This window comes from Homo sapiens, chromosome 6, assembly GCF_000001405.40.
Source record: "Homo sapiens chromosome 6, GRCh38.p14 Primary Assembly".
In the NCBI taxonomy this organism is placed as follows: Eukaryota; Metazoa; Chordata; class Mammalia; order Primates; family Hominidae; genus Homo; species Homo sapiens.
Window position 1 is genome coordinate 53,925,035 of NC_000006.12, and position 576,716 is coordinate 54,501,750.

General features: G+C 36.4%; 2 protein-coding genes, 7 long non-coding RNA genes and 2 pseudogenes across 34 annotated transcripts, besides 8 other annotated features; 4 read left to right on the forward strand and 7 right to left on the reverse strand.

Moving 5' to 3' along the window:
* Positions 4,057 to 4,351: a silencer, noted in NCBI's record as "tiled region #6720; HepG2 Repressive non-DNase unmatched - State 7:EnhWF". NCBI's record gives its function as "represses a minimal TATA promoter and a strong SV40 promoter by Sharpr-MPRA in HepG2 cells {active_cell/tissue: HepG2}" and the evidence as "EXISTENCE:reporter gene assay evidence [ECO:0000049][PMID:27701403]".
* On the forward strand, positions 4,948 to 72,633 carry LOC101927189 (uncharacterized). The gene is made up of 4 exons (NR_125842.1): positions 4,948 to 5,243; positions 57,724 to 57,816; positions 69,756 to 69,830; positions 69,930 to 72,633. It is a non-coding gene; the product is annotated as an uncharacterized LOC101927189 (long non-coding RNA).
* Positions 20,537 to 21,156: an enhancer, noted in NCBI's record as "H3K27ac-H3K4me1 hESC enhancer chr6:53810369-53810988 (GRCh37/hg19 assembly coordinates)". NCBI's record gives its function as "activates a minimal SCP1, AML or CMV promoter by ChIP-STARR-seq in naive and primed H9 embryonic stem cells {active_cell/tissue: H9 hESC(naive and primed)}" and the evidence as "EXISTENCE:reporter gene assay evidence [ECO:0000049][PMID:30033119]".
* Positions 21,157 to 21,775: an enhancer, noted in NCBI's record as "H3K27ac-H3K4me1 hESC enhancer chr6:53810989-53811607 (GRCh37/hg19 assembly coordinates)". NCBI's record gives its function as "activates a minimal SCP1, AML or CMV promoter by ChIP-STARR-seq in primed H9 embryonic stem cells {active_cell/tissue: H9 hESC(primed)}" and the evidence as "EXISTENCE:reporter gene assay evidence [ECO:0000049][PMID:30033119]".
* Positions 36,824 to 37,324: an enhancer, noted in NCBI's record as "OCT4-NANOG-H3K27ac hESC enhancer chr6:53826656-53827156 (GRCh37/hg19 assembly coordinates)". NCBI's record gives its function as "activates a minimal SCP1, AML or CMV promoter by ChIP-STARR-seq in naive H9 embryonic stem cells {active_cell/tissue: H9 hESC(naive)}" and the evidence as "EXISTENCE:reporter gene assay evidence [ECO:0000049][PMID:30033119]".
* Positions 52,166 to 52,370: a silencer, noted in NCBI's record as "fragment chr6:53841998-53842202 (GRCh37/hg19 assembly coordinates)". NCBI's record gives its function as "represses an EF-1alpha promoter that drives an FKBP-Casp9 reporter gene in an ReSE screen in HepG2 liver carcinoma cells {active_cell/tissue: HepG2}" and the evidence as "EXISTENCE:reporter gene assay evidence [ECO:0000049][PMID:32094911]".
* Positions 58,593 to 59,792: an enhancer, noted in NCBI's record as "P300/CBP strongly-dependent group 1 enhancer chr6:53848425-53849624 (GRCh37/hg19 assembly coordinates)". NCBI's record gives its function as "activates an origin of replication core promoter dependent on BRD2, BRD4, P300/CBP, MED14 and CDK7 cofactors, with strong dependence on P300/CBP, by STARR-seq in HCT116 cells {active_cell/tissue: HCT116}" and the evidence as "EXISTENCE:reporter gene assay evidence [ECO:0000049][PMID:35650434]".
* A 1,222-nt stretch (positions 72,634 to 73,855) lies between the features above and the next one.
* On the forward strand, positions 73,856 to 82,118 carry MLIP-IT1 (MLIP intronic transcript 1). Its single transcript, NR_046832.1, has 4 exons — positions 73,856 to 74,025; positions 75,876 to 76,060; positions 77,580 to 77,685; positions 81,937 to 82,118. It is a non-coding gene; the product is annotated as an MLIP intronic transcript 1 (long non-coding RNA).
* On the reverse strand, positions 91,254 to 91,789 carry ERHP2 (ERH pseudogene 2; annotated as a pseudogene).
* MLIP (muscular LMNA interacting protein) lies at positions 93,936 to 341,246 on the forward strand. 18 transcript variants are annotated; one of them, XM_047419509.1, is made up of 14 exons: positions 93,936 to 94,057; positions 196,413 to 196,568; positions 199,439 to 199,831; positions 211,681 to 213,252; positions 224,022 to 224,093; positions 235,333 to 235,398; positions 235,482 to 235,565; positions 235,706 to 235,765; positions 244,494 to 244,538; positions 264,836 to 264,880; positions 277,071 to 277,199; positions 305,680 to 305,883; positions 332,274 to 332,327; positions 340,916 to 341,246. In XM_047419509.1, the coding sequence occupies exons 1-14, from the start codon at positions 93,995 to 93,997 to the stop codon at positions 340,919 to 340,921; spliced, it is 2,949 nt and encodes a 982-aa protein (XP_047275465.1). In that variant the 5' UTR covers positions 93,936 to 93,994; the 3' UTR covers positions 340,922 to 341,246. The 18 variants fall into 18 exon arrangements, with proteins under 18 accessions (XP_047275465.1, XP_005249533.1, NP_612636.2 ...); XM_005249476.6 differs by lacking the exon at positions 340,916 to 341,246 and adding an exon at positions 336,601 to 336,770; NM_001281747.2 differs by lacking the exon at positions 93,936 to 94,057 and adding an exon at positions 186,409 to 186,541.
* Positions 121,785 to 122,560, reverse strand: MLIP-AS1 (MLIP antisense RNA 1). Its single transcript, NR_046710.1, has 2 exons — positions 122,258 to 122,560; positions 121,785 to 122,125 (listed from the first exon to the last, which is right to left on the reverse strand). It is a non-coding gene; the product is annotated as an MLIP antisense RNA 1 (long non-coding RNA).
* Positions 199,352 to 200,551: an enhancer, noted in NCBI's record as "CDK7 strongly-dependent group 2 enhancer chr6:53989184-53990383 (GRCh37/hg19 assembly coordinates)". NCBI's record gives its function as "activates an origin of replication core promoter dependent on BRD2, BRD4, P300/CBP, MED14 and CDK7 cofactors, with strong dependence on CDK7, by STARR-seq in HCT116 cells {active_cell/tissue: HCT116}" and the evidence as "EXISTENCE:reporter gene assay evidence [ECO:0000049][PMID:35650434]".
* On the reverse strand, positions 222,472 to 245,695 carry LOC105375097 (uncharacterized). Its single transcript, XR_001744172.2, has 3 exons — positions 245,611 to 245,695; positions 245,121 to 245,175; positions 222,472 to 222,549 (listed from the first exon to the last, which is right to left on the reverse strand). It is a non-coding gene; the product is annotated as an uncharacterized LOC105375097 (long non-coding RNA).
* LOC124901335 (uncharacterized) lies at positions 264,767 to 266,578 on the reverse strand. Its single transcript, XR_007059622.1, has 2 exons — positions 266,495 to 266,578; positions 264,767 to 264,939 (listed from the first exon to the last, which is right to left on the reverse strand). It is a non-coding gene; the product is annotated as an uncharacterized LOC124901335 (long non-coding RNA).
* Positions 337,377 to 338,133: an enhancer, noted in NCBI's record as "OCT4-NANOG hESC enhancer chr6:54127209-54127965 (GRCh37/hg19 assembly coordinates)". NCBI's record gives its function as "activates a minimal SCP1, AML or CMV promoter by ChIP-STARR-seq in naive and primed H9 embryonic stem cells {active_cell/tissue: H9 hESC(naive and primed)}" and the evidence as "EXISTENCE:reporter gene assay evidence [ECO:0000049][PMID:30033119]".
* A 34,981-nt stretch (positions 341,247 to 376,227) lies between the features above and the next one.
* Positions 376,228 to 377,674, reverse strand: LOC105375098 (uncharacterized). The gene is made up of 3 exons (XR_926892.2): positions 377,608 to 377,674; positions 376,878 to 376,955; positions 376,228 to 376,328 (listed from the first exon to the last, which is right to left on the reverse strand). It is a non-coding gene; the product is annotated as an uncharacterized LOC105375098 (long non-coding RNA).
* Positions 377,675 to 382,827: 5,153 nt separating this feature from the next.
* Positions 382,828 to 465,108, forward strand: TINAG (tubulointerstitial nephritis antigen). 9 transcript variants are annotated; one of them, XM_006715062.3, is made up of 12 exons: positions 382,828 to 382,932; positions 383,563 to 383,871; positions 395,545 to 395,608; positions 396,263 to 396,352; positions 401,768 to 401,882; positions 418,192 to 418,315; positions 422,333 to 422,483; positions 424,682 to 424,862; positions 426,318 to 426,363; positions 429,479 to 429,602; positions 455,492 to 455,537; positions 464,757 to 465,108. In XM_006715062.3, exons 2-12 carry the CDS (start codon positions 383,571 to 383,573, stop codon positions 464,889 to 464,891), a joined length of 1,377 nt encoding a protein of 458 aa, XP_006715125.1. In that variant the 5' UTR covers positions 382,828 to 382,932; positions 383,563 to 383,570; the 3' UTR covers positions 464,892 to 465,108. The 9 variants fall into 9 exon arrangements, 8 of the variants coding, with proteins under 8 accessions (XP_006715125.1, NP_055279.3, XP_016866235.1 ...); NM_014464.4 differs by lacking the exon at positions 382,828 to 382,932 and having other exon boundaries at positions 383,407 to 383,871; XM_017010746.2 differs by lacking the exon at positions 382,828 to 382,932 and having other exon boundaries at positions 383,407 to 383,646.
* Positions 440,406 to 442,592, reverse strand: TINAG-AS1 (TINAG antisense RNA 1). The gene is made up of 3 exons (XR_001744174.2): positions 442,508 to 442,592; positions 441,971 to 442,144; positions 440,406 to 440,485 (listed from the first exon to the last, which is right to left on the reverse strand). It is a non-coding gene; the product is annotated as a TINAG antisense RNA 1 (long non-coding RNA).
* CLNS1AP1 (chloride nucleotide-sensitive channel 1A pseudogene 1) lies at positions 560,108 to 560,819 on the reverse strand (annotated as a pseudogene).

The window sequence follows — 576,716 nt, forward strand, 5'->3', positions numbered from 1 at the left end:
AGTTCTGCCTTGAGAACATGCCAAGCCGTTTCTAGGAAGGCCCCTCTCATAGTTATAAGAAAAACTTGATTATGTGAAACGATACCTTTCTCTGTCAGTGCCCCCCCCCCCCCCACCACGACCCCCGTCCCCATCCAGCCCTTCCTTTAGGAAAGGGAGGAGTACAGTATATGGCTGGCTGTTTGTCTTGTGGGAGTGACAGGTGAAAGCAGGAAAGGAGGTTAGTATGACCTGTTCACCCACTTTTTTTTTTCCCATAGCCAGTTATTTCTTCTTTTTAGCAAGAAAATAATGTCTCAGTGGGTAAAATAGCCAGAGAAAAAATGAGAGGAAGTGAAATAATCAAAGTCATTGATAATGAATAGAGGGATTGGTAAGAAATCATAAAATGTCTGCCTAGATATTGTTTTTTTTCTGGAAAGTTTGGAGGAATTGTCCTGACTGACCCAATCTTTCTGTCTAAAAACATACTAGCTGGCTGTCAATGAGGTGAGCAGGCAAGGTGGGATCACTCGCACCAGCCTCTCATAGCAGCACTTCTGCCATCTCCTGTGAAATCTACCACACCCAACAAGACATGCTTAGTGAATGGGGTGGAGGCTGGGAAAATTCTGTGTCTGAGAGTTACTCTGAACAGCCAGTCCTTCCCTGGTAAAATGACTGACGCTTGGTCGGCCACAGTGGCTCATAGCTGTAATGCCAGCACTTTGGGAGGCTGAGGTGGGAGATCACAAGGTCAGGAGTTCGAGACCAACCTGGCCAACATGGTGGAAACCTGTTTCTATTAAAAATACATAAAATTAGCCAGGTGTGGTGGCGGGCACCTGTAATCCCAGCTACGCAGGAGGCTGAGGCAGGAGAATTGCTTGAACCTGGGAGGCGGAAGTTGCCGTGAGCCGAGATCGTGCCACTGCACTCCGGCCTGGGCGACAGAGCAAGACTGTCTTAGAGAAAAAAAGAAAGAAAATGAGTGATGCTCTGCCCTGGGCATGCTGCTGGTGTGTGGCAAGGCTGCAGCAGCACTCTCAAACAAGGGACTGCATTGCAGCTGCTTATTAATAGAAGGCAATTAGGGACATTGCCACTCAGTGACATCCATGGAGAGTTGCAATCTCACTTCACCATTGTTGTTGTCTTACCTCATCCAATTTTCCAAAGAGCCAATTAAAAAAAAAAAAGAGATAACTTTATTATGGAAAATTCAAAACATACAAAAGTAGAATCATCATTGACCCTCCTATAGCTATCACTCACCTTCAATAATTAGCAACACAAGACTAAGGCATTTAAAAATGCATGTTTTTAAAACATGTATTATGTTTTAAAATATGTCTATAAGAAAGTGCACAATGAAGCATTTTTTTTTAAAGCTCTGGAAAAGCAAGCAAATGTGCTTTTTAAAACTGCTTTGGAGTTACAATTTTTGAGTCAATATGCCAGTGGAATCATGCATATGGATATAGGTCTGAATCCCAGCCTGCCACGTAGGTATGGACAAACTAACCTCTCTGGGCCTCAGGTCCTTCATCTTTAAAATGGGGCAGTAATAGTCCTTTCAGGCTTAGAGTGAGGATTAAGTGGGATACATAAAACACGCTCTCAGGAAGTGGGTGGCTGCTATTATTACAGGTCTTGCTGTTTTTGTTGTTATAGTAGTGTTATTAGCACCCCTGCAATTCCTGCCACCAAGCCAACAGTGTGTCATCAGATGGGTATGTTCTCAGGAATGAGGACACACACTAGTTCTGATGGAGAAAACTTTATTTGAAAACTGTTTCACCTGTGGTTTTATATATAGACTCCTGCATTATGTAATGGGTGGTGATTTTAATTTGTCCTGTGTGCTTACTTAATGGTAGGTCTAGCAATGGTCTCATGGTAACCACCTCATTTTAACCAGACTTACTAACTAGCCATCCTTAAGGTAAAACTAGATCCTACCAAGAAACCATGAGACAGCTAGTTGAGAAAAGGGTCTCCTTTTCCAGAAAATGTCCCCCTCTTTGTCATATTCTTGGTTTTCTAGGTTCAGGTCTCTGGTGCTCATTTTGCCTTGTCTCTATTTCACCCTGGATTTTCATAACATCTCCTTTTTTACCTCTTGCTTTGTTCTGTCTCCTTTCTCTCAAAGGAGGCTTTCATGTATCAGAAGGAACGAGTCAATTTAAGACATGGATCATCCAGGGAGAAAAACCTGCTGGAACAAATAAATTAGTGCAGCCTGACGTGGGGCATGTAGAGAACACTCCCATCTTGTTGGAGTGGTTTCTTTTTTAAAAAGCAGACAGCTGGCGGGAAAGGGAAACCAGAAAAACCTGATCTGTTCCTTGTGTTCAGTGGGCTGTGTGGAAGATTGGAGATGAGGTTTTGTGTCTGGCAGTAGGCCAGAAGGATAGTGTAACTTTAGACTCTGAGAGTGGGCAATCATTGTGACAAGCATGGATTTTAGCCAAGGGCTCTTGAGTTCTGACTGGACAAGAACCTGACTGGGTCAATCCTCCAAGTTTCTTTTTTTTTTTTTTTTCTTTTGAGACAGAGTCTTGCTCTGTCGCCCAGGCTGGAGTGCAGTGGTGCAATCTCAGCTCACTGCAACCTCCCCCTCCCAGGTTCAAACGATTCTCCTACCTCAGCCTCCCAAGTAGCTGGAATTACAGTTGCATGCCACCATGCCTGGCTATTTTTTGTATTTTTAGTAGAGACAGGGTTTCACCATGTTGCCCAGGCTGGTCTTGAACCCCTGGTCTCAAGTGATCAACCTGCCTCAGCCTCCTAAAGTGCTGGGATTACAGGTGTGAGCCACTGTGCCTGGCCCCAAGTTTCTTTTGCAGCATCAACATTTAACTTCTAAACAAAAAACGAGCTGCCCTTTTTTACAGTAAGATAGTACTATGAACTACAGCAGCCATTCACTGAGTACTTACTATGCGCCCTACACTGACCTAGCTGAACACAGCCTCAGCTTTCCAGAACACCACCATGAGGTAGGTGACGCGATTTCCTTTGTGCAAAGCAGATAATTAAGACTCAAATAGTTTTAGGAATGTGCCCACGATCAAACAGTAAGGGACAAAGTCAGAATTCAAATTCACATCTCCGTTGACATTTCAATCACCCCTTTATTTTACTTTGCTCCCCTTCCCCAGCCAAAGCACTGTAACCTGTAATTACATTTAGAGTTGTATTTGTCATAATGGTGATGGTTCTGTTTTTGTCAAAATTACATAGGCTATAAGTTATAGACTAAGACTGGCATGGAACTGAGTGAAATTTAATGAAATTGATGCAGAATTGGGCCTTCATTTAAGCCTAGTGATTGCAAACACTGTGATTCTGCATTCTCTAACCCAGGGGTCCCCAACCTGTACCCCAGGGCCAGGTACCAGTTCTTGGCCTGTTCGGAAATGGGCCACACAGCAGGAGGTGAGCAGTGGGCAAGCAAGCATTACCGCCTGAGCTCCTCCTCCTGGCAGATCAGCGGCAGCATTAGATTTTCATAGGAGTGCAAACCCTATTGTGAACTGCACATGCGAGGGATCTAGGTTGCACGCTTATTATGAGAATCTAATGCCTGATGATCTGTCACTGTCTCCCATCACCCCCAGATGAGGCCATCAAGTTGCAGGAAAACAAGCTCAGGGTTCCCACTGATTCTACATTATGATGACTTGTATAATTGTTTTATTACATATTATAATGTAATAACAATAGAAATAAAGTGCATGATAAGTGTAATGCACTTAAATCATCCTGAAGCCACCCTCCCTCACTGGTCCATGGAAAAATCATTTTCCATGAAACTGGTCCCTGGTGCCAAAAAGATTTGGAACAGCTGCTCTAACCCTCCCACCACCTTCACTCACTTCTTGTATGTTGTCCTGGGCTAAGGGCTGTGGAAATGTTCATGGGGTCTTTGTTCTACCATCTCAAACTATGTGCAAATCCTAAGAAACTTGTGAGATAAAGTATTTGGCTAGTGGGAAAAAAAAAATTGATAACGTTTTTAACATTAACTGGAGTGACAGTTTGGTAATTGGCTCTCTGAGAAAGCTTCAGCATATTCTGAAAATTGGCAGGTAGCTCCAGAGTGAGCTAATTAGTTAGGAATGACTTTTAATACTCACTACCTTTAATAGCCTACCCTTGGAGAAAAGACAGATAATGAACACTGGGAAATCTATGGTGCTGCAACTTGACCTTTGTGCCATTTGGGGGAAATGAGGAAGATGAGTCATAATTTATTATTTAAAGTCCTCCTTTTATAATGTGTTGTTGTGAAAGATTTGACAAATAATGATTGCTCCTTTAGGGACTAATTTAATCAAAGAAGCAGAAAACAGGAAGAATAGAAAACTTGTGTGACTAAGCAATGTTTAATTTTATTTGAAACTGGCTCCACCACCCTGGTGATAGGAACAGAAGGTCCTATGGAGTCTTCCCATAGCAAGAAACCAGGCTTGTAACAGGGTGTAATAGAGTGACACCCCACACCTGATGCCCTGTAAATGCAGAGTCTGCAAATGCCTCTCTTTTGATGCTTTCTCAAGGTAAGTCATAAATGAAGTCTTACTGCTTTAAAAAAGTAGCTTGCCAACAGTTGCCCAGGCTCCCCATGGGACTGCGCTTCACTGAGCACCTGAAGAAAGTATTCACTGGAAATGGGCTCTCCTGGGAGACTGTCTGGATCCCGAGTGTCTGGCGTTCATGTTCCCACACCTGGCTGCTGCTTCTTGCCCTTCCTTGGCTGCAGGTGTGAGTGCTTGTTTGTTTAAACCTCGCTCAGCACTGCTTGGAAAAACAAAACAACATGGTTACTTGTCTGGGCATTGAATGTTCTTCCTGAATTTTGGTCCTGCCCATTGGCCCAGAGGCGGAATGGGTGGGGCAAGTTTCGGTGTGAGTTTGGGAAGTTTCGAGAAGACGCTATGGGCTGGGTCTGTTAGGTTGGGGTTGCTCTTGGTTTTAATCCTTTTGGAATGTCTTGAGGGTCAGGAGCGTTGCCATTGATGGCTATGGGAGTTGTCAGGCTGTGGCTCTCTTTCTCACAGAGAATGCCAGAGGCACTCGGGAAGGCATTTGCCAGGGCTCTGACAGATGTAAAGTAAGCCTTATCCATGTTGTGTTCTCACCTGGACACCTGGAAGGTGCTCAGTATAGAAAAGTCACGAGCTAGATGAGATACCAGCTTGATGTCGACTCCCTCCCCAACAATGGCTGCCTGTCTTCGTCTTGATGCCTGCCAGCAGGTAAAGGGGGTGTGCCCCTGGGACCTGGGTAGCAGCAGTCCTTGGGAAACCCAGGGTTTGTCACCTGTGGTCACTTGACCCTTGGTAAATTACCTAACCTTTTCATTCCACATCTCAAGGACAGCAAATCCATGTAGCAGTTAGGTTGTTAGAAGAAATGATGTTGACAACCAAATGTGAAGCTCTGATATGGTTCTTTTCCGGTATCATAGCTACTTGCTCTTTAAAGAACTGGTACAATGTTGGGGGCAGAAAAACCACATCATGCAGTGATGTTGCTCAGTCAGGCATACAGGTAGAGAAGAGCTGTCTCTATCCTTAGCTCCTTAGGTTTGTCCAGGGCTGCTCAGTGTGGCTGACCCTGTCTTGCTCACTGTCATGTAACCTGGAACCTACAACATCACTGCATGATGTGTAGACCTGGAACCTACTGTAGTATCTTTTTCTTGAAGGCTGTATTGTGCAGTAGTTTCCAAACTTGAGCATGCATCAGAACCCCCTGGTGGCAGTGTTAAAGCAGATTGCTGGACCCCACTCTCAGAGTCTGATTCCATAGGTCTGGGGTGGGGCCTAAGAATTTGCACCTCTAACATGTTCTGAGGTGCTGCTGCTGCTACTGGTTCAGGGAACATACTTAGAGAACCACTGCTCTAGTGTGCTGGAAGGAGCAGGAGCTTTGGAGTTAAGCAGATTTAAATCCAGCTATGGCACTTACTTAATGTTGTGACCTTGAGAGGTTTTTCTTAATTTCCCCAAGTCTTAGTGAACTCGTCTGTAAAATGGGAATAATACTTACTTCAAGACTTTCTAGAGAATTAGATGACAGAGCACATAGAAGGTTTTCAGCAATTACCACTCTTTTTGCTATCCTGAAACGCATCATATTTGCTCCATATGGGGAGGCATAAGAGCATCTGGTCTTAGCCATGTGTTGACCTTTAGGCTCTTCTTGCCAATCTATACAAGCTAATAGGAGTAGAGGAAGTGCTAACGGAAGTAGAAAGCATGTTTGCCTCTGGGTGAGTGCCTAAGGGGAAGACTGAAAATGTGGATGGCCAGATGTGGCTAGAATATATTAACACTTCCTGACTTGCCTGGTGGCGTATCAGCCCACACACCATGGACTCTCAGTGAGCAGGAACCAGATCTGTGCCTGACATTCAGGTCACAAATCTTCCAACCCACAATCTGTCCTTATACCTGGGCTTTTGGAAGAAATCTTCCAATCTTGGTATTTCAGATTGGGAAACACCGAAGCTCAGGATCTCCAACCTCATCTGTATTCTTCATGTAGCATCACAATCATTTTAGTGTCCTTAGGAAACAAGTTGCCTTATTCAACTGTTCCAAGGTTTAATGACTCTCTCCAAATGCATTATCCCGTTGTCATACTAAGGATGATCCTGAAAATAGGTAACTGGTATGGAAATATATGGTAATATGTAGACCAATACACACATTTTAGAAACTGTCCCTTTTTTGTCATATAAAGCAATATTATGTGTATCATAAAACTACTTCTCTAGAGATCTGAGTAGTAGTTCTAATCATTTATCATATTGCATAATTATGCATATCATATATGCAAAATTTTTGCATCTTTAGGGCTTATTTAATGTAGGTGGCTGCTATCTAAATGATGCCCTTCCCTGGGCCACCATTTGCTTTGGGAACATCAGACTTTTTTGATAGCATTCCTATTAAAATACTCAAGTCCAGGGGCTCTTAAACTATAACCCATTGCCTGTTTTTATAAATAAAGTTTTCTTGGAACATGACTATGTCCCTTTTTAAATGTGCAGAGACCAAATGGCACTCAAAGCCAAAAATATTGATTATTTGACCCTTTATAGACAGTTTGCAGGGGTTTCTGCCTCTAGTCAATAGGTGCAACCTGCTATCTTTTGCCACCAGACGGCGTTGGATGTGTCGCCTGGTTATCACAGCCAGACACCAGTCTGGACACCCTGGCTTTCCAAATGGGCAGAACTCAGAGAGCCTGTTCCTTGTTCCCTACCAACAGCATGACCTGCCCTGCCACTTGCTCTGCCAACTCTGGGATGCTTTGCAACAAATGCCTGGGGTCACCCCCTTCTCAGGCTGCTCAGGAGCTATAGCACACCCTCAACACTCTCTTGAGTCCCAATGCTATTATGTTTGGGGACCCTACTGTTATCTTACATTTCTATTCAATTTTCTTGAAGGATGGGCTGTATGCCTGGCTAAGCAACATCACTGCATGATGTGTAGACTCCATGACTGAAACCAGCATCCTATAGGAAGAGATGCAATATTTTAAAAATGGCCAAGGCAGCACATTTAGATACTGAATGTCAGCCTTATTTTATGGAGGAAATAAAGGCTTTCAGGAGCGAATTGCCAGTTTTTATTCCCTGCTACCCTCACCCACAGAATGCCTTTGCTGGACTCTGTCCTCTCCCAGACCTCACTTCCTCATCACAGCTAGCTCTTCCAGCCACTCTCCGATCCTTTTTCTCTTAGAGTTTGCTCCATTGATGATCCATTTTATCCCATATCTCAGCAGCTTCTATAAACATGTTTAGATACCACTCTAAATGAGCAAAAAACCTTGATCACCTAGGTCAAAAACCTAGAGCCACTGCACCCAGCCCTGATAGGCATTGTTTCTAAATCCTTGTGGCTACTTTTACTCAACTTTAATTGTCTCAAGTGTTTTCATTACAATTTTTGAATTAGGAATAGAAAATTGAATTGGCAAATAGGAAAATTGTTTTTTGATTACTACGTGAAGACTTACTCTAAAGACCAATTTACTTTTTGCTTTACTTTTAACTTTTGAGTCCCTGAGAAATAGACTCTTAAGTCCCCTCCATCATAGTCTTCCTTACTCTTCTCTGCCAAGGTTCTTAAAACAGGTCTATTCTTGTTCTCCCTGCTTCTAAGTTTCCATGCACTACCGTGAGAAGTCTGGCTCCCATACACAGCATGGTGGAACTGCTCTAGCCAGGTCAGCAGACCTCTGTGGGGCCACATCTGATGGACACTGATTCACCTCTTACCTTTCTAGACCTGTCTGCTGCATTTGACTCTGTGGAATGCTCCCTCTTTCTAGAAATTTCTACCTCAGTGCTTTTCTAACTTTTCTGACTGCAACTCAACTTTCTTGAAGGAACCTGTCACGTAGTAACCCAGTAAACACATACATGTACATAGCTGAAACTAAAGTTTCCCAACATAGTGCTTTTTCCTTAACTGTATATAAGGAACTCTGATATTTCCAATTTCATTATTTTTAGTGCTAATCAAAACCAAATAAATTAATTTCACAACTCATTAACAGGTCATGTCTTGCAGCTTGAACCCTTATGCTTTTGACACACCTTCCTCTGTAATGAGTAAGGAAGTTTCTAGGAAGTTTCTTACCAGTTGATTAGCATCAAATTTATAGTTTAACCTGTAAGAAGCTGTGTTGGAGGAAACCCATTAGCTTGGATGAGAGTGGGAGGAAGGTAAAGAAAAATTAGATGTAATAGGTGTTTGTGGTTGTTGATGGGGTGAAAAAGGGCAATGACAAGAGGAAGACTGGGTTTGTAAATAGGACATGTAGGGAGGTAAAGAGGATGATTACAAAAGCAGGGGAAAGAAATTTGCCTATTTGACAGGCCTATTGTGAAAATTAACTTTCAAAGTGGAAATATTATTTGGTAGTGTCTATTGTACTTTTGGAAGAAAGATTATATTATTATGAAATAAGAATCACATATGCTTTTTCTCTGCCCAATTAAAGATTGATGGAAAAACTTCACCCAAACTGGAGCATTTTCAGTAGAGATCTCCATTTTCTTTGCCACTTGACAATGTATTCAGACTAGATTTCTCCACTGCACTTATGCATCACATCTAGTTAATCACTGGAGACCTCTGCGTGCTTCTTAGGCTGACAGAATTTCAAGCAGAACAGAATCAACCTAAGAAACTGGATTTTCCAGTACTACGGCTGAGATAAACTTGCCTGTTAACTTCTTAGACTCGGCACAGATCCGTCTTCTGAGGATTGAACACATGTAAGGCATTGTTTCCTCTTTTTTTTTTTTTTTTTTGAGACGGGGTCTCTGTCACCCAGATTGTAGTGCAATGCTGCGATCATAGTTCACTGCAGTGAACTTGCCCAGCTAATTAAAAAAAAAAAAAATTAGAGATGGAGTCTTACTATGTTGCCCAGTCTGGTCTTGAACTCCAGGCCTGAAGTGATCCTTCTGTTTCAGTCTCCTGAGTTGCTGGAGTTGTAGGCTAGAGCCACTGCATCTGGCCCTGATAGGCATTGTTTCTGAATCCTTGCGGCTACTTATTACCTGACTTTAATTGTCTCAGGTATTTTCTTTATAATCTTCGAATGAAAAACGGAAATTGTTTTTTGATCACTACCTGAAGACTTATTCTAAAAACCAATTTACTTTTTGCTTTACTGTTTTTGTAACTTGAGTCCCTGGGAAATAGACTCTGAGATGCCCATTTGGATGCAGGAGGTTTACTGAGGACTGCACTCGACAACACTGGTAAGGAGTGAGGAAAGCAAAACTGGGCAGTGGGAAAAGTGGAACTGCAATGCAATTTCAACTGAGGCTTTGAATGGTCAATAGGAGCTGGGGATCCCGGCTGAGGCAAGAAAGCAGGCCTTTGTACCCCACAACCAGTAATTAGATGTAGGCCGCCACTGGAAAGGAGGTGCAAACTTGGGCAAGGCAGTTTCCTTTGGTAGAGGGCAGTTCCTGTGGAGGGATTCATGGGTGAGCAATGAGCAGCCAACTCACTCAACAGCTGGGGCAATGAGCACCTTAGTTCTGAAAGGGGGATCTCAGCTGCACACTACAATGTGCACTACAGATGTGTTAGTCACTCCAGTCATCTTCAATCTGGTTATTTCCTGAGCATGTATTACATTTCAAATAATTTTTCTTCTAAGACTTGGTTTTTTAAAAAAACTCACTTTTTGGGCCTGGCGCAGTGGCTCAGGCCTGTAATCCCAGCACTTTGGGAGGCCGAGGCGGGCAGATCACGAGGTCAAGAGATCCAGACCATCCTGGCCAACGTGGTGAAACCCCGTCTCTACTAAAAGTACAAAAATTAGCTGGGCGTGGTGGCGGGCACCTGTAATCCCAGCTACTCGGGAGGCTGAGGCAGGAGAATCACCTGAACCCGGGGGGTGGAGGTTGCGGTGAGCCAAGATCATACCACTGCACTTTAGCATGGCCATAGAGCAAGACTCCGTCTCAAAAAAAAAAAAACAAAAAAACAAAAAAAACTCACTTTTTAAACTTTTAAGTCCAAGTTGTGCAGGTACATGTGCAGGTTTGTGAATAGATTAACTTGCGTCAAAGGATTTTGTTAAGATTTTATGATGAAGACACCAAAAACCATTCAAACAAAAGCAAAAATTGACAAAGGGGATCTACTTAAACTAAAGAGCTTCTGCACAACAAAGAAACTATCAGAGTAAACAGACAACCTAGAGAATGGGAGAAAATTTTTGCCAGTATGCATCTGACAAAGGTCTAATATCCAGCATCTGTAAGAAACTTAAACACATTTATAAGATAAAAACAAACAACCCCATTAAATAGTGGGCAAAGGACATGAACAAGACACTACTTAAAAGAAGACATATATACAGCCAACAAGCATATGGAAAAAAAGCTCAACATCACTAATCATTAGAAATATGCAAATAAAAACCACAGTGGGATAGCATTTCACACCAGTCAGAATGGCTATTATTAAAAAGTCAAAAAGTAATTGGTGCTGGTGAGGTTGCAGAGAAAAGGAAAGACATGCTGTTGGTGGGAGTGTAAATTAGTTCAACAATTGTAAAAACCTCACTTTCTATTAGTATGTATTGTTCATGACAAGAGATTAGAAATCATTAATTTATGAAACTAAACCGTCTCCAGATGCCCTGAATTATCCTGTGTGCGGAAGTACATAGTTTATATTTTCCCCATTTTTCTTGTTACATTGTTTCATTTCTAATCCAGTGAAGGCCTTTGCCTTTGCAGGACCAAACCCTTGATGATACATTTTGTTATTAATAGCGTTAAAATCACAGGGCTGGAAAAGTAGGATTATTTTACTTTTTTCAGAGAATATTTTTAGAAATTAATCTTACAAGATGGCATACAGTTGACTGACCCCATATTTCCTTAATTTCCTACATTCTCTGCTTTCCCATCATCATTGAATTAAAAAATATATAGTGTGTGCATTCAACATTTTGCTTGAGATATGCCAGGAGAATGGAGAAATAATCCTTTTCATCCTGCTGAAAAGTCCTGAAATCAAGACCTCCTTGATTTTTATCAAATATATGTAGTTACAGTGTATGTCAAATAATGTCATATGAAATTAAGTTTTGCTTTATGTACTAAAAAGGAAATAATTCTAATCACCCCTTTGCTTTCTCCCCATCAAAAAAGCTAGCTAGTTGATTGAATACATTCATGCTATTTTCATTTCATGGTGAAAGTTATCTTGTAAACAGAAATAGCTGCTCTCCTAAGCACGATCATGTGAACCACAGTGTTGGTCACAAGCATCAGTTCTTCTGCAGGGAATTCTGCTGACCACTGTCCCTATTAACCAGATTAAAATCTTTTTTATATCCTATAACAATACATTATACAAACAGTGACTGCATTTTGGTGCTTATGCTAGAAAACGTTTCCTCAAATCAAAATTTGAAGTGAAAGCTGAGATAAGATGTTGTGAAGAAGGCTATTAGTGACCATTATAATCGAAGAGAAAATTCTCTGCAAAATATTAGAGCTAATACTTAGAAAATAAAAGGCAGCAATAAAACAGGGACACTCTAAATTAACGAAAAATTTATATAGCCAGAGAAGATTGTAACCACATTGTGATATCAACCCCATCCTAATGATGCTCCAAGTTCACAATGTTTATATATTGTGCTCTGGGAAAGCATTTCCCCGAATTTAAATTTGTTTCTATTTGAAAAATTAAACTTGTCTTATATGAGCTTTGAAGCATATGAATTTTTATTTTAAGATCTCACTTTTTTGTTTTGATGCTTTAAGTTTTTGTTGTTTTGTTTTTAATGTTTTACTGTGTTAATTCCATGATGTATGAATCATTTTAGGTCATTTCTAAGAGAAGAAGCATTAGTAGATCAAGAAAGGGCTATAGAACCAAGGAAGAAGGATGGGGAGAACAGGAGGAGAAGTGAAGGAAAGGACAGAGAAACTTGGAGAATAATAAAGAGCAGAAGACATCCTGGAGACCAAGACGATAAATGGTGTTAAAAAAAGAGAAACTGTCTACCAGATGAGGCAGTCTGGCTGGTGGAAAGAGTTCTGACCTCAGTTCAAATTGGGGCTTAGTTTCTCATTATGCAGCAGACGTTTGTCAGCTAACTGATATTTACAGAGTTCCTGTTATGTGCTGGCATTGTGGTGATAATGGTGAGACCTCGAGTGTCCTTGACAAGTTACTTGAAAGCTTGGAACTTCTTTTCCACCATGGATATGATAGGTTCTTAGAAGAGTAGGAATGACAAACGTATGTTATATAACACACTTAATTATTAATGGCATTTCTAATTTTATTAAGGTTTTCAGTTGACTAACTTTGGCATGCTATTTGTATCTTAAGTTCAGGGATCTCACCTTTCCTCTATCCATTCCCAATTGATTATCGAATGGTCTTTAACATGTAAAGAAAAACTGTTTTTTTTTTCTTCCAGTGTGTTTAGGGTGTGCATTTCCTGGCCCTACTGCTTCCTTTTCCTGTTGAATGAACAGATACCTCAAATATAATCTGCCCCCTAAAAGTCAAATTTTCTCTACATCCCATGTCCCAAATCTACTACTTCTTTTTTCTGAGTGTGTTTTCTGTGCAGTTAATAGCACTGCCATACACAGAGTTACCCCAGCCTGAAACCAGGGTCACCACCATCCCTGCCTATCCATCCTACTACCTTTACCTCCTCCACTCTCATCCCTGCCTCTACATCTCCATGACCACATCTTGGTTCCTGCCCTCATCACCTCTCAGTCAAGACCATACTCAGATATGTGGCCACCACAGGCAGATGAGATGTTTGGGGACCCTACTAACTGTTATTTTACATTTATTTTCACTTGTTTTAGATGATGGGGTTGTGTGGGAGAGGAGTGGGGAAGAAGAGCTGTTGACATGCATCGTTTCTGTAAGATCTGGAGCCATTGCATGCTGCTTCACCTTTCCATACCCCACTTAGCACAACAAAATCCAGCAAAATCCAAAAACTCAGACCACCCCCATACATACCTAAGAAGGCAGTTCATGGTTCAAGCATGGCCTTCAGGGATCTCACTACACAGCCGCTCTCGAAATGCTTCTTCCAACTTCACTTAATTCTTTCATTGGGAAGAGCTTAAGTAAATATTTTGTTTTTTCCATCTTATAAAACTTCTAGTGGATGTGTTAACACCTGGAGCAAACTACTAACCTGCCCACTAGTATACATTCTCCTTTTTTATTCTTCTGCCGTGTTTTTAAAAATCAGAGACACCATTACTGTGAGATGCACCATGTTTTATTTTACCAGTAAGAAAGAAAACAAAAAACCCAAACAAAGGTGGTACATCAAAGGCTGCACCTCATTGAAGGGGAAACAAGAAGTATGCCTGCCATCCACCAAAAGAAAAAAAAAGGCAAGAAAATAACATGTCTTACACGGGTGGAGATAGGAAAAAGGAAAATTTCCCTTGAGAACTTAAACCAAGAGCTGTTAGTCATTTAGATTTGTGGTCTGAATTCATACTAACTGTGGTTTTAAAAAAACCCCAGAGAATTTTTTTGCTAATTTATTTGAGTACTTTTATTATTTACCAATGAATTCACTTACCTATCCACAAAGATATTCATTTTAAAATCACCATCAAGAACAAGGTATCTTGAGTTACTATATCGATTTCAATATGCAGGACACTTTTATACATCATTCATGGTTGATTGTAAGAAAAAGTACTGGTTAAAAAAATGAGGGTAATTATTTCCATTTCTTAGAGATGTTGAAAGATAAAATTTATACCATTTGATTCAGTCTTGATTTTAAGACTGAATTTTAAGACTTGATTTATACCATTTGATTTTAAGTCTTGATTATGAATGCATAGGCCATATAAATAAATTCTCTTGGCAATTTCACCCCTGTTTTCCAAATCATCATATACAGATAACACAAAACAGAATGTACTACCAAGAACCCTGATCCAATTCTTCTTTCTTTTAACTTTTGAAAATATTTTAGTTTACTTTCATTTGTTAAAAGTATTTTAGCTAAATATCTAATTCTAGATTTAACACCATGCTCCCTCAATAGAACTTTTTTGACTAACAATTATGTCAATTTAGATTTACATTTAATCTACAAGTTATTTTAAATGGTTTCAAATAAAATGTACACACAGATATTAGTTTGGTTACACTTAATCTTTACCACCTTTATTGAGGTATGATTGACAAAAATTATTTATATTTAAGGTACATAACCTTACTTATATGTTTTGATGTATTTATACACTGTGAAATTATTACCACAATGAAGCTAATTAAACTGTTGCCCAAACCACCTGCTGCTCATCAATTACCTCACTGAGTTACTCTTTTTCTTTTGGTGTGGTGGTGACATGATGTGGCTGTGTCCCCACCCAAATCCCATCTTGAATTGTAACTCCTACAATTCCCACATGTCATGGGAGGAACCCGGTGGTTGGGGGTTGAATTACAGGGGCAGGTCTTTCCTGGGCTATTCTCATGATAGTGAATGAATCTCACGAGTGAATGGTTTTGAAAATGGGAGTTTCTCTGCACAAGCTCTCTCTTTGTCTGCTGATGTGACTTGCTCCTCCTTGCCTTCCGCCATGATTGTGAGGTTTTCCTAGCCAGGTGGAACTGTGAGTTCTCAATTAAACCTCTTTCCTTTGTAAATTGCCCAGTCTCAGGTATGTCTTTATTAGCAGTGTGAAAATGGACAGGTGGGTTTATTTGAGATCTATTTTATTAACAAAGTGTAAGTATACATGACATAATTCACTAGAGTCATTATGCTATACATTGAGCCTCCAGTTCTTACATATCTTTTAACAACAGGTTTGTATCATTTGATTAGTAATCCCAATTTCCCCAGCCCATGGGGGTGTCACCATTCTACTTTCTGTAACTATGAGTTCTATCTACTCTTTTGCAGATTCCACATAAAAGTGAGTTCATGCAATTTTGTATTTCTATGACTACCTTATTTTACTTAGTGTAATTTCCTCAAGATTTATCCATGTTTGCAAATGGCAGATTTTTTCTTTTTTAAGGCTGAGTAATATTTCATTAGCTAGAGAGATAGGTAGATAGATATAGATATACACACCTCACTTTTTAAATTCATTCATCTCTTAATTGACAGCTAGGTTGTTTTCATATCTTGTCTATTGTGAATAATGCTGTGATGAACATGGGAGTGCAGACATCTCCTCAAGATAGTAATTCTATGTCCTTTAGGTATTGCTATGATTTGAATGTTTGTCCCCTTCAAAACTCAGCTGAAATTTATTTGGTTGCTCTTGTGGCAATGTTAGGAGGGGAGAGCTTTGGGAAGTGACAGGACCGTGAGAGCTCTGTCCTCATGGGCGGGTTGAATGCCATTATAAAAGGGCTAGTTTTTCCCCTGTTCCTTTAGTTTTTTTGTCAGGCAGAGAATTTAATTTAAAGTAGTCTCATGTTGGGAATGTGCCTAGATTACTGGAAGAAACAGATGCAAATCAACTCTGGAAAAACACAACTTCAGTCCGAGCTGAGAGTGATTGCAAAATGAATGCTGGTTTCAGAGATGTCAAAATGTGAGTATGTATGTCTTAGAGTAGATAGCGGCGGTGACGTTTCAGCTGGACCTATGGCCAAGTCACTAGAGTCTGCATTTCCCAGTCTTCTCTGCAGCTGCCTAGGGCTGGGTGACTTACTAGGCTGAGAGCAACCTGGGGTTCCCTGGCTGGGAATGGTGACCATTGTGGTAACCTCCCTGGACCCAGGGTGGAAGGTCCGGGTTGGAGATAATTGAGCTCACCACCCCAGCCTGGATTCCTGGATGATGTGAAACTCAGAGACAACTATTTGTCCCAGACCAGGGGTTTACTGGAGAGCTGAGGGTCAGACAGCAAATATTTTAGGCCTTTTTCACCATAAGGTCACGGTCGTACTACTCAAGTATCTATGTAGAAGGAAAGCAGGTATAGCCAACAGGGAAATGAGTGGGCATGGTTGGGTTTCTATGAAACTTTATTTGTAAAACAGGCAGCAGTTTTGATTTGGCCCCCAGGCTGTCATTGGTGTCCCCTGCCCTAGCCCACCCACACATGTTTGGAGTACTATGAGACATTTAAGCTACTATATTTTGGGTTTCCTTGTTATAGCATCTTAGCCTACATCCTAATTAATGCAGCCTTCATTATGGATTAATTCCCCGAGAAATTTTTTAACTGGCCCAACTTTTCATCTGCTTCTACTCTCACCTGAGCTAGCAGTGGTCTTCACTTGTTGTCCCTGCTTCTGGTCTCGAAATCCTGTGTGTCACTCTTCAACCTGCAACCAAGATGGGTCTTTCAAGAAATATTCTCATTTTCTCCTCCTTAAAATGCTCTGAATTTACTCATTGCAAAGAGTAAAATATAATCTCCTAGAGAAGCAGAAGAGACCTTGATCCAACTACCGCCTGCCTATCTTTTCAGTTTATGCTACAGGCAACGTTAATCTTCAGAAAGATTTTTGCTTGTGTCACCCCTTCTTGCTGGAATGGTCTTCCCAACAAGAGCCTTTCATTGCACTTCAATTACCTATCACAACTCACTTCCAGGGTTTCCTTTTCTAACAGGCCCTTCTAGATTCCCCCCTGCTAAGAAATGAACTACCTGCAAGTAGAGGCTGTATCTTATTGGTTTTTATTCCTCTAGGATCTGTCACAGAACAACCTCTGTTCATGCCTAAATGAGTGAGCACCTCTTTCCTCTTCTGTCACTACTAGTAATTAAAATGATCTCTTTACTTAGGAAATATATAATATTTATAAAATCAGCAGAATAGGCCATTCTATTTGGAAAGGATAAAAGGAGGCCCACAGACTAAGTATACTGCACAAAGTTTATTTATCTAAGATTTGTTCATTTTCATATTTCACTTGTGAAAGGCTACCCTCCTCCTTTCAAGCATCTGTTCCTTCTCCCATCTGTACAATAAAAATCCTCTCCTATGTATTTACTCACTTTTGCCTTCATGTCTGCAATGCTCTTCTTTGAAACACTGTTGCCCAAACCACCTCCTGCTTAGAGGAAATCTCACTCTGTCATTTCTTTTCTTAAATTGTATGTCCAGTTGCTCTGCACAAAGATGCAGTCACCTTGCTCTTTACTGGGTGGAATAGGATGTTAAATGAAATGTTTGTATGAGATCCTTTTTGAAGTTAGTTGTGTGAGAGACCATCCCCTTTTGTAAGATTTGTCAAAAGTGAGTGGGTCAGAGCTGGACTGATAACTTCTAAACCTTGTTCATACACCAAAGGTGTGAGATATTGGGTGATAAGAGAGTTGGGGAGGCTGTGTACAAAGAGCTGCAAGTGTGCTGTGAGTCAGCCCTTGCCTCAGCAACCCCCACCAGGGAGGAGGAGTGAGGGGTGCCTGTCCCATCTTCAAGCCCTGCAGAAGCTTCAACAGACCACCCCCAGAGAGCTAGATATGTGCCTCTTCGAGTTATAGGGTCAGCATGGCCTGAAGACTGATGCTGTCCTGAGTGAAGGTCCAGATAGTGGCTGGGCAGAGCTGTGAAGCAGAGCGGCTTCAGGGTTGGGATGGACCAGACCTTCCAGAGGTTGTCAGGAGTTTTCCCCTGGATGACATCCAGGTGCAAATGAAAGATGCAGCATGGGGTCACTTCAAGTCCTAAGGGGGCTACTTGGAGAGGCTAATACAGCTCAGCAGAGAGAAGCCGAAGATGGAACTGGATATCTAAGAACCTCAAACAACCAGCTGGGATAGAGATGCACAAGCCTGGGTCAAGAGAACTGCAGGGAAAGATCCACATTGATGCCAAAAACTTCCACAAAAGCTCCAGCAAGAGAAACAGCTCTACTTCACTGCCAGGCTCAGAATGCATGAAGCCAGCTTACAATAGTGCCAATTGGGAGAACTTTCCTTCCCCCCTTGTCTCCCCTCCCTCTCTCTTCAACAACAGAGGGGCAGTCCAACACCAGGCAAGAAATCTGGCAGAAGCAGAGGAGAAATGCTGGCTGGTGAAAGGGGAGAGATGCTGACACTGCCCTTTCTGCAGGACTGGAGTCCTGCCCAGGGCCAGGCCTCACTGGAGGAAGGGGAGAAGGCACAATTGTACATCCTGTGCCTGCTTGGATTCCGATAAAGTCCCGTAGTTTCAGATTTCTGCATTGAGGATGTTTGCATTAGCTATGAGTGACCAGAAAAATCATAAGAACAGCCTGCATTCTCACCAAGGGCCTGGGGGAAGCACAGAACATAAACATAAAACTGTTTTATGATTACATTTCCCCACATCAGGCTTGTTCAATAAGTCAATTAAATTTTTTCACTTATATTTTTAACTTGTGAAGACAGTGGCATGTTTATTATTCCCAGTAATTTTTGCCAAAATTAAAGGAAAGAAAATTGGAAGGCAAAATGACGTGCTTTTGGAACTGAGGTTGTGCTGGGAACAAAGGCATTATTTGCTAAGAGTAAAAAAATACGACGCAAGGAAATTAAGAACTGAGCCTATTTTCTTGTTAGCTACTTTCTCATGCACTTTAATAGTATTTCATAAAAGTATCTTTCATGCTTCAGACATCTCAAGATTAGGAATATGTGTTATTTTTCGCTCCTTCTCTGCAGCTTTTTGGAGAGGAAAGCAAACAGAATCACGGGGAATCTATTCAGGTAGTGAGAATCTCATGAAGTACAGAAGACACTCTGATTAAGACCAAAACCTCCTGAGGAGTTTGGCTTTAAACCCCATGTTCTCCCTGGCAAAGTGTCTTGATCTGAAATCCATGTTAAGCTAAAATGCCAAGAGGATAAAATATCTTCAGACGTAGCTTTAGCTGGGCTGCTAAAAGGAGCCAAGTGGAAGAAAACTGGCAACCTGGAATATTACAGCCGAGGTTTGCTAGTGGCTGCACAGGTATGGGAGTGATAGTGATGTCAGCGGCTAGAACATCGCCTTCATTTTCCTACAAATCAATTGCAAAATGGCTTCCTTTCACCACAAGGTATATGTGGAATAAATACTCCTGTTGCTATGAAATTAAATATGGGCAAGCTTGGCTTCAGGGACTGAGGTCTTGATTTTAGAGGGCAGGCTCAGTGGGAGTGAGTCAGAAAGAAACAGCTTTGTGAAAGGGCTACTTATTTGAACTGGGAGTGGGGCCACAACCCCCACCATCCTCTGGGAATGCGATAGGAGGCCTCTGCTCTCTCTAGCATGTTGCTTCTGGAGCCTGCCAACAACGAACCTTTCTAAGGCATATGCCTTACCTCTAAACTTATGTTTATATCAAGAAATATGTGAGGGTGGCTGGGCACGGTGGCTCACGCCTGTAATCCCAACAATTTGGGAGGTGGAGGCGGGTGGATTGCCTGAGGTCAGGAGTTCGAGACCAGTCTGGCCAATATGGTGAAACCCTGCCTCTACTAAAAATACAAAAAATTAGCCAGGCATGGTGGTGTGTACCTGTAATCCCAGCTACTCCAGAGGCTGAGGCAGGGGAATTGCTTGAACCTGGGAGACGGAGGTTGCAGTGAGCCGAGATCGTGCCACTGCACTCCAGCCTGGGTGACAGAGCAAGACTCCATCTCAAAAAAGAAAAAAAAAAAAAAAGAAATACGTGAGGGTACTGGGCAAGATGGCTGACTATGCAGACAGGTGGAACAGCTGCCACTGAGGGACCCAGATGACTGGCACACTCCTAACAGATCTTCAGAGGGATGGCACTGAGAGTTAACAGAGGGAAGACTCAGAAGCTGGGCTGAAAGTGGAGGAAGCTGGGAACCCTGCATGGGGTTACCATGTACCAGGACTCATTCCTGGCCTGCAATGACTCCACGGGAGTGACTGAATTGAACTGGTAAGGAGCAACCCACTCTCGCCATAGGCCTCTGGAATCCTGGCAGGAGGAATCCCCTTGACCACTACAGACACTTGCCACACAGAGTTGGCAAACAGACTGCTTAGAGAAGTGGTAGGGGCGGCACACCAGCTGATGTGGAGCCCAAAGGTTTAGTGCAGCAGCGTCTGTAGCAGAGCACGGCCAGTGACACTCATCCCCCTAGACTTGACTTGCTCCCAGAAGAGACTCTGGCCCTAGAGGAACTGTCAAACCTGAACTCTGCAGGGCAGTCTTGCCCATCAGATGGAGCCAGTCCAACCTGAGCACCCGTGGTCTGTTGGCCTCTCCCTGGGCCCCAGGTTGGCCATGCCTGCTTGCCAGGCAGCTTCAGGTGCCCTGGGGGCCTATATCCTAACTCCTGTGCTGGCAGACAGTGCCTGAGAAGCAGAGAGCTCCAGCAGGGTGGCCCCCATGGCCATGCACCAGCCCGCCCACTCCCTCCCTCCACTGCAGCTTCCCCCAGGCCCATGGACAACCCCCAACATTGCTTTGCTGGGGTGTGTATGCAGTGGGGTGAGGGGGTCGCCTTTCCTGCCCTGCCAGTGTGTATGTGTGCATGTACCCTGTCCTGCCACTGTTGTGGTGGGAGTGCACTCCGCACCACCACCCCCACAGAGGAACTGCCATTGCAGTTGGAGACTGGGTGGGCACACAGCTAGCCAGCCCCACCCCCACCAGCAGTCTACTGCCTCAGGCAGCACCAATACTGCCTCAGGAGTGAAACTAGGAACAGAGAACAGCAGATTCTTTCACCTCTGAGTGACCACCCCTGAATGTGGTTCACAGAGAGTGCACACATACCTGTGCCCACCAGTGCCCTGACCCCATGCCATCACTCCCAGTGCATCTGTGGGCAGCCACCAACAGGGGCCCCCTGCCCCCTGAGCCATGCTGCCTCCACCACCGTTGTGAGTGCCCACATGGAGGCAGGCACCCTGGGACCCACTAGTACCCTGCTGCAGACAGCGAGTGTGTACCCTGCTGTGTTGTCACTCCCACTGCTGCTGGCACATGGAAACGAGGATGGATCTCACTGCCACCACACTACAAAACCCTTTAGCTGACACCACACATCAAGGTGTAGTGACCAGTGGTCTAGGAGCACCTTGGCTTCCATAGTGCAGATAATTCCTAACCTTAAGGAGTCAGAGAACAAAGTCAGGCTTGATACAAGTCCCCCAGAGTTAGAACACACAGTCCAGGAGTTTGGAAGTGAGTGTTGGCACCCTAAAATCTTCCAGAAATGAAGCCAGTTGACTGACTAACTTATGGCACAATCAAACCCACAAGGTCATCAAATAAAGATAAAAGAAAAAAAAAACATCTAAAGGTCACCAACTGCAAAGATTGAAGGAACTTCAGCCCACAAAGATGAGAAAGAACCAGCACAAGAATTCTAACAACTCAAAAAGCCAGAGTGCCTTCTTTCCTCCAAACAACCACGTTATCTCAAGGATAGTAAGGATTCTGAACAAGGCTGAGATGGCTGAAATGACAGAAATATAATTCAGAATATGGACAGAAACAACGATCATTGTTTTTAGAAATACATTGAAAACCAGTCCAAGGAAGTTAAGAATCACAATAAAAAAATACAGGAGCTGACAAACAAAAGAGCTACTATAGAAAATAATGTAACTGACCTGATAGAGTTGAAAAACACATTACAAGAACTTCATAATGCAATCACAATTATTAATAGCAGAATAGACCAAGCTGAGGAAAGAATCTCAAACTTGAAGACTGGTTTTCTGAAATAAGAAAGTCAGACAAGCATAGGGAAAAAAGAATAAAAAGGAACAAACAAAACCTCTGAGAAAATACAGGATTATGTAAAGAGATCAAATCTATGACTAATTGGTGTCCCTGAAAGAGATGGGGAGAATATAAGTAACTTGGAAAACATATTTCAGGATATCATATATGAGAACTTCCCCAACCTAGCTAGAGAGGCCAATATTCAAATTCAGGAAATGCCAAGAACCCGAGTAAGATACTTCACAAGAAGATTATCCCCAAGATATGTAATCATCAGATTCTCCAAGGTTAAAATAAAATTAAAAATGTTAAAGGTGGCTGGAGAGAAAGGTCAGATCACCTAGAAAGGGAAGCCCATCAGACTAACAGCAGACTTCGCAGCAGAAACCCTACAAGCCAGAAGAGATTGGAGGCCAATATTCAACATTCTTAAAGAAAAGAATTTCCAACCCAGAATTTCATATCCAGCCCAACTAAGCTTCATAGGCAAAGGAGAAATAAGATCCTTTTAGACAAGCAAATACTGAGAGAATTTGTCAACTCCAGGCCTGCCTTGCAAGAGCTCCTGAAGGAAGCCCTATATGGAAAGAAAAAACCATTACCAGCCACTACAAAAACACATTTAAATACATAGACCAGTGACTCTCTAGAGCAACCACAGAAACAAGGCTGCACAATAAGCAGCTAATATCATGATGATAGGCTCAAATCCACACATATAAATACTAATCTTGAATGTAAATGGGCTAAATGCCCCAATTGAAAGGCACAGAGTGGCGAGCTAGATAAAGAACCAAGACCAATTGGTATGCTGCCTTCAACAGACCCATCTCACATGCAATGACATATATAGGCTCAAAATAAAGGAATGGAGAAAAATCTACCAAACAAATGGAAAATAGAAAAAAGCAGGGGTTGCAACCCTAATTTCAGACAAAACAGACTTTAAATCAACAAAGTTTAGAAAGGGCAAAGAAAGGCATTACATAATGTTAAAGGCTCCATTCAGCAAGAAGAGCTAACTATCCTTAATATGTACACACCTAACACAGGAGCACCCAGATTCATAAAGCAAGTTCTTAGAGACCTTCAAAGAGACAGACTCCCATAAAATAATAGTGGGAGACTTCAACACCCCACTGACAGTATTAGACAGATCATCAAGGCAGAAAATTGACAAAGATATTCAGGACCTGAATTCAGCCCTGGATCAAATGGACCTGATAGACATCTACTCTCCATCCGAAAACAACAGAATATACATTCTCATCTGTACATGGCACATATTCTAAAATTGACCACATAATTGGACACAAAACAATCCTCAGCAAATGCAAAAGAACTGAAATTATAACAAATCACTGTCTCGGACCACAGCAGAATAAAATTTGAGATTAAAACAAAGAAAATAGCTCAAAACCATACAATTACATGAAAATCAAATAATCTACTCCTGAATGACTTTTGGGTAAATAATGAAATTAAGATAGAAATCAAGAAGTTTTTTGAAACTAATGAGAATAAAGATACAACATACCAGAATGTTGGGACATGGCTAAGGCAGTGCTAAGAGGGAAATTTATGGTGCTAAATGCCCATATCAAACAGAAAAATCCCAATTTAACAAACTAACATCAAAACTAAAACAGCTAGGAAACCAAGAGCCAACCAACCCCAAAGCTAGCAGAAGACAAGAAATAACCAAAATCAGAGCTGAACATAAGGAGATTGAGACAAGAAAAACTATTCAAAAGTCCGCAAATCCAATAGTTGCTTTTTTAAAAAAAATTAATAAAATAGATCACTAGCTAGACTAATAAGAAAAAAGAGAGGATCCAAATAAACACAATTAGAAATGACTAAGGGGATATTACCACTGACTCCACAGAAATACAAATAACCATCAGAGAATATTATGAACACCTCTATTCACACAAATTAGAAAAATCTAGAAGAAATGGATAAATTTCTAGACACATACACCCTCCCAAAACTGTACCAGGAAAAAATTGAATCTCTGAACAGACCAATAACGAGCTCTGAAATTGAATCACTAATAAATAGCCTACCAACCAAATAAAAGCTCAGGACCAGATGGATTCACAGCCAAATCTTACCAGATGTACAAATAAGAGCTGGTACTATTCCTATTGAAACTATTACAAAAAATTGAGGAGAAGAGACTCCTCCCTAACTCATTCTATGAGGCCAGCATCATTCTGATACCAAAACCTGGCAGAGACACAACAAAAAAAGGAAACTTTGGCCAATATCCATGATGAACATTGATGCAAAAATCCTCAACAAAATACTAGCAAATGAATCCAGCAGCACATCAAAAAGCTTATCCACCACCATCAAGTAGGTTTTATCCCTGGGATGCAAGGTTGGTTCAACACACGTAAATCAATAAATGTGATTCATCACATGGACAGAACTAAGGACAAAAACCACATGTTAATAGATACAGTAAAGGCTTTTGATAAAATTCAGCACGCCTTCATGTTAAAAACTCTGAACAAACTAGGCATTGAAGGAACATACTTCAAAATAATAGGAGCCACCTATGGAAAAACCCACAGCCAAAATCACACTGAATGGGAAAAAGCTAGACAGAAAATCAGAAATAGACAGAGATTCCCTCTCTCACCACTCATATTCAACATAGTACTGGAAATCTTAGCCTGAGCAATCAGACAAGAGAAAGAAAGAAAACACATCCAAATAGAAAAAAAAGAAGTCAAACTATCTCTGTTTGCAGACAATATGATTCTACACCTAGAAAACCCCATAGTCTGTGCACCAAAGCTCCTTGATCTGACCAACAACTTCAGCAAAATCTCAAGATACCAAATCAGGTACAAAAATTAGCATTCCTATACACCAACAACCATCAAGTCAAGAGCCAAATCAGGAATGCAATTCCATTTACAATTACCACAAAAAGAATAAAATACCTAGGAAAACAGCTAATAGGGAGATGACAGATCTGTATAAGAACCATAAAACACTGCTGAAAGAAATCAGAGATGACACAAAGAAATGGAAAAACATTCCATGCTTATGGATGAAAAGAATCAATATCATTAAAATGGCCATATTGCCAAAAGCAATTTATGGATTCAAAGTATTCAAAGCTATATCCGTATAAAACTACAAATGACATTCTTCGCAGAATTATAAAAAATAATTTTAAAATTTATATGAAATCAAAAGAGAGCCCAAATAGCCAAGGCAATCCTAAACAAAAAGAACAAAGCTGGAGGCATCATGCTACGCAACTTCAAACTATACTACGGAGCTACAGTAACCAAAACAGCGTGATGCTGGTACAAAAACAGACACATAAATCAGTGGAACAGAATAGAAAACCCAAAAAATAATGCCTCACACATAAAACTATCTGATCTTTGACAAACCTGAAAAAAACGAGCAATGGACAAAGGACTCTCTATTCAATAAGAGGTGCTGGGATAACTGGCTAGCCATATGAAGAAGATTAAAACTGGACCCCCTTCCTTACACCATATGCGAAAATCAACTCAAGATGGATTAAAGATTTAAATGTAAAACCCAAAACTATAAAAACCCTGGACGACAACCCAGGCGATACCATTCTGGACATAGGAGCAGGCAAAAATTTCATAACGAAGATGCCAAAAGCAACTGAAACAAAGGCAAAAATTAACAAATAGGATCTAATTAAACAAAAAAGCTTCTACACAGCAAAAGAAACTATCAATAGAGTGAATAGACAACCTACAGAATGGGAGAAAATTTTTGCAAATATGCATCTGACAAAGGCCTAATATCCAGCATCTATAAGGAACTTGAACAAATTTGCAAGAAAAAAACAAATAACCTCATTAAAACTGGGCAAAGGACATGAACAGACAGTTTGCCAAAGTAGACACACATGCAGCCAACAAGCATATGAAAAAAAGCTCAACATGACTGATCATTAGAAAAATGCAAATCAAAACCACAATGAGATACCATCTCACACCAGTCAGAAAGGCTATTATTAAAAAGTGAAAAAAAATAGATGCTGGTGAGGTTGCAAAGAAAAGGAGACACTATACATTGTTGGTGGGAGTGTAAATTAGTTCAACCATCATGGGAAGTGGTGTGGTAATTCCTCAAAGACTTATAAACAGAACTACCACTCCACCCAGCCATCCCAATACTGGATATATAAGCAAAGGAATACACATTGTTTAATCATAAAGACAAGTGCATGCGTGTGTTCTTGCAACACTATTCACGATAGCAAAGACATAGAATCAACCTAAATGCCCTTCAATGGTAGACTGGATAAAGAGAATGTGGTACATACACACCATGGAATACTATGCAGCCATAAAAAAGAACGAGATTATGTCCTTTGCAGGGACATGGCTGGAACTGGAGGCCATTATCCTTAGCAAACTAATATAAGAACAGAAATCCAAATATCACATATTCTCACTTATAAGGGGGAGATAAATGATGAGAACAGATGGACACATAGAGGGCAACAACAGACATTGGGACCTATTGGAGGGTGGAGGGTTTGAGGAAGAAGAGGATCAGGAAAAACAACTAATGGGTACTAGGCTTAATACCTCGGTGATGAAATAATCTGTACAACAAACCCCCATGACACAAGTTTACCTATATAACAATCCTGCACATGTAGTCCTGAACTTAAAAGTTATTAAAAAATGTAATGCACACATAGCTAATTTTTATTTAAAAGAATAATAATAGAAATCTAATAAGCACCCACATACATCCCATCCATCTCAAGAAACAGAACATTGTCAATGTTTCCGAATTCCTCTGTCTGCCTTAACTGATCATGTACCCTTCTCTGCCCACACTCCAGACAGGGCAAGTCTCCAGAATTTTTATCCGTCTCTTGCTTCTCTTTTTAGTTTTAACTCACATACATATTCCACTAATTGACACATTAGTTCTGCCTGTTTTTGATGTTTATATAATGTATAGTCTGTGCTCTTTTGTATCTTGTGCTTACACATATATTTTTGAGATTCATCATGTTAATATTGGTAGTTGGCCTTTTGTTCACCACTGTATAATGTTCTGTAGCATGAATGTATCAAAACTAATATATTAGTTCTACTCATGATTGACATCAAGATATTTTTTCTATTATGAATGCTGCTTCTATGATTATTCTTTTTCTTATTTTTTATTTTTTTGTAGAGATGGGAGTCTCACTTTGTTGCTCAAGCTAGTTTCAAACTCCTGGCTTCAAGCAATCCTCCCACCTCAGCCTCTCAAAGTGCTGGGATTACAGTTGTGAACCACCACAGACAGCCTATGATCATTATTCTTTTTTTTTTTTTTTTTGAGATGGAGTCTCACTCCGTTGCCCAGGCTGGAGTGCAGTGGTGTGTGATCCCGGCTCACCTCAACTTCCGCCTCCTGGGTTCAAGCGATTCTTCTGCCTCAGCCTACCGAGTAGCTGGGAATACAGGCATGTGCCACCATGCCCAGCTAATTTTGTATATTTAGTAGAGACGGGGTTTCACCATGTTAGCCAGGCTGACCTCAAACTCCCGACCTCAGGTGATCCGCCCACGTCGGTCTCCCAGACTGCTGGGATTACAGGCGTGAGCCACCGCGCCCGGCCATGATCATTCTTAAACACGGCTTCTGAAGTGCTTCTGCAAGAGTTTCTCTTTGGTTACAATCCTTGAAATAGGAATACTGAGTGGAAGAATAAATGCATGCCCAATTTACTAAGGGACACCAAAATATTTTTCAATGTATTTTCCTATTAATAATCACTTCAGCAGTGTTTAAGAATTCCTATCGCTACATATCCTTTCTTACTGTCAGTACTATCTTTTATCTTTTTTTCAATCTGGTGGTCATGCATATATGCATATTTCACAATATATTTGTGAAATGATGTCTGATCTCTCACAATAAATATATGAAATTATACCTGATATTTAATTTGCATTTCCTGACTAATCCAATTCCTGACTTCATAAGGTTGAGTCTCTTTTTAGGAATTATAGGTACTCTTCTCCTCTTTTGTGAAATTCCTATTCCTGTCTTGCCTGCTTTTATGGAGTTTATTGTTCTCATTATGTAATAGGCATTTCTTATTTGAAGTACTTTGTCAAGTGTATTGCAAATGTTGTCTCCTGGTTTGTGGCCTGTCTTTTAACTTGGTGACGTCTTTGATGAGTAGGATATACAGAAGTTGTTAAAAATTTAATGTAGTCAAATATACCAATGCTTTCCTTTATGGTTTGCATTAAGAAATCCTTCCCTTCTCTGAAGTCATAAATCCATTCTCCTAGATGCTCTACTAAATATTTAAAAAATTACATTTAACATTTTAATTTCTTAATCCATGTGGAATGTCTGTGTGTGCATGTTTGTGTGTATAATACCCAAAATGCTTGATCAGGTAAGCATTTCATATCTGAAGAGGCTGTCCTGGCACCAGGATTCGGGACAGGAAGCATGGCATGCCAGAAGAGTACATCTCTGTATCTCTTTAGTTGGAGTCCACCCAGGATTCTATGGTCCTAATTAATATAGTGTTATAAGCCTGGATACCTGGGGAGTCAAGTCTACCTATTTTGGTAGATAGGCCTTGTCTGTTTGTGATGGCGCTTTTGATCTGTCAACCTGGTCAGGCTACAGGCCAGTTATACAAACATAATCCAGGTACTGCTGTGAAAGAATTCGGCCTATGGAATTACAGCTCTTAAGTCAGTTGACTTCAAGTAAGGAAGATTATTCTGGATTATCTGGGTAGGCCTGATTGAATTGTTAGAAGGCCTTAAATGCAGGACTGAGGTTTCCCCAGGAGAGAGAAGAAATTCCACCTGTGGATGAGAGCTGTGGCTTGTTCCTGTGAAGTCTCATTGTGCTCATGACGACTTTCTGCATGCATTTGGGACTTGTTTAACCAGCCCCTGCAATCATGTATGCCAATTCCTTGCAATAAATTTCTGTGTCTCTCGCTGTTTCTCTTTGTCCCTGTCTGCCTCTCTGTTTCTGTATTTCTCTCTGTATGTATGTGTGTATACATACACACACACATATATATTCATATATATATATATATATTTCTTCCTCTGCTTCTCTGTTTGAACCTTGACTTAAGCATTCTTCTCTCTTTCATATATATTACAAAATCAACTTGTCAGGTTGATTTTGTAATTTATACATGTTTGGGTTTCAATGTATATTACATTAAATCTATATGATAATTTGGATGGAATTGATATCTTCACAGAATTGAATCTTTCTATCCATGTTTTTCCACTTAGGTCTTTTTAATACCTTTCCATAGAGTTATAATTTTCTGCAAAAGCTTTATTTTTGTAGCTGTTACAAGTGTCAATTTCTAAACCTTGTTCTTATAAAAGACATACATAAAAATTGCATGGCTTAATGAATTATTATAAACACGCATATAATCACTGCTCAGGTTAAGAAACAGAACATTGCCTGAAGCTTGCTGAGTGCCTCTGCCTGTTCACAACCCACTTCCTCTACCTGAAACACAATCATTATTCGGACCTTAGAAAACTGCCTCACTTCCTTTTCTCCCTCTTGTCCTTCCACAATTTTGTCACTTCTGTAAGAATTTCTAAATAATATGATTTAGCACTTTATAGAAATGGAATCAGGCAGCAGTGTGAGTCCATATTATTATTTAAACTTTACTCTTTCTCATTAAATACGTGTTTATCATTATGAAATGACCCTCATTGCCTCTTAAAGTCTTTTTTTTACTTTAATGTCTACTTTGTGTGATATTAATAGAGCACACTAAGATTTTCCCCATCCTTTTATGTTTTGCCTTTCTGAATCCCTATTCCTGGTGACCACTGTGGTTTGCCACATCTTAAAAATATTTTTGCAGAGAACCCTTTACTATGTTATTGCCCTCTGAGCTACAAGACATTATATATTTGGTACAGATTTTCTAGTTTTTTTAAGAGGATGGCGAGTGCAAATTAAATTCATCTGATTTGCTTTTATTAGAAGCAGAGTCCCCAGTTGTATCTTCTTTTAAATTGCTTTTTATTTGTGGATGGCTTTATAAAATAAGTTTTTGTGCATTGATCCTACACCCTGCAGACTTGCTAAACTCGTTAATTTTTAGCTTTTTATATATAAATTCTTTCAAATTTCCATGTAGATAATCATATTATTAGCAAATGATGAGAGATTTCATTCTTTTTGATCCTTACACCTTATATTTCTTTTCCTTGTCTTGCACTGGCAAGTATCTCCAATACAATAAATATAAAATAGCAATTAGGCTTTGGTTTCTGATTTTAAAGGGAATCCATTTAATGTTTTGCACTAAGCAAAATATTTGCATGTTTTTTAAAATTGGTATGCTTTATCAGATCAAGCAAATTCCTTTTTATTCCTAGTTTGCTAAGAGATTTTTTAAAAACATCATAAAGTGTTATTGAGTTTTATTAGAGCTTATTCTGAATCTATTAAGATGATCATACGGTTTCTCTGAATCTGTTATTGTGGTGAGTTACATTCTTAGGTTTTTCTAATGTTGAACCAATTTTGCACCTTGAATAAATTCTACCTGATTATGTGCATTATCACTTTTATACATTTATTGATTTGGTTTATTTAGAGCTTTTGCATCTACGTTCTTAAATGGCCTGGAATTTAACTTTTGTATAATGTCCATGTCTGATTTGACAGCATGTTTACACAAACCTCATTAAATGAGTTGGGGAGTGTCTCCTGTTGTTCTTTCTTTGAAAGAACTAGTATAAGCTTGGAATTATGTGTTCCTTGAATACTCAGGAGAGCTCACTTGTAAGCCCTCTGGGTTCTGTGTTCTCTGTGGGAAGACTGTAACTACTGATTTAATTTATAGGCTGGATCTACCATCATTAAAGATTCTCACCATGGGAATGCCTGCTGTACCAGCAGAGCCCAGGCTGTGTGACAGCTGGGAAGTCCCTATTACCTTGCTGTCCTCCTGTCCCTTTCCAACTTTCCTGGAGGCAAAATCCACAGGGGCTGCAGCTCCCCCCAGTGGCTACAGAAGAGCAGCTCTGAAGGAGAGCTTGTTAGCGGTGGGCAGCTGCAGCCTGGGGAACCACATAGGCTCTGGGCACTTGCCTGCACCGTCCAAAGGCTGCCATCTTCTCCATCTTTGAGTAGGCTTGCTCGAGTCAGGAGGAAATAAGGACCGAGAGGGACAAGTGAGAACCAAGAAAGGAGGGCTAGTGAGAGTGTAATGGTTCTGTAGGCTCCCCATTGTACGGCTCACTGACATTTAGTTGCTAGATAGGGGATAGCCCAGGGAGGGGGCAGTGGTGGCAGCCATGTGGTGGGTGCCTGGTCAGAGGGCGGGCTCAGTTTGGCAGCTCTTTACCAGCCAGTAAGGACAGAGATCTCAACATTTTAATGTCTGTTGTAGCTGTTCTACTGTGCACCAGCTCTGAACACTGGATTTAGATTTCTGGATTGACATTATTTTCTTTCAGCTCTTTGAAGATATTATATCACAGGCATCTGGCTTCATTATTCTGTGAGAATTTAGCTATTAATCAAACTGTAAATTCTTTGTAGATAATTTATCTTTTCTCTCCAACAGCTTTTGGTGTCTTTTTCCTCTTCTAGTGTCTTACAGTTTCATGATAACATATCTAAGTGTCATTTCTCTGTATTCAGCCTGCTTGGCTTCCTGATGGGAGGACTGGACTCTTGCATCAGTATTAGGAAGTTGTCAGGTGCTGTCTTTTGATTGTTGCCCTCCTCATTCTCTCAATTACCTCCTTCTGAATTGCCTATTGTGCCTTCTCACTTTTTCCTCATATCTTTCCATCACTTCATTTCTCTCTGATGACTTCTAGATAAATTCTTCAGATCTAACTCTCACTTTTTTGATTTTCTATGATAATTCCAGCATTTGAAGTGTTTGTGAGTCTACTCTTGGGATATATCACTTTGCTGATTCTCACTCAAGTGACTTGTTTCCTTTGTGTTTTCTGGTTTTTAATTGTAAGGTCTGAATTTTTTTTTCTTTAAACCTTTATCTGTGAGAGATATTTGAGGTTCTGAATTTGAAGTACTTGGGTCAGGGATCTCTTTAAGCTAAATTTTCATATTGGGGGTTTGCAGTAACCATGAAAGTAGTGTGAATTCCAGACCCAAACCCAGTTTGTTATGATATTGTAGTTACTAATTTTGCAGAAAAGATAGCCCCACTCCTGCCAGTTTACCAGAGACAAGGCAAAAATAACCAAGTGAATATTACTACTTGCTTTCTCTATGAGGGATGGAGGTTAGAGAGGCTCTATTTTACTCACTGTAGATGTCAGCCTTGAGAATCTCAGCGTTGAAAGTCATGGTTCTCTTACCCAGTCTCCTATGTGTCCTTCTTGACTTGGGCCCAGACATTCTCCAGGCTCTGGTGCTTGGCCAATTAATTTTCTCCAGGTTTTTCTGTAAGCTCTGTAAGGTAAGGTTTCACTTCATGTCTAGCAGTCATATTGCCGGGAGTGAGTGTACACTGTACTTGAAAAGAAACCCATTTTACAATTAGGAAACTGAGGCACAGAGAGATTAAGTAACTTGCCCAGGATCATAGAACTAGTAAGTGGTCAAGTTGGGACTGAGATCTAGGCAGCTGACTCTGCTGACCAAGTACTTAAACCAAACACAGGCTGCCCTATGGTAATTCTTCATTCTTCTTAATCTACCTCCACAAATGTTCTGTTGGGCTTTTTTTTTTTTTGATGAAGTCTCGCCCTGTCACCAGGCTGGAGTGCGGTGGCACGATCTCAGCTCACTGCAATCTCTGCCTCCCAGGTTCAAGCAATTCCCCTGCCTCAGCCTCCTGAGTAGCTGGGACTACAGTCACGCACCACCATGCCTGGTTAATTTTTTGTATTTTAGTAGAGACAGAGTTTCACCATGTTTGCCAGGATGGTCTTGATCTCCTGACCTCATGATCCTCCCGCCTTGGCCTCCCAAAGTGCTTGTTCTGTTGGGCTTTCTAAACATTTTTTTCCTAGGCATTACATTTTTTTTTGGAAGTAACTCCAGGAAGCTCACTATTTTGCAAACACTCTGGATGTATTACCCTGGTTTAAGGTACCTCATAAGAAACGGGAAAGGAGTAAAGCTGGGAAGGTGGGAAATGGAGTTCTGTTGATTCATTTGAAAAGGCATTAATACTGTGAGAAGGTGACCAGGAAACAGCCTCTCCAAGCACCTTGAGAAGTTTTCTGAATGAATGTAGATAGCTAATGGGAATCTCAATGGAAACAGAGGGACAGTCCCTGATGCTTTATACAGGTCACCTCTCTCTCTAACAACTCTTGGGGCTTCAATGCTCGCTCCTGGTGAACAACTCTTGGGGCTAGATGCTCATAGTTCTGTAGGGTGGGAAGTCCAAGATCAAGGCATGAGATCAAGATCAGACTAAAAAACAAGAGAGCTCTCTGAGGCCTATTTTTTAAAGGCAATGGTTCCATTCATGAAGGCCCCACTTTCATGACCTAATCAGCAACCCAAAATCCTACCTCCTAATACCATCACGTTAGTGACTCAGATTTCAACATAGGAATTTCGGAGGGCACATTTGGTCTGTAGCATGAGTATATGGTGTCTATTGTATACGTCTTTCAACATTTTAATATGTTTGAACATTTTCACAATTAAATATAGACGAGAAGGGGAAAAAAGTAGCCTGGGGTCGATCCCTACCTCATTGCAGGTTCCTTTCAAGTGACTTCTCACTTTTGTCAGCAAATATACTTAATATAGTACTCTGTACACACAGCTGCTCATGAAACAGAAAACTAACATCTAAATTATCATCTAAAAGTATATGGTGCTCCCCATCCCCATCTGCCACATATGATTCAAAATAAAATAATACAAACCTGAAAAAATATGCATGAAAAAGTCTATCCAAGTTTAGACTTTTCCCATTTTAGAAACGTGATAACATTTCTAAATATTTTCTATATGTGTTCTTGCTTTGCTGGTTCTCTAAGCATGGACTTACTATGCAACTTGGGCAGTCTAGCACTGGTAGGCTCTTGCATTTGTTAATTACGGAAAAAGTAGCTTTTTTTAAAAAAAAATATTTATTTATTTATTTATTTATTTATTTATTTATTTATTTTTGAGATGGCGTCTTGCTCTGTCGCCCAGGCTGGAGTGCAGCGGCACAATTTTGGCTCACTGCAAGCTCCACCTGCCAAGTTCATGCCATTCTCCTGCCTCAGCCTCCCGAGTAGCTGGGACTACAGGTGCCGGCCACCACACCCAGCTAATTTTTTTCATATTTTAAGTAGGGACGGGGTTTCACCGTGTTAGCCAGGATGGTCTCGATCTCCTGACCTCATGATCCGCCCACCTCGGCCTCCCAAAGTGCTAGGATTACAGGTGTGAGCCACTGCACCCGGCCGGAAAAAGTAGCTTTATAAGGGACTGAAGCTTGTCCATGCCTGCAGGTAATATCCACCTAATTTCATGGCAAGCTAAACTCTCTTTTATCACTATCTAGATAAATTCGGCATTATATTCTCATTAAAACCCATCTTTGCTTAAAATACTGGCTACCTTGTGTGTGTTCAATTCTTTTAGTAACTGGTACTTTTATTGCCTTGTCATGTTTACCTTAGTCACTTACTAAAATTCCTTTTGCAAAACCTCAACTGTCTGGTTACTTTCCAGGATAAGAAGATTTGCTTTAGAGAGAGAAGATTTGCTTCAGAGACAGATTTGCTTCAGAGAGAGAAGGTCCTCTCTAATTTCTTTCTCTGCCTTATATCTGGTTTTGCTGCTGCGTCAAGCTGTTAGCCATATTCTTAAAAACATTTACTTTGGGCATTTTACTTTTCTTATTAATTTTTAGTATTTCTATTTTATCAGCATGTTGTTACAATATTGATTAATATTGCTTACTAAATGTGATTTTGGGATATATGGGGTCCAGTGTAAGGGGTCTGCCTTCTCCTCATCCCTCTCCTTTCCTTGGAACTGCCTCCCACCTCTTAATCCAGCAGAGGAGTCACATTCCTACATAGTTCCAGGCTTCTAGTTGAAACTAAGCTAGGCCAGTCGAAGATGGAACCAAAAGACGCAGGGATCAGTTGACCTGTTTTTTCAAATGACCAAGACATCAATTCAGGGTGTTGGTCATAGCTGCTTTCCTCCCAGATGGCTGGGATGGAGTTTCCATTTTCACTAAAAACTTTTCTGTTAGAAGCTTATGTGGATCCCTTCAGTGACTCATATTTCAAAACCACAGTAGGATGATAGGTTGCCCATAATTGGTTTAATTTGGGAGGTATCCGCGGGAATGCAGCTGCATGAGGAATCCCTGGTTATCATCTATCAAGGTTGCCTTTGATAGGAAAATCACACTTCCCCCAGAAACTAGAATATACTATCCTCATTATGCAACATGTGAGGCTTCTGGGCTAAGCAATAGCTAGGAAAAGATTTTTTTAAACTTGACTAGAGTATGCAATTATTTAAAACAATTCTTGGCCGGGCGCGGTGGCTCAAGCCTGTAATCCCAGCATTTTGGGAGGCAGAGGTGGGCGGATCACGAGATCAGGAGATCGAGACCATCCTGGCTAACACGGTGAAACCCCGTCTCTAATAAAAAATACAAAAAATTAGCTGGGCGTGGTGGCTGGCGCCTGCAGTCCCAGCTACTCAGGAGGCTGAGGCAGGGGAATGGCGTGAACCAGGAGGTGGAGCTTGCAGTGAGCCGAGATCACGCCACTGCACTCCAGCCTGGGCAACAGAGCAAGACAAACAATTCTTATTCACCTATGTTGACTACACAGTATTTTGATTTAAATATAATTAATATATACAAACATAAAAAACTCATTATATACTCCTTGTATGAGTTATATACTCACAAGTGTTATATGACTATAAAACTAAACCGAATGTACAAATAAGACAGACAATACTGTGTGAAATGGATAATAGTCACATTTGTAAAGTTTTTCCTGTGTTCACAGTATAGTCTAAGTGCTTTACATTTTGCTAATTTAATTATCACAGAGGCAGGTCATCTGATTTACAGTTGAGAAACTGAGGCATACAGTCCACACAACTGTTAAGTATTAGAGCTTTGCTTTGAACCCAGGAAATCTGGCTTCAGAAAGTGTGCACTTAATAATTATGTTAAGCTGCCTTTCTAAAAGCTAGTGAATTGCATTAAAGTGACAGATAGTGTGACTCAGTTAACACTTATTTGCAGGTAGCTCGTTTAACTGGGTTGAAATATATTTGTGTATCAACCTGAATCTTTTGATTTAGAAAATGATGGCCCATCATCTGAGTCATTACTATGACTCCTGTCATTATTTTCTCTTTTTCACAATGAATGTTTTAATCACACATCTGTTATTTGAATGAGCCAATTTAGCAGTGCACTACAAAACACATTTTTATTCTGTAAAATAAAACAAAATAAATTGGCATGAAAAAGATGTGATTAGAGGAATACATTTATACATTGTAGGCCAAATGCTGTGGGTTCTTTTGATGAGGCTTAAAAGAACTTGTTGCTCAATTTTCTTATCATTTTTTCCCCTCATTTAACTGGAAGGAAAACCTCCATTTATGGTGGTGTTTGCCTTCCCTGGGCTTCAACGTGATCATAAACATAAGAGCAAAGGGGGGACAGCCTGGGACATTTTGCGAGGAGATTGTTATGCAGATTCTTTGGAATTTAAGCAAATTTAAGCAATTTCAGCATGGCAATCTTTGAGATGAAAGCACAACCTTAAAATTTTTTAAAAGTTATGTTTTCTCAAAAATATCTTCATAGGCGTCTATGGTCTTCAGCTGAAAAACCACTGGGCTGGAGGAATGTCTTAGAGATTGGAATTTAATCTGATGCTGAAAGGAATGTGGATGAGCAGAGCAGGCGCCACTGTAGGGCTTGGCTGTGGAATTCTCAAGCGTGAACGACTCAGTGCTTTGAGTGCCATCCACAATCTGTTGCAGTAATTATGACCTTGGCTCTGTTTATTTGGGATTGTGCTTGTTGTGTTGTCACAGATCTCCGGTGTTGTTGCTGAAGCCCAGGCTTAATTTGTATTACTTTAATAAATCTGTAGGTGGGACTCAGCCTGAACTTTTACTATTTGAGCCCCAACTTACATGTTCCACATAAAAAGAAGAGTATCTACTGATAAGAGTGCCCCGATGTGGGATTGTTGGAAGATACTGGCCCATACAAATTTCCTGGCTTCCTTGCCACTGCTGGGTCACCAATACCTGGTGGGGATCTGCACGCAGTTAGTGTTCAAGGAGTCCATGTTGAGTGAAGAAATGCCATTCACTCTTCTAAGGTCCAGAGAGATGTTTTCAGTGCCTCTGAGGCACAATATAGTTTCAGGTATTTTATAAATATGATCCAATGATTTAATGGCATTGAAGAAAAAATGACAAGATGAACTTTTTTAAAATCAATGAATTCTTTTCTTTTTTTCCCCTTCTCTGAGTAAGGGCACTGAACATCTGCACTTCTATTTTAATAGGCACTTCTCCGTAAGTGTTCTAAACTCTGCTCAGCCTCACCCTCAGCTGGATCTGGTGTCAGTAGCACTCCATGTAGGATGATATTAGTGAGGAGGCCAATCACCTGGTCGTGTCTGTCCTCTCAGGACATGCCTAAGAGGCTTCTGAAATCTCCTTAGAGCTAACTTGCAAGGTTCCTGCTGGAACTCATTACAGGGAAAGAAAAATTTTCATGATGCTTTTTTTGGACAAACTCAGATCAGCTAATGAAAAATGAAAGAGTCAGTCAAGAGGAAGTAGCTGAGGAGAGAGAGCACCCACGTGAGAACAGGAGAGAATATTTCCTTTAACATAGAACACACTAGGTTTAAAAAAATAGTTCTAGACCTTTCTCTTTGCAGCTATACAATTAAATAATAATGAAAGAAATGTATGTTCCAAAAAAGTATGGTGTGGAGATGGTAGTATTGCCTAGCTAGCATTTTGAGTATTTTTCCTCTAGTTAGTGGTGGGTTGCATTGATTCTCTCCATTCTCTCAGGACTGGTCTCCTTTGGGTTTGACAGCATGTTGCCATGGTATCATCAAGATCTGCTTTCCTGCAGATGGACCTGTAAATAGGCTCAGTATCAGCAAGGGAGTGGAGAGGGGGAAGAATATAATTTAACTACTCTAATTCATGTAATGAGACTCATGAATGTTAGTGAAGTAATGGTGAAAATATTGGCTAGTTGTATGCAGAGGAATTAAAAATAATCCCCTGATCAAACACTATTCATGCACACTGTACTCACTGTTGTGCTTCTGAAATATTTTAAATTTATATTTTAAGTGTGGTTTGAACTTTCCAACACCTGATCTAATACTGAAGTTTATCTTAGAGGACTTAGACATTTATCTTCTTCTTAGATTGCATGTAGTCAGTTGGTGTAGTATTGTTTTTTACAGGACCTCACTTTTAAGATGAAGCAAGCCCTTTTGGAAAGAAAGGTGCTTTCTTTATAGTGGTTTTCTATGTATCCCAAAGAAGTTTATTGTTATCATTATTCATTATTCTCAGCATTACCTAGCTTTTAAAACTGTTTATTGATTATTGTAATAGATTGCATGCCATTTTGGTAACTCTAGGTTTAAAAATTCTACAGATAAAGGCAGCAAAATTCCCCCAAATAATTACCTCTTTAAATAGTTTAATGGAATAATTAAATCTAATTCTAAGCAGTACTCTTCTTTTTGGGACCCTGTATTCTAAATTTTTAAAGTACTCAGTACAAACTTTAAACTTGAATGTATCAAAAAAAAAAAATAGCTGCACCTAAGCATCTCTCTTCCAGACAGGATGAAGCTGTGGAAAGAAGGACCCTTCATGAGGGGCAGAGTGCTGGCAACTTCAGAATGCTTGAAGGGGAGGAATGAAATATGGCAGAGAGTGAAAATATCAGATTAAAGATACTCTCTATGCCTTAGAATAGTGTTTACCAATATGGTCGGCAAATATGGTTCAATGAATGTCATCACTCTGCATAGGTTCAGAAGTGGTATGTCACTTACCTTTCCTTTTAAAATCCAAAGCAGGAGCCAGTACCTGGCAGCTGGAATCAACACCAGAGACCAAACAAATCTCTGGAAAGTTTTTCATGGGAAATCCAAGAAGCTACATCTGAAGAAAATACTTTGTCTGTGACCAACAAGAGAAGGACAGTTTCTCTGGTTTCTATTTCTACCAACATTCCATTAGGGTCTAGCGACATCTCTGGAGAAACTTAAGGTTACTTGGATCCCACAAGTGACAGAACAAATGTAGCCATCCTTAAAGGTAAAGCAATTCACTCAGAAATATGTGGCCATCTTGTCACTGAGAAGCATCCATGTAGATGGCAAGTGGCCTCACTGGTGTATGTATATGGGTATTAAGTATGTGTGCATGTATGCACACATGTGTGCTATGGTGTGTGTGTGTATGCACACATACATGCACATATACTTACTATCCATAAGCATTAGGGTACTTATGGGTATTAAGTATTAATTGTGTGTTTAAACTCAGAATTTAAACACACAATTTGGCCAGGTGCGATGGCTCACACCTATAATCCCAGCACATTGGGAGGCTAAGGAGGGCGGATCACGAGGTCAGGACTTTGAGATCAGCCTGACCAACATGGTGAAACCCCACCTCTACTAAAAATGCAAAAATTAGCCAGGCATGGTGGCACACGCCTGTAATCCCAGCTACTCAGGAGGCTGAGGCAGGAGAATCACTTGAACTGGGGAGGCAGAGGTTGCAATGAGCCGAGATTGCACCACTGCACTCCAGCGTGGGTGACAGAGCCAGACTCCTTCTCAAAAACAAACAAAAATACAATTTAACTAATATTACTGTTGTTTTCTCTGGAACCACATACTTAGAAACTACTAGTGATATGGTTTGGTTGTGTCCTCTGGAACCACATACTTAGAAACTACTAGTGATATGGTTTGGTTGTGTCCTCACCCAGATCTCACCTTGAATTGTAAAAATACCCATGTGTCAAGAACAGCGCCAGGCAGAGGTAATTGAATCACGTGGGTGTTTCCCCCAATACTGTCCTTGTGGTAGTGAATAAGTCTCATGAGATCTGACAATTTTATAAGTGGGAGTTTCCCTGCACAAGCTCTCTTGCCTGCCACCATGTAAGACGTGACTTTGCTCTTTGGTCACGTTCTGCCATGATTGTTAGGCCCTCCCAGCCATGTGGAACTGTGAGTCAATTAAACCTCTTTCTTTTATAAACTACCCAGTCTCAAGTATGTCTTTATTAGCAACATGAGAACAGACTAATACAACTAGTTATTTTCAGTGTTCAAAAATGAAATTTTCTTAGTATGATAGTATGATATAGAAAATTTATCTTGTATTGTAACATCTGATGTGAGGTTATTGATGTTTTCACCACTTATACCCAGAAACATCTTCATTGTCTACCAATTTGCATACATCTGCCTATCATGAGGACGACAAGAGCAGAACTGGCTCAGGAGACAGTGACTCAGTCTTTGTCTGAAATTAGTTACTGATTGGCTGTGTTTCCTGAACCAGGTACTTAACTGCTCTGGATTTTAGTTTCTAATTCTTTAAGAGATTTAGAGGCTGGGCGCGGTGGCTCACGCCTGTAATCCCAGCACTTTGGGAGGCCGAGGCAGGCAGATTACCTGAGGTCAGGAGTTCAAGACCAGCCTGGCCAACATGGTGAAACCTTGTCTCTACTAAAAATACAAAAAATAAGCCGGGTGCAGTGGCGCGCGCCTGTAATCCCAGCTACTTGGGAGGCTGAGGCAGGAGAATTGCTTGAACATGAGAGGCAGAGGTTCGCGGTGAGCCAAGATCACACCACAGAACTACAGCCTGGGTAACAGAGTGAGACTTTGTCCCCCTCACCACACAAAAAAAGAAATTTAGAGCCATATGATATCTTATTCCTCTTATCATCCTTAGGTTCCATAGGTCATGATAGAATCTCCAGGGAATAACGGTCTTTCTCTTAAGTTATGCAAAGCCCTAGAAATGGTAATCATTTATTGGAAAAACATATGAATATAGAAGATATCATCGTACCGAGTTTTATAAAAACTCTTTAGCAATCTATGCATGGGCTGACTGACATGTTTGCCTTGCCACTATCCTGGTTGTTTTCTCCTTTCACTTAGGAATAAGCTCTGAACATAAGGATCTATGTAAAAGCTTTTAGGTCTGTTAGGAAAATGCTGACTCAAATTAGCTACAAGGGAGAGAAGAGTGAGAGTCACTTGTAGTTGTTTCTTTCTTAAATTCTTAGTGACCAAAAATATGAGAGAGATGGGGAGGTGAGAGAGAGAGAGAGGGAGAAAGAGGCAGAAAGAGAGAAGGGAGCGTGGGAGAAGAGGGAGAATATTTGCTGCTGCAATAAAACCAGTTTTTTTGTTCATATAATAATTTTTAAAAACTTTTTGCTCAACTTTTCCTTGAATAAAGTACCTACAGCTACTTTAAGGATTTTGAGTTGAAGCAGAATTACTCAATGTGGAAAGGGTTATTTTATAACGGAAACTGAAAAAGATCAAGAAAGAGGGATGCATGGGTAGGAGGAGAGTAAAGGAAACGTAGGAGCTAATTTACTTGGTTTCAGAGATGATAAAATTTTAATGTCAATCAAACCTTGTATATTATTCTTCTTATATTATGTATATTTAGCTTTCTTGAAGTTGACTAGTTTGGAGACAGGCAATGTTATGCTTTGTTGACCAGTTTAAGATGCCGTGAACTTTTTTGAAAGCAATTTGGCAGCATGTATCAATAATTTAAAAAAAATTATACCATTTGATCTAATGATTCTACTTTTAGAAATCTATCCTAAGGGAAAAAACATAAAAAATGAAGAAAAAATAATAAACAAAAGATGGTTCTTGCTAGGCTATTTTTAATATCAATCTGTCCAAAGTAAAAATATGTTTTTACTTTGTTCCTTTCCAGGCCAGATTCCATAATCTATTATTATAATTACTCTCTTGTAAATACTTTCATTCCTCTGTCTACCTTTCTTTTGTGTCTCTCGCCTGGCTAACCCTAACACTGAATAAGCCCAACTCTTTACTCTCTGTCAATTCCTAATCTTGGCAGAGAGAACCACAATCCAGTGGAATAATAGCACTATCAATTCATGATTATCAACCTCAACCACTATTTATGTGCTTGATATATATGCCAAATTCAGTGACAACTTCTACTCCTTCTCTTAGTGAATCTAAGCACCAACACTCCCTTTTTCATGAAACACCCTGAGGACATTCCTTTGGCTTCTGTAGCATCATGGTTTCCTTGTTTCCTTCCTGCATTTCTGGAGTCTCCCTTATCTTTTACCTGTCCTTTAAGTTTTGCATTTCTTTAGACCTCAGTCTTTGAGCTTTTCTTTCTTCACTGTGTTCTCTTGCTTTCAGTGACCGTAGGAATCCCCTTGGCTTTAAATGCAACTTCTATAACACAGATGTCCCAAATGTATCTCTTCAGCCCAGCCCTTTCTCCACGTCTCAGACTCCAACATCCAAATACCTGTTTGTCAGAGCCACTTGGACCTCCACTGTCATCGCCGGCTCTTGCTATTCCCTCCAGGTCTGCTCTTCTTTTAGAAAATGCAGATTCCACATAAAGAAATTAACAATGTCCCCTAATATTTTGGTGAATTTCCTATTAGGTAAATCATAGCTATTTGTGAAGAGAAATACAAATATTAGAAAATAAAATGAACCAACTTAGAATCAAAATCTTCAGAACTTTCTTATCCAAATTCATGACTTGGGTGTTTGCAGTTTAAGCTTCTGGCTTAATAAATGCAAATGTTAGAAAATACAAAACATGGAATACTATTAGGAGCTCATAGTGTACCTAATGTAATTTGAATATTATTTTTTAAAAAACCACAACACAAATCCTTGCCGGTTTCCTAGGCTTTTACATCTATAATTTAGACAAACAGAACACACAGCAGATATAAAAATGCTTATTTCTCAGAGGAATGGATTCACAGAAATCCCCATTTGCAGAAATGCACCTGGGATTAGTAGCATTAGTGCAGATATTCCACTTATGTATATATACTTTAAAAACATCCTGAGGCCTACAGGAAAAATAACTGCCTCTATTTCATGTGGTTGTCCTTTGGGAGAAGCAGAGTTGATATGTGAACATTAACAAGATGCATTCACTTTTGAAAACTAGATCAGCTCAAAATTGTGAGTCATAAACAATTTTCTAGCTCAGTGGTTCTCAGCTTTTGGAAATATGAGAACAACTTTTTAACATTAAAAAAATTATAGAGATCTCCTTCTCATAAAAACAAAGCAACGCTAAACAAACACCTCACACAAAATCACAGTAGCTTTTATGTGTTCACTTCTTTCAGTTGAGGAGAGAGACAAAAGTGTTACTATTAATTTGGAATTCTTTAAGAAACTTGTATTCTTTCTCCTTTCTCTTGATTTCCTTCTATATTTGTGCTTACTTTTTTGTTTATGAACTATATTTTTGATATTAACTTTAAATTATTTGTGGTAAGAGTAAGAAGAAAATTAATTCAGTAATTTTTTTATTGGATAAATTATTTTTAAAAAGAATAAGTACTTTATATTTAAACTATTTAAAACTACATATGCACATAGGTTAAGAAATGAGAAATCCCTCTACAGGGATTTTAACAAAAAACAGCAACTCACTGGTATCCCTAACCATTCTCCCAAATTTCTACTCCTCTGCAGCATTTTCAACTAATAGAGCTATTCTTAAAAATACATTTTCTCCATATCTCTATATAGCAGATTTATATTGTTACTTCTTTTGCTACAACTTTATTGTTACTACACTTTTGTAGTTTTAGTCGTAATGTATTGCTTGATATCCTTTGCTTCATAGCTTCTCTTTTGACCTATCATACATGTTTACTTCTATTCCTCTCCTGCTCTCCTAGTGAAGCGGAGCACAATTTTGGTTAGATCAATATTCAATGTTATTTTGACTATAAAAATGCTATTTACAGATAAGCCAACTGGTATACTATGATTACTCTTTCTTGTAAAATACTTTATTTTCCTTGGAGTTAATACTCATTATTTACTTAGTTGTTTTCTATGTTTATTCCTAATTCAATCCTAAATTCTGTCAGTTGTCCAAATTTAATCAGCCACATTAAATTTTGTCTAGTCATCTTCTTGAAAAAATTCCTGTTGGGGCCTTCCAACTTGTCCTAAACTCTCCTAGTTACTCTCAAGACTTGGTCCAGAGTTATGTTCTTGGGAATTCCCCCCATCTCCCTACAGATTTTTTAAACTTCTCTATTATGTTGGATTGCCTGTTTTTGGTTCCCTTGTTTTCCTGTTTCTTAGTTTACTCCTTTGTTTTGGTTGAACATGTTCTTTGGTAGTTTTCTGAGAAAGATGTATTCAAAAAAAGATTTTTTTCAGATCTTACATTATCAGAAAATATTTTTGGCCAGGCACGGTGGCTCACGCCTGTAATCCCAGCACTTTGGGAGGCTGAGGTGGGCAGATCATAAAGTCAGGAGATCGAGACCATCCTGGCTAACACGGTGAAACCCCGTCTCTACTAAATATACAAAAAATTAGCTGGGCGTGGTGGTGGGCACCTGTAGTCCCAGCTATTTGGGAGGCTGAGGCAGGAGAATGGCGTGAACTGGGGAGATGGAGCTTGCAGTGAGCCAAGATTGCACCACTGCACTCCAGCCTGGGTGCCAGAGTGAGACTCTGTCTCAAAAAAAAAAAAAAAAAAGAAAAATATATATTTATTTTATTTGGATATTTTTTCAATAGTTTAGATACAGAATTCTAGGTTGAAAATCTTTTCCCCTTATAATTTTGGGTTCTAGCTTCTAGTGTTGTTGAATGATGCAATACTGTTCTGACTCTTAATCAAAAAGAACAAAACATTGGTGTTTTTAGGCTCTTCTCTGCTTTACTCTTGTTCTGAAATTTCACAATGACATGCCTTCATTGAGGTCTATATTCGTTCATTATATTAGAACTTTGTATCCCTTTCAATGTGAAAACTAATTTCCTTCAATTACGGGAAAATTATTTTGTATTACTTTCTTAACTATTTACTCTCTTTTTTTCTCTGTGCTCTGTTTCTGGATTTTCTGTTATTTGGATCTTTGACCTACTGGACTTTCCTAATTTTCTATTTTTTATTAAATAAATTTCCATTTTCTATCCTTTTGTCTTTTACTTTCTGGAATATATTACTTTCTGGAATATTTCTTCTTCCTTCTACTGAGTTTTACATTTATGCTATCATATTTTTGATTTCTCAGAACTCTTTTTTAGCCTCTGCATATATTTTTGTGTCTTATTCTTACTTCATGGATGTAATACATTCTCTTATTTCTTTCAGAATATTAGGGATATTTTTTGAAGACTTTTTTTCTTTCTGTATTGCATCTATCTCCTGTAAGTTGCTTTTTTTTTTTTTTCTGTTAGTTGCTTTGATTTCTGTATTTCATATGAGGTGCTTTCCTTACACGCCTGGTGATCATCACCTGTCTAGTCATTTTTAAATGGGACATTAAAAAGCTGATTGGGGAAGGTTCATGCCTGTGAATGGGACTGGCTGTCATGGCCATCTTTTTATATCAGTATAAGGCCATCTTTTTATATCAGTATCCTTAGGACTTTCCTGGTATGTTTGTACTCAATTTTCAGTAATGGGGAGGGGAAGTGTCCTCAAATTTGATATGTAAACTTTTACTTAATTCTACCCATGTAATTGCATAGGATGAGTTTTCTTAGGTTCTTTCAATGTAAAGAGAAGGGAGGGGGGACCTCTGAGCTCTGGGAGAATTGTTATGATCACCCTGTAAAAGAAGGAGGGATTCCAATCTAAAGTTTGGTTCAGATGTTGAGACTGATGATGCCACACACGCAAGAAAAAGCTATGGAAAGGTTTATTACTTACAGAATTGAGGTCTCTAGGAAGAGTAGGGCAGACCTCTCAAGCAGATCCTAAATGGCTTGAAAGAGCTAGGAAAGGAGACTGAAATGGGTGTTTATTGCTGTTAGGGGATGATAGCCCAGGTGAAGGTTCACTTGCAAAGAGGATTGCATGGTTTGAATCTCCCACCAATGCCAAAGCAGGGAGCCCCCGAGCTTATCAGCTTGTGTAGATGTGGGACACAAGAGGAAGAAGGAAGGTGAAGGTTAATGAAATTAATCCTCATTACAGGAATGCTCTGGACAGAGGGCAGAACATTTAAGAACAGTTTCCACTTTCAGAAAATGTTACAAGGGGGGATTGTCTTACCCAGGTCTGAGATAGAGAAAGACTTTCATTTGAAAGCTCCAATTTTCCTTTTGTATGGCTAATGATGAGGCCAGGAGTATGTAGGTGATTCTACTGCTAGGACAACTTGTTAAATGACCTTTCATATGCAGTGGCTCTCAGAGTGTGAGAGATCACCAGCAGCATCAGCAGCTCCAGAGAATTCATTACAAATGCAAATTCTCTGGGGATGAGGCCTTACAATATTGGTTTTAACAACCCTTCCCGTGATGCTAATACTGTGCTCAAATGTGAGGACTTTAGATGTAGAGTATGCAAGTTAATCCGAGTCTGGGAAGGAGCTGGAGAACTAAATGGCACAGTATCATGGGCATAATGAAAGAAAAGGACTTTTGAATTTTTTTATTGGCAGGTAGAAGAGACAGAAAGACAGGTCATGTCCCTGGGAAGAGCAGGTACAGGGGAAGATTCCTGGAGAGAGGAGAGGAGCCCCGCAACATAGCAGGAGGCTAGGGTCTGAGGAGGAAGAGAGCTGGTGAGAATTTCCAAGAGGTAGGGATGGTTAAAGAGGTCTTAAGATGGTGATGTGTGACACTCTGCTTTATGCTTTCTATGTTGTAATATTCCTCCCTCAGTCATGAGTGGTCAGTGGAAGTCAATTATACTGGCCAGGCGTGGTGGCTTACGCCTATAATCTCAGCACTTTGGGAGGCTGAGGTGGGCAGGTCACTTGAGGCCAAGAGTTCAAGACCAGCTTGGCCAACATGGCAAAACCCCATCTCTACTAAAAATACAAAATTATCCAGGCATGGTGGCACATGTCTGTAGTCCCAGCTACTTGGGAGGCTGAGGCATGAGAATTGCTTGAACCCAGGAGGTGGGGGTTGCAGAGAGCTGAGATCGTGCCACTGCACTCCAGCCTAGGCAACAGAGTGAGACTCTTTCAAAAAAAAAAAAAAAGAAGAAGTCAATTATACACAACTAAGCTGTATGTATTAGACAGGGAGGAATGAAGGAGAAGAGGTCAAGAAGGAAAAAAAATTACCATTACTCTGTGCAGAGAGAGGATGTCTTTTTAATTTTTTCTTATCAATGCATTCAGTATTCACTGACTGACTGACTAAATAAATGAAATGTCTGAGTACTTTTAGATTTATGGAAAGGACTTAGGCCTTTTCCAAAAAAAAAAAAGAAGTAATTTGTTGCCTTAAGCATATCATGTATTAAAAATAGAAATAAATAATGATTATTATGTATTTTATTTTTTAAAATGCAGATAGCAAAATATGTGAATCCCTTTATATAGACTAGCTGTATAAATTATGTATGTAAATTCCTTATAGAGTGTACCTATTTCTATAAATGTTTATATAAACTATAGTGTCTACATTTTCTTTGAAAGTTGTTAAACTCTTATTCCTATAAACAGATGTCTTATAAGCTTTTAGAATACTTTTTCTCATTATTTTAAAAAGTTAAACATTCTTATTAGGGATTATTGGAAAAGAAAAATAATCCAAATGGAATAATTAAAGTTATTCATAACAATACACCTAGAAATGACAGGAATCATGTAGAGTTGTATAGTTGGAAGGGCCCCTCTGTGTTAATTACATACCTGTTATTTTACAGAACTCCTTGCCATCCTAACTTCCAGTTCAGGGTCTTTCCTTCCACACATTTGTTTATTGATTTAGACCAAAACATCAGCATTAATTGTTATCCCTCATCACTGTATTAGTCTATTCTCACATTGCTATAAGGAAATACTCGAGACTGGGTAATTAATAAAGGAAAAAGGTTTAATTGACTCACAGTTCTGCACGGCTGGGAAGGCCTCAGGAAACTTACAATCATGGCGGACGGGGAAGAGGCACGTCTTACATGATGACTGGTGAGAGAGAATGCACATGTAGGAGAAACTGTGAAACACTTATAAAACCATCAGATCTTGTGAGAGCTCACTATCACAAGAACAGTATGGGGGAAACTGCCCCCATGATCCCAGGTCCTGCCCTCGACACGTGGGAATTATGGGGATTACAGTTCAAGATGAGATTTGGGTGGGGAGACAGAACCTAACCATATCGATCACTTTGCATAGTTCTCCATCATTACCATTGTGGTAGGAAAAAAGGCCCAAACCCCTTCATTGAGGAAGTGATGCTCTTGCACGTGTGACTTTTTTTTTTTTTTTTTACTATGTCTTTCTTGGTACAGATGGCCCCCAACATTTGGTGGTTTGACTCATGATTTTTCAACTTCATGATGGTGTGAAAGTGATATACATTCAATAGAAATGACACTTAAAATTTTGAATTTTGATTTTTTTCCTGGGCTTGTGATAGGCGGAAGGATACTTTTACACAATGCTGGGCAGCAGAAGGGAGCTACCATTCCCAGTCAACCAGCTGATGATGAGGGTAAACAGTAATTCCATCTTTCACTTTCAGTAAAGTATTCAAAAAATTACATGAGATATTCACACTTTAGTATAAAATAGGCTTTGTGTTAGATGATTTTGCCCAACTGTAGGCCAATGTAAGTGCTCTGAGCATGTTTAAGGTAGGTCAGGCTAAGCTATGATGTTAGATAGGTTAGGTGCATTCAATGCATTTTTGACTTACGATATTTTCCACTTAGGATAGACTTATCAGGACATAACCGCACTGTAAGTTGAGGAGCATCTGTATCTGTGGATCTCACTCTGTGAATTCATCCACTCTTCTGGCTTCCATGAGCTGAGGATCCTCAACCTATTTTTGAAGCCCAAATTTCTCTTCTGCAATAATTTATTTCCATCTGTCCTTTTGAGATTTCTTTTTGGATGTTTTTCTGTTTCCCCATAGTCTTTATTTCAAGAATGGAATTCTGGTTTCCTCCAGCATGCTCCAAAAGAGTTCAGGTCTCCTGACTTAACTATTTGTGTTTGTGTCACTGCCATTGTGGTAGGAAAAGAGACCAAAATCTCTGATGAGATTTATTCTCATCACTCATGTGGTCTTCCAACTATGTCTCTCATCTCTGATCTGATCTACTGAGGCCCCTTGATTGTTCTTTCATACTAGCATCTGTGCTGATTCTTTTCTGTTTTTTATTGATCCCCTCACACCTGGATCATTGTGATTGTCTCATGAATGGCCTCCCTACCTTGAGTCTCTCTTCCCCTCCACACTGCACTTCCAAGTGCTGCGGAATTAACCTTGTAAAAATATTACTCTTACTCTGTAATTAACCTGTCCAGGAACCCCTGGGGGCTTCCTATTGCCCAAAGGGTAAAATCCACAGTCTTTGTCCCGGTGACCAGCTCTTCTGCAATGGACTGGCCATCCATCCTTCAACCTCATCTTCTTCTATTTTTCAATGAAAAAAATCTCTGTAACTAGGATGGCCTGCTTCTGGTTTTTGAATTCTCCTGGCTTATTCTCTCCTTCATGGGAGATTATATTGAATAAGGCTCTCTTCTTCAATTCCTATTCTAGATGCTAACATTGTATTTCTTCTGAATAACCTTTTCTGATCAACTAACCCACAGATATTTGTTTCTCATTTGAGCTTATAAAGCACTTGTTGTTCCATGAATTGGCTCTTAATCATAGAATAATAACACTATTCTCTGAGTAACTACTATGTGCCAGGCATTGTTCTAAGTCTCTCTTAGTTCATTTAATCTCAGTCAATCAGATGAAGTAAGTATAATTATTATATCCATTTTGCAGTTGAGAACAGAGGTACAGACAGGTTAAGTAACTGACTCAAGGTCATAGGATGGTAGAACTAGGATTTGAATCAAAACAATCTGGTTCAGAATCTGCCCTCTTTTCCACCCATACTGCCTCTCAGTCTACACTGCCTTCGATTGTTATTTCACTCTCTGTTTGTGCGTGCCCATTTTTATGTGTGTTGCCTTCCTAAAGAAAATGAATGCCCCTTGAAGGCAGGAACTATATCTTATATGCATTCTCTAAAAGGCTAAGCAAAGAGCTATGTGCTTAAATAAGCACTGAATGTGTGTTTGATTTGAATGGATTATGGAACCTTTTTTTTTCTTTCCTGAGATGATATAGCTAACTTTTTTTTTTTTTTTGAGATGGAGTCTCACTTTGCCACCCAGGCTGGAGTGCAGTGGCACGATCTCAGCTCACTGCAAGCTCCACCTCCCAGGTTCACACCCTTCTCCTGCCTCAGCCTCCTCAGTAGCTGGGACTACAGGTGCCCGCCACCAAGCCTGGCTATTTTTTTGTATTTTTAGTAGAGACGGGGTTTCACTGAGTTAACCAGCATGGGCTTGATCTCCTGACCTTGTGATCTGCCCGCCTTGGCCTCCCAAAGTTCTGGGATTACAGGCATGAGCCACCGCGCCTGGCCAATATAGCTAATTTTTATGATTTGAAAAGATAGTCTCAGAATCAGATTTGACTAAGTCATGATGAAGAGAAAGGTAAAAATCAAGTGGTGAGCCAATGTCCTGGCCTCACCTCTTGGGTTCAGTGAAGTTAGATCATTTCACAAATTACACTGTGTCATGTCTGAAAAGTAATGAGGGCTTAATGAGCCCACACAGTTCTTGCCTTTTTTTTTTTTTTTTTGTAGTGGGTGAAATGTGAACTTGGTTAAGACCTGTATGTCGGCAAATAAGAATTAACTAGCCTTGACTCTAGAAGTTGCAGCTGAATAACCATGATTGAAAATGCAATTACTCTTTCCCCCTGTGTTTTTTTTTTTTTGTTGTGTTTTTTTTTCTTTCCTTCTGAAGCCAAGTATGAGTTGGAGGAAATGTTTGATAAAATTTTCCTGTATTCTCAGTGGGTTCTCACTGACAGGCTGTTCAAGGAAAATTCAACAAAAATGCCTGCCATACCACGAAGAGGCAAACAGCCAGAGGTATGGTGGACAAGATATGTCTTTTAACACTCTGAATTGTATGTATTACATGGTTACTTAAAGCTGTGTCATAACTTGTAACTTTTGTTTTTTTTCTCTCTTTAGAAGGAACTTTCCTCAGAAGCGTTTCAGATTACTTTAAATTACTTATCAGACCATGCATACTGGGTAAAACTGTCTTTCTTAAGAGCCATTCACGTTTAAAATGTGGACATGGAGCTCCAACCCCATGCCAGCTGGGTGTTTTAATAGCAGTTTTCTGGTATTTTTCTAGTACTTTATAAGTGAAAGGGGATTCTTGTATTTATTTTGTGATTATTATTAGCCCAAATAAAATTTGCCTCTTGCAAAGCACCAGTAGAGAAAATAAATCATTGAACATTGATTGCAGGTCATGAACTGCAGAGCCTATTGGGCAAAATATAGGGGATCAAAAGAATGTGAGCCTGGTCTTGCTTGGTAAAAAAGGCATTTACCTTCTAGTCATGAAGGCAGGATTGGAGCTGAGGCCCATCTCCTTCAGCCACACATTCTTCTTTCAGACATCTCAGCACTCTTGATAATATTCAGCCTTTGTTTATACTCGGTAGAGCCTAGATTTGATTTCCAGGGTTTGTCTTCCTTCCCTGACCTGAGAGAAAATCACTCCCAAGGCTGCCAGTTGTGGTCTGTAGGTTGTGCACCTGACTGGGACTGTGTAAGGTTGCCCAGTGCCCAGCCTGCACATCGACACATGTGGGCCCTGACCATTGTGTCCAGATGATTTCTGCCAATCACCAATCTTACTTATTCTGTGTTGATGTCATAGATTTAATACTCAGAGTTCTAAAGGAGGATGGCCTTACTTTTAACCCCATGTACTAACCATAAAAGATACAAAGTAAACGCCAGGCACGGTGGCTCACACCTGTAATCCCAGCACTTTGGGAGGCCGAGGCGGGCGGATCACGAGGTCAGGTCACCAGCCTGGCAACATGGCGAAACCCTGTCTTTACTAAAAATACAAAAATTAGCTGGGCATGGTGGCGCGTGCCTGTAATCCCAGCTAGTAGCGGGGCTGAGGCAGGAGGATCACTTGAACCTGGGAGGTGGAGGTTGCACTGAGCTGAGATTGTGCCATTACACTCCAGCCTGGGCAACAGGGTGACTCCGTCTCAATTAAAAAAAAAAAAAAAAAGATACAAAGTAAAAAAAAAAAGCAGAAGTTAATTATAAATAGACAATAATATACTAAAGATTAACTGACCTGGAAAATGTATCCTCAAACTTTGGGCATAAAACCACAATAGTGAAAATATGCTCTAAGAATCAGAAGTTTTTTCTTCTCTTACTGGTTTAGTTATTTATTAAGATGCTGACCCTGAGTTATTTAACCTGTTGAAGTCTATAAGAAGGGGAAAAACACCTGGCCTACCTGCTTCCCTGGGTGTGGTAGACAGAAATGCTGGCAGCATATGTAAGGCCCAGTTTTCTTCATGGACACAGGATGTAGGGGTGGTCTGGGAAGAGCTTCTCGGCGAAGGAGAGTCTTGAGCTAGTATTAAACTTTGAATCTTGTGTATTAGACTGGGGCTGTTGGAACCCAGGAGCCACATTTCATAACCCTCTCTGCCTCAAATACTCAGCATGTAGTTCTGAACTCCATGTTTTTGGAATGAGTGGAAAAAATACATAAAATTGAGCATATATTGATCTGAGCCCTCAAATTGTTCAAATGAACAAATATATTCTTAGAATCCTTACTATGCATTACTTACTAAATGCCAGCCATGGAGATAGGCGCAAAATGTGAACAATGAGCAAAACAGAATAGTCTTTGCTCACTGTGCTGGTAGGGCAGGATGTTTAAAAAGTGATTCAAAAGGTGTCAAGTATTACAAGGAGATGTCCAGTTGCATAATTAAGAGTCTGACAATTGCTGATTTTAAGACTATTATTTAAATACATTGAAATACATGAGCATAAAACTTACCTCTAAAAGGAATTGTTGAAACAAAACTAGGTAATTTATATGATTTACCATAGATTCTTATTTTCCTCTTAAGGAGAGACTTGACTTGATTGTAGATTCTTCTTCTTTTCTTTTATTTTTTTTTGATACAGAGTCTTGCTCTGTCACCCAGGCTGGAGAGCAGTGGGGCCATCTTGGTTCACTGCAACCTCTGCCTCCAGGTTCAAACGATTCTCATGCCTCAGCCTCCTGAGTATCTGGGATTACAGGTGTGAGCCACCATGCCTGGCTGCTTGTAGCTTCTTTATGGTATTTATTTGTAGAGACCTAATGCATGATAGAGAGAGGATAGATTTTCCCAGGAACAACTAGTGGAATTGTGAACTTAAAGTTATTTTTTAAGCATTTATTGAACATTCACTAAGTGCAAGAAGATACTAGCCTTGCCTTTAGAACTGCACTGTCCAATTCAGCGACCACTAGACACACATAGCCATTGTGCACTGGAAATACGGCAAGTCCCAGTTAAGATGTGCTATAGATATAGAACCCACTTTGAATTGTGAAGTCCTCATACAAAAAAGTAAACTATTTCATTATTAATGTTTTATACATTATATATTAAAATGATGTTTTAGATATATTAGATTATATACAATATATTAAGATAAGTCTTACATATGTATGTATGTATACTATATACAATATATTAAGATAATATACAATATAAAATTAAGATTATATACAATATATTAAGATAAATCTTATCTGTTTCTTTAAGTGTGGCTACTAGAAAATTGAAAGTTATGTGTGTGACTTGCATTTGTGGGTCAATTATCTTCTTACTAGACAGTGCTTCTTTAGAATTTAATAGAAAGAATGACATGTCACATCATTGTAAGTCAATGGGACAAGTGGTTTAAGGGGGGTACCTATGAAGTATGGAGAAGGGTGCAGCTAATGAGCTGGTGTGCTCAGGAAAGGAGGCAAAGAGGTGGACTATGAGATAAGTTTTAAAGGCAGAATAAGATTTTCCTAGATAAATTGTATAGGAAGGCAAGTCAGGAGGAGAGAGAAGTTGGCCTAAGAACCTAGAAGCAGTAGTAGGAAACAATAGAAATACTATTTTCACAGTTGCCCATGATTTAGTTAAAATGGTGTATTACTAATTTAGAATGGTTATTATTGATTTGTCTTGTTATCTGAATGACAACAATATTTTTCTTATAAAAACTACTCAAATATCATGCATGCATTATCTCAGGATACCACCAGATGGTGCTGTGTTCTAGGATTGAAAAAGGCTGGCAAGAAAAAGTGGCTCTCTGTCTTGACTATCAGTGGTTCCTAAACTTTTCAAAAGGGCACTGTGATCATTTTTAGGCTTGCAAACCCAATATGTATATGTCCAATTAAAAATAAATTATATACCTAATATTGCACTAATATATTGTGGCAATTATAAGACACACCTATAGAAAAATTGAAATATAAAAGGCTATGATAGACTGAAGTTTTAATATTTCTTTCCTGCACTACAGTGAATCTTTTTTGGGGGTTGCATATCCCTGAGGTGTGTGCATCTGCCCTTTGAGAACACTGGTTTATTTTACAATTGTTATATAATTTAATTTTTTTTCATCTTTATAAAGATAAAGGTAACAACAAAAAATATAAAACAAAACTTTTTTTACTACATGTACGTATTCAAATATGGATCACAGTTACATATCAAACCATTTAAAGCACTGAAACTAGAAAAAGTTAAGACTTTTTTTGCTTGGGGATATTTATATTTTTCAGTTTTAAACCAGATTTGGTGTAATATATCAGAATCATAAATGGAATAAAATAGCAGACCAAGTCTAAATTTTTTTCTGTTATATATTTTTTTGTTTAAAAATCAAAAATGTTAACTTTAAAAAGCATTAACAACCAAGGCAAACAAACAAAAGAATGGGTATGAATGCCAATGGTGCCCATATCAAATAAATATGTAGAATTGAATTTTTCTTTGACTGCTAATTTTCCTTTTGTTTTATTAATTTATTTATGTATTTATTTGGAATTGAATTTTTTAAAACCATAAAAATCTCCAAACAAAGAGGAAAACGTTCTGACTTTATCAGAGGAATACAATTGCAGTTTTCCCTGATTTTACAGAACTATCTCTGTATAAAGTTTTTTTCTTGATTTATTTTTTTTGGTTTTTTATTTGCATACATTTTAAGAAGTACAAATGCAGTTTTATTACATGGATGTATTGCATAGTGGTGAAGTTTGGGCTTTTAGTATAAATATCACCTGAATAACATGCATTATATCCACTAAGTAATTTCTCATTCCTTACCCCCTCCCACCAACCCACCCTTTTGAGTCTTTAACGTCTATTACTCCACACTCTATGTTCCTGTGTACACATTATTTAGCTTCCACTTATAAGTGAGAACACGCTGTATTTGACTTTCTGTTTCTGAGTTGTTTTACTTAAGATAATAGCCTCCAGTTTCTCCATGTTTTTGCAAAAGACATGATTTCATTCTTTTTTATGGCTGCCTAGTATTCCATGCTGTATATATACCATGTTTTCTTTATCCATTCATCCATTGATGGATACTTAGGTTGATTCCATAACTTTGCTATTGTGAATAGTGCTGTGATTAAACTATGAGTGCAGGTGTCTTTTTTATATGATTTCTTTATTTTGGGTAGATATCAGTAAATCCCAGTAGTGGGATTGCTGGGTTGAATGGTAGTTCTATTTTTAGCGCTTTGAGAAAGCTCCATACTGTTTTCCATAGAGGTTGTACTAATTTACATTCCTGCCAACAGTGTATAAACATTCTTTTTTATCCCTATCCTCATCAACATCCATTTACTTTTTAGTACTGGCTATTCTGACTGGTGTAAGGTAATATGTCATTGTGGTTTTAATTTGCATTTATCTGATGATTAGGGTTGTTAGGCATTTTTTCATATGCTTGTAACTTTTGGATTTCAGAGAACAGGTGATCCTTGTTAGTTAGGTGATCTTCACTGGCCAGATGATTCCCCCGGGTCAGGCCATCCCCTGGTCAGGTGATCCCTGCTTGTCCAGTCAGCTGTGGTGGAGGCAGAGTCTGGATGACAAGAGTATAAACATGAAACCCAGATTTCAGGGAATAAGGATTATGGGATAGGTAGAGACTCCAGCAGGCATCATCTAGAGCAGGGGTCCCCAGCCCCTGGGCCTTGGACTGGTACTGGTCTGTGGCCTATTAGGAACCAGGCTGCACAGCAGGAGGTGAGCGGCAGGTGAGCAAGCGTTACCACCTGAGCTCCGCCTTCTGTCAAATCAGCTGTGGCATTAGACTCTCACAGAAGCCCAAACCCTATTGTGAAATGCGCATGCGAGGGATCTAGTTTGCATGGTCCTTATGAGAATCTAATGTCCTAATGCCTGATGGTCTGAGGTGGAAGTTTATTCCTGAAACCAACTCCCAACCGCCACCCCTGGTCAATGGAAAAATGGTCTTCCATGAAACTGGTTCCTGGTGGCAAAAAGGTTGGGGACCACTGATCTATAGTAACTCCTGGTAATTACATCTGTATGATATTTTAAATCCGTTTTGTAAGACATGTACAGTGTGGTATCGATAAGGATGCTGGATTGCAAGCTATTGACCTTGGTAATCATTATGATACTCATGTGACCACCTTACTCATTAGTCTGAATTCATCTAGATACAAGCATAACACTAAGTCTCCCCATTAAAATCAACAAATCAATCAATTCATCCATAAAAAAAAGAACATTAAGGAAAGCCAGATAAACAAAAACTGGTTACATGAGTATCATAATGATTACCAAAGCAATGAGTAGACATGGTTTATCAAAGTGAGGGGCAGAATGTAGGGAAGAAAGCAAGCTGAGGACTCACTGAGGCCAATAAAGGATCTACTTTTCTGCCAACCACAAACCAGGGTAAGTAAGAGTGTTAGGCCATTAGGTTGATAAGTAGCAATAACTTATTGTCCATGTCCTTGATCAATCAGTTGTGTATTAATAAAGGAACAATTTTGAAAACCTCTTGCAATTGACCTCTGGAGTGCATTTGCTGTTTGCTTTGGTCCTTGGCAGTAGCTGAGGAGTGGAATTTACCGCCCTCTTTAGCAGCACTTACAGAGAAAGTCATGCCCAAGGGATTCTGTCATCCCAATTTTATTCATTGAATCAGGAGGAAGTCAACATCTCCATAGCTTTGGGGGTTGGATTCTGTCAGAATGAGGTGAATGGAAGACCATGTAGATCATTTCTATTTATTTAAAATTCAAGGCCAGACATAATAAAATAAGAGGAGCTTGATAAATTAATTTTTGCTTCCTAGGAAAGCACTGTCTTAGAACCTGGCTCACCTGATTTTGCCGATGAGTCAACTTTGAAGTGTGCCTCATTCTGGAAAGTGAATCACGTAATCACAGTAAGTTACACATATACAGGCATAGATGGCTCCTTGATGCTATATTTAAGCCAGTGTTGTACCATCTTTTCTGTCTGCAATTCCTGACATTTGTCAGATGAGGTCAATATAAAGGTATGCACTTTTTGACAAGGACGTGGTTGTCATGTTAGCTTCTTATGCCCTTAACTGCCATTTTGAAGATCAAGTTTAATTTCCCAGTCTTTGGATTGAAGAAAAGCTCAATTCCCAGTTAGCTTTACATGGCTACAATGTTATGACACACTTCTATTGAGAAATATAAAGATAATACCTATGATTGACATTAGTACTTTCATGGCTTTGTGTGTAGGTTACATGGGTGTTATACAATGATATCTGTAATGCCACTAGACCAGTCTCCGTTACTTCTGCTTTAGTTGTTTTATTAGTCTGTTTTGCCTTGCTATACAGAAATACCTGAGGCTGGGTAATTTAAAAAGAAAAGAGGCTTGTTTGGCTCACAGTTCTGCAGGCTGTATAAGCATGGCACCAGCAACTGCTTGGCTTCTGTGGAGGCCCCTGGAAGCTTCCAGTCATGGTGGAAGGTGAAGGGAAGGCAGGTATGTCACATGTTGAAAAAGGAAGCAAGAGAGAGGGGAGGGAGGCACCAGACTCTTTAAACAACCAGCTCTCACATGAACTAATAGATCAAGAACTCAGTTTCACAGGGAATTCCTGAGGGCTCCACCCTCGTGACCCAAACACTTCCCACCAGGCCCACCCTCCAACACTGGGGGTCACATTTCAATGAAATTTGGAGGGACTAACATCCAAACTATATCAGTTGTAATTGATTACATTAATGGATTTTCACTATTTTACTGGTTGCACTTAGGATAAAAGTTAAAGGATTTTAATATTAGCCTATGACACATGTTAGCTTGGGACAGAACCGAGCCTTTAGTATCAACCAAACTACCAGGCAACATGTGACTTTTTTTTACATGGCAGAATATACTTCATTGTATTTCCACGTTCTGCAAAGTTTTTTGGGGATAGGGCACTGATATTAATGAAAATTTTTATTTATGTATCATGTAAATATTTAAATTGTTTAAGTGCATTTTGGCATTATGCACTTCATAAATATACACAATGTTATAATTGTTAAAAATATTAGGTAAAAAATAAATATAAATTGTAGTTATGATCATTTCTTTTTGCCTACTCTGGGGGTATGTGCGCTCTATTTGGACTTCTCTATCAAGGTCACAAAATCATGATTAGATCCACCTTTCATATAACTAGGGAAATAAAAACAAACCAATATTACCATTCTGGAAGGAACTTTTCTGAGTCTTTTTGTCCAACTACTTGCTTTTTAGGCACAATTAGGAGGTTGTTTCTAGATAACATTAATAATTGATTCTATGTGGTTTTCAAAGTTCTAAATTTTAAAGAACTCACTCAATCATGCGTCAGAGTATAATTATCCCAAATAACTGGAAAAGCATATAAGTGATGACATGACTGTGATTCATTTCCTCTGTGTGGTCATTGTCTGACTCTGTGGAATCAAATGTTCATTTGAGAGCCAGGGGTGCCTGGGACCTGGGAAAAATGCACCCCTGCCCAGGATCCTCATTCTGTGAGTCACACACACAAAACCAAGGGTTGGTGAGTGACAGCTAAGACCAAGGTTGGAACCTACTCATAGGAGAAGCTTCATTTTGTTCTTCTCCAGCAGCGCCTATATAGCCACTTCTAATCTGCAATTCGAGGGATGGAAGGGTGTATTCAGTTTTTCTTCCCTAGTAATTTGAAACCAACTTGATAACAGCTTGTTCAAATGAAGAATGGATAGAACATCTGTTTAAATCAACTCTGAGAGGCAGAAACGGAACTTTTGTGTGCCTAATATTCCCATTGGCTAACCCTGTCCCTAAGCCTCCGTACCATGGCTTCTGAGAGTTTTTGGCCAAATGCCTAGTGGGAGGGCATGGTCCTGTTGGGAATGGTTTTTCTGCTTGGAGATGGCTTTGGCTTAGCATCTTTCTGTTCTCCAAGGCTGTTTACTCTGCCACCTATCCAGAAAGAATTTTTTTTTATGAGTCCACAATTTTTCAGTCCTGGAAAATTTTACAGTGTTTTCACAGACATTATTTCATTTGATGTTCATAATCCTTCAGGGTAAATAGGGTAGGTTGCTGGTGTCCGCGCATTATGGATAATGAATCAGAGATTCAGAGAGGATAAATCTGACTTCTACTCCAAACAAAAAGCAGAAAAATTATAGCAGAAGAAGCATATATCATTCTAGTTTTCAGCATATCTAGATTAATTCTGATTCATTTTTAATTTCAGCTGAATATGTTGTGCTTTCTCTATTGCTATCCTGGGGTTCATTTAGGGTGGAGCCACCTAGACATCATATACATGCCTTGGCTGCATTTACATCTCACCCCTCCTGCTTCCCCAAGTATAATCACCCCAGTGCTATGAAACCGATTAGAAGAAAATGAAGTGTTCAGTGCTAACTCCAAAATTCCAGGTGCTATGATACTGCTGCATACATCCAAAGGGACTTCTTACTTTAAGAAGCCCCCTTTTAAATGAAACTCTTGACTTCTTAGTGTTGCCTCAGAAATGTGCTCTTCATTGCAGAGAATATTACAGAGAATGTTCTGCTGCTTTGTGGAGGAACCATAGGAACTGTGCACGATCTTTCTTACCACAGAGTCACAAGGAGAAAATTGGCAGCTTAGGAGACCAGCCAGCTAAATGAAATGTCAGCCAACAAACAACTTAAATGCTCTTGGATCATTTTTCCTCTACTTTATCAAGTAGTTTTAGTTTGGGGGAAGTCAACAATCTTCTATGTTGCTTCCTTACTCAAGATTTCTCTGTCTCTGTCTTCTGAGGCATTTGTTTCTTTATGCCTGGATCTGCCACTTCACGTTTTGCCTCTTTTTCCATATCTACCTCTGACTCTATCTTCATCTTTTTCTCTCTCCCTTTATTTTCTTTATTTTTGGTTTCTCTCTTTCATTTTCTCTTATATTGTCTGTCACCTTGATTTCTATAAACACGTAATTATCACTAACAGATTAAAGAGCTTTATAAATGATGGTGAAAATTTGAAACAAATTTCTTAAAGAATCTTTGAATCATTGTGTGTGTGTGTGTGTGTGTGAGAGAGAGAGAGAGAGAGAGAGAGATTTAAGAGAGAGAGAGAAAGAGAAAGGTATTTATTGTTGACCTGTGATTTTCTCAATCCTAATCCTCAAATGAGAGTTGTAGAACTGGGATTGGAACCTGCAGCCAGCTAGGGACCACATCACACTGCCTTCCTCCTAGTCTCCAAACATATAACTGAAATATTATTGTATCTTGCTCTTAGTACCTCTCCTGTATAAATGCGCTCATGCATTTCTTTTCAAATAACTGTAATTCTAGATACATTTGCATAAATAGGATTAGAATCTTGCAAAAGTGTATTCTATCCAAAGGGTGTCTGCACAGGAGAAGGAGGCCAGCAGGTGTCAGTCTCACCTCAGAAGAAGAGCTGAGAATAGTTTCATTGTGGTTTTTCTTCATCGGAGTTTGCTTTTTTGAATGAACTTTCAAATAACCTAAGTTAAGTTCTTGTTTGTTTTAAGCAAACTCTGGGTTGATTTAAAAAGAAAGTAGGCTATCTCAACCTCATACCACCCCACAACCTGAGTTGTATACGGATTATTCTCTTGTTAAAAACCCAGCTATTGGATTGGGATATAATTTTATTATTGCTGGGCATCTGGGCATCATTTAATAGGTACTTTGAAATTTTTTTAATTGCATGGTAATTGAGTCATGATAGAGAAGTGTCCCTTTGGATGAGTGCAGCAGTATCATAGCACCTGGAATTAATTTTGGAGTTAGTCATCATCTGTACCAACCACACATTCTCCCACCCCATTTTCAGCTGAGGAAACAGGTTCAGAAAAGATTTGTTCAAAGACTCATGGCTGTGAGGAAGAGGGTCAGCATTAGGACTAAAATCAAGAGCCAAGTGGCTGAGTCTTTAATGAGCATATTCAGATTGACGGGGCAAAGCAACATCAGGCCCTAGTGGGCTGTCTGGATCTGCAAATGTTCACAAGTGATTATCTTCAGTGTAATCCCCATGGCAACATAGCAAAGTGCCTGCCGTAGCTGGATGAGAACTATGATTATGCTAGAGAAAGAAAGAAACTCCTAGGGACAGCTTGATTGAGGAGGGGTTGTTATGCATGTCGCCTCGCAGTGTTGTTTCTCCTTAGGCAGCAGTGGCAGCGATGTTTGAGAGGGGCCTATGGAGCTTGTTTACATAATCAACCGGAAAGCACTTGTCCATGTTGGTCTGTGCCCAGGGGCTGACAAGCAAGCCAGAAATCACTCTGGTTTGTGTTTCTGTAGTTCTTGAAGATGTTTAAAGATGGTCACTCCTCCAGATGATTTCTGCCATTTGCTATGGGGATCACCACACCCGAGCAAGCTGCAGAGCTTTAGGGTAAGGAACAGATGTGATGGTAGTTTTTCCAGAGTAAATGCTTGCCAACCTTGGCTGACGAAACTAGGCTTAACAAACATGCGGACAAGCTCAAGGCAGGCCTCCCCACGAATTACTTTCCCTGGGTTTTAAAAATTGGTTTACAAATGTTAAATGTTTTTTGTTAAAAGACATGTCTCTATAAATCAGAGCCTGCAAGTGCCTTTAAGAGAGGCAACTAAGTAGCACCCTAGTCTAGTCGGTTAATACCACTGCTGTAGACAAGAAGGTGTGTTGCTGGATTCTGCTTCAAGGATGGGCTTGCTGGCCAGCTGTGGGGGGTGCAGGCATCAGGCAACCCATAGTCTTCATAGCCTTCTGTGTCTGCCTCAGCTGCAGAGAGACGCCTGTCCTTTCGCCCTCAGCCTGAGCAGCCCACCTCCATTAACTGAGATGGAGAGAGGGATAGCGGCCCAGCCACTTCTGCCTAAAGGGGCCATCTCTGTTGGATCCTACACTTCTGAGCTCCCAGTTGGGTTGGTTCAGGCTTGTTGGGCCTGCATGGCAATCCTTCTTTTTCCTTTGCCAAATCCATCTTTGTTTGCTGCCATTCACAGGTGTTGATCCAAAATCTATCTTAGTATCTGCTTTTAGGAAACTCTGCAACAATCAATCTATCTTTTCTGCTTGGAAAAGAGTAGAAAAAAAGAAATAATTGGACCCTTAAAGTAAATGCCTAAAAGCCTTTTCAGATAACTTACCTTTTCAATAATTTTTATATAAGAGAGGAAAAGATTACAAGTTTTTTAGTCTCAGGAAAGAAAAATTATCTAGTATTAATACTATAAAAGTAGTTAGTTATGTAGTAAGTTGACTCTTAACATAGCCCACTTAACCACTTTTTACAATGGGAAGAAAAGTTTCCTGATTTCTTGATTTATGAGGCTCCAAAAACTCTTGTTTTGAAGGTTTTCACACTCAGTTCCTGTTTAATTAATAATTGCCCTGAATGTTTTCCCATGTATCTAATTATGTTTTGCAGTTCCATCAACCTTCCTAGCTAGTCTCAAAATACCAAAACGTTGCCTTGCCCTTGTTGTGGGTGTGGTCAAGGTTTCCTCTCTTGGGATTTCTTGCATGGGGTATGAGGGGTGGTGTTGTGGGGGAGAAGGAGAGGGATGCATAGAGTGGAGAAGAGAGTGTAGGGCGCTCATCCCTAGGGCACCAGCCTCTACTCTGTTGCCCCAGAAATGTTTCCAGACGTGTATCTGGACTTCACCCTTTAATTACCTAATTGGGTAGGTTGTAGGTAGTATGGAATCTAATGAACTGGATCAGGGAAAAAAAAATCTGAAGGAATAAGTGATCTCTCCTTGAAGGTGCTGCAGAGGTAATGAGCAGAGTTAATGAGTGACTGATCCATGGTGGTGGTCAATTTAATTTGAGTACTGAGGTTGAACACATGCTAGATGTAATAGAAAGCAATATTCATATGCAACACGTTGGGTTACATAAAATCTGGAAAGCTTATAATTTAAAAGATACAGACACACAAAGCAACGATTCAGGCCAAGCCAGATTTAGAACTGTTTTTTAATATGAGACTGAGGGATGATATCCTGGATCTCACAGGGGCTGGATTTTGCCTGAGTGTTAGAGCTAAGATAACATCTTATTCTTGTCTATATTTCAAGAAGCATTCTTATTAGGACCATCTTCTAGAAGAAAGAAAGTTACATTTAAGAAGATTGAAACGTGAGTCAGTTTTCCGTATTGGAGAACGATGAAAAACCAAATATATGAATTCTGAAAATTTTGTGAAAGTAGACACCTTAAAAAAATAAGAAAACATTATGAAACAGAGTTGGTCTTCATTTTTAGGTTTAACCAATCCTATTAATAATATATAGATATACTTTTGTCATAAAAATATTGTTTAGGTTTTACTCAGTAAGTTGTGAAAGCTATTTTGCTTGCTTCTAATATAGTTCTTAGATTTCATCTCATAGTAAAAAAAATTACAAACTTCTTACAAAATGAAAATATCCTTTCCCTCGGTGATGATTCAAAACAGTCAATAATATTTTCTCACAATGCTACTGATGGGGTATTCTCAGAACTCTCCATTTTTAATTCAGATACATTTCTAGTCAATTTCTTTAACCTCACAGTGGGAGGTTTAAACTAAGTGATGTCACTTTAGGTATACTCAAATTGGCAATGCAAATATTTCCTTTGTTGGACATTGGGTTCTCACAGCATCTCCTAAACAAAATACATTTGCTTTAAAATTAGTGGCTTCCATCATGCATTGGCTGGACTGTTTTGTAAGTCTGTAGTATAAAAATCCAAAAACATTTGCTTCCAGCTGGCCTGTCTTGAACTAACACTGTTTTTTTTTCCTTTTCTCACTTCACTCTCTGACCTTTTAGAGGGTTTTCTTTTTTATGCTGCTGTTAGCTTTCATCTCTGCTGGTCATTCTTTCATCCTGTTTCTTCTGGGTTTCATTAACCTGTTTGTGTGAATGTTCCTTTTTTTTGTTTGTTTTTGTTTTTTAATATGTACCAGAAAAAGAAAGACTTCTTATAGTCGTGGTCACTCAAAAGTGTTGGTGGTTTTTTAAGAGGTCTTAATTGGACTTAATCCATATTTAACTCCCAGCATTTTATATAAGATACATCTTATTGTTCAGACTCATCTTTTCTAAAAGATAGTAGGGTAGGGAGAAAAAGGATACAATTTTTGAGCAATTACCAAATCTCAGAAAAAAATGTTCTTACCAGGTCACCTGGGGATAACGAAGGCAGTTTGGAGATTTTCTTCTGATTGTTTTTCGTTTATTTATGCTTTGAGTATCAGTGTTCAGTTTTAAATTCCCACTGAGAATGTTCTCATTTTGTCATTAAACTTGAATTTAGTCTCTGAATTTTTCTCTTGATGTATCACACTAATGTCCAGAAGAGTCATTAAGAAATTGTAAAGAGACCCCAGTGCTATCTATATTTATGGTCTTCTTTAGAATGTGTTTATCAGATATTTGTGACTCTCTTCATAGAAGTAAAATACTAACATTAAAAAAGAGATTACCCGAGGGCTCAAAGGTGCAACATTATCTTGGGTTTTATTTGTCAACAATTTGAAATGTAAGAAAAAAACTGAATGTATGAATGTAATCCTTTGAAAAGGTGACTCTTACTGGTGGACTTGGTCCTCTGGAGTTGAATGAATGCTTCTGAGACATAAGTACTTTTTCTTTTCCTCCCTACAGGTTGGTAGGACAACGCTTTCCATTAACTTTGATTTTACTACTCCTGATAGTCTGACCTTTATCTTCTAATCCAATTACATATTCAAATTTCTTCCTTCTGTTTATTCTATCTACCTTTAGATGAGCCAACTGAGAGATGAACATTTAAAATGCATAAATACGTATTTTGCCATACACTGTTTTTTTTTACTTTATGCTTTATACATCATGAAATTTACTGGTAAGACATCAAACACTTATTGAAGGCTGATATGGTCTGGCTCTGTGTCCTCACCCCAAATCTCATCTCGAATTGTAATCCCCATGTGTCAAGGGAGGGACCAGGTTGGGGGGTGATTGGATCGTGGGGGCAGTTTCCCCTATGCTGTTCTCATGATAGTGAGTGAGTTCTCATGAGATCTGATGGTTTTGTAAGTGGTGGTTTCCCCTGCTCTTTTCTCTCTCCTGTCACCTTGTGAAGAAGTTGCTTGCTTCCCCTTTGCCTTCTGCCATGACTGTAAGTTTCCTGAGGCCTCCTCAGCCATGCGGAACTGTGAGTCAGTTTATAAATTACACAGTCTCAGGTATTCTTTATAGCAGTGTGAAAACGGACTAATACAAAGGCCTGTGTATATTTTTGACTTTTTATTTGGAAATAATTGCAAACGTATAGAAGTTACTTGAATAGGAATAGTAGAAAGAACATCAGTTAACCCTTTACCCAGCTTCTATTGTCAACATTGTAGTCAATTTGCCTAATCATTTGTGCACTCTCTGTTCTGTTTCTTTCTCTCTCCACATAGCATATATATGTGCATAATGTATATCTGCACACAGATATATAAATACATGTATAATAATGTGTATATCCCATAAAATATTTTGTTTTTACTAAAGAATTTGAGAACAAGTTTTACATAGCATGGTCTTTTATGCCTAAATAGTTTAGTATTTTTTATATATAGTTATATTCTCATAAATAACCACAGAGAAGCCCTCAATATCAGTAAATATGACATTAATACTTTAATTTGTATTTCAATTATCTCATTGGCCCAATGTTTGTTATAGCTTCTTTTTCCACCAGTACTGGATCCAGTTTAGGGACAGATACTGCACTTAGTTGTCATGTTTCTTTAATCTCTAAAACATTGCCATAGCCTTTAAAAAATTTTTTTTTTTTGCCCTTTGTGACAGTGACAGATTTGAAGACAGAGTCCCCATACTTTTTATAAACAGGAGTCTTTGTATTTTGAATTTGTCTGATGTTTCCTCATGATTAGATTTAAGTTCTGCATTCCTGGCCAGGATATTGCATATGTGATATTGTGTGCTTCTCAGACAGCCACATCTGGAGGCACACGATGTCTATCTGCCCCTCCCTGGTGACACCAGTTTTCCTCACACAGTAGGAGTGTTGTCCTATTTCTCCAACTGTAAATAGTTACTATTTTCTCCTTTGCAAAATAATGAGTTTGAAGAGAGACACTTTAAGACCACCCAAATATCCTGCTCCTCATTACAATTTCCCCTCAGATTTAGCATCTATTGGGATTCTTACCTGAACCAATCTTTGCTGTGATGGCAACAAAATGACAAGGATCACTTCAGCACTCCCTCCATGTTTACCAGTCAGCATGTGACCTTCTACTTTAACCAAGGACCCTGCCTTTTCCTCGTGTATGGATGAATGTGTCTTAGTCTGTCTATAACAAAATACCTTATAACAAAATACCTTACACTGGGTAGTCTATATATAGTAGAAATTTATTACTCACAGTTCTGGAGACTGGGAAGTTCAAGTTCAAGGCACCAGCATATTTGGTGTCTTGTAAGGGCCCTTTCCTTATACATGGTGCTTTCTCTCTGTCCTCACGTGGTGGAAAGAGTGAACAAACTCCCTCAGGCCCCTTTTATAAGAACATTAATTCCTAATCACCTCCCAAAGATCCCACCTCTTAATACCATTACTCTAGAGGTTAAGTTTCAACACATGCATTTTGGGGGGATACATATATTCACACCATAGCAGTGTGTATTATCTGTATGAACCCACGGATTTCTGTTTCCCCACCCCACCTTCCCCCAAGTGGTATATAATTATTATCCTTATTTAGCTTGGTGCTTGGATTATCCCAAATTTGGCCAGTTGGGGTCCTTTCGAGCTGGCTAGGTATGCCTGTGCCATATGTCCATTAATCTTTGGAGCACATCCTTACCTCTGATATAACAAAATGTTCCAGGCTCATCACACTTCCCCAGCCCTGCTTTCAGCGACTTCTCTAAGAACCACTTCTCTAAAAGCCCCTTTTGGTGGGGAATGGTGTTAGAGATAAAAATCCATGCACTAGCTGTGCTGTTTGCTCCTGGAATATCTCTGCTTCTACACCTTTTTAAGTGAACAGAGCTAGGAGATATATGCATGCATATACACACTCTTACATACATACATATAAATGCACATACATACACATTATATGCACACATACATGTTTATACACATACATGTGCATATTTTAGGTATCATAAGTGTACACCAATACCTCCATTTTCAATTCATCTTTTTTGCCTTCCTCCATTCCATATTTGCATGTACCTTCTTTCACAGTGAGAGTCTTGGCTTCTAAAATCGATAGATTTACACATTTGCTCAATCTCATAATACACCTAAAGTAGTTTCAGAATGACTTCACCCATGTCTACAAAAATGCAAAGCTACTCAAAAGAGTTCAGGATCTCTAGTTTCCAGTTTTTCCATCTCCCTACCCTGCCCAAGGCTGAGGGCTGTAGGATGTGCAGTCAAAACTGTTGTAAGTTATGAAAATTAGTTATTTTTTGCCCTGCATTGTAATTATAGTATTCATTTGAAATACAATTGGGTTCATTGTTTCAGTTTCTCCCTTTCCTATCCTTGTTGATTTAATTGTTTTGGATATGTCAAGCATTAACATGCTTTCAAAAGTCAAAACTTACAGAAAGATATACTCAGAAAAGTGTTCCTCCTTTTTACAGCCCTGGCACTCTCATCACCTTCACCCTTTGTGGGTAACCAACATATTAATAATTGTTTCTGGCTTTTCATTCTGGTGAATTTTTGGTAAATATAAGATATATGTATGTTTTCTTATTTTTCCATCTTTCCTAAACAAAGATAGTGGTATTACATACAGTCTCTGGTGCTTTGATTTTTCACTTTACAAGATCTTTTGACCATCATTCCATATCAGTCCATAGAGAGCTTTCTCATTCTTGTTTACCATGACAGAGTATCCATTGTGTGTTTGTACTAGAGTTTATTCAACAGTGTCCTATGATTAGACATATAGGCAGTTTCTAATATTTGCAATTACAAACACTGCCACAATGAATAAACTTCTGGATATGTATTTTTGCAGTTGTAAGACTATCTTTAGAATAAATTCCTAGAAGTGAGATTGTTGGGTTTATGGACAAATGCATATGTAATTTTGGTTGCTATTGTCCAATCCTCTTCTGTGGAGTTTGTATCATTTTGGATCCTCAACAGCAACGTATGAAAGTGCCTGTTTCCTCACAGCCCCAGCAATGAACTGTATTGTGACACTTTTGAATTTTTCCCAATGGGATGGGTGAGAAGTTGTATCTCATTGTAGTTTAATTTGTGTCTACTATTATCAGTGAAGTTGAACATCTTTTCAAATGCTTAAGGACCATTTAAAATATCTTTCTGTGAGTTGTCTACTTATATTTTTTGCCCATATGTCTATAGGATGTTTTTCTCCTTTAATTTGTAAAAGTTTGTTTTTATATTAAGAATATCCATCCGTTATCTATGAGATATTCAATATTGCTTATATTGCAAATATTTTATCCTGGCTTGTACTTTGTTATTTGACTTTGCTTGTATTTTTTCTTTGTAAAATTTTAATTTTCATTTAGTTAAGTTTATCACTCATTTCTTCAATTACATCTGAATTTTTAGTCACAGTTAGAAAGGCTTTTCTTATAGAGGAATTCACACATCTTTTTCCCCTAGTACTTGCATAGTTTTATTTTTTACACTTTGATTCATTTTGAATTTATTTTTGTGTATGGTGTGAAGAATTGATCTAATTTTATCTTTTTCCAAATGGCTAATCAGTTGTCCAGCATGACTTATAAAAAGCCAATCTTTGCTTTAATGATTTGCAATACCAACTTTATCATATACTGAATTTTTTTTTTTTTTTTTTTTTTTTTAGATGGAGTCTCCCTCTTGTTGCCCAGGCTGGAGTGCAATGGTGTGATCTTGGCTCACTGCAACCTCCACCTCCCAGGTTCAAGCAGTTCTCATGCCTCACCCTCCCAAGTAGCTGGGATTACAGGTGCCCACCACCATGCCTGGCTAATTTTGTTTTTTTTTTTTGTATTTTTAGTAGATACGGGGTTTCATCATGTTGGCCAGGCTGATTTCGAACTCCTGACCTCAAGAGAGCTGCCCGCCTCGACTTCCCAAAGTGCTAGGATTACAGGCATGAGCCATCACACCCAGCCTCATATATTGTATTCTGTATATAATTAAGACCTTTCCTTTTCAAGGCAATATATATAACAATAAAAAGATGAATTAAGTAAGCCCTCTGAATTAATATATTAAGTGGTCCCTCAGAAGGGAGAAATTTTGAAATTAAATATTATCTAAAGATTTTGATATTCACTTAATGGGAGTATCTGAATTAAGTGTCACAACTAAAATAGTAGAGTGGTCACATTCCCTAGCACCAGTTCTCAAACTTTGTTAAAAATGCAGATTCCTGAGCTCTATCATTAAACATTTTTATTTAGAAGTGGGGAGTGTGGCCTTCGTATTTCAGCTGCTTAACTAGTAGCACAGCGAAGACGGTATAAGGGTCTTTGGATCACTTTTTGAAAAGCATGGTCTTAGAGAGAAGGAACAGCCCACACTCGTTCACAGTGTAGCAACACGCGGGAAAGAGAACAGTCAAATTGTTTTGATGATGACGAAAGGAAATGCAGGCTTTCTAGTATATACAAAACATATTCAAAAATCTAGAAGTTTATCACTAAGGTTTTTGGAAGTAAATCTACATTTAGCAACTCAATTTTTTAGATTTTATTCTCAATTATCTGGACATGAGATTTAGGTCTGTGATTCTCAGGTCTTCTTAGTTATACATATCACTCAAGGAGCTATGGACTCCAAATGACTTATGTTTGTGATAAAGCCTCATTTACCCCACAATAATAGGAAAGCTGCTCTGATTTTCTGAAGTTAGAAATGAAAGATTAAGTAAGTACATTTGTTATAGTTTAATATTACACATTGTATGATGAAAACATTGTCTCCTACACTGCCTCCTATTATCTGGAAAATTAGTAATACTAAAGTGTTCTTTCAAAACCAGAGACCTAAATGGCTGGAAGCAATAATTGCTAGAGCTCTCCACCAAGCTTTGACTATAAATATTTGGCCATATTGTGTGTTAGAAAATATAAGACACACTTGCTTTCATTTTCTGAGCCTGACTCACTGAATTTTCTTGTCCAGATTGGTTTTCATCTGTTTATTCCTTTAGAGCATAGATTAGAGTCCATTGTGGTTCTCATCTCTGTTATGCATGTTTTTTTATGAATAAAATGCCAGGCACACAGAGCATACATATGCACATTTTACTACGAGATAGTAAAAGCTCAATGTGCTGGGACTGCATTCCCAATGTGACCTTATTTTCCCACTCTTTGCAGTTTTAAAATGTTACGTTAATCTGGCGTTCTGGACGGGGATTTTCTCTTCTTTACAGTGAGTCCCAGCAGTATATAGCGGCCATAGAATAGCTAAACTTGAAGAGGCTTTTTGGCAAAGATTTGAATATATGTCCTTTGGCCTTTTCTGGTTCTTGTCTGTATTTCATAATACAAAACTAATGAGGATTTCACTTTGGTGAAATCTGCCTTACTAAATGATGCTTGCAAATAACACATTCATTTGTTAGCATTTGGGATTCTGATTAAATCATTTTGCTTTAGTAGCTGTTAAAGATTATAGTTTGAAAGAAAAAAGTGTTTTGGCATTGAGTACTTTGAGACCCCTGTACAGTGTACCAAAATCTATGCAAATTGTTACGAGGCCTTTTAATTACAGGTGAACCCCAGCACTTATTATCATCTGATGCACAGATTATGCACATGTCATATATTGGTAATAAAATATCAAAGTTAGACTGACACTCTTAAAGTGCTTAACACTGTTTTATTGGCTTACTAGCCCTAACTGGATTCATTGCATCCATTTTTTTCATTCTGCCACTTAAAACATTTGCCACGTTGTTTTATTCATGCTTTTATCACAGCTTTGTCTGTAACTACATTGACTTGATTACTCATATTCTATGGCAATTCCTGACATTTGGCTTATTTTTCCACTAGCCTCCTTACTTTTAAAAACCACTCCATCTCATTTTTCAACAACCTCTGATTATCTCAAAGTTACCTCGGATTATCCTGACACGTCCTTCGGCTTCTGAGGATATTGACTCAGTATTTCAAGACTGAGGTGACTCTGAGACAGAAGACGGAGCCAGTGGTGATGTGCTCCCTTATTCAGACTCTTTGAATAATGCTTTTTACTCAGCTATGGACTCTGCTAGAAAGACACTTTAATATTTTTGCCATTTATATTTTTCTGTTGTTGAAAAATAATAGAAACCAGTGCCTTAGTTGGTTTAACAATTCAACAAAGTTGTTTTCAAAAGAAGAAAGAAAATGTAACTCCATTTAGGTTGTCTTTCATTTGCAAACACTAACTGAAACTTGAGTTAGGGATTGTATAACTTGGAAACAGTATTAATAAAATGAAGTCATTGTCATATTAAAAATGTCCTAATGTTCACTTTAAGTGTATTTTTAAAAACCTCACAGGCAATGGTGTGAAAGAAACCAAGGAGATGTTTACATTCATTAGTTCCACTGGAAAAAACTGGTTAATGTAATTGTATAGATTTTTCCCTTCTTGTTTTGTGTGCTGTATAACCCAGTCTTTGCTTTATGTACAAATACCCTGGTTTCTAAATGCTACTTATTTTCTTCAGAAATAAAGTATGCTTTCAATTTAGTGAGTAACTTTATATGTATGTGCATTTGTTTGGAAGAGATAGTAAGTAATAATAATTTAATTCATGTAGGGCAGCCTTTTCTTCTAAGAAGCTTCATTAATTCACATATGGTATAATTATTTTTTATTTCCCTTTACCAGAATAAATCTTTCCTTCTAGAATGATGCTTTTTCCTTGAGTGGATACTGCCTCTCTTTAAAGTATCTTAGCTTAGAATTAAAAAAAAAAAAGTTAATTTTTCTTGAAAACGAATCCCAGACATTATTGGATGGTGGAGTTGGCTCAATGACTTAACTATGTCAGGTCTGACATCTCTGTTAATTCTTTAAGCCTTTTCCTTGTGATTAGAACATGGCTGTCATCAATCCAGCCATCATATCTACTTTTAAGTCAGGAAGAAATGGAAAGGACCTGCCTTTTGCTTATAATTTTAAATATAAAGGATTCTCAGGAAGTTCTGTAAACTGAAAATAGAAATGCTGCTCATTTTCTACTTGAAATAATATTTTTACCTTTCAAATTGATTATCTGAAAGGTTATAAAAATATATCTTTATTACATTATTTCACATATATTCATTTAAGAAATATTTTTCACTAACTATGTTCCATACAATGTTTTAGAAGTTGAGACTACAAATGCTAATAAAACAGGGATTTTGCCTTTAAGTCGCTTCTGGATTCATCAGGAAGAAATACAAGAAAACAGACAAGAATAGTACTGTGTGAATCACAAAGCATAGAGCTTAGCACTACAGAAGCATCAGATAGGGTGTGGAGCTGCTCTCTATTAGCTGGAACAGATGAGACTTGACCTGTGATCTGGAGCATGAAGATAAGGTGATTGATAAAAGCAAGAGGAAGCTATGGAAGTTATCTAGACACGAGGACCTGCATGTGCAAAGGCCTGGAAGTGACAGAGTGTATGGTTTACTCAAGAACAAGTGATTGCATATGGCTGGATCATAGGCACAAAGGGTGGAAATTTAGGCAAATACTTTACTCAGGACTTTGGTCTTCATCCTATCCATGATAATTGTGCTATAGCCTTCTACTTTTACCTGATGCTAATTCCTTAGAACTTAGTTTTGGTTTCACTTTTCTGCAACTTGTAAACCAATAAGTCAAATATTTTTCTTGTATTAACACTAGTATTTAGTAGGAACTGTATATTGGTGATCTGCTGGCCTACTCTGACCTACGGGCATGGATAGTGGGATATTTTTGTTTTGTTTTTTTTCTTTTTTTAACCTGTACAGAATAAAAAATTGAATTAGTTTCCAACATTTCACAATCAAGAGATTTCACAGATGAAACTAGTTTTTCTGGAAAAATGAGAAGATCTGGAAATCCTGGGCCTGCATTCCCATATGGCAACAGTAAGCTGGAGCTGAGTAAGGGTAGGTAGTATCTGGTTCACTACAGTCTTCATTTTCTGTTGTTTTACAACATACTCACCTAACTAATTAAAAGTGCTTGGTTGGCTGATGAAGACGCTTATATTTGCTATCTCTAGTGCTGATAGAGACAGGAGGCAGCCAAATGCCTAGGCAGATAGGAGCGGGTACACAGTGAAACCCCACCTTCAAGTGGAAGGTTTAAAGCCTGCGACCCAGCCACATGGGGGACTTTCCTGCCTTTGGATTAGGTAATCACCCACTGCTTCACCATTCCACTGAGAGCTGTTCCATTGCTCAATAAAAATATTCTCTGCCCTCCTCACCCTTCAATGTCCAGTGTATCCTCATCCTTCTTGGGTGCAGTAGAAGAGCTCAGGAATCACCAAACAGGGGTACAAGCTATGACACAGGCAAGCTGGGGCATGCCAGTGTGGCAGAGCGAGGCCTGGAAAGGAGTTGCCAGCTGGGGGCCCCCGGCTTGCAAAGTGACCTAGAAGAAAAGTCCCGCATCTGTGCAGGACATAGAACTACATAAATTTAGTTAACTTGCACAATAACAGTTCTGGACAAGGTGCAGTGACATAATTCTGTTTTCGTTTATGCAAGCTGACCCTGTGGTCAGTGGGTTCACAATGGCCAATAGCTTGCTTCAGCGAACAGAAATGAAACACCTCTGTGTTATGAATCTTGTTTCTAATTATCTTATACAATGTTTGTAACTCTCAAAATGGTTGCTCCCGATAGACATTATAATCTAAAAATCCCTTCAGCAAATTATAAGAAAAGGAACATAAGATTATGAGTCTGGAGGCATGATGACTTCACAGTAACAAACATCCCAAATGGCATTGGTTGACCATTTAATTTCCTTGGCCCTCAGAAACTTCCATTAGAAAATGTCTGTAATGTCACCCCCAATATCTATCTGAGAGGTTATTACTGGCATTCAAGTGAAACAGGGTGTGTTTCAGAAAGAAAAGCAGGTAACTACTGAGGACCCACAGATGAAAGGAAATGTTGCTCATGGTTAGGGGTCTTGGGATCTTGATAAAATGTCTGACCAGAAAGTACTATTGGCTAAAGGAAACTGTCCAACTTTAAACCAAAATATGATTCCATATGGAGACTTTAAGGGATGTGGCTGGTAGACAGACTAGCAGTAGACAAAGATTTCAAGAACTTTCTGCATTATGTTTTGCTCAGAGAGTGGATGGAATTTATTGAGCCTATTACTGTATGGTCACTATTAGATTTAGTGGCAAAACCCCGTCTTTACTAAAAATACAAAAATAATTAGCTGGGTGTGGTAGTGGGTGCCTGTAATCCCAGCTACTAGGGAGGTTGAGGTAGGAGAATTGCTTGAACCCGGGAGGCGGAGGTTGCAGTGAGCTGAGAGTACGCCACTGCACTCCAGCCTGGGTGACAAAGTGAGACTCTGTCTCAAAAAAAAAAAAAAAAAAAAAAAAAGATTTACATAACAAAAAAAAAAAAGACAAAGATTATATGGCCTAGTTCACTCATTTTAATGACAAAAAGTAGATTCTCAGTGAGACAAAGTAACTAATTAGTATCAGAGACAAAACAAGAAACATTGGATATCTAAACTCTCAATCCAATGATCCTTACATTATGCCTGTGGTGTCACTTAGAAGAGAGAGATTTTGATGCTCACACGGGGTTTACCTGAAAAGCTGTTGGTTTTTCTGTTTCCTAAGAAAGCTAGAGAAGACCCTTTTCTTTTGTATCCTTTAAGGCTTATTTACTTTGTGGGTCAGTTAGGGGAGCCTCAATATGTTGTGATGGATGGATTTGGGGGTCAACAGGGATTCTTACGATATTTGATTTTTCAGTAGTTAGAGGAAATAAGAGCAAATTGCTTAATTGCTTCAAATATTCTGGAAGGCAAGCATTCCAAGCACATCTTACTCTTTTGGCTGTTGGAGTCATAGGTCTTCAATCCTCCTAACACAGGAAGAATCTTCACCGCTAAAAATCTGGCATAATTTTTTTACACTCACAAGAAAACCTGTCGTAGGTGAGTAAAATCATGTATCACCTCTAATAAATTTTATTTTTATAAAGTTTTGATAGCATTTCGTATGAAAAATATTTTCATACATGAAATTTTAAAATAGTTTATTGATGGCTTTTTCTGCTCAATGTGCTGCAAGAGGCAAAAGTTTCCCAATGTAGGTTTAAAATCCTTTGATAATGCTAGAATTGGACTATTAGTGTGCTTGTGTAAATCATTGTTGCCAATTACAATTTATCTATCAATTGTGATAGTTCTAATTTTAGCTAGTGTTAACCTTAAAAATAAATTCTTTATATTTGTTTAGTGCATTGCCAAGTCCACTTGCATTTTTTTCCTGTTTCTTAAATCATTTTTTTTCTCTCTACTGGTCACATCGTGCATGGACTTCTATAACATAGCTTCCTAACTGATTTTCCTGCATCACTCTTTGTCTTAAATTGTGCCTATTGACAGCTTGATTAAGCTTGGAAGTACATTAGGAGAATCCCCTTCCTGTGGAGTTTCCTGTAGCATTAGTCAGGAGAGGAACTTTAGTGGAAATACACTATTGGAAGCACACCAGATACAAAGATGAATAGATGCAGAGGTACCTGGTGGGTCCCAGTTTATCCTCACTGTCCTCCACATGGTGGTCCTCTCATCATCCAGAGTACAGGACCTGCTGACCACTGTGGCCCCAGGCCCACCACCAGATGCTTGATTCCAGACCCACAGAGGCAGTAGCTGCCAAAGGCAAAAGCTCTCCTGAGGTCTCCCTGAGCGCCTGCTCACAGCCCTGCTTCATAGATTGGCTGTGCTTGGCTTCTCAAGTCTCTCTGAAAGCATTGTCTTGCCAACCTGAGTCAGTGCTTCCTGACTTTTCCATCCTCCAACTCCCTCTCCCAGAACTTTCCTTTCCTTGCTCTTCCCACAATTCTGTAAACTCTAATTCCTATGGTAAATGCTTTATGGATTTACCATAATGCTCATAGTGACTCTGCTTCCACTACCAAAGCCCAGCTGATACACCCTTGAACTCATCCATTGCCTTTCCCAGAGCAAAACTTTTACAGTGAAAGTGATCATGAACTGACTTAATTCCCCTCTCCCCTTTCCTTGATCAATCCTTGATCCTCTTCATCTCTTTCAAAACTCTCACTTCCTAGGTTTCAGAGCTCCGTCTCCCTGGATTCTGCCCTCCTGGGCCACACACCCACATACTTTTGAGTTCAGGGCTTTTGCTCTGACTCACTTGCTAATATAGCAGGCTAGGATTTTATGTGGAGCAGATCTCAGTTCAAACTCTTGTGCTGCCCTTTCTAGCTGGGGACTTAGATAAGTTATTTGACATTTGTTAGGTATAACTTACTCACATGTAAGAGGGGGATAATGTCATAGTTATCTTATGAGGGTGGTAGGAGATGTAGATACAAAATTGAAAAGCATCTAGCAGTGCCAAATACCTGTGAGTGCCTCCACAGATGTTGACTTGCTTCCTCTTTTTCTTTATGCTGTGAACAATCCTCCATTGCCTTCCAAGGAGAAGAAGTGACCTCATGGTCCAGATGTTTTACTGCCTCTAGTATTGCAAATCCCAGTGGAGAAGGTTCCTGGTTGAACCATGAATTGAAACACCTAGCATTGAAGTAAGAACATCTTGGTTCAAGGGCAAGGGGCTTTATCTTTTAATGTGGGTGATTGTTCCTGTGAGTGATTATAGTGAAGCTGTACTTTGAAAAATTGCTGATGTTGATGCTGATTACAGATATGGAGAATGGACAAAATGAGAAAAGAAAAATGAAAAATTGAACTTTCCTGTAAAAGCAACACTAATTATAGACATTTATATCTATGGCTTATTATTTATAACTAATTAGTATGCAGCACAATGGCAGTGATGCAAGTCATTACATATATCACACCACCAACTTGTTTCACTCAATTGCAACAATAATTTCTCTCCATGGACACTTGACTATTGGTTTGTTGTTCAGGTTTGTTCATCTACTGATAACATAGAGTAATTAGAGGAATAGCAGTTTCCACAAAGAGAATACTGATGTATAGTGATAATTTTTTGCACTTCATCCCTTAAACAGTACTGTGGCAAAGTTGCTATTCTTATCTGCATTTTTCTGATAGGAAACTGAGGCCCAAAGAATGTAAGTAAATGCCAAAAGCCTTAAATATAGACGTTGGACTCAAACACTTTTCTCTTCCAAGCTCTTACTTGGACCTATGCGGCAAAGCTGATCTGTTGAAAGACGTTTAGTGACACATAAATGTCTTTAATTAATGGAATGAAAATGACATGAGATGGATTTGTAAAATCAAGATTTGTAGGTTTAGGCTTGAGTTCTACATCCTAGGGCAAAGGATGTGACTGCTTATCTGCCCCTAGGGTCAGAATTCCTGACATTCTTGTTTTTTAATGCTTGTGTCTGCTTGCACTTTGTAATCTGTAGGCTTCCTGAAAGCTCCAAAAATCTAAAAACAATAAATCATTCAACATCTTTTAGCTTGTTTTTCTTTTTTAGAGACAGAGTCTCACTGTGTCACATAGGCTGGATTGCAGTGGTGCAGTCATAGCTCATTGCAGCCCTGACACCTTGGGCTCAAGGGATATTCCTACTTCCACCTCCCAGGTAGCCAGGACTATAGATGCACACCATCATGCCTGGTTAGTTTTTTTTTTTTAATTTTTTAATTTTTTTTTTTTTTGTAGAGACAGGGTCTTGCTATGTTGCCCAGGCTCATCTTGAACTCCTGAGCTCAAGAGATCCTCCTGCCTCAGCCTCCCAAAGTACTGAGATTAAGGGTGTGAGCCACTGTGCCCAGCCATTATTGCATTTTTGAGCTACCCAAATGGCCTAGCACTATCTTCAATATTTCAGAAGTACCATACTGTGTTCCAAACAAAACATAGCATTCCCTATGGACAGTGTGGTTTCTAACCGAAGTGGACAGTGGGTCCTCATGCCTGATGGCTCTAGAGAAGAGAAGGCTGCAATTGGACCCAAGTTCTTCAGTTAGGCCAATAAATACTCCCTGTTACTCTGATCTGATGATTTTGAGATTTATCTGCAAGGTGTAGGGGAGAAGGAAAGTCAATTTGCCATGCTTAAAGGAAAAGATAATGGGTTAAAGAAGACTTTGATGAAGCTTTGAAGTCTTAAGAAAGCTAGATTATATCATTCTCTCCAAAGGTGTTTCAGTCGCCCTTTTTACCTTGGGGTTTGGCGGTTATTTTATGCCCCCTAAAAACAATGTACCAATTATCCAGTGACTAGTGTTCCAATTAATTTATGGACATGAAGATTAACATGCAATCTGCTAATGCATTAATGAGTTTGTAATATTTAGAAATAGGAGGACCAAAACTGGTAGACCAATTCTGAGTTTTATCAACTTCAGTGGTTGAAATTAAAATGAAAATAGCAACATTTGTTTTTATTCTCCCTACAAAGAAACTAATTATTTTCCTCTGGGTAATGATAATTAACAAAATTCCTATTGTGTTCCTGATCAGTTCACAGCTGGCACTTCGATAATTACAAAGACTTGGTTTTATGAGGTGACATTAAACTCCTGCCTAACTTGGGAAGTACATTAATTGTATACTATTGCCTGAGCTTATTAATTCTAAATTATGCCTCAATGAACTTCTCAAATTGGGAGCAACATTTATATTAATAAACTAGTCAGTGAGAGGGAGGGAAGGAGGGTGCGAGAGAGAGAGAGAGAAAAAGAGAGATCATAAGAATCTACTACTGAGTGTAGATTTTGTCTGCTCCAGATGTTATAGCTGGGTTTAAAAAACTTTGATATGTTTGAATAAATTCCAAAGGAACGTCTCATCCATTCTTTTTTTTTTTTTTTTTTTTGTGACAGAGTCTCACTCTGTCACCCAGGCTGGAGTGCAGTGGCATGATCTTGGTTCACTGCAACCTCTGCCTCCTGGGTTCAAGCGAGTCTCCTGCCTCAGCCTCCCAAGTAGCTGGGATTACAGGTGCCCACCACACACACCTGGCTGTTATTTTGTATTTTTAGTAGAGGCGGGGTTTCACCATGTTGGCCAGTGGTCTTGAACTCCTGACCTCAATTGATCCGCCCACCTCTGTCTCCATCTCCCAAAGTGCTGGGATTACAAGCATGAGCCACTGCGCCCAGCCTCATCCATTCTTATAACACATTTTTAGCCATTCTTTTTTCATTTAAGCAGGAAAAGCGAAGTGCTAGGTAAGCCTGGGATTTGTGGTTGAAATGTGTTCAGAGTGCTACCCTCCCTCATTCCTTGGAACTTTCTGAAGGACCAGAACTGACCTGAGGACCTGTCGGGTGTGTATCACTGAGGGAGTTCCAGGGCTATGCAGGGAAGCCCTGAGTGGGATGCAGTGATTCCTCTCTATTGTGTCTATTTCCATGAGGGCTGCCATCCTTCATGTAACAGTACCTTTAGGAACAGGGACCATATATCTATATATTTCTATTTCTAAGTTTCAAACAGTGCTTGGCAGCTAACAGGTGGTCAACTAATGTTTGTCGGATGAATGAAGGGTGGTACCAAGGAAGAATGGTGCGTTTAGTCCTGGCTGCTAAAGGAGGTTTAATGATAATTGGCCAATGTGTGGTGATTAAGCCTCAACAGTTACATAGAAGAAACCATGTTTATACTCATGTTGCTTTAACAATGCCATTGAAGTCTGGCACCGTGTCTCATACCTGTAATCCTAGCACTTTAGGAGGCTGAGGCGGGTGGATCACTGAGGCCAGAAGTTTGAGACCAGCCTGGCAAACATGGCGAAACCCCATCTCTACTAAAAGTACAAAAATTAGCCAGGTGTGGGGGCACACACTTGTAATCCCAGCTACTCTGGAGGCTGAGGCATGAGAATTTCTTAAGCCCAGGAGGCAGAACTTGCAGTGAGCCAAGATTGCACCATTGCACTCCAGCCTGGTGACAGAGTGAGACTCTGTCTCAAAAAAAAAAAGCCAGTAAATGTTACTTCTATCTTAAATTTCCAGTATAGCAATTTAAAAGATGATCTTTAATTTTTATGGATACATAATAGTTGCACATATTTACTATTTATGGGGTACATGTGATATTTTGATACAAACATACACTGTGTAATGATCAAATCAGGGTAATTGCAATATCCAACACCTTAAACGTTTATTATTTCTTTGTGTTAAGAACATTCCAATTCTACTCTTTCAGTTATTTCAACAATAAATTATTGTTAACTATGGGAAATTTTTAAATACAATAATGTCTTATGCTGATGAGGATATGTGAAAGACACATTCATGCAACCCTTTCGGAAAGAAATTTAGCAGTATCTATCAAGAACTTGGACAATTTTCGTTATCTTTACTCTGGTAAAATTCAGCATCTGGAAGTCAGTTTTAATGAAGTAATTCAAAATAGAAAAATAGCTTTCTGTACACAAAGGTGGTGATCTCAGATTTATTTGAAATCATGGGAAATAATTTGAGTTTCCAATGAAATGGGAATGGTTACAAAATATTGCACATTGACTAATTGGTGCTTTGCTGATTTAAAATATTTTTCAAGACTTTACAGTAATATGAAGAATTCTTATATTAAGGTATAAAGTTTATACATCATTATCACAACTAAAATATACTATATATAGAAAAGCCTAGAAGGAAATATTATTAAATGTAAGAATAGAAAACAGATTGGGATAAAATCCAGGAAAATATTAACATTTTTAGTTGTATTTTTGGTTTGTTTTTGTTTTCCCAGTTTTTAGTAGACCCTTTTAATGATGCCTCCTCAACTCCCTTGTGTTGAGAATATGTGACTCTGCCCGGTCTCCTCCTCCCTTCCTCACCTACCACCACTTCTAACCTCCCACTACCCGTTGCAGATTGGATCATGATGGACACCTGACTCATGGTGGGCAAACTGGATCTTTTCTTCTGGGAATTAGACTTGGAAATTCAGAGAAAACAAGTCAGTTTGTATGCATGCCTTGGATTGAGAGACATGAACATTTTGGACTGGAGGTGCGGGCATCTTCTCCCACTTGCACAAAGAAAGCAGATTTTCAGGAAAATAAGACAAAAGCAGATATACAAAGAAAGAAAAAGACAAGAGTTCATGAGATCTAACAGAGGAACTGGTTAATGATGACTTTCCAGTTTCTGGTTGTAGCCTTCATGAAGCCTGGCTTATAATATACAGTGTTATTATTATTTATTCTCAAGTCAGTTTCTGTTCCTGCAATCAAGTATTACTATATAAGATGGCTTTACTTTTGGGTGTTTTTGGAAATATCTCTAGTGAGCATGTATTACTACTAGAATATTATAGTGTACATAATGATTGATGTATTTTTAAAAAACAATAGATATTTTATCAAGAGCTCCTGCTGACACACCATTTATAGCAAGTAAGAAGCATAGATTATTCATGGACGTAGAATTACAGTGCTTCACTGATTTTGTTTTTCTTACTTTTGGGAAATTTGATAATTTTATTTGCCTATAATATGCAGTTATTTGTTATTGTAAACAAACTTAATGTGACCAATATCAATTTTAAAATGATAAAGGGAAGAACCAATCATTAAGGTGGGTTGTGTCCAGCCTGTTCTCTGCACTTGTGCCATTGTCTAGCCTCTGTTCCCTGACTCTTGGCGAGGCCAGACAAAAATTATATTGCCACCATCTAACCTTTAGGAATACTCATGAATAAAAGCATTAATGACAAGGAAATTGTTCATAATGTGTTGTTTAATAAAAAAGTCACAAAACAGGATGGACAGTACACTACTAATTATATAAAGTATTAAAATATATAAAAAAGCCTGGCAGGAAATATATCTTTTTTTTTTTTGAAATGGAATCTTGCCCTGTCACCAGGCTGGAGTGCAGTGGCGTGATCTTGGCTCACTGAAACCTCTGCCTCCCGGGTTCAAGCGATTCTCCTGCCTCAGCCTCCTGAGTAGCTGGGACTACAGGTGCACACCACCATGCCCAGCTAATTTTTGTATTTTTAGTAGAGACAGGGTTTCACCATGTTGGCCAGGAGGGTCTTGATCTCCTGACCTCATGATCCGCCCGCCTCGGCCTCCCAAAATGCTGGCATTACAGGCATAAGCCACCACGCCCGGCTGGAAATATATCTTAATGTTAACTGTGGTATATTTGAGTTGTGGTTTTACAGATAATTTAAAATTTTCTGTTTGTACCTCTTTGTGTTTTCCAAAATTTCTGTGGTATATATAAATTTAGTTGGTAATAAAATAAAACATTTATTTTATTTTATTTTATTGGGGGTGGGTTTTGGAGCGGGAAGTTTAATAGACAAAAAAAAAAAAAAAAGGGAGAGGAAGCTGCCTCATGCTGAGAAAGGGGGTTGCCCAAGAGAGTCTCCCAAAAGTTCTATTTTTAATGAAAAAATAATTACCTTAGTCACCAAAACAGTATTGTCAGTCTTCCCTTCTTATTCCAACAGATGTGGAAGTTTAAGAAAGAAAGAAAGAAGGATGGAAGGAGGAATAGAGTGTGGGCTGCCTGGGATGCTCTACCTGTGGGCTTCAGGCCCTCTTATTTTTCTCTAGGGGAGTGTTGATAAGGACTGGGATTTGTTCCTGGTGGAGAAAATCCAAGGCTTAGAGTAGGTAGTGGCTGAGAGGTCTAGTTTGGAAGTAAATATTAGTTTTGAATCCTGGCTCTATCTACTCTTTTCTCTCTATGTAGACTTGGAAAATTACTTAACCCTTGCTAGTGTTGGCTTTCTCATCTGTGAAATGATGCAGCTAGCTCAAGGGATTGTTGAGAGCACAAAATGAGATAGCATAATCAATCATTTAGCAGAGTTACTGGGTCATAATAAGTGGTTGTGGTGTTTTTTTCCCATTACTGTTAGGTGACAGACGTAAATCCTCTGTAGATACTCTATTAATCCTCTATTTCTACTGGCTTTCATTATTTTTGTGTACGCAGACATGTCCTTCTTTCTATATCTCTAGCCATTCTAAAAGTAGATAAATCAGTGCTTCTGAAACTTGAATGCCCATATGATTAGCCTGTAGACCTTATTAAAGTGCAGATTCTTTCTCTGTATGTCTGGGGTGGGATTCACGTTTTTAATTTTTAACAAGCTCTCACATGATGTAAATGTTGATGTCCAAAGATCACTTTTAGCAGCAAGGATTAGGATAGCCCAGCTCAAATCTATCATCTGTGTGAAATCATGAACAATGTCCCCAGACAGAATCGTCTTTTGTTTCTTTGGCTCTTAAAGCACATCATTTATATTCCTAACTTAGCACTTAGCACATTCAGCCTGCTGTGATGTATACAATTCTGTTCATTTCTAACTAAATTCTTGACAGTAGACTGTGCGTTCAACTCCTGAAAGCTGTCAGTGTCCACACAGGGATGTTGACATACTCGACCCATGATTATCAAATTATTGAACTGGATAGAAAATAATCGAATAATGTCCTAAAATAACATTGTTTTTTGCATAAGCATTCATTTAGAAATCACCAACATCAATCAACTCAACTAGTGCAAATCATGAAAGAGAGTAGTGGTGTGACCCACACAATGGATGGTTTTGGTCGCTTGGCAGGTGTTAACCCAATGACCACAACCAAGGAGGATTTACCAAGGGGATTTTTGTTACTTGCAACAAGTAAGGAGAACACTGGGGATAGTTCCCAAAGCAGTGTGTCTCTCCAAAGGAAGATGAGAGCAGGGCTTTCATTAGGCTGGTTGGCTTAGTCATTGTATGAAAGGCAGGGTAAAGGCAGTGCAGGCACAGTCCTGATCATGCTTCTTCATATATTGCAGGTATAGAAAATGGTGAATAAGCTCCTCCCTAGGTGGGGTTTTTAAGTATGGTAATAGGGAGAGTTCACCAAACTTCATCTCCAACTCAGGCACCTCTGGTTTTACCTGGTTTTTGTTTTGCTATAGCTGGGCTTCTTCCTGGAACCTTTTGAAACAGCAGAAACTCAGTGTGCCACAGTTACAAGTTACTAGGGAACCCTGAGTTACAATGTGAATGATCCCAAAAGGCAAATAAATTGTGATAGCTTCCTTCTTTTAAAAATACACTATAGAAGGCAGGTGGGATGATTTACAGGGTGGGATGACAAAGCTAATCTGAGATGATATATTTTCCACAGATAATCAAGTAAATGAGCAATAATTTGCTTTTCAAATTCTGAGTCTCTTCCCTGGCTATGCTTTAAATGGGACTTCCACATGGGCCATAGCCCAAAGTTGGATCCCTTTGCACAGAGGCTAGACATTGAAGTAGTGGCCTTTGGGGTAACGCAGACTCACTTCTGTTGAGAGTAATTAGCGAAGAAAATTTGTGGGAACTGAGGAAGGTTCAGCAGAAGTCTGCCCTCTCTGGACATTTTTTGGTGGCTGGGAAGCAGGGCAATTGTCCTGCCTGACTGTGGAGTTTGTTCAGCCTTGTCATGGACATCTATTGCATAATTCCGACTTTCCTTCTCTGGAGTAATGGACATTTCACTTCAGAAGGACTTTTAATTTTACTTAAAAAATCCAGTCAACATAATAGAAGATAAATTCAATTTTCAGTAACATTTTACTCTGTTACCACTTATGTCCTTAGGGAAGCTTAAAGAATTTTCATCAGTACACTAAAAATTAGATAGTTGGATATGTTGCAAAACTTTCAACACTTGACTCAAAATTCCCACTATTGCTAAGACATTCTTATAAAGAAATATTTTGGGGGGAACTTAGCAACTACGGTTCTTGTGAAGTGGTCCCAGTGGGAATGAGGTTTATGCCAAACTCTTTTTTTAAAATTTGGTTTCTGCCTCTTGTGCCTGGTATCCAGTATTAGTTACAGAGTAAACAGTATTTTCCGAAGACTGACAGGGTCAGCTGTTCTGGGAATGTGGCCGTTGACCTCCCTGATGGATTACTGTCCTGCAGACTGCTTCCAAGTCAGTAGAAAGGTAAGCATTCTTTCTGTATAAGTGCAGATTGCTTTGGAACATGTTACAATTTCAACTGATAAAACTGAAAGTACATTTTGGGCACACTGTCTCAAAGGGCACCGAGCTGTTACTTTGGGGGCAAAGTGATTTATCATGTCAACACAACCATGACAGTTAAGCTGCTGGGTTTGGGGGAGGGGTGAGCTAGGTGTTGAATCTGGTTGTATTGATTAAGTCAAAAAGACCCAGAAAAACTTAAATCCGGAACTCCTTTCCAAAGTTAGAAAGACACATTGTAATTCTGCTTCTGAGTCCTTTTCCCTAAAATCCTGTCAGTTCACCTTGGTTTGTTGTCTTTACTCCTGAAATAGCAACGGTGTGTGTGTGTGTGTGAGAGAGAGAGAGACAGAGACAGACAGACAGACAGACAGAAAGTGGCTACTAGGAACTACTAGGAAGTGTATCGACCGTTGAAAGGGCCTAGAAATATATTGACTGCAAATGCAAGAGCAAATCCTGTTCAACCAAGTACCTCTGTGGATGTAACCATGCACAAGAGAAAATAAATTGAAAGCCCCTTGAAAACGTGCTATTATATAGTAGTTGAGAAAACGGAACATGCTGGACTTGATTCTCAACTGATTTTAGCCAGTTTGTTTTACAGACTCTGAAGGTATGAATTTAGTTTTATATCCGAATTACTATTGCTATGTAGAAATTGTCACCAATGTTAATAGCAGTAGTTTTTTAAAACCTCACATTTTACTTTTCAATAAGTTTCCAATAAAGGAATTGCATTTTTTTAAGATGGTGCACAAATTAAAAAAGCACTTTTCAAAGTTCTTACAGTTCTCACTTGATTCAAATATTTTCTAATGCTTCAAAAAACACTCTGCCTCAGAAGTAATTTTAGAAAGAACATGTTTTCTCCCTTAGATGGACTAAAATGTATTTTTTATAGTCATTCAAAAAATATGGCCCAGAACCAAAATAAGGGGACAACCAGTATCAGAAGAAGTTAAAAAACTTACATTCCAGTAGAAATAGTTTATGTTTCACTGAAGAACAGTAATTACAAAGGTACAAGTTTGTTAAGCTGTCATTATCATAATTATCATCTACTGATATTTTGGGGTTGGCTTTTTTATCTGCTTGGCAGCTTCAACTTACAAACAATATTTGTTGTATAGTGACGAATTCAACTTTAAGAAATTCCTCTATAGACATTATCTTTTCACAAGCTCTGAGTACCCACCACAACTTTTAGAACTCAGTACTGCTTGCCTACAGAAGCCATCACGGATGCCTTAAAAAGGGTGGTGATGGGAGGTTAAAAGTCTTCCCGTAGAAGAGTTGACAGCTGCTCCTTAAGAGTTTGCAGCTGCCAAAGCTGATAAATAGATTCAGGTAAGGATGCTGAGACAACCAGAAAGAGCTGGGAACCATTCTCTCGCTTGCCTACAGCCACCTCCCTCCCCAATGCTGTGACCACCAATTGGAACACAGCTTTCTAGAGACAAAGGCATAAGCTCTGAACTAAGAGCAACACCAACAGATCAGAAGTTAACTGTTTGAGATCAGTGCTCAATGCTGGGTCTGAGCTACATTTGGATTAGGCCCTTGGGTACCTGAAGCATGTGCTGAGTATAGTATCCTGGTCCATCACTAAATGGGTGTGGAGATTACGTGGGCTTCTGAATTGATCAAGGGGGGAATAACGGACTCATGTTCTGGATGGGCTATGTGGAATGATAAGAAACCTTTATAAAAGCATCAATTGTCCCAGAAGATGACCCCTGTCTTAGTAAAAAGATATTTATCCTTGGAGCATGTAATGGGGAAGATTCTGGGTTGTCTATGCCATGTTTGGCAGATTGTCATTCTTTCAAAAGAAAACAGCATTTGTTTTCATTCGTGCCTTGTCTACCTTGTGAGGTTTCAGCAGTAGAGCACCTATCTGTGCTTTTTTTGTGGAGAAGGAAGTTTTTTAAATGGCAGGTGAGGGAAAATCACCACAATTAAAGTTAATTTACATTTGGATCTCTGATCCAGTAAATGAACAAGCAATTTTAATTGCTGCAAGTTCCACTTTCCCCCAGTTTTTGAATACAGGCACAAATTCATCAGGCACTTATTTGGGAAGCAGGTGTATTGAATGCAAAGGAATGAAGTGAGGTGGCAATATCTTGAACCAAATATTATGTGCCAGCGGTCATTTGTTTCCATTTTGAATGGAATTCTTGCTTGGTTACTGCAGTTTACATTTTAATTTCCTGTTTGGAGGGACCCTATGTGTGTAGTATATTCCTGGGAAAAATAATAAATTTCCAGCTTAAAAAGGAATTACAAATCTTTCTTTGTCAATTTTTTTTAAAAAAGTAATAGCCTTCTTAATGTATAATTTATATGCTATAAAATTTATCCTTTTACGCTGTACATACACTTTGGTGATTTTTAGTATATTTTCAAAGTTGTACAAAATCATCACCAATGTCTAATTTCATAACGTTTTCATCATCCAAAAGAGTAACTCTGTTCCCGTTAGCAGTCACTCCCTGTTCTGCCTTCCCTCCTACCACTGGAAACCACAAATGATCTTTCTCATTCCATGAATTTGCCTATTCTGGACATTTTATGTAAATAAATCATGTAATAGGTGGTCTTTTGTGACTGGCTTCTTTCACTTATTGTATTTTCAAGGTTCATCCATGTTCTTGCATGTATTAATACTTAATTCCTTTTTATTGCTGAATAGTTTTCCCTGTATGGATATACCACATCTGTTTTACCATCCATATACTGATAGATATTTGTGTTTTTTCCACTTTTTGACAATTACAAATAATGCTGTCATGAACATTTGGGTAGAAGTTTTGTGTGGACACATGTTGTCACTTCTCTTGTGTATATACCTAGCAGTGGAATTTTGGGGTAATATTGTAATTCTATGTATAGCATTTTGAGGAATTGCCACACTGTTGTCTAAAGTGGCTGTGCCCCTTTATGATTTCAGGAGTAATGTAAGAGGGTTTCAGTTTCCTCACATCCTTGCCAATGCTTGTTATTGTTTGTGTTTTATTTTAGCCATCCTAATAGGTGTGAAATGTTATTTCCTGGTTTTGTTTTGTGCTTCCTAATCACTATGATGTTGAACATCTTTCCATGTGCTTGTTGGCCATTTGTTTTCTTTGGAGAAATGTCTATTCAAATCCTTTGTCCATTTTTTTACATTGGGTTATTTGTCTTTTTATTGTTGAGTTGCAAGAGTTCTTTATGTATCCTGGATACAAATCTTTTATCAGATAAATAACTTGCAAATATTTGCTCTTATTTTCTATTTCAGTGGTTTCCAACCTTTTTGCTTCCCAGAAGACAATTTTTCCACAGATGGGGCTAGGGGTGGGGGATGGTTTCTGGATGAAACTGTGCCACCTCAGATCATCAGGCATTCGTTAGATTCTCGTAAGGAGCATGAAACCTGGATTCCTTACATGCGCAGTTCACAATAAGATTCACGCTCTGATGAGAATCTAATGCTGCTGCTGATCTGACAGGTGGTGGAGCTCAGGTGGTAATGCTCGCTCAGCTGCCACTCACCTCCTGCTGTGCAGCCCATTTCCTAACAGGCCACAAAGTACTGGTTCATGGCCCAGGGGTTGGCGATCCCTGGTCTAGTTAATTTTTTTGCCACACTTATTAGGGTTTGGATAGTATCTTTGAAGTCACCTTTTTCCTACATAAATGTCATGTCGACCAGGGAAAAAATGTCACACGCTTTTACTGAGAACCTGCTTGTTGCCAGACATTCTGTTAGGTTCCTTACACACAAAATTTACCACACTTAATTTTCGTAACAACACATGTGGTTGGTATCATCCTTCTATTTAGGGGACAGGGAACTGAGACTCCGATAATTAAGTAAGTAGTTTGCTCAAAATGAGCCAACTAGAGAGTAGCAGAATCTGCAAACAAATTCAGTTGTCCCTGCTTCCTAAATCCATTTCTTTCTCCCTTAATAGTTACGTGAGTAGGATCTGTGTCTTGAACAATCAATATGGTATTCATTGTAGTATGATTTGTGTTGGATTAATATAATTTTATTCCTGTTTCCTATCAAAAGTCTTATAAACGATTATGTATTAAGTGTCTCAAGTCTCATTCATTGGATCCATTTTCTTCCCTGCCCTCCCTCTCATTCTCTTTTCCTTCTTTGATTTTTTTCTTTCCTTCCTTTTCCTCTTGCCCTACTTTTTTTCACAGGTATTTATTTAGCCCACACTACATTGTACGTGCCTGAATAATATGATGAATAAAGCACAGTTTCATGCTTATACTCTAGCAGGGAAGGCAAACTACAAAGAAGTTCATATGGATAAACTTAACATATAATGTGACATAATTTAATACCAAAGATGATAGGAGCTATGAAGAAGAAAACAGCAAGTGAGTGAACAAAGAGTGATGGGTTTGCTGTTTGTGGTGGGGAAGGCCTGGATGAAGTGAGAAGGGAGCTACGTGACTATCTGCGGGGAGAGCACTCCAGGAAGACAGCTCCCAAGGAAGGAACATGTTTATTGTGACTGACAAATGGAAAGGACACCAGAGTGGCTCAGTCTCTTTTCTGTTTGACCAGCAAGTAGATGAGAGCTAGCTTTTGCCTGGGCATAATTTCATCTAAAGAAAGCTTCTGTGCCTCAGTCGTATCTAAAATATATTCAAACGTATCTCTGAAAAGGCATGGAAGAGAGAGCATTCACCACACAGTGCTGGTGCTGTTTACCCAGTCTCCTGCTACACCTGTAATGAAGTGATTTGTTCAGAGGAGAAGCTAAAGTGCATAGCGGCTGGAGAGGAGCTTAGGCGAGGGGCCTTGATGGCTGCTTATTAGTTGTGTAACTGTGTCTTGCTTTTTCAACTCTGAAATGGGTATGTTAGTTTGATTTGGCTGTCCTACCAAATACTACAGACTGGGTGGTTTAAACAACAGAGGTTTGTTTCCTCAAAGTTCTGGAGGATTGATGACTGAAATCAAAGTGTCAGCACAGTTGGTTTCTTCCTTTTATAAATATTTGTAAATTTATTTTTTATTCAAAAAATTTTTCCACCTCTAACTTCGTTGTGAAGACTATTTAGTACAGCAAATGTTATGGACAGTTTAAAGGATTGGGGCCAACGTTAACTGACCAAGAACAACTTCCATCTAAATCATCACAAAAAATGTTTAAATAAAGAAAGAAAAAAGTAAAAGTAAAAAAGGGGGACAACAGGAGCTTCAGGTTGAACAAGACCCTCACGTTTATCTAATACATTCAATCCTAGCTAGAGTGTAACAAAATGGAAACAGGAACACTGTAATCCTAAACTTCCATTACAGCTCATTCTTTGTACACACCTGTGAAGCCCACCCTCATTTCTCTAGTGCTCCCAACTCAATTACATCCTAGTCTGTTGGGACTGCTGACTCAGGAGCATATAGAACTCTTTAATCCTATCTTTGTTGTAAGGCTGGCATGTCTGGGTATTAGCTCGCTAAACCAGGCAGCTGAGGTCTGCCAGATCGTCCATAAAATCAAACAACTGATGATATCAGTGTGACAGAGGGGCTGTTGGGATCATTCTCTTCAGATATTCTTCATTTATTTTACAAATGCCGTCCATGCATTTGTTCAAAGATTCATAGTCAGCCTCAGTTCTGTCTTCTGGCTTTTTGGTAGGCTGTGCCAGCAAGATGGTGTGAGATCGCCCACCAAACTCTTCTCACGGTAGCTGCTGCTTACCCTGCAGCACCAGGGTTGGTTTCTTCTAAGGCTGCTCTCTTTGACTTATAGATGGCCATCTTCTCAGTGAGTCTTCACAGGGCCTTCCCTCTGTGAGTGCCTGTGTTCTAATTTCTTCTTAGAAGGAACCACTCATAATGGATTAGGGCCCATCCTAATGCCTTCATTTAACCTTAATTACCTCTTTCAAGAACATTCTTTACATACAGTCACATTCTAGGGTATTGGGGGATGAGAACTTCAACATATGAATTTTGGAGGCACAAATTTAGCCCATAACAATGGGGAAGATAATAATATCTACCCTCTAGAGTGATTTTAAAAGGGAATTGAAATAACATTTGGAAAGCCTTAAAGCGGTACCTAGCGCACGGTGAGTATGCCAAGGAACTGTGCTATATGAGGGTTATTATCCTGCTACTATCCAGTCGCACCTCGGTTGTGAGTTTGTTGAGGGCCAAAATCCAGGGATTGTATTTGTAAATTGTATTATTATTTTCAATTATTTTATTTAAAAAAAACTACCTGCCCCTAGGATAATCTTTATCTATTACAGGCACTCAGCACATGTTTGTGTAACTAAAACTTTTCATGCCTACCACATCTCTTCCAAATCACTACCATATTCTCATCTGCCAACCAACTCTGCATCACACACACCATTCCTTTTCCTCCTAACCGGATCCTGGATTCAGTCTTCAGGCATTAAACTCGCATGCTGAGCACGAATTGAGTTTCCTTTTGCAGCCACAGCATGATTCTTTTTTTTTTTTTTCTAGAGAGGTTTAGGAAGTTCGTTCACTTAAGATTTTAACAATTGCCTTACTTTTGACACATACCGATCTTGCATGTTAATCAATCTTTAAGACTTTTGTTTTCCAACTTGTTAGAACAATAACCAGCATAAATAATTTCCTTTCTGGAATTTACATTTGAGTGAAAAGAGGAAGCCCCTTTTGCCCATGAATCTAATATGGTGTTTCTGAATTTATCATCCTGAAGGATAGGTTTATTGCCTACTCAGTGTTTCACTTCTGGAGTCTTCAAACCTTCCATCATGATGCAGAATAAATTCTGGAGCAACCCTGCCTGACAACAGAGGATTGACTGCAATCGTTTGAAAGGACAGAGCTCCACAACACATTTTCTGAAATGTTTTCTTATGAAGGAAAAGCTGATAGGGAATTTGAGTTAAAGTAGACAAAACAGAACAAAACAAAACCAAAACCAAAAAACAGGTGTTAAAAGGATGTTTTAAACAGGCTGAAGTATTAAATCACCATAGAGAGCAGTCTTAGTTTACTCTGAAATCCGTTTCTATTCTTCTATTACCTTCCACATATTTTGTTTTGCTGCAAAACACAGGGAGAACTATTTACCATTAAGTTGCCCAATTAATTTTCTTTAAGGCATGTAACATTTTCTAAAGAAATCTGAAAGTACTTGTTCCACTGAAAAAAATGAGATTTATCTTCTATATCATAACTTTGCTCCCAGTGAAAAAGCCAGGATAATGAAGAACAAAATCCATTTTTGTGAAGGAAAACACTTTTATTTCATGGTATTTTTAAACATCATTTTGTCAACTCTCCATGGAATAAAGTTGACAACACCCCTTGAATATATATTTGCATGTCTTTATAGTTTTAATTTGTTATACTTTTGCTCTTCCTCTTTAAGCAACATTTTGAAAAATCTACAAAGTAATACAAACATATCTACAGTACTAGGTTGCAAATTGGAATTTGGAAGCGCTAGATCTGCTGATTTTATTTGCTATCTGACTATCACATTTGTTCTTTTTAACTGATTTATTAGGTCTGTATTCTAGAGTATATTTTATTCTGTTGCAACAGCTATTAATGAATTCTTTGATCGTGGATTTTTGTCACATACATCTGTATTGGTTCAGGGAGCCTAACCTGTTGGAACATTCTGCTGAAGAGTTTGCTTTTATATCTAGGGACATTTATCATTATCTAAGGCCAGCTGCCTGACTTCTCTTCAGTGCTCTGTTTATAGGGTTTGAACATCTATAAATGGAAACACTAGCTAACCAGAAATTATCGCTAGGGCTCTCTGATAGTGTCCTAGGCTCTCACAACTTGGAATGTCCTGCAATATCTAACATGTAAGCACGTCGAATCATTTTCTAGACAGAATCTGAACCTCTGTGTCTCTCAGTCTTTCTCTCTTTCTCATTCTCTTTCAATATGGAACTTGAAAAGCGTGAAAAAAGAAGCTTATTAAACAAGAATTTAGAGGAGAAACTGACGGTAAGACATGAGATTTAGCACACACAGATTTATAATGAAATTGACAGGGTAGTAGAGCAACTGTCATAGACTGGAAAAGTTGTGCTAGCCGGCCTCTGTTTCCATGTTTTGCTGGTCAATAACTTTAAAATTAATGAGTTCCATGGGCTTTCCTGAAAATAATGTAATAAAGTTATATATAAAATGCCATTACACAAATGAGGGCAAATTTGATTTAGTTAAATGATGTGGTTTATCGTCATTTTAAAAACTGGAATCCATTTATTTTGACCTCTCATTGTGATTGCCTCAGCACTGGAAGATTGTTTTATTTACGTATGCGAAGCTTAGCGAGTGTTCAAATCCATTTTTTCTCAGAGATACCAGGAATATATGCCAAGAAAAATAAGTATTATAGAATATATTAATGTTTTATTAAGTTTAATGAACTTCTGGTATAAGGATAAAGTTTTTTGCCATAGAAGTTATACAAGTAATTTTGCCTTGATACTAAGCAATTAAATGTCAATGATTAATATGGTGACTTACATTTGCTCAAATACAAAATAGACTATAACCTTGAGTTAAATGTGCTGTCCATGGCTCATCTGATGAGCATAGGTCACTAATTATGTTTGTAAATTTACTGTGGTTATAGAGTTAACATTGGAACAGGTCATAACTAATGTTAATATCAGCATAAATAACAAAAAGTAAGATAATATAGCCCATAATAAGACCAAATTCATGGGAATACATTGTTCTAGATGTATGAAGTTGAGGTTTATGGACTATTCAAGATATTAAAACTAGAAAAATGGAAAAAAGAACCATACTGGGTTGAAAACTCTTGAAGTGTATTAGAATTTCAAGGTCTTAAAGTAATATATTTAATAAAATACACAACCTTTTCTTAAAGGAATCAGGTCATCATTTTCAGTACCCACTTTGTACCTCTGCCCTAGGTGATTGTCCAGACATGTAATGGCCACAGAGTATTTTCCTTTCTGACTATTTGGAAAGGCCATGTGTCCTTGTAGAGCTAACCAGGGATTTTGAATCAGAAAGGGCTTGGTGAAAATTCTTGCCCACAACTACCAAATATAAGACCATGGTTTTGTTTAATCTTTCTGAGTCTCAGTTAATTCATGTGTAAGATAGGGAACAGTAATAACTAATCTGAAGGCTTTTGTGAAGAATAAAAACTATAATGTATGTGAAGTCCCTAGCCTAAGCCTATTTTTAAACTGTTTTTGGTCTGATTCACTTAAAAAGCACATGCCCAAAGTTTACTAATATGGAAAGAAAAAAGTTAAAATGCATTTAAAAGTAAAAAGGAAACCCAGATATGGTAAGCATAAAGGCTTAGTGGTCATAAAACCTTTATGAAACCAGATAGGGAGTAACTAAATACATGAATAATTGGTTGCTATGAATTAGTGTGAAATTTGACCCTGAGCTTCCTGGCAGTCTTTTACAGGAAGTTTTGCGAGTAAACAGAGGACATGGGGCAAGTGCACAAAGTGAAGATGGACTCTTCTTATTCGAAGTGATTCGATGTATTAGCATTTCACTTTCTGGAAAGTCAGACATTGTGCATGCCTGACTCTATCTTGAATACAGCTATAAATCTAGAAGTGAGCAAAAACCTTTCCTTAGAGGAAGTAGCTGTCACAAAACTCATGAACATTACTCTGTAGCAGAGGCCTAGGTCTAGCCTCAGATTGACTTCCAAAGATTGCGGGGAAATATGGCGGCACATCAGAGGCATACGAACATTCACCTGCATTGAGAAGAGAGGCTGTTCTAGGGGTGGCAGGAACACATGAAAGCCCAGTGTCTGGGGTAGTTAAGTGTACAAGCAAATAGAGTTAAGGAACCTGGCACCTTTCAGATACAGGAGTTCTGATGACACTGTTATCAAGAAAAGTTTTGCCTATGCTTAGTATTTTCTATTTAAGAGAGTTGGAAAATCTATATCTTTGAGGGTTTCCAATAAAAGTTATTTTGGCTGTTTATGTGAATAAATATCCAAAAACTTCAGTTCATCGAGCATTATGTTTCATGTTAATACCAATGTAACACAGTATGACTGGCTAGGTTGCTGAAGACAGTTGAAAAATGTATTTTTGTGGAGTTCACTATTTTCTGAAATTTATTCAATTTATTTATTATAAATAGTAAAGTTCGTAAAAGTCTGGTTTTTAAAAGAAGAAAATATTTTTTCCATTAAAATATTTAAATATGTGTACATTATAATATTGTGTTATACGTTTGTTAAAATTAAAGCTGTATCTCTCATAAGGATCTTTATTATGAACAGTGCTATAGTATGTGTCACGCACTTAAGCAATATGTATTATTGGGTTTATTTGAAAAAATTTCTAAGGTAAGATCTATAGTAAATAAGTAAGAAAGTCACCAGTCTGCAGAATTTAAAAATTCATCAGTTTATTACACACAAAGATAAAACAAGACAAAATAAGACAAAGGCAAGACACAAGTAAAACAAGATTCTTTGCTACACATCCAATATAAATCTTATCTTACCCTGGGTGAGTGAATTGCTACTTTTAAGTATTGATTTTTGCCCTGAGTTTATTGCTGTTTGCTGATTAAAAGATTGCTAGGTACTTAACCAATTCAAGGTGACTCTTTTACATCTATTAATCAATACATAATCAGAAATAAAGGAATGATATCAAATTCTTCAAAATTTCTTAAATCTACCAATGCCAAGTGAAATTTCTCATAATTTGGTTGATGTTATTCCAATATTTCAAACATGAGAAGAAAAATCAATTAACATGGACTTAAAAGGACATTTCCACCTCTTTGAAAACCATCTATTAAATCATGTGGAATATCTTAGTCATTGATTCTGCTAGATGACAATAAAGCTAATTTTTGTGGGAAATGGTAGAGAGGTGCAAGAAAGGAGGAAAGTATTTTGTAACAATATGTTTCAATTTGGTTAGTTCCACCATAATTGCTGTTGAGGTTGAATGGATCTTTTGTTTTTCCTATCATGTATTTTCTAAACTCTGTTCCTGGGAATTCTGATTTTCCAAAATGCTTCCCAAAATGTAGTTCTGGTTTGTGTTCAAGAATATTCAGAAAACACTGAGCAGGAAATGCACTATACAACACATTTCCCCTTGGAGACTCGTATCTGTATTGTAATATACTAAAGACTGTGAGGCACTCTGGAGGTTAATCCAGTGTTTCCTAAACTCGCCTATCACTGTAATATATTTTAATGTGTGTGCAATAACAGTGAATATTCTGAGGAACTAGCAGTGTTCTCTGCAACATATCTTAGGAAATGACCTGTTAGCATATGAATTTGTAGTCTGATTTTATTTTTGAGTTGCATTTTTGGAATAATGATAGACAAAGAGATACATTCAAGCTGGGTATATTTGTATCTATAACATGAAGTTACTTCTGGAATAGTTTTAAGAAATAGGTACTAGTTTCTATGTATTATGTTAAGTAAAACTAAGACAACAAATCTTGACTATTTTCCAAATGTCTTTAAGACTATAAGTGCATCAACAAAGAGTATTACTTATATTTACCTTCTACTGAAATTTCATAATGAAAAGGAAAAAAAAATCATTTATTACTATAGTAAAAATGATCATGTACCTCAGGGCATTCTGATAAATAATGGTTTCTTTAAGAGATTATAAGAAGAAACAGATCTCATGCATAAATTTAATAATTTCTATTGTATTAACATAATATGTCTCAAGACAATTTTATCTTCTCAAATAATGAATGTTCAGTAATATTACAAAAATAATGATAATGGCCGGGCGCGGTGGCTCATGCCTGTAATCCCAGCACTTTAGGAGGCCGAGGTGGGCGGATCACGAGGTCAGGAGATCCAGACTATCCTGGCTAACACGGTGAAACACCATCTCTACTAAAAATACAAAAAATTAGCCGGGCGTGGTGGCAGGCACCTGTAGTCCCAGCTGCTCGGGAGGCTGAGGCAGGAGAATGGCGTGAACCCGGGAGGCAGAGCTTGCAGTGAGCTGAGATTGCGCCACTGCACTCCAGCCTGGGCGACAGAGCGAGACTCCATCTCAAAAAATAATAATAATAATAATAATAATAATGATAACAAGAAGAGTATATGATTCAACTTATTTTATATTGAGACTTGGTACAATCAAATCAACACAGTGGTCAATTTCTAAATGCCATAAATATTGCTACCTTGAGTAAAAAAGCAACTCTTTGAGATTGAGAAAGAAAACAGGTCATCTGACATTAGTTTTCTTTAACAGCATATATCTAATATAAGGAGCTGAACAATTATATTTTAAATAATTTAAATTTTACTTTTTGTATTTAAAAATTTGATATATTTTGAATTTGAGAGCGAAAGACTTATCCAATGATATGTAAATTTACTTATGATCTCATAATAACATTCTTCTTGATTTCAGAAAAAGGAGTTCATACCATTTATTTATTTTTTATTTAATTAATTAATTTATTTTTTGAGACTGAGTTTCACTCTTGTCGCCCAGCCTGGAGTGCAGTGGTGCGATCTCGGCTCACTGCAACCTCCGCCTCCCGAGTTCAAGCGATTCTCCTGCCTCAGCTTCCCGGGTAGCTGGGACTACAGGCGTGCACCACCATGCCTGGCTAATTTTTGTATTTTTAGTAGAGACTGGGTTTCTCCACGTTAGCCAAGCTGGTCTCAAATTCCTGACCTCAGGTGATCCACCCGCCTCAGCCTCCCAAAGTGATAGGATTACAGGCGAGAGCCACTGTGCCTGGCCCATACCACTTATTTTTAAATACAGCAAAAGAGAAAAGAAATGGAAAACAAACAAACAAACTGTTGTTAAAATGTAAAGCTACAAAGAATTTTAGAATTCTGTGATAATTCAGTGAAGGATAGCTCTTTAAATAAGGTTAATTAAATTATTTATTTATTTTGAATTCGAGTTTCACTCTTGTTGCCCAAGCTGGAGTGCAATGGTGCAATCTCGGCTCACTGCAACCTCCGCCTCCTGGGTTCAAGCGATTCTGCTGCTTCAGCCTTCTCAGCAGCTGGGATTACAGGCATGGGCCACCATGCCCAGCTAATTTTGTATTTTTAGTAGAGATGGGGTTTCACCATATTGGTCAGGCTAGTTTCGAACTCCTGACCTCAGGTAATTCGCCCACCTTAGCCTCCCAAAGTGTTGGGATTACAGGTGTGAGCCACCATGCCCAGCCTAAATTATTTATTAATTCATAGCTTCATTAATACAAATAAAATTAATTACTTTCTAAGAAGAAATCTGTTAATAAACAAAAAACATGAGATTCGTGCTTGGTTCTAATTCCTCATATCATTATCTGATGACAGGTCTGGGTGTTGTTGGTGAGTGTCTTCAGAGATGCAACCTAGTGCCTATTGGATGACAATGTACTCAGAAAAAACAAAACAGACTTTCAAATCAGTATACATCACTAGACACTTATTTTGAATAAGACAGAGTACTAAGGGCTGCAGTGGGAACATACATAATAAAGTCCTAGCCCTCAAGGCAATTATTACGCTTTGATTATTTTTAAGTACATTATGATATAATAATGATAGGTTTTAGCCGCTCAGAAACATTCTAAGTGTACAAACCATTGACACCTCAGTTTCTCACATGGACCTGTGGTAGCAAGTCTATAATTATTCTTCAGAATGTCTTAACAATGGGAATGATTGTAAAGCATTTTATGCTGTAACATGGTAACATGATTATTATTATTATTATTATTTTTGGAGATGGAGTCTCACTCTGTCGCCCAGGCTGGAGTGTAGTGGCATGATCTCGGCTCACTGCAACCTCTGCCTCCCGGGTTCAAGCAATTATCCTGCCTCAGTCTCCCGAGTAGCTGGGACCACAGGCACATGCTGCCATGCCCAGCTAATTTTTTTTTTTTTTTTTGTATTTTAGTAGAGACAGGGTTTCACTCTGTTGCCCAGGCTAGTCTCGAACTCCTGGGCTCAGGCACTCTGCCCGCCTCGGCCTCTCAAAGTGCTAGAATTACAGGCGTGAGCCGTTGCGCCCGGCCTGTAACATGTTTTATTCTGCCATAATATCTACTTATATATTTATTTCTCTTTCTAATTGTGTCTAACTAGAGTCATTGGTAACAGGCACTCACTCAGAAGGCCCTGACATGCCCCAAAACAAGTCATCTATTCTGCCAATGTTTCTGATGTGTTATCTAGATATTACTTTCCGTATGGCTTGAATGTTGCTTCTGATCTATATGTTATTCCTTACAAGGCAACTTCACATAATAAAATAAGTAATAAATGCAAATTAAATTTAATAAGTAGGAAATCTCTGGCGGTAAGGTACTGGATGTATGTATCTTTATACCACAATTGGTTGCATTCATTCTTAATAAACTAATTTTGGTGATGACCTAAATGAAGGAAAGAAAGATAAAAACATGCAAACGATGATATTTTATTTTTTTGGCATTACATCATTTATTTTGGAAACCTCCTTCCTTGTCTCTGCTACTCATAAGAGTAGCAATGACTCTTGCTGTGTTTTGGATTCAACTGATAAAGTTGCCTTAGATGTTCCTTTTGTCTGAGGGACAATTTTGATGGTAGAGGATGTGAGTGAGTTGCTTTGCCCCCATACGTTAACTCCCCTAAGCTGCCGGCTCATGTTTGATTTTATTGGTGACATTGTCATGGGCCATGGTAGGCACTTCAGCATCTTTAAGACTGCAGCTGCCCTCCCTAAGGTATTTGTGTTGCTTACTGTGCATTCTACGTCTCCACTTGGCACATCGCCCACAATGGCCCATTCATCATTGGTATATTTTAAATTTATTATCCACTTTTCTCCAGAGATAGCATCCAGAGTTGACATCTAAAATACCCTGTGGAAATAATTATTTTCATAAAACAGATGGGTGGTAGAGACCAAAATTTCATGTTAAGTTTCTCAGTAAGCATCCGTCAGCTGGAAGGCAACTGGAGGGAATTCGGAACCAGGATTCTCTGAGTTTCTGAACAGTGTGTCACTCCTGAATTTTTAGTAAAATTAATTAATTTTTCCCTTTCTTAGGGAGGTAAGACATTTCCGAGATGTCAATAAGAGGATTATATGGTTGATCTCTCTGCATCAGATATTAGAGATTTGATGATTAGGATAATGTTCTCCAAATAACTGAGACAACCCTTAAGCATTATGAGTAATTAAAAAATTCTGGTCTTACCCCAGGTGAAGTATAGTAGTAAATAGTAACCGTGAATCCTGATCATTTGGCAGACCAAAGTGAAAAACTAAGTAGTTGAAAAACTTAAATCTCTTTTGAATAAGAAATAATTCCATCTTAATTTCTTTCTGGCCTCTTCTCCTTTGAGCCAATAACAAAAATTTAAAAATTGCAAAAGAATCTATAGCAAGAAATTTTAAAAAGAGAGAGGAAAGGAAATATGCTATGATAGTGGTGGACCATGAGGATCATTGGGAAATTGCTAAGCAGTGAGAATTAAAGTCCTAATGTGCATAATGGCAAAATGAGGAGAGACTGGAAAAATGAAAAAGCGAGTGTGTACAGGTGTTTAATTCACATACCTATGAAAATCTAAATGAAGAACCTGTGTCTTCAGTGTGTGTGTGTGTGTGTGTGTGTGTGTTGATGGTGACAAGGATTCTTATTCCAAAGAGGTTTTCTATCTCTCCCTAAGTGCCAACTAGTATGGTGAGGAGCATGTTAGATCTGATTCCAGGAGACTGGTAGGTAATACAGTTAAAGTTGTGCTTGTATGGCTTTGACAAATCACTTAACCTTTGGCTTCTTTATCTACAAAGTGAAAGGTTGGATTGGATTTGAAAATATTGCTATGCTCTTCATTATTTTATACATCTATCAAAAGTGCTCTCTGGCTGTGGATTTATTAAATTCTTTCCATACCAAATGATGCCTATTTATTCAAACATTAGGAATCTTGAAATAGTTTCTATTTTTATATTATCACTGATCAAATGTAAAACAGAAGTCCTTGTTATTAGATGAAACCTTCCTTTTAGAATAGAAAGTTCACAGTTCAGTACTGATCAATTAAATTGCATAGTTTTCTATGTTTTCACTGAGAAATAACAAAGATTCAGGAATTGGATCATGGGTAAATATTGTGAAATAGATGAAAAAAGTAGCATGTAAGTGCCTTAATGTTTGTATTGAAATGCCCAAAATAAAGCATTATATTTTCTCACACTTAACCTAAAATAAAGTGGATGCTATGTTTTTATTTGGAATAAAAAAAATACACACACACACACACACACACACACACACACACACACACACACACATATATACATAAAATCTGTGTGTTAAATGTTATTTTAAAAATGGTTTCTTTTATTCATTCTCTTTCTGTCATTCCTACCACTCCCTGCAACGTACCTGACACAGATATCTTAGTTCCTTTGCAACCTTAATTTTAGCCCCTCTGCATCACTGGTGGTTGAGGAAAAAGTGGACGCACAAGTATTGCCAAACTCTAGCCACCATTTTCATTTTCTTTCTTACATTAAGGAAAATGAGGGCTGTATCTATTGGAACCCAGGGAGGGGAGCTGAGAGTTGAAAAGTGAAACTGATAAGGATCCAGATTTCTACTTTATGGTTCAAATCAAGTTCTCGAAGCCATCCAGCCCTTTGAAAACCACTGCTAATTAAAGCAGTGTCTGCTGATAATGTAAGTCTGAGACTCACTGTTTGAATGGATCTTTTGATATAGCTCTGTGTGATGGCGAATAACAGAAAGGAGATAGATGGATTGCAGGCTTTAACCGAGCTGTGCTTTCACAGTGACATATATAGCATACTGTACGTGTGGCGAAATATTTTCTAGGTTCTCATTGTGAGAATTACAATTATATATCTAGTTGTTCTGTCTCAAGTACAGCTCCCCTAAGGGAATGACAAATAGACTGTGGTATTAGTGATGGAATTGTATTAGAGAATCATTTGCTTTATTTTGCTACATGACCTTCATGAAAATAAGGAGATGATTTTTAAAAAAATGGTTAGAGGATGTTTGTAGTTCAATTGCTGGTCTTTTGTTATTATTTATAACCTAAAAATTTCTCAAGGGTCCTTTTATTAATTTTCTTCTCAGTTAATGGGTATTTTCTTGCATGGGTAGCTTCTGGGAAGACACCCCCCTCCACCCCCAGCTTGGTCTTCAAAATAGGCCTAGTACCCTTATAGCTGTCAGAGCGTAGCAATTTAGAGACCACCTCGTGATTTTAAATACCAACTTGATGACATTCGTCTTAGGAGCAGTTGAGAGAGCTCATAGGATTGCTTTCCTGAACCTGTTATAATTTCTCTGGGGATATCATGTCATAGTGGGAGGCTGAAGGAAGAAAATGTTAGCATAAATTAATACACTTATCACAGAGAGTGGGGCATTAACTTAGAATGTGAAGGAAATATATGGGAAATAAAACCTTTTTTCATCCCTATTTTGTTTTTCCACTTGAACTCAGCTTTCAGTTTTGGAATTCTGGCATGTTTTGTTGTGCCACTTGCTTCTGCTTATTCATTCATTCAGCCCAGCAATCCTTTGCCTACAGCTTGTAGACCTCCTGCCTGCTGGTCCATCTTTGCATGGGGTGGGGAAGGAAAAGAAAGAGCTGGTTTTAGAGGCTTTCAATGAATCTCCTTCTTTTCAGCCCTTCTTTACAGTCATGCCTTTGCCTTTGTGGAATTTGTCTTCCTTGACTCTGGCACCCTCCAGGGTTTGCAAAGTCATTTATACTAAGGTCTCTTCTTGGCAGCTCATCTTCATCTGGCTGTCTACCTCTATCTCCTTTTCATCTTCCAGAAATTTGCAATGTGCTTTTTCACACTGATTTTTCTCTTTGCCAGGTCTCTTATTTTTGTGGGTTTATGGTTTAACATTCCTTTACTCTCATTTTAATAGTGTCCAGAGAAGAATATAAAATGAACATGTGTGTTCCATTAGTGATCTTGACCCAGAAGCCCCTCAATTTATTTTAAAAGCTTGCTCTCAATGCTGTATTTGTGTTCGAAAATCATTTCAATAAATGATGGGTGCTATGGAACATCTTTATTCTTTTTTTGAGGGATGCTACGGTCTGGATGTGTCCTCCAACATTCAGATGTTGGAATTTAATAATCAACTGATAGTATGAAGAGGTGGGGCTTTTAAGAGGTGATGAAGCTGTGAGGTTGGAGTCCTAGTGGATGAGAGTAGTGCCCTTCTAGCAGGGCTTGAGGGAATGAGTTCATTCTCTTCTGCTCTTCTGCCATGTGAGGACACAGTGTTCCTCCCTTTTTTGCCTTCTGTCCCTTCCACCATGTGAGGATGCCTAGAAGACACCATCAATGAGAAATGAGCCTTTACCAGACACAGAACCTGCTGGCACCCTGATCTTGGGCTTCCCGGAGTATATTTCTGTTCTTCATAAATTATCCAGTCTCAGATATTTTGTTATAGCGGCAAAAATGGACCAAGACTAAAGATTCAAATACATTTTAAACCCAGCAACTTTTTTTTTCTGTTCAGGGTATCATACTATATACTATGTGAAATCATTGCATAAGTTATGTTATTTGGCATGCCAGAAATTTTGATCATATAACCAAAATTATGTCATTTCTAAAAGCTTGAAAATTTCAGCTTGTATAACGGGTTATAATCTTTACTCTTTTTCTTAGCATAAGAAAATCATTTGCCATAGTGGTTTTGGTGGTTAAATGCTGGGATGCGGTGGTAAGAATCAAATCTGGGCTCCTATGTGCTTAACCTAAATGAGCCACCATTTTCTCATGTGTATAATGGGCTATGACTTGCCTCACAGAGCTGTCAGATGAACTAAATGTAAGCACTCAATAAGTGGTATGGTAGCCATTAGAGAAATGAGAATCACAGTGGTATACAAATTACTTCTTGTGTCTGGAGAAACCCTGGACTTGTGATTGGGGATTGTTTTCTTCAGAAAAAAACCACATATGATTTCAAGCAACTATCAGACCAGAGACAATGCTTACTTTCCCACTAGGAAGTGTGCCTTGAAAATTTTATTAACTTTTAATTGTATTTTTGTTCTGTGAAGTGACAAAGTTTCAAAAACAAGAATGTTTAAAAGATCCTGCCTATTCTGAAAGATGTTATGTCCTAATCTCAGTGGAGAATAATTATATTACAAGAATGCAAGCATTACATAGAGGTAAAAATAAATGCTAAATTGTGAGGTACAAATAATTAGGACTATACCTAATATGTGCTTCATAGAATTAATTTAAAAATCCCCAAAGCTGCTAGATTTGTCAAGTTGGGACATTTGTAGGAGGTAAAGAATATAGGTAAGAAGAAGGAGAGTTAGGGAAGGAGTCCTGGTACATGCGTGTGTGCACAGAATGTTCAAAAGAAGAACATAAGTACACGATTGACAGCACAATCTGATTCAATACATTTTAAACACAGCAACTATTTTTTTTTTTCTGTTCAGGGTATCATACTATATGCCTCTTACCTTCATCTGGCATTTTTATTCCTTGCACGTAAGATATTTTCCTAGGAAAGCAACACTTCCAATAATTAATTAATTTTTTTACTTAAGAATTTTTCTAAAAAATATGCAGTCTCATCTGCAGACAGGACTATAAATTGCTACCATTTTTCTGGAGTATAATATGTATGGAGACCTTAATTATTTACCTACCTACAGGCCAGATAATTTTACTCCAGACATTTATATGAAGCAAAGAAATATACAAATATTTAGTTTAATGATGTTTATTGCAATATTGTTTATAAAAGTAAAAATAGTGGACACAGTAGGGGAATTAGTTACTAATCTATGATAACATGATACAAGGAAATGTAAAGGCCTTGGTATAGTGGACAGTATTTTCCTTTTTTCCACAAAAGTACAGATGTTATGCAAAGTGGAATGCTTCTTTTATAGATCATGCATGTTGACAGAACATTAACATGTAAATCAGTGAATATATTTGTGCAGCCCTATTAGCCAAACCCTAGAATCTTAACAACCCAAATAAAGGCAACAATATTATGGGTTAAACTGTATTTTTCAGTTTTACTAAGATTTCAAATAGCTCAGAGTAATTTTTTTTTGTAAAAAAATTGTACTGTAACCTCACATTTTTATTATCTTGCTGACTCAATGAGATTGTGTCAGAGAGGAATGCAAGGCCATCTGATTTTGGTGCTTTACTCCTTATCCGAGAGCAGATTTATGGAAGCCTTGAGTGCTTACATCCTTCTGCCTGTACCACCTTGGCTACCAGCAGACTGCAGGCTCCTCAAGGTCAGGAACTCTATGTTCTTGGCACCTTGTAAGCCTGATACGTGGAAAGTGGTACTCAAACCTTGTTTGAACTGTCTAGGATGGGTTTTACATGTCTGAGTGTGTGTGCGTGTGTGTGCACATGTGTGTGCATGCGCTTTATCCGATTTGTTATGACGGGGATCCCAAGCTAAGTCTAAATTAAATTTACCTTGATATTCAGCCACATCTGGAGAGCTGGTGGTTTGGCACTTTCACAGACCGTTTTCAAGAGACAATGAAGAGCTTTTCAGGAAGGGACTTGTCCTGAGGGAAGAGACAGATGAGATATGGTTTTTGTTCATGGAAAATGAGAGACCCTGAGCATGGCCGACTGCCTCCACCTTCTGATTGACCTCCAACTTAACCTCATCAGTCATGCTGAGTAAAAAATTTTCCATGAAATCTTTGTGTGATATACAAAGCACTAAATGCTGGCATGCTTGTTGCTGGCAGATTACCCCCTATAGTGTGGCCATCAGTAGGCAGCTATGGCATTGGTGGCAGAATTGCAGATTTTGTCATTGGAAAAGCATCACCAGAGTGTGACAGGAGGAGAATGGCAGTCTCCCGTCACTTAGCCAAAGTGCTAGTTCACAGAGCAATGACAGAATTATGGAGACTATGGAACTTTCTGAGAGTAGGTGAAAGTGGAACAGGAGAGTTCTATTTTTTTCATGCTATGTTTGATGATTAATTTGGCCTCATTTTTTGCCTCAAGAATAACCCAGTAAAACTCAATGAGAGGTTATATTTACAATTCCCTTGTGAAAATTAAGTAATATAAAAATGGTTTTTAGTATCTATTAGATATTTTCAGATATCATGAAATTCTTTACCACTGGCAGTTATGATTACAGAGATACTTATGAAATCAATAAAAATTGGGTTATCCTTTGAAAATTTTCATATTTATTTTGAAGGAATTTATATTTTGCTTACATTTTTATTCTTATTCTACCAAAATCCTGTGCTGAGGGGTAGCTTCTCCTCCATCACAGCCTGCAATAACAACCATACACAATAATGATGAGGTAGGGCAGAGTACTTCTGAATATCTGGAACTTTTGTGCATTTGGTTTGGGTTTGTTTTTATAATACTCAAGAAGTAAAAGGGATTTTATTTATTTTATTTTTTTGAGACAGTCTTACTCTGTCGCCCAGGCTGGAGTGCAGTGGTGCAATTTTGGCCCACTGCAACCCCTGCCTCTTGGGTTTAAGAGATCCTCCTGCCTCAGCCTCCTGAGTAGCTGGGACTAGAGGTGTGCACCATCATGCCTGGCCAATTTTTGTATTTTTAGTAGAGACAGGGTTTTGCCATGTTGGCTAGGCTGGTCTTCAACTCCTGGCCTCAAGTGATTTACCCACCTTGGCCTCCCAAAGAGGGATCATTTTTTGGTTTCCCATGTGTTTAAAGTTGTAGGTACAATTTTAGATTGGTATCTATCAATAATTGTGAGAAGGAATAAGCTGTCTGTCATTCTGAAAAGAAGCATGCTGCCATTTTTCTTATTACTCAGATTGTATTGATGTCTTACCATTAATAATAGGACAACTATTGATGTTTTGATCCAGTAGTCTAAATATTTCAGGACATTACTTTTACAAAACATCTTTAATTAAATTTTTTAATGTAACATCAGAATTGAAAACCAAATCCCTGTTGATTGATAGTTTAAGATAAACTGAGTAATCTTGCCTGATGATGATCATGATATAGATAATAGGCAGAACACGTTCCATGTTCTAAGAAATAGGTAAAGTACTTTGCGATCATCACCACGAATCTTGGAGGTAGTTGCTATTTTCCCATTTTGCAGTTGGAGGAACTAATTTTTTTTTTTTTTTTTGAGATGGAGTCTCGCTCTGTTGCCCAGGTTGGAGTGCAATGGCGCAGTCTCAGCTCACTGCAACCTCCGCCTCCCGGGTTCAAGTGATTCTCTTGCCTCAGCCTCCAGAGTAGCTGGGAATACAGGCGTGTGCCATCTTGCTTGGCTAATTTTTGTATTTTTAGTAGAGACAGGATTTCACAATGTTGGACAGGCTGGTCTTGAACTCCTGGCTTCGTAATCCACCCGCCTTGGTCTCCTAAAGTGCTGGGATTACAGGTGTGAGCCACCACGCCCGGGTGGAACTAAGTCTTAAGTCAGTGGCCCAGGACACATAGCAAGCCAGTGGAAGAGTTGGCCTCAGGACAGCCTGAATCCAGGTCTACTCTCCTAACCCTCACCTATATCCCTCTCATGACAGGCCCAGAACCTCAGCTCCCCATCACCCCTTTATGATGATTTCCTATTCTCCTCAGAGGAAATACATACTTTGTATTTACCCCAATGTGTAATAAACAAATAGTCAAAGATGACATTTACCTCATGAGGTCATTATTATTCTTCATTCTTGAAAAATTGGACTAATGTTTAGGCATCATGGAATGGAATAAAATCTTACTACTATAGACTCTAAGTAAGTAATAGTACTTTAACATTCTTCTAAATTTACCTAACATCTTGTTAATAACATTACTTAACAACTTGTTAAAACAATTTCTCTTTAAAGAGGGAAATATATTTGGATTACACGTTAAAATGTCACTAGAAATGTAATTAGATAGGTGATAACTTTTATATCACATATACAAAGCTGTCTTGCCAAAATTTTGACTACTTTTTGGGGACCTACTTTGTTGGTCAACTATTATTGTCTTGTCTTGATTGCAAACGAAAAACGAACCAAAAAGAAAATATCTAACATAATTTCTCTTCAATTAATGTTAAATAATTCTTTCAGATTTCTATGTTAGTGTGTAAACCTAGGATACATGAAACCCCTGATAATCACTAATCTGCTCTTCATCTATATTCATCAACAATGTCATTAGCAAATATAATTATATTATTTCACTAACACTAAATAAATGAAATTTTGCAGTGCAGTCATGTGCTGTATGATGATGTTTTGGTCAATGATGAACTGCATATATGATGGTGGTCATATAAGATTATAATGGAGCTGACAAATTCCTGTTGCCTAGTGGCATCTTAATGATCCTGCTCCTCCTGCGTAGGCCTAAGCTAATGTGTGTGTTTTTCACTTAGTTTATAATAAAAGCATTTAAAAAGTTAAAAAACATTAAAAATAGAAAAAAGCTTATAGACTAAGGATAAGAAGAAAATACTTTTTGTATAGCTGTACAATGTATCTGTTTTAAGCTAAGTATTATTACAAAAGTCAAAAAGTTAAAAAAATGTAAAAAGTACATAAAGTAAAAAAATTAAAGTAAGCTAAGATTAATTTATTATTGAAGAAAAAATATTTTTATGTATTTAGTGTAGCTTAAGTGCACAGTGTTTATAAAGTCTACAGTAGTGTAGAGTAATGTCCTAGGCCATCATCCTCATTCTTCACTCACTCACTGACCCACCCAGAGCAACTTCCAGTCCGGTAAGCTCTATTCATGGTAAATGCCCTATACAGGTGTGCCATTTTTTATCTTTTATACTATATTTTTACTGTACCTTTTCTATGTTTAGATACACAAATATATACCATTGTGTTACAGTTGCCTATAGTATTCAGTACAGTTACATGTTGTACAGGTTTGTAGCCTAGGAGAAACAGTCTATACCATATAGCCCAGATATGGCCGTATACTATAACCTACTGCTAGGTGTGGTAGATTATACCATCTCAGTTTGTGTAAGTTTACTCCATGAGGTTTACACAATGACAAAATTGCCAAGGACTCATTTCTTAGAATGAATCTCTGTCATTAAGCGATGCCTGACTGTATACAAGCATTTTTGGCTTTTTTTGACTTAGCATCACTTCCTTAAAGTTAGTCCAAGTTGTGAGGATCCACAGTTTCTTTTTGTTTCTGAGTATTATTCCATGTTATAGCTCCAGCTATATCACAGTTTAATGATTTGTCCAGTGAGGAATATTTGTGTGGTTTCCAATGTTTAGCTATTATAAATAAAGCTGGCACAAATATTTGTGTATATATTTCTGTGTAAAAATGGGTTTTCATTTCTCTGGGATAAATGCTAAAAGTGTAACTGCTGAGACATATGGTAAGTCCATTTTTTTTTAGTTTTAAAGGGAATTGTCAAATTATTTTTCTGAGTAGCTGTACCATTTTACATTCCTATCAGCAATGTATGAGTGTCACAGTTTCTCTATGTCCTCACCAGCATTTGGTATTATTATTTTTTGTTTTAGCTATTTTAATAGGTGTGTGGTGGTATCTTATCATGGTTTTAATTTATATTCCCTTGATTGTTAGGGTGTTGAACATCTTTTCATGTACTTATTTGCCATATGTATATCTTTTTTGGTGAAGTGTCTGTTCAGATCTTTTGCCTGGTTTTTAATTGGGGTTTTTGTTTTCTTCTTGTTAAGTTTTAAAAGTTTTTTAAAAAATATATTCTAGATGCATGTTCTTTGTTGGATATGTGGTTCGCAAATATTTTCTACCAGGTTGTAGCATGTCTTTCATCCTCTTAACAGAATATTTTGCAGAGCAAAGATTTTAATTTCTCAGAGGTCCAGTTTACCATTTTTTTTCTTTTACAGATCATGCTTTTGGTATCAAGTATAAGAACTCTTCACTGAGTCCTAGGTCTTGAAGATATTCTCCTAATTTTTAAAGCTTTATTGCTTGTCATTGTATATTTAAGTCTATGATCCAGAATCCTCATCTATGAAATGAAGATAATAATACTACCCATGTCAAAGGGTTATTATTAGAAATAACATGTGCAAAAGTCTTGACAGTTTATTTTCCTGTGATTTTAGTTAGTCACCACTGTTTTTTTTTTTTTTTTTAAATCTCCTTAAGCTCATAAGCAACTTCAGCAAAGTCTCAGGATACAAAATCAATGTGCAAAAATCACAAGCATTCCTATACACCAATAACAGACAAATAGAGAGCCAAATCATGAGTGAACTCCCAGTCACCAGTGTATTAATGGGAAAAATATTGGGCTAATTGACTTGTATTTGTAGAGTAGTCTAAGCTGCTGTTATAAGTTTACCCAAATATATTGATAACTTAGCAGAAAACTATTGTTCTTTCACACAATAGCTCTGGAATGGCTGTTCCCAAAAAGATCAGCAATAATGAGTGTTAATGAGAATCAAAAAAGACCAACGATAAGTGTTGTAGACAATGTGGCAAAAGGAAACTTTTGTACATTTCTGGTGGGAATATGAATTGGTACAATCAATATGAAAAACAATATGGAGGTTCCTAAAAAAATGAAAAATAGAACTACTATATGACCCAGCAATCCCACTTCTGGGTATATATCCAAAGGAAATGAAATCAGTAGGTCAAAGAGATACCTGCATTCCATGTTCATTGTGACATTATTCACAATAGCCAAGATATGGAAGGTTCCAGGCTGGCTGTGGCATGGGAAATGAGAGAAGTTGGGTCTCTGATATGTTTTTCTGAGTAACTACCAAGTGGAAGTTAATACTTCATAACTGGGGTGTTGGGATTAGGGGAGAAACACATATACCTTCTTGGGAACTTGTGGACAATGGCAGGACTTAAAAATATTCTTGCAGTATTACCCTTTGAGAAATACAGTAGATGTTTGTGATATTTATGAATCTTGTCCTTGGTCCACACATGGGACTATGACTAGTCAGAGTTTGGGCAGTCAGAAGGGGTCTCTAACCATTTGTATTGCTTTTTTACATGTCGTGCTGATTTTATCTTCTTTGGTGGATACTTCTATGTAAACTCTGTGAAGGATTGGTGACAATGCTTACAGTGTCTCTACAACCCTAAGAAGACAGGGGTACATCGTACAGCTGCAGCTCTGCATGCATCAATTCACATATTTGGTATCTGAACTCTTGCTAATCTTCTATGGCTTTCCTGGACTAACTCTGTAATCCAGCACAATCAAATAAGTCCATATATGGGATTGCTTCTCAAAGGATGTTTATAAGACACCAAAACTGAGTAGATGCTTGTGTGTCAGTGTGTATGTGTGTTAGTGTGTGTGTGTGATAGAGAGGGAGAAAGAGAGAGAGAGACAGGGAGAGAGAATGAGATCTAAAGCCTGTGAAAGAGGCTTAATAGATGTCTCCAAACAGTAACACTGTTCTCCATCATGGTTTTCAGTAAAGGCATTGCTGTTGTGAAATGATGTCTAAGGGGAGGAGTAGTCTGCTAGTCTTTGGGAGGTGTTTGTAAATTTGCAGAAGTTTATCAGATTTGTTGAGAAAGCAAAGGTCAGCAGCCTAGGGTTACATTTTGACAGGAGAATGATTATTCTAGAAAAGAGATACATGAGTCCTCACAGGAGAGGATAGTGAGTAATGGTAAAAACAAAGTTACCAGTGCTGAGTGCTTAAGGCATCATATTGGATTCAAACAATTAATTCCAGTTCTGATGCCCTCCAGTTGTGGGGTTGTCTTTGGCAATTTCTCCTCAGTGAACCTGAAATTTGTTAGTGTATTGTAATCTCAGTATTGTTAATAATATCTACTGATGATATTTTTGTGATTTAATATGAGATTAAATAACAAAATCGTCTAGATCAATATATATGCAGTTCAGAAAATATTTATTCACACCTCACCTCACTCCTTAATGCACTCAGTGTTTTACCACGGGTAGGATCAGGTCCTAACATGTGGTATGAGTACCCATAAAAAGATCCTGAGTAAGGGGACATACTAGACTATTCAGTATGCCCTCTGATAACTAATCCATCAGTAGATATTTGTTCTTTGATATGACTTTGGCATAAATTAAGGTTGTTAGTTTCACAGTGAGGTTTCCCCTTATGTTTGATCAGAAGGCCTGAAACTTCTTGAAAAGAGATTTTTAAGACTGGGAAAGCAAATCTCAGAAGCACCTTGTTCATTCCTGAGGTTCTCTAGGAGGCTGATGTCAAAAATGGTTTGGATTAGTGTTTGTCTGTGACGAGGTTTTACTCACTCGAGTAAATGAGGAGAATAAGAACAATTGTAATTTCTTTAATAGAATAATTTATGTTTATTCAATTTATTAAAAACTCTGTTCTTTATAAGAATAATTGTAATTTCTTTACTAGAATAATTTATGTTTATTCAATTTATTAAAAGCTCTGTTCTTTTGAGATTATATCATTCCTCATTTTTTTGGCTTTAAGATTTTTTCTTTATATTTATGAAGTTTTGATGATTCCTTAAAAAACAATTACTGATCCTTGAAGTCCAAATGTCTAGAAAACCATTCTTTCTGACACTTTGCTCTCTGCTTTCAGATGTCCTTAAAAAGTCTCCTGAACTTTTGTTTTCATTACCAATCTCTAATTTCTTAGCATGTATTATATATCGCTTTCTTTTGTTTCTTTTTGGAATCTAATTTTCTTATCCAGCAAACAAATCAGTTTTTATTACATAAAATAACTCAAATTAAAATTGTTTTCTATTTTATCACATGTGTAAGTAACCACATTTACTTTTCATATAACGAAATTAGATTGAAAACTAGCAAAAATTTTGAGCACATTCTCGCCAAAGACATCATATAATTTAATAGACGTAGAGTTTACTATTGAGAAATTTTTCTCTGGTTGAACTGGGAGACACATAATCTCCACAGAAATCTATATAACCAATTTAAGTAACTTTTTAAGATTGCCATCCTTTTGATTTTTGAACAATAAAAGTTACACTAATGAAAGGTATGAGCAAAACTATACAAGATCTTTGGAAATTGGAATTTCTAGTAATTTTATGTCATGTTTTATAAAAAGTTTAAGTGATTTAAGTTTGACTTTCATCTTGGTTTCCTGGGTAATGTGCTAGAGAAAATGGAAATGTGTGATGACATTTTATGAACTTTAAATCATTCTTCTCTGAAAATCACTCTGGGAGTTGCCATTTAAAAACAAACACAAATAAAATAACTGAAGAGGAATAAGTATGTTGGATTAAAATGGGTGAATGCTACTGAAATGTATTAATGGTCAAGGCTGATCTCAAAGCCAGAACTCTCCTGTCTTTCAAAATGGAAAACACCATGCATCTTTGGCATAGTGCAAATGTGGGCAATTGTGTCTCTCAGATTTAAAGATGGAATGAATACACAGATCAGAAATTTTTGATATGGTGCTCATCTGTGAATCTGGTTTCAAATGAGCACATGAGAGCTAGCCTCATGTGTAAAACTGCACAATGTTGGTTTATTCTCTGACCTAAACAAGCAAGATATGAAAACTAAGAGCAGTGAAGTTTAAGTTTTCCCTAAGATCACTTAGTGTCTTTTGATTTTTTTAATCTGTAAAATGAAGTTGAAAAGAATAGAGGTAATGTAACATATAAAGCAAGCATCATCTATGTTGATTTCTTTGCATGTTTTCTGTGTTGTACTGAGTTGTAGGCTGAAATGTTCAGCCACGCTAAAATGTTAAACATTTTAGATCAATACCAAATAATAACTGCAGAATTCTCCACCTACAGAGAGCTAGAGAATTTAAAAATCAGAAAGTGTCTTCTCAGTAGACAGTGACTATGGCTGTGCAAACCCAATGCATTTGGCCTGAAAAAGGATTTAAGAGCACAGGTACTTGTTAACAGGACATATTTTTGTGTTGAACATTGTAGAATTATAGAGGTTGAGATATTGTCTCTCATCATTTTTGAGCACTTAATGTGCATCAGACTATTTACCTTCTTCATTAGTAATTCATTAATCTATTAAAATATCCTTTGAGCATCTACCATGTGTCAGATATTATTTTAGGTACTGAGGATACAGTAGATCACAGTCTTCATGGGACCAGCATTAAGGTGGTGGATGGTGAGAGGACTGATGATAACCCATTCAACAAATTAATAAACAAGGTAATTTCAGTTAACAATAAATAGAAAAAGAAAATAAAACAATGAAAGAGTAGAAATTTTTTGAGGTAAGAGAGTAAATGGTGACTGCTCAAGAGTCTTCAGAATGGCTAGTATTAAAAGTCAAAAATAACAGATGTTGGCAAGGCTACAGAAAAAAGGGAACACTTACACAGTGTTGATGGGAATGTAAATTAGTTCAACCACTGTGGAAAGCAGCTTGGAGATTTCTCCAAACTTAAAACAGAACTACCTTTTGACCCAGCAATCCCATTACTGGGTTTAAATGCAAAGGAAAATAGATTGCTCTACCAAAAAGACATATGCACTCATACATTCATCACAGCACTATTTCATAATAACAAATACATAGAATCAACCTAGGTGCCTATCAGTGGTGGATTAGAGAGAGCAAATGTAGTACATACATGCCATGGAATACTATGCAGCCATAAAAAAGATAGAAATCATGTCCTTTGCAGCAACATGGATGGAGCTGGAGGCCATTATCCTAATAGAATTAATGAAGAAACAGAAAACCAAATACTGCATGTTCTCACTCATAAGTGGGAAATAAAGAACAGGTACACATGGACATAAAGACAGGAATAATAAGCAGTGGGGACTACTAGAGGTGGGAGAGAGGAAGAAGGTCAAGGGCTGAAAAACTACCTGTTGTGTAATAAGCTCACTACGTGGGTGAGGGGATCAATCATACCCCAAACCTCAGCATCACAAAATGTACCCATGTAACAAACCTGCATATACACCACCTGAAGCTACGATGAAAGCTGAAATTAAAAACAAAAAATCTGTCATGGAGACAAAATATGAAATTTCAAACTGCCCTTTTTTAGTTATATCTTTCCCTACCCCCAACTCCTGGCAACCACTGATTTGTTCTCCAACACTATGGTTATATCTTTTTGGGAATGTTATAACAATATTGCTCCATGCCTCAATAGACTAATACTTTGTTTCTGTATTATTGAGTAGTATTGCATTGTATCGGTGTTCCACAGTTTGTTTAAACATTCACCCACTGAAGAACATTTAAATTGTTCATGATTTTTGGCAGTTAATAAATGAAGCTGTTATATAGTTTAGTAGGTATAGATTTTGTGTGAACATAAGCCTTCCATTTCCAGGGTAAATAACTAGGAGAGGACTTTCTGAGTCATATAAGTATATGATTAACTTTACAGAAAACTGCCAAACTGTTTTTCCAGGGTGGCCAAAATATTTTGTATTTCCACTAGCAAAGTGTGTGTGAGTTCCAGTTGGTCTACATCTCTACCCACACTTGATATTTTCAATATTTTTTATTATAGTCATCCTAATAGGCACGTGCTGGCATCTCATCATGGCTTGAACTTGCATCCCTCGTGGCCAATAATGTTGAGCATCTTTTCATGTGCAGACTTTCCATTTGTATATCATTGCTTAAGTACCTATTCAAGGATTTTTGTCATTGGCAAAGTATTTTGCTGTCGATTAGTTTAGGCCAGTGTTTTTTTCATCAGCCCACAATTGGCATTTTGGCTGGTACAATTCCTGATTATATAGGCTGTTCTATACCTTGTAGCTAATTTAGCTTCCCGGACCTCAGGCACCAAATGCTCATTATGACAACCAAAAATGTCCTCATATATGTTCACATTCCACTGGGAGGATGGTACCACTTAGTGAGAACCACTAGCTTAGAAGTTAGCATTTTTCCCTGTTGCTGGGATCAGGTCAATTTTTCCTAATTCATATAGGGTTTGTGGGGGTAGGGTGGATCCCTTAACAATATCAGGTTCTTCTACATAAGAAAGGAATAAATCTTAATCCAGAAACCAGCAGTTCCCCAAGAGTTTTACTCAACTTCTTTCCCAACAGCCTATGCAATTTTTGGCTTTTACTCACAGCCTTTCTGTGAATAAAACTGAAAAGACTCTCCCTAGATGTAATAAATGTTGTCTGGACTAAGTTTTCCTATTACCTAAAGCATCTCTTGGAATTTTCACTAGGACAGGTAGAAGAGGGATGTAGCAGTTCCTATCTGCTTTCTTCTTCTCCTGCTCTACATTCTCCTCCTCCTCATCCTCCTCTTCCTTCTCTCTCCCTCCACCTTTTTCTTCTTTGATTTTAATAGATATATTTACAGATTTATAACTGAGTTTTCAGCTTGTTTCCCTAGCAACTGATTTTAGGGTACCAAACATATTTTTTTAAAGTCATGATTCTATCACAACAGAAGGTATATCACCAGAAAGTCACAGTCTAGTTAGGATAAAATGTGAAATTATGTAAGAACATTTAGAAAACATCTGTGAAGCAGTATTCTGTGACATGAACTAAGCATGTTGAGGAAACAAAGGACAGAGGAGTTGAAGACAGAGTCTTAGAGTGAAAGGGCAGCAGATCTGGAGTCATAAGACTATCATCACCAGGGACAATATACCTAATCTCTCCCTCAGTTTCCACATGTGTAAATTAGGAATAAAGTTCCTCCTTAATAAAGCTAACATCAGTTGAGTAACGTATGTCACAATTTCTTGAAATTTGGAAATGTAGGAATCTATTCATTACTACTGCAACCACCATCATTATCATCATCGTCACTTAGTAATGAAATTTTTGCTGACATGGGAGGTAGGGAAGGAACCACGAGTAGTAAAGGAAACATAAATATAAAGGGAGATAAGTGACATCTGGGAAGATTTAGACACAGTTGTGTCTGTTTAGGATAAACTGTAGGCAAAAGTCTCAAGACTCTCAGAGATTTACTATTCATTCACTTTGAGATTTCTGCCAGCACAGCACCTCATGACACTCCTACAAACATCCTCGAACCTTCTTTAGACCCAGTGCTGCTCCCTTTTAGCAGTTAAGTCAGAGGAGTGGGAACAAGTTCTCCCAAAGAACTTGGGTATAGCCTGAGGCCGTCTTCTCCCATCTGGGACTTCTTAGATAATGTCTTCATTTTATATCAACAATGAGTGTGAATACTGTGCTTTATTCCATGATATGTTTCTATTTGTTTTAAAGTAAAAATGATGTTTTAAATGAATAAGAGCTGCTTACCTATTCCCCTTGTGGCTAGTTAAGATGTAATGAATTGAAATGATCCATCTTGAAAGGCTGACCTGAAACAAAGGAGCTAACACAGCATGTCATCTATGTAATTTCTCTTGGTGCTTGGATTTATCCTACATGTTTTCGTTCTTGCCACCCTCAACCCTCTCTAAAGAAAGCTGCTCCACCCACAGCCTGATGACTTTCGTGTTTTGTGCCAAGTATGTTCTCTACCCACTTCTGTGTAAAGCTAACTGAGCCAGAGGAATCAGCCTGCTCAGAATTAACACTGTGAATTATGTCTGGTACAGAGATAGGATGGGGCTTCTCTTATAATTAGGGAATAGGATGCCAATTAGTAACGGGAGTTGGCATGTGAAAGAAGTTGGGAGTGACATGGGGGAAACAAATCTTGATCCAGTAGTGGAAGCCCACAGTCTTAACTAATTTAAGGGAATGTCAGGTGACCAAAATGCTGAAAAGACATTACAGAAAATATGTGTCATGGTGACAGTGTGTGGAATGGATGAGAATGAGGAGAAATCAGGGAGCGAGATAGAGGTTTTCTCAGCTCAAAAGTGTGAGGTGAAGGTTGACTGGAGTGGGGTGTTGGCTGTGGAACCAAGACGAGTCAGATCTATAGGAAGCTGTGGTTTGCTACTCTATCTTAAAGTGTACCAGAAATGATGACTTTAGTGCTTCTTTATTCCTTTGCAAATAGAATACAACCCAAATTTCTCAGACTTTTTAAAAAGAACACTTATCATTTTGTTGCTGGTGCAGACTCAGTGATTCATAGCAAACACAGTAAACAGTCGGGTCATCTAAGTATTTAGTCCTTAAATTTGACAAATGTGCCAATTACCATGGTCTTTGGTTTCTGGTTCAAGAATTAAAAGCCATAATCAATTTTAAAAGCTGCCACAGTTCTTTAAGAGTGAATGGAAACAGAATGTCAAGCAGCTGTCCTCCACTGATGTGCCTTGAGTTGCCATCTCTAAGCATGATGGATTGGATGCTATTTGTGTGATGTGGCACCACATTCTTTTCCTGTATAAATCCGATTGCTGTGGCCCAAATGGGGCACTCTGTGTCCAAGATCTCTCAATACTACTTAAAACATACTCTTGAGGTTTTTGTCTTTTTGTTTTTGAAATAATGCAATGTTTAGGAAATATTTCAAGCACATAGGCCCTTGTGTATTGTTGTTCAAACACATAGGTAGGTCAAACACATGGCTGCTTTTGCCAATTTTTAGATATTTGAAAGCAATCTATTCCAGCCGTGGTAGACGTTTTTTTTTTTTTCTTCAACGTCACCTTATTTCAAAAGAAGACCTTAAGGTTTACTGTAAAACCATTACCTAATTTACTTCCACTATGAAGACTTTAGGTGGGTGTTAGGTCGGTGAAATTAATGCCACATATATTGGAAAGAAATAGCAAGGGCCGATCAATGGAAAGGACAGAGGGAACTAAGAGCTCTTGCTTGAAAATTTTATCTGAAGGTTTTTCTCTAGCACTGATGAAACATATCAGTTTGCTTTCAATTTGCAATAGGCAGAACCACAGTACAATTTCATATTGAAGTTTAATATTTGATATGTAGAAAATTCTAGATTTTTATTTAAAAATGTTATATTTACTTTAATCATAGTAATTTAAAACTTGGCTTCAAATTGTTGTTATGATATCTCTTCCTTCAGTAGAAATTCATGAGGAATGGGCCCGGCACGGTAGCTCATGCCTGAAATCCCAGCACTTAGGGAGGCCGAGGTGGGCAGTTCACTTGAGGTGAGGGGTTTGAGAACAGCCTGGCCAACATGACGAAACCTATCTCTACTAAAAATACAAAAATTACCCAGGCATGGTGGCGGGCACCTGTAATCCCAGCTACTCAGGAGGCTGAGGCAGGATAATCACTTGAACCCGGGAGGTGAAGATTGCAGTGAGCCGAAATCCGCCATTGCCCTCCAGCCTGGGCGGCAGAGTGAGACTCCTTTTCAAAAAAAAAAAAAAATTCATGAGGAATGGTGATGCACCATGCATGATCAAATTTTGAAAGTTTTACCCTTCTCAATGAACATGGTAGTGGCAAAAATGTAAATTTGATTTTCTTGTGAGTCGTCGTGACTTTTATGATGCTGGTAGACTTGTCATGAATGTTAAGTGAATAACAGCATATTCAGCAGAGACCTTGATATGGTTTGGATTTGTGTCTCCTCTTGAATCTCATGTTGAATTTTAATCCCCAGTGTTGGAAGAGGGACCTGGTGGGAGGTGACTGGATCATGGGCGTGGATTTTCCCCTTGCTGTTCTTGTGATATTGAGTTCTCACGAGATCTAGTTGTCCAAAAATGTGTAGCACCTCCCACTTTACGCTCTTCCTACTTCTCTGGCCGTGCAAAACGTAACTCCTTCCTCTTCACCTTGTGCCATGATTGTAAGTTTCCTGAGGCCTCCCCAGCTGTTTCCTGTACAACCTGTGGAACTGTGAGCCAATTAAACATCTTTTCTTTATAAATTACCCAGTCTCAGGTAGTTATTTATAGCAGTGCAAGAACGAGAACTGTGAACCAATTTAACTTATTTTCTTTATAAATTTCAGTTTCAGGAGGTTTTTACAGCAGTGCGAGAATGGACTAATACAGACCTCTAGTTTTACATTTATTTAAGGTTAGTTGTTGGTACCAGCCTCTCTCTAGGTAAGATTATTCGTGGGGAAGATAATATTTTCATTCTCCCCTTCCTTTGATCAGCCCAGCCACTGGTGGCTATATTTCCCTGAGTTCCAGTGTCTTCAGAAACATGTATCTCTTTTCCCCCAAGAGTCCATTAAAATACCCTTTCCATAAATGTTGAATAACCTAACTTATATTAACTTTAAATTTGACCAATAAAGGCTATCCTTAAAGGGATGGACATTACTTTTTTTTTTTTTGGACTGTTATTTCTAATGATAAGAAAACTCATTTTTTATTTTTATAATTTAATACATTGTCATTATAGAATATATAGAAAATAAAGTTAAAAGAAAAATGTTCCCACAATTTCATCTCTCTAAGACTTCTTCTACTACTGTTGATATATATTCTTCATATAAAGAAATGGAACTATCCTGTGTGCAAGTTTCAAACTGTATCTTTTCTTAATGTATGATGGTATTTTCTACCTTTAAACATGCTAATAAGCCATATTTAATATCTCCATGGTTTTGTATTGCACAACTGTTCCCTACATCATTTAAATAATACACTATTATTTGACATTAAGACTGTGTTAATTATTTCACTATTATAAATTGTCAGAATTAACATTCTTTTGTTGAGTTCTTCAAATACTATCATGATCACAGAAGAATAAACCCTGGCTGTGATACCTCATTGCCAATGAGCCAGGGACAGAGAAATTTCTTGTCCCTTGAAATTGTATCTAGTCATTCAGAAATTTTTCTGCTTGCTGCTGAGGATAGTCTTGATTGTCAGACCTTGCAAATTAACTAAAATTGAGCTAATTTGGCACTCACTGAGGGAGAAAAGTAATAGCAAATGGCAGAAAGTTTGGAGGTGCTTTATATTAGGTTGAAAACAAAAAAGTAAATTATCTGACCTATATACAACCCAAATAACTCTAAATTTGGAAATACAGTAATGAAACAGAGTTCACTGCACTTGAGATTAGCTGCAGAGCCTTTCACATAAAAGTTATTCATGACCAAGATATTAATGATCCTCGAATGATTTCTTTGAAGCTGTAATTCTTGGTCAGCGTCAAAGTTACGTGGTAGATGGATCAGAAACTTTGTTTGAGGCAGGTGCTGGGAAATTGAACAAAAGACATATTCAGTGAATGGAAAAAAGATGGGTGTTACAGAAACAAAATTTGTGGGTTTTGACACTTGATTGGCTACTAAGAGAGAGAGGAAGATAGAGGGATGAGTGATACAAACCTGGAGGTAAGAGGATGATTCTCCCATTTGTTGTGGAGGAGCAAGTTGTATGGATATGGGACAAATTCTGTTGCAGGCACTTAGACTGAGCTTCTGCCAATTTAATTTATTCCCAGCAGGGAACTGGAAATGCAAAATTGGAGCTAGAACAGTAAGTGCATAAAATTAATAATTTTAACTAATAAAGAGAATAAGTACCGCTTTAGAAAAAGAATGGCTACATTTGAAGGTTGAAGCAAAAAACTATGATGGCAGAGAGTAAGCAGGCAGGGAAGTAGGAGAATGCAGAGTCAAGCGGAACCCAGGAAGAATGGAACTTTGGGGACAGAAGAGGATTGAGACCTGCTGACCTATCGACGTGATGTCACTGTTGAACTTCAACTAAGCAGTTCCGCATGACTGTGGGTGTAGAAGCCAGATAATAATGAAAACTAATATCAACAAGAAGAGGCTAGAATGTGTTAAGAGTTTACTCTGTGACAGTTACTGTGCTATGCACATAGATTGCATTAAATCATTTAATCCTTACAGCAATGGCCATGAGGCAGAGATTTTCATTGTCCCCCTTTTCAATAGTCTACAGAGATGAAATATTTTTTCCAAGATCATACAATGTACTATATGTAGGGCACAAACTCAGGACTGTGCTCTTAACTTCTCTGCTGGTTTAATTAGCTATACATGTTCCAAGGAATTATATAGTAAGTGGTTGATGAGAGAGGGGGAGCAGTGCATAGGACCCCTCTTTGAGGAAGCTTAGCCCTGTAGTAAAGAAGACCATGAGAGTGTCCTGAGAAGGGAGGTGGTACTGTAGGAGAGGTATTTCTAGATTTAGGCATTGAGAGAAGAGCTGTTCCCAATGGGATGGTGATGTCTGTCAGTAGGTGGCTGAAGTACAATGGAAATAAAAGCCATTTTTGCTGAAAAGATCAGGTTCTACTTTGAGGCTAGGGTTCTGGAAAGGTTATCAGCATTCATAGTAAAGGGATAGAGAAAGGAATGAGTCTCATGAGGAGTAAGATGCTGAAATCATTATGGAAAATGGGTGATGGTCCTGTAGCCAGGCAATGACAGATACAGGGCTGGGAAGATTCAGTGCTTGGGGAGAATGTGCATTTTGAGAGAGCAGAGGTTATTCAGAGATGGCAGAGAACAGTGATTGCAAAGGGTATTGGGGGTTGAGGGGTGTTTGGGCATGCACCCAGTTTACAGTGGGCATGTGGTCATGAAGGAGCATAACTGCAACTGGCTTCGATCTACTCTATTCGAAAGATGTTTATGGGAAACAAAGCCATTGAGGGAAGGGGCAGCCATCAGTTATTGGGGAGGAGCTAAAACGAATGTTCAAGGCATAGGTTAAATATATGTTTCCCCTGAAGAGCAGAGTGGTTCCATAGGGCACAGATGAAGGCTCTGGCCTGAGCCTCTGGTGACATTATTATGTTTGAAGTATCTGTGGGTAGGAGGCTGGGAATGGACTGGTGACAGGTTTTAGTGATGGAAAGTGTAGAATGGGGAGGAGTCTTGTATTGGCTGAGTTTTAGATAATATCCCCCTTGCTGAAATTTCTAAGTAAGAGTTGAATTTTTGGTGTTTGCAACCTACTCCTCAAAATTAGGACTCAGTACTCAAGGCTGGTCTTGAGAAGAAGTCAGAGATAGAGAGAGTTGGTGGCACACTTGAGATAAAAATGCTGATGTCCTGGGTCATCTGGCTACTTTTAGACTTTCCTTGAAAGTCTATGTAGTAATGTTACAAACAAGATTTGTTTTAAAGAAAGAATAAGACATTAATGTCTTAAATGTGGATATACATAAACCTAACACTGAACCAGGGCTCTTGACCTTGGCTAATGAACTAGAATCCTCTGAGGATTTTCAGCAAATACCTAAAGCCCACAAAAGATCAGTGTAAAGCTAATCTCTGTGGGTGGGGCCCTGTTATCAATATTTAAACAATACTCCTCAGGCCTTCCAACATACAGTAATGGCTGAAAGCATCTGCTTTATATAAAGAACAGAAAAGAAGAAGCATAGCTGCATAATCTTTTTGTAAATGTGAACCTACTTGCTTGCTCACACTTCTGCTGGGTCAGTGCTCTAGTGTCATGAGTAAGTCTTGGTGTCACTTATTGCTGGTTCGTTATGAAGCTGCAGAAATACTGACACAAATGCTAGATTGATGCTGATGGTACTTGTTTTACAATCAATAGTACTCCTTCATCACCCACAAAGATAAATGTTAGGTGAAAGGAAGCAAATTGGGAAACACCCTATTTACTTGTAGTGAGAGGGTCAGGCATAATTAAGATACAGCTTTATTATGTAGAGATGCTTTCTTACCCTACAAGATGGGCTCTGTATGCTCAGCTAAACACCACTACTTACCCCCAATCTCCAATTCTAAGTCTTATCTTTAAAGCATTATTCACAATATATAAATTGAGCTCTTCCATAATTTACATCTTGCATATAATTAATAATCTAATGTAAATTGTGTTTTCAATGAAGTAATCATTAAATAGTTTTGGAATGTCACTGTGAAGTAATATCCAAAGGAAATTAAAGAGTTTAATCCCTTTCTTTGGGTTATCTAAAAATATATTGTGTAAAACTTTATTATACTAAAGTGCAACATTGTACGTACTCTGGTTGAAATGTTGGTGACAGTTTAATAATTGTCTCAGAATTAAACAACAAATTTAAGTTTGATTACATGATTTGATACATTGCAAAGTGGGTAGAGAGGGTTTTTCACATGGGAGCTCTTGTTACAGAAAAAAAGAACATCCATTCATTGATTTATTCATTTTCTTTTAAAGTAAACATCTGAAGCTCTAGTGTCTATTTAAATTCACTTCCCCTCATGTAAAGGATTAAGCCTTGTATATACCTAAGTATATACACATACATATTATTTTTACTTTATAAAAGTAATACATATTTCTGTAATAAAGGCTTAAAGCACAAATAATCAATGGAAAGAAAATGAAAACACATATAGTATTTTTTACCTTACCATCTGCCAATAACCATGACTAATGCCTTAGTATATTATCTTCTTGCTTTATACAAACACATACATGTACATGTACAGATATACACATTTGCACACCATGAATTCATTCTGCATATAGTGTTTAGTACTCTTTTTTGGGTCACAGCACATTTGAACATTATTGTTCTCATTAAATATTCTTCACAATGTTAATTTGTCTGGATAGTATTTTATGGTTTGGATATTATCCTTATTTGACAGTCTGCTGCTAGACATTTAGATTGTTTATAATTTGAGTTTTTTTGTTTTTGATTTCCATTTTTCCTAATATAATCATTGTTTGATTGCATATCTTTATAGCTAAATTCAACGTTTTTAATGATGAAACATAAAATCGTGGAAGAGAATGTTGTTTTGCCCCAGCTGGTTAAAATAGAGAAATGAGTGCAGTTTTTGTATTCTGGCAAGCTGTATGGGCATCATGGTATTATTCCCCTACACTCTGAGGTTTTGAGAATTCTGAAAGGCTATTAAAGATGGGAAGTTCTTCTCCTGATATTCTTCACCTAACACTAACTATTTTTATACGCTTATCTTTCACATGAACTCACAGGTCCATCTGTGTTTACAAAACATACTCTGAACTTTCTGTCCTCATGCTGTTTACTGCATCTGGAATGTCTTTGTCCTACAGACGTTTCCAATGCAGGCTTTTGAAATCCAACCCAACAATAAAACTAGCTCAAGGCACTTTTTCAAGAAGGTCTCCCCAAGTCCTTCAGGAGGTATTTGTTTCCATCTCTTTTGTGTTTCTTGCTCCACTTTCCCTTCTCCCCACTCTCAACCTCCTTGTTGGACCTCGAGCAGTCTACTAGTATAAATATTTGTATATTATAAATATATAAGTATTAGTATAAATATAATATTTGAAGAACTATCCTGCAGCAAGTATGTTTTAGTCATCTTTGTTTTGTTTATAATACATTGTAGAGTGCTTTTTGAGTGCTTAGAATCAATGCATTCTTTGAATTAAATTGTTTAATTTAATTTAAATATGCCACTTCAAATATTAATTTTTTCTTTTATTTTTCCTTTCAATACAAAGGCAGGGAATGGGTAGTTGTAACATCAGTGGAAAACTCAAATTTACTGATTATTACTTTAATGTTGTCTGAAAAATGTACCAAAACCCAAACGTACAAAACTCCCAAACTCAGCCTAAAGGAGACTGCTTTTTCCTCTTTACCTGTGTTTGAGACTTTCAGTGTCCCTCCCAGACCTTAATTAATCCTGATAGTCTCTATATTGTAGACAATTTTAGGGGACTATGACACATAGGAAAAAGAAAATCTGGGATTCTGATCCCAGATGTGCAAATAAAGAGCAATTTGATTGTGAGGAACACTTTATCCTCTCTGGGTCTCAGTTTCTCTAGAAAATGAGGGAACAGGAATGGAAGATCTTGATGGTCTTATCTAACCATAAAGTTTATAATTTTTGAAGACACAGTTTTTGGGCTATATAAATAAAGTTTAGAACACTTAGTACGGACTGGCATTATGGCAAGCATTTTACATGTTTCCTTTTGTTGTTTGCTGGTAACAAATACAATTCAAATTGCCTTTTAAAAATGGGAATTTATTGCTTGGTATAACTGGAAGACCAAGGGTATATGGACTTCAGGCAGTGCTGAATTCAGAAGCTAAAATGATGTAATCAGTGTCTGATTTTCTCCATCTTACTGCTGCTCTGCTTTCTCTCTTCTGACTTCTCTGTGTTGGCCTCACTCTTAGTCAGGCTCATGGATTATGATAGAAAAGATAATGGTAACAGCGTTAAGCTAGAAAATTATGGGTGAGAACGCTGACTTGCCTAGTTTAGATCACAGGTGTAGCCCTTTGCTCAATTACTGGGTCCCAGAGAAGAAATATATGATCCTCTTAGGCTCAGATGAACATCTACCTGGATGGCTATAGGACAACTATGATAAATTGGACCAGGACCAATGGCATCAGGAAAGCACATTAAACTCCTATGAAAATCATGGCACTCCTAGAGCAGAAGGAAACTTTTAAGTTCGTCTACCTGTTGTTCAACCATCTACTGAGAAAGCCTGAATTGTTTCTGCAATTCTGGTAAGGAAAGGAAAGGTTTAGATTATGTTTAATAACACTGATTTTAGAGAATTAGCATTTTTGTTTTTAGCTAAAGTTTGAAAAGACACAGGTAGAGATCTATTTTTCTTTTACACAAAATAACTGAAATGGTTCATAATTATCCACATAAAAATGGACACACATTGTCACAATTGTTTATATAGTGTCCTAACAATCCCTGAGTTATAATAATTAGTTTTAGCACACATTCAAGAATGCTCTTCTTTCACTGTTTTTTTGGAGATAAATTATAAGGAAAAAATTATACTACTTATTGAAAAGGGGAGAGTGATAGTCCAAGATAGAAATATGAGAAAACATTGTGACAAATTATAAATATAAAATTCTAGAATGAGGGAATAAATTGGAGTGCAGAGCTGAATCTCTATTGGTTTCTAAAGTGAATCTGAGGTTTATTTCAGAGGATAAAGGAATAGTGGTGAATGAGGTCTCATATTAATATGCTGGTCTACTTTGAGGTATTGTAAGAGGGAGATATGTGGATTGGGGAAATTGTTGGCTCAGTCTGAAAGTAAATGAATAAAAAATATGGTGGTCATTTCAGAGCATTGTTGACTGCTAAGTGCTTTGTGCATCATCTTCTCACAAAAGTGAGCACTTATATTAGCCCCATTTTATAATGAAAGGACCTAAGACTAAGAGCAGTGATAGTGTGCTGGGAACACAGAACTAGAAAATGGCAATAGCAGGACTTGATCCTAGGTATTCCTGGCTCTGATACCCATACCTTAAGCACCACTATGTTTTGTACTGGGTTGAACCATGTGGAATTCCCATTTTGTAGTTCAAAACAGTCAAAATGTCAGCTATTTCACAAGGTAAAAGAATATGCTCAGAACCATAATTTTGGGATGTTAAAGAGATGATATTTATATTTTTCTACCTTTAAACTTCATATGAAAATGAATAGCATTTATGATGTCTTTTCTTTCATGGTTTAGAGAAATTATCTTTTTTCTCCTACTTCTCATTCTGGGAAAATGCAATATAAAGTTTAAATTAATAGTCTTACTTACATAGGCAGGGACTTGTGCAAAATCTCATTATAAAGTTCAAGTGACATGATATTAATTTCTTGATTTACCATAGCAGGTGGTTGTGAAATTAAAATGAAAGAAAGTAATGCCAAATTGCAGAATGCTATCATGATTACTAGCTTTGTGACTGTGGGCAAGTAACTGAACTTAATTTAGTCATATTAATCTAATATACCTTGTAGAGTTGTTGTGCAAATTAAATTAGAAAATGCATGTAAAGAGCTTAGCACAGTGCCTAGCTGAATAAAATTTCCTTGTTACAATTTTTATTTTATTTCCAGATTTTTAAGTGTCTATTTGAGAATTGAATCCAGGTGGGAGATTCTGAGATGTCTGACTGATACAAGTGCACTAGTGGCTAATATAATAAATAATGCAGGAATGACTTTAAATGAAGCATGGACAAGTACTCTCAGGCTGTTTAAACCTTGGCTCTACTATCTAAGCCTGTGGTGCTGTTTATGAGCAAAGCATAATTCAGAGTTTAGATTTTCTTTAATGGAAACCATCCAAATTTGCCATCTGAGCCACAAGGGAGAAATGTACCTATGTGCCACTCACTGGTGCTCAGGAATGTGGCATATGTACAAGTTTGCTTTTTTTTCACAAAAACACCAAAGTGGTGAAAGTTCTTAGCAACCCATTAAAAAGGCTCTCTTGCTGAAAGACTCCTTTTCTTATCAGCGCTCTCACAAGAATTTACATCCCACACTGAGTCATGCAGTAAGTTTAGTGCTTCCCGGCAAGCAGCTTAGAGTCAAGTTCTGCAGCTATTCTTAGCTGCTCCACACCCTGTAATAGATGGAAGACACTGTATGAACTTGCAAATGACACATTGTACCGATGACAAACAGGGTGGATTGTGTCAGATTGAGTTTCGAAGTCTCTACTTTCTTTCGTGTATTAAGGACAGTGGGGAAAAAAAGGCAAAAAAAAAAAAAAAAAATGACGGGTCTCCTTGAGATTCAGTACTGTATCGGATATAGCATCCTGTAATGGAATGTGAACTGAAAGCAGAAACATACATTTTTGCAATTCACTGAATTTTCACTCTGTTCCTATCCATATTCAGGGCTAGATTAAAGATATCAAAGCAATAATAGTCAATATTTCACTTGCAAGATCTCATTGTGATCATGAATAATATAGAAATCATGCTTTGCTTTTGAATGGTAAGTAGAACGTTGCATTATCATGTGCAAGATAACATTTTCTCTGGCAGCTTCCCGTTAAAGTCAGTGTGCTTGTATAAAGCATCTTTTCTCTAACGAGGTAATTGTTCCCACCCTTTCCTACCCATTTTCTCAAGGAGCCAGACCTCTCCTAACGCAGAAGTAATTCACATAAGTATATTAGTTACAGTGCTTATCACATTGTTTCATCACTATCTTTTTTTTTTTTTTGAGACGGAGTCTCGCTCTGTCGCCCAGGCTGGAGTGCACTGGCTTGATCTCGGCTCACTACAAGCTCCGCCTCCTGGGTTCACGCCATTCTCCTGCCTCAGCCTCCCGAGTAGCTGGGACTACAGGCGCCCGCCACCACGCCCAGCTATTTTTTTGTATTTTTAGTAGAGACGGGGTTTCACTGTGTTAGCAGGATGGTCTTGATCTCCTGACCTCGTGATCCGCCTGTCTCGGCCTCCCAAAGTGTTGGGACTACTGGCGTGAGCCACCGCACCCGGCCTCATCACTATCTTTTTTATATGTCTGTTTCCTGAGTACACTTTTTCCTTCTATGTGTCCCCAATGTGTAACATGATCCCGGGCACACAGCAGGGATTATTTATCAATATAAGCATACAAATATGTGTATATATATTGAAAATGAGGTTATATCATATATGTTTTCATAATGTGGTTTTCAAAAATCTAACAGACTTATGGTAGAAATTTTACATGCTAGTAAATGTAGAAATCTATATTTTCAAAATATCTTATTTTATGGAAGTATCATAAACTATTTACCTAGTCCTCTCTTATTGGGCACATAGTTAATTATTCAGAAAAAACTACATTGAAGTGTGTTTTCATTCAGTCCCTGTTCATTCATTAATTTAGTCAACAAATATTAGTTGCCTTATATTTTTCAGGCACTGTTTAAACTCTGGGAATATCATGGCAAATCAACATTTGAGTGAGGGGAAAGAGACAATAAAATAAACAAAAATATAACAAACATGGAACACATAATAAATATGATTATTAAAATATATATTCTATATTCAAAGGTGATCAGTAGCATGGAGAAAAATTAAATGGGGAATATTGGAAGGACATTTATAATAAGGTGATCAGGGACTGCCGAGAAGGTGACATTTCAGTAAAGACCTGAAGGAGGAGTGCCTGCTAAACTCCTTGAGGGCAGAGATCATGTCTCTTTTGCTTACCCTTATGTGGCAATTCCTGCTTTCATGAAGCTTAGAATCTAAGGTCTAATTTGATGTGGGTTATCTGTGAGTTATTACCAGGTAAATGGTTGTTGCACTTTACATATTTATATATTTTTTTAATATTTTAAAACTTCTCTACGACAACCATATGCCACTTTTAAATTTTAAAATGACATCTTAATTTTAAAAATATTTGGTTAAATTATTTTGTTAGAGTCATCATACTGTGGACATGTCATGTCTACAAGCATCCTACCCATCAGCTTTGTTTACGTGAATTATTTGAACTAAAACTCATCCATCATGCACCTAGGTAGTCCTTTTCTTGACCTAAGTGCATGACTTTGCCTTTTCATCTTTCAGTTTTGGCTCTAAGTTGACCAAGTTTGAGGAATTGAAAGATTTCATGAAAAGCTGAAATAGGACACGCTGTACAGAGGCTTGAACGTGAAAGGTCAAGCAGACCTTTGGGAGCAATTCATAAAGGCTTTTGCTAATCTGTTTTAGCTTCCCTTCCTCATTTTTGGGAAGATGTTGCTTTCTCCCTTTGTTGGAGGTCATTCTGCTCCCTGTACCTGTGATAGATTGCTCTATGAATTGATGCACTAGGGAATACTTGCAGAAGTAAACAGTAGGAGACCCAGGAGTGAGAGACCTCTTCTACTTCTGAGAGAATACTTTTATATTTTCGTGTCGTGTGTTTTTAGTTTTCTCTGTGATACTGAAAAATCCCCAATCTTCTATATGCAGAAAAATGCTAAAACCCATCTCTAGAAGCTTGCCAGCAAGAATGCCTTTATTTCCACAGCTATTATCCACATCGATGTACAATTCCTAGCTCTTTTTAGTGAAACATTTCTCTTATGGAGTGAAGAAGAAGGTTTAAAAAGTATTTTCAATTGAAGGAAGAAAGAAAAGAATTTTCTTAGTAGTTCATAATATTAGTTTAATTCACTTTTGGTATTTGCATAGAAGTTAAAATATTCCAAAGCATTTTTTACATCTCTACCATGATTTGTACAATGTTCTAAGGTAGTAGGGTTATTTTTGCTTTATAAATGAGAAAAGTAAGTCACAGAAAAGAAAAGAAAATTGCTTAAAGGCATAGGGTTAACATTTATTGAATGCTTACCTTTGTCAGACATGTTCTAAGCATTTTATATGTATTCACTCATTTACTCCTCACAATAGCCCAGGTGACTTTGGTATTACTTCTATCCCAGTTTTTCAGATCAAGAGACAAAGCACTGAGAAATTAAATGACTTGCCCAAAGACATGCACAGCTAGTTGGCACCAGAGATGGCATTTATCCACAAAACTCTGGTTCTAGCACACAACACATAACAATTCCATATGGCTGCTACACTGGGTAGATGGGAGGTTGGGACTATAATTATGCAATGTGAACTTTGGAAGGTTTCTAAGTTCAGTAGTTACAACTGCATACGACTACTGCCCCAGGATACAAAAATAAACCAAACTTGTCTCAGAATATTCTTAACTATTACAGTAAATTCACAACAAACTATCTTGCTAGAAATTTTGTTACATTCTTTTGTCTGTAAGGGTTAATAAACTTATAAAATGCTTGCATATTTGCATTCAGGGGGAATAGTAGTTGCTTTTTGTTGTAGCAGAACCTGCATTCTTAGAAATGCTGAGAATATAGACCTTCTCAAACTTTTCTCCTTCTGCAGAAATCTCTTTGCAACATCCATGACAAATACTAATCGATTTCTGCTAGATCACGTCCAGTCATGGCAAGTCCACTAATTTTTTTAAGGCAGTTTTTTCCATTTGAGATAACTGATTGTTGGGAATTAATTTTCTTTTTCTTTTTAAACATTGGATTAATTTTTTTTCTGAATGTAGTAAAATGTTTTGCTTTAAGAATTCCAAGATGCAGTATGACATTTCTGCCATTAAATAGAGCTCCTGTTTTACTGAAGAAATGCAAGAGACCTTTACAAACTGTTTGAGACAGAGAGGCAAAAATAGAGACTAAAGGTTCAACAAATGTATTGATAGTATTTAACAGGAGAAGAAAATCTGACCTGTAATAATACACCATGTTGACTTGCATATTTTCTTCCACTTTACCCCTGAAACTTTAAACAGAAAGCTAAGTTATAGTAGTCGGACTTTCTAGAGGTCAAATTAGGCAAATAATTTTGGATCACAGGCTTAGAAAAATATACTCTGTATTTTGTGTAGAGACATTATATGTGTGTGTATGTGTATATTTTAGGGGGAATAGAAAAAAAACATGTAGGATAACTAATTGGGCAAATGAATGGAAATGCTGTGTTTATAATTGGGTCTTTACTTCCCTTTCAAGTATCAAAATTCAGTTTGATAAATAATTATTAATCATCTTCCAGGTGTCAGACTTTGTGTTAGATACTGGGGTTACAGTGGTAAAAATAAAGAGGTGATCTCTGCATTTTGGACATTGCATGTGGTTGTGCATGTTTACTGCCAAGGACTTGAGTGGGAACTGAAATGCAGGCAGCATTCCACTTGATAAGCTGTGCACTATGGCACAGGGTTGCATCTGTCTGGAGAAAGGGTAGCCTTTATCTAACCAGCACTGATGTGCTCTATGGCCTTATGGCCATCTGCCTACTTTATGAAGCTTACATTCTAACAGGAAAGGCAGTCTTTAAACAAGTAGCTATGTGATTAGTGTTATAAAAGGGAGGTAAACACAGACCATTTAATTCAAGTCAAAAGGCTAATAAAATCCTCCTTGAGAAAGTAACATTTCATATAAGCACCAAATAATTTGACTAGGAATTGAAGCCATGTTGTTCTAGATGAGAAGAAACAGCTCTCTTTTCCATACATCATACAAAAAATTGTTAGTGACATTGGACCCTCAAACAAATATCAGATATCAGATATTGGCTCAAAGACAATTGTTGTAATTCACAATTAGTTGGGGGTAGAAACCAAATATCTAGAGGAAGATAGAGAGAGATAGAAGGAGGAAAAGAAGGTAAGAGAAAGATATGTGGAAATTGACTTACCTTCTACTTCCACTGTAGTAAATTCAAGCTTAAAGCTCCGTAGTTGAACCTGAATGGTTTTAACAACAGTATCAACAACAAAAAAGTAAATTCTACAAGTCTATAAGGCAGATATGCTGTACTATCATTTAGAAACTGATATATTGGTTGGGCGTACATTTTCAAGGCAAAGAGATAGAGGGAGAGATTTGAATCAGTGTATTCAGAGACTTGTCTAAGGGCCTACCTAGCTTGCATGCTTTCCTTCCTTCCCTTTCTTCCCCATATTCCTTTCAACCCAAATGTGCTGCTTCTAGTTTTCTGGATAAAGTAAAAGACTACACTTAGGGCTCAGATTAACTCAGGCTTTTACTCAGTCTTTCACTGGAGAATCTGGCACTCAAAATGTTGCTTTGATTTGTCTTTGTGTATGTAGATCCCTCAGAACTCCTTGGAATTTAGGTGACTGGCAAAACTCAGGCATTCCTGTGTGCCATGCCATAATAATATTACAATACTGCTGCTAATTCTTGTTGATACTTCCTCTTTATTCTCTAAATTGAGAAATTAATATATGAGGAGGGGAAATATTCAATAAATAGGATGTGAATTAAAATTTGATGACAATTCATACAATTTTGGAATATGGGGATGAGAAAAGAAATAATCATCTCCAGATTTGTCACTTTATCAAAATAATATAGAAATGAAGGTGCAAAGTCACACAATTAATGAGTGAACAACCCTGGATTCACGAATGTATGTTGTTCTTAATTCCCTGCTGGCCATAATAAATAACAAGATTAGTATTATTGGTATATCTAAAGGTTAGAATTTTTTTTAAATAGCGTTTGGTTATTTAGCTAATGGATATGTAAAGAGAAAAAGAGAGCAATGGAAAATGTCTAACTTTGTGTGTTATCTATTACTTTGGTTTATGAATGGAATAATCACTCTATTATACTGGCTAAACTTAGTTTCACTTTTACAATGGTTATTTCCTTTCTAGTTCTCAAAATATTTTGAGCCTTGATTGACTGAAAATGAGATCCTTTTCATTCAGCATAGGCATGTAGTGATTTCTCCTAAAGTTTTATCCACAAAAGTAGACTTTTGATTAACGATTTTTAAAATAGTAAATTTAATGCTCCTGTATAATACCTTTAAACTCACTTTATAAATATAGAGAGAGTGGAAAAGTGGAAATGACAAATTACTATGTGTCTGGAGAAATCTTAGGTAGCTTCAAGTACTCTCCCTGGAAAGTCTAGATACCTTCAGAGCTGCTGAAAGCTATAGTTATCTACTCTACATTTTAAAGATGACAATATTATATGATGTTAAATATATGGCATTCTTGCCAAAATTCTCAAGTGCTTCATGCTTAAATGACATTCCTGAATCCTAGTTATTTTAGCAACACTTTCTTCATAACAAGTTCAAATGAGATATAAGAAATCTTAGTAGAGAAGTTATTCACCTATGTTGTAATTTGGCCTTTCACTGTTACAACCAGCATTCCTAAATGTCTTCAAGGGGCTAGAGTCAGAGAAAACAGGAAGGAAATCACAGTTGGGTGAGAATGTTCCTTGGCTACATGCTAAGTGATTATGTGTTGAGGTCAGAGTTGTAAGATGTGACTCCCACTGTGCATTCTGACGTGAACCACACTATCTCATTTACTGTCATTCAGCTCATATACATATCAGTTACATTTCGATATCTTTAGATGAAAATCTATGGAATGGGAGTAGGAAACATTTTAAGTCAAGGGTTACATAAATAATTGTTCTAATTTCTTATTTTTGGAACTATATAGAGAAAAAAGGTATTTAAATAGGACAATAATTTAGCAGAAAGGGAGTTAGAAAAGATAGAAGGAGGATTCATCACAGTATGAAGATGGGAAACAGACAAATAGAGAAAAAATTACATACATACATTTGATAAAGAAAGAAGATACACAGAGTTCAATGCACAGCCCCCAACAATGCCCTAGGGAGAAATCAGATGGAGGCAAATAGGAAAGAGAGATCTTGGGATCTTAATTAGAGACATGACAGAGGTTTCAAGTTTTACTGTTTCTTTTTTTTTTTTTTTGCTAAATAACTTTAAATCTGTTTGTGTTTCACATATCTAGTCATAGTTGATGTGGACAATGGTAAAAAGCTTACAAAAACTCCAAAGGGGTTGAGATATCTAGGAGAAGTGTCTGGAACTCTAGAAACAGTAACCAACAATTTGTTAATTTCACCCATCTGAGCCATTTTCCTTACTTGCTTTTGCTGTGCAAGTATCTCATCATATTAGTAGAAACACAATTCGCTCAGGAAGGAGATGGAGGCAAGGAAATAGAGATGGCCAAGTTAACTGAGTGACTTTTCTTGAGGACGAGGACCAGATCAGCAGTAGACAAAACTGTATCAAGAGAAAGCTGAGTGCTAGGCTGCACTAACCAGCTGAGTTGTTTTGAGCTGGTTCCTCAAAATGTGAGCTTGTTTCCTTATCAATAAATGCAAATAAAACCATGGCTTACTGGATTGGTTTGAAGATTAAATGCAGTAGTATATGCCCTTCCCTAATTGTAAAGTGGATAAAATAAGCAAATAACCACTGTTATTATTATTTCATTGTGCTCAAAGCTTCATACCAGGCAGCAGGCTCTGATCTTTGAAGAATTTATATAATTGCAGAAGTAGGACATACAAATTGAATTTAAGTGGTATCGAATAAATGAGACCATTTGTGTATTAAACACTGCGCTAGTGTTGGGATTCAGAAGTGAATATATTACCCATGCTCTCAGGGAGTTTACACTGAAGAATTAGTGTAAACCATGAATGCAACTTGTAAAAATACTAACAATGAAGATGTAAAAGACTAAAGAAGAGATCTGAGTATTACAGGGTTTATTAGGAAAATCTCAGCATGGGTGGGAAGATAAAGCAAGGGTTAGTTTAGAAGTCCTATTTTGGTTATAGCTCCAGGATTGCCTAGGGATTTGTGCCAATCCCATTACTTTCTCAAGTTGGTTGTATATTTTTTAAACCATTGCCCTTTAAAAGTCTTTGCTTTGAAATGTACTTATTTTCCCTCTACACGTTTTAAAAATTTCATTTTAGGATATTTCTGAAATCATTTCCTGCTGACCTGATTTTACATTAGACACCTTTGTGATAAAAAAGGTAATAGCATATGGAAACATACATTCTATTCCTTCACCATCTGAGTGACAGTGCGAAGAGGGATCAGACTAGAGAATCATTTGTTTTCTATATTAACAGTATGTTTTTTTTTCTTTGTAGTGTTTCTTACTTCCAATCCAAACAATGTCTATTTCATTATTCCTAAATGAGTTGTTCTTCCTAACACATTTTCCGTTCATGATGTCCTTATTAGCCCACCCTCAATTTTCACTTTTCCCTGTTTTCAAGTTCTGACAAAGCTTTCTGTAATATGTTGTTTGAATTCATCTACTCTGTTTAACTAATGTTTTGGGATGTTTTAAGGGCCTTTTGCCAAGTATCCTCTCCACAGACTATACATAATATAGCCAAGTCAATAGCCATCAAAGCACCTTTAAAATAAATTGGGCTATTTCCTTATTTAAAAACTCAACATCTGAACTCTTTGCTATAATCTGATTTACTCGCCTTCCATAAAGTGGGGCCCTGTCATTTTCTGTTCCCAGAAGTGTGGGAGAATGAAAGGGAAAGAAGAGAGGTGAGGAACAGGGAATACTGAGGTGGCACTTACTCATCCCTCAACAGAATTCTGCTCTAAGCCTCTGCTGATGCTGGCTTAATTTTAATATCTATTTTTTAATTTTTTAAAATAAAGGAAATTATCCACGATTATTGGAAAACAAAACATAAGGAAAAAGTAAAGTTTAAGACAGCCTTTTCATATATATTTTGGACAGAGATCAAGTCGAGTGCCTATCACAAAGTGGGTGCTTAGTTAATGTTTGTCAAATAAATCAATTAATGTGCAGGGCTAGAATTAATATGGGTCAAATTGGGCTGCATGCAATGGCTCATGCCTGTAATCCCAGCACTTTGGGAGGCCGAGGCGGGTGGATTACTTGAGGTCGCAGTTCGAGACAAGCCTGATCAACATGGTGAATCCCCGTCTCTACTAAAAATACAAAAAAAAATTATCCGGTCGTGGTGGCGTACGCCTGTAATCCCAGCTACTTGGGAGGCTAAGGCAGGAGAACTGCTTGAACCTGGAAGGTGGTTGCATGAGCCAAGGTGGTGTCATTGCTTTCCAGCCTGGACAACAAGAACAAAACTCTGTCTCAGAAAAAAAAAAAAAAAGAAAAAGTTGCGGGGGAGGTCAAATTGTAAGGTCTTTTTCTACTTACCCATATTTCTCAGATCCCTCTTTTCCTCTATCACCTTGTTTCTCTTTTAATCTGAGTACTCCTAATACTCTCCGCACCAGTGTGTGTGTGTTGGTAGCGATGGGGAGTATATGTGTACTTGAAAAATTAATTGCTGAAAAAATTCCATTTTAAACTTATTTGTTTTGTAATATTTGCAGGAAACATTTTGGATGTGATAAAGGTATTATGAATTTGGCATATTTAACAATGGTGTGCTAATTCTGTACATATGTTTAATTTTCTTGCTTATCCTTTAGGTGTAAATGTACAACAAATAGGCATTAAACAATTTAAAACATTTGGCTTCATCAGGTCAAATATTGTTAAGGTAAGTAAATTTGTCCAAGGTAGATTCATTCTAAAAAGTCTAAGCTTTTAAAAAATGGACATGATTAGATGGAGTGGGATGGGGTAGGCAGAACTAGGTCAGTGGCGTGTGTGTGTGTGTGTGTGTGTGTGTGTGTGTGTGGTGCCTTTCTTAGTACGTATAGTAATAAAAATCTCGTTCTAAATTTTATTGCTCAAGGCACATATTTGTCCTTAGAGAATTCATTGTGTGCTTTTAGAATTCCATGTTGAAGTTAATTGGCACAATCTAAGAGTTAGAAAGTACACTTACGGCTTCAAATTAAATAATTTGTTTTATCAAAAACTTCCAATTAGTGTTTAATTGGAAACAAGTTAAACCTGCTTGAGAAATTATTCTTGTTTGGATTTTTGTTGCTTGAGGTTATAGTATTGATGATCCTTATTTTCTAACTACTAAAAATTATTGGTTTTAGTTTGGAAATAATTCAGATGTATGGGAATAATTTTGACTTAAAATTAAGAGACTGAGAAATGATAGACTCCTTTTAATTTTCATTCATATGTTTATTTTGTGTGTTTACCTTCATTCAATCCCCAGTGTCAAGAGTTAACAACAGGTACACGTTTATTTGTCACCTAGGGCATGTGATTAGATTTATTTGATTTTGGGAAAGGAGCATTAGGAGTGTGAAGATCTTCACAGTATTAGACCACTAGCTGTTGATGGTTAAAGGTTTGTCACCCTTCGGCTTGCTGCCCTGCACAATCAATGCCTACGATATGCTTATTTAATTTATTGGCACAGTAAAGAAGACTATGTGATACAAGAATCTCAAGACTCAAAGTCTCTTTCAAAAGCCCTTCAAACTTTGGTAACTACAAGAATAAACATATCTCTTCCACCCCCTAAACACCCACCACCACCGCACCCCTGCCGTGGGAATCAAGGTCAGCTTGCAGCCCTGGTATTCTTAAAGGAAATTTATGAGGAAAAATAAGAGTCAGGAACACCTAACACAAAGAAGTTAATTTACAATTACACTAAGCCAAGTAACTTATCTTCTGCAGCTGATAACTTTTGAAGCATTAGGGAGTTAAACTGTATAGATACACCAGATTGTTACTTCTGAGTTTAGGTTTGGGGGACTCTAGAGTTAGCAAGCAGCTGCCTATCAGGGGGTCTCCCTATATATAATATATGTATTCACAATATATATGAATATATAAGTTATATATTCATCTTCCTTTAGATATATATATTCATTGTTCCTAAGACTAATGACTTTTTACAAATTTTAGTAGTTTACTTAAGTATTAGAATTCTCTTTTTAATGCTCTGGTTTAAGAGTAACCTACCAACATACAACAACAACCACAGAAAACACAAACTGATCTGAAGGCAGAATTTTACAGTTCTCCCAGTTTTCAGTATAAGACTCATGATTTTTAATGGAGACAATGTTGAATGTGATTCCTTGGCTCTTCATTTAGATTTTTGGTCTAAATCCTAGTTCTGTTAGAACAAAGTTGTACATTTTTGGACAATAAACTTCTTTGTCCCTTGGTTTTCTTATCTGAATGGAGAAAGAGCTGTACCTTCATCATAGGTAGGCTATGTGTGGCTAAAATCAATTGATTCATGCTAAACGTCCAGAACGGTACCTGATAAATTCTTATATGTGTTTCCTATTGTTATTAGGACTAAATTATAAAGAATTATCATTTCTGACTACATTGAAGCCACCTCTAATTAAACAGAATCAAGGAAGGACAGAGCTCTCATTCTTTCAAAAAGGATTTAGAGGCATATTCAAAGATATTACTAAATGTATAAAGGGATTTGCACCAAGGATAAATGTTAACTACATCATTATTTCTTTCCAAGGAAAAGCAATTACAAAAGTCTTAAACAACAGCAGAAGGGCATTCGAGAAAATACAAGGAAAAATATACCAGTGAGATTTATGAATAATTCTAAATGAGGTTACGGAATCTCCTCTAAGGAAGACCCTTGCCTCTCTGGGATGCTTCAGGCAGGTCAATCTTAGACAGCATCTGAAGCGGTTGGGTGGATTTTGGTTCCCTCCACTCTCTTGTGTTTCCAGCTATTTTTCCCATGGGTTACCCAGTTCCTCTCTGGAGCATCACCCTAGGCCACCTCTGACTTTCCTAGTCAATACAAATTTTCATTCACTTCTCCTTGTCCTTACATCAAACTTTCTGTAGATTTGATAGTTTTTACTTATTTAAATAATCTTTTCAGTAGCAGAAAATGGATTTCTGACTCTGTTAACTGTATGTAGTCTTTTTTTTGATAAACTCTTCCAGTTTTCATACATAATAAATTATATGTATATACATCAAATACATCAAAATATATATATAATTTCATATTTTATTTTGCCCACTCAATATTATTTTACATATCCCTTCTACATTTATCTTAGGTGTAGAATCACAATCAAATTTCTGCTTAAATCTTGTTTAATGATTTTTCTATTGACAATTTGAACTGTTTTTGTATTTTCCTTTAAACTGCTGTTATAAATGTCTGTTCATTAAAAAAATCTCAAATTATTTACTTAGAATGAATTCCAAAATTTGAATTATTAGGTCAAAGACTTAAACATTTCTATGTATCAGGATACATATGAGCCTGCATGTGCACACACACACAGCCAGGTGTCCTTCTCAAAATAATAAACACATTTTTATTTCTATGAGCATTAAATATGTATTATATATTTGGCTCATAAAACCCTCATTATCCTAATTCCTGAGGCTTTAGGAAACAAAAAATTTGACTAAAGTAACTCAAATTGATGTGTAAATAGCAGATGGACTTTTCCTTCCTCATTTGGGAAAGAAATTCTAAGCAGTATGTGTGTGTGTCTGTGTGTCGGTGTGTGTGTTTGCATGTGTATGCACAACCATCTGAATATTTGGGGCAAGTGAACTTCTGGTATTTAGATTGCTCTGTATAGCACAATGCCAAATTTGCTTACTTAGGGAGGCCAGTTTAAGCAGAGTGTAGGTAGATACTGACTGAGGGAAGGCAATAGACGTTACTCTCAGCATTATATTATAATGAGAAATAGATTGGTTTTGCAGGTGATTTGTTACTTCTGCAAACATTACGTACAAGATACTGAGTCAGGTGCTGTGGGAAGCTACAGGGATATATAAGCCACACTCACAGCCCTCTATGCCATTCCAGTCAAATAAAGAAGATAACACATGACCACAAATCAATGAAATACTAACTAGGAAGTGATGTTTTATCCAAAAAAAATGGGAGTCAATTAAAAAAAGAGATTACTTTGATGAAGTGAGGATTTAATTTAAACCAAAATATTCAACATGAGTGATATCCAGAGGAAAAAAAATCTACTTTCATTCCCATTTTGAGGCCATAAGAGTTATTTCCAAACTAAATTATGTAAGCTTTTCTGCCTTTATCAGTTGCATTGACACATGAAAATATTCGAGAAACCTTATGAAATTCCAACATCTGTGTGGAAAACAAATACACTGTAATTTACTGAAGGCATTTATTTATCAAGGCATAGTCTCTTTTGGGGGATTAATGGGAGAACTATCACGAATTTTAAAATTCATGAGTTGGTATTTGATCTTTAGCATGACACTAAGATTAATTCAGTATATTGTATGTATTTGCAAATGAATTAATCAAATATACTGAAATTGATAAAAAGAAGACAGAAATTGACTTTGACATGCTGTTTGATAGTTGCCATTAATTAAATGCCCAACAAGTTCAACAAAATACACAGTTAGGCAGAAATAAAACAAAGGGGAAAATCCAAAAGTGGCACTTTATTTAATTCTTTCTTTTATAACTGTTCCTAATTAACCTTCCACAGCTTCTGTAGAATCCTTAATGTATCAGATTACTTAGAAATAGAAATAAAAGTTTCACTTCTTTAGAATTATCACCTTATTCTAATTCACACTTTAAATTTGGTCACTTTCTCCAAGTTAAGGCTAAATTTTACTGCTCTCTTCTAAACAGGCAATCAGCATTTTGAGATTCTCTTAGGTTGAAGCGCTCATAGCCTGAAGTGAATTCTGTATTTTAATATTCACAGCACAAAGGCAGGAAAGTTAAAAGCTTTCTTCTGTGTATACATTGAACACTTGTAAGTGGAGACTGAGGAAATCCAGGATGCCACAAAACTCACTGTAGTAATCAGTTTAGAGTGCAAGTGATGGGAGTCAAACTTTATATACTTAAGGCTAAAGCAATATTCACCGACCTACACATCAAGACACGATTGAAAATCCAAGTCTCAGCCAAGCTAGGGATGCACAAGCCCTCAAGAACATCTGAAGCTGGGGTTTATACTGGCCAGGTTCTCCTTTGGGTACCCATCTCAAGTCCTTTCTTCATGTCAGCTCCTTCCTTCCTTCCTTCCTTTTTTCTTTCCTTCCTTCCTTCCTTCCTTCCTTCCTTCCTTCCTTCCTTCCTTCTTTTTCTCTCTCCCTCCCTCCCTCCTCTCCCTTTCCCTCCCCTCCCCTCCCCTCCTCTCCTTTCTTTTTGACTGAGTCTCCTTCCATCACCCAGGCTGGAATACAGTGGCATAATCTCGGCTTATTGCAACCTCCGCCTCCTGAGTTTAAGCAATTCTCCTGCCTCAGCCTCCTGAGTAGCTGGGATTACAGGAACCGACCATCATGCCCAGCTAATTTTTGTATTTTTAGTAGAGACGGGGTTTCACCATGTCGGCCAGGCTGGTCTCGAACTCCTGACCTCAAGTGATCCACCCACCTCAGCCTCCCAAAGTTCTGTCATAACAGGCGAGCCACTGCACCCCACCCAGCTTCTTTCTTTCTGACTGAAAAATGTGGTTGCCACGTGGCTGACAACAGACCACTAGTGGCTCCTGGATTTTATGTTCTAACACCCTGCCATCAAAGGAGGATGGATTTTAACAATCCATTCCCCAATTTAAGAAACCCAGAAAAAATTTCTTGTTAGTCTAGCTTAGGTCAGAAGTTAATACTTTAATATGGACTAAGAAAATAATGAAGTACTTTCTGTCAGACACTTTAAACAACAGTCTTAAGCACTTTGAATGTATTTTTAACCTCGTTTCCCATGACAACTTATGAGATGGGATTTATATAATTTTCATTTGATAGATGATATATTTGAGACTTAAAGAGTTAGGTAACTTGCCCCTTCACCAGCTAGCTAGTCAATTTCAGAGCCAGGATTTTGATCCAGGATTTGATTCTGGATCTGGCTTTTTCCAGAGCTCTGCTACCCTCCACTGTCTATGTCTGTGATTAACCTTGTCTGGGCCATGTGTGCTCTAATTCATTGTCAGGTGGTGTAGCTATGAAATGTCAACTCTGAGAAGTCAGATGGGGAAACATTCTAGAAAAGAGGACAGTTTTACAGATGTGCTCTACATTCATACTATCACCCACAGCTAGTGCTGATTGTCCTGACTGGTATGGGGATGCATCCGCAGGTCACTTCGTTCATGTTCAGTGGTGCTCCATGTGTTTTAAGAATCTGTGCTGTGTCTCCGTGTCTGCAATCCAGGGTTGCAACTTCACTTAAGGTTTATTTGATTTTTATACTAGTTTATTCATTTATTTGTTAGATCTAGGAGATGTATTTGTTTCTTGAGATAATTTTGAGATTATTCAGAGAATGGTATGCTTTTCCTCCCAATAAAATGGATTAATCTTTCTCATTAGAATGTGTACAGGTAACAAATAAAACAAATACATTAACATATACATGTTCTGCTGAAGAACTTTGCAATTGCTTGATGGAAATAATGCTTCTTATTTCAAAATTTAAGTACAGTCTTCCTTTGACATTCAAGGGGGATTGGTTTCAGTCCCTCTTGCAGGTAACAAAATCTGAGGATGTTCAAGTCCCTGATATAAAATGGTGTAGTATTTGCATATAACCTATGCACATCCTCCCAGGTACATTAAATCATCTCTAGATTACTTATAATACCTAATACAATGTAAGTGTTATATAAAGAGTTGTTATACTGTATTGTTTAGGAAATAATAGCAATAAAAAAAGGCAATATAGACAATTTTTTTTTTCTGAATATTTTTGATCTGTAGTTTGTTGAATCCAGGGATGCAGAACTCGTCTATATGGAGGGCCAACTTCACACAAAAATTTAAGAAAAAATTTTTTCTTTAAAAAAGACTCAAATCAACTGTATTTTTAATTTGAGCATAATAGACTGAACCACAAGACAAGCTTAAACTATTTCCTATTTCTCTTTGATACTATAAAGTTTTGTCAACCTAATTCTTTGTAAAGTTACAGTGAAAACAACCTGGAAAAATATGGAGTGGTTAAGTTCAAAAGTGATTCCTTTTGGCTCACTTAACAATCTTTTTTGCTAAGGGTTTTAAAATTTTTGTCACAGTGTGTCTGCTGTATAGTTTCTCACTTTCTTCCATTTTTCCCCTTCTCTGTTACTTTTAGGGGTAAAGCACAACAAATAATTGTTTGCTCTCTGTTGTGTTAAGTGTTAAATGTGGGCCATTGCTGATACCCATGCACGACTGCTTTACTGTTCACTGTGACAGCTGTCCAGCTTACCCCGTAAGCCTGTCTGCCTCACTCATCATTTTTGTTATTCTCCTTCAATTTTCAAAGAGCCTTAGAATCGGGATGATCTAGCACAGTTTGATATGATGTTAGATTTTTTTGTATTTTTATTTCCCCACCTCCCCCCCATGTTTAATGTCCCAGATAATGGATTGGTAAGAATCCAGTGCTTTAAGCATGGATTCTCTGCTTACATTTTAGCCACAAAAACATGCTAGTATATGCAGTCAATGATTTCCAAGCTGATAGCTAATGTAATGTGCCTCTAGAACCACGTCTCTGCTTTTGTTTCTGGAAAAGGCAAGGCATGTCAAATTTATTACATGCAAAATTTGCCTTCCAACCTTGTGGAAACTTTTTCACAGGTAAATTGGTATCCTGGGATTTTTTTTGGTTGCCCAGGTCAAAGAGAAAATAAACATTATAAGTTAACTCATTATATAAGGCAAGGATTCTTTATCTTTTTTGAGTCATGCACTCTTTTTGCAGTTTGAGGGGCCTATGGTCTTCTTTTTAGCATATTGTTTTTTTATGTGCATAGTACAAGATTCAGAAATAGTTCTAAGAACTATTATAATTTCAAAGTAGTAATGAGAACAAGTGATATTTTGCTATATATGCAACACTTGTAATGTAAAATATCTATGATTTTTATAGGTATCAATGTCACAGATAGTGCCTAATTCTACACTGGTTGATTGATTATATTCATAATTGAAGGAAATGTTAAATTCCAGTTAGAGATTAATAAAAACAAAACATAATATATTTCCCATCATGGACCCATTGAATGCTATTCATAGACCCCTTAGACAGAACTAAGATGAATACTTTAGATAGAGTTAAGACCCACGTCTATATAATGTAGGTGACTTAATGTATTGATTCTCTCATAGGTATTTGCATTTTTAAAAAGATCTTCAGGAGGAGAGAAATGGTTTACATAAAAATAATAAATTTATAATAATAAAATATCAACTACTGTATGGTCTTCTATTATGAGGATGCATCTGCTTTGCATGCATCTGCTTTGCTGTAACAATGGTATATATTTTAATGAACATGACAAACTTTAATATGCATGAATGCTGTTTCTATCAAAGTTATCTTCAAAAAGAAAAAAAAACAAAGTTATCTTCATAGGCTATATTCATATTGCATAGTATTGCTAATTTCAAAAACTTCCTAAAGAATAATTATTTCTCTATTTTTTTATAGCTGGAGTCCTAATCTTTTAAGTCTCTTGAGACATATGATAAATCATTGTTTTTCAATAGTGGATTTTAGTTTTAGAAAGAGCTAAAAGTAATAATGAGTTAACCTGTTTAGGATTTTTTTTAAAGGTATAAATTTAAGGCAATGGAACCAATTTTCTTAAAAATATAAATGACTTTTAAAGTTAATTCAAAGAAGTTTCAAAAATATTTTGAGGGATAGCAGAAACATTAAGTAAACATATAGATTGTCCCTGGTAACATCTTTGGCGGTAATATTCATATGAATATGTTTGTTTTTAAAAAATCTTACTTCATGAGCTATGTCTTGTAATTTTGGAACTGCTCCTATAAAATTCATAAAATCTATCAGGAAAAAAGAGAGAGAAATGAAAATAAACCAAGCCTACTGCACATGAAACATTAGCCATGAAGTCAGCTTGCTCTCTGACCTGCTTCTTCGTAGTTCTTTGGTGCCTATTGCCTCACAATCATGTAGACCCTATTACAGAATTACAGTTCCCCTTAACTGTTCCACAGATAACAGCTTGAACATTATAAAACATTAAGTTTTCCCTTTGATCATTTCAGAGAAACGGATCATCCTGATGTTTACCAGAGCAATAGGCTTTAGTGGCGAAAAGGTCTTGCATACTGATGAAACTACTAACGCCAGCTGATTCCAGTGACCCCCCACTGATACCAGCTGATTTAAAAGACCCCACTGACTCAGCTGGTCTGAAGGACCCCATGAGGAACTGACTCACCAAAAAAATGCAGTTTTCACATCCTGATGATTTCATCACCCTTTCCCTGACCAATCAATGACCCCAATTTTCCAGCCCCTCATGCTCAAGAAACCTTTTAAAAACCCACCCTAGAACTTCTCTATCCCCAGAGGAGATAGATTTGAGGATCTCCTTCCATCTCCTCACTTGATGGTTTGCAATCATTAACTCTTTCCCTGCTGCATTTCTGCTGTCTTAGGGTAATGGGTCTGTTACTGGGCAGTGGGCATACAAACCTGTTGGTCCTATAACAATTTGGAGATAGAGGAATCCTCCCACTGAACTTGGAAATCCTATGATTCAGGCATCTGTCTTCTCTGTTTCAGAATGACACTATTATAGTTCTGGCTCCTGTAGAGTCTGCCATATTCTGAGTGAAATGAGGCACTGCTTATGGTAATGCTCATTAATATTAGTAATAGTATTCTGGAGTTTCCCAAGATTCTGCTGCTTGAAGCTTACTGTGATTTACAATGAGTTGCCACTGTGATATCCTTAAGCAGATTAGAAACATCAAGTGTTGTCTGAGTCTGTCATCAGAAATAATCCTGCTATCCTTCCGTCTGTGAATATTTTGTGTAAATGTATTGACTGATTGATGAACTAAAGCTCTTCAAATTTCATTCTTCCCTGCTTACAAATGCCAGAGGAACAAATGGCCTACAGATGCAAAGAGATACTTTTCAAGCATTCCTTTTTTCTTCTTCTGCCTCAGGGACTGTTGTTGACTTTGTCAGCTTCTTGTGGGAAGCAGTAGATTTGAAATTTCTGTAGACTTTTGCCACCCCCTTCCCTCAACATTGCTCCACATGATCAGAAGTCCCATGGCAGCAGTCCTCACTCACCCTTTTCTGTCTGATGGGACCCATTCCCTGCAACTCCTCCCCTGAAGTCTTGCCCAACTTTCAAACTCTGTCCTTCCCTGCCAGTGGGGTTGGCCTGAAAGTGGGAGTAGGAGAGCTGGGGGGTGGAACTTGGAGTTCCTTTTTGCAGTTGCAAGCTGATCCTTCCTATACCTCAACCACCTTTTTGTATCAGCTTTCAGGTTTTCGTAGTTAACTTTTCTGAAAGGACATTCCATTAGGTTACCTATTAAATAGTGTTTTCAGTATGATAGCGCTAAGTTTACACATTGAATTGGCTTTGTGAATTAGACTGAGAATTTTAGTACATTCATTTAGTCTATTATGGAAAAACAACAACAAAGTATTTTGCAAATGAACTTTTAGTTTCTGCAAGTAGAGAATTGCTGTAATTTACTTTTTTTCGGTTAGTCCTAAACGCATGTACTTTCATCAATTTTTGTAAACTAGATCACCCAAGTTTATGGATTTTAGAACAGTGATTGTCAGATTTTAAAATTTCCCAAAAGCTTGTTAAAACATAGTCTCCTGAGCCCCATCTCCAGAGTTTCTTATTTAGTAAGTCTGAGGTGAGGCCTGAGAATTTGCATTTCTAACACATTCTCAGGTGACGCCATGCTGCTGATCCTGAAACAGACTTTGAGGACCACTAGCTTAGAGGACAGCTCACAAATCTGAAACTACTATGAATCTTTGCAATTCTTAACATAACTGAAATCTCAAATTTTCAAGAGAATGTGAAATTTAAACTCCTCTTGCAAAGGCACAACTAAATGAAGGTATATCCACATTCAGTTCACTTATTATATTTAATTACTTATTTTCAAGGCTTATCAGATCAGATATTAACTCCACAATTTATAATAAAAAATTCTTGCAAGCAGCAATGGGCTAGTATTCATGAATTAACATTTTTAATCTGTGCTAAACCAATGTAAGTTTTACTTTTTTGAGATTGATTTATCTTACAGTGATTTCTTTTGCTTTCCAGCCGCATTTTGTTGGGTAATGTTTTTCAACAGTTTTAAACGCTAAATATCTACCACGTTCATTATCTTTTTAGTTTGAAAATGATGTGTTTTTTTTGAAGCACTATTGATAAATGGCTCCCAGTATGTTCCTGTTGTGATAGGTAGAAATATGTAATTGATTTTATAGCACTTCTGAGTGCTCAGCCCTGGAACCTGCCTACACCTTGCAGATGTGTGAATTGAATTGGAATGGGGAAATTCTGCTGCTAATCACTACAATCCTCCAGACTTGGTGTGGGAGGTGAGTAAGCATGGGACTGCTTTTCTTTTCTTGAGAAAAAATAAAATTAACGCGATGATTTTTTTTTCTGTTGGCTGTCATATTCTCCTTTTAAAAAACGAAGACCTTTTGATTACAGTGCAAGTATCTTAGTTCCATTGCCTTCCTGAAAGATCAATAACTTTGATATTTTGCGGTAAGAAGGTCAGCAAATAAGTGAAAATAGCTGAGGTGTGGCTTAATTTATGCAAATTAATAGGTGTATCCTCTTGTGCCGGTGTTTAACACTGGAAACTACTGCATGCTATAAAGTATTCACACAGCTGCTGAAGCTCAGTGGCATCCAAAAAATGAGGCCAACCACGGGGACACCAGTCTTGAGTTCGAAGCCCAACTGTGTCATCTGTTAGTTATGCTAACTTGGGCAAATATTCAGTTTTGCTGCCTTTAAAATGGGGGAAAATATGGAGCCTGCATGTCTGTGAGGGATTAGAAACACTAGATGCGAAACACCTGGTACACTGAAAGCAGTCAATAAAAGGAAGTGATAGGGACAGAAATTCTTAAATTGGCTAATTTCCTAACTTCTTCATTTGCAAAAGAACAGCTGCTGCATTTGCTTGAGAAAAAAAATTCCTGGCCAGGCGCGGTGGTTCACACTGTAATCCCAGCACTTTGGGAGGCCGAGGTGGGCGGATCACTTGAGGTCGGGAGTTCAAGACCAGCCTGACCAACATGGAGAAACCCCAGCTCTACTAAAAATACAAAATTAGCATGGCGTGGTGGCACATTCCTGTAATCCCAGCTACTCGGGAGGATGAGGCAGGAGAATCGCTTGAACCGGGGAGGCAGAGATTGTGGTGAGCCAAGATCAGGCCATTGCACTCCAGCCTAGGCAACAAGAGCCAAACTCCGTCTCAAAAAAAAAAAAAAAAAAAAAATCCTAAAACCCTGAATAATAATCAGGGAAATGCCTATGTGCTTCTTACTGAATTTTTATTCAAGGTAATTTATGATTATTTGTCCTTGCTTTTCTCTGCTGTATCTAGGTGGATTTGTGATTGGTTAGTTGAATTTTAATAACCTCATCAGAACTTTTACCAATTTGATCAAATTCTTCAAGGCAACTTTTAATTATGCAGTAGTTATAAATAGGTTGCTAATATATGAGTCTGTTAAATATTGAAAATCCTTACCAACGTTGCCTAGCACATGGCATTTACTCCATAGATATTAGTGCTTATTGTTAGTAACTGCATTATTTGGAGATTCTGTCATATATGCTTCCAGACTGGAAATGTTTAAAAAAAAGTCAAAGTGCTATTTTTTCTAACTAACATTTCTATGGGTCTATAGTCAGGATGCAAGTCCAGATATCAGCTCAGAGATATCTCACAAAGAGCAGTTTCCTCTTTTATTCCATATGGGCTCCTGGTCTCTCAGGTCACCAAGGTAGTTTTCCTGGTGATTAGGTTCCCAGCACCAAAGTTGCTGCCTCCAAAAAACTTCTCTGATCTGCCAGGTGACACCCTCAGAGGTCAGTTCAAAACCAATCTAAGACTTCCAGTTGTGACTCAAGTTTTGCTACACTTAATAGAGGGCATTGAATATGTATGTTTCATCATTACGGAACCATTTTATTTTCTTTTTATGTTTGACAAATGGTACAAAAAGCATGAAGGAGTTAAATTGGATTAACACTGTTGTTCAATATTAGGGTGAATTATTTCATTGGCTTTTAACCTATTAAAGCCTATTGCTCTGGTAAGCATCAGTATGGTATGTTTCTCTGAAATGATCAAATAATCTCTGGAAAAACAATTGTCTGTCTCTGCAACTTCCAATCCTCTCCTTCCCCATGAGCCGAAATCAATAGATGTGCCAAGGAGTGGGTCAGGATGAGGAAACCTAAGGCCCTTTATCATAATCTCTATTAACCTTCCCAAAGCCACTCCAAAGAAGCATACATCTAACTAAAGGTCATGCTGATTGTGCAAACATTGGCAATGTGTAGACAACATGTAGACCCAATTCAAACCAGACTGATGTCTCTGGGCTCTGTCTACACAGAGTCTCATTTGGTATCTTCACTGCTCTTCCTTCCACAACTGTATTGCAAAAGACTCTGGACCTATAATTTGGAAAGACTACTGGACCTGTTTCTGAAGGAAAGTGCATGTAGGGCATTGCAAGTGGGGTTTAATTAGTGGAAATGCAACATAATTCTCATATTTTCTAAAATGAGGCATGTCTGTAGCCACTGTTTGCAGGATTTCCTGTTGGACAGGGAGAGTAGCCTAATTGCCTCTGGGTGGCTTTTTCCAGGCTTCAAAGAATAAATTTTGCATAGCATTTTGGAGGCATCATCAAAATCAAAGCCTGAATACAATTTTATCCAAACAGCAAAAATATTCATCTCCTGTATTCCCACAGTGAACATACATCAGCGGATCATGGGGACGGGTTGGTATTGTTTCTAGGCTTGATTTAGGTCAATGTTTTCTAGGGGTGAGGGTAAGATTTGCCAGAGGCCAGAACTTTAAAGGATTTTTGGTTTTAAAAAGAAAAAAAAAGAGACAGAAATAAAAATGGATTTGGATCGTTAACCTGATTCTTACAGCAACTGGATAACTATTTCCTTGCTCTAGTCCAGGAGCAAAGGACTAGGGTGAATGATCCACTGAGAACGTCTTGTGTTAGAACAAATACTGAGAGAACCTCAGCTTCATCAAATTTACTTTGCCTGTTGCTTTGCCAGATATTTTTAGTTTTGCAGTGTTTTAGACTTTATATCTCTCTGCTATACAAAACCTAAATAATCAAGGCTGCCATACTATCTTAAAAATATGCAAACCAGCTCAGGGGAGTAATCAGTCCCCTTGACTGTTGGTAAATGTCTATTTAAAGCAAAGTTGACAAATCTTTTGTGTAAAGGGTCAGATAGTCAATATTTTAGGTTTTCTTGGCTGCAACTACCCAACCCTGCTTTTGTAGCAAAAGACAACAGGTAAATGGAAGGATAAGGCTGTTTTCCAATAAAACTTCATTAAAAAAAAAAATAGGTGGCAGACCAGCATTGGTCTGTGAATCTTAGTTGCAGACTTCTAATTTAGACCATTACTTGCAAATCTATGAAAAACAGACTACATTCAAAGCTTTAATATTCAAAACAATTACACATAATTATTATTAATAATTACATCTAATACGTGTTTCAAGATAATTTGCTTGAAAAACATACCAAACTCACTGTTTTCTTTAAAAAATTAAATAGAGCAAGGGGCTTTAACTGAACCCTCTGTAGAATTTGTAAACTCTGTATCTTATTAACATAAAAAAGAGGCAGATGCCATGTGTCAGTGTGTACTGGGACTGATAGCTGCATAAACTTAAAGCATTGATTGGTCTTGGCATACCACTTATAAAGTTTGCAAGCAAGCAAATTCTTTAAGAAGCAGATGATAAAGCTCAGTCAAGAGCACTTATCTTCAAAACACATGGCTCAAGATATGTGTTTTCTTGCCAGACATATAGTTGAATTATTTAAACTATTATTGAGGATTATGGAGCATTTTTTCGTGGATGAGAAAATAGCTTTACATGCCGGTCAAAATCAAGTTTCTATATCTAGATACTACTTTGCTATGGTTCAGGTTGTTCTCATTTTCACTCAGCAATTTGACAGAAAAATGAAATGATGACCTGGATAGGTTGTATGCCCACAAGACTTACTGTCATTTTGGTGGAAATGTTTCAACTGGCCCAATTTACCTCCCCTGACGGGCAGGAGGTTCACCTACTGCTTCTTACTGTCATCGATTAGGTTAACAGTGTTTGAAAATGGATTTGTAATCAGTTTGTTTTCTTTAATTTCTACCTAAAATTTTACATTTATAAAATATCACACAGGCAGTAATAACTTAAGCAGTTCTCTAGCACTCGTTAAGAGTTTAGAAACATAGGCATAGAGTAATGTCAGCAGCTAGGCATGGTGGCTCATGCTTGTAATCCCCGCACTTTGGGAGGCTGAGGCAGGCAAGATCGCTTGAGCCCAAGAGCTCAAGACCAGCCTGGGCAATGTAGTGAAACCCTGTCTCTACAAAAAATTAGCCAGGCATGGTTGTGCACAACTGCGGTCCCAGCTACTCGAGAGGTTGAGGTGAGCAGACTGCTTCAGCCTGAGGCTGCTGTGAGCCTGTGAGCCATGATTGTGCCACTGCATTCCAGCCTGGGCAACAGAGAGAGACCCTGTCTCTAAAAAGAAAAAATCATTGCCAGATTTAGCTAATAAAAATATAGGAGGCACAATGGACTAAATCTGAATTTCAGATATACAACAAATAATTTTCTTTTTCTTTCTTTCTTTTTTTTTTTTTTTTGAGATGGAGTCTCGGCTCTTGTCACCCAGGCTGGAGTGCAGTGGCATGATCTCAGCTCACTGCAACCTCTGTCTCCTGGGTTCAAGCAATTCTCCTACCTCAGCCTCCCAAATAGATGGGATTATAGGCGCCTGCCACCACATGCAGCTAATTTTTGCATTTTAGTAGAGATGGGGTTTCACCACGTTGGCCAGGCTGGTCTCAAACTCCTGACCTCAGGTGATCTGCCGGCCTTGGCCTCCCAAAGTGCTGGGATTACAGGCATGAACCACCGCGCCCGGCCCAAGAAATAATTTTCTAGTGTTAAGAATGTTGCACAAAATATTTGGGACATATCTATACTAAATAAATATCCTAAATATTTGAAGGGACATAATTACACTAAAAACTTATTTGGTGTTTTTCTGAAATTAAACTTGAATGAGGCATCCTAATATACTGAAGCAGGATCTAGGAAATGGAGTTTTCACTAGATACTATATTTTCTATCAGGTATGACTAAAATTTAAAAATGCAAGTGCCTCTAGTTAGACAATCCTCATGGGTGAATCTGTTTAGGTAGAGTATCTACTCCTATGCCATGTTACTAGCTGGGTGAGATTTGGCTTAAGCAGGTAAAGCACCTCTAATGCAAGCATGGGAAGGATACTGTTGCTGTAGGGGTATGTTTTCTTAATTTATGATGGGTGGGAAACATTTAAAATGATGACTTGAGCTCATTCTCTATTTTAATAATGAATTTGCTTTTATTGTGTCATTCTGGGTTTTATAGTGTGTTATTTGGAAATTATAAAAGAAACAAAGATGCTAATACTTACTCATACTTTCATTATCCAGAGCAAACCACTGTAAACATTCTGCTGTTTATTGGTCCAGTCTTTCACATATATAAGTAGGGCACATCAGATGTCTTGAATATTCTAAATCACTTTACCTCTGAAATGTCATCTTTACCTTTAATTTCCAGATAAATGAGCTTGATTCCTTTCCCCCCACCATATTGTGGGAGTCCATGGCTCCTAGAATATTTAAAAAGATTCACCAAAAGCAATAGTATCCTCAGCTTGGTTTCACCTCTTGCTCCCCATTCCTCCTTTATTGGATCCTCCATCATCCCTGTATTTGTCCTGCCTCCTCTTTTATGTTATCTAATCTCATAGTATCAGTTGTCCCTCTTACTGCCTTCCTCCAACTACCGCTCCACAAAACTGTCCTACAGAGTTGACGTTTACTGGAGGTTAGAAAGTTAGTGGAGGTGGACTGCAGCATAGCACGGGATGGGAAGGAACTGAGTATAGAATGCCAGGCATCCTGTTCTTAGAAGTTCCTCTGGCATCACCAGCAGTGGGGCTTTTTCACCTGAGCTCTGGCCACTTTCCATGCTGTAATTTACCAAACCTAATACTCCTTCCCCAGAACTTTTCCACTGGGTCCCTCCTCTCTTCATTCAACAGTCCTGACAAACTCTTTCATGGTCGCCTTTGCTTCCCTTACCTCCTCTGGACTCGAAACCTGCAAATGTACCTTACTGTATTATTCAGAGCTGTAGACACCTTGTTTAACCCCCTCTGCCATGCTGGACTTTCCCAGGAGTCTCAGACTTTCTCAAACAAAAAAATTATATGTTTATATAAACATATAGACTCCATCTTCACCCCCCACCCCAGTTTTAGGAACCCCTAAACCTCTCCCATCACAGAAAATGAGGTTGACAACTGATCAGACCTCATTAATTTTATACTGTAAAAAGCTTTTTGAATGTGCATGTCCTTATTTTTACAATCATTTCACTTTCTATTTAATATCAATGGACTAAGCTTCAAAAAATAATTGTAAATGATCATATTCAATATTATACAGCGATAGTTTTGCATTTGCATATAACTATACCCATGTGATAAAAAGACATACACATTTTTTGTCTGAGAAAACATATTTTTATATATAAATTGTTACATATGCAAATTTCTTTCTATAAAATACATAAATTTAATATAAGTAATTTATATAATATATATATTTAATATTTAATCTATAAAATACACTATATAAATATTATATATCTGTGTCTACATATGTATATACATATATATAAAAGCCAAGTACCCAAAGGGCTAGAGGAAACTTTTAAAGTATAGTTTTTTTTTTAACTTGAGCCAGACAAATTCTTGGGCAAGAATATCTTCATCACCCCTCATCTCTGTGGGTGAAAGATTTATTCTCCTCTTTCATGTCCCCTTCCCCTCACCATCCTCACCCTGACCTCACAGAATTTTTTTCATGAACTGTATTTCAGCTCTAAGATTCATGATTTTATGATTCTGCCTAAGTGCCCTTCAAGACTCAAGCCAAGGGCTGTTTTATTTTATTGTTGTATTTTTCAGATCAGCTTTCTCACCTTCTCATCTCCCCAGTACCCTCTGACACTGATGCCTCATTCTGCACCCCTCTTGTTTATTCACTAGTCTCTCTGGGAACTTCCTCGCACCATCCTTGGGGAGGTGTTACCTTCACAACCCTAAAATACCCGCAGGTCTCCATGGTGGCGGTGAAGAGGGGGCCTTCAATTCTTGTGCAAATTACATAGAATATTTGGTACTAGCAACTGGGTTCAGTTAGGAGTTTCAGTGCAAGAAAATGAGGAGAAAAGCAGTGGAACCTATCAATCAATGTTGGGGTCCACATATTTTTTTTTTGTTTGTTTGTTTTTGTTATTTGAGACAGAGTTTCGTTTATGTCGCCCAGGCTGGAGTGCAATGGCGCGATCTCCGCTCACTGCAACCTCCGCCTCCCAGGTTCAAGCGATTCTCCTGCCTCAGCCTCCCGAAGTAGCTGGGATTACAGGCGCCCGCCACCATGCCCAGCTAAATTTTTTTTGTATTTTTAGTTGAGATACGGTTTCACCATGTTGGCCGGGCTGGTCTTAAACTCCTGACCTCAGGTGATCCACCCGCCCCGGCCTCCCAAAGTGCTGGGATTACAGACGTGAGGCACCGCGCCCGGCCAGGGTCCATATGTTTTTATGAGAAAATGTTAAGACACTGACCTCGCCCCAGCAGACTTTTGGATACCCATGATTACTCACCTTCATTTTATTAATTTTACTTTCATTGTTCTTTATCTTTAAGTAGGACTGTTTGTTCTTTTACCTGTGCTTCTGTCACATTTTTCAGCTTATTTGTTTTTAAAAATATTTCAGACATATGACCAAGACAAATAATGAATTTTCAATATTAATTGAAACTTCTTGTGTAGCTCTCCCTGTCTCATTCTCCCCAACTTTGCCTAGTGTTTACTATGCTAGATTTAGTGTTTCTAATTCTCATTATAACTATATATAAATTTATATATAGTTGCTTCTGCATTTCTTGAAACATTACTCATATGATAACATGGTAGTTATTCTTTTGTAATTTGATTATTTTTAGAATGTTTCTGAGATGCAGGTATGTTAATACATATAATTCTAGGTAATTTATTTCTTTGTACTATTTCATGGAATGAATATATTATATTTATTTATCTATTCCTCTGTTGATGGGCATTTAGATAATTTTCTTATTTTCCTATTTCTTCTCATGAAAAACATCAATAAAATATTCATGTACACGATTTCTTGGGCTAGGTGCAGGAGTTTGGCCAGTTTGGAGGAACTGCCGAACATGTATAAAACCATCAGATCTTGTGAGAACTCACTCACTATTGTAAGAACAGCATGGGTGAAACCACTCCCATGATCCAATCACCTCCCACCAGGTCCCTCCCCTAACACTTGGGGATTACAATTCGGATTACAATTCAGAGATGAGATTTGGGTGGGGACACAGTAAAACCAAATCAGACGATGTATCCATATTCACCTTTTTTGGAATATTGACAAGTTTCTCTCCAAAGTAGATTTACCAATTTATTCTCCCTTTAGCAATATGGGACCTGTTGCTCCACATTCTCACTAGCATTTGGTATTGCCAATTTGGTGGGTAGAAAATCATATTTCATTATGATTTTGATTTGCATTTTCCTGATTACTAGTAAGATTGAATATCTTTCATTTTTTTTTTGGTCATTTGTATTTCTGTGAATTTCCTCCTCATATAATTTGCAAATTATTTTATTTAAAAAAACTGAATTATAGAGCACTTAATATACTTTGACTTGCAAATCCTTTCTTGATTTTATTACTGCAAATATATTCTCCCCAGCTATAGAATACTGTAGTATTTTTCATAACTCTCTAGAAGCAGTTAACTCATGTGTAATGTTTTGTATTTGTCTATCTGTTTTTCTCATAAGATTATAAGTGAGAACAGAAATAGAATTTTTCATTTTTATTTCTTCAGTTCCTGGCATATCCACCAAAACTGTCTGAATTAATTTGAGAGTACCAGTTAATTTAATGTAGAAGCTATTGTAAGGTTGAGTTTCTTACTTAAGGCTTTCTATTTGAAGGCATTTCTGTCAACCCTAAGTCATGTAATATATACATATATTAATATATACTAATATACATATTAAATGTGACATAGTTTTTGTAGCCAAGTCAGATTAGGTCCTTTTTTAACTTTTAAAATAGAGCTTCCCTCAATTTCCAGGCAAAGAGTTTCTCTTAGAACACTGCTAAGGTCAAGATAGGTTAATATATTCAGATGGGATTGAAATAACAGATGCATTGCTATTTCCAGTCCAGAGTTGTTGGGGAAGCAGGGAGGAAGGAGGGCATAATTTGTACAGTGCTTTGTCATCTTTGCAGCTCATCAATATCAGCAGCTGACACAGGCAAGTGTTTGTCAATGAGTTCTATTGGCTGACACTGACCTTGCCGTTACAACCACTGCTTTCTTGACATCTGCTAGTTTGACACGTGGCACCGGATTCCATGTGCAGCTGGTACCTTGGATTTGAATGTTCTGTGAGTTCTATGACATTATTAGTACAATTCCTTGATACTGTCACCCTGTTATACATTTAACATCAATGATAGCTGTGTACTGTCTTTGTATTTCTTATTTCGTATTGCAGTAGTTATGTTTTAGGTGGCATGGCTGTTTATAATGGTATCAGACAACAGATGTTAAATTAGCTGTGGACTAATTAGCATGCTCAACTTTAGAATTGCTCCAGGAAAAGTTGATTTTACTATAACTTTATATAATGGGAAATAATTTAGGTAAATTGTTGGTAGGAATGAGTATCATGAATCTGAAAAATTGCTTTGCATTTAAGCTGCTACTTTTTAGGACTAAATTTGAGATTATATATTTTTTAATTTAAAAATAATTTTAAGTAGAACAAACTTGGGAATGTAAAAATGTATCATGATTTTAATGATTTGATCTTGAAATAGGTTTCAACATGTAATTCTAATTTCTTAACATAGTCTCAGTTATGCTTTGTGACTATGAATTACAGAAGCCACAGTTCTACTTTTTCCTCTTTGTCCTTCCTTGAACTTTTTTGCTCCCCCTATCACCCCTCCCTTCTCTCTTTCCTAACCTGGCATCCCAGTATTTGTACACTCTTTAGTTGAAGCTTAGGATTCCACATGTGAAGGTTCATTACTTATTTTTTTTCCAGTAGTGTCCCTGGAAACTATGAATTATCCACAGTAGTAATTGAAGATAACAATTTTGTTTATGGTGCTGAACATGATCACATTTACTGCTGGGTGTGTCAAGCCTACGATGATGGAATAATAAATGGGTACTGAACGTTCCTGCAACTTTTATTTGCAAGGCATTGCTCTTGCAATCAGGGTCACATTACCTAGATGTCAGTGAAATAAGACAGGGAGAGGGTATTTATTTAATCCACCATGAATGCATTCCAGAGTGACTTAATTGCTTTTCTATACCTCAAGCAGGTGGATATGTGTACATATACAATAGCTGGGAACCTTTTTAATTTGGGTTAACAAGGAGAAAAAAGTACTCTTTGCAAATTCAGGAATTATTTTTTTCTTTTTGAATTCCTCAAATAGGGAAGATTAGTATATTTTCATTGCATTTTTTAAGCTTGTTGCCCCAGGGTAGCACAGCTTTAACTGTTCCCAATATATCCCTGTTATTGTAAAGGCATTTTAATCTAAGAGTCACGGGAGCAAATGGATGGTGGATAAAAGCTTCAAAAATTTGGCCATTGTGAATTTCTGCAAAATCTTCTTCGCTTCATTTACTTTCTGTCTAAAAGTTGTATATGTCGAGACTTGAAGGCCTTTTGAGATGATTCCAGGTGTTACTCTAGGAATGTGTTCCAATTTTGTAGCAAACCTCCACTTCTTGAAGACATTTCTTGAAGCATAGATAGACCAGATTTGAAATCTACTGTGTTCACCCTGCAGGTAGTTTTTCACTAGGAATTGCATCCACGACAGGCTTTTCATCTTTAGCAAGTCATGGGCTTCAACTGAGAGTTCCTTAAATGGATAACTGAGGCACAAGGCCAGGCTAAGTGACAGTTACAACTTCATCCTTCTCCTCTCTCCTGACACCAGCCCCACCATTTCTAACTGGCTGTGGTTCCAAGTGGCACCTCTGAGAGGCATTGAGAAACATTGTGTGACAATAGTTAAGACTGCAGTGCTATGGAGTCAGAAAGACCTGTGCCTGAGTGCTACAGCTATTGCTTGCTGTATGACCTTGGGGGAGGTTAGTGAACCATTTTTAAGCATCAGAATTCCCACTTATTAATAGGGATTATAGTCGTACCTATTTCAAAAGTTTTTGTGAGGATTCCATGAGAAAGTACTTAATAAATGTCTGGCACACAGTAAACTTTGTGTTTATCATGATATCATGATTGTCTTCATCATCTCTGGTCATGTCAGAATTCTTGGGGGGATATTTGAAGAGATCATATTTCTCATTTGTAGCTAGGCTACAAGTAAACAAAACGAATCAGTGAGATTAAAGGGTGGAAGCCCAGCAGAGTGAGCCTGAACAGTTTTACAAACCCAGCTGCAGTGTCCTGTTAGAAGCCTTCAACTTGCCAAGCACAGATCCATTCCTTTGAAAAGGTCACTGTGTGAAGAGCTGCCTACCAGTGGCTGACTCACACAAGCATCTATTCACGCTCATTTTCCTACATGAATAGTTCCAGGGTTACCAGAGTTCTAGCCTCATCTCAAGGCCTTCATTTATTTATTTTCCCAGAGCAGTCTCATCAGGCTATGAAGTTCCAGCTTGCTTTATGTTGATGACTGCTGAGTCTACATCTGCTGCTCTCACTTCTTCTGAATTCTGAAGAAGAAATTTCTTAGGCTGCATTCCAGGCCCTTTGTATTCTCTCCCAGACCTGCCATGACAGCCTGAATTTCCACTGCTCAGATTTATGTGTCGTATGTCCTGGAATAACTGAACTATTGGTTATTTTCTATAAATACTCCATATTTTTCAGTCTTCATCCTCCTCACATTTACCACCTCTGCATGTGTGTTCATTGGTTCTTTATCTACATTTACTCCTTGGCTAGGTAATACGATTCAATCTCAAGGTTGTACATGCTCTCTATATCTTTATAACTTCCACATTTACATCTCCAGATGTGACTCTATGTTTAAATTCTAGGCTCATATATCTAACTCCATACTCAGCATATTTACTTGAATGTCTAAAAGACCCCTCCCACCTAAGGTGTCCACAATTGAACAGTGGTTCTTTCTCTTCTTACCCCACCTATTTATGTGTGTATGTTTAATTTTTAGTATTACTTTGTGCTTTTCTTGACTGAAATTTGGAATCAGCCATTTCTGCAAGGAAACCTCCTTCATTTTAGGGGAATATAGCATAAAGAAACCAAGATTTGGGTGCTTAATATGCTCATTGCTACTGGAGAGTGAGATCATGTCACCACTTTGCTGTGAATATTTCAATAGTTTCTCATCTCACTCAGAATAAAAGCCAAAGTCCGTTATAGTGGCTGACAAGGCCCTAGCAATCTGGCCCCTTCTTAAGAATCTTGCCACATCCCTTCTGGCTCTTCCCCAGGGTCATTTTCTCCAGCCACACCAGCCTCTGTTCTTCAGGGATGTCAGATAGCCTCCTACCTTTGGTTCTTGGCTTTTGCTGTTCTCTCTTCTTGGAGTATTTTCACCTAGATATCTGCATAATTTATTTCTTCACTTCCTTAAATCTTCTTCTTAAAAGTCACCTCCAAGGAAGCCTTCTCTGTCCAACCTATTGAAATCTATTGTGCTCTCACCTCCATCTTCTGCTACTCCCTGTACATATCTTCCATGCTTAGTTCCTTCTCAGCACGACCACAATATTCTAAGATATTATGTAACTTATTTTATTTATCATCTATCTCTCTCTTCTAAAATAGAGGTTACATGAGGGCAGGGATTTTTTTGTGTTCAGCTCACTGTTGTATCCCCAGGATCTAGGATAACACCTGGCACCTAGCCAGTGCTCAGTCAAGATTTTTTGAACAAACGATGAGTAAATGAATATTATGATATATGGAAGTAGGGAATGGTTTCTGGAAGTCTATTCTAATATGGCATCAAAGCCAAAACAACAACCTATAGCTGTGCCTCTTCTGTGACTATGAGCGTAGAGGGCAAGGAGGTGTTACAATATCTGCCTTAGGTATGTAAACTGCTGAAGAGGTGGAAGTTTCACATTTATAGCAAATAGCCTTGGATTCAGATTGTTTGTCTTTATCTATTAATGAGTCCATTCTGATGACTCAATGACTAAATTGAAGTGGGTGGTTTCGTAGAGGGAAAGTGTTTCAAGAAAAAGAAATGTTATTTGATGCAAAAAAGAAACATAAAAAAACCCACAGAAATCAGGGATAAAAAATAGTGGCAAAGAGGAATGAATCTAATAGAGGGGCCAACACATTTCCAGTAAGTCAGGCTATCTTTGAAAGCTTGGTGACTCCTTACTTGCATGCCTTCTCCTTCCTCTGGGGGCCACTGCCCTCACATGTGTGAGGGGCCATGAGAAGGAAGAGGATCCAAGCTGTGGACCTGCATGGGTTGTGAGAACATTACTTTGTCTAAATAAAATAAAGTAGATTTTGCTTGGGTGATGCTGCCATTTACTGAACTGTTTAAGAAAAATTTTAAAAAACAAAATACTTTAAGATGCTTATGGGAAAGATACTCTTTTTTTTTTTTTAACTCCTCCACTGTTTGAGATTCTTGCTCTTTGCCAGAAGATCCATCTGCCAGGCAGCGATCAGGCTTTCTGAAGAGCCTAAAGCTCTACCTGGGGAATGTGTCCAGAGGGAGAACACCTGGGCAGGCTGAACCTACTCATGATTTAGTGCAAGTTACTGAGCTAAACAGCTTCCTTTTGGAGTCTTCAGAAACGGCCATGGTATCATTTTCAAGTTAGCTCTTGTTCCCAAAAGGAAATTTGCATATTCTTATGCTTATGTGTTTTCCAAACTTGACACATTTAGTTTATGCAAGGTGGTTTCAGAATTGAAGTAAAATAGTTTGTCTTTTCTGAAGAACAAGCCAAGGAAAAGAGAGAAACTTATGCTTAGGTCTCTGAGGCCTCAAACTTCCTGAATATGTCAAAAGTCAGATGCTGGAGGTTCAGGGTAGGAAGAAGTGAGGGTCTGGCCTAAGTGGGAGCACCAATGGATAAATCAAGGCATACAAATATAGTAACTTATGAAATTATTGACTTATTTTACCCTTCTTTGCTTTCCCTGAGGTTCTGTAGTAGGTGAGACAATCTTGATGCCAGAGTTAAACGAGGTCAAAGAGTGTGGCCGGCCACAAAGACTGTGTCATTATTTAACCTTAGAAGATAAATGTCCCTCATCCCCATATCTCTCTAGCCCATACTTTTAATTACAGAGGGGTCAAAGAACATTCCAAAGCACATCTGTCTCTCAGGTGTTAGAGCAGACTGGCTTCTCAACTTTGGTGACCGTTGTTTATCAGTTTCTATGAAGCTCAAAAAGCTTGTCATATAAAAAGCCACAATGCTTGAATAGCTTATTATACCTGTTACAGTGGTCTCATAATTGGTAAGCAAATCTCGCGGTTGTGCCAGGTGATCCATTAGGGTATGGAGAAAAATTAGTAATCTGTGTTTTTATTTTCACCTTTTAAATTTCTATTTAGGTGCATGTGTCACATTATACATTTGTCCACCAGCACATATGCATGATAATGAATAAATAAATTAATAGATATTCTTATAGTAGAAGTATGTGCTCAAATTATTTTATTGATAAGTCCATACTCCAGAAACCTTGGGGGCCACCTTTTTTTCCCTCAAGTTCAACATTTTTTGAGGTCTATAGCAAAGAATTTTTACTGTTTTTAGTGGAACCTGGAAAAAAAAGTGGAGACTAAAATATTTAGACTTACAATTCTGGTGGATTTTAAAATACTTTGTTCCTATAACGACATACAACATTAGCCTCTTTCTTTTCAAAGAAACCTGTTTTATTTTTGGTGTGAGTTTCAGTTGAATTGATAAATTGATTCAGGATTTAAAAGACATATACAAATTTGTAGACATTCTCTACATATGTAGCCATGCTGGGTTACATAGCATTAATCATTAAAATAGAAAAGCCCCTTTACAATAATAACATTTCAACAAGGCTAAAATACCTATTTTCAGGATATAAATTCCACCGGGAATTACCTTAAGCTAAGTTTGAATATTGGGCCACCTGGTATTTTATGCTAACTGATTAGTTTTATATCCCAAGGCCACAGGATAATTTTACTCCCAGGATTCAAAGCTGTACTTTTTCTTTTCAAGGAGTACAGAATGTCGCTCAATATACATTTCGATTTTGAGCAATGACAGGTTAGCTGAAAGACTTGGGTTTCAGGACAGTTCTATATCTGATGGATGGCTTATATGACATAGCTCTAACTCTGAGACTGTCCCTCTTACAGAATGCTTATACCTGACCCTTTGAGCCTTTCAGCGACAAGAATCAGAATCCATCTCAAAAACAAAACAAAAGAAAACAAAATCCCATAATGCCAAATATACGTGAAGAATTTGCTAAAACCTGAGTTGAGCCCAAATATTGAGTTTATTTTTTAAACTCAAATTTGTATTGAACTTACTTCAGAATGTTTCTAAAGTACAGCCTGAACTGCTGCCGATCTTCAACATTTTCAAAACTATGGTACTATAACAAAATTAGGCCATCAATATATTCTCTGAATGAAATTGGACTTGATTTAGCACCTCTGTCTTAAGTCTCTGAATTGAGCTTTCTTATAGCAGTAGGGTCCTCATCGTCTGCATACACCACTACCAATTTGTTTATTAATCTTTTCTGACAATACCTCTCCCCCTTTTAAATAGCCTTGTTTCTAATTTGGAAGTGTCATTCTTAGTGAAACTAAAATGAGTTGCAGGATTGATCAGTTTTTGTTGATCAGTTTTGTTCATTTTCTCATTTTTTTCTTTCTTATGCTTTTGGATATTAACAGAAGAAACATAAGCAGCAGTTCGTAAACTGCCTCTCAAGCATCAGAGGGAATTTGATGCTGTGAGATTTAGGCTTTCTTCTCAACTTTTCCATGGGTGATAATGTCCCCACCATGACTCTTCCAGCAGAAAATGCCCAGACAGCTGTATGGAGTCCATCAGCTATCTTATTAGGATGTCTTGAGATATAAAAGTTATGCACAATAGTTAAGTGGAAGATACTTACTTTGTTAGACTCTACTAAACTTAGAAATTACTTAGTTTTTCCCAGGAAGATAATCCTACCTCCATAACTAGTTAGCAAGTTTGATAGACATTCTAGGCTTCCTATTTTAACTTATTTTCACATTCTGTCTAGAACAACTTCCCTTTGTTATTCAGAAATTAATCCTACTGACTTCAAGACAGTCATTTTGACTCGCTCTATTTCAGCAAACATTAGTGTGAGAACCAGCCTTCATATTGTCATAAGCATCGGTTGTGTGCACGGCATTCTATCTATGTTAAGTATTGTATCTGTGTGTGTGTGTATGTGTGTGTGTGTGTGTGTGTGTGAGACAGAGAAAGAGAGAGAGAGAGAGGGACACACACACACACACAGCACAGTGGATTTTGGCATGCATAATTTTAACATTCATAAGCAATCCTAAAGTTCCAAGCCATGGACTCATGTAGTGATTTGTAATTTTGCTTAGCATGAATTTGAATCCCACTTATTTGAGATTAATGTAGGGGACAAAGTGACTTTGTTAATGAATAAGTCAACTGTACAGACCAAAATGTATCATTGTTCTAATCATTTTTCATGTTTTTATGGGGGCTATACTGTAAAGCAGTGTTTCTCAACCTTAATAATATCGACATTTGGGCCAAATATATCTTCGTTGCCAGGAACCGTGCTGTGAGTTGTAGGATATTTAGAAACGTCCCTTGCCTCTACTCACTAGAGGCCAGGAGCACACCTCTCCCACTTTTTATGACAACCAAAATGTCTCCAGACATTGCCAAAGGTACCCTGGGGGGAAAAAATCACCCAGAATTGAGAACTGCTTCTGTAGAGTAAACCCCTGGTTGATGAGTGAAAGCTGAGCCATCATAAATTGTACCCGTATTTCCTATAGTGTGTTGTTATACATTGAGATTTTGTTTCTGAGAGCACCTTCCATTCATAAAATTACAAAATTGATTTAAAATTTCTACAGCCACTTAATTAAATATGGAAAATTATGGAAAATTATGAAATCTATATTCCTTTTAAGGGAGACTATCTTTTCCTATTGAGTTATCAGCATATCCAATATAGGCATTTCACTTAATACTGTCTGAGAGAAATTATTTAGCAATTGAAGATGGGATGAAATGGTAAGTGAGAAAATTATATTCAAGGAATCTAGCTGGGAGACTGACTTAGTCTTGCCTATAGGATAGAAGGAAAGGTGGGTTTTCAAGATCACGTGGGAGAAAAATCACTGAGTTCCTAAAATGATCATTATTACTGCCAGGTAAATCTAGCCATTCCCCAATTGCAGTGAAAAGCAAGCAATGACTTGATCCTAAGTGTCTGAGAACAGCTCCCTGAGCTCAGCCACAGTTCCTAGGATCTATTGTCATGATCCTTCTAAACCCTAGGCCTCCAGTTATAGATCTCTTTTAATTATACCAACACTTGTTGTTTCAGAACTTGTAAACTTTCAGCCCATTTAAACATTCTTATTTACTGTCTCACTTTTTTGTAATTAACTAATTTTATGATTTCTGCTATTAATTCTTTGGTTTTCAGAGTCATTTCTCTATTCAACAAGATTGTCTCTAAACTAAGCGTGTGTTTCTGAATACCACTTCATGAAGGTGGTTTTCAGAAGGGAAATTGCAGCTAAGTGAAGCACTGATAATTTGTCAACCTGGGTAGTTTTTACAGCATGACTTGACTAGGATCTGGAATTAAATATCCAAGAGAGAGGATTAAAAATAGGATGGGTTTCAATATCAGAAAGTGAATGCTTGAAGTGTCTTTCCTGTCCTTTTCATTCAATTTATCACACGCACTGGCACTACAGTTTCTGCAAATGAGTAGTGTTTCCTCTAGGGCTTCCAGATTTAAATGGAACCAAAAGGGCTGAGTTCTTTTGGCTGGATCATTCTACATGCTTGTGAATTGCAATTTCAATGCAAATCATAATTATTGGCCTAGCAATAGCATATACTGTATCCCTCAAATGAAAACAAGAACTAGAAAGTTTTGCCCCTTTTATATATCTTGGTACAAGTTCAAATCATTTCACAGTAGTCCTATGTTTGACAGGCTATTAACATCTTATTTAATATTATTGTTTTATTCATAGATAGGCAAGTAGTACCGTAAAAGTCAGGCGAGTTTTGCAGAACATACTTCTTTATTGATCATATTTTCCCAACAAAATATATTTAAATATAGGTATAATTATACCCACAATATAGCAAAAGTATCACTACTGTTAATTAATATATAAATAGTGGTATAACTATATTATTATAATGATATAAATAGCATTATAATTTAATTCATAATGTAATAATATTTAAATGGTTTTAATATTAAAATGGTTTATTTAAATTAAAATGGTTTTAAATCTTCTCAACAATTGCAAGACGAAGTTTCTGAGAGGATTGATAAGAATTATAGTCCCATTGACTTTCCATCACTTCAGTGTGTGATTTGAGTGGTTTTATTGCAGGGAAGATGGGCTGCAGAGTTATTGAATCTATTTTTTTTTTCTTTTGAGAGAGAGTCTTCACTCTTGTAGCCCAGGCTGGAGTGGTGCAGTGGCATGATCTTGGCTTACTGCAACCTCTGCCTCCTGGGTTCAAGCAATTCTCCTGCCTGGGCCTCCTGAGTAGCTGGGATTACAGGCATGCACCACCATGCCCAGCTAATTTTTGTATTTTTAGCAGAGATGGGGTTTCACCATGTTGGCCATGCTGGTCTTGAACTCTGAACCTTAGGTGATCTGCCTGCCTCAGCGTCCCAAAGTGCTGGGATTCTAGGTATAAGCCACCATGCCCAGCCCGAGTTATTGAATCTTAAAGCTGCACAGAGCTCTCAGATCATCTGGTCCAGTGGCTTTCAAATTTGTGAACCACAAATACAGTGTGTGTGTGTGTTCATATATATCTGAAACAGAGTCTCTGAAATAGTGCTTATTAATATATTTTCGATTAAATTCTATTCTATTCTATTCTATTCTATTCTATTCTATTCTATTCTATTCTATTCTATTCTATTCTTCTTTTATCTAATTCGTTTTTTAAAATGCCAAACAGGACTCACTGATAGTCATGACTTGTGGTTGGAAAAACACGGATCTAGGCTAGCAGCTGTGTTTTACAGATGGGAAATCCAGAGTCTGGCAACACAAGTGTTGTCTAAGGTCAAAAAGCTCATTAGCTGCTAAAACGAGGGGGCTTTTTAAAACACAAGTGGAATTTCAAATTCAAGTCATTTAGCATTTGGTGCTTACAAAATGATTTATGGCTAGTCCAGAAAGCACTTTCGGATTGCTCTATTGGAAATCAGGAGACAACTGTGACCCATTACTCCTGTGCATCCGCACAGGCACACTTATTCCCTCTGCTACTGGCCCTGTGACCCACCAGGCTAAAGGCTGTATTGGAACATAGGCACACCTATTTCTTTGCATATTTTCTTTGACTGCTTTTGTCATCCAGTGGCAGAGCTGAAGAGCTGTGACAAAGACGGTATGGCCCACAAAGCCTAAAATGTTTACTTTCTGGCCCCTTACAGAAAGAGTTTGCCAACTTCTGGGAATTGTCTGATAATGAATGTAAAGCACTTACAATTTCTGACACAGGATAAATATCCAAAGAACAGTAGCTGTTTTTAATTTTAAAGTGGTAATGGTGATTAAGAGGATAAGAATTACAATTATTATGTTGGTAATGATAGAAATAATAAATTTTGATGGTGTCAATAGTAATGATAATGATGATGGCAATAATATTAATAACAGCAATAATAATAATATTTTATTTAGCTACCAGCTTTGAATTCTTTTATCTTATTGTAGAAGCCACTCCTGATATTGCCTAAGTTTTTCCTTTTCCCTGGTATCAAAATTCATTTTCAAGGAAGAATCTGAAACTTGCTGTAAGATAAAAAAAAAAAATGAAGCTCTACATATTGAGGCTTAATTGGCAGGTATGGAGAAGTATTTTGAGAGAAAACTCAGGTCTTCTTGTCCATTGTTGCATAAAGCAGCCTCAGTCTGCATATTTTTATTTTATTCTGGACAACTGCTTTGCAAATATTTGCAGAGTATTCACAAGGGATTTCTGTTTCTTCCTAAGATCACACCATCAGCACTGTCAAAAGCTCTTACTTGTGTGGGGCTTGATGGTGAGTCCTGGCAGTTTTCCCATATCCCACAGGTGTCCTGGGAAAATATATTTGTCTTCTTTCTGACTTTTTTTTTTTTTAATTTACAAAGCTAAGAAGAAGAAAGACATTCTTGTTTTGTACCCATAATTTCTGTGCTACACTAAGGTTTCCTAAATTTTGGAGAATTTGCTGTCTATGGCCTAAAAAATATAACCCTCATTGCTGCCACCCACCGACCCCAAATGTGTCTTAAAGTAAATTAGACTCACTCAGAAACTTAGCATCTGTTTCTCTTCTCAGTTATAAATTCACAAATAGGATGTTTCTCCTTTTAAAGTGGTTTCCCTAGCAACTAAACCAACCTTATATGATCAGAGCAGTTTGTCACTTTTGAAGTTTGACTTTCTGACAAGGCCTTCTGGCTCAGGGAAATGAAGAAAACAACCTCCAAACACAAACATTTCGAAAACACTCAAGTGATGATTTACAAATGAATTACATTTGGGTGATTTTTCTGTAGATTGTGTGTCAACCACCATCACCACCACGCTCCACAGCCAGCCAGCAAAGATAGCCATCTCTTGAAGTAGCTATCGTCATAGCAGAGAACAGATGGGAGTGATTCTTAAAGGGGCTAAATTACCATAAAGATGTATTTTGGGAAGCGGTGGGTAGACAGAGATATAGGAAGACTTGCAGCAGGCAGCCACACAAAGCGAACTCACCTTGTGATTAGTTCATCTTGCTTATCTTGAGGCTAAAGTAAACATATTGGTCACAATTCAGGTACATCGTGGGGAAGACAGACTTTTGCTCCCTCTACTCAGAAGGAGTCAGGACAAAGTGAGAGGAAGGTGGGTCTCAGCTAACCCACCTTAGACTGACTTTTCATTTATTTTCATTATTTTAAAAATAATAATAACTGTTATTTGTCTTTCGTGCTTTTTTTCCCCACTGTTGCTGTCCTATTTACTGATGACCAGAGTTAGGACCTCATTCAATTCTGGGTTTTCCTTTCCCTTCCAATCCCTTTCTGACTCCTGCTGTAACTGGAATGCAGTTGGGGATGGATAGAGTGATTGGGGTAAAAAAGAAGGGTACAGGAAACAGGACAACTGTCTGCTTTCTAATGACATTTTCTATTGACCCCTCAACAAGGGGAAGAGAGAAATTATTTATGAGATCTGTAGAGACCCCCAAATGAGCTTCGAGTGAAAGAGCTTATGAGAGAAGAGTAAAAACAACAGCGGAAGCTTAGTCAGAGTTTGCAGAGTCAGAATCTCTGTTCTCAGTTTGAATTCATGAATTTGTTTGTTCATGAATTTGCTTTCATGGTCTCAAGATGAATTGCAAGTTTTCTTCCTTGGAAGATTTTCCCCGAGAGCACGGTGTTCCTCATAATAAGCAAGTCAAATGGGCAGGTCCCTCCCACTTGCTGGTACTTCAGATGGAGTGTGACTGAGGCTCTAGCAGCATCTAGCAGGTAGGCGATGTATGAAGTAAAGTAAAAAAGGCATGTTCTGCACAACAAAAAACTTATATCTTATGCAAAGTAAATACCAATTCCAGGAAGCAGAAGGGAAATGTTTTGAAAAGATTTGTTCTTACAAAGGAACTTTTTAAATTTTTTGGTCAGATGTGTGGTGCATGCCTGCAGTCCAAGATACTTGGAACTTTTTAAGACCTTTTTTGGGGGCACAGGAAAATTTGTCTTCTGAACTTTGTACAGATTATATTTCTTATACCAAGCTTGGAATACATTCAATTGAAGAGTTCTGTAAGTATTTATCAAATACTTACTATAGGTTTATTATTAAAATTGGTACTTTGGAAAGAGAAGCATAAAATGCTGACATAGTATGGTAGACACAGAAATGTGGTGCCCAGATCCCGTTTTGAGAAAGGTCTTGCTGTTGAGCTGTGGAAGGTGTGGTTGGCAGGTAGCATCCAACTGTCACCTCCTTCAGGGTCAACCTCATCTGCAGAGAGGCTCTCCACTGAGTGTACCTTCTCGGGGAAGCCCACAGCTGGTGAAGCCTTGGCTACTTTGGCTGGATATGGGAAGCGCTTATGGGCAGCACTTCCTAATACCAAGTGTTAGGGAGCTCCTAAGCTCCTTACCCAATTAGCCCAGGCTCCATTGGGTCTGCTTCATCACCCAACTTCTCCCTCTGCCAATCCTGCCTCTTCTTCTTACTTCCCACCAGCTGCTCTCTCATAAATATCTGGCACCCTGAATTTTGTCTCTGCATCTATCTCCAGATAATCCAACCTGCAACATCCAGTTATTAATGATTTTGCAAACAATTCAAGAGACAGGACTATTCTATGTGGGTCATTGATGCTGTGGCACAGAATGTAAGTGCTACAATGTTTTTAGATGAGACGGAGAGAGCTGAGCACTTCAAACATTAGAGAAGACTCCTGGTAGATCTGAACTCCTGACCTAAGATAGTGGAGGGTGAGAAGACAGGAAGGACAGGAAATGGAGCAACTGAGCCGAAGCAAGTAGTGCGGCTGTGAGGAAGTTGGCCTGGCTACCAAGAAGGCTACATGTTAGGGAAGAGTTAGAAATTGAATTGTTGTTAATTTACTTAAGATTAGATCAGGCTGTGCAAAAGAGAGAAAACCCCAAAATAGATGTTTGCTTTTTTCTTACATTAAGAAAAAGTTCAGAAATTTAGTTTTGTTCTTGTTTGAGATCTCTTCTTGCCAATTTATTCATGATTCTGTCTTCTTTAGAGGGAAGCCCTTATCATCAGGATCTAAGATGGCTGCTAGAGATCCAGCCATCACATCCAAATTCCAGACAGCAGAATGGAGGATGAGATAAAGAAGGGCATGTCACATCATTTTAAAGAAACTTACTTTTAATTACTTCTCATTGGTTACAACTTAGTTACATAGCCATACGTACTAGTAAAGGAGGCTGAAGAGTATCCCTTCGACTAGGCAACAACATACACAGCTTAAAATTATTGTTATTTTAAAATTACAGTTGAAATATATGACCACTCAGATGGTGGAAACAAGTGAGACAAAATAATAAAAAAGCTAAAATCTAGTGTCTTGAAAATGATGGTGGCAGTAAAACATTCCTAGAAATTACAGAGAAGAGTTATTTTATATATGTGTGTGAAATGTCAAAAGATTTGGGGCATATTTAGTTGGAGGTTAATATTAATAATCATCTAACGTATGTTGAGGGTTTTCTATGTAACAGGCATTATTTCAAATGCTTTATATCTATTGCATAATTTAATGGAGCCTAACAGGTAGGTTTTTATAAATGGCCTATTATATATAAGGAAGTGGAGATTTTCAGGAAGGAAGACAATTGACCAAGGTCACACAAACTGTAAATGGCAGAACCCAGCCTCACACTCATGTTTGTCAAATTCCCCAATCCGATGACTTGCACCATGGTTGCTCAATATTAGAGTCAGCAAGAGAAACATCAAAGAGGAGAAGCGGGAGCTCAGGAGAGAGCACAGACCTGGAAATGCACGTTGAAATTAGCCAGTTCTAATGAGCACTGAAACCATGAGAGTAGAGAACATGAGAGAAGAGAGTCATGGAGGAGAGACCTCAGGCAATGGAAAGAGGAGGATGCCGAATGTTAAGTCTTGGGGATTTTTCTTTCTTTTTTTTTTTTTTTTTTTTTGTTAGAGACGGGATCTCAAAATTTTACCCAGGCTGGAGTGAAGTGGCACGATCATAGCTCACTGCAGCCTTGGACTTCTGGGCTCAAGAGCTCCTCCACCTCCACCTCCCAAATAGCTAGGACTACATGTGCATATCATGCCAGGCTAATTTTTTAATTTCTTTTTTTTTTTTTTTTTGTAGAGACAGGGTTTCACTCTGTTGCCCAGGCTGGTCTCAAACTCCTGGCCTCAAGTGATCCTCCTGACTCAGCTTCCCAAAGTGCTGGGATTACAGGAGTGAGCCACTGTGCTCGGCTGGGTCTTTCTCTTGAAGGAGGAGGGGAAGCAGGGAGGTCACTGGAAAAGAACCAGGGCAGGATGGTGTCAGGGAGGAGAAAGACTTTCTTGAAGATGAAAGGGACAAACAATATTTACAACACCGAAGTTCAGGGGAAAAAAAGTCAACTATTTGAGTAGCAAGAGGCCATGCATTGCTTATCTTTAGAGTGTTGAAAGAGGATGTGGGAATAGGTAGAGGAAGGTGGAAAATAGTGAACGAGCTGTTTAAAACTTGTAATGGCAATCCTATTGCAAATAATAACTGATAATAGGAGTTAATATTTATTCTGTGCCTACTATGTGCCAAATACTGTTCCAAAGGCGTATGTAACTCATGTAACCACAACCTTATGCGGTAGCTACTCTTATTATCCCTATTTTACAGATGAGAAAATCGAGGCAGTGAGAGAGTAAGAAATCTGTCCAAGGTTTCACTGCTATTAAGTGGGAAAGCTGGGATTGAAGCCCAAGCAGTTTGGCTGCTGAGCTCATGCTTAAGAGTCTAGAATATCCAAAGATTTCTTTAAAAAGTAATGACTTTGCAAAAATCCACATTTATTCTTCTGATATAAAATCTCAGATACATTTTCATAGAAACTGTCAAGTGTACTTAATGATCATCTATTCTTCTTTACCAAAAAAAGTTGTTTTGAGAAGGAATTAGTTTGTTGTATATTTCCCATGTCAGCTTTGACAGGAAATATTATTATTTAAAAAATAATTTAAATTCAATTTGAAGTCTTGAAGAAAAATTTACTGCATTTTTACCGGTAACCTTACTGAGAAAACTGAAATGATACATTATGGACCTTAGTAAATGTCTCCAAAAAGAAAGAAGGCTTTCTGTCTTCATAGCAAAACATTTTAATAACTATGCACTGAAACAATGATTTTTTTTGTGTATCAAATTCCTTTATGCCTACAGGCTACTCAATTGAATGTCATTAGAATATCTCAAAGCTATTTTCACATAGTTTGAAGGCTCGCCCATCTCCTACACAGTCACATGTTGATTTGGAAAAAAAAAATATATAGCTGTGCATCATAGAGTATGGGCAGCATATTGGAATCTAAGGCTTATAGATTGCCAGCCTGCTCAGCGTCTCTAACCCTTTTCAGGTAACCAAATTTATTAATGCCAATGTGTGCTTTCAAAAGACTGAGAAGTGATTCTTAAAATGTTTTCACCAGGGATATCACAGAGAGGTTTTTAAATAAAATAGTACTGTGACGTTCAAAAACAAAGACTTCTCAAAAAGTATTTATGTTTTTAGAATTGGTAATTAGAACAGGCAGATTTGAAGGGGATAGGCTTGCTTTCCATGTAGACTTATCAATTAACAAAATCATAACTGAGAATACAGCTTCATTTTATGAAGAGATATAAGGGTATAAATGTAAAGGCAAGAAAAAATGATAAAAGTTGATCAGAGAAAAAAGGAAATCAAAATGCTGATTTAAAAGAAAAGTGCTTTGGAGTACATTCAGTAATCGTTTTTATGAAATTTTTAAATGATGATGATGTCACTGGCATGCATTGGTTCTACGTACACACTTAATGTTAGATTTCTAGTTACCTTGGAAACTCAGGATTATAATATGCTGCTACAACAATAATAACTAATCTCTTTTGAAAGCTTATCACATGGTGCTCATCATGTTGGAGACGTCCCATGTATAATTTTATTTAATTCTTACAAAAGCTGTAAGTGTTAGATAACCTGTTTTCTTTATGGAAGTGATGGAGCCATTCTTTGTTGTGTTTGGTAGTGTCTTTATTTTAATTTGTGGACAAGCTTGATAAGTACATAAAGTGCTTTTTTTCTGGTAAGATGATTGCTCTTTCAGTTTCTCTTTCATGATATACAAAATACCTTTATATAATGTATTATTTTAGTAACTTGAAATTTTTCCTTCTTCCATCCTATGTTACTGCTTTGTTACATGCCATGAGAAGAAAATTTTTAAAAATGTTTTCCTCATATTTTCTATGTTGCTTCTTAATATCTCACCTTTGAAATACTAGTCATTTCTGTCCTAGAAAGCTTTCTATTAACTAATGTGGTTAGTCAGAGAAGTGCTACTGAGGGGATTATATTATATTTGCAGCTACTGACTTACCACAAACTAAAAAATGCTTTGTCCTTTATCTACTATTCCTTTATACTTGACACGTAGCACTGTCTTATTTTCTCTGTGGTAGGCACACAACCATTCATTCATTCAACAAATATATATTGAGCATCTACTAAATGTTAAGCACTGGGGATGCACTGGTGATCCAAACAGGCATCATTAATTCTTGCCTTCATGGATGATTGCATGTGTTGGGCCCCAGCACACCTCCCAGACTGTGAAAACACATTGGCAAACTGTAGACATCAGCTGGTTTGTTTTGCCCAGGATGAAAATTACTGAGTGTCAAATAATAAAATCAAGAGAAAAGACCATCCCAGTGTAATTTGCTCCACCTACAAATCTTCACCCACTTAATTAATCTTTTACAAATATATATGTATCTTCATTCAAAACAACACTTTGGTCTAAATGGTGATTGGTTCCAGAGGATATGGAGCAAATATTTAGATCAATTAACTTGCCACTGATTGTCATGTAACTTCTGATGAGTAAGATTTTTAGCTATTGTGGACAAGAGTCACAGGGTTTGTAAAAATCTTTTGGATGATAGTAGACAAGGGTCAAGATTCTTAGAAGGTGCCTTTCTATTTTATTTTGGAGTAAAAATATTAAGGGGGGAAAAAGGAGGAAATAGTGTAAGTAAACATGGTAATATTCTGATACTCTTATCAATTAGAAATTTTTGTTCAGTCTCATACATTTACTCTACCCTAAAAAGAAAGAGAGAAATGAATATTTATTGGGTACCTACTATGTGCCAGGCCATACACTAGGGCTCTTATATGTCACTTAATTTAATTTTTACATCCATCTTATGAGGTTCAGATGCTTTTATTATGCCCCTTTTATAAAAATAGAACTAAATTTCATGGAATTTGAGTAAGTTATATAGGATTATCCATGAATAATAAGTAGATTTATGTTTTTGAACCCAATTCTGACTCTAAATTCCATTGTTTCCATTAGCAGAATTAATAAGTAGATGCTATAAAACATCATCTTGGAGCTCACATATTACCTTGGATATTTTGGAAGATGAATATTGTTTGCTAACTACTTATGGTAATCATATGTAGCCATTCAACAATAATTTCCTGTGCTCATGTTGTACTATCCATATTGAAAAGTATGTAGCTTTAGCACTCATGCTAGTGACAATATAATTGTATTCTTTGATATTCTTCATCTCATTTCTATTTTAAAGTTATATTCCAAAATAACCATGCATTGCTTTTATAGTAAGAGAATAACAGCTTTGAACAGTGGGAAACTCAGCCTATACAGCCATATTTTGAGAATGGATACTGGAAGCTTGAGAAAAGTATTCCTCCGAGTGTAGTTCTCCTGGGTAGGAACCATATTAGAAAGAAGATCCTGGCTGGCTACTGCGTTGTTATATACTCTGTATTTCTGCCCTTCTTATCACCTTCCTATAAATGTATATCTCTAAAGTAAGGCTGGCAGAAGCAGGGAGCAAATGAGGTGCAACATGAACCTGGGTTCTAGCCAGGTGGACCTGAGTTCAAATCCCATTGTCTCATGTGCTGGTTGAGCAAGTTATTTAATCTCCCTGAGTTTCATTTTTCTTACTTGTCTAGTGGACATCGTAATTCTCTTGCTGGCTTGTGAGAAATAGAAAAGATAATATATTAAATATCAAGAGCAGTATCACATAAAACTCATTAAATGGTATGTATGTGTAGGATGAAATTTGCTCTTGGTTTGAGTGGGTTAAGTGTTTGAGGTAGCCATGGTGACAGACTATGGTTGCCAACAGTGGGAGGAGTGATCTAGACCAGAGATGCTTTTCTCATCTTTCTTTATGTACCCTGGCCTCTCACACAACCCTCTGATGCTGGCTTCCTTCATAGATTCCTAAAACATCCAAAGCTCTGGCATTCAGATTCGGTTGTTATTTTTATATGTGGTATATCTTCAAAGTGACACTTTAAAGTGACAAAATTAATAAGTGTTTAAATCACTCTTATTTTGTGACAGATCCTGAAATCCTTGAAACAGAAATCCCTCCTGTCCTCTCTGAATCTTCCATACATCTAGCATAAAGCATGCAACCATTTACTTAAGAAATGTGTATTGACCTCCTACTATGTGACAGGCACTGCATTAGGTGCTGGGGATACAGCAGGAAACAAAACAAATACATTTCCCATCACAGTGGCATTTATGTTCCAACTGGGGAGCCAGACACTAAATAATTCACTGTATAGTCATATAATTTGAAAGCAGTAAATACGATGTAGAAGTACAAGTGCTAAGAGAGGGTACAACAGGAGGTTGTATCTAACCCATGGAGCCAGGGAAGCCCTCTTTAGGTAATGATTTTATAAAGTGTGTTGTGTGTCAGAAATTATGTTAACCTCATGATGTAAATTAAAATATTCACCATGGAATCTCTGAGTTTCTTAGAGCTCAGCAGGGCAAAGAGGAATTAACTAGGGAGAGAGCTGTGGGAGAGCATTCAAAGCAGAGGGAGAAGCATGCCTTACTTAATCTTACTCCATTTTAAAAAGATAACACAATAAGCCCCTCATCTTGTCCCAACCTCTAAAATTTCTAAGTATGAGAAGAAGGGAAATAACTGTTACTGAACATATGTATGTGTCAGACTTCTAAAATAACATATGTCATGCCATTTTAACCCTAATGGGGTGAGATATTATCTAAATATTGCAAATAAGTAGTCTGATTATGTCTTGGTTTGCTCAATATGGTTCTATCCCAGGGCAATAATTTATAATGCTCCCCTTTTCACTCTTGAAAGCGTTTCAGTTTGTGCGATAAATTCTATGGTCATAAATAAATGAAGCTCAGAGGGATTATTAATTTGCCTTGGGTTACACAGCTAGTAAGTGCAGAGGGTGATGTGATACCACATCGGTGCTCTCTGATCTAAAGCCCATGCTCTCAACTGTGTATTGCACACACAATTTGTTGGCTCTACTCCTGTGTTCCTCTCTATGTAATTCTTCCAATCACGGTTAGGTAGCCCAAGACTAAACTGACAAAAATTGGCTTTCTGACATCTGCCTTCACTAATTCTGCTGAGTCATGTATTTCTATAAAGTACAAATGAAAAGAAATGAAGCACTAAGATTAAATATGAAACATGTATCGTAAGTAGTAGTTCTTTTCTTGGTATGCTTATCTTTATACTTACATTTAGCCTATTCTTTATGTTGCCCAAGTATGTGGAAACTAATTTAAAATGCAGTTGCTTCTGAAACTCAATATGTGACTCTAATGACAAAACATTGGCTATCATTGTTCTTTTCTATTATATGATACCTTGTGGGCTAGGGAGGTTCGTGACTTGCCCTGGTGAGCTGAGCCTGAGTGTAAGAAGTTTAGCACTTCTTAAAATAATCAATTAAACCCTCTTATATTTAAGGCATCTTAATAACACTTTCTAACACAGTTTTTATCTTGGTCAAAACTGAGTAATACAGGTAAATTTTTTTTTCAGCCGAATATGATAAAAGCTTTTGAAAGCATTCTTCATATGTAAATATATCAAAAGCATGGAATAGGATGCTATTGCTTCCCCTTTTATTTTAAACAAAAAATCAGATTATGCCAAAATCATATTATAAGTAAATATTACATTATTTTGTTCCTTTATGGAATATACTGTTACCTCAAAAGATGCTGGCATCACTCTGTCTGCTTAAAAACAAGATTTTATGAAGTATGTCATGTGTTAGAATTTGTTTCCTTTATGATATATGTAAAAATGGTTCACTATGGAATCTCTGAACATGTTTTATTAAATAGTATTCCCAACTGTTTGCTACATACCTTATTAGTACCTCTTTGAATATATTTTCAGGTCTTTCAGTCAATCTATCATTCATTTATTCAATTCATATTCCTGTGCCACTGAATATGTTGCTTGTGCAACTGCTGTTAGCACAAGTGGATTTATACTTAGTAGACCGGAAATATATACCACCTTCCTTCCTTGCTTTCTAACTCAGAGAACGTCTCCTGATCTTCATCTAGCTCATTCTGCTCTCTTCCCAGCCAAGACCACAAATAGAATTTTATTTAGTAATTTTGTGGAAACTCCCTTTTTTTTCCCCCAAACTGTCTTCTTTTCTTACATTCATCAAATATTATGGCTAAAAGAAGGCTCTGTGGACTGTGCAGTTCAGCACTTCTGTCACACTGTGAGTGGGATGACAGTGTGCATTATGAAAGGAAAGGGTTCTGTGGCCAAATAAATACGGGAAACCACGGGCTAAACACAGCTTAAAAGGCCTTTTGACTGTGAGACACCTCCAAATATAGGATATGGAATATACCAATTCCTAAATTTATTTGACCACAAAAACCCTTGCTCACCGTTTGTCTTGCAAGGCTGATATTCTAAGAAGGGCACGTTGGATAACGCTGATCTAGAACCTCATTTTATAAACAAATTGCCCCTGAGAAAATAAGTGACTCACCCAAGACCTCACAGCTATTTGGTGGAAAATCAGGAGACCAGAACCTATTTTTGCTGCTTCTGACCTAAGCAACTGGACATTTCACAGCCCTGAGAATCCTGCTGTCTCTTCCTGCATGCATTTGTGGATATGACTTACAAGATGGAATCTGACTGCTGTTACTTGCGTCCTGCTCCTTTCTTTAGCCCGTATACGTTTGACTCTTTGTAAGGGCTGTGAACGCCAGTGATTTCCTATTCCAGTGGAACTAGGAAAGTTGACATTAGGTTGATTCCATTTTCTTCTGAACAGTCAATTCAAAGTTTACCAAAATTGTCTTTTTCATTAGAAAAAAATAAGTTTATATGATAAAGAGTTCACTTTCAGTCAAAAAGTTCATTGGACAAGTATTTATTGAATGCCTTTACATGCCACATACTACTCTAGTTGCTACAGAAATAGCAGTAACCAAAACAAAATCCTTGCCCTCATGGTGATTAAAATCCAATGAAGGAAATCAGGGAAGAAACAAGCATCAGAGGTTGGTAAGTCCTTTGAAGAAAAATAACATGGGCTAAGACGGGTAGAGAGTGCTGGCAGGGGGGCAGGTGTGGGATTGCAATTTTATATAAGGTGGTAAGGGATCTTTCACTGTTAATGTGATATTTGGGCAGAGACATGAGGAAATGAAGGCATGGTAACCATCTTGGGAAGAACATTGTGGAGAGTAGGATTAGCATGTTCTAGAAATACATGAAGGTCATTGTGTCTGGAGTTGAAGGAGAAAAGGGGAGAGTGGTAGGTGTAAGATCATTGGGCTATAGGTTGTTATGAGAACTGATACTCTTGGTAACACAGGAATCTAGTGGAGAGTTTTGCCTAGAGAAGTAACATGGCCTGACTTCTGTTTTAAAAGGTTTACTCTTGCTGCTATATGGAAGATATGCAGATTGGGTTCCCAGGAAGCAGGCTCTGAGATGGAGATTAGCATGCAAAGTTTATTAGGGAGTGCTCCCAGGAGCAATACCTGTAGATGGGAAGGAGGCAGAGGGAGAGACTGGGCTACAGAGTGGTCTCAAAGCCTAGCTGACCTCATGAGGAGCTCTGGAATGGATTCCTCTCTAGAGTTGTTTCAAGCTGGAGTGAGGGGGCCAGGATTTTATATGGATGCATCAACTAGCCATCCGATGTCCCTAAGAAGGCAGAGTGACTTTGGGCAAGAAGTTTTTTTTTTCTTGAAGAAGACTGACAGCTGACCACAGTTACAGCACTCCCAGCAGCTGGGGAATACGTCCTTCAGCCTGACAGGGATACGGATGGTTCATCAGACCATCCATATGGTGCTCATCAGAGCATCCACTCAGGAGTCAAAGTGGAAGCAGAAAGACCAATTAGGAGGCAATGATTCGGAAAGAAGACGATGGCAGGTTCCGCTACTGGGATGTTAGAAGTAGAAGTAGTGAGATAGATTCATTTTTTGGATTTATTTTGAAGGGACAGCCAATAGGATTTACTAATACATTGATGAGCGATTCTGAAAAACCAAGAAGAATAATATGAACTCATTATTTTTAGCCTAAGCAACTAGAAATAGGTAGAAACTGTCTGAAGAAGTGAGGAAAATTTTGGGAGGTGGGGAACAACTTCAAAAGAAATGCAATTAATTCAGATTCAGATGTGCTGATGTTCAGATATCTATGAGATGTTCCAATAATGATGTTAATTGTGTGAGTGAAGTCATCCAGAGAAGCCATCCAGTCTGGGGAAATAAATTGGAATTCATTGGCTTATAAATGTTATTTACAGCTAAGTAACTGGATGTGATCACCAAGGAATGACTCCTGGGCTACTTCAAAGCTGAGGGGTCAGATGGCACAAAGCAGACAGAGGAGTGTCCAGGGGATAGGAAGAGGACTGAAAGGAAATGGATTGCCTGAAACCAAGCTAAGAAAGTAATTCAACAAGGAGAGAGTGAACCACATACACTTATTCCTAATGGATAAATGTTTCTTATCATTGTCTCTGTGCCTCTTTCAAATTCTACCCTGTATAGGGCTTATTCATTTTTTCTGAATATCTTGTTAGGTCAAACAGTACTTTGAAGCTTTTGGTTTACTTTAATTAAGGACTACTGATATCTTTTTAAACTAGGAGGACATACTCCAAGGAGAAGAGTAAGCAGTATAACTATATACCTATAGCAGTATATTACTTATAAGTTATAGCGGTATACTACTATAAGCAGTAATAACAGAAGTAGAAGTCTGTGTCCAATACAGATGAGGCCAAATTTAGACTGTAATGGAATTTCACATATTGTTGATGAGATGTCAGGATTCACTTTAAATATTGCACACTCAATTCTGAGCCTGTGAATCGGGTTAGTCCTGATTAGGATCTCTGGAATCACCCATTACCTGAGAGACACGGATACGAACACCTAATGATTCCCATTTTTAGAGGAAAAAGGGCTGAGCAGAAGTGTCCCAGTGTTTGCCAGAAATAGGACCTAGGAGTGCAGGAGCTAAGAGTGAAATCTCCCCGAAAACAACCTGACATGCATTGCCCATGCAGTCTGTGTTCAGCACGTGACTTGTCATCCTCCTCTGACTTCATTCACTGCTCCCGTCACGAGTGAAGGTGTCTCTTTAATGAGACTATAAGCCATGCTGAGAACAGGTTCCAAGCCTTTATTATTTTATGTCTTCAGAGCTTAGAATCGTGACTGGCACTCAATAGATGTTTATTAAGATAAATAAATGGGACTTCTGGTACCTTCTGTTATCAAGCCTGAGGCATAAAAACAGACAAATGGATGTCTGAATAGCCTTGGCAGCTGGATCTGTTTAATCACTTACATGTTTCTTGGCAAACTTGTGGACTAATCTATTTCTTTTTTCTCAAATTTGTTTCCCATGTCAGGAAGAGGATTATTTGTTCTGTATTATTTTTTTAAAAGCAATATCTTAAGAGTCTTTCAGCTGAAAGGTATTGCAGTAATATCCGTTTAGTAATAAGGGTGACGGATGCCTGCTTCAGCTATCATCAATAATGCCAGATTTTAAAGAGAATTTTGGATTGTATTCATCTATTGCAAGCTTTGACAAACTTTGTTTTCCTGTGAAAACAAAAAAAAGATTATTCAACAGAGCAGTTTGTGTTTGTTAGTGGGAGAGAGATCATTAAAAGTTTGTGATTATAAAATGCTTAAGGGTCTTGGGCAGACCATAGATGACTTTTTGTCTATAGAAAAGTTGTTGTAATTAGAGGATAGATTCTCTTCTCCTCTCCACTCAGGTAATTTATATGCTCTTTTGTCATCCAAGACTAGGACCCATTTTTTGACCAGGTGCCATCACTTTCTATTTAAATACAGAATGGTTTCTATAGAAATTATCCAAAATACATGTGCTCTTTGAAGCTATATGTAGTTACTATCCAGATGGCTGAAGCATGCTGTTATAATGCATGACCATTTATGTGTTTTTAAGTGAAAATTATGACTTCTAGTATTATAAGAAATAGTCTATAACAGCAATTATTAGTTAATAAAACAAGGGAAAGAAAATGGTTAGAGGAAAGTTACCAATAAGACACAGAGAAAAATGTCAAAATAATAAATTGGTTTTCATGTTGTAAAATGACTCAAGAAAGAATCTGAGCAGGGAAGAGTAGGGGCTGAAGTATTTTCTCTTCTAAATTTGATTATGCCAACTTGCATAAATATTGCTTTCTGTTTGTGGGAGAGAATGAGAGAAAGAAAAGATCAGAGAGGAAAGGACAGAATGAGACATAGAAGAAGAGTTTCATAGCGTTTGAATCCACCTGGAATAAACTGATTGACCACTGACAAAAATCTGGACTGTCACTTCTTCTTGGAGAACCACACTAGAACTTTGCGATAAGAGTGATCTCTAAGATGTATTGATACTACCCTTTGGTGTTTTGATTTATATATATAATTTTATGTCTTCATATATATATATGTCTTTATATATATAAATCAAAACACCAAAGGGTAGTATCAATAAATACATATATATTTACATACATATATATTCATATATATATGAATATTTCCATTTCTGTTCTTCACTGAATAAAGCTAAAACATCTTAATTCAAGATCTTTGATGACCTACATTTAACCTACTTTTTTTTGTCTTACTTGCCTTTATTCTCATTTATGTTATTTATAAAACTAGAAAACAACAATACCCACAGGAGTAACGTGTATTAAGAATCTGCCTGGCACAGAGCTAAGAATCTGTGGAAATCTTACATGCTGAATTTAATTGTAATCCTCACAAGAACTCTGTGAAATGAGAGCTATTCTCATCCACATTTCACAGGTGAGAGGACTGAGCCTTTAAAAAGTTCAGTAACTTGTCTGAGGGCCCACAGCCAGTGGATGATGTGGCTCCAGGGTCCTGTGCTTTATGACTTACTGCTCTTGCTGTCCCGATAGGTGCCTTCAATCCAGCCCTCTCTCTTTGCTTGAAATACTTGCTATTCCATCCCACCTTCATAGTTTCCCTTTCCCCGTTCTTCTAAGTGCAGCCCAAATGCCACCATCTTGAATTACTGCCCTCCAGGTGGCTGTAACATCGTTCTCTGAAATTCCTCTGTCTTTGCTACTCAAAGTGTAACACACCAGCAGCAGATCTGGGGTGTGGCTCCCAGGGCATCTACTAGGAGCTTCTTGGAAATGCAGAATCTGAGGCCACATCTCAGATCTCCACACTTAGAAAGTGCATTTTAACAAGCTCCCCAGGGGATTTATGTGTGCAGTAGTTTAAGAAGAACTGCAGTATAGGGCTTTCTTTTCTTTCTTTCTTTTTCTTTCTTTCTTTCTTCCTTCCTTCCTTCCTTCCTTCCTTCCTTCCTTCCTTCCTTCCTTCCTTTCGTTTTTTCTTTTTCTTTTTTTTTTTGACGGAGTCTCGCTGTGTCGCCCAGGCTGTAGTGCAGTGGCGCGATATTGGCTCACTGCAAGCTCCGCCTCCCGGATTCATGCCATTCTCCTGCCTCAGCCTCCCGATTAGCTGGGACTACAGCTGCCCGCCACAACGCCCGGCTAATTTTTTGTATTTTTTAGTAGAGACAGGGTTTCACCATATAAGCCAGAATGGTCTCGATCTCCTGACCTTGTGGTCCGCCCGCCTCGGCCTCCCAAAGTGCTGGGATTACAGGCATGAGCCACGGCGCCTGGCCAGTATAGGGCTTTTTCTTGTTTTCTTTTTTCACTTTGTATCTTTGTTATTTGTTTACCTGTTTTATATTCTCAAACCATTAGCTTTTTGAGGGCAAGAGGCACTTATATTCTCTTTTGAGTATCCATAAATATGTGTAAAATAGAAGAAGGCTCATAGTTTTTTTTATAACACGGCACTTATATTCAGAAATTTAGATCATATTCTAGGTCTGTGTTGTTTGGAATAGTTCCTCCCACTGTGCTAATAGAATCACTTATAGCAATTATTTTACTCATTATGTTTCCATAATCTCAGGCTTTTGATAACATCGAAAATGTGAAGAGGCATAATCTAGGTTTCTAAAATAGTAATTCCTTCCCATAGCCTTTGATCTATATCTAGTCCTTTGGATACAACACTTTTCACTGCCAAAGCACAAATGTAGATATTACAGATTTGGAGAAAAATCAATACTTAGAAAATAGAAGTACTGAAAGCTGAAGACTCCAATCAATTTCACATATGAAGTTTTAAGGTTTGTCTGCAGTCAGGATTCTCACTGTCTTCCAGGAACCTTGGAATGAAATTCTGTTTTGACAAGGATTTGATTCCAAGCTTTATTTTAGAGGTGATTTTGTTAATAACATAACTTCAGTCACTACAGATGCTCCTGTATTGTTGCTTACAATTTATATACTAAGGATAAAGTTACTGATATTTTGAAATAACTGTGTGTTTTCTAGTTCTTTATTTGGACACAGTGTTTGCATGTATTTATACCTCTAAATGTTCTCTATGAGCATGACCAACTGATTATTGAGATTGGCAGGTGCTAGCGCCCTTCAATCAGCTTCTCATTGCTGCACAATCTGGCTTTTCTCTTCTTTTCACAGAATATATAATTGGAATACATGCATGAAAAGAAAAGAGGGAAAACACATATCAGTGGCTTTTTTTCTTTTTCTTTTTCTTTTTTTCACTTCTACTGATTCCATTTCAGCAGTTAGTATGACCTCTCATAATGTTCCAAATCTAAAAATTGTCAAAACAGAAATCTACTCTTCGGAGCTGACACAATTCCTCAATTTTGGAATGACTCTGCTTTACCTCTTTTTAGAATTTCTTCTTTCTGCGTGAGTGTGTGTGTGTTGTTTTAGTATGAGGCTCCCTTCCCACCTCAGTCATTGGTTTGCTCGCTCCCTTATGTGATGAATCAATGCTTTCAGAACAGGGGCTTCTGAGTGACTGCGGGAACAATTACTTCCAAATGACCTCGTGCATCTTATCAGGGAGCATTCAGACCACACCCCAGGTAAAAGGAAGTCTTTGCTTAATGCTTTCAGTAACTTTTAAAAGCAGTGTACGGTGCTGGTGGTATTTGCTGCAAGGATGTGAGGGAGAGCTGCCCAGTGAAGATAAATTTGTATGTATATTGAAATGAAATGCTATCTTCACTTAGAGAAAAGGGTGAGCTGATAAAGACAAAACTGCTCATTGGGCAAAGAAAATGCTCAGGATTGCCCTTGGCACAGTGATAATGTAAGATACCCTGTAATGCCTTAACAGGAGGCTAGAGGCCATCTGCGAGTGTGGGTGTCAACATCTGAAGGAAGAGAACTTTTAGGGAAATATAAGAAAGGAAGGCATTACAGCCCAAAACTGAGCAAAGGAGCTGTTAGCCTGCGTGGCATGCGGGAAAACAGTTTCTCAAATTATTAGGCTATCCGGTGAGAAGATGACGTTCTTAGAGATTTTGAGCATTTCAAAGTGTATTTAGAAAAAGATTTTAATCCTTTTATCTCATATTTCTATGACTAAATTAGTTTCCCAAGGATAGAAACTAAGATATTTAAATAACATTGACAACTGAAAGTGTTAATTGGCAATTAACAAGTGCAATGCTGTTAACATGCATCTGTTGCTGCTTTGTGTGGAAAATGGTTTTTCATCACCATAGCAATTCATTCTTAGGCTACATTGGAACTTAGCCACAGTATGCAGTAAACAGCAAATATTTTTTTGTTCTCTCCTAAACAAGGGATTAAATAGTCTACTGGCTAATATGTGGCTCTTTATCTGAATGTTGCATTGCATAGTTGGTGTAATTTCAAATTCTTTTCCAACTGAAATTCCTTGTGAATGAGTATTAGATCCTTGGTAAGTTAAGGATGCTAGGTAAAGGTGGTGAAAAGAGCTAATATTGTACTGTTAGCTTAAAAGCGAATACCAAATGATTGCCCTTTTTGTGATTATTCTTCTGAAGATATGTATGTGGACAGGAATTTATGTCTGATCTTGTTATTCTCCAACAGTAACTCAGGAAGATGAATAAGTCTTTAGTTTTATTAGATTTCCTGTTTCTGTGTTTTCTGGAATCACATCATGTACTGGTTCAACTAAAATAAAAAAAAATTGTTTCCTTACACTGGTGAGAAAATTTTATGTAGGATATGGATGTTTCTTTAGGAAAATATAACAATAAATTAGAAAGAAATAGGTTTTCTTCTTTTCAGTTGCCTTTATTGTCAGGATGTGGTTATGTTTAGAAATTTTTTAGGCAGTACCGTTGTAAAAGCATACCTTATTCATTGAAGCATCAGTTTTCATTCATACTTTGTTTCTACTTTATTCACTGAAAGTTATAGCTGTCAACTTTTAAAAAGTTCATAGCATGTGACATACCAGTTGTGGAGCTGTATTTGTATCTTAGATACTTAAGTAGCATTGAATTATACAAATTGTGCAAGGTGTTTGAAGAAATAAATTTTCATCATTATATATGCTTTAGAAGGTAAAGCTACTTACTGCTTATAATGGTTATATGTATTTTGTAACCATGGGGTGCTTATAATGAAGACTTTCATATATTATTTTTTAAATTTTATTTGGATGGAACATAAGATAGACCTATAGTCATGACATGGAAAGATAAGGGAAGGCCTAGTTACAGAACCTGGGGACAAAGTTGCAATTTCACCTCTTTACTCCTAAAGGATTATCTTTATTTCTTACTCAAATGAAATTATGGGATGGATTATTTGAACTACTTCAGTAATTTCCTTGCCAAAACCACTCTCCTTTCTATCATGATATTGATGAGATTAGTTATGTGATGAAACAGCCCTAGAAGATAATACATCTAGAAGGCCTGTTGTATTACGTATTGTTGATAGATAAGTGGGCTCCTTAAATCTCACAAGGGATCCTTCCTACAATATAAAGCACTGATTTATTACTTTTTGATGATAAGGTATTTTGACATGGATACAATGAGGAAATAATGACACATATCTTTAAAGGCGAAAAGAATATTGAAAATTAAAAGTTTTTAAAACCCTGTCAATATTCTTGTCTCACAGTTCCTTGATCTTCACAAGCTCAGTGCCCTTCCTTTCATATACTCAGTCTTAATGCCAAAGCCTGGAATTTAGAATCATCTGGAATTATCATACTTCTAATTATTAAATTAATAAACTCTCATATCATATTATGACCCCATCCATTCTCTCAAACAGTCATCATAGTATCAACTCTGTTTCCTGAGCACAGAGACCTCTAGTTCCTTCAACTTGAGGGTTCTTCCTCCTTACCTATACAAACTGAACTCCATGGTCAATCATTTGCTCTACTCTCACCAGTACCCTTAATTTCCTTATACTTGCCACATCCTGCCAAAACCAGCAAAGCATTCCTTGAGAGACTATCGAACAGCCAAGCAAATTGCCTCACTGTTCCTGGATTTATATTTGGACTGGTTCCTCAGTGTAGACTGTGAGAAATTTTGTTTCTGGTCAGCCCTCTTTCTGACTACTGTCAGTGATGTTTCAGCCTTTTAAAATCTTCCTTAAAACGCCCAGGCCACCTTGGCTAGTTCTTCCTCAGCTGGTGGATCACTCAATGTTAGAGTCTGTAGGGTTTGGCCTTAAGCCTCTTATTTTTCTATTTGTGTTTACATCTTTATTGATCTCATCTAGTCTCCTGGTTTTAAATATCATCTATGGGTTAACAACCCTAGTAATTTTATCCCCAGCACAGAATTTCCTGTAAACTTGACTCATACTCACATTTCCACTTGGTTGTATATTGGGCACACAAAATTTGATCGTTATTCTCAAACCAGCTTCAACTATTGTCTTCCCCATTTCAGTGAATAATATCTCATTTCTTGCAGTTATTCAGTTCAAAATTTGTCTACCCATCTTGATTTTTGTGTATCTCTCATATTCCACTTCCAATTTTTCAACAAATTTTAAGTTTTGTCTTTAAAATGTAGCCAGAATCTTAACAGTTCTTACCACTATTACTGCAGCAAACTACATTCAACTCACCAGTTTTTCTCCTATGGGTTATTGCAATAGACTTATAGCAAGTCTTCATAGCATTTATGAAAATAGTACTACATATGTTGTTTATTTATTTGTCTACTGTCTGTTTCCCTCCACTAGAATATAAACTCCATGAGGGTAGGGATTTTTGTTCACTGTTATGGCACCAACCCCTAGAATAGTGCCTAGCATTTAGTAGGCATTTAATAATACCTCATTGAATAAATGAAAGTAAGTAGAAGGCAAAGTATTACAGTGAGGGTTGGTTTTACTAGGAGCATAGTAGTAGGACTGAAGGCCATAAAAAAGGGCAGAGATGCAGATGTGTGAATAAATGTGGTGTTGGGGGCCTTGAAAATTCTTTTCTGATTGCTTCCGTTACCTTAACGAAATAGGAAACAAAGTCATCAGCTCCAAGTGAGAATGTGGGAGAGATGTTAGAGGTTTGAAGAAAGGGGAAAAAGTGTGAAAGAGTTTTCTAGGCCAGTGGAAGAGTGAATGGGCTATGGAAGTATAGTACGATTGTTGGGCAGCATTGAAAAGCCTTCTTGAGGCTCAGAGTGGTAAATATGAAGTGAGATCAGTAGGTGTGGTTGTGTGGTTTCCCCCAGGCATGTTTACCTTCCTGGTTCAGAAATAGAGTAGGTAGGGGATTAGACTTAGTGAGGGCTGTAATGTACTCAAACAGGATGATGATATAAAGGAGGACAAGGGATTTGAGGGGTATCCAAAAGAGTAACTGTGGTCAACTTGGTTTTTGAAGCTGGTTAAGAAGACAAATGTAGGAAAATAATTGTGGAAGAATCAGTAGATTTAAATCATGGTGAAGTTAAAAAATGTTAGAGTTGGACTACTAGGGGGATAGTATGGAGCGATAAAAAGTGATGGTCAGAGAATGAAGAAACAAATTACGGAAGGTTTGCAGCTATTGGGCAAGGCTAGGGATGTGAGGGGCAAGGAAGAATAGAGGTCAAGGAAATACAATATTATAAAAAATACCCATTGAGATATAATACTGGGTATTATACAAAGCATTGGGTTAAGAAGCGTGGCATTGAACCAGAAACTGAATCTTTAAGGAAAGAAGCATTTAATACGGGTGTGGAAAGATGACTGCAGCTAAGAGAGATTGTGAAGGGTATAGACTGATGACATGAGATTCAAAGCTGGAAGTTTTTAGACAAGAGAGAAGAATAGTCTGGAAGCAGTAAAGATAAGCAAGGAGGACACCTATTTTACTTCCAGGCCCATTGGTGCAGGAGTGTGAGAGAAAACATTTATCATTGAAATAGAGTCCTTCAGAGAGAACCATGTTTTAGTTATAACTAGAAAGTGAAGGGAGTATTTTGAAAATAAGATACAGATATGTAAGATTTTTTTAATTGCTCACTGAATTCCAGAAGGTATACAGTGAAAAGGTTTTGAGAGTTGGAGCAGGGTGCAAGATGGGAACAGAACTAGGAATGTGCATAGCATACAGGAATGGAGGGATGATACAGAGCCTAGGGTTTCTCATGGGCACTGACATGAACTGGGTTAAAAGGCGTGCTCATAAGGTCATAAGGTCTGAGCAGTTCAAGGCATAAAAGGGTGGCAGGGATTGAAGGGAGAGGGAGTGAGAGACTTGCCAGGGCATGTCATATTTCTTCTGACAGGGGAATGGAGGTGGCAGGGCAGTGTTACTCTGACAAGAAGGGACTGATTTTATCATGAAAATTAATTATATCAAGAGTGATTGCTCAATAAAACAAAGAATTGGTTTTTGGAAAGATAAATTTGACAAATCTTTAGACAAATAAATAGAATCAGAGAATAAAACGGAGACATTATAATTTATACCACAGAAATACAAAGTATCATAGAACACTACTGTAAACAATTATATACCAAAAAATTGGATAAGCTTCCAGAAATTGATAAACTCTTGGACACATACAACCTATTGAGAATGAATTATGAAGAACAGAAAATCTGAACAGAACAGTCATGAATAAGAAAGTTGAATCAGCAATAAAATATCTCCATTGAAGAAAGGCCCAGACCTGATGGCTTCACTGCTGAATCCTACCAAACATTTAAAGAAGAACTAAGAACATTTCTCCTCTAACTATTTCAAAAATATTAAGGAGGAAGGAATACTTCCAACCTCATTCTATGAGACTTGCATTACCCTGATGCCAAAACCAGACAACAACACAACAAGAAAAGAAAGCTACAGGCCAATATTCGTGATGAACATATATGCAAAAATTTCAACAAAGTGCTAGTAAACTGAATTCAAGAGCACATTAAAAAGATTATTTACCAAGATCAAGTGGGATTTATCTCAGGGAGGCAAGGATGGTTCAACAAAATATGCAAATCCATAAATCTGATACATCACATTAACTGAATTAAAGACATAAAATGTATGATTACTTCAATAGACGCAGAAAAGCATTTGACAAAATTTAACATTCCTTCATGATAAAAGCTCTCAACAAATTAGGTATAGACAGAATGTACCTCAACATGATAAAGGCCCTATATGGCAAATCCATAGCTAACATATTGAATGGGGAAAAGCTGAAAGGTTTTACTCTAAGATTTGGAAAAAAGACAAGGATGCCACTCTATTTCTGTCTTTTTTTTTTTTTTTTTTTTTTGAGATGGAGTCCAGCTGTGTTGCCCAGGCTGGAGCACAGTGGCCGGTCTAGGCTCACTGCAACCTCTGCCTCCCAGGTTCATGCTGTTCTCCTGCCTCAGCCTCCCAAGTAGCTGGGACTACAGGCACCCGCCACGACGCCTGGCTAATTTTTTGTATTTTTAGTAGAGAAGGGGTTTCACTGTGTTAGCCAGGATGGTCTCGATCTCCTGACCTTGTGAGCCACCCACCTCAGCCTCCCAAAGTGCTGGGATTACAGGCGTGAGCCACCGTGCCCGGCCCACTCTCACTATTTCTATTCCTCACAGGACTGGAAGTCCTAGCCACAGCAATTAGGCAAAAGAAAGAGATAAAAGGCATCCAATTTGGAAAGGAAGCAGTTAAATTGACCTTGTTTGCAGATGACAGGATCTTATATATAAAAAATTTTAGGGCCGGGTGTGGTGGCTAACACCTGTAATCCCAGCACTTTGGGAGGCCGAGATGGGCGGATCACGAGATCAGGAGATCGACACCATCCTGGCTAACATGGTGAAACCCCGTCTCTACTAAAAATACAAAAAGTTAGCTGGGCGTGTTGGCGGGCGCCTGTAGTCCCAGCTACTCGGAAGGCTGAAGCAGGAGAATGGCATGAACCCGGGAGTGGAGCTTGCAGTGAGCCGAGATCGTGCCACTGCACTCTAACCTGGGTGACAGAATGAGACTCTGTCTCAAAACAACAACAACAACAACAACAGCAACAACAACAACAACAACAACAACAAAAATCATTGATGAAAGAAAATGAGAAAGGCACAAATAAATGGAAAGATATACTGTGTTCATGAATTGGAAGAATAAGTGTTGTTAAAATGCCTCTAACACCCCAAGTGATCTACAGATTCAACGCAACTCCTATCAAAATACCAATGACATTCTTCACAGAATTAAAACATAATAAAATTCTTATGGAACTACACAAGAGCCTGAATAACCAAAGCAATTTGAGCAACAAGAACAAAGCTGGAGGGATCACACTGCCTGAATTCACAGTATACTACTACAAAGCTATAGTAACCAAAATAGCATGATGCTGGCGTAAAAACCAACACATGGACCAATGGAACTGAGAGTTCCAGCTGAGAGTCCAGAAATAAATCCACACACTTACAGCCAACTGATGTTTGATAAAGGTGCCAAGAACACACAATGGGGAAAAGTCAGTCTCTTCAATAAGTGGTATTGGGAAAATGGGTTTCCACATGCAGAAGAATGAAACTGGACCTCTGTCTTTAACCATATACAAAACATTTTAAACACTTAAATGTAAGACCAGAAACTATGAAACTGCTAGAAGAAAACATAGCGGGAAAGTTCTATGACATTGGTCTGTGCAATAATTTTTTGGATATGACTTCAAAAGTATAAGCAAAAAAAGCAAAAATTGATAAATAGGATTTTAGCAAACTAAAAAGCTTCTGTACAGCAAGGGAAACAATCAACAGAGTGAGGAGACAACCTACAGAATGGGAGAAAATATTTGTAAATTATACATCTGATAAAGGGTTAGTAACCAAAAAATATTAAAAAAACCTCAAACAACTCAATAGCAAGACAACAATCCAATTAAAAAACAGGCAATACATCTGAATAGACATCTCTCAAAAGACACACAAATGGCCAACAGGTATATGGCCAATAGGTATGAATGAAAATGATGCTCATAATGAAAAAGATGCTCATTGTTGCTAATCATCAGGAAAATGCCAATGAAAACAGTGAGATATTACCTCCCTCCTGTTAGAATGGCTATTATCAGAAAAACAAAGCATAAGTGTTGGTGAGAATGTAAGAAAAGGGAACACTTACACACATTGGTGAGAGTGTTCATTGGTACATTCATTGTGGAAACGGTATGGAGGTTCCTCAAAATATTAAAAATACAACTACCATATGATCTAGCAATCCCATTACTGGGCATATAGCCAAACGAAATGAAATAAGTATATGGAAGAGATAACTGCACTCTTATGTTATTACAGCAGTATCCACAGTAACTAAGATATAGAATTAAACTAGGTTTCTATCAATGGATGAATGGATAGAGAAAATGTAGTACATATACACAGTGGAATACTATTCAGCTATGAAAAGAATGGAATTCTGTCATTTGCAACAGCACAGATGAACATGGATGTTATGTTAAGTGGAATAAGCCAGTTATAGAAAGACAAATACTGCATGATCTCACTCATATGTAGAATTTTTAAAAAGTTGATCTAATAGAAGTAACGAGTAAAATAGTGGTTACCAGAGGCTGTGGTTGGTAGGAGGGAGGGGACTTGAGGAGATGTTGGTCAAAATATATATAATTACAGTTAGATAGAAGAAATAAGTTCACAAGATCTATTGTACAGCATGGTGACTATAGTTAATGACAATATATTGTATTCTTGAAAAATGCAAAGATAATAGATGTTAAGTGTTCTCACCAAAAAAATGATAATTACGTGAGGAACTGTATTTGTTAATTAACTAGATTTAACTATTCCAAGAGTATATATATTTCACAACATCATGTTGTACATGATAAATACATACAGTTTTATCTACAACAAAAGTGGTTCTCATCATCTTCCCACTCTTTCCATTTCCACCACTTTACCACGTTTGTGAGCTCTTCTACATCTTAGTCTATTTTCTCCAGTCTCAAAGGAGAGCATGTTCCTTTTGTTGTTGCTGTAACTTATTTCACCTGCTTCCTTCAGGGTTTTGCTCCCCTTTCCTTCTCTACTCTCACCCATCCCCTAGTATATAGATATGTTCAGTTCATTATAAAACAAACAAAAGCACCCTGTTGACTCTAATTTGCTCTCTAATTACTCTCAACCTCTCTTTGTACTTCTCATGCAAACTTCTTAAAAGAGAAATCTACAGTACTGTCTTCTCTTTCTCCCTTTCCATTTAGTCCTCAACTTATGCTTTTGGCTTTTTATTCTTGTGTCTAGGCTTGCGACTTCTTTTTTTTATTTTTTTTTTTTGAGACGGAGTCTCGCTCTGTCGCCAAGGCTGGAGTGCAGTGGCACGATCTCGGCTCACTGCAAGCTCCGCCTCCTGGGTTCACGCCATTCTCCTGCTTCAGCCTCCTGAGTAGCTGAGACTACAGGCGCCTGCCACCACGCCCGGCTCATTTTTTTTTGTATTTTTAATAGAGATGGGGTTTCACCATGTTAGCCAGGCTGGTTTCAAACCCCTGATCTCAGGTGATCCGCCCGCCTTGGCCTCCCAAAGTGCTGGGATTACAGGCAGGAGCCACCGCTCCCGGCTGGTTTGTGACTTTTAAAACTAGATTTTATCTATCTACAATTCTAATATGACTATGTCATTTTTCAATCAACAATGTTAACAGAACAAAGTCCAAGCTTGATACACTCTCCACTGCTGCTACTTTCCATGCTTTCACTCATCTCCTTTTCTCAGCTTGGGATCTCCCTATCCTCCTTTTCAACTGGACTTAAATTTCAGGTACTACCTATTATGAAGCTTCATGGGTTGGGTAGGCACCCTTCATCACTGTTCCCTTAGTAGTCTTATCTTTTTTCTGCTTGTGAGTAGTCTACTGACTGTTTCCTGTTCACCGTTGTTTCCCTACCTCCTGAGTACCTGTCACACAGCAAATACTTCATACAATTATTTTTGAAAAAGTGAAGAATAAATGAAGGAGAAGGTATATCTTTAAGAGTAGCATTGGTATTCTGATAGGCATACTTTCAACTTTAAATTTGTATTTTGGCATTCTTGCTAACGATAAATGTGGGGATTTTCTTGCATGCTTATTGATTATGAGTTAATAAATTGAACCGGCTAACCCAGGGTTAGATGGATGAAAGCCAGTTTTGAAACAGAACAGATGATGAGTTTGTGATGACCCCACTGAGGCAGAAATGCTCTGTGAGATTCCAGCTGATCAGCTTGCCAACCTGCTGTTTTATGCCATCCCCTACAACAGGATCTTCCCTGGGTGGTATTGTTTTCTCTGGTAAATAATATCATAAAAAAGGTTCTGATTCTTTATAACCATTTTTATAGGTGTTTACTTTGGCAGCCATATACATGATCACAGGACAATAGGCAATTCATCAAAATAAATGAGATAAATATCATGTCATATGGAGAATAAAGGCAAGATAAACCTTTGACAAGGCTGAAAGTCTAATTAACTACATGTCTCATAGGTCTCTGCTGGTGGTTCTGAAGCCAAACCTCTGATCTTCACATTTGTCCCCACTGTCAGAAGACTACCAACCCATACTCAGTTGGCTGACACCTCTAAATTCCTTGTTAAAATTCCAGAAGAATCAAGTGATAAGAGTCCAGAAACTGTAAATAGGGTAGGATTATTTTTATTCTTTTTTAATTTCAAACAATTATATTAAATTTTGATAATGATGACTTGGAAATTTGTGTATATTTCCTGTGCTTAAATTAAGGTGACTGTGACTCTAAGTTTGACTAAAAATATAATAATGCAACAGAAGCATAAATGTTATCAAATTGCATGTTCTCTCTAATGCATTATCTTCAATTTTTTTCAGTTTGACATCCTATTGTTTGCTATTGACATGACAAATTCTGCCTCCTGGCACATTCTCTCAAATGTTTCTTAAGAAAATAAAAACAAAATTTAAAAATGTTTAAATTTATCTCAAAAGAAAATATAAGACAAAACAGTGAGATATTATTATTTACAGGTAATGAATTAGCAACATTAAAAAATGTAATACCTGATGTTGGGAAAGTTGTGGAAATATTGGCATGCTTACACTTTGCTGCTGGTTTTGTAAATTTATACAATTTTGGTGGAAATACTTTATCTATAGTTATAAAACTGTTTATAACCTTTCAATAATCTAACTCTTTGAAAAGTATCCCAAGGAAATATTACAAAAGAAGAAAAATGTTATGTAGGTAAATAATTAGGGAAAAATAAAAAATGCCTAATATCTAACAATCAGAAAAGTTAAGAATATAATAGTACCTCACTTTGGCAAAGTTATACTGATGGTAATTAGATAATTCCATGGAAAATGTTAACCTTACAATATTAGGTGATATAATACTGTGTTCATATCTTGATTGTACCTATCTAAAATGAGACCAAGATGGGAAGTGAAATTACACAAATTTAAAAATCTTGAAAATAACTTGTGTTAGAATAACAAAATTTTGAGTAAAAATGTTTTTCTCTTTAAAATGTGTTTTAACATTGCTTACTTATAAATAAAATGAGATTGGGGCAACTTTGTGTTATTCTTGACACAATTAGAAAGGAGTAAAATAATCAGATTCACCTTGTCTACAAGAAAACATCTTATCTAGAAAATAGTAATATTTCCATGATCCTGGGGTTTTCAATGCTGCTATCTTCTTTCAAAGACTAATGGGGCCATGAATACTATATATGGCACTTCTAGATAGTTTCTTTCCTACAGCACTCATTTACATAATATTAATGAGATCCTTTGTAATTAGGCCTTATGAGTGGTGTGAGACTGTAGCTACATAAACCAACCTTGGTTGCAAGCCTCCAGAGCTTCCTAAGATGATAATATTTATCTGCTGATTGCAATGATATATATACAACCACATCTTTAAAAGATTTTTCACCCTATCTCTTAGACAGTTCAACATTAAAATAGTGTAATTCCTCATTCATTTATATTCTTTTTTTTTTTTTTGAGACGGAGTCTCGCTCTGTCGCCCAGGCTAGAGTGCAGTGGCGCGATCTCGGCTCACTGCAAGCTCCGCCTCCCGGGTTCACTCCATTCTCCTGCCTCAGCCTCCCGAATAGCTGGGACTATAGGCGCCTCTGCCACCGCGCCCGGCTAATTTTTTTTGTATTTTTAGTAGAGACGGGGTTTAACCTTGTTAGCCAGGATGATCTCGATCTCCTGACCTCGTGATCCGCCCTCCTCGGCCTCCCAAAGTGCTGGGATTACAGGCTTGAGCCACCGCGCCCGGCTTCATTTATATTCTTAGCAACTGTTTACTGAACATATGTTATTCTCTTGATGATTGGATTCCAACTGAATAAAGACAATTCATATAGCTTACTTGTTATCGGGAAGGCAGGCAATGAAAAAAATGAAAAAAGTATGTAATAAAATCCATATAGTGATAAATACAATGAAAACAATATCAGAGTAAATAGGGAAAGATGGGCAGAGAAATTTTAATCAGAGGCAATTTGTGTTTTATCCTGACTATATCCTCATTATCAGCTGAATAATGTGGGTGTATAAAATCAACTTTTTAGTTATATTTAATCAGTGATTTGACTTCTGTCTTCATACATACAATACATGCACACACAGTACACATTAAATTGACCACCAGAGTTGAAATTATTAGCATATTTTCATTTAGTGGCATAACTCTCTATTTTGAAATAATTTTAGCCTTACAGAAAAGCTGCAGAGAAAAGAATAATAGTAACCATAGTGTAATAATAAAAATAAGAAAATTAACATTGGGTCTTTTAAACACAATCTCAGTATACATGGCTGTCATAGTTTTAGAAAAAGAAGTTTGGTAGCTTGATAAAGCTATCTTGATCCTGGTCTTGTAAACTATGTATTCACAGAAAATTGGATGGGAAAAGACTGAGAATTACAAATCCAAAATAAAACAGTGAAAGATGCTTTGTACTAAAAATATCTGCATCTTTTTTGGTGTTCTATTTATGAGTTCTCCCTAATTAACTTAGATTGTTTTGTCTGACTATGCATTTTGCCCAATTTTATTTTTCCTTTCAGATTTTTAGAGAGATTTTGTATTATTTTAGAAACTTTCAATGGGGATTTCCTTCCTCCCTTGGCTTTTAAAGGATATACAGTTTGCTTCACCATTAACTAAACCCTTGCCCAATCCCCATTTGTTTCACAAATGTCTTCACGGAAAACATTGCTCTCTCCCTCTCTCTCTTTAAAATGTCGTATCATGACTTACTTGAAAACAGTTAGGTTTGCCTGTTGATGTTGATTACTATCCCAAAATTGTTTGGGCTTAGACCAGGAAAAACAGGTGGGCTAGTGGGCTAGTAAAAATAAACTGCTAACTTCAACCCAATCTCTTTCTTATGTCAACCTAATTTAATATATTTTTGAAAATATAAGGAGGTTAAGCTTTTCAGTGTACATGCCAAAAAAGAAGCATTTATTAAACTAATGTCAATGCTTTTATCTCTCTACATCTATTACAGTCTAAATCCAATGACTACTTGACCTTGAATGCTGGGAGCCAACAAGAGAGAGACCAAGCGAAATTGACTTGTCCTTCAGAGGTCAGTGGAACGATTTTACAAGAAAGGGAATTCGAAGCAAACAAACTTCAAGGGATGCAGCAAAGTGACCTCTTCAAAGCTGAATATGTCCTTATTGTGGACTCCGAAGGGGAAGATGAGGCTGCAAGCAGAAAAGTTGAACAAGGCCCCCCAGGGGGGATTGGCACCGCAGCTGTCCGGCCCAAGTCTCTAGCTATCTCGTCCAGTCTGGTCTCTGATGTAGTGCGTCCCAAAACACAGGGGACTGATCTCAAGACCTCATCACATCCTGAAATGCTTCATGGGATGGCCCCTCAGCAAAAGCATGGGCAGGTAGGTTTTGTGTTCCTGCTGTCCATAAGGAAAAAAAAAGCGTTTATGCACCCTTTGTCTTGGGCGGTCTGCAAAGGCCATCCTGTTTAAGGCAGACAAAACTTTCAAAGAAAAATATATTTAAAAAACCATTATCTCAGGGTAATAAATCATCATAGTGTAAACACAGATAATAAATATATAAGATAAAAAGGATTAAGCAATTATGCTGTGAATTGGCTGAAGAGAAAATGTAAAACATTTAGCTGGAGTAAATTTGGGAGAATACTACCTCTTTCCTTTAAATAATTCTTGGAGAAGGTTGATATGAGGAGTTTCTTTAGTCAAGAAGAGTGTGCTTGGTGAGCTGGGTCCATCAAGAAGCATATTTCAGACGTAAGAAAGATCTAGTGAAAAGACGGTAATTGGACATTAGAGGTAGACCCATTGATTTTAAATTAGTAAAAGACTAGTAAAAGGATAAACTAGGAAATAAGAGTAAGAAAAATAATTTTCCCCTGTGTATCCTAAGGAAAACATCTTTTGTGGTCCTGGAAGCCACAAGGCTGGGGTTGACCTCAGTGAGAGGGGGAAAATATACCACCCCAAAACTTAGTGGCAAGATTGAATGGTTCTTTTAAGGTAGAGAGAGTCTGGTACAATAGGAGAAGACCCACATCTGTGATGGCAGGAAAGAAAGGATGCGGACAAGGAGGCATTTTGAAGTTGAAAAATAGAATAATTTGCCATTGACTGGCTATTTGCTATAATGAAAATGTAAGGTGACTGACGAAGTGTAGTTAGAATGTTAGGAATGCAGACGCTGGCTTTGAGAGTAGGTAGGTAGTGGATGCAGAGCTCTAACTTCTTGACAATGACCACGAATTGTTACCCAGATGTCCCATTTAGGATCTAATAGACCAGGCATTTGCAATCAACCCAAAGTAGTTTAAAGGACATTTTTACTGGCGTGTTGGTCTTTTTGCATTACTAGGACAGGACCAATGCAAAATGGTAGAATGAGCATTGGAGTTTTGGTGCCACACCATCTTTATTTCTGTAGGCTTCACTGAGTTTCTGATGCTGCATTTTTATTATCTTCAAGCATCTAGTATCTTGTATTGTCTTCTGGTAGTAAAAGACACACACTGCGGTACTCACATTTTTACTGGGCTAAAACATTTATTTCTTCTTGAAGTTCGTTCTTAGCTAGGTATTGGAACAAAATATTATAATCATATAATTAAATGTATTCCCAATATGCTGTGATAGGTTTAAATATTTCTTTCTTGCCTCAGAAAAGATAATGAAATAGTTGGAGATGTAGAAATGTGGAAATTTCCATTGTTAGGGGAGGACAGCTTTAGGTGACTTCTCTGAGAAGAAAATGTATTAATAAAAAATTAACAAAGCAATTGTTGGGTCTTTGATTTACTCTTTCTCCAACTGATAGTTTTTTCCCCTGAATTGGCCATTTATTTTTATTTTTGTGTGTTCAAATATACAGAAGTGAATCTAGAGACTGAATATGTCCTTTAAAATATTTTTTCCAAAAAAGGTTATTTAGGAGCAGGTTATAGTTCATGTTATTAGAGCTCTAAATAAAAAAGCAGAGCTCAACCTCATATATTAATTGTGGCTGAAGATTATGATTACCAGTAGTGGTGGAATACTAGATCCTAAAGTGTTTGACCAATTACCAATTATTTGAACAATTACCATTGCTCTTGTTTCCATTTCCTATAATAATCCACTTGAGTGAACTGTAGGTCATCATGAAATAAAAATAAGATGACCATTGCCACAAGTGTAAACTAAGGAGAAATGACCAGAGCACCAAAGAAAGCAGTCTGGAAGTTTAATATAGTGAACTGTAATGTACAAAGTCTAAAAAAAAATTACACGATTGGGCTGCTTGATGCCAACAATATCAAATTTTTAATCAGAAATACAGTCAAGTAAGTAAATTTCTAGTCTACCTGGTGAAAATGAATCCATATATAGAATTGTCTGTAAATTACCTCTATTGGTTAGTCATTGATAAGCTATTCCTAAGAAATGTCTTCACTTCTTAGTCTGGCCTTTAACCTTTCCATGACCTAGCCTAGGTGTCTTTTTCTATCTACATCTTTTACCTCTCTTCTTCAGCTCTCCTGAACAATCACCAAAGTACATACTTCATACCTTCCCATCTCTGAGCCCTTGATTCCTCTGGTCAAATGCTTCCTTCTTTCCCTAGCTCTTCTCCATTTTGACCTAGGCTACTTGATAATTTAAGCTCAGTTCAAGTAGCATCTCCTCTTAAAGATGTTCCCTTTGGAAAGGAGTTAGTTCTTGTTCATGTTTGTGATTTTCTTTATTATTTTATAGCTTTTAGTGGGGGAAAAAATTCTCCATTATAATTCCTTTTCATTCTGTTGTAATAATTTACTTTTATCTTTTTTCCTCACTGGCTGAAAACTACATTAAATCAAGTTCTGGTCCCTTGTTAATTTCTGTATCCCTAGCACTTAATGCAGTGCCTTACATATAAAGGGGGTTCAATAAGGTGAGTGAAAAAAATGAAATATTCAAAAGATTGCATATCTTTTCAACTGTGAAGTCCTTGCTCAGATATTGACACCTTCATGAAGCTGTTTTGTTCTCTCAGTGAAAGCAATCTCTCTCCCAACATTATTCTGATAGCTTTTTTTCTGTACCTATTTTATAATTATCATAGGCAGTACTATAGCTATTTAGATACATGTCTTATCTCCCCTAAGAGATTGTAAAGTTTTTACAGGTAAAGCCCATGTTAAATTCAGTTTTATTAAACTTTTTGTCCCCTACAGTGGTTAGCATATTATCAGGGACATAGTCAATATAAATATTGGGTTGAATGATAAACTCCCCAAGTGCTTCCTGAAGTGGCATGTTTAAGTAAAAGTATCTTACGTTAAAAAAATCACTCAATAATTTCAAAGCATGTCAAAAGTAAACATGTTATGTAAAATAAGCTGTTGAATCAAAATCCTCTTAAATAAAATTCAGAAAAAAGAGACTTGAATGTTCATGTAAAAGTCTAAGAATTTTCTAGGGGTAGTATTAGAGTTACGGGAGAGGTGAATACACATACAACACAGTGATTCGTCTGAAAGACCTATGATAAAGTTTGGAGCTAAGATAGTGACTGTGGGAATAGACAGAGAGCCTGATGAGGTAGAATTAGCTGAACTTGTTCATTGACAATATATGGGAAAAATTAAGCATGAATGAAGTTTATTACCTCATTGGATGAATGTTGGCATCATTAATTGAAGAATGAATAACAGGTCTTGGGTGGGGATGGGAAGAGATTAGACATCTGATGTTGAGTTTGAGATGCCTTGGTGGCACTATATGATGATATCTAGAAAGAAGTTGGAAGTATGAATCCTGGACATAGGAGAGAGAAGGGAGACTGGAGATATTCGTCATATAAATTAAAGTGATGGGAATTTACTCAGGGAGAGAAGGTAAAAGTAGGAAGACAGGATTCAAGCCAGGAAACAGAAAAGTATAAAAGCACCTATGAAAAAAGAGAGCCAATGAGAAACCTAGGTGTCTTTTTCTATCTAAGAGGTGAATCAAAGATGTCTGAGAGAGTGGTTTTATGCAGTGGAAACTAATGAGACTTTCCAAAAAGAGGAGTCTATAGTAGAATATAAAACAAGGTAAAATAAAGTAGGACCCCTGAGTCCATTAAATCTTGAAATAAGGAGGTCATTTGGTGACCTTGGTGGGAACAGTGTGAGCGAGATTATGGGGACAGAAATCAGTTTGAGAAATGGATGGAGGTAAGGAAAAGGAGGTCATGCATTGGAGGGGTGATGTGGGAAAACCAAAATGAGATGGGCAATTGACTGGCTATGTTCCTCTGGGTGAGTTACTTGAAATCATAAACCTCAGTTTTCTCATTTGTAAAATGAGTTGATAATATATCAACCTTCCTTGTGAAGATTAAATGAGATAATACATGTAAAGTGCCTAGAATAGTGCCTGGCCAGTGGTAGGCTCTCAATAAATGATTTACTGTATCTAAGAAGTCTGAGATGGCAGCATTGTTTTTTTTTGGAGGGGGGGCACAAAGTCAGGAACATGTGGAGAAGGAGAGTTTCACACCTTTTTCAAATGTAGCTCAGAAGTAAGAACTGGGGAGAGGAATGTGGAACATGAAAATAAGACCAAAAGAACTGACTGGGGCTAAATAATGCAGGTCCTGACATGAAATTCTGAGGAATTTGGACACTAGCATATATGTTTATTAAATAACTAGATTTCATGGATTCATAGAAAAGGGATTACAGTAAGTTATTTGGATGGGGCATTAGACATAGAAACCCTCCATATACCCCCAGGCCTCAACTTTATAATGAAATACCCTATTCATACCAGCATACTTATTACAATAGCCTTCATGTGTCTGTCTTACCCCACTAGATTCCTGAACCCCTTGAACTTGACAAAAAATATTTTTCTCACTTCTGCTTCCCATCACCTAATACAATGCCTGGAATACTGTGGGTGCTTAAAAAGTGTCTGATGAATGAATGAATAAATGAATGAATGATCCTCCTTTTCACATGATCTTCTGATATAAATAGAGAATAGACATTACCTAAACCCTCTTAGTGAGCATTCAAAGCTGAAAGAAAATGATAATAGAGTATGGAAGAGCACCTAGGACTCCTGCCTTAGAGTTAGTGCTGTTGCTCTTACTTAAGCAAATAATCTATAGCTTCTGACCCGAGAGATTTAGAGGTTGAAAACCTTGAAAGAAGCTGGGAGGTTAAACGTTCATGTTGGATTCAGCTAACTGCTGGAGGACTAGCTTGGAATGCCAAAGTACTTGCTGAAAATTGGCACATTTATATTAAGAAGCTGGGAGGTGAAGTGTTCATGGCCATCAGCTGGATGGCTCTTTGAATGCAGAACAGAGCCACCTGGGGCCTGACTGTGCAAGAATAGGTGAGAGGTGACTAAGTAGTAATTCAGATTCTACATGGGCCTTCTTGGTCATATAATTGTTTTGGGCAGTTGGGTAGGATTAAAAATTTAGAGGCCCTACATTCTTTTAGGCAATGGACAAATCCCTGACCAAGTGATTTTTTTTTAAATAACTTTTCTCCAGTGATCTTCCCACTGCTACCTCTCCATTTCGTTTCGTGCTTAGGGTGAGTACATGATTCCCTCTTTTTATCTTGTTACCTTTCATAGTGAATGAGACTAGATGCACTTAGGAGAATTTTTATGAATCAGTGAGAAGCTCCAGGCTCTGCTCTGATGCTGGCAGAATCCCTATAGTCCCTGAATGGTAGCTTGTTATTTCCTCTGGGTGGGTTAATTTGTACCATTAACCAGGTACAAAGGAAGAACATATCTGGAAAATCAAGTCGCTGTGACAATTCCAGCAGAAAGATGATGTAGGCTTTTAAGAAGAGAGTCTCCTGACTTGTTGATGTCAGAACTTAAGAACTTGTTGATGTCAGAACTTGGCTGGGGAGGTAACGACTGAATCAGAGGTCAGAGGCAATGTTCTTCCTACCACCTGCCCATCCTCACTGCCCAGAGTCTAGAGCAGAATAAGAGGGGGCAATTGCTGAGGGAGGGGTTAGACCCTCTTCAAGGAGAAACTATGTTTCCGCTTCTGCATCCTTCTGTTCCTTCATCTGCTAGACATTTTATTTATTTATTTTTTATTCCTGTATGAAGGTAGTAGGCTAGGCACTAGACACTAGGGGTACATAGACATATGATCTGCCTTTAAGGAATTTAAAAAGTGTATGTGCATGCTCAGAAAAAAAAGTGTATTAGGTTGCATGTTCAGAAAAGTGGGAAGCCTACGGGGAGGATGCCTAAGTCAGCCTGGAGCATCAGAAAGGGTTCACAGAGGCAGTGTTGCTGAAATTTGAAGGATGAATACATTTTTGGCATTCCAGAAAGGTAATAGGGAAGGAAGTATCAGCACATAAGAACAGGGTGGAAGATGAGAAGAAATATGAAAAGGACTCATCAAAAGATAGGAAATACACTAGGAAAGAGTAATGAAATAGAGGCCATAAATAAAAGTTTTGAAAAGGAGTGAGAGATTAGAAGAGTCAAACTCTGAAAAGAAATCAGAAAAGGTAAGCGATTCAAGTGCCTGTTGGGTTTAGGAAAAATAAACCATTGTAGATGTTAGTGATAACAGTTTTCCATGTAAGGGTGGAGAAGAAATCTGTTAAGAAGTTAGTGGGAAGTGAATTAGTTTTCCGTTGTACAATAGCTTACCACAAATGTAGTGGCTTCACAAATTTACCTATTTCTCCTGGTTTCTGTAGATCAGATGTCTGGATATGTCTGAGCCATGTTCTTTGCTCAGGGTCTCTCACCAGGTTGAAATCAAGGTGTCAGTCAGGTTGGCAGAATTTATTTCCTTGAGGCTGTGGAATTCATGGCAGCTTGCCTCTTAAAGCCAGCAACAGAGAAAAAGTATCTCTGCTGCTTTGAGTCTCTAATTCCAAAGACCTTTTTTTAATTTTTATTTTTTTTAAAGAGCTCACTTGATTAGGTCACACCCACGCAGGATAAACCTCCCTTTTAATTAACTTAAAGTAACCTGATTAGGGACCTTTGTTACATTTGAAAAATTCCTTCACCTCTGTCATATTCTATCAGTTAGAAGCAAGTAACCGTTTCCACCCACACTTAAAAGGAAGGAATTCTATAAGGCTGGGACTCTTTGGGTAGTCATTTTAGGGTGTGCAGACTACAAGAAATAAGAAACTCAGTGCAGTGATTATATTGTACAGACTTGACTGAGAAGAAAACAACATAGGCCTGTAATTATGGGAAATATAGGATCAAGAAAGAGCTTGGGATATGTATGTATATATTCGTTTTTGTCAGTTAGCTTTTGTTGCTTAACAAACCATGCCAGCATTTAGTGTTTTAAAACACAATATTTTATTTAGCTCAAAAATTTTTTGGTCAATAATTTGGGCTGTTTTCAGCTAGGTGGTTCTGCAGATATGGGCTGGATTCAGTTAATCTTTACTGTGACCTACCCATGTCAGTGATTGGCTGTTGGGTTAGCTGGTGGCTGGTTAGCTGTCTGGTGGCTGAGTAGTTGTGTGCTGAGACGTGGTCTTGTATCTTCCAGTAAACTAGCCTGAGCTCATTCATATTATGGCAATGTTCTGCACGTAACAAGCCAGTAAGCCTCAATGCACAAATGTTTTTCAAGATACTGCTTCTTGTATTGCATCTGATAATGTTGTATGGGCCAAAACAAGTCATTTGGCTATCCAGATTAAAAGGTGGAACAAAAGACTGCGTTTATGATGGAATGAATGGGAAAGAACAGAGAATTGTGGGTACTTTCACTATTCACCACAATGATATTTATTATCATGTTTTTAAAAGATTGAGAGAATTTCTGTTTTATATCTATGTTAGGATCAGGGAGCTAGGAAAAAATTAAAAAGGATAAGTACATAGGTTATGGGGAATAACTGATGAAATGAGATTTCTAAGAGGGCAAGAGCTGCTGTGATTCAGAGTACACAAGGAGAATTCACCTTTTACAAAGCGAAAGTTTTTTTCATTCATCTTTCCTTAGAATGAGGGAAAGGGAATGAAGATGATACTACCAAAATTCACTTTCCTGGTAATCTCAATTTTCCTTGGAGTAAAGAAATCTAGGCCATCTGTTGAGCATAATGGGAGAAATAGTAGGTTAAGGGTTTGTGGAGAATGTAAAGTTTTTGGAAAAGCTGTTCATCAGAACAGTAGAGGAAGCCAAGGTCCAAACAACAACAACAAAAAAGAAAACACAAATCAACCAACCAAAAAATCGAGAGGTGCAGGACCCAGCTGAGACTATAGACATTGAACTTGTGCTTTCACCAGTCTACAGTGACTCAGCCAGCCCATATGTGAATTGAGAAAACCTCCCCTTCTGCAGGGGAATTCAGTGCAGGGGAAACCAGCCCCACTCAGCTTGCGCCCTTGTACAGGATGGTTTGCAAAATAGGTGCTGTGGTCCTATTAAAAAGTGGTATCAATTTTCTTTTTCTTATAGCAACTTTTGGTAGACTAGGTCTAGAAACATAATGGCAGTTGCTGGGATTGGTTTAAGAATGAAGGTTTGCTAAGTTGATTGGCAAGAGAGGATTGGCAAGAAACCACAATAGCTAGAATGTTGGCAATGCTGGCAAGAAGGTTGAGATTGAACAAAGTATTACTGAAACTTAAAAAATAGGGGATGAGGGGTGTGAGACTGGATAGCAAGAGAGGGGCTTCGTCATGAAGGAAGTATCTGTAGTTCATGGTAGACACAAAGAAACCAGTGATGAGGTCTTGAGCATAGGTGATCAGATTTTAAAAGTTCAATCTGGTGATAGGTTAAATAGGCTGCAACTACAAGTAAGAACACCAGAAAAGATTATTTAATGTGTTCAGGTAAGAAAGGCTGAGAATCTTCCCTGTAGCATTACAAGCATTCATCAGAGAGAAGAGGACAAATCAATAATAGCTAAGTTTAGGAGGCCGAGCTGCCATTATGCAATGATTGGTATGTGACGACAAGGGAGAATCTGGGGTTTCTGCCTCATGTAGCTGTACAGATTCAGGAGGAAGAGCACAACTATATACGATCCACATCTGGTGCTGTCAGAATCTCAGAAAGTATTCAAGATACTAGGTAGCAGATCAGTCACTTCAGTTTTTATTCAAATGCTTTGAAATCTCATAGAAACATCAGGGAAAATTGAATATATATACAGGAGCAGTTTATTTTAGATTTACAGGCAGTAAAAATACAAGGCAGTTCTACAATAGAGATTGGTTGTTAAAATAATTGATGGTCTCTATTACATAGGATCTGAGGGTGAATTTATGATTAGGATCATCTACTTACCTAATGATAGGAGCACATTTCATCTTCTGTTACTGAGATTATTGTGAATGTTTTCCAGAGTTCCAGATAGCCTTTCTAGGAGAAGAGAGTTTTGAAAATGACTTTAGAGAGAGTGTATGGCAAGGGGGGCTCAGGGAACCAGCATAGTTCTGGGTATTGGAAAACATGGTCATTGGTAGCTCTAGAGAGGTGTTTGAAGCAAAGGAATCAATAAAGATGAGGTAAGAAATAAATGGTAAAGAAAACCTAGAACAGCCTTGAGGGAGAAGGAGTTAGAGCATCAGTAACAAACCTTGAGAACAACATAGAGGGTTATGAATGGTAGAGGAAGAAGAGATGGAAATAATTTGTGTTAAATAGATGCCAATAGGGAAGTTTGGGATCACTAATAAGGGATTTACAGGAAGAGGTAAAATGAAGGACTGATTCTGAGCTACTGACTGAGAATTTGACAGGTGCCCATGTATTCTTTCTGCATACATATTTTCATGCCTTTACTTCCTCTTTTTAAAAATTTATTAATTAGAGAAACTCAGGAAAATCAATCTTTTTATAAAAAAAGAATCCTTCACCCCTGAGAATTTTATAAAATATGGTGTCACATTTTTATATTGGTACAAATTAGGATACATCGTGGCATATTTGCAAGTTAGAAAGGAATATGTTGCATATACTTATTAATATATTAAGAAAATATAATAAAAATTATGTGCAGATTAATATAAACATGGTAAACATCTTTAGACTTTTCAGAGCCTTTCTCTTAGAAGTTCCTTAAAAATCAATGTTTTAAATATATTAAAAAGTATAATAAAATTCTGAGATATTTATATTAGGTAAAATATTAATTAATGTAGTAGAATGTTTGGTCATTAGAAGCCATAGTTTTGAGGAAATTGGAGAGGTTAGTCTTTTCCTCTGAATGAGACCCTAACAGTTACAGCTCTATGGTCTTAGCATAGTGATAATTTGGTGAATAATCAATCAGGGTAAATAACTGAGTTTGTCATATACATTAAAGTTATTTGGAAACAGCAGAACTGAAAAGGTAATGAGAGTTTTGTGACTGCTGTTATTAATTTACAGAATTCTTTACCAAACAGCTATTCCAGGCATAGTACAACATGCAAAGACACACTACACAGTCTAGAAATGTTTCTATATTCTTTTCATTAGGAGAGATCAATCATAGGAAACAATTAGAGAAGACTTTTCTTTGTGGTAAAAAAAAAAATTCCCTGGATACACTATTTACCCTAAAAGAACAATTTCTTAAACATTAATTATGTATTTAACTAAAATGATTGCATAACTCCAAATAAGACATTGTCATGCTTGTAGTGACAGAAACATTCAGCTGCCCAGCTAGTAGTGTTTGGATTTAAATATATCTCTAACCAAATGCATCAGTTACATAAACATTGGCTAAGCAGAGTTGTTTCTAAATAAAACTTATACGAGTGAATTGCTAAGCTTTCTTCTTCCATTTGATTCAATTCTGCTTGACTTTTAATTATCTCTGATTTTCCCATATTCTGGGTTACGCCAATATATTCAGGTGTTATTTATGTAGCAAGAATTCTTCCGTGTTGCAAAGATACAAATTCACATATAAAAGAAAAGAATATTTTGGGTATGTTTACTTAGAAACTTGGAAGTTTGGGATGAGTGTTTGAATTTGCCAGTTTTAAATATTTTTAGAGATTAAAACTATATGACATGAAAACCTCTGCATTAGGTCTGATGGAAATCTTAAAATGTTATAAGCAAAATCAAGAAATATCTTTTACTTTATTTGTAAAGTTTTGCTAAGTTTGATTGTTATGTTTATATACATTTTCCTGCTATGTGCTTAATGAATATCTATATGTAAATCTTAATATTTATTGATATTTTGAATGATTGATATTCCCTAAATTCTTTATTAGACATGCATGTTTATTATTTCTTTTATATATTGACATAATCAAATCAATGACTTTTAAGGGAAAGTTCTGTTTAAAAGGTGTTCAAAGTATTTATAACTTCAGTGCTTATCTTAAAGTACTAGATGATTTTTAAAATGGCACAAGACTACCTACATCCAGTTGTTTCACAGGCTCTCCCTAGCTTCTCTTGTAAAATGATGAATTGTTCTTTATTTCCTCTTTATTTGGTTTCTTTATTTCCTCTTTATTTGGATTGGTGGGTTTCCTTGTTTCAGGTGGATTGTATTTGTAAAGTGTTCGGGCTTCTTTTGACACAAAAGAGAGCCTATTTCTTCCAGCATGACCCAAATCATTTGTTAAATGTTCATTATATGTTCATGTTAAATGTTCATTCTGGCAAATAATTAGGAAAAATAAGCTAAAACTTCCTGTTTAATTTGGACTTTGCTTTCACTCTCTCAATTTATCATTCTGTGTTGACATTGGGTGTTTCATCATTTGAATTCCAGGCACTTTTCCAAGTTCACAGCATGTAGGAGTTAAGTAGTAGAAACTCTCAGAATTTTAAACACTTGAAGTGTGTTAAAGTTTTTTTAAGACTTGTAGTCGTTATTATAATATCATCCTTTATATTCTTACAATAGAAGAAAATAATTTTCCAAAGTGAAATTTGCAATTTATACTGATGGTGATTTAAATCTTTCCAAATCACACAATTCAAAATTAAGATAACTATTTTAGATGCTGTCAACGAATTATCTTCCAACTATGCAATACAATTTTACATTGATTTCATTCTGTGGGATAAATGAGGTATAGGATGTAATGCTTCACAGCTTATTTGTATCTTATTTCGAATTCAGAGCAAGGCCTCATTAGCAAAATAGAATTTCCTTCATTTTTGTGGAGGTTTAAGATGCCTCCTTTTGTGTAAATTGTTTGTATAATCGCACAAGTGACAAGAATATTTTGATCGTTTCACAAATAATGTCCTATTTCAATCTGTCTATTTCTCTTTCCTCTAGTTAACTTCTTCTCCCACTACCTCTGAGCAGCTTGCCTGTAAACCACCTGCTTTCTCCTTTGTTTCTCCAACTAATCCGAACACACCACCCGACCCAGTTAACCTCGAGGGAGCCTCTGTCCTAGAGGAGTTCCACACTAGGAGGCTGGATGTCGGTGGGGCCGTGGTGGAAGAATCAGCTACGTATTTTCAAACTACCGCTCACTCTACACCCTTTTCTGCATCGAAGGGCACCTCCTCGACGTTACTGTTTCCCCATTCCACTCAACTATCAGGTTCTAATTTACCCAGTTCAACTGCAGCAGATCCAAAGCCTGGACTGACCTCTGAAGTTCTCAAGAAGACAACTTTAACCTCGCATGTCCTTAGTCACGGAGAAAGTCCGAGAACCTCTTCTTCTCCACCGTCCTCCAGTGCTTCTCTGAAGTCGAATTCGGCCTCGTACATACCAGTCCGCATTGTCACGCATTCACTCTCTCCGAGCCCCAAACCATTTACCTCCTCTTTCCACGGCTCTTCTTCCACCATCTGCAGCCAAATGTCATCTAGTGGAAATCTTTCAAAGTCAGGGGTAAAATCCCCGGTGCCTTCCCGGCTTGCCCTTCTCACTGCCATTCTCAAGTCAAACCCTTCCCACCAAAGACCCTTTTCCCCTGCATCCTGTCCCACCTTCTCTCTCAACTCCCCGGCCTCTTCCACGCTCACACTTGACCAAAAAGAAAAGCAGACCCCACCCACGCCTAAAAAATCTCTCTCAAGTTGTTCCCTGAGAGCCGGGTCACCAGATCAAGGGGAACTCCAGGTTTCTGAATTGACCCAGCAATCTTTTCACCTGCCTGTTTTCACCAAGTCTACTCCGCTTTCTCAGGCGCCCTCCCTCTCTCCTACAAAACAGGCTAGTAGCAGCCTTGCTTCCATGAATGTAGAGAGAACACCATCACCTACTTTGAAGAGCAATACCATGCTCTCCCTGCTACAAACCAGTACATCCAGTTCTGTGGGTCTTCCTCCTGTTCCACCAAGCTCTTCTCTTTCCTCTTTGAAGAGTAAACAGGATGGTGACCTCAGGGGTCCAGAAAACCCCAGAAACATTCACACGTACCCTTCTACATTAGCCTCCTCTGCATTATCTTCTCTATCTCCTCCTATTAATCAAAGAGCTACGTTCTCTTCTTCAGAGAAATGTTTCCATCCTTCCCCAGCTCTTTCAAGCCTGATAAACAGATCTAAAAGAGCATCATCCCAACTATCTGGCCAGGAGCTGAATCCTTCAGCTCTTCCTTCACTCCCTGTCTCCAGTGCTGACTTTGCCTCTCTTCCCAACTTGAGGTCCTCCTCTCTCCCTCATGCCAATCTGCCCACCCTGGTGCCCCAGCTCAGTCCCTCAGCTCTGCACCCACATTGCGGCAGTGGTACCTTGCCTTCAAGACTTGGGAAATCTGAAAGCACCACCCCCAACCACAGGTCACCTGTTTCAACCCCATCACTTCCCATATCTCTAACAAGGACAGAGGAGCTGATTTCACCTTGTGCATTGTCCATGTCAACAGGCCCAGAAAATAAGAAATCAAAGGTATTTTTTGCATGTTGCATGGTGCATGCTTATTTTGAAACAGGGAAGAATCTTTTTTTTTTCCCCAAGGCAGAAATCAATAATTATAGTATTAATTGTACTCCTACAAGGAGGAAGAAAAAGTGCAAGACGGTACCAGGACTTGGTATATTTGAATGTGTAAATGAATTATAATCTGTATAGAATTATGTGTTTCAGTCAAATCCTTTGATTTTGAAAATCCTCTTTCTCTTCCTAACTTCTTATATCTATGACTCCAAGGGTATTATTTTTCCTCAGACATAATATGAGTTATATCATTGGCCCTAATGACAGAATTAAAAGCAAGTAGTAGAGATTCAGGACTATGATATGTTTCTGATTGTTTATTAACAGGGACCCTAGCATCCATCCAAATATCCTGTACTGATGGAATAGTAGACAGGATTAATATAAAATGGAATATTATCTTAGATCTAGGCCTGTGACATAGCCAAGCACGTTCTCGTAGCAGAAAGCAACTCTACACTAAGGCATGCTGGCTTCCCAACTATTCTCAAGTAATTCAGATTGTGGATCACCCATACCCAGAATTTGATAGCTGTTATATCAATAAAACAAAACAGTTAAAGTGCCTGCATAAGAAGGGGTGGTGATTTTCAGCTCAGCACATTGAAATAATGTAGTTTTAGAGCTTTGAAATACCATGGAGAGTATGTTTCACTGTCACTTTTCAGATGATGAATGTCACGTTGAAGGGATAAAGTGACCCTCATTATCTTGTAAATGATGTCACAAAACAATTCAAGTCAAAAACATGCATTAAATACCTGCTATATGTGTACCACTATACTAGCTTTCTTTAGAGTGTGTGTGGTTTCTTTTAAAGGGAAGTAAGAGATTTTTTTTGTCTTAGAATAATTCAATTTTAATCAGTAGAAAAAAATATACACAATTTGGAGAGGCTATATACAGTTATTAAATCTACAGTACAGCTAGAAAACCAATATAAGGCAAAATTAATTGTGTAAGTCAGATTATAAATAATCATCAACTGAGTTCAATATAACAGGAGTAATGTGATGGAACATGGTTAGTAAGGGAAGTTATAAAAAATGTCAGGCCTGTCGGAAATATTTAGGATTTAACTTAATGAAGAGGAAAGAAGTTGGCATTTCAGAAATGGAAAACAATCTGACCAAATATACAGAAGATGATCTCAGAAGTCTGTGTGTGGAGACATAAGACGATTAGCCTTATAATCTGACGGTAATAATAGCAGCAATATCAAATGCTTTCTGTGAGTCAGGAACTATGCTAGTATACAAAATAGTTGAAAAATTAATTAAAATGGATTACATCAGTTAAGTTTTGTAACTATATGAAGTTGATAATACTATTTTCCCTATTTTGTACACCAAAAAACTGAAGTTCAGTGAATAATTGTCCAGGTAATGGGTCTGTTTCGGAGCTGACATTTATGTAATGTTAAGTCTGTTGATTCTTGAAGCCATGTTCTTTATTACTATCATTTATTGCTACAAAGAAATAACTCATGTTAGCAATTTAGCCTGACTTTACAATTCTCATGAAGAAAATCATTATTAAGGAATTATAACCAGAATTCCCAATTTATATAATTTTGGGGTCATTTAAAAAATGTATTGGAGATTAAGTCCTTGTATTTTAAACATTCAAAGAAAATGAGATGGATAAAATTTAACTTTTTCTGTGATTCTCAATTGACAATCCTACTTATTTGAGGTAAATTGACCTGTTTATTATATTTTAAATACATATATGTGATTATAAAATTTATTTGTAGAGTATTTAAAACGAACTCACAATCTAATCATTACTGTTTCCTGAGTGCATTAACTATCATTTTTTGAACCATGATGCCATATACTTATTCTTTTTTTGTGAAAAGTGATTTCACTCTAGAAGCTTTTTCAAAGCATTTCTATGTGTGTTTCACCACACTTTATGTTTTCTCCTGTTTTGGATATAGTCAGAGAGTTGGAAGAGGGTGAGCCCCAAAGGGCTTTTGATACATTAAAGGCATATTTATTGAAGACCTATTGTTTTGGGGCTCTCTTCCTGCACCCAACATTGAAAAATTTTCAGCATTTGCTTTTTACTTTTTAAAGAATTTCCAAGTAAAGAAAATTCAAAGAAATGCAAAGTAAATTTGATGAACAGGAAAATAAGAATGATTATAATTTAACTACCAGTAAAAATATCAATAGATTTCTTTGAACAGAAAAAAAAGCTTCTTATCATGGGTAAAATTTATAATAGCTTCTGCAAAAATAGAATAGTATGGACTATGAGACAATGCTATTCTTTTTCATGTTTATTTTCTCCTTGCATCTTGCTATATTATCTCTTTAGGTAAAAATCAGAAAGTCAGCCTACTTTTTTTTATTACAATCTATTATTTTCAGAAATCGTATCTTGAGTATAAAAAACTTATTAAAATGGATGTGGAATAGATAAATCTTATCCCAAGCTCTTTTGATGTTTGGCTAGTGTTTAAATTGGTAACATTATTTTACAGAATGATAGGAAGAAATAGACAAATGCTGTGTGATATTGAAGAATTTATATGCTTTCATGGGTTGTTTCTTGTCTTGCTCCTTCCAGTGTGATGCTAAGCTGAGCACAGGACTCTTTTTGAAATCAAAGAGCTTTAGATTTAGGTCAGCTTTACTCACTCTGAGATTCTGAAATAACAGGGATCATAGAATACAGATGGCATCTAATTAAAACATGAGTGCTTGGAGGATATTAGTTTAAAGTCTGGGCTCTACTGTCCTTTGATATTAAAATAAAATGGATCAACCATAGTATGCTGAGCTAAATTCAGATATAAAGTGTGTTTGATGTTCCTTTTTCATACATAAAATCTTAAGGTTCTGAATCTGCTTGCATTTGTGTGATATAATTGCTATGATATGTTAAATTCAGATGTAGTTTAAAATACTATTTCACATTATAATCATTGCTTTAGATAGGATGGGCATCTGAATGCTGCTCAGCCTGCCTTTTTTTTTTTTTGAGACACGTCCCACTGTGTCGCCCAGGCTGCAGTGTAGTGGTGTGATCTTGGCTCACTGCAACCTCTGCCTCCTGGGTTCAAATGATTCTCCTGCCTCAGCCTCCCAAGTAGCTGGGATTACAGGTGTGCACCATAACATCCGGCTAATTTTTGTATTTTTAGTAGAGACGGGGTTTCACCATGTTGGCCAGGCTGGTCTTGAACTTTTGACCACAAGTGATCCGCCTGCCTCGGCATCCCAAAGTGCTGGGATTACAGGCGTGAGCCACCATGCCTGGCCTACTTTTTGATCAACATCTATATTGTCTGAGACTTTTTTTTCCCATGCAAAAGACTGGATATTACAAAATTCACCCATGGAGTTGTGTCTGGGTCCCCAATCTGTTCTGCCTTCATTTATAAAAGAATTTAAATTTTTATCCTAGTGAATTAGTATGGTGGTCCATATGGAAATTAGGGTAAGCATTTCATCAAAGCCTCGTAGAGTCTGCCACTTACCGAAGACAGTCTGAAGATTAGTTCCAATTATAAAGACTCTCCATTCATGGGCCTGCCCTGGGCTTAAAGCTATTTGGACACATAGCTTATTTAGGGAACAAGTTGAGAGCTATTTTATATTTCATAAAACTTTATAACTGGTGTTTTATTCACAAAAGTCTCCTTCCTTTAAGACATCAAAACATTCCCAAATACATCACACTGAAAACTTAGTGGCAGCAGTCTATCTGTGACTTTCTTCATTTCTGCAGAACCACATGTAATTTGGAAAATGAGCAATATGGAATGTGTCTGCCTGAGATAAAATAGTTAATCTGGGTTCAAGCAAATCAGTCATTCAATAAATATGTATTGATTACCTAATAGGTGTGCTTTTCAAAGCTGTGAGGATATTGCAATAAATAAAATATGCAATGATGCCTGTTCAAAGACAGTTTATATTCTTTGGTGGAAGAGAAACAATCAATAATAACCCCTCCAAATAAGTAAATTATTGTGTGTGTCAGAAGGTCATATGTGTCATAGAGAAAAGTATATCCCTGATTCTCAAGGGAAATAGAGAAGGGATGGTGTCACAAGTTATGTTGGGGTATTGGGATAGGTTTCTTTGAGAATGTAACATCCAAGGAGGTGATACTCCTTAAGAGAGTATAGTGAGGAAGATGCTCTGAGGCCAGAGAGTGCTTGACAGGTACAAAGAACACATTCTGGGCTAGCAGTGAGGAACAGGATGTTGAGGTTGTCAGAGGGAGATGTAGCTGGGAGCCGGATCCTGTAGGAGGGTCTTGTGGGCCACTCTTTAGTCTTTGATTTTTACTTTAAGTAAGACAGGAAGTCTTTGGAGGGTTTCAAATAGATAAGTGACCATCTTAACTATCTCACTGCTAAATAAGAATAGACCATGAGAGGGTGAAAGTTTAAGCTGGGAGAACTTAGAAGTCTATTGCTACCATCTAGGTGAGTGATGATGGTGGCTATGGTCAAGTTATAGCAGTGAAGGTGAAGATAAGATTTCCATTATGTTTTGTAGGCAGAGTAACAAACATTCACCAAACATCAGAGCCACTACGTGAAATGAAAAAAACAACAACAACAAAAAAAAAACGCTGAAACTAGCCTTATGTGCTTTCTTATTTTGTTTTTCTCTTTTTATCTCACTGTCATTTACTCCACTCCCTTCACAAAGTTCTTGAGAATCCTTGACTTTCCAGGCTTCTTTCAGCTATGCTATCTGTCACTCGGCCTCTATACTGACCAGTTCTGTGTACCACTCCTGTGCTTCTCTCCAGCTAGCCTCTCTGAATTGATCCTAGTAACGGTTCGCACTCAGGTGTTCAATGATTGACAAAAGCTTGTCTTCCTCTCTAACCCCGCACTCCCTGGGGGGATTTGCTTTTTTTTTTTTTTTTTGAGGTGTAGTTTCGCTCTTGGCGTCCAGGCTGGAGTGCAATGGCGCAATCTCGGCTCACTGCAACCTCTGCCTCCCAGGTTCAATTGATTCTCCTGCCTCAGCTGGGATTACAGTCACCTGCCACCACACCCAGCTAAGTTTTGTATTTTTAGTAGAGACGGGGTTTCACCACATTGGCCAGGCTGGTCTTGAACTCCTGACCTCAGGTGATCCGCCTGCCTTGGCCCCCCAAACTGTTAGAATTATAGGCATGAACCACCACACTGGCCAGGATTTGCATTTTAATTGAGGGGAGTGTGCAGTTTAACTCAAACAAGAGAATTGTCAAAGGAAAAAACAGGGATCAAGATAATGCAGCAAATGTTACAGGTTTACGTCATGAAGAAAAATGACTTCAAAAATCTGTATTAGAAATGTTCTCAGGGCATGCTTGGAGTGGTGGAAGGAGGTCTTTAATTAGCCAGGCTTGTCTAGGACTTGAACCATAGACGAAGAACTAAAAATTTGTGTTTTTTCATGTCCTTGAATCTTATTGTAATTTTCAATTAGATATTTCAAGTCAACAAATATTTGCTGAACATCTTTTCTCTGCCAGGTTTGTATTAGGTGTTGAAAATAAATGAACAAATAATATAAAATCTCTCCTCTAAAAGATCTAGCAGGCAGATAGGGATGGCAAAATATTATAATAAAATGAAACAAAATTATGCATTTAAGGTGTTAGAGGAATGAAAAGATAAATGAGGGATGCAGTGGGGTCCTGGGAAGGGACCTGTCCTGGGAGGTTTTCTCAGTTGCTACCTCGCCCATCTGCTTTGCCAGGCAGTTTTTGACAGTTGTATCCTCCACCTCTAGCTTTTCCATTATCAGGATCATTATAGATTGTGCTCTGCCAGTAATCCAGATATAAGGAAGTGTCTGGGCAATCCCTATGAACGGGATCAGGGCTTGGTTGAGCTTTCATCTCAGGACTGATGTCAGGGAGATTCTGACTCAGGTAAGACAGACGTGATCACCGAGGAGCAGAAAGTGTACATGTAGAGTGATGCTCTCATCTCTGCCCAGGAATGCTTCTGGAAGAAGTTGGACATGGTGGTAGTGAGGCCCTTCACCATGGTTTCCTCATCCTATTGTTTATATAACCCAAGTTTCTTGCATTTACTGCACCGGTCCCCAACCTTTTTGGCACCAGGGACCAGTTTTATGGAAGACAGTTTTTCCATGGATTGAGGGTTTGGGGATGGTTTTGGGATGAAACTGTTCCACCTCAGATCATCAAGCATTAGATTCTTATAAGGGACACACAACCTAGATCCTTTGCCTGTGCAGTCACAATAGGGTTTGCACTCCTATGAGAATCTAATGCTGCTGCTGATCTGGTAGGAGGCAGAGCTTAGGCAGTCATACACGCTCACCTGCTGTTCACTTCTTGCTGTTTGGCCCAATTCCTAACAGGTACCAGTTTATGGTCTGGGGGTTAGGGGCCCCTGATTTACCACACTTAAAGTGTAACTGTGAGTCCAAACCCCTGATCCTCAAAGCAACTAACATAGTTCACTTTGTGACCTCATGGATCTTTATTACTAGAGCCTGTGGTGAAATTTTAGACATCAGCAACAGGATATATGACTTTAGTGGAAAATATTTTCTGAAGGGGCAGAATGTGTTCTTGCTATCCTTACCTTCAAACCCAGAATTTATATTGCAGCTGGCAACTAGCATTGCCCATAAACAGGATTAGCTCTGGTAAACATAAGTAATAAAATGCCATTTTGTTTTCCAAACCTAAACTTTGACCTGCACCATGCAGAGGATATTTAAGAAATATTTTTTAAATGTTTACTGAAAGCATAGATTACAAATTGGAGAGAACCAATAGGTATTATTGCCTTGTTTGCCAGATTCAGGTTTAGGCCAATCATTTTTACCTCCTATGATTAGCTAATGTTTACTCTAACCCTGTAATTCCACATTAGAATGATTAGTAATTTTAAGCCAAAGAGGAAAATAAATGAATTTGGTTTAGCACCTGGAAGCCTTGAAATGCTTAAGAGGAGGTGTGTTTCAAATTAGAATAAAAAATTCATATTTAGATCGAGTACATATTGTTAAGAGAACCCAGAGGAAAAACAGTGGACTCAAAATGTGTCTTTTTTTGGGCAATAAATAGGATTTTTATACTGAAAAGGAAAGGGTATGTATGTCTTAGAGGAGTAGTGCATGTCATGTAGTAGGTACTCAATAAATATTTCTTGGCCAGGCATGGTGGCTCACGCCTGTAATCCCAGCACTTTGGGAGGCTAAGGCAGGAGGAGGCCTTAAACCTAAGAATTCAAGACAAGCCTGGACACCATGGTAAGAACCCATCTCTACAAAAAAAATAAAAAAAAATTAGCTGGGTATGCTGCCACATGCCTGTATTACCAGATGCTCTGGAGGCTGAGGTGGAAGAATTGCTTGAGCTCAGGAGTTAGAGGCTGTAGTGAGTTGTGATCGCACCATGGCTCTCCAGCCTAGGCAACAGAGAAAGACTCTGTCCCCCACCACCCCCTCCCCCACAAAAAAAAAAAGAAAAAGAAAGAGAAAAAATTTCTTGAATAAATACGTTAGTTGAACAACCATAAATAGATTTACAGGATCAGTTAATGTCCACCAAGTTGGGAGACCCCAGTGGCAGGAGTTCCTAGTCCTTAGTATATGATTTGAGTGAAGATAAAAATGACACACCTAACAAAATGTTTCATGAAATAATCTAAAATTTCTTGTCTTCATTGCTTACAATGACAAACCCAATCTAATCAGATAAAACTTGATAAAGATAATGCCTAAAGCCCTGTTTTTGGGTATAAAAAGGTATAAATAAGCATAAATATAGGATGGAATTATTAGTAAATGTTTTGAAAAAAGATGAAAGGATTAGGAATTTAGGTGATAGCCTACTCAGTGTGATCCAACAGTATGAAGTAATTCCAACCTCCTTTCTTGCATATTTTTAAACTCTCCACAAAAACTAAGGAGATGATCCCAATTATTATCTTCATTACATTAATTGAGTTTATCATCAATATCATGGAGGTGATGATTTGATGATTATATTTTACTATGTGCTAAAAACACATCTATTAAACGCTTTTTATAATTTTAAGGAATATTATCAGAGGAGAGCAATGAGGGTAGTGGAATTCTTCACTTGAGTATCAGGGAGTTGGTGAAGGAAGCAATATAATTATGCAGAAGAGAGCTCTTGGCATGAGCCATGATTTCAAGAGGGGGGAAATAGGACCAATGAGATAAGTTAGCAGGAAGCATATTTTGGCTCAATGTAGGGGAGAATTTTGTACTAATTCTAACACTTAGACCTGAATGTTCTGCCTTGGGAGGCAAGCAAGTGTTCATTTGGCTACTAAACAGAACAGAGATTCATGTGTCAGATGAGGGAGTTGAACCAAATGACCTTCTATATCACTTCTTATGGTAAGATTCTTTGACATTTTGTGTGCAATAACAAGATATGTCTCTGTACAGGCTTTCCCAGCTATATTCTTTAGGGAAGTTGAGGATAGGAGAACAAGCACTGTAAATGATTACACATCCTGAAATGAGAAGCAAGGGCATTTGTAGATATGTGCATAGTTGTTGGGATAAAGTGCCTGTGTCCAAATTCCAGCCAGGACTGACATGCACTATCTGGTGACCTTCGATTAGTTATTTAACATTTCTGTACCTCAGTTTCCATATATAAAATGGGGATAGTATAGTATCTACCTAATAGCTTTGTTGTGACAATTGAGTGAGTTAATTCACTCAAGCTTTTAGAATGGTACCTGGCTCATAGTGATTGTTAGATATTGTTATTATGATTGCAACTATAACTACAATTAACTATTCATAAAACCATCATAGAGTGAGATGGTATATTTTATTCTGCATTACATGTAGGCTTAGGTATTCTTTGGAAGAAAATATTATAGAGAAAGCACGTATATTGGACACAGGCAGGCTCTTTATGGGCTGCGTGGTCTTGGACAAGTCATTTGACCTCTGCTTTTCTTAATAACTGTCTAGTTATAGGACTTCTGTAAAATTAAATGAGTAATAGTAATAAATGTCAACGTAGTAATAAATGTCAGCTCCCATGGAAAGATAGTATTTCAATTTCCGTCCTTTTTCAAATATCTTGTTGTCTAGAGACCACAGCAGTGCAGGGTTAATGTAGCAACTTAGGGCTTGAAGTGACCTGAGACATCTTCTAGCAATTGCCGCTCATGTAGGAGATGGGAGTGTAGGTTCCTTAAGAGTTAAGAGACTTGCAGAAAGCGACGTAGCTTCTTCCTATGAGGGAGAAGAGCTATATGGAGGAGAGAAAGTGGAAGATAAGTAAACATTCAGAGTACTTTTTTGGGAAAAAGTGTGCAGCTTCGGAGCTCTTGTGCACGTTTTGCTGAGTGCGTGTTTCTGAATGATTGTGTGTGTGTCTGTATGTGAGTACATATGTATATATGTATATATTCATGTGTATGAATCAGAGTGTGTAAGTGAGCATGTATTTGTGGGTGACTGATTATCTTGCTAGTGTGACTTTCTATGACACTTGCTGGCATGCAGGCCTTGGGTTGCTAATTCCTTTTCATTATCTAACTCAGTATACCAAGAAAAGAAAGAAAACAGTGAAAAAGAGAATGCATTCTGCTGTTAGCTGGATGCTGACTTTCTTCTTCTGGGTCTGGCACTTTGATTCCTCATGACTTCAACTTTTTCCTAAGGAAAATAAATGTGCTAGCCTCTTACCTTCACCACCCCACTTTAATGAAGCTTCCTTCAATTACATCTATAAAACCCAAGGTTTAATTTTATTTGATGACACTGTCTTCTGCAGACACTTTGTTTTGCTTTTGAAGACACTAAGATAGCCTGGAGCTCTGTGCCAATTTCCTCACTGGTACTGGCCACTGGGGAAGCTGCCTGAGACAAGGGCATCTGAAGTGACAGGAGCCTTGAACTCAGTTCATCAGCTGGAGACCCAGAGCAGTATCAAAACTGAGTTTTTGATTATGCATATTTATCCTGATTTCTACAGCTTCCTCATGCTCACCCATCTCCCTCAGATATTCTACAACACTGAACTGTATTATTCTGAGTTGTACTTAACACTTAGGAAATTTTAACATTTGCTTCATTAACATAACTGTTAGAAGGTGCAGGGGGTGATGAGGTTTAAAAAATGAGTTTAAGATCAAGAGTGTGTACTTTTTGTTTTTCTTTATGGAGTTACATTGCTGATATTATTTATGTTCAAATTATTGACTACTTTGCTGCTTGTATAAAAAATGGCTGCTAATTTTTATGTATTTTGATCTCTGTTTTTACGGATGATGCAAGAAAATGATCAAGAGCTCAATTACACTTATTGGCATAATATTTGTTAATTGTGACACTGTAGAAAAGAAACATTCCTTTGAGGATCAAGCAGAGCCATCTCCTGTCCTCATGTATAGAATAGTACTCCCATTAGGGAATGCTGCCAATGAAAAATTTATATATAACTTTGTGTAAAGGAAGTTTTTAAGCTCTGAAATGGAGTGGCATATAGTTGCCTGTAATCTCTAGGCTGATATTTTACTGTGGCATTTCTTCGCTTCTCATTCTAATAAAATATTAACATGGTAAGCTAATTGTTTCTGTCAGAAACAAGTTGTTCAGCATAATAACCCTTTTCTTCATTTGATAACGTATCATTTAACTTGGTAGAACTGTCTGAAAATTATGTCATATTCTTTCCCATTTTCATCTCTACTCTTGCTTTCTGGTTGCCCATTCTAGCAATACAAGACCAAGTCAAGCTACAAGGCTTTTGCAGCAATCCCTACAAACACATTGCTTTTGGAACAGAAGGTCAGTGTTGGCTCAAAAACAGTGAATTTTACATTTTTAATGTGATTTTTAAAATGTTTTCTAAAATTTCTGTTGGGAAGATTTCTGTTTTAAAGTTCTGCCTTTACTAAAATAACATTCCATTCTTAGTTTAGGATGATGTGGTGAAAACATTTTGGTGAATATAATTGGAGATATTATTGGTTTATTGCTAGAGACTGAATATGAGCCTAGGGATGTTTAGTCCACTGTCAAGCTACTTTGGGAAACTTGATTCAGATTTGGATAGATCTCCGTTCTTTGGAATTTTAAATAATTATTATATTCAAAAACTTCCATATCAAGAACTTTCATATCTGTCCATATTGATCAAAAGAATTGAGGTGAAATGGGATTGTTTGTGAACAGTTGGCCACCTTGGGTTGTTGACTGGTAAAGACTTGGTGACTAACAGTGGCTTCCACCATTGTACTATACTGATACTCAGATATTATAGCTGAGTATTCAACTTAGCCTCATAGATTCCATTGTGGACTAAACCTCTTCACCCACCCATTCTTGCCAGCCAGTGGTCCTACTTTCATGAACAGAAGGGAAGACTGAGATGACTCTCAGTGACCCAACTGCTTTCACATGACTCCAAGAGATTTTTGCTTTGCTATTAAGGGTCATTAATAATAAAATTATAGGCTGTTACATAAGTAGGTAAATTAAATTGAAGCCTCTTGTTTAATAAATATGTTACGCATGTTTAAATGAAAGCCAAGTAGAGGATTGATATCAGAATCAAAGTGAAATGAGTTACCAAGTCTATGAAATTATTCATTTCATATATTATTTTTATGATTATGTATTTAGTCAATTTATTTCTCAATGCACTAAGTCCATTTTTTTCTGTGTAATTATGGTGTTTCAAAGACTATCATTTATCAAAACGTTGTTTGCCAACCAGGTGGTATTATGATCACTGGTTTATAAATCTACATTCTTATTCTTTTAGCATGATCTGAAGAGTAAAACCTTTGTATGATCTCTTATCTAATAAGTAGGAATTGTTAGTGGAACAAGTAGTGTATAGGTGGACATTAATTCCACATTATACACAGGTAGTGTCCAATCCATGTTCTGTATATGTAAGTGCTTTGAACTGGAGGTTCACTAGGCTGCAGGAAAATCTGCAGCTTTTTCCCTAGCATCTCTCCTGAATTTCTACCCCTTATTGTCTGTTAAAAGATGAGATGGGACTAAAATACGGATTTCAGGAGACTTCTGGAGGTTGTGGAAAGGGACACTTTTCCATTGCCCCTTATTCCACACTCTGGGGCCATAATGGTGGGAGATGGTGGCAGAGTTCCCACACCACAGACTCTCTGCTTATTTTGGATGGCGATTTCTGGAACCTGGTCACAAGTGTGTGCTTTCACAGATGTGGGAGAATCACTCTCCATCAGCAGTGAGGCAAAGAGGAGATGAGGAGCCTGTTTCATGCTCGTCTTTCCCTCATACTTGTCTCGCCTCATCTAGGCACATTCTTCTGGAACTATGTTCTGCTACTATGTAAATTTCCTATTTAGAAAAATGAAAGTTAATTCTTTCTGAAAGTCTTTTGTGAGATAAGACTAGATGTCAGTACTGTTTCCAGAATCTCTGTCTGTTAGGATTGTTTCCAGAATTCTCTTCCAATTAACTAAATTATTGAGCTTATAATTTATTCATTAGTCAGTGAAAATGAAGAGTCATTAGTTTAATTTCCAATTTTATTACAAACCCATTTCATAAATGTGTATGGTGATATTGATGTGTATTTAGCCTATTATACAAGTTCATGTGCAAAAGGTTTTGTGTTTTTAATTTTAAATAAAACATTCTGTAGGAAAATTATTATGTCTATTGTTCATACAAAAAATATAAACATGATATCTAAATTTAAAATAGTGTTATTCTAGAGGGTGCTGCATTATTGTATAAGGGCTAGTGTAGGTTGTTGTCTCTTGGCTAGTATAATTTTTGGACCATAAATATTTAACTTATTCAAAGGTCTCAGATGTTAAGTGAATTTTTTTTTCTTTAGGTCCTTTAAATTATTCCACATACTTTCTGCTGGCTTTCCCATGTTATGTGTTCCTCAATAAGAAATTTTACTTTGTAAGAATTTTAAAATATCAAAGCCTTATCTAAAGGTTTTATGAGTTACCTCCATTTTCAATAGTATTTTTTGAATGATATTGTATTGTTCCTTTCAGTGTTATAGTTTTAAAAAATAAATCTGACAATTTAATCATTTATACTCATCTGTTTATACAATAGACTTTATCTTAATGCCACTGAAATAAAAGGGATTTATTTCTGAATTGAGTGGGAAAATTAGGACTATAATCTTGAGGAACTCTTCTATTTATGGAAGAATAAAAATCTTGCAATATTTTAAATCACAGAAGGTTTTCTGAGATCCCTTTGATATCACACAGAACACCACAATTCAGGGGTAGGTAAGGTTGTAGACTCATTATAATACTTGGGTAGGGTCCATGCTGTGGAATGCCTTGAAGCTGGAGCTAACAAAAATAATTCATGTCTTAGCTATTTCAACAATTATCTCTCCAATTGGATTAAACCCATGATGGGTATCTTATGCCACATTCTTTTCTACAGCATATAGTATAATTAATGAGAAACCAGATTTACTTTTTAAAAAATAATGCTATTTTTAAAAGCAAGATTTTTTCCTAATTGAAATACCGGCATCCCTTGCAATGAGATGTTAAGCTCTCGTTGAATTACTGGATTGGTTTCAGTTTTAATCAACCCTGGATGAAGCCCATCATTTTTAAAAGAGTACACTTTGTTGGCAGGGAACATGAGGTTTCTGGTACTTCTGTTCTGTAATTTATTGTCTGCATCAAAATTTAAATTTATATCTTATTCCATATTCTATCATTTTTCCCCTGTGAACCTTTAAGAAGGAAGCATTTATAGCTTAAGTCTTAAATAAGGATTTCTAGGGAGAGATAAATGTAAGGTATGATTTTTATTGTGTTGGCTTCATCAGGGTCCTTGGCTTAACCTCCTGCCAATAATCATCTTCTCCAAGAATGACATGAGGATGAAATGCAAATGATTATAAAGTAATCAGATTACATTGTGACTGTCCATAGACTTTATTACAATATGTTCAACAATATACTAAGGTCTGTAGATAAAATAAGTTGATATGGACTTTATTTTTAGTCTTTGTATTAATCTGTTTTCACTCTGCTGATAAAGATATAACTGAGACCGGAAGAAAAAGAGGTTTAATTGGACTTACAGTTCCACATGGCTGAGGAGGCCTCAGAATCAAAGGCACTTCTTACATGGTGGTGGTAAGAGAAAATGAGGAAGAAGCAAAAGCAGAAACCCCTGATAAACCCATCAGATTTCCTGAGACTTACTCATTATCATGAGAATGGCATGGGAAAGACTGGCACCCATGATTCAGTTACCTCCCTCTGGGTCCCTCCCACAACACATGGGAATTCTGGGAGATACAATTCAAATTGAGATTTGGGAGGGGTCACAGCCAAACCATATCAGTCTTGTGATATATCTTGATGTGTACTGTCTTTTTTAGAGAAAGTTAAAGGTCTCGCTTTCATTGACTAGTTTTTCTTCTTATCATCTGAGTCTGATAGCAATAGGTAAAAAGTTAAACTGTTTGACACATATTAATATTCCAAGTAAATAGATTATTATTTTTATCATGTAGTTGTTAAAGGAGGAGAGAATGAAGAAATATTTCCATAAAATCAAAGAATATGCATCTTTATTGTCTTACCAATGATTAATATTTTTCCATGAAAATATAAATTTTTTCCTTGAAAGTAATTTAAACTCTCTGTTTACTTCCTCATAAGTATTTCTGAGGATAAAATTAGGGCTGGGGCTAGGTACAATGTTCCTAATAAATGGCATTACTCTTTGCCATTTTCACGATACATTTGATTCATAAGAAGTGTGTACTTAAGAGAAGAATTCTGGAGCAGCTCAGTTTTATAAGTAGCAAAAAATAATTACAGGTTTAATTCTTTAAATGGAAAGTTATAGGAAAAACATTTTTTTTTGGTGCAAGGAATATAAAATTAGTTATTTTAACAACTAATAAAAACGACGGCATAAAAAGAAAAAGGCAAAATTTTGATATATCCTGTCAACTGTCAAGTCTATTTATTCTAAGTTGCCTCTTTGATTTTTTTGTTTCATTTTTTGAGATGGAGTCTTGCTATGTTGCCCAGGCTAGATTTGAAATTCTAGTCTCAAGCAAACCTCTTGCCTCAGCGTCTTGAGTAGCTGGGACTACAGGTACACAACACCACACCCAGCTAAGTTGCCTATTTAATTTTTTAAAGCATGAGTTGCTAAACTCCAATCTTATTAAAGATATTTCCTTAGGTGAGAATATTTTAAAATCTCTTTATGTCTTGGCAGGGCGTGATGGCTCATGCCTGTAATCCCAGCACTTTAGGAGGCCGAGGAGGGTGGATCACCTGAGGTCAGAAATTCGAGACCAGCCTGGCCAACATGGTGAAACCCTGTTTCTACTGATAATACAAAAAAAATTTAACTGGGTATGGTGGCAGATGCCTGTAATCCCAGCGACTCCAGGGGCTGAGGAAGGAGAATCACTTGAACCTGAGAGGTGGAGGTTGCAGTGAGCCGAGATCGCGCCACTGCACTCCAGCCTGGGTGACAGAGTGAGACTCAGTCTCAAAAAAAAAAAAAAAAAATCTTTATGTCTTAAAAATTTAACAAAACCTTATTGCTAATTTAGCACATGACCTATATTAGAGAAACATTGCTTAATTTAGATTCTAGTGCAAGAGGCAAATGTGTTCCCAATTTCTTTAATAATGGAGAAGAGTCCAGGACTCAAATCTATGGTAAATGGTTCTCGGGTAGTTGTCTACTATGTGCATAATTTAAAAAAATTATCAAATTGTATTTAATTATGCATATTTATTGCTTTCTTTCTCTATCTTGAACTTCTTGAAGAGGCAGATATACTATATTCTTTACTAAATGTTCATTAAATAAATAAGTTTAGTTTGGGGCCAGATAGGTCTCTAAAATTTCCAATTTTATTCCACAGGCTCTTAAGGCAAATTTTTGCTCATAAGCATAAAAAAAATAAAGTAGACTACTGTATGCCAATCAAAACAAAAATAGCAAAGGATCTTTCTTTAGGACAGAATAAGCCTCATCAATTCTACTTCCATGGAAAAGCTTATAGAACAGCCTTCTGCTGGAGGGGAAGTAAGCTGGCACTTTTGAAGATTAGACAATACAATCACAAAGGCTGCCGTATTGAATACTCTAGTGTATCAGACATTGAGCTAAGTGCGCTTTCATCTTCACAACTCTGTGAAGAATTTGATGCTCAAAGAAGCCAAGTAAATTCCCTAAAGCATCAAGGTTACTAAGTTGCTAAATTGGACCTCAGAGGAGCTCTGATTGGCTCTCAGCCTTCCCTGTTCCGTACTGTACAGTGACATCAGCTAGCTACAGTGAATTATTGAGTAAGGGATGCTCATATGGGATCCCTGCCTACAACACTTGTTTTCATTACTTGCTAAAATATATTTATATCTTCATTAAATGAGAGCAAGAAGAGTATTTTGTTTTTATGTGGAAAAATTAAAAGAAAATGGGAAATAATGTGGCTCTGAGATGACTTGAGAGAGTGATGGATTACAAACCAGCTCAATTCCTTGAGCTACTGAAAGAGATGAGGCAAATTACAGTGAAGGAGGTGCTTCTGGAAATAAAGAACACCCTTCTGACATCCTTAATTGAATGCAAAAAAGTATAGATTCCCCTACCATTGAGCTTTGCTGGAATGGGTTTGAAACTGGTTGGAATGGTTTGCAAAAACTCCCTTCTCTGTGGGAGGAACAAACATTTAACTTTCCAAAGCTCTTGGGAGTAAAATCACCAACTAGAGTTCTTCAGTTCTTGATATTTTTAAACCAATCATGTAAAAATATTTTACTGGCAAATATTCCCAGATCTTTAAAGAAACCCTACTTTATATACCTGCAAGCTCCTTTGGTTTGCAGTGTACTTTTTTTCCTTTTCTTCAGTGGTGTATGTTATTCAGACCTGAATCCCCAACTAGACAATCAAAGTGAGATTTATTTTTCTAACAATATCTACTATCCTACACATGGTTTTATATTAGTCCGGTAAGTATTTTGTAGTCCTTAGGGGATTTATTCTACCAAATAGCAGGTCATATTAACAAAGTATAGGAGAATTTAGGCTATACATAATTTTGGGGGATTGATTTGATCGTTACTAAAATCTAATAACTCAGGAATGAAATTTTTGAAATTCAATCAAATAGATAGTCTAAGTATAACAAAAAGTTTACAGATTCTGTTAGATCATTCTTCCTTTGGAGGCAGTTTACTTTCCAACTCCCTACTTTTAGAACTTCATCCTATATTTTAAGGGAGCAAATTAGACTAACTCCATATATTTGACTAAAAAGTGTTTGCAGTTTCATCAGGGACACTCATAACTGGGAATACCCATTACAGTTTATTGGCATACTTTTACACAAGGACTTTGATTTGCAATGCTTTTTCATAGTTCTTGGCTCCTAATTTTAATGTAGTGCTAAGTTCAGAAATTCTTTTCTGCTATGAGATTTATTTGGTATCTTTTCAAAAGCTGGGCCCCAAAGTTGGCACTTCTGAACAAACTACCAACACTTGTAATGAGAGTATTTCTGATTATTTGTATTAGTTAAGAATTCTTTAAGATGAATGAGCTCAAAGAATATTCCATTTATGCCTCAATTTCTGTAGTCCAATTTGGTAGAAAATGTATATTTTTAATAACAATAATTTATTAGATAATATTTTAAGAGACTTTTACCCGAAATGAATAAATCTAGAGAAACAATATCTTCCTGCTGGCTAGCTTGCCAAAAAGCAATCTCTGGTCAGAATTCTTACTAATGGAGATTTAAAGTATGCTTTTAAGAGAAAATTTTGGACGATAGAAAAAGAAGCTACTTTTTATGGTTGCTAGAAGTGGTGTATATCACAATGATACATCTGACAAGTAACGCACAGTCAATTAAAAAAATCAATTCTAGTAAATTTCAAGACTATTTAAGTTCAAAATAAGCCCCCCATCCAATTTTTAAAAATACAGCCTGAGTATTTTGTGCCATTTCAGAATTTCAGCATTACTGACCTAACACCTGTTATCTTCCATAGTTTTCCAAGGGACCTGAGTAGATAGTTCTGTCATTCTCTGAGTGAATTTCAATATCACAAGTAACCTAATAAAAGTTATGTTTGCCAGAGTAAGTTTCCACAGACTAATTAAAATATTAGTCTTATTTGGTTTGGTTTGAAAAAGGAAATAATCGCATTGCACTAGCATTGATTATATGCTCAAATCTTTGATGGTAAACAAATTTAACTGTAATATAGAGAAAGATATAGTTTATTTGTCAATTAAATTACTCAAAGAGTTTAAATCACTTCTCTAGAGCATTTTACCAGGGAGTATTTAAATCATATTACTTCTATGATTCATTTATTAATTTAACTTAACTTCATTTATTCATTGGTTTACCCAGTGATTCATCATAAAGACCTTCACTAAGCACCTATCATATTCTCTATCCTGGGCCTACAAAGATAAATATCATATTTTCTGTAGTCTAATAGGACAAATAGTCCAGTAGGGTAAAGATATAGTTTAAAAAGTAATTATGATGCAATATGCTTAAGATATGTGCAAAGTGATATGGTGCCCCAAACAGGGAATGGCTGACTTTGCCTGGTGTGAGGCCAAGAAAGATGTTATAAAGGAGTTTGATTTGGATCTTCAGGATGAATAGGAATTCTGTAAGTGAACTGAGAGTGGATCTAGGGAGAGTTAATCACATGTAGTTCAAAAGATCACCAAAAGTTCAAAGAACTGAAGCAGTTCTTTGTGGTTAAAGAGCAGCCTTTGAGTGAGGAGCATATGAAAGGCACTGTTGGAATGGTGAGCAAGGGCCAGAACAAAATCCTGTCCTGAGGAGCTGGCTCTTAATCCTGGTCTTTAATTTCTGACATTTTTTGTTTCCATAATTTTCTCTATAGTAGAGGTCGCATGTGGTGTAAGGCCTAAAAGTAAGGCCCAATATTGTGTGCTACCTTGACATCTGCTAGAATTGAGAGAGCCTCAAATGGCCTAATTGCAAGTTCCCCTCTTCACTCTGCTCCTGCAGATAAGGTCCTCTAGCCAAACAACCCTCCTTATCCAACTGACCAGGTGGAATTCCTGAGTATGCCTTAGTAATAGGTTCCAGTTCAAACAAGCCAATCATATCCTTTGGTGGAACCAGGGGTGCATTACTCTCTGGATACCCACAACCCCTGGTTGTTCCTTATTGTGACCTCCATGTGGCCCTGCATGTTTTGTGGCATCCCCCTTCCCTGGACTGTGAGTATATGTGACTAACAAACTGTTGTGGATTTTATCTGTACAGTGTCAACAGTTATGTAACCTTCTATCCCTGTAACACAAGGAAAGGAACCTCTCCCCCTTTAACAAGGTGAACAGGAGGTGATTGAAACACCATGCCAGGAAAATATTAAACCATCTGAACACCAGTGAAGAGTTATTTTTATGAAATTTTCAGTTCCTGCCAATCATTTCTCATGATTAATCATAATTTTAAAGAATGATGAAAGAAAGCACAAAATAGATTTTTGTTATGGTAAGAAAGAAGCAATATTGAATGTTTTTATTAGATTATCATAACCAACCTTCCAAATTTTGTTATTTAATACAGAGAAGTGGATTTTGAAAACAAAATTTCCAGACAATATTTACCCTTATGAGCTATTAAAACATGGGATGGTAAAATTTTATCTTTTAAAGTCACTTTTCTGAATTCTTAGGGTTATATCCCATGCCAAAATGGCAGTTCTAGCATCTGGACCTGGTACCTCTTGGTCAAGGCTAATAGTTCTGGATGGAGATCCCTGGTTGTTAGAAGGAGGAAAAGAGATTTTGATGAGCAATGGATTCCATGGTTTCACAGGTGGCATAACACCTTCTGTCAGGATATGTCTACCTCAGAATGGGAATAAAGAAATGAGAAATAGGTGGCAAATCTAAATAAGAGGAGAAGGGAACCTGTAATTCTAAAAAGTTATATAATACATGACAATAGAGAACTGAATCTTTGATTTTTTCTGTTTACAAATCTACCAGAACATATATATTCAAGCGACGATATTTCTCTTGAAAATAACTGTCTTGTGCCTACAATTGCTTATTGCATTTTTGGTAACCTCTTTTGTAACTGTCTTCAGAACCCATGGCATATATTTTTTGTGTAACCTTTCTAGCTATAGATTTTCAAACTTTGAAAGCATATTGAAACTAGATTGCTTGAAAAACTTCCTGTTGTAAAATACCTATAATCGATGATCAATTTAAAAATGGATTAAAAAACAAGTCAAGCCACATGAAATTGCCATCTTGGCAAGTATTTTTCAGTTGAATACTGACAATTTTGTGTGTGTTCAACCCAGTATAAAGCTGAGCTCATAAAAAAAAGTGGGGGAAATCCCCAAGGGTCAAATACTAAAAGCAGGCTGAAATTCAGAACGTTTATCATGGTGCTGATGCTCTGGTAAGAGAGAACTGGAGTTGCATCTCCGTTAAGAATCAAGATTTTTGAATTGTTACACTCTCAGTTGCAAGAAGTATGATAAAAAAAAAAAATTTTCAAAGGGAAATGACAACCCCGCTTTTTAATTTTTATTGTTTTAGAGACAGTGTCTTACTCTGTTGCCCAGGCTAGAGTGCAGTGGTGTGATCAGGGCTCACTGCAGTCTTGAACTCCTGGGCTCATCCAGCTTCCTGCCTCAGTCTTTCAAGTTTCTGAAACTACAGGTGTATGCCAACACATTCAGCTAATTTTTAAAATTTTTTATAGAGATGGGATCTCACTGTGTTGTCCAGGCTGGTCTTGAACTCCTGGGCTCAAGTGATCCTTCTGCCTCAGCCTCCCAAAGTGCTAGGATTACAGGTGTAAGCCACTGTGAATGGCCATAAGATTTTCTTATATCAATCTAGGCTTAGGGTAGGAAAAAATAACCTTTAGTCACGAGCCTACCCTGAGACAGGTTTGAGACTGAATTTATACAATCTCTGTGATAAAGAAAATATGTGCTGAAAATCGAAATTTGAATTAATTTAAAATTAGCTTGCCTTATTCTGCTTCTGCAAATAGAGAAGTAGCTTGTATTGGACCAACTGTTTTACAGATAACAATGATAAACTCTGGATAAGAATATAAAAAACTATCTGAAGGTACTGAAGCATGACCAAGGCAGGTAGAAACTGCAGTAGAGTCAACGCTTGCAAGAAAAATATGGCACTAGGTTGGTTTCTAGATTTTATAGTTTTTCACCTTACGGGTAGTCCCTTATCTGGTCACAATGAAGTAGTGAAAATTCAGCAACAACCCAGCAGACGTATTAGATGAGGAAACAGAGAAGAGTGTAAGGTCATACAGAAACCAGAAAGTAGGGGAGAATCTGGAAAAGAGAGTGCCAAAAGGATCCCTAAATGTTGTAGATAAACTCTGCCCAAATCTCTGGATAACTATTGAATGTGCCCATTAGGCCCAGCTGAGGAGAAAACAATGGAATAGAGATTTTGGCTAGTTCCCATCATTAGAGAGACAGAGAGTCTGAAGCCAAATTGACTGCATAAGCAAAAAGAACAAAGCTGGAGGCATCACACTCCCTGACTTCAAACTATACTACAAGGCCACAGTAAACAAAGCAGCATGATACTGGTACCAAAAGAGATATATAGACCAATGGAACAGAACAGAGGCCTCAGAAATAATGCCACACATCTGCAACCATCTGATCTTCGACAAACCTGACAAAAACAAGCAATGGGGAAAGAGTTCCCTATTTAATAAATGATGTTGAGAAAACTGGCTAACCATATGCAGAAAACTGAAACTGGACCCCTTCCTTACACCTTATACAAAAATTTACTCAAGATGGATTAAACACTTAAACTTAAGACCTAAAAGAAAAATGTCTTCATGTTAAAGAATAGCTCATCAAATACTGTAAATATTTTTTTCTTGGAATATTAATACATACAAGGCTTTCTTTGAAGATACTTTTCTACTCCAGTTGTATGACTAGAAGCCTCATATAAGAACTATTTCATTTGTCACTAGGCACTAGATGAACCAGCCAAGACTGAAAGTGTCTCCAAGGACAACACATTAGAACCACCAGTGGAGGTAATAACTTCAGATTACCCCTGCTTTTGGTATGCAATTCCAAAACTTATTGCTAACCCAGTACCTGGTTTCAATTCTTCCAGCTCTATTTTCCTGCACAGCTCAGGCAGCAAACTGAAGAGCTCTGTGCTACCATTGATAAGGTCTTACAGGATTCCTTGTCTATGGTAATGCTTTAGACTAGAATGTGCAATTCAAACATTTGCTTTGCTTCTCTTCATTTTCCTCTACTTTAGTATGATGCCTCACAGGCTTGTCCTTTTCTTTCCTTTTCTCTTCTTCTTTCCTTCCTTTCTTTTTTTTTCAGCATTCTTCTGATTCTCCTTCAAGGTCCCCAAAGACATTGTTGGGTTCTGACACAGTCAAAGTATGTATGTATTTAATATAATTTATGGAACCATAAGATTTATTAGATCAATGATTTCCAAACTGCAAGTCAAGGTCCAATAGTGAATTGAGAAATAAATTTAGTGAATAGCAATCAGTCTTTTTTGTAGAATTTTAAAGATAGTAAATATTAGACTTGATTTCAAGTAATGTATAGGTTTTGTTGACATTTGTTTACATGTGCACATATAATGCAAGGTAAGTGTATACAGGGTTGCAAAGTAAAATCTATTTCTGTGGGTCCAGTTCAAAACAGTTTGAAAGCCAACATATTAGGCTATGTTTTTTTTTTACATTGATGTTTAGAATGTATAATGTGTGGCTCATTCTCACTCAAATTATAGATTCAATATTATTTATGGAATTTATAGCCACTTAAAAATAGAGAAGTAAAAAATGAAGTAGACTAAAGTAAAATTAGTATTAAGAGCTTTAACGGAAGTATTATTTCTAGAGTTTCTTTTTCTTTTTGCTGATTGAATCTATTTCATTATTCTTTGACTCAAAGGGAAATAAAACTGGATATTTTAGATTGTTAGAGTACTACTAAACTATTAATTGTTGTAATTGAGTATGTATTTCCTTCTTATAAAATAGTTATTTTCATTTGTTAGGATAAAATAATACATTTCTCCAAATTATTTTTTTCAAACACTTAAGCTCTACTCATCCAAATTTCAAAATGCGTATGATTTTTCCTTTATTGATAATTGTTAGTTATTAGCTACTGATTTTTTTGGTCAGCCTTATTTATTTATTTCCTTGGAATTAGTATACTTTTTTCCTGTCCTTTCTTAAAATATGGGACACTGTGTGTCTAAAGTAATTTTCAAATGTACAGAACTACACATAACTAGAAGAGCAATCCTAATTTTCAATTGGAATATTATCAATAAATATCCATTAGTAATGACATATAAAACCCAGTAATCAATTATTGTCATATTAATTATATTTTAGCAGAGGACTCACAGGTGGATAATTGTAATTTCTGTATTTGAAGTCTATTTTGTTGTATATGCTTTAAGCCTTTTAATCTAAAACTTTGATTTGTCAAATATATTATATCAATTTTAAAATATATTTTTTCATATTTCATTCATTGAACATGTAAAAGACCTGTATTATATTAAATATAATGAGAATAGGATTTAAGAAGTTGTATATGAATAGTAATCTATATTACTGGTTTCTTTAACAAATACTTAAGGCTTACGGTGTTAAAAAACCCAGTATTTTAGGCCACTACATTTAAGGCAATTTTTCATTCAACAGGTATTTATTAAGCACCTACCATAAGTCTGGTGCAGCAAGGCACTAGGAACATAAGCAAGGCTGAGTAACCTAAGGTATAAGCTTTGAATGTAGTGATCAAGGGGTAGAATTCAAGCTGAGACCCAAAGATGGAAAAGAACCAGCCACAGAAATTTTGATCAGGAATAATAGCTTTCAGGTAGAGAAACAGGCATGTGTAAATTTCCTGAAGCATGAAAGAGCTTAGTGTGTATGAAAATAAAGAAGTTAGCCAATGAGCTTACTGTCCACTGAGCTAGGGATGAACAGTGCAAATGATGTTGAGAAACTGGGTTAAGCACTGTGATTTAAACCCTTATTTGCCATGGCATGAAGCTTGGATTCCAAAGAAAATGGGGAGACATAGAACCATGGTGGGAATAATATGAAACCGTAGAAGATGAAAAATATGGCTGCTGTGAGGAGGCTGCTGCAGTCAGGGAAACAGTCAGTGATGGTGGTCTGGATAGGGTGGGTTCAGAAGAGCTAGAGAAGCATGACGGTTTGAGGCTTGCCAAGAGTTTGGGTGCGGGTAGTGAAGGAGAGAGAATACTGCAGGTCTCTGTTTTGAGGATAGACAACAGTGAAGGAAGAGCTGTATAGTGGCAGGCAGAGGGTTATGTCAATTTTAGACAAGGATGAGTTTGAAGTGCTTATCAAGAAAGCTTAAACCTGTGTGTTTGAAGCTGATCAGAGATATTTGAGGGTCATTGGCACATAGACACCGTGAGCGTCCTGTACAGAGTTCCAAGGAACATAACATCACAGGTCTGACAAAGGAGGTGGAGATGAGCAAATGAGAATGAAAAGGCTTTTATGGTGAGGAAAATCAGAGCAATGTGATATCATGGAAGCTATAAGAAGAGAGTGTTTGCGAATATAATTGTGTTGATTGCGGCCAAGGGTCAGAGAAAGATAAGTCTAAAGAAGTGTTTATTAGATTTGACTTGTATATTTTGAAACCATATTGCTGGTGCTTATGTGTTGGCATTCATTCTCGTTTTTGAGTTTTTAGAAGCTTTATCAGCATATATAATCATTTCTTAACTTAAGGTTTTTCTCTTGAGTATTAAAATAGTGACTTTATATTTATAATTTCTAATTCTTGTTTTCCTAGATGTATCTTTTACTGCTACTTTCCTTTTTTTCATACCCTTTTGTCTAATTTTCTCAGAGCAGCATATTTCTGCATATAATTTTTACATTCAATTAGATTCTATTTACCAGGGACTTTAAGCCATTTATAATTATTGCAATTCTTGTTATGTTAGGGTGAATTTTTGCTATCTTATTTCATGTTTTCTATTTAAAATGTTTTTATTTCTCTTGTTTTTTTCTGCTTTCCTTAGGCAATTTTGATATTTACTAGTTTGAACATTTTGAAAATTTTACTTTATACCTTGTTACTTCTGGTAGTTACATATACATTATTAAAGACAATTATTATGCTTAATTTTGTATCAATTTTAAAACATGTAAATGCCTTTTCCCACAATTTTGTAAGTACTATAGCACTTTTCACTTTCTACTTGTTTTTAATCAACCTGTATATACAAACACAAGCACATACATATACAATTTATTAGTATTGTTTTGAACTTTATGTCTGAACACTTCTTTATCTTTCCTTTGTTTGGATACTTATTTCTGATTTAGATCCTTATTTTGCACACATTCAAAGCTTTTTCCTGGATTTATTGTTTTTCCTGTTGGAATCTTGCTTCAAGTTGTATAAAGCAAGATCTTTTTGTGTAGATTTTGTGAACTCTGTTCATGATAACATCTTTATTTTGTCTTTTCATTTAAATTATAGTTTTGCTGCGAATAAAATTGTAGGTACTCTTTCTTCAACATTTTCCCCCAGGCTTCTTTGTCTTCAACAACATACTTACGAAGTATTTTGTCAGCATGATACTTGGTCCTCTGCTATAGAGTGATCATTTACAGAATTGCTCTATAGTTTTTAAAACTTTATGTATGATCTTACAGATATTTTTTATGGTGTATTTAGGTATGCATTTTTTTCTTACATATTTTGATTGTTACCTTCTATGACCTTTCACATGAAGTGTTCAATCTTTTCTTCCCCTTACATTTTCGGTAACTTTTGATCATTATTTTTACAAATATTTATTCCCACATGGGACTCTCACAATACTGATTTTGTCACTTTTGATTCTGTATTTCATGTCTCTTACTCTTCATATTTTTCTATTTATTATTTTCTGATTCCTTCAAGAGGAATCCTTGATCTAATATTCCAGTTCAAGATTTTGGTCAGTATCTATTCTTTCCTTCAATTCCTGTATTACATTCTTTGTTGAAGCTAACATAGCTTTTTCTTCTAAATCAGATTTATTGAGGTAATATTTAATCACTGTAAACTCCATCCTTTTAGTTTACAGCTCTGAGTTTTGACAAAAGAATCCAATCATATAATTACTACCACATTCCAAACAAAACATTTCCATCAACTGAAAAAGTTCCTTGTGCTCCTTTTTAGTATATACTTTCCTCCAATCCAAGTCCTGAGAAACCACTTATCTTTTCATGTGTTCTTATGCTTTTGCCTTTTCAAGAATATCATATAAATGTAATTATATAGTCTGTAGTCACTTTAGCCTCTACTTAGTAGAAGGCATTTGAAATTCATCCATATTATTGCATGGATCAGTAGCTCTTTTTTTTTTAATTGCTGATTAGTAGTCCACTGTGTGGATGTTCCATCCTTTATTTATCTGTTCACCAGTTAATAGATGGCTGGGTTATTTCTAATTCGGAGCTATTACTAATAAAGCTGCCAAGAACATTTGTAAACAAGACTTTGTATGGATATATGATTTCACTTATCTTGGGTAAATACTTAGGAGTGGAATAGAGGAAACATTGTTTTCTTTTATAGTTTTTAAGTTTTTCAGATGTCTTATTATGTTTCCATGGAAACTCAAATTTCCCTGAGCATGTCAGCTAAGTTGGGTGTATATATGCCTGGTGCCTGGGGTGGCAGGTCCTGAAGCCCAAGTCCTAGCACTTGCCAGTTCTGGTGAGGTTTATTTATTTATTCTTTAAGAGCAGGAGGAGCATGTGCTTCAGAAGGGAGAAGCGCCATAGTATCAACCAGTTCCCACTTGCCACTTCCTCTCCACCCTGGTGACCCTGACTCTATTTCTGCCTCCCTGCACCTCTGCTTATGGTATATTCTTCTCTTCCAATAGCTGTCCCAGTCGTCATTGCTGAGAAGGGATCAAGGGAAAGATTCATCAGAAGCTAGCCAGTTGTTGAAACCTATAGTTAACTATTTTCTCCCCAAAGGCTGAAGGACCACTTTGATATTGTCTTCATCGTTACCTCTTTACAACCCTCAGATTTTAGCCCCTCAGTTCACCCCATTGATCTCCTTATCTCTGTTGTTTAAATGTGTTGTGGCATGAGAAAGCAGGTGTAGAATACGTAAAAACAGAACAAAACAAAACAACTATTTTGAAATGTTTGGCCGTTAAAAGGAAAAGGAAATTAGGTTGGTAGTGAGGTCAAGAAAGAACTTTTTGTTTTGTGAAGCTGAAAATGACAAGATCAAATTTGCATACTGTGGCATTGGTCTTAGTAGAGAAAGAAGTACTAATTCTAGAGAAGAAAGGGAAATAAAGGTCTGAATATTTGTGCCCCACCCACCCACTCAGAATTCATATGTTGAAATATATGAAGGTATTAGGAGGTGGGGCCATTAGAAAATGATTGGGTTGTGAGGATGGGGACCTTATGAATGGGATAAGTTCCCTTACAAAACAGTCCAGAGAGAAACCTCTTACCCTTTCCACCATGTAAAGACATGCAAGATGGCACCATCTATGAACCAGAAGTGGTCCCTCACCAGACACCAAATCTGCTAGTGCCTGGATTTTAGACCTCCCAGCCTCCAGAACTGTGGAAAATAAATTTCTGTTGTTTATAAGCCACCCAGTCAATAATATTTTGTTATAGCGGCCCAAATGTGCTAAGACCATTTGCTAAGAAGCTGGAAATGTCCTCCATTGTAACAGGATGGAAAATAAAGGACATGACAGCTACAGATGCAAGAATGTTTGTAGTTTGGTGGAAGAGAAATAATTTTATAACCAATATCTTTAGTTATTTCATAACTAATACCTTTCAATGAAGTAAAATGTAAGATCATTAACCAAGATTAAGGGGAGAAGTTGTGATGGGGATGAATTTGAAAAAGTTAAAAAAAGTTTATATATTCTACTTTCAATTCCTTTTCTCCAGTTTCCTCTTAGATCCCCTTTTTTTATGTCACCAAAACCCCTTTTTCCAAGGTTCCTGAAGTCCTCTGCATTGCAATAAACCCAGTCCTGAGTTGAGATGACAGCAACAGAACTTGAGATAGTTGCTCACACCCTCCTCTTTGATATATTTTCCTCTAGAGTATTTTAGAACTCCGTAGTCTCTCTGTTTTTCCTCTATCTCCCTTTTTTATTATCATTTCTTAGTCTCCTTTGCTGGTTCATCTTCTTCTTCCCAAACTGTTAATGTTGGGATGCTCTAGTCATGAGTCCTCAAACTTCTCATTCCTCTCTATATTCATTCCTTTGGTGATCTCACCCTGTTTTATGTTATAAAAACTAACTACATATATGCCGACAACTCTATTTCTAGTCCAGGATTCTTTCTCAAACTGCAGACTTCCAAATACCTATCTTCATTTCCATTTATACTTCTAACAAATGTCTTATCCTCAATATGCATACAAATAAAATCTAGATTTTCTCCCACAAAATGATTCCATATGTTGCCTTCTCATCTCTGTTGGTAGAATTTCGCTCTTTCATTTGCTCAAGGCCGAAAACTTTGGTGTCATGTTTTATTCTTCTCTTTCTCTCACATTTCACATCTCTTCTGCTAGAAATCCTATTTCTATAGCTTCAGAATATGTCGACTATGATTATGCCATGGCTTCTGCACTACTGAGCCACTGTGTTTTGTTGGATAGTACAAGAGTTTTGTCCCTATACCCCTGACTCACAATAGTTTATTCTTAACACATCAAACGCAGAAAACCTTTTAAAGCTTAGGTCAGATCATGACCCTCCTCTATTTAAAACCAGAAGTGCTTACGCATTTCAAACCTCAGAATATAAGCAAAGTCCTCACAAGGTCCTGTATGGTCTGGTGCCCCAATACTTCTGTGACTGGCTTTCTTCCAACTCTCTCCTTTACTCACTCCATCCCTGGTAGCCTCCTTGTTGTGCCTTGGATATGTCAAGCATGCCCCTGTCTTAGCACATTTAGTTTCTTTTCAAATCAGTTATATCAGTGATCATTTTATAGTTTCTAGCATACTGTGAAAAATTTTCAGCTTAACCTTTATCTCCAAAATCATGGTTAAGTATGGTTGTTTTCAGTCTGGTTCTGAAAAGACACATTTCTTAATCTCTGTGGGTCTTTTTTGGTTGTTTATTATTTCTGCTCATCCTCATTCACATTGTCTTGCCTTTTTGTGTATCTGAATCTGATTGTATGCTAGATATCCTATTTGAAAATTTCTTAATAGAAATGGAGACTTCAGATGATATTACCTTTTATAGAAAGTCTTTTCTTTGTTTCTGTCAGACATTGGGAGCACTAGCCAGAAAAAACTACCTGAATTTAATTTAAGTTTCTGAGATTATTTTTTCTAGACAGTCATCTTCAGATGATTTGATATCAGGCTGAAGACCATGTGTCTTCTGGGTCACTCTTACTCCTAGGGGCTCAATCTGTTTTTGGCAAGTCCTGGTTGACTTTCTCTCTCTATACCTGTGAGATATCAAAAGTTTGGGTTAGCTTCTCAAGCAACTCATCATTATTTGCAAACATCCCCAGGGCAAAAGCAGTTCTGAAATGCTGGGCTTCTCTCTTCAGGTTCCCATCCTCTTTTGATTTTGCCCAGTAACTATTCACTTTCTTTTTAGTTCATTGATGTTTTTGATTAAATATTTTTCAATATATTGGTCAGATTTTTTATTGTCCTTTATGGAAAGATTACTTCCAGTTTTCTATCCAACATTCTCAGAGGAGAAAATCCACCTTAGAAACTTTGCACTTGTTCCCTCTTGTTGGAATGCTCTTTATCTAGAATACTACCTACTCAACTCCCTTACTCCTTCAAGTCTTTGAAGTCTCCTTCAAATGTCACCTTCTCAACATTGATCATCTAATTTAAAATTGTAGACTCCCAGCACTCTTGACCTCCTTAACATCTAGGTGTTCCAGAAAAATACAAGGTATTTTGTAGAAGCAAATAAATTTTTATCTGGAAGCGTATATTACCCTGGGCTTCAAATTATTTCTACTCTTTTTCATTGCATTTATTCCTTTCTAACATATAATTCACGTATTTATGATTTCATTGCTTATTTCTTTTCTTCCAGAATGTGAACTCCTCAATGGCAGGACATCTTTGTCTCTTCTGTTCACCAATAAGTCCCAGGGGTGTAGAACAGTGACTGGCACACACAGTAGATACACAAATATGTATTGAGTGGATGAATGGATGAATGAATCAAATAGCTATTTCATCTCAGAAAGTGGGCCTACAAAAGAAAAATTTCGGGCAGTACTGAATGCACATTTGAAATTGATAATTGTTAATTTAAAATAAAATTAATTAGTTTGTTTGAAAGAGTTTCTCCAACAATGTTTTGCTTCTCAGATACAAGTATGGAGAAAAATGGATGGTAAGGTCAATTTAGGGTTGAGGTCTTTTTTTTTTTTTTTTTTTTTGTAAGTGAACTGGTCACAGGAAGAGAGGAAGATTAAAAAAAGTGAAAGTATTAAAATGGCTTATAATATTAAATAATATGAGATAAGAGGTAAAGCCAGAATAAAGCTGATGAAGGTCAGTGATTTGGAAGTCCCAATGATGTGGATGTTGCACTAGTAGCACTAGAGAAATGAAGATGGTGGATAGGAGGTAGAGTTCTGAGTGTGGGACATTTGTAATTGAAATTTCTGACAGTTTCTGTTTTACTGGTGAAGGTAAAGTTAAGGAGCTTTCTGGGAGTGAATGATTGAATTGGAGTAGATGAGAACATCTTTGTAATTGAGGAGCTCAAAAAATGGAAAAGACAGAGATTTCTACATGAATTTTGAAATAGGCAAAAATTATGGAAGAAACATGAGGAAAGAACTATTATGATCCATGAGTTGACATCATCAATAAATAAGGAGAAATTACCAGAAAGCTGATAAAGTCAGTGAGAAGAATAATCAAGTGATATCATTTTATAAAATAATTTTCTAAAAAATGATATTGTATAGAGAGAGCAATGTTTAGAAAGTCTCAATTGAGAAGAAGGTGAACACATTCCAGAAGTTGAGTCTATTATTATTTACTTTATTATTTCAGATGTATAATTGTTTTTATTTTCATACAGACTCCTACAACTCTTCCAAGAGCAGCTGGTCGAGAAACCAAATATGTAAGTACCTTTATAATTATACACACTGCTTTTCAAATGGGTGCCTGTGTATGCTTTAGAGAGAACACTATTATACAGTAATTTAAATAGAATTAATTGTTTTTTTATAAGTTGAAGGGTAGGATGATATGATTGCAGATACAGAAAATCAGGTTATGTCAGAGATAAAACATCAGGTAAGCTTATCAAATAAATTTGTCCTTAAGTGAGGTCTAGTTGGATTAGTTTAGCTAAATAGAACTGCCACACCTGCTTCCTGATTTTCTAGTTATCAACACTTAGATGACATTTTCATTTTTGTAATGGTTTATTATGCTTATAGAATAGTCAACTCATATACTTGAAACATTAAGATTTGTCCATTTCTAATGGGATTGCCAGTTTAATCAACTTTGACTCTTTTGTTGCTTTCCTTCATTTAAATTATTAACAAATAAACCAATTTCCACTTATGAGCAAAAGTGGATAGATATAGTGGATAGATATAGACTCACATTCAATTCAAATAATTATGAGTAGCTGGCTCTGAGTGTGTTAGACATAAACCTGCATAGCCTCATCCCAAGGCCAGTGTTCACTCACCTAATAATTGTATTTTCCATCATGTGGTCAACTTCTGCTTCTGACCAAACGTATTCTAGTAGAAACAAGATTATCTCCTTAGTAAGTGTTTAGTGTTAAGTCTAAAACAAATTAGTAAACTATTCCATTTAAGTTACACATTTGTAGTTTTTATCATAATTATGAAGAGTAAATAGTTATTAAATGTGTATTTTGTGTCATATCATCATTGTAATTTTTACAGTTCTGCCTTCATTTGAATCTCCCCAAGGCAAGTAATAAACTGGGTGAAATTACTAAATTTTATCACATCCAGAAAATTATGTTTAGAGGATGTGGGTAGGAACACTGCTTAGAGCATTTCCTGGAAGTTTTGCTGTTATTTTTCATTATTATTGGAAGCCATTTGGAGTAATACTTAAAAAGAATGAAGGCATTAGTAGACTAGACCCGAGTTTAAAATCACAGTGTTGCTTTTAGATAACTGTCTGATTCTGGGAAAATTACTCACCATTTTACCTTTCTGTGCCTTTGTTTCTTCATCTATGAAATGGGGATACTAATAATTTTCTTATGTAAGATTTGTATTAGCTAATCTATGAAAAGCCCTTAATGGAATTCTGATACAAAGGAATTGCTCAATAACTAAAAGCTTTTCCTTTCCTTTCCCTTTTTCCTTTATTCATATCTCCTTTCTTCTCTTCCTCTTATCTATCTTTGGAAGACTAGAAATATCTTGATTTAATTGAGTTCCTTGAGTCGTTAGTGGGTACAAGAAAAGAAAGTTTCCTAAAGGTGTTTCTATACTTTTTGTGACTAATACATTTTACAAGAGCCAGACCCCCCAAAAAAGTTGCTGCAATTTTTGCTCTCTCTCCTTCTTCTTTTATCTACTCTTGCCTTTCAGCAAAATGTCTCTAATTAGATTAGTTTTCAATAGGTTCAAAGGGTTGATGTCATTATCCATTCCTCTCTGGGAGGGGTTAATTTGGTAGCAATTGAAATGATTCTGGAGCGGCTTCTTCAATCTCCATAGTTAGAAATTATTTCAAAGTATTATTTACTTTCAATCAACTATCAGATTTAATTAAAGTAGGTTAACTTTCATGCCCTTAATGTTGTGAGAGCCTTTAAGTCATTCAAAGCTAAGAATGAACCATCAAACAGGTTCAGTATAGGCTAGAACAAATATAAACTCTAATGCAGATAAGATTCTTGACCTTAATTAAAATTCGTTTCCTATGTAAGAAGCTTTGTTTTCACTTTATTTTACAACATGACATTTGAATTGTTGTTTGTGGCCACTAAAACACGTCCACGTCTTTTGGAAGACCATAAAGGATCATTTTACAATGAAAGGTCAAAACTAGTTTGGCGCCAACTCTCGGGTTAGTCATATTTGTACATATTTGGCTGTAGTTATTACAATTTACTAAGTGATGTCTGATACATTTAGTTTGAGGAGAAAAGATTAAATTTTAGAGCAGAAGTTCACTTTAGCTATAAGCTTTGGTCTTAAATGAACAAGAGCTTATCTTGTATGTCTTAAATACAATATGTTCTGTTTTTTTAAAAGAATGATACTGTAATATTTTCTTCTAAAAATTCTAATATTCATATTGACTGAGCTATGGGATGTCTCACTTTAAGTATGAGTTTACTAGCTATGATTTAATTAATTAATTTATCACTATATATTTCTCTCTTCTCCCATGAAAACTAAAAAGCAACTCTGAGAAGTCTATTTCTGAAACATTTCAATATTTCATCATCTGTCTTCAAACTTTGGAGAAAGTTGTCATCTTCAGAGTATATAACTGCTGGGATTCAGTGCGTCATTGACTTTGTAGATATTCTTAGATTAAACTCAAAAGCAGGGATCGTGCAGGTTACCAACTCCTATACTACAGAGAAGGTTGAATAAAGGGAAGACATAAATTAGAGCCAAGAAAAAAAAGTTTTGTTACACTTGAGGATATCCTGAACAAGTTAGTACTGACTACTGAAAATTCCTATTTCTGAGAGTTCTTTAAAAGTATAATGTATCTGATTACTACACGTTGTATGTCTCAAAACACCACTATGCATCCCATGGATATGTACAATTATTACTTGCCAATTAAAAAATAAAATTTAAAAGGTATAGTATATAATCTATGGATCAAGACTATACTAGTCACTATTTCTAGCTCTGTTATTCAGTTTTCCACCTCTATTCATTGATTCGACAAATATTTATTGAGTGTCTACAGAGTACCATTCACTGAGGAGTCACTGGGGTGCGAAGAGTGAACACAATGACAGTATGCCAATTTCTGAAGCATGTATTCCAATGATAAGACAGATAGTAAACAGTTAAAATAGTAAATGAGAAAGACACTTTATTGTAGAAATAGAGAGGAGGTAGCCAGAGAACCCATTGATGTTAAAACCAACTTACAAATTTGCTAGTTTTCTGTGTATTCATAGGTTTTCCAGTTTTCCTGGGATAATTATAATGGTTTAATAAAATAACAAGAAAGTGTATGGCTAATTCCACTTTATAGGCCTTTGTTGAAAGACTGACTTCTCTGGAAAAAAAAAAAGAAAAAAATAAACAAAGAAAATCAACTCAAAATAATGTTTCTTTCTTTGGGTCTTTATTGCACGTATTGTGACATTTCATACAGTCTGTTTTTTAGGATGAGCCAGGTGCAGTAAAAGCAACACTAATTCAGACTAATTAAAGTAAAGGTTTTCTCCAGTCCGTGGTCTTCTTAAAATGCAGGCTATTTTACAATAATTTAATTGAGATTCTTTTAAGTGTAATAGAATTGAAACTAGGCTAACAATATGTTGAATAGGGAGTGAGCCTTAGGTCACTAGCAGGGTTGGTTAATTTATCATTAATATTTCATTTGATTCTTTTAAAAAGATGCTGAATTCAACAATAATAATAACTAATATTTTGAGCTCTTACCTTGAAAATAAAGCTTGGCTATCTCATTTAAACCATATATCAAAGCTATGAGGTGGGTATTCTTATTTTAAAATCTCCATTATACAGAGTGGGAAAACAAGCCTCAGAAATCACAGAGCAGGCAAAACCCAACCCAGATTTTCTTCATGTCAAAGTTTCTGCCATTTGATACTTCTACATACTTGTAGAAGTATAAGTACATACTGGAAATAGTTTGCATTCTTTAAATATTTTATCCATTCATATTTATAGCCTGGGTCCAAATTATTTCTTCATGCCCAATAACCTTCAGCCTAAACTTAGAAGGAATAATTTCATATTTGGTCATATTAACATCTAAAATGATAGTGATTTGCTGTTTCCAGGGTTTTAAATCATGTGCTTAAATGTACATTAACTCATATCAGATAAGGTATAAGAGTTATTTCTTATGACACTCATTTTTAAACTTTATTTCCTTCGTGTAAATAAATTTCCTTTCTAAGCAAATTTTCATATTTTTATTTTGTGGGTACATAGTAGGTATGTATGGGGTACATGAGATATTTTGATATAGGAATGCAATGCATAATAATTACATCATGGAAAATGGGGTATCTGTCCCCTCAAGCTTTTATCCTTTATGTTACAAATAATCTGATTATACTCTTTTAGTTATTTTAAAATGTACAATTAAATTATTATTGACTATAGTCAATTATTATTGATTGTGCTATCAAATACCAGATCTTGTTAATTCTTTCTATTTTTTTTGTACTCGATAACCATCCCCACCTCCCCACCCCAAAGCAACCCCCACCATTCCCAGCCTCTGGTAACCATTCTTCTGCTCTCTATCTCCATGAGTTCAATTGTTTTGATTTTTGGATCCCACAAATAAGTGAGAACATGTGTTGTTTGTCCTTCTGTGCCTGGCTTATTTCATTTAACATAATGACCTCCAGTTCCATACATGTTGTAGCAAATGACAGGATCTCATTCTTTATAAAGGCTGAATAGTACTCCATTGTGTATAAGTACCATGTTTTCTTTATTCATTCATCTATTGAAGGACACTTAGGTTGCTTCTAAATCTTAGATATTGTGAACAGTGCTGTGGCAAACATGTGAGTGCAGATACCTCTTTAATATACTGATTTTCTTTCTTTTGGGTATATGACCAGCAGTGAAATTGTTGGATCATACATGGTAGCTCTTTCTTTTTCATTTTCTGAGGAACTTCCAAGTTGTTCTTTATAGTGGTCGTACTAATTGGTGGTGTACAGTCCCACCAACAGTATATGAGGGTTCCCTTTTCTCCACATGCTCATAAGCTTTCTTATTGCCTGTCTTTTGGATTAAACCCATTTTAACTGGGGTGAGATAATATCTCATTGTAGTTTTGATTAGCATTTATCTGATGATCAATGATGTTGAGCATCTTTTCATATGCTTGTTTGCCATTTGGATGTTTCCTTTTGAGAAATATCTATTGAAATCTTTTGCCGATTTTAAACTACAATTATAATACTTTATGATAGAGCTGTTTGAGCTCCTTATATATTCTGGTTATTAATCCCTTCTCAGATGGGTAGTTTGCAAATATTTTTTCCCATTCTGTGGATTATCCCTTCACTTTATTGATTGTTTCCTTTGCTGGGTAGAAGCTTTTTAACATGATGTGATCCCATTTGTCCATTTTTGCTTTGATTGCCGGTGCTTGTGGGGTATTACTGGAGAAATTTTTGCCCAGAAGAATGTCCTGGAAAGTTTTTCTGATGTTCTCTTGTAGCAGTCTCATAGTTTGAGGTCTTAGGTTTAAGTATTTAATTCATTCTGATTTGATTTTTACATATGGCAAGATATAGGGGGTCTAGTTTTATTCTTTTGCATATGGACACCCAGCTTCCCCAGCATCATTTATTGAAAAGACTATCTTTTCCTTATGTGTGTTCTTGCCACCTTTGTCAAAAATGAGTTCACTGTAAGTGAGCAAATTTGTTTCTGGGTTCTGTATTCTGTTCCATTGGTCTATGTGTCTGTTTTTATGCCAGTACCATGTTGTTTTGGTTACTATAGCTCTGTAGCAGAATTTGGAGTCAGATAATGACTCCTCCAGTTTTGTTCCTTTTTCTCGGGATAGCTTTGGTGATTCTGGGTCTTTTGTAGTTCCCTATAAATTTTAGGATTGTTTATTCTATTTTTGTGAAGAATGTCATTGGTATTTTGATAGGAATTGCTTTGAATCTGTAGTACTTTGGGTAGTATGGACATTATAACAATATTGATTCTTTAAATCCAAGAACATGGGATGTATTTCATTTTTTGTGTGTCCTCTTCAATTTCTTTCATCAGCATTTTATAGTTTTCATTGTAGAGATTTTTCACTTCTTCGGTTAAGTGAATTCCTAGGTTATTGCTTTTACTTGTGGCTATTAATGTACATGATAGTACTCTTTTGACTTCTTTTTTAGATTGTTCACTATTGGTATGTAGAAATGCTACTGATTTTTGTATGTTGATTTTGTATCCTGCACCTTTACTGAATTCATTGTTCAGTTCTAATAGTTTTTTGGTGGAGTAGTTAGGTTTTTCCAAATATAAGATAATGTCATCTGCAAACAAGGATAATTTGACTTCTTTCTTTCCAATTTAGGTGCCCTTTATTTTTTCTCTTGTCTGACTTCCAGTTATGTATTGAATAACAGTGGTGACAGTGGACATCCTTGTCGTCTTCCAGATCTTAAAAGAAAAGCTTTCAGGTTTTCCTCATTCTGTATGATTCTAGCTGTGGCTCTGTCATATATGGCTTTTATTATGTTTAGATATATTCCTTCTGTGCCCAGTTTTTTGAGAGTTTTTTAATCATGAAGGGATGTTGAATTTTATCAAATGCTTTTTCAGCATCAATGATGATATGGTTTTTGTCATTTATTTTGTTAATATGACATATCACATTGATTGATTTGCATATGTTAAACCATCATTGCATCCCTGGGATAAATCCTACTTGATCATGATGAAGGATCTTTTTAATGCACTGTTGAATTTGTTTTGCTAGCATTTTGTTGAGGATTTTTGCATCAATATTCATCAGAGATATTGGCCTGTGGTTTTCTTAGTTTGACGTATCTTTCTGGCTTTGGTATCAGGGTAATACTGGTCTCATTATAGAATGAGATTTGTAGTATTCCCTTCTCCTTTGTTTGTTTGTTTTTTTGAATAGCTTAAGTAGAATTGGTATTAATTCTTCTTTAAATGTTTCATAAAATTCAGCAGTGAAGCCACTGGGTCCCGGGCTTTGCTTTACTGGGAGACTTTTTATTACAACTTTGATTTCATTAGTTGTTATTGATCTGTTCAGGCATTGGATTTCTTCATGGTTCAGTCTTGATAGGTTGTATGTATCTAGGAATTTATCAATTTCCTCTAGATTTTCCAACATATTGGCATATAGTTGCTCATAGTACCTACTAATAATCCTTTAAATTTCTTTGGTTTTATTCCATGCTCCTGCATAGGAAGAATCAATATTGGGAAAATGGCCATACTGCCCAAAGTAATTTATAGATTCAATGCTATTCCCATTAAACTACCATTGACATTCTTCACAGAATTAGAAAAAAAAACGTAAAAGTTCATATGAAACCAAAAAAGAGCCTGTATAGACAAGACAATCCTAAGCAAAAAGAACAAAGCTGAAGGCATCATGCTACCCTACTTCAAACTATACTACAAGGCTACAGGAACCAAAACAGCATGGTACTAGTACAAAAACAGACACATAGACCAATGGAACAGAACAGAGATCTCAGAAATAAGACCACACATCTACAACTATCTGATCTTCAACAAACCTGACAAAAACAAGCAATGGGGAAAATATTCCCTATTTAATAAAAGGTGCTGGGAAAATTGGCTAGCCGTAAGCAGAAAATTGAAACTGGACCCCTTCCTCACACCTTATACAAAAATTAACTCAAGATGAATTAAAGACTTAAATGTAAAGCCTCTAACTATAAAAACCCTAGAAGAAAATCTAGGCAATACCATTCAGGACTGGCACAGGCAAAGATTTCATGACAAAAACATCAGAAGTAATTTCATCAAAAGCAAAAATTGACAAATGGGATCTAATTAACGAGCTTTTGCACAGCAAAATAAATTATCATCAGAGTGAACAGACAACCTAGAGAATGGGAGAAATTTTTACAATCTATCCATCTGACAAAGGTCTAATATCCAGAATCTACAAGGAACTTAAACAAATTTAAAAGAAAAAAACAAACAACCCCACTAAAAGGTGGACAAAGGACACAAACAGACAATTGTCAAAAGAAGACATTTAGGCAGCCAAGAAACATGAAAAAAAGCTTAACATCACAGATCATTAGAGAAACACAAATCAAAACCGCAATGAGATACCATCTCACACCAGTCAGAATGGGAATTATTAAAAAAGTCAAGAAACAACAGATGCTGGTGAGGCTGTGGAGAAATAGAAATGCTTTTACACTGTTGGTGGGAATGTAAATTACTTCAACCATTGTGGAAGACAGTGTGGTGATTCCTTAGAGACCTAGAACCAGAAATACCATTTCACCCAGCAATCCCATTACTGGGTATATACCCAAAGGAATATAAGTCATTCTGTTATAAAGACATATGCAAGTGTATGTTAATTGCAGCACTATTCACAATAGCAAAAAGATAGAATCAACCCAAATGCCCATCAGTGAGAGACTGGATGAAGAAAATGTGGTACATATACACCATGGAATACTATGTAGCCATATAAAGGAAAAAGATCATGTCTTTTGCGGGAACATGGATGGAGCTGGAAGCCATTAGCCTCAACAAACTAATACAGGAACAGAAAACCAAACACCACATATTCTCACATATAAGTGGGACCTGAACAATAAGAACACATAGACACGGGCAGGGTGGAGGGGAACAACACACATTGGGGCCTCTCGGGAGGGTAGGGAGAGGGAGAGCGTCAGGATAAACAGCTAATGCATGTGGGGCTTAATGCCTAAGTGATGGGTTGATAGGTGTAGAAACCACCAAAGCACACATTTACATGGGGAACTAATCTGCATGTCCTGCACATGTATCTTGAAACTTAAAATAAAATAAAATAATAAAAAAGTACATAAGGAAAAAAATTCTGTAGTTTCAGTTGTAATGTTTTCATTTTCATCTCTGATTTTATTCGTGTTTCTTCCCTTTTTTTCTTTATTAGTCTGCCTAAAGATTTGTCAATTTTCTTTCTTTTCAAAAACCACCTTTTTGTTTCATTGATCTTTTGAATTGCTTTCTTTGTTTCAAATTTATTTATTTCTGCTCTGATATTTATTATTTTTCTTCTACTAATTTTGGGTTTGGTTTGCTCTTGACTTTCTAGTTGTTTAAGGTGTTTTATTAGGTTATTCAAAGTTTGTTTTTTATGTAGGCACTTACAGCTATAAATTTTACTGCTTTGCTATATCCTGTAGGTTTTGGTATTTCGCATTTCCATTATCATTCGTTTAAAGAAATCTTTCAATTTCTTTCTTAATTTCTTCATTGACCCACTGGTCATTCAGGAGCATATTGTTTAATTTCCATGTGTTTGTATAGTTACCAAATTTCATGTTGTTATTGATTTCTAGCTTAATCTCCTGGTGGTCAGAGAAGATGCTTGATATTATTTTAATTTTTTGAATGTTTTAAGACTTGTTTTGTGACCTAACATACGGTCTATCCTTGAGAATGATCCATGTGCTAAGGAGAAGCATGTGTTGAAGCATGTATAGCTGTTGGATAAAATGTTCTGTAAATATCTATTAGGTCTATTTGGTCTATAGTGCAGATTAAGTCTGATGTTTCTCTGTTGATTTTCTGTCTGGGAGATCTGTCCAATACTAAAATTGGGGTGTTGAAGTCTCCAGCTATTATTGCATTGAGGTCTATGTCTCTCTTTAGCTCTAATAGTATTTGCTTTATATATCTGGGTGCTCCAGTGTTGGCTGCATGTAAGTTTGCAATCATTATAGCCTTTTGCTGAACTGACCCTTTTATCATTATATAATGACATTCTTTGTCTCTTCTTACAGTTTTTGTGTTGGTATCTATTGTGTCTGATCTAAGTATAGCTACTTGTGCTCTATTTTGGTTTTCATAGGCATGGAATATATCTTTTTTCCATCCCTTTATTTTCACTCTGTGAGTATGTTTATAGGCTAAGTGTGTTTCCTGTAGGCAACAGGTGATTGGGTTGTTTTTCATCCATTCAGCCACTCTATGACTTTTGATTGGACAGCTTAGTTCTCACACATTGAATGATATTATTGATAAGTAGGGACTTACCCCTGCCCTTTTGTTATTAGTTTTCTGGTTGTTTTGTGGTATCCTCTTTTTTCTTTTCCTTTTTCCTGTCTTTCTTTTCGTGAATGTGATTTTCTCTGGTTGTATGCTTTAATTTTTTGCTTTTTTATTTTTTGTGTATCTGTTGTATGGTTTTTAATTTGAGGTTACCATGAGGCTTGTAAATACTATCTTATTCATTATTTTAAACTGATGACAACACTTGACACTAATTGCATAAACAAACATGCAAAACGAAAACTAATAAAAACCCTACACTTTAACTTCATGTCCCTGCTTTTTAACTTTTTGTTGTTTTTTTATGTCTTATTATACTATGTCTTAGAAAGTTGTAATTATTATTTTTGACTGGTTCATCATTTAGTCTTTCTACTTAAAAGCAGTTTACATACCACAATTACAGTGTTATAATATTCTGTGTTTTTCTGTGTGCCTACTATTACCAGTGAGTTTTGTATCTTCTGATGATTTCTTCCTGCTCATTAACAGTCTTTTCTTTCAAATTGAAGAGCCCTCTTTAGCATTTCTTGTAGACAGGTCTGATGTTAATGAAATCCTTCAGCTTTTGTTTTCTGGGAAGGTCTTTATTTCTCTTTCATGCTTGGAGGATATTTTCACCAGATATACTATTCTTGGGTAAACTTTTTTGTTGTTGTTGTTTGTTTGTTTTTCCTTCAGCACTTTAAATATGCCATGTGACTATCTCCTGGCCTGTAATGTTTCCACTGAAAAGTCTGCTGCCAGACATATTGGAGCTCCATTGTGTGTTATTTGTTTCTTTTCTCTTTCTACTTTTATGATCCTTTCTTTATCCTTTACTTTTGGGAACTTGATTATTAAATGCCTTGAGGTCATCTTCCTTGGGTTAAATCTTCCTGGTGTTCTATAGCCTTCCTGTACTTGAATATTGATATCTTTCTCTAGGTTTGGGAAATTTCTGTTATTGTACCTTTGAACAAACTTTCTACTCCTATCTCCTACCTTTGTTTCTTTCTCTACCTCATCTTCAAGGCCAATAACTCTTTGATTTGCCCTTTTGAGGCTATTTTCTAAATATGGAAGGTGTGCTTCATTGTTTTTTATTCTTTTTTGTCTCCTCTGACTTTGCACATTTTCAAATTACCTGCCTTTGAGCTTATTAATTCTTTCTTCTTCTTGGTCAGTTTTGCTATTAAAGGACTCTGATGCATTCTGCAGTATGCCAATTGCATTTTGCAGCTCCAGTATTTCTGCTTGATTTTGTTTTAATTATTTCAATCTCTTTGTTAAATTTATCTAATGGAATTCTAAATTCCTTCTCTGTGTTATCTTGAATTTCTTTGAGTAGTCTCAACACAGCTATTTTGAATTCTCTGTCTGAGAGGTCACATATCCCTGTTCTTCCATGATTGGTTTCTGGTGCCTTATTTAGTTTGTTTTATGCGGTTATGTTTTTCTGGATGATCTTGATGCTTGTGGATGTTTGTCAGTGTCTCAACATTGAAGAGTTAGGTATTTTTTGTAGTCTAGACAGTCTGGGCTTGCTTATGCCTGTCTTTGAATTATCAGGCAGAGACTTTTGGTTTCTTCCCTTACTTTCTCTCAGAGAAATGAAGTCTCTCTCTCTGTACTGAGCTGCCTGGAACTGGGGGTGAGATGCATGCACCCCTGTGGCAAGTTCCCCCAGGCCCTCCGCGGTTCCACAAATGTTGTCTGGGAGACAGGGTTTAGAGTCAAAAACCTTAGAAATTTAACTGATGTTCTATTTCTCTGAAGCTAAGCTAGCACTCAAGCCACAATACAAAGTTCTTTCTGCTCTTCCCTCCCCTTTCCACAGGCAAAAGAGCCTCTCCCTGTGGCCACCAACACCACCAGCACATGGGCTGGGGCGGTGGTCTGCTGGGCCACCACTGATGTTCACTAAAAGCCCAAGGGCTCTTTAGTCAGCGTGTGGGAAATACTTCCAGGCCAGGGACTCACCCTTCAGGCAATGGGCTCCCTTCTGGCCCAGGGCTGGTCCAGAAATGATGTCTAAGAGCCTATGCCTGGATTCAGGGACCTCAAAAGCCTGTTTGTTGCTCTACCTCCCTGTGATCAAGCTGGTACCTAAGGTGCAAGACAAAGTTCCCTTTACTTTTCCCTATGCTTTTCTCAGACAGAAGGAGTCTGTCACTATAGCCACCACAGCTGAGAACGTGATGGGTCATACCTGAAGTCAGCCCATCTCAGAGCCTAAGGCCCATGGTGTACTACGTGGGTATCATTGCTGGTTATTCACTACCCAACGGCTCTTTAGTCAGCAAGTGATGAGTCCTGCCAGGACTGGTCTTTCCCTTCAAGGCAGCGGGTTCTCTTTTTGCCCAGGATATGCCTAGAAACATCATGAGCCAGGGCCTGTAATGGGGGCATCATAGCTCTGCCTAGTGCTCTATCCAATTGTGGATGAGCTGATCTCCAGGATGTAAGACAAAGTCCTCTTTACTCTTCATTCTCCTCTCCTTAAGCAGAAGCAAGGAGTCACTTTTGTTGCTGCGAGCAGCACTGTCTGGAGTTGGGGAAGAAATAGCACAAGTACTCCCTTTGCCATGCCAGCTGATGTCTCCCTAGGTCATGTACCACCCTAGTCTACTGGCTCTGAGCTCAGTGCAGTACTAGGAGTTGCCTAGGAATTGCAGTCCTTATGTCCTAGACTTTCCTCCGTTTGCCTAGAATCCCAGAGCACTTTTGCCTATGGTGGTGAGCCTTTCCAAGAGAGTCAACTTCCAGCTGCTGGGATGGGCAGTTCCCCTCTGTATAGGCCTACTCCAAATGCTCTCTCCATCTGTGGGCACTGGCTGAGCCCAACATAGTTTTGCTTTCTGCTGTTACAAGGCAGCACTGAGTTCAATGTAATGTCCCCCAGTTGCTGTGCTCTTCCTTTCCCAAGTGCACAGACTCTCTGTGCTGCATGGTCACTACTGGGGAGTAGGGGGAAGGGTGACATTAACAATTCAAGACTGTCTCTCCAACCCCCTTCAATGCCTCTTTCAGCAATATGAAGTTAAAACTAGGTACTATGATTGCTCACCTAATTTGCTTCTTGAGAGGGTGGTTTTCTATGTGTAGATAGTTGCTAAAATGTGGTGTTCCTGCGGGAGGTACGAACACTGTAAGTTTTTATTCTACCATCTTGCTCCACCCCTCAGGGATGAATTATCTATTAACATTCTATTTCATTCTATTTTCATTCTATGAACTTTGTAGAGGGAATTTTTTGTCTTTGCATTATATGTGCCCTTCTAAATGTTTATCATTTTTTACTAACTACCAGTATAAATTCATCACATTTATATAATTCAAAACCATAGTATGCTTTCTTAATAAAGAATAACCTCTGAAAATAGGGTAGTATTTGGTCCTATTACTAATGCATCAAAAAACTCTTAGTTGGAATCACATTCTATTGATAACAACTTATTTTATAAATCCTCTACATTTTATAAATTACTTTTAAGTGCAGAGGAAATATCTGAGATGGAATTATTAAATATTAGATAGCATACAGGTAAGATCTCATTTTAGTGAGCTTGAGAGACAGAAAAATGTCATTACAATGGAAGCATATTCCTTCCAAAATATCAGAGTATATTGAAAAATGTGTCAAACTTTATTAATAATATTTTCCACTATATATACAGATATTCAAATAAAGGTCATCCCAATTTCGCCAGCTCACACACTCTTCTTGTTGTTATGCTTGGAAACGTTGCTATGCTGGAGTGTTTCAGAGGTGATGTGCAATAATGCAGTCATAGATCTTAGGACGAGAGGTGAATTACTCCAAATCAGGTCCAGATCTGCTTCAAGGTAGGATGATGCCAGAGATTTGATGAGTTTTAGGAAGAACTGGCAACAATTTAAGCAAGAAATTCCACTAGACTGATCATTACTTATTTCATTTTATATTTGTTCAGAAATATTTCTGCATTCTGCTAGATGAGGAGGCAGAGAAGAGATTGAATGAGACAAACCTTCTGCTTTGTATCCTTTTCCTTGCCATTTTAGATTTCATCAAATGGGAAGGTGCCTTATTTCAGACAAACTTCTGCTTGATCTGATCTTTTATTTCCCTATTTGTACATATAAACTATGACTTTTACTGATCACCTATGCCCACTTGTTCCGTCTACCAACTATGTTCATGACAAGTTAGAATCATCATTCCCTATCTTAAAGAATCAAACTTAAAAAAATTTCTATATCTACTCTTTATATTAGATATTATGAGGGGCGTATTACTAACTTAGAAATGGTCTTTAGTGAGATATTTAGACAGGGTAAGTTTTTTTTTTTTTTTTTTTTGAGACAGAGTCTCTCTCTGTTACCAGGCTGGAGTGCAGTGGCGCGATCGTGACTCACTGCAACCTCCGACTCTTAGACAGTGTAAGTTCCATCGATAGTAAGAATAAGCAGTTCAAAGTAAGGAAGGCATGATGTGTCATAATTTATCTCATGGCCTTGGCGTCTAACATTTTCAACATGGATTCATTGTTTTGACCAGTGCCTTATGTACAAACAATAAGAACACTCTCCAGGTTAAGAGTAAGACAGAGTCTTTATCATTTTATAATTTTATATGTCCTCAATGCCAAGCTTAGCACTCAGTAATAACTAAGTGCCCAATTCTTATTTTGAGTGTTGTCTTTCTGCTTAGCTGTACATCAGTCTTGAGGGGGAGAAATAACATAATTCAATTAGCACATTATCATGGATTAGAGCTCTTGAACTTTGAGAAAGGAAGATTCAGGACAGTTAGAGTCAACAGAGAAAAAGGGAAAAGAAGCATCTTAACGGTATCAAACCTGACATTATATTCAGGTGGAAGGGACATGACTACTGAAAGGCAAAAAAAGCATGCTAAAAGTAGAGTACCAGAGTACAGAAAGAAAAGGCAACTGTTTAACACTTTTTATCTAATGCAACTTGATTTTTGCCCCAGGCCCCCAAGATGGTGTCTGTTAGAGTGATGCCGACCAAAGGGATACCTGTCATGAATGTGAAATGCTGCAGATTGCAAGGAATGGAAAACCTAGATGATGGATAAGGAGCTTGGCTGTTCTTTGTTTGCCTTTGGCATCAAGTCTTTGGGAGATGAAAAGGTTTCTCCAAAGCTGGCTTTGGGCAAGTGGTGCCTTGTGTAGGAATTTGTCTTTCAATGGATTTCAAATCCTTACCTTTACTTGGTCTTTAACTCTTTTAGTTTCTATATAACTTAATTATTTAATTTATTTTTTTGAAATAAATTTTTTTTACCTTCATAATTTTTTGACTGCTCTATTAGTTTTTTAAGTTTCTTTTTTTGAAGGATGCAGTAATGGCTAAAGCCCATCTCTCTCTTTCTCTCATTATTTTTTCTTATATGATTAAAACAATGTCAAAGGCTGTAGAATATGGATTACGAATTTTTATTTCACACAAGAGCCATTCTTATACTCATCTCAAATGTTACTCTTCCCAGTTGGTGTAAAACTGGAGCGATATGAATGATCAAAATTTTAATGTTGTTCAAATCCAATTTCAAATTTATTTTTAGGTACTTCAAGTTTCTTCTCCACCTTTATTCAGGTGATGCAGGTGTTCAAATGTAGCAACCTTTTCCCATCATCTGCTTAGTTCACCACACAGTATCTCCTCACATTTTGGAAAATAATTGCTACAATATTGATGACATAATTATAGCTATAACTTCTAATAAACAGCATTAACCTGTATTAGACATGCACAGGGTGGCTTCTCAAAGGATTGGATGTAATTGGATTCATTGAAAAAACCTGGTTACTTTAGTGATAAAACATATAAGTCACTATTCTTCCTCTTTGCTAAGGACAAATCTGTAATAGTATTATGCATATCCACTCCACATTGTGGTTTACATTTAATTTTGCACTTTCTCTGGGAAGTTTCTGATAGCAGTGATACGGAGTTCATAATACTGGATGAAATAAAAATGTCTGGGGGTGTCTAAAGCATCTTATTATTATGTCATGATTCCCAATGAAGGAATTTGGGGGATTTATAGAGATTGGATAAAAAGATATTTAGATTTTTTCCTAATTTAATTAATATGTTTGAGCCTTTTCTCTCTTTTCCCCATGATAATAATTTGGAATTATTTAGTACAATATACTAAAAAATATTAGTAATACAAATTGTAAAGTGAAACTTTATTGTTAATATGTAACTTCTTTCCTATAATTATTGAGGTAGAAATTTAGCCTTTTTTTTCAGTTATGATGCATTTAATTCAGCATATTTCACAGAAGCTATTCATTTAACTTAGGGGATCAATAGAGAATGCTTTCATTATTGCAATAAGAAAAAATTGTTAAATGGTATAAAACCTAAGATTTTAGAAGAAATCATTATTATTACCTATATTCCATTATGAGGTTAATAATGAAAACTTAGGTGAACTGACAAAAACACCATGATGGATATTCTGAAGGGTAATTTTCCTAAACCTCAGTGCACACTAACCTGGCCCACAGCAATTAGAGAAGCGGAGCACTTAGCCAAGACACCCTACTGCCATCAAGCAACCAGGAATGGCAGCAAGCAGTGGTACCTGTAAAGAATGACATGAGTCAAAACCCAGAAAACAAACATTGTTAGACACTGTGTACAAAGGACTTCATCATTTGTACACAAAGCCTCATCATTGTTTGGTGATTCATACTCCTATATACTTGGTGATAACATGGAACCATGAGGCTTTCAGTTTTCAGTTATTGTTGATCTCTCAGAGATTAAAACAATAATGATACATCAAAATAAGCTCTGAAATATTTGCAATTTCAAAAATAGAAATATTTTAGGAACATAACTTATTGTATTTTAGCCAAGCATATTTATAATTATTCATCTGTATGCTGACCAGTTCCTGTCAAAATGGAAGGCTAAGCTGGTGTGAAAGTTTAGCCTCCCATGTAAATGCAGAAATGCTCGATAAAACATAAGTAATCCCTGGATGCCATAAATGAAGTGGGACTTCCAAGTTTGTATTAGCCCATTTTCATACTGCTATAAAGAACTGTCTGAGACTGGGTAATTTATAAAGAAAAGAGGTTTAATTGAGTCGCAGTTCTGCATGGCTTGGGAAGCCTCAGGAAACTTATAATCATGGGAGAAAATGAAGGAGAAGCAAGGACTTTCTTCACATGGTGGCGAGAGAGAGAAGTGTAGGCAAGAGCAAACAACCCCTTATAAAAACCATCAGCTTTTGTGAGAACTCACTCTCCATCATGAGATCAGCATGGGGGAACTGCCCTCATGATCCAATCACTTCCCACCAGTTCCTGCCCTCAACATGTGGGGATTATGTGGATTATAATTCAAGATACGATTTGGGTGGGGACACAAAGCCTGACCATATCAAGGTTAGAATACTAAAAAGAACCTAAAGTTCTTGTAGAACATGTGTGCATCAGACCCTAGGTGCCAGGACCCGAGAGCTTAGGTTCTAACTTTCACTGTGTAACAAGTTTAAGACCTATATGGGAATCTATTGCATAATTCTATAACCTACAAGGCCATATTGACCATGAAGCATGAAAAAGAAAAAAGATAATTTAAAAAATAATCCCTACCCTACATTCTTGGGTGATAAGAAAAAGTCACCCATGAGAAAACAGGACTCCAAACCTATGACAGTGTGGGGATTATGTGATAATGTGGGGATCTGCCATCTAGAGATTTAGGAAAATCAGGATGAGGCAATAAAATGGTAACTGGTCCAGAACCTGTGCAACTCCTAAGGCCCCCATGAGGGCAAATGTACTGCAGGGATGGTTTCTAAACCAGGGCTTCTTGGATATCTAAAGAAATCCAAATTACCAAAATTACTCAAAATAGAAAATAAAAAGCACACAAAATAACTAAAGAACATCATGAGGGAGGGACATGACAGAGAATCAGCAAATACAAGCAACATGGTATTTAACGAGGGGGGACTATAACAAATCTGGAAAAATACCATATAAATATATTTAAAACATTAAACATTATAACGTGTTATAGATATTATAAGATAAGCTTTGAAAAAGAACCAAGTAAAACTTCTAGAAGTGAAAAGTCAATTATTAAGACGTTAACTTCAATTGCCATGTTAAACATACTAACATGCAGTTAAAGAAAAATAAGTTAACTATCAGGCTTATATGCAAAAACCATCCAGAATACAGTATAAAGTGACAAAAATATAAAAACGAGTTTGAGATAAATGGGAGAGGATTTCAGAAGGCCCAAAATACAGTCATGCTTTGCTTAACTATAGGGAGATGGTCTGAAAAACACATCACTAGGTGATTTCATCATTATGTGAGCATCAAAGTGTATATACCAAGACCATCCTGGCCAACATGGTGAAACCCCATCTCTAATTAAAAAAATACAAAAAATTAGCCAGGTGTGGCAGCACGCGCCTGTACTCTCAGGTATTCCGGAGGCTGAGCCAGCGGAATCACTTGAAACTGGGAGGCAGAGGTTGCAGTGAGCCGAGATTGCACCACTGCAATCCAGCCTGGTGACAGAGGGAGACTCCGTCTCAAATTAAAAAAATGTATATACATTAACCTAGTTGGTATAGCCCACTAATAGTATTTATGTATCTAAACATAGAAAAGGCATGGTAAAAATACAGTGTAAAAGATAAAAAGTGGTACATCTGTATAGTGCACTTGCCATGAATGGAGCCTGCAGGACTGGAGGTTTCTCTGGGTGAATCAATGAGTTAGTGGTGAGTGAATGTGAAGAACTAAGGTTATTACTGTACACTACTGTAGACTTTTAGCTACATTAAGTTTATGTTTTTCTTTCTTCAACAATAAATTAACCTTAGCTTACTGTAGGTTTTTTATTTTATAAACTTTTTAATTTTTAAAACTTTTTGACTCTTTTGTAGGAACATGTAGCTTGAAACACAAATGCATTTTACAGCTGTCCAAAAATATTTTTTACACTCTTATTCTATAAGTTTTTTCTATTTCAAATTTTTATTTTTTATTTATTATACTCTTTAAGCTTTTTTTGTTAAACACCAAGACACAAACATACACATTAGCTTAGGCCTACACAGAGTCAAGATAATTAAGACGTTACTAGGTGACAGGAATATTTTTGGCTCCACTATAGTCTTATGGGACCCCTGTCATACATGAGGTCCATCATCAACTGAAACATCATTGTGTGGCACATTACTATATATTTAATAGAAGATCAATAACTAGAGCTTAGATATAATGGGAGAAAGGCAGCATTTGAAGAGATAGTCATGTAGGATTTTTCAGAAGATATGCATACTCAGAATAAAAGAACATACCAAGACCCCCAAAACACAAGAAAAAGAAATCTACACCAAGGCACATCATAGTGAAATTACAGAATATCACGGAGGTAAACTTTAAATGTTAATCAAATTTGAAGACAGAAGATCCTCCAAGTTACAACATTTATGCCAACAACAACAAAAGCCAGAGTCTGTGGGACAGCATCTGCAAAAGACAGAAATGCTACTACCCTGGAATTCTGCGTCCAGTTGGACTGTCACTCAAGAATGAGAACATGATAAAAACATTTTCAGACAACATCCAAGACAGTAAGGCCTGAAAAAACCACAAAAACCTTTACTTTAGTAAGAAGGAAACTAGGGAGCAGGGGGAAATGGGAAGTTACTAATCAACATGAAGTTTCAGTTAAACAAGATGAATAAATTCTAGACATTTGCCATACAACATTGCACCTATAGCCAACAATACTGTATTATGCACTTACAAACATGTTCAAATTACAGATTTCATGTTAAATGTTCTTACGACAATAACATTTTTAAAAATGAAAGAAACTAAATCCAGATGAAAGGGTTGAAATATAGGAGCCAATGACAAACAATATTAATCTGCTCTTTAATTTAAACAATTCTAAAAACCAAGTCATTTTTATTCTCAAATCATAAAAACTTTGTTATGCTTTTCTTTTTATATAACAATACTTTAAAGAAATATCTGTTATTTGTTTCAATTTGCTTTAAATAAATAGAAATAGCAACGATGCTGGTATGTTTGATTAAAATGTGAAGAATACAAAGAATGAAATGTTAGGTAACCTTGAAGAAGTTTTGATGTCATGATATAATGCTTATGTTAAGAAAATGAGAAAGAAAAGCAGCATATAAACATCATATTCACTATTATGTAGGCTGAATAAAAATACATAGGAAAAATATTTATGGCTATGTACCAAAAATATTAAAAATCATTTCTTTGGTGGCATAAGGATATTTTTCCTTTTCTTTATACTTTTCAAAATCCTATCATGGACATATAATAATAAACAAACTTCAAAATACTTAAACACATACATATTTTAATAAATTATGAGTTTCACTAATAAATGCCATGTTTATGTTTTGCAGGCAAATCTCTCCTCACCATCTTCTACAGTATCTGAGAGTCAGCTGGTATGTATCTTCTAAGTCACAGATCTACTGCAAATTCTGATCTCTCAAGAGAGCTTTACCTGAGTAAAAGTGAAAAAAAGAATACATTTACTATATATATTTTTATTCACTTACTTGTCTAATAACATTTTACTGATATTTTCCAAAAGCTCCATGGTGGTTGTTTTGCAGGTGACAAACATACGTAAAACTATACATAGACCTTACTTGCTAGTAACTTACATCCAAGTAGAGGCATTAGAAGAGATTGTGAGGTCAGATGAAAGATGCCATTAGAATTTAGAGAAGAGAGCACACTCTTTAAAGGAAGAGATCTAAAAAGAGTTTAAGGAGAAGGTCATGATTGAGTAGGATAGTTTTTGGATTTGAGGAAATAAGAAATAGATATGTCACACAGGAGAATTAGCATGCAAATGGTCTAGATCAGTGCTGAGCAATACAAACACAACGTGAATGACAAATGTAAGCCACATATGTAATTTTAAAACTTCTAGTACCCATATTAAAAAAGTAAAATGGAACAGGTAATGTTAATTTTCATAAAATATTTTATTTAATGTTATATAAATATTATCATTTCAATGGATAAGCAGTATAAAAATTGAGATATTTTTACATTACTTTTTTTGGGAAAAGTCTTTGAACTATTGCATATTTTACATTTACAGCAAATCTCAATTCTGCCTAGTCACAAGAGCTCAACAGTGGGGACTACATTGGGCAGCACAGATCCAGACTCTAAAATCTGTTATTTGAAGATAAAATTTGATTAAATGAGAGAATTATTTTATCTTATAGAGTTTTGTATTTCTTATGCTTACAGTGGTTACCAAATTGAAGTCATGAAATAAGTTTCCGAGATATTACTGGTCAAAGATTTTCTTTTTTTTTTTTTTTTTGAGACGGAGTCTCGCTCTGTCGGCGAGGCTAGAGTGCAGTGGTGCGATCTCGGCTCACTGCAAGCTCCGCCTCCCGGGTTCACGCCATTCTCCTGCCTCAGCCTCCCGAGTAGCTGGGACTACAGGCGCCCGCCACCGAGCCCGGCTAATTTTTTGTATTTTTAGTAGAGATGGGGTTTCACCATTTAAGCCAGGATGGTCTCGATCTCCTGACCTCGTGATCCACCCGCCTCGACCTCCCAAAGTGCTGGGATTACAGGTGTGAGCCATCGCGCCCGGCCAAAGATTTTCTTAATATCTTTGGCTATTTATTGTCTAAAATTGTAAATTCCTGAATAATAGATATCTTCACTAAAATGATGGAAATTTCTAGTAAAACAGTTTGAAACATTAACTGATAATCCCCTTTTAAAGAAATTGTTTTGGTATCCTATAGCCACAGCCAACAAATCATCTTGTCATTATTATCCCAATAAAAATAATTACAATATATTTATTTGTAATACTGAGAAATCATAAAAAGTGTTGTTTGACTTTTAAAATAGCTTGATTCAATCAATCCACTTGGGTATACTGGTGTTTATACATATAGTGTGTATATGGCATGTGTTTGAATATGTGTGTGCATTAGTGTCAATTGGTTTAGAACAGTGTGTGTGTGGGGGGGCAATATAGTATAGTTGAAAGAATCTGGGATGAGTATCAGAAGACCCACCTTATACTTCCTGCTCTGACATTAACTAGTGGTCTGACAGTGGGTAAGTCAAAAGTCCGGGAGTCTGGATTTCAATTTCTTAATTGAAAGTGAGAGCATTCTATTGCGTACTTTCCAAGCCCTTCCAGGGCTGTGAATCTATGGTTACTAACACAGTGAAGTTGAAGGAGTTGCCATGGAAACAAGCACTGCAATAACATAATGAGGTTGAATGACTTCCCACTTTAGATATGGAAATATTACTACAATTATTTTAGTATTTAAAATGATATATTTGTTTATTTAGAGTAATATATGGAAATGAATGTTTTAAACATTCTCATATATAGTTTCACTCAGTATAGTATATAAAATATAGATTTTAGGTGTTGGACTATATATACATGTGTAGGTGTGTATTTTACATACATGTAAGTTCTTGGTTTAATCCTTTAAGAAATTATTTCAAAGTGGCAAATATATATATGTGTATATATATATATAATGATTTTATAAAATAAGATATAGTAAAACAACTCTTTGTGAATGTAATAAAAAAAACTTACTTTTTGCCCAATAAAATAATCCTGTTGTTTGTGTTCTCTAGTGGCAAAACTACAAAGCATTGCTTTGAATGACTTTTATAATAATTTCTCTGCATTTACTTAAGTCCTTTTCTCTAAGGAGTTCAAGGCATTTCTTAACCAAGTTTTAAATTAAGTTTTAATCTCAAAATGCCCTTGAGATACAGGTAGGTTTGTGAAGGGATTATTATCAAGTAAGCATATCACATTAAAAAAAAATCTCTTCTACTGATATGTTTATTTTATTCAATAATTTTGGTTTCTATTTCATGTCGTTAGCCCTGTGTTTATATTAATACTACCCGAGAGTGAAATAAATAGTGGAAAATGATTGTATGTAAGACATATTATAGGACATGTACTTCACTAAGGAATTAGAATATTTTTACACTTAAGTAACACTATTTATAAAGTTATAATTTTTTCATTTTTATGAATGAATTTTCAATATTTGCCATCACGAACTCTTTAAGTTCTGAATAATATGAGTAAATAAGAATGTCTTTGATAAACAAAACTTTGATATATATATTTATATTTTTATATATGTATGTGTTTATAATATGCATACACATATAGATGACATATGAGGTAATTCTGATTGTTTATATATACACATCTTTGTTTATATGAGTAAATATGTATGGATGTATAACGCATAAAAACAAAGTTATTGGAAATGTATGATACTTTATAGTTGAATTATATAAACAAATATTTGTTTTGTGTAAAACAAACTAAATAGTTAAAATTATTTGACTCCTATTTTAGGAGGTAAATGTAGTAAATGTTTTGAACAGAAAATATATGACAAAGTGCTATGGTACCACAAGCTTAATGCAATTCTCAAATTGCTTTTGAGATTTAACTTTTTAACGATACATCATTTTTTCATGCTTTCAAATTTTTAACTTGGCTGATCTGTTTGCTTGCTTTTATTGCAAGTGTGCCAATTCAGAATTGAAAAGGAAAGAAGAAATAGAGCCATGACCCTTACTCTTAAAATATTTCCGTTGTTTACTCTGGAAGCCAAATGATTTAGAGGAGCTTGGGAGACTGTTTTGGAGGTTCATGTGAAGCTAGTTCACCAATCTTAGCTTCTCTTCTACTATTAAACTGCACTGCAGTCGATCAGAACTGGAAAGGAAATTAGAGATGAAAATATTGGAAATTCCCACCTATTCACTGGAGATTGGAATAACGACTCTGTCAGCCTGAAGGGATTATTGTGAGGCTCACATATCATAAAATGTGGAGTTGTCAGTATACTCCTATGGATAGGGAGAGGTTATTTTTGCACATAAAATCTGTGAATGATGAAGAGATATTATGAGCAGCCATTTTTACAGAAAAAGAAAGAAATGCTTATGTAGTTAAATAGATTATCTAGGATCACCAGCATTAGTGTTCATCCTTGCTTTATGTAGTTTTGGAAAATGAATCATTAATATTGATTTTAGATAATTCAAGGAAAATAAGAAAAGAGTAATTAAGGAGTTTGGAAACAGGGCCTCACTGGAAGCATTACTTTCACTGGGTACCTCCTGTGTCTGACTCTGCCTCGTGTTTTTGCACTGCCTGGAAAATGTGAGTACTTACCTAAGAGGAGACTGGGTAGGGTCAGTTAGAGTACTGAAGTTTTCACAGCTGTGAATAGTGCTTCCTGTAGCATATTAAAAGGAGCAAGAGGAAAGGAAAGATCTAGGGTCTGCGTTAAACCTTCACAAAGCTTTCCTAGCTGTTGAGCTGAATCATCACAAAGATATTAACAAAGGCCAGCGGGGTCTTTTTCCCTGCATAAGATAACACACAAGTTAGGCACCCCAAGGTAGCTAAACCCTGGTCTTCTTTGGCAGTAGGGGAGCCTGGTTTAGATGACATTTGCCTTTTGCTTTTGAAATTTCATGCCGTTACAAAATGTTCACTGTTGTCCAGGATGGAATACTTAATCTAAAGAGCACAAAACAATAGATTTTAAAAATAAGTCACATGGCTATATACAGGTAAAAGCAAGATGCTATTTACTGGAACACTATTAAGAAGAGTGCTTAAACTTGCAAATACTTTGTTCCTAGTTCTGAATGCCAGCTGATGCATCCAGCTTTAGCGGTGGGTGCATGACTCATCTTTCTGAGGGCCCTTTTAAGGCCTCTGTTGTTCAGAAAATGCAGCCCTGAAAGCTTTTATGTAGAACCGATGTCTCCTTCAAGCTCAAAGGCAGTTTCTCCTTGACCAGTTTTTCCTTGACATAACGTACTTAAGTGCCACAGCATTTATCAGGTACGCCTCCTCAGGTTTGAGTCATGCTATCATCTTTTATTTAACCATTGAAATATTTCAATCTGGCCAATCTGTATTGTGTATATTTCATGAAATGGTTCTTGAGCCATGAGATACTGCCAATAATTATTGAGGTCTTATGTGCCTTTATTTTTATACAACTATTGTAATCATTATAAAACTTTTTTTTGGAAAAACACATCAAGTAGGTACTTTTGTGAATGGTCTAGATCATTTAGAATCAACATGCCATATTTATAATTGCAAAGTATATATTCTGTTTTACTTTCAAATTTATTTTATGCTGTTTTTTCTTTATCAAGTTTTGTCATGCATATTATCTCATTAGGTTCTCGAATCACCTTGGAGTTAGTATGGCAGGAATTGTTATTTCCATTATTCTGATGAAAAAACTGAAGTTTAAATATCTAGAATGCCATGTCAATAGTTGCGTGGTAATAAGTGGTATAAAAATCTCTTTTGTTTTTTCCAATATTGGGAGCTTTACCCTATGCCATAGTGTTTTGAGATTTAAGATATTTGTTTGAGGGGAAAACATAGCTTGAGTATTTGCTTCAAGTATATAATAATGTTTGTTTAAAACAAGAATTAGGGTCTATAAATCTGTATTATCTGAATGAGTAAATCAGGTAAATAATCTAGAGAATATTGCTTTTGCCCACAATTTTGCCTGGTAGAATATATTGAGTTTGCACAAACTTTTTTGCCATGGAAATTCTAAAGGCAAAGAAAAAAGCACTGGAGAATGAAGACAAAACTGCAGCAAATGGGTCAAAAACAACCATGGCACTTTCACAAACTCTTTGAGCCCATAAAATTAGTAGAATTTCCAGCCAGACTCACAGAATTTGCTATATGTTGTTTTGTCACTTTCTTGCAGTTTTGTTACACATCTTATCTCTCCAGAAAGATTAAAATAAACTCTTGAAAGCTGGCACCCTGTCCTTTATTTCTTTTTTGCTTTATCACACCACCCGAGAGCTTATTACTATAGTCAAAGGCAATTAAAAAACATCAGTCCATTAGTGTTAGTTGAAGTTACTAGTTTAAGAAAGATTTTGCTGTAAAAACCCATTATTTAAAAATATTGGTCATGGATTCTCTAGGTCAGCGCTGGTAGTTAATCTCCAACTTTGGTCTCTAGCTCAGAGGCTGTACCAACTTGCTGTCATAGAATTATAAGTTCCAAAGGATGGAAATAGTATCTATTTACATAGTGCCCAAAGTGACAATGTTCAAGTATGAGTGTATACCTGATAGATTATAAACACAAATCAATAGCAGGCTTAGACGAGTGTCTTATAGCCCATTAAAACCTGCCACTGGGCTTCGGGGAGCCCATATATTCACTCCCTTGGATTTTTTTCTGTCCCCAAGACTAATGTTAGCATCAGATATAATATCCTCTTCTCCTCCCCACTCTCCACTCTTGAATTCTCTAAAAAAGATGACATCATTGTGTTTTGGTATTAAGAGTTTTATTGCATATCACCATGAACAGAGGGAGAAAAACAACAATTTATTTTAAATGAAGAAGATTAAAATCGTGTAAAGTCCCTAAAGAAGTGGCCTCTTTCCTTGACTTTCTGAAGATGAGAACTTTGGCTTTCTACTCTTTCTTCTGAGGGTGAAACTCACCAACCCACTTTCCTTCTTCTCATCCTCTATTGGAAAAATGCCATATGGCTCTTCTATCCCTCAAAGTTCCCTCTTTGTGAATTATATTGTGATCAAAAAGCCAATTCAAGAAAAATAATGGAAGACCTCAAGGAGTCAATCAGCACCTTTTTTTAAAAAAAAGAAGTTATTTTAAGTTCCAGGGTACATGTGCATGACGTGCAGGTTTGTTACATAGGTAAAAATGTGCCATGGTGATTTGCTGCACCTATCAAACCATCACTTCTGTATTAAGCCCAGCATGAATTAGCATATTTTCCTAATGCTTTCCCTCCTCGCCCACAACAGGCCTCTGTGTGTTGTTCCCTAACATGTGTTCATGAGTTCTCTTTGTTCGGCCCCCACTTATAGTGAGAACATGCAGTGTTGGGTTTTCTGTTCCTGCATTAGTTTGATGAGGATAATGGCTTCCAGCTCCATTCATGTCCCTGCAAATGACATGATCTCATTCCTTTTTATGGCTTCATAGTATTCCATGGTGTATATGTACCACATTTTCTTTATCTGGTCTATCATTGATGGGCACTTGGGTTGATTCCATGTCTTTGCATTGAATCAGTACCTCTTATAGACTCCATATTGAATTATAGTCAGCACACTGAGCTTCTGTCTGTCAATTAACTTATTCATTCTGCAAGTATTTATTGAGCACCAACCAGGTACAGGCACCATTCTAGATGTTGGAGATACAAGAGTGAATAAACCGAAGATCTCTGGTTTCACAGAACTTACATTCTAGTTGAGAAAGAAAGACAATAAACACAAACAGATGTCAGGTAGTGGTAACTGCTGTGGAGAAAATAAAGCAGGTAAGAGAGGTGGAGATTGCTATTTTATATGGCTCATTAAAAAGATCTGTCTGATAAGGTGATGTTTAAACGGACATTTGAAAAACTGAAAAAGAAGGAATAAGGGAGTTCCAGACAAGGGAAGAGCAAATACAAACTCCTAGAGGAGGCAGTATCATATAATGTGTAAGCTAGAGTAGAAACAGTGAAGGGGTGGAAGGGAGAGTACTAGGAAATAAGATTGGAAAAAGAGAGGCTGGTTAGGGATATGAAAGATCAGGTCATACAGCACCCTTGTAGGCATTGCTTTGTAGGCACTACCAGGGCTTTGAACTTTACTCTCAGTAAAAAGGTGAGGCATTAGAGAGCTTTCAGAGGAGAGTTGACATGACTTGATGTAGAACTGACGGACATCATTTAGGAGATGAGTGACATGACTCGACTTATACTGTGGTTATCTTATGATTTATTCAACAGGATTGTGAACCCTCTGAAAACAGGGGGTATGTCTTTTTTTTATCTCTATAGACACTATAGTTCCTGACACAGACTAGATCTTAACTGGCAAAATGTCTCCAGTGAACATCTGGTAGAGGTGTGTTTCAGAGTTGCAAAACAGCTATTTGTCTTTCAGGCACTTCAAAAATGTCTATACCCAGTGTAAATCAGTTCTCAGTACATTCATGAATTGATATTTTCGATTTGGAGAATCTTCTCATTTTTTTTCTTGTGCCCTTTGTGCTGGCTATGAGAGTCATTACATTTTTTATTTTTCCACATAGGCTGGAAAGAAAATTACAAAACTGCTTTTTCTGGCATCATTAGACGGCCATTTGCACCTATCAATCATGAGTCTGACTATTCTATGGATTCTATAGTAGATAAAAATGAAAGAAGGGCCTCTTAAGGCTAGTTTAGTTGTAATATTGCTGAACAATGACAATCTTACAGTAGTTCAGTTTTATAGACTCCCCTAACTTGATAGATCTAATTTCCTCTGTGTTTGTTTGGACACAGATGTAACAAATTAAATTGTTCAGAATTAGAGAAGTTGTTCAAGAGAACCTTTACTTGAAGTCCAAAGGTATCAGCAAAGATCACTACACACAAAGTTGCAATGTAGATGAGGAATTAATAAAGCATAGTCTGTTTTAAAGCCTCTCCTTCAGTCTGGAGACAGAAGACAAGGCCAAATGGGTGTCTCTGGAATGATAGACTTAGAAAGATCTATCTCTACATGAGCAGCACATTTTAATGTATTGAGTTCAAGTCTAGTGTCTTTCAACTTTTAATGTGTACATGAATCGCTTAGGGATTTGTAAAAATGCAGATTCGGATTCAGTAGGCTTAGGTCGGGCACTGAGCTTTGGCACTCATAACAGGTTCTCAGGTGATGCTGATACTGGTCTACAGCCTTCATTCTAAGGGTCAAAGTGCTAGCAGACAATGTCTTAATTGGATAGAACATTAGTTAACTTTCTGTTGCAAATGTAGATTGCATCACCATTTGACATTGTGAAACAAGGTATGAGGAAGAATTGAGGGGAAGTTAACTAATATTCCAAGAGAGACTTATGTGTGATGGCAACAGTGCCAGTTGCTTCACATATGCTGTTTTATAGACTTTCTAAGTGGCACTTTGAGACCCTTGTTTGGGTGATGGGTTTGAATATGCAGAAACAAGCCCTTTGCTGTAACTCTGTGTGGTATAATTCCTGAGGGGTCGGAAAGGTAAGTAATAAAGTGTGTCATTACCCATTATTAAAGGACATAGTCATGTATTAGAATTACAACCCTTCAACAGAAGGTCTACACAGGTTGAATGGCTTTTCCAAGGTAATACAGTTTATTAACAACATTGCAAAAACTAAAATCTATGTCCATGTTTCTCTCCTTCTACAATATTATGCTACTTCATGAGAGTAAATTTTTAACCAAATCCAGAGACACAGTGGGAATTTGATGTCTTGGCCATGCAAATTATGGAGTATTTTAGGAGGTGGTGAAGAGGTGTGTGTGTCTGTGTGTGTGTGTGTGTATATGTGTGTGTGTGTTTGTGTGTGTGTGAAGAGAGTGGATGTGTGGATGTGTACAGTCACCAGGAACTGAAAACATTAGATAACATTAGGTCCTAAATGTTCTGAGAATATTTAGGATGGCTAATGAAAAGAAAGTAAAATGGCATAGAATGAGTTAGCAATGGCCAAAATCAAGGATGAGACAGTTGACAGTGGAAATAAAACAGAGAAACAATAAATTTTAAAGGAATAAAACATATAAAAACTACAGGAGCTTTGTTTTTGATTAGACAGGATAAGTTACAGAGAGGTGGATATTTAACAAAGATTTCAAACTTCTATCTATTCTATGATGTCTCTCTTCCTCCCTGGAATCGGCATAGAAGTGATAAAAATCACAGGCATGATGATCACACCAAACATGGATTTAAACCTTAACATATTAACTGCATGACTTTGGCATGTGACTTATTACCTTTAAAACTCCCAAAGAATTTACAAGAAATTGATGAGATGATCTATCTAAAATATTGAGTTCAGTTTTTGATTCTATATTGATAGAATATAGAATCTGTGTCTATGAGACAATGACAATGTTATTAGCTGCAATGGGTCCTCAAGGATTTTGAAGCCGGTTTTGAAGCACATGAAAAGGCATGAGGAAGGTGCAGAGGCTACCATGCAGATGACTTGTTAGTATACCAAGGTTTGTGGAGGGTGCATGAGGTTCAGAATTGGGACACTAGGGTTAGATTTTTAACTGGACCAATAGTGAGAGATGGTTGGGTTTGAAAGGTATGGTTAAAGATTATAGGATGAGAAGTATGAACAATGTCAAAGGCAAACTATGTGTAGTCGTCTTTTGCCTAGAGTTGGCTTCCATATCTATGAAGTATTGACTACTGGGTAACAACAAATTAAGGTTGTTGGAGCAAAGAACAGGACTAAAGAAAAAGGGAACATATACAATGTAAAAATCAGGGAAACCATATGAAGACCAAGTAAGTAAATAGAATGAGGAAGACTCAGAGACTTCATATAGCCCAAACCTGGGAACACAAAGTCCAAGAAAAGAACGTGGAAAATCTGGTAGAGTGGAGGAAATGGAGCAAAAATCATTGTCTAATTGTCAGAGACAACCATCAAATCCAGGAAACTCATAAGAACTAAAGAGCATGAAAACTGGTAGAGAAGCAAATATGAAGCATCAGTAACAGACTCTGATACTGAATGTATCTGATATCCAACCAACCAGAAGAGTCTCTCTTCTGATGTCACCCTGGAAAGGACTGATCCCAAGACAGATGATCTGAGTGGAATGCCCTAGGCCAGAATAACCCCAAACATCTGCCTGCTTGCGATAAAGGGACCCAGGCAGTCATATTTCTCTGGCAGAGGTTATCCTACCATCCAAAGTGCTCCTGATTAGATTTCTTCTCCCTGCTTTCATCTTTCTGCATAGTGACACCAAGCTTAGCCCCTAAAGTACCATGTTGGTTTTACAGCCTTGTAGCCCGAGTCCTGGAGTTGCATTTATTTTCTGCCTCACAAGGGAGTAGAAGAGAAGGAGAAAGTGCAGGAAGTGCAGGAATAGGAGAAGAAGAAAGAAGAAATGAAGCAGGAAGTCAAATGAAAAAAAGAGACAGAGGTGTGGACAACTTAGGATCATGGCCCAGATATCAGGCATCTCCATAATTACAGGTGGCTATAGAAATCAGGAACTGCCTGGACGTTTTTTTTTTTTTTTTTTTTTTTTTTGGCAGCACTTAATGGAGGAATATTGTTCTCATGTGTATACTCTATGGCATGACTTCATGCACAATTGGATGTTACTTATTCATTTTTCCCCTTGAGAAAAATCAGAGTTTCTTAAGTGGGAGATATTTCTCAGTTTGGGGAAGATAGAGACTTGTCTCAATCTGTATTTTCCCAGTTGTCATATACATGAAAGACCAAATATCTGTTGAAGAAAGTATTGCAGAGTGACATTTATTCAAGACTCAAAATATATCAGGTGCTTTATAGAGCAGAGAGATAGATGTAGTCCCTTAAGGCTTAACTTGTGAGCATCAGCATTGACTGAAAAGAGCTAATTTACCATTTTCCAAAAGGAAATGGGGTTGAGAAGAATGATTGCAGCAAAAGTGCTTAAACAGAAAGAGCATCACAGCTTTTTATTAAATTATTGTTTGGGATGTTTTTGCAAACGTCAATCTTTCTGTGACATTTTACGGGGTAACAAGATTTTGGTGTTTGTGAAACATCACATTTTGAAATTACCCCAAACTAGAGTTCTCCTGCCTCTCTTTGTCAAATCGACACTGGGTACAAGCTTAAGAATCTCGAGTGACTGATGTATTAGCTAAAATTCTTTGGATTGCAAGTGACAAAAGTAAAGTTGAGTTAAATAAAAAGGTGTGTGTGTGAGGGAATCTGGTGTAAAAGAAAAGGAAAGAACGTCAGGAAAGGAAATTCATGTAGGCCCCTGGAATGTTTGGGGAGTCAATTCTGGAAAGCCCTCTGGTGTCTCTCCTTTCTGGGCTGCCCCTCCATGCACTTTGCTCTAACCTTCTTGATCTCAGCATATCTGCTTTTTAGGTCATGTTAAGGCTTTCCTGTAGCTTCTACATGACATACTTTAATTTCAGTCTCCCACAGTTACTGCACAACAGTTTAAATCCCTGTTCCACGTTATTGGGAGAGACAATCTATTTGCCACCCACCCTCCACTCTTTTAGGTCAGAAAGCCACCTCAGTTCATAATATGAACATGGCATCTGGGGGCCCAGCTTTGTAGATTTTGGGGCATGGAGGGTGAGCAGTTTCCAGAAAAAGAAAGTTGTCATGGGCTTGGTGGATATACCAAAGTCATCTATGCTATCATGCCCAGAATGCTGCCTGACACAGAGAAGACTCTCAATAAATACTTAGCAAATGAAATATGTGTTGACCAAATGCACCAGCAAGGGTAGAACATGTTTGCATTTTGAATGTTACAATAGTAGAGCTTTATGAACTGATTGCTGTTATAGTTAAATTTTAACTAAACTTATATTAGTTAAAATCATTTGACTTCAGGCTGTTTTTATGCATTTTTGAAATCATTTTAAAATTAAAAAAATATAATTTTCTGTGAGAACAGCATTGAATGACTTAACAATAAACATATTTGTTCATTTTAATAGTGTTTTTTTCCTGTTTTTAAAATATTTATTTTACATTCATGAAGACTAAGCCTGGAGTAATTCGCCCAGTACCTGTAAAATCCAGAATATTACTGAAAAAAGAGGAGGAAGTCTATGAACCCAACCCTTTCAGTAAATACTTGGAAGATAACAGCGACCTCTTTTCTGAACAGGTGAGCACATACAAGAGAAAATGTTTGCTATTTTGATAAATATAAATATATATAAAATATATATAAATATATAAATATATTTTGATAAATATAAAATAAAGATGTCTCTATGAATATAGTATGCGTAAGAACATGTTCATTTGATTGGAATATATTTGGTAATGAAAAATGCTTGCATAATAAATAGAAGTTGCTAAATAATTCAAGAATAATATTTTGAAGCATTTTAATGTGTTTTTTTTTTTTTCTAAAACTTGTCTATCTAGTGCTGGTATTGTTTTGGAGACCAAGATGTTGCTCTCTATAAAGACATCACAAAATCACTGATTGGATGGGTCATATAGGTGTTGCATTCTTATTTCTAAAATCCTGCTTCCAGCTGGATACAGTGGCTCATGTCTATAATCCCAGCACTTTGGGAAGCCAAGGCAGGAGTATTGCTTGACCCCAGGAGTTTGAGACAAGCCTGGGCAACATGGTAAAACCCCATCTCTACAACAAATTAAAAAAAATATATAGCTGGGTATGGTGGCGTGTGCCTGTGGTCCCAGCTACTTGGCAGGCTGAAGTGGGAGAATTGTTGAAGCCCAGGCGGTTGAGGCTCCAGTGAGCAAGTAATCATGCCACTGCACTCCAGCCTGGGTGACAGAGCAAGACCCTGTCTCAAAAAATAAAATAAAATCTTGCCTCCTTTTGAAGAGATGGAATATTTTAGATTTGGTATACTGAAGTTGACAAAAGTCCTGTTTAGATTCATATTAACAGAGACGATGCAGTCTCCCAGATTGGGAAGTAATAGTAACAGAATCGGGGATCAAGTCATATTTAGGATTTGTTGTTCATTTTGTTTATGTTTGAAAAGTCTATACTAGATTCTCCTTATATATGTTGAAGGAGGTATAATGGAGAATTGTCAATGGTGCTTTATATTTGTGAAAAATATGAAAATACACATTTATGCAATATAAAACTTCATAATGAATAGCAGAGATTTTAAATCTTTGTCATATTAAAATGCAGCAAAGAGTATGGGCTATATATTTTATTGAGAGATTGAAATATGAAATTAATAAGCAATGTAAGATATTCAGAAAACTTTCTGAATACAGTCAGGACATGTAAGATCATCATATTTTATAATCCATAATAAAATAGATTTAGGAATATAAGGTGTTATGCTCTTTTTAAAATTTTAGTTTGAAAATAATAACTAACAATATTCTTGAAAATATAAATTATAATTACATTTATATTTATATTTATAAAACATAAAGAATCTCTTATCTGATGTGTTAGCTCTGTGACCATGGGCAAGTGGTGTTATCTCTCTAGGCTTCAGTTTCTTTCTTTCTTCCTTTCTTTTTTTTTTTGAGATGGAGTTTCGCTCTGTTGTCTAGGCTGGAGCTCAATGGCGCCATCTCGGCTCACTGCAACCTCCGCCTCTTGGGTTCAAGCGATTCTCCTGCCTCAGCTTCCTGAGTAGCTGGGATTACAGGCGCCTGCCACCACTCCCGGCTAATTTTTGTAATTTTAGTAGAGACAGGGTTTCACCATGCCGGCCAGGCTGGTCTCAAACTCGTGACCTCAGGCGATCTGCCGGCCTCCGCCTCCCAAAGTGCTGGGATTACAGCCGTGAGCCACCGCGCCCGGCTGGCTTCAGTTTCTTAATGCACAAAATGAGGTGTTCAGATTAGGTACCTTTTAAGGATCCTTTAAACACTAAAATTTGCATTACTTAAAATCTATGATTAACCATAACTGGGTCTGAAATCCCTATGTAACCTTGAAAAAGTTCATTACAAATACTTTTTATGATTAGTTCTAGTTTTTATTTACAAAATTCAGATGAAAATATTTTCCATTGATTTATATACACTTTCTGAGAAGGCTATGATTTATAAGTCTGATTTTTTTAGAAGGCATTGATATGATCAAAAATGATAATTAGAGGCAATTATTTTAATTTTCTGGAATAAAATTATAGACCTCAAATTAAATTAAATAGGGAAATTTTGTTGATATATAAGGTTGCCTTCACTAATTCCATACATAACAGAAATGGAAACTCCTGTGGGGAAAACATTTTTTTATCATTAACAAAAGCACTTATGAAATATCTATTGCTTGTATGACACTAATATTTTAGTGGCTTTTAGTATGAAGTTTTAGACAGTATGGGATAATTATAAAATGTTTATAAAAATAATTTAGCAGTTATATGAAAATCAAACCACTAACAGTTAAATTTCACATATTATCCATGGAACCTACATTGTTCAAAATATGATCCAATGCTGGAAGATAATAACTTTATTCTTCTGTGTGAGTATAATTTTAAATTCATGCATTTTACTTCAAGCAAGACTCCTTGTAGAGTATTGAGTTAATCTACCTGTAATTTACGACATGTACTGTCTACTGAAATGATAAATTCCATTTTCAAGTGCAGAAAATTCTTGTCATTAAAAATAATTGCCATTTCTTTTCGTTGCTTTTTCTGACTATAAAGTAAGTTTAAAGCTCTTTTTACATTACAACATAAATCTATTTATTTCTAAATACTTGGCTGAAAATTTGACCTATTTTGCAAATCTTAAGTTACCACAGACCTAATCTTATCTATATTTTCTTTCAACCAATTTATCCTCATTTGTATCCCCATTTGAATGTGGAACATGAGAAGTAATAGCAGACAATGCACTGTCAGAATTGAAAGAAGCCTAGCATACCACTTAAAAGTGAATTCCAAAGGTCCCCTGGCCTTATTCATTGACCTGGCATGAAAGGGAAAGATAAGATAGAACCTTGGGACCACTGAACACCTGGGAAACGGCATGTACTGTCAACTGGCCTTTTTATGTTGAGCTTTAACTATCATCTCATTGTGTCCAGAATCTACAATGGAGAGATACCAAAACAGCTCTCAAGGGTAGATGCTTACGTCTGCTTAAAAAATAACTTGAATAATAAAATGTATAATCTCAGCATTGCTACTTCATCAGAACCTCAATAGAAGAAAGTGTACTCAAATTCATTTCTAGTCACTATTGTCTTCTCTTACACTGCTGCCACAGAATAAATTGAATGGTTCCAAACTCAGCTGATCTCATCCACCCATGTAATGGAAAATTCTTTAGCCAGACAGTTGGGCCAAATGGAAGTAGCTCACAGTCACTAATCTGCCTTGTACTGGGGACAGTTCCACATGACAGGAGATGTTGGATGGGATTGTTAAGTCAATAAATTTTTCCTAGCAGCTTCACTGCCATTAGATATGATTTCAAAATTCTGTTACAAAATGTCAGACACTAAAGATGATAATGAGACCTGACAGAAATGTATTTACTGTAGTTCAAAAAGGTGCAGCTGGGCAGCCTTTTGACCTGATTATGAGCTGAAAATTTGCCTGGAAACAGCTGCTGAGTTCTAACAGCCAAGTTTGAAACCAAATGCATAATCAAGTCATCGAAATTTACTAGCCAACAACTTTTACATCAAAGTGGCATAGGCCAGGAAGCATCATTGTATATTAGATTTTTTTTTAAAAAAACGAAACCTTCAAAATGAAGATTATGCTTTTCTGAAATTGTCTTCGTTCATTATTAATTAATAATTAATCTTCACTCGTTATTCAGTTAATTTATTATTGTGCCAATTTGTGGTGCTTTTCAGTTATTACAAAATGTCCTCACACTTTGCCATAAATCTATGGATTTAAAAACTGTGGTGGTGTGTTTAAAGCATATTTTTATTGATAACTAAAAGTAGAGCTGGAAAATAATTAGCAAAATTCATTGGACTAATGGGCATCCAGAAGACATACAGGCTCAGAAAAGCAATTTGCTGATGAGAATGAAGATGCTAAAGAGCTGAATGGTATTTAGTTTATTCTGACTATTTATGAATTTGCAAAATATATTGCTTGTTTTCTGATCATTTAATATGTGTAATTAGATAAAGAGGATTTCATTGAAGATTTTTGGTTTAATATAAAAGGGCAATAATTCACCTCATTTACATAAAGTGTTATGTAAAAATCCTCTCTTTATAAATTAATAATGCAACTCATAGTATTAGATATATTGATACTTTCTTAAAGCCCTAAGGAAATGTGTGAAAAAAGGTTTTGGATAGAATTAAAGGGAGAATATTGTTTCATCTGATTTTCCAAGAAATATTTTTCTTTTTTTTTTCCGTTTGTGAGAAATAACACTTTCCAGCATGTATGCCTCTTAAAATTTATTTTTCTTCTACTCTGTTTAAATGGGAGAGAGAACATATTTTCTATGAAGATGACCATTTAGAGAATTTCCTCTGTGCTACCTCACAGAGAACATAAAAGGGTAATTATAGAGACTTTTCCTTGTTATAGTATTTCATTCCCGCTTTTCTTCTGAGTTTTTTTTAGACATCTGACTTGCCTCTTTTCCCTACCAAAATGACTATGCTTGACATTCAACTTTGATGATTATGTCAGTGACTTTCAGGTTTCTATCTAATGATTCATCAAGTTGTATTTCAACTGTGACCTTCAACTTCCCTTCTTTATGTCACCCACATGTTAATATTACAGGATAAATACCTTTGTCGTAGGTGAAACTGACAATACTGCCTTTTACTCTCTCTGAAAAACTCTGGCTTTGTCACAAACTACCACTTTTTCAACATTTGTTTCTCAATCAAGATGGCCCATATTCTTCTGTCATAAAATCATCTTTTATAATTGCTAACATTTTATTGAGAAATATTTTGGGGTAAATGTTTAAATGAACCTTTTTAGGTGTAGAAATGAATTAGTGGTTTGCTAGATTGTTTTAACGAGAGGAAAGCTGCAATTTCTTGTAGTGTTACATTTCTTTGGGAAGGTTTACGAACAGAGATTTGGCTTCTCTAAGTTTTGCCATGTTTTTTTTTTTTAATTTAAGGACTGAAGTCCTTATGAGTTTTCTCTATTTTGCTTTGCTTCCTTCCTTTATATGAAAGATGTAATAGACAATTTAGCATAAACAGGTTATGTTCTATACATAATAGACAAATTATCATCAGCACGATAAACTAGTTTCTTAGTATATATCTTTTTTAAAAATTGTCTTTTTGAGACAATATTTGCCTTTTCCTCCAAAATATAGTTAGATAGGCTCACTTCTTCATACACAGAATTTCCATCACCTCTGCACCCCCCCCCCCTTTTTTGACATTTCTTTTCTCTTGATTTTATGTGTGCATCAAGTTTGGAAAATTGTAACCTATGCTTTAGATTATTCTGTTGGCAATTGTCAGTTGTTAACAGGAATTTCTTTTCCATGCCCCTCTTCAGCTGCCTTATGTAGGAGTAAAAATCTTAAAGAGATTTTTATTTGCTTTTAAAACAGCAAACACCCAAAGAAGACTTATTTGCCACTCTATCATAATGGTCTGAAGCATTATTTGCTTAACAAATAGTTGGTGGATATGTAGTGTCTGTTAATATCCCAATTTACTAGGAAACAATGACCTTTTGAAAGTTTTACGCAAATGTGTTCTATGTTTTGTTAACACATGATGTTTGTATGTATATTTATTCAAGGGAGATTGGCCACTGCCATATTTAGAACCTCTCATACAAAGTACACTCCAGTTTAAAAATAGGTCTTTGTAATCCCAGCACTTTGGGAGGCCGAGGTGGGCGGATCACGAGGTCAGGAGATGAAGACCATCCTGGCTAACACGGTGAAACCCCGTCTCTACTAAAAAAATTACAAAAAATCAGCAGGGTGTGGTGGCGGGTGCCTGTGGTCCCAGCTACTCGGGAGGCTGAGGCGGGAGAATGGCGTGAACCCAGTAGGAGGAGCTTGCAGTGAGCTGAGATCGTGCCACTGCACTCCAGGCTGGGCAACAGAGCGAGACTCCATCTCAAAAAAAATAGGTCTTTGTTAAAATAGAATGTTTTAATTCTTTATTGGTTTTATCTGTAAGGTATTAAACAACAACATTTCAAAAGAGAGAGAGGATATCTATGTAAAAATAATTTTAAATAATATCCAAAATAAATGTTATTCTGAGATTAGAAAGTTCAAAAATTTTGTTTGTTGGCTGCGTGCAGTGGCTCACGCCTGTAATCCCAGCTCTTTGGGAGGCTGAGGTAGAAGGATTGCTTGAGCCCAGGAGTCTGAGACCAGCCTGAGAAACATAGGGAGACCACATCTCTACAAAAAATTTAAAAATCAGCCAGGTGTGGTGGCATGCATTTGTAGTCTCAGCTACTCAGGAGGCTGAGGCGGGAGGATAGCTTGAGCCCAAGAATTCGAGGTGGCAGTGATCTATAATTGTGCCATTTCACTTCAGCCTGAGCAACAAAACAAGACCTCCATCTCTTAAAAAAATTTTTTTGTTTGTAAGGAAAAAAAGATGCATTCATATGTTTTATTTCACAAGAGTCTCTATCTCAAACCTTATCCTCAAATTTTGAGACAAGATTAGCCTGTGTATAGAACCACAGATGGTAACAATCACATACCTTTGGCATGTGGGTGAGAATCTTAAAGGCATTTTTATTTGCCAGTTTATGTACCAAATTGTCTTATAATACGTAAGATATTTTTGATGAAACTAGTGCTCCTCTCCAAATACACTGCCTCCCTCCCTCCCTACACAGTTTCAATTCTACAACTGCCTTAAAATGTTTTGTGTGATAGCTGTTAATAAGTATGCTTAGGAAATGCAATCAAAGATATTGGCTTGTGATTTTCTTTTCTGTACTGTACATTTGTTTTGGCTCATGAGACGTGAGATCAAGGTAGAATGCATACAGGAGAACATAATGAAAATTGGGGGTATTCTTTGAATATGAATGCTAAGTTTAATGTGTTTAAAAACATTTTACAATCTCTCAACCTTGGCGATATTGGCATATATTTTAAAATGTGTGTTATAGACAGATTTTGAATGAGGACAAACCTAAAATATGACAAGATGTACAAGTTTGAAGATGAGTTACATGAAGATAATTGGGAACCTTCTCTTCCTTTCTGTGACCCAAGATAAAATATCTTAAAAAAAGCAATTTAGGCAGGAAAAACAATAAATCCTAATGAGAAGAGCAACCAAGAGAAGGCATAAGAGAAGCAAAGAGCTAAAGCTGGTAATCAAACTGTGTTTTGAATTCCACTAAAATAAAACAAAGGACAGCTTGTGAAGTTCAGCCTATGGAGAACAGAATCAAGCTAGTGATGCAAATCATTTAAAATAAATGTATAGAAAGAAAACCCCAATTTTTTTGAAAAAAGAATTGTATTTTTGTCTATTTCAAAGACTTCATGGAAAGGGAGACCTATACTAAGTTTGTAAGTTCAAAGTTGGTGTTTCTTTAGGGATGGGATTACCGGTAGGTTTTAGAGTTTTTAAAAATAATGTTCTTACACCTTGAACAATGAGCCTCTTGAGTTTGTAGGAAGGGCAGCATGTCCTCTAACGCTTTGAAACCTTTAGAGGGAAGATCCTCATTTTTTACAATTTTGTTCCTTTTCATCATAGAAAACATGTTTAAGATAAAATACAAACTTTACCTACCCCAAATTCATAAAGTACATTTAGTGCTGTATAGCACTAAAACTTAGAGATACAGACACTGTACTTACTTTTTAAGAATTAGAGACAGTAACTCCAAAAATAATTGTCCTTTTTTCTTTCTTTTTTTTTTTTTACAATAAGGCTCTTGAAAATTGTCATTACTTGTGTTTTCCTATACATTCATCTGTGTGAAAGCCTTTTTCTTCTTTGATTTAAAAAAATTAACTATACAGTTAATGGTTTAGAACTTAGAACTACTTAGAATTAATGCTAAAGTGTCAGGAAGAAATTAATTTAGCTTCAATAATTGTGACTGGCCTCAGGAATTCTCCCTTCCACACCTGCCCACCTCACCTCACCGCACCGCACCGCACCGCACCGCACCAGAGCCAGAGCAGCTGCTTGTCTGCAGCAGGACACAGTTCCTACATACGTTTCAGTTCTTTCATGGTAAGCTCAATGGACTTTGAATTGTTTACAGTGCTGTATGTCCAATTGTTAAATGTACCATTCTGAACGATGTTAAAGCAAGTGTGGTTTATTTATGGCATGAACCATGTAACTTGAAATATGAACTTACAAGGAGGGGCACTCATTAGGTAACAAGTTCTTACACCAAACTTCCTTGATGAAATAAGCCAAAATAATCCTAAAATTCATTAGAAGAACTTGATAAAAGACTCAAATAAATGTTAGAAAGAGCCCATAATTTTAGGACTCCTATAAAATTCTTCCTTGTTTGTTAATGCTATTAAAACTCAGATTCGAGGGAAATACCAGCTTCCCCTTGAGTCACTTTGAAATAGTTAATTCAACAGCACCATGTTAGAAATATATTGGCAGCCAAGACTCTGAACTCTGCAGAAACATTTGTTTCACCCAGACTTCAAACTCTAGCCCTGACTATGATGCCCCTGTGTGCATTTACAATAAAGACTCCAACGGAGGGAAAAAAAAAAAAAAAATGTTCTAATGTTCAAATAAGGGCATCCTAAGTGGAATTTAATTTATTGTAGCTCAGGCATCCAAATATCAATTTTCCTTATGAGCCTTAAGATCTTTAATTTTTTTTAACCTTACTTTCTCTTGAAAATAAAAAACTACCTTTGTTAAGTAAATAAACAGCTTACCAGGAGCTGACTTGTCTAATTATTTTTATGTAATAAAGTTGGGAGGGCTGGGTGCAGTGGCTCAGGCCTGTAATCCCAGCACTTTGGGAGGCTGAGGTGGGTGGATTACCTGAGGTCAGGAGTTCAAGACCAGCCTGGCCAACATGGTGAAACCCCATCTCTACTAAAAATACAAAAAATTAGCTGGGCGTGGTGGCGGGTGCCTATAATCCCAGCTACTCAGGAGTCTGAGGCAGGAGAATCGCTTGAGGTTACTGTGAGCCAAGATCACACCATTGCACTCCAACCTGGGCAACAGAGTGAGACTCTGTACCGAAAAATAAAAATAAAAATCAATAAAAATAAGGTTGGGAGGTTTAGCATATTTTATCTGCAAAAGGAAAGCAAGTTTATATGATGTTTATTACATTGGGTTAAGTTCAGAAAAATAGAGTTGTTTTTCTCTCTCTTAAGCTTAGGTCTCCATGAATTGCATGCGGTTGAAGACTGGCCCATTGCAGGGCATGGTAGAGTCAAGCTAGTTTAACCTTCCCATGTCAAAAACTACATTTAGGCAGGATCTGATGACTTGATTCATTTTTATGTGTAATAGAACCAAAGGAAATCTAGGGCAGCTTGGTTTTACAGAAACAGTTTTGAAGTGTGTATTCTGGCTGTGACATTGTGGTTAATCACCTCTACTCTGTGCATTTGTGAAACCTGAATCTCATCAGTGAAATGAGGGGATGGCACCAGATCAGTGATTCTCAACCAGAGATGATTTTACAACTGAGAAAGTGGGATGCTACTAGCATTTAGTAGGTGGCGGCCAGGGATAATGCCAAAAATCCTACAATGCCCAGTACATTCCCACACAACAAAGAATTACCCAGCCTCAAATGGCAATAATGCTGGCATTGAGAAACCCTGGACTAGAACATCTCTTGGCACTCTCTGCTCCAATACTATGAATAATGAAGCTCATTACTTTATCCCTGCCAAGGGCAATTCAGTTCAACCAACATTGATTAGGTGCCTTCTTTTTGTGTTCTTAGTTCTTTAGGGAGAACTAAGAACTTCTCCCTATTTGACATAAAAAAAGAAGGTAAAACTCTATCTCTGGAATTCGTCATATTCCAAATATTGTCCCATGTAGCTTCTACTCATGGTAGCTCTGTTTGATAAGGAATGTACATTTTCAATGATTCCAGATATATCGGCAAAATTATGGCTTTTCACATTTCTAGACATTTCTTCTTTCTTACTTGTTTCCCTAATTATTAGGTTCCAAGACAATCAACTAAAAGAGAAATTTGAAAGAGTCAGATGGTTTATATAACTCTTAAAATCCGTATTGTTGGATTAAGCCATTCCTGATATTGGATCTTATTGTCTTCACCCGCACAATGAGAGTGGAGTACAATGCACTATTGAAAGTCTCCTTGTATCCTGAAATTCTGTGTTTATGTCTTTAAATACTGTTGGAGCCCTGATATTTGATGATTAGATGATTCAAAAAAGAGGGGGGAAAACAAGTATTATTTAGGTCACATGTTTGGAGAGATGGAAAGTCTTAATTTATTGTTTAAGTCAACATCATGACAAATACCCAGCTCTACAGGGTTTACTATGATGTGCAGGTGTATGTGTGCCTGTGTGTGTGCGCCTGTGTGTGTGCACATGCATGGGCTTGCCCCCGCCCCTGCAATTTGGATAGAGCAATTTTGGGTTGAGAATTTTTTTTCCCCTTTCTTAAAAGTCAGTTTCTATTCACTTCCTGTTTGTATTGAGAAATCATCAATATGATTTATTGTCATTATGTCCCTTTGAATGACTATAATTTTGTTTTCCTTTGCCTTAAATTAAAACCCCTAAGAGATAATTTATTTTCAAAATTAAATATGTCTGTGTATGCAAAAGATGATTAAATACACACACATACATATTTAGTGGTTTTTTAAAGGGTCTTGGCATTTGCTACTTAAGTTACCTTTTATTTCTTTTTCACATTGGTAAATTTGTCAACTATTTCTGCTGTAAATATACTTAATAAGAAGGCTAACTAGGCAACCTAAAATTTAAGTGAAGATACTTTTAATAATGAAGGTGAACATGTCTTTGCACTTCCCTGTTTCTGGATTTACTGTCTCAGCTTTCTTCAAGTGCAAAGGACACCATATTTCATTCATGTGTTTCATAATTATAAAAGACTCTGGGTTAATCCTTGCAATAAACTTTGGGGATAACTTTTGCCTTTTAAATCTCTCTCTGGAAAGTGATGTGAGACTTAAAAAGACTCTGTATAAGAAAATAATTTAGTTGTAGAACATCAAACTTTTCACTTAAATCCCTTGTTAAGACAATAATAGATTCAAAAGAACAAAAGGTCAGTATATTAAAAACTGTAAGATCACTTAAAAATATAATACTCCTTAAGCATGAACAATATAAATGCTTCATTTAATGTGTCTAAATGTATAGATTTTGTAACACTAAAAGGTTGTAATGCTATAATAAAGACATATCTCAGGCCAGGCTTGGTGGCTCACGCCTGTAATCCCAGCACTTTGGGAGGCCAAGGCAGGCAGATTACCTGAGGTCTGGAGTTCCAAACCAGCCTGGCCAACATGGTGAAACCCCGTCTCTACTAAAAATACAAAAATTAGCCAGGCATGGTGGTACGTGCCTGTAATCCCAGCTACTTGGGAGGCTGAGGCAGGAGAATTGCTTGAACCCGGGAGGTGGAGGTTGCAGTGAGCCAAGATTGCATCACTGCCACTTCACTACAGCCTGGGCAATGGAGTGAGACTTTGTCTCAAAAAAAAAAAAAAAAAAAAAAAAAAAAACAACAAACAGCATATCTTGTATGTACGTAATCTGTTCAGAATTAAACAAAAAAAAGTTTTTTTTTAATTCAAAGATATCTACATGCTTTTTGAATCAATAAAGTTGTAATTAGCTGATGTTTGTATGCATTGTATCTCCACTTGAAAATTTTACACCAAAATAATAAAACCATGGTCTATTCTGTTTTCCTAACAAAGATATGGTACTTTGACTACCTGACTGCCATAGAAATCAAGAAGAGCATAGCCATTTATTTTTTATGTGCTTTTATAAAGATAATCCTATCTCTTTACAGTAAGTCACAAATCCACAGGCAGCAGTCAAGTAACACATTTTCAAGCAACTTATACTTATTTGCTTAGTATAATTTTCTACCATTCTTTGAAATGGAACAACTCTTAGGCTCAGAGCATCTCTTGCAGTTTTAAAATCCAGCTAGTTTTTGAAAATCTCTTTTGAGATGTCTCAAAATGACATCTGTCAGAATCCCCTCCCTCTTTTTGTAAAAGGCTTTCTGCCAAGACACACCCAACAGCCATTTCTAGTCTATGATTTCCATACCAGACTAGCCACAGGGGAACTTGTGAATTGGTCCATTTATTCTAGATTTACTTGGCAATCGCTGGAAAAATTCTCTCTAATCTCTTATTCCCCAGATTTATCAGGGATTATCTTCACCACCACTACTTTCACCCTGGGAGTCAGCTCAGTGCTGACAGTGGTCATGGGGACCTTGCCTAGTCCTATTGAGACTTCTGTTCTTGTTGTTTTCCTCTGTTCCCTCCATCCTGCTCTCAGTCCCAGCACAGTTCACACATTCTTACTCTGATTAATTATGTTCTTTTCCAGAGGTTTGATGTCCTAGCTCCTAGGCTTTTGAAACCCAGTTTTTTCTCTGTCAAAGTATTAACTCTGCCATGAGTTTCCAAAATCTATTTTGAAACCCAAACTCTACTTTTTCCTTTTTGCAATTCTGCTTTAACATTTTAATCCAGAAACATGAGGATGGAATTAATCTTTAGCTACCTGGGTTGACAGAAGGAACACAGAACACAGGACTATGAGAAAGACAAAACTAGAAAACATTTATGAGCATGTGGTCTCCGCAATGCTGAGTAGTGAGTGCTGTGGTTTTATGCTGAATGGTGTTGCTACTTCTCTGTCTACTTATCCCCCTTTCCTCTACACTTAATATTCAGGCATTTAACGTTTGTGCCAGGCTCTGCAATAGGCCTGGGTGATTCCCCAGGAAATAAAGGAGACGATATCCCTCCCTCATGTAGCTTAGATTCTAGTAAGTTCTCAATATTCTGGACCCTGGTCTCTGCCTTTTTGCTCCTATTTGTAACCTTTTCTACACGCTGTGTACTTCCTCACTAAAAGCTGTCCACTTTACACTCAGGCTGCACATTCTGTGGACTCCTACTGCAACGGAAGTGACACGTCTGGTCCTTGGCTCCTCTGATCATTGAGGAACCCTATCCTTGTGGCTAGTTACTGTAGCCTTTGACTTTCCTACTTCCTGAAAAAGAGAAAAAGACGATGATAGAATTCAATGGCAAGAACATGGGCTCTTGTGATTTTTGAAAAAATCAGTCCTTACTGAACTTCAATTTTATCCTACAAAAATGGGGCTACTAATCACCATTTCTAATGGAACCCATACTAATAAGTATTTGTGATTTTTTTAAAAGTATAATTTCTTTAAATTTTTTCCAAGTGCTTTCATCTTTATTGCAGTATAATTGACAAAAATTATACCTATTTAAGGTGTAAAATGTGATGATTTGATGTATGTGTACATTGTATAATGATTACCACAGTTAAATTAATCAATGTAACTATTAATGTACTAGTTACTCTGTGTGTGTATATGGGAGAAGAGATGAGGACACATAAAATCTATTCTCAGCAAATTTCAAGTAAAAAGTAAAATATTATTAACTGTAGTCACCATGCTATACATTAGCTCTCCAGAACTTATTCCTTTGATAACTGAATGTTTCTACCCTTTAAACACCATTTTTCCTTTTCACTTAAATCCCTTATTAAGACAATAATAGATTCAAAACAACAAAACATCCATTTCAACCAAAAGTCCATTCCAACCCCTGGCAACCATCATTCTACTCTTTGCTTCTGTAATTCTGACTATTTTAGATTCCACTAAAGTGAGATCACGCAATATTTGTCCTTTTGTGACTGGCTCATTTCACTTGGCATAATATATTTGGAATTCATTCATGTTATTGGAAATGGCAGGATTTCTTTCTTTTTTAAGGCTGAATAATATTTCATTGTTTAACACGTTTTATTTATTCATTTATCCATCAACAGACACTTCGGTTGTTGCCATATCTAATTGTTAAGAATGATACTGCAATGGTTGAATGAAATACTCACTATCAAAGGGCTCTAAAGACTTAAATGTTTCTTGTTATCATTTCCTTTAGAATCACTTCAATTTTGGAAGAAAGAGGTTGATTTCCTGCTAAAGGGTCAACTGAATATATTGTCTTCTTTCTCTCTTCCATTATGAGCAATTGTAGAAGCCTATTTTCTATGTTACTTTTGACTTCTTCAATTTTAACTGCTCCTCCATCCTAAACACCTCCACATGGGAAATAAAAGACCAGAATCCAACTATATGTATAGAAAAACATAAAACTCAGCATTGTAGTCCTCTGCTGCTCACTGTGATTGATTATGGAGTGTTTTTCTTTCTTTTCCCTTGAGTGTACCTCCATCAGATACTTCCATGCTGATCCATGCCATCTGTTCTGTGAAACTTGCTGTCAGACAACCATACACTTTAAGCACTAAGTTATCCAAATTCTATCTTAAAAATTATGTTGTGATTATTAAAAATCTTTTTTTATATAGAGGATTTCAAATAGCTAAGCATATGCTAAATTTTTCATACTTCACAAGTTCAAATTTTCTTGGTTCAAATCAGGATTCAAAATATATGTGTTGCTTTAAATATGTCTGTTTGAAAAAATGCATATGGATTCTCCAAAATTTGGGTTTCTAAGCAAGAAGATATGCCATATAATCGAAACCAATTTATATTGGCTTTATCTTAGTGAAATGTAGATAATCACAATCTCTTATTTCATAGTAACATGAGGTTTTTGTGATGCTGTCTGTAAAGTGTTGGTGTCTTTAGATAAAGGGGTCGCTCTTTAAGAAAATATTACTACTGTTCATGATTTTATTAGCAAGGTGTTGATTTAAATTAAAACTGTAGCAAAAATGCTATGGCTCTGATTTTAAACTGCTGTAAGTTCTAGACAGCAAAGGAAAGCTGAAAATAAATGCTGCATTTAAAAATAAATGTTGCTTTACCAAAGAGGTGGGAAGATGGAAGACAGGATGGAGTGAAAGGCTCCAGTAATTTTACCTATGGTACTCTGAGTTCACAAAGGTGTCTTGTACTCAGACAGAAAACCGCAGCGTGAAGAGGGGACAGCATGAGTGAAGAGGAAGTGAATTTTCACCCTTCACTTCCAAACCACAGGAAAGGAAGTGACTTTAAAATGCCAGGATGGAACAAAAGCATTTCAGATGTGCAGGCTTTAATAAGAAGAGCTCAAAATGCCGTAAAATGCCCTTTGATGTTGCAATGGAAACAGTTTTTGAAGTTAAACAGTATGATTTGATGGTTGAGTAGAAAGTAGGCTTTTTCTAGAGCACCAAATGCATCAGATATGGCTATAACACTAATTTTCTGATGTGTCTGTCAGTTAAGCAGAGCTAAATTAATATATTCACTGCATATTTGTCTGCTAATTTTTCTTTAATGAACAAAGATATTACTTGCTTCATAAGTTCCTGTCTTCTTGAAGTTTTGTAGAATGATAGTATCATCTCAAAAATAATTAATTCTTTTCAAAAATCAAGCTCCTCAGTAAAGCCTTTTTTTGAAACATTAGTTCTATGTATACTGAAATTGAAAGAGGACAATTCTCAAGTGACTAAAAAGCGGTTTAAAGCATTTTATCAGAAATAACTATGTTACCTATCTCATTGATAGAAACATGTCCAAGACTGTTTTATGATCCCTGTACATCCCTCAAAAACTAAAACATTAAAAGATTCATATATTGCATGCTAAAGCAGGATAGAGTGATGTTCATTTTCAAGAATCATTTAGAATAGTGATCTCTAAAGTATTAGGTACCAACCTCAAGATAATTCGCTGGGGTGGAAGTAGGGCACAAGTTAGACGTGATAGAGATGCCATTAGTGTGTTTTGAAGCAAATCTCAAACAGGGGTCACAAACTATGGTCTGTGGGCCAAACCTGGCTCACCAGTGTTTTTATAAATAAAGTATTATTGGAACATGGCCTTGCCTATTTCAGTTATGTGTCACTTAAGAATGGGATATGTTTTGAGAAATGCATCATTAGGTGATTTTGTCATTGTGTGAACATCAGAGGGAATTACACAAATCCAGACAGTGTAGCCCATTACACCTAGGGTATGTGGTATAGGCTATTACTGCTGGGCTACAAACCTGTACAGCATATTACTGTACTGAATACTGGAAGCAATTGTAACACAATGGTAAGTATTTGTGTATCTAAACATATCTGATCATAGACAGGGTACTGTGAAAATACAATATAAAAAATAAAAGAAGGAACACCTGTATAGTGCACTTACCATGAATGGAGGTTGCTCTGGGTGAATCAGTGAGTGAGTGGTGAGTATATGTGAAGGCCTAGGACATTACTTGTACATTATTGTAGACTTTAGGAACACTTAGACTACACTAAATTTATTAATATTTTTTTGAGATGGAGTCTTGCTCTGTTGCCCAGGTTGGAAGGCAGTGGTGCGATCTCGGCTCACTGCAGCCTTCATCTTCTGGGTTCAAGCGATTCTCCTGTGTCAGCCTCCCGGTAGCTGGGACTACAGGTGCACGCCATCATACATAGTTTTTTGTATTTTTAGTAGAGATGGGATTTTGCCATGTTAGCAAGGCTGGTGTTGAAGTCCTGACCTCAGGTGATCTGCCCACCTCAGCCTCCCAAAGTACTGGGATTACAGGTGTGAGCCACCACAACTGGCCACATTTTCTTTTTTCAATAATAACCTCAGCTTACTGTAATTTTTTACTTAATAAACTTGAAGTTTTTAAACTTTTTGACTCTTATAATAAACAAAATGCAAACACAGGCCAGGTGCAGTGGCTCACACCTGTAATCCCAGCACTTTGGGAGGCTGAAGCAGGCGGATCATGAGGTCAGGAGATGAAGACCATCCTGGCTAACATGGTGAAACCCTGTCTCTACTAAAAGTACAAAAAAAAATTAGCCGGGCATGGTGGCGGGCGCCTGTAGTCCCAGCTACTCGGGAGGCTGAGGCAGGAGAATGGTGTGAACCTGGGAGGTGGAGCTTGTAGTGAGCCGAGATCATGCCACTGTACTCCAGCCTGGGGACAGAGCGAGACTCCGTCTCAAAAAAAATAAAAATAAAAAATAAAAATAAAAATAAAAATAAAAAGATACAAACACATTATGCAGCTGTACAAAAATATTTTTTATTTATATCTTTAATCTATAAGCTTTTTCTCTATTTTAAAATTTTCTGGATTTTTTTTCTTTTTTTTTTTTACATTTTAAACTTTTTTTTTTTTTTTTTTCTCAGACACAAGTACACAAGTTAGCCTAGGCAGGGTCAGGATCACAAGACATCACTCTGCAATAGGAATTTTTCGGCTCCATGTTAATCTATGGGACCACCAATACATATATGGTCTGCTTACCAAAACATCGTTATGCAGTGCATGACTGTATGTATCTATTGTTTAAGGCTGCTTTTATGTTACTATGTTAGGATTGAGTAATTGTGACAGATTTATGGTTTGCAAAGCCTTCAATATTTACTGATGGGAACTTTACAGGAAAATGTTTGCCAACTTCTAACATAAAATAACAACAAAGATTCTAAGCTTTGCTGATTTATATGGGTTTACATGGGTCTCCTTTGTAGGTCTGAATGCTAGATAGTTACAACTCATATATATTCTAAATGAGATTCCTTGGAAAAGTGTCAGGCCTTTCTAACTTGGGGTGATGGACAGTGAGCCCTCAGTTGGCCATTCCTTAAGCCTGTTGTATCTTATTGCACTATATGTGCCCAGTTAGCTAGACATACGATTTATCATTTTTAACTATTTTTAACGAAAATAGCCATCTTAAAATAAGCAAATGACTTTATTAAAAAAAACCTTCGGCAAAATAATCTAGATTGACTATACCACTGCTGATACAAGCATAAGCAACAAGAAATAGCAGAGGTGACACCATATCTATGTCTAACATAAGCTTGTCATCAGACATACGTATCCATTTCAAACCCTGAAAATCTACTTGAATTTGATAAGAAGTAGGTTATTTTTTGAAATGATTAAAACAATTTAAAATATAGTTTTATATCTGCTTTTATTATGAATATACCTGTCCTTAAGTTTATATTTTTGCCTTGAGTTTTAACTAATAATTGCATTATGGCATCATACTTGATAAGACATTAACAAAACCGGCATCCAAGGTCATGAAGCTGTGCAATTTTCAGTACTGTTTAAAGACACAAGGTACTCAATATTATAATGTGTAAAGTTTTACTGAAGCAAATGATAAAATTCTCTTTTGAAGAATCTTAACAGGGAAAAAATGAAAAACCCAATTCAGCTGGGGATACGTGTGTTCTTCCTGCTGAAGTATTTATTGCAGAATAATAACAATAGAATGATGAACTGAAATTTATTCCTTTGTAATTAAATGCCATTAGAAAATGCATAGAAAACACCTTTGAAGATCTGAAAAAGTGAGTAATGAGCCAATTACTCCCAATATGGGAGTTTTATTATGCAGTTGGATCAAAGTATAGATTTTAAAATATTCTCAGTTTATAACATTTGTTTTCTAAATATGAAATATACAGAAAGTGACATTTGAAATATATGAAATACACAGAAAGTGACATTTTGGATTCTTAAGGGAAAAACAAATAATAAAAAATTTGTTCTCTAAAGTAAGTGACTTCTTTAATAAAAACACTGTTTTATGAGAAAATTCTGGAGGCATAATAGCAGTGGGCTACATTAATGATTGTACTATGAGGTTGCAGTTACATCAACATTTATAGGTAACCTATAACGACAAAGGAGATATACACACACACACACACACGTAGAGGATTCTTTACAATAATAAAACTCTGTTCATGAGAAGGATTATGAAAATCTTTGGGATCATTCGGAGTTTCTCAAGTTATCTCATGGCAAATTATTTTAAAAAGTAACAAACTTCAAGACGCATTAGAAATGCTCGTTTTTGAGAAATGCAAGTGGGGTTCCTGATATAATGCTCTATCTCTCTGTGGCAGCCTGGGCACAGACAAGTTGCCATGGAAATTGCTGTGTAGCTGATGATAGTCTTCATTATTTTAGAAGTAGAGGCTAAACCAACTCATACCCCAAACCCTGGGCACAAAGATAATCCCAGGTAGTGGTCCTTTCCCTGTATGAACCTGTTGGAAAAACATCTCGTCCAGGAAATCCATTTGCTATGGAAATAAATAAAATACAAAAGGAAAAAAAGAACTCCAGAGTGAATAACAAACAAAATTAATATTTAACTTGAGACTTTTAAAACAAAGTGTAGTGAACAGTTGAAAAGTGACAGAGTATTCCAGGTACCTACCACAAATTAAAAAAAAGGAGAGATCATAATCTGCAAAATGGGCAGGTTGAATTCAGGCTAAAAGTTCCTTAAGCAAGACACATAAGACCCCCTTATAATGCTAAAAGATGGCATTTACAAGGAAAATACAGTCATTAGAATATGAAAAACCAAAATATAACCTCTATCTTCATAAGGCAAAAGCAGGAGATAAGATCTGGAAAAAGTGAAAATATATTATTGGTAAAATATTTTGTTAACTTGTTTGTTCAGTTTATCATAGATCAAATAAAAATAGGCAAAAGTAGATCATCTCGAGTAAATCTAATTTATATATATTCAGACTCTATCCTGCAAACAAAACAAAATATTACTCTTTTTAATATCTGTGGAACTCTCATAAAAACTGACTATACATTAAGCTAAAAAAGAAAACCTATTAATTGCCAAGATGGAAACAATATACACAAATTTATCTGATCACAAAAAATTTATAAATTAATAACAAAGTTAGAAAACAAAAAGTTCCTGACATTTGTAAATTGAAAATTTTGCTTTTTCATGAAACTTTATCAAAGAGGAAATTCAGAATAAAATTTCTGTGTTTTACTTTTTTTATTCTCTAACTTTATTGAGGTATAATTGACAATTAAAAATTGTATATATTTTAGGTAAAAAACTTGACGTTTTGATACATGTATGTATTGTGAAGTGATCACCACAATCAAGCTAGCATATTTATCACCTCATGCAATTAACATTATTATACTATTATTGTTGTGGTAAGAATATTTAGGATCTGCCCTCTTAGCAATCAAGCCTACAGAGTATACAGTACACTATTGTTAGTTATATTAATATTGCCATTCATTAGATCTCCAGAAGTTATTCATCTTTGGTAACTGAAACTTTGTACCTTTTGATTAACAGTGACCCATTTTCCCCTCCCCTCTGCCCCTGGTAATCACTATTCTACTCTCTGCCTTCTATGAGTTTGACTATTTTGGATTTCACATTTAAGTTACGTAATGCACTATTTGTCTTTCTGTGTCTGGTTTATTTCACTTAACATAATGTCCTCCAGGTTAATTTATATTGTCACAGATGGCAGGATTTCCTTGTTGTTTAAGGCTGATTAATATTCCATTATATGTATTTATGTATTATACCACCTTTCCTTTATCCACTTACCTGTCAATACACATCTAGTTTATTCCCATTTCTTGGCTATAGTTCTGCAGTGTACATGAAAGTACAGATATCTCTTCAAGACACTGATTTAATTTCCTTTGATGATATACCCAGAAGTGGGATCGATGCATTTTTATGGTAGCCATATTTTAAATTTTGGGGGGAAACTTCATACTGTTTTCCTTACTGACTTACCAATTAACATTCCCACCAACAGTGTACAAGTGTTCTCTTTTTTCCACATTCTGACCAACACTCATTCCTATTGCTAATACTCATTCCAACAGGTGTGATATGATAGCTCATGGTGGTTTTGATTTGCATTTCCCTGATGACTAGTGATGTTGAGCACCCTTTCATATACCTGTTGGTCTTTTCATATGCTCATTGGCCATATCTTCTTTTGAAAAATATCTGTTCAGGTCCCTTGCCCATTTTTTAATTGAGTTATTTGTGCTTTTTTGGTATTGAGTTGTATGAGGTTTTTTTCAAATACATATATTTTGGATGTTAAGCTTTTATATAGACAGTTTGCAAATATTTTCTTCCTATATACTGTAGGTTGCCTTTTCACACTGTTGAATGTTCCCTTTGCTGTAGAGATTTTTTTAAGTTTGTTGCAATCCCACTTATCTATTTTTGCTTTTGGTGTCTGTTCTTTTGCTGTCGTATCAACAAACAAACAAACAAACAAAATACCCACAACAATGTCAAGCAGAAGCTTTTTTTCTTGTTTGCTTCTAGTAGTTATACAGTTTTGAATCTTATGTTTATGTGTTTAATCCATTTTGAGTTGATTTTTGTATATTGTGTGAAATAAGGATCCAGTTTCATTCTTCTGCATGAGGACATACAGTTTTCACCACACCATTTATTGAGGAGACTATCCTTTCACCTTGTCAAAGATTAGTTGTCCAACCATAATGGGTAGATTTATTTTTGTTCCACTGGCTATAGTCTGCTTTTATGACAGTGCCATACTGTTTTGATTACTATGGCTTTGTAATACACTTTGAAATCACAAAATGTGATACCTTCAAAAAAGGGTGTTTGAAAAATTTCTTTGGATTCACTGAGAGTATTTTTAATATTGTCTTTCTGGCTTGCATACGACTTCTGATCTTTCTATAATAAGCTTATATTACTTTGTAATTATATTAAAACTAAGCCTTTTAAAAAGTAAAAAGAAGATCTAACTCGAAAAAATAGAAAATAAAATTTCTATCTGGAAAAGTAAGCTAATGAAATCATTATTTTTCAAATTATTGTCTATTAGAACTGATAAGATATAGTTAAAATAGTCCTTGAAAGGAAATTTATAATGTAAAAATGCTAAATGAATAAGAAGAGTAATAAAGGTCAACCAAGTAAGCATTCAATTTGGAAAATTTAAAAACAAAAATAAAACAAATATTTAGAGGAAACATTATTTAAGGAGAAAATCCTTATTCTTTGCATAAGAAAATAAATGAAAAGGACTTTATAGCATTAGAAAACGATAAATAGCTAGAAAGCAGAACAGTTGTAAAACTCATAATAGCACGTATTCTTTGAAAAAAGTGCAAAATAGCAAACTGTTAGTTAAACAGATCAATAAAAAGGGAGAAAATATAAAATACAAAATGAGAAATAAACATGAAAATAACTAACAATATAGAGGACACAAAATACGACACTGCTTCTCTCACCCTTATGCAAGTGAATTAGGAAATCCACAGGAAATAAATACTTTATAGCAAAAATACCTAGAAAAATATAAAAATAAAACTCCAGTAAACCAATTACCAAAAGAAAAACTGAAAAAAAAAATGAAAAGTTACCCTCAAAAAGCTCCAAGTCACAAATAGATTCCCAGGGAAATTCGAACAATCTTTTAAGGAACAAATTCAGTTATGTGTTGCTTAACGATGGAAATACATTCTGAGAAATCCATCCTTAGGGGAATTCTTTTATTATTATTATTATTTTATTTTTACATAAGTTATTGGGGTATAGGTGGTATTTGGTTACATGAGTAAGTTCTTTAGTGGTGATTTGTGAGACCCTGGTTCTCCCATCCCCCGAGCAGTATATACTGCACCATTATATGTTGTCTTTTATCCCTCGACCCCCTTGCACTCTTCCCCCCAAGTCCCCAAAGTTCATTGTATCATTCTTAGGCCTTTGCATCCTCATAGCTTAGCTCCCACATATCACTGAGAACATACGATGTTTGATTTTCCATCACTGAGTTACTTCACTTAGAATAATAGTCTCCAGTCTCATCCAGGTCACTGCAAATGCTGTTAATTCACTCCTTTTTATGGCTGAGTAGTATTTCGTTGTCTATAGTGTATATATACCACAGTTTCTTTATCCAGTCATTGATTGATGGGCATTTGGGTTGGTTCCATGATTTTGCAATTGTGAATTGTGCTGCTATAAACGTGTGTGCAAGCATCTTTTTTGAATAATGACTTCTTTTCCTCTGGGTAGATACCCAGTAGTGGGATTGCTGGATCAAATGGGAGTTCTACTTTTAGTTCTTTAAGGAATCTCCACGCTGTTTTCCATAGCAACTGTACTAGTTAGGGGAATTCTTTTTTGCGCAAGCCTCATATATTTTACCTTACACAAGCCTAGATGGTATAGCCTACTACACACCTAAGCTATAGGGTATAGTATAGCCTATTGCTCCTAGGCTACAAACCTGTACAGCACAGTATTGTACTGAATACTGTAGGCAACTGTCACACAGTGGTAAGTATTTGTGAATCTAAGCATATCTAAACATTGAAAAGATTCAGTAAAAATGGGACCACCATTATATATGCAGTTCGTTGTTGGCTGAAATGTCATTATGCAGTTCATGATGACAACTCTAATAACAGAGAGTTGTAGACTATAGTAATGCAAGCATATCTTCTAAATAATTTTCTGTAGCAAGTGTAACATTGTTATAAAACCCAGCAGAAGTTGCACAAAAAGGAAACTTCAGCTCAAACTCAGTTATAAATATCAATGCAGATATCTCAATTTAGTAGGAAACAGAACTCAGTAGAACATTAAAGAGTGCTGTGTCCTCACCAAGTGGGATTTAATGCAAGGGGAAAAGAATGTAATTGTCTCCTTAGACTTTAAGTGCCATCTTTATTAAATAAACAAAACAGAACCCTTAAGGACTTTCAGTAAGGGATGGTGGATTGAATAATGCCTCTAAATATGCTCCTTCCCAATATTTCCTTAAAATTATTGTAAAGATGTACTGTAAAGATATAGTCTACAAGTATGGGAAGTAAGAAGAGGAGACACAGCAATAAAATTTTAGAGGCAGAAAAATATCCTGATGAGGAAAAGCTGACATAGCAACCCAAGAAAGCTAAATCCTAGGCTGGCCAGGGAGAAAGCCAAGTACTGATTCCATTTCTATGTTAGAGTTCTCAGAAGGCTTAGGATTTGGAGGTGCTTGATACCTCTGAAAGGAAGGTAAAGAAATGGTAGCTGAAAAAAGGAAGAAAAGGTAAAAGCTATTTAAGAAGTAGCTATCCCCAAATTCATATTTCTTCTTGACTGATTAACTACCATTTTAAGATAATAATTCACATGCTGGAGAGAGGAAAACAGGATTTCTGGCCTGGGGCCTCCTGGCATAGTGGAGAGCAGTGGAGCTCTTCTGAAAACAGGGGACTAAGTGATGCTATAAGGGGTTAATGCCGACCCGCACTGTCTCTTCTATTCACATCTCAGAACACTTGTAGCCAGGCCTTTGCCTTCTAGCCAGGAGATTGAAAATGTCTTTTTTGAGGAATCTGACCAATACAAAGAGGAAAGCTCTCAAGTTATTGAGACTGGGTTACCCTGTACAGTGAAACTCAAATAGCCTGATCCATGTGCTCAGAGTTTCCAAAGTGCTCTTAATTCCTGACTCTAAAATATTAGCAGATAATTAAAGATATCCAGATACCCGAGGAAGACCTCCAATATGAAATATGAGCAGAAAACCAAACCAAAAAAAAAATGACCAAACAGGAAATAAAACAAACAAACAAACAAACAAACAAACAAAACAGAGGAAACACTATTTAGACAGAAAAAACTCAAGAACATCAATATTTTTACAGATAGATAAGATAGTGCCTCTATAAAATCGGAACAGAATACTAAAAAAATAAAAAGAATACTTGGAAAATAAAAGGGCCTCTTGGAAATTAAACACAAGATTGCAGAAACAAAGAATGCAATATAAAAGTTGGAGGTGGGGTGACTAACTCATCGCAGTTTGTCTTAGCACTAAAATTCCCACTCCTGGGAAACCTCTCTATGCTAGGTCACCTTAGTTGGAGAATGATACGGTTTGGCCCTGTGTCCCCACCCAAATCTCTTGTTGAATTGTAATCTCCAGTGTTGGGGGAGGGACTTGGTGTGAGGTGATTAGATCATGGGGGCAGATTTCCCTCTTGCTGTTGTCATGACAGTGAGACAGTTCTCATGAGATCAGGTTGTTTAATATGTGTAGCAATTCCCCTTCACTCTCCTGCTCCGCCATGGTAAGATGTGCTTGCCTCCCTTCGGCCATAATTATAAGCTTCCTGAGACCTCCCACCCATGCTTCTTGTACAGCCTGTGGAACTGTGAGTCAATTAAACCTCTTTCCTTTATAAATTACTGAGTCTCAGATAGTTCTTTATAGCAGTATGAGAACAGACTTATACAGAGGACAAATTAACTAAACCTCTCAAGCTGATGAGCAAAAGGAAATGAGATGAGAATTTGAGGACTATCTAAAAAAGTCCAACATCCAGAAAGAGAAGAGAGAAGAAAAAGAGAAGGAAATGATAAAATAATTCATGAAAATTTTCCAAAATGTTACATATAAAAGAGCATCAAATTCCTACAAAAGTAGATGAAGATATACCCACGCCAAAGCGCATACTGGGGTATTTTCAGATTATTGAGGACAAAAAGAAATCCTGTGTGCTTCCAGAGAGAGAGGACAACAAAAAGGGTCATTTACAAATCATCGGAAATCAAAATGGCTGGGCTTCTAAACCACACTGGACAATAAAATAATCCAGTATAATAATACTTTCAAAATTCTGAAAGAAATTATTTTCCAACCTGGAATTTCATATTCAAACAATCAAACGTAAGAGTAGAAGAAAGTCAGTTTTCAACATGCAGGTTATTGGAAATTGGCTTCCATATACTTCATTTTCCCAGGAAGCTCCTTTAGGGTCCAGTCAATATGAGAGAAAACCAAAAAAATGTAAGACACAGGCTATTAGAAATAGGAGATCCAGGCCGGGCGCAGTGGCTCACGCCTGCAATCCCAGCACTTTGGGAGGCCGAGGCGAGCGGATCATGAGGTCAGGAGATCGAGATCATTCTGGCTAACACGGTGAAACTCTGTCTCTACTAAAAATACAAAAAATTAGCCGGGCGTGGTGGTGGGCGCCTGTAGTCCCAGGTACTCGGGAGGCTGAGGCAGGAGAATGGCATGAACCCCGGAGGCGGAGCTTGCAGTGAGCCGAGATTGCGCCACTGCTCTCCAGCCTGGGCGACAGAGGGAGACTGTCTCAAAAAAAAAAAAAAAAAAAAAAAAAAAAAAAAAAGAGAAAGAAAAAAGAAACAGGAGATCGAACATAGGAGAGAGAGGCAAATTAAATATCCAGGATTATGCTAAAGAGAATCACAGGATCATAATGTATACAAACATAGAAGGCAATTAGCACAGATTGAAACATAAATATTGAAGCTGTAACCACTAAGAATCCTTTCATCTTTGTATTGTATTAGCAACTGACAGTACTCAAGTGAGCTTCGCCAAGGTTCTTAACTCTCTTTTGCTCGTCCAAGTGCTGATAAGATTCTGCTCTCCCTCCCTGCCCAGCTGCCTGGGTAGAGTGAGGACAACACCTGATCCTACAGAAACATTCAGGTTTGACCGACTCCTAAGAGCTGAAGATTGGCAAAAGTGAACTTAGAGGCACAAAACACAGAGTAGCACACTCTCTGCAAACATTTTCCTCTTGATTGGATAGAACTTGATTCCGCCAGATAAGCGCATTTGGTGAATTCGTTGCTTTCCATGGATCACCATGGGCTTTCCCCCTGACAACCTGAGAATTGATTTTTACACCCTCCAAGAAAAAACTGAAGCCTGAGTATAAGCCAGAGACTGTTCAAACCACTTTACCTAAGCACCTTCAACTATCAATAACAACACTGTCCTTTTCTCACATAGTTAGTCTTGTGTTTGCTACTCAGTTGTCATATTAATCACTTTCACACTGATTAATAATTTTTGTAATTACTTGCTAAAACAATGAAATGTTTGATTTAGAAATAAAACAAAATTATAAGTCAGAATCATCTTTAATGGACAAGTACTGCATATGTTCCATTAAAGCTACCCACTGACATGGCTTTCATTTCATTTTCATTCAATGTTAGAGGCATTAACCAATGAAATTAGACAAATGGAAGAAATGAAAAGTATCATAACTGGCAAAGAGGAGACAAATTTATCACTCTGTTAGGTGAATTGATTTTTTTGGATTGACCCAAAACTTCTAAGAGAATCAAGTGAACGACAATTACAATCAGTACGATAATTCAGTAACGTGTCTTGGTAGAAAATAAATAGCTTTCATGTACTGATACAGAAAAATTCCAAAATTGTCAAATAAAAAAATCAAACAAGACACAGAACATTGTAAAGAGGATATTATCTTTTTAAATTTTAAATTTAAATTTTTATTTTTTCTTCAACTTTTAAGTTCCAGGGTATATGTGCAGGATGTCTAGGTTTATTACATAGGTAAACGTGTGCCATAGTGGTTTGCTGCATGGGTCAGCACAACACCTAGGTGTTAGGTCCAGCATCCATTAGCTATTCTTCCTGATGCTCTCCCTCTTCCCACAACCCTGGACAAGCCCCAGTATGTGTTGTTCCCCCACCATGTGTTCATGTGTTCTTATTTTTCAGCTCCCACTTATAAGGGAGAACATGTGGTGTTTGGTTTTACTGTTCCTGCATTAGTTTGCTGAGGATAATGGCTTCCGGCTCCATCCATGTCTCTGCAAAGAACATGATCTTGTTCCTTTTTATGGCCACATAGTATTCCATGGTGTATATGTACCACATTTTCTTTATCTAATCTATCATTGATAGGCATTTGTATTGATTCCATGTCTTTACTAGATGCTATCTTTTTAAAATAATAAGTATGCATGTGCTGTGTGTGTAAAGTAAGATACATATTTGTATTTGCTTGATTTGTAGAAGACATATACCTGTATGTAGGCCCTTTTTGCAACTTTTCTTTGTAGCCTCAAGACTTCTTACTGTTTTGATTTCCTTGCTCCATTCACATAATTCATGGCCTCATGTAGTAGTTCCTACTTCCTCAAAGCCACTCATCGTTTTTCCATGTTGAAGACCCACTTTAGTTAAGGCCTCGTAACCTCCTTTCTTTGCAGTTGCACTCCTCTATTTGTTGCACCACCAGTTTCTCTCCAAAACAACACATTGCCTAGAATTGAAGACCTTATTCATTCTTTCCAGACCCACCCTTCCCTGATTCCTTATCCATGACAAACTCAACTCCGAAACTTATTGTGTCATGAACTAAACCTTGTACTTCTGCCCCTCCACTCACTTTAATATTTTCCACAATGCCCTCCCCTTGACTTCCCGATTTCTTCCAGACCAAATCACAAGCATCTTTAAATTAATTTCCATGACTACCTACCTCTTCCATGAAGATGTTCCTAACCCCAGCCCACTTCTTTTGGATGGATTATCTTCTTCCTTACAGATATCTCCCCTTAATACTTTCAAAAATAAACCTGGTACCCTTCAGGAGACATTCTGCAGGCACTTGTTTTGTTCTGCAGAAGAGGCTGGAGGCAGGGAATGAAAGGAATTTTTGAAAGAGACACACAATATACACTGAAAGCAGTTGTCTCATGAGGGACACCATCTCATGAGGAGAGGTTGTCTTCTTACTGGTAAGAGATTCTGACCTATGTCTATCGTAGACCTAATTCCAAGCGTGCTTGACTTTTTTATGCTAACATCCTCTTATGCCTTTCTTCTTCCCCACCAGGATGTAACAGTCCCTCCCAAGCCTGTCTCGCTCCATCCTTTATATCAGACTAAACTCTATCCTCCTGCTAAGTCACTGCTGCATCCACAGACCCTCTCACATGCTGACTGTCTTGCCCCAGGACCCTTCAGTCATCTGTCCTTCTCCTTGAGTGATGAACAGGAGAATTCTCACACCCTCCTCAGTCACAACGCATGCAACAAGGTGAGAACTCCTCCCCAAAATGAGGACTATTCTATTCTGTGAACCTTCATTACGCTTGACTTTTAAAACTTAAATGTGGAGGAAACATGTGTTAGGAATATTTAAATATTAAATATCTAAATGTATAAAGAATATTAAATATTTGTGTGAAAGCACATTACCTTATAAGCAGATAATAATTGAACTTGGGAAATAATAAACATTTATATATTTTTCCAAAGTTATTCCCTGATTTGTATTTTTCACTGTTTCATGTTCTAACTCCATGGTGGAAATTCCAAGACATTTTTCAAAACCTCACAAAATGCCATTATTAATTTATATTCTAGTCTTAGTTCAGTGTTCCTAAAAAGCTTCTTTAAATTACAGTGCCTGGTTGAGGAGGCACTTATAATTAGAGTCAATGGGCAAAAAATGACTTAGAATTACTGTGGGTATCTGCAAAATAATATTCACATTTTACTTTAAAATGTACCTGTCTGCTTCACTGTGTATAGTAACGCGATGTGTAAAAAATAATGAAGTGTTTCGTACCTGAAGTGTGTGTGTGCGTGTGTGTGCGTGTGTCTGTCTGTCTGAGTGTGTATGATACAAAACAAGTAAAAAATATTTATAGTTGGCTTTGGAATTGAATCATAAATGTTTTCTAGGAACAAGCAATTAAACTACATGGGGCTTACATATAAGTGCCCTTTGCTCTTCTGATAAGGGCATCCTGGCTAGTACAGATGCTCAGACCCTGAAAATTTCCTAAAATAATTAACTGGTTAAACTTTAATTAAATCTTTTTGTGAAATTCAAAATCCTGTTTAAAAGCATTTATTCTACAAGGTATCTACCTCCAGTTAAATACATCTCTATACTTAGAAATCAATCAAGATCATCTTCCAGAATGTAGTTGGATAATACTTCTTGGAGCCTGAGGCATTTTTAAAGAAAAAAATGTCAATAAACCCTGTCTAAATGCAAACAGTCATCTAAAAGCAAAAACTATAACACTGTTATATAAGGAAAAATTAGATTTTTATATTTAATAGCTTCTATGACAACTGAATGATCAATTTTGATTAAACAAATTTTAAAATATCAGTTTTTTGCCAAAAAATGTTTTTGGGCAACATTCAATATGACATTTTTCTGACCTTTGTTTGTGTCCCATTCTTGGTCTAGAAAATAAGTATATGAGAGAAAATATAATATTTTAAAAATTATTTTATATTATTTGAAATTCTTTCTGATTTAATATTTGCCAACAGCCATGAAATACATTTAGTTATTTGAGTTAATAATTCTGATAATACTATTACCATTTTCTTATAAATTGTCATCTATATGATAAGGTTATGATTTAATTTACAGATATCCGTTACATGATATAGCTCATTGTTTTGATATTTTGAAAGTGTTTTCTGGAACTGTTCAGCAAGGATAGACTATATTTCATCCATATGTCAGTCTTTGTTTGGTTAGGCTGAGAAGAACAAAAGCTGTGTGAAATCAGACAACTATTTTCAGTCCACATAATCCTCATAATAGATTTTGTCTTTCTGAGTGTGAGATTTGTTGATACTGAATAAAGAACCATTCATAACCAAAATAATAATAGTAATAATAATAAGATAGTAATACAACATTTTTAATGGAATGTTCACTTGCTTAGTCTTGAATCTGTATTGCCTTATTAAAGTACATGAATTACCAATTTGATGTCTATGTTTACAAACATTGTTTGTTAGATATTGGGTTAATAGCATACTAATTTATCAGGACTTTTTCTTTTTACTTGAAATAACTTAATGCCTTTAATTGCAAGACATAATCTGTTATTTAATTAACTTTTCTTCAATACGCTAACATGATTCCCAAGTCTGACCTTACAGCTTTGCCTACTGGCCTATCTCCAAACTCAAATCTTCCCATCCTTCCCTCTGGAGAACCATGCTGAACTTGTCTTACCAGTCTTTAGAGTCCCTCTTCAGCTGGGCTACAATAGGTGTTCAACAGGTTGTATTCTTCTTCTGCTGAGTCTGCAGTGTGCACTCTTCTCTTCTAAGTTTTAATCAAACTCCTCATGTCCTAAATCTTCACCTTAATCCCTCCCTTACTTTTTTACTTTCAAGAGGGAACTTTATAACTGGGTGCATCATATCCTATAAGGATGCTCAGGTACTTTCTTTTCATCCTGGAATAAAACAGTACAACTGCCTTCTTCACTGCCTTGCAGCCTCATGAAGGAAGTCATTCCTTTTACTTTCTTTTCTTTTTTTTGTTTTAATTATACTTTAAGTTCTGGGATACATGTGCAGAACATGCCGGTTTGTTACATAGGTGTACATGTGCCACGGTTGTTTGCTGCACCCATCAACCCGTCATCTACATTAGGTATTTCTCCTAATGCTATCCCTCTCCTAGCCCCCCACCCCCCAACAGGCCCCAGTGTGTGATGTTCCCCTCTCTGTGTCCATGTGTTTTCATTGTTCAACTCCCACTTATGAGTGAGAACATGCAGAGTTTGTTTTTCTGTTCCTGTGTTAGTTTGCTGAGAATGATGGTTTCCAGCTTCATCCATGTCCCTGCAGAAGACATGAACTCATCCCTTTTTATGACTGTATAGTATTCCATGGTGTATATGTGCCACATTTTCTTTATCCAGTCTATCATTGATGGGCATTTGGGTTGGTTCCAAGTCTTTGCTATTGTGAATAGTGCTGCAATAAACATATGTGTGCATGTGTCTTTATAGTAGAATGATTTATAATTCTTTGGGTATATACCCAGTAATGGGATTGCTGGATCAAATGGTATTTCTGGATCAAATGGTATTTCTGGTTCTAGATTCTTGAGGAATAGCCTTACTGTCTTCCACAATTGTTGAACTAATTTACACTCCCACCAACAGTGTAAAAGATTTCTTCTCTCTCCAGATCTTCTCCAGCCTCTGTTGTTTCCTGACTTTTTAATGATCACCATTCTAACTGGCATGAGATCGTATCTCATTGTGATTTTGATTTGCATTTCTGTAATGCCCAGTGATGATGAGCTTTTCTTCATATGTTTGTTGGCTGCATAAATGTCTTCTTTTGAGAAGTTTCTGTTCATATCCTTTGCCCACTTTTTGATGGGGTTGTTTGTTTTTTTCTTGTAGATTTATTTAAGTTCCTTGTAGATTCTGGATATTAGCCCTTTGACAGAAGGATAGATTGCAAAAATTCTTTTATCCTTAAAAGTGAGATAGCCCAGCAGGTTAAGAGGATGATGCCTCTAGTTCCTTTGTCTGAGGTTATTTCTTGACCCAACCCTTTTTAGATGGTGATATTGGGCAAGTCATTTAGCCTCTGAATGCCTCCGTTTACTCATTTTTAAAATGAGAATAATAATAGTACCTACCTTATTAGAGTATTATGAAAATAAAATTTACGAATATGCGTAAAAGTGCCTGAAGATAATGAAAAACATATAAAAGTTAGATCTTATTATCACTAAGCTTTCTGGGATTGTCATTCTTACTGCTCTCCAAAATCGTCCATTCTTCTCCATTGGATTCCTCCCCTTTGTATGCAGAAGCCTAAAAAACAAAATAAAACAATACAAAAGGAGCACTTGATCCTTTTCCTTGATGATGCTGCAAATCTATCAGTTTCAAAATTTTCTTTCTCTCAAAGTGGTCAATAGCCACTATCTCCATCCCCTTTCTGCAAACTCACTCTTCAGCCCGTTCTTGAAAGCATTCTGACTTTCACCTCTACCACTCTACTGAAATTGCTCTGTCAAGGGTAAACTGGTTGTCAGCAAATTCAGCTGAATTTCCTGACACAGTTGATCATTTCCTCTTGCATTTCTCTCCTCACTCTGCTCTTGGGATAATATGCACATTCTAACTTTCCGACTGCTCCTTCTTTGCTTTCTTTGTGGACACTTCTTGCTCCTCTACCTCTTCTTTCTAATTGCCTCACTTCAGCTATTTACCCACTCACAGGCCTTAGTGATTATCTTAGTACTGATAAGTCTCAAATCTACACTTCCCATTCTGCTTCTCCACTGAGATTCAGTTTCGTATCTTTAGCTGCTTGCTTATCATTTCCCCTAGGATGTCATGTTGTCACCTCAAACTCATCATTCATTTTGTCTCAAACTAGTTCTGCACTGGCTTTTCTACTTCTGTGATGAAAATCACAATTCTCAGTCCCCAAACTCAAAACTTGATTCATCTGTTATGCTTTATGCTTTTTCTGCTTTGTCCTTATATTGAGTCATTCACCAAGTTGAATGCGTTCTTATATTTTCTCACACTAGTCTTTATTATTATTCTTTTACTTTACTTAAACTGATTTTCTTATTTTCCTCTAGGCACACCTTGGAAATTCCTTACTGTTCTACTTGTTCATGCATTTTCCCATATAAAATACTCTTCTATGTTCTCCTTGCTTACACAAACCATTCTTGTACTTTAAGTCCAAGTTAAATTATCCCTCCTCTTTTGTGACATTTCTCCATGCATCAGTACTCAAAATGATTTGTTTTCTCCTTTCAATTTCTATACTCTTTTCCTGTGCCAAGGCATCTCATGCATATTATAGGTCATCTTGTATTTATTTGTTGTGCTTGTCTTGGTGTTTATCTAGGGTGTGACATAATATGCTATTTCCCACTGTATAGGCAAGGTAGTAAAGATCTATTAATGATGAACAATTTCTACAACTACCTAACTTTTTCACTAGGAGCCCCAGATGCTTGAATTATTATGATTATTTCTATTTCAAGTAAAGACTAAATCTGAGTCAACTTATGGATTTACCAGTTTGTTTAGAATAATGTCACTCAGTTGAGGATATTTCTTTTATTGAAGGCTATATCCAGTTTCCACAGATCTGATGGAGTGTGTTGGGAACATAGGTAGGGTGGGGTTGTGGAGGCAGGGGGCATCTGACCTTCTCTTGTGGTGTTCTCATTCCTTTCTGTTATATAACCATGAGCCATATAATACATGGTTACATCCTTTTTTCTTCACTAGCATGGCATGTCCTTATCAACTGTAGGTCAGTTACTTTTGTGCCCCTACAGCTTACATGGGAGAACATTATTACCTGCTTGCTGGGAGCAAGGTGAACTTTGTGAAGCTATCTCAGAACCATTCTCTTGGATGCCCTACATATCTTTCTCTGTTCTGTTCATGTCCCCTTTGCCATAGGGAACTCCAAAACCATCCGTATTTGTGAGTTCATCTACTCACTAAAATTTATTTGTAACCCCAAATCAGCACTCATTGTGTTTGCTCTTCTAGTCATTTGTGGACATTCACAGAACAGGGAGAAATTCGAATCCTCTATGTTCCCAGCTCAGGTTGAACAAGGCAATGCCCTGCTTTCTTGCTGTCATGCTGTAAACAATTGTCCTTTTTAAAAGCCAGGTGCGGTGGCTCACGCCTGTAATCCCAGCACTTTGGGAGGCCAAGGCGGCTGGATCACCTGAGGTCAGGAGTTGGAGACCAGCCTGGCCAACATGGTGAAACCACGTCTCTACTAAAAATACAAAAGATTAGCCAGGTGTGGTGTGGCACACCTGTAATCCCAGCTACTCAAGAGGCTGAGGCAGGAGAATTGCTTGAACCCCGGAGGCGGAGGTTGCAGTGAGCCGAGATCACTCCATTATACTCCAGCCTGGGCAATAAGAGCGAAACTCAGTCTAAAAGAAAAAAAAAAATTGTCCTTTTTGCATTCTCTCTGGTATCATGTTTTTGTTTGCATCTCTGTGTGTTTTGTTGGTAATTTTGCTGTTTAAAATGGCCCCTAAGCATAGTGTTGAAGGGCTTTCTAATGTTCCTATGCTCAAGAAGGCTATGATGTGTCTTAAAAGAGAAAATAAGTATGTTAGGTAAGCTACTCTTATGCTTGAGTTATAGTGCTGTTGGCCATGAGTTTGGTGCTAATGAATTAATAATATATTAAATATGTGTCTTTAAACAGTAAACAACCATAAAACAGGTTATTTATTGATTGGTTGATGAAAATGTAACCAGAGACTTGCAATAACCTAATCCAGGTTTTCCCCAGGAGAAATGGTTTAGTATTCACGAATTCCATGCTCATGGAGGCTTTAAGGACATAACTGCTGTGAATAATCAATAATGAGGGTGATTGTACCTTTGTTTGGTTTTCTCTGAGAAGACCGTCACTTATGAGTAGTTATTTTGGGAGGTGGTTCCAGGAAATGCCTGTTAGGGGAGTGGGGACTGAGACAAGGAGGAGAGGCATCTGGTAAAGGGTGTGTGAGCAAGCAGATGACCACTGTGGGGAACTGGAGCTTCATATGGCTGGGGAACTCTGGGAGCTGCTGTAGGGACACACAGCTCAGAGCCCTGCTTTCTGAGGGGTGGAGGAGGGAAATTCTGGCAGTCATTAGTTGAGGAGAGGGGGTGGGGCAGCATCAATCCCCAGAAAGAGCCCTGAGGCAAAGAAAAGTAGAAACAGGTAGTTTGAAGTTCAGAGGATGGTTGCTGCTTAAACGTTAAGGACTGAGAAGGTATATGTGGCTCAATGACTTATATTGTATGTATCTGTACAAACATATATACATATATATTCATGAAATTTTATGTTTATGATCTAATTTTGAAGTCCAGGCTCCTGCAGATCAAAACTTTGGCTGTTAAAACTTAAGGTGGCTCATGCCTGTAATCCCAACACTTTGAGAAGCCAAGGTGGGAGGATTGCTTAAGCCCAGGAGCCAGAGACCAGCCTGGACGACATAGGGAGACTGTCTCTAAAAAAAAAAAAAAAAAAAAAATTAGCTGGGCATGGTTTCGTGCACCTGTGGTCCCAGCTACTCAGGAGGCTGAGGTGGGAGGATTGTTTGAGCCCAGGAAGTCAAGGCTGCACTGAACCGTGATTGTGTCACTGCATTCTCGGCTGTGCAACAAAGTGAGACCCTGTCACAAAAGCAAACAAAAACAAAATAAAAGTCTTCAGGATATTTTCTTTATTTTTGATATATTATGCTTTGGACTATGTATATTGCTGAAACAAGAAAGGGTACAGAAGAAAGATGTGTCTGTGTGTGTGGGTTAATATTTTAAAATTGTATCTAATCTACTATAGTCATTTTGTCCATTTTTCCCCCATTTTACAATGCATTTAAATTATTTTTTTATCTTTGAAGGTAGCAAAGTACCATGTACAACACACCTGTTTATGTCTAGATTAAGGCCTACTGGAGTCCATTTTCTATTTTTAAAAATTCAGCTCATTTAGAAAAATAATATTCTTCCTAGGCACCATAAGTATGTGGCACATGTGTCTCAGCTTACTTACCTGGCCCTAAGGTGAGAAAACTAACACACACATAAAGTATCTAAGCTTATCACTGTCCATAACTTTTCTTCTTTCCTCCATTCACCCCTTCTCATTTCTTCTATCTTCTACTCTCATAATTTCCAAGGTAAACCTCTCTTTTTAAGTCACCCTAAAATTCCAATTCTTCTGGCCTACTTTCAGTATTCCCACTTAATTACTCAGTTTTATGCACTTTGTTCTCTTCTTATTCCAACTACATTTTCTCCCTTTTATTTAGCATAACTACAAGCCATGTAGACAGGAAGTTATCACTTATTGTTTTCTCCCTTGAGTCTCTACTCTGCCAAGTTTGCACCAGCAAACAAACGAGAAACACATGGCCAGTCTGTGAATAGAAACTAGAGGAGTGAGGACTAAGCCTTCACAGTCAGGATGACTTTTCTGATCTGTTGGCAGAAGCAAGGCTGAGATTTCCTAAGCAAGAAGGCTCTATTTACAGTGAAAACTTGAGAGGTTTTACAAGCAAAAATAGGATCTTTATAGGCAGAGAGACAGCTTTAAAGCCCCAGGAGAAAATTCACAGCCATCCTTGAGGATATTTTTTCTTTCATTTAAAAAAAAATTATTTCATGCCAAGTTTGTGACAGTGGAGCCATTTTATTTCACTTTTAGTTTTCTAAAAATGCATGATCTTTGTGTGTTGTTTGTAACCATACACTATTTTATTTCAAGTCTGCTTCTGTCTCATGAAAGAGGTAAATAAGTATGGCAGATTTCTTCACATGTACTATGGATTCTCCCCTTTCTTCCACTGCTGTTAAATCCTATTGTAAGTTTTTATGCAAGGGCTAGTTCTAGATTTCTCTAGCCTTTCCATTTGCATATTTCAGTATTTATATCTGGAGTAGTCTCTTAAAAAATCTCTACCACTATAGCTTTCACTTCATAGCCAGAGCAGACTATTCATCTCCTACCTCTCCATTCGTCTTGCCCAGAACCCCTCATAGCCTGAACACTCTCACTCGCAGACCCCAGGCTGTTGTCATTGCTCAAGGTCAGGGCATGACCTTTAAGATCTCTCACATAGACAGGAAAATGTATACTCCTATGTAGATGATCATGTGTTCTGATCAGTCTGGGCCATTTAAACATATATATATAATATATATATATATAATATATATATACACACACACATACACATATATGAATAGAAACATTATATATGTATACAATGTTTTGTTCTATTTTTTGAAGAATTTTATTTTTTAAATAGTTTTGAGGCTGGGTGTGGTGGCTCATGCCTGTAATCCTAGCACTTTGGGAGGCTGAGGTATGCCGATCATTTGAGGTCAGGAGTTCAAGACCAGCCTGACCAACATCCAACGTGGTGAAACCCCATCTCTACTAAAAATACAAAAAAAAAAAAAATTAGCTGGGCATGGTGACACATGCCTGTAGTCCCAGCTACTAGGGAGGCTGAGGCAGGAGAATCACTTGAACCCAGGAGGTGGAGGTTGCAGTGAGGCAGGATTGCACTACTGCACTCCAGTCTGGGTGACAGAGCAAGATTCTGTCTAAAAATAAAAAATAAAAAATAAAATAAAATAAAATAAAGTGTTTTGAAAATAAATATTTATGTCTACCACTATAATAAACCCTTCCAGTCAATAAATATTTTTAAAATTATATGATTTCAATATTTTTAGTGCCCCTCTGTTTATCAGAAGTATCCTGTTTAATCAGTAAGCATAAAGTCACTCTACTTATAGTGAAATGCAAGTTAAAATTCGTCTGCAGAGTCTATTTGTAATGAGGCATCAGTTGCTGTATTTATTTTGCAGAATCAATGAATTGTTGTATGCCTATACTTGAAAAAGTAATTCAAACTCTTGCTTTAACTTTCTTACCTGTGAAGTGACAAACAACAACAACAACGAAATAGAATCACTATTATAGAATTGTTACCAGGATCAAGTGATATATGAAAGTAAAACTGTCACATTCCAACTTCAGTATTCAGCTTTATACATTTTTTAGCATCTAGCTACTATAATAGAATTTTGGTGCTGGAGTGAAGAAACAATCCATCAGTATAACTCCTAGGCCATTACTCTCATCTTAAATACCTTTTTACTTTTATTACGGCCTATTTTTCTATTGCTTTCTGATTTATTCACATATGTATTTCCTTTAATTCCCATTTGTCACTCTTCTTTCCTTTCTGCCCCCAGAGAAATATTCTAAACTATGTGATGTGTATGTTTGTGCATTTTCTTTCAAAAGTTGCAGTGTTATTTTGTGTGCATATGACATAATTTACGTAAATGTTATTGTGCCACACATTTCACTCTCTTCCTGCGGGTTTCTGTCTCTTCAGCTGTAATAGTAGGACATTTAGTTCGGTTTCAAAACCCTAACTTTAGGACTCAGATTGGGCTGTTTGCTTCAGAATTATCTGGGGAGCTTTAGAAAAGTGCAGATTCCTGGCCGGGCACCGTGGCTCACGCCTGTAATCCCAGCACTTTGGGAGGCTGAGGCAGGCGGATCACGAGGTCTGGAGTTCCAGACCATCCTGGCCAACATGGTGAAACCCCATCTCTACTAAAAATAGAAAAAATGAGCTGGGCGTGGTGGCACGCACCTGTAGTCCCAGCTACTCGAGAGGCTGAGGCGGGAGAATCGCTTGAACCCAGGAGGTGGAGGTTGCAGTGAGCCCAAATCGCGCCACTGCACTCCAGCCTGGCGACAGAGTGAGACTCCGTCTCAAAAAATAAAAAAAAATCAAAAGAAAAAAGCAGATTCCTAAGCCTACTTACAACTTAAAAAATTTAGAAATCCCAAGAACCGGGCGACCTCAAAGTTTTTACCTCATAGAAAACACTATGCTTCCCCTGTAATAACAGACGTTTCTTTTTTTTTGCCTTTTAAATTCTCTAATGATTCAGCAAGAAAATGAACTTTCTTATGAAAAACTTTAAAAGAAAAATTATATTGGCATGTTTATAAGTACTAGATTATAATTATTTTTTCCTCATATAACTCCTAGTAAGTAAAAGGAAACACAACTGTTAAATTAAATATATATGGAGAGAGTGTATGTATATATACTATAATATAGTATATACTGTAACCTATCTAGTATATTAGCTTAGGATTTTTTTATTAGAATAAGTTATGAAATATTGGGTTTAGCTGTTAATCAAAATTGTCCCCATGTGCTTGTAATGTTTACAATTGGGCCTGAGTGTTTACACATTCAGTATTCATAGACTTACTGAATCAGAAGGTGTATAACTTTTTCTGGTATGCTACTTCAGCTATTAAAAGTCCTTTCTCATTGAAAAAATACCATAGCCACCAACATGTACTTTCTTATGATTTCCTTTTTTAAAAAATTAAAGTGCCCTTTTCATAAAGATATTTTAAATTATAGCAATTATTTATATTAGAACTATGTTTTTGCTAAAAAAGATGAAGCATTTACTTATAATACATTTTACCTTTATGATATGTCAACACAATATTTACTGATCTTTTTTCTTAGCCTTTTTTCTAAGCAGCTGCTCTTGAGATTGTAGATTAAGAATAAAGAAGGAATATAACTTGTCTGAAATGAAAAAGGGGGATGAGAGTGAGCAAATAGATGTATTTTCAGTTCAATTATTTGCGTTATTTCTGTCTTCTCTATGTAAAGAATCACTCCACTTATAATAAGGCAAGGGAGAATCATCTATTAGAATAGTGAGGGAGCCTACCTAGCAAAATGTATTCTGAATGAGAAATACACATATAGGAAATAGGAGAAATGAAAAACAATAGCAATAGAGAGCTAACTCCTTTTGTTTCCCCATCATAGAGGATTAGGGGTTGGCATACCTAGTCTGGAACCTCTGGTGAGTTTTCATGGCGGTCTGATGTTGTGTGAATGACATAGGAGGACAGAGAAAGGAAAGAAACTTTCATGTCCAGAGTGGGTAGGTGGGAGAGGCCCCTTCACAAGCTGGCTTTAGCCTGCTTCTTAGGCCATGAGCATTCTTTTCTTAAACTCCTTGGATATTTCACCCTGTAAACATTGAAGGTTGACTTTCCTTGTTCATTTCTTCTTCTACTTATTTATTTTCAAATTTAGTACGTGTGTAACGTTTATATTGGTAACGTTATTGAGAGCATGTAAATTGGTATTATCATTGCATTGCTACTCAGAGAATTGACCTTGTAAATCTGCAGAAATCCAATAAAAACTAAAATATTAATATTATAGTCATATATTCAAGCATGGGTTGATTTTTTTTGGTAGCTCCTCTGAAATATTTTTTGCCAGAGGTTTCTTCTGATATTTTAACAAAGATCAATCAACAAGAGTTAATAGAGATTATGACTTATCTGGAGAAAGGAAAATCAGAAGTAATTCTAACCTTCCCCTACTGCTTCAAAGGCTGAGAGGGCTTTGAAATAACAATTTATTTTTCTAATATATGCTGTAAATATTTAAATCTAAAGATGTGAAAAATCTTTTATGAGTATATGTTAAGAATAAAGGAACAGCTCTTTGAGATAAGCAGTCTACAATTGTACATAGCTTCAAAATTAGAAAAATGAACATTAAGTGATTTGGTTCAAGGTTACCAAAACCTTGACTAATTTCTTACTAAAAACAAAAAGCATAGACTTTGCAACCTTTTTGTTCCAACATAAAGTCTAGGAACTCAGGAGTCTGGAAGTTGACAAAACACATTTATTCATTTCCTAAAGATGTATTGAATATCTGTTAGGTGCAAAGCACTGTGTTTGTGCTGGCCATGCACTGGAAAGCCAGCAGACAGAGACATGGGGGCCTTTTCCAAGTCCTTATTTTCTACATAGGGAAAACAGAAATTAAAGAAGAAAAAAATTCAATACTTAGTGATAACTGTCACAACTGCCATGCAAAAGACATTTGGGCAGGTATGAGTATATATACCAGAGGTCCTGATCCAGTCTGATGAATCAGGAAAGACTTAATGAGAAAATGGTGTTGAATCTGAGGCCTGAAAAGAAGTGAAGGCTGGGAGTGGACTGGGCATTCCAGCTAGAGGGGGCAGCAAGCATAGACATACAGAAAAGGAACAGAGCAAACTTGAGAAAACGAAAGCAGGCCAGAGCATTGAAGAAGCAACTGGAATCAGAAACTATAATGTGAAGTTAGCATCAATTAAGATTACTAGATAGCTTCCACCTTCCTGAACATAATGAGTTATCTGAACTGGGGGGAAAAAGCAGGGAGTGAGTTGAGAAGTCACTGAAATTTTATAAGGAACATATTTAGAAAAAGTAGACAACATTCCACTTACTTCACATGCAGCATTTTATTTAGATTTTAAAACAATCATAAAGTAGGGTTTATTTTTTCTTTTACATATGAAGAAACTGAGGCTCAGAAAGTATATATAATTTGTACAAAATTTTGCAGAACAGCTTAAAAGCTGATGCTTGATTAATTTTCTTTGAGATATCTCCCTAACGTCTATCAATAAAGTGGCATTACCACTTTCACCATCACCACCACCCGGGAATCACGCACAGGCTTCCGTTTGGTCAAACCCAGCACCATATATGTAAATCAGGTCTAGAACTAATTGCTGAGGCCATCTGACTTCCTTCAGTCTACAGATAAGAAAACTGAAGCCCAAAGATGCAAAGTGACATACCCAAGGCCATGGCATGAGTTACTGGCAGAGCCTGGGCTTATGAATTCCACAATACTTTTCACATTTCATCTCCAGGCACCAACATTCTTTTGGCAGAACTTTCCACTTTGCAAAGGTTAGTGGCTAACAGAACCACTAAACATCTAGTACTCTGACAAAATTGTACTGAGGTAGCCACATTTATTGAAAAAAGTCATCTTGAATTTTGGAGGCAAAAACATCCCTCAAACCTCTTCATTAATAATGTTTATGTTCTAACTTTATGTATGATTAGAAATCCGTGTGAATAAACCAGGTAATTTATTTTCAATCATCATAGAAATAAACAGCTTTACTCTCAATTCTAAAACTTTTCTGACAAGTTTTTAAAGATAATGGAGATTAGATAGCTATCGAGATGATTAAAATATAAAATATTTGAGATTGTTGGAATTGGAAAAAAGACTTTATCAAATATAAAATGGGTTTTTAAAAATGTTTTAAGATTTTTCAGGAAGTCAAAACATGTACACTATTTGACGATGCCAAATTGTTTTCAAAACGAATGAATGTGTTTAATTCATTCACAAAGAAGCTTCTGTTCAAAATGACTAAATGCAAATTAATTTGACTTTTAACATTAAAAAATGAATGTCAATGAGCAGATATTTTAAGAGAAGTGGTTTTGCAAAATGAATTATCAATCATTTTTAGCTAGGTTCTCCACTAGAGGGCAAAAAGAGCATTTCAACAGAATACATGCCTTAATGACAGGCTGGAATTTGAAACTGGGCATGCTTCTGTTTATCTAATTACCAGTCTTAAAGTGTACTTAATTAATCATAAAACAGTTGGCTTTTAAATTTTTTCCAGGAAACTGAGAACAATCAATTTCTTTTTCTTATTTCTCTTTTTGGCTTAATCTTAGTAGCAAGAACACCTGCCCCAAGCTCATGTGTTGTCTGCCATTGGACATATAGTATCTAGCTGGAATTTTTCATTGTAACATTTTTAAATAAAATCATTCAAGAAATTAGGAATTTGGTAATTGGAAAGAGATGTATGGCTGCAGGTAGGCAGGATAACAGTTTTATACTTTGAGAAACATGATTTTTAAAGCTCTTGTAAAATAACATGCTGGCCTTTGGAATTTACTGACTATGCTTGTATTTTATGGACAGAGAGAAAATAAACTGCCATCCATTTGCACCTTGTTCTGATGGAGACACTAAGGGATAATGAACTCTCTATTTCACCACACACATCAGCCACCTGTCCCTTCTCCTTCGTGTGATATGTTAAATCAGGTTCCTTAAAAGCAGATCCTGAGACAGCGGTTCAGATATTGGTGATTTATTGAGGGAGGGTTCTTCAGAAAAGCTTCCTGTAAAGAAGGGAGTGAATTCAAATTGAGAGGGGCAAAGAGCTGAGCAAATGTGACTTCAGTTCAAGGCCAGCCTTGACTTAATTCATAGGGAGAAGGCTCTAGAGAATAAATTGCAGAGTTATCCACACCTGATGCAAAGGAGCTACCCTTTTATGCCCTTTACCAGTCAGCCATTGGCTGTGGGCACTAGGATGAGAGAGAGTCGAGTAACTCAGGGTTAGGACAATAGTCTTAGCTGAGTGAATGCGCAGTAGAAGGAGGCAGCTATGAGCCATGCATTATTAACCCTGAAATGTAATGAAAACCAGGATAGAAGCATTTTATCTTTGCAAATTGAGTTTTTAAAATATATATTTTGTCTACCTTTGAACATAATTGCTTGTCTAACCTTCTTGAAAAGCTATTGTTTTTTTAAAAAAGTTTCTTTAGGTTGCACCACATGAAACTGCCATTATTCAATAGCTTTTTACCTACACAAATATCAATTTTATCAGTTTCATATAGTTCAACCTAGTTGTCTCATTGCCGTAATGTATTTTGTGATCCTTTTACTTATCCCATGCAACAAAATCTATTTTAATTATGTAATATTTGCACAGCCAAGGAGTCTCCTATTTTGAAACTTCAGGGCAAAATTTTTCTATGTTGCTTTATCTTGCTTAATGTGACCACTGTTTTACTCCTTTCACCAAAATATGAGCATAAAATTTTTTCAGATTGCTAAATTTGTTGAAGTTTACCAATGTGTGACTAATGAAAGCACAACTCAGACATTTAACTTACAGCCATCAAATAATGATACTCATTCGCCTTCATATAAGCCATATGTTCCATAAGTTCTGTGAATCAAATGGAAATCTCTTTTGGGGAACAAGAATATGACTGTGAGGGTGGGCCCTTCCTCAGGTTTTATAAAAATATTTATTTAGCCACCATTAGACATCAAACACTTTCTTAGCTTTATGAAGGCATTCAAATGAAGTGTAAGACCACGACTTGCTTTCAAAGCATTAGAAGTCCAACACTGGAAAATCTTAATACTTTGAGGCTCTATTTTTAGGAATATATGTTTATGATAGTCATATTTTCTGGTTCATTGATTTTATTACCAGTATATAATATCTTTTTTTCTGTCCCTTATAGCATTTCTTCTTGAATTCCATTTTTAAGATAATAAAATTACTATTTTTAGTTTGGTTCATATTGGAGAGACAAATCTTTTTCCTACTTTGGTTTTCAAATTTGTATGACTTTTATTTGTGTGTATGTCTCTTGTTGTCCAGATATTTTCTGATCTTGATTTTTTTATCTTGAGACATTTCTCTTAATACCTGAGATTATCTCGCTACATAACCTTAATTCTACCATATTATCACATTTTTCATAACTTATCTGTTATTTCTGCTTTTCAGTTTTTTATTGGAAAGGTGTAGTTTTAATTTACTGGTTTAAAATGTATTTAACCTTGTTTTGCTGTTGATGGTCCTTAACTTAAGGTCTGTATTCGTATTTATATCCTTGTATTGATATCTGTATCTTCTTCTAGTAAGACAAGTCCATTTGGTCCCTTCCATTGCCTCCCATCACATAGATAGTGTTCAATTCTAGGTGTTTATTTCTGACATATTATGGTTATAGTTTCTCTCTTTTTCATAGTAATTCATGGTTTGTTCTGTTTTATTTTTACGGCAGCAACACACTTAATCAGATTGCTTTATTACCCTTTCTTCCCATATTTCCTGTAGCATCCTCCTGTATGTCTTTCTCTTTTTATTTAAGTCCTTGACCCAAGAAAGTTTTTAAGACAGGTTTTTATTTAGCAAATATTCCAAGGCCTTGAATGCCTGAGAATATATTTTAATCATCCCATATTTGAATGAACTTTTAACAGTTTATAAAATCCCAGGTGATATCGTAGGCAAATTTGGCAGTACTATGAACATTTTTCTTCTCATTCTCAAAAGATCTCACTCTGGGATGGCTGAAACTGACTGACAGTGGAGAGTTTTCTTTAAGGGCTTCTTAGCGATCAGTAAATACCTCATTTATTTTATCCTTTGAAGTTTGAATAAAAAACCATCATAGCTGTTAGTTTGTGGTTCTAGCAAGAACATAGCTGGAAGTAAAAGAAGACAGATTCTCCAGAAGGAAGATTTTAGACTCCATCAGTTGGCTCAGGAATGGCCACAATCTAAGACCAAGTTAGAGTGCCTGACAGGACCATATAGTCAGACCATGTAGGGCAAGAAGCGGAGGTGGAAGGAAAACACTGGGTGTACTGACAGTTTAAAGGCATTAAACATAAAGGAGATGGTAAAAGGGTCAGAAAAAGCTTACACAACTTTGAAGTGTAGTTTGAAATAATGCATAGGAAGGTGTGGGAATGGAGGAATGTGGCCCAATGCCAGGAAGATGGGTCTGGCAGGCACCATATAGAAAGAAGCCCTTCTGTTACCTATAGACATACAGTCCTTAGCTCATCTGCCTGCCAACCAACCACATACCCTCTCCCTCCTCAACCAACTCTTGGCCCCCACATCCTTAGTGATGCTCTTGGGGGTGTACTGCTAGAGGAGAGTGGAATGGGATCTGGTACGGGGTCTAAGGTGAGAGGGGATGGCTTGACCCTATCACAGTCATACCTATTTATTTTCTTAAATACTCTTCCAAATCCTTGCAACACATCAATTGACATCTGTTGATATTACACCTGGGATCTGGGATAGATTTCCTGCAACTTAGAGGTAACTGGTGGCAAATTAGGAAGACCTTGGATGGGATTAACGCAGGGGCAGGATTCCAAAAACATTTATGGAACTCGGGAATATTAATACACAGCTGTTTATATTCTATTTTATGTCACACTGGAATAAGAGGTACAATATTCCTTATAATCTATAGAAGATAAAAAACAGAGAGAGAAAAATATTCCACCAATATTTTATTTTGTGAAGAAATAGACATTTGATTTATGATTGTACTAGACTGGTATGATATTGAAAACAATTGAAAATGATGTTTTGCCTGTAGTACTAAGTAATGAAGTGTTCTCTTAAAGGATAGACAAAAAGAACAACAAATATGCTTCCTTGTCAATTCCAATTTCAACTTCTGGAATTTGTTTTGAGAACTGAAATGGTGTTAGAATACATGTTTTACTCTGTTTTCATTATAACCTGGGAGCTGTGCACTGAAAAAAGTGAATGGTGTAGTTAATCCCCTTAGGGAAGTGGTTTTCTAGTTGAGAAAGAAACAACTCTAGATGAAAAATGTAAGTCAACAATAGGATGTGGTATTTGTTTTTAAATAGGCTGGACATACAATAATGAGCAGACAAAAATTCCCTTACACTGATGTCTAGAAGGTGGTCTTTGGAAGAAGAAATTCTAACATGCCTTAAGTCTTTATCTCTTGGGATGGAAGAGGAAAGGCCAAGAATAAAAATAGCATAATTTAGGAGTTTTCCGTCATATTTCAGATCTATTACAAAGATCAGGACAGAAAATTCCTATGTTTTCTTATTAGTATTCTTAGAATTGAGACTCCAATATAACAATATTAATGACCAATATTCAGTAGTGAGTGTTTGGTGGGCTTACGAAACAATTAACATGCATTTCAACAGAATATACCAACCAACATGTATTATCAAGTGAATATATAATAACCAAGGGAGTACACAAAAGAATGTAGTGAAACTTAATAGTTTGTAACAGTTCATACAAGGAATAAATAAGCAGAACTAAGAACCGATATTAAGGATTCCAGTTAAGATTGGGGAGTTCATTTTACCATCCCCATCAGCATAACTTCTACCTCAGCTATGGCTCAGTGCAGGAGATGCCATAAAGAAGACCTTTATTTCTGAGGTAGCATCAGTTATCAATCAATAGATTTTTTTGCTTAAGCATCATGGAACCAATGAATTATCCAAGTAAAAGAGGAACTGAAACTCATCTATTTAGGGCCCAGACTTTAAAGATGAAAACCTAAAGCCCAGACACAAAGTGATTTTCCCCAGGTCACAAAGGGAATTAATTAGATAGACAAACTTGGGAACCTTTGGGCATTACCACAAATATATGCTCTACTTTTGAATTCTAAAAATAAATATTTAAATCCTAAAAATAAATATTAATAAATGTTGTAATATATTTTTGATATTTGGCCTAATACAGATTAAATCTTTAAGACATATAGCTAATTCTTTTTTTTTGATATGAGAGGCATATTTCTATCGAGAGGAGCTTTTTCCACATAGCATGTATTATCCACAGACCTCAATAAAGAAAAAACTCAGAGCATTGCCTATGTTTTATTCCAGGGTATAGAATTGTGAGCAGTAAAACCAATCAACTAGTGTTTGGTGCACAACTGCTAGGATATGATGAGACCTATTCTCAAGCAGCTTGCAGTCTTTTGGGGAAATGTCTTTGGGGAAATGAGGAACACACACACACACACACACACACATATATATATATACACACACACATATATATACACATGTATACACGTGTGTGTATATATATGTTTATTTACTTTTATTTTAAGTTTGGGGGTCCATTTGCAGGTTTGTTACATAGGTAAATGTACGTTAAGGGGATTTGTCATACAGATTATTTCCTTAGCCAGGTATTAAGCCTAGTATTCATTAGTTGTTTTTCCTGACTGTCTTCATCCTCCCACCCTCCACCCTCTGACAGGCCCCAGTGTCTGTTCCCTTTTATGTGTCCATGTGCTCTCATCATTTAGCTCCCACTTACAAGTGAGAACATGCAGTATTTGGTTGTCTGTTCCTGTGTTATTTCACTAAGGATGATGCGTCCAACAATCACATGATAAAAAGCCCAGCATCACTGATCATTAGAGAAATGCAAATCAAAACCACAATGAGATACCATCTCATACCAGTCAGAATGGGTATTATTAAAAAGTCAAAAAATAACAGATGCTGGCGAGGTCATGGAGAAAAAGAAACACTTATACACTGTTGGTGGGAGTGCAAATTAGTTCGACCATGTGGAAGACAGTGTGGAAATTCCTCAAAGACCTAGAGACACAAATATCTTTTGACCCAGTAACCTTATTACTGGGTATTTACCCAAAGGAATATAAATCATTCTATTATAAAGACACATGCATGTGTATGATCACTGCAGCACTATTCACAATAGCAAAGACATGGAATTAACCCAAATGCCCATCAATGATAGACTGGATGAAGAAAATGTGGTACAGATACACCATGGAATACTACACAGTCATAAAAAGGAATGAGATCATGTCCTTTGCAGGAAAACTCATATTTAACAGTGTTCATTCATTTAATAAGCACTTTCAAGGGCTTACAGATGACACTGAAGTGAAGTTGATGCATACAAATTCCTCATAGTAATTCTCTGTCCTCAGTTTCTGACATCTCTCTCACTCATTTTACCCATCCACCTGAATTTTCTCCCTATTTTTCAACCAGCCCAATTGTGAGTAATTTCTTCTCAGGGACTAATTCCATATTCACTCATCATGCTTCTTATTCCTATGAGGTAGCATCCCTGAAATTTCAGCCTCTGGGAAAAATATGCCTTCATCCTTTTAGTTTAGGTTAGATTCATCTATTATGAACCCTGATAAGACTCAATACTTTTACTTCCTAACACATTATTTTGTGTTTGGACTTATATATTCCTGATTATATAATTACTATCTGTCTCTCCTGCTAGACTGTAGTCTTCAAGGCAGGTGACAACGTCTGTTCACTGATTGTTATATCCTTAACATCTAGCCAAGTGCCTGACCTATTAGCAGGTACTTAATAATCAAATATGTGGTAAATGATCTAACTATACAACTCCAGTGTATCTGAATTGATTAGGACATTTTGAGTATAGTTAATTTTAGTTGGAATAGATAAATATTTGAAACAAATTCATTTCATCAATTTATACAAAGATATTGGCAATGACTTTACTATTCAACCTGTGGTAGCATCAGCACCAGCTGACAGCCTGTCATAAATGCAGAATCTCAGGCCCCTCTCCACAACTACCCTGCCAGAATCTGAAATTTACAAGATTTCCTGGGTTCCTCTAGCACATTGTGATATGTTGTAAATCAGGGATTAAAAACACAAATACTTTATTGGGCTAGGCATATCTCCAAAGTGAATGAAACAAGCCATATATATATATATATATATATATATCTGTCTCTCCATATGAGACAGATAATAATTATATAATCAGGAATATATAGGTACAAACACAGTATATATAATATATAGTATATATAGTAATATAAATATATATTATAGCATATAATATATAATACAAATATATATATTATAACATATAATATATAATACAAATATATATATTATAACATATAATATATAATATAAATATATATTATAACATATAATATAAATATATATTATAACATATGATACATATATATTATAACATATGATATAAATATATATAATAGCATATAATATATAATATAAATATATATTATAACATATAATATATAATATAAATATATATATTATAACAGATAATATAAATATATATATTATAACATATAATATATAATATAAATATATATTATAACATATAATATATAATATAAATATATATTATAACATATAATATATAATATAAATATATATTATAACATATAATATATAATATAAATATATATATTATAACATAATATATAATATAAATATATATATTATAACATAATATATAATATAAATATATATATTATAACATATAATATATAATATAAATATATATATTATAACATATAATATATAATATAAATATATATTATAACATATAATATATAACTATATTATAACATATAATATATAACTATAATATAACATATAATATATAACTATATTATAACATAATATATAACTATAATATATTATAACATATAATATATAACTATATTATAACATATAATATATAAGTATAATATATTATAACATATAATATATAATATAACTATAATATATTATACCATATAATATATAATATAACTATAATATATTATACCATATAATATATAATATAACTATAATATACCATATACTATATAACTATAATATATTATAACATATAATATATAATATAACTATAGTATATTATAACATATAATATATAATATAACTATAGTATATTATAACATATAATATAAATATAATATATTATAACATAATATAAATATAATATATTATAACATATAATATATAATATAGATAATGATAATAAATATAACCTATAACATATTATCATGATATGTATATAATCATGATTATGTACATAATCATGATAATAGGTAACCTCTGACCTCTGGCCTCCTCATAGGAGTGGTGGGGACTATGTTTATATGAGATCTTTAGCTTCATCTAAAAGGCACAGGCTACTGTCCAGAGTCACAAAATTGCAAGGTTAGTGTTGGAAGATCTTTGAACAGTTCAAGAGAAACCAGAAAAACAAACCGGCATGTATGATCTATGGACTTAAACACTGACAATTAAATTTAATTCTTTTTAAAGCAAAAGAAATATGAGGATCAAATAGAACTTACTTGTGTGATAGTTCTACTTGAAGGATCTTCAGTTTTCAAAATCTCATACAAAGGATGTCTTTTAGGCATTCAGTTCATACTTCCTAAGGCCTCACTAACTCAGAATTCTTTAATTTTACAAGTCGGAAAACTGTTTCTTTTCTGTAGCCATCGAATTCTTCCTTTCTTTTATTAATTTATTCATTCAGTGTCTACTCTGTACTGGTTGGGTCCTATGCTAAGTACAGAACAACTAACAACGAGTTAGTTTTAGTTATTTATAATCTATGACTTCCAATGGCATCTAGTCTTGTAATGACAACATTAGACTTATGAAACAGACAGTATTTGATGTGGGTATTGCTGCAATAATTTGTAATGTCGCTTTTGAGGGATGGTCTTGAGAAGGTTATGCTCTGTCTTAGCAGTTCAGAAATCTAAGTGGAGAGACAGAAGCAGAAGGTACAGATGACTGAAGACAAATGGTGTGAAGGAGGTTGACAAGAGGATGTGGTTGAACATAAAAGCAATCCTAAAGAAGTGAATTCTGGATGGAATGTATGGCACCCATGGTGATTTTAAAATGTTAAAACTTCCCGTAACACTCCCTCAGCTTCACAATTTCGGGCAGTCCAGAAAACATACTTTATCTCCACTCAAAAAGAGAGAACTGTTTCACAAAAGCTAAAGCTCTAAATTTCATGTCTTGTGTACATTAAAGACTTAATTAACTGATTTAACCACATTTTGCCTATTTTTTTTCTAGTTGTTACATTTTCATTTCTTCAGTTGGTGTGAGGGGATTTTATCTCTTTGTGAGTGTGGTTTATATTACCTTGGAAGAGGCAGTGATATTTTTGAGCATGCTAGTGACAAACACTTCACAAGGCTTTATGTTAGTTTGGTGGCAGCTGTGACCAAAAGTGTAATAAAAATCAACTGAATGTTTTATTCAAATGTGTTTATCCAACAGTGGTGAGTGAACAAAGGTTGGGTTAATCTGTTATACAATATCTAGGACTGGATTTTCTATCCAGGATGAAAAGCGTGCTTTGTCTCAATTCTCTTGAATTTTCCATTTCATTTATCTTTCCATGTTAAATAATGCTCTCATGTTAATATCAGTAACTTTTTAGTTATTTTTTTCTTTGAGGCAACATAGTAGTTTGTTTTCCACAGTGTTTACCATCAAGTATGCCAGCTTGGATGACTCTCTCTGTCCTGTAATATTAATCTACTCTCTGCATAGCAAGCCATTCACCTACGTAGAACTTGTTTTTTTGCTGTTTTTTTTTTTTTTTTACGTGGAGTGTTGCTCTGTCACCCAGGCTAGAGTGCAGTGGCGTGATCTTGGCTCACTGCAATCTCCACCTCCCGGGTTCAAGCAATTCTCCTGCCTCAGCCTCCTGAGTAGCTGGGACTGCAGACGCACACCACCATGCCCAGCTAATTTTTGTATTTTTAGTAGAGATGGGGTTTTACCATGTTGGCCAGGCTGGTTTCAAACTCCTGATCTTGTGATCCACCCGCCTAGGCCTCCCAAAGTGCTGGGATTACAGGTGTGAGCCACCACACCCAGTCAGTACTTGTTTTAATGCTTAGTTTCACTGTTTCCATTCTGACTGGCAAAATTTTCATACTGTGTGTTATTGTCCTCCCCATTTGACATCTCTAGTCCTCATGCATTACAAAGCCTCTGCAGTTGGCAGAGGTTTTAGCATTCAACATTTCTCTCTGTTCCCAGTTTTTCTTCCTTAATCAACAAAATAGCAACATATCTACCCTCTGCTTCTTTGCTCATCCTGGAAAGTAGGAAGGCTAGAGTTACCCAGAAAACTTGAGTCTATTGTATTTTCTGAGATCATATTTTTATTAGAATCTTCTTTTTTTTTCTCCCTCCCTTCCTTCCTTCCTTCCTTCCTTCCCTTCCTCCCTCCCTTCCCCCCCCACTTTCCTGCCCTGCCGCCACATCTCTCATGCATTATTTAAATATCTTCCAATCCACATATTTCGATATTTTGCACATCAGCCACAGTAACTTTTTTTGAAATGAGAAATCTGACCACATGACCACACGTGTCCCCTACTTAAAGTACTTGAACGACTTCTCACTGCCTAAGATAATTAAGCTCAGACTCCTCATCTGACATATAAGCTCCATTATACTGTGTCTCTTGTGTGGCCTTTCATAGTTATACCAGCCAGCCCTGAGATGCTCTTGGTCTGAGAATGGGACACCCTTGACTTCAGTGCCTGGCTTTTCCCTTTACTATATGTCATACTCCATTCACTTCCCCTGTCTCTCTGTCTTCCCTGCTTCTTTTTCCTGCATAACTTCCCATGGGCATATTGCCACCTCATACTTGCTTTGAGAGCACAGTCTCTGCATACTCTCAGTCTAGATTCCAGCATGGATGTTCCACTCACTAGTTTTGGGCCTTGAACAAGTTATTCTACCTCTCAGTGCTTTAGTTTCCTCATCTGTGAAACAGAGTATTACTAGTGCTCACCTTACCAGGTTGTTGTGAAAACTAAATGAACAAACCCATATAAAGAATTTATTATGTGAGTATGTAATAAATTATTATGACTAAATCCATAAATCTTCACAACACATTAATATCACATTTTTAGTCAGCTTAAGAATATTAAAAAGGCAAATCTACTGTGATAAAAGATCATAAACAGAAGAAAGCATGCCAAAGCTAAATATAAATGATTTGAGGATTACCAATTCATTAGGATCAGTCATTTTCTGTTCTCTTTCATTGATTAGGATAATCAACACATAGTTTTTGAAATTCAAGATTAAAATAAAATGGATTAAAATTACTGAATACCTGTATTAGAAAGGAAGAATGGAATATAACAGTAGGCATCACATAATGACTCGATTGCTTTTCTAATCTCAGTTGAATGCTTTATTGGGATATTACCAAGATTTTAAAATTTCAAGATGATTCTTCTTTTCTGTTTTAGGAGATTAGAAGGTTGGACGTTTGACATTGTACAAACTGTGATGATTCATATAGATATTGTACTACTTAACCTACTTATACCAATGACTGTGCTATTTCCAGGATAAATCACTTGGGTTTGAAGTTTGAAGCAGTACCTAGAGTCTGATCCTAAGCCATACTTAGGATCTCAGGAGACTCTGATGAACAGGAGAAAGTAGGTGCTTCCAGCTGCTTCCTGGAATTCTATTTAGATTTCTAGTTGGCTCTAGGGCCAGATCATGCTTCTATTTAAAGCAATGGTCTCAGGCAGCTAGAAGGAGTCCTGTTGCTATGATACCCAAAGGATTTTATAGTTGGGAACAGAGTGTAAGGGCTTGGATTTAGTGAAGCTATAACTTTAAACAAAAACTGGCTCCATTCTTGAATGTCTGTTGGAACAAAGGGAAACCTGAGGAAATGTCAGGTGGAGACCTCCTTGGCCTCCCTAGCAGCCAAGGTTAGAGTCTTCCCCTGGGTAGGCTAAATTACTGGCCTCCTTCAAATTGCTCTGGGGGTTTAAGAGCTGATCTCTGTCCATGGACTTTTTGCCCAAAGCAAGACCCTGTTGAAAGTGAAAGGGGTCCAATCATTTCAATAGCCCTGGTTTGCCGGGAAGGATGGCAGAAATAAGAAATATTCCTGTCAAACTGGATCTGTGGTGATTCTAAAGCTGGAGCTAGGATAAATGGTTAATACCAAAAAAGGGTAAACAGATTTCATTACAAACGTTTGCTCTCCCCTTCTCTTTGTGTGTGTCTCTTAGGTTGTCTCTTTCTTGCATATTGATGACTTTCTTCTATCTTATGAAGTTTATGTGTAGCTCTCAGAAGACCCACATAGCAATAAAAATTCCCACATAACAAAAGACCTTCTCTTCTGTTAAAGTGTCTCTATGATATAAATTACATTATAATAACATCACCTGGTGAGATTACAATGTTTATGAAGTCTGTATGTATTGAGATTATTAATAGTCACAATAAAGCACAATATTTTACATTTCCAGTAAGTACTGTCTATAGATGCATCTACACTTACCGTGGGTCTGAACATGACTTGTTGCTGTTGCTTTGGAGCTTTTCAGTTAGAGGCCTATTATCTGAGAGGTGAAGCATAAATTTAACTTTGTTTCCTCTCTATGAAATCTGTTAGTGCATTTTGACGATTCCTTCATTACATACATAATTAATGAAGGCCTATGCTATATGCTAAGCACTGTTAGAGTTGATGTGTGACATAAAAATAAATAAGATGTGGTCTTATACACAGAGTACTCACCCTCTGCCAAAATATCTTCCTTTTGTCTTTTAGTGACAATTGAATCTTAGTGTTTATACTTGGTAGAATCCACTGTTATCTGCAATAAAATATTTATGTCATTGTCAATCTGTTTAAATGAAATTTTAACATTTATTTTTTTCTCACTTCTACTCCTGATCATATCCTGGGCATCTTTTCTGTGAAGCTGAGTCATCCAATGGTGGCTATTCCTGAACATGAAGCTCTTGATTCCAAAGAGGTAAATGTAAGATAGGACTGGATATCTAATTATCCATTTCTGTGTGATTATAGAAATAAACCAATCTTATTTTTTTAATGTTAACAAAATTGTGCTTTTATAACAAAAGAAAGAATTATTACTAACTGTTTCACTCTGTCAGTCACAAGGATTTGATAGTGAAATAAGTAAATTCTTGCTGCCTCTCAATGTAGAAGGTAGCACTAGAGTTCCCCGTGTCTGATACCTGGACCACAAACCAACTCCTACCCCAAGTGCCTGTCTTTGTGATTTCCTTTTTGGGTTCATATGTGAAATCACCATTGTCTTCTTTCTCTAGAGGGTCAATGGATGTCCCATAATCCATATGGTGTGTTTTCAGGGTCAGAGTCACAGTATCTCATGGTATCTCAGTTTCAGTTCATAGGAAGATGAGTGCTAGGCTCACTGAGCACCCCCAACCCCACCTTCCCCAAGTGAATTTTATATATGGCATGCAGCTTTTAGACAAAGGCATATCAGCTCAATCATAGCCTCTACATTTCATGTAAATGTTTATCTAAAGTTTTGAGCTGATAAGTAAAAAGTAAATTCAAACAACTTTCTTTTTTTAAAAAAATGCTATACCACAGAAACAAAGAAAAATTCTGTAAAGAAATGTTCTCATTATGGTTTACTTTTGTATTCCTCAAGAGCAAGAATAACTGAACAGTGTTTTCTTCTTTACATCCCCTCAGATAAAGTGGAAAATAGGAGAAAAAAAGTGATTTTAAAAAACTTATCTCTGAGAAGGGACTGGGTGAGCTCACACATTCATTTAAAATACCCTCACAAAAGAAGTATGCTTAATTTTGCAGCCTCCAAGTTTAGGAAGAAACAAGCATAATATAAAAGAGAAGTAAGAATAATAAAATTCCACGTATAATTTGAATTTTGTTTTCCAAGCCATATTTTCCACAATTTAGGGCATACTATCTACATTTCCTAAACTGGCATCCCTATTTCTGCAAATTTAAAAAGCTCTGTCATAGTATAAGACTGATGTGGCTTTTTGCTGTAACATTAGTCATTAAAATATAAAGTTGTGTTATGAATAGGTATGCATTTATATCCTTGACCACATCTCTGGTTACTTTTTAAGATAATATTGTAAAAATAGGATTATTGGTTTTATGATTATGAACATATGGAAGACTCTCAACACATGTAGCCAAATTGCTGTCCTGGAAAATTGTAGTAATTTACCACATGAGGAGTGTGTTATAATAATATCTGTCTCCATGCAGTCTTGGCAGCATTGAGAATTATTATAATTCCCAGTTTATTGAGAGGTTACTATACATTAGAAACAGTGTTATGCACTTTGTTTTACTTAATTTTCATAAAACATTCTTAAGTTAACTACTATTATTATTCTTTTTAGAGATGAGGAAACTAAAGCTGCAGGAACTTAATCTATTGTCTAAAGTCAAATAGCTAGGAAGTGTCTCCACAATCAGAAATTGAATCCAAATCTGACAGCCTGCAGTCTGTGCCTCTTGGGCACTCTATTATTCTCTGTCTGGTATCTAAATTAATCTAAATTAGGATTTTTAATTTAGATAAAGATATTTATCCAAATTTCTCTATTTAAATTTATATTTCTATCTATATGATCTAATTCTTTCTCTTTTAAAATCACGTTTAAAATACTTGCCAAATTAAAAGGGAAAGTTACTTTTTAATATTAATTTGCATGTTAAAATTCTGTATTTCTTCTGTTATTTTTGTCTTTTTAAATCTATTTTGTTTTTGCATTATCTTATGCATTTATTGGTATGGTAATATATTTTTGTTGAGTGGTAAACTCCATTTTTATATATTAAAGTTAATAACTTTTTGTCAAATGTGTTAGCTCTTTCAGTATGATAGTGGCAAATTGTGTAATAGTGAAAAATTAGAAAAATATATACTTTCAGAAATAGAAGAATGATTAAATAGATTTTGCCCATTTCAGATGAATATAAAAAATAGGAAACTTTGTATTTCTTTCAAATACAATAATTTTGGTTCAAGTTCACATTGACTATATCTACACAATAAGAGTGTTCCTACACAAAAAAGAGAAAATGAATTGGTTATTTAAATTACAAAAACAGCCAGTTCAGATAATAAATTGAGAACTACTGAATGTTAGGTAATGCAAAAGACTTTGTGAGCCAAAGAGAATGGTATAGATGTAGTACTTGCATTTTTTCACACCAATTATCACAACCCTGGAGACAAAACTTAAAATTAAGATAGTGGATAAGATTGCCATAAAATGATTTTGATTCAGGTTTGGAATATACGAAAAATGTCATTTACAGTTTGAAGTTTAACATTTGTGAGAGACAATACCTATTATTAGTAAAAAATGTAAATAATTAAGGAAAAGGCCATTTTGTGATTCCAGTGTTCTGTATTTTACTTCTTAGTAATATTGGCACATTTTGGAGCAATTTAGCAACTTTTTACAACTTCTTATGATGTGTGGTCAGACCAATATTGACCAATATATTTCCCCCAAACCTTTTCTCTGTTATTTATTTACCTTCAACAACAACCAAGAAACATCAGTTTTATAAAGCAATTCTGTTCTTATGACTATATGACCTAAAGGAATAAACCATTTCAGTTACAAACCCAGTGCAAATAAAAAATTATGGAAAAGCCCTTGATGGTATCTCATTATTTTCCTCTTGGTTTTTCTTTCATTTCCTAAAGACATTAGTTTGTCTTGCTTACTACCAGACTGTCATTTCTTGAATCAAATCAGGCTATTTGTAGATACTACCTTTTTAAAATTAACTCAGTAATTCATTTAAATACAAACAGATGTTAGATATATCAGATTTGACTTACTCATCATTTTTGTAACTCACATCATTTCTAAAGTTCATTTAAAAGGAACTAACTCAAAAAAAAAAATTCCACTTAACATCTAGCTCAGTGGTTCTCAACCCTGGCTGAACATTAGAATCATCTGTAATTGACTTTTGAAACACACCAATGATAAATATACTTCCTTGTCATATGACAGAAATCCATTCCAGACAAATTAATAAATCAAGAAACTTTATAGGTGACAAAGGTATTTGTATGTTTTAAAATCTCTTCAGATTATTCAAATATGCATCAAAGTTTGAGATCTTCAAATTATAGTTCCTTCATTGGCAGTCTAGGAAGGCCAATCAAATAAATCCATCATTCAACCCTGAAAACACAAAATAGAAAGTAAAAGTAGGAGGATCATGAAAGAATTTGTTGCAGTGAATGATTTCAATTTCTAAAAACTTGAGTGACAACAAATTCCTGTCCAAAGGCTTAAATGAATAACATGTGCTTTAATTTGTGGTAGATTAATTTTGAGAGATCTGTTCTGTGTTGAGATCCACTGTAATTTCATTAGTAAAATTTAATACTTTATTTTTGTTTGCCTTGACATTCCATACAAGGTTTGGAAATTGCTTAGGATGGGGCTGGCATAGCATTTGGTGCAAGCCGAGTCTGGAGGCTTAGGGCATTCCAAACAGTGTTTTATTTGTACTTTATATGACACTTAAAATACATGGTCACTGATGAAACTCCATACAAGCAGATGAGATCTGTAAATAATTGATTTGACCATTGTGTCAGCTCATTTTCAAAGAAGAATACTTTCATAGATTTTTACTGTTCACACCAATGCAGTAATTTCTAAGAAGGTGAATATTTAACACCATACAGGCAGAGCATACTCGTTGACTAAGATAAATGATTTCTGAGTTGAGTTACTTAGGAGAAAATTAAATTCTAGTAGTGACAATTATTTTTTATTGTATTTCTCATCTTGTAAGTTCAGCAACTCTTCTATCCACAACCACTCCATAAACTACTTCTCCTTCTGCAGACTTGTTTGTGAAAGTCATACTGCAGAATGAGATATAAACAGACCGCCCCTCTTTGTATTACCTGCTACATGCAGCCCTATGACTACTGCATTTTATTTTCAAATTGAAGATCAATTGATTTCCCAAAACATGATTAGATGCATTTGGTTCTGACCTTTCAGGTTCATTTGTTATTAACACAACTTGAGAGCTAATCGTTCACTAGCTGCCCATAAAACACATGCTAGGCAAATTCTTGTGTTTTCTTATTCCTTCTCTTTGCAGATTTTTGATAAACATTTAATGGTTTACAACATAACAATTCTGTTAGCAAGGTGACTATGACTGATTTGCCACTTTGGTGGTATATAAGCTTTCTGAGTTTATTTTATTTTGAATTTCAGAACCTCCACTGATGTCTAAGGTTCTAAGAGTATAAAGCAGCCATCCCATTCCTCTGACTTTATCCTCTGGATGAGAACATAGAAAAGAGAAAATAAATTACTTGCCCGTGGAAGCCACTCTCATTTTCTGGTTTGATTCAAGGGTAAAAATAAAATTATCAAGAGAAAAAGGCCCACTCTATTCTTTTCAGGCAATTTTCCAAAACATTATTTCTCAAAATGAAGCTTTGATACATCTTGGATTGCTGAGAGTTGAAGGTTGTAATCTTAGGCAAGAATTTGGAATCTGGATATTATTACCTGTTGATTAAAAGAAGATTCCTATGCATTGATAGACAAATGGCTACAGGGCCAGGGTAAATTTGTCTTATAAAAATAAAGACACCTGATACAGGTACCTGAGTAGATAGCCACCTTTCCCAGTCATCAGGTGAGCAGGGAAATAATAAAGGAAAGGATATTCCTATACTCGGATTTGATAGCAATGGACCCATCAAAATGACTTTCTTGTGTTGTAAGCCCCCAACCTGTGTTGGGGAAATGTAATTTAAAAACAGAACAAAACAAAACCTTTCTGCTAACCCAGAAGTTCCCTTCACTAGGGTAGTAGAGAAAGAAAACCCTTTTTGTTATTGAATAACATTGAACCAGAATGTGATGTGCATCATAGGCAATCTGCTAATAGACTGCAAAGACGAGAAGAAATCTCACCCTTCGTATAGCCAAGGAGATAGACTCCATTTTATACATATTCTCAAGATCAACAATAATTAAGTTGGTCCTCAAGTAAGAAAAAAATGACAGCATCGTTAATTATACATAGTTCATCTTAAGTTCACCTGGAATTTGGGATGACAATCTGTGTCTGGCTTTACACAAGGTAAAGTAAACTTCTCATATCTTTAGGACATGGGGTCGTTTCATAACTTTGAGCCAGGCTTGAGCTAAAGTTAGAGTCTTATCCTCCCTGGAAACTGGCAGATGGGGATGATGTCTTTCTTGGTTGTTTACATTTAAAGGACATGGTTCTCAAGTCCTTGAAAGAGACTTTTCAGGGCCTGACAAAAGGCCCACCTGTTTTCAAAAGAATTTGTATACATTTCAAAGAGAGGAGAAAGTACTTACAATGATGAGTTTTCTAAAGTAAATGCTTTAAGAAAAAGAAGGAGGAGGGAAATCTCTCCCCTTATGCTCAGCAGCAAGAATTAAGCCTTTCTTTTTGAATTTCCAATTGTTCTTACACTTGGTTGGCAAGAACCAGAATTAAAATCAGAGAGAGTCTGGTTCTGAAGTAGCCAATAAAAAGAAACAGGTCTCATTTATTTTTCTCTTCTAGAAACTCAGTTAAATCTACTATAGGAGAAGTGGGCGTTTGACAATTTTGGGGTCTCTCCTTCAAAGTCATCTCAACAGATTAAAGTTGGGTTTGATATTGTAGTGAGTCATTGTCAAGTTGAGCAGAAGTCAGGAACTAAAAGGACCCACAACTCCTCTGTGTGGTGGCTTGGGAAGACTATTTCTAGTTTCCAAGAGAAACAAACAAAACACTAAGATCAGGGTTAATAATTATTTGGAACTCACATCATTCAGATGTCACATGGTTTTGACCCCAGATTCAACATTTTACTCTTTAGAGTCCATTGTACCTGCATCCTTTATCTATGAGGCTGCCTTTATAGGACCTTAATTACTGAACGTTTTATAGCTTCTGGCTTATGGATAATAAACTCTGATACCAGATTTTATCTTTTTTCACCAAAGTCAATAGTTACATAAATGCACAAAACATTTGAAATCTTTCAGGAAAAAAAAAGAACATGCAGCATTTAATCATATTATGATACACATTTCTTGGAAATGGCTTTTTGTTCTCAATACATGCAGCCTAATTTCATATTCACAAGAACACATGTGTAGGTTATTTTGTTTTCATTTTGCAGTAAAGAATATGCATATTTGATGTTGCATTTAATGGGAATGAAAAACCAACTCACACAGCACATTCTTTTAAAAAATGCTTTCTGTAACATTGGCTTAATGTTTCAGAAGAATATATTACCTATTACCCAAGGTTAACTCTGAATTTAAAAAAAAACCAAGATTTTGAGTTTGACTGTGTTCCAGAATTATGACTTCCAAAGCATCTTAAGTTCTTTCTTGCTTGTATTTTCTTATATCCAAAATAAGTGTGTTGTTTCATTGGCAATATAATAAAATACTGAGCCTTAACTGCCAGTGTGCTAGTTTGAAAATAGAATTGATTTATTTGTTGATGATTCTCACTTTTCTTACATGTTCACCTTTGTTATTCCCAAGTTTTTTAGCTCTTTACCTATAATGAGATTGGCAAATAAACCCAGTAAAAACTTCACAAAGTGTCTAAAACGATGGCTGTAGCTGTCATAGCATAGTACAACTTTTCCAACTGGCTGCTAAATTGTGGGGCCAAACATTTATTTGACCTGCTGGTGGGTTCGGGAAGAGCTGAGAAATAGTGCTAAGCTTGCTGGCATGGCATCAGAGGATGATCTGCCTATGGTGCTTCAATCTGATTTAATGATTCCTATTATAATAAAATTTTATATTTCAGAGGGAACTTAGAAGGCATTTATTCCAATATTTTATTTAATGTTATAATCCCATCTACATCATATATGCTCATATATCTTCTATTGAACCTCTCCTGGTAACAGAGTTCACCATTTCAGAAGCCAAACTCAATATAGGTTTTAGTTTGACTAAGACAAACTAAGTAATGGCTATGTGAACAACAAAAGCAAATATAAAACGTGGAATAAGCTGGGGTTTAATTTGGAGCACTATGACCTTGGGTGTGATATTGACTCCTTCTGAGCTTCAATTTTATTCTTTGTAAAATGGAATCAAATGATCGTGAAGGTCTGCCTAAGTGTATGTAAAGTGCTTAGCATATAAAATACATGGCACTTAAAAAGTATTAGCCAAATGATGATCATTTCCTTAAACCTCTGTAAAATTAACTACTAAATGCTGGTACTTTAAGAAAAATCATGTTGGTGCTTTCAGAAAAAGCAAAATAATGGTAATTTTTATTTGTTAGAAAAATTAATGAGCAGATGTACTTGAGTCATTTCCTCCCTTCATTCTAGGGCTTCAGAGAATTCCAGATGATGAAAGCTACAGCTTACTTCTTACTTTTTGCCTGTTGATTTTCTATGGCCAGAACAAACCAGAGCAGTCATGAGCCACCCCTTTGTTAGTGCTTTTTATCTGTCTCCTTCTTCTAGTCTAAAATATACTTTCTCATAATAATGCAGAATGTAACCGCGATTCACAATCCTGTTTAGCTGCTTGGCCAAGACATTCACCTTGCACATAGGAGCCAGCTCTAAGTCACCACTGCTTCTTCACCTCATGATCTGGCTGAGGGCAAAGCACAGACAGTTGCCTACAGAAAGGCAACTGACCTCCTTTATTTTCTACCAGGCATTTCGGAAGGTTCCCATGTTAGTCATGAGTTGGAACCTGGAAATAGAAAGTTCTGGTCAGTTCCTCCATTGGTGTTATTCCGTCACATTGTTCTATCAGAGACATGTCTTAGAACTATATTTCTCTTCTTGCTTCATCTCTGATATTTTCTTTTATACTTTCTTTTGTATAATCTGCCTTCACAGTTGCCAATAGCCATCTTCCACTCAATTAAGTTTATCTTATCTGTTCCAGACAGTTCAACCCTATCATATAGGAACAGAGAGACTGAATGGGTAAAGAAATTATTGGAATCACTCCTCTACCACAGAGCAAAATTGTAAGATCAAGCAAATCAATATATGAAGAAAAGCGAGAGGTTATTTGGTCTTGGTCTTTTGTAATGTTCCTTTTTGCAAAAGCTGGGACTTAATTCAATCCCTATTCAGTTTACCTCCTTGTTAGATGATGCATTTTAGGGAATGGTGCAGTCAATGCTAAAGTGAAGTTAAGTCATCAGCCAAGTCATGGAAGGGTGTGGGTGTGGGTGAGATATAACAGTGCTGTTCCTTAAGGCAGCCCCTGCCCCTCAAAACCATCATGGCACTTTGTAGGAGGCCAGAACTGCTCTGCTGAACTGCCAAGAGATTGGAGTCTGATGTAAAGGTACAGCTGTTTGTCTTTATTATGCCATTAATAGTGAAACAAGGAAGGATCTACTTAAGGAATAAAAATAAGCTTTTCCTATTGTAGTATAAACCATTTTTTTGTAGGAGATGCTATGCCCAAATATTAATGTATAATTTTCAGGTGTATATTTTTAAATTTATTCATCTTAACCTGACTACCATATTCTCTTATTTTACAGCAATGAAGTTGGAGCAGAGGCTGAAAACACAGGCTGCTGAAGTTTTTTGGAATGCTGGTGCTAACCACTTGCTAGATTTAACTTTTTTTTTTTTTTCCAGAATGAGTGCTCCCTTTATGAGCTGCAGTGCAGCAGAACCAAAAAAAAAGTTTGCTGCAATTATATAGCATCACAGTGCTCTGCTAACAGCCAGCATAGAAGAGATTTACCTACAGCTTTTTGCACCACTGTTCTAGCCTTTAATGCCTTCTACTTAATATTAAGCTGACCGCAATACTAACGTGCCCCTATATTTGGCAGCCAAATAAAGAAGAATCGTGGGTAAATAGAAGAATGGCTGTGACTATTTTTCAATACAAATTTTATTTAATGCATACATTTCTAACTGAGTCAGGTTTTTATTCCCCTTTTACTTCACTTTTTTACATGAAAAAAATCACAACTTTTAAAGTAACTAATTAGCTTTCAGAAGACGCTGATATTCAGAGGTTCTCTGGTGAGATCTTGAACATGAGAAAGTTGGTATTTTGTATAACACACATTGCTTTCCTGTTCTGTTGGGATTCGGTGCTGCTGGGACAGACTATGTGCCAGGAGCAGCCCAGTGCTGATGAACATCGCGTTACTGGAGTGTCTGTGTCTGGGATACCACTGTCTCTCTGCCTGTCACCACATGATTCTTGTGAAGACTACTTTAGAGTTAGTTTGTATCCAAAATCCTGAGAGCAGCAGAGACCATAGAGCAAACCCATACTTGATGACAGTCCTGAGAGCCCCCTAGAGGCACATCATGTGCCCACCGTGTTGGCCATCTTCAATTTATTTCCCAGTTGTCATCCCCAGCAGTCTGTCCTAGCCCCCTCTAAGTGATTTCCTTCTTCTGCTCATATGGGAAGCCTAGGATAACACACATTAAGAAAGAACAGGAGTCTGGACAGTGAGCCCCTGATGGTAAAGCAGTCTTGGGAAAACTGGCTTCATTCACTCTTTGCACATTGCCCATGTTCTCTGTGGAGCCAGCTCTGAGCCACAGTGCCCCTAAATCAAGCTTCATCACCCAGTCCCATCACCCAAACTCAAGCAGGGAGAGTGACCTATAGAAGAGCAACTAGGCTCCTTCATTCTCCAATAGCCATTTTAGAATGTTCTAATTTCAGCTATTATTTGACAAATGGAAATAAATACTTCTCAATGTCCCCTTTGTTGGTGTTAGAGAAGCAAAGGAGGCTCAATAAAGCCCTCTGCTCATCTCTCCTTCCCCCCAAAAAAACCATTTCTCCATCAACCTGATAAATTGTGTGGAGCATCACTTTAGATTATTAATAATGATCTCTAACATTCACTGTGCTCTTATCATGAGCAATGCACCACACCAAGTACTTTACATGAATGTAATTTAACCTCCACAATGAGCCTGTGATGTTGGTAATATTATTATCCATATTTTATTTTTGTGAGAACAGGCTCCTCCAAATGGTTAAATTAAGCTAGTAAGTGGCAGCGGCAGAATTCAAGTCCAAGTAATCTGATTCTAAGACCAAGCCACTTACTCAATCATTTGTGTAGTTATTTACGCAGTCATTTTTGGATCTCCAGTGTAAAAGGGTGACTTGATTACACTCCTCAGCTCATGGCAGATTTCTGTCACAAATTTGGGCAAGCCCCCCTCATGTATGCTTGTTGATTAATGATCATCATTTATAAGAATTTCTATCTTCCCTTCTCTGCTGTATGCACACATTCTTATTTATTTAATGTATATCTTTTGCTCATATATGTTTTGAAGATGTACATTGTTTTGTCTGCATATATATTTAATAAATATAAATGGTATTGCTTATATTCTGTTTTTTTTTTTTGTTTTTTTCTACTCAGCTCTGTTTTTAAAGCTTTATACACATTGCTCTATAGACATCTATTATATTGTGTTCTCACAGCTGCGTGGTAGAGTCTCATCACATTTTACTTATCTACCCGCCCAGCCTTGGTCTCTCAGGTTGTTTTCCTGTACCAACTGTTGTGATGTACATTCTTGCATGTGCCCCCTTGTGGACCTCTGTGAGAATTTCTCTGGAATACATACATAGGACTAGAATTGTTTAATCCTGAAGTTCCCATGTACTTAATTTGATGAAATCCTCCCAGATTACTTTTTAGAGTAGCTGCACCATTTTTTATTCCCATCAGCAATGCATTAGGTTTCTTATATCCCCAAGTACCTTTCCACCTTTGAAGGTCTGATCTTTGAAACATTAGGATCCAATGTCATTGGAGGCAACTCTTAAAATGGGAAGGTTGTTTGACGTGGTGTCCTATTCATCCTATATTTTCCAATTCTCTAAGACTTTTATACCCTTTAACTCATTGCAATTTTCAGTCAAGTATTATTATCTTCATTTCATTTGTCAACCTAAATAACAGAGTGAGGCCCTTAAAAGAAAAAGAAATTTATTTGGGAGTAGAATATTGCGGTGGGTATACATAGGCTATAGTAAACTATTTGCATGCATATTAAGGGAAGTAAAAAACAATAAAGAATTTTAAAGGAAAAAATGAGGAGGATTACATGATAATTTTGAAATAATTATCCTTAACTGCAAATATCAGTAACAAAGGTGACACCAGTTCAAGATTGGATAGGCAGTTGCTGTCCTTGTAGAAATATTTTGTTGTATAAGCTTCCCATGGCTTTTGTACAAGGTTGTGATTTTGCAGAGTTTTCTGTAATAGCTTTTATCAGGCATAGTAGCAGGAGAACTCTCTCTTCATGGCCGTTTCTGGCTCTATCAGATTTTTGTTTTTAAATGTTTGTGACTCCATTTTGATTCTGACAACTTTCACTTGTTACTGAAACATTTGAGACCGACAGGTTATTTGACTGAGGTCACCAAATTAGTGAATGACAAACCTAGCACAAGGTCTTTTGATTTTCCTACTGTGTCATTGCTACAAATTGCTGCATCTGAACATCATGGTTTAATTTATTTGTTCAGTTTCTCAGTAAAGAACAAAGTCTTAAGAGCGTGAGCATAGGAAAGGCAAGTGTTGATTATTGGGAGAACATGGGACATGAATTAGTGACTTTTCAGTTTGGTGAGCAGCACATTCAGTGCACTAAGGAGGTTGGGGGCACTATGTATGTTTCTGAGGAGGAAGGAGATGGGGACAGATGATGTGGAATTTGCCAGGTACTGAGACTGCATCTTTATTTGGGTTCTTCCAGAAGCGAACTCTAAGACAAGGATTTAGTGTAAGTAGTTTATTTGGGAGATAATAATAGGAAACACTGATAAGGAAGTGAGGAAGTAAGCTAGGGAAGCCAGTTACTACATTGGGCAACTACTGTAGTTTATTTCCACTAAGAAATTTGAGGACACAGGTTGAACAGTCCTCAGACTTCATTCAGTTTAGAGGAAAGGAAACTAGGGTAGTAATTCTTAAGTCTGACTATTAACCTTTACGTGACTATGGCTGTGACTTCCCTCTTTATAAAGCTTTTGTTTTTTTCGGACTTTTCATTACACATCACCGGTGGGACCCATTATTTTCTTGTGAAATTTTAATTTGGTGAAAATGGAAGGTCTTTTGAATATTGTTCTTCATAGTCTCTGAAGTAAAGTGCAGAAACAAAGAGATAATTGAAAGCTTAAGTAACAAGGGAATATTCTCAGAACTTTATCTATTGGGCAAGCAGAAAAATCTGCAATTAGGACAGGGAACAAAAATTCTACTTTAACTAGACTGCTGCAGATTTCTACATGTGAATTGTTTATCAATTAGAAATTAAATCAACTGTATGAGATGATAACTTGATTTATAAGAAGAAAAGATTGCTTTGCTTAGAGTAAATCCAGAGGTCTTAGAGTAATCAACTAGTAGTTAGAAAATATTTCTGGATTTGTTTAAAATATATAGCACATTTGGGGGACATTTCATATATTCCTGTGGTAGGTTGTAAAATTAAATGTTTTATTCCCTTCATACTTTAAAATGTATTATTTTCAATTTATTTGACTAGAAATAGGCTTTTCTCTTCATTTTATAGTTTAATAAAAACGCTTTAATTTCTTATAAAAGTTTTCTAACAGATGTATATACAATTGCTCAACATCACTTAAGCACCTGAGTCCATATTTTCCTTAATTGGAAACTCTGGGGATAAATTCAAAAAATAAAACCACACAACAGGCAGAGGAAGAGTCATAAATGCTAAAAAAAAGAAGGAAAAGTAAAAAAGACAAATTTTTCCAGGGGGCTACAGATTGTGATTTAAAAATATTGAACAGAATATCTAAATTGAAACAATGGAAAACTCAATTAAAAATATGTTTAGCCAAAAATATGTTCTGTGGAAGTACTAAGAGGCAAAAGGTTCTGATAATAATGTGAATAGAACTGGATAATATTTCTCACAAGGCTTAGAAGCCTTTTCAACTTCGAGCTGAGTTAAATCACTTAAGGGCGTAGAAATTCTAGAGATTTTGTCAACTCTGCTTTTGAGTCACAGTTCAGTCTTTTTGTTTTTCTTTTTAAATCAATACTAGTTTAGGTAAAAATAGCAGAAGTTGTGGAGAAATTAAAGTTAGCAGCTTACTTCTCTTTTCCAACTAACAGATAAAGTTTGTAAAACCTTTTACTTAAGTCATTTAAGATTAGAGAAAGAAGTAGATTTTGAAGAATGCGTAGTAGGCCAGGCTCTGAACTTTTAAGAACTGGTGCTCAGTTAATATTAGGTAGGTTCAACAGAATTTAGGAAAGTATACCAACAAGGACTGAAGCTTTCATTCATTATTATATACTAAGGCAGTAATACTAGGGAGAAAATTCTATTTTTCAAAATTTGTTTTTGCACACAACTAATAATATTTACATAAAAGGGAGAAAACAAAAATGTGTACTTTCTTCTAAGTTTCCAGTCCTATCACTGCTCACAGATTTTGCTTGCATTTTTGCATCGGGCGTAATAATAAGGGAGATTAAACGTTAAGGTTAAGATGTGGCAGAATTGGATTGGAATTTTGGTCTTTTTTTCTCTGAAGGTCTTTTTCCTCTACAAGTGTTTTTCCATTTTTCTTCTGCCATGAGTCAAACAGTTAACACTCTCTTGGAAGTCACATTCCCTTCTCTAAGGGTACATCAGTAAGAGCTATGAATGGAGATTATGACAGGTGGGAGCCTCTTTACCAGCTCGGGCGGCAAATAGTTTCAAGTCTGATTTTTCAGATTAACGGTTCAAGTTTCCACTTGCCCAACAAGCAGGAAATCTGAATAACTATGTTTGGATATTCTCCTCTGAATCCCCTTGCCCAAAGCCTCCTTTATGCAAGATGAAACTCCTTTTTGGGAACTAAGCTCCACTTCTCTCAGACAATCTTGATGGGCACAATACTACTCAAACAATTCTTCCTAAATTAACAAAATCTGCTTTAAAGAGACTGTTTCTTGAACTATGGACATAGTTCTGTATTTTTGATTTCTCTTTTCAAACTTCTGCCTTACTTGACACTCCATTACAATACAGGAGGATTTAGAGATTACATCCATTTCAGTGGCATGCCAGCTGCTCTTCCTCTCTTCTTCTGCACGTGCTAGTGCTTTACCACTCTAATATTGAAAACTTCTGTTATAACACCCTATTCCCTGAATAATTGAGAAAACCCAGTGTGATTTGTTCACCACTTCAGAATACACTTGCTAAATCATTCTCAATAGTAATATGTAGAATGCTGCCTCTAGTTAAGACTGGCTTAACACATCCCTGCTTGCTAAGATAAATTCAATGCCCTCTCCAAGATTTCTGTGAATTCCCAAAGATTATATTTTTCTAGAGCAAATTCCTAGCTTCTATGGAACATTCATGTCCTACTTCGCATCTTGCTGAAACATTCTTAGCACGCCTTCAGTGTGGATCACATTCCCTTTACCTGAGAATCCCTACCTACAAGTCCCCTACACCAAGGTATAAGCTAGACTTTTACTGAAGATTTGTGAGCTATGGTGATAACTGAGAGATGAAGACTTATTACATGTCAACAAATGACGGACTATTTAAATTGGATTTTAGACTTCCTAGTTCTTAAAAAGGAATGAGTCATTTATGACAAATTGGCATCTTCCATTTCCACCTTGCTGTTTGGAGTCCTTCTCTCATTTTCTCTCTCCTTAACTTCATTCTGTCCACAAATTGCTTCTTAATTTTTATACAACTGTTTTACTATCTCTTTCTTAGATCTTCTATCCATCTAAATAGCTTATTGATTTTTCTAAATAAAAAGCTTCTTTCCTCAGAGCTGCGTCAAGAGATACAATAATAAGTAATGCCATTAGTGCTCAGAAAGTAGTAGCCAAAATTTTCACCTAAAAATCTACCACAACTTTTTTCCCGTTCTTACTTTAAAGAAAGTGAAAATATCACAAAACTTCAGCAAATTGGAATCATCATAGTAAAACAAACAACAAAAGAATCCCTCAAACCCAACCCCAAAAACAGTTTTGTTGGTCCCTTCTGGAGTTGCTCCTCAGGCATTCCCTGCCCAAGGTGAGACAACCAGCCACAGAGCTCCCACAACGGGCTACTCTTTAGCCCCTTTCACCTACTGAGACCTTCTATCTTCTCAGCTACTCTGCCACTAACACACTTGGACTCTCCCTCATTGCCAGGCCCCTTTCATATCAATAACTTGAGTTTGGACCACATCCTGAGCTCTGATATGACACTCCCCTGAGGGACTGATCCCTCAGCTTGATGGTCCTCTATCCTATTCAAGTCACTGGTACGGCTGTGGAGATCTCAGGTCTGAGGGCCTGAGTGTCGGAGTGGGTGTTCACTAGACTGGAACTGTTTTGGAGTCTTAGTTGGTGGTCATGCATTGATTAATAAGCTATGGTGAAGGTAATCAATGCTTTCTACCTTAGAAGTAGACAGTAATAGTCAGAGAAACACTGAAATGCGCAGTTCACTGAAAGTAAGCTTGACTTTCTGGGAAAATGACTAGAAAAATTTTTAGTTTCTATTGGCTATGTGAAAGTTGTACTTTAGAGGATTTAAATAGAGCAGAATTTATGAGACCAAGTTGCAAATCAGCTCTAAAACCCAAAGTCATTTTGGTTACATAAGACACATTTTTAGGCTTATGAAAATTTTACATGTCAGGCCATTTCCTAAGTGAGGGCTTTATCTCTACAATTAATAAAATATATAAATGGAAACCTGCAGCTGGCTGAATTGTCCTTTCTGTTCACATCGTATTTCCATTTATGCTTAGAGCCGGAATTTAACTTAAAAAACACGCTTTGTACACCTGATAAGCTTCTGCTTTATTGTACTCCCCTGGGAAAAGAATTTCAGATATTCGTAACGAAGAGAGCTTCTTTTGCTGTCAGGGCCAGCTAGACACAACCTCAGAGAAGGCTTTCCTGGAAAACACTTCTCAGTCACCTCTTGGACATGGTAGCTGATTAGGCAGTCATTTTAGGCTTCTGGCTTTGGAAGTGTCACAGCCCGCTAGCACCTTCCCTGATTCAGGGCTGGGGGTTAGGCAAAGGAATAAAAGTAGATGAGTTGTCAAATCATTCTTTCATTTTAATCTAGTCACATTTCCCCAGCCTCTGAGCTTCCCAATGTACTTCCCAATACATACACCCTCCTGACACACACATACTTCTACACGCACACCACACACACACTGCACAACCACTTTTTCTTCCTCACATACATACACCTTCACACAAATAGACACACTCCTGTACCTGATGACTACTAGTGGAATTATAAGCATGCTCTTTTAGTTCTGATGGCTCCAGAATAATCTAACCTTTTGAATATTTTAACACAGACTAATGAACACCAATGTGGTGGGATATGCCTGCTTTTGTAGAAACCCAAGGTGTTAGGGGCTAAGACAACTCTTCTCAGTCAGAATGGCAACCATTTGGTATCAGTCTTCCCCATCCCTTATCCCATACTCATGCCAGAATATTTTTCTGATCATGGTCTTGAGCTATGGAGTCTAGGTTTGGCTTCAGAATCCTCCACACAGAGTTCCAGCCAGCCATAATCATAAGGTAGTAACTTATGTTCCAGCTGAAACCTGTTACCACCCCTGTCCTGAAGTGTTGCAGTTTGGCCCTTTGACAACACTTTCCTTTGTGCTCTATTTTTCCTCCCCATTTCTCATTCACTCTGGAGGTCTGAACCAACTCAGATTCTCAGCACTCCTTCTATCATCAGACAAGTGGTGTTTATGCTCTGGGTTCTGTACTTCAAGAGGCCCTCAGCTTTGGAGTACCTTCCCTAAAGTGTCTAAAACCCCCTTTGATTACTGTGATGAGCCAGGATTGGCAGTGCTACCCAAATGGGGCATCCTGAGTTGGCACAAGGAACTGCATGGGCCCTTGTCCCCATTTCTCCCATGCAGAGTATCTTGACTCTATTTTTTGCTTGGGTCAACCAGGTACTCTAAGATGCTCAGAGACCCATGCCTAGAGGGATGTCCCAAAGTCAGGCCCCAGTACCAGGAGAATGGTCTGGTAAGCAGACCACCCTAGCTGTGCTGTGTTATTTCTTTCATGCAAGGTTGGGCCTCCACATAGTCCTGATATGCCAATTCTTGCCAACTCAAGAATTTTTGCTTATATAGACAAAAATTCCACAAAATATAGTCTTGCTGCAATGTTAACACCATTAGAGTTCTACTTATCTTTCCTTCCTGCCAATTTCTCAAAACTCATTAATTTTATTGTACAAAAGAAATAATATACTTGCAACATTTTCAAAATTAAAATGTACTTGTCCTAGTTCCTAGTGCCAATAGGACACAATGTCATTGATTGACCTAACAAGGGGGCTGTCTGAGAGACCTAATTTTGGTCAATGAGATTTAAGAGAAAGCCTACTTAGGGGTTTCTAGGAAGCGTTTCATAGCTCTTAAAAAAAGACATAATAGGACAGTGATGTAAGGAAGATAGTGGAATAGGAAGATCCATATTTTCTTTACTCCCATGGAAACACCAATATAAGAACAATACATGAACCAATTCCTTTTATGAGAAATCAAGAAGCCAGTTAATAGTTTCCTGCACCCTGACAAGCATAGAATAAGCTGCATCAAAGATAACAGGAAAACTTGTGGCAGTCTTTTGTCACAGTTCCTTTCCCTAGCCTAGCACCAGCAATATACAATCAGGAGAAAACTCCAAGCTATTAGCTTCTCTGGGTGGAGAAAGAGAGAAGACTCTGCCTTAGTACTATGCTCTGACATTTTGTGGGACTGTTCAAGGGGTTGACACCTTCTTTTCTGTCTTGGAGCACTGACAGGACCTAGCAAAATCCAGATATTTGGGGGTCACTGGGAATAAAAAAAGAGTTGTGCAGGGTGCTAATGCTCCTGAGGGTCTATTATAGAGCATACAGAGCCTGATACAGCATGACGACCTCTCCCTTAGCAGAATAGAGAAGAGGAGAGTGTGCATCCAACATTCCAGCTTTTTTTTTTAATTATACTTTAAGTTCTAGGGTACGTGTGCACAATGTGCAGGTTTGTTACATATGTATGCATGTGCCATGTTGGTGTGCCGCACCCATTAACTTGTCATTTACATTGGGTATATCTCCTAATGCTTTCCCTCCCCCCTTCCCCACCCCACAACAGGCCCTGGTGTGTGATGTTCCCCTTCCCGTGTCCAAGTGTTTTCACTGTTCAATTCCCACCTATGAGTGAGAACATGTGTTGTTTGTTTTTTTGTACTTGCGATAGTTTGCTGAGAATGATGGTTTCCAGCTTCATCCATGTCCCTACAAAGGACATGAACTCATCATTTTTTATGGCTGCTTAGGATTCCATGGTGTATATGTACCACATTTTCTTAATCCAGTCTATCATTCATGGACATTTGGGTTGGCTCCAAGTCTTTGCTATTGTGAATAGTGCCACAATAAACATACGTGTGCATGTGTCTTTATAGCAGCATGATTTATAATCCTTTGGGTATATACCCAGTAATGGGATGGCAGGGTCAAATGGTATTTCTAGTTCTAGATCCTTGAGGAATCACCACACTGACTTCCACAATGGTTGAACTAGTTTACAGTCCCACCAACAGTGTAAAAGTGTTCCTATTTCTCCACATCCTCTCCAGTCAGCACCTGTTGTTTCTTGACTTTTTAATGATCGTCATTCTAACTGGTGTGAGATGGTATCTCATTGTGGTTTTGATTTGCATTTCTCTGATGGCCAGTGATGATGAGCATTTTTTCATGTGTCTATTGGCTGCATAAATGTCTTCTTTTGAGAAGTGTCTGTTCATATCCTTCGCCCACTTGTTGGTGGGGTTGTTCGTTTTTTTTCTTGTAAATTTGTTTGAGTTCTTTGTAGATTCTGGGTATTAGCCCTTTGTCAAAATTTTGACAAAATTTTCCAAAAATTTTCTCCCATTCTGTAGGTTGCCTGTTCACTCTGATGGTAGTTTCTTTTGCTGTGCAGAAGCTCTTTAGTTTAATTAGATCCCATTTGTCAATTTTGGCTTTTGTTGCCATTGCTTTTGTTGTTTTAGACATGAAGTCCTTGCCCATGCCTATGTCCTGAATGGTATTGCCTAGATTTTCTTCTAGGGTTTTTATGGTTTTATGTCTAACATGTAAGTCTTTAATCCATCTTGAATTAATTTTTGTATAAGGTGTAAGGAAGGGATCCAGTTTCAGCTTTCTACATATGGCTAGCCAGTTTTCCCAGCACCATTTATTAAATAGGGAATCCTTTCCCCATTTCTTGTTTTTGTCAGGTTTTTCAAAGATCAGATGGTTGTAGATATGTGGTATTATTTCTGAGGGCTCTGTTCTGTTCCATTGGTGTGTATCTCTGCTTTTAAAGAAATTGTCTAAGGAGCTGATTTCTGTCTCTTCAGTATGAGTATGAATAGGACATGGAATGCCTTGGGGACACTTAGAACAACAATAACAAAAAAAAAATTGGGCAGCATGCTACTTCTTCAGAGGGCCTGTGTACAGCAGACACCAACAGGAACAAGAGATTATAAAATCCTGAAAATAAAAAGAAGCTGACACATTCCTCTAATTAGGAATATACACACACAAGTCCAAAGAAGGCATATTTACAGAAAAAGTCTGAAAGCCCTCAAAATCTCTAGCCAACATGAGTGGTAAAAGTATTTTCCTGTATGAGGCCAGTTTGTAAAGACTAGGAGAGGTGGATTTTTTTTTCCCAAATGTATGGGTATCAATTCAAAGTTATATGAAACATAAAGAAATAGAAAAAAGTGGCCCAGTAAAAAGAATAAAGTAAATCTGTAAAAATTGACCTTAAGAAAATGGAGGTATATAAGTTACCAGACAAGTAATTCAAAACAACTGTCATAAAGATGCTAAATAAACTGAGGAGAAGGATGCATGAACAAAATTTGATAGAAAGAGATAACAATTAGATAACAAACGGAAAGTATAAAAAAAGACAAAAGAAATTTTGGAGTTGAAGCATGCAATAGCTGAATTGAAAAATTAATCAGAGGTGATCAACAAGAGACTTGATGAAGCAGAAGAAAGAATGATGAACTCAAAGACAGATCATTTGAAATTATCTTGTCAGATCACCAAATAAATGAATAACAAAAAGCATGAAAAAATTATGTTTTATGTAAACCCTGTGGTAACTACAAAAAATAACAATAGAAGATACACAAGAAAAATGCAAAAGAAATCAAAGTATGTCACAACAACAAAAATCAACAAAATGCAAAGGAAGAGAGCAACAGAGAAAAAGAGGGGCAAAGAGCTAAAAGACACATAGAAACCAACAAAATTGAAATTACCTTAAATATAAAGGGATTAAACATCATAATCAAATGGCACAGAGTGGGTTACTTGATAGAAGCAAACAAGCAACAAACATAAGTGTCAGCTATAAACTATCTATAAGAGACTTACTTTAGATTAAAGAACACATATAGGCTTAAGACAAAAATATGAAAAATATATTAATTTCAAGTGGTAATTAAAAGAAAGAAGAGGTGGTGGTACTTACATCAGACAAAATAGAGTTTAAGTCAAAAAAATGTTCACAAGAAACAGAGAAGATCATCATATAATGATTTAAGGGTCAATTCACCGGGAAGCCATAACAATTATAATTATACACGTACCCAATATCAGAATACCTAAATATATGAAGTGAACACTGACAGAACTGAAGAAATGGGCAGAAACACAATAATAGTAGGAGACTTCAGTTTCCCACTTTTAATAATGGATAGAACATACAGACAGATCAATAAGGAAATGGAAGATCTGGATAACACTGTAATCCAAATGGAACTAACAGACATATACAGAACATTCTACCCTCAAAGAGCAGAATACCCGTTCTGCTCAAGTGCACATGAAACATTTTCCAGGATAGATCATATGTTACATCACAAAACAAGTGTTAACTAATTTAAGGAGATTTAAATCATTCCAAATATTTTTTCTAACAAAAGGAATGAAACTAGATGTCAATAGCAGAAGGAAAATTGAAAAAATTCACAAATATGTGGAAAAGAAAAAAAAATCACCTCTTAACCACCAATGGATCAAAGAAAAAAATCAAAAGGAAAATTGAAAAATATTTTGAGACAAATGAAAAGGAAAACAGAAAATAATGAAACTTATGAGATGCAGCAAAAACAGTACTGAAAGGGAAGTTGTAGTGATAAATATCTATATTAAAAAAGAAATATCTCCAATAATAACTTTACACCTCAAGGAACTAGGAAAAGAAGAACAAACTAAGTCCGAACTTAGCAGAAAGAAGAAAATAATGATGAGAGCAGGAATAAATAAAGAATAGAGAAACAAAGAAGAAAAAGATGAAACAAAGTTAATGTTTTGAAAAGATGAACAACATCATTAAAACTTTAGCCAGGCCAAAAAAAAAAAAAAGAGAGAGAGAGAAGATTCAAATAAATAAAACCAGAAACGAAAGAGGAGACCTTACAGCAGATGCTACAAAAATACAAATGATCATAATATGCCAACAAATTAGATAAACTATACAAACTATCAAGACTGAATCCAGAAGAAATATAAAGTCCGAATAGACCTGTAACTCCTAAGATTAATCAGTAATCAAAAACCTCCCAAGAAAGAGAAACCTAGAACCAAGTGGCTTCAACGGTGAATTTCACAAACATCTAAAGAATTAGTGCCGATCATTCTCAAATGTTTCTATAAATTAAAGACAAAACACTTCCAAACTTATTATATAAGGCCAACTTTATCCTGATGTCAAATCTAGCCAAAGACATTACAAGAAGACAAAATTACAGTCCAATCTATCTGATAAATACAGATGCAAAAACCATCAACAAAATGCTAGCAAACTGAATTCAATTCTAGCACATTAAATAAGATTATGCGCGGTGGCTCACGCTGTAATCCCAGCACTTTGGGTGACCGAGGCGGACGGATCACGAGGTCAGGAGCTAGAGACCATCCTGGCTAACACGGTGAAACCCTGTCTCCACTAAAAATAGAAAAAATTAGCCGGGCGCCTGTAATCCCAGCTACTCGGGAGGCTGAGGCAGGAGAATCCTTTGAACCCAGGAGGAGGTTGCAGTGAGCCGAGATAGCGCCACTGCACTCCAGCCTGGGCGAGGACAGGGCAAGACAAAGTCTCACAAAAAAAAAAAAAAAAAAAAAAAAAAAAAAAAAGAAAGGTTATACACCACGACCAAGTGCAATTTAACTCTGGATTGCAAGGATGTTTCAACTCACAAAATTCATTCAATATGATACATCAAATTAACAGAAGGAAGGATTCAAAATTAGATAATCATCTCAGTAGGTTCAGAGAAAGTATTTGATAAAATTCAACCCCTTTTCATGATTAAAAACACTCAGCTAATAGAAGGAATTTGCCTCAACACAAAAAAAGGCCATATATGTAAACCCCACAGCTACTATCATACTAAATGGTACAAAAATAAAAATTTTTCCTCTTAAAAATAAGGGTTTTCCTCTTAGATTAGGGCAAGAATGCCCACTCTTGCCACTTCTATTCAACATTGATTTGGACACAGAAAACTATAAAACATTGGAAAATAAATTTTAAAAGATAAAAATAAATGGGAAGGCATCTATGTCCATAAACTGGAAGACAATAATGCTAAAATGTCCATACTATTTAAAGAATTCTACAGATTCAATTCAATCCTTAACAGAATTCCATTAACACATTTTACAAAAATAGAAAAAAATCTTAAAATTCATGTGGAGCCACAAAGGACCCTGAATAACCAAAACAATCTTGAGGAAGACAACCTACAGAATGGGAGAAAATTTTTGCAATCTACTCATCTGACAAAGGGCTAATATCCAGAATCTACAAAGAACTTAAACAAATTTACAAGAAAAAATAAAACAACCCCATCAAAAAGTGGGCAAAGGATATGAACAGACATTTCTCAAAAGGAGATAATTATGCAGTCAACAGACACATGAAAAAATGCTCATCATCACTGGCCATTAGAGAAATGCAAATCGAAACCACAATGAGATACCATCTCACACCCGTTAGAATGGCAATCATTAAAACGTCAGGAAACAACAGGTGCTGGAGAGGATGTGGAGAAATAGGACCATTTTTACACTGTTGGTGGGAGTGTAAACTAGTTCAACCACTGTGGAAGACAGTGTGGCGATTCCTCGAGGATCTAGAACTAGAAATACCATTTGACCCAGCCATCCCATTACTGGGTATATACCCAAAAGATTATAAATCATGCTGCTATAAAGACACATGCACACATATGTTTATTGCAGCACTATTCACAATAGCAAAGACTTGGAACCAACCCAAATGTCCATCAATGATAGACTGGATTAGAAAATGTGGCACATATACACCATGGAATACTATGCAGCTATAAAAAAGGATGGGTTCATGTCCTTTGTAGGGACATGGATGAAGCTGGAAACCATCATTCTCAGTAAACTATCTCAAGGACAGAAAACCAAACACCGCGTGTTCTCACTCATAGGTGGGAATTGAACAGTGAAAACACTTGGACACAGGAAGGGGAACATCACACACCAGGGCATATCGTGGGGTGGGGGAAGTGGGGAGGGATAGCATTTGGAGAAATACCTAATGTAAATGACTAGTTAATGGGTGCGGCACACCAACATGGCACATGTATACATATGTAACAAACCTGCACATTGTGCACATGTACCCTAGAACTTAAAGTATAACAAAAAATTGTTGAAAGTAGGTTTAATGATATGTGTGACTTTTAAAACCACAATAAAAAAGAGATAAAATAATAGTTCACTTTTCTTCCTTTTTACATTGATGCAAGAAGATTACCTGAGATATTGCAGTCACTTTGTAGCACTGAGAAATCGATGACAAAGTGGAACTATGGAGACAACTTTGATTCTTGATAATGTTTTTAAGTTTCTCAATTAACCAGCCTTAGAGCCACCACACCTTTTTTTGCTTCAGCCAGTTTAAGTTGAGTTTCTGTTACTTGCATACTGAAGTATCTTATATAAACCATTTGTAAAGATTTGTCCCTAGCTAATGAGAAATGCCGGTAAATGACTTAGAGAAAACAATTTTAAAATTGAAAACATGAAGAAAAAATATTAAACATAGAGTTAACATTTGATCCAGCAATTCCAGTTCTATGTATATAGCAAAGAGAAAAGAAATCATGTATACATAAAAAATTCCTACATACATTTTAATTGTGCGTTATTATACTATTATAATGGCCAAAAAATGGAGAAAATCAAAATATCTATCAACTGATATATGACTCAACAATATGTAGTTGATCAATCTGCTGCAATATTATTTGACAATGAAAAGGAATAAAGTACTAATACGTGCCTAGATAAACTTTGGAAACATGTTTAGCGAAAGAAGTGAATCCCAAAGGCCCATATTGTGTGATTCCATTGATATGAAAGTGTAGAATAGCCAAATAGAGAAATAGCAAGTAAATTAGTGATTGCCAGGGACTTGAGGAAGAGGAGTGATTATTAATGCTTATGAGGTTTCTTTTTGGGGTGATTAAGATATCCAAAGTTTAGGTAGTAATGATGGTTGTACAACTTTGTGAATGCACTAAAATATCACTGAGTCATACTCTTTAAAGGGGTGAATTCTATGGTACATGAATTATATCTTAGTAAAGTTGTAATGAAAAAAAATGAAGAAATAAAAACAACTCAAAGGAAAATGCCCACCAAGAATCTCTTTTTATGTCTGGGCAAGAAAAGCACATAGCTTGTGGGGAAAAGGAAATTAGATTATCCTCTGAGCTTTCAACATTCATATTGGAAAATTTAGAATTCCAGAAGAATGTGTAGTACTATATAAAACATGACTCAAGGAAAGAAAATGTGACTCAAGAAACTTATATTCAACAAAACTGTCCTTGAAGTATAAATGGCACCCACAAACTGGTCAACATGCAATAACTCAGGAGACATTGTTACTAGGTTCCCTTTTGAAGACAATGTGTTAGTAAATGAGCTTCAGACAGCCAGAAATGACTAGAGTGATGTGGGATTAAGAACACGGAAGTGGTAAGTATTACATGTATAGTTAGGTGTATGATTAAGGCCATATGAAGCTTAAAGTGGCTTTATCTTTGAGAATGCAGATGTAGCAAATCATTTACAAACGGGATAGAGGAAGGAGTTGAATGGTTCCATGAGGATGCAATTAACAAAATGCAGGCAGTGCGAAACTGTATAGGACAAAAATCTTGAGCTCTTCAGCATATTTATTGTAATAGAAGAGACAGAGAAAGAGATGGAGAAGGAGCCTATAGATTCAAATAGACTATAAAAACATTTTTAAAAAGATAATAATAGGGCTTATAAATAAAAATTGGGTGACAAAAACATGAAGAAACACAAGGAAGCAATGACTATGGAAGTCAGGTTACTCCTGGAGGGAGAGAGGAGGCTGTGATTGGAATGGAACATGTAGAAAGCAGTCTAGTGTGGCTGTCAAAGTTCTGATTTTTGGCCTGGGTGTTTATAAGGATATTCATTTTATAATAATTCAGTAATCTTGGAAAAAAGAAAATGTTAAACACATAATTGTAAATTCTAAGTATATCACACATTCATAAGAGTAATATTACTACTACCACAGTAATAATAACAGTTAATGCTAATTGAATTCTTTATATGTGCCATACATTATGCTGTTGTCTACTTAATTATATTATCTCATTATTTACTTTGATTTTTTTTTTTTTCATTTCATAGGTGAGAAAACTAAGGCACAAAGATGTTAGGTGACATGACTCAAATTCACACAGATTCTAAGCCACCTTGGAGTTGAATGTTATTTACCTAAGAAAGTCTTCTGGCTGACTCAGGTAGCAGAAGTAGCTTTCAATGGGGATGGTGCAGAAAGAGTGTTTTGGGTTTATTAATTAACTTATTCATGGATTCATTTCACAAATTTGTCGTTGTTTTAGTTGGGCATCTACTCTGTGCCAGGAACTGTGCTGCAGTGGCACTTGGGGGTATTACTATCAGTGACCCTATGTGCTTTCACACTGCTGCAAGATAGAAGGTACCACAGGAATGGTTAGCAATGAGATGGGTGGGATTTTAGTGAGGAGTGGAGGTTTAAGCTGAGACAGAAGGGTGAAGACCAGTTCTCCAGGCCGAGGAGGATGGAAGCCTTAGCAGAGAGAGAACTGCACCTATGAAGAAGGCCTTGTGATTGCTAAAGAGGAGGGTACATATCAGAAACATGGAAAAGGGTTTCTGAGTTTTTCTAGTATTTAAACCTCAACTCACTCCACACAGATCCTACATAAGGATGAGTGACATTAGAACAACCAAACCAACCAGACCAAAACTAAATCCAAACATTTGCATCCCAAGTAAATCTAGAATGAATTGAACTTACAATGAACAAATCCCTCTCTCTCTCTCTCTCTCTCTCTCATTTTAATTGGATTACATAAAGAGTTAATAAATTTAAGGAAGAATGGGTAGGTGGCTCTGAACCAAAGTGAACTAAAATTAAACTACATCTAGGTTTGTTCACTGTGGAACTAGAAGGCTGAATTAGTGCCAGTGTGAGAGAGTTCAAGGTGTCATGTTTTATTGCACTATTAAAGTTTCAGAAAATAGGAGTAACAACTTTCCATCATGAGAAGGGTTTGAGAGACTAGATTACTAATGTGGCAATGATGATGTCTGTGTTGAGGAGGAGGTTGGCCTTGGTGAACTCAAACTCTTTCTAATTTTTTTAAAAAATAAGAATATTAGACTGTTCTCAGACATGAGCAACAATTGAACATGACTATTTTATTAGGTCTGAGTACATCTGGAGGCTCTGAGCTATGTTTTGATAACCGGCTTTAAACCCACAGCAGATGATATGAGGAAAGTCCCCTTTGACCACATGAAGGCCCATGGGTCCAAAGGCCCATTGCTTGCTAGCACTGGCCTCTATTTGAGGCCATGCTGGCTTTGCCTTAAGCTCAGCCCTGACTGCTGGGGCTCATCTCCCAACACTTGACAGCTTCATTCTCTTCCGTCACAGTCACTGCCCCTCCTTGGGCCTCAGTTTTCTGATCTATAAAATGAGGATTCCCCCGACCTCCCTACCAATGATCTCCCAGAAACTCTGTTGGCATTTATACTCTTAGATTCTCTGATTAATATGTACCAACCAACATTACACTAAGTAAAAATGATTGAGTGGGGTTGTTGACCCTGACCTGTAGGCCCAAGGAATTGTAGTCAGGGCTTCACAGTTCACTGACTAATCATTCATTAACCAAAATCTTCAAGTCCTGATTTATATGGTACTATTTTCCTAGGAAATGGGCAATGGAATTTTTCAACTGTGAAAAAAGTTTATTTTCCAGATTTCATCAATGCACACAGTTACCTATGTGATAAATCTTGTTTTTCCTCTACTGGTTCATGAGCTTTATTACCTGGAGATTTTCCCCTTTTGTTCTTTGTCCAGATACCATTAACATTTTCTTCATCTATATAAGTTACTATGTTATTTATATTTTATATTTTGCCACCAAACTTCTTCTATGCTTGAGGTTTTTTTTTCATATTCTAAAATGTTTTTCTGTGGTAAAAACAAAAGAGCTCAGACTTTGGAATAAGACAGACTTGGCTTTAAATACTCTTTTCTACTTATTAGAATTTATTTGGGGAAAATTATCTTTTAGAGCCTTTGTTTTCACATCTGAGAAATGGAGATATAATACCTACTTTACAGTGTTGCAGTGAGAATTAAATGAGATAATAAGTGAAAAGAGCTGGTGTAACATCTTACACAATAAATATTAGTTTTCTGTTTCTTCCTTTATATTACTAAGAATAAGCCCCAAGTGTGTCTTTATCCTTTATTTTTCTTTTAGCATTACTCATACTCAGCCAAACTGTGGGTCCAAGTGAAGGAAGGAGTATATCACGTATATACCCATTCATGCTCAATTCAACTGGGTGTTTGAGATTGTGATTTAGAATATCGGTCTTTTTTTTTTTTTTTGCCTTCAAGATCTATGACATACTCATTGTATGTTCACAAAATTATAGCTATACTTTCTTTCTTCCCTGTTTGAGGTGAACATCTGATAATTTATCACATACTAATTTTTCTAGAAATTCCCCCAACTAGTCTACCTGCACACTGATTCACCATCTACATAGCCATTACGAGAGCTATGGTGTAGATACACTTCTTATGCAGTCCACAGGCCACAGTGAAACTGTGCAGAAATGAAACCCCAGTTCAGAAATCTAGCCTGGTCAACATTTAATTGGTCATGATGAGCACATAACTCAGGCTGAACAAATAAGCTTTTCCCCTAGAAATCTGGATTTGATTTGAGATAATTAATTCCATCTCTCGGCTGGATATTGAATAATCACAGAAGCTTTCATAGCTGTCTTCCACAGCAGATATAGGTAAACTGAGAGGTGTGATTTGCAATGAGAGAGACAAATGAGAGAAATGCATGGAGGGAAATAGAGATGAGACGGCCTAACCTGAGTTCCTCCTGGCCTGAAGCCATTCATTCCATCAGTTCTAAAGGGTCACTTGCTTCCCTGCCTTCACACACCCTTCCAATAAATTTGCTCATTTTTTCTGAAAATACTACGAGTTGGATTTTGCATATATAACTAAATGAATCTTAACAGACTGATAAGATATTAAAGCTTACAGCATGCAAATCTGGCCACTGTAGCACTTAGAGACAAATAACTTCTTTGCAAAGCTTTTGTTGTGTCTGTGTTTCCTGCAGCATTCTTTACTCCTAATAAGTCTGTGCATGCTCTAATGATGTGTGTACATGGGCTTTCCAGTTTACTTTTAGCTTGCTTGGACTTCTTGAAAAGTGTGATTCATTAGAATAATTGGAACACTTTGTGGGAACTTCTGTCAATGCACACTGTAAGAAGAGTTTGGCTAGGTTTAAAGCAGAGGATTCCAGATGGGGATCAAGTATTCAACTCTTAGGATGAATTTAAACAATCTCAGTGTGACAATCATCTCTTTGATCACATTAGACAACTAGTGTGTATAGTAGAAACAGTGTTTCAAAGCAACAACCAAAAGATTACTCAGCTATTTAGAAATTTGGAAGTACTGTCCTTAAGTAAAAATATGAATTCTAGATTAAACTCCCTTAAGTTTAAATCATGATTCCAACCCTTAGCAACTGTGTGACTTTGGGCAAGTTATTTAAACTCACTGTGTCTCAGTGCAAACCTGTAAAAAAGGGAACAAAATTAGTGGAAACCTTGTAAGATGCTGTGAAGGTTAAATGAAGTAGCACATATAAAATAAGTTGTCTGGCTTAGAGTCATAGCTCAATAAAGGTTAGCTATTATTTTTATTATTATAGCTATTTATCCTTAGCCCAATTAAAAAACTCCTGTGTCTCAGTACCTAACTGAAATCAATATCCTGAAATTATGTATAATTCTAAAATCACATTCTTTTACTTATACATTTTTGCATGCTAGGTAGTATTACATTTTTAATTATGTGCAGACATTTTTATACATGGCAAAGACAGGTGATAGAAGAAAACAATTTTATTTCCTATGTTTTTGTAGTTTAAAGTTTAATGAAAGAGCTGGAGCAATCCTTAAAGAAGATGAAAAATAATAAACATCAAAAAAGCAATTAGAATATCTACCACATATCAGATTAATACCAAAAATAATAGTATATTTGAGGATCTAGCCTATTTTTCTTATACTAAATCTACAAATGTATGGATTACTGGTGAACACAGAGAAGAAATGTGTCTCAGGAAATAAATTTTTGTTGAAACTAAAAGCGAGTAGAGGTATAAGTTAAAAGAGATGAACCAGATGGAGCTCTTTAGTAAAGGAGAAGAATCTTAATAGATCTGGAGTAGGAGGTAAAGATGTTCTGAGTGTCTTTCAACAAATAATGTTTGAGCTCTTATGATGTGCTATGCACTATATTAGTCACCGAATTTGCAAAGATAAATAAAAATGTTTATTACTGACAGAAAACCCACTCTAGAGCAGTAGATACGTGAATAGCTACAATGAGAAATGAAGGACAATTCTTTGCAAATATTAAACTCACATGTTTTCATGACCTTCCTAAATGTGTTTTCTTGCAGCCTTCTCCTAAGCTGAGCCACCAGGTTTTTTTTTTTTTTTTTTTTTTTTCCCTACAAGAAGGAGAAGAAAGATACTGCTCAGAAAAGAGGTCACTAATTAGTCTTAAATATTAAAGCTGACTTTTGTGACCTGTTTGGGGAGTCAAAAACTCTAAAAGAAGTCACGAGAAAGGAAATAATTTTCTAAATTACTTTATCTTTCCTTAGAACATCAAGAGATAAGTAAAAGACTGGATTGAAGAGGTAGTGCCAGGGCTAGGGAATTCTCAGAATATAAGGAAAGAACATGGAAAACCAGCCACTACAGTCTTGAGTTTGGTGACAGGAGAGAAAGCTGTAATGTAGGAGATGAAGACTCCTGGAAGAGTCCTAGCCTTTGATTTGCTGCCACACCCAAACGGACTCCCTTATGGCTGGATGAGGGAGCAGTAGAAGGAAGCCAGGTAGCCCTCTGGACTCCCAAGGATGACGTTCAGAATTCAGGTGACCTAGAGTTTCTTAGGTCAATCAGTGGTGCCAATGAGCTTGGAGAGCAAGCAGAGGCCTGTGTTCAGAAAGAAGGGGTTAAGTATTCTGGGCTTTGAGCCTGAGTCAAATAACTGGGGTCACAGATTTTAATCATGCATCCATTATATCACCCTAAATGAATTTTCATTGCATATCCGAGGATATTCATGACCCCACTACACAGAAAGTTATAATGTAATTTGACAAGAAGAATGAATTGCTCTGAGTCTGAGCAGGGATGAGGGAGAGAGGATATACATGTAGTGCCTAATATGAGATTGATGAGAGGGCTTCTTTGTGGATGTGATGTTTAAGCCCAGCCCTAAAGGATAAGTAGGAATGACCTAAATGAAGTTAGGAAAGTGGGATTGGACTTCCAGGACTCAGATACCATGCATGCAAATGTCTGGACAGGAACAAACACACAAACATGATTTGGGTGCTGTATTTCAAATGGTTGTAGCACGGACAGCAAGGCACCTCTTGGGTTCCCCAGGAAACAGACTCTAGGACAGAGATTTCAGTGGAGAAGGTTATCTGGAAGTTGTCCAAGGACAACATTCATCAGGGAGTAAAGAAGACAGGGTTGGACAGTGGGAGAAGTTGGCCTGGGATACAGTTACAATAGAGATCTCAGCAACCCTTATAGTGAGTTCTGGAGCTGGGATGGCCTTTTACATTTGTCCCAAACTGAGGTGAGCGGAAGTCCTTTTTATCCTCCACTTGCCTTGGATAAAAGTCCAGGATAGAGTAATAATGGGTGAGAGAGTTTCTTTTGGTTGATGGCACTTCTCAGAAAAGGGTTTCAGCTGTGAGCCATCAGCCACTAGCAACATCCGGTGGCTGGAGAAATGTAGGCCTGACTTGGATGGGAGTCTGGGTGGCACAGCACACCACTCACTACAACGTATGCATTTGCAGTAGATGAAGTCAGAGAAGGAAGCACATAACAGGGAATAAAAGGCCTTATAAATCACAGTTACAGGTTTTGACATTTTTTTTAAAGCAAAGGGGAGTTCCTGAAGGGTTTTAAGAAGGAGATAAATCAATATGATCGTGTTTGTACTTTTAAAAGATCACTATCGCTGCTGTGTCGATAATTGATTGTAGGGAAAGTAGGGAGACCTGGTAAAAGTTGTTGCAATCATCAAAAAGAGACATAATGAGAGTATGAATTTAAGTGAAGGTGGCAATGAAGAAAGGTAGGCTAATTAAGGAGACATAGAAAAAGCAGAATAATGGTATCCACTTATCAGTGGTATTTTATTGGATGTGGATTGATAAGAAAGATGGATAAAAATCACAGATTCTGAACCGGGAATCTGAAATAGGAAACTCGGCCAAATACAATGCTATGTAGTTTTTGTTTCCTATTCTTTCTTTCTGGCACATGGAAAACTATACTTGGCAACACCATGGCAGTTGGGAGAAACCACTCAGTGGAAGTGGAAGTGACACGTGTTACTTCTGGGATGAAGTGATGGAAATTCCTATACCATTCTTCAGTCCTTTTCTTCTTTGGCAAGAAGCAGGGAGACCGTATGTTCAGATTGTAGAGTCACAGAATCAAAATGGCTGGGAACCCTGAGTAACCCCCTGGAGCACAGCTGCTTTGAATTGTTGCTCAGTCAAGAGAAGACCTTGTATGAGCTAGAAATAAAATTTATATACTATGCTTTTGAGATTTTGGAGTTACTTGTTCTCGCAGAATAAGGTTAGCCTATTCCAAGAAATACTGAAACATAGAAGGAATTTGTATGCATGTCGTGTGTGTGTGTGTGTGTGTGTGTGTGTGTCTGTGTGTGTTTGGGGACAAAAAAGAAGGGGAGTGGAAAGGGCAAAATGTGAATTCAGTTTTAGAAATGTTGAATTTAAGATAACTGAAAAATATTTAAGTGGACGTGTCCAGTATGCAGTTAAAAATATGGGTGAAGAATTCTAAGCACAATCTAGACTAGAGACAAAATTTTTTAGAAATATCATAATCCATAAGTGAAGCCATGTGAGGGATGATTCTAAACACTCAGATGTAAAATGATCTGGGAATTTTTTCTTTTTAAGAAAGCAATGGAATTCCAGCAAGCTTTGCCCTTTGCTTTAAAAATTGCATTTACTATGCAAGTGAACCTAAATATCACCATACATTATAAAGCCACTTTCTTTTCCCCCCCCACCTCCTGAGATTGTGAGGCATCAGGGTTCCCTGCTTGAAAAGTAGAGGAGCCAACTTCAACCTCATAGAAGAGCAGAGAAGCCAAACAAGTAGTAAAAATCTGCACCTAGCTTCTGTCTCCCTTGAAGTGATCTCTCAAACTCAAATTAAGAGTTGTTTTCAAAAGTTAATCTAAAGGGGCTTTTTGGTTACACAAATGTAAAATAAACTAGTACACTATTGTACAAATCTGAATGTTGTTACTTTAGAAACAGAAGATGTAAAAGGTATTCGGTAATGGAAATTTTATATGATTGAACCAGACTTCATATTCTGCAGATTCTGTTGTTTTGGGGGGATAAAAATATGACAGAATCTAAAATGAATTCAGCTTGCATTGTGCTTGAGCTGTTGCCTATTCCTGTTCAGATAAATGTGTGTGTTACTGCTTAACAGTTAGTTGTTAGATGCCTAAACTAAGACTCTGAGTTCAGCAGCACGAGTTTTGCACCATGGTGCAAGAGATGCAGAAACAAGGAAGTACGTTGTGTTTGGCTCAACCTAATTTAGTGGTCTAAACTGTGGATGTCCTTCATACGAATAACCTAAATGTGAGAAAATATACTCAACCAGTATACTTATTATCATTTCACCCATAAACTGAGTCAAAAAAAGATAAATAACCTCTAAAAAGAGTACATCAAAAGATAAGGCTAATGCCAGAACCCACATTCAATTTTCGGATTCAAAATCCCAAACTCTCTCTTCTTGACCACACTGTTTTAAATGAGATCATTTCAGACATGTTATTTATATCTCTCTGTAATGTAAGGAATACACATCTCCACCGCCCCCCCATCCCTATTTTTTTGGTCCTTGGGGCTCTGAAACGTTTTAGAAAATGTATTAGTCTTCATTCTCACTTTATTTGCTTGTGAGAGTGGAAACACTTCTCCTTTCTCTCTTCTGGTGTTCACTAGAGCAGCTGCTCAAAATGAGTCAGCTTTCCCAGTCAGCTATGGTTCCTGCCTCATGGAGGGTAGGAAAGGACATACCATCTCTGTAATAACATGCCCAAAGTTGCCTGCTTCTGGTGAGAAACAAGGAGCCCTGTCCTTGTCTGGACCATCATGCTTTCCTCAACCCAGGTGCATCCGTCTCATGTAGTGTGTTTCATCTCATTTTCCTCATTCTGTTCTGATTGAACATCAACATTTTTGAATGGGTTGTTATCATCATCTCTGTGAGCAAATGGGATGTGAATACCCTGAGGATTCCTACTCATGAATACAAATGATTTTTTTATTCTACAAAAGGAAGAAATATGATTGCTGAATATTAATAGCCCTCTGAGAATTAGAATTTAAGATTACACAAGATCTGTTTAATGCTCTTATTATCCAAAGGTGAATGATTGGAAAGGGAGGGGCAAATCCAGGAAATAATTTGGAGAGGAAACTAATATATATTGAGTGCCTATTATGTATCTGGTATGGAAGCTTTTCAATTTATGTATTTTCAATTTATGAAGTCTCACTATTTGAGTAAAATTAGATGACAATTAAAAGTGCTCACCACCAATAAATGGGTTACTAATAATGTTAGGTTATTTTAGTCATTGTGGTTTCTTGAGTCATAGGAAGCTGCTCTCCATGTGTTACTTTCAGGGTAGTTAAGGTAATTTAATGCAAATGACCTTAAAACTGACACATGGAGAGCAGCTATGACTCAAGAAACACCTCCTACGACTCCGTGCTTGATAAGTACAAAATAAGTGCCAGGAAGAAAAGGCATGGTGGGATGGAAAATAGTGATAATTTTTATAAGTTAAAAGTGATGAGGAAATGAATAGCTGTTGTACAAGTGTATGGGATAACTCATTTTTCAATAAGAATAAATCCAAATGACATATCACAAATCATGACATTATACAGGAAGGCCCTGTGTCTGTACTATTGAAATTAATAGGGAAGAGATGAGGAAAAAGAGACTGGAAAAATGAAATTTTTGAGTAACTGCAATAGTTGTTTTTCAACTTATTTCATCTTGTTCTATACAAATGAAATCATAGATTCTTAAGATGAGATATAGAGAAGAGCTTAATTTTTATTTTTTATAATTTTTACTTCCAGGTGATTCTAATCTTCAGCCAGCATGAAAAACACTGGATTAGGAGTGCTGGAGTGAGATTATGAGTTTGCAAATGAAAGGGTTTTTAAGCATTGAGAGTGTGCTGATGACATAAATATGGGATGATTCCCCCAAGTTAGTGATGATTCCATAGGCTGAAAGCCCCTTCAAATTCTCGCATTAAAACAAGTGACAAGGCAATAGATGCTGTTATCACATGCCATGAGTTCCCTTTCACTTGTGTAGAGATCATTGAGAAAGTGTCTGATCTTATTTACACATTTGTTCTTTATTCTGTTAATGTGGTGAATTACATTGATTTTCTTTTTTTTTAACGTTCATTTTAGTTTCAGGGGGTACATGTACAGATTTGTTGTATAGGTAAATTGCATGTAACTGGGGTTTAGTGTACAGATTATTTCATCACCCAGGTGATAAACATAGTCCCTGATGGGTAGTTTTTTGATCTTCATCCTCCTCCCTTCTTTCACCCTCAAGCAGGCCCTGGTATCTGTTGTTCCCTACTTTGTGTCCTATGCACTCAATGTTTAGCTCCCACTTGTAAGTGAGAACATGTGGTATTTGGTTTTCTGTTCCTATGATTTTGAATTTGCTGAGGATTATTTTATGTACAATTGTGTGGTCAATTTTAGAGTATCTGCAATGTGCACATGAGAAGAATGTACATTCTGTTGTTTTGGGGTGTAGAGTTCTGCAGACATCTATTAGGTCTATTTGGTCAAGTGTCAAGTTCAAGTTATGGATATCTGTTAAGTTTTCTGCCTCAATCATCTACCTAATACAGTCAGTGGAGTATTAAAGTCTTCCCACTGTCATTGTGTACTTATCTAAGTCTCTTCATAGGTCTCTAAGAACTTGTGTTATGAATGTGAGTGCTCCTGTGTTAGGTGTATACATATTTATGATAGTTAGGTCTTCTTATTGAATGGAGCCCTTTACCATTATGTAATGCCCTTCCTTATGTTTTTTGATTTTTGTTGGTTTAAAGTCTGTTCTGTCTGAAATTAAAGTAACAATCTCTGCTGTTTTTCTGTTCTCCATTTGCTTGGTAGATTTTTCTCCATCCCTTCACTTTCAGCCTATGGGTGTCAGTGTATATGAGAGAGACTGTTGAAGACAGCATACCCATGGGTCTTGTTTCTCTATTCATCTTGCCACTCTGTGATTTTTAATTGGGGCATTTAGCCCATTTACATTGAAGGTTAGTGTTAATATATGTGGATTTGATCCTATTATGTCGTTAGTTGGTTATTATGCAGATTTGTATGGGAGGTTGCTTTATAGTGTCACTGGTCTCTGCATTTCAGTGTATTTTTGTAGTGGCTGGTAATAGTCTTTCCTTTCTATGTTTAGCATTCCCTTCAAGACTTCTTGTAAGGTAGGTATGGAGGTAACAAATTTCCTTAGCATTTGCTTGTCTGAAATATTTCTGCTTTGTTTAAGAAGCTTTGTTTGCCTGGATATGACATTATTTGTTGGGACTTCTTTTCTTTAAGAATGCTGAATATAGGCCCACAATCTCTTCTGGCTTTTAGGTTACTACTGAAAGGTCCACTGTTAGCCTGATGGGGTTCCCTTTGTAGGTGACCTGCCCCTTCTACCTGGGTGCCTTTTTTCTCTCATTTAAACTTTGAAGAATCTGATGACTATGTGTCTTGAAGATGGTCTTCTTATGTAGTATTGCACAGGGGTTCTCTGCATTTCCTGAATTTGAATGTTGGCCTGTCTAGCAAGGTTGGGGAAATTTTCATGAATGAAATCTTGAAATATGTTTTCCAAGCTGTCTAGTTTATCTCCCCGTCTTTCAGGGATGCCAATGAGTCATAGATTTGGTCTCTTTACATAGTCCCATATTTCTGGGAGGTTTTGTTCTTCTTTATTGTTTTTTCATTATTTTTATCTGACAGTTATTTTGGAGAATTGGCCTTCAAGTGCTGAGATTCCTTCCTCAGCTTGGTTGATTCTACTGTTAATACTCACAATTATATTCTGAAATTCTTGAAGTGAGTTTTTCAGCTCTATCAGATCAGTTTGGTTCTTTTTTAAAATGGCCACATCATCTTTCAGCTCCTATATCATTTTATTATATTGGTTAGAATCCTTGGATTGTGTTTTGACTTTCTCTTGAATCTTGAGCTTCCTTCTTACCCACATTCTGAATTCTATTTCTGTCATTTCAATGATTTTGGCCTGGTTAAGAACCGTTGTTAGGGAATTAGTTCTGGGGAACTTGTTTTGAGATAAGAAGACATTTTGGCATTTTAAATTTCCAGAGTTCTTGTGATGCTTTTTTCTCATCTTTGTGGGCTGATATTCTTTCAGCCTTTGAAGTTGCCATCCTTTGGGTGGATTTATCAATGTTTTTATCTTATTTGATTTCCTTGGGGGTTTGCTTGTGGTATTAAGTGGGTTCAGTCAAGTGGCTTCATTTTTAGAAGATGTTAGGGAGAAAAGGTCCAGATCAGCACTCCTGGACTGCATACCCTAACTCTGGGGGACTTGTATTGGGCCCTTGGCTTTGTTCTCAAGTTCCCTTGAGTTTAGGAACCTGCTGTGCTAGAGGGGCCAAAGTGTTCCTCGACCATTGGCCACAACCCTCTGATGTGTAGTGCCAGCTGAAGTGCTTCATTGTGTGGTAGCAACAGGATCCATGCTCTTTCACACGTGCCAGCAGCAGCAGCAGCAGCAGCGGGGTGGGCTGCTCACTCACCTGCTAGGGCAGAGCCTAGCTGGTTCAGCGGGCGCCATCCTCCATGCTGGTATTCACAGAGGCATTGGTGGCAGCATAGGAAGGCAGGGCTGCTGGCATCCATGTGTGCATTTGCACCAGCAGCAGTGTCAGTGCAAAACATGGGTCATTGGTGGCCTCCATGCATGCATTCACCCCAATGGTGGTGGTGGTGGTGCAGAGTTGAGGGGCTGGGCTGTTGCTGTCCATTTGCATGTCTGCACTGGCAGCAATGGTGGTACAGGGTGGCGACGGGCCTCTGGTCTCCGTGTGTGTGCATGCATTCATGCTGGTAATGGCAGCAAGGCTGGGAGAGAACAAGGTGTGCTCATGGTGGCAGTAGTGGCATTGCAAGGTGAACATGCCCATGCACCCATGTAGGGAAGGGGAGGGGAGATCCTCCCATGCCCATGTGTGCTGACAAATTGCTGTGGGGGGTGACTGTGGGCGAGTGTGTGCTGGCAAAGCAGCACAGGGGAGGCTTCAGTTGGGGGAGGCTGCCAGTGGGCTGGTGCACATAGGTGGGGGCCATTCGGCTGGAGCTCTTCAGTGGTCAGGTATGGTCTGCCAGCACAGGAGCTATGATGTGGTGGGCCTCTGGGAGGCACCCTGATTGGGTATTTGAGGCTGCACTGCAAGTAGGCTCAGCCAGGCTAGGACCCCAGGAGGGGCCAGCAGACAGTGGAGCCTCAGGTTGGACTGGCTGCCATCTCATGGGCAAGATCACCCTGCTCTGTTAAGGTCCAACAGTTCCACTAAGACTGAATTCTGCATGGTGAGCCTTGGGGGAAGGACATCCCTGGACATTCTCCCTGCAGATGTTCCCACACCAAACATTCTGGGCTTTGCACAGGCTGGAGTCCTGCCCCTACCACCATTCTAAGCAGGTCTATCTGGCAGCTCAAGTGTCTATGGAGGGTGTGGGGGTCTCTTGCTGCCAGGATTCCAGAAGTCTGTGGTGAGAGTGGGTCCTTCCTTGCCTTTCCAACTCATTCCTTCTGCAGGAGTCACTAGAGGCCAGGAATGAGTCCCAGAGCATGGTAGCCCCATGCAGCATTCCCAGTTCTCTCCCTTTTAAACTCAGTGTCTGTGTTCACCCCCCATCCATTCTCAAGGCCTTCCCTCCAAAGATCTGCTCAGAGTGCACCAGTCTCCCCGATGTCCCCATCCCTCAGTGGCAGATGTTCCTCCTGGCTGCATGTAGTCAGCCATTTTGCCTGGCACACATTTTTATGTAGATAAAATAGTCATGTTTTGCAAAAGATTCCTAATTCCTAATTGAACATGTATCAGCAAAGAGGAGAAGCTTATGTTTGGTTTTAAGTCCTTTTAGGGTAAATGCATCTGGAGGTCACATGCCAAAACATGCCAAAAACCTTCCAAGTCCCTTCAGACTTTGAAACTCATCAATTTAAAATCAAACTTTGGGAAAATATTTCTTTGCAAGTAAAGGAGCTTCTGCATGATTCCAGTACTTTCTCATCCATTATGTTATTTAATCCTCAAAGCAACTCTCTAAGTTTGGTATTATACTTCCAATTTTGATATTTGAGTTAACCAAGCTTATATGAAAATAACTAATTTGACCACTGTCACACGGCTAGGAAGGGATTTCAGTCTGATTTGATTTGAATCCAAAGCTAAGAATCATTCCATTATACCACGATGTCGCTCGTAAAACAAATACATGAGAGATATTTTCTTTTTTTTTTTTTTTTCAGTTTGGTAATGAAATAGTGAAATTGTCTTTATTGTTTTTCTTTTTTTTTAAATTTTATGATTATTATACTTTAAGTTTTAGGGTACATGTGCACAACGTGCAGGTTTGTTACATATGTATACATGTGCCATGTTGGTGTGCTGCATCCATTAACTCGTCATTTAGCATTAGGTATATCTCCTAATGCTATCCCTCCCCCCTCCCCCCACCCCACAACAGTCCCTGGTGTGTGATGTTCCCCTTCCTGTGTCCATGTATTCTCATTGTTCAATTCCCACCTATGAGTGAGAACATGCAGTGTTTGGTTTTTTTTCCTTGTGATAGTTTGCTGAGAATGATGGTTTCCAGCTTCATCCATGTCCCTACAAAGGACGTGAACTTATCATTTTTTATGGCTGCATAGTATTCCATGGTGTATATGTGCCACATTTTCTTAATCCAGTCTATCATTGTTGGACATTTGGGTTGGTTCCAAGTCTTTGCTATTGTGAATAGTGCCACAATAAACATATGTGTGCATGTGTCTTTATAGCAGCATGATTTATAGTCCTTTGGGTATATACCCAGTAATGGGATGGCTGGCTCAAATGGTATTTCTAGTTCTAGATCCCTGAGGAATCGCCACACTGACTTCCACAATGGTTGAACTAGTTTACAGTCCCACCAACAGTGTCAAAGTGTTCCTATTTCTCCACATCCTCTCCAGCACCTGTTGTTTCCTGACTTTTTAATGATCGCCATTCTAACTGGTGTGAGATGGTATCTCATTGTGGTTTTGATTTGCATTTCTCTGATGGCCAGTGATGATGAGCATTTTTTCATGTGTTTTTTGACTGCATAAATGTCTTCTTTTGAGAAGTGTCTGTTTATATCCTTCGCCCACTTTTTGATGGGGTTGTTTGTTTTTTTCTTGTAAATTTGTTTGAGTTCATTGTTGATTCTGGATATTAGCCCTTTGTCAGATGAGTAGGTTGCAAAAATTTTCTCAATAGATGCAGAAAAGGCCTTTGACAAAATTCAACTAACCTTCGTGCTATATACTCTCAATAAATTAGGTATTGATGGGATGTATCTCAAAATAATAAGGGCTATCTATGACAAACACACAGCCAATATCATACTGAATGGGCAAAAACTGGAAGCATTCCCTTTGAAAACTGGCACAAGACAGGGATGCCCTCTCTCACCACTCCTACTCAAAAGAGTGTTGGAAGTTCTGGCCAGGGCAATTAGGCAGGAGAAGGAAATAAAGGGTATTCAATTAGGAAAAGAGGAAGTCAAATTGTCCCTGTTTGCAGATGACATGATTGTATATCTAGAAAACCCCATTGTCTCAGCCTAAAATCTCCTTAAGCTGATAAGCAACCTCAGCAAAGTCTCAGGATACAAAATCAATGTACAAAAATCACAAGCGGTCTTATACACCAATAACAGACAAACAGAGAGCCAAATCATGAGTGAACTCCCATTCACAATTGCTCCAAAGAGAATAAAATACCTAGGAATCCAACTTACAAGGGATGTGAAGGACCTCTTCAAGGAGAACTACAAACCACTGCTCAATGAAATAAAAGAAGATACAAACAAAAGGAAGAACATTCCATGCTCATGGGTAGGAAGAAGCAATATCGTGAAAATGGCCATACTGCCCAAGGTAATTTACAAATTCAATGCCATCCCCATCAAGCTACCAATGACTTTCTTCACAGAATTGGAAAAAACTACTTTAAAGTTCATATGGAACCAAAAAAGAGCCTGCACTGCTAAGTCAATCTGAAGCTAAAAGAACAAAGCTGGAGGCATCACACTACCTGACTTCAAACTATACTACAAGGCTACAGTAACCAAAACAGCATGGTACTGGTACCAAAACAGAGATATAGATCAATGGAACAGAACAGAGCCCTCAGAAATAATGCCGCATATCTACAACTATGTGATCTTTGAAAAACCTGACAAAAACAAGCAATGGGGAAAGGATTCCCTATTTAATAAATGGTGCTGGGAAAACTGGCTAGCCATATGTAGAAAGCTGAAACTGGATACCTTCCTTACACCTTATACAAAAATTAATTCAAGATGGATTAAAGACTTACATGTTAGACCTAAAATCATAAAAACTCTAGAAGAAAACCTAGGCATTACCATTCAGGACGTAGACATGGGCAAGGACTTCATGTCTAAAACAGCAAAAGCAATGGCAACAAAAGCCAAAATTGACAAATGGGATCTAATTAAACTAAAGAGCTTCTGCACAGCAAAGGAAACTACCATCAGAGTGAACAGGCAACCTACAGAGAGACATTTTCAAATAGTTTAAGAGAGAAATTATTTTTAAAAACTAAACTTCCAATAGAGCCCATAAAGTTCTAAATTTAAAGCAAAACTCTTTGCTGAAGACTTACAACGGCATTTAGACTATTCAACTATCTTACTGACAGAGTCATGCTTCAGTCCTGGCTGATGATGGGTAATGTCATTCATTTCCATGGCTTTTACTATCAGCTATGTGTTGATGGCTTCCAAATCTATACAATAGCAATGACGGAAGTCAGTTTTTCATTAGACATATCCATCTGAGTAACCCACTAAAATATCAAACTTAATAGGTTTCAAACTGAGCTCATCTGTGCCTTAAACTGCTTCTCCTAAGCTAATGTTACTATGTAGTCATTCAAGAAAGGAAAATGAAACTCACCCTAGGCAACCCTTATTCCTTTATCCCTGTAGCCAATTTGACATTATGGAAGTATGACCCACTTAATACGTTTCTTATTTAACTTTCTATTCCAGAACCACTTCTCAAGGACAAGTTATCATCATCTTTTGCCTAGACTATTGCATAGTTTCCTGACTCATCTCCCAGCCTCCGATCTCACTATCATCCCATGTGTTTTTTATTCTGGTAACATAATGATTTATTGAAAAATGCCATTCTGACCATATCCCTATCTTGTTAGGAATTTGAAATAACTTTCTAGTTCAAGGATTCTTTGGTTGCAAAAAGCAGACACAAACTCTGGTCAATTTAAACCAAAGGAAAAAAAGGAACTTGTCAGAAGAATACTAGTGTTCATAGAAATTAAGGAAAAGTTGAATGATCAAGGATCTTGATCTATAACTCATGATCAATTTTGGAAGTGTTGGTGTCTGAATGACTCAGCTCCTTCTGCTTTATACACTAGTCACTCCACTGAAGATTCAAATTGTCAGGAAAGAGTGACTGGCTTAGCTTATGTCATGTGCAGACACTTCTGGGGAGTGATAAAGGTAAAGACTCATTACTGATGGTCTCACCAGGACTTTGGCAAAGTGGGAGATGAACAGATCCCCAAAGAAAGCCATGTGCTGTTACTTAAAGAAAAAGGAACTGTTGGGAGAGCAAAAACAAATGACCCACATTTTTTTCCATTTTTAGAGTGAAGTCTATAATTTATACTATATCCTTGTCATTCAAGACCCAAAATGATCTGGCCCCTCTCAGCTTTTCAAATATGCTATATGTTATATTCTGTTTCTTGTCTAGAAATTCTGTCTACTTTACATGGCAAATATCCTACTTACTCTTTAAGATTCAACTAAAATGTCATTTCTTTAGTGTTGTCTTCCCTAGTGCTACCAGGAAGCATTGACTACTCTTTTCTTGGTGCCCTTTTTTGCCCTCTACATATGCCAGTAATAACACTTATCAAGGCTCAATGCAATGATTTTTTTAATAAGTTGGCATCTCTGGCCATACTGGCTTGGTCTTTAAGAATTAGAATCAAGTTTCATTAATCAGTATATTCCCAGAATATAGCATAGGGCCTGAAATACATGTGGAGTTCAACACATGCTTTTTGAATAAAAGAATGAGTAAGTAAAATAAACTTCTTTCCTGAAAACATTATACTACTAGAAGCATGTTAAGAGAATGAGATAGCAGGCTTATTTCTTATTTTCAAGTGCCTCTTGTGAAATAAAGCACTAATTAAAAATTTTTATTAGCTCTAGAAGTAATGTTTTTGTATTTCCCGTAATGTTTCTTGTTTAAGCACATTAAAGTTAGACTTTTGATGTGAAAATAAATATTCTTACTTATATGCACAGATTTTTTTCTCACAACTTTTTTCTGTTAGCTTTTTCTACATTGTAGTCTATTGCTAGTCTCTTTGCCTTCCTGCATTTTCCTTCATTTTTTAGTTTTCGGTTTCTTTGGGGTTTTGTCATTAGCAAGTTTGAATGGCTCCTCCTCAGTCTACATGGAGGCAAAGAATTGGCCACATAATCTCTGTGGAAGGCCCTTGAACCAGAGTGGAGATTGATCAGGTGGGCGGTGAAATGAGGTTTTTGTCAAGGCCTCTATTTCTCTTCCTTCCAGCCTTAAACAGATGCATCATCTCGGCCCATTAGAAGTTTTCTTTGGTGCTTGATGGTCTAATCCAAATGTCCTCTCCAGGCTGTCTTAATTTGCAAATGCACACTACACAAATCACCATACTGTGCCGTTCTGTGTTGGGAAATAAAAAGTGGAAAAAGAGGTTGAAATTGCTATTGCAAAAAAAAAGTGAAAAACAAGACGAAAAGTAGAACCCAAAGTACCTGTTTAGTTATAATGAGAGGTTAGAAGGCTTTGAGCAAAATTGCAAGAAGCCTGGACCTAGGCCCAGCATCCTGAACTGTTGTCAATTGGGAGCTATTGCAAGATCCTATTTTCCATTTCATGAGTCTGTTAAGTTCTTCATTTTATTTTCAATTTTCTCAGCAATGTATAATTAGAGACCAAATGTGCATTAACTAGTAAACTTCCAGAGAAGAGTGGAGTTTCACTTGAGTGTATAACACACAACCAATCAGTGAAAAACTCCACAATCTTTCCCTAGATCTTAGCTTTGGCCCCTACTCCCCTTCCCATACTCCCTCTACCTGAGTAATACCTGGATTTGAAAAGGTTCTGCAAAATTTATTCATGTCATGGGCTAAGACCAGACTTCAGACAAGAGGCCAGGGTAAATTTGTAGACAGAAACAAAGGCAGGAGGGGGCAGGGAAATGCTCACTGAACTTGCTGTCAAACACTCCATTATTGGTTGTTTCACACTGCTTAGTCACTTGAGCCAGCCCTTCATCTGTAAAACCTAAAATAGGAATAGTATTCATACTGTTTGCCATCACAGACTGTTGCAACAATCACATGAGATTATATCCACACACTAATATATAATGTGTATTGTGTACAATATGGGCATTTATATGTCTATATACAGATGTATATTGTAACTGTAATGTGTATAATCTTCCAGTCTCCCACAGCAGCTTAATTCAAAGATAAATGCATCCTATAGTCAGAGACTGTTTTTATGTCTTATTAAAATTATTTATTCTAAAATTTGAATTAACTCAATTGAATAGAAATAAGAAGGTAGCTTCAAATAATTAAAAGCCTTGACCTTCATAAGTGAGTTAATATTACTTAAGCTATCTTACCAAAGAACACTTGCTACCAAATAAAATTTTTGCACACCCCATAATTTAAAGTAATAAATTTCTAGTGATGGAAATTAAGCCAATCCAATAAATTGTTTTTAGCAAGGCTATCTTCCTATTCTCTCTGTCTCTTTGTCTCTCTCTCTCTTACACACACCCACACACACACACACACACACCACTTTGCTCTACATTGAAAAAGGGACTGTATTATGTCCCCCAAAAAACACAGATCAGAGAAAGTGGTTTGGCAGAACATGGTATTTCCTCTTTAAGGTTTACATTTTACATATTTAAATATACCTGAAAACTGCCAATTATAAACATGACTGTAATTTCCACTTTTCAGTCCATTTTCACAGCATCTAGCTAAGATCTTATGTCAGGAAGGTTATTTGATAAGCTTCATTTTTCCCAAGGTAAAATCAGGAGGCTGCTGATCTCTTCCATTCTTTCTTGTGCAATGGAGGTAGTAAAAGTAATCATAAGAGGGGCTGCAGCACTTTTCTTCTCCCCTAAAATGTACCTCACCCAAGGAGAATGACCAAATTGGAGGAGATTGTGGCATGATGGACTCTAATATTTTCAGTCATGTATGTACTGCACCCAAAATTTTTGAGGGAGTAGCCCCAGTATATATGTATTGCCATCATTAGTTAATATCTCAAAGCAACCACTTATTGGAGGCCCATCTTATGAACCTTTATATAAGTTGAAATAGCAAATAAGTATGATAATTTTAGCTTTTATCTGATGTCTTGTTAATTTAAATTTTTTTTGATATATCTAAATCGGCATTTATCAACAATGGTATGCTGCCATTTTGGGCCATATGATTCTTTGTTATGGGTTCTGTCCTGGGTATTCTAGAATGTTTAGCAGCATTTCTATTCTCTACCCACTTGCTTCCAGTGGTATCTCTCCAGTCTGAACAATAAAACTCTCTCCAGACATGTTAAACTTCTCTTAAGGTGTAAACTCAACCCCTTGTTGAAACCCACTGGTTTAAAGGAATACATTATTTGTAGAATTTGTTTCAGATTTGTCACTTTCAATGTGAAGTTTCTTTGCAGAAATTTTTAAAAGCTTTTGTCAATTTAGAGTGGGTGAATGAGTTAACGCAAGATACTATAATCAGTAGATATACCTACCAGACACTGGTAAACTACAGTATTTAATCATGTAAACAAATAGGCGAGGGTGCAATTGTCAATCCCTCTCACTATAGAGCTCCTATTCTTGTCTCAAAACATAGACTATGTAGATGTGGATAGCAGAGATTGCTCAACCAAGGTTGGGGGATGGGCATATTTATATGCCAACTCCTTTAGGCATTATTCAAAGGTTGCTTATGAAAGCTCTGTGACATCAGTCAAGGCAACGATTTTTTTGATATGACCCCAAAAGCACAGGCAGCAAAAGCAAAAACAGGCAAGTGGGATTATATAAACTAAAAATCTTCTGCAACAGCAAAGAAAACAATCAGCAGTGTGACAAGACAACCAATGGATTGGGCAAACATATTTACAAACCACACATCTGATAAGGGGTTCAAATCCAAATATATCAGGAACTCAAAACAATTCGATAGCAAGAAAACAGTCCTATTAAGAAATAGGCAAAGGACCTGGATCAACATTTCTCAAAAGAAGACACTCAAATGGCCAACAGATACATGAAAAAAATGTTTAATATCACTAATCATCAGGATAATGCAAATTAACATCAGAATGAGATATCACCTTACATGTATTAGAATGGTTATTATCAAAGAAACAAAAGATAACAAGTTTTGGCAAGAATGTGGAGAAAAGAGGATGCCTACACATTATTAGTAGGAATGTAAAGTAGTTCAGCCATTATGGAAAACAGCATGGAAGTTCCTCAAAAAGTTAAAAATAGAACTAACATATGATCTAGCAGTTCTACTACTTGCTATATTTACAAAGGATATGAAATCAATATATTGAAGAGATATTTGCACTCCCACATTCATTGCAGTAACATAGCCAAAATGTGGAATCGACTTAAGTGTTTGTTGGTGAATGAATGGATAAAGATAATGTGGTATATATACAAAATTTAGCCTTAAAAATAAGGAAATGTTGTCATTGGTGACAACATGAATGAACCTAAAGAACATGATAAAAAATAAAATAAGCCAGACCCATAAAGACAAACACTAAATGATCTCAAAAAGTTGAATCTATAAAAGTTGAACTGGTAGAAGCAGAGAGTAGAATGGAGGTTACCAGAGGCTGGGGGATAAGGGAATTGGGGAAATGTTGATCAAGGGTTGCAAAATTTCAGTTAGGAGGAGTAAGTTTCAGAGATCTATTGTAAATTATGGCAACTATAGATAATAATAATATACAGTTGGCCCTCTGTAGCTGTGGGTTTTGCGTTGATGGATTCAACCAATCTCAAATTGAAAATATTTTTAAGAGCTACAAACGATAGCAATAAAACAGTAAAAAATTTATACAAATTAAAAAATACAGTGTAACAGTTATTTATGTAACATTTACATTGTAATAGGTATTGTAAGTAATTTAGAGATGATTTAAATTATACAAGAGGATATACAGCAGGTTATATGCAGATATTTTGCTATTTAACATAAGAGACTTGAGTACCTGCTGATTTGGGTATCTGTAGGGGGTCCTGGAACCAATCCTCCATGGATAACGAGAGACAACTGTATACTTGAAAATTGTTAGAAGAGTAAATTTTAGTGTTCTCACCAAAAAAAAAGATAAGCATGTGCCCTACTGTATATTTTAATCAGCTTGATTTAGCCTTTCCACAATGTACACATACAAACTACAAAGCATCAAATTGTATGCCATAAATTATGCAATTTTAATTTTCAATTAAAAATAAAATCAAGTTTGATTCTGGGTTGGGGGAGGGTTTTAAATCCTCAACATATCTGGCTTGTTATTCTGGGAGTAGGGGAGGGAGAAGGAGGAGTGGGCTTTGGCCAATAAATACTTCACATAGCTGTAGTTCTAACTAGCTTGTACTAAAGTGGTAAGAATGTTGAGAATATGAGTGGGGTGACAATGGTGTCTGCTACTGTCCTGCTAATGGACTGAAGGAACTGGCTGAGAGGGAGGTTGATGATGTGTGGGACCTAAGGGGTAGGGGAAGAAAGAGATAAATGGTGTCAGACTGAAAATCATAGATGGAAGAATTATCTGGAAACCCTGGTACCTTATCTTCAGAGTCTGGAAGGAAGAAAGGAAGATGGTTGCAAGTGTAGATAGGTTTATGGTTTTTATGACAGGAAGGTGTGGGATTAACATTTGCTGTTTTTGTTTTCTTAGTAACCTGTGGGAGAGGGTCATCTCTAGAAAATGAGAGAGTGAGTTAGGAAGGCAAAGAGCTTTGTAGTAGTCACTAAGGGAAAGAAGAGACAAATTAAAGAAATATGAGCAGCATTTAAGAGCTCTGCTAAGATAAATAACCCAAAATTTATGGTGTCACCAATTTTATGGTCTAGTAGATCATCTCCAGCAGCCCTCAGTAGAGAAGGTAGAGGGGAAAAATGCAAATTGCAGGATTTATTTGTTTATTGAATAAATATTTATTGAGCATCTACTATGTGTTAGGCACTGTCTTAGGAGCTTGAGATAAAACCAAGACAGAATAGACAAAATTATCTGATCTTGTAGATCTTACATTTTGGAGGGGAAATGCAGAAAATACAGCCAATGAATAAAATTGTAGTATACTGTGATAAGTACAGAGAAAGCGAGAGAGGATGCTGAGACGGAAGACGGTTTGTCATTTTGGACAGGGTGTGTGGGAAAGACCTCTCTGAGAGGCCGAAAGAGATACAGCTATTCGGTTATCTGGGAAAACATGATTCAGGCAGAGGAAAGAGCAAGTGCAAAGGCGCTAAGACGGAAGTGTCCGTGGTATGTTTGAGGAATGGGCAAGAAACCCAGTGTAAGGACGGGACCAATGTGTGCAAGGTGTAAAATGATATAAATTAAGTTCAGAGAGAGAAAGTTGGAGGTCCACCTTGGATATGATCTTGTGGCCCATAGCTGTTAAACTGATTCATGTTGGAAGTCTGAGGGAATATGAGGTATGAGGACTAGAGGTGGGAATGTTGAGAATGTCAGTGAAAGTCAATTTCAAATGATCATTGAGAAGGGAAGGAAGTGAATCCAAAAGTGGGCAGGTAAATTGGGAGCATTGTGAAGAATGGGAAGAGAACCAAGAAAGAATGAAAGCATAGAAAGCAAGGGAGGAAGAGTTTCTAGGTAGTGGGTATGCTTATTAATGAAAATTAACATTTATTTAGCATGTGTGATGTGCTAAGTACTTTGTGTTATTATCGCATTTAAATTTCCCACCCATCTGATGTAGTAATAAATATTAATATCCAAATGTGCAGATGAGCAAATTGAAGCATAGAGTAAGCCACATACCCAAAGACATGCTGCTAGTCAGTGGCAGAACTAGGATATGAATTCCATTAGTCTAACTTTTATGCTCCCTTCCTCTCTTTTCCCTGTAGTTTTGCTGAGGTATAATTGACAAATAAAAATTGTATATATTTAAAATGTACAAATTGATGTTTTGATATGCATATACATTGTAAAATAATCACCCCAATCTAGCTCATGGGCATCTCCATCACCTCACATAGTTTCCATTTTCTTCTTTCTCTCTCTCTTTTCCCTCCTTCCTTCTCTCTTTCATCCTTTTTTTCTTTCTTTTTTTGGTGAGCACACTTAACATCTACTCTCTTTGAATGCTGCATAAGACACCTGTATGACAAGGATAAATGCAGATCCATGGGGGAGTGGCTGGTAGGAGGTCATTGGTGAAAGCAGGTGGGAATGGAGGCAGTACTTTGCAGTAATTTAGTGATTCAGTAGATGGCAAGGAAGTGGAGGCAGCAGGTGTTGGATTGAAGAGACAGGGGCATTATGGATAGTGACATCAAGATTATGTAGACTTTTTTTTTTTTTTTAAAAAAAGAGAGACTCACATTGGTTTAAAGCCTGAGAGGAAGGTGCCAGAAGAAAACGACACAATGAAGACAAAAGTGTGAGTTGAATAAAATAAACAGCAAGGTCAAGGAACAAGTTTGTAGGGTTGGAGTTATGAAATAGTCTGGGAAAGGAATACCCCATTTCATAGACAAATAACTGAGGACCAGAGAAGTAAATGGTGAACCCAAGGTTATAGAACCAATTAAACAGTAGCTCAGGGACCAGAGTCCGGGTTTTCTGATTGCCAGGACAGGTGCTTTCCACTAGTCCACCCAGCAACTCTTGCTGAATCATCCTCTGCTGGTTACTTATCCCCAATCCAAAGGAAGTTGTTGTAGTTAATGAGTAAATACAGTGTAGCCAAAAACCAGTGAAAACACACAGCTCTATAAAAACACAATGACACCTTGTCCTTCCAGTTTCCTTCACAACACCCTCCCCCCATAGTTCATTCACACCGAGTACTGACTTTTCTTGACTATAAGCTGCCTTCAAGATACTGAAGGTTCCCAGTGTTTGTGCTAAGCAGGGACTCAGGTGGAGAGAACTAAGGTCACCCTCAGGGAATTTCTTGCTGAATTAGGTTCCACTAAGCCTTGAAATCAAAACGCTTCTGGTAGGTAAATGGAGTACAGATGGGAAATCAAACCAGTGTGTGACTGGGCATGATTTAGAGCAACTGTTATTGATATGACAGATCCTAGCAGGCAACCTCATGAGAGCCTGGATGTTCGTTTCAATGCAGGCAGGTGAAACGAATAATTGCATTTTTGACTTTTGAATTTCCTGCACCTTGCCAGTGGTTATTACAGCCATAATCTGGGCCATGTATATTCTAAGGAGGCTTTCGATTTAAGAACCTAGATTTTTTGAGAGGCATGCAATAGTCAATGTATCTCTATGCATAAGATTTTATGTAGATATTTTGATGATGCATAATTTCTACACTATATGAAATATAAGTTTTTTAACTTTGGGGGAATAACAATAGTTTATTTCTAACATACATTATCTTGGTCAAACATTGAAATTCTTGATTAATGTTTAACTATGAGAAGTATACTCATTCAAGTAAAGGATCAGTTTCAGGGTTCAGGCTGAAGTGTCTTAATGACTAGAATTCAGGTTCCAAGGAGAAGCCCACAAGGCTAAGGGTATTGGATATAACGGAAAGTGGAAGCTATACCTGACTTCCAGAGAATGTGGACCGGATATAAGATCTTAATCTTCTCTTATCTTACTACAGAAATCTGGATGGAGAAGCAGTATTTATCTCAAAGAGAAGTGGACCTAGAGGCTTATTTCACTAGGAATCACACCGTTTTGCAAGGTACTCGATTCAAAAGAGCCATTTTCCAAGGGCAATACTGTAGAAATTTTGGCTGTTGTGAAGACAGAGATGATGGCTGTGTCACTGAGTTCTATGCGGCGAATGCGTTGTGCTACTGTGATAAATTCTGTGACAGAGAAAATTCTGATTGCTGTCCTGACTACAAGTCCTTTTGCCGTGAAGAGAAAGAATGGCCTCCTCACACACAGCCTTGGTATCCAGAAGGTAGGCTTTGGGAATGTGTTTCAACATCATCCTCGTTCATAACAACAAGATCTGACAAACGTTCTCTCTTTTTCTTCTTTCTTTTTTTCCTTCTTTCAATGAAATGAAAATGATTATTGTGATTGAGAAAATACATTTCTTTGGATTGTTAAAGTGCTTTGGTTTGGATGTGGGGTTCCTGTGTAATACAAGCACCTTCAGGAAAGTTCTGATCTGACAGTCCTGCGTGCTGATCGGAATCCTGATCAGTGAGTTTTGAACACTCACTCAACTTGTATAAGGATTACTTTAAACTCTTTCTTCTGTTCTCTCTCTCTCTTCTTTTTATTGACATCAGGTTTCTCAAGCCTTTTTGTGTGCAGCCTCTTAGAGAGTCTCAAGAAAGTCGCAAGATTTCCTATCCGTAGATTTTAGTTGTTATTTAAAAGGGCTAATGGATGCACTAGCATTAGAAACTGTGGTATTAGTAATGCTATTAAAACCAGGACAAAATAAGATAAAGTCAGTCACCCGCTCTGCCTAAGTAATACCAAATGTATTCTTCACGTGTATTTTTGTTTTGCTTCATTTGTTTTTCCAGTCTGGGACTTTTACAATTATTAAAAAGAAAGGAAGGCTTCATATAGACTGGTTGAAAAAGTCTAAGGTTAAATGGATAAATACAATATAAAGAGGATGATGGTATTTATTATATTTATCTAATTGGAGGAGAATGACTATGGATTTTGAGCATAGATGAGGCTTTATTTTTCTGTCTCTCATTGTATTAAATCTCCTCAACAGAACTTCAGGGTTAATCAGACTTCTCTGTCACACTACCATAAATGGGTGATGGTGACTAGAAATCCCAGTTAGAAGACATTTTAGGGTAAACTAGGGGCTTGGAATCCTTATTTCAAAATCCAGATGTCATTTAAAGAGTCAGAGCAAGACTGTGTCAAAAAAAAAAAAAAAATCCAGATGCCATAGCCATCATTCTCAATAATGTCATCTTGTTTGTAAAATTGAGGAAATGTCTCTTTATGTGTCTACATACGTATTATTTTAAATTTTCCACATAATTGTTATTTATCCTCGGTCTTTACATTTTACCAATAAACAGCTTTCCCTTCTTCCCTCCCTCCACACCTCCATCCTTCTCTCCCTTTCTTTTTTCCTTCCTTTTTTTTCCGTGTGTGTGTGTGTGTGTGTGTGTGTGTGTGAGTCTTGCTCTGTCACCCAGACTGGAGTGCAGTGGCAGGATCATGGCTCACTGCAGCCTCTAACTCCTGAGCTCAAACAATCCTCCTCCCTCAGCCTCCTGAGTAGCCAGGACTACAGGTGTGTGCCTCCACACCCAGCTAATTTTATTTTATTTTTTGTAAATGTGGGGTCTTGCTATGTTGCCTAGGCTCGTCTTAAAACTCCTGGCCTCAAGCTATCCTCCCACCTTGACCTCCCAAAGTGCTAGGATTACAGGAATGAATCACTGCTCCTAGACTTTCCTTCCTTTCTTCCTTCCTCTGTTTTGTTTTTCTTTCCTTCCTTCCTTCTTTCTCTCTTTCTGTCTCTCTCTCCCTCCTTTCTCCCTCCCTCTCTTTCTTTCTTTTCTTCTTTCTTTCTCTTTCTTTCTTTTCTTTCTTTCTCTCTCTGTCTCTCTCCCCTTCCTTCCTCCTTCCCTCCCTCTCTCTTTCTTCTCTTCTTTCTTTCTTTTCTTTCTCTCTCTCTGTCTCTCTCCCCTTCCTTCCTTCCTCCCTCTCTTTCTTTCTCTTTCTTTTTCTCTCTTTCTCTCCCTCTTTCTTTCTTCTTTTTTCTCTCTCTCTTTCTCTCCCTCTTTCTTTTTTCTCTCTTTCTCTCCCTCTTCTCTTTCTTTTTTCTCTCTCTTTCTCTCCCTTTCTTTCTCTTTCTTTTTTCTCTCTCTCTTTCTCTCCCTCTTTCTTTCTCTTTCTTTTTTCTCTCTCTCTTTCTCTCGCTCTTTCTTTCTCTTTCTTTTTTTCTCTCTCTATTTCTCTCCCTCTTTCTCTTTCTCTCTCCCACTTTCCCTCTTTCTTTCTTTTTTTCTCTCTCTTTCTCTTCTTTCCTTTCTCTCCCTCTCCTTCTCCCTCTCCCTTTCCTTTCTATTCCTTTCCTTTCCTTTCATTTTTATGAGCCATTCCCATCTTTCTCCAATGGTAACCTCCTTTTAAAACATTTTTATATACCCTTTAACAGCATGTGGTCTTGTTTTGTGTGCTTGAATTATTAATTTATATAGACCATATTATGCTACAGACCTCATTCTGTTTCTTGATTTTCTCAGACAGCAACATGTTTTAAGACTCTCTCCATGTCTCCGTGGACTAGTATGACTAGTCTGTGGCTTCTGACTGATGCTTCATTCTCTGTGATGTCCCTTCATCTCATCTAACTCCCTGTTCCCTCCATGGTGGGTGGACACCTAAGTTGTCTACAGCTCTTTGCTATCATAAAGAAGTCCATGATGGACAGCCTCATGCATGCCTTCTTACTGACTTGCATGATATGGCAAGACTTGAATTGCTGGGTCCCAGGTATGCATTTAATCTAAGTCTTGCCAGATGGCTCTCAGAAGTAGCTGCATTAGTTTATGTTCCCCTAGTACTATACGGGGACACGTCTCTAACAATTAGTATTATCCAGAGAGGTAACCTTTACTTATATAATCAGTAAAACGTGATTTCTCATTGTCATTTTAATTTGCATTTCTCTAATTTCTAGTGGGTTTGAGCTTCTCTTCATATGCTCATTAATGATTGGCTTTCTTCTTCCTGTGACTTACTTTTTCCTATCCACAGCCTTGTAATGCAACTTAATATCAGGTACAGCAAGTCAGCTTATTCACCCCCCTTTTTTGAAGATGACTTAGGTCATGTAGACATTAATCTTCCATAAACAGTTTTTGAATAAGTTTTTTTAGTTCCTCAAAAAACTTCAGCTAGAATTTTGAATAGAATTGCATAAAATTTATAGACTTATTTGAAGATAGCTGAACTCTGTAATGTGATGACATCTCATCAAAGAGTATAGGATATTTCTCCACTTACTCTGATTTTTAAAAATATCCTTAAATAGATTTAACACTTTACTCCATAGTGGCCTTATAATACTCTTGTTTATTCCTGGATATTTATTTTGTATTGCTTTTTTTTTGTTTGTTTTTTGTTTTTTGTTTTTGACAGGGTCTTGCTCTGTCACCCAGGCTGAAGTACAGTGGCGCCATCATGGCTCACTGCAGCCTCGACCTTCCCCGGGCTCAAGTGATTCTCCCACTTTAAACTTCCAAGTAGCTGGGACTACAGGTGCCTACCACCATGCCTGGCTATTTTTTTGCATTTTTAGTAGAGATGGGGTTTTTCCTTGTTTCCCAGGCTGTTTCAAACTTCAGAGCTCAAGCACTGTATTATATATTTTTAAAATATATTTTATAGTTGGTTGGCTGTTGTTATGAATAAATGCTATTTATTCATGAGAGCTCATATCCTACTGGCAATTTTTCTCAATTCTGTTATTAGAAACAAAAATGTATTTATTTATCACAGTAAAGCTGTCTACACCAGAACTCCAAAGTAAACATCATACATAATGGAGAAATGTAGATAAGTTCCCTTTAAGACTAGTAATAAAACATGGGTTTCTACCGTTTTTGCTACATTTAACAGGGAGATATTTGTTATGCTTTAAGAGAAAAAATGAAGTAAAACAGTCTGAAGAGAATAAAGTAAAACTCTTATTATTTGTAGATAATGTGGCAATCTACATAGAAAAAAATAAAGCCAACAGAAAATAGCATTAATATGAATCAGAAATATTTAAAAACCAGGATTTTTTATTTAAAAATCCAGATGTTTAGCTACTCTTGAAAAATTGAAAAATCTGACAATTCTGCGTGCAAGGTCTTGCATGAGATTTTCATTAGTGAGAGAGATGAGTGGTGGATGCCACCTTTTGGTAACATGTATTTTCCATTTTCCCATATCCCTTACCCCTTGCTATTTTCTCTCTGACCCACTTCTCTCATCTCTGCCGGGGTCAGTATGTCTGTAGTTTCTGTAAGTGGAACTCCTCATTTTTGCTCCATATACAACTTGCACAGCTGTACATGCACCCTTGGGCCATTACTATTGCAGGTATTTTGGGATTGAAAGAAGGTAATTTCTTTGAAAATGGAAGGTGTATTTTCATCGAAAAATAGAAAATACATGTTTAAAAATAGAAAATACATGTTTAATAGAAAATACACGTTTAAAATTAGCATCTTAAACATGTATTTTTTTGAACTTCTCTATTTTGTCATGTTGGTATGATCCTTAAAATAATAGGTGAAGTTAATATGTATTAGTAACATGATGAGAATACATAAGGCATCATAAGGAGCCCTGTGCCCAGGATTAGTTAGGGATCGTATTCCTGTTATTTAAATATAGTTTCTAATAGTGACAAGATTGGGCAGACAAGGGAAATTCACCCCTCACAGAACCTGCACATAGTACATATTTACTTAACAGACCCTTCTGTAATACCCTGAGTAGCATGTTTTCTCTTGTCTTACTGAACATACTCTTCCTCCTCCTTACAAGCTAAGATTTATTGAATACTTACTATGGAGCCAACAACTGTTCTAAGCACTTTTCAGGTATTAACTCATTCATTATTTAATTCTATGTTGTTTAATAGAATATTACTTTATTTTAATTATACAGCAGCTTCTTAAGAGTAAACACGGTGATTTACTTATCACGTACTAATTATGGTGCCATGAAGTGGGAGGCCTAGTAAATATTGTTTGAATTTGGATTAATTGATATTTAGAGGATTTAAATTTTATTTCAAATTTTGTATTTGTTAAATTAAATAATAATTTACTCATATGATTTAAAATAATAAAATATTTTCATAAGCATACTTTTTCATACATAGTTTTAAAAGATATTTAGAAAATATCAAAGTATTATTGTTTATAGTTTAAATGTGCAATTTCTATATTATTTTGGATGTTGGAATATCAACAGGAGTAATCGATAGTATTTAAAACTTTTTATATATCCATGATTGTGGTAAGCATTGAGGGTCATAAGAAAAGGGTATTATAAAGTCCCAGGCCTCGAGAAACTTAGGATCTACATGGGTAAGGAGACTTAGGTATGCGAAACAATTAAGAAGCATCGTGTGACTTGTATGCCACATGTGGACAAGAGTATCACCCAGGAAAGTTGAGTATATTAAAATGGTTAAATGTTTATTTGATAAAAACTATGTACCATATAAGAACATGTCAGATTGGTGACAACCCTAACTAAAATACGTATTTTTAACACATAAGATATTTTGCCTGGATTCACTTTGTCATTAGCCACGAGGCTCCATGCAGCCTTCTGCTTCACCATTCTTAGAAAATGGCCCTTGTAGTCATGAGCTGCTTTGGCTCTTCATGATCCAAAAGTGATATTTGAGTCCCATTTAAAATAAATGGAAAAGAAGGTTAGAGTTTCCACATTTTGAGAAGACATTCTAAAGCACAGATGAGCACCTCTGTTTTATTTCTTTGGCCAGAATATAGTCACATGGACATACCAACCATCAAAGAGAGGTTTTTCTTAGCTGTGTGGTAATGTGTCTAGCTATGAATGGGGTTCTGTTACAAAAAAAAAGAGTAGAGAATGATATTGGGAATAACCAGCAATCTCTGCCAAAAATTAAGAATGCGGAATCACCTAAAAACACAGTGGCTATTTGGATGTCTGCCTTTTGATTAGTTATTATATCAATTTAATATTTTTTTGAGTCTCAGTTTAAAAGTATGAGTTGTAATTTTTTAATGTGCTGAAATGTACTTGAGATTTTCTTATTTGAGGCATACAGTGCATACAAAAAAAGTAGTTGCTACTTCTTCAATATCCATTTTTGCTTGAGAGGTAGAATTTTGCTAAGACTTTAATTTAGGGTCATAGTTTATGTAGAATTTATGTTCCAGGTATAGTTTTTACTCCATTCACTATGAAAGGAAGGAATTAATCATTTTACTTTGTAGCAAAAAGTTCACATTAGACTATAAATGCTCCCATACAGATAATTTTTTTTCTTTTGTTTTATCTTGCTTTTGAAAGCAGCTACTTGAAAATAGTACTACACAATATTGAAAAAATGTGCAAAATTAGTTAAGATAAAAATACAATGTATATTATTTATGCTATTGGTTGCATGCATAAAGCAACTTTCCTCTGAGATTCTATGATCACTCACTGATCTATTAAATATATTTTTCAGAGATTTAGTTACATGGGTATTGTTCAGTTCCTCTTATTGTGCCTGTTCTAAGAGCTCTTTAAATCAAGGATTTAAAACTATGTACATTATCTTCAGGATTAAAAAAGTAAATATATCCATTTTGTACAAACTGGAAGTAAAGCATATTGGTAAATATCTTCTTTCTGTATTTTCTTTGCCATATCTGATGGTAACTTCCAGTAAAGGATTTCAAATGTCAGGCTGGGTGTGGTGGCTCACACCTGTAATCCCAGCACTTTGGAGGTCAAGGTGGGAGTATCTCTTGACGGCCAAGAGTTTAAGACCAGCCTAGCAGTACAATAAGACCTCATCCCCACCAACAACAATAAAAAAAATAAAAATTAGCCAGTCATGGTGGCATACACTGTAGTCCCATCTACATGGGAGGCTGAGGCAGGAGGATCCCTTAAGCCCAGGAGTTTGAGGCTTCTGTGAGCTATCATTCCACCAATGCACTCTAGCCTGGATGACAGAATAAGACCCTGTCAAAGTAAAAAAAAAAAAGTAAAAAAATTCAAATGTCAGATATGGAGAACCAGTGACAGAGTTGAAAACAGAGCTCGAGTGGATTTTCTAGACATAACCTTTTGGTATAGAGGATTTTAAGGAGAAAGTCTAGTAGACCATCTGCTGTGAACAGACCTAAGTTGATTTGATTATGCACAATATGTTCACATTGGTAAAAAATGTATGTGAGTCACTGACATGTTTGAATTCGAAGAGGGTTATTTACTTCTTCACAGCCTCCTTAACTATATTACAATGAAGGTAAATCACAGTCCATACTTTGCCACGTATACTGACAGTTACAAAAATATGACACAAACCAATTCATACAACGTCTATAAGCTTCATGAAATCTCCAGTTCCTGTCCTTTTACGTGTTCCCACATCTACGTTGCATGAAAGATTTATTGGAGGCACATGTGATAATATTACAGAGGTAGAACTCTGTTACCTATACAGTGGCTATCAGAGAATGACAATTCCTCCTTTCTACTTGGCTGGACACAGTACACAGGACAAATATCAGTCCTAGAGAGCCAAGTCTAAGAGTACAGGTGCTTTTGAGTTTAAGAGATACATCTAAGCTATGGGATACAAGGGTGGTATGTGACTTTGAAATATTTTAGGTAATCCTCATAAGTAAAAAAATTATAATTTAACCAATGGGAGCCAATTATTTATCACAATTATGCTGATTAACAAGTCATGAATTTTAACAATAAAACCCATTTCTGACATTTATTATACTAATAATCTAGGGTTGATCAAAATATGGGTAATGGAAGCACTTGCAGCCGTTTCTCCAAAGCCTGGTCTTTCAGAGTGAATGCCACTGAACAACCCTGGGGGGTGGATTCCTGATTAGAGCAAGCAACTGCCTTTACTTTAGTGAAGTTTAGACCAGCACAGATATTTATAATACACTGTGGTGAACTATTTTAAAATAAATTATAGACAACATGTCATTATCTTTTTGCAATTCAAGAAGTGAAGTTTTGACCAGCATAGATACTTATAATACACTGTGATGAACTATTTTAAAATAAATTATAGACAACATATCATCATCTTTTTGCAGTTCAAGAAGTGAAGTTTAGACCAGCACAGATACTTGTAATATACTATGATGAATTATTTTAAAACAAATTATAGACAATGTATTATTTTCTTTTCTCAATTCGAGAAGATAAACTATTTCATTCTCCAAATATATTATTTGCCTAATATTGCTTTAAATGCTGTTAAAGTCACAAAACTGCCGTAATTTCAACAGTCATTAGTTTTGGCTTTGTTTTGTTTTGTTTTTTTGGTCAAGATGCTGTGTGTAACCAATTAATTAACTCACTCTGAGGAGCTCCAGACATATTTTACTGAGAAAGTAAAGCTACCGGACAGGAATTCTTTCATATCTCCACAATCATAGTTTTCAACCTACCTCCATCTGGGTTACTGCTTACCTTGAATTGACTCCCCTTCTTGAGTTCTGAATCCCATCTTCTCTTATCTTTTCAATACCTCCATCTCTACCATTCTCTCTCGCTTTCTTGCTCTCTCTTTCTTCTCAAGCATCATTTTTTTCTTTTCTTTTCTCCTGGTGATATGGTTTGGCTGTGTCACCACCCAAATCTCATCTTGGATTGTAGCTCCCATAATTCTCACCTGTCATGGGAGGGACCCAGTGAGAGGGAATTGAATCACGGGGACAGGTTTTTCCCATGCTGTTCTTGTAGTAGTGAATGAGTCTCATAAGATCTGATGGTTTTATAAATGGGAGTTGCCCTGTACAAGCTCTCTCTTGCCTGCCACCATATAAAATGTCTCTTTGCTCTTCCTTCGTCTTTTGCAATGATTGTGAGGCCTCCTCAGCCATGTGGAACTGTGAGTCTATTAAACCTCTTTCTTTTGTAAATTACTCAGTCTTGGGTATGTCTTTATTAGCAGTGTGAGAACAGGCTAATACATGTGGATTAACCATTAATTTCCAAAATGTGTTTTTGCCTTTCCCAACTTTATAAAATCTCTCCCTTAACTTCATGTCTTTAACCAGCTACCATCTCATTCCCTTCTTTCCTTTAATGGCAAAATGTCTGAAAGAAAAATTTACTTTCTTATTCCAAGTCTCTCATCAACCCATTCCTACAGGATGTCAGCTCCCTGCTACTTCACTGAAATCTCTCTTGGCAGGGTTATTGGCAATTCCTACATTACCAAATGCAATATTCAGATGTCTGTTTTTGTGTTCTTGGCCTCTCGACAGTACTGTATGCAGCTGACCACCTAGAGCATTTGAAACACTGTATTAACCCTGTTTTTCATGACACCACCCTCTCCTCAATTTTCTGTTCCCTCACAGGCCACTCCTTCGCAGTTTCCTCTTCTGAATGTCTGTCAGATGCAGTGTTTTGAGCTCAGTCCTGGACCACTTTCTCTTACCTATATACACTCTCTCCAAAAGACTCTTATTTAGTCTTGTGTTTGAAAAAGTAGATATGGATGTTGGTGTCTCCCAAATTCATGCTCCAGCCTGGGCTTAACTCTTGTCTTTTATAAACTGCTGTCTACTTGATATCTCTGTTAGGATGTCTAGCCTAGGTTTTATCTAAATCTAAAATATACACAGTAGCAGTCTTGATTTCTTGACACAAGCCTGTTTCTTATTTTAGTGATAGCTGTACCATTTCTTTATTACTCAAGCCAAAGTCCTAATGAGGTATCTTTGATTCCTCTTTTCCCTCATTCACCAGATTCAATCCATGAGTGATTCCCTTTGAGTTACCTCCAAGTTATATCCACCTACTTCTCTCTATCCTCACTACTATTATGCTAATCCTTCATGCTTCTGGGAACCTCCACCCTAGTCAGCTCAACAGGAGTGATAAGTGCAGAGATTAGGGTGGAGACATTTTGGATAAGGCCTTATAGGTTACAGTAAGAAGTTTGGTCTTACTCTAAATTTGATGGGAAACGACTTGAAGATTTTAAGTAGGAAGCTACATGATGTATATTTTTGACGATCTCTGTAAATGCTGTGTGGGAAATGAGGGATCCGTTGGAGTTGGGAAGGATTGTAGCAAAGGAGTGAGTGGACTGCGTCTGGGTATTATATAGACACTGATGCTTTACTGTGTCAACACCTTGACCGGGGTCCGAAGTAACTGATTATGGCTTTTGCTCAAGAGATTAATTCTCATGCTAGATTAAAGTGAATGCAATGTCTCAGTTATCTCTTACATGAAATTAAGGAAGGATGACCAAGAAATGGAGTTTTTGTTAACATTAAATTTAGTGTTGATGATTTGGGGTGGCTTGGTAATGGCGGTCCCCTGACTTCAAAATTATTAGCTGAGTATAAGTCAGCTAATACTCAGCTGAGTATTAAGGTCTTTTTCCTTAAGGACCCTTGAGATGTCTGTTCCATTTATCCATGGAATTCATATGTTGAACACTCAAGATTCATGAGGTATGATTAAAAATCAGCTTTGTTTTTATCCCACACTCTCAGTTTTTAAGAATGGTCAGGAAAGTACTTCTCTTGGCTTTGAATGAAAACTTGGATTGTTGCATGGATTTTCTGTTGTTTCTAGGTAATAAAATATTTTAGAATCTCTTTAAATTAGAAACATACTGTGGATTCAGTTATGAAAGGAGTCTAATCTTATGTAGCAATTAAAACCATGAATTTGATGTGAAGTTCAGTCTTCCTACATCTCGGGTTTGCTGCATTAGGAAAACTGTGGTCAAGAGAAGGGTGGTTTCCTTTTCTTATCCCATGATTGTGACGTACCAAAATTCCATATGAAAGGGATGCCTAGACGTAAATACATAAATAATTAGATTCATTAAGTAGAATATTGGACTGTGAAACATCCAGGGGAGGGGCAGTTATGAAATATTTTTTATTACAATATTTTTTGGAAAATCAAACAATGGCTAATTCCTTAAGTGGCTTTGTAACATTATGGCTAGAAGTTAAACAAGGTCCCTTAGAATGCTTTCTAAACCTATAGTTTGCCCTATGATTTTAGGAATAAAAGGTTAAAATTCATTTTGTTTAATTAGAGGCCATTGGCATAAAATACCAATTACATGTTTCTATCAAAAACAGTCTCACTAGACAAAGTTGAGTCCCTTTTGCTAATTCAATGTTAATTTTGAATTTGAGCAGATTATATTTTCAAAAGGAATTTAAATTTTTAACCAGAGCACTATTTTTACAATATGTTACTAGTGGTTTTTATATGATAATGATTCACCATCCATCTCTTTTGAGTAGTTCATATAATCTCATAAAGCAGTTAATAACTAGTTTCAGTTAACAGTTAAGAAACATTTGGATTTGGAAGGCAAATGGCTACAATCTTATTGATTTCCTGAATTTTTTCCCTTATTCAGATCCTAAAGAAAAAAATAGAATTTGTCTTTGTAAGGTAAATTCAATGAAATGACCTGGTATTTTGAGTCCAAAGCTACTTGCTTCAGTCATATCCAATTAATTATAAGCACTTATGAGACTTGATTAGTTGTTTTTTTAAATGAGACATGCCATAAATCAATTCAAATACTATTATATTGTTTACTTACTTAAAAGCATTAATTATTTTTTAAGCATAGTGATTAATTCCTTGGTAATCTTGTTTTCATGTTTTGCAAATCCTCCCTGTTGGAACATAATATGCAGTTTAAAGATAAAAGCATTGAAACAAGCACAGAAGAATTCGATATACACACCTTGACACAAACCTGACATGGATTTCTATCAGCTTTTTTGGCACCAAACATGTCTGCATATTTGAAAAGCTAACTATGATTTTTGATTACATTTTATGTTAATGCACTTTATTACTTAGTTTAGCATTTTCATTTCTTTACATGTTACTTTGACAGGTTGCTTCAAAGATGGTCAACATTATGAAGAGGGATCAGTAATTAAAGAAAACTGCAACTCCTGGTAATAAATTTAAGTGGCACAGAACTGAGTTCTACTGTGTGTGTATGTTTTCTTCAAATAAAAGAAATATTTGTGAACCAAAGTATACATTTATGTACATATAGGCAGAATCATACATCATAAGACATCATGTACCTGTAACTTTGTATAAGCATATTTAATTTTAAGGGATTTTGAAAATTTAATCATGAATATCTTTTAATGTTTGAGGTTGATGTTCTTGACAATGGGTCTTCATCATACAACAGGTCTTCATTAAATGTACCTCTTAATTATAATATTCTGATACCCTAAGGCAAATTGTGTTTTTTGAGCACAGTAACTATATAAAAACAGGCTGCTTTAAAAGGACTAGCCTGCAGAAAGTTTCCAAATACAAGTACATTGAATCTACTGTCCAATTTGGCTTGTTTTCAAACTTCAGCAGATGTGTGATCATATCATTTGTTAATTGCCTGGAGTAGAGGATTACAGCATATTGAGTGGTAGCTAACGTATGTTTTACAATTTATTTTTGCCAAGAATCAAATAACCATATGGCTAACATTAATCAAGAAATTATGTTTTATGCCTTAACAATGTATAACTCTTTTTACTAATTGAAATATACTTCATAAAGACCAAGCCACTTTTGTAATTGTCATATCTTTGCAGCACATGCTCAGGACAGCAATGGAAATGTTCCCAGCATGTATGCCTTGTTCGTTCAGAATTAATTGAACAGGTCAATAAAGGAGACTATGGGTGAGAGAAATCTTGCTTTGTATGTTTCTTGACACTGCCATTTACTATGCAGGTTTCAATGTATTGCTTGGTTTCTATAAATGGTCATTGTTTAAAAAGAAAGAGTGGGAGAGAAATAGGAAGGGAGATAGAAAGCATGTAAACCTGGAATGCAAAGGTAAACATTAAATAATTAAAATGATCAAATAATAAATCTACAGCATAGCTGTAAATTATCTAGGAAAGAGCAATGTCGTGGTGTAGGTAAGGGAAGTGGAGGGAAAGCTACTTTGGATAAGTATTTAGGCAAAATCAGGAAGTCAGCAAAATTCATGTATTCATACTAACCATTTCTCCCTCTGCTGCTGCCCTCACCAAGCCAATCACATGCTTAGCTATCATGGGTAGAATCTGACCTTACAAGGATGATATTCAAATAACAAGCCAATCTAAATAATTTCACTGAAATGATGGGTATCTAACCAATGTCACTTACGGTTGAATCAAAAGACAGATTGAGCTACTTTACTTTGCTAGTACACAAAAAGTAGGGATGATTGACACTGAAACATTGGAAATAACTGATGCTCTCATGCAGATTGAAAAATTAGGTGGCGTCTCCATTTACATAGAGGAAATTAAGATGTAGGCACTGGCCCGGCGAGGTGGCTTATGCCTGTAATCCCAGCACTTTGGGAGGCCAAGGTGGGTGGGTGGATCACTTGAGGCCAGGAGTTCAAGACCAGCTTGGACAACTAGTGAGACCCCATCTCTACTAAAAATACAGAAAAAATTAGCTGGGCATGGTGGTGCATGCCGATAATCCCAGGTACTCAGGAGGCTGAAGCACAACAACCACTGAAGCCTGGGAGGCGGAGGTTGCAGTGAGCCGAGATTGCGCCACTGCACTCCAGCATGGGAATCGGGGGGTGAAACCCTGTCAAAAAAACAAAACAAAACAAACAAACAAAAAAAAAACAAGAAACATAAAAAGATACAGGCGCCAACACTGGCTTTTATTATAGAACTAAAAGGAAGAGGAACAAGCCAGCTGGTATCTGCTTCAGGATTTCTCCACTGCCATTGAACGAATCTCGATATACCCTTGATAACATCTTCTACATTTCTGGAAAAGATTTCACATAAAAAGATCTATTATCAAGCAATTAGAAAAGTGAAATAATCTGGAGAAGTATTTTTATAAAATGGAAGTGTAATCTCCTTCCACATATAACATGTTGTTTCCCAGCATAATGGGGACACTAAATTTCAATGTATTCAAAGTTTTTTCTTGGAACATACAAAACATAGAAAGTCACATTTGTTGATATTAATATCCTTAAACCATTCTCAGTTCCTCTGTGTGTTTGTGAGTGTGTGTGTTTGTGTTAAACCAATATTTTAGAAGATAACTTGATGACATCTTCAGTATTTCCAGGGAAAACCAATTATAATTTTCTGTGGCAAATCATATTTAAATTATTCAAAGAAGATGAGAGTATATGTCATCTTGAGAAATTGAATCAGATTCCTAAAAGGGTTCAAATGCTAGACCTAATTAACATACATTCCTAGCTTTCCACTGTTAACAAGTACATGAGAAACTATAGTCTAAACCAATGTGGTACACCTAAGAATACACACTTAGGAGCACAGAGGTTGTTGGGAATGCTATTAGGTTGGTGCAAAACTCCACCATTACTTTTGCACCAACCTAATATCTTCCTTGGAAGGAGGAACTTTCTTTCCATGATTTATTTATTTTGAGCATGCCCTACGGCTGCTTAAGAGGCATGGGCTTTGCATTTTAGTAGCAAATATTAAAACATCACATAACTTTAAAAGAGTAGAAAGTGAAGTATAATTGGAGCAAAAGGAAACATATAAAAACCAAAGGAAAAAAGTTAAGTAAAAGGAGCAAGCTATAAAGACAAGAAATAAAACTAAAATTATTTACCAGGGCAAAAAAGGGGGGAAGTCTTTAAATTTAAAAGAAAGTTCTAATTCTCAGCTATTCTCTCTTCATTATGCTCAAATTGTTTTTATGTGTAAAAATATAACCATATTATATCATTCAATATTTATTAAGTGCTTTTTAAAATAGCCTACATCAAATATGCAATCTTTGGTTTAAAATATTTCTTTCCCACATCTTGACAGTATTTTAGATCCAAGTCTTTATTTATTCTATGTAATGTACTTCAGTGCTTATTTATTCTCTGTATTATTTTTTAATGTAATCAGTTGATATTAATAAAACATATGTTCCACTGATGGCATGGCTGAGGATACAAATAAATCATTTTGGCCTGGCGAAGTGGCTTATGCCTGTAATCCCAGCACTTTGGGAGGCCAAGACGAGCAGATCATTTGAGGTCAGGAGTTTGAGACCAGCCTGGCCAACATGGTGAAACCCCATCTCTACCAGAAATACAAAAATTATCCAGGTGTGCTGGCACAGGTCTGTAGTCCCAGCTACTCGTTAGGTTGATGCACTAGAATTGCTTGAACCCAGGAGGTGAAGGTTGCAGTGAGCTGAGATCACACCACTGCACTCCAGCCTGGGCCACAGAGTGAGATTCTGTCTCAAACAAAACAAAAAAACAAATAATTTTTATGTTAAGGGAATTTACCATCTAGTTGAGGAGCCAACACTATCATATCTTTATAAAAGGATTTCTAATAATAGGGGAGAATAGAAGCTGTAAATTAGTGGCACAAGTAATAATCAGCAAGTTAGTGGAATAAAGGGAGATATATAAGTGTTTCAATTAACTGCTGCTGTATAACAAACCATTCCAGGATTCAGCATTTTAAAACGATAAGCTTTTCATCTTTTCACATCAGCAATTTGGAATAGGTTCAACTGAGGCTCTTTTGCTGCTCTCTTTTGGAATTACTCCTGTGTCAACAGAGCCTCAACTGAGGCTGAATTGTCTGTGATGGCCTTACTCTATGTCTTGTGGTTGGTGCAGGATGTTAATTGGGCCATGTTTCTCCAGCAGGCTAGCTTTGGCTTCTTCTCATAATTATTATTCTAATGGGGCATACGTGGAAGTTGCCCCAGTCCTCCCTTAAAGCTTATGCTTGAAAGTTTCATGATATCAATTCTACCACTTTCTATTGGGTAAAGCAAGTTACTAGGCCAGCTTACATTCAAAGGCTAGTGAAATAGATTCTTTCTTATGAACTCAAAATTTGGTCTACTGGATAAGTGGCTTTCATTTTTCACTGTTTTCTCAAAACCAGCTCACCCCAAACTGCAGTGATTAACTTCTACCTATTCTTAGTCACTGGCATCTTGCTCTATCTGCTCAACTTGAAAATTTGATGTTAGTTTGGTTCTTCCTTCCTTTTACTCTCAGTCAGTAGGTATTGCTAACTCCCACACAAAAAGTTTCTCTTAGATATTTACTTCTTCCATTCTAGACTATATTCTAATGCATTTCTTTATCAAGCCTAGTTTGAAATTACCTGACTTGTTTCTGTTTCCAGAAATTCTCAATGGTACTCCATTGCTTGTGAAACATAAGTATTGTCCTTAGCATAAATAACATGTTGGTCCAAAAGCTTTTTTACTACCTTATCTTTTATACCGTTTTCAGCCCCTGTGTCCCTATCCTCTCTCCTAGTTTAAGCATTTTACTTATCTGTCATTCCCTAAACATGCCACCCAACTTCAAACCTGCATGCTTTGCTCAAGAGTTACTTTTACTTTAAACAAATGCTCTCTTCTTTCATGTCTGGTCACCAAGGTCATTCTCATCCTTCCAGATAGAGAACTAAATTTGCTTTATGTAAAAAATTTGCCAACTCCTTCAGTTGTGTTTGAAGCTTTTGATCATATTTTGATATATTGCTAACAAATGGCACATGCCAAAGTCATTTCTATCTTTGCAGTGTTTCTTAAGGTATGAGCTTCTTAAATGTAGAGAAGTTTATTCATATCTATGTTCTCCGTGTTTATCAGAGAATATGATAGATCAATTAAGAAAGTTCAATAAATGCTAAATTGGATTAAAATGAAACTTATGAGTCCAGGTCAAGAAGGATGTTATAGGTTAGTCATACCTTTCACACTTTTTGAGCATATCTCACAGTAGAACATACATTTTACTTTGTGATCTAGTACACACACACGTGCACAAGCATCAACACACACATACAGACACAGAGAGTTTATTACCTCAGTATTTGTAATAAACTCTACTATTTCCTATTATTTCTCCTATCTTCTATTTTACTTTCTTAAACTATCACCCTGCTCACCAAATTGAGTGCTGAATTAAATAACCTATGAATGTCTCTGACCTGATGTTTGAAAACTACTAACATAGGGCAACAAAAACATACTTACTGATGTCACAGTTTTGCCCAATTTTGCCCAGTTAGCCTTTTGAATTATACTACAATATCTCTTATATTCAGAGGTTCCCTTATTGAGATTGCACTTTAAATTGTAACCAAGTTTCTAAAGATTTTATGAACTAACAGATCTTGTACAAATTAAAAGCATTAACTTGTGAGGTATATTATTAAAAATTAAGTTGTGTTTTCAATGATTCATAAGAGCCTATCACATTATAAACGATTTTGGTGATAAACATAGCAGGACAGGGTTTAAATTTGATGTGAGTACTGAAAATATATTGACCTAAAGTGGTAGATAATTCAGAATAGGCAATGATTAAATTACTTGCATCTTTCTAATTTTTTATCCACTATCATCTAGTAAAAAATTTTGTTTGTCTTCAAATTTCAATATTAAATTTTGAAGAGAATTTTTTTTCTAATTAAGGGCACAAAATATGTCTCTACAAAAATATGCACTTTCACATCAACTGATTTTTTATTATTATTAATAACTAAGATGATTGAGCACTTAAAACAAATGAACTCATTTAATATATAATAGAATATTTCAATATCTGATTAATTAGATTTTTAATTAATTTTTAAAAATCTGATGTCATTTTTAAAAATTATACCTATTTTATCCTTCATTTTTCATGCATACTTTTTTACCTTGTCAATTTCTTTTCAAATCTAAATTTTAAAGAAAATGTATTAACCTATTTAATGTATAAGTGCATTTCTGTATATTTAAGCTTCTTTCTAAGATGCATTTAATGGCATTTAAAGGAAACTGCATATATTGGCCTTATTAACACTTAATCCCTTTGTGGGATTATGTTCTTCGTAAGAATCATTAAAATACTTGAAATGGACCTTATTTAGGAAGAGTATCTCATACCCTTGATTATAAAATAATCAATAATGCATCATTATATAAAGAATATCTAGCCTGTGACAATTCTCATATTGTGAGATTTGCTGCTATTAAATTTCAGAAATATAAAGGAAAATGTATTTATAAAAGTGATGTCATATAACCTGTATATATTTTTCTATATTTTTCTCTCATTTGTAAGGCAGATGGACAGCACAGAATTACAGCCAATTTTGGGGAATGACTTTAGAAGATGGTTTTAAATTTCGCCTTGGCACTTTGCCACCTAGTCCCATGCTCCTGAGCATGAATGAAATGACAGTAAGTGTTCCTTCTGATTCACGTATGTGCATGTATTTGTAAAAGTGTGTTTGTGTGTGCATTAAAAGCAATTATAAATCACTAAAATAATGAGTTTTGAGCTTTCAGTCATAATTTTGTCACATAAATAAAAAACCCTTTCCCTAAATGGTTGTTAAACCCCTCAAAAGTTTCATATGAGATTTGCAAGTTTACTGTTACCAATTAGACATAGTCTCCTTTAGGAATGATTGAATGGGCTGGCAAGATGGCCGATCAAGAACAGCTCTGGTTGGCAGCTCCCAGCGAGACCAACGTAGAAGGTGGATGATTTCTGCATTACCAACTGAGGTACACGGTTCATCTCATTGGGACTGGTTAGACAGTGGGTGCAGCCCATGGAGGGTGAGCAGAAGCAGGGTAGGATGTCACCTCACCCAGGAAGAGCAAGGAGGCTGGGAACTCCCTCCCTTAGTCAAGGGAAGCCATGAGGGACTGTGTTGTGAGGGATGGTGCATTCTGGCCCAGTTACTATGCTTTTCCCATGGTCTTCGCAATCCGCAAACCAGGAGATTCCCTCAGGTGCCTACACTACCAGGACCCTGGGTTTCAAGCACAAAACTGGGTGGCCATTTGGGCAGACACTGAACTAGCTGCAGGAGTTTTTTTTTTCATACCCCAGTAGTGCCTGGAATGCCAGTGAGACAGAACCATTCACTTTCCTGGAAAGTGGGCTGATGCCAGGGAGCCAAGTGGTCTGGCTCAGCATATCCCACCCCCGCAGAGCCCAGCAAACTAAGATACACTGGCTTGACATTCTCACTGCCAGCACAGCAGTCTGAAATTGACCTGGGACACTCGAGCGTGGTGGAGGGAGGGGCGTCGGCCATTACTGAGGCTTGAGTAGGCGGTTTTCCCCTTATAAACTGCCACCCCTTATAAACAAAGCCACCTGGAAGTTCAGACTGGGTGGAGCTCACCACAGCACAGCAAAGCCACTGTAGCCAGGCTGCCTCTCTAGATTCCTCCTGTCTGGGCAGGGCATCTTTGAAAGAAAGGCAGCAGCTCCAGTCAGTGGCTTATAGATAAAACTCCCATCTCCCTGAGACGGAGCACCTAGGGGAAGGGGCAGCTGTGGGAGCAGCTTCAGCAGACTTAAATTTTCCTGTCTGCCAGATCTGAAGAGAGCAGTGGATATCCTAGCATGGTGCTTGAGCTCTGTTAAAGGACAGACTGCCTCCTCAAGTGGGTTCCTGACCCCCCATGCCTCTTGACTGGGAGACACCTCCCAGCAGGGTTCAACAGACACCTCATACAGGAGAGCTGTGGCTGGCATCCGGTGGGTGCTGCTCTGGGATGAAGCTTCCAGAGGAAGGAGCAGGCAGCAATCTTTGCTGTTCTGAAGGCCCTGCTGGTGATACCCAGGCAAACAAGATCTGGAGTGGACCTCTAGCAAACTCCAGCAGACCTGCAGGAGAGGGGCCTGACTGGGTAGAAGGAAAACTAACAAACAGAAAGCAATAGCATCAACATCAAAAAAAGGACACCCACGCAAAAACCCCATCCGAAGGTCACCAACATCAAAGGCCAGAAGTAGATAAATCCACAAGATGAGGAAAAATCAGCACAAAAAAAGCTGAAAATTCCAAAAACCAGAATGCCTCTTCTTCTCCAAAGGATCACAACTCCTTGCAAGCAAGTGAACAAAATTGGACAGAGAATGAGTTTGATGAATTGTCAGAAGTAGGCTTCAGAAGGTGGATAATAACAAACTCCTCCGAGCTAAGGGAGCATGTTCTAACTGAATGTAAGGAAGCTAAGAACCTTGATAAAAGGTTACAGGAACTACTAACCAGAATAACCAGTTGAGAGAAGAACATAAATGACCTGATGGAGCTGAAAAAACACAACACAAGAACTTCATGAAGCATACACAAGTATCAATAGCTGATTCAATCAAGCAGAAGAAAGGATATGAGAGATTGAAGATCAACTTAATGAAATAAAGCATGAAGGCAAGATTAAAGAAAAATGAATGAAAAGGAACAAACAAAGCATCCAAGAAATATGGGACTATGTGAAAAGACCAAACCCACCTTTGGTTGGTGTACCTGAAGGTGACAGGGCGAATAGAACCAAGTTGGAAAACACACTTCAGGATATTATCCAGGAAAACTTCCCCAACCTACCAAGACAGGCCAACATTCAAATTCAGGAGATACAGAGAACACCACAAAGATACTCCTCGAGAAGAGCAAGCCCGAGACACATAATCACTAGATTCACCACGGTTAAAATGAAGGAAAAAATGTTAAGAAGAGTCAGATAGAAAGATCAGATTATCCACAAAGGGAAGCCCATCAGACTAAAAGTGGATGTCTCTGCAGAAACCCTAAAAGCCAGGAAAGAGTGGGGGCCAATATTCAACATTCTTAAAGAAAAGAATTTTCAGCTCAGAATTTCATATCCAGACAAACTAACTTTCATAAGTGAAAGAGAAATAAAATCCTTTACAGACAAGCAAATGCCCAGGGATTTAGTCACCACCAGGCTTGCCTTACAAGAGCTCCTAAAGAAAGCACTAAATATAGAAAGGAAAAACTGGTACCAGCCACTGCAAAAACATATCAAAATTTAAAGACATTGACACTATGAAGAAACTGCATCAACTAAGGGGAAAAATAACAGCTAGCATAATAATGTCAAGATCAAATTCACACACAACAATATTAACTTTAAATGTAAATGGGCTAAATTCCCCCAATTAAAAGACACAGACTGGCAAATTGGATAAAGAGTCAAGACCCATCATTGTGCTGTATTCAGGAGACCCATCTCACATGCAAAGATACACATAGGCTCAAAATAAAGTGATGGAGGAATATTTACCAAGTAAATGGAAAGAAAAAAAAGCAGGGGTTGCAATCCTGATCTCTAATAAAGCAGAATTTAAACAAAGAAAGATCAAAAAAGACCAAGAAGGGCATTACATAATGGTAAGGGGATCAAGGCAACAAGAAGAACTAACTATCATGAATATGTATGCACCCAATACAGGAGCACCCAGATTCATAAAGCAAGTTCTTAAAGACCTACCGAGACTTAGACTGTCAAATAATAATAGTTGAAGATTTTAACACCCCACTGTCAATATTAGACAAACCAACAAGACAAAAAATTAACAAGGAGATTCAGGACTTGAACTCAGTTGTGGACCGGGCGGACTTAATAGACATCTACAGAACTCTCCACCCCAAATCAACAGAATATACAATCTTCTCAGCACCACATAACATTTATTCTAAAATTGAACACATAACTGGAAGTAAAACACTCCTCAGCATTTGCAAAAGAATGGAAATCATAACAAACAGTCTATCAGATTAGAACTCAGGAATAAGAAACTCACTCCAAACTGCACAACTACATGGAAACTGAACAACCGATTCCTGAATGACTACTGGGTAAATAACAAAATTAAGTCAGAAATAAATAAGTTCTTTGAAACAAATGAGAACAAAGACACAACGTACCAGAATCTCTGGGACACAGCTAAAACAGTGTTTAGAGGGAAATTTATAGCATGTAATGTCCACTGGATAAAATGAGAAAGATCTAAAACAGACACCCTAATATCACAGTTAAAAGAACTAGAGAAGCAAGAGCAAACAAATTCAAAAGCTAGCAGAAGACGAGAAATAACTAAGATCAGAGCAGAAATGAAGGAGATAGAGACATGAAAAACCCTTCAAAACATCAATGAATGCAGGAGCTGGTTTTTTGAAAAGATTAACAAAACAGATAGACCGCTAGCCAGATTAATAAAGAAGAAAAGAGAGAAGAACCAAATAGACACAATAAAAAATGGTAAAGGGGATAACATCACTGATACCACAGAAATACAAACTACCATCAGAGAATACTATAAACACCTCTATGCAAATAAACTAGAAAATCTAGAAGAAATGGATGAATTCCTGGGCACATACACCCTCCCAGGACTAAACCAGGAAGAATTTGAATCCCTGCACAAAGACCAGTAACAAGTTCTGAAATTGAGGCAGTAGTTAATAGCCTACCAACCAAAAAAGTCTAGGACCAGACGAATTCATAGCCAAATTATTCCAGAGGTACAAAGAGGAGCTGGTACCATTTCTTCTGCAACTATTCTAAACAATAGAAAAAGAGTGACTCCTCCCTAACTCATTTTATGAGGCCAGCATCATCTTGATACCAAAACCTGGCAGAGACACGACAAAAAACAAAAATTTCAGGGCAATATCCCTGATGAACATCGATGTGAAAATTCTCAATAAAATACTGGCAAACTGAATCCAGCAGCACATTAAAAAGCTTATCCACCATGACGAAGTCGGCTTCATCCCTGGGATGCAAGGCTGCTTCAACATATCCAAATCTATAAATGTAATCCATCACATAAACAGAACCAATAACAAAAACCACATGATTATCTCAATAGATGCAGAAAAGACCTTCGATAAAACTCAACACCCCTTCATGCTAAAAACACTCAATAAACTAGGTATTGATGAAACATATTTCAAAATAGTAAGAATTATCTATGACAAACCCACAGCCAATATCATACTGAATGGGCAAAAGCTGGAAGCTTTTCCCTTCGAAAACTGGCCCAAGACAAGGATGCCCTCTCTCACCACTTTTATTCAACATAGTATTGGAAGTTCTGGCCAGGGCAATCAGGCAAGAGAACGAAATAAAGTGTATTCATAAAGGAAGAGAGGAAGTCAAATTGTCTCTGTTTGCAGATGACATGATTGCATATTTAGAAAACCGCATTGTTTCAGCCCCAAATCTCCTTAAGCTGATAAGCAACTTCAGCAAAGTCTTAGGATGTAAATCAATGTGAAAAAACCACAAGCATTCCTATACACCAATAATAGATAAACAGAGAGCCAAATCATGAGTGAACTCTCATTCACAATTTGCTACAAAGAGAATAAGATACCTCAGAATACAACCTACAAGGGATGTGAAGGATCTCTTCAAGGAGAACTACAAACCACTGCTCAAGAAAATAAGAGAAGACATAAACAAATGCAAAAACATTCCATGCTCATATGCTCATGGATAGGAAGAATCAACATTGTGAAAATGACCATACTGCCTAAAGTTATTTATAGATTCCATGCTATTCCCATCAAGCTACCATGGACTTTCTTCACAGAATTAGAAAATACTACTTTAAATTTTATATGGAATGAAAAGAGATCCCATATAGCCAAGACAATCCTAAGCCAAAAGAACAAAGATGGAGGCATCATGCTACCTGACTTCAAACTATACTACAAGGCTACTGTAACTAAAACAGCATGGTACTTGTACTAAAACATATATACAGACAAATGGAACAGAACAGAGGCCTCCGAAATAACACCACACATTTACAACCATCTGATCTTTGACAAACCTGACAAAAACAAACAATAGGGAAAGGATTCCCTATTTAATAAATGGTGCTGGGAAAACTGGCTAGCCATATGCAGAAAACTGAAACTGGACCCCTTACTTACACCTTATACAAAAATTAACTCAAGATGAATTAAAGACTTGAACATAAGACCTAAAACCATAAAAACCCTAGCAGAAAACCTAGGCAATACCATTCAGGACATAGGCACGGGCAAAGACTTCATGAATAAAACACCAAAAGCAATGGCAACAAAAGCCAAAATAGACAAATGGGATCTAATTAAACTAAGGAGCTTCTGCACAGCAAAAGAAACTATCATCAGAGTGAACAGGCAACCTACAGAATGGGAGAAAATTTTTGCAGTCTATCCATCTGACAAAGGACTAATATCCAGAATCTACTAGGAACTTAAACAAATTAACAAGAAAAACAAACAACCCCATCAAAAAGTGGGCAAAGGACATGAACAGACACTTCTCAAAAGAAGACATTTATGCAGCCAACAAACATATGAAGAAAAGCTCATCATCACTGGTCATCAGAGAAATGCAAATCAAAACCACAGTGAGATACCATCTCATGCCAGTTAGAATGGCAATCATTAAAAAGTCAGGAAACAACAGATGCTGGAGAGGATGTGGAGAAATAGGAATGCTTTTTTTACTGGTGATGGGAGTGTAAATTAGCTCAACCATTGTGGGAGGCAGTGGGGCAGTTCCTCAAAGATCTAGAACTAGAAATACCATTTGATTCAGCAATCTCATTACTGGGTATATACCTAAAGGTTTATAAATCATTCTACTATAAAGACACATGTACACATATGTTTATTGCAGCACCATTCACAATAGCAAAGACTTGGAACCAACCCAAATGCCCATCAATAATGGACTGGATAAAGAAAATGTGGCAAATATATACCATGGAATACTATGCAGCCATAAAAAGGATGAGTTTATATCTTTTGCAGGGACATGGATGAAGCTGGAAACCATCATTCTCAGCAAACTAAGACAGGAACAGAAAACCAAACACTGCATGTTCTCACTCATAAGTGGGAGTTGAACAATAAGGACATACGAGCACAGGGAGGGGAACATCATGCACTGGGGCCTGTCGGGGGATTGGGGGCTAGGGGAGGGATAGCGTTAGGAGAAATATCTAATGTAGATGATGGATTGATGGGTGCAGCAAACCACCATGGCACATGTATACCTTTGTAACAAACCTGCACGTTCTACACATGTATCCCAGAACTTGAAGTATAATAAAAAAAAAAAAAATAAAATAAAATAAAATTGATAATCCAGAAAAAGAATAATTGAGTGTTTATTTACATTGATAATGACTTCACAGAAATACAAATTTCGGATTACTGGTTATTCAGTGTGCCAGTACTTCAGCAAGTCATTGTTTCAATTTTTCTTTTTTACCTAAACACAGTTATTTTGTCCTGTCTATAGGAATATTCATTATCATATTAGAATAAAATAAATGTTAGTATCTTCAGACATATATGCCTTGATGATTAGTAAAGGTTGATCCTCAAAAATCCTCAAGATTTCTGTTAAAAGCATATCTTCAAATTTTGCCTGATGACCTGGCAAACTCCTTTGTAAAATTACCTCCAGTTTTCTAGCATTCTTATGCTTTGAACTATCATATTGGTTTTTCCCTTTCATTTTTAAGAGGTGTTATCATCTGCTACTAGGTATCTTGCACAAAGAAGTTTCTACCTCTCTTGTTATTACAAACCTGTTACTCACAAATCTGCCGTGTTACCACCCAATGTGTGGTGTTCTCCAGGCACATAGACTTTCCAGTTGAGATATTGATTGTATTCAAGGCCTGTTATGAATGCCCGGGGCAGAGTGGTGCTTCCAGGCTGCTGGAGTGTAGCCTCTCCACTCTCCAATGAAGACATCCAGTCTCAGCTGCCTAGAAGCTCTCAGCATCTTTAGCAGGCAAGATTATTGTTTCCTGTTGGATGAGTTGTAAATGCACAGGTTTCTCTTCAAATGTTTAATGTACTTTGCTTTTGAGTGATGTAATCACCTGAGTTATTGTTCCAATTCAAATTCCAGTAGCAGGGCCTTCTAAATTATAACTAGTATCAGAGAAGATAATAACAGATGTTTATGAAGTAGTTGTGTATTAAAGCACTTACAGTTTCGTACATGATCTCATTTAATTTTCCCAGCAGCATGATGTAGTGGATCCTATCATTACTCACATTTTAAAGACAGGCAAATTGAGGTTGAGAAGTTAAGTCAAGCCAAGATTGAGAGAGGTTAAAAGCCACCACAGAATTATTTATATTCATAGACAGGCCATCTAAAAAATTATTTCCCCTTAGTAGAGTTCCTGAATTGGCCAATGCTAATTGGAACTCTACTAAGTCTACTTACTCCAGTTAGTAGAATTCCAATATAGCGTTGGCCAATTCAGGTTCAAAGTAGTAAAAAGACTTTTAATCTCTCAACCAAAGCTAACTTTCTGAAATGTTCAGCTTTGATATACTTTAGGGTCTCCCCTACAATCATAAGATTTAAATCTTTATGGTTTTGAGTGACCTAACTGTATGATCAACAGAAAAAGAGTTTTTTTTTTCTGTTTTATTTCTCATTTTTGTTCTTACCCAGTGAGAAAAAATAGTGGGCAGCATTATTTAAGAAAAGAGGACAGACCTTTATAAGGTTTGCTCTTTCACTTGCTTTTATTGAGGGCCACGGTGGGCCACACACTCACTTATGTGTCTCTATATATTTCCTGAAAATTATTTCTAACATATCCTTTATAAACAAATTTCTGCAGCTTGGAATATTTTATGTTCTAGAGAAAATGATTTACATTTCTTTCCCAAGTTTCCACTCACCATAGCAAAGAAAAGGAAATTTAATTCAAAATCATTTACTGGCTCCTGGGGATTTGTTTGCATAAAAGTCACTCTGGTGATATTTAAATTAAAACTCTTAATGATGAGTTGGGAAGAATTTAAATTACCTAGTGCTTTGAATTATTGTAATAAGTTACAACACCTGGAATTGCCAAGTAATTCCAGGAAAGCAATAAGAAAAATTCAGCTGAACCAGTAAGAGTTCTATTACACTTACGATGTAAGTCAAGGAAATGCATCTTATTTCTAGGGCATGGTAGTTAGGACTAAATTTCTGAGTGTTAGAGAGGTTTTAATATGTGGTCAGGCAGAATAGAATCAGAAATAACAGCAAGTGTTTCTAGGAAGAACATGAAGTAAGAAAGAACTGAGTTGAACTGGAAGCTTTGGAAAGCTATAGCTACCAGTTAGTTTTATAGCTAGTTCTTAGTCTGTTGACTACATAGAAAAACCCAATATGTGATATCAAACTGCCTCCAACTACAGTGACAACGAATTTCTTTTTGTGGGAATTCTTCTCGATTAGTGGTGCACTCCCCTCACCGCCCTGCAAACACACTTTTCCCCAACTTTTAAAAAATCATTTTCAATGCATGATAGACTATACATACAGCCAGGGTGGGCAGTAGCCAACAGTGGTATGATTTCAAGCATGCTGAAAATTTCCATGCACCTCCTTCCATAAACATCTCCTTGGCCATATTGCTTGGGTAAGAGTTTAGATTCGGGAAATTATTTTCCCTGGATGGGAAAGATAAGCCATGAGTCATCCTGAATTCCTGGGGAAGCTCTTTCCTTCCCTGGCTGGTTTCCTGGCTTCATTCCTTTAGCTTAAGTCATTATTCCCGTAACATGTCTACTGGCTCCTTCACTTATTACCTCAGTCTCCTTCTGCACAAAATGACAATGGTGGTAGTATCTAGCTCATAGGGTTGCATAAGTCCCATGAAATACTTGATGAGAAATGCTTAGCACAGTACTTAGATTATAGTAAAGTTTAAATAAATGTTATTATGTAATATATAAAGGTGTTCTTTCTCCCTTGTATTGACCTTGGGAGAATAGCAGGGTTTTGAGGCAAGTTAATGTGGTAAGGACTAAGTTATTAAAACCTTCATTATTTGCAGCATTTTCTTTTATAAAGAAAGGTGTAGGCCTGGATTTATTGACTCTGATAGAGTTTATATATTTCTGGTGAACTGAGAGTTCTATGATGCTCTTATATCAAATCAAATCAACTTTGTACCTGATTGTTCTTCCAGACATAATGTTCAAGTGCTTGTGAATTTGGGAGATAGCACCAAGAAGCTTCACTGTGTTATATCTTATAAATATTAAAAATATTTTGAAAAAATACTATTTTCACATAGAAATGTGAAAATTAAGAGTTCATTTGTATGCTTGGCTCCATTAAAATTTGTTTCTTTAGCAATTTTGAAATTATTTTTATTTGTTTCCCAAGGAGACTAATTAGGTTACTAAAGCTATTACAGGTTAGTATTATGTCTAAGGTGGAACTATTTGGAAACAATTAAAATATTAAGAAGGCTAGTATGGCATTTAAAACCTGTTGGTGTACTATATTATTTAATATCAGATTGCGGTAAGTAAAATAATCTAAAATTGTTTGAGTCAATCTCATAGCTAACCAGAACAGCATCCTTTCTCGGTCATCCAATATATATTAAGGTATTGGCATTAACTAACAAAGAAAAAAATGTTATACTTTCTATAGTATGTTGGAAGTTAAAGTAAAATAATACTTTATTTATTTTATAATAAAAAATCTTTTAAAGCCAATGATTTTTGAGGTGAGAAATGGAAAATTTTTTTAATCATCTGGATACTTTATTATTCTCTAGATAACATGTAATAATATGAGGATTTTTTTTTCCTTTCAGAAATATATTTCAATGACAGCCAAGTACTGAGGCATAAGAAATATCTTTGAAAATCTTAAAGTAATTTTCCAAGTTTAGTTTCTACTGTTCATGGGATTTGAATTTTTTTTTTTTTTTTTTTTTTTTGAGACAGAGTCTTGCTCTGTTGCCCACACTGGAGTGCAGTGCTGCTATCTCTGCTTCCTGCAACCTCTGCCTCCTGAGTTCAACCAATTCTCCCTGCCTCAGCCTCCTGAGTAGCTGGGATTACAGGCATCTGCCACCAAGCCCGGCTAATCTTCGTATTTTTAGTAGAGACAGGGTTTTGCCATGTTGGCCAGGCTGGTCTCGAACTCCTGCCCTCAGGTGATCCGCCCGCTTCGGCCTCCCAAAATGCTGGGATTACAGGTGTGAGCCATTGTGCCAGGCTGGGATTTGAGATTTTTGATTTGACTAGGAATAACCCTGTCTGAACAAACATCTCCTACCTGATTGCAATACCATATGTCACCCTTATAAACAGAAGCCTCTGTGGAAACCAAAACGTTCAGTATAAAAGGGAAAAACACAGTTATATACTTTTTATAATATTGAGCAATAACGACCATTTTCTCCATAAAATTCGTGTTTAGCTCCCACACACATGAACATAAGGCAAATGGCATCAGGCTTCTGGAATACAGGAAGGGCTGATGGTGCGGTAGAAGAGGGGAAGAGAGGCAGGGCCAGATGTTACGGTGGAGACTGTGTTTGTATATGTTTCCTTCAGCTCATCTCAGAATTTTTTCATCCATGTAGGGAAAAGCCGAGGACAGAGTAGTATGATAGTCGTTCTTGCTGTCACTGAATTAAGAATTTTAAAATTCAAAGAGTGTCAAACTTGTGTTTCTTTCTTTTTACTACTTCTGTCTCTCTCAGAATGGAACCTCACACCCTTCGGTAAACTTAGAAAATATACGCCTGGCCTCACTCCTTATTCACCTACACTTTTAGCAGAATGAATGTCTTATCTCTCAAATCAATTTTCAGATTTCAATGTGGTATTTCTGCACTAGTCACAGTCTGATGTATAACACTGTGGTAAAATTGACTATGGCTTGAACAACACAGTGGAACCTAATTGATAACTGCAGGACAAATCTTCAAAAATAAATGTAAAAATTTATTATTTTCTTCTCTATGAAGAAGTATTTTAGGCTGTTAAAAAGTAGACTTCTAAAGTCATTTTGTGTGTTCATAGTACAGGCACCTATTCTCTGGCCTCTCCATGGCTGGGTCTGTCTTGACCTAAAGTATGTTCCATAAAACACTAGTTTGGCCGGGAGGTGTGGCTCACACCTGTAATCTCAGCACTTTGGGAGGCCGAGGTGGGCGGATCACAAGGTCAGGAGATCAAGACCATCCTAGCTAACACGGTGAAACCCCGTTTGTACTAAAAATACGAAGAAAAATTAGCCGGGTGTGGTGGCACGTGTCTGTAGTCCCAGCTACTCGGGAGGCTGAGGCAGGAGAATCATTTGAAACTGGGAGGCGGAGGTTGCAGTGAGCCTAGATCCCGCCACTGCACTCCCAGGCGACAGAGCAAGACTCTGTCTCAAAAAAAAAAAAAAAAAAAAAAAAGACTAGTTCATTGATCTGCTTCACAATAAAAATGATATGATGTAAATGAAATAAAATATTTTGCACTGGACCAAATCCTGAACATTTAACACCATGAACATTATTACCATGTTTTAGAGCTCACATACATTAGCAGTTTGTAAAAAACACTGCAGTGAAGACAAAAATCTAATTTTCAAAACCGGTGTTTCTCAGAACTATTTTATTACCTCCTTTTGTAATTACCTATTAAAATTCCTCAGAACTAGTGTTCTAAGGAACTCATTTAAGGAAATATCACAGTTCATCCATTTTCAGATGCATATTTTTTTCACCCATTAACACCTCTGAAATTGAGATGCTTTCTTACATTTGTTGATGCCTTGGGTTCAATGAAATATGACATTGCCCTAGCAACTTTAATGGCAATTGTGTGTGCTGTTTTAGTTATGATTAGGCTCAGCTGAAAGTGACAAAAATTTAAAATGACGGTTGCTTAAATAAGATAGAAACTGATTTCTCACCAGTAAATCTGGAAGTGGGTAGCCCTGTGCTGGAATTGTACTCTGTGGTGCTGGATACCCACACTTCATTCTTCTTGTCCTTCCATTGCCCAGCACCTTTATTTCCAAGGTCATATAATGGTTCAACAGGACTGCTCTATGTCTGTCTGCAATGCCTACATTTCTGCCAACAGAAAAATACGAAAGATCAAGACAAAGGAGTAAAAGTCAAGTGCCAGCTGTCTCTTAAGGAAAGATCTCAGAAGCTACTTTACATTCCACAGGGTACAACTTAGTGATAGCAGCCTGGGTAGGCGGGTTGAGGGGGGTGCATGGAGGGGCTGGGAAGTGGGCAATTACATTACATATTGATCTTTTTAAGAAGTCATTAAAAGATTACTCTATTATAAAAAACTAGAGACTTATCAAAGGATACCTCTTTTAAAGGTAAGGCACAAAGACAAATATTGTTGAAGATGAGAAATTCATTTAGCCATTAGCAACTAGAAAATTAGCCTTTTCATCCCCAGTATCAAATAGTTCCAAAATTTCTTGGTATTCATGGCCACTGACCTTAGATTGTAAAGGTCATAACAGAATTTCATTCTCTGTTGCTTCATTTGGTTCTCAGGTCACTATAAGCATCCAAGCTTAAATGGGTGGGGGGAAATACAACTGAAAATATAGGGCTGATGCACATAGAGGATATTGTGTGGATACAGACTCAATTGTAAGAATGTCTAGAATTTATTCTGAGGTTCCTGAGAAAATTGATCAATTTATCTCAAGCTATGCTATGATTACATTTCCACCACTCTTTTAGAGATTTTAATTTAATTAAATGCAAATGTTATACAATTCTCCAGTGTTTATTGTTGTATTTAATTCCCATATTTGCCAACAATATCTTTAATTTCTAATTTTTAAATGAAAATACTGAAACAGGGAGACTGTTCACATTGAACATCAAATTTGGCTAATACTGATTTGGAAATATGGTTAGATCCTGATTAAAATATTTTTCAACATTACAATGAAAAGAATTAAGCATATCTATATGAAATCCTGTAAGTCTTTCTTAAAAATGAATTTCTATCTACTCAAGCCAGTGTCATTTTGGAATTTCTGTCACTATCAGCTGATCTTCTTGATTCTTTTGTTTTATTAAGCAAAAAAAAAAAAAATTAAAAACAAATGTATCATTCATTAAAGCCAAACTTCTATTACCAATTCCTAACAGCCATTATTCTGTGATGCTTACCTTTATTTATAAACTCTAAACAATTTACTTTACAGAGGAATACAGTAATTGTGAAATAATGAAATATAAAATTTTCTGTGGTTTTATAATATCAGATTAGCTGATATCATGAGGCAGATAAAAAATATGTGCCTGCTGCTCCTCAAATCCTAGGAGCTCATTTTTAGTAAAAGCAGTAATAAATAAATGGTAAAAATCTTGAAAATCCAACAGATGATCTTCATAAATTGATCTGGCTTAGTGGATTGGTAAATAAGTTTTTAATAAAAGTGTCATTTTGCTTGTTGTTTCACTATTGCCTTGTCTTATTGAGACGGATTCACCATTTATATTTTTTCATTTTTAAAGAATAAATCATAAAAGCGACAAATGCATGCTAGTATTATGATTTAACTTAAAGTGCCTATGGAGGAAAACATACTTTTACTTGATAGATACGTATTTCATTATTATTATTAAATATTTATTGCATATCTCCCATATGCAAAGTACTCTGATAGGCTTTCAAATGTGGAGGTCAATTTCTAAATAACCCAACCCTGCTGAATTGTGTTTAAAGTAATAGTTATATGTTTATTTTTTCAGTAGAGTAGAAGGAACATATCCTAGCTTTGTCATTAAGTTGAAATTTTAAAGTGATAAAATAACAATTGACACTCCACTATTTTTCTGAAAACATGAGGCGACTTAGTATTATAAATGCCTAAAGGCACACTGACAAACCAATAATACAAAATTGAAGGGTATGAGTTTTAAGATATGTATATTTCTGCCTCAGCTAGGAAGGCACCTTTCAAAAGTGAGTCTGTATCTCTCAAATTATCTACCCAGAGCAATAAATGTATTCTGCCCCAACCCTAAGATTCTGCAATGCAGTCCATCTAATGTCATCAAAACCCCCAAATCACTTAGTTTTCTATGATACCATCCTTGAAGTTATCATGTAAGCACTTCACAATGATCTGCTTGATGTTTTTGGCACTTTCTTCCATCATCAAAATAGCAGCAATGGACCTCAGGATACAATAACTTTCTTGTCAGGTGGTAATAGTTTTCTAAGTCAAAACTGAACTCCCCTATTAAAATACAAATTTATAAATTATTTTGGATGAAAACCTTTTCAAGCAGACTTGTAAATTCTAAACATTCCTTGTTTTAATCTTGGAAGCTATTATGTACTTATCAGAAGTAATTTTTTTTTGCAAGATACCAACCAGATCAGTAATATGACTAGCTCAAGGCACAATCACAAAACTTTTAAATTGGTAAAAATTTTTAACATTTTACTTCTGCGGCAAATTAGCCATATATTTCTGATAAAGCAGGGAAACTATAGAAATGAAGCAGTTAAGAATTTAGAAGCCTGAGTGTAGTCCTAGGAGCATTTCTTGTTTAGCTGAGGGACTCAACATGTCTTTTAACTGCTAAAAGTTAGTTTTCTCATTCATAAAAAATAGCTAATAATATTTGTCCCTGAGTATATCACATAGGAATATTGAGAAGACAAAATAAAATAATGAGTATTAAGACATTAAAACACTTTCAAAACTTGAAAGAATGCTCAGAAATGATTGGGGTGTGTGTGTGTGTGTGTGTGAGAACACATATACACAACTGATGAAAAACTAATAAACAAATCGTTATTTGGTTTAAGCCTGATTCTTTTTGGAAGTGAAAGTCATCTCTTTAGAAAAGTTTGGGAAATAACAGGTTATAGTGTTCTAGATTTTCTTTGAATGAAATGAACAGAACAAGTTTACAATTTAGTTGGCTTCTTGGAAAGATGGCAGCCAAAACAGACTTTGTCAGGGCTTTAACCTGGGCTCTTAAGAAACCATAATTTTGCACCGTTGCTCTTTCACACTTCCTGAAGTCTTTTTTTTTTTTTTTGAGATGGAGTCTTGCACTGTCGCCCAGGCTGGAGAGCAGTAGCGCGATCTCGGCTCACTGCAACCTCTTGCAATTTCCACCTCCCAGGTTCAAGTGATTCTCCCACCTGAGCCTCCTGAGTAGCTGGGATTACAGGTGCCCACCACCATGCCTGGCTAATTTTTTGTATTTTTAGTAAAGACGGGTTTTCACCATGTTGGCCAGGCTGGTCTCGAACTCCTGACCTTGTGATCCACCCGCCTCAGCCTCCCAAAGTGCTGGGATTACAGGCGTGAGCCACCGTGCCCAGTCCTGAAGTCCTTTTTAGACTTCAAGTATTTTATAAATATCAACCAATTCATCCTAGTTGTATTTCCTAATAGCTGGTGTAAAATTGATGTGTTCCTTGGGGCTCTATACACATATAATACATAATTGTCATAAATGCACCCTTTCAAAATTAATTTCATCTCAGAATCACATAAACTCTTTAAAATAGGAGAGACAGAGAAGTAAATGTTCTTTATGAGGACAAATTTGAATAACACCATGTGGTCTTCCTATGGATGAGCAAAACTCTGATTCAAGGTGATAGAAACATTGGCTGATATTATTGCACTGTGCAGTAACCCAGTAAAACCATTCTATGTATTTTTCTCATGACCTTGTATTAGGTTATGAGTCCCCATATTGAATTGTCATTTTTAACCATAGAGTGAAATATAAATCCCACATAGCTGTAGTTCATCTGGAAACTTGGATGTATAAAATAATTTAAAAAATAATTATAACTTTATAAAAGGGCGTGACATTTTCCTATTGAGACATATTTGAGAAAATCTCATATATGTACCTCTTCTTCCTCTTTAGGCTTCTTTACCTGCAACAACTGATCTTCCAGAGTTTTTTGTTGCTTCTTATAAATGGCCTGGATGGACTCATGGCCCATTGGATCAAAAAAATTGTGCTGCATCCTGGGCATTTTCCACTGCAAGTAATAAAGTCATTTTAATTCCTTCCTTATAAACTACTCCTTTTGGCTCTAGAGACTGAGAGAATAATTGAACAATTTTAACAATTAGAATATTTAAATATTAGCATATGATCAAATAAAATCTCATTATGATGGAAGAAAGTAACCTGAAGATTATATAAAAAATCCATTTTTAGTCTAAAAGTTTTTTTTTTTTATTTTAGGGTGAAATTTTAAATAGAGAGCGAATCAAAAGAGTGACAAAATAAATTTACTAAAATGTGTTTGTCTATTCAGAGTTAAGGCCAAATAATAAAAAAGGATTAAGGTTCTTTTTCATTCATATATTATTTATAATTCTAATATACATATAGACACACCCACGTAATCCTCATACCTTTACTCTTTATATGATTTGCAAAAACAGTTATTAATCTAATTTGATGTGAAGTAAGACTTTAAACCTAAATAATAATGGATCAAATGGATTTTATTTCATTTTAAATAAATATAAGCAAATATATAGGTTCTGACTCAAAAGTAATGTAACTGATCTTTTAATAAGAATAGCTTCTAAATTAAGTCTACTGTTACTCAAAAAGTATAAGCAATGACTCTTTTATAGTTACTTTCATATAAATTCACAAATCCAATAAATTAGTTACAGGCTAACCCTCAAATTAGGTCTCCAAAATTGTCCTCAAAGGAGTGTTGAATATATTTCAGGAATTAAATGAAACCTAACATGATGATTGGCTGTCATTCAATTATCTTCATAAAACCATGCTCTAGAGTTTGCAGGTAATTTCAACAGTGTTCAAAGACAGTTTAAAGCCATTGAAGGATTGTGAACAAGTACATAGGCTGTTCAAGAAGCCAGCTCTGAAAGGCAGCATATCCTGGGACAGAGAAATGCTGACATCTTTGTCTAAATACCATTGCTCCATAGTATCAATCAGACAACTCCAGAAATGCCTTTGTTAAAATCATAATGGTAGCCAAACTCACCCCAAGTGGCTACATTTGTTAATTCACTGCTCCCCACACCCCCTCTCTGGCTATCTTATGATGTCCTTGATGTGTCAGGGACCCACATGGAGACCTTTCTGAGCTAAAATTTGTTTGTCTATTGATGGATAAGACCAGATAATAAAAAGAAGATTAAGGTTGTTTCAGATGGGTGGAGAGAGGTTTAATATAATAAACCGTTTGCCATTTTATATTCATGTGGTTAAGGTGTTACACCTAGATCTATAAGAATTTTGCCTAAAATTTATATTATGCCAGTATTTCTGAAGATATCTAAAGGAAAACATTTGTGGTGAAATACTGAAAGCAACTTGCTAGGGTGGAGGATATATTTTGGTGTTCCCAGGTCTCAACCCCACAGATAGCCTCTGCACTGTACCAAGTCAGGATTGTTCCCCTACCTAATTCACGGAACACCAGAGAGAGGTTTCCTTTTGTGATTCCAAAGGACATAGTTTTGTATCCTGTGAATTCAGTATGATAAATTAGGGCAATTCTTTTTTGTGTTAAATAAAGAAAAAAATAAACTAAATTATCATAAAGATCTAAAAAATTACGTCGAGAAGTATTAGTTACAAAAATAGATTATCTCTCAGAGAAACTAAAAGCTATACAATTGAATAAATAAGACTTAAAAATATGCACATATATTTTAAAAACTTATGTAATCAAATCAAATTCAAGCTATTTTTCAGAAGCTGAAGAGATAAAGGTGTTTGGAGTAGTGGGGGTAATATGTTTCACATACATTTGAAGACGGAATAAAATAAGCAAGGGAAAGAATAGAGTGTGTCTCAGAGGTACTGTCCAGTGAGAGTTTTTAAGAAGAGAGTGGAAAACAATTGGTTGAACTGAGTCATTCTTAAATATTCTGACCTTTTCTAAATATTTCAAGTGAATTTTAGCTAAACCATCATTGAGATTCAGAAATGTCGGTATAAGACCAACATATTGCATAACATTAGGATTTAAAACATTTATCCTTCAGTTGAAATCTACAGATTTGTGAGGCTGGAAGAGATTTTAAAGGTCACCTTATTCAAGCCTCCAGTATTATAAACGAGGCCCAAATAGGTAAAGTGGCTTATCTGAAGCCAAAAGATGAGAAATATCAGAAATAATCCTGGAGACCAGGCTTCCAACTTCTGGATTACTGTTTTCTCTACACTATAAAAGTATTTTCTGAATGAAAACACAGTTACACCATTTTTTAAAATTTCGATTTCTTTCTAAACCCCTGTGCTGAATGTCAGAGCATCAAAGAATTTCTCCTTTCCTTGATGAAATGGGGAATTATTTTCTTGAGACTATCAGAAGTCGTGTAATGCCATTTGCTCCTGTGAAATATATCCTAGTGCAATAGTAGATGGGAATTTAGTAGGGAGCTGGAGGTTATAGATTTAACACATATTGAGCATCTAAAGGATGCCAGCAATTTCCCTAAAGCATTGTAATATGCTGTAGTTACATTAAAAATATGTGTATACAAAGATACATATGTAAATGAATTAAATGAATTATTTTATAAAATTTTTAATTAGCACCTTGAGGGGTTTCAGGACACTAACAATTTTGATGAGAAAAAAAATAAACTTTCACTAAGAAAAGTGAATGAATAGAAGAAAGGTTATTATTTTGTTGCCTTTAATTAAAAGTGAGTAAGAAACCAACTTAGAACAAAACTGAACAAGACTGTACCAGATATTCAACAAGACTGTTCCAGATATTCAATAAAAAAGTCTGTACTAAAATGGTACCCACCCCAATTTTTTCATAATCTCATCACTCACATTAGTTTATTTTGGTACAATGATCAAAATGATGACATCTGTAGGGTTTTGCTACTGGTTAATTAGTTTCCCTGGTCTATTATTCTAAGAGGGCAGAACTATGTCTCCCTTGTTTCTTGTTCATCATTGTAATTTCCAGTGCTACAATGCCTGTCAGTTAGTAGGTGTTTAATAAATGTGTTGAGGAAAGGAATGAACTAATAACAATTACAATTCTAGGAAATCATATAACAAAAGAATAGAAGTTTTAATAATAAAAAGTTTGTGTGTGTGTGTGTATACATATATAATGATATTAGTTAACAATATGATAGTCATAAATATATTATTAGTTGTATATAGCATCACATATAATCAGTTACATATATAGCTATTAGATTGTATATATATAATTACATGTATAGCTATATATAATGAACTATATTATATGTAACTAATAGTATTAGTTAATAGTAGTTACAACAGTTAGTAACAGTAGTAACAGTAATTGTAACTAAACAAATATATTCACTTCGTTTTATATATATGTATAAACAAGCTGAATTCCATGTCTACTAAAACAAGATTAAGATAATAATTTTCATTTATATTATGAGCACAAAAGTGTGCTATGTAGCCTTTAGATACTGTATAAGATAGATTCATATTAGTCTGGATTAGCTTAAGTATGGTCTCCTGGGTAGTTAAATTAGATTAAACCAGTTTAAAAACAAAGAATTCAGTTTTACTCCAATATATCAGATGACTGTGGATGAATTTCCAATGAATATTTCTATGGTTAGTTTTCTTGATTGCCCTGGTTTAGTTAAATTCATTTAGAAAATATGTATTTTCCCATGACTATATGCAAGATACTGTTCTAGGTACAGGAAATAGAAATATAAGGAACATATGGCTCTTGCCCTCCAAGAGTTTCACCTGACAGATTCCTTAATGAGGAGTTCAGGAGTATACAGAACATCAAAGGAACAAGAAACTAAAAAAATCTTTGAAGTCAATAGGACAATTGAGTAATATCAAAATAGGACAAAAATTATAACTGAAAGTATGACACAGTTCAACTGTCTGGAATACATAAATATATTAATGCTCTTTGGCTTTAATTATAAATTATACACAGTTTTAAAGACTACGTTAGGGTTCAAACAAAAAGGGTTATGTACCTTATTAGAAATACCGTGTATCATTTCAATATTAATTGATATTCTATTTGAAACAGGTGTGGCTGCTGACCGAATAGCAATTCAGTCTAAGGGTCGATACACGGCCAATCTATCCCCTCAGAATTTGATCTCTTGCTGTGCCAAGAACCGTCATGGATGCAATAGTGGAAGCATCGATAGGGCTTGGTGGTACCTGAGAAAACGTGGGTAAATAGCTGCTCAACATGTGTTTCTAGGATTTTTATGAATGATGCATTGTGTTAGAACAAGGAAAATAATCCCAAGATTTTTACAAAAAAGTACTTAAAAATATATATACTACATCTACATGAATATAAATATGCTACATTTAAATGTATACTATATTTCTTATCTATTGGGATTAGAAGCTATTAGAAACACCTCCTGAAGAACGTATACATTTCTAGCTAAATTAATATGAATTTTACTTTTGAAGACTCAAGTAAATATTTTCTTTTTGTTGTTCTGAGCCAAGTGAGTCCCCACAGGCAGAATAAAATAATCAGGGTTGCTGATCTCTCTGCTGTGCTTTTCAGTTACCCAGATTGATGAACAGATAATGTCAGGTAAAATTAGGCTAAACATAAGAATAATAATATAAAGAAATAATTTACAGTTGTTTCAACTCATCAGTATTGTTCATTAATTTTCTCCACTCCATTTGATGAAAAATGGGGGCTGCATTTCCTTACTTTCATGTAGGCTGATACCCATATAACATCCTTGTGTCTTCTATAAGAGCTGATCTGCTAAAAAGCTGAGTTATTCAGCTAAGGAAGCTGCAGCTGATAAAGAGTGTTATATATATGTACTGCTCACTTGCTCTTCATCATCCACTCAGTGCTCTGGGTCTGCTATAGGACTAGTTAGATGCTGTAGAAAATAGTGTATGTCAGATTTTGATGGGTTGCAATAAATTGCTTTAAATTTTTTCATACGTTTTGCCTAAAATGTGGTACTTTGAATGGGCAACTTGGGCTGATACTTTCCTTGTGTACTAGTGCTTGGTTGGCTTGCATTTTGTATTATGATAAAAAATAACAGCCCTTTAAGAACTTAAAAATGTAAATTATTATTGAGACCTGACTAAATCTCATTGTATTGGATTGCTTGGGGTACTGTAACAAAATTCCATAGACTGAGTGTCTTCAACGCAAACACTGATGTTGTGGAGGCTGCAAAATCCAGGACCAGGCTGATTTGGTTCTTGGTGAGGGCTCTCTGGCTTTCAGATGGACACCTTCTCACAGTGTCCTTACATGATGAAAGAGAGCTCTGGTTTCTTCCTTTTCTTATAAGGGCACTAATCGTATCTATTATGGCCCTAACCTCATGACATCCTTTAAAGTTAATAATCTCCCAAAGGCCTACCTCCAAATATCATTACATTGGGTATAAGTGCTTCAACATATGAATTTTAAAGTGACACCATTCAGTCCACAGCACTCATCATTTAATACAAATGTAATGCATTTAATGCAATATTTTTTAGGTTGTTTGAGTGTTTTCAATGGTTTTGCTTTTGTCATGTTCTTTCCTCAGATTCTCATACTGTGTTGGAAACACATTACATTTTCATGAACCAATCCTTGTGGATACTTCTATGGCCATTTCAGCATAGAGTATCTACAATACCATTACCATGATTTTATTTCCCTTACAATTTATCTTTTTATTCAATATTATTATGTTTGAATTGGTGCCGAATAATTTCTACTTTGCTATGTTTACTTTCAAAATCAGAAATCAAAATCATTTTCTCTTTTAGATAATACACATGTCTGATAGTTTTCTACTTTATTAACATTTAATATTATATTAATATTATACTATTTCCCTCAAAGTATCACGAACTACAGATATATGATTGTTTGTATTATGTGAACATATCTATAACTTAATAAAAATATACAAACACAAAAACAAAACAAAATAAAAACTTTAAAGTTACAACTTACATAATTTTAATATCCCATCTGGAAATAGTCAGATTCATTGTCTGGTTTATATTAAATTTTAAATTTAGCTCTTCCAAATTATAATTATATAAACAGGTTGAAGGGGTCCTTCCCCTATTAATATTACCACAGACTTAATATTGACAGCCATTTTTTATCTTCAGGAAATTCTATACTACAGATAGAATTATTTATAAAAATTGATCAAAGCAAGATTTTTAAAATTATAATGAAAAAATAAGAGGAGGGTAGGGAAGAGTGTAATGTCATTGAGCTTCTGTGTTGGAGTCACTCACTATTTTGAAAATTATGCATGTAAGTAACCAGAATAATTTATGAATGTTTAATTCAGTAAGATTAAATATAAAAAGGATATTACGACATTCTCCTAAATATTACCTTTGCTTCTTTGCTTATTCCTCATAGACTGGTATCCCACGCATGCTACCCACTTTTCAAAGACCAAAATGCTACCAACAATGGATGTGCCATGGCAAGCAGGTCTGATGGGCGAGGAAAACGGCATGCCACGAAGCCATGTCCCAACAACGTAGAAAAATCTAACAGGATCTATCAATGTTCTCCTCCATACAGAGTCTCTTCCAACGTAAGTATAAATGGCAAGAATCAAGAATAGTTGGCTTTCTCAAATGTATATAGCTCTACTGTAACTAAAACAATTTAAAAACTAATTAAAACTATTATATTCTAAAATAAATATTATATTTTCATGTATAATTTTTAATATTTTTAAGGACTTTCAGTTTGGGTATGATGTCTTATCTTTGTAACATTAGCAGTGTAAAGGACTGACTTAAATTTTAAAATGTCCAAGGAAATAGGGTTTTAAAATTATGTTTCATAATATGTGTATATACATATATTTGAACTTGACAATTAAAAGTTAAGTTAAACACTTTTTCACTGACTTTTTTGTGGTATTAGCTCATTTTATCAATCCTTTGCCTCACTCAACAAAATAATTTAAGAGGACCTGGGTCTAATAGAAAAAAGAGTCCCTTGGATTCTAGTTTGTCTGTTAAAAGCCTAGGCGAATTTACTTCTTCATATCAGTGTTCCCCAAGCCTTCTCGTTTTCAGAATTTGTGAACCTCCAGTGTCTTCTAATTATCTCCAGAATACAATTCGGTGTTCTAACCATAGCACATTGGCCTTTCATGAGTTGGTTTTGACGTACTACTTTTATACACTCATGTCCTGCCAGCATCTGCCACTCTACCCAGCCATAATGCTCCTAATACATAGAACTAGTCTCTTTTCCCCAGGTACACCATGCTCTGTTATACTTTTCCACTTAGCTAGGTGATAATTCCTCTGATGCAAATGGTTATCAAGCCTTTCCATCTAGAATGCCAAGCAAATGTCAAGGCCCAGGTAAAAACTTCATCTTCTCTGTGACGTTTTCCTTGATTTCCAGGCAGAATTAATTTTCCTTTTTTGTTTGCAAACGTAACACTTTGCGCTTGTCTCTACAATGGATCTTATTAAATAATAATGAAATTAGTAGTGTCATTCAACCAAAATGTAAATACCTTGAGTATAGGTGCAGGGTCAATATTTGTTCCTGTCATAGTTTCTGGCATGTACTTTGTGCTCAATATGTACAGAAAAATGGATGAATGAGTGCCCTGCCTCCCTACAGAGGGCTTCATTAAACATTAGGAGACATCATAGAAATATTTGTACTAAAGCTACTGAGACATCTAACTAAACAATCATTTGGGATATCTCTTGTGAGAAAAAAATTAGAGGTACTAGTAATCTCCACTAATTAAATATTGCTTTAACTTACATTGTTTCTTTATAACCATAAAAGGCTATTGTATTTTGTCTCCACTCCAAATTTACTATTTAGTGATAAATGTCATTAAAACAAATGGGTGCATCTTGTCTTTAACAATTTCATTAATGTAGCATAATATACGTGAGTTTTTCAAAGTACAATTGAGAGTAAATTGCAAACACTTAACATTGTACACCAATCAATGGGTTTAGTATGCTCTGATAACAATGATATTGCTTATTCATATTTTTCCATCCAGGAAACTGAGATAATGAAAGAAATCATGCAAAATGGACCAGTTCAAGGTAAGCTTGAATGAAATACGGTTTTTTCTTACTCATTCCTTTAATAAACAACATTACATTGAGCTCATGTAATAGGAGTTTAATAAAATAAAGAAAATTTTTACTTTAAGAGTATCCAAAAGGCTTCAACAGTTCTAAAATGAGTGCAGTTATGAGAAATATGCTTACCTATATCTTAATTAGCTGCCATTTTATTTTCAGAAGATAGACTCATTTATAAATTGAACTCTTAAAAATTAATGACACATTTGATGAATAACTCCGAAATCTTTCCAAAGTGATCATGGACCAACAGAAAGTCCAACATGAAATGCCAACTGACTAATTTGTAATGAAGCTTACTTTATTTATTCAGTCATATTTAAGAATCATACATACAGTTTTCTTATCTTCAGTTTAAATAGATTAGGTCGTGGATTGAAAAAATTGAGGATTAATATTTTCCTTCTATTAGCTCAAAATAAAGCGAGTAAACTAGTGTAATTTTACATTTTACAAAAGGTTTTCAATTTTGATCAATTTTGTAAATGTTTTATTTAGAGTAACAGTAAATAATGAAATCATACAGTTACTTGTATATTGCCTTTGATTTATATCATCTCTTATGATAATTTATTCTGCTTACCTGTTGAATTTTATTTTGCATCAATGACCTGAATAAGGGTATACTCACAGAATGTATTCCCTGTATAAACATTGGCTTGAAGTGCATGGAAGAACAAATCCAATGAGGTCTAAAATGAAAATTTAGGTTGTGAATACTGAAGGGCCCGGAATATATTATCAATGCAGTGGAATAAAAAATAGGCCAAAATTAAATGTAAAACATTTGGTACACACTTAAGGAACTGTTGCCAATTTTAATTTTTCTGAATACTGATCTAATTAGTATCGGTTAAATATATATAGGCAGGAATCATGGATTTTATAATTGTGTTGGATGAATTTTTATTGATCATTATCACCACTTAGCATTTATTGAGAAACCACAGCCTACATAAACATGTCCTGAATTTAATTTTTAAAAATTATGGGAAAATTATGGGACATTACCCAAAACCTGAAACAAATGAAGAGAAATTTTCTGTTCCCCCTTACAGCTGTTGGTTATTTGTTGGTTATTTGAAGAGTGAGGGAATTAATCTCTAATTTCAATGCATGCTCCATTAAGTGGTGCTTGTGTGACAAATTTAAAAGATCACAGGCATTTGGACTCAAGGTTACACTAAAATATCCCAACTTTGGCATTTGCTGTTTAAATAACTTTGGGCAATTTTCTTAACCTTTCAGAATCTTCAAGTTGTTGTATTATTGTTTCAAGTGTTTTTTTTTTCTTTTTCCCTCTCTCTCTCCCTCTTTTTAAATCAATCAAACAATTTTGAATTGTAATTATTTAAAATTGAGAAAATTTAAATACCTTAGATTTATTTTATGGCCATATACTGAAATGCTCATAAATTTCACAGAATGAATAAAAAATAAAGACATAACATTTCAAAGCAATAAAACAAAAATGCAAGTTATTCAACATTCATTTAACAAAGATTTCTTGAGAACCTGCTTCCTGCTAGCCTAAGCCAGGAGCAAGAGACGAGGAACAACCAAACATCTCATCCGTGTTATAATTCTGTATAATGAGTTTGCTGCAGTTTTCCAAAAGTAAAATTGCATGATTGTAACTTATATAGTTATATATTCGTGAATTTATCAAGTCTGTTTGGTATCAGAAACTGCAGAAAGAAGCCATCTTTCAGGTAATTATGGTGGCTTCTCATCCTTTTTCTTAGGTGGCAGTGTTTTTCAGGAATAATGAATACATTTTATTTATGATGCTTACAGGAAAGTTGAATCATAAGACCTCAAAGAGTCAATGGTTCTACAGAAAAGAAAAGCCACTAGCAATATCTTCACATTTTTATAAATGGATAGAATGCTGGTTGACTCTTCTTGCTATAAATGTTACAGGATTGCCTGGCCTGGCATACGGCATTTCCCCTGTCTCAGTACGAAAGAGTGTAAAAGCCAATAGAACCCTGAATGAATAACTTTGTGTACATTCTTCTAAAATCTGTAGGATTGAAAATAAGTATAGGTGATGGATAGAGAACAAAAGCAGAGATCTGCGTAAAGTACAGTTACATAAATTCTTAAAATCCTCTAGGAATGTGTTTTAGAGTAGATAAAGAAGTTTTAACCTCTTTTGCGACTATTTGCACAGCATCAGAAAAGGCATGGAACATTAAAAAATGAAACAAAAACTGGAACATTGAAAAGTTATATTTAACTTTGGAGTATAAGCTTTTTTAAAGGATCTGTCAAACACTAGTTACCTTACTTCCTATTTTATTTAAAATGCTTGTCAAATTAAGACAAGTATTGTACACAGTTATCAAGCTATACATATCTAATCCCAATTAAAAATTTTCAAATTCATATCTTCTATAAGAGAAGTTTAAAGGCTTCACCCTGAATTGCCAAAGCCCTTCAACAAAGCAGCACACAATAGAGAGATGAAGTAATTTAGGTGAAGGAAGGAAGGAGAGCTTTCTAAAATATAAGCCCTGCTTTTTAAAGTGTACAACATTGCTTATCTCTCCAGAGCTGGGAGGATGAAATTCTGTCAAAGTTTTATTTTGCCAGGAGTTTGCTTTTTTATTCCAACTCACAAAAGAAAGGTTTGTATTTACTTATGAGGATTAACAACAATTGCTTTAAGCTCAGTTTGCTAGGCTCTGCTAGCTTAATTGGGGTTTTAAAAGGCTTGTGGTAAAGCACAAGGTTAGTGGAGAAATAGCAATCACTGACCAAGTATAGTATGCTTTTGTTGCAAGCGCTTAATTTTTGGTAGTAGCGTCTCTGTTGATTAAGACTAGATGGTGTTTTAAAAGCATAATGTGTACTTAATATTCTAAATAGCTAAAAGTTGTTTTTATAAGATAAAAAAATATTGCAACTAATTAATTAAGTAGGAAAGAAAATTAGGCTGAATCACACAGCCCCTTCTTAGATTCATCTCCTTGCAATTTACCCATTGGTTGTTCCGTGAAATTTTCTGGTGGTTTTTAAAGATGATATTTTAATACTGTGCCATTTGTTCTGTTGGATTTTATTTTAGCCATAATGCAAGTCCGTGAAGATTTCTTCCATTATAAGACAGGGATATACAGACATGTTACCAGCACAAATAAAGAATCAGAAAAATATCGAAAGCTTCAGACACATGCAGTCAAACTCACTGGGTAAGGCAATTAAACAAAATTCATTTAATTCTTTTGGAAAATGAAACTGAAAATAAGAATATGCAGTGTTTTAAATGCTAGAATCCCCTTTGTAGGAGAGATTGTGATACAAATGAAAAATGATCTAAACCTTGCCACTATTTAGTCATTATTTTAAAGTCCAGTAAAAGGCTAACTCAGCATTCTGGGAAAAATGATCTTTTCCTACCTCTCACTTCTTGTGATTATGTCCTTAAGAATCCGTTCTAAGGGCAAAGAACATGTATTATTGAAATAAATTCTACATAAGGCATAATCAAGGGAAGAGAGCAAATCCAAGGCGTATTATGGTTTGGGGAGATGGTTTTGAATAGAATTGCAAATAGCAAAGATTAAGCAGGAAGAGAAGGTCACCTATAATTCAATATAAGGTTACTTTATATTTATGTGAGAATTGTAGAAATTAGATTGATCAATTTTTAAGTAAAATATATTAATCTATGCAAGGGAAAGAAAGAAGTTCAAAATTTGGTGGTGGCATTTCAAGAGTGAGTAATTTTACAAGTAGGCTGTACTCTGAAAGACAGTGTGGTTATGAGACCACTTTCCCAGCGCCTTCTCAATTTTATTCTGACTAAAACATCTCATAATGTCTCACTCTAGTTCAAATGAAATGCTACAAAGTTTTATTTTCCATCTAAAAATCTCACTCTTCTCATATTGCATATTATGGTAAATAACTTCATTCCCATTGAACATGTCTTTAATGACTTAATTTTATTGAGCCTACGCAAAACAACCTCACCTACAATCAAATTGTTGTCTTCTCCTTACTGATCTTTGAAACACCTTTAAGTCAGTTCTAAGCTATGTAGACAAGCTGTCCTGTGTGATGCTTCCTTAATCGTTGTCCTTCCTTTATTTTAAATACTCTAATATTTCAATTACAAAATTATCACATTTCTTTGAATCTAAGATAATACTAATTTTATGACTGTGCTGATTTCATGAATATGAAAATACATGTATCTTAGGATTGAAGAATGTGATTTTCATGTTAATGTAGGATGCTGAATCTACAAATTGGAAAAAATGTAACGTGTGTGTGTGTGTGTGTGTGTGTGTGTGTGTATTTATAAATGTTTTCACCATTCCTAGATAATAACCTCTGTTGAAATCTTGGAGTATTTTTAATGAATCTCCTAGATATATAACTATTGAGAAACAAAGAAAGAAAGAAGGAAGGAAGGAAGGAAGGAAAGAAGGAAAGAAGGAAAGAGATTTCACAGGAAAACAAGATAGTGCAGTACTTCAAATTTTTTGAAAAGGAAAATTTTGCTAATGTTTTTCTCTAGCAGTATATAAAAATGCCAGTTTCTCAACATTCTTTCTAACACTGGGTTTGAAAGAAACACTTTTCCATTTTAATAGGGTTATAAAACTGAATAGTTTTAATTACTCAGCATCACTGGTCTTTGGAAGCCTATGGTAGCTTCCTATTACCCTACTTTTTAAGGTTATATGGAACAAGGTGCTTGCCTTAATTTTTAAAAAGTGTATCATTTTTAATAAAATGAAGATACACTCTCTACTAAAATTAACAACTTAAAAAGAAGATAGTAAAAAATACCAAATCAGGCCAGGTGTGGTGGCTCATGCTTGTAATCCCAGCACTTTGGGAGGGCAAGGCGAGTGGATTGCTTGAGGCCAGGCATTTAAGATAAGCCTGGCCAACATGGTGAAACCCTCTTTCTATAAAAAAAATACAAAAATTAGCTGGGCATGGTTGCAGACACCTGTAATCCCAGCTACTCAGGAGGCTGAGGCACGAGAATCGCTTAAACCCTAGAAGTGGAGGTTGCAGTGAGCTTAAATCTGCACTCTGGGCAACAGAGTGAGACTCTGTCTCAAAAAACAAAAATTCCCAAATTATGTCATATTAATGCTCAAAGATCATTATTATCATATTTGGTAAAAAACATGTCAGGTAAGTCTTCTCTTGCTCTCTCTCTCTCTGTTAGTGAAAAGTTTGACAAACAAAAATAGAAAGACAATATAGGATAAGTCATTTGAAACTATTGCTATTCAGGCTAACTTTACTTGAATTTAATAAAATTTAATTAAAAGAGACATTTTTGATTCTTCAACAAAGGATAAGTTCTTGTCTAAATCTCTCTTCATTTATTGTAGACTCCAGGCCCTCTTAGCTATTCAAGGACATGCAGAAGCAATTTCTCCTTTTTCTTCTCTGTAATCATTTCTATTTCTACCACCATACAAATAGTGTTGTTATCCCTCAGATTAAAAAAAAAAACCTCAGCACTTTTTTGGACTCTGCTTCCTCCACACTCCATTTATGTTCATTCTTTACAGCAAACTCCTTGCAAGATTTGCCTGGAATCACTTTCAGTTCTCTTTCCAATCTTTCTTAAACTGCACCAATCATGTTTTCATTACTCCCGTCCTCTTCACAAAAATAGCTATTTCAAGGTTATCAAAGGCATCCACATTGCTAAATTCATTGGTCAGATCCCAGACCTGCCCATCCTCTTCATCTGATTTTTTTCTTTTTGGCCACAACTTTGCAGTGTACTTTGCTGCATTTTCCCCCCTGTACTTCTACATTTCTTAACGTTGACATGCCCTAGTCTCAGGTCTTGTTTCTTCTCTTGCTTCTAGTCTCACTGTGTCTGGTGAGCTCATCATTCTCTGAGTTCATCCTGGCTTTAAGTGCCATCTAAAAGCTGACATCAACTGAATTTATATCTCAGCTCAGACCTCTTTCCTGAACTCCAGACTCATACATTCTATGACCTATTTGACATCATCACCTGGATACCTTATTAGGGAGTAAATGCTTCAAATTCAACACTTCCAAAACAGAACTCCTGATCTTCTCCCTTTATTCTTGCTAAACAGCATCAATCTTTTCTATCTTAATTAATGACAGCTCTGTTCTTCCATATTCTCTGCTGGAAGCCTTGGAGTCATCCTTTATTCCTTTACTTCACAATTTACTTTCAATATGTCACAACCTCTTTTGGCCCTTTCAACGTATATCCAGAACTCAACCACTGTTTACTATCTGAACTACCATCACCCTTGCCTAAGCCACCATTGCCTGTTATTTTGTACCTGGATTACTGAAGTAGCTTCTAACAAATTTTACTGCATTGATCTTCGCTCCTTGACAGTCTAGTCTCAACATAGAAAACAGGGTTTTCCTTTTAGAACTTTAGATCTTGTTATTCTTTGTTCAGAATCCTACAATATATTCCCAATTCCATCAGATTAAAAGCCAAATTTCTCACAATGGCTTATAAAGGGCCAACATATTCTGAGGACTCTCCTTCTCGCCGACTCCCACTCCCATCAACTTTCTGATCTCAACTCCTACCCATCTGTACCTTGATTTCCTGCTCTAGTGATTATTTAATGTTTCAGCAACATGTACCCCAGTGCCTTTCCCTCTACCTAAAATGCTCTTCTACTGTATATACAGTTCCTTAGTGTCTGTGTCTCCACCCAGTCTCTGGTCAGGTCTCACCTTCTTAATATGTCCTCCCTGGCTGCCCTATATAATTTGTGACTTGCCCTCTGCTCCAGCAATCCTGATCCCCCTACCTGCTTTATTTTTAAAAATTTTATACAATTATCACTTTTTAACACAGTGTATAATTTAATTAGCTTTTTTATGTTGATTGTATATTGTCTGTCTTCTTTACTAGAATGACGTTCCATGAGAGCTGGTGTCTGTATTATTTACTGAGGTAGCCAAACCACTAAATACGGTACTGATCCGTTGATCAGTAATGCACTTAATGTTTTCTCTTTTCAACGAATGAATGAGTTTTTTCCTTATGGTCTGCACTAGTTTTCCTTTGCTGTTACTTATATTTACATGGAGAAGTTATTCGTCAAAAAAAAAAAAAAAAAGATTAGGGAGAAATTAGAGGAGATAGCTGAGGCACTCTTCAGCTTCGATTCAAGTTTGTAAATGTTGAACCTGTGCTCATCAGATCAACCTTTGCTGTTATCCTGGGAGTTCTGCCCTTAGTTTATAGCTCAGATAGTTTGATGGGACTTATAATAAATTCCTTACTACTACTCTTTGCCTTTCTTTTTTACTTCACCCTGCTGCATCATTTAGCCATCACCCCTGAAGGGCTGGCCTGGACTTTGGCAACCCAATTGACTTCTAGTATGAGATTTCTTTTTCAGCTGACCTCCAGTGGGTAGTACGGGAAGGGATTGACATCTGATCGCATTAGCTTGCAAATGGTCCTCATTACAAAAATCTTAAGGGGTGTTTCTAGACTGCATTATGTACTTCTAAGGGGAAATTTTTCCTATTCAGGTCCAGTGGTGCAGGGGAACGGTTTTGGTGAATGCCGTCTCAGCACCCATTTTTCTTCGGTACAGAACAAAAGGTTTTTTTGTTATTCAACAAAGTTGTGTTTTGAAATTATGACCATTTGTTTGAATTTATTAAAGACAGAAATCATTAAGGTCTTAAAATTCATTCCATTTTATTGTGCTTTTCCATTCTTTTTCTGGGGCTTTTTAGGAAGGTAAATGGAATAAAATGTCTTAACAGTGTCACTGTAACTGGAAATTCAGCTCTACCTAAGTTCCATTTCCAGTAAGTTCAAAAGTCTAATTCCTTCTAAACTTTTTCCTATATATGTTTCATTATCAATTTTTGCCCAATCTAGGGGCTTCCTTGATCTAGAAAAAATTTTCTACCACACACTAGGTAATTGACTTATACTTTTCTATTATTCATAGAACTAAAATTCCATTCACTGTTTGGAGCCTCCTTTGATTTATTAGAACTGACCATTTATAACTTCTACCACCTATTTAGTCATATTGGTCATGTTTTCTTTTCTCTAATTCTATATTCATTTATGCTCAGTTTGAACAAGATGTAAATGTGTTTACATTTAATCCTCTATCATTGTGTATTCACATTTGGTGTGTCAGTTGCAATAGTGAATTCACTTTTATAAACTCCTAGAAAATTGGGATCTTTATAAATTTACTTTACTCACGTAACAATTAAGGCCAATTCTGCTAGTAGGCAAATTAGTTTTGGAAAATATATACTTTTTTAATTTTACAAAAATCTTAAGTCACCTGAGCATTGGTAGGTGCCCTGGAGCAGTTAGATTTTAATTCATTTATCCATTAGGATTTCCTGATTTGGTAATTACTACATTCAAGAAATGAATGCATTAATGAATTAGAGAGCAATCAAATAGCTCAAGTAAGTAAATATTCCTTATCAGAGAACTTAATATACTCCTAAGAAGTACCTAACTAATGTAACACGACAAATTCTGTTTGCTGCGCTTTTTGTAGAAGGTGAAACTATTAGATTAAACTTATTGAAAAAATGAATTTGATCTTCTATCAAGTGCCCAGAACTGGGAAATACAAGGAGGATTGATTTATAGTCCTCCTCTTAAGGAGTTTAGCGGGTGAGGCAGATACATTCGCAATTGATTCTAGCATAAGGTGATAAAGGCTATATATTCCCATACATATAACTCACAGGACTGTGGTAGGTAGATACAAACCTGTAACACATATATTTGCTCCTAGTAGCCTTATTTCCCCCCTCTCTCTTCCCTTTCAATAACTCTGTCATCCCCATTTTGAATGCTATGGCTATAGATGCATTTAATTGAATAAATAACACTATTTATTTTGAAATACGGCCTTATTTTATATACCAATAAAAAGAGGAAAATATTTCTGATTAAACTAAGAAACTCCATCGATTATGGTATGAATCCCAATTTTAGAGATGTTAAAATGTCATAAAAGTGTGTTTTACTATCAACAAAATATGGTATTTCAGATTTTTATCCCACCCAATATTCTCCATATTATGGTCCTATTCCACATCTCCATGCCCATTAGAATTTGCCCTGTGTCCCTGTCCATTGAAGGTCTAAGCTTTATTTAATCCCCAAGTCTCAAGTTGGTTGTAATGCATTAATGCCATTTACTTTTGCTTATAAATCTTAGGAATTAGTGCAATAACTTAAATGAATAAATTCAACAGTAACATTTTTAGAAAATTACAGGAAAGAATTAGTATAAACATTGACTTTTTTTCATCTTGTCATCCCTGTTTGTGGAGCAGAATCTTACTGAAGATATATAGTCCTACCTCATCTTATTGTGCTTTGGTTTCTTGTGTTTCACAGATACTGTGTTTTTTTTTTTTTTTTTTTTTTTTTTTTTTTCAAATTGAAAGTTTGTGGCAACCCTACATGGAGAAAGTCTGAAGGTATCATCTTTTTCAACAGCATGTGCTTGCTTGAGTCTCTGTGTTACATTTTGGTAATTCTCACAATATTTCAAACTTTTCCATTATTATATGTGTTATGGTGACCTGTGATTGGTGATTTTTGGTGTTATTATAGTAATTATTTTGGGGTGCCGCAAACAGCACCCATATAAGATGGCAAACTTGATTGTTAAATATTGTGTATGTTCTAACTCTTCTATCAATGGGGCGTTCTCCCTTCTCTCTCTTTTCCTTAGGCCTATCTATTCCCTTAGACACAACAATATTAAAATTATGGTAATTAGTACTCCTATAAAGGCTTCTAAGGGTTCAAGTGAAAGGAAGATGTATTAGTCCATTCTTACACTGCTATAAAGAACTACCTGAGACTGGGTAGTTTATAAATAACAGAGGTTTAATTGACTCATAGTTCCACAGGCTGTGCAGGAGGTATGACTGGAGAGGTTTCAGGAAACTTACAATCATGGCCAAAGGGCAAAGGAGAAGCCATATCTTCACATGGCGATAGGAGAGAGAGAGAAGAGGGAAGTGCTACACACTTTTTAAACAACCAGATCTCATGAGAACTCACTATTACAAGAACAGTAAGGGGGAGATCCACTCCTATGATCCAGTCACCTCCCACTAAGCCCCTCCATAATACTGGGGATTGTAATTCAACATGAGATTTAGGTGGGGACACAGAGCCAAACCATATCAGAGTAGTCACACATTTCTCACTTTAAATCAAAAGCTAGAAATGATTAAGCTTAGTGAGGAAGACATGTTGTTGGAGATTGGCCAAAAGTTAACCCTCTTGTACTAAAAAATTGGCCAAATTGTGAATACAAAAGAAAAAACCTTGAAGGAAGTTAAAAGTGCTAATCCAACAAATATACAAATATTAAGAAAGCAAAGCAGCCTTATTGCTGAAATAGAAAAAGTTTTAGTGGACTGGAAAGAAGATCAAACAAGCCACAACATGTCCTTAAGCCAAAGCCTAATTCACAGCAAGGCCCTACCTTTCTTTAATTCCATGAAGACTGACAAAGGTGAGTAAGCTGCTGAAGAAAGGCTTGAAGTTAGCAGAGATTGGTTCATAAGGCTTAAGAAAGGAGGCCGTCTTCATAATATAAAAGTACAAAGTGAAGTAGCTAGTACTGATGGAGAAACTGCAGCAAGTTATCCAGAAGATCTAACTAAGATAATTGATGAAGGTGGCTACACTAAATAACAGACTTTCAATGTGGGTGAAACAGTCTTCTATTGGAAGAAGATGCCATCCAGGACTTTTATAGCTAAAGATGAGACATCAGTGCCTGATATCAAAGCTTCAAAGGACAGGCTGACTCTCTTTTTAGGGTCTAAGGTAGCTGGTGACTTGAAGTTGAAGCCAATGCTTATTTACCATTCCAAAAACCCTAGGGCCCTTAAGAGTTATGCTAAATTAACTCTGCATGCATTCTAGAAGTGGAACAATAAAACCTGGATGACAGCAAATCTGTTTATAACATGGTTCATTGAATATTGTAAGCCCACTGTTGAGATCTGCTACTCAAAAAAAACACATTCCTTTTAAAATACTGCTTGTCATTGAAAATGCACCTAATCACCTAAGAGCTCTGATGGAGATGTACAAGGAGATTAATGTTGTCTTCATGTGTGCTAACACAATACCCATTCTGCAGCCCATGGAACAAGAGGTAATTTCTACTTTCAAGTGTTACTACTCAAAAATGCATCTCATAAGGCTATACCTGCCATAGATAATTATTTCTCTGATGGATCTTGGCAAACTCAATTGAAAACTTCTGGAAAGTGTTCTGCATTCTAGATGCCATTAAGAACACTTGTGATTCATAGAAGTTCGACATATCAACATTCACAGGAGTTTGGAAGAAGTTGATTCCAGTCCTCAGGGATTACTGTGGGTGGATTTCGAGACTTTAGTGGAGAAAGAAACTGCAGATGTGGTGGAAATAGAAAAACAACTAGAATTAGAAGTAGAGCCTGAAGTTTTGACTGAATTTCTGCAATTTTATTTTATAAAGGAAAGGTAGAAAGTGGTAAGAAGACATATGATAGATTTGGCCCAATTTTGAAGATCTGAGAAACGTCGCTGAGGAAGTAAAGTCTGAGCTGGGATTTATGGGTTGTATAGAAACATGCAAAGGGAGCAACTTGTGTGAAGTCCCTATGCTTAGAAGACTACACAACACTGTGTGGACACAAGGAAGATTGTATTTGCTGAATCACAAATGGCAGGACTTGTAGACTATATCACAGATTTTTGTCGAGGATGTTAAGTATGTGGTTAAAGATATAAAGAGCAAAGGAAAGTAATTGAAGTTTTTTAAGTAGAAAAGTGGCATAATCTTTGTTTGCATTATTTAAAGATTGCTCTGAGTATAAAGAGAGTGATATAGAGGCAAATTTCTGTATTGCAAGTAAAAGACAAGAGTTTGGACTTGGTAAGATGGTGGAAGAGTTGGGAGATATGAGTGGATCAAGACATATTTGGGGAGAAAAGCTGTAAGACATGATGTGAGTTTGTAATGGGGCATGGTGAAGGAGAAGTCAAGAGTGATCCACCTTTAGAATTATGGCAGGGAACGGTGTCATACAATGAGATGGAGAAAAAGTCTACTGTGGGATCTCATAGTTTAGAGATGTTTTTGAGACAAAAAAGTGCCAACGGGTATCAAAAAAAAAAAAAAAACAGGCAGATTTACTGATCTCACAGGAGAGAGAAAAGTTGAGCATGGGTAGGGCTACACAGAAAAAGAAGACAGACTGATTGAGACTAAGCCATGAGAACATTCAATATTTATTTACTGACTAGAAATGGATGAGTTTACAGAGACAGAGTGGGAGAGGCCAGTGAGGTTTAAAAAGAAAAAAGTAGGAGAGAGTTGCTAATGTAGGGTTTCTTAGAAAGCTGGAAGCCTGGAAAGGTTGGTATTCAAAGAGCATGCATAGAAATTGGTCTTAGAGAGGGGACCAAGTGGTAACTCTGTTGTATCTGGAGAGAAAATGAGGTTAGTTGAAAATGTTTTGGTGTTTAGAGTAGTGGTAAGTTTAGAAAAATTTCTGTTGGAGTGCCTCTTTTATCTTTAGGAGCTAGAAGGTTAGGTTATCTGTAGAAAAAAGATGTGGTGGGAGGAGAGGAATGTACAGTTAGAAATGTGAGGAAAATTAGATAGTTTGTAATGGTCATCTAGGTGTTTAGGAGGGGAAGATAACCAGGGGAACCCAAAGGGATCATTAGGCATTGGTAATAGTACCTTTCTGCCCTCTTGTGTGTGCTTTCTGCAGTTGTGGTCAACTGCTCATCTGTATGCAAAGAGAAATGGGAAAATGAGTTCATCCAAGACTGATGATTTTCCAAATGGGTGCAATAAAAAGTCAGAAACGAAAAAAGGGTTTAGGATATGCATAACACATCAACTCAAAGATTGATATGTTACTAAAATGACAGAAAGACTGATAAATGGCATAAGACTGATAAAAGGAGAGAATTGAGGAATTTGGAGAAGATAGAAAAATGATTGAGTCAAAATAGACTAAAAATATTTAATAATTCAAATATATTAATAGAAGTTTATTTTTTGTTCACATAATAGTTTGTCATGATAATTCTGATCTCAGTGATTTTAGGATTCTTTAGTTTCTTTTTTGTTAGATTTTTAAAACCATTATGAGAAAATAAAAAAGTAATTATGTAATAATAAGGAAATAATATTTTACAGGTTAAGAATACAGTTTTATAAAGTGATTAAAAGCCATAGTTTTCTATTTTAGGTACCTCAATAAGTTACCATACTTTGTAGTCATAAACCATTGATATCTCTATATCTATCTATCTATCTATCTATCATCTGTCTATCTAGCTCTGGTTAAAGATATTTGCCCTTTAGGAGAGCAGAAAAATAATGCCTCAGTACTGAATTTTAATGTATTTTTACCATATTTTCCATACAAATAAATTTTAAGAAATCCAAGATCATAAATTATTATTTAGGGCAATTACAAATTATTTGACATAGTTTTGTTGGGGCCACCATTTGTTTTTCTCCATTTATCTTTTCTTTTTCCTCTGTCTTTTTGAAAAACAACTGAATGCTAAGCTGAATTTTCATGCTATGTTATGTTTAACCTCTGGCAAATTGATCAATTCAGAGCAGATGTTTTAATTAGAGGTTCTTAATGCATGGGGAAGTCTAAGACAGTTGAATGAACATTTCTACTATGCTTATTTAGCAAATGCAAATAAATGTGCGATAATTAGTATAGACTTTGCAATAACATTTAATTCGGGTGTTAGAATGTCTTTCGATTGCAAAAGGCTTCTCTCCTCCTTGCACTTTTCTTTTTTGGTGGGGTGCACTGGTTTGAATAACAGTAGCCACTACCACAAATAGACTCAAAATATTTAATAATTCAAATATATTAATAGAGGTTTGTTTCTTGTTCACATAATAGTTTAGGATGGGTGCTTTTAGTTGTTGGGTGACTCTCCTTTATATGGTTTCAGGGCTTTGAAGCTCTTCCCATTTTCTTGATCTATCATCTGTGAGGGTCACATGTTGTGATCTCATCCAGCCTAGGGACAATGAAGAAGAGCATAAGGAAGCCTTCTTAAATGTGCTTCTTAAAGCCTTAACTCAGAAACAATCCACAACTCCATTCATATTCCTTTGGCTAGAACTCATTCAATGGCTCCACCCAAATGCAAAGGTGACTGGAAAATGAAAAGATTTGATGGGAACATTTTAATGAGTTATATTTTGGAGTAGAATTCCAAATTTGCATAAATTTTAAAGGAAAAACCCATTAGAGATTCAAATTTTGAGTTTGTAGAGAGCTACCTTGGTCTGTATCTCTCAGGGTCTCTGAGATTGTATGTTCTCTCTTTAGAGAGTCTTCACTGAGAAATTTAGAGAATCCCTGCTTTATAAGCTTGAACAGCCAGGTGCAATGGTGTGTGTCTGTAGTACCAGCTACTTAGGAAGCTGAGGCAAAAATCTTGTTTGAGCCTAGGAGTTCATGAACAGACTGGGCAACATAGAGACCTTGTCTCAAAAATATGAATAAAGTAATACATGCTTTTGATACCAACTATATCCATAATCACGGTAGTAGAACTATCACTAAACAACTGTAGTAGAACTCTCACGAAATACAACCCTCATACTTTTAAAATCCTCATGAGGTGGGAATTATTATTTCATTTTGCCAGAAATAAGAGACTGAGAGTGTTAAGACAACTCTTCAGGTTATCTGACTTCAAAATTAATGGTCTATGAATACTGTATCTATATGCGTACACGTACGTGTATGTGTGTGTGTGTGTGTGTGTGTGAAAAGGAAAGATACAGTGTCAAGATTCCTCAAAGTCTGGTTGCCTCTTAGGTTTTCTCAAACAATTGCTCTGTTCCCTCTTTTACTAGAAAATTCTTTAGGATAAAAACAAATGCAGTTTTTTTAATATCTAAAATTATATTCTTTCTTGCTTTGAACTACATGTTTAATATATAGATTAAAACATTTGCTTAATTTTTCAACAAGAAATTCTTTAAAAACACATAATACATGTCAAGTACCATGGCAGGCATTAAGAATACAAATATCAATAGAATAGTGCCTCTGTCCTCAGCATCGAGATAGAGAAGAGGGAGGGAGGGAGGGAGAGAGAGAGAGAGAGAGAAGAAAGTGCCAATGTCCAATGTCTTAAGTGTGTAGATGGAGATAGGATAGGGATATACATTGAGTAGCGAAGATGTGCATTATCTAGGAAGGCACATAATTCCAAATCTGGGGACCAGGGAAGGTTGCCAGGAAAAAATGACACCTACTGTGGAATGTAGTCAGGCAAGTAGAAAGTATTAAGGATATATGAAAACAGAAAGCTGCTCCAGGAAATATGAGCAGGAAATGCCTAATCTCACAGGGAGATAGAATATGACATATTAAAGGAATCTGAAGGAACTTATGAGTAAGTGTAGAGCAAGGAGGAATCTAATAAAAAATGATACTAAGAGGTAGCCAAGACAGGGGGCCATTCTTCTATTTAATGATGACTACTTACTGATCTTGGAGCCTATCCTGGCTTTCTTCCCTGTCTCTGAGTTTTCTTTACATTCTTCCATTGTTTCTATATTAACTTACATGCCTTTGCAGCAACATTGTTTGATTTACAGTGTAAATTCTAAGACGTGTTCATGTGACATCTCTTTTCCCCGTATCCTTTGAAATGATGTTCCTGATAAAGAGACCAATATGTCTTTTACGTTTGCAAGCAGTTCAGTTCAGCATCCTAGTTCTGAGTCATTCTACTTTGAGATAAATCTGAGTTTAGGAACTGTGACCAAAGTAAAGAAAGAGGATTTCAGTAAACTGCAAGGCAAGTAGTGGAAGCTGAATAACATTTAAAAAGTAAAAGGAATGTTTTCCTGATGCACTTTGGCAAAGATGAGCTCCGGGAAATACATACATAAATTTGCCTGACCTTGAAGTGCACATAGTCTAATAGTGGAGACAGCTACATGGACAGGTAATATTGTAAATTCATTGGTTTAGAAATGAATGGCATAAAAGTATATAGAAGCAAAGAGAAGAACCCTACCTGAGCATGTGCAGGTGCTGTAGAGATGGTACAAGTGAAAACTGGAGTAGAAAATGGCCCAGAATTAAAGGCGAACGTGTTAATTATTCATTTGAGCATCCTCTACTGTGAACTCTTTATTGTTGTTCTTTGTTTATTTTTCTAGTAGAGTGCTAGTTTTTAAAACTTGTTGTGTATGAGCTCATTATGCATTGAAAGCTGTCTTAGTTCCTTCAGACTGCTGTAACAAAAATATCATACACTGGGTGACCTACACAACATTTATTTCTCACAGTGTTGGAGGATGGAAAGTCTAAGATTGTAGTACCAGCATATTTGGTGTTTGATGAAGGGCCTGCTTTCTTGTTCATAAATGACTGTCTTGCTGTGTCCTCACACAGGGGAGCTCTCTATGGTGTCCTTTATAGGGGCTAATCCTATTTATGAAGATTCCACCTTCATCAAGTAATCACTCCCAAAGACCCCACCTCCTAATACCATTGCAATGGGAGTTAAGATTTCAACATAGGAATTTTGGGGGGACACAAACTTTGAGTCCGTAGAGAAGAAATATCCCTTTAGAATATTGAGTAAACCCCATTATTGTTGGATTTTGTAATTTTATTTCTGATGGTTTTGACCTGTATAATATTTTAACTTTTATTCTAGATTTTTAAAAGTTATATATTATACTAAATATTATGTTACATATGTTATAATATACAACATATAATATATTATAATGTATTATATATAACATATTATATAATTATATGTTATATATTAAAGTAATTATTAAGTAATAATCAAATAATAATTTAAATATTAAATAATAGTTATTAAATCATTATATTAATTATTATTATACATTATTAAATTATTATGTAATTATGTCAAAAGTATGCCTGAAAGATATTTGGGCATATGATGTGTGGTGAAGATCTAATTTTTTTCTTCAAACTCTGAACTAAAAGCTTCAATATTGCATAATTAATAATGTACCTCTTCCTCACTCTTTTAATGCATTTTATTGCTTATTAAATTCTTATATAAATTTATTAGGGTTTGATTCTAGGGTGTCTTGTTCAACATGCTCACTTTTATAATTCAATGTATTCCACTTAGTTTTACTACCAGGTATTGCACGCATTGCTTCATTGCTCTCATTTTTCTCAATATTTATGTAGTTATTTTCTTGTTTATTTTTCCAAGTGAGATTAAAAAACAAAACAAAAACCTCAGAACAACTTAAATTGAATTTTTTTAACTAATAAAGAGATAATATAGGTATTTTTACTTTTTAAAAACTACTATTAAGTACCGTGCATTTTGTTTTCTTCAGATAAATGCTATATTTCAGAGATTCTTACATTGAAATTTTGAAGGCTTGTACATTTTTTATTACACATTTGAAGGCTACATGTAGATATTTATGATATACAATATATGAAATATATTCAGATATATTTTTAAATAATGTTTACTGTTTTCTGATCATAAAAGTAATAACGTAGATATTTGACAGTTTTGAATCGAACATTCCTGGTTTTTATGACTTGCAAAGTAGCCCTAGAATTCAAGAGTTATTTCAATATGTAATGTTTGTAAGAAAATTTGAAACATGAGCTGTAAGGCTGGTGTTTGAAAATAAGTCACTTATGCTTGCTCCTCATGAGCTTACTCATCTCCATATGCAGTAATTCTCACACGATTTTTAGAAAATCACTTTTTGCTTGTAAAAAGATGACATTCAGTGATAGTGAAAATTAGTATAATTTAGAAAAGAAAAGAACTTTGGTCTATTGATATGGAAAGAAATACACTATTATACACATTAAAACAACTCAAAAGAAATCCAAAAGCTTTGTTTCATGCTTACTAAATTGTTTGGAACTTTTAGAATGCAAGAGCACACATATATATGATAATCTCTATATGTATACTATATAAATAAATTTTAAAACTTAAAAATATAATCCAGGAGTTTTGAGCTAAAACATTAGAATCTTGTTATTAAGGTACATTTTAAAATTATACATTTCATGTTTAGGAATATTTTTGGCTGTATTAGGACTAGGAGCATGGCGTTGAGTTAGTGTATGGGAAGCAGTTAGAACAGCATTAAATAATTGAAGCACTATACACAGAGTTAGCAACAACTGTTACTATTTTAAATATCATCATTATAATTACTGCCATTATGATATTAATAAAGCCAACTCATCAATCCTTATGATTTAATTTTCTAGAAACACATAAATTTAATCTGAGTTGAAAATTAGATTAAGTAAATGATTATAGGGTTAAACCATTGAGGAAATAAATTAATACTACCCCAAATAGCTTTAGGTCCAGATAGTTTAATCTGAATTTTTTCAATGAAAAGTTACCTTATAATTACCTCCAGAAGATTTTAAATTACTGAAGATTATCAGAAAACTAAAAAGAAATGGCCAAACAGGGAAGAGGAAAACAATGAGGAGTTGATGTCACACAGACCTAGAGGAAAGAGAGTTCTAAGAAGGCAGGAATGGCCTGTAGTGTGGAATGTTGCTGAGATGTCAAATAAAACCAGGACTAAAAAAATGCCCAGTGAAGTCTGAAGAAAAAGAAATAAATAAATGACAGTTGGTTCTTCTTGCTGAATCTTTGAATTCGTGTCTGCTGTTATAATTGCATGCTCAAATGTCATTACAATATTATTTTATGCCCACCTTAAGTCCTGACAAATATGATTTCTTTTATGTGAGTTTACTTGGCATTAATATATTTCTATATTGTGGGTGTATTAAAGGTGGTGAAAAGAAAAGATTACATGAAGGCTAAGAAAATCCTTTGGCTGTTATGTTGAATGACTTCCAAAAATATTTGAACCTTACTACAAAGTGAAAAAAATGCAACCAATATAAATTATAAATTATGAAATATATAATATGAAATAGAAATTATTTCATTTATTTATATACTCTCAAGTTTATTCTTAATTCAAACTTTCAACAAATTTTATTGAGTGATGGTTGTGTACCAGGCATCCTGCTAGTGCTGGAGATATGGAGATGAATAACATGGAGAGCCTTGGTAAATAAAATAAAGTAAATTATGACCCTTGGATTTGTTGCAGCCATCAATTAGTCACTCAAGGAAGCCACTGAGAGGTCCCACAGGACTGTTGGGATCTTTTGAGCTGAACTCACTGTCGGAAGAGTAGAGGTGCAGAGGGCCCTGGGGATGTTGAAACTGATAGATGGGCTTTATTTTTTTTCTGTTTTCAGTGCTGATTGAATCATGTTGCCTTGTCTGTCAGTACTGAATCAACTTGACAGAACAGTTTGTGTTCCATTTGTTTTGTCTTGTTTGACACTGGTCCTTCATTGATTCATCATCTCAAACACTGATCAGGTCTGTTCCACTCCGTAAGTGCTATTGCTATGAACTGACCTATTACAAAACAAAGCAAGACAAGGCAAATAACAACAGTAAGAAGGAAAAGCTTTCTTTTTATTCAGGCAAAGACATTGTAGGAATGTTGTTTTTAAAAGAATTCTTAGAAAGCTATCTTTACATTCCAAAAAAATGTCACTTACGAAAACTGTGTGTGTGTGTGTGTGTGTGTGTGTGTCAGAGAGAGAGAAAGAACTTTTTGACTTGAGGTCAAGTGTAGGACTAGTCTTGATTGTGAAGGAATGCTTTATAGCATAAAGAACGAGGATACTGGGGTCAAGCTTAGATTCAAATGCTAGTTCTGTCCTCGCTGGGTGATCTCAGGCAGGTCGTATGATCTCTCTACATCATGGTTTTCTCATCTATTCCACTGGGATAATAAGTTTCCCTCTGTCTTATTGTGAGGATTAAATGAGATATGTGTCTGCTCCCTTATGCTCACTTTATACTTTCTTTAGTTTTTAAAATTCAAACGTTCTTTAACTTTTTTATTACTCTGAATGTATTTTCAGAATTAAAAAAATAGAATTTAGAATGATTCTAATTATGATATTAATGAGTATTTATCTATAATGTGATATAATTTTACATTTATTTTTAAAATTTATTATTTATTTATTTAATTTTGACCTACCTTACCTTGATTTCACAGGTAGATGAATAAAGGTAGTAAGGAAAAGAGAAATGTAATGACAGGAAGAAACAATTTCTTTGGTAAATGCGATAAAATTTTTTATGATCTTAGATAATGTGATTCTATTTGTTTAAGAAAGACACATAAGTGGTAGGAATTTGGTCATTTACACTTAACCTCTATTGGATTGCATTAAATCACTGTGGTAGAAAACAAAACTTTTTTAGTTGGGAAATACCAAGGACAGATGCAGTGCATGAACAATTGTTCAATTAGGGAAGGTGATTACAGTCAGTTCCTTAAATTTATAGAGATCTGGGAGCAATGGATTATACAAAGTTTGAGATTATGCTTTAGCAGGTTTATAAAATGGCTTTCAAGTCATGTTTTTTTTTTTTTTTTTTTTTTTTTTTGAGATGGAGTTTTACCCTTGTTGCCCAGACTGGAGTACAATGGCATGATCTGGGCTCACTGCAACCTCCGCCTCCTGGGTTCAAGTTATTCTCCTGCCTCAGCCTCCTGAGTAGCTGGGATTGCAGACACCTGCCACCATGTCTGGCTAATTTTTGTATTTTTAATAGAGACGGGGTTTCACCATGTTGGCCAGGCTGATCTCGAACTCCTGACCTCAGGTGATCTGCCTACCTTGGCCTCCCAAAGTGCTGGGATTACAGGTGTGAGCCACTGCGCCCAGCCTCAACTAGTTTTAATGTCTATAGACACTTCAGATTTTGGGATGCCTGTGAAATAAAATGTTATTAGCCCCTGGTACAGTGCTACCTTCCAAAGTTAGCTTAATACTTTTTGGTGATTTTATTTTATAATTGAATACCTCTGTCATAGGTGTTGCTCTCAAATTATCAAATATAATAGAATTCACATAGTGATTTAGAAAGTTTATGTTTGTGAATTTCCAGAGATTTGGGGGTGAAGGGAGAGGACATCAGGGCTAAGCTATAAGGTGGCTTCTGACTTCTGTCAACTGAAATATGGATTGGTTGTCCCATGAAAAAGAGAGCACTTGCTGGGTTATTACTATACATCTGTATATGCATGTGATATGAGATTACCACTGCAGAATCTAGGGTTAGGATTTTATCCGATCCTCCAAGAATATTATATAAATACATACATATATATATATATATATATATATATATATATATATATATATATACACACACACACACATATACATGACAATTCTGATAATGAATGAACCAAGAGTTTTGTTAAAAGGCATATGTTGCTATGGCAATTTGCAATGTCTTCTCTGCACAGAAATATCTAGGATATTACTGATTACTTCAATAAGACCAAAGAGAAAGTCAGCCCAAGTCTGAGCCACAATAAAAAGGAAAGGGCTACAGAAAAAACAAATTTTGCACATGATTAATGAGTACTAGCTGTGGCATTAAGTGACAACTTTGATTTATTTTGATCCTTAAGATAAATGCATTAAATATTACTCTTCTCCATTCCCATCAATGTAACAATTGTGTTCATTACATTTCTTGATATAAATGAGACTTGGATGTGATAAATGCAACCCTGGTTAGAATATTGGTATAATGACCCAACTGTTTCCCCTACCTCCAACCCCACACTTTTCCATTTAATATATCTTGTTCACCATCACTAGTTTGATCTTCCTATGGCTGCCTACAATCCCTCTCTCTTCCAAAACTTTCACGATTTCTCTGTGAATGCATGAAGGCCACCTCCTTACATTATTTGATGCTCTTCTCTCTCAGATACGCATTCATTTCCCCTGGCATCTTCTACAGATTATCGAAGGCCTATTATGCCTTTCCTCTTCACCACAGCTAGAAATGATTCTACTCTTTTTCTGCCTTTTTCTAGTTCTAATTTTTATTGCTTGTGTTATTATCTGCTTCTAAGACACTAGTGATAATTTAGCCACTTAAGCATATAATCTTGAAATGCTATTTAACCTTTTGGGCCTCAGTCCCTTTATCTATGAAATATATAAAATGAATTAGAGTCTGATTGGTTTTGTGGGCCATGGGGTCTTGGCTACTCAATTCTACCATTAGCTGACATGGACGATATGCAAATAAATGAGCACGAATATTCCATAAAATTTTATTAACAAAAACAGGCATCCCAGGCTAGATTTTGCCTGTAAACCATAGCTGGCCAACCCTTATAGTATGCTATAATTTCTGAGTCTCCTTCCAGTGCTAAGATTCTATGAGAAGGCAAAAAGCCATTTCTATTCCTAACATCAAAGGGATAAAGTTTTCCCTTAAAGTTTCTCTTCATAAGATATTACCCTAGTCAATTGTCATTGATCATGATATATGATTTTGGTCTTTGCTCTCTCTTTGCTTAGCACATGTCACATTGTTGTAGATGTATAGATGTTTTAATGCATATTCTGTCAGCATAGTAAATACAGAAGGACAGTTCTCTCAGTTCTACAGCAGGTCATTCTGACCAGAGTATGAACTGGGCACACACATTTATCAATTTTCTCCAAACTTCTTTTCATAGGTCAAATTACATGTGATACTACACTTGTAATCTTCTTGCTTCCTGATACATCAGGATATAAGGAATATGGTAGGCATTGTATAAAGCTGTTTAGATAATTAACGTTAGGTACACAGGATCATGTGTGATATTAATATTTTCATGTGAAAAATGCTATTTCATGAGCCATCATCTGCTCCTCAACCTGTGATAAAATTTGTAGCTTCCTGGCAGAACATATCGATAAAAGTACCTGATCTTAGATATATTGAACCCTAGCTTGATTAATATTTTGCTCAAGTAGAAAATTAAGTGGTGGTAGGGAATGCCCACATTTCATGTTGCTTTCCTGTGGAGTCTGTTTCTATCCATCTTTGATCTAGCATTAATTAGCACTTTTTCATATTCAATAACACTTCATTTACTAGGCATGAGCTTTTCTTAAAAACGAAGTTCCTAAGCATCTCAGGTAGAACATGTATAAGAAAATAAAAGCCTGCATATCTTTTCCTTATTCTTCCTGCAGTTATCTTTCAAATCTTTGTGTAATGGGAACTAAGACTCTATCTGTAGTCTTACCTCTGAAAGCAAAATCCTATATCCAGTGTAGTTGTATCATTGTTATTGACTTGAAGCCCATCTAGTGGTTTCTTTATCCTGATAGCCTATCTGAGTTTCATTTCCTTAATAAGAAGGGTTGGAGTTCCATATCAGGTTATATGATATATTTGCTCCTTGTTTTGCTCCAAAATTTCCTGTTCAAGTAGGGTGTCCTGTATAAAATATCTTTACATGTCCACTGTTTTAAAACTGTTTTTTTTAATCTGTCTGGATCTATATTCACTAATACAGAGTTTGTCTGCCCAGAAAACATGAATTTGAATCCCTGTTATCAGTCTATTGGGTACGTGCAGAGACCCCAGAAATAGCAAATCTTCCAAAATATTGGAACATTTTTGTCTGGGTGATTCTGCTACAGTGTAATATACCTACCATCATAATAAAATAAAACTATTTTTCTTTTTCTTCTAACTCCAGATTCTTAGATGGTTGTGAGACTGGCTTTAAGGAATCCAATCCCTAAGCAAATGTGTTCTTAACACATGAGTTAGGAAATAATTATTCTCATCACAGAAGAATTCCTGTAGAGAAAGATTGCTTCAGAATTTCTTTTGGAAATTAGTTTTTCTTTGTTCTTAGGCTTATTGTTTGTCAGAAACACAGAAAAGCCATTAATTTAAAGGTTTATGTGTAGAGCCATATCAGTAGAGAAAATCCAGAAGAAGGTGAAGCAATTCTGTAACCACTGTCTTAGGCAATGATAAACTAACCGGATAATCAGAAACACATCTCTGTATAATATGAAGTTCACCTCAAGTAGTGCACATTTGATGTACCTATTCATTCAACTTTGAAATGCTGTTGCTAACCTTGACTCTTTCTCATCCCTTTCTTTCCATATAAATTGGCCAACAAATTCCATCACTTTTACCTTCTAAGTAGTTCTCAAACTTGTTCCCTCTCATTTATTCCCTCTGCCAAGGTACTTCAATTCACTGGCTCAACAAATATCTATTTAGGGTCAACTGTGTGAAAGTCATTGCCCTAGATGTTTAGGATACAACTGTTAAAAGAACAAACAACGTTACTTTATGGGTCTTACATTCTTATTCAGAATTTCATTATTTCTTGCTTGAATTGCAACATAAATCTTTTGCTTCTAGCCGGCTCTCACTGGAGACTATACCCGATGCTAACACCAGAGCTGTCTTTCTAAAAGATAATCCGGATCATGTCACATTCCATATTCAAATGGCTCTTTATCACCAACTTTGTAAATGCCACGTCTGGTAACCATCTTGGAGGACTGAGCCACACCTGCCTAACTTCATTCTCCACCACTCCCATCCCTTTTCTTCAGTCACACTGGACTAAGTGCTGCTCCTAGAATAGGCAGAGATGAGGTTTTCATGGCTGTATGACTGCACCTGCTGATTTTGCCATAAATTCTACACTCCCATGTCAAGAAGAAATTTCTACTCAACTCTGAACAAAGTCATCTTTGCCTTTGGCGGAGAGTTAATGTTTTCATGTGTTAACTTGTAGAAATGTTCAAAACATGCTCTTTTTAAAAGTGACACTTACAGAATTCTATCTATTTATATTCTTGTTTTTCATTCCTCAATATCAGTCCCATTAGACTGACAGTTTTTCGAAAGCAAAATATATGTCTTCTTTGGGCTAACCAGTAATTTGTTGAAAAAAAAGTAGAAACTAACAGGTGTAGTATACAAGAGAGATTCTGTGCTTACCTTAAAAGGGATACTTATAGGAATATAAATTTTGCTTTAATAAAGTTTTATTTTCAACCCTCTCTTATTTATGGCATCTAATATGACTTCACTGGGTGTATGGGCCTCATTGACAAAATCTACCAAAACCAAAGAAAAGAAAAAAATATCATTTAAAATCATATGCAAATTATTCTGTTCCAATAATTTTACTATCTAGGCATAACTTAAAATAGGGCTTAGAAAAGTTTAGTGTTTAGCATAGTTATCTAAAAAGAACAATATCCCTTTTAAAAGGAACATGCATGGAAATATTAATAACCTTAGAAGTACAGGATCTTAAATCACTCTTTCATGGGTTTTAATACCTTACTCTGCAGGAACTTTATGGTCTTTCCATAAAGACTTTTCATATATATAAAAAAGTAGTGTTTCTGGAACTCATGAAAAGTGGGCATATAAAATAAATCCTGAAGGAAGAGCTTAAATAATTATGTGCATTGAGTGAGAGACGGAAACCCAGTCTCAATGTAGGGAGACTGAAGGGCTCAGGCAGCACTCATGCATCCTTAGGGAATGTGGTAGATGGGCTAAGAGCTGCCCAGATTTTTTTCAAAACCAGCATATTCCCAGGTATCACTAAATTTTGAGAGAAAAAGTTATTAATGAGTCTTAAAAAATAATTGAAACAATTTAATTTAATGAAGTAGAAACAATTTAAAAGAACCGTATTATGTGGATTTCCTTGAGGAAAAACAAAACAAAACAAAAACCAAATAGCCAGTATTAAGATCTCTCAAGCTTGTGAACCCACTGTGCTCACAAAGGTATAGAAATAACCTCAGTAGGCCAGGTACAGTGGCTCACACCTATAATCCCAGCACTTTGGGAGGCCGAGGCGGGAGTATCACTTGAGGTCAGGAGTTCAAGACCAACCTGGCCAACATGGTGAAACTCCGTCTCTACTAAAAATCCCCAAATCAGCTGAGCACAGTGGCACATGCTTGTAATCCCAGCTACTCGGGAAGCTGAGGCAGGAGAATCGCTGGAACCTGGGAGGCGGAGTTTGCTATGAGCCGATACTGTGTCACTGCACTCCAGCCTGGGCAACAGGGTGAGACTCGGTCTCAGAAATAAATAAATAAATAAATAAGAAATAACTTCAGTAAAGTAAGGTTCTGGTCTGTCTAAACAAATGTTTGTAAATAATCTTCAAATGAAGAGGTATATGTAAAGGGAAATAGAGTACACATAGTTATATTTAGAGCAAATATGAATATAATGAAGATCCTCATATCCTCAGAGACAGTCACTGACTTATAAGAGAACATTTGTGAAAATATATGCATATTTCTAGAATTTTCAACCTGTTGGTATAATAGCAAGTAAAGGAATGGTACCACAATTTAGGAACATACATATATTAGGAAAAAATGCCCTCAAGAAGACAGGAACTCTTTCCTGTAAGTGAATAAAATGAGTAGCCTTCTGGTTTTGCACTAGTTAACCTTTATTTTAGTTTAAATAAAGGTTTTAACCACAGGAATTTGCTATAATATCATCGGGGAAAGAACCCGCAGATCTATTTTTTTTTTACAACATCCCATTGCAACTCTATGAAATATTTGATAACTGTCTTAGAAGCTGTCTAGAGAAGACAGAGGAGAGGAGATAGCTGAAGGTTGCAGTGCAAATGTTAAATCCTGTGATGAATGGACTTTGCTTGTCATTTGACACAGAGGCTGTAACATAGGTGAACTAACTGCACAATAGCTTCTGTGGTGTTATTTTTCCATGTGTGATATTTTCTTTTCATTTGAATTTTGCATAAAGGTTAACACCTTTTGTTAATTTTTTTATACCAGCACCTTAGTCTCTGAAACTATTAGATTCAGTTGCCATACTTTCCTTTTCCTCTGTCACCTCTAGTCAATGACTTGGATAATTGGTTTGGCTGCCCATTTTGAGAAAGCATGTAACAATCCGAATGCTGCTATTCTCTCTGGGTTTAGAATGACTGGTGTTTTAAATGAGCGTCTTAAAATTATATATAATAAACATGTTTCTTGAAAAGAAACTTACAGCAACTCTAAAGAGCTGAAAGATTTGCAAGAATTATTCTTGTCTTTTGCATCATTGAAATTATTTTTTGGAAAATTGTAACAAAATATGTAGAAACATAATGAAAACTGATAGCAGTTGAACAAAAGTAAAAGTAATAGTTCGTATTTCTTAAAAGTTTCCAAGCTAAGGGAGTTTATTTCACTTTTAATTTATTCAGTAATACTAAAATAATAAAAGGTATACACCACATTCTGAAGTGCCTCTTCTCCTTTGTATGACTTTTCTATTTCTTCTTCTTTCCATGCACCATCCTCAATGCACCAAGCTCAAGAAGTCTGAAAGATCTTACAAAGTGGGAAGGCAACCTAGTCTCTATCAGGAATAGGAGAAAGCAAAATTATTCTTCATGTTTTCTCACACCCCAAATCACTTTTTCTTCCCTCACTCTCATGCCAAAGGATCCAAATACATTATATTTTGTGTGTGTGTGTCCCAAGAGCCCTACCATAAACTTGTCATCTTTAGGCAATACCTCCGTGCTGTGGTGCCATCATTCTATTCTGTGCCCTATTAAAAATAGCTTTCTGCAAACTCACCAGGTTGGAAATTTGCATCTCTTCTAGGAATGTTTGTTCTGTAATGACAGACCATAATTTAGCTTAAAGGAGCCCTGCTGTTGGAAGTTTGAATATTAGGTTTAGGTTAATGTGGTAATACACGGGCAGAATTAATTGTGTTCTCATAATTCACCAAATTACATGAAAGTAAGTACACACTACAAGTGGGGCCTATATGTCTGTAAAAGAAAAGCAATATAATGTATTAAGAAGAATGTGAGACTTGGAGCCTTGGCTCAACACTTCCCAGTGTATGATATTGGACAAGTCTCCATTATCTCAGTAAATAAAACAGGTTAATAATACCTACCTCGCTGGATTTAATCATGAAGAAAAATGAAATCGTGTACGTTTAGGTTTTTTATGAGCTGTCATGTGCTACATTCAGAATGGACCAGTAGTGGAAATATAAGCTTCTGTATCCATACATACATGTGTTTACAAAAATTCTACGTTAGGCACAAAGCCACTTTATAAAATAATATGTATATATAAATATTTTTACATAAACTACAAAATTATCTGTGTTTTCATTATGGTTTATAACAGTAGTTCTGGAAATGTTTAGTTTATGCCATTTAAGGTAGAGTGGTAGATTTGTTTGGTAGAGTTTCAAGGGGCTAGACATAAAGAGGATAAGTATTTTAATCAATTTATGACTTTTAATTTCTTCTGTAATATGGTTGTACCTCCTTTTTTAATCTAATTTTTATTTTTCTTTTTTTTTAATATTATACTTCAAGTACTGGGGTACATGTGTAGAACGTGCAGGTTTGTTATATAGGTATACACGTGCCATGGTGGTTTGCTGCACTCATCAACCAGTCATCTACATTAGGTATTTCTCCTAATGCTATCCCTCCCTAGCCCCCGACCCCCAAACAGGCCCCAGTGTGTGATGGTCCCTTCCCTGTGCCCATGTGTTCTCATTGTTCAACTCTCACTTGTGAGTGAGAACATGCAATGTTTGGTTTTCTGTTCTTGTGTTAGTTTGCTGAGAATGGTGGTTTCCAGCTTCATCTATGTCCCTGTAAAGGACATGAACTCACTGTTTTTTATGGCTGCATAGTATTCCATGGTATATATGTGCCACATTTTCTTTCCAGTCTATCATTGATGGGCATTTGGGTTAATTTGAAGTCTTTGAGGATAAGTATTTTTTAAGTCCTTTTAAAAACTTTGTACCCCAGTTGCCTTAGTCTTTCTCTCCTGTGGTCAATGAGTTTGATTTCAAGCCATTTATATATAAATGAGTCTGTTCTGTGCACATAAATAATGTTATGGTAAAGAAGAAAACTATATGAGCACATTTCTGTAGGGCAATGGTGATATTTCCATTGTGAAACAGGATGGGACAGAGAGAAAGCACAAAAGATGTAGGAATGACAATAATCTGCATTCTCTCAAGAAGCAAACCAAACATTTTAACCATACCAATCTTTATTATTGTTATTAATTGTAGATGGGGCACACTGAGAGGAGCACAAGGGCAGAAAGAAAAATTTTGGGTATGTAACTCTTTCCAGTTGAATTCCTGCTGTGAAGTGAATATGTTCAAATCTTCTGTTCCTCTGCTACCTGCTTTGTATTATTTAGTCACATCCTCAGCTGTGTAATATTGTTGATAACATCAGTGTTTTCGCCAGCACAAAACTTATTATAAACATTTATATTGTATTTATAGTTTTCCTCAACTCTCAGTATTTCAAATTGTAAAAGAAAAATCAGTGTTTATTTTTCCCCAAGTTGAGAATCAAGAGGGTAACTTTGTTCTATTATCTTCTATATTAAACTAAAAGTATTGATCAAACTTCCCTCATATATATTTATATGGCAATGAACTTGATGCTTTTGTTATGTTAGTATCATATATATACATATATATGTATATATATCCTATAGGATATAACCTATAGGATATATATATATATTTATATGGCATATATATTTAGATGGCAATGAACTTGATGCTTATGTTAGTATCATATATATATACACATATATGTATATATATCCTATAGGATATAACCGATAGGATATATATGTATATGTAACCTACAGGATATATATACACACATATGTGTATATATATCCTATAGGTTAAGGCTTTTTTTTTTCTTTTTGCCAAATATAACATATGCATGTGTCTTTACTCAGAAAGAACCAATATCTAGTCTCAAAATAACAGAAAGTTTCAGGTAAGAAACAATTTGAAGAAGATTGGAACATATTACCTCAAATATTCGGTTTATTACAACAAGCTGGTCAATTGTCCAAAGTCCTAATATTATATACTTTTTTTATACAGATAGAATAAAGTCTATGTGGTAATACTTACCATGGAATTTAAATTTAAATGTACACAGTAGAGGGCATATTTTGGCTTACAAAGCACTAGGTGCTAGAACTTGTACTCATCAGAATGACTCTTGGTATATTTCTTCATAAGGCACTCACAGAATTCAATCACCCAATTATGTGTTCGTACCTTATATTTGTGTTGTTGATACATGGAGGTATGATGCTTTTAAGTAGAAGGATTCTTCTTTATATTTAAACTGTGCTTTTAAAAATATAATTTTTCTCATTAAAATAAAATAATTAGTAGCCAACAATCAACATTAATGTCCAATAGTTAAAATAAATAAGTTATAAACTAGGATATGTTATTTGAATACCTACTATTAAGTTTCTGCATAGGATTTTTATTAAATAAATTTGAACAGTTTTTTAATCTCATAACGATGTAATATTTAGAGAAAAAATCAAGTTCTTTGATTAATGTATTTAACTCACAACAGTTCTTAGCATATAGCACTTGATGGCCATTTGCTGAGTGAATATGAACGAATGTGCAGAGGAAAATGTTTTGTGATCCTTTCATCCTCAACCTGATCATTCCCACCCTAGATCCCTACCTCTAGGTAGTGTATATGTGTACACACACACACATACACATACGCTGAGTATGATTATCTACTCACTCATTTTCATATATTTAACACATACATGCACACTATCCCTTTTAACTACATTGTTGTACTTACTATCGATTCTGAACTTACTACTTATCAAACATCTTCAAAGAAAATTTTATTTCATGAGGCTAGGGGTAAGATTTCTTTCTGCTATGATTTGTTTGATAAATTGTTGAATGCAAGCAGTAGAAATACAAGAATCAGACTAAAATTTATAATATTTTGCACATTAATTGAGGCTTTTTTCTCTACTGAACTGTGTTCTCCTCATGAGTCAGGATCATATTTGACTTATTTACCAATGTATCTCAAGGGTAAAGTATTTTGATTGGTACATAGTGAGAATATAAACAATACTCATTGAATGAGCAAATGAATAATTTTAGTCTATGCATTCAGGAAAAACTAATCAAGTAATTAAAATAATTTTATTTTTTATAAAACATACTAGTGGTTTAATTAAAATATGAAACTTTAAGTACTGTTGTACTGTTTTGTGAAGAATTGTGAAAGGTCTGAGATATTATCCCACAGATATAGATGATATAGATATTGGTATAGATATAGACCTAACTAGAGATACAACACCTGGGTCAGAAGTAAGGAGTTCTTAACAGATACTCATAAATAGATCGACAACCAGAGTAACATAGCAGCATGCATCTCCCACACCTTAGTCTTACAGTGATGTGATAAGAACCAATAAAATTTGTCTACACAGGTAGCAGTGTATGTCTCATAAATGATGGACAAAGAACAATAGATTTTCTCCATTTGTTTACAGGAGAGAGACAAGCAGATTCCTCCTTTCCCAAAAGGAAGGAAAAATCTTTCATTCCATTATGATGAGTTGAAGAGGAACCTATCTTCTCACCATAAACATTAGGAATATAAACATATCTTTCCAAGGTCCAGCTAGACAGCAAATAAAGTCTCCAGATGATGGGCTGCATTTCTTTTGAGATGTAAATACCAAAGGATATAATGTCCCCACACTTCTGACACCTTAAAGCTTAATTTAGGACCTTGTCTCTGCTCTCTTTGAGCCTCTAGAGGAGATAAGAGAAGTTTTGTTATCCCTTCAGATCAGATCATTAAACTAGATGAATGGCTACATATCTAATTGTCAAGGTATGCGAAGAGTAGAATATTTTTGGGAGAAGTGAAAGAAAACATTCCCTATCTTTATATTATATACAATGTTTTGTGGGTCAGGAAAGCAAAAACTTTATTCAAGAGCACTGAGAAATCTAGGAAAGTTTTATTTCTGCACAATTATATATGGATGTTTCAAAGCATTTACAAATAGTCCTATGATATAAACCTATTTTTATAATAAAAATATTGAAAGTCTTTCACTACTGAGTAAAATGTAATACATAGCAGCAAGCCATAAATTCTACTAAATAAGTAGAAAATAGCAGAATTTTTCCAAAATTGTGTTTTTAAAAAAATGAGAGTGCTAAATCTGGAGAAAAATTTTTGGCCTAGGAGCATTTGGTAGGTTTGGGCATAAAGTGAGGACTGGGTTTGTAATAGGCATGCTATGGTTTGTTTGAGTTAAATTATGAGACAAGTGAAGCAGAAAGATGTGACCAGCAACCAAGGGAAAAATACTATCAATAGAAGCAATAGATGATACTTTAGATGTAGGCTTTAAAATAACCATTATTTTAAAAAATTAAGAAAAATCTAGATGAAAAGATGGAGAATTTCAATCTATAATTAGTTCAACCATTGTGGAAGAGTGTGGCAATTCCTCAAGAATCTAGAACCAGAAATACCATTTGACCCAGCAATCTCATTACTGGGTATATACCCAAAAGATTATAAATCATTCCATTATAAAGACACATGCACACACATGTTTATTGCAGCACTGTTCACAATAGCAAAAACTTGGAACCAACCCATATCCCCATCAATGATAGACTGGATAAAGAAAATGTGGCACATATACACCATAGAATACTACGCATCAATAAAAAAGGATGAGTTTATGTACTTTGCAGGGACATGGATGAAGCTGGAAACCATCATTCTCAGCAAACTAACACAGGAACAGAAAACCAAACACTACATGTTCTCACTCGTAAGTGAGAGTTGAACAATGAGAACACATGGACACAGGGAGGGGAACATCACACACTGGGGCCTGTTCACGGGTGGGGGGCTAGGAGAGGGATAGCATTAGGAGAAATACCTAATGTAGATGATGAGTTGATGGGTGCAGAAAACCACCGTGGCATGTGTATACCTATGTAACAAACCTGCATGTTCTGCACATGTACCCCAGAACTTAAATTATAATAAAAAATGAGTTCCTGAATTCATGAATGCAAACATTGCAAGAAAATCACACTCAAACTTTTCACGATCAAACAGCTGAAGATAAAAAATAGAAATTTAAAAAGTCACTATTTAAAATGACACATTATTCTCAAAAAAAGCAGCACTGACTGACAGCTGGCATTTCAACAACAACAATAAAAAAGGAAAGTAGAAGACTGCAAAATGACATTGCTAAAATGCTGGATAAAATAATAATATTGATAATGATGAAGATAACGTGCCAACATGGAATTTTATACATGGTGACATTTTTCTCCAAAATAAATACAAAATTAAAGCACGTTTGGACAAAAGCTGAAATAACACAATTCCAAAAAAACATACACCAAAAGTTACAGAAAAAAAGTAGGCAAATATTTAAACATATCTCAGTATCTCATAGAAATAGCAGCTAAAAATAAGTAAATGTATGAAAGATTGAAAAAAACTATTAGCCAGCTTTATGTCATTGAAATTCATAGGATATTACACATAAATATTGATGAATATACATTCTCTTTAAGTGCACATGAAATATTTGCCAATATTGACCACATGCTGGTCCATAGGGCATGTTCAATAAATTTAAAAAATTGAAATTGTACAGAATATACCATGATGAAACTTTTGTTATTTAGCTAAAGCACTACTGAATGTAATAGAAAATGCATGCATTGGAAAAGAAGAAAGGTTAAAATTGATTCATGTATTTTTAAAAGGTTGAAAAGAATAATTCAATAAGCTGAAAAATTTAAACCGAAGATAAATGAAAGAAATAATAAACAGAAAAGCAAAAAAAAGTAAAAGAAAACAGACATATTATAATAGATGAAAATCAAAAAAGCAAAGAGTTGATGCTTTGCAAAAAATGATTAAATGTCTAGGAAGACTGAAAAAGAAACAAGGAGAGACAAATTGCCATAGAAATGAAAAAAGAGAACATTGCTGCAGATTCAATAGATATGAAGTAGGTAATAAGAGGATATTATTAAAAAGTTATGCCAGTATAATTGAAAATATAGATGAAATGGATAAATTTATCAGAAAACAAAACTTATCAAAAACCTACACAGGATGAAAATAGCATAAATAGTTATGGAACAATTTGAAAAAAAAAATGAGTCTATTTAAATTACTTTCACAGAGGAATTCAGGCTCAAAAGACTTCACTGGTGAATTTTCCAAACATTTAAGGAATAAATGAAACGAATTTTACAACAAATCCTTTCAGGGAATAGGAAATAAGGAACAGTTACTTCCAAACTCATTTTATGAAGCGGTAACACCAATACCAAAACTTGATAAGACAATACAAAAAAGAAAAAATATAGGCCGATATCTCTCATGAGCATAAAATTCCAAACAAAATATTACAATTAAGAAATATATAAAGGGATAACACTCCATAAGTGAAACTTATGTTAGGAATGCAAGGTTGGTTTCAAGTACTAAAATCAATCAATATAGTTCATCAAATTATAAGAGTCAAGGAGAAAAAAAAACATGATTTTTTTTTTTTTTTTTTTTTTTTTCAGACGGAGTCTCACTCACTCTGTCGTCCAGGCTGGAGTGCAGTGTCGTGATCTTGGCTAACTGCATCCTCTACCTCCCAGGTTCAAGCAGTTCTCCCTACCTCAGTCTCCCGAGTAGCTGGGAATACAGACACCCGCCACCACACCTGGCTAATATTCGTATTTTTGGTAGAGACGGGTTTCGCCATGTCGCCCAGGCTGGTCTCAAACTCCTGACTTCAGGTGATCTGCCCACCTTGGCCTCCCAAAGTGCTGGAATTACAGGCGTGAGCCAGTGAACCCGGCTTGAATATCTTAATTGGTGCAGAAAATGCATTAATAAAATTCAGCACTTACTGTTCTACTGTTGTGTAACAAACTATCACAGATTTAGCAGATTGAAACAACATACATTTATTATCGCAGTGTTTCTGTGGGTCAGAAATCCAGTGTACCGAGCTGGATCCTCTGCTCATGATCTCACAAGGATGCCATCAAAGTGTTGTCTGAGTTGTGTTCCTTTCTGGAGCTTACAGCCCTCTTCCAAGCTCACGTGGTTGTTGGTAGACGTGTTTTTTTGGTTGTGGGTCCAAGCCCCCATTTTCTTGCTGACTGAGGATATTCTCAGATCTTAGAGGATGCCTGAAGTTCCTTCCATGTGGCTCCCTCACACAGAGTTTTACAGATCCTCTCTCAACAGAGTACCTTACATCTTCAAGACCATTAGGAAAAACAAAATTTCTGACTTCTAAATCCTCTTTTAAGGGGCTTCTTGAGCCACATTTGGTCCACGAGCCATGGTTTGCCAATACATAGGTCACAGAAACTTTATATACATATGAAAAAAAAAAACCTAGATCACTTCCTCACTAAATACAGACAAAAACAATTTGAGATGGAGCAGAGACCATGTAATTGCAAAATAATAAAGTTTCTCGAAGAAAACATAGGCAAATATGTTTGTGATATCTATTAGAAAATGCTTTCTTAAATCGGGCACAAAATAAACTTTTTAAGAATAAATTATCAGACTACATTAAAATAAGAACAACTATTTAAAAGACAGTATTATAAGAAAAAGTAAGCCACAGAATGAGAAAAATGTATCTATCTATCTATCTGGAAAGGTATCTGACAAGTCCTCACATATACAATAAATAGACATTCTTACAAATATATAGGAAGACCAAGATAACTCAATAAAATAGAACTCTTAAACAGAAACTTCAAGAAAAGGGGAAATCCAAATGGCCTAAATAGCCATGTGAAAAGATGGTCAATGTTACTAATTATCAAGGAAATGCAAATTAAGACCACAATGAAATATCACTTCATATACACTAGATTAGCTAAAATTAAAAGGATTGATAATATCCAGCATAGATGAGGATTTGGAGTAAATAGAATCTTATACTACTGATGCATGTGTAAATGGAGCCGCTACTTATGTTCATCATGTTTATCACCAGGAGAATGGATAAACTGTGGTATAGTCACACAATGAAAATAAATAGTAATAAGATGAATTAATTGCTTACATATGCCAAACATAGATGAATCCCAGAAACATTATTTTGAGCTAAAAAAAAGTCAACCTCAATATATTTTGCATTATTCCATTTTTGTAAAGATCAATTATAGGAAAACCTGATGGGGAGTGGAGGGTGGATGGACAGGAAGGCAACATGGTAGACCTTCTGGGGTGCTATAAGTGGTTAATAGCTTAATCTAAGTGGAGATTACATGAACATAAACTTCATAAACACATGTATAAATTTACTAAGTTGTATACTTAAGATTAATACACTTTATCTATGTGACTGTATCATATATCTCAATACAAAAGATGAAAAGTTAAATCTTTAGAAATTTTCTCCCCTTCATTGCCACCATTTCCTTTATAATTAAATACAAACAAATGTAGGCATTTGGAAGAAACAAACAAAATAAATGCTGAAATAGAAGAAATGAGAGTAGGAAGAATAAGATTAATAAACAAAATACATGTCCTGAGGTGTATTTTATTAGCACTAATTTTTACAGTGTCTTACTCTTTATAATTATGTGGCCTTTCTTGCAAACATATGATTAGCTCTCATTAGCACATAAATGCACATTTGCTTATACAATCTTTATATACCTTTCCCATATTTACCAAGAATGTAATTATGAAATTTTGGATAGTAATAATCTTCAGCCATCCAAATGAGAATAGGCTCAGTGTTATATATCATATTTGCAAGAATTTACAAATATTACTATTCCTAGCCATTTGTTAGGTTGTGACTAATTTTATTTGATATATAGATACAGATATATGAACTGACTAAAAAAATATGAAAATTGACATTTAGTGTATTTCACTGGTGCTAGAACTCTCACACACATTGACGCTGTTTCCTTCTCAGCTATTCAAAGTCCATTTCATCTTTGAAATGATAAATTGAACTTACAATTTTAAACATAGTTTTGAGAGTGCTCCTTTAAAGTATCAGGGTTGATTAAGGAGGCAAACAGCCAAATCTTAAAAAGAAATGCTGATAAAAATTGGCTATTTCTTAAAGTTGATGTCATGGCAATTTCTGATGCTGAGTCAATCTGCCCCTCTCTTACATTGTAGAAAACAGTGAAAGCTCAATTCGACACCTTATGTCTTGAGAATATTTTCTTAGTCCCAGGGTAGGGTAAATGGGAGGCGAGTGTGAGAGCTGTTGAGGTGAAGCTGCTAATTTATTGGGCTTTTCTGCTGCATTTAGTTGTGGAACTAACTCCCTTCTGTGTGTCCTTTGGCCTTCATGATATTCTCCATGTACTCCATTGATACTTTTGCTCCATCACACACTTATTCGTTCAAGCTTTTAACCCAGGAGTCATTTTGGACTTACTCCAACCATCCAATCCAACCATTTTTGCATTTTAGAAAGAGGAATTAAAAAAAAAACAAAACTAATTCCTGTTGATTTTACTTTCTGAAGATTTCTCAAATACTTTATTTTCTCTTATCCAATTGAATTATTACAGGAGTCTACTAGCTAGTCACTGCCTCTTGTCTGTACCCTCTTAAATCTATCCACTTGATGTCATATAGGATAATGTAATCACAGTATGAATTTGCCCACCTTTCTTTCCTGCTAGAATCAACTCAATGGCATGTCATAATTTTTCCCATTATTTTCTCATTATGGATGTTCTTTCCTCCCCTTCCAGCCTCATAACCTACCATTCTGCTTCTGTCTCGTGATCTAACTATAACAATTTTATTGCTTAATTTCACTGCTTCATACTATTTCATGCTTTGGTGTTTATGCTTTTACTGTTTTCCTTTACGTCAATCTCCCTTCCTCCTTTTACATTGGTGAATTGATTCTCAGGCTTTAATATGCATCTCATGTGACACTTCTTCAACAATGTCTTCGCTGAACCATCCAAGTAAATGAGATGCCCTTTCTCTGACCTCAAAAATACTCTGTACTTATTTTCACCTTAGCACTTGCCTTATGTTGGTCATTCTTCATTAGATTATAAACTTCCTGAACATAAGATAATGTATTATTTATCTTTCGTCTTCCAGCACCTAGCACAGGCTGTTGTTCACATAGTAGACAACTCTATAACTGCAGCTTGCATGCCATCTTCTGATGTGGCATTTCAAACGCTCAGGCCTATGTTACCTTAGTACTCTGGGAAACTCAGAAGAGTCATATCAATTCTGGCTATTGCCATCATTCCTGCATATTAGTGTAGTTGATACATAATACAACCATTATTTAAAAATAGGTAAGTTCTTGATAATTATAGTCTATGATAAATCAAAGGCATTTAAAGTTACAAATGAGTTCTCCATGGCTTTTTTTAAAAAATACCAAAGTATGTTTCTCAACTTTTTTGTTTGTTTGTTTTTCTGCAGATTGCTGCCAATTCCTGGGGAAAGTCATGGGGAGAGAATGGCTATTTCAGGATTCTTCGAGGAGTAAATGAGTCCGACATTGAAAAGTTGATTATCGCAGCTTGGGGCCAACTGACGAGTTCTGATGAACCATAACATATCATTAAATTTCCATAAGGTCATGCCTTTAAGTAACCCCCTAAATTGAAGTTTAGCAATATGACATTCTTGGTGACAGTGGAATCTTTGTCTCTTCACCGTGTTAACATAATCTATCTATTTTCTTATTTTCCCCTCTGGTCTATGCTTCTGCTTCCTTCATATTACTGAGCATTAACAACACCAATAAAGGACAGCAGAGTCCCTAAATGTCTTTAAAGTTCCCAGGTTGCCTTATTTTTCTGTCATGATGGTGTCCCTTTTACCTTTAATTGTTCACAAACAGTGTGATGGCATCTGTTTTCACAGTTCTTAGGACTCATTTGTAGAAATAGTGTGGTTTCTCTCTTTGACCAGTGAGGACCTTAGACAACAAAAAGCAAATTAGAAATTCAGCAATTTGCCATCTTTATAAATTTCTTTTCATCCAAGTTGAACAGTTCCTTAGTTCAAACCTTGCTTATGTTTTGCTTAAGCAGTGGAAATAGATTATAAGTTGTTTATCTCAATAACTTAACATTTTGTTTCCTCTCATTTGCCTAAACCTACCTTGTAATCTGTTCACAAAATGAAAAGCAACTATCCACAGGAAACAATTACTCTCTATTGTACTCTGCAATGGCCTGAGAGGTGGAGATGTTAAGTAATGGAAAAGCTTGGAGGCTAACAATAGAAGTACAGTTCTGACATACACACAGCCCTATTTTTGGATGCTAGTATATTTTATGTAAAGTCTATTAAAATCAGCTGCAAAACAGTATTTGGAAAGATAACAAAAGATTTACCACCCCAAAACAGCAACTTGATGCCATGATGCAGAAAGAATATGTATACACTTTTATCACAAATATACTTTTATCACAGTTCACTGCTTGAAATTCTAAAAAGTAAGCTAAATTGGCACTCATTTGCATGTAATTTTTAGTTCTCTATAGTCAGAAAAACGAAAATAGCATCATAGCAATGGTTGAGAAAGCAGATAATCTCTTAATAACTCACTGGCATCTTAAATGGAAAACTAATAAATGCAGAAGCAAAGCTGATCAGTAAGTGAACACAATTGATTATAATTACAATGGTGGGCTCTCCAAGGCCTGAATTTCTGGTCCCTATCATGTTAATTTTGATAATTGGGATTTTTTTCTGTTATTGTGTCCAAAGATGCCCTGATTAGAGAAGCTAGACATGATGAAAATGTGAGGGAACAGAGCACAGAAAGGTGAAGTGTTGTTGCAATTGTTGACTTCTTCATTAATCAGTGTAGCTTTATCAGAAGCAGCATTTATTTACTTGGTTCTACCCTAGAAAATATGCATGAGGGTGTCACCTTGTTGGGGTTGGCTGACATTTTCCCAAAGAGTAGAGAAATAATTTGTTTTTTTCTCTGTTTGGGGTCCTCTAGAAGCAGCCCATAAGACAAAGTTTTGAGCACAAACAATTTGTTTCGGCCATGAAGGGAACACTGAGAAGGCAGTGAGGAGTGATATAGGCTAGTGATGGCGGACAGTAAAGGGTGCGTTGGCCTAGTTCTTATCCCACTGAGGACTCTTGCTACATTCTTCAGATCCATAACACCTGAGGAAAGAAGTTTTCTTTGGTTGAGGACTGCTCCTGGGGTTCATGGATTCCTTGTTCTTTCTAGTCTGGCAAAAGAGGGGGAAAAACAGATTCCAGTGTCAGAAAAAACTCACAAGCAAAGAAAGGCAGGTTCTGGTACTTTGATGTCCACTGAAATGGTACAGGTGAGGTAATGTGGGCAGGGCACCAACAGTGTCTGCAGTGGATGTTAAAATACTTTTAAAACGCTTTTAATGCTGAAGACTGCTGAAGTAATAAATTCTAATGCACCAAAATGCCAGATGACTAACATGCCTATAAAAAACACGGGATTACGTTGATGCACTTTTACCTTTGTTATACAAATGGATGATAGATATTGGAATTAATTTTTCACGTTGTGGTTTGTGAGCCTAGGTTCTGCTGTTTCAAAAAGTCCTAACTTTCGAATGACACCAAAATCATGAGGAAACTAAATCCAAAGTGAAAGAAAAAGGAAAAAGAAAATACCACGTTAGTGAGACCCATAGGAAAGCACACAGTGTGTTCATCTAGCAATTACAGACCTAAAGAAGATATAGAAACTAGTTGGGACAGACGGGTATCAGTGGGATAGGGAAAATATTATTATTGAGGTTTGTTGAATCAGTGTCTTCCCTTTAATAGTGTTATCATTTTTACAACTTTAAAGAGCTTGTTTAGTTTTACTTATTATTCAAGGGCTCCGAGTCAACTTTCAGAAACTAATGATTAGTATATTCCTTGCCCCACCCTAGGGATTGAGTAACTATTTGCAGAATTAATTGACTGATGCCTAGATGGTTTCCTCCCACAAATTGAAGTAGGAAAAACTTAGAAAATAAAGGTGTATGGCCTCCTCTATTTCATGACATTTGTATGATCTCATTTTATTCTAAATAACAAATAAGCTTTCCCAGTTTTTTAAAATGAAATTCAAAAATTCTCTTAAAAATACATAAAATGGAATGAAGTTTATTAGTTGGGGTTCAATCATTAAAAAGGAAACCTCTGTGCTTTGAACGAAGGAATGTAGTGAAAGAAATTGCTCACCTAGGCAGTGGGGAATCTGGGGGGCAATGGGGGATGGTGAGCCAACCCAGAGCTGAGCAACAGTAGAAAGCTGCCATCACCTCTAGACTGAGGGACAAAGCAAAGACAAAGGTGGGAAACTGGGATCTAGGGGCTGATGTTATCCCACCAGTAGCTGTAAGCATGACTGATGGAAGCTGGAGCCATGAAAAGACATGGTGCTGCCAAATTTGCCAGGTGAGGCAGAGAGGAAGGTGGAGAAACATTGTGGCCTCCCCCTTTCTCATGCCCTCCAAATGTTCATCAATACTTCTCATTGGCTGACTCAGCTGAAAGACAACTGGTATCAGAGTTTATAAAATTGAGCTGTCAGGGTTAACCCCAACCCTTTACCAGATACACGGGAGAATAGGGTAAGGGTGAGGGATAAAGTAAAGGGTAAATGTAGAAAATTAATTTTTGACTGATCTCATGTAGATATTGGAAATTAAGATTACAAAAAAGAATATTCTATCAGGAGTTGCTTTATAAATAATAGTTTATGAACTTGGCCCCTTAGTTAATGCATATGTCTTAAGTACTATAATGCCTGCTATTGCACATCTCTTTTTTGGTTAATCTCTCTTGTCTTATAGAAAATATATCAATCTATGCAAGAAAGATATTTTCCCACTTTCTTCACAGTAGTTCATAGAGATCTGTCTGAAGTTTACTATCACTGTGAAGTGGCTACGTTGTCTGGGGTAAATACCTGGGGTTTGTTGTCTCGCACCAAGAAAACTTAGGACACAGACACATATGAGAAGTTTAAAAGCAGAGGTTTAATAGGCAGAAAAAAGAGAAAGGAGAAGTGAGAAAGAGTGGCTTCTGAAAGGGAAAAGGTCAGCAGGTGGCAGAGTTTTTCGTCAGATTTTACATGTGGAGAAGGCTGGCCACCCCATCGTAATTTTTTTTTTTGCGCCGGAGTCTTGCTCTGTCTCCCAGGCTGGAGTGCAATGGTGCAATCTTGGCTCACTGCAACCTCCGCCTCCCGGGTTCAAGCGATTCTCCTACCTCAGCCTCCTGAGTAGCTGGGATTACAAGTGCGTACACGTGGCTGATAAAAAGGATAGATAGAGCCGCCATTTTGAACATGATTAACCCAACGTCTATGTCTGCAGTTGGATTTTACAGGCTGCTCTTTGTTAGAAAGGAAAATGATTTGGGGCTGCTTGTCATTTAAAGGAAAACCTTACTGAGGACTTCTGTATCCTCACTATCCACCTAAGTAATTTCTTCTTAACTCCTACACCAATTGCCTATCAAAACAATTATGATAATCTCATCTCAGGACATTTATTTTTCTTTGGGTGGAAGTTGATTTAATTTCAAAGGAAAAAAAGGGAGGGAAAAGGGAGTATTATCTCATAAACTACCATTTTATGAAATGTGTCGAGAGAGAAGAGCATTAATATATCAGATATCATTGTATCAGAAAGCAGGCTTCTAAAGAACACACAGACATTTCTTTCCCAGAGACGCTAAAGAACATACAGACATTTCTTTCCCAGAGGCGTCAATGAGAAAGGAAAAAAATATTAGCCCAGCACTGTCCAGAATGGAAGATTGAATGAAGGGAAAAGGTTTCTCCATTTCTAGCCATGAATACTATTGTGCATTATTTTGATATTATATCTGATAGAAATGTTTAAAAAGTAATTGATAGGTAAATCCAATAGAGTGAGATTTCTCCACAAAGACGACACCAGTAACAGCCCCATTAGTTAGAAAAAAAAAGGCAAAAACTCTTGCCTCTCTATACCACCTCCTCTCTATAACCTCCACCCTCTGGCAAGCAGTTTAGCTCTGTGCTTCCCAAGTTATTCCGTGAAAGACTTGTTGATATGATTAGGCTTTGTGTCCCCAGCCAAATCGCATCTTGAATTTTAATCCCCATAACCCCCAGGTGTCAAGGGTGAGACCAGGTGGAGGTAGCTGAATTATGGGGGTGGTTTCCCCCATGCTGTTTTATAGTGAGTTCTCATGAGATCTGATAGTTTTATAGGGGGCTCTCCCCACTTTGCTTGGCACCTCTCCTTCTTGCCATCTTGTGAGGAAGGTGCCTTGCTTTCCCTTCACCTTCTGCTATGATTGCAAGTTTCCTGAGGCCTCCCAAGCCATATGGAACTGTGAGTCAATTAAACCTCTTTCCTTTATAAATTACCCAGTCCCTGGCAGTTCTTTAGAGCAGCATGAAAACAGACTAATACACTTTTCTTCTGAGATCATAAGGGGAAAAAAGTCTAGTTATATTGAATTTAAGCTATATATGTTGTATTGTATTCTCTACTTGAAAGATGCACAGTTCACAGGTAGGCTGTTGAGAAATCCAGCAAGTCTAGCACGGCTGGATTTCAGTCCTCACTCACATCAGCCATGCATCCTTTGTGATGGTCACCATGTTCAATTATACACAATGACTCCAGATATGACCGCAGACTCTTTTCTCCTAAAAATTCCCATTACATCACACACTATCCAGTCAATATTATTATATGCCTGCAGGGTGTTAGTTACTGTGCTAGGTATTTGAAATATAACAGGAGACCCCCAAGGCAGACAATCTCTGCCCTCTCTTAACTCACAAACTACTCTTTTGTAAAACTCATTTTGGGAGACACTGGCCTAGATACAGTTTTAAATAGGAAGTTATGTAACTAGCTTTTAGAGAGAAGCTGGAGTACTCTGAATTTTGATATAGCAGTGTGCATTTATCCTTATCTGTAAATCACCTTTGGTGCCACTATCAGAATGTAACCTTAGGCTGGCTATAACTTAGATCTGAGCCAGTCTGAAATTTCTTGTGACAGTGCACTGGTTTATAAAGTCAAATGCTGTGCCATGTTAATGCCATGAAAGTATGTGAGAGAACATTTTCCACTTTGTCCCAGGACTATTTATGTAAATAAGTTACCTCAAGGTTTCAGTCTTTGTTCAACACAGGCTATTGCGAGTAATGATCCCTTACTTGCCAGCTTTTGGTAAGCCATAGCAGATAGGTAAGCCAGCTACAGTTCCATGGATAATCATTTCCTTTGGGTCCAACGTCCCTGCCCATTAAATAAGAGGGCAGGAGAAAATTTTGGAGGTGATGGGTAAGTTTATGGTGATGATTTTAGGAGTATATACTTACCTCTAAACTTACCAAGTTGCATACATTATATATGTACAGCTTTTTGTATGTCAATCATACCTCAACAAAGTGGTTTAAAAGGAAAATTTACTTTACCTGTAAAAGGTTGTCTTATTATATTAGTGACTGATTGAGAGAGCCTCATACTGGCCAATATTAAGTATTTCATAGTGTCTTCTGTAGCAATCTTCTAAAATGATTTTATTTTATTGTATATAATGGATATTTTTAACAAATGCATGCCTAATGAAGCATAATAATAACAGGAACACTTGGTAAATAAAAGATAAAACACTATAGATATAATTTTACCTACCTGGGTACTCTTCACCTATTCCATTGCTTTACTTCAGTTCCAGAGAGAAACACTATCCAAAATTTTTGTTTATCATTTTAAGTAGATTTATTATATATTTATAATACCTAAACAATCTATTGTTTAATTTTACTTGGTTTAGTTCTTCAAAATTGCAGTCGTTCTGCATATAATATTCTTTAACTGTCCAAGATTTACCCTTGTCGTTGCATATAACTATGGTTTATTTGTTATGGTATTCCATGTCAGGGAACATTTAGCTTGTTGCTAGATTTATTTGCTATTATGAACAATGCTGTTATGAACATTCATGTATATCTCTTGTAAAATGAATACGTTTCTTGAGTGTGGTGGTTCTACAGGTATGGTTCTGGGATCAGAAGCATTGATGCCAACCACCCATGAGCTGTTAGAAATGCAGATTCATGGTTCTCAACCTGAACTAATAAATAAAAATATCTGAGAAGGGGTACAGAAAACTTTAATAAGCCCTCTGAGTGATTTTGATGCCTGATAACATTTAACAATCATTACTGCATAGCATATATATGTATATATTAATATGTATGGAATATATATGCATATAACAAAATTATTGTGTTAGACCATATCGAGATGTTGAATCTTGTAAAATAATCACAAATTGCTTACCAATTTATATGGGTACTAGTAATATATTAATTCCCATTAATTCTCATTCTCACTAACAATGAATATTTTCCAATCTCTCAATGTTTTCCATTCTCTTAGGTGTAAAATGATATTTTATTATGCTTTTAGTGGGGAGAGACAGAATGAGACAGAGAGAGACAAAGACAAGAAATCAAGCACTATGTTGGAAGATCTTACTGTACATTTTTGTAATCTGTTATTTTTTATTAATAATCCCTATATCAATAATCTTTTATCTTATATTTACTTCATATTTAAATCTCCCTAATTGTCCCCAATATATTCTTTATTCTTTAATTTTTAACTATTCCCTTTTTTGTTGATATATAATATTTGTACATACTTACAGAGTACACGTGATATTTTCTTACATGCATAGAACTTGTAATGATCAAGTCAGGGTATTTAGAGTATCAACTTCCTTGAACATTTATCATTTCTATGTACGGAGAACATTTCAAGCCCTCTCTTCTAGTTTCTTTATCCAAACCCAGATCAAAACCAGAATGGTACATTTCACTGACAGTTATATCACTTTAGGGCACCTTTTTAAAATGACATTAATTGTTAAGAGACAAGACCAGTCTCTTAACTGGTCTTGGGATCATGGCTAGCGACTTTTTTTCTTCTTCTTTTTAAAAGTAATTAATGGGGGCCAGGCTCGGTGGCTCACGCCTGTAATCCCAGCACTTTGGGAGGCCAAGGCGGGCAGATCAGGAGGCCAGGAGATCAAGACCATCCTGGCTAACACAGTGAAACCCCGTCTCTACTAAAAATAAAAAAAAAAAATTAGCTGGCGTGGTGGCAGGCACCTGTAGTCCCAGCTACTCGGGAGGCTGAGGCAGGAGAATCGCTTGAACCCAGGAGGTGGAGGTTGCAGTGAGCCCAGATCGCACCACTGCACTCCAGCCTGGGTGACAAAGAGAGACTCCATCTCAAAAAAAAAAAAAAAAATTAATGGGTGTTCAATTTTAGCAAGTGTGTTTTTCTTGAGTCAAATAGATAGTTACGCATGTTTCTTAAAGATTTTCTTTTTTCTTTATCCTTTCCTTGCCAGATTTTGATAGTAAGATTATTTGAAGGGGCCAGGGGAATTTTATCTCTTGTTTAATTATTTTGGAGAGATTATGTAAGGTCATAATAATTTGTTTATTGATAGCATACTCAATAAGCCCATTAAACCACCAAGACATGGTGTTTCCTGCAAGTAAAAATCTTAAATTCCTTATTGAATATCTTTATATAAATCCCTCTGGCTATCTTTACTTCTTTAGTGAGAAGGCATATATATATACATATGTATATACACACATATATACACAGATATTTACACACATGTAAATATGTATATTATATATATAAATTTGCCTATTTTATGTAAGTTTTCATTTATTATAATATGTTAAGATCATATATTGTACATAATTATACCATAGTATTATTAATATTGTTTTAATCTTGCTGGATCTAAATTTGTTTCTCACTTTTACTTCTAATGTTATTTATTCCTTAATTTGGGAATTCTCCTCCTTTTTCTTACTTTCTGAACAAGCTCATCAGAGATTTGTCCATTTATTTTTCTTTTCAATGAAATAAGTTTTAGTTTTATTGATACTCTCTATTGTATATTTGTTTTCAGTTTAATTAATGACTTATTTTTATCATCTTTCAAATTCCTTAGAATCTATTCTGATAAATTTTTCAAGCTTCATATGTTGGACTCTTGGCTCATTAATCTTTAGCTTTTCTTATTTTCTAGTCTAGACATTTATGTAGGTTGCTTTCTAAATGATGCCCCTCAGTACAATCATTGCTTCCTTTAACTCTTTATAATTGTTATTACTCAATTTTTAAAAAAAGAAAGCACAGTTTCTGAATAGCTAAGCCTGGAGAAAAGTTGTGTCAGTTCTAGTTATATTTGATTTCTTATGTACTTTCTCAGATCATCTCTGCTCAGTAAGTTTTCAAATACAATGTAGAAATAATTTAATAGTATAATATGCAAACTACGTGATTTGATTACCTAACTACACTGATGTACTTTGTGTTGCAAGAAACATATTTTATTTATTTAGGTCTCTGATATCTATTTGAAACTGGAAAATTCACAATAGGCTACTTCGGGGGCTAGTTTACTCATAGAAGCGATGTTTTAAATCAGGGGCCACTCGCTGTGTCCAGACTGCTAAGTGGTAGTTCATTAATTTTAGGTAAAAACATTCTTTTTTTCAAGAACTGCAAGATATAGATTTTTTTTCTTAGCAAACTAGGTTCCCACAGAGACAAAGGAAATAGAGTAGCAAAATGTTACCCAAGATGTAAATGACTTTGCCATTTAAAATTCTGTTTCAAATTCTGTAACATGTTATATTTCTCTTTAAGGTTTTTTAGTATTTTGATATGTTAATTAACAATTATGTTACTAGTGAAGAGATATTTGCCTAAAATGTAAGGTTTATTCATATCATTGTAATAATGTGGGTAATTGCCATTTACAATCTTTTTAGCATTTAACCAACTCAGTCTAATTTATGGTTTTGGTTTGTGATTTAATATGGCATGAGGTGTCTTTCTTAGGATATAAATATTAGTTTAGATTTGAAATAGTTCCACAGATAGACAAGACCCCATTTTTATTGATAGAATATTTATATATTGACGTACATACAAACAATGCTTAAAAAGATTATATGTTTAAAATGATTAATGCTTAAGATGATGGCATAGTTGATATAATAAGAACATTTTTCCTACTTTAACACAGTGGTGAAAGACACTTGTGAAACACAGTAAAACTGGGCTACAATCTTCTTTATGAATATTAAATTATCAGGTACAGTAGCTTTGAAACCTTATGGAAGTTGCTAAACCTCTATGGCTTTATTTGTTCATACACAGCTACATTATTATATTAATCATACTAACATTTACTGAACTTTTGCTGTATACTGACCGGTATGTTACAAGCTGTTCATACAGTCTCTCACTTAATTTAGGAGGCATTCATGCAGCTGAATAAAATATAATTTAAATAGTAAAGGAGTAAATATCTCCTTTACTAACCTAGGAATTTTCTCCTCATCCTAACATGATGGTAAATGCAGTGAAGGCAGAAGGAAGAGAACAAGATGTTTCAAATAAGTCTTAGAAGGAGTTCTCTCACTCCCTACAATCACATCCTGCAGGTGGCTTAAGAGCAAGCAGCTCTCCCTCAAAGTCATCCTGTGTGAGGTCAGCGTCCACATTTTCTGAACCAAACATCAGGATGCCTGGTTGGATATGTACAAATGTACTTAGGGAGATAGGAAATTATTCTAGTTGACATTATGACTTCTCTGGAAGATCTAGGACCCATGAATACTGTGTCCATAGAGGTCTCTAAATAGACAGAAATCTACTTTTCTCTGGTTTTTAAGTAATTCACTAAGGAATGCCAGTGGCAGGGAGGTGGGGTGGGGAATGAGGGTTCCCAATTGCCAGACAAAATCTGGAAGTAACTATTTATGATCTTATTTTAGGAGATGGCAATGGGAGTGTCTGTCTTCCAGGATTCTCAGGCTCACTGCAGTGAGCAGGAGGGACTGAGCTTTAATTTGCTGCCAATGGTTTTAATAATCCAGTATCTTTTATGGTGAGAACACACATGTGCACGTGCATATGTGTGCCCATGCTCACACACAGTCTTTTTTGGAACTTTGGAGGTAGAAGTCTTTTTCATGTGTACATCTGGAATTTTATTTAAGTTGGAATTTATCAAAGGCCTGCTCTGTGTTAGACTCTCTGCTAGGTACTGGGGATATTTTGGACCAAAAGTCAGATTTCAGCCCTACTCTTACATAGCTTTTGGTCTGGCATGAGAAAACACATATTAAATAAATAATTATAATAAATTTTGAGGGCTATTATGATGGAAGAAGTTCACAGGACTATACAAAGCTGTAGCAGGAGGAATTGGTATGGTTCAGAGGGCTGGTGAAGGCCCTTTCAGGAAGAATGCTTAGAATGATACCTGAAAGAAAAGTAAGCCAGAGAAAGCAAGGCATAGAGAGCAAGTAATAATGTTTTCGGGAGGTCTGGCTGGAGGAGTTATCTGAAAGAAGTCAAATAGAGATTCATTGATAAGTGAGTGAGAGAGAGTGGCAGGGATGGGGCTAGAAATGTGGGCAACAGGCCGATTGTAGAGGGTTGTATCGACTGTGTTAAGGAGTTTTGCCTTTGTCCTAAAAGAAATGAGAGACTACTAAGTGGAGAATAATGCGGTGAAGTAGGGTGTCATGGGGTAGGAGGAGGAAAGGACTAAGATAAGTTTAGAGAAGTGGCAGAGGACAGGTCCATGCTGACAATAAAGGCCATGGTGAGGAAGTTGGCTTTTATTCTCAGGCAATGGGAAGCCATTGAATAACTATTATCTTAATGACTGCTGTGTGGAAAATAGGTTGGAGGGGACTAAAGACAAGGCAAAAACCAGTATGCAAGCTATTTCATTAGTCTAAATAAGAGGTAATGGACTCAGATCAGGGCAGTAACTAAGGAAGGAGCGATAAAGAAACTAGGAAGAATGGGGGCATAATTAAGAAAGATTTTAGGTTTTTTCCTTGATGAAATAGGCTGATGATGCTGTCATTTATGGAGATGGAGAAGAATGAGGAAAAGCAGGTAATAAGGATGAAACTAAGAGATCACATTTGGACATGCTAAGCTGATATGATTTCAAGTTTTCCACAGTCCTAAAGTGACATAAGAGATTGAAAGGCTGCTATTTACCAGACACAGACAAATAAATGGTAAGAGTGACCTCTAAGCTTGAATGAATTCGACAAAGTAGACTAGACTAGAGATTGACAATCGCAATGGATTAAGGATGGTTCTGCCCTAAACCAGACAGGAGAAGTAGCGTCATGTTTGCAGATGCCAGTGTGGGTGAGTATAGATAACAAGTTGCCCCTGCCCTGCTAGGATCTAGTGAATGCTAAATAAGTCCAAGGAATTAGCTGCCTCCCAGAATGCAGTCAGGGGAGAAATAAAACTTCAGTTAACTCATTTTGAAATAGAAATGACTATGTTTAACCAATAATTATCTAATACCTTTTTTTGCTTATAATACTGAATGGGCAATTAAAATAGAAATTAAGTCATATTATAAAAATACTAAAACAAATACGTGTGTGGGTATGTTAGCCTTGTTTTTTTTCTTTTTTTTAAATCATACTTTAAGTTCTAGGGTACATGTGCACAACGTGCAGGTTTGTTACATGTGTATACATGTGCCTTGTTGGTGTGCTGCACCCATTAACTCATCATTTACTTTAGGTATATCTCCTAATGCTATCCCTCCCCCTCCCCCCACCCCATGACAGGCCCCGGTGTGTGCTGTTCCCCATCCTGTGTCCAAGTGTTCTCATTGTTCAATTCCCACCTATGAGTGAGAACATGTGGCGTTTGGTTTTCTGTCCTTGCAATAGTTTGCGCAGAATGATGACTTCCAGCTTCATCCATGTCCCTACAAAGGACATGAACTCATCCTTTTATATGGCTGCATAGTATTCCATGGTGTATATGTGCATTGTTGATTGAAATCTTCTAGAGAGAGGATACTTGCATCCTCAATAATGCTTAATGGAGTGATTGTTCTCAACAGATATTTAATATATGCTTGCTGATTAATAACCAATATTTTTAAACGCAGACAAGATAAATGAGCTGCTGCAAGGTTTTGGTGAGCTTCCAGTGTTTGGCCAAGTTTAATATCAGTAATGTCTGTAGAATGAAATAATTATAATTAATAAAAAACCAAGAAAACAAAAAAAATGGGTTTTAATACACCAGGAATTTAAGCCTAATATGATGCAAATAAATACACAGACAATTCTTACTAAAATTTAGATAATCCATTCCTTGGCTACATATATAAATATTACAAATATTTCATGTTGATGAAACTCTATGTATTCTTTTGAAGTTTGTTCAAGAATAAAATATCTAATGACAGGAACAGTCAAAACTGACCACTTCTGCTATTTTTGGTCTAAAAAGTGCTAAATCAACTATAAAAGGTTGATTTTTAAAAAAGAAAAAAAAAATCAAACTTCTGAAATGCCGTGCTTCTTCATTCATATAAACACTAAGTAAAATAGCAGAACAGCATGAGCTCTGCCTTTTGACTTTGTAATGCTCTGTATGAAACCTAATTTAGACTTGGGAAAAATTATATCATCACCAGAACTAGCTTTGTACTTAAAGCATTAATGAGAAATGAAGGACTTTTCAGTGAAGTGTAAAGAAAAGATCCTTAGAAATGGGAGAGAAATAAAAGATGAAAAGACTTTGATTTTGGCTCTGTGGGGGAATTGAGAGCTTGTGCAAAGAAGGCATTACTTATTGTGTTAATCACCTAGCAGGATCTTCAGAATTCTTCTCCTGCACCTTCTCAGCATTACTCTGTGTCTTCCTACTTTGTTTTCTGGAAACGAATTTAAGCCTCTGAATAGATATTGTGTTTTCTGGAAATGAATTTAAACCTCTGAATAGATTCTGTGGTTGGAGTCACTCAATAGTTGGTAAAATAAGTAGTACAAACACAAAAATGACAGTTTCTCCCCAGTATGGGTATTTCCCAAGCAAGAGTGCTGGAAGTATGGTTATAAGTAAGTGAGATATTATGCTGCCCCTATATTATTATAATTTGAACTCTGTTGATGAGATATTTCAAAACCCAATTGAGAGAGATGTGCATAGAAAAAACTGTGCTGCAATTAAATACCATCTTTAATGGTAATTCAAAATAATTATGTGTATCTATTTCTTAAGAAACCAGTCACCAGTGAACTGATACTCTGTGCTATCCAATGTATTCTAGAGTGTGACACATGAAAATGATGAACCTATTTGAAAAATGACAAATGACTTTGGTACAAAATATTGCATATATATATAATATTGTTTTAAATAAATATGAAATACTGTTATAACAATATCTATTGTTTTATATATAACAGTATTTTATATTTATATTAAATAATATTTTAGATAGATTGATATATAGATAGATAGATAGATACATACATACATACATACATACATATGCCTGAACATCATCTTCATGAAGAATCAAACAGGCCAAATGCCATGCATTTTTCTGGGACCTTTCTTAAATAAAATTTGGATCATTAAATGATACTGTTATTAAATTTTCCTTTATTTTTTGAAAACTGAGTAAAAGTAATTTTTTTGCTCTCAAAAAACAGAAAGCTATCTCAAATTAGGGTAAGCTAGCTAGGACAGTTATTGATTCATATAACTGGGAAAAATAGAGGTGGAGCCAGGCCTGTGCCTGGGTCAATTAGATGCAGAGCCTAAGTGGTGACATTATCATACCCTCTCTAACTCATCTCTTTATTGCTGCTTTGTCTGCAACTCTTTGAGCTTTGGCCTCATTACAGACAACAAATAATAATGATGATGATGAAAATAGTAATAAGCAGGCTTTATACATGTTGCAGGGTAATTAGTCACTTGTGGCTTTAGGCTTTCAGCCTTCTAACTTAGTGATCACAGAGGAGTGATTCTCAAAGTGTGGTCCTTGGACTAGCGGCAACAGCAACCTAGAAACTTATTAGAAATGTAAATCCCAGGATCACATCAGACCCACTCTGAAACTCTGGATGTGTGGCACCTCACCCAAGTCTGTGTCTTAACATACCTTCCAGGTGATTCTGAAGGATTCTAAAATTTGAGGAACATTGCCCTAGAGAAAAGAATGAGTGTCTCTTCTTTCAGCATGCAGCAATCTCAGAGTGGGATGCTTATTGGTGTGGCTTCGATAATGTTCAAACTTTTGAGTGAATGACTACATGCAGAAAAGTAGAAAATGGTAACAGTGTTGGCCCAAAGCATATGTTCACAACTCTGGACAGGAGAATGACATGCTGTGTTTAGAAACCCCTTCTGAATCACATGGGTAAAGCAAGAGTAGAAACTATTCTCAAAGTCAGGCAGTGTTGTTATGTAATAAAGGGGGAAAGTGTGCAGGATTGACCAAAACACAGTAGACCTCTCCAAGTCAAAAATGACCCAGTTTAATATTTACCCCATAACATTTCTTGAAAGAAACACAGAACAGGTACAGATGCTACCGATTATATATTACTAACATTCTTGGGAAACAAGAGTCATGTATTATTAATGTTACCCTTTACCACTGTGGAAAATTACAACATAGAAAGGTTAAATGACTTGTTCAAGGTTATTCATCTAATTATAAAGGCAAAACTAGACTAAACTGTACAAATGGGCAAGCTGGGAAATGTACTCTGTTGCCCAATATTTTGCTAGTATATTGTTTTGTAATTATAGCAAAACAAAGTTTTGCTAGTGGTTTTGCTAGTGTGATCCTGTGGTTGATAATATCTGGATGATAACATTCTCTCCTTCACCTGATTATTTAACTTTATGTAACTCAAACTAAATATGTAGAAAACAGAATAGATTACAGGTTAGATTAATTAGCCAAGGCAAAAGAGTATGTCTTTATTGATGAAGAATATCTCCTAAAACTTGAAGCTGTTGAAGCTACCTGGCAATAACATCCTTTGAAAAAGTTGTACCATAAAAACCCCAAAAGCTAGAAAGCCTACATTAAAAGAAAACAAATAATGTTTATAATCGTACCTTAAGTCTAACAAAAGTTCAACTCTGAAAGCACAGAGAGCAGCAGGCTTCATTAATCATGTCACTGACAAACAGATGTATTTCAACTAATTCCAATGACACTTTAACTCTTTGAAGAACATAATTTCAGAAATCTACTTTGATTACCTTTCCAAACAACTATAACTAAGATATATGAACACTGTGAACTTTACAATTTAAAAAATAAGCTTACCTGAGAACTTCTTTTCAGGAAAGTGCCTAAAAATCAATAAGCTATGGTACATCTCCATGCAAAAAAAAAAGCTTAGAAGATGGTTAGGATTTATTTTTTTCTCCTAACTTGCTCTATACATTTTTACAAATAAGAGTGATATTTTTGGAAAGGTGTAGTAATCATCTATCATTCAGAGATGTCCAAAATCTATGGAAAATTCACTTCACATTTTGAGAAGTCTCTATATATGAACATATCTTTTTTATTTTATTTTTATTACACTTTAAGTTTTAGGGTACATGTGCACAATGTGCAGGTTAGTTACACATGTATACATGTGCCATGCTGGTGTGCTGCACCCATTAACTTGTCATTTAGCATTAGGTATATCTCCTAAAGCTATCCCTCCCCCCTCCCCCAACCCCACAACAGCCCCCAGAGTGTGATGTTCCCCTTCCTGTGTCCATGTGTTCTCATTGTTCAATTCCCACCTATGAGTGAGAATATGCGGTGTTTGGTTTTTTGTTCTTGCGATAGTTTACTGAGAATGATGATTTTCAATTTCATCCATGTCCCTACAAAGGACATGAACTCATCCTTTTTATGGCTGCATAGTATTCCATGGTGTATATGTGCCACATTTTCTTAATCCAATCTATCATTGTTGGACATTTGGGTTGGTTCCAAGTCTTTGCTATTGTGAATTGTGCCACAATAAACATACGTGTGCATGTGTCTTTATAGCAGCATGATTTATAGTCCTTTGGGTATATACCCAGTAATGGGATGGCTGGGTCAAATGGTATTTCCAGTTCTAGATCCCTGAGGAATCTCCACACTGACTTCCACAAGGGTTGAACTAGTTTACAGTCCAACCAACAGTGTAAAAGTGTTCCTATTTCTCCACATCCTCTCCAGCACCTGTTTTTTCCTGACTTTTTAATGATCGCCATTCTAACTGGTGTGAGATGGTATCTCATTGCGGTTTTGATTTGCATTTCTCTGATGGCCAGTGATGGTGAGCATTTTTTCATGTGTTTTTTGGCTGCATAGATGTCTTCTTTTGAGAAGTGTCTGTTCATGTGCTTCGCCCACTTTTTGATGGGGTTGTTTGTTTTTTTCTTGTAAATTTGTTTGAGTTCATTGCAAATTCTGGATATTAGCCCTTTGTCAGATAAGTAGGTTGCAAAAATGTTCTCCCATTCTGTATGTTGCCTGTTCACTCTGATGGTAGTTTCTTTTGCTGTGGAGAAGCTCTTTAGTTTAATTAGATCCCATTTGTCAACTTTGGCTTTTGTTGCCATTGCTTTTGGTGTTTTAGACATGAAGTCCTTGCCCATGCCTATGTCCTGAATGGTTAGTCCTAAGTTTTCATCTAGGGTTTTTATGGTTTTAGCTCTAACGTTTAAGTCTTTAATCCATCTTGAATTAATTTTTGCATAAGGTGTAAGGAAGGGATCCAGTTTCAGCTTTCTACATATGGCTAGCCACTTTTCCCAGCACCATTTATTAAATAGGGAATCTTTTCCCCATTGCTTGTTTTTGTCAGGTTTTTCAAAGATCAGATGGTTGTAGATATGTGGTATTATTTCTGAGGGCTCTGTTCTGTTCCATTGGTCTATATCTCTGTTTTGGTACCAGTACCATGCTGTTTTGGTTACTGTAGCCTTGTAGTATAGTTTGAAGTCAGGTAGCATGATGCCTCCAGCTTTGTTCTTTTGGCTTAGGATTGACTTGGCAATGCGGGCTCTTTTTTGGTTCCATATGAACTTTAAAGTAGTTTTTTCCAATTCTATGAAGAAAGTCATTGGTAGCTTGATGGGGATGGCATTGAATCTATACATTACCTTGGGCAGTATGGCCATTTTCACGATACTGCTTCTTCCTACCCATGAGCATGGAATGTTCTTCCATTTGTTTGTATCCTCTTTTATTTCGTTGAGCAGTGGTTTGTAGTTCTCCTTGAAGAGGTCCTTCACATCCCTTGAAAGTTGGATTCCTAGGTATTTTACTATCTTTGAAGCAATTGTGAATGGGAGTTCACTCATGATTTGGCTCTCTGTTTGTCTGTTATTGATGTATAAGAATGCTTGTGATTTTTGTACATTGATTTTGTATCCTGAGACTTTGCTGAAGTTGCTTATCAGCTTAAGGAGATTTTGGGCTGAGACAATGGGGTTTTCTAGATATACAATCATGTCATCTGCAAACAGGGACAATTTGACTTCCTCTTTTCCTAATTGAATACCCTTGATTTCCTTCTCCTGCCTAATTGCCCTGGCCAGGACTTCCAACACTATGTTGAATAGGAGTGGTGAGAGACGGCATCCCTGTCTTGTGCCATTTTTCAAAGGGAATGCTTATAGTTTTTGCACATTCAGTATGATATTGGCTGTGGGTTTGTCATAGATAGCTCTTATTATTTTGAGATACGTCCCATCAATACCTAATTTATTGAGAGTTTTTAGCATGAAGGGTAGTTGAATTTTGTCAAAGGCCTTTTCTGCATCTATTGAGATAATCATGTGGTTTTTGTCTTTGGTTCTGTTTATATGCTGGATTACATTTATTGATTTGTGTATATTGAACCAGCCTTGCATCCCAGGGATGAAGCCCACTTGATCATGGTGGATAAGCTTTTGGATGTGCTGCTGGATTCGGTTTACCAGTATTTTATTGAGGATTTTTGCATCAATGTTCATCAAGGATATTGGTGTAAAATTCTCTTCTTTGGTTGTGTCTCTGCCAGGCTTTGGTATCAGGATGATGGTGGCCTCATAAAATGAGTTAGGGAGGATTCTCTCTTTATCTATTGATTGGAATAGTTTCAGAAGGAATGGTACCAGTTCCTCCTTGTACCTCTGGTAGAATTCAGCTGTGAATCCATCTGGTCCTGGACTCTTTTTGGTTGGTAAGCTATTGATTATTGCCACAGTTTCAGAGCCTGTTATTGGTCTATTCAGAGATTCAACTTCTTCCTGGTTTAGTCTTGGGAGGGTGTATGTGTCGAGGAATTTATCCATTTCTTCTAGATTTTCTAGTTTATTTGCATAGAGGTGTTTGTAGTATTCTCTGATGGTAGTTTGTATTTCTGTGGGATCGGTGGTGATATCCCCTTTATCATTTTTTATTGAGTCTATTTGATTCTTCTCTCTTTTCTTCTTTATTAGTCTTGCTAGCGGCCTATCAATTTTGTTGATCCTTTCAAAAAACCAGCTCCTGGATTCATTAATTTTTTGAAGGGTTTTTTGTGTCTTTATATCCTTCAGTTCTGCTCTGATTTTAGTTATTTCTTGCCTTCTGCTAGCTTTTGAATGTGTTTGCTCTCGCTTTTCTAGTTCTTTTAATTGTGATGTTAGGGTGTCAATTTTGGATCTTATTGAATGCTGTGTTCATTCAATAAGGTACAATGAATAAAACTGTATTCCCCAACTTCCCTTCCCAGAAAAATGCTTTAGATTTCTTCAATGAGATGCAACTACCTTGAACTTTGATTTGTAATTTAGCTATATGAAGAAACAGGCTCAACATGGACAATGTACTTTGCTGGCTTGGGTAGAGTCAGAGACTCCTGTTTGCATGGTTGACAGCAGTGACAAATTCCTAATACAACCAGCTCAGCATTGTGTTTCTGGGGCTGGTAGTGGGTAATGCGACAGCTTCTTCAATTAGGAATCTCAACTGTGGCAGAGCCAAAGTTGTTCTGGTGCCATTAGGGTCAGGAGAATCCTCCTCAACACAGTTCTGTGGTAAGAAGTGCTCCTGGCAATGGAATTTGAAGCTCAATGATTCTGTGAGCATCCAATGTGGCTTAATCAATTCTTTTCTACTTAAACTAGCTAACTCTTTCTTATTTTTTTAATATAGGCATGTATCACTATAAATTTCCCTCTTAGCACAACTATTGCTGCATCCGATAAGTTTTCGTTGGTGTATTTTCATTTTTGTCTATCTCAAGATATTTTCTGATTTCTTTTAATTTCTTCTTTGACCCATTGGTTCTTCAAGAGTGTTGTTTATAAATTTCCATATGTTTGTGAATTTTTCATTTTTCAAAATTCTGTGTATGTTTGTTAGTTTCATAGGTCTATAGTTTTATTCACACCCTCTGTTTCCTTATTGACTTTTTGTCTTGATGTTCTGTCAATTACTAAAAGTGGGATATTGAAATTTCCTACTATTATTGTGTTGCCTTCTATTTCGCTCTTCAGTTTTGTCAATGTTTGCTTCATATATTTAGATGCTCTGCTGTTGGATACCTACATATTTATAATTTGCAGATCTTCCTGGTGGATTGAACTTTTTATCATTGTAAAATGTCCTTTCTTATCTCTTATGACAGGTTTTAGCATAATGTCTATTTTATTTGATATAAGGATAGCCACCCTACCGCTTTTTTGGTTACAATTTTAATAAAATGTCTTTTTTCACCCATTCCCTTTAAGCATACTTGTGTCCTTAAGGCTAAAGTGAATTCTTGTAGGTCGCATACAGTTGAGTTTTTTTTTTTTTTCAATCCATTCAGCCACTCTATGACTTTTTTTTAGGAATTTATTCCATTTACCTTTAAAGTAACTATTGATAGGAAAAAAGTAACTATTGCCATTTTATGAGTAGTTTTCTGTTAGTCTTGTAGTTCTTTTGTTTGTCCTTTTCTCTCTTTCTATCTCTCTTTGTATTTTGTTGATTTTTGTATCTGAAATGCTTTAATTTCTGTGTGTGTGTGTGTGTGTGTGTGTGTGTGTGTGTATGTGTGTACCTTCTATAGGTTTTTTTATGGCTACCTTGGCACTTAAGTAAAATATTTTATAATAGTCCATATTAAGCAGATAACAGCTTATGTTCAATTGTATCCAGTAACTCTAACTTATTTTCTCCCTACACTTTATATTATTGTTGGCACTATGTTCATTTATTCATATTGTATATCTTTTACCATATATTTATTTATAGTTATTTTAACTAATTTTGTCTTTTAACATTTACAGTTGAATTAAAAGTGTGTTACCCTCCATCATTACAGTAATATTCAGTATTTGTCTATATATTTGTATTTACCAATGAGTTTCATACTTTTCTATGCTATCATGTTGCTGTCTAGCATTTTTTTATTTCAAGTGGGAAAACTCCTTATAACATTTTTAAAGGCCAGTCCAGAGATGATGAACTTCTCAGTTTTTGTTTAATTGGGAAAGTCTTCATCTCTCATTCATTTTTGAAGGACAGTTTGCCTAGTATAGTATTATTATACTATTATTGATTGGCAGCTTTTTATTTCAGCTCTTTTAATATATCATCCTACACACTTTGCTTATTCATTGTTCTTTTAAACTTGGTGGACATATTATGACTTATTTTTAATTATCTTTCAAGAAAATAATATAACTTCATTTCATTAAGACCTATTTTTGGAGGTCATTTTGTTTCTTTCTTTGGAACATTTCTCCCTAATTTTTCATTTTTCTTGACTCTTTTTTTCTTGACCGGTTTCTGTGCATTACCAAAACAGGCCCCTCTCCAAGTCTTTATGAACTGGCTTTGTACAGAAGAAATCCCTATCAATATGTCTGGTCAGAGATTCTGGAGGACTCTACCATCTGTTTCCCTCCCTAGGAAGAAGCACGTGGCTATGGTTTTTGTCCACTCACTCTGCTGAGCCAGAAGTGGAGCTATAGCATGTACCAGCCCAAACCTCTATCTCCATTCTTCCCTGGGAAGCTAGACTGTAGTGGCTCATCTGAACTTCAAGACTGGTGAGATAGATGCTAGTTCATGGATAGCCTCAGAGAAATTGGCATACTCTATGTACTGATAAACTCTTTCCTACCCAAGAGAAGGCTGAGAGCTGAGATTTTTTTATCCACTTTCTCTGTGCTGAGCAGTGGCAAGGATGAAGATTACCTACCATCCCAAGCCATTATGTCCATTCTCCCTGGCTAGCTACATTGTGCTGGACCCATCAGAGCTCCAGGACTGGTGAGACAGTTGCTAATTATTTGGACAGTCCTAGAGAAACATGAGGTGCCAGACAAAGGGGTTAACTTTTTCCTCCTCAAAGGGAAGCTGAGAGCTGGAATTTCTCATCTGCCTGCTCTGTGCTGAGCAGAAGGGAGGATCAACTGTGTCTATCCACTCAAGTTGCTATCTCTACCCTCCCCTGAGTGACTAGACTACGCCACACCTATCAGAGCTCCAAGACTGGCAGGACAAAAGCCAATCCTCTAAGGAGGCCCCTTAGGAAATATGGGGAACTAGACACACATACCGACATGTTCATTCTCCTGGGTGAAGCTGGGCACTAGGAGGTCTCTTCCTGATTATATGGTGCTATGCAGGGAGTAGGGATTCTAGACTATGTCATAAATCTCCCTACTAGCTACAGTGAGTCTGGTTTCACATTCCCCTGGGGTACAAGGGCCTTCTAATTGGTTTCTGTTTTCTCATAATGAGACTGTATCTGTGAATTGTTGTGGCATCAGTATGTTTGTCAGGGAAGGACAGAGTTCAAGGCTTCCTTCTCCACAATCTTAGTGACATCACTTGATTCATTCATTCTTAATATTGGTATCATTCATAACTTGGCATTGTGCCTTCTTTTTATAATAAATCTTATTTACAGTTTGATAAAAATTTTACAGATCTTTATAAACAAATTTATGTTTCACTGATTTTTTCTTTAATATTGTCATTTTCTATATAATTTACTTTCATTCATTTTTATTTGTTTCCTTATACTTATTTTTGGTTAAATTTGTACTACTTCTTAGTTTCCTGGGGTAGAAGCATGATCTATAATTTTAAAATTTTGTTTTTATAAAATAAGCACTTACAGTTATAACTTGTCTTTAAAAAGTATTTTAGTTATACTCTACAAATTTTGTTCTGTAGATTTGGTTTGAAATAATTTCTAATTTCTTTTTTAAAAATCCTTGATGGCTTATTTACAAGTGTGTAGATTTCCAAATATTTGCCACTTTCCAGGTACTATTTTGTTACCGGTTTTAACTTAATCTCAGCCAACTCCTGGTCAATCTGCAAGTTGACTAGGAGAATAAGTGCAAGTTTTTTAAAGCTATTAGACTATGGCCTGGGTTTCCTTCAATTTCCAGTTATCAAAATCAGTCAGTCAATGATTAATCCTTTCATCATTTTTGGCTATTAGATTTCTATTAAAATTAATGAGATATGTCTCCTTCCTTCTAAGTTTTACCTTTCCATTTGTAAACTAGATCTCATTTTCTTTAACCTAATCAGGGACTTTGTTCTAGCTATTATAATAGTTTCTCCTGCATATTCGATCTCTCAATTTTTGTGGTGAATTAATATCAGCATATCAACATGCTCAAGTATGCTTTGTTCTAAAAAAAAATCCATGTCCCCTTCCATCTACTTCTCTTTATTTTTACATTTTCTTCATAATCAAATTTCATGAAAGACATATCTATATTCATGGTTTCCACTGTATCAAACTATTCAGTCTTCAGTTTGCTGCACTCTGGCTTCCACTCTGACAAGTCCACAATTAGCCAGAGATTTAACTCCTTGCATATGACGTCTTGACATAAAAAATATTTGTATAAACCCCCACAATGTTCCATAAATGCTTCCAAAATAGACAGAAAAGGAAAAAATAAAAACTACCTACAATTTCCTATGCCTATATCGACAGGCTTTTAAAACAAACTTTTCAAACATTTATAAAATTTAAAGACCTTTTAGAGAAAATTTAATCAACAGAATATGGTCTAACTTCTCTTTACAGGTAAAGAATCAACATTCCATAGGGGTAAAAAACTGTGTAGTTATACAGTGAAAAAATCAGGGCCATAATTTTTATTTCTAGAAATCTGGATAAAATGTGTTCCTACTCTTTCAATCCAGACATGTTCATTAGAAACATTCACAAAATATGAAACAATCCTTTGCAACCTAACAGATTTATAACATATACTACACTTACATAGACAGTAAGGCAGATAAATCTATAAAAAAAGAATTTAATTAGTTTGCAATGAGAACATTTCAGAAGATGTTTAAGTGAAAAATCTGCCTTTTGCTCTCACTATCCTCACACACCAATGTAAAGATACACAAAGGAAATTAACTCATAAAGGCAATGAGAAAGTGATAAGTTGAAAATCATCAGTGAATAAGAGATTACCAGAATATTAAATTAAAATGACCAGAATATTAAGTGAGAATAATACAATGACCAATGAAACAAACAGAGCAAACAGCTACCAAGAATATGCTGTAAAGACTATAAAAGATGGGAGCCAAGCATGCGTGAAACTCTGGCATTTTGGGGGGCTAAGAATCAACACATAGTGAGAGGGATGTGAGGCTAAAAAGAGGTGACTAATGTAAGTTTATTTATGCAGTAAATGAATATTGGAGTCCCAAGAGAAAATACGCAAACATCTGGGGGGCACTTGGTTTCAAATGTAACTCCTTGGCCATTGTAGTATTTTGGAAACCCATAGCATGATAACCAACTTTCTGTCTTGTTATTCTATAGTAATGCCTGATTGTTGACATGCCTTACCATATTGAGTTTCATGACTCCTTAAAGATGTAAACAGGTCATTAAACAGAAATGATGGTCTGAGCAAGAGGAAGTGATGGTGGAACCACTTCGACTCTTGGTGTTTAGCATGCCAAGGACTTGAGACTTTTCAGATATTTACCTGAAGTGGGTAAATATTGGAAAATAGGTGAATGTGGATTCGCTTGTGTGTACTCAATCTCAGGTAAGCGGTTATCTAGCAGTAGAGCCCAGCATCAAGAAGCTGTCTAGTTCTAGCACAGAAGGAAACTGGTATGAACCTATCTCCTAACCCAAAACAAATAAAGCATTAGAGAAAATATACAAAATAATTGTTTTCAGACATTGAGACAACAGATAGTATAAGAATATTTCCCCCAAAAAGAAAAACAAATAAAATTAATTCTGTTATCACTTTAACTTTCTGTCTAAAGGCAATTTCTTGGAGGGAGAGAGGGTGTGTGTGTGTGTGTGTGTGTGTGTGTGTGTGTGTGTGTGTGTGTTGGGGAAAGTCCAAGCAGAGCATGAGGCTCTTGCTGAAGTGAGGAGACAGAGAGTAAAGTTAAGGAAGCTGGACCAGCTAGAGTTTACAAGGCAGAGAAACAGAAATGAGGGAGTTATACATAGTAAGACCTCCAGAAATCTACATGCCAGTTTTCTTGAATCTTTGGTTGAATGCTAATCTGTGCATACCTAGGGTAAAACTTCAGGAGACTTGGCAAGAACAAATGTTGGGAAGTTATAAGATGATCAGTTTCTCAAGTTCATACAGAATTAGGAGATATTTAAATTTAATCCAATCAAAATAGAGAAAACTCACTGGAAACTTGGGCAATCAGTAGAGGTCATAGAAGGGTCATATTTTAGTAGGTACAACTTTTCCCTGGAATAAAGACTACTAATACTACAGTACTTAAAAAACAAGTCTTTTTAAAATACTTTTATTTTAAGTTCAGGGGTACATGTGCAGGTTTTTTATGTAGGTAAATTGTGTGTCGTGAGGGTTTAGTGTACAGATTATTTTGTCACCTAGGTATCAAGCCTAGTATCCATTAGTTATTTTTCTGATCCTCTCCCTCCTCCCATCATTCACCCTCCAATAGGCCCCAGTGTGTGTTTTTCCCCTCTATGTATGCATGTGGTCTCATCATTTAGCTCCCATCTGTAAGTGAGAACATGTGGTATTTGGTTTTCTGCTCCTGAATTAGTTTGCTACAAATAATGGCCTGCAGCTCCATCATGTTCCTGCAAAGGACATGAACTCATTCTTACTGATGGCTGTGTAGTATTCCATGGTGTATATATGTATCACATTTTTAAAATCCATCCTACCATTGATGGGTGTTTAGGTTGATTCTAAGTCTTGGCTATTGTGAATACTGCTGCAATTAACATATGTGTGCATGTGCTTCTATCATAGAATGATTTACATTCCTTTGGATATATAACCAGTAATGGGATAGCTGGTTTGAATGGTAGTTCTATCTTTAGGTCTTTGAGGAATCTCCATACTGTTTCCCATAATGGTTGAATTAATTTGCACTCCCACCAACAGTGCATAAGCATTTCTTTTTCTCCACAACCTTGCCAGTACCCGTTACTTTTTGACTTTTTAATAACATCTATTCTGACTAGTGTGAGATGGTATTTCATTGTGGTTTTGATTTGCATTTCTCTAATGAATAGTGATGTTGAGCTTTTTTCATATGCATTTTGGTCACATGTATGTCTTCTTTTGAGAAGTGTCTGTTCGTGTCCTTTGCCCACGTTTCACTGGGGCTGAAAACACAAGATTCTTAAGGATTAATCTTATCTACAAATAACTTTCTGCCAAAACAAACTTCTATACCCTTTAAAGAAACACAAATATATGCAAACACTCAGCAAGGTAATATTTGCTATGTTTGATATTCAATAAATACTTTCTAAATATATTAAGAGGTAGTAAACTGCGACTCAAAACTGAGAAAAAATTTAGTTAATATAAACAGACCTAGAAATGACTGAGAGGGTGGAATTAATAGACATGGCCTTTAACATAGTTATTATAATGCCATCCATAAGTTCAAGCATTGAAAGAAAAATATAAACACAATGAAGAAAGAAATGTATGATAATAAAAGCAACCAAATGGAACTTCTGGAGATGAAAGTCAAAATATATAAAGAAAAAAATCACTGGATGGCTTTAACTGCAAATTAGACTACAGAATAAAAGGTCAGTGGACATCAGAAGAGTCTATTTAAAATTAAGCAGATAAATGAGAATGAAAAAGACAGTGCTTCAATGGCTTGATATTAAGTGGGCTGATGTCTACGGGATTCGAATTACAGGAGGAGAGGAGAAGAAGGTAGAAGCCAAAAATGCTGAAGAAATACTGGCTGGAAATTTTCTAAATTTTATGAACAATATAAATTCATGATGCTCAGAAGACGGACAAACCCCAAGCAAAATAAACACAAAGAAAATCACATAATAGCATATAATAATAAAATTGCTGAAGACCCATGATGCCTCACTCAGGTATCTGTGCTCAACCAGCAGGTCATCTGTGGCTTAGCTTGCTCATCTTGGCTGTGTTCTCTCAGATACCTGCAGCTTGGCTAGCATGAATTCACTACTCAGATCCATGTGGTGGTTCATGCTTCAGCAGGCTAGCTCAGGATTCTTCACATGGTAGTTTTTGGAGTCCGAGAAAAAAAGTAGAGATGGACAATGCCGCATGAGGCTTAAGCTCATAATTGGAACATTGGCTCTTTGTTTCCTATTGAGCAAATCATGTAGGTAAATATACAGATTTTTATATGCATGTGCACACACATATATATATACACATATATACACACATACATATATATGTATATACACATAGATATACACATATACATATATATGTATATACATATACACAGGCAAAACATATTTTTAGAAAAAACTTGTTTAGAAAAAAATATCTCAACTGGTGGGATAGTATGGGAAATACTTGGAGGTTTGAAACAAAGAGAAAATTTAAGCCCAGAGAGGTAAACTAGTGCCAAGAGCATATAGAGATCCAGTGATGTGCCTGCTGTGTTGGAGACAGGTGACAAACTCCAGGCAGCCAAATATGAAACATCTCTGCACATTGTATCATACCTGACCCACAGAAGATGACAATTGCAGTGGCTTAAAAAGCTGTCTTTCACAGGGCAATGGTGAGACTGCCCATTTGTCCTTGTTTTTGAATAGGAGAATAAACATTTTTTTTAAAAAAATGAGGATCTCCTTAGAATTCTTTTTTTTCTTTAAAACTTTTATTTAAGTTCAAGGGTACAAGTGCAGGTTTGTTACATAGGTAAACTTGTATCATGGAGCTTTGTTGTACAGATTATTTCATCACTCAGGTATTAAGCCTACTACCCATTAATTATTTTTCTTGATCATCTCCCTTCTCCCAACCTCCACCCTCCAAAAGGCCCTAGTGTATGTTGTTCCCCTCTATGTGTCCATGTATTCTCATCATTTAGCTCCCACTTATAAGTAAGAAAATGCAGTATTTGGATTTCTGTCCCTATGTTAGTTTGCTAAGGATAATGGTCTCCATCTCTATCTATGTCCCTGCAAAGAACATGACCTCATTCTTTTTCATGGTTGCACAGCATTCCATGCTGTATATGTACACAAGCCACGCAAATCCAAATGATCGAGAGACATCAAAAACATCAAACAAAAGAATCAAACCCTAACATTAGAAGTTTAAAAATCTAAAATAAAAAGAAACAAATAACTTATAATAATCAGATAATATTAAGATAATTATCAGAAGAAATAAGATAGCCCCAAATAAAGGTTAATATTGAATATATGATACAAATATGAAGTTGTCAAAATTACCCTAATTTTGAAAAATAGTTAAAATATTAAGTGTGTAATTATGATATAATAGAGAATAGTGTATAAGTTAAATAGAGAGTTAGACACAATTGAAGGTATTAATAAATTGGATAAAATAAATATATATATATATATATATATATATATATATATATTTTTTTTTTTTTTTTTTTTTTTTTTGAGACAGTCCCGCTCTGTTGCCCAGGCTGGAGTGCAATGGCACAGTCTTGGCACACTGCAACCTCCACCCCCTGAGTTCAAGCGATTCTCCTGCCTCAGCCTCCTGAGTAGCTGGGATTACAGGCACGTGCCACCATGCCTGGCTAATTTTTGTATTTTTAGTACTGACGGGGTTTCACCATGTTGGTCAGGCTGGTCTTGAACTGCTGACCTCATGATCCACCTGTCTCCGCCTCCCAAAGTGCTAGGATTACAGGCATGAGCCACTGTGCCTGGCCTAAATTGCATAAAATATCTAAAAAGAAATCCAGAAAAGTTAGGAAAACAGATGGGAAATATCAAAACGGGCAAATCACATGGATAATAGAATGACAAATTTTGGTGACTATTTAATCTAAATTCCAGAAGAAGCAAATAGAGAGATGTGGAGGAAATAATATCTGGCTGCAGAGAGAAAAGGCAGGCTATCTACAAAGGAAAAGAAATTAGAGTGATGGAAGAGATATCTTTTTAAAAGATACCTCTTTAAAGTATTAGAAGCCAAAAAATAGTGAAGTTATGAAATGATAACTTCAAACCTTGAGCAAAAAACACTTATAATCTAGAAATACTAGAGTTCTATAACAAATGAAACTACAGTTAAAATAGAAGTAGAATAAAGATATTTTCAGACAAATAAAAATGACTTTGTCACCTACATATGCACACTAAAGGAAATGCCAAAGGATGTACCTCAGGAAGAATAAAAATAATCCCAGAAGGAAGGCCTAAAATTGAAAAAGGAATGGTTAACAAAAGCTGGAATCTTTGTGGATAAATGTAAATAATTATTGACTGTATAAATTAGTAATTGTTCCTAATTTCTGGAGTTAAGACTAAAAAAGTTAAATCTAAAATATTAGTTATTAGGATATAATGGAGAATGGATGACAAGAGTTAAAGCATTCTACTGTCCACATATTGCTTGCACTATTGGTAAGACTGTTGACTAACTTTACATTTTGTTAAGTTAAATGTACGTTTAAAATTTTAAGATAACACTAAAATATAGTAATATATTTTATAATTTGAAAACCTGTAAAAGGAAAAGTAACAAGAAATATCAATATAGAAAAAGAAAAATAAGAATAAAAAAGCATAGTAAAAATAGAAAGCACAACATAACACAATGTAACAAAACAAAATATATTTGTTATCCTAATAAATATAAATGGCCTAAACTCTTTAATTAGGAAGACAAATTTGACAGGCTAATCATTTATTGAGCACCTACAATGTGCAAGGGAATATGGAATATAAAGCAAGCCTGGTTGGGATGGATATATAAAATACAATCCCTGCATTCAGCATGAAAATATTCTATTCATAATTAACCATCTTTTTATATGAGTAGGGTCTATACTGACTCTTATGCAGATTAGCTAGAAAAAGTTCTACAGCATTACAATGAGTTATTCCTGCAGGTTAATGGACCATAACAATTCATACAATGTATCCTTTGTAAAATAGAGTAAAGCTAACATCCTGAGGCTTCTTTGAAGCAGAAAGAAAATCTCTATGCAGCAGCCTAAAAGATGAACATGGTTGTTGCTTCAACCATGTCCTATGGAACTATATAGCTGTTTACTGCCTCTTTTTCTCCCCTGTCTTCCATGGCACAAAATGAATATAGATGGGAGATAAAGAGAAACATTTAGAGCAGGAGAATTGAAGCTGGAAGATGTGACCATATTTCACATTTATTGAGGCCTCTATAAAATATAGTGTCTTAAACTTCTTAAAAAAAGTCTTATATCTAAAATAGGAGCTCAATGATTGAAGTATAGCTCTACATGGAATTTTGACTGCAGTTGAAAGCACGGCAAGTATGACAACTTGTTTTGGAAGCTTTTACTTTCGTCTGATGCAACAAATATTTGACTCATGCTGGAATCAGCATTGCACATGTAATAGAGCAATGATCTAATCCAGCATGACAAATCCTATTTTCCTCTGTGGCGGTGATTTGAACAGAAAATGTGGGTCATCCTGGGTAAAAATATAGATAGGTGATTTTTAATAAGACTTCTGCTTTTTATCTTCCTTCTATCATTTTAGAGTGCACAGAGTGTATCTTCCTGTAATAACTTACTCACTAGAGCTTTCAATCATATCCAGTGAATACTTACCAATATAATAAAGTCTGCTTTAAAAAACACATTCTCAACTTTCATTATAACATAGCACAAATGTATCCTATAAATTACTTTTATTTTTTTTAATTTTATTATGCTCACTTATGTACTTTGCCTTTTCTAAACCTTTTCTTTACCAAAACTTTTCTGGTTTAAACCAAATGCTGGCACAAAGTTTAAAATTTAATCAGGTCTGAGTTAAAGTTTACTTCCTAAGGGATGCCTTCCTCAATAACTTTCTTCATAGAGCCCTTTACTCTCAGGTCTACTTCCTGTCTATATTACTATCCATTTTTTATATCCTTCTTAGACCTTATCACAATCTAAATTTTTTTGTTATTTTATTGAATTTTTCTCCCACAAGAATGTCAGTTTTTTTAGATCAAAAACATTTTCTTTCTTGATCATTCTGTACCCTCAGAACCATAAACAATGACTTATATACACTAGGTTTTCTGTAAATATTTATGAAATTAATAAAATTGTTAAATCAATTTTATTTATGGCATATATATGCTATTATTGTTTAACAATTTTTTAATAATTTTTTAGCTAAAGCCTCCTAAGACCCTAAGGTAATATATCTCAATTAGATCAGCTGAACTTATAGAAATATAAATTCCTAGCATTTATAGAACTATAGCTTTTTCATACAGGTGTCAGTATAGCTCTTTGAGTGGTCTAGTTTAATAGTCCTACTTTAGAAGATTTTCCCCAGGATAGACTTTGACGTGAAGTGTTAATGGTCCATCTTATAGGAGCACATCATCTAGCTGGTGGTTGAAATTGAAACATTCTCAGCCTCTGTCCTTTGGGTTCTCAGAATGGATTTTAAAAACTAAATAAACCACTGTTATGCAGGTCTTAAAGTTTAAATAACTTCAAGTGTGAAGTTATTTGAAGATTTTGCCTAAAATATTTTGACTTAGAATCCTACATTAAATAAATTGTTGATTTATCTGGAGGAAGTGAGAGGTGAATTCAGACAAGAAGGCACTAATGCAAGAGGGGAAAGTAGAAAGATTCAGAAATGTCTGATAATTTTGAAGAAAAAGAGAAATATCAAAGAAAAATTAAGAGCTTGTACATCCAAAAGTCCAGCACAAAAGTTGGAGGTGTTTGGGGAGGTTGATATTTTTTGTTTAATAGGATACTAAAGTAGAAAACAAGTGCAGAGGTGTCTCTAAATTCTAAAGTCTTAGACCTTGTTATCCTAATGACGTTCAGCTACACCATAGGAATACATTTTACTATAGATAAATTCACAGAAACTTACAACCTACCAAGACTGAAGCATGATGAAATATAAAATCTGAAGGGATCAATAACCAGTAAGGAAATTAGATCAGCAATAAATAATCTTCCATCAAAGAAAAGCCTGGACTGGATGGCTTTATGAGTAAATTCTATCAAAAGTTTAAAGAAGAATTAAAGTCAATCCCTCTCAAATTTTTTCAAAAAATTGATGAGGCAACACTTCCAAACTCATTTTAAGAGTATGGGATTACCCTGACGCCAAAAACCAGGCAATGACACTAAAATAATAATAATAATAATAATAATAATAATAAAAGTACAGGCCAATATGACTGAAAACTCAAAGCTTTTCCTCTAAGATTAGTAAAAAGACAAGATGGCCACTCTCACCACTTCTATTCAACATTGTACTGGAAGTCCTAGCCAGAGCAATTAGGCACAAGAAAGAAATAAATCAAGGCATCCAAATAGAAAATAAAGAAGTAAATTTATCTCTGTTTGCAGATGACATAATCTTAAATTTAGATCATAGACTATATATATAGAAAATTCTAAAGATTCCACCAAAGAACTGTTAGAACTAATAAATAAATTTGCAGGATGTAAAATTAACATATAAAAATCAATTGTTTTCTGTACACTCACTAGGAACTATTTGAATAAGAAATTAAGAAAATAATCACATTTACAATAGCATCTAAAAGAATAAAATACTTAGGAATAAACTTAACCAAGGAGGAAAAGTTTCCATACACTGAAAACAATGGAACATTGATGAATGATATTGAAAAAGACACAAATAAGTGAAAAAGTATCCTATGTTCATGGATCAGAAGAATTAACATTGTTAAAATGTGCATACTACCTAAAATGATCTCTAGATTTAAAGTAATTGCTATCAAATTTCTATTGTCATTTTACATGGAAATAGAAAAAAATAATTGTAAGATTTGTATAGAACTACAAAAGACCCCAAATAGCTAAAGCAAGAAGAACAAAGCTGTAGATATTACACTGCCTAACTTTAAAATATACTACAAACTTAGTACGCAAAACACTATGGTCCTGGCATAAAAACAGATACATAGGCTGATGCTCAGAATAGAAAGCCCAGAAATAAACCCACATGCACATGGTCAGAGTTACCTAGAATACACAATAGGGAAGGAATAGAAGGAATAGTGTCATTAGTAAATGGAGCTGAGGAAACTGGATATCTGCATGCAAAAAAAAAAAAAAAAAAAAAACCCACAAAAAACAAAACAAAACACAAGGATGTTTATTTTACACCATACACAAAATCAACTCAAAATTTATTGAAGACTTAAATGTACAATCTAAAACCATAAGACTCCTGGACAAAAACATAGGGAAAAAGTTTCATGACATTGCTCTTGGCAATGATTTTTTGGATATGATACAAAAAGCATAGGCAATAAAAGCAAAAATAAATACATCATACTACATCAAACTAAAAAGTTTCTGCACAGCAAATAAATTAATCAACATAGTAAAAAGGCAACTCATGGAATGTCAGAAAATATTTGCAAACCATATATTTAATTAGGGGTTAATATCCACAATATGTGAGGAACTCATGCAACTCAATAGCAAACAAAAACAAAAAACCTGATTTAAAAATGAGCAAAGAACCTGAATTGACCTTTCTCAAAAGAAGATGCACAAATAGCCAACAGATATTGTATATGAAAAAGTGCTCAACATCACTAATCATCAGGAAAATGCAAATTAAAACCACAATGAGATATCAGCTCATAACCATTAGCAGGACTATTATCAAAAAGTCAAAAGATAAATGTTGGCAAGGACATTGAGAAAAGGGAAACTTTATACATTGCTGATAGGCATGTAAATTGGTACAGTCATCATAAAAAATATGCTAGTTCCTCAAAAAATTAAAAACAGAACTATCATATTATCCAACAATCCGACTTCTGGGTATATATCCAAAGAAAATGAAATCAGAAAATAGAAGATATATCTGCAATCCCATTTCTTGCAGCATTATTCACAATAGCCAAGATATGAAATCAACCTATGTGTCTCTGCGCAGAAGAATGGATATGATATGAAATCAACCTATGTGTCTCTGAGCAGAAGAATGGATAAAGAAAATGTGGTATGCAATGGAATACTATTTAGCCTTAATAAAAGAAAGAAATCCTGCCTTTGCAACTACATGGATGTATCTGGAGGATATTATGCTAAGTTAAATAAACCAGACACAGAAAGACAAATACTGCATGATTTCACATGTTTACATGTGGAATCTAAAAATGTTGAACTCATAGAAACAGAAAGAAGAAAGATGGTTTCCAGGAGTCAAGTGATGGAGGAAATGGGGAGATGTTAATCAAAGTGTGTAAACTTGCAATTTCAAGATGAGTAAGTTCTGGAGATACCATGAACAGCTTCGTGACTATAGTTAATAATAATATGTACACTTAAACTTGAAATTTGCTAAGAGAATGCATCTTAAATATTCTTACCATACAAAAAAGGTAACTATGTGAGATAACGGATATGTTAATTAACTTGATTATAATTATCATTTCCCAATGTATACATATATCAAAACACCACATTGTACACATTGAATATATACAATTTTTGTCAACTATACCTCAATAAATCTGAAAAACAAACAAAAATTCCTCACAAAACCCCAAGCAAAAGAATAGATTTTACTCTTTCAAGGCTAATTCAAGGAAATAATATTTTGCTAAGACTCTTAGCCATGATCTCCGTCCTATATAAATATTTCTCCATGTTCTCTATCATTACCATAAATCATAACATTCTAAAATTTGAAAAGATTTATTGGGACAAAAAGCAGTAAAGTCAGCTTCTAATGTTGTCATTTGGAGGCCTTGCCTCCTTTTTGAAGTTTCAGGACTACAGCATAACAGGGAAATCATGTGGATTACAGATGTCTCCCAATAGTTCAAGCTTCCCTTACTTTTTATTTTAATTTTATGTATGTCTTCCCCAACAGCCAGTAGCCATTCATCAAAATTACTAGAGGAAAACTAGGTTCCTTCTCCAGAGAGCAGTAAACATTGTGGATAAAAAGAAATGTAGAATGTGGTGGAACCAAAGAAGATCATTATGCGAATGATGGGTCACCCTGGTCTATTCCATTTCTTGTAGATTCCTAAGACACAGAAATCAGAAAACTATTTTAGGGGGAGAAGGTTTATATTGCCCACTAACATAAACAATTTCAAATATCTTTAAGTATCAAGACTCCAGGTGGTAATATTATGCTGCTATAATATTAATAATTTTTACAGTGATGACTTGAGTCATTAAAAAAAGGTTTCCATTTCTTTTAGTAACCTCTGTTTAATTTGGCTGCACTATGTCAGTATAAAGCTCTTGATTTAATGAGAGGCAGCACTGAACTGTTAAGATATACCAGTTATTGCTCCACAAAACACAGCCACTATGCCAGGGAGGCTGGTGTGCTAACATCATCTCTCCTCCTGTACACTCTGGCCCTTAGGTTGGACATCAGACTTCCTGCCATTCGAGTGCATCACTGGTGTCCATCTGTACCAGCAGACTTGGCCAGGAGCCATGAGGGCAGGGGCATTGTTTCCTGCTGTGTTCCTAGTACCTAGATTTGTTTGACCCTTAATGGATAGATGAATGAATGCATGAATGAATGAATGAATGAATGCATGAATGCATGAATTCACCCAGTTAGCCCCCTGACATTGGATCTCATGAAGCATGACTGGAAGTCTTGGACCTTTTCTCTTCCAAAATTATTTAAGCAAATTGTTCTAGCCCTTCCTCCAAGATTAACTCTATATACCAAAGTGATTATAGTATTTTAGGCTGTAAAAGTTAACATTACATTCTTCCTATTGGACAAAAATGCTCCTCACTCTCATTAAATAGACATTATTTCTTAATGAGATTACACAATGTATTCTTCTCAAGAAAGAGAAATTCTGTTTTAAAATGATGGCTTGTTCTTGTTTTTATGGGGGGGCAGCTAGCAGTTTATCTCACCTTCATAGGGCAGGCTGTTTCTTTGCTGACTTAGCAGACATGCTATTTCAAAGTCATAGTTATGACTGTTACATTCATAAAGAGTGCCACTAAAATTGTTGAGTGTTATTATCAATATGGGACATTTTTATTTATCTGGAAATGTAATATATGAAGAATATTTTATATTTCATGATGCTGGATGAATACTGAACTAAAATATGGTTTCAGGAAAGAGAATGTTAGTTGCAAGGTATTTATTAGTGCTTTTAAAATACCAGAAACCCTTAGGTAGTCACATATATACCCCAAAGTTATGGTCATTTATGGCCGAATTGCATGAAAATAAAATGAATCATAGGAACAAAAAAAATATGCAAACAGAATATTTCTTTTAATTCTATGCGTCATCTTATAGGACAGTCGGCTTATGATCAAACTGTAAGAGGTGCCTAAATTGGGTATATTGTTGACAAAATGATATGACAAGGCATTTTTATCAAATTAAAACAAAATTTTCTGATGATTTGTATTACTAAAAAGAGGTCAAACTGCCTCTTCTGCTTATGTTCAACCAGAGGCTTTGGGATCACTTACCATGGATGCTGGAAAAGGAGTCTGTGTTGGTGTGAAGATTTGAATCCATGTCCATTAATATCCTTCGCAAAACAAAAGTCTATGATGACTCCTGCGGCTTTCAGTGTACTTAGTATTGTTTCTAGTTTAAATCTCTAACATGTTTCCAACATATACTGCTGCTTAGAATTAAAAATAAATAAAAATTTTTAACACATGCCCATCTGAATCTTTACACAATGCAGTTATGTATGTATCAACCACACTGCCAAATATTTTTGTGGTGGTTGTCAGTAACATTTGTTTTTCAAGAAAATAAAATATACCCAAGAAGAAACTTAATTTTAGTTTTCTTACCACTTCCTTGAAGAATCTTTCTTCCCTTAGTATGACTTTATTCATCTTTTTTTCTTTTTCTTGCTTTTCCATTTATAAACCTTTTTAACTTTTTTTCTTTTTTTTTTTTGCTTGAGGGCATTTGCTATAATCACAAAAGTTTCTCTTTCAGCCTGAATCATTTTTTTTCTGTGAGTGCATTTTGGTGTATTTTAAATCTAAAAGACAGAAACAGGTATAAACATTTCAATAAATAATATGTAGCATAATGAACTATCCTAAGTATTTTGGATGAATCAAAATTTACCTTTTGTAGGTATCTTGAACCTATTATCTATTGTTTTGTTGTGTTCCTGACATAGTTAGGTGGTGCTCTTATAGGTACTTTATATCATTAGTTATTCTCTAGGTGTGTAGAACATAGTCTAGTGAGACTAAGTTTTAATACATCAATGAAATTCTATGCAGTTGTCCAATTTTATACAATTTGTATCAATACTGTATTTATTTACTTGCCTATTTTTACCTGCCTTGATCCAAGGGACTGTCATGTAGACAGGTTGGTGTTACAGAAAGTCACAAGATTTATGAGGCTAAAAATAACTGAAGACTTACTTCATCATTTTTTGGTTTGGAGCTACTACTATTCTCTCTACTGGGGTCATTATGTGCTCAGAAAATGGTTACAGTTGAGTTGTTAGAGGGAAGGTTTCAGTGACTCCTGCTGAGGGAGCCTGGGGAAAGGCAGTAGGTGGCAAACTTTAGTGTAACTCAGAATCATCTGAAGGCCTTGTTAAACCAGAGTGCTGAGCCCCCTCCCTGGAGTTTCTAATTTGGTAGGTCTGCCTGATAAGTTCCCAGGTGATATTGACACTGCTAGTCCAAGGATGCACTGTAAGTATGACTTTGCTAACTGCCTTCATCTCACAATTGTGTCTGAGTATAGCTTTGACCTGTAGCTGTAGCTCTTTTCACAGCTTCAAAGTTCTTTCTATGTAGCAATACCTTCTGAGTATTCACCTTTTTCCTTAATCTCATGCACATTTACAGTAAATTTAGTTCATGTCTTCATTTCATTGTGAATCAGTCAATGCCAAACACATTTATGTTAGGGTGGGAGGGGATACGTGGGAGAGAAGCAGAGAAATACAACTTTCATCTTGTACTTTGATGGCTTTCAGTGATTCAGTTGCAGGTCATAGAGAATTACCATGTCATTAACAGGGAATGTTTTTCCACAGGAAGATATTTCTCCTTTCAAAGTCATGTTGCCTTAGGGATTTGAAGGTCTACTGAATTCTGAATATTTTACTTGGCCTGGATACATAACTGAATATTTTATTTTGTCAAGTATATTCTTGTCTATTCAGTGCCTTCACTAACTCCCTCTCCACCTATGCTGACTCCAAAGGTAACCTATAAAAAGCACTTCAGCTAATCCCCAAGTCCCTGGGCACCTTTTTCAAGTCTGGCTCTTTTAATATAAGTTTTAAACCTTCTCGTACTGGTTTAGGGGTCTGTTTGGTCTTTTGCCTCTTGTTTATATTCTGACTTACTGTTCTCTATAACTTGATGCCCGTTGGACTTCCTGATTAGCTTGAAAATTTCAGTTTTCCTCTTTTTTCTGTTCCGTGAAGCCCATATCAATCCCATTTCACTTCTTCCTGTTCACTTCCCAGGACTCCACTGTAAATCTAAGTCTCTAAGTTCTTATTTCTCTCTGTATTTAGATAAATCTTAGAATATTTTTTCCATTCACTAGATTAAAAGATGTTGTAATGTTAATGGGAAAAAAGTCTAATATCTAGTGTTATGATTACTGAATTTATCATTCATATTCAAGATTATTTGAACTCAATGTATATCCATTACCATATTTTCAGTTTCAAGTGACAGAAAACCTAACCCAGTGTAGCTTCAAGAATATATATTTTATGGGTCACACAAAGTGAGATGCTGAGAAGACTACCTTTAGGTGTAACTCAAAGCAAAGTTTCAGATTATAACACCAAGGTCTGATTTCTCTCTTTCAGTTTTTCAGTTCCACTTCTGGGTTGGTTCTTTTTTTGTAAAGAGGCTTTGCCTTAGTGCAGCAACTCTAGTCAATTTACATCTTCGTGTTCAGTGGCAACAGAGGCACACTTTCTCTCAGCTGCCCATAATTCCTGAGATCAGCTTTGACTGTCCTGGCTGGGGTCATGTGACCTCCTCTGAACCAATCACTGTGGCCAGTAGAATGTTAAGGCTAATAAATTTAGACCTGTGTTTTATGATCCATCCCAGGAACTAAGCTCTAAGAGTTTCAGTCAGACCGTCTGGTGAACTGATTGTTGAAGGGCAGATCCACACGCAAAAGATAGAGGGCCCCTCCCATGTCTACTGAAGCTTTTAGAAAGTATCTCTTCTTTATCTGTTGATCTTTTATTCTTTCCCTTTCAGATCACAAGTCAGCAGTATTTCTGATGCTTTTTCAGAGTTGAATGCAAAGAAAAATGCTCTTTGTTGCATCAGGATTTATAAGAGACATCTAGTATTTAGAAGGACTGTATTCATACCACAGAATTTTGTGGTTATTTTTTCCTGTTAACTTATTTAAAACCAGGTCAGGTCTAGAGTTCAAGCACCAGAATTTTGGGATAATAAAAAATAATTACATCAAAGACAGTTTGGAAAAAAAAAGACACTTCACCTTATTGTTGGCATCAACAGAACATCATGTAAGCTTTGCGATCCCTCATGCCAAAAATGTGCAAAAGGGAAGATCAACAAAATTAATTAACTAATTAATCATGATAACTAACTAGCAAATCATAGCATTGTTTTACAGGAATATTCTCACATCTTAGGAGATCTTTCACATCTCTGCACAGAGGTATCAGAGTGGTGCCTTTTAAAAGAAAGTCAGATTCTGTTGCTTAGATGTTGAAACTCCACTGACATACTTCCCATTTCACTTAGAATGAATCCCAAGTCCTTACTGTATCTATACAGCCCTGAATGCTCTGGCCCTGTTATGTCCCCAGGTGAGATGTCTGCCTCCTCCTGCTCACTCACTGTGCTAGAGCTACACCAGTTGGATCTCAATAACTATCAGCGTCACATGCACCAAAGGTGTGAGTGCTACAGAGCTTTCATGTGGCCTACTCTCTCCATCCCTTTATGACATCTGTTTGGCCCCCTGGCTTCCTCCTTCATTTCACAAGTCTCTGCTCCAGTGTCATCTCTGAGACACCTTCTCTTTTCCCCTTATCTAATGTGGCACCCCTAACTTATGCCTCCTCATTCTTGAAGTCTGCTTTATTTTTTCTCCATTTACTGTTAGCTCTAGAAAGCAAAGGCTTGGTCAGTATCGTTAGTGCTGTACACTCAGCCAGAACAGTTCCTAGCCTGTAGTTGGCTCTCCATAATTAATTGTTTAATAAATTAATGGATAAATACACTCAGTATTTAAATTTTACCTTGTTTTTTAGTAGCTTATAAAGGTTTTCAAAGTAATATTTTACTGTAGGTGAAAATTTGTGAGCTGTATATAAATATCTTCAGCAGTTAAAGAGTGATGACAATTCTGGCTCATGTAGGTTTCCTAGGAGACTGATATTTTCTTCTGTGACGAGGTTTAGTCACAGTTTGAGACTTTGCTGTTATTTTGACATCTGGACCTGGGAAACACTTATTTTCTCCTTTTGAAGGGTTTGGTTGTTTTGTAAGGGCAAGAACTTTTGTAAGACCAGTCTTGAAAAGAAGAATGGTGAAAGACTGCCTTCCAGAAATTCATTTGTAAATTGAATTGCTTCAAAATTGGAATGCTTTTCCCCATATAGACAAAGTCTCTGTACCAGTCAGGGTTCCCTAGAGGGACAGAACTAATAGGGTATATATATATATATGTGTGTGTGTGTATATTTTATATATATATATATATAATACACACACACATATATACACACACATATATATACACATATACATATACATATATATACACATATACATATATATACACACACACATACACACACATAAAGGCGAGTTTATTAAATATTAACTGGCATGATCACAAGGTCCCACAACAGGCTGTCCGCAAGCTTGAAGAGCAAGGAGAGCCAGTTCGAGTCTCAAAACTGAAGAAATTGGAGTCTGATGTTTGAGGGCAGGAAGCATCCAGCATGGGAGAAAAATGTAGGCTGGGAGGCTAGGGCAGTCTTGCGTTTTCACGTTTTTCTGCCTGCATTATATTCACTGGCAGCTGATTAGTTGGTGCCCTCCAGATTAAGGGTGGGTCTGCTTTCCCCAGTCCACTGACTCAAATGTTAGTCTCCTTTGGCAACACCCTCACAGACACACCCAGGATCAATACTTTGCATCCTTCAATCCAACCAAGTTGACACTCAGTATTAACCATCATAGTATCCATGCTGGTTAGGCTCATAGTCCAGTCTCCAGTGGCTGCTCATCCCTTAAACATTTGAAGTATTATTACTATGACTAAGTCTATACTTGAATCTCCTTCATTATATCATTTTTTGTGGGATATTTCATTGCTAATTATGGATTTCAGCATCAAGCCCCTCAGCTTCCCTCTTTTTGTGTTGCAGGGGACTGGGATTAGAAACCCTTGCACATAATATTTAAGTGTTCACATCTCTTATAACTGTGTAAAGGACCCTGAATATTCTGAAGTGATTAACACACCAACTGCACTTTTCTTTCCACTTGGAGGATTGAGTGAGAGATGGCTGAGAGTTTCTCCCACAGGAAGCTCTAGACTTGAGCCTACATAGGTAAGGATCCGTTTGTAGAATATTTGAGAATTTGCCTGTACATATAAAATAAGAACTAAAAAATTGTCAAAGATTCAAAAGAAATACTTCTGGCCCGTTCAAACTGTAATCATATCATACAAGTTAAACAGAAGCATAGGATTGACATGAAACATTGAGTTGGGAGTCAAGGGGGCTAAACTTGTTTTAAGTGACAAGCTGAGGAACGAAATGGCTGCTTTTTAGGTTTTCCAAACTTTTAGGACATTATTAGATAGTGTCTCAAACCCTGCAGCTGACCCCAGTTTTTAGGAAACATAGATTTCAGGAAATCAGTCATTTGTTTGGAGTTTGAATCTTTGCCAACACTAATTCATAGCAGATTGGAAAACAAGCTTTAGGCAATAATATGCCAAAAACTTCCTTTCATTGTCAGCCTACAAGTCTATGAGGACAGGGATTTGGGTTTATTTTGATCACGACTGTATCCCAGTGCTTAGAACTGGTGCACAGCATATACTCAAAAAGTACTTGTTGAATAATTTAGTGGGACACAGTGTGCTCCTTTCACTAAGGAAGTGAAAGAAGGGTAGTCATCTTTATTCCCATACCTGACATCAAAGACAAGAATATGTGGCCTAGGCATAGCCACAACACACACCTTTCAGGGCATTTGGACCTGGAGGGAAAGATGCAAGTCAGTTAGATAATATTCACAGAGCAATATTGGCATCAGCCCCCTGGAGCAGGGATTCCAAGTCTCCGTGTCAGTGGCTGCAGTATTCTGCAGCATCATGGCAGCAGAACAGAAACTGGTTTCTAATCAACCCTTTATTGGTTCTGGGATGTGGTTCTCACTGCACAGCCTCCGTTGGGGTCTGACCCTTTCCTAAATCTGATTTTCTGGCTTTTCTACTTAGTCTTTATGGTACCTATTATTATCATGTTACTGAATACCATATGTTAGCTCAAGTTGGCTTCTGTTGCTTACATCCAAGAATCTTAACTGATACTGGTCAGGAGATAACAAGAGATCCATAAAAATGAGGAGTTAGGATTAGGAGATTTTTTAGTCCATTTCAGCTGCTATAAGAAAACATCCTAGACTGGGTAGCTTCTGAACAACAAAAATTTATTTTTCACAGTTCTAGAGGCTGAGAAGCCCAAGACCAAGTTACTGGCAGATTTGTTGTTAGGTAAAACCCATTTCCTGGTTCACAGATGATATTTTTTCACTGTGTCCTCATGTGGTGAAAGTGGCAAACAAGCTCTCTCAGGCTTCTTTATAAGGGCAATAATCCCATTCCTGAGGGCAGATCCCCCTGATCACATCCAAAAGGCCCACCTCTTAATACTCTCACATTAATACTATCACTATATTTTTGTTGTTTAACCCTATCACCTAAGACGTTAGGAATTCAACATGAATTTGGGGGACACAAAAACACTCAGACCATATCAGAGATTAATAGGTAGCATATTTTCTATGAACTCTGAAGAAGGAAGCATAAAGGAAGCATCTTAATCTTCAGAATTGGAGAAAAGTCTAATGGGTATTTAGTAACAGGATCAGTTGGGTAAAAGTCTAGTTACTGAATCCAGGTACTAGGTCAAGGGAGGACTAGAGGAAAGTTTTACATTAAGACCGATTCATTACTTTAGTAGCCTCTATTTGAATCTGTAAGGCAAAGTGCTGGTTCCTGAGACACTTCAAATCAACATATGAACAACATTATCTTTTGCTATCATTTTCTATGATAATTAATGCCATTATCATCCCGCAGTTAACCAAGATAGAAATCCCAACATCATCTTAGGCAGCCTCCCACCTCCACCTTCTTTGGCCTATTATCCAATTAATCATCTCTCAATTCCCACTCGAACTGCCTTAGGTCAAGTAATTATCATCTCACCTCTAACTATTACAATCACTACTTAGCAAGAATTGCCGCACCCTCCGAAAACAGTTCTCAAATGTACAATGTATACTCATTAGTTCCAGAATCATTATTCTAAAACAATAATAAGATATTTTTCCCACTTTCTGAAATATTTTCATGGTTCTTTTTTTTTAATAAGTCAATAGGAACACTTTATTATGAAACTTAAAATTAAAGCTCTCATTAATTTTTGGTGGGAGGTGGGGAGTATGTGAACTATCATGGACACTTTTCAGTTTTTGACATTGCCAGAGAAATATATGGTCAAATATATTTAAATATTTTTAGTATTCATAATACATTTCTAAAATAAAAGAATCCGGCTATTGGAAATTATGAAGTGGCAAAACTTCTAAAAAATGTACTAAATTGCAGAATAGAGGTGATCTGACTAATATTAAAGTTGAATTCAATATACAATGATTTTAAAAGGATAAGAAGAATATATAATATAATGAAAAATCCAAGGTAAAACAAACCATGAAGAAATGATAGATAAAACTTTATATAACAAAGAAAATAGGATCAAAACAGTCAAGGCAAAACTGGTAGCTACACAAAGAGAAACTAGCAACATGAAAATCCTAGTGGGAATCTTTAACATGACTCTCAGAATTTGCAATTCATGCAGAAAATAAAGAATACCTTGTTCAATTTTCTTTAAGCTTCTGATGTTGCTGAGAAATTGTGTTCTTCTGTTGTAAAGTATTTTAAATGTGAACTCACTTTTTTTCTCTCTCTCTGGAAGTGTTCCAGTTCTATTTATGTTTAGTCCTGTTAATTTTAGTGATGATGTCTATTAAAGTGGGTCTTTTTTCACTGTGCTGGTCACTCAGTGGGCCCTATTCATTTTGGAAACATATCCATCAGTTCTGAAAAACTGTTTAAATTATTTATTTGATAATTTCTGGCAATACTAATGCATATTGAGTGTTCTAATCTTGTAATAATATTACTTTTTTCTGTTATTTTCATCCCTGTATTTCTGTTGTTATTTATTTGCTCTACTTCTCCTATTGAACTTGTTCTCTCATATTTTTATTTTCCAGAACCTAGTTCTTATGATTTGGATACCCTCCTTTGAAAAATTAACATCCTGTTTGTGTTTCATAGATAAAACATCTTTTCTTACTTTCCCAGTGTAGTAATTATTGGTATTTTAAAAAATTTCCTCACTGTCTGTTTTTAATTTTTTTAATTTTTAATTTGTGTGGGTACATAGTAGGTATATATAATTATGGGGTACATGAGATGTTTTGATACAGGCATGCAGTGTGACATAAGCACAACATGGAGAATGGATTATCCATCCCCTCAAGCATTTATCCTTTGTGTTACAAACAATCCAATTACATTACTTTAGCTATTTTATGTATGATTAAGCTATTACTGACTAAAGTCACCCTGTTGTGCTATCAAATAGTAGGTGTTATTATTCTGTGTTTTCATACCGATTAACAATTCCTGCCTCCCAGCCAACCACAACTACCCTCCCCAACTCTGGTTACCATTCTTCTCTCTACATCCATGAGTTAAATTGTTTTGATTTTCAGGTCCCCCAAATAAGTGAGAACATGTGATGTTTGTCTTTCTGTGCCTGGCTTATTTTATGTAACATAATGATCTCCAGTTCCTTCTACGTTGTTGAAAATGACTGAATCGCATTTCTTTTAATGGCTTAATAGTACTCCATTGTCTGTATGTACTACATTTTCTTTATCCATTTATCTGTTGATGGACACTTAAGTCTCTTCCCAATTTTAGCTATTGTGAACAGTGCTTCAACATGTGAGTGCAGATATCTCTTCAATATGCTGATTTCCTTGCTTTGGGGTATATACCCAGCAGTGGGATTGTTGGATCATATGGTAGCTCTTTCATAGGTTTTTAAGGAACCTTCAAACTGTTCTCCATAGTGTTTGTACTAATTTACATTCTCACCAACAGTATACAAGTGTTTACTTTCTCCGCATCCTTGCCAGCATTTGTTATTGCTTGTCTTTTGGATATAAGCATTTTAACCGGGGTGAGATGATATCTCATTATACTTCTGGTTTGCATTCCTCTGTTGAGCACCTTTTCATATGCCTGTTTGCCATTTGTATGTCTTCCTTTGAGAAATGGCTATTCAAATCTTTTGCCCATTTTTGATCAGATTATTATATTCTTTCCTACAGAGTTGAGTTCCTTATATATTCTGGTTATTAATCCCTTGCCAGATGTGTAGTTTGCAAATATTTTCTCCCATTCTGTGGGTTGTCTCTTCACTTCGTTGATTGTATCCTGTGCTGTGAAGAAGCTTTTTAACTTGATGAGATCCTATGTGTACGTTTTTGCTCTGGCTGCCTGTGCTTGTGGGGTCTTGCTCAATATATTTTTTGCCCAGACAAATGTCCTGGAGAATTTTCCCAATGTTTTCTTACAGTAGCTTCAGAGTATGAGGTCTTAAGTCATTAATCCATTTCAATTTGATTTTTGTATATGGTGAGAGATAAGGGTCTAGTTTCATTCTTCTGCATATGGATATCCGGTTTTCCCAGTACCATTTATTGAAGAGACTATCTTTTCCCCAGTGCATGCTCTTGACACTGTTGTCGAAAATAAGTTCACTATAGCCGTGTGGATTTGTTTCTGGGTTCTCCATTCTGTTTCATTGGTTTATATGTCTGTTTTCATGTCAGTACTATGCTGTTTCGGTTCTATTGTTCTATAGTGTAATTTGATGTCAAGTAATGTGATTTTTTTCTGTTTTGTTCTTTTTGCTTAGGATAGCTTTGGCTTTTCTGGGTCTTTTGTGCTTTCATATAAATTTTATGATTCTTTTTTCTATTTCTATGAAGAATGTCATTGGTGTTTCAATAAGGATTGCATTGAATCTTGCTTTGAGTAGATCACTTCGGGTTGTATGGACATTTTAATAATGATGATTCTTCCAGTCCATGAACATGAAATATGTTTCCATTTCTTGGTATCTTCTTAAATTTCTTTCACTGGTATTTTATAGTTTTTATTATAGAAATTTTTCACTTCTTTGATTAATTCCTAGGTATTTAGTTTCATCTGTGGCTATTGTAAATGAGATTACTTTTTAAATTTATTTTTCACATTATTCACTGTTGGCATATAGAAATGCTATTGATTTTCTCTGTTAATTTTGTATCCTGCAACTTTATGAATTTGCTTAACAGTTCTAATAGTTTTTTGGTGGAGTATAGGTTTTTCCAAAATAAGATCATATTATCTTCAAACGAGGATAATTTGACTTCTTCCATTCCAATATGGATGTCTTTTATTTTTTTCTCTCTTGTTTGATTGCTCTAGCTAGGACTTCCAGTTCTATACTGAACAGTGGTGAAAGTGGGCATCCTTGTCGTGTTCCAGATTTTAGAGAAAAGGATTTCATCTTTTCCCCATTCAGGATGATAGTAGCTGTGGGTTTGTCATATATAGCTTTCATTATGTTGAGGTATATTCCTTGTATAACTAGTTTTTTGAGGGTTTTTCTTTGTCATGAAGCAATGTTGAATTTTATCAAATGGTTTTCAGCATCAATTGAAATGATCTTATAGTTTTTATCCTTCATTCTCTTGATGTGATATATCATATTGATTGATTTCTGTACATTGAACCATGCTTGCATCCCTGGGATAAATTCCACTTGGCCTTTATGAATGATCTTTTTAATGTATTGTGGAATTCATTTTGCTGATATTGTTTGAGGATTTTTGCATCAATATTCATCAGAGATGTTGGCCTGTAGTTTTCTTTCTTTGATGTGTCTTTGGTTTTGGTACCAGGGTAACACAGGCCTCGTAGAATGAGTTTGGAAATCTTCCTTCCTCCTCTATTTTTCAGGATAGTTTGAATAGGATTGGTATTAGTTCTTTTTTTAATGTTTGATAGAATTCAGTAGTGAAGCCATCAGGTCCTGGGCTTTTCTTTCCTGGGATAATGTTTATTACAGCTTTTATCTCATTACTTGATATTGGTCAGTTCAGGTTTTGGATTTCTTCTGGTTCAATCTTGGTAGGGTTTATGTGTCTAGGAATTAGTTTATTTATTCTAGATTTTCCAATTTATTGGCATATAGTTGCTCACAGTAACCACGAAGGATCCTTTGAATTTTGGCAGTATCAGTTGTAATGTCTGCTTTTTCATATCTGATTTTATTTATTTGGATATTTTCTCTTTTTTCTTAGTTGGGCTAAGTTTTGCCAATTTTGTTTAACATTTCAAAGAACCAACTTTTTCTTTCACTGATCTTTTTGTATTGTTTGCTTCACTTCAATTTCATGTATTTATGCTCTGATCTTTATTATTTCTTTTTTTCTACTAATTTTGGATTTGGTTTGCTCTTGCTTTTCTAGTTCTTTAAGATGCATTGTTAGATTGTTTACTTGGAGTTTTTCTCTTTTTTTGATGCAAGCACATTATTCCTCTAAACTTTCTTCTTAGTACTGCTTTTGCTGTATCCCAATAGATTTTGGTATGTTGTGCTTCCATTACTATTTGTTTCAAAAAATTTTCAATGTCCTTCTTAATTTTTTCACTGATTTATTGATCATTCAGGAGCATATTTTTAATTTCCATGTGTTTGTACAATTTCCAAAATTCCTCTTGTTATTAACTTCTAGCTTTATTCTATTGTGGCCACAGAATATGCTTGATATTATTTCAATTTTTTGCATTTTTAAGACCTTTTTGAGGCCTAACATATGGTCTATCCTTGAGAATAATCTATGTGCTGAGGAAAAGCATGTGTATTCTGCAGCTCTTGGATAAAATGTTCTGTAAATATTTATTAGGTCCTTTTGTTCTGAAGTGCAGATTAAGCCTGATGTTTCTTTGTTGTTTTTCTGTCTGAAAGATATGTCCAATGCTGAAAGTGGGGTGTTGAAATCTCCAGCTGTTATAGTATTGAAGCCTATCTCTCTAGCTCTAGTAATATTTGCTTTCTATATCTGAGTGCTCCATGTTGGGTGCATATATATTAAGAATGGTTACGTCCTCTTGCTAAATTGATCCCTTTATTATTATGTAGTGACCTTGTCTCTTCTTATAGTTTTAGTCTTGAAATAACATACAATATATAATATATTTTCATATTATTATGATATATAATATGCTTATATATAATGTATATTTTAATATATTTTGTCTGATATAAGTATAGCTACTTCTGCTCTTTTAGTGGTTTCTATTGGCCTGGAATATGCTTTTCTATCCCTTTATTTTTAGTCTATGTGTGCAATTTTAGGTGCAAGATGTTTCTTGTAAGCAATAGAACAATGGATTTTGTTTTTCATCCATTTTGCCACTCTATGCCTTTTTTGTTTGTTTGTTTTGTTTTGTTTTTTGAGACAGTGTCTTGCCCTTGTTGCCTAGGATGGAGTGCAATGGCGCAATCTCGGCTCACCGCAACCTTCGCCTCCTGGATTGAAGCGATCTCCTGCCTCAGGCTCCAGAGTAGCTGGGATTACAGGTATGTGCCGCCATGCCCAGCTAATTTTGGATTTTTTTTTTAGTAGAGACAGGGTTTCTCCATGTTGGTCAGGCTGGTCTTAACTCCTGACCTCAGGTGATCCACCCACCTTGGCCTCCCAAAGTGCTGGGATTACAGGCATAAGCCACCGCGCCTGGCCCTATGTCTTTTGATTGGAGAGTTTAGTCCATTTACTTTCAACGTTATTATTGATAAGTATGGACTTACTCCTGCCATTTTGTTATTTGTTTTCTCATCGTTTTTGGCCTTCTCTTCCTTCTTTCCTTTCTGTCTTCCTTTAGTGAAGGTTATTTTCTCTGGTGATATGATTCAGTTTCTTGCTTTTTATTTTTTGTATATGCATTGTATTTTGGTTTCAGGTTACCACAACGGTTGCAAATGCTATCTTATAACCCACTATTTTAACCTGATAACTACTTAATACTGTTTGAATAAACAAACAAGCAAAAGAAAACTAATAAAAACTCGATGCCTTAATATTGTCCCTGCTTTATAACTTTTTGTTGTTTCCATTTATATGTCTTGAAAAATCGCTCTAGTTATTATTTTTGATCAGATCATTTAGTCTTTCTACTTAGGATAAGAGTAGTTTATACACCACAGTTACAATGTCATAATGTTTCTCTGTTTTCCTGTGAACTTACTATTATTGGTAAGTTTTGTACCTTCAGGTGATTACTTATTGCTAATTAACTTTCTTTTCTTTCTGATTGAAGTACTGTCTTTAACATTTCTTGTAAGACAGGTCTGGTGTTAATGAAATATCTCGGCTTTTGTTTGTGTGGGAGAGTCTTTATTTCTCTTTCATGTTTGAAGGATACTTTTGTTGGATATACTATTCTAAAGTATTCTTTTTTCTTTGCACATTTTAAATATGACGTATTATTTCTCCTGGACTGTAATATTTCCACTGAAAAGTCTCCTGCCAGACATATTGGAACTCCATTGTATGTTATTTGTTTCTCTTCTTTTGTTGCTTTTAGGATTCTTTCCTTATGCTTGACGTTGGGAGTTTGATTATTAAGTGCCTTGAGGTAATCTTCTTTGGGTTAAGTCTGCTTGGTGTTCTACAACCTTCTTGTATTTGGATATTGGTATCTTTCTCTAGGTTTGGGAAGTTCTCTATTATTATCTCTTTGAATAAACTTTGTACTCCTATCTTTTTCTCTACTTTCTCTTTAAGGCCCATAACTCAGATTTGCCCTTTTGAAGTGATTTTCTAGATCCTGTAGGTGTGTATCATTGTTTTTTATTCTTTTGTCTTTTGTCTCTTCTGACTGTGTATTTCCAAATAGCCTGTCTTCAAGCTCACTAATTCTTTCTTGTGCTTGATCAATTCTTCTCTTAAAGGATTCTGATACATTTTTCAACTCCAGAATTTCTGCTTGATTCTTTTAAATTATTTCAATATCGTTGTTTATTTTTTTCTGATAGAATTCTGAATTCCTTCTGTGTGTTATCTTGAATTTTTTTGAGTTTCCTCAACACAGGTATTTTGAATTCTGTGTTGAAAAGATTACATTTTCTGTTTCTCCAGGATTGATTACTAGTGGCTTATTTAGTTCATGTTGTGAGGTCATTTTCCTGGCTGGTGTTGATGCTAGTAGATGTTCTTTGGTGAATGGACATTGACAAGTTAGGGATTTACTGCAGTCTTCGCTGTTTGGGCTTGTTTGTACCTGTATCTCTTAACGCTTTCCATATATTCTAAAAAACTTGGGTGTTGTGATCTGAGCTGCATCTGCTTTAGGGAGTACCGCAAGCCTGGTAACACTGGTTCTTGCAGACTTGTAGAGGTACTGCTTTGATGTTCTTGGACAAGATTCAGGAGAATTCTCTGGATTACTAGACAGACTCTTGATCTCTTCCTTCTACTTCTCCTAAACAAATGGAGTCTTTTTCTATTCTGAGCCATCCAGCTGGGGATGGAGTGACACAAACACCCCTGTGGCCACCACCCCTATGACTATGCTGAGTCACACCTGAAGCCAGCACAGCACTGGGTCTCCCTCAAGGCCTACTGTAACCACTCCCTGGCTACAGCCTATGTTTGCTCAAGGCCATGGGGCTCTGCAATCAGCAGGTGGCAAAATCTGCCAAAACTGTGAACTGTCCTTCCCTTTAGGGTAGCAAGTTCCCGCAGGACCCAGGTGGGTCCGAGGTCCAAGGTGCCATCTGGAAGAAGGGACTAGGGTCAAAAACCTTAGAAGTCTACTTGGTGTTCTATTGTACCGTGGCTGAGCTGGCACTCAATCCACAAGACACAATCCGTCGCACTGTTCCCCACCCTTTCCAAAGGCAGAGGAGCCTCACTTTGTAGCCACTGCCACCCAGGCACAGGGAATACTGCCACACTACTGCTGATGTTCCCTTAAGGCCCAAGGGCAGTGAGCTCCCTTCTGGCCCACGGCACATCCCAAGATGCTACCCAAGGGCTCTGAAGTCAGCTTGTGGTGAATACTGTCTGGCCTGGAGCTCACTCTTCAGGGCAGTGGGCTCCCTTCTGGCCCAGGGAGGTCCAAAGATGCTGCCTAAGATTCAAGTCCTGAAATCAGGGACCCCAAGAACCCACCTGGTGCTCTACTCCCCTGTGGCTGTGCTGGTATTGAAATGGGAAAATTTCTCTTGTCTCCCTTGCAGGGTGTGTGATGAGGGTGTGGCTCACTTCTTCAGTGTCCGGCTGCTCAAACCTCTAGGGGAGCATACAGATGGGCAGGCTGTGGAGCTCTGATCCCATGGCAGTGTCTAGGGGTGAATGTTTACAGCTGAAGCCCCAGTGGGCATGTGTTACAGGGTGCTCTTTTAGTTTATCTGCCCATCAGCAGCTTCTGTTAGTCAACTCAATTAGATCCCTGTCTTATTGCAAGGATAGAGGGCTCTCTGTATCCCAGGGTTCTTAGCTTGGTGTATGGGAAGAATTGGATCATATGTGGGCTTGGGGAATGACTGCAAAGTTTTCGTGAGTAGAATTAGCTCTCAGCAGACTGTGGAGCCAGAAAGGACATGGTATTCCCCTGGGGTTGGGCCACTTGGCAGCCCGGGCTCTCCTACGACTGCCCCAGCCAAACTCCATGTTGTTCCACCTGTCAATGGCCTGCTGACGTGGTGGTGTGCTCCTGTGGTGGTGTGCTCCTATGCCAGTGTGTTCCTCTTGACGTCCAGCCGCCCATGTGTTCCTCCACTGATATGCTCCTGTAGATGTCCAGCTGCCTGTGTGTGTGCCTGCTGGGGTCTCAGGGTTTTTATAGGCACATGATGGGGACTTGACAGGCCAGGTGGTCTTGGGAAATGCAACATTTGGACTCCAAGGCAGGAGTGCTCATCTTCACCTAGGTCCATGGGCACAGGCCTAGGGGTGGAGCCCTTGCCAGGGACTAGCCCTTCTCCTCCCAGCACCTCCCTGCCCTGCTTCCGCATCAGTACCTAAGGAGTCAAACAAAGTCTCCTTTACTTTGCACTCTACTTTTCTCAAGCACGAGGAGTTTGGCCCCACAGCCACCACAGCTGGAAATGTGCTGAGTCTCACCTGAAGCCAGCAAGTCTCAGAGGCTCACCCAAGGCCCTCAACTTAGTACCTGGTTATCACTGCTGATTGTTTAGGGCCCAAGGGCTCTTTAGCTAGTAGGTGATGCCAGTACTGGGCCTTTTCATCCAAGGCAATGGCCCAGGGTGTGTCCAGAAATGTCATCCAGGAGCTGGATCCTGGATTGTGGGCCTCACAACTCTGACTGGTGCCCTATCCTGCTGTGGTTGAGGTAGTATCCAAGATGCAAGACTAGTTCTTCCCACTCTTCTGTCTCCTCTCCTCACGCAGAAGGAAGGGTTCTCTTTTGGAGTCATAAACTGTGCAGACAAGGGTTATGGGACGGGTGATGCCAGCACTCTCTTAGCCATCCTAGGTGGTATCTTAGTAGGTCATATGTCCCCCAAGTCCACTGTCTCTGAGTCCAGTTTAGTACTAGGACTTTCCTATGAGTTACAGTACTTATGGCCTAGCCTGCCTTTCCAGTTTATTTAGAGCACAAAGCACTTAGCCCATGGCAATAAAGTTTCAAGGAACTCAAGTTTGGTTCTCTGGGATCAGCGATCCCCTCTGGCTAGGGCTGTTTTAAATGTTTTCTCCATGGGCAGGCATCAACAGAGTATGGTCCACTTTTCCTTTCTGCTCTAACAGGACAGCAGTACTGAGTCCAATGCCTCACCATTACTGTGCCCTCCCCCAGTACCCAGAGATGCTCTGCATACCACACTGCCCCTGCTGTGGGGGTGGGGGAGCGGTGGTGTCCATGATTCGAAACTGTTTTTTCTGTCTCTTCAGTGCCTCTTTCAGTGATACAGAGTTAAAACCAGGCACTCACCTGATTTTTGGTTCTTATGAAGGTGTTTTTCTCTTTGTAGACAGCTGTTAACTAGGTGTCCTTGTGGGGATGGAAGACAATCAGTGGAGCCTTCTATTCCACCATCTTGCTCCCTCAATCTCTTTGATTACTTCCTTTTTGTTTGCTTGTTTTTATGTTAGAATATTTCCTTGATGTCTAATGTTTCTTGGATATCTGCTCATATTTATGAGTGAGAAACTTAAAAGTTGTTTGAAGCTTTGGTTGTGTAGGTATTGTTTATTGACTATTGGGTAGGACACTATAGAGTGATTTAACAGAGAACCTGTTGTTATTTTCTGTGTGACCTTCAACAAGTAGCCTAATCTTTTCTCTTTTCATTTGTAAAAACTGGTGGATAATGGAGCTCAGTTCAGAGGTTGATTTGGAAATCATATAGAACAATAAATTTACAATGCCTCAAGTGCCTCCCACAGTCAATGTATGATGCCAAACCCCTATTAACCTCAATAAGGAAGGCATCAGGTTCAAGATACCCAAGAAGAGGCCCAGAGCCAGCTAAAGAGACATGGGGTTTTATTAGGGGATTATATACAGGGAAGAGAGTCCAGTAGCAGAGGGCAGGATAGGAGAACTGCCTTACATACAGAAACAGTCCAATGGCAGCAGGCTGGACAAGACATTCACCTCACATACAGTCCACTGGTGGTGGGCCTTATGTATCTGCCTTCCTATAGTCCAGTGGTAGTGGGCTGTACAAGATAATGGCACAGCCAAGTGGCAGTGGGCTGGGCAGGAAAATGACAACCACTTACAAACAGCATGCAGTTTATGTAGCATTTTCACTTAATACCTACCCGTTAATGACCTCCAACTGACAGCCTTCATTTAACCCAAAACTCAGGGCCCTAATCCCCTGTATGGCCTGTGTTCCACAGGATGGGGTGAAGGCTCAGATGCTCTTCATGGACAAGGAACAAATCTCCAGGTTGGCCACTGCTGATTCCTTAGCTCAGAATACATATTCAGGTGCATCTACCATACAGGGTTATTTTAAGAATATGCTTAAGTTATTGTTATTGTTATCAGATATGTTTACTCTCCAGATGTATTTGTTTTGTCTGCAATATAAACAACTGTTTAGACAGCTTACTGCAGGATCAGGCAGAAATTGAGTTTTGTATAGTCCTTTGTTTCTCTCCCCAGTTTGTAGGGTTGTCTACTGAACATAGGGTTTAGAACATGAATTGCAGATTTGAATAGATTTGTTTTTTGACTCCTGCCCTACCTGTTCTTTAGTGTGTAACTCTGGGCAAGTTACTTTAGCTCTTTGCTTTTCAGTTTCGTCATTTCAAAAATTGACATTATAATAAATAGTATCTATGTTACAAAGTTTTTTGTGTGGAATAAATGAGATACTGCATATAAGGTGCTTAGCACATAATAGAAGCTTAATAAATTTGACCAATAATGATAATATTGCAAATTACAACAGTAGCCACATATGTTTGATAAGAATTACTAGTTAATTCATTACAAATGCACATTTTTCTGTCCCATTGTCTTTTTCATTGATTCTCCAAATCCCTTGATAAGGATAGAGATGGCATGTATTCATCAGGTAAACCCCAGATTAAGAATTTGACATAATATATTTTAAAGTAGAGTTTGGTAAACCTTTTGTATAAAGGACCAGATAGTAAGTATTTTAGATGTTGTTGTCTCGGTCGAACTACTCAGCTCTACTTCTGTGTCGTGAAAATGGCTATAGACAATATATAAATGAATGGATGTGTCTACATTCCAATAAAACTACTTACAAAAACAGGCAAAGGAGAGGAATTTGGTCCATGGGCTATAGTTGACCAAACCCTGCTTTATACAACGTGGTTCTAGGTTAGAATAACAACAGATTTGACATAGTCCTGTTGCTATTGCAGACAAAGAAGTAGACATTCTTGACACTTTTCTGCATATCTCATTATTGGCTAGATAATTCATTATTGGCTAGATAACTGTTTCCTTTCTTATATGTTCTAAAGTGTTTTCCTATAAATGAACATCTTCAGAAGCTATTTACATTAAGATGCATGTGGCGTTAAACCAGTAAGTGCATAGCAAGACCATTAGCAAACAAAAGTTTGTTTCATTTTTTCCCTTATCCTTCTGTCTCTAAGGATGATGTCAAACCCATGTATCTCAACAACCACTTTGAATCTACTTACAATTGATGGTAAATGCACAGAAGTGTTTTTCCCCTCAAATTTGTTCTTATAAAAGAGATTCTGATTTTAAGGGACTCTGTAAAAGATAATGAATCATTATGAAAAGATGACTCACCTAGAAGGAAAGCAAATCTCTGTAATAGTGCAACTTGGGAAAACATTTTTTTAAAAAGTAAAATCCACATATATAAAACTTAAGTGTCTGGTATAGTTGTATGGGAAATAATTTATATCACATTTGTGAAATATTTTACCCATTTAAGATATAGTTTGACTTAATATCTTTTAAGAAATTATATGTTAATTTGGCAATCATATGAGAATATGGATGTGTTATGCCTATTAACCATAGGCCTAGAACAATAGACTTCTCTCTGGCTACTCTTTACGGTAATAATAGTTTACATGTTGTTAGGCTATATTTTTATATGATAAAAATATGATAAAACAAAAGGAAAATTGTGCTTATTGATCAGTCAACCAACCAATAAATATTCATTATTAAGTCCTAGACAGAGGGTCAAACGCCACACAGGATTCAGAAGTACATGTCATGGCCCTTGTACTGACCACGTAATAATGGTAACTGTAGGAATTTATAGGAGAAAGAATACGGGGATTGAAATATTTGAGTAGACTTCATGGAGAAGATGACACTTGAAAGAAAGAGTTCAAATGAATACAGAAGGAAGGACATGGTAGGAACATCATGACCGAATATGTAAGTATGTCATGGCGGGTTTGCTGAAGAGACTAGAATGACTAGAGCACTTGGGGCATGTAGGGACAAGTGGCAGATAAGCCAGATAATTGTTCTGCTCTAAAGAACAGAAGATACTAAAGAGAAGACACATGTCCTCCTACCTTCAAGAAGCGTAGTCTCCAGGTAGAGAGACAAATTGCATACTCTGGAACCATTTGTAACAAAGCACAGAATCTGCTAAGAGTCAACTGAGTGATACAGACAATACCTTTACCTGTTAAATGGTTACAGAGGAAGAGTAGCTCATTCACTGCAAAATGGATAAGGCTTTAAGGAGGAGGCAGAATGAGATCATTACTTTGAAGAATAATTAGAATTTGATTATTTAAGGGGACTATAAAATGTCATAGAAGTAATTGTGTAGGGGAAGTCATTGAAGCCTAAGTGTGCCAGACTAATTTATAAGACAGCAAATAGACTTGACTGCTGGAGTAGAAACTGCATTTTAGAAACTAAAAATAGTTTATGTATTTATTGTGCATTTACTATGAGCTGGATATCTATTTTATTTCACTTAATCTAGTCTTCTATCTCAGGAATTAGAGTATATTACTCCCCTCCTTTGCAGATGAAAACACTGAGACTTTAAGGAATGAAGAAATGTGGATGTAATCATGTACAAACTGATAACCACTGAAGGTTATAAAAAGGAGAGTGATAAATAATTTAGGATGAGTTGTCTGTCATCAGTTTCTCAGAGTGTTATACAAAGTAGCGTTGTAGGATTTAAAAGACCAGACTCAAAGAGGTTAGGGCATAAACAAGTGCTATGTGTCATATGCAGAATACAATCAAGACTGTTGACTAGTATGGGAAAGAGGTATGGTTACTGGTAGAATGGAAGCTGAAAAAAATGATAAAATTAAGGGGTTTCAGTTGATAATAGACTATTCAAGTAAAAAGGTCTTTTATGAAATTATACACAGTATAATTTTGAATTGAGGTATTATTTGAAATATAAATTGGGAAATTATCGTAAAATATCTAGTTGAAGCATTGAGATGAGATGAAAGCAACATGAGTATTGAGTTTTGGAAAAGGCTTACGAGTTAAGCGAGAGGTATGAAATCGTAGGAGAGGAAGGGGGTGGCTGGATGGGTAGGGGAAGTACTAATCTTAATGCCACAGAAAAAAGTACTTCAGGAAGGAATGTCAATAATAACCAGAGTTAAATTGAATTCAATGAAAATACACAAGCAGGTTTCAACAACAGCAATAACAACAACAACACACACAAACACACATACATATAACCACTAGACAACTTAGCACAGGTGTTAACAAAATGGTGAAGATGAAATTCAAAAAAATAGGAGTTGCAACAAAACTTGGAAAATTCGAAACTTGGAAAATTCTAAGGATAAATTTGAGGATGTTTGAGAATAAAAAAAAACAGTTAAAATATAACCTAGAAGAACATCAAGGTCAAGAAAATGTCTTCTTCCTACCTCCAACTTACTTTAATTATAGGAGACCCTAGCTTGCTTATGTGCAAGAGAAAAGAAGTCAGTTGACATAAAATAGAATATTAATAGTAATAATAACAATAGGGGCTATAATACAAATAACAAACTGAGTCAGGATCCACCTTTCTATGTATGGAATAAAGAGCATCTATTTGAAAATTGGCTTTCTAATTTATAAGCTGTGAGATATTGAATAACTCCCGGATTCATTTTGTCTTAATTCCCTAATCTATAAGATGAAAATAATACTCATTCATTTGCCCCAGATATATTAATTAAGCAATCATAATGTTTCAGACACTGTGCTAGGGTTCAAACACTGTAGTAAAGATATGGGCTTCAGGACATTAATAGTTTAGGGAATGAGATGATGAGTAAATAAACAATTAGATTACAGGGTTAAGAGCAACAATATATATTTGAACAAGGTGCTGTGAGAACACAAAGGCAGCACATTTAAATTTAACTAGTGTAATTAAATGAAGAAAAAATAGAGAGGTTAGTCAAGTGATCAGATTAGGGGGCCACTCAAGGCAGAAGGCAAGTTTACAAAGATACAAAGGTTTGAAATAACATGATCCTTTTTTTTTTTAAATACAAACATGTACTTTGGATGACTACACAGAAAACCACATGTTAGAGATGTGGTGGGAATTTAGAGAAGTGTGATAGGTAGTTTCTCAATAATCCTACCTCCTAGTATTCACACATTCATGTAATATTCTCTCCATGAGCGCAGGTTGATTTAGTGACTTTCTTCTAACTTATACAATATAGCAAAAGTGATGAGATGTCACTTTCATTATTCGATTACAGAGAATTTTAACTTCTATCTTGCTAGCAGAGTATCTTTCTATGTTTCATGAAACAAGTTACCATGTTAGAGAGGTCCACATAGCAAAAAATTGAGGGTAGCCTCTGGCGAACTACAAGCAAAGAACTGTGACCTTTAATACAACAATCCACATTGAACTGAATCTTGCCTATAATGAATGCTCTTGGAAGAAAATTCTGCCCCAGTTGAACTTTGATTGCAGCCTTGTGAGAGACCCTGAAGCAAAGTATTCAGCTAAACATTGCCAAAATCCTGATAGAAACTTTTACAGTTTCTATTTTACATAATAAGTGTGTTTTTAAATGTTCTTATTTTCGTAAAACGTACATAACATAAAATTTACCCTCAACCATTTTAAGTATGCAGATCAGTGATATTAGACTCATAATGCTGTGCAACCATTGGCATCATCCATTTCTCTAACACTTTCATCTTGTAAAACTGATACTCTGTACCCATTAAACAATGAGAGTCTGTTCTCTCACATCCACCCAACCCTAGACAACCATCATTTTACTTTCTGTTTTTATGATTTTGACGATTCTACATACCTCATAGAAGTGGAATCATACAGTATTTGTCTTTTTGTGACTAGTTGATTTCACTTAGCATAATGTCCTCAAGGTTCATCCATGTTGTAGCGTATATTTGGATTTTCTTCCTCTTTAAGCTTCAATAATATTTCATCCTATGCATATACTACATTTTGCTTACCAATTTATCTGTTGATAGTGTCTTGGGTTGCTTCCATGTCTTGGCTATTGTAAAAATTGCTACTATAAACATGGGTATACAGATATCTCTTTGAGACCCTGCCTTCAATTGTTTTGTATATCTACCCAGAAGTGAAATTGCTACATCATATGATAATTCTATTTTTAATTTCTGGAGGAATCACCACATTGTTTTCCAAGCAGTGGTACCATTTTACCTTGTCACCAGTAGTGCACAAGGGTTCTGACTTCTCCACATTCTTGCCAACATTAGCTGTTTTCTGGGTTTTGTTTTTTTTTTATTTTGTTTTTGTAGCCATTCTGATGAGGCTATTATCATTAGTCTCATTATCATAATGTGAGGTGCTATCTTATTGTAGTTTTGATTTGCATTTTTCTAGTGATTAGTAATGCTAAGTATTCTTTCATGTGCTTATTAGCCATTTGTATATCTTTTTTGGAGAAATGACTACATAAGTCCTTTGCCTATTTTTGAATCAGGTTGTTTGTTTTGTTGTTGTTGTTGTTGAGTTTTAGGAGTTCTCTGTATACTCTGGTTATCTACCCCTTATCATATATGTGATTAGCAAATATTTTCTCCAATTCTGTGGATCACCTTTTAATTCTGTCAATAGTGTCTTTGATGCATAATTTTTAAAAATGTTCATGAAGTTCAATTTGTTTATTTTTTCTATTGTTGTCTGTGTATTTGGTATCATATCCAAGAAATCACAGCCACATCCAATCTCATGAAGCTTTTACTGTATGTTTTAGATATTACATCTAGGCCTTTGATGCATTTTGAGCTAACTTTTGTATATGATTTTAGGTAAGGGCCCAATTTGATTATTTTGCATGTGAATATCTAGTGACCCTAGCAACATTTATTGAAGATTGCCCTTTTCCCATTGAATGGTTTTGGAACCCATGTCAAAAATTATTTGAAGAAAAATGAACAGAGCCTAAGGGACCTGTAGAATACCATCTAACAGACTTAATGGAAATATATATATATATATACATATATATATATAGGGAATTCCAAAAGGAGAAGGGAGAAGGGGGCAGAGAGAATATTTCAAGAAATAATGACTGAAAACTCCCCAAAGGATTGATAGAAGACATTGATATAATCATCCAATAAGCTTAACAACCTCCAAGTAAGATGAACTCAAAAAAGAAAACCCACACCAACACATATGATAATTATTTGAAAAACAAAGACAGAGTCTTAAAAACAGAGAAGCAACTCATCACACACAAAGGATTCTTAATGAGATTATCTACATATTTCTCATCAGAAACTTTAAAGGTCGGGAGGTCAGTGGGTCAATTTATTCAAAGTGCAAAAAGAAAAAAAAAGTACCAGCCAAAACCCCTATATATAGTAAGACTGTCCTTCAAAATTGGGGGAGAAATTAAGGCACTTGCAGATAAACAAAAGCTGAAGAAGTTTCTTACCACTAGATCTGTCCCATAAGAAATGCTTAGGGGAGCCCAGCAAGTTGAATTGAAAGGACACTAGACAGTAACTAGAAGGCATATATAGAAATAATAACCTTAATAAAAGTAAATACATGAACAATTATAAAAGCAAGTAGTATTGTAATAATGGTTTATAACTTCACTTCATTTTCTATGTGATTTAAAAGATTAAAAAACAATTTTTAATCTAAAAGCTGTTACTATTGGTTCATAAATCCACTTTTTTATATATAATATAAGGGGCTAATGCATTTCAAATAAATATTAGTTTGGGGCACACAACATATAAAGATGTAATTTTGTGATATCCACCAGAGAAAGGGGTGGGGACAGAGCTTTTAAAGGAGTAGAGTTTTTGTATTTTGTTGAAGTTAAACTGGTATAAATTCAAGTTACGGTGTTCTATCTCTAGGATGTTAAATGTAATATCCACGGTAACCACAAAGAAAATAGCTATAGAATATTTACAAAAGTAAATGAGAAAGAAATTTAAATGTTTTACTACAAAAAAACCCACTAAACACAAAATAAGCTAGTAATATGGGAAATGGAGACAAAAAAGCTGTAAGGCAAATAGGAAACAAATAGCAAAATGAGAAAAATAAGTCTTTTTTTGCCCAAGCGTGTTTTTTTTTCTCGATCACATGTTTACCCTACACACAGCACAATCCAAGAGCAATCATCAAGTTCTACATCCTTTGGTAGGAAGAATTCAAAAATATGTTATACATGGTTCCTCAGAAGGTCACAAGTGGAAAATCTCAGAGGTCCTCAGTTACACACAGCCATAAATGCAACCTTTAATAACTTTCTTCCTCTTTTACTTTTCCTACTCCCTTACTCTGCCTTCAGGAATAACTCGCCAATAAACTATTTGCCCTTATATCTTTGTCTCAGGAGCTCAGATTTGGACCTTTAACAACCTCATACCGAAAGTAATTAAAAGATGATTGAGCAGAAGCCAGCAAAACTATAGAAATTAGAGTAATAAGAGTGAAAAGTGATGAGAACCTGAAATAATACAGTGGCAGAAGAAATACAAGGAAGGGATTAATTTAAAGATATCAAGGAGGTAAGGAGCAGTGAGAAATTGTGAAATATTGGAGTGAAATACTAACAAGGGAGGAAGAATCAAGGATAATTCTAGTTCTGTGGCTTAGGCAATTAGTTGGATGAGTAATGGGGGAACCACAACAGGAACAGGTATGTGTATGTATATGTGTGCTTATTAGTGCAGACCACATAATGAATATTATTCAGATACCTGTGGAAACTTCACAAGGCAATCTTAAGTAGACTCTTGACCATCTAGTCTGATACTGGAAAAATTTCAGAGGTATATATTAGGGAGCTGATGTCTCTGGGACCACCATTGACCAGTAGGAGATGGAAGTTGGTAGACAAATACTTTTAACTTTTGTCCCCTGGGTGGACAGTTGTTGTATTTCTCAAGACTTCTGAGAAGACTGCACATTAACAAGAAACAGTTGCTTGTTGTGGTGACCAATTTAAAATTATATCTTTGTACTTGTTTTTCCTTATTCTCTGTTTCATTCTTCTGTTTCTCATATCCTGTCTCTCTCTGGGCATAATCCCAATAAACTATCTGTACAAAATCCTTCATTTCAAGCTCTGCTTTTGGGAGAATCCAGGTTAAGACAAAGAATAAGTTAATGCAGAGATGGAATTGGAAGTATAGATGGGATAATTAGCTTGGAGCAGGAGCAGAGATGTCTTTCAATACATAGGTGAAAATAATGGGTGTAGCCATAGGTGATTTTTGTAAGTGTATTAGTTTGTTTTCACACTGCTAATAAAGACATACCTGAGACTGGGCAATTTACAAAAGAAAGAGGTTTAATGGACTTACAGTTCCACATGGCTGGGGAAGCCTCACAATCCTGGCAGAAGGCAAGGAGGAGCAACTCACATCTTACATGGATGGCAGCAGGCAAAAAGAGAAAGCTTGTGCAGGGAAACTCCCAATTTTAAAACCATCAGATCTGCCGGGCACAGTGGCTCATGCCTGTAATCCCTGCACTTTGGGGAGGTGAGGCGGGTGGATCTCCTGAGCTCAGGAATTCGAGACCAACCTGGCCAACATGATGAAACCCCATCTCTACTAAAAACACACACACAAAAATTAGCCAGGTGTGGTGGCAGGCACCTGTAATCCTAGCTACTTGGGAGGCCTGAGGCAGGAGAATCACTTGAACCCAGGAGGTGGAGGTTGTAGTGAGCTGAGATGGCACCACTGCACTCCAGCCTGGGCAACAAGAGCGAAACTCCATCTAAAAAAAAAAACAAAAAAAAGACAAAAAAACAAAAACAAAAACAAAAAATCAGATCTCATGAGATTTATTCACTATCACGAGAACAGAATGAGAAAGAGCCACCCCCATGACTCAATTACCTCCCACTGGGTTCATCCCATGACAAGTGGGAATAGTAGATGAGATTTGGGTGGGGACATAGCCAAACCATATCAGTAAGGGATAAAATACTTTTTGTTTCTGCCTAAATATTTTTGGCAAAATAGAATGCAATTTCACCTGCTGAGGTTAAGGGAGGATGTGGCTGTGTAAACATTTTCTGAGAAATGTGAAAATTTGGAACAGCAACTGAGGGGAATGGAGTAGGTACTACCTAAAGATGTGTAGAGGGTTGCCCAGGAGGATTTTAAGACCTAGCTATGATTTATTTATTATTATTATTTTTTGTAGCGTCAATTCTCCCTAGTAGGTTCTTTTCTCCAGAAGAAACTTTAATCACTAGAAAGTAGTCTTCTCTGGGGATTACAAGGTTGGTATGGTGGGTAGAATGGAGAATAGGGTTATGAAGCTTAAAGAGCTGGGTCTTGGAGGAAAGCTGCATAGCGAAGGGAATGAACATAGAACTACATTGATAGATTTGTAACAAATGATATAGCTCTGATGTGGCTGTTGTGTAGAATGACTAAGAAAGAGAAGAGGCTATATAGAGACAAGTGTATCTCTGTGAAAAATTTCAGGAGTGTAGCAGATATGAGTTGTGATAAGTTCCAGGGTGTGGCTGTGTAAGTGGATTTGGGGAAGGTCATTGGACAAAAAGATAGGCGGCTGAATAAGCCTTGATCATAGACTTTGACATCACCCAAAACACTTGTGAAACTAGAGATGGAATAGACGACTCTAGGCCATATGTATACCTTAAGCCCCTGTGGTTGGCAGATGATAGTGCAAAAAAAGGAGGAAACAATAGTGATTCTACCAGACAAGAACCACAAAGGGGGTTTGGAAATGGTAATGAGGGGCAAGAAAATAACTGAATTTCCTCTTTATTGGTTTCTGGTATCCACAGAGCTTGGACGATAGGAAAGGTACAGTTAAGACTGATTTTGAATATAGGGGGCTGGTATTATTTCTAACTTTAGGATTGTTATGAAGACTCAGTATATGTGAAAACATTTTGCCAGCAGTGGATTACTACTCTTACATAAGTTAATAAAATATAGAGAGGAAGCAATTGAAAAAACAAGGTCAAAAAGGATACTGGATGACATCAAGGGATATAAATAGAAGTTGAGAGCAGCATTGTAAAGAAAGATGACTATTTTCTCTGGGACTGGAGGGTAATTTGAGAATGTAAGAGTAGAAATGGAGACATTGCTATCCTCATCTATTCTAGAGCACATTCAGGTTCGTTATGTGGAATTTGAACATATCTGCCAAAGTGACTGGGTTATGAAATCATTAATTCAGGAGACTGGCTTAGATTTTAAAGCCATTTTGTTTTTGAATTTATCTTTAATATCATATTTCTACTTTCAGAGGTAATGAAATAGCTTTGTTGTGTAGCAGCCCAGATATTTAGGAAACATTTAGGCATACTTTCTAGTTATTCATCATTATCCAAGTCCTGGGTGAGTTTTGTAGCAGGTGATCATTAAATGCTAGTAGGACGTTAACAATAAGATGGAAACCTGTGCTTGTGGAGGTTGCTGCAAGGCAGGACAGAACTGATCTTTTCCAAAACTGTTAGCTTGACTCATTGCATCCTCCTCTTCACCTTGTTTGCAACTGTAAAAATACAAATAAATGGAGAAACTCTGGAAAGAATATTAAATGATTCAGAACAATTATGTCTCTGTATTTCTTGATATTTCAAATAAAGGTAAAAACATTTTTAATGTTTCAAAATGATTTTAAACTCAAAATATTGCCTACTTTATACATTATTTCTATCATCAAAATATGAATTATGGGATTGGGCAAACACATTTTCTTCAGAGACTGTCTTTCAAAAATTTTAATTTTAAGTGATGTCTTGCTTTATTCTTTTCAACAGAGTGAAGGGGAGATCCACTAAAGAGAATATAAGGCCCATTTGTCACTTGTGTAAATGCCCTGTTTTGATATAGACTGAAAAAGGTGCAGCGTGTGTAAATTCAACTTTACAGAGAAGAATTCAAGCTGAAATGTAACAGTGACTCAGTACAGTTCATTACATATGGTGTAACTAGTTGGCACCATTGGTTAAGTCCAGGAACAAGTGAAGCCTGGGATTGCATGATTTGTAACCTAGGACAAATCATCTAATCTGTTAGTGCTGGGGTTTCCTCATCTATAAAATACAACACTGTAAAACTCATAGAACTGTGATAAGGTTAAGGATAAGCTGAGAGAGAAAACAGAAGTCATCAAAAACAGTACCTACCACATATAAGTATTAACTTTAATGTCCACTCGGCTCTCTTACGTCTGGTGAGATATATTCAAAACTATTTTTACTTTACTTAATGCTCAATGTTTTAGTATTATATAGCTATTAAATAATATTCTTTTGATGCTTAAATTCAGAAAAAAATATTAAAAGTTGTAAAAAGCAAAATTATCCAGTTATTTAAATATTGATTAACACTAAATATACAATCATGTCATCTGAAAACAGGGACAATTTCACTTCCTCTTTTCCTAATTGAATACTCTTTATTTCTTTCTCCTGCCTGATTTCCTGGGCCAGAACTTCCAACACTACGTTAAATAGGAGTGGTGAGAGAGGGCATCCCTGTCTTGTGCCAGTTTTCAAAGGGAATGCTTCCAGTTTTTGCCCATTCAGTATCATATTGGCTGTAGGTTTGTCGTAGATAGCTCTTATTATTTTGCGATACGTCCCATCAATACATAATTTATTGAGAATTTTTAGCATGAAGGGCTGTTGAATTTTGTCAAAGGCCTTTTCTGCATCTATTGAGATAATCATGTGGTTTTTGTCTTTGGTTCCGTTTATATGCTGGATTACATTTATTGATTTGCGTATGTTGAACCAGCCTTGCATCCCAGGGATGAAGCCAACTTGATCATGGTGGATAAGCTTTTTGATGTGCTGCTGGATTTGGTTTGCTAGTATTTTATTGAGGATTTTTGCATTGATGTTCATCAAGGATATTGGTCTAAAATTATCTTTTTTTTGTTGTGTCTCTACCAGGCTTTGGTATGAGGATGATGCTGGCCTCATAAAATGAATTAGGGAGGATTCCCTCTTTTTCTATTGATTGGAATAGTGTCCAAAGGAATGGTACCAGCTCCTCTTTGTACCTCTGGTAGAATTTGGCTGTGAATCTGTCTGGCCCTGGACTGTTTTTGATTGGTAGGCTATTAATTATTGCCTCAATTTCAGAGCCTGTTATTGGTCTATTCAGGGATTCAGCTTCTTCCTGGTTTAGTCTTGGGAGGGTGTATGTGTCGAGGAATTTATCCATTTCTTCTAGATTTTCTAGTTTATTTGCGTAGAAGTGTTTATAACATTCTCTGATGGTAGATGGTATTTCTGTGGGATCGGTGGTGATATCCCCTTTATCATTTTTTATTGCATCTATTTGAGTCTTCTCTCTTTTCTTCTTTATTAGTCTTGCTAGCAGTCTATCAATTTTGTGGATCTTTTCAAAAAACCAGCTCCTGGATTCATTGATTTTTTGAAGGGTTTTTTTGGGTCTCTATCTCCTTCAGTTCTGCTCTGATCTTAGTTATTTCTTGCTTTCTGCTGGCTTTTGAATGTGTTTGCTCTTGCTTCTCTAGTTCTTTTAATTGAGATGTTAGGGTGTCAATTTTAGATCTTTCCTGCTTTCTCTTGTGGGCATTTAGTGCTATAAATTTCCCTCTACACACTGCTTTAAATGTGTCCCAGAGATTCTGGTATGTTGTGTCTTTGTTCTCCTTGGTTTCAAAGAACATCTTTATTTCTGCCTTCATTTCATTATGTACCCAGTAGTCATTGAGGAGCAGGTTGTTCAGTTTCCATGTAGTTGAGGGGTTTTGAGTGAGTTTCTTAATCCTGAGTTCTAGTTTGATTGTACTGTGGTCTGAGAGACAGTTTGTTATAATTTCTGTTCTTTTACATTTGCTGAGGAGTGCTTTACTTCCAACTGTGTGGTCAATTTTGGAATACATGTGGTGTGGTGCTGAGAAGAATGTATATTCTGTTGATTTGGGATGGAGAGTTCTGTAGATGTCTATTAGGTCTGCTTGGTGCAGTGCTGAGTTCAATTCCTGGATATCCTTGTTAACTTTCTGTCTCATTGATCTGTCTAATGTTGACAGTGAGGTATTAAAGTCTCCCATTATTATTGTGTGGGAGTCTAAGTCTCTTTGTAGGTCTCTAAGGACTTGCTTTATGAATCGGGGTGCTCCTGTATTGGGTGCATATATATTTAGGATAGTTAGCTCTTCTTGTTGAATTGATCCTTTTACCATTATGTAATGGCCTGGTCTCTTTTGATCTTTGTTGGTTTAAAGTCTGTTTTATCAGAGACTAGGATTGAAACTCCTGCCTTTTTTTTTGTTTTCCATTTGCTTGGTAGATCTTCCTCCATCCCTTTATTTTGAGCCTATTTGTGTCTCTGCACATGAGATGGGTCTCCTGAATACAGCACACTGATGAGTCTTGACTCTTTATCCAACATGCCAGTCTGTGTCTTTTAATTGGAGCATTTAGCCCATTTACATTTAAGGTTAATATTGCCATGTGTGAATTTGATCCTGTCATTATGATGCCAGCTGGTTATTTTACTCGTTAGTTGATGCAGTTTCTTCCTAGCCTCGATGGTCTTTACAATTTGGCATGTTTCTGCAGTGGCTGGTACTGGTTGTTCCTTTCCATGTTTAGTGCTTCCTTCAGGAGCTGTTGTAGGGCAGGCATGGTGGTGACAAAATCTCTCAGCATTTGCTTGTCTATAAAGGATTTTATTTCTCCTTTGCTTATGAAGGTTAGTTTGGCTGGATGTGAAATTCTGGGTTGAAAATTATTTTCTTTAAGAATGTTGAATATTGGCCCCTACTCTCTTCTGGCTTGTAGAGTTTCTGCCGAGAGATCAGCTGTTAGTCTGATGGGCTTCCCTTTGTGGGTAACCCGACCTTTCTCTCTGGCTGGCTTAACATTTTTTCCTTCATTTCAACTTTGGTGAATCTGACAATTATGTGTCTTGGAGTTGCTCTTCTTGAGGAGTATCTTTGTGGCATTCTCTGTATTTCCTGAATCTGAATGTTGGCCTGCCTTGCTAGATTGGGGAAGTTCTCCTGGATAATATCCTGCAGAGTGTTTTCCAACTTGGTTCCATTCTCCCTGTCACTTTCAGGTACACCAATCAGACGTAGATTTAGTCTTTTCACGTAGTCCGATATTTTGTGGAGGCTTTGTTTGTTTCTTTTTACTCTTTTCTCTCTAAACTACTCTTCTCACTTCATTTCATTCATTTGATCTTCCATTACTGATACCCTTTCTTCCAGTTGATCGAATCAGCTACTGAAGTTTGTGCATTCGTCACGTAGTTCTCATGCTATGGTTTTCAGCTCCATCAGGTCATTTAAGGACTTTTACACACTGGTTATTCTGGTTAGCCATTTGTCTAATCTTTATTCAAGGGTTTTAGCTTCTTTGAGATGGGTTCAAACTTCCTCCTTTAGCTCAGAGAACTTTGATTGTCTGAATCCCATTGTCTCAGCCCAAAATCTCCTTAAGCTGATAAGCAACTTTAGAAAAGCTTCAGGATACAAAATCAATGTGCAAAAATCACAAGCATTCTTATACACCAATAACAGACAAACAGAGAGCCAAATCATGAGTGAACTCCCATTCAAAATTTTTTCAAAGAGAATAAAATACCTAGGAATCCAACTTACAAGGGATGTGAAGGACCTCTTCAAGGAGAACTACAAACCACTGCTCAACGAAATAAAAGAGGACACAAACAGATGGAAGAACATTCCATGCTCATGGATAGGAAGAATCAATATCATGAAAATGGCCATACTGCCCAAGGTAATTTACAGATTCAATGCCATCCCCATCAAGCTACCAATGACTTTCTTTACAGAATTGGAAAAAACTATTTTAAAGTTCATATGGAACCAAAAACGAGCCTGCACTGCTAAGTCAATCCTAAGCCAAAAGAACAAAGCTGGAAGCATCATGCTACCTGACTTCAAACTATACTACAAGGCTACAGTAACCAAAACAGCATGGTACTGGTACCAAAACAGAGATATAGACCAATGGAACAGAACTGAGCCCTCAGAAATAATACCACACATCTACAACCATCTGATCTTTGACAAACCTGAGAAAAACAAGCAATAGGGAAAGGATTCCCTATTGAATAAATGGTGCTGGGGAAACTGGCTAGCCATATGTAGAAAGCTGAAACTGGATCCCTTCCTTACACCTTATACAAAAATTAATTCAAGATGGATCAGAGACTTAAATGTTAGACCTAAAACCATAAAAACCCTAGAAGAAAACCTAGGCAATACCATTCAGGACATAGACATGGGCAAGTACTTCATGACTAAAACACCAAAAGCAATGGCAACAAAAGCCAAAATTGACAAATGGGATCTACTTTAACTAAAGAGCTTCTGCACAGCAAAGGAAACTCTCATCAGAGTGAACAGACAACCTACAGAATGGGAAAAATTTTTTGCAATCTACTCATCTGACAAAGGGCTAATATCCAGAATCTACAGTGAACTCAAACAAATTTACAAGAAAAAAACAACCCCATCAAAAAGTGGGCAAAGGATATGAACAGACACTTCTCAAAAGAAGACATTTATGCAGCCAACAGACACATGAAAAAATGCTCATCATCACTGGCCATCAGAGAAATGGAAATCAAAACCACATTGAGATACCATCTCACACCAGTTAGAACGGCAATCATTAAAAAGTCAGGAAACAACAGGTGCTGGAGAGGATGTGGAGACATAGAAACACTTTTTACACTGTTGGTGGGACAGTAAACTAGCTCAACCATTGTGGAAGACAGTGTGGCGATTCCTCAAGGATCTAGAGTTAGAAATACCATTTGATCCAGCCATCCCATTACTGGGTATATACCCAAAGGATTATAAATCATGCTGCTATAAAGACACATGCACACGTATGTTTATTGTGGCACTATTCACAATAGCAAAGACTTGGAACCAACCCAAATGTCCATCAATGATAGACTGGATTAAGAAAATGTGGCACATATACACCATGGAATACTATGCAGCCATAAAAAAGGATGAGTTCATGTCCTTTGTAGGGACATGGATGAAGCTGGAAACCATCATTCTCGGCAAACTATTGCCAAGGCAAGAAAACCAAACACTGCATGTTCTCATTCATAGGTAGGAATTGAATAATGAGAACACTTGGACACAGGAAGGGGAACATCACACACTGGGGCCTGTTGTGGGGTGGGGGGAGGGGGGAGGGATAGCATTAGGAGATATACCTAATGTAAATGACGAGTTAATGGGTGCAGCACACCAACATGGCACATGTATACATATGTAAAAAAAAAAAAAAACTATCTGAAACTTGAAAATGAAGTAAAAGGGTGAGTACCATGTCCTTTAAAAAAAATTGATTAACGCTTAATTAGATTTCTGAAACATGTAATTAAAATCATAAGTATATTATATCACATTTAAGACTTTCAGTCACTTAAATAAAGCAGGAAAACACTTGAAATTATCTCAAAATTTTAAAAGATTTATACCTAACCCAGTTACAAAATTATCAATACAGTGGATGTAGCCTTGTTTTCATTATATATGTTATTATTCTCATTCTTGTTAACATGTTTACTCTTAAATTTCTTCTTGGGTCTTCTTGGGGTTACAATAAAGTCATCAGTCATATTGTTTATTTCCTAAGGATATAGCCATCTTCCAAGCCAAAAATAAAAGATTATTGTCTCATTGAAGCTGAAGTTGCAAGTTCTGGATGATCAATTGATTCTTTGTTGGCATATGGACTTAGTTGTATTTCCAAACCTTGGCAGTAATGCTCCAGGCTGGACATCATTTACTTTCTCATCTTTACTTGCTACATCCACAGAACTCCCTGAGCCCAAACATTTCCACTGAGCTTTAGCTTTGTAGATCCTGTTCCCTTTCCCAAAATTGTTTAGAGAAATTTTACTCGATCATTATTACATCCCCACTGTTTGGTCCTCTTCTATTAATCCTAAGTGTTAGCATAACGGAAAATTAATGCTTAACCTATTAATATGTCATTATAAATAATTTAACCAGGAGACAAAGGATTGAGTCTGCATAATTACTACTCCTCTTAAGAACATTTTTAAGCCATTATTTGGGAACACATTGTTAACTCCTTTTTGTTTGGTCTTTGTGTGTACAATGACACATTCTTCATACAGTTCCTACATTTCTCAGGAGTATTTAGCATAGTGTCCTGTTATCATTTATTTATTCAATTGGTAGAGAAAGTTTTCTTCTTGATGAGTGAAAATGTACTTAATAGTAGAAACAGAATACTCAAATACTCCCATACTAATAAAAATCAATGAATCTAATTATATATTATTTGAGCTGCCATTCTTTTGCATTATAAATAACTGTTTAAGTGCCTTATATTTATTTTCCTATTTTAGACTTGTGAATTTTCATAGATTTAACTGGTTCTATTTAATTAGGTTTTTCATTGTGGCTGGACATTTGACAATCTGATATAGCTCCTTTACAATTTGAGCAATACCCCCAAAACCCATGAAATAATTCTTGCTTTTTCTCAAGCTAGTTTAGCCTGCCTTGAATGTTCCTTGCTATGAGATACAAAATAAGCTTCTTTCCTTGTTCTCCTCTTTTAGAGGTGTTAGGGTGCACATAAGATGGTCTTAGTCATATTGCTGGTAGCCAAAATGATGCTGTGCCAGGGTACGTTAGTGAGAGAGGTGCAAAAGAGATTTTTTTTCTAAAATCATGAATGCACAATGTTTCTAACTTAGTAGTGATCTCCCTGTATCTCTCATTGTTCCAATATGTATTTTATTTGCATTTTTTAACAAAATACCTATTTAACTGATTAACTCCTCAAACAAGCTTTTATTACATTTCCTTTTTATACTCCTTTGAGGCCTCATTGACAATTATTTTTGGTTATTGTATTTGCTGCTGAAATTCCATCTTTTATAATTTTGTGTTTTCTGTACCAGGTTCCATTTTCTATTACTTTTATTAGAGAATCAAGGTATTTCAATGAGATCTTATAAAATATGAAAATATATTGTTAATTTGTCCCAAATTGCTGTGTATATGAAGGTATTCTTTTACAAGTGCTTTCCCCAAAATGATTGAAATTTCTTTTATACTATGCATGTATTTTATAGATGAAAGGACTTTCATTATCCACATATTATTTTTGATTGAATAACTATGTCTTTTGTTAAACTAGATTTCATATAGTATTAGCAGAATATTGTACATCTGTGAGTGAATGAATAAAACATGTACCTGCTCTACACTCTAATTTACCAGAAATTTGGAACAATTTGGGATTGAAATTGTGTAATTGGTTTGGCTTCAGCAAAAACACGTTTTAGACATGAAAGAACAGAGCTCACCAAGAGTAATAACAAGCTCACGATGGGCCTATCAGTTGGACAGACGGTGATAATTCTGGTTAAGTGTCCTCTTCTGGACTGCCTGGAAGCACAACAGGTATAATACTTAAAACTAGAATGAAACACAAAATCTCAGAACTATGTGGATGTTGAAAATAACAGAGTAAGACTCTACAATAACATCGAACCTAATTCATAGATAAATTTTAAATATTATTCTCAATGACAAATGATTGTTTTGAAATCATAATTGAAAATTTGATTTGATCTGATTTGAAATCATGATTTGAAAATTCAGTAAGAGTGGTTATATTTGTGAATATAACTGCCTAGCGTTTTATTTGTAATCTTTTGAGTTTAAATGTCTTTCTGAATCTGAAAACCTAAAATGAGAAAATCCTGACATTGGTCCTTATTTTATTCACTGAGAAACATTTAATGGAATTTTATTTTGCTTTGAAATATGATGTTTTATTAGGCCCTGTATCTGACAGGATAACTTCCTGTTCTCTCTTTCCTTCCTCTCACTTCCTCTCCCTTGTTCCTTAAAATAGGAAGACCTATCACTGGGGAGAATGAAATACCTTCTACCTTCATTTATGATGTAGAGAACTGTTGCTAGCACTACTAATAACTCAGTGGTTGTAATGAGAATGTCTACAATTGAAGAGAGAAACTAGCAGCTCTGCACATAGTCCAGCCATAACAGTAGCAAGAATGCAGAAGTCTCCTTAGACAAAGTGTAAGTTGTATAATCGATATTGACTATTTGAGTTTGCTTTGCCAACATTTTAGTAATTTTTCTGATATAGTTACTTGTAGCAAAAAAAATTATATTCTACCATATTTTTTTCATCACACAGCTATTCAATAAGAGCGAATAACTACAAGAATGAGTGATTTGTATTGAGATGAATTCATCTACATCATATAAAGAGCCATGCTTTTTCTCAGTAACACAAAGCATATAGTTCCACTTTTGGTTTGGGTTTTTTAAAGAAACAATTCTTTCTTTTTTCTTTGAGCAGCCAGTGTGCTGAGACTAAGTGGCTTTTCTCACCTCTCCTGCACCGCCTCTCTTGCAGCATGGTAATCAGTCACTTTGCAGTTGTTTGTGAAAAGAAATCTGTGCTTTTCCCTACAGATTATGAGAAGACACTATGCTTTTTTAGACTATTTGAGCCAATATGCATTTTCCATGACTTTCTGAGAAGTCCTAAATAAGGAGGGAGAAAAGGGAACATATTTCATTGTAATTAATTTTCAGTTAGCTGGGGTGAGAAAATCGGTCCTAATTAACACATTCAGCTGAGTAGGGAGTAGGCTGTGGTTTTCAAATGTTAGTGTGCATCAGAATCACCCGGAGGGCTGTTAAAATACAGACAGCTGGGCCATCTCTGGAATTTCTGATTCAGTCGTTCTAGGGTGAGGCTCAAGAATTTGCATTTGTATTAAGTACCAGGTGATTCTGATTGTGCTGGTCTGGAGACCCACACTTTAGGAACCACTGCATTAAAAATACATGCTCTGTGAATCCACTGGATTGTTAGGTTGTGGCCCTCACAGAGGAGTAACTTTCTCTCATCACTCCTCCTCTCACCTAGTATGCTGCATTGAACACGATAAATTCTCACCAAATCAATATTTACTAAACATGTAACTCAGGTGGCCCCTAGATTCCTATCAAATTCCAATTTCCCCCATTTTGCCTCTTGTATTAATCTGTTTTATTTTCTTCATATAATTTATCAATATATAAAATTATTTTCTCATTATTTGCTTATCTTTTATTATTTGTCCCCCACTCACACACTTACACTAGTATTTAAAATATGCATCTATATTGTTTAATATTGTACTCCAGTGCCAAATAGTAGGTATTAAACAAATGCCTGGGGAATAAATGAATGAACTGTGAAATCTCTTTAACAACTGTCCATTCATTCATTCATTTATGGATATTTATAAAATGCATTCATTTCCAAAATATCAATCGGACAGTGGTTGCAGCTCATGTTGTTTTGACTTACAAAAAAATCAAGTCAGCTTTAACCAAAATTGAAAAGTACTTAATAGCAAATAGCTCAATCATGTTTAAAATAATGCAAAGATGGGGTTATGGTAAATATGCAAATATTTATTATTTGCATTCCCTATCCTTTTCCCTACCTTATAGAAACTTAATGTCCTTCTCTCCCTTCTAGTCATCTTCCTCGCTACTCCCCGACCTCTGCCCATATTAATTCCATTCTTGATTTCTTCATTCTCACTGGGATATAAAGCAGCTGATTGCAGATTGCTATGTTAACTTTTCCAGCAATGCCTGGATTTTAAAATCAAGGTTTAATCATTCTTAATATAAAGTTAACATATGTGTTCATGAAGAAATCAAATGTAAAAAAAAATTGATTAAAAGAAAGAAAAAAGTCACTTCTTTGTACAACCAGAGTTGACTACTGTTAACACTTTGATACCTTTTCTATCAAATCTCTTGTGACGCATTTTCTACCTAACGATGATAAAATAGTATCTATAAAATTATACCATTTATACGGCCTTTCAACTGAACATAAATGCAATGATAATCACAGAGTATAAACATTCAATAATTCGTAAAGGGGAAAAACATGAATAATTTTGTCATTTAGCAGTAACACTAACATTTTGGTGAATTTCCTTGCAAAGTCTTGTTGATGACACATACACATAGAATCTGTCACAGTGTAATTTATAAGTCTTCCTGAGTTAAAATGAAAATAACTTTGTGTTTGAAGTCATTCAAAGATAATGAAAATTATCACTTAAATTTTTAGGTAATGAAAATTGCCATTGCAGAGCTCTATCCATCTCTTCTTAATGTGGAGGAAGAAGAAAGAGAAACAGAGATTTTATTCCCTCCAGTAATGTTACAATATCAAAAATAGTTTGAATTTGGAACTATATACAACCAATTATTGTTTTAATTGGTTGCCATGGTTGGCAATATATTGCATTTGAAACATAAAGTTTGTATAATGAGAAATTATTGGTTGCAAAAGAAGTTGCAGGAAAAGATAAAATACTGAGAAAAGTACTTTAGGTCATATTTTGGGAAGCCATAAAATGTACCTTACAACATGCAGTTCAACAGGGTTTCTGAAGTTAAAAAATTAAAAACATAAAAAAGAAGTCTTTTTTTATTTTTAGGTTCTGATTTTTTAGTCATTTATTTTTAATTTTCTTTTTCATTTAAAGAGAAATCGTGGTAACCTTCCTGAGCCATTACATATTTGAGAGTTTCTTTCAGTAGCCTTGATACATTAAAGAAAATCAAGCTCATTATAAATTCCTTAAAACACCACCATCTCTTTTCATAGTCTATAGATAGTGTTCCACAGTTGTTGGGTTCCTGTTGCAGTTGAAAAGACTGAGAAAAGCCCGTCTTTATTATTTGCTGATCTTTCTCTTCTTTCTTTCTCTCTCTCTCCCTCCTTCCCTCCCTCCCTCCCTCCTCCCTTCCTTCCTTCCTTCCTTCCTTCCTTCCTTCCTTCCTTCCTTCCTTCCTTCCTTCCTTCCTTCTGTCTCTCTCTCTCTCTCTAGCGCTTTCAGTCTGAATAACCAGATGATTTTTCAACTCTGGAAAGTTTTCTTAACTGTATATTTACTTATAGTTTGTATTCTATTTTTTTCTGATCTCTTACTGAGTAGCAATCACTACATACCAAGCACTGTTCTGGCTGTTGGAGATTAAGAGATGCCACAGTGAGTGAGACAGAAAGGGTCTCATTTTCATGGATCTTAAATTTTAGCAGGGAGAGATTAATAATAAACAAGTAAAAGAAAAAAAAAGGTAAGTTGATAGAAAGCACTGGTGAGAGAAGAGAGGGAGCTGGTCAATTTTAAATAGAATAAGAAAGGACTTCTCTGAAGAGATAACATTTGTTTGGAGACCTGGGGACTGTTCAGATAAATGAGAAACAGAATGTTGACAGCATAGCGAATGTGGCAAAAAGTGGTAGGAGCTAAAATCAAAGAGGTAGGATTGAAAAGTTTTACAAAATGAAAAAGATATGATTTGGTCTACATTTTCAAAATATTTTCCCTTGTTATTATTTCACAAATGATTATAAGAGGTAAGAGTAGAAGCAGGAAATCCAGTTAAGGATCTCATACAGCACTTCAGGTGAGAGCCAATGGTAGCTTGAACAAGGGTGGTGATAGGCAGAGAGAGGGCAGTGAATGGATTTAGGACATATTTTGGAGGTTGAATTGACAATACTTGCTGAGAGATTGATTATGATGGTTGAGGAAAGAACTTTTAAAAAATGCTTCTGGTTGTTTATTTGTAGAAAGGCATGGGTAATAGAGACTAGCAGAAGTAAAAGTTTGGGTAGATGGAGAAAGAAGAGTTCTGGAATCTAGGTAAGAGATGGAGCAGAGTGATGAGAGAAGATGAAAGTATGACCAATATTGAAAATGTAGTTGGGTTAATGGATTAAAACTCTCAGGGCCCTTGAGGGAATGATGGTATGGGGATTCCAGGTTAGGTGAACTGGAAGATATAGAGGTGATCATTAGAAGAAAGGATACTTGTTATTGTGAGTTCGAAGGTGGGCCACTTGCTACTAAAACAAAATCAAGGGTATAACCATGTGCTTGACTACTGTGGGATAAAAGAAATGATCACTGGATTTTGGAAGGTCAAAGAACTGAGAGGCCAGAGGAATTATCCAAATGAGAATTGATGCCATCAGGAATGGTTGTGAAAGTACAGGTAAAGAAGAAGACATTGTGTCTTTTGCAAAAGAAATATGGATGACATATAAGTGAGGGTGGGAAATGGCAGAGTCTCAGAGCCTGACTTTCATAGAGATTGAGATTTGTGGGGGGGACAAAAAGAACAAAAATGGTTTGAAAATAGCAAAGAGGAACAAAGAGAACCTTGACCCATCTTTACAAACTGGTTCACATGGTGAATAAAATAAAAAGCAGCTTTGACATAAGAAAGTTGTAAAGAAAGTGTCACCCTTGGGGAAAAAAATCAAAAACAAACAAACAAAAAACAGAAATATAGACCAATAGAACAGAATAGAGAACTCAGAAATAAGACCACATACCTAAAACTATCTGTTCTCTGACAAACCTGACAAAAAGAAGCAAAGGGGAAAGCTCAACATCACTGATCATTAGAGAAATGCAAATCAAAACCACAATGAAATACCATCTCACACCACTCAGAATGACTATTTTAAAGAAGTCGAAAAATAACAGTTGCTGATGAGGTTGGGAAGAAAAGGGAATAGTTTATAATATGGTTTGGCTGTGTCCCTACACAAATCTCAACTTGAATTGTATCTTCCAGAATTCCCACGTGTTGTGGGAGGGACCTAGGGGGAGGTAACTGAATCATGGGGGCCAGTCTTTTCTGTGCTATTCTCGTGATAGTGAATAAGTCTCATGAGATCAGATGGGTTTATCAGGGGTCTCTGCTTTTGCTTCTTTCTCATTTTCTCTTGCTGCTGCCGTGTAAGAGGTGACTTTCACCTCCTGCCATGATTCTGAGGCCTCCTCAGCCATGTGGAACTGTAAGATCAATTAAACCTCTTTTTCATCTCAGCCTCAGGTATGTCTTTATCAGCAGTGTGAAAACAGACTAACACAGTTTATACACTGCTGGTGGGAATGTTGATTAATTCAATCACTGTGGAAAGCAGTTTGGATATTCTTCAAAGAATTTCAAACAGAACTACCATTCAATCCAGCAATTCCATTACTGAGTATATACCCAAAGGAGTATTAATTGTTCTCCCATAAAAGCACATGCAGACATATATTTATCACAGCACTATTCACAAGACATGAAATCAAGCTAAATTCCCATCAATGATAGATTGACAAAGAAAATGTGGTACATATACACCATGAAATACTATGCAGCCATAAAAAAGAATTAGTTCATGTCCTTTGCAGGGACATGGTTGAAGCTGGAGGCCATTATCCTCAGCAAACGAATGCAGGAACAGAAAATCAAATACACGTTCTCACTTATAAGTAGGAGCTAAAGGATCAGAACTCATGGACACATAGAGGGGAACAACAGACACTGGGGCCTATCGGAGGGTGGAGGGTGGGATTAGGAAGACGAAAAGGAAAAATAACTAATGGGTTATCACTCAGGCTTAATACCTGGGTAATAATTGGAACAACAAACCCCCATAACAGAAGTTTACCTATAAAACAAACCTGCACATGTAATCCTGAACTTAAAATAAAAGTTAAAAAAAATAAAATACAATAAAGAGATGTCTGTCCTGCCTATTGAAAACAAACAAACAAAAAAAAAGCGTAATCCTCAGGACATATTTCAATAAGGACTAAATATAGGGAAGATGTTGGTTACAGAGCATGAATTCCAGCGGGCATAGTGAGAAGATCTGGGAGGACTTGGGTTTGAGCCAGTGTTTTCTACTTCACATGAATACCATATTTTTCTGGTTCTATCATTTTGAAGTTTGACTTTCACATCAAATGTTTAAATTTTTATGGCATTAATTCTTCTTTTTATTCATTGGAAGTATCTTTGAATTCTGCTATTGTATGTGTTACAGTACAATAAAATGGAGACCAGACCTGAAGAATCTGAGCAGACAAAGCTACTTAGGCTTCATAAGTGACCCCAAGCTTGCTTGATTTGCAAACATAAATGAAACTTAACTTGAGCTATTTCTTGTAAATGCCTATATTAATGAAAAACAGAACTTAAGCTCAACCAATGAGAAGTAGCCAACAAATTTATGTTATATAATTAGGGACTTTAAAATGAGATACACAAAATAAGACACTGTATAAGAGCAACCAATCAAATATTTTTTATTTTGTTTCTGTACTTATCCCATAAATACCTGTCCCTACTTGTCATCAGAACTGATTTGTCACCAAAACCCTTTCAGTCTGATGTTCCACAATTAATGAATTACTTCTTACTCAAGTAAGCTCTTTAAAATGTTATTGTGCCTTAGAATTTTTTAAACATTTATTTTTATTCTTTGATACAATCTCTTTTCATTTGATTCTGCTTTTCCCTCATTTGACATTTTTACCTCTTAAAAGTATCTGGTTATATCCACAGGATGTGTCTTCTGGAATCATATAAAGATTTTCAAATATTTTAATCATCTTGTGCTTATTTCAGAAGGTTATTTTCAGATATTTGCTTATTTTCTGAATGATGTTTATTTTTCACCTGAATTCTGTAATTTTATTTCATAAGTGTGAAAAGATCAGTCAGGGTTTTGGTCATGCTCAGTTTTCTTTTCCAATATGTCAGAAAACATAAAAGGCCAAGGGTAGGAGCATGGGTAGGTCCTGTGCCAAGGGTGACCCTATCCAGATGTCAGAGACACATGACCTGGCAAGGTGCTAAGACCTCAGCACAATATGAAGGGATACTAATTAGTCAAGCTATGCATACTTTCTTCTCTCAAATTTAGATCAGAAAATGAAGATCAAGATGTCTGTTGGGACAGGGTTCGCTAGCTACTAGTGAGAGGGGAGATGGGTAATTAAGAGAGATACTATGCACTCCACTAAAGAAAGTTTGTTGTTCTCAGGTCTGCCTCATTTATCAAAGCCTTGCCCATTTCATTTTATTTATTCATGCAAAAAATCTTTATTTTTAAGGAGTTTAATTTGTATAGTTTCTCAGATTTGCAGAATAAGGGTGTGGGACATATGTTGTTTCTAATAATTGTATTCTCTGTTGGGAATACTAATTCCACAAAATGTCCAGGGAAGAAGGTGTTGCACTTTATGGTAAACATTTTTTGGTAAATACTGCAAACTATGCAGCTTGCTGTCCCCATAGTCCTGATTACAATTCATATTAGCATAATAAAAATATGATAAATCTTATTAGGAAAATTGCTTTTTAAAAATAACTTATTTTTTCAGTCACTTGAACACAAGATCCTATATCTTATTCATTTGCGTGCATTATGTAATATCTATGGTAGTTATTTAGAACTTGAGTACTTGGAAAAATATAGACTCAGCCCATTCCCTGTATCCAAAAGGCTCTTTTCTCTTTCATCTATGTTAAAATGGGCCTTCATTTATGCTCATTTTCTGGAGCCATGAAACATCGAAGTAAAGGAAAGAAGTACATGAATAACTTCAATTCTCAGAATGCCCATGCATTTGAGAACTTTTCCTCTTTCTGCCAAATCTACTTTGCACTGTAAGAAACATTATTCCCATTAAGCAATGTGCCAATTCCAATCTACTCTGCACAAAGTTCGACAAACTTGTTTTATTGTTGTTTTGTTTTGTTTTTTTCAAGCATTTCTGCCTCTCAATGGCATCGGAAAAGAAGACTGATTAGAGGGAAGAGGAGGAATCTACTAGCTGCCTTAAACAAGTGGCCACAAAGTAAAATAATAGAGGTCTTTTATTCTGGTTTATCCAAACCTGAGTCCAAAAGAATGAGAACTTACAGGATTTTTCAATATATTTGAAGGCAATAATAGATTTACTGGCATTATATCACAGTTTCTATTGATTGGGCTTTCTAATTCATTTCTCTTTTTTTTTTTCTTAATTTAGTGGAAATTTTGCCATGATTCTGTGAGTGAATGGATAATCAGTCCCACTTTATATAGAGGTCTGTTTTCAAATTTTGTGTGTGTGTGTGTGTGTGTGTGTGTGTGTGTGTGTGTAAGTATAACTTCCTAAGTATTTCAGAGGAACATAAGCTGCCTGCCAAACAAATATCAAACAGCAATTCTCATCCTAAACCTGCTTTTCAGGAATCAACATTTTTAACTAAAAAACTGAGACTCTCAATATGCAATTTTGCATATGAGAGAATGGGTGGAAATTTGTAAATATGGGATAGAGTGGCCTCAAAAGACCTGAAAACATACCACATGGGTGGGTACACACACATAAATCTCTCCCAGAAACATACACATAAAATTATGTGGTTATATGTATATGAAGATGGGCATGTTTATATAAACTACTTTATTTTTAAAATGTTTTCCTACATCCAGAACAAATCAACAAAACAATATTAAAATTATATCATCAAGAAATTGAAACCAAACTATTAGCAGACACTAGGTAATGAGAAAAGTGGAATAATTTTTAAAAGTAGAGATAAAGTTTGATAAATACCACACAGGTCTGTTAAAAAATGATAATCAAAAAGCAATTTCTGTCTTCACTTTGATCAACATATTTACCTATTCTGCAGTTTACAAACTGAACTTATAATTTTGACTGGAATGTGAAACTGATCAATTTCTTTGGCAGCATCCACAAACAAGTTGAGTTATTCCTCAAGAAATCACAGGAAAGAAGATTTTGGGAAAGAGCAAAGGGGAGTAACCGGTAACTTATATGCCAGAGGAAGTATACAATGGGTTCTTTTAGTGCTGGATATTGAAGAGAGAATGCTCTTGAAGTTCCCATAAAACATTATGTAAATTAAGCTAAAATGGCAATGACTTATAAAAACAAAGAAAAATGCCTCTTCTCTCTAATTGCCTTTTGGAATCATTAAACATTCTGCAATTTGTTTTTAAGAATTACCTTTTTCCACTAGATTTTTGAAGAATTAATGAGAAAAAACTGTGAAATTCTTTTGGCGACTATTAAAAATAATAGGGACTGTGTTTTGGTGTACTCCTGACTTCCTCTGAGTTCCCTAGGTATTGAAATGGAGAGCTGGATAAAGTGGACCGAAATAAGTATAAGCTTTGTTTTCAGGCACTCCAGAGAAGTTTTAAAAAAAATATTTATACTTAATTCATGTAACATGAGAATGTAACATTCACTCCCCGTCTATCTCCATCTCACCTGTCTGTGGCCTTAAGTGAAAGAAAAACACTTTCCCTTCCTTTTGTTCAAAGCAGAAATTGACATCACCATACCTTGTTTATGCCAGTTAAATGATGCATTTGTAAAAATAATTAGAAGATTTTTCTGAGGAATATGTAGGAGAAAAAGCAAGATAATCAGAAATACTGTTGTTGCTTTTAGTACACTTTCTTTAATAAAACGTTGTTTACTATTCATATTATCAGCAGTTATTTGCTTAGAAAAATTTTCTGAATCCTACATAAAAATAATGAGATGAACATAGATGTGAAGGATATAGAATAATCCATATTATAACCTACCTATCCTCAACTTTCACTTGATATCTCGATATTTGGTAGGCAAAATATTTATAATGTTCAAAATATGTTAGACCATGGAACATTACAGGGTTTGGCGATAATGCTATGGGAATTTGACAGTTGTTTCCGTTACTTTTATGAGCAAGGTAGCAGAACACATTTACCATCAAGATACAAATGGAGTACAATGAATACTGGAGGCTCTCTTACAACTTATCATTTCCACCCAGCTTATATTCTCTCCCAATAACACCACCATTTTAGTCACTCAAAGCTTCTGCAAAAATGACTATCAAACTAAAAAGAGTAATAAGTAATATTTATTATGCATCATGAAATATTCCACTTACTTTATGCAAATAAGCTTTTAAAAAAATCAACCCTAAGAGGTATGTATTGTTATTATTCCACAGCGATAGGCAGAATTATAAGATGCCCCCTGTGATTTCTGCTTTCTGGGATCCACACTTTTGTGTAACCCCCTTCTCATTGATTGCAGGTAGAACCTGTAACTTTTTTTTCCTTCTTTTTTTTTTTTTTTTGAGATGGAGTCTCACTCTGTCACCCAGGCTGGAGTGCAGTAATGTGATCTCGGCTCACTGCAGCCTCTGCCTCCCAAGTTCCAGCAATTCTCCTGCCTCAGCCTCCCAGGTAGCTGAGATTACAGGCACATGCCACCACACCCAGCTAATTTTTTTTATTTTTAGTAGAGACAGGGTTTCACCATGTTGGCCAGGCTGGTCTCCAACTCCTGACCTCAGGTGATCTGCCTGCCTTCGCCTCCCAAAGTGCTAGGATTATAGGTGTGAGCCACCGCGCCCAGCCTAGAACCTATAACTTCTAACCTGTAAACCAAAAATAAAATTCTAAGTTTCCTGCAACCCTTCAAATGAACCCCTCCTTTTGGCCAAGGCATTCCGAAGCTAACCTGAAAAACTGGTTCAGGCCATGAAAGGAGGGTCAGAAATGATTCATTATACCCTCTTCCCTTTTGGAATTCAGAAAAAGCTGACCAACATTAACATTAACACAGACTTTAAGTCTGAAGAGAAACATTTACAATCTATTCTCTCTGAAGCCTGCTACTTGGAGGCTTCATGTGCATGATAAAACTTTGGTCTCCATATCCCTTTACCATCCCAGACATTCCTTTCTATTGATTCCAGGTCTTTAGATAACAGCTTAGCTCAACCAGTTGCCAATCAGAAAGTGTTTAAGTCTACCTATAACCTGGAAGCCGCTGCTTCAAGTTGTCCTTCCTTTCCAGACCAAAACAATGTACAACTTACATGATTGATGTCTCATGTCTTCCTAAACTGTATAAAACTAGGCTGTTCCCCAACCACCTTGGGCACATGTTCTCATGGTCTCCTGAAGGCTGTGTCATGGGCCATGGTAACTCATATTTGGCTCAGAATAAATCTCTTCAAATATTTTACAGTTTGACTTTTGGTCGACAAACCAATAGAATATGGCAAAGGTGAAAGGATTTTCAGGAGGCAATTAAGGCCTCTAATCAATTGACTCTGAGTCAATAAAAAAGAATATTTTGGGTGGTCCTGACTTTATCAGGTGAGCCCTTTAAAAGAAGACTTATGCTGTCCCTGACAGAAGAAACTGGAAGTAGGAGATGTGCTCTCATGCTGGCCTTGAAACAAATAGCCACTGTGTACTGCCTATGGAGAGGGGCAGTCTATAGACGCTGAGGATTTCAGTCCTACAACCTCTGATATGGTTTGGCTGTGTCGCCATCCAAAATCTCACCTTGAATTATAATCACCATTAACCCCAATAATCCCCACATGTCAAGGGAGAGGCCAGGTGAGAGATACAGCTGTGGATGATAACTTGGACTCTAGCCAGGCCTTTCTAATTTAATGCTTTCCGTCAATCAATATCAACTCTCCAAGTGAAAAATGACATAATGCCATTTGAAAACAAAGTAAAGCACATTTACAAAGCCAAATACAGAGATAAAGTAGGATCATGAAAAGTAGGTTTTAGTTCTTAAGTGCTTTGCACAACTGTATTATCAAATGCAGTTGCCCTTAAGTGAGAGGTAGCCTAGAACATAAATGGCTTGCAAAAATCTTGTAGAGGTATAGTTTTTCATGTGACATTTCCTTTTTTAAATAACAAACCCTAAAGATTTGAGGGAGATACCAGAAGTTACACTATCATCTCTGAGGTAGATTTCACTTTTAAATTACTGGGAACCAAAACAAAAGCCTTTATTTTAAGCAAATTTGCTTTATTTATTTGCCTGTAGATGTCTGTGTTTCTTCATCAGTAGCATGAAATTATGTTCCAGTTATTTTATGGTTTATCATTTCTGTATCATTCCTGTATTCATTTTAATTTGAATAATAAATCAAGTTGCTAAGTCATAGGAAGCTCAGTGTTCTGTGCCAAGGATTCACCAAATAGTGCTTCTCTATGAAGACTGCCTCACGTTTTTACAGTGTTTCTCAAATATTGGTATGCAGCAAAATTAACCGGAGGGCTTGTTAAAATGCTGACTGTTGGGCCTCAACCCCAGAGAGCTGTTTAAATAGGTCTGGGTGGGACTCAATAATTTGCATTTATAACTTATTTGCAGATGCTGCTGATTTGACATAAAAATGAGGACCATTGCTATATTAACTTCACTGCATTGCTATAAGGTAATATTTTTAAAATAAGTTTTACTCAACAATACAATCAAGTCTGACAACTCAAATCTATTTTTAAGATATTTTCCTATATGATGTACGTTACCCTAATAATACAAACTAATATTTATTGAAAAAGTACCACCTGCTATGTATATTTATCGCAGCACAATTCACAATTTCAAAGATGTGGAACCAACTTAAGTGCCTAGCAGTTAATGAGTGGATAAAGAAAATGTGGCATATATACACCATAGATTACTACTCAGCCATTAAAAGGAATGAAATAATGTCTTTTGCAGCAACTTGGATGCAGCTGGAGGCTATTATTCTAAGTGAAGTAACACAGGAGTGGAAAATCAAAAACTGTTCTCACAAGTGGGAGATAAACTATGAGTATGCAAAGGCATGCAGAGTGATATAATGGACTATAGAGACTCAGAAAGGGGAAAGTGGGAGGGAGGCTAGGGATAAAAAACTACACATTTGTTACAGCGTCCACTACTCTGGTGATGGGTACACTAAAATCTCAATTCACCACTGTATCATTCATGTAACAGAAAACTACTGATAACGCCAAAAGCTTTTGACATTTTTAAATGTTTAAAATAAAAATAGTTACCATGTGCTATGTAGTCGTATATGTATTCATTTAATTACAATAATTCTATGAGGCTGGTACTATTACTTTACAGGTGAGAAAAGCGTATCATAGAGAATTTAGGGTCCTACAGTTAAGAGATGGTAGATTGGTGGTCTAAATCTGGTTATCAACTCCAGAGCTCCCTCTTTTAACTACTACACTGTTGCTATGGACTAAATATGTCTCCTCAAAATCCATTCATATATTGGAACCTTAATCTCCAAAGTGACTGTACTTGGAGAGAGGGCTTTGGGGAGGTAATTAAGGTTAAATGAGGTCATAAGGGTGGGGTACTAATCTAATAGAATTTGTGGCCCTTATAAGAAGGTAGAGGGAAAGAGATCTCACTCTCCCCACATGCATCTAGAAAAGATTTTGTGGGTACACAGCAAGGAGGCAGAGAATCCCACCTTGCTGGCACTCTGATCTCAAACTTTCAGCCTCCAAAACTGGGGAAAATAAATTTCTGTTTAAGTTACTGAGTCTATGGTAGTTTGTTATGGCAGTCTAAGCAGAGTAAAACCACTGTTTATCTGTCATACAAATATTTTTGGCAATCTTCTTGAATGAAATTAGTCTATTACTTTCTATATATTTGTCTTCAATGAAGTAATGGCAAAGGGCACACAACATTCTCACTTATAACCACAGATTAGGCCAACATCCTTGGTTTCCTGGGCTCCTCAGAGTATGGGAGAGTCTGGGTAGAAGGCATTAGAGATCACTTTAATCTGGTACTACTAGAAAGAGTGATGAGAAGGTATTAGATTCATTTTCTCTCTGCTACATTGCTTTACTAGGGATCTGATTGCCATTTCTGCTGTAATTTAAATCACACTCTTCGGATGACATAGAAATGCTTAGTCGTTCAATGGATTTTTGAGCTTCAAAGTGATGCCTTGGTTTAGGCAAATTTATTCAGACTATTTAAAACTCTAAATGATCATTAAGCTGTTGAGAATCAGAAAAAAATTCCCAGAGAAAACAGATCAGGGTAATGAAATAGCAGATAATTAGTAAGTAGGTTTCCTACACTTATCTGGGTAGAAAGAGAAGAAACTGGCAATGTTTGTTAAATATAGATAGAAAACTACTTAACAGCAATACAAATTAAGTACCTGGAAACAGCATTAACAAGAAATTTTTAGTTAATACATGTACTATTTGTGGATTAAAATATATTTTTCATTGAAGTATATATCATATCTATAGTAATGTATATAAATCTTAAGTACTATATATAAGATCAACAAATTTTACACCCAGACTAAACACTATACACTATACCAGACTATACACTAATCACTATAGTTTTGCTTGTATTTGAGCTTCACATACATGTTCTTCTGTGTGGCTTTTGTTCAACATTATGTCTCCGAGATTCATCCATGTTACATGCAGCAGTTATTCATTTAAAAAAATTACTCTAATTTTTGGTTGCGTAAATATACCACACTTTATCCATTTCTTTCTAGATGGCTATTTTCAATGTTTGAATGTTGTAAATGAAACTTTGAATATTTTTATGTGCCTTTTATGGGACATAGATTCATTTCTTTTGAGTATATCATTAGAATTAGTTTTTTTTAGTTGTATAGCAGGCATATATTTAGCTTTATTAGATACTGCCAGTTTTCTAAAGTGCTTATAAACATTTTATAGTCCCACCAGTAATATGTGAGCATCCCAAATATTTTATATATTTACCAACACTTGGTTTTGTCAGTTTTTACCATTCTGGTTGGTGGCAGTATTCACTGTGATTCAACTTGCAGTTTTCTTTATGACTAACGATGTTGAGTATCTTCCCATGTTTACAGCCAATTTGTATATCTTTCTTTCCCCTTTTGTGAGAAATCTTTTGCCTATGCTGACATTTTTTGACTCCTCTTGGACTGGACATCATCCCAGTAGATCATTTTCCATTCTTGTGGTGGCTGTTCTTCTCCCTTTCAGGTTTTCAACATCCACACAGATTTAAAGTTTCCTAAACTTAAATGTGCATAGGAATTTCTTAGGGTAGAAGGGAAGTTTATTGAAATAAAGAATCCTAAGTCCCACCATACACTCAGTGAATAAGAATCTTCAGGAAGAGATTTACAAGCTCTCCTAATGATTCTGAATACAGATGTTTTACAAACAAACTTTAAACATATCATTCTCTATTTTCTTGTACATGTTTGTTTCACATAGTGTTTCTTAAAATTTAAAAAGTCAATTGTGATATGTTTATCTATTCAATTCTTATTTACACCTCTGATATTTGGATTCTTACTTTACAGAAAGATTGTTTATTATGTTGGTTTCTGGTTGATTCTATTAAGGTAAACTTTTAAAACTAATTGTTAATTTCTATGTGTTTCATTATTCCATCTATTTTGAGTGTGCCAGACATAGTTCTAGGTGCGGGAGATATAGTAATAAGACAAGGAAGTAGATCCCTGTCCTCATAGAGGTTATAATCTACCCTCTTCTGTTTATTTTACAGTTGTTTTCTCTCTACTGTTTACATTCAAGTTTATGTTAAATGCATAGTTAATGCATTCTCTCCATTCCCTCTCTAATGAAATTTCTTGAGGCTACAATTTTTCTAGTGAGTACTATTTCAACCATAATACATATGTAGATTTTTGTGTGTGGTTCATCAACTACGATTTCACTTCACTTTCAGTTTACATGAGTGTTTTAACTTCCCAAGGTGTTAGGTATTGGTGTCTTTTTGTTACTGAGGTCTAGCTCTATACTGGGAGAAGTGTATTAATATTTTTTACTCTAATTATAACTTCATCTGGCTCTCTTTGTATTTCTAAGATTTATGGTACAAGTATCAAGATGAACTATTAGGAGTAGTATTTATGTGAATTCTATGTATTAAGATGAATATGACCATTATTATATATTCTTTGAGGACTAAACCTTTTACCAATATAAAATGTTTCTTATCTTTTTTAATGCTTCTTTAAATTCAACCTTGCCTGAAGGCCTAATGTTTACATTTTCCTGTCTTTTTTGTTTGTTTGCTTAACATAAGCCTGGTATACGTAGGTTTATCCTCTGATTTACAACTATTCTGTGTCATTTTATTTTCAATTTTTTTATTGTAAGCAATGCATAGCTCAATGTTCTTTTTTAATCCATTAGGAAATGTTTGTCTTACATTGGAAAAATTCAATTATTCACATAGGCTGTGGTTAATTAACATTTTCTTTTCCCCTCCTTCCCTTCTTTCCTTCCTTTTTGCTTTCCATGTCTTATGTCTATTGTTTCCTTTTAGTTATTTCCCATTTTTACAGTAATTACTAAACTTCTATGGTTGCTTATTGTGGTAGTAAACCTATAAGAGCCCAGTGATTCCTCCTGGTGTTTACAACCTTGTTTGGTTCCTTCTTACAATGAACCAGGATCAGTCTGTGGGGTGAACAGAACAAGGGAGAACTGACAGCATATCACCTCCAATAATAGGTTGGGCACCCTTCTCTCTCACTCTCCGCAGCCCCCAATCTTTGTTCTTTCTCTTATCACTCACTGGGAGAATCCAAATGCCATGTGCTAAAGACACTCAGGCAGTCAATGCAGAAGTAGATAGGACAAAGAATTGAAGTATCTGTCCAACAGCCAGTGAAGAACTGAGGTTTCCAAGCAACTATGTTGGTGAGCCTGGAAATGGAGTCTCTGTCCCATATGAGGTCATTCAGCACTGGTTGACAGTCTAACTGCAACCTCAGAGCTTCTGAGCCAGAACCACTCAACTAAACCATACCTGGATTTGTGAGCCATGGAAACTGACAATGTTATTTTAAGCTGCAGAGTTTTGAGGTAATTTGTTATGCAGCAATAGATAACTAATTTGTTGTTGTTGTTTCTTCCTCTGTTGGATTTGAAATTCCATAACCTATTTAAATTTTATGTCTAGTTACTCATAAATTTTTAACACATATTTTCACCCAATTTTTAATCTATATTCCTCTGAATTTGGTGGCATTTTTCATGTTTTTACTGTTGCTTCATTTCTCATATGCTAAGATTTCTTGAAATAATTAGTTTTATTTCAGATAATAGTTGATTTTATTATACCACATTTTTCCATTTTATAATTCTCTTCAAAATAGTTTTATTTACTAATACATGTTTTACATTAAAAATTATATATAAAAAGGCTTCACTAACTTCTTTTCTTATCCCAGCTTTTTGTCATTTCCCATTTTAAAATATTTTGATTTCTTATTGTCCTGAGAGTCTTTCAAATTTTTTTCCCTTAAAGTACATTTCAGTGTTATATACTTTGATTCTTTCCTCGTTTAATAATTTAGCTAATTGGTTCTCATACTTCAGTGATTTTTGTTTATTTACTTGTTTGAATATAATTCTTTCTTTTGTTGTTTTAATTATACTTTAAGTTCTGGGGTACATGTGCAGAATGTGCAGGTTTGTTACATAGGTATACACGTGCCATAGTGGTTTACTGCACCCATCAACCCGTCATCTACTCTCCTAATGCTGTCCTTCCCCTAGACTCCCATCCCCTGACAGGCCCCAGTGTGTGATGTTCCCCTCTGTGTCCATGTGTTCTCATCATTCAACTCCTACTTATGAGTGAGAACATGTGGCGTTTGGTTTTCTGTTCTTGTGTTAGTTGCTAAGAATGATGGTTCCCAGCTTCATCCATGTTCCTGAAAAGGACATGAACTCATCCTTTTTTATTTATTGCTGCATAGTATTCCATGGTATATGTGCCACATTTTCTTTATGCAGTCTATCATTGATGGGCATTTGGGTTGGTTCCAAGTCATTGCTATTGTGAACAGTGCCGTAATAAACATACGTGTGCATGTGTCTTTATAGTAGAATGATTTATAATCCTTTGGGTACCTATCCAGTAATGGGACTTCTTACATCACAATTCTTGTCTCTTGATAATGAAATGGGAAAAGTTCCCTTGTCCCCTTTGCTTGCAGGGTATGTGATGGGGGTGTGACTCGCTTCTTCAGTGCCCAGCTGCTCAAACCTCTAGGGGAGCTTAAGGACAGGCAGTCTGTGGGGCTCCGATCTCACAGCAGGTTCTAGGGGTGAATGTTTACAGCTCTTGAAGCCCCAGTGGGCATGTGTTACAGGGTGCTCTTAGTTTGCCATCTATAGGTGGCTGGTGTTAACCAGCTCAATCACACTCTCCACCTTGTCACAAGGACAGAGGGCTTTCTGTATCCCAGGTTCTTGCGTTGGTGTACCAGAAGAATCAGATCACACATGGGCTTGGAGAATGAGTGCAAAGTTTTATTGAGTTGAAGTAGCTATCAGCTGATGGGGGAGCCAGAAGGGAGATGGTCTTCCTCTGGAGTTGGGCTGTTTAGCAGCCCCACAGCCCTGGCTCTCCTCCAACTGCCCTGGCCAAACTCCACTTGGCCGATGGCCAGCTGGAGTGCTGGTGGTGTTGGTGTGCTCTTCTGCTGAGGTGCTGCTCTCCACCACCAGCAGCTTGTGTCTTCTTCTGTTGATGTACTCCTCTGGAAGTCTGGCCACCTGTGTGTCTTCCCGCTAGGGTTCGGGTTTTTATAGGCCCAAGATGGGGGTATGGTGGGCCAGGGTGGTCTTGGGAAATGCAACATTTGTGCAGGAAATGCCTGTCCTCACCTAGATCTGTGGGGGTGGAGCCCTACCCAGGGACCACGCCCTCCCCTACCCAGCATTTCCCTTCCCTTGCTTCCATATTATTTAAAGGGACCATGCTCTTCCCTTCCCAGCACTCCTTTATCAATAACAGGTAGGAATTTTAATATATTCTATTTTGAAAATAATCTAATTTTATTCTGTTTGTTGTTAACTTGTTTATTCTCTCTGGAAACTTACATAACAGTTGCCCTCTTGAAATTTAATAAAATTTATCACATTTTTTCTAAAAAGAAATATTCTTTTCATGTCTCCCTCTTTTGCCCTCTTATAATCTTAAAACTTGACTCTTTAGTCACCTTAAGAAAAAAAATTAATTTATTATTTTCTTGATTATTGCTTCTACTTTCACATCTTTGTCTTTACATATCCAATTTTATAAATATTCCTTTGGATCACCATGTCACGTTTTCACTAATTCCTTTTTCTTTGTTTTTTGTTTTACAGTCAGAAATAATTCGATTTGTCATTTCAAATAACTAATTTGAGCAGAGTTTTTATTTTTATTTTGTCCCTCGAGTTTTTTATAAGCATATTTAATATTTTTGTTCTGAATCTTCTCTCTACCTAGCAAGTCACTCTTATTTCATGGATGCAAATAGCTTTGCATATCATTCTGTGGGTAACAAATAGAGATAAAAATAAGCCAAGTCCTTTTTTCTGCATATCGTCTATTTTCTTGAGGAAGTAAATTTTGAGAATTTAGCATGTTACTATTCTTTCATGATGTCGATTTTTCCTCAAGTTAATTCTGTATTTTCCATCAATATGATTAAATGTAGGATTAAATTAATCCATATTAATCATTGATAGTTGTTGCTACTTCCTAAAAAATCACGTGGATTATTTTAACATAAATTCCACATAATAAATATACACTTTAAAGTTTGGGAAGTTCTGACCCCAAAAATATGGTTCCTGGTGGCATTATCACTTAAAAATTTGTTAGATATGCAAATTGTGGAACCTCACTACAGACCTGCTGAATCAAACTCTGAGGTGGAGCCTAACAATCTGTGTTCTAATAAGCCCTTCTGGTGATTCTAGTGCATGCTCAAGTTTGAGAACCACTGATCTAAATGATACTCTAGAAGGTGACTATGGATTTTCTGATGGTGTGTTCAGGTAGGCAACAAGTCAAAGTATTTGTTTCCCCATCACCTTCATCAAGGAATTAGGAAAAAAGCTGCTATGGAAACTGAGCACAATAGATTTCCCTACTTAAGCTACCTGATTTTATCTTCATGCTTCTCATGGTCCAACATTAGGTAGAGGCCATACCCTGTTTCTTTTTCTGGTCTGCAGTGGGTTCAATTGTGTCCCTTAAAAAGATTTATTCAAGTTCTAATTTCTAATACCTATAAATATGACCTTGTTTGGAAATAGGCTCTTCTTAGATGTAATCAGCTAAGAAGATGTCATATTGGATTAGGGTAGGCCCTACATCCAATGATTGTTAGTATCCTTATATGAAGAACAGAGGACACAAAGATACACAGAGGAAGACATATGACCATAGAGACAGGGATAAGAGTTATGCAGCTACAAACCAAGGAACACAAAGGGTTGCTGGGAGCCACCAGATGCTAGAAAGAGGCAGGGAAGAATTCTTCCCTTGAGAAGGAGGACAACCATGTCCCACATTTTGATTTTTTTTTTTTTTTTTTTTTTTTACTTCTGCCTCTGTAACTCAGAATAAACTTATGTTGTGTTAGGTCACCAAGTTTTTGGTATTTCGTTGTGACAGCTCTAAAACACAAAAACAGGCAAAATCTGCCTCCCCACTTCCTCTTTAACCAAAGTCAAATGGGATGTTGGGTAGAACTCTAGTTATAATATATTACGTCCAGCTAAGTCATCAAAAACAAGGCCATTCAGCCATCTCTTGAAGATATTCCTCAAAAATGGCAGAGAGCATTTCCCCACCTCCAGTGAAAACATCTGTTCCCTTTCCCCAATGCTGAGACCTTTGATTCCTTCCATTTTTTTCCTTGCTTCCTCCACAAATATCCCCCAACCTGTGTCCCAATTCCCTGACTGTCAACTTTCCCTTATTCTCTTTAGAAATAAAAACCTTGAGGCCTCTGGCACAGCCATGATTTTTTTGACCCTTGTGTAGGATGCAGGTAGGAGTGAGGGTGGTAACAGTCTATAGAGCAGGAAAAATGAAGGTCAACAACGTCAGCTTGACCCTGGATGGCAGCTTGCCTTTCTTTCATGAGGAATCTAAATATTTTTATTTAAAAAATTAAAGCATCTTATACCCTAGAGTTAATCTCTGTCAGTATTTCGATAGCTTCTTGATATTATGGTAAAGAGTTATCTTTTCTTCTTCCCAACTTTATATTACGTTAAAAACACTCATTCTTTTGTCTTTTTCTGGTCTATAATGGGATGAAGATAGCTTATCCTGCCACAATATTCATTTATGATAATAAAAATATATAGATTCAATGAAGAACATTTTGAAGTATATAAAAGTGAAAAGCAGAAAATGATTTATTCAATCTCATTTACCTTGAAGTAAACAGTGTTGTACCCAGGGTATACATTATTTAGACCATTCAGAAACATTATTTTAATGGCTGTATAATATTTCCTTAACTAGATGGCTATATCATAATTTATATCACTGAGAAAATAAAAGCTATCATATAGGAGTAAAACCCTAAACTTTTTGTTTCCTGCTTGCAACTTATTCATTGGCCCTTACCCTGTTCCTTTATTTGTATTAGAGGGGACATAGAAGAGTTATAAACTTATTCCAAGTTTTATCTAAATCGATGTCCCAAACATCTTATTTTTTACCATAAACTCATGGTACTTCTTGATCACTTGCAGCCTTTCAAGTTTCCCATAATTTCCCCATCTGTCAAGGTTCTCAAAAGAGTTTTGTTATTATTATCTTGTATATGAGTTTGGCATTCATTTTTCTTTTTTAAATATAGAAAACTTAGCTTTATTAAGCTATTACAAAAACAAAACAATTACCATTTGAAGTACTTTGAGGACTTCATCCCAGACTCACTTGTTCTGTTATAGAAACTAATCTAGAAGTTTGGAAATTAAAAGATATAACCTAAGAGGTTATAACAGAGCAGGCTGGTAAAACATGATGAAAGAGCCCTCTCTTTCCCACCCAGTCTACCTGCACCTCCCAGCTCCTGTGCATTTTCACCGCATAGGTCTGCTAGCTTACAGAAGACGCATACAATGAAGGCAGGAATTATAGGCCTACTCAGAGGGTACTCAGACACATAAAGTTTTGGGGTAAATAATAAACTACAAATACCCTCTTGGTTAAGTTAATTCATCAAGTTAATAAAAGTCGTAGTATCTATCTTCTGCTGGTGACAACTTGTTATCTCAGCATAGTCTGTCTGAAGAAAGAACTGGTTCAGGTTGGGTTTTGGAAAAGGAAAAAGACTTTCATCAACTTTGCTCCAGAGTGGAAAAGGCACCAAGTTCTCTCCTATAGTTAGGAGCAGATTTTTTTTTTTTTTTTTTTTGAGATGGAGTTTTGTTCTTGTTGCCCAGGTTGGAATGCAATGGCACGATCTCTGCTCACCACAATAGGAGCAGAATCTTAAACCTGCATAAATTATTTTCAGTGATCAACATCTGTATCCTCAAACTGTCCAGCAACTGTTGGTGTGGTATCTACCTCCATCCCATCTTCATAATCTTATTGAGTCTTCTGTCCTGACCCCAGCCATATTATACTGGCTGCTCACAGATGAGAAAGCATTTCTTCTAATCTCTCCAATGTGGCTTGGCCTTCTGCTGTTAATGGGATAATCCTTCATAGGTGTAAGATTTAGGGATGTCCCCTTTTCCTCGTTCATGTGCTTCCACATCATATTCTTCTCCATCGTAGTCATCCTCATCCTCATCCTCAGGATCTGGATGCAAGGCCTGGCATTCACACATTGCAGTGAACATTGCCCCCAGTGCTGATTTATCACTAGGTACAAATATAAATTCAGTAATAAGTTCAACATCATCACTGTCTTCCTCTTCTTCATCAGCAACAGATTCTTTGGATTCTTCAAATTTGTCATTCACCGTAGCATACAAATGTTCTCCTAGACAGTCACTTTGGTCCCTGGATAATGCAAGTAAACTAATGGTGGGGTATTCCAGTGAGAATCCTAATCCAGAGCTATCTAACCAAGACAGGTGGCTCTCAGCGATATAAAGGGTACCAGTGCGGAGGACCTTCCTGTTCAGCACAGCCTTGGTGTCTGGCTGCTGCTGCAGGTGCCCCTCTGCTGGCTCAGGTAGCAGGAAACTATTTCGGCATGTATTTTTCAATGTACCACAATGTTAACATTACAGCACCAAAACTCCAACTCAGGTCAACAGAAACCTCACTGCAAAATCCAATGGTTACTTTTATAACATATCGGGTTTTATTTTTCCGCAGTATTTAAAAGAGTTTACTATGACCTTTGTCTTCAAATATTTCTCCCTCTTAGCTTCTATGGACAGCTATCTCAAAGTATTCCTATGACCTTTGTGTTGTCCTCCCCACACTAGACCCTTCATTTTCTTTGCTGACTATGTACTAGTATTTATAGGGCTTCAGTTGTGCTTATTTGTTTAGTTTCATTTGACATATTTCTATGAAATGTATTAATGTTTCATCTCACTAACCTAAGCCTTCTTCATTTGTAATATGGATTATTGAAACAATTCTCAGTGGTATTCCTTCTCCCAGTCTTCCTCAAATTAATCATCTATATTGCTGTAAGAGTAATACTTCTATGTTAATTAGACCACTAAATTACTCCCATGCTTAAAAAATGTTAATGGGCTCTATACCTTCTCTAGGATAAAAGCCAAATGCCCTCATGGATCTCTCTTGCTAGTCTTTACCCTTCGTCTTCATCTGGTCCCCAATTTGAACTCATTAACCATGCATCAGAATGCCTAGAGCATCCTTTTAACAACTTCTTTTTCCTCAAAAGTTTGCTGTAATCTGTCAGAGCTCAGATGAAATTTTATATAACCCTATTTCTACATCCAAAGTATAGGTTAACTATTTCTTCAGTGAGTTCATATGGCTACCCATTCATAATCATCATAACATTTTGTATACCATATTGCAGTTGACAATTTACAAGTCTATATTGCCCACCAGAATGTACATTTTTTTGAGGACAAGGACTTTGTCTTATCTTCATATCTAGCATGGTACCTGGTACAAATTAAAATTTCTGATAATTAAAAAAACTTTTAAATTGTTGTGGGCACATAGTAGGTATGGGGTATATTTTGATGGAAGCATGCAATGTGTAATAATCACATCAGGGTAAATTAGATATCTATCACCCAAAGCATTTATACTTCATATTACAAAAGATCCAATTACACTCTTTTGGCTATTTTAAATGTAAGATTAAATTATCAATTATAGTTACCATGTTGTGCTATCAAATACTGGATCTTATTCATTCTATTTTTTGGTACCCACTTGCTATCCCCACTTCCCTTGCCCCACTATACTTCCCAGCCTCTGGTAACCATTATTCTATGCACTATCTCCCTGAGTTCAATGGTTCTAATTTTTACCTCTCACAAATAAGTGAGAACATACAAAGTTTGTCTTTTTGTGACAGGCTTTTATCACTTAACATAACGACCTCTAGTTGGATTTTTGTTTATGGCAAGAGATAGGGAACTAGTTTTATTCTTCTGCATATGGATATCCGGTTTTCCCAGCACCATTTATTGAAGAAACTATCCTTCCCCAACTGTATGTTCCTGGCACCTTTGTCAAAAATAAGTTCACTGTATATGTATAGATTTGTTTCTGGGCTCTCTATTCTGTTCTATTGGTCTATGTGCCTGTTTTTTTTTTTTTTGCCAGTGCCATGCTCTTTTGGTTACTATAGCTGTGTAGTATTATTTGAAGTCAGATAATGTGATTCCTCCAGTTTTGTTCTTTTTGTTCAAGACAGCTGTGACTATACTGGGTCTTCTGTAATTCCATATATATTTTAGGATTTTTTTTTCTATTTCTGTGAAGAACGCCATTGGTATTTTGACAAGGATTGAATTGAATCTGTAGACTGCTTTGGGTAGTACGGAAATTTTGACAATATTGATTATTCCAATCCATGAACATGAAATACCTTCCCATTTTACTGTGTCCTCATCAGTGTCTTGCATCAATATTTTATAGTTTTTATTGGATCTTTCACGTCTTCAGTTAATTTCCAGGTATTTAACTTGCTTTGTGCCTATTGTAAATTGGGTTACTTTTTAAATTTCTTTTGCAGATTATTTGCTTTTGGCATATAAAAATGCTCCTGATTTTTCTATGTTGATTTTGAATACTGCAATTATACTGAATTTATCAGTTCTAAAAGCTTTTTGTGAAATCTTTAGGTTTTTTTTTTCCAAATATGAGACCATATCATTTGCAAACAAGGATAATTTGACTTCTTCCTTTCCAATTTGGAAATGTCTTTTATTTCTCTTGTCTGTTTGTTCTAGTAGAACTTTCAGTGCTATGTGGGATAACTGTAGTGATAGTGGGCATCCTTGTCATGTTCCAGATATTTAAGGAAAGGTTTTCAGTGTTTCTTTTTTTTTTCTATTCATTATGATACTAGCTGTGGATCTGTCATACATGGCTTTTATTATGTTGAGGTATGCTTCTTGTATAGCCATTTCTTAGGGTATTTATCAAGAAGGGATGTTAAAATTCATTATTTTTCAGCATCAATTGAAATGATTCTATGGCTTTTGTCCTTCATTCTGTTGATATAATGTATCACATTGATTTGCATATGTTGAACCATCCTTGTATCCTTGTGATGAATCCCAAAGATGATGACGAATGATCTTTTTATGTGTCGTTGAATTTGGTTTGCTAGTATTTTATAAGGTTTTTACATTAATATTCATCAGAGATAATGGCCTGTAGTTTTTTTTTTCTTTGATTTATCTTTGGTTTTGGTATCAGGATAATACTGGCCCTGTAGAATGAGTTTGGAAGTACTCCCTTCTCTATATTTTGGGATAGTTTGAGTGGGATTGTATTAGTTTTTTTTAATGTTTGGCAAAATTCAGCAGTGAAGCCATTGGGTCCCAGGCTTTTCTTTGGAAACTATTTCTTACAGCTTTGATCTCATTACTTGTTATTCATCTGTTAAGGTTTTTGATTTCTTCATGATACAATGTTGGTAGTGGTATGTGTCCAAAAATTTATCCACTTCTAGGTTTTCCAACTTATTGGCATAGAGTTGCTCATAGTAGTCTCAAATTTTTGAGTTATTCGTTGTAATGTCTCCTTTTAAATTTTTGATGTTATTTGAGTCTGTCTAAAACGTTTGTCAATTTTATTTTATTCTTTGTCTAAAGGTTTGTCAAATCTATCTTTTCAAAAGCATCTTTTTGTTTCATTAGTCTTTTGTATTGTCTTGTTCATTCAAATGTATGCTCTAATCTTTATTATGTCTATTCTTCTAAATTTGGATTTAGTTTGCTCTTGCTTTCCTAGTTCTTTAAGATGCCTTGTTAGGTTTATGTGAAGTGTATCTTTTCTGATGTAGGCACTTTTAGCTATAAACTTCCCTCTCAGTACTGCTTTTGCTGTACCCCATAGGTTTTGGTATGTTGTGTTTCCATAATCATTTGTTTCAAAATATTTTTCAATTTCTTTCTTAATTTTTTCATTGAGCCACTGGTCATTCAGAAGTATAATATTTAATTTTTATGTTTGTACAGTTTCCAAAAATTTCTCATTATTGATTTATTGTTTTATTCCCTTGTCATCGGATAAGGTTTGATATAATTTCAACATTTTGAGTGTTTAAGTCTTGTTTTGTGGCTTAACATGTAGTATATCCTTGAGGATATTCATGTGCTGGGGAGAAAAATGTTTATTCTGCAGGTGTTGGATAAAAAGTCCTGTAAATATATATTGGGTCTATTTGTTCCATGGTGCAGATTAAGTCCAATGTTTCCTTGTTAATTTTTCTTTCTTAAATAACCTGTCCACTGCTGATAGTGGAGTGTTGAAGTCTCCAGCTATTATTGTATTAGTCTATCTCTCTAGCTCTAATAATATTTACTTTATATATCTTGGTGCTTCATGTTGGGTGCATATATTTTAAATCATTATGTCCTCTTGCTAAATTGATTCCTTTATCATTATGTAATAATGTTCTTTGTCTATTCTTCATGTTTTAAGTGTATTGTCACTGGATATACTATTCTCGGGTAGAAGTTTTTTTGTTTGTTTTTTCTGTCAGCAATTTAAATATGTCATCCTACTCTCTCCTGGTCTATAAGGTTTCCACTGAAAAGTCTGCTGCCAGACATATTGGAGCTTTATTGTTTGTAATTTGTTCCTTTCCTTTGCTACTTTTAGAATCCTTTATCCTTGACTTTTGGGGGTTTGATTATTAAATGGCTTAAGGTAGTGGTCTTTGGGTTAAATATGCTTGGTGCTCTATAATCTTGTATTTGAGTATTGATATCTTTCTCTAGGTTTGAGAAGTTCTCTATTATTCCTTTGAATAAACTTTCTACCCCTAGCACTCTCTCTCTCTCTCTCTGCCTCTTCTTTAAGGTCAATAACTCTTAGATTTGCCTTTTGGGGGCTATTTTCTAGACCTTAGATGTGCCACATTCTTTTTTCTTTTTTCTTTTTTCTTTTGTCTCCTCTGACTGTGTATTTTCAGATAGCTTGTCTTCAGGCTCACTAATTCTTCTGCTTGATCAGTTCTGCTACTAAGAGACTCTAATGCATTTTTAGTATGTCAGTTATATTTTCAGCTCCAGAATTTCTACTGGATTCTGCTTAATTATTTCAATTTCTTTGCTAAATTTACCTGATAATATCCTGAATTTCTTCTGTGTGTTATCTTGAATTTCTTTGTTTCCTCTAAACAACTATTTTGAATTCTCTGTTTGAAAGGTCACATGTCTGTCTCTCTATTTGTCCCTGGTGCCTTAGGTGAGGTCATGTTTTCCAGGATACTCTTGATGCTTGTGGATGTTCATTGGTGTCTGAGCATTGAAGAGTGAGGTATTTATTATAGTCTTCATAGTCTAGGTTTGTTTGTACTTGCACTTCTTGGGAAGACTTTTCAGGTATTTGAAGAGACTTAAGTGTTTCCATCTATGCTTTGGTTACTGTAGCTGTATCTGAATTAGAGGGTACCCCAAGCCCAATAATGCTATGGTTCTTGCAGACTCACAGAGGTACTGCCTTGGTGGTCTTAGATAAGATCTGGAAGAATTCTCTGGATTACCAGGCAGAGATTCTTGTTTTCTTCCTTTACTTTTGCTCAAACAATGGAGTCTCTCTGTCCATGCAGAGCTGCCTGGAGCTGGGGGAAGGGTGACACAAGCACCCTTGTGGCCACCAATACTGGAACTACACTGGGTCAGACCTGAAGCTAGCACAGCACTGGGTTTTGCCCAAGGCCCACTGTAACTACTACCTGGCTAGCACTTATGTTTACTCAAGGCCCTAGGGCTCTATAATCAGCAGGGAGTGAAGCCAGCTAGGCTTGTGTTTTCCTCTTCAGGGTGGCAAGTTCCCCTGGTCCCAGGTGAGTCCAGTGACGCTGTCCAGGAAACAGGACAAGGAATCAGAAACCATATCAATCTACCTGGTGATCTATTTTACTGTGGCTGAGATGGCACCCAAGCCATGAGACAAAGTCCTTCCCACTCTTCCCTTCCTTTTCCCCAGGCAGAGGAGTCTCTCCCCACGTCTGCCACCACTACAGGCCCATGGGGAGTACTGCCAGGGTACCACTGATGTTCACTTAGGGCTCAAGATCTCTTCAGTCAACTTGTGTAAATGCTGCCATGCCTGGGACTCACTTTTCAGGATAGCAGGCGTCTCTCTGGCCCAAGGTAGTCCCAGAAACGCTGTAAGAGCCAAGGGAAGAGTCAGGGACCTCAGGGGCCTGCTTGGTGCTCTTCCTCACTGTGACAAAGCTGGTACCTCTGCTGCAGAACAAAGTCTCCTTTATTCTTCTCTCTGCTTTTCTCAAGCAGAAGGGAACTTTCTCTGTAGCTGTCACAGCTGGGACTGTGCTGGGTCATACCTGAAGCCAGCATGACTCAGAGTTTCATCCAAGGCCCACAGTATGTACTACCGGCTTACTCCTGCAGAATATTTAGAGCCTAAGGGCTCTTTAGTCAGCAGGTGATAAATCTTTCTTTTTTTTTAAATTTTATTATTATTATACTTTAAGTTTTAGGGTACATGTGCACAACGTGCAGGTTTGTTACACATGTATACATGTGCCATGTTGGTGTGCTGCACCCATTAACTCGTCATTTAGCTAGGACTTGGTCCTTCCCTTTAAGGAAACAGGTTCTCTGCTGTCCCAAGGTCTGTCCAGAAATGTCATCCAGGAGCTAGGGCCTGAAATAGGGGCCTCATGACTCTCCCTCCTTCCCTGCCCTACTGTGGTTGAGCTAGTATCCAATTTTCAAGAAAAATTCCTATTTACTCTTCCTTCTCTTCTCAAGCAGAAGGAAGAAGTCTCTTTTGGAGCTGCAGTGCCTGGGGTTGGGAGCAAGTCATGCAAGCAGTCCCTTAGCTTCCTTGGCTCATGTCTCACTAGGCATGTGTGCCCTCCCCAAGTCCAGTGGCCCCAAGCCCAGCACAACACTTGGTCTTGCCTAGAATTTGCAATCCTTATGGCCTAGATTGTCTTTCAGATTTATTTAAGACCCCAGAGTACTTTTGCCCATTGTGGTGAGGCTTGCCCAAATTCAAGTTCTGACTGCTAGGATGGGTGATTCCCCTCTGGCTAGAGCAGGTCGGAATACTCCTTCCCTAGGTTCCACCTGAGTTTTTTCCAGTGTTGCTTTCTGCTGTGCCACAGCAGCATTGTATTCCAATGCAAAGTCCCACAGTTGCTATCTCTACCTCCCGCAAGGTCACAGACTGTTTAGGGCATACATACCCCTATGACTATAGTCAGTCCAAGCTAAAATGCTTTCTCCATAGACTGAGTCCTAATTTAGCTTCATGTCTAGCCATTTTATGCAGCCTTCTTGTTTAATGCTTAAATATCCTCTGTAGTAACACTTTGGAATTCTTTATCCCTATTTTTTTCATAAAATTCTTCTAATATTAATATTTAGATTTTTAGACTTTTACTTTTTCTTTTTCTTCAAATTTATTTTTATATCTTATATCTGTATTTTCTGTCCATTCCTACTCTTAGCATGTGAACTTCTTACTCTAGGTATTTTTTTAGTAAAAATTCTTTAATGACATTTCATCATGTCAATATTTTGTTTTATAGTCTACCTTTGCCCTAATGGTTGCTTTTGCAGAGATTATTTTAATCAGCTGAAAAGTTTTCTCAATGTTTCAATAGTTTTAATAGGAACATTTTATAGATTTTCCTGTGGTTTTATGCTTATTTTTAAAAAGTTTTATTTTTTATGGACCAGAAATAACTGGCATTTCTGCATGGGGTGGAAAAGGTGTGAGCTATTTGTGTGGCTTACTACATTTTCTTTTTCTAGAAAATGATGTTTTTATAGGTACAGTAAAAGATAGTACCTTTGATTTGAGAGACAGTGTTTTAATACCATGACACTCTTCTGTTTCATTAGGATCCTTAATTTCTGCCATTTGATTTTTTTCTTTCTCATTTCCATGATGCCTCCACTTTATAACTTCCCTCTCTCCTCAGAGGTGATGCCTTTCCAAGACTGTTTCTCTACTCTTGCATATGCAAGCTCCTATCCTTTGATTTCCTAGCAGACAATTCTGATTCACAATGACTCAGTGTTTTCCCCAATCACTGTGGAACTCTCTGAGTGTGACTTTAGCTCACCACTGCTAGATCTTTGCTGCATTCTCATCTTTATTGTGTAGTTTCCTTCTAAATTTTTGCTTTGGAATGGGCTCCTGAGCTGGCTCTGCTGCTTTTGAGTTTCTGGTATAACAAATTTCAAATGGAAATGGAAATTTGTAATATTATATTTTCTCCTAATGGAATTGTAAATGTAAGTGACTATTAATGCTCCTTGTTGATTTTGTAGGACATGTGGGGGGATTTATATTTCAGTAACTTTTTTTTCTTTTCTTTTCTTTTCTTTTCTTTTTTTTTCTTTTTTTTGAGACAGTCTTGCTCTGTCACCAGGCTGGAGTGCAGTGCCACGATCTTGGCTCACTGCAATCTCCACCTCCCGGGTTCAAGCGATTCTCCTGCCTCAGCCTCCCAAGTAGCTGAGATTATAGGCGCCACCACACCCAGCTGAGTTTACAGGCGCCACACAGATAGTTTTTGTATTTTTAGTAGAGACGAGTTTCACCATTTTGGCCAGGATGGTCTCGATCTCCTGACCTCGTGATCCGCCCTCCTAGGCCTCCCAAAGTGCTGGGAAAACAGGTGTGAGCCACTGTGCTCAGCCTACTTATTTCTTAAACATCTTATTTTGAAATAATTACACAGATTTTCACAAAGGTATAAAGAAACATACAAGGGGATCCCAACACCCTTCACCAGACTTCCCTAATGTTAACATTTAGTACAATTATAGTACACCATCAAAATCAGAAAAATGAATTTGTTACACAACAGAATTTATTCAGATTTTACTAGTTATACATATGCTTGCTTATGCGTGTGTGGAGGGGTGTAGCTCACTGTAATTTCATTATATAACCACCACTACAATCAAGACTAGTAATTGTACTTCATAAAAATTCTCCCTCATACTACCACTTTATTACCACACATTTCCCCCACCCCTCAAATTCATAATCCCTGGAAACCATTAATCTATTCTCCATCTCTATAATTATCATGTTTAATGAATGTTGAACAAATGGCATCGTGTGGTGTCTCCATTTTGTTTCACTGAAATGCAGCTGGAATCACCCCAAAAGTGGTGGGAGAAATGTTTCCACAAAAGAGTACTTTGAACTGTCCTGTGATGTGGCTGTTTGAGACTCCAAAGAAAGAAGCACTAAACACCAAAGTAATCAGTCCAAAGCATTTATTAGGAGAACTTAGAGTGCTACAGCAATCCACATGATAGAGAGCAAAAGAAAAGGGATGTTCGATGTAGATACTATCTAGGTACTTGATACTACCATTCAATGGGTAAATGGCTACATACCTAGATACGTTTGCATCAAGAAGGCCGGGTATGGAATTTTTATGAGGGTTTAAGGAATTTGGCTCAGGGACAAAGCCAATATCTTTCAGTGTTTGGGGCAACAACCTAGATACCTTTATCAGTGTTTGAGAATGTTCAAGGCCTTGGTTTGGGGTCAAGCTTGCTGGAAAATACCTGCCACTGTCTAGGTCACAAAGCGGTCAAGGTACTCTGGGAATTTTTAGTCAGGACACAGAAAGTAGGAAGAATTGGGGAACCTTACAAGTTTCCTTTTATGATTGACTTTTTTCACTCAGCATAATTTCATTGAGGTTTATCTAAGATGTTGCATTATCAATAGTTTGTTTTTTTTTTATTGCTGAGTAGTAGTCCATGGTATGAATTTACTTTCCTTTGTTTAGCCATTTACCCATTGCATGGTACTATCTAGTACCTAGTTTTTGGCTGTTAAGAATAAAGTTTCTATTAACCTCTCTGTATAAAATTTTACATGGAAATGTTTTCATTTATTTGGGATATTCTCCAGCCAACCTAAAAAGTTATATCCACACTAAAACCTACACATGAAATTTTATGTCAACTTTATAATTGCAAAAAATTGTAGTGAACTCAGGTATCCTTCAATAGGTGAATTGATAAAATCTGTGGTATGACCATCTGGTTTTTCCAGAGTAGGCCTTAGAGCCTTAGTCTCACAAATGATCCTAAAATGACCCTGTAACTCAACTCTACCATTCATCTATGGTCTGAGAGCAGTCCTGCTACCCAGGGACCTGAAAAAGACATGACCATTCATGCCCCTAAAGGGAGGCCTCTTGACCTCAGACTGACTGCAAATCTTTAAGCAGTCCTATGACCCCACAAAAGCCTTGCTCAGACATTGTCCAAGTAGCCCTATCCACCCAAGTATGGGATAGGATAAACACCCATTTATGCCCACAGAGGCAGACCTACAGATCTTGGATTCAGCAGCTTTGTAACTGAAACAGCCCTGTAATTCAGATCCTGTCCTCTTCAACCATACTCCTGAGCCAATCTTGCCTGGCCAGAGTTCCAAACAGTGAATGAGCAGGAGCCTTCCAAGAGACCCAGATGGTATAACATTTATCCACAGGAAACAGGCCCATCATCTATTGACCCAACTGCATATCCTGAAGTGGACCTTTATCCCAGAACCACCCCTACTAACCAAAGTCCTGGAGGCAGTTTCATCTGACCAGGAGTCAATCAGGATCCATGCCTTCCTCTGTAATAGTACTGCCAAACACTGACCCCATAATGAACCACACTGTGGATCCACATGTAAAGATGTCATGTGACCTGGTTGTGACCCTGCTTGGCTATAAGCCTAGAGGCAATCCCATCATTCTAGAGACCAGACAGGAGAAGGCTTTTACCTGTCAATCTGTCAATCATCATAAAGACAGGAAGAGGTGTTTGTGCTTCAAATACATCAACACAAATATAAGGCTACACAGAGTACAATCAGGCAAACATGATACCACCAAAGGAAACAAAAACCTCCAATAACAAACCCAAAAGAAATGGAGATCTATAAATTGCCTGACAAAAATGTCAAAATAATCATCAAAAAACTCAATGAGATGCAAGAAAAAAACACTTAAAAAACTAAAATCAGAAAAACAATAAATGAACACAGTGAGGAGTTTAATAAAAAAATAGAAACCATAGGAAGCAACCAAATAGAAACCTTGGAGCTGAAAAATACAAATATAGAACTGAAAATTTTAATGGAAATCTTCAAGGGTGAACTTGATCATGCAGAATAAGAGGACAGTGAACGTGAAGACAGGTCATTTGAAATTAGCCAGCTAGAAAAATAGAAAAAAATTTTTAAAAAGCATATAGAGACCTATGAAACATCATCAAACAAATTTATACTTCACAGAAGTGACAGAAGGAGAAGAAACAAAGAGAGGAGCTGAAAGCTTATTTAAAGAAGTAATGGTTGGAAACTCCTCAAATTTTGGGAAGAATATGGACATTCTCATTCATGAAGTTCATAGGTCTCTTAGCAAGATAATCACAAAGGTTACCCTGTGACACATAATAATCAAATTGCCAACAGTCAAAGATGAAATTTTGAAAGTAGTAAGAGAAGTTACTCATACAGCAGAACATCTATAAAACTATCCAAATATTTCTTAGCAGAAACGTTGCAGACCAGGAAGAGGTGGGATGACATATTAAAAGTACTGAAAAAAAACTCACAGAACTACAACATAAGAATATTATATCTGGAAAAGCTGTTCTTTAAAAATAAGAGACTTTTTAATGATTGCCATTCTAACTGGCAAAAGATGGTATCTCATCATGGTTTTGATTTGCATTTCTCTGACCAGTGATGAGCATTTTTTCATATGTCTGTTGGATCATGAAAAAGTCAGGAAACAACAGATGCTGGAGAGGATGTGGAGAAGTGGGAATGCTTTTATATTGTTGGTGGGAGTGTAAATTAGTGCAACCATTGTGGAAGACAGTGTGGTGATTCCTCAAGAATCTAGAACTAGAAATAACATTTGACTCAGCAATTCCATTACTGGGTATATACCCAAAGGATTATAAATCATGCTACTAAAAGACACATGCACACATATGTTTATTGCAGCACTATTCACAACAGCAAAGACTTGAAACCAACCCAAATGCCCATCAATGATAGACTGGATTAAGAAAATGTGGCACATATACACCATGGTATACTATAAATCCATAAAATGATGAGTTCATGTCCTCTGCAGGGACATGGATGAAGCTGGAAACCATCATTCTGAGCAAACTATCACAAGGACAGAAAACCAAACGCCACATATTCTTACTCATAGATGGGAGTTGAACAATGAGAACACATGGACACAGGACGGGGAACATCACACACTGGGGCCTGTCAGGGGTTGGGGGACTGGGAAAAGGATAGCATTAGGAAAAATATCTAATGTAAATGGCGAGTTGATGGGTGTGGCAAATCAACATTGCACATGTATACATATGTAACAAACCTGTACATTGTACACATGTACCCTAGAACTTAAAGTATAATTGAAAAAAATAAAGGAGAGATAGACATTTCCAGATAAATCAAAGCTGGAGTTCACACCATTAGATCTGCCTTATAAGAAATGCTAAAGAAAATTATTTCAGTTTAAACAAAAGATTGTTAAGTAACAACATAAAAACAAATGAAAGTATTTACCTTTACTCACTGGTAAAGGTAAATATATGTAGCCAAATTCAGAATAATACTGTAATGGTGGTGTATAAATTTAACTCTAGTATAGAAGTTAAAATGTATTAAACATAGCTATTGCTACAAAAATGTGTTAATGCATAATACAAAAAGGTTAAATTATGGTATCAATAGTATAAACTTATGTGTGTGTAAACTAAAAGTGTGGACTTTTAGTATATGATATATCAATTTTGAGCTAATTATTTAAATAACTGTAACTCATTTTATGGAAACATCTTGATAACCATATATAGAAATAAAGGCTTCTATAGATACAAAAAATTAAGAAAAGGGAATCAAAGCATATAACTGAAACATAGCAAATCACAAAGGAAGACAATAAAAAGTATTACAAAAGCAGAAAACAGAATGAAAATAATGAATCCTTACCTATAATAATTACAATATAACTGAATTAAATCAAAAGAGAAAGTGGCTGAATGGATTTTTCAAAAAAGATTCAACAATATGATATAAAAGAGACTAGCTTTAGCCTTGAAGACACGTGTAGGCTGAAAGTGAAGGGATGGGAAAAGCTATTCCATGTAAAATGGTAAGTAAAAGAGAGCAGGGATGGCTGTACCTATATCAGACAAGATGGACTTTCAGTCAAAATCTGTCATAGGAAGCAAATAAGGTGACTAATAATAAAGGAATCAACTCATCAATAAGATATAAGAGTTGTAAATATATATGCACTCAACATTAGAGCACTTAAATATATAAAGCAAATATTGACAAAAATGAAGGGAGAAATAGCAATATAATAATAGTAGAGAACCTTAATACTTTCAACAATGTATAGATATTCCAGAAAGAGTATAAACAGCAGACTTGAACAACACTATACAAAAAAGTGAACTTAACAGATATATATAGAATATTCCATCCAACAGCAGCAGAATACACTTTTTTTCTCAAGCACACTTGGGACATTCATCAGAGTAGAACACAAATTGGGCCACAAAACAAGTATTAGCTAACTTAAGAGGACTTAAATCATACCAAGTATTTTTCTGACCGTAATAATGTGAAACTAGAAAATAACAAGAAGAATGTTAGAACATTAAAATATGTGGAAATTAAACAATACACTACTGAAATAGATAAAGAAGAAATCGAAAGAAAATCAAAAAGCATCTTGAAACAAAAACAGAAACACAACATACCAAAACTTATGGGATGACCAAAAGCAGTACTAAGAGGGAAGTTTAACAGTAAATGCTTAGATTGAGAAAAGAAAACAGGCCAGGTACAGCGGCTCACGTCTGTAATCCCAGCACTTTGGGAGGCCAAGGCAGGTGGATTGCTTAAGGCCGAGAGTTCAAGACCAGCCTGGGCAATATGATGAAGCCTCGTCTCTACAAAAAACAAAAACAAAAAAAAACTAGATGTGGTGGCATGTGGCTGTAGTCCCAGCTACTTGGGAGACTGAGGTGGGAGGATAGCTTGAGCCCAGGAATTTAAGGCTGCAGTGAGCCCAGATTGTGCCACTGCACTTCAGCCTGATCAACAGGTGAGATACTGTTCTCAAAAAACATAAATAAAATTTAAAAAACCTGAATGGCTCAATGATGAGTAAAGAAATGAATCAGTGACCAAAAATCACCCTACAAAGAAAAGCTCAAGACCAGATGATTTCACAGGTGAATTATAAAACGAAAGTAAAAAAGAATTAATATTAATCCTTCTGAAAATGTTTCAAAATCTTTAAGAGGAGGAAACACTCTTTTTAAAAAAATTTTATTAATATTATACTTTAAGTTTTAGGGTACATGTGCACAACGTGCAGGTTTGTTACATATGTATACATGTGCCACGTTGGTGTGCTGCACCCATTAACTCATCATTTAGCATTAGGTATATCTCCTAATGCTATCCCTCCCCCATTCCCCCCAACAACAGTCCCCGACGTGTGATGTTCCCCTTCCTGTGTCCATGTGTTCTCATTGTTCAATACCCACCTATGAGTGACAACATGCGGTGTTTGGTTTTTTGTCCTTGCGATAGTTTGCTGAGAATGATGGTTTCCAGCTTCATCCATGTCCCTACAAAGGACATGAACTCATCCTTTTTTATGGCTGCATAGTATTCCATGGTATATATATGCCACACTTTCTTAATCCAGTCTATCATTGTTGGACATTTGGGTTGGTTCCAAGTCTTTGCTATTATGAATAGTGCCACAATAAACATATGTGTGCATGTGTCTTTATAACAGCATGATTTATAATCCTTTGGGTATATACCCAGTAATGGGATGGCTGGCTCAAATGGTATTTCTAGTTCTAGATCCCTGAGGAATCACCACACTGACTTCCACAATGGTTGAACTACTTTACAGTCCCACCAAAAGTGTTCCTATTTCTCCACATCCTCTCCAGCACCTGTTGTTTCCTGACTTTTATTGATCGCCATTCTAACTGGTGTGAGATGGTATCTCATTGTGGTTTTGATTTGCATTTCTCTGATGGCCAGTGATGATAAGCATTTTTTCATGTGTCTGTTGGCTGCATAAATGTCTTCTTTTAAGAAGTGTCTGTTCATATCCTTCACCCACTTTTTGATGGGGTTGTTTTTTCTCGTAAATTTGTTTGAATTCATTGTAGATTCTGGATATTAGCCCTTTGTCAGATGAGTAGATTGCAAAAAGTTTCTCCCATTCTGTAGGTTGTCTGTTCACTCCGATGGTAGTTTCTTTTGCTGTGCAGAAGCTCTTTAGTTTAATTAGATCCCATTTGTCAATTTTGGCTTTTGTTGCCATTGCTTTTGGTGTTTTAGACATGAAGTCCTTGACCATGCCTATGTCCTGAATGGTAATGCCTAGGTTTTCTTCTAGAGTTTTTATGGTTTTAGGTCTAACGTTTAAGTCTTTAACCCATCTTGAATTAATTTTTGCATAAGGTGTAAGGAAGGGATCCAGTTTCAGCTTTCTACATATGGCTAGCCAGTTTTCCCAACACCATTTATTAAATAGGGAATCCTTTCCCCATTGCTTGTTTTTCTCAGGTTTGTCAAAGATCAGGTAATTGTAGATATGTGGCATTATTTCTGAGGGCTCTTTTCTGTTCCAATGATCTATATCTCTGTTTTGGTACCAGTACCATGCTGTTTTGGTTACTGTAGCCTTGTAGTATAGTTTGAAGTCAGGTAGCATGATGCCTCCAGCTTTGTTCTTTTGGCTTAGGATTGACTTGGCAATGCGGGCTCTTTTTTGGTGCCATATGAACCGTAAAGTAGTTTTTTCCAATTCTGTGAAGAAAGTCATTGGTAGCTTGATGGGGATGGCATTGAATCTATAAATTACCTTGGGCAGTATGGCCATTTTCACGATATTGATTCTTCCTACCCATGAGCATGGAATGTTCTTCCATTTGTTTGTGTCCTCTTTTATTTCGTTGAGCAGTGGTTTGTAGTTCTCCTTGAAGAGGTCCTTCACATCCCTTGTAAGTTGGATTTCTAGGTACTTTATTCTCTTTGTAGCAATTGTGAATGGGAGTTCACTCATGATTTGGCTCTCTGTTTGTCTGTTATTAGTGTATAAGAATGCTTGTGATTTTTGCACATTGATTTTGTATCCTGAGACTTTGCTGAAATTGCTTATCAGCTTAAGGAGATTTTGGGTGAGACAGTGGGGCTTTCTAGATTTACAATCATGTCATCGGCAAACAGGGACAATTTGACTTCCTCTTTTCCTAATTGAATGCTTTTTATTCCCTTCTCCTGCCTGATTGCCCTGGCCAGAACTTCCAACACTATGTTGAATAGGAGTGGTGAGAGAGGGCATCCCTGTCTTGTGCAAGTTTTCAAAGGGAATGCTT

Bases quoted from the DNA above. Each gene is read 5' to 3' on its own strand.
- TINAG (NM_014464.4), top strand. From the start codon at position 383,517: ATGTGGACCGGATATAAGATCTTAATCTTCTCTTATCTTACTACAGAA. The intron at 395,609-396,262 runs GTAATAAATTTA...ATATCTTTGCAG, and splicing joins AAAGAAAACTGCAACTCCTG to CACATGCTCAGGACAGCAAT. The intron at 422,484-424,681 runs GTAAATAGCTGC...TATTCCTCATAG, and splicing joins TGGTACCTGAGAAAACGTGG to ACTGGTATCCCACGCATGCT.
- MLIP (XM_006715245.4), top strand. From the start codon at position 186,446: ATGCTTTCAGAACAGGGGCTTCTGAGTGACTGCGGGAACAATTACTTC. The intron at 235,399-235,481 runs GTAATAACTTCA...CAATTCTTCCAG, and splicing joins CATTAGAACCACCAGTGGAG to CTCTATTTTCCTGCACAGCT. The intron at 244,539-264,835 runs GTAAGTACCTTT...TATGTTTTGCAG, and splicing joins CTGGTCGAGAAACCAAATAT to GCAAATCTCTCCTCACCATC.